General features: G+C 35.4%; 7 protein-coding genes, 2 long non-coding RNA genes and 2 other non-coding genes across 13 annotated transcripts; 5 read left to right on the top strand and 6 right to left on the bottom strand.

Annotated features, from left to right (window-relative positions):
* Positions 1-35,073: 35,073 nt before the first annotated feature.
* LOC121726145 lies at positions 35,074-38,834 on the bottom strand. The gene is made up of 3 exons (XR_006035490.1): positions 38,801-38,834; positions 36,177-36,256; positions 35,074-35,217 (listed from the first exon to the last, which is right to left on the bottom strand). It is a non-coding gene; the product is annotated as an uncharacterized LOC121726145 (long non-coding RNA).
* A 2,256-nt stretch (positions 38,835-41,090) lies between these two features.
* LOC121726061 (zinc finger protein 70-like) lies at positions 41,091-53,003 on the bottom strand (the record flags this gene model as incomplete). The annotated part of the gene is made up of 13 exons (XM_042113283.1): positions 52,942-53,003; positions 52,772-52,859; positions 52,028-52,186; positions 51,235-51,319; positions 49,782-49,901; positions 48,898-49,061; positions 47,971-48,082; positions 46,725-46,834; positions 45,326-45,426; positions 44,562-44,808; positions 43,973-44,053; positions 42,328-42,463; positions 41,091-41,191 (listed from the first exon to the last, which is right to left on the bottom strand). Coding segments are annotated over exons 1-13 (1,566 nt in total), but the record flags the coding sequence as incomplete, so codon positions are not given.
* A 41,535-nt stretch (positions 53,004-94,538) lies between these two features.
* Positions 94,539-100,088, bottom strand: LOC121726062. Its single transcript, XM_042113284.1, has one exon. It carries the CDS (start codon positions 100,086-100,088, stop codon positions 94,539-94,541), a length of 5,550 nt encoding a protein of 1,849 aa, XP_041969218.1.
* A 59,602-nt stretch (positions 100,089-159,690) lies between these two features.
* LOC121726323 lies at positions 159,691-165,856 on the top strand. Its single transcript, XR_006035521.1, has 2 exons — positions 159,691-159,812; positions 165,687-165,856. It is a non-coding gene; the product is annotated as an uncharacterized LOC121726323 (long non-coding RNA).
* Positions 165,857-204,639: 38,783 nt separating this feature from the next.
* Positions 204,640-463,911, top strand: LOC121726322 (transcription factor Sox-5). 3 transcript variants are annotated; one of them, XM_042113635.1, is made up of 8 exons: positions 204,640-204,826; positions 292,318-292,371; positions 402,711-403,250; positions 415,009-415,153; positions 453,464-453,631; positions 456,602-456,821; positions 461,764-462,058; positions 462,245-463,911. In XM_042113635.1, exons 3-8 carry the CDS (start codon positions 402,715-402,717, stop codon positions 462,492-462,494), a joined length of 1,614 nt encoding a protein of 537 aa, XP_041969569.1. In that variant the 5' UTR covers positions 204,640-204,826; positions 292,318-292,371; positions 402,711-402,714; the 3' UTR covers positions 462,495-463,911. The 3 variants fall into 3 exon arrangements, with proteins under 3 accessions (XP_041969569.1, XP_041969568.1, XP_041969571.1); XM_042113634.1 differs by lacking the exons at positions 204,640-204,826; positions 292,318-292,371 and adding an exon at positions 365,693-365,969; XM_042113637.1 differs by lacking the exons at positions 204,640-204,826; positions 292,318-292,371 and adding an exon at positions 365,693-365,969 and having other exon boundaries at positions 402,711-402,938.
* On the top strand, positions 320,056-320,127 carry Trnad-guc. Its single transcript has one exon. It is a non-coding gene; the product is annotated as a tRNA-Asp (tRNA).
* Positions 320,500-320,571, bottom strand: Trnad-guc. The gene has a single exon. It is a non-coding gene; the product is annotated as a tRNA-Asp (tRNA).
* Positions 463,912-473,643: 9,732 nt separating the features above from the next.
* On the bottom strand, positions 473,644-480,571 carry LOC121726235 (Hermansky-Pudlak syndrome 5 protein homolog). Its single transcript, XM_042113488.1, has 5 exons — positions 480,302-480,571; positions 479,820-479,930; positions 478,654-478,890; positions 474,950-477,187; positions 473,644-474,193 (listed from the first exon to the last, which is right to left on the bottom strand). The coding sequence occupies exons 1-5, from the start codon at positions 480,395-480,397 to the stop codon at positions 473,855-473,857; spliced, it is 3,021 nt and encodes a 1,006-aa protein (XP_041969422.1). The 5' UTR covers positions 480,398-480,571; the 3' UTR covers positions 473,644-473,854.
* A 4,129-nt stretch (positions 480,572-484,700) lies between these two features.
* LOC121726220 (hemicentin-2-like) lies at positions 484,701-501,743 on the bottom strand. Its single transcript, XM_042113457.1, has 17 exons — positions 501,510-501,743; positions 501,035-501,264; positions 500,472-500,591; positions 496,773-496,859; positions 496,251-496,379; positions 494,711-494,873; positions 494,129-494,307; positions 493,182-493,254; positions 492,417-492,577; positions 491,993-492,164; positions 491,475-491,723; positions 491,223-491,295; positions 490,801-491,009; positions 488,707-488,884; positions 487,089-487,183; positions 486,144-486,291; positions 484,701-484,904 (listed from the first exon to the last, which is right to left on the bottom strand). The coding sequence occupies exons 1-17, from the start codon at positions 501,700-501,702 to the stop codon at positions 484,772-484,774; spliced, it is 2,592 nt and encodes an 863-aa protein (XP_041969391.1). The 5' UTR covers positions 501,703-501,743; the 3' UTR covers positions 484,701-484,771.
* Positions 501,744-505,277: 3,534 nt separating this feature from the next.
* LOC121726219 (hemicentin-1-like) lies at positions 505,278-529,981 on the top strand. Its single transcript, XM_042113456.1, has 23 exons — positions 505,278-505,571; positions 506,114-506,346; positions 510,426-510,554; positions 511,652-511,735; positions 511,935-512,090; positions 514,796-514,967; positions 515,446-515,636; positions 515,735-515,813; positions 515,889-516,185; positions 516,558-516,732; positions 517,679-517,776; positions 519,021-519,189; positions 520,042-520,136; positions 520,272-520,422; positions 521,286-521,416; positions 521,932-522,069; positions 525,589-525,726; positions 525,982-526,103; positions 526,177-526,410; positions 526,860-527,010; positions 527,607-528,325; positions 528,453-528,629; positions 529,685-529,981. Exons 1-23 carry the CDS (start codon positions 505,343-505,345, stop codon positions 529,937-529,939), a joined length of 4,323 nt encoding a protein of 1,440 aa, XP_041969390.1. The 5' UTR covers positions 505,278-505,342; the 3' UTR covers positions 529,940-529,981.
* Positions 529,982-537,945: 7,964 nt separating this feature from the next.
* Positions 537,946-556,038, top strand: LOC121726064 (hemicentin-1-like). The gene is made up of 18 exons (XM_042113290.1): positions 537,946-538,179; positions 538,264-538,496; positions 538,873-539,001; positions 540,691-540,852; positions 541,365-541,539; positions 541,746-541,936; positions 542,058-542,133; positions 542,258-542,437; positions 542,918-543,092; positions 543,980-544,074; positions 547,066-547,237; positions 547,328-547,422; positions 547,762-547,924; positions 549,385-549,497; positions 551,152-551,289; positions 552,455-552,583; positions 554,839-554,969; positions 555,856-556,038. The coding sequence occupies exons 1-18, from the start codon at positions 537,963-537,965 to the stop codon at positions 555,991-555,993; spliced, it is 2,712 nt and encodes a 903-aa protein (XP_041969224.1). The 5' UTR covers positions 537,946-537,962; the 3' UTR covers positions 555,994-556,038.
* Positions 556,039-576,716: the final 20,678 nt, after the last annotated feature.

A 576,716-nucleotide genomic window follows, 5' to 3' on the forward strand; every position in this document is an offset into this window, starting at 1 on the left:
TGGGGATGATACTCTAGTGCGAAGGAGTCACAATAGATCCTCATGGGTCGCAGTGACGTCAGGGCTACAGTAACCTGCCTTCTTTAAAAAAAAAACATATATTTAGGATTTTTATTATATTATACACATATTTAATACACCATCCGTGACCCAGGAACTTTGAAAACTTTTTGTTACCTCAGCGGTATTCAAACCCGCGACCCCCGGCTTGAGCTACCAAAAGCCCACCAACTGAGCCACAGAGGTCGTCGAAATAAAAAGATGTGGTTAAACATAAACAGTGCAAGAATTAAACTAAGAAACCTTGCCGATTACAGTTTTAGAACAAAAAGAAATCTACGAAAAACGAGCAAATTTTTTTCTAGAATTTAGTAAAAGTGTAGACTCAAAACACTCCATCAAAAAGTATAAAGTAGATTTCGATAATTATCATCCCGTGAAAGGTTATTTAAAATACAAACGTTAAAACAATAATATTATAATTCAATAAAACTAAATTTGTAATTTCAAACATATTATAAAAACAATCGTAATATGTAGCAAATTGTATTTGGGAATTAATTAAACGAGCCAACAGGGCGGAACGATTTACGGGCACGTGACGTCACATACGCGTGACGTCACACGAGATCAAGGAGCACTTTTAATTGTCGCGAGACAATGTCGCTTTGTAGTGACAACTATGTGGACGATTTAATAAAGAAATGGCTGAGATTCGCACGTCGACATCAGCATCACACACGTCTTGGAACAGAAGTAGGTACAGGGTGTTATGGGTGTAACAAGAATAAGTGATAACACTTTAGGGTGTGCCCTATATAGAGTTCACTGTGAAAGTAGCAGCACTGAAATATTATTAAGTTTTACATTTGTATAAAAATTATATAGCTGTGTTTAGGTTTAGTGGGGTTGGGGAAGAATTAGGAACAAGGACAGTATCAAAGGGTTTCCAAGTGTCGCGGGGTTGCTAGTTTACATGAGTGAGTGCTTCATTTGATCACCAGTCTGAAGTCCTAGATTATTTAGTAGGTATAGAAATTATATAAGGAATGATTTGTCACTTGAGGCAAGTCGTTATTGGATCATATTTTATTTTACTTGAAGCGAAGTACCGGTGCAAATTATTCTTGCAGTTATAGAAAACTAGATGACGCCCGCGACTCCGTTGCGCCAAAACTCGTTTATCGCGCGGGAACCGTACACTTTTCCGGGATAAAAAGTATCCTATGTCCTTTCCAGGGACTCAAAGTATCTCCATACCAAATATCAGTCAAATCGGTTTAACGGTTTGGGCGTGAAGAGGTAACAGACAGACAGACAGACACACTTTTGCATTTATAATATTAGTATGGATTTTACTGGTTAAGACACTTATCGTTTCATCGCCATATTTTGCGACACACGAGCAATATTGTAACATTATCGATAGTGTGGGGGGCGGGTCGGTCGTGCAGGCAACGACGGGGCATTTGCTAGGCCATGATTTATGGCCCGCTGTTATCGACACGCCGCAGCCTACCCCTCTTACCCCTCTCGATATTGTGCTGGAGGTATGGAGCCGACATCTTCAATTTTTTTCAAGTAAGTTGACTCGGTGAACTTTGATCACTTCGATCAAGTAACTATTTGACCCGGTAAACTTCATAAAAAAATATTAGTTTTTTATATTTTCTCACATTCCAAACCTTACAACTTCAACGAATGTTTTAATACTAAAATTAGCCATATCGGTTCAGCCGTTCTCGAGTTTTAGCGAGAATAACAAAATTTATTTTTATTTGTTAATTATAAAGATATATATTTAGATATAAAAGCTGTTTAGGAATGCCGAAGTAATAAACAGTAAATTACACGAAGGAAGGTCGATAGGTCAAAAAGTTCATTCGGAATCGGATATAACAGTTTAATCGCTGCTGTGTCTTTCTTAATATGATTTATGATCTCCATGTTGGGCTAATTCTGATAAATAACCCTGATTGTCATCATGACGACGACTTTCTCTTTAGCACGTGGGTTCCACTGACGTCACTAGCCACCAAACACGAATATAATGCTCTTCTACTTTCTACGTGTTCGTCATCGTTTAATTTGGCCTGTCGCGGCCTCAAAAGATTTGTTTAAATGTACAGTAAAATTTACACTTGTTAAACTAAATGCAAAATTTTACGTAGCATAAACTATATGCCCATCTACTCCAATCATCCCCTGTTCTAAGCCTAAAACAAGTTCAGTAGTGCGTGCGCGGGGAGCCCGCGCCCCGCGGCGGTGGATTTTTTGCAAGATTTTCCGCAAGACTGCGCGCGCGCTGCCGCTGATTAATCGACAGTTGATCGACGACGGACGGAGAATAATAGCCAGTAATTAGGTTAAACAGATGGCCGTGCGGTTAAATTCATTATTTTATTGGGTTATGAAAGGATTTGGGAACGGTGCGGTGCGGAGACTCAGACGCAAGAACCATTGGTTTTTAGGGCTTACATGAAGTGCATAATATGGTTATTATGCAAATCACATCGAACCTAAATCATCTTCAAAGTTATAGGCAGGCAAGTAGTAAAAACCATTTAATTATTATCGCCAATACTAGACCAGTTATTTTTGCAACACAATTGTACGCGTATGTATTAGTGGTCTAGTGTCGAAGACTTAAAAAGTTTTCATAAAAATGATTTTATAATTTTCAACTGTACTTCGCGTTTGCTTAGCGGCCAATCAGGCTTCTCAGGGTTGCAATATAACAATATGCTGATATTACAACTCCTGAAGCTTCACGAGACCTACGTTGCAAAACATAAAGGCTGGCAACGCACCTGTAGCTCTTCTAATGCGAGTGTCCATGGGCGACGGTAGTTGGTTTCCATCAGGTGACCCGTTTGCTCGTTTGTACCCTTATTTTATAAAGAAAAAAAATCTCCCACGATGTACCCTCAGTATGTATTAACTGAATAGGTTCATTTACTACAAGTCAGCAACACTCGCAGGCAGCGACGCGGTAAACTGTCGGCCGCAGTGTCGCTCTCTGATTTGTTGCCGATTTAACATTGCCCAGGGACCAGATATCATACACGTGTTACATTCATTGATTTGTGAAATCTAATGTGGCGGTCAAACATTGTATGTTGGCAAAATAAGCCCTCTCTGTGTCATAGTATCATACTATGCGTTGGTTGATTTTTTCTGCTGATGAAAATCTAAAATATGATAGGGGGGAAAAGTTTATTTTAACATTGTTTATAAAAAATGGAAAAAAAATCCAGAATTAAGTAGCAGACTAGCATTTTCTATTCTTAGGGCCTGTTTCACCACTTCCTGATAAAGCTATCTACCAGCCCCCCTAGACAAGTGGCAAAACGCTAACGCTAGCGCTAACGCTAACGCTACAAAATGTATGGATTTGATATTAATATTCGCTAGCGAAGCGATGACTTATGTCAAACCGCATACGTTTTGTAGCGTTAGCGCTAGCGTTAGCGTTAGCGTTTTGCCACTTGTCTAGGGGTGCAGGGCCTGTAGACAAGTGTCAAAACGCTAACGCCGACGCTAACGCTAGCGCTACAAAATGTATGCGATTTGACATAAGTCATCGCTTCGCTAGCGAATACTAATGTCAAAACCATACATTTTGTAGCGCTAGAGTTAGCGTTTTGCCTCTTGTCTACGGGGGCAGTTAACTTGACAGATCAAGTATGGAGAATCTGTCAAAAAAGTTGTGAATAGCCTATTAGGTACTTTATCAGAAAGTGGTGAAACAGGCCCTAAATATACCTAATTGTTTAAAATATTCTGAATTCACTAGATATAAAACAGTTTAATGGAAGACGCAATAATGAAACACGTGAACGTAACTTGTCGTTAAGTCCTCGTAACTATCGACATGTCTCGCCGCAAACCGCCAATTTAGCGCAACTGTCGTCACGCCAACTTAGATGTTTGCCTGTTTCATAACTACTGACATGTGTATCGTGACTAATATAAATTAATATTAAGACGCCACGAGGGTATGTTGAAATATTATTGGCATTCTTGAGTACATACTTTGAAATAATTAACTCGTGTAGTTACAGACATATATTTTAAGATGTGTATTTCAAGTCCCTTCCATAGACACTGTGAAAGTAGCAACATTGAAAGAGTTACTTTTGTTTTTTATGTTCCTATAAGCTATGTCCATACTGTGCACTTTCATCTTCAATTTTCGTCATCAACTTTCATATTGGCGCATTCAATAATTGAATGCGTCAAGGAACGCAATGCCAATATTGTCATTTTTGAAGTTTTGGATACGGTCAGAGGGCATGCGTCGCGGGTATGCCTCACGTTCGCTGTTGACTGCGCTATAACGCATGCCCTTGACGAACAGAAAAAGGCACAGTGTGGACAAAGTTGATGAGAAATGCGCTGACGTCATGAATTGCTCTGAATTGTGCGCTTTTATAATTCCAGACGTCACGTTATTGTGGACGCTGACTTCCACAATAAAACGTTCAGTACGTTAAACGCCCTTTTTGATTTTACGCACCGCGGACGTTTGGTGCGGTTCAGAAGAGTGCAGTAGACGTCGTGATGTCCTCTAACGTGCACGTTAAAAAGTTATCGTCGACGGAAATTTAAAAGCGTCTTCATAATATATTTCCATACATTTTACTTCCCTATGATATCGTTTTACCGTGGAAGTCCACGATATTACCGCCACGTCCAAAATTATAAAAGCGCACATTACGAGAAAGTCACTATTCTGGCACTACTACATTTGCAGTGAATTCTATATAAGTACATACACACCCTAAAGTATTATCTCCTCGTTTTGTTACAACCTGTGTACTAATTATTTATAAACGATGCAAAAAAAGTTTTTTTCGTTCTCTTTTACAGTGTATCGAATGTATCAATTGTCATTCAACGTTTAAATATAAAAACTCTCCCTCTCTCAAAACATATAAAGCAGGTCTCACAAACCTTTTTCACTCCAACTTTTAATATATCTTTATCCCCTGTCCTATCGGACGGGATTTAATATTATGTAAATGGGCACGTAGGGTCTGGCGAGGTCTGGCTGGCGTGTGTCCAAACAATTTCAGTTTTCACGCGTCGATCGCCTCCCTATACAACTGGACCCTTTCAAATATAATTTATTATATTGAAATAACATCAATATGTGAAAATGTAACGCGTGAACTTTTTAGTTTTGCGATGATATTAAAGTAGAAAATGATAAAGTATTTCCTGTGTAAAAAAAGGTATAATTATACAGTGGAACCTTTTGTGGAGTAAAAATATTGAGAAAATTCCTTACATGGAGACTTAAAATTACGAAACAACGGAACTGTAGTAACCTTAAAACTAACTGTAGAAGACGTACATCGAAATAGCGTTGACCCATAGAGACCATGGTTAAAAATATTTAATTTTTGCTTCAGTTTTAATCAGTACCCAAGTTATATGTAGTATTTGTGTACTATTAATCAGTGGTCCTACAGACCGCTATAGGTATTCATGTTTCCCATTCAGCGGCGGTTTCAATTCAGTCCGGCCGTCCGTCTGACCGTCTGTCCGGCTGTCCGGCTCAGGTTCGACGTGCCCCGCCTGTCCAATGATTCACTGCTGCATCTCTGTTGTAGAGAAGACAAGTTTCAGATGTGGCTACGAATTAATTGAAATAGAAGCAAGAAATATAATGTTACTAAAATTAAATATATTGTCGACGACATCCTGAAAGCGTGGAATTACTGTAAAGTATTGAAAGCAAACTGTAATTTTTAAAGATAACTGAAACCATTCTGATATTAGCACTCGAATGTCTTCGTTATAATATAGATATTATGATAAAATAACAGTCAATAGTCATGAATAAAAGAAGATGATTGCCAATAATAATTTAACAATTAAAATGATGATGATGCCAACAAATTGGCAAGTCTTGTATTTTGTTCCAGCGAATTGACTACTGATTTCAGTTGCTCAAATTCGTGTTGGCCCTGGAGAGTAAAGGCCAAATTCAAGTATACTTTTGACTTTTCATTTTTAGCCGACTTCCAAAAAAGGATGAGGTTGAGACTCAATTCGACCGTATATATTATAATGATCGTTTCATATACACATATACCTGTCTGTCTGCCCTATCTACACCTACCTCAGCCAACAATCAATCTGTTGACCGCAGAACACGTATTTTATGGAGTCGTGAACTCACAAGAGCCGCATTGTGCAGACGTCTGGGTGGTAATGGGATGCCTCTGCATGCGCCTACATACCAATTAAAATCATATACAGCTGATTGTAGATGCAGGGATTATACATTGCTGGTTGTTATTAATGTAAATATTATGTAATAATTTGTATTTTACAGTGATGAAGGATGGGTACTCTTTAATCCTTCGATCGTGGATTCTTGGAAATCTATTGTTATTTTCTTGTGTCTCGCTCACCGGTGAGCTTAAGGGGCTTGATGGGTTCAATATTGCTTTGGATATAATTACATTAAAAATAGATGTTGCACTAGCAAGTTTCTTTATTGTAGAGTAATAGGTGTATTTTCTTCTTCAAGATTATTTTCACTTTAAGTATTTTCCTCTCCTTTGAACTCTACTGTAGCATACTACTCTACTATACCCTAGTTTCCTTAATATTCTCGTTATAACAAAATATAACGTATTCCTTTTACAAATGTATGTTTTGTTTAATTTTAATTAATTATGGAGTACTTTTCAATAAATTTCTATGTTTTTTTAGCAATTAACTAGATCTATTATTACTGTCCGATGCTCTGTTGTCCGCCGGTCTCTTTTTGTGTTTATCTTTGTTGAATATCGAATAGCCTACGGAGCCTATAAGCAAATGTTATGAAATCTATATTTGGAACGTCAATTATGATCTATGTTTAGAATAAATATACCTTTGATCATCACCAATAATATCACAGTTTCCAGCCTTTAATTGGTCCGTTCATTATACATTCACGCCTGGAGGTGGCCGCGGTCAGAGCAGCTTGATACAAAGCAAACATTAGCTCGCCCATGCATTATTGTCAAGCACAGGAGCAAAACCGGCCTATGTGACTGCAACCTAATTATTCCACCCACCATTACAATCTCAACTTTATGTTTCAGAATGTAGAGTTTATTTTAGAGTGATCGTCGAAGGTACTTGGGACATATTATCCGGTGTGGTAATATGCAGCGAGCTGGCAAGTTGCACGCATTGTTGGGTGCAGTGCATGACAAAGATTGGAGCTATGGCTTTATTAATAACGACTATACCTCCGTGAAGTCCGCGCACCGTGAACGTCAAATCATCACATTAATTAGCATAACTATAGCCTGCCTTTGAAATTATGCGTAGATCTCTGTGATAGCTGAAACCATAGTATTATAAATACAAAGAAAATTTACATGTTGCAATGTTTATACGTCTGTTTGTATGTTATCTTTTCACGTTGCTGATTTTAGTATCGCACGCAGACCGTCGGTACAAACACCGGAAATATATCAGTGCAAATCACTGCACGTCATTTAAAAACGCTCATTAGATATTCATAGATCTCGGAATATCAGCCTTAAAATTGCATAAAACATCTAAATTAATTTAGCCGTAATTTAAGTCCCAGCAATAACAAAAAAGAGTTTTTTTCTCGGCTAATTCAATTTTAAAATGATATAACGAATACACACTTGCGCACCCCAAAACCTATTTCTGCGTAGCTGCTTGGGTTTTATAAGACAGCGAGTCAATGCGAGCAAACAATGAAAAATAAAGTTAGTATTATTTTATTTTCTATTGTTTAAAAGTGTATACACTATACAGTGAACATAGGCTACATTATAACGCGGCTATAATGGGATGCGAGTACAAATCGGCTTAGTACAGGTCTTATGTCCGCCGCCGATGCGGGTACCGGCCTAGCGGGTACTTCACCAGATTATTCTACGCAGCTCTGTGCTGTATAGACCGAGTTTTGCATGTGGAATATACGAGATATCTGGTTTGTAACTATTCGGTACAACAATAAATCAGAAAATCTTTTTTGCTGTTCATACTGTACTGATAGAAATTCGAAATATTATGTAGAGTTTTAAATAAAAAAGACTGACTACATTTTTGTATAATATTCAGATAAGTTGATTCATAAGCAGATGACGGACCTACATAATTTGGTCGCGTTACGTTAAACCTAGCCGTCAAATCACGACTAGTATCGAATTGACATAACCCGACCAAATGACGTAGGTGCACTTATAAGTTATAAGACTTATAAGCAACATTCACACATTAAAATAATTATTAAACTGACTATTTTTTACAATATGTGCATTGTGCACATGTAGTAACTATTCCTGGATGAATCAATATTATAAAAAAATATAAGTACTGGAAAAGAAAAGAAAACATATATATTTTAAAATTTATTGAAAGTAATGTAATAAATTTAATATTTAAATTCACACATATAACTTTTTACAAATGATTTTTTTATTTATAGTAAGTGAAATAAAAAAGCAACCATTAAAATAGTAAAAGTCCGTGTCCATTTGGAGCGGGAGGCAATTTATTCGGCGCGCGCCACCGAGCCCGCCGATAACGATGCACTTCCAATAATTTAATAATAATAATGTTTATTCCATTCCATAATATTCCATATGGAATATTATGATGTATGTTAAACATTTTATACTGATTTATTCCATTTCGTAATACAATTTTTCGTAGACTGTTAAACTCGTGTTTTAAAGTTTAAGGGACTTGAATTTTGATAAAGATTGAGATAGTAATTATTATAAGAGAATTTTACCTTGATAAGTTTGATTCTCTAGTATTATAGAGGTAGTATTTTGAGACTCAGGAAATATGATTAGGTTGTATCTTGTTACACCTTGATCCTAATTACACTTACTGCGACACTCAGAGTGGAACGTACATTAAGTACCTACTTAAATGTAATTATGTAACTAATTTAAAATTTTGATATAAGTCTCATACATTATGTATCTGTCAAACTTTTAATTAAATTGAAGGTTATTAATAAAGAAGGAAGAATAATTAAAATATTATGTCTCTGAGTATGGCGATAAGACCTAATTTTAGATTAGGAATATAAAATTTAACGACGACGGATAGGGCCACTAAACTAAAATGTATTGCTCGTATGCTGTGTTTAGTTCTGACAAGTATCGGAAACAACTAATTTTCAACCGACATTTACAACAAGCGGTTACAACATAATCATTTGTCGACTTTCTCACTCCTGCTCTTCACAACCTCTCCGACGTAATGTGTTACAAGTGTGACATGGTTAATTTAGTATCTGTTCCTGCCTCCTGGTCAGTTTCCGGCGGCTGACCACGTTTTACGCCCGCTGCCCACCACGCCCGGGCTCACGTGATCACTCGCTTCACACTTCACGCCTGTTAAGCCTACCCACCCTTTGTCGGTTGATTTTTTAAAATTACACTCTATTTTTAAACCGTAGGTGTGCGAAGTAAAAATATTTTTCTCCGTTTTGTTGGTATTAATATGACACTATAGTCTATAAGTATCGATTTCAGAGTTTCCGAAGCTATATTTGTAAACTTTGAAACTTGAAAATCTGAAGAATTTGGAGGTCTAGTAGTAAATCTAGACGTACAATATAATTATATAGATGCATTGTACGTATAATTAGACATATATTTTGAAGTAGTTAAGTAAAATACATCTATTGATAAAACTTAGACGTATCTTATTATCCAAGACCTTAATTACTTTGGTGTTAGATAACGTTAGTTTTTTTTAAATCTAACAGTATTTGTTACAAACCAACTAACAAACTATAATCACACAGTAATAAATTTACACTTTACATGCACTTATGTGTGAGGATGATTTTATCGAAAGCGGTTGTGTAAAACCTACGAACAATAAAAATTGTAAAACATTAAAATTGTACAAAACATTAATATATTAATATACAGTGGAATAAGTATATAAAAAGTGTATTATATTTATTACTGACAAGCATTTTCCACCAAGAAGTTATAGTACAATCTCAGTACAATCAATATCTTAGACTATTTTCTGCTTAACTAACATATCGTAGCACAATCGCGCCTACGCTCTGCTACGAAGACTACGCTGCCTCTACGACAAAACTTATGTTATAAATATTTTCTATACTCACTATATTATTCGTCTTAAAATATTCCGACAAAGTAACAAAATATTTCAAGCCTATGAATCTATTTCTCTGATAGTGCGTCGCAATTAATATCAACATTTTCAAGTTCAAATTGGTGTTAACAGTTTTTTAATGACCATCCAAATCGCTTTGCAACATGAAATAACATCAAAAGCGCTGACTTTTTGACACTTTGTTTTTTGAACAGCATTACATCTAGCTGTGATATAATTTAAAACAAGGATCGTGTAATTATAGCCGGAGGATGACGTCAGCAAATCCAATCAGCGTCGGCGAGGAGAGTCGGGGCAGGCTGCATGTGGCTCGCAATATGCCGAATGCATTGATGCACTCAGCCACTAGGGTTGCCACTTATCATAAAGTGCGACAAGGGTTTCAATGAACGTGAGCGGGGGCACTGCTGGTAAAGAAGAACTGTCAAAAATGACGTTCTTGAATGATGGCAGCGTTAGTTCCTTTTTTGCCACGTTGATTTAAAGCCTTGTCGAGCTCTAATAATATAAGGCGTGTATTTTATATTTTTAGCTAGATAACGCTCGCAACTCCGTTGCGTCAAAATTCGTTTATTATGCGGGAACCGTACATTTTTCTGACATGAAAGTATGTCCTTTCCCGGGACTCAAAGTACCCATCTTAGTTTTCAGCAAAATCGAATCAGTGGTTTGGGCATGAAGTTTTTGACAAGGAGTCAATGACCACTACCGTCATGTTTCGCCGAGTACAGTATAGTCGGACTAACGTTTTCAGAAGTGTTTTAACGTCATAATAATAATATAGTCAACGCTGTGGCAAAACCAAAAAGGATTATGATTTTAGGAGTCAATACATTACGTTACGTACAAAAATATTATCTTGTTTGTTTAAAGGGTACACTGTAATAATGAGTAAGTTGTATATTATAATGAAGAATATATAGTTATAAAGATAGTACTAATTAGGTGGGTATGTAATATATCAATGCATACTAACTACATACACCACGTCTGTTTCACTCTGTGCCATTACCTAAAGGACTTGTGTTATTCTTTTTGATTGTAAATGATAAGGAATATTATCAGTTTCAGAATATACTTATTTAAGTAGGCAGCCCTAGGCAGTACGAGCAGGTAGCGTGGCGAAGTCATTAGCAGTAATGGCTGATCCAGCACGCCGGCAGATTTAGTGCGGTTATCCATACATACTCTGTACTCCATACATACATACACGCATACATACATACAGCAAGGAGTGCATTACATTGCTTATTAATTGCATTCTGGATGTCGTGTATTTGGAGATTTCATTATTGTTTTAGTATTGTGGGAACGAGTATTTTTTGCTCGTTAAAAAAGTATTTACTCAATTGAAAGAAAATGTTGTTAGTTCATTCAGAAGTTGCGGCAGCAGTGTTTTAAAACATCAACAAAATTATAACACGGTTAATAATAATTATTATTATCATAATTTAATCTTTTAAATATTTTTTTATTGTTGGTAGGGTATTACACGAAATTCATACGACGAGAATTATGTATACCAACATACTATTTCTTGTGACAAGGGTTCCTACATAGCTCTATTCTTAACACTAATGATGACCATAGTAGTACTTATGTAATACCTATGTAAGTACTTATTAAGTTCTCGATAGTAAACACGTTAAAAGTCTAATTTAATTTCTCACTTTTCATGATACGCGTAAAAGAAACAAGTTTCGGACCATATTCAAACTTCCCTAACAACATTGTTAAGATACATAATAAAGTGTATCATTATGCAAAAACTATTTTAAAGTTCGGCCGTAAAGAATAAATTTTCTTTCCAAATTGCACCGAGTCTCCCCTTAGCCAAAATATTGCGATTTAAGAGGGTCGGATTTCCATATCCCTTCTGTGGGGTAGCCATAACAGTATTTCACCCTCTCGTAAAAACTAAAACACGCCGCCAAATTATAATACAACAGCCTCCAGATTTATACCTTTAATATATAAAATGTTTTACGATCTATTCTTATGTATTTGTCTACGTCATGTTATATTTTATGGCGGTTGAAGGGAGATTTTCCGTTTTTTTCATTTTGGTCTTTGTCTGTCTATTCAATAATTTTATATTGTAAGTGGCACATAAAATATTTGTGTTACTTGATCTAAACTTTGGTATATTATAATATAACCAAGTTTAGTGAACCAAGTTCAGTAAAATGTTGTAAGCAAAAATGAATTGTTGTTTTCCACCTTTTTGGTAAAAGGTGAGTGAGAATTTCTTACGCCGGTTCTTCTCGCCGGGTTACTCGAACCGGTGGTAGGCATCATGTAGATCAACGTTCTAAAAGCATTTTCTTAAAATCTATTCAGAAATAAAACAATTTTTTTTTATCGATGGCTTTTATATCCGATTTCGACTTTCAGAGTTGTTTATCATCGTTGACGAAGTTCGAATAACTCTAAACATGCAATGTTATCTATCTAATGATGAAATAAACCATTTAACATATTGCTCGATTTGTGTAGCATATAAAAAGAAATTGAACTTTTTAGGGACCAGGCTCCGAAGAGAAGCCAGCTAGAAAGTTTATCGTTTTAGCGTAAACTTTTTATGTGTAAAAATATTTGGCACAATACATTATTGATTTAGTATATTTCGCCTCAAACTATAATAAAATAAATGTCGTTAGTTCCGAATTCTGATGTATGTAGCGACATGTTATAGTCATTGATTTGTATCGAAAGTTTGTTAATTATGTCTCATCCTTCGATCTTCGGCGAAACCGAGATTCTTCAACTTTAGCAATATTTCTTAATGTCAGCAATTTGCACGACAAGTCACCCGTTCACATAATCTACATACTGTATTGTCGCGGCTATGTACTGGCGGAGACATATCTACTATCTTTAAGAAATTCCCATTTATTTCATTCTAATTTCATTTTTCGTCTCTTTTCCACTCGCGGGAAAATCGGCGAACCGTGCCGATGGGCGGAGCCTCCCGCCTGGCCGTTTTAGGTTGAGCCCTGGATTTATATGCGGGAACCCCTCGCGCCTCTGTTTTTCACTGTCCTCGGCGGGACGGGGGAGGTCAGGACCGGCTGGATGCACTATATATCGCCTGACTGCACATTGGCTGATTCAGACCACGCCCACTCAGAAATGCATTTCAAAGATTGTTATGCAGATAGTATTCTGTAAGAATTCTAAAAGTTTGTAAGGATTTGGCGTATGAATGATGGAATTTTAGGTTAATAGCATATACTTGGACAATGTAAGGCTGTATGGAATAAAATTGTTTTTAGCTCGTAATATTTTAATGAGGACAGTGTGTAGTTTCATAGCCTGAGCTGAAAGCCAAGTTTTATGTTATTTCTTTTCATAGAAACATAAAATACTATTCACCGACCTTTGTTTGTTATTAAGATTAAGGGTGTTTGAGTTACAAGAATCATAAATAAAAATAAACTTCGGAACATAATTATTAATATTTCTGTATTTCTAAGTTCAGACGCATAATAACGTTATTATACACTCATTGTGGCACACATTAATGAATATTAAAAATAAGTTGTGAATTTTGAAGATGGGCAAATGCTATATCATGATACCAATATTCAAACAAAAACATTTACCTATAGGTCAATGGACCAATTTCTCTCTATCCAACAACCAGACTTTATATAAATACCGCTTGCTGACTGATCACTCTGACTTTATATAAAAAACCCTATACCGTTTGATATACTATATTTATCGTTAACAGAATTTCATATAAGTCTCATGTAACAAAAACAATGCCTCCGGCGGATTCGAACCCCAAACCACCGCGGGTATACCATGGTGCATGGGGGTACCGTGTAAACAGGCTGGATATAATTGTGCAAGGGACTTAGCCGCCGAAGTGTGGGTAATCGCGTTTGCCGCGACTGCACATCTGTCCGGCTTATGTAGCTGCGTCGAGTTAATTATTGTGTTGCAATGAAGACCACACCACGACAAATTTGTGTTAAATGTCGTCAGTATAAGGTTTTGTGACTTGCCTTATAGTTTGGATGATATAATAAAAGTATAAATGATATAATACAGTACAATAGTAGGCGTGTTCTTACAACAAAATTCGTACAACACAGAGACAAGTTTAATATCTGATATCATTCTATAGAATAGCTATTTCTTGGTCGAGTGTAAATTATGATACTCTGTCCTTAGCAAGCAGATTAAGGTGTTAAGTGAAGGTAGAAAATTAAAACTGTTCATCTGTTAGCAGCATCGTTATAAGTTAAAATTACTTTCTTGCATGTCAATAAGAAAGACCAGTATCTCTCAGTTTAATGGCTCCTCTTCAAGATGGGCCATCGTAGTTGGCCATCGCGATGGCCCAGCGTGGGGAGGACGTAGTGGCGCAGGATGGCTTATGGCGCCAGCGATGGTTGTGGGGTGGCGGCAGTGTATCGCCTCTACAAGATGGGCCAGCGTAGTTGGCCATCACCATGGCCCAGCGTGGGGAGGACGTAGTGGCGTAGGATGGCTTATGGCGCCAGCGATGGTTGTGGGATGGCGGCGGTGTAGGTTTTTCGGCCTCACATCAAAGGGACCCAGCGACATTGATATACAAAAAACCCAAGATACACATTACACAGTCAACTTCGCAAAACCGTCCGCATAAAAATATAAGCGCACAATCTAAAATTATGCGCTTATTTCATATAGTCTCGCGTCGCCCGCGTCATTGCAACGTCGTCAAAAATGCCGAAGTGTTCTATGCGAAACTGTAAAATATTACGTCAAGAACGTTAAAAAAATCCTTTTTTATATAGGGATATCGTATTTTCGGTATGTTAAAGTATTTATTTATCTATTTTTGTGGTTCTTATAACTTAAAACACGTCGTAATAAGTGATTTTGATTTAATTTGTTTCAAAACTTCACTCACTTTTCATTATGATTTTTTTTATTAATTAATATGATTGAACTTTTTTCTATTACAGTTTTTACAAGTTAAACGACAACTTTATAATTAACTATTCCAAGGAAATTGATGTGTTTCCTAGTGTGACTATGACCATGACTAATAAAAAATAATTATAGATTTAAGTTTTAAGTTGAATTGTAATATTTGAAAAAAATTAACAGTTTATCTAATAAATATTTGTTTCGTTAATTTATACATATTTATATCATACGCAAAACATATACATATTTATTTATTTAACATAAACTTTTAGATGAAAGTTGTGAAATCTAAGTATCTTTGTATTGTGAATTGTGATTTGTGTTAGAACACAATTTAATTAACTGTTGCAACCTAATTATTTCATTGAATTAAAAAATATATAGGTATATGAAAAATACGTCTCACCACCATGCCTTGTCCTACCGGCGAAGTTCGGTTATAAAATTTTATTGCTTTTTGTGGACTCCTTTGTAAAAAAACCTTTTATAGTTTGATTACAAGTACCTATTATAGTAAAGACAAGTATTTGGCGACAGTTTTGAGTCTTACTTTTGTTCGCAACTGTGTATCTTGGGTTTGTATATCAATGCCCAGCGAGCGGTCGAGGAAGGTGAGTGAGGACGTCATATTATGTCAATTTACGAATTTCAAAATGACGAGTACATCGTCTCATAATAATCTTATAAATAAAATTCTCGTGTCACAGTATTTGTGCACGAACTCCTCCAAAACGGCTCAACGAAATTTTGTATGTACATTCGTTAGAATCCTGAGAATGGGTTTCTATCTCATTTTTATATTATTTCTATTGCCTATTAGAAATAATTTATGTGGTAAACCAACGTTTGCCGGGTACCAGCTAGTGAAGTTACAAAATTGAAAATTGTACGTGCTGTATAAATATATTGACCATAGATTGTCCATAGATATTATTATACTAGCTGTTGCCCGCGACTCCGTCTGCGATAGTATAGTATGTATAATAAAAAACATAGATACACACACACATTGTGCAGTATGCATATTAATGAAATGATGGTATGTGCTGTACAGATATTGCCGCAGCGGCTAATGCTTCCACGTCCATCTTGAACGACGCTTATATCACAAGTCACAACTGAACACGGCCATCATGTAGAGACGTTGCGACCATTGTATAGCTATAGCTAGGGAATGCAATACCGGGATACCGGGATCCCGACATACCGGGATCCCGCATGTATTTTGCGGGACTAATCCCGGTCGAAAATTTAGCGGGATCCCGCGGGACTGGCGGGATTACAAAGAATTCATACGTGCTCTGCGCGCGGGGATGCGTGAACTGGCTACAGGCAGCCCACTATAAACAATTTACATTCAGTTCACCTATAATAATCCACTTTAAAAGACAATGATTGCATCAACCAGCGTGGAGGCTGAGCCAACTTTTTCAGCTGCTGGCTAGTGGCTATCTTATGTCGAATGTCATCTTGTGTCGTTGTGCCGTTTGGCAGACACAACTAATACCTTAACTTTTTTAACATAATTTTATAAGCTTGGGCTGTACCTATAAATGTAACGTAATCTTTTAGCACAACTTTCTCTATATTTCGAAAAAAAAATAATTAATAATAGATGAAAATAAATAGGCGTGTTTTTTAGTTTTTTAACTATTATTATAACATTTGATGGGCCAGCGCTGGGCCATCTTATAGAGGCGCCACACCGCCATTTGATGGGCCAGCGCTGGGCCATCTTGTAGAGGCGCCATAAGAGATATGACAATCCTACTAAATATCTGAAAATCTTTCACGGCTGCTGACAGTTAACGGCAAAATTGTATGATTAAAATTATGAAAAGACGGTGTAAGTCGTGGTTATAAGAATAAAGAGAAAACAGTTACAGCATTGACAAAAATTAAAGACATCTCTACCAAAATCTATTGTAGTAAATATTGTTCTACTTTTTAGAAAAAGCGTCTATGAAAGCAAACATAAGAAATCCCCATAAGTAACCATGCCACCGGTTACTTGCGAGATGAGCAGCCGCTCTTATAGTTCATGCAACTACAATAACCACAATTACGCATTATCCATAAAATAGTAGGTACAACCTATGCAACCTGTACAATACTGTAACCACCCGGTAAACAATACACATCAATCCATCGCGTTCTTATTACCGCACAACAATCGCCACAAGCCGCGTCGCGCGCCACTGCGTTTCAATTCCATACCATTGTGCGTTCTCATCGGTCCCGTGTATTATTGTACGAAATGAAAAGATTTCTTGTCCATTTTTTAGCGACGGATTAGTCTGACTTGGTTTTGCGGTGTGGGGAGACCAGATGTTTGGAATTTTAAGGATTTAAATAGGTTAAAATATTTTGATTCATGATTCATGCTGAATACAATAGTTAGCATAAGAATGAGAAAGATTTATAATAGGAATATCAGTTTTTTTTTTGGTTATTAGTCAACCAAGTTGGCGTTACCATACCATCGCGGCGCTGTGTTTTAGAGTGGATACTAGTGTTACTATATCTTTTATTATCATAATATATATTTTTATATATTATAAAAAAATATAATAATTAATAATATAGAGGACTCTCTCTTTCTTAAAACTCGTAAACGACTGACGAGAAATGAAGTGCCGGACTGACTATTTATAATCAAACAATGAGATGATCACAGATTAGCCTGCATTATCCAAAACTAAACTGCGAAACACAGACATAGATCAAGATCTTGATCTATGTCTGTGCTGCGAAACAACTTTTAGAATCGCGGGAATCGAACCCTTTGATCAACCTTTGATCTAAAGGCCGCGATCTGCTTAGTGTCGAAACGATAATATTATGTAGCAGAAGCGTTTACTTAAGAGCCCATATGACCCTTACTTGACTACATACATTAACCTAGATCTCAAATATCTAAAAAGGTATTGATAAAACCTAAATTTGCTCAAAACACTTTTTTCATAATCATTATAGTTCGTCTTTTATTCAAGTAAAACTAATTCGGCGATGATTCCGCGCCGTCCTTTTTCACCTGGCATATGAAAGACGGGCGTGAGTGTGAAGAGAGAAGGACGATGTTTGATTTTTAGAGTCAGGTAAGCTCTTAAATAAAACTAGATGACGTCCGCAACTCCGTTGCGCCCAAATTCGTTTGTTGCACGGGAACCGTACCTTTTACGGGATAAAAAGTATCCTAATAAATAGTATGTCCTTACCCGGGACTCAAAGTATCTCCATACCAAATTTCAGAAAAATCGGTTCATCGGTTTGAGCGTGAAGAGGTAGTTCAGACAGACATACACACTTTCGCATTTTTAATATTAGTATAGATATTATTATATATAGTGTGTCTTGTTTTAATGAGAACATTAAACTGAAACCTTTTCTTAGATATTTTGTCTAATTCAGGAAAAACCTCAACTTTGAAGCACGGTCTAAGTTATGGTTACCATAGTCATAGCACTCGTTTTGCTTTAACTAGTACTCTTTCCCTAGTGCAAAGCTAGCTTTGTGCGACCATCTTTTGTCCTATTAAGCTCTTTATGTTCCCTAGTTTTACTAGTTTATAATGTGTACAAAAATACCATGATATAGGTAACCAATGCTTTAGCTAACCTATTTTAACTTATTAAAATATTTATTGAATTTTTATTTATGTTTATGCTACAGTTATTAACAAAGACAGAGTTTGCTTATTTCAGTATTTACATTTGTACCGCAATGAGCCAATGACAGACGAGGATATTCGACAATATTTTATAACCTACTATAGCGACCCGCGTCGCGTCGCACGGGTATAAAATATATTATAGCCACTGAAAAAATGATTAAAATCGATAGCCTATGATTCTTCACGTGGTCTACATTTTATCTGTGCCAAATAACATAAAAATTGCTCCAGTAGTTCGCGAGATAAGCCCTTTCAAATAATTTTTCCCCTGTTTTTTCTACATTCTCCTATTAGTCTTAGCGTGATAAAATATAGCCTATAGCCTTCCTCAATAAATGGGCAAATACAATAAATGGTCTCAATAAATGGGCAATAACACTGAAATAATTTTTCAAATCGGACTAGTAGTTTCTGAGATTAGCGCGTTCAAGTTAGCCCTTTCAAATAATTTTCCACGTCTTTTCCACATTTTCCTCTATTTCTTCGCTCCTATTAGTCTTAGCGTGATAAAATATAGCTTTCCTCGATAAATGGGCTATCTAACATTGAAAGAATCATCAAAATCCGCTGCGTAGTTTTAAAGATTAAAGGGAACAAAGGGACATGAGGGAAAAAAGCGACTTTGTTTCATAATATTATGTAATAGAAAAGCAAGTAACCGCGACCGAAACTCCATAGTTTCTAGTCGTTCTTACCTCATTGGTGTTCATACAGGAAAACTTTCAGCTTTTATAAATTGACCAAAGTCTGGCTGGCGCTGGCTCCTGCGTTATTATAATACAGCAACCTCAGTGGTACTATCAGAAAAATATGTTTATAGGCAAATGACGGATCTGTGTAATTTGGTTGTGTTATGTCAAGTTAAAGTTAATCGTGTTGGCTAAGTTAAAAACCGAGGAGTGGGGACCTATGTAATTTGTTTGAGACTATGTAATATGTGAATCTTAGGCCTGTTCTCACCAACCGCCTCCTAACGCTAAGTGGTCCCCTAGCGGCAATTGAGGGCACATATCCTTCAAGATTTCACGAATTTTTGTTTGTCACGTTCGTCCTTAGGGCGTAAGAACTTTTGCAAAACATTTTTTTTAATGTGTTGGTTTTAAGAGATATTTGACCCGCAAAGATCGCTAGGGAACACTTAGTGTTAGGAGACCGTTGGTGAAAACAGGCATTAAAATCCTGTCAAATCCACCATAATATCATAGATATGACGAAAAATGAGTAGGCATTTCCTGATTTGTGTAAACAAACAACGGGACTAACGCATTATAATTTAACCGGTATAAATAACAGTTTACAGCGCCACGTGTCGGAAACGAACCCTGGACGAGCCATCTATTACACGCTGTAACATTTTAAACATGGGGGTACGGAGACACTTTAACGTTCACAGTTTGCATAATTCTTAAAACCATTATACGGGAAGGCCGATCGATCTAATCAGAGTGATCGCAGGCAGACCTGACCGGACTTGCGAGTCGCAACTATACCAGAGTCTGTAGCCAACACCTTTTCTTTATCGCTTCTTTATAGAATTGCCGATCAAAATGTTGATCCGCCTGCGATCAGTCAGTTGGCTAAACGGCTAGATCACGGCATGGTAAAAATCATACACAACTAAAGTGAGACTACAGAATTATCTTTTTCCCTAAAATCTTATTAAACTTGTTTCCTTGTGTTTTGAATCTACGGAACATAAAGACCTAATTTGACGATTTAAAATTCAAATGTGTATGTTAAAGTTACATCCCCTCAGACCTACGAGAGGTCTCCATTGTCATTCAAATAACTCAGACGTCGCTCACTCGTCCTGAATCGCATGTATGAATGTTTGTATGTTATATTCTAATACCATGAATTTATACATTTCTATATTTCTTTTATACGGGTACCTACGTAATGAAATATAAATATGTTTTTTCCAATAATCATTGACTTCTTTGTTATTTTTACGGCAGCACTCAGAGACACTCCATCATTATAAATTAACTTTAATTAAATGAAGATTTAATATAAACTGTATGTATATTATCTGTCAAACTAAAAATCTTTTCAAAATTAAGTACTTAATCATTAATAATTATGTATCTAGGTTTGGCCGTTAACTATAAAAATCTATATTTTACCAGAGGTGATAGACTGATAGTATTGCAGCATAGCAGAAATATATAAAATATTTAAGCAATAACATAACTTTTACTTTAAAAAATCATTAAGATATACAAAATAGTTAAACAACACATAAATAAAATTTAAACTACTCATAATGAAAACTAATGAATATTATAAACACTTACAACCCTACGCTATTACTTTCAAAACGCTATCATAAAGCAACACCCTTTATACAGAATAATGACGCAATTGAAAAATATGTATTTATATCGCTATGAATGATATGACACTTTGAAGGCGTTACGAATTATTTGTATAGGGACAAAAATAGTTTTACCACCCGTTAAATTTATAGCAGCCTTATAACAATCTGATAAAGTTCAATATTGCTCATTTTGGGCTCAGGGGGTGAAAATTTTTGGAGTTATTGCGTCTTATTGTGTTTTTAACACTTGGCTGTTGGATCAGGGGGTATTTTGCACCCTCACTGATTAGCGTTCTTAATCTAGTAGGGTCGCCTGGACGGTGTTATGTTGTCCGTTTATTTTTAGGGTTTTGTTTGAAATTTTAAGTAATATGGTGTAACTTCTATGTACTTTTATAACTTTTAGAAATGAGTTTTCTTTTCCAGTTGCTGATTTACCTACATATTTTATTGGTGTACTTATTTTTTGTATAAAAGTCATAAAATACTCATAGTTAACTTTAAACTTCAGAGTTCAGAGTTTGTCAATTAATATGTTTAACGTCTACATTAAAACAATTTAAATAATATGAAAATAACGTTATCCAACTATAACAAAACAATATACCAGATTTTTATCCAACGTAAAGGGTGTCGTGTAATCTCTTGGTGCATACTTCATAAGACCGTCCAGTTATTCAATAATATTTCAATGTTTATATAACATCTTATACTGTCAGCTAATGAACTGTCCTGCCTACAACAGATCTTGTTTGGTGTAATTGTCTGTAAACACGTTACTACAAGCAGTAAGCCAATTATGTAGGTTACGTCATGTAGGGATAGAGCAGTTTATAAAATAAACACAGCATTAAACATTTTGGATGGCCCTTGTCAAGCAGCAAGGGTGATAACTGATAAGGATGATAAGATTCTAACTTACGCACTCAGAGGCGGATATTAAATAATTAACTGTAATTAATTGATGATTCTGACATGAATAATTTGACATATAATGCATGGGACATTGTGTTCTGTCAAATTATTCATTAAATTCAAGTTTAATCATCATTAAGGGAGATCGCAGACGACAGACTTTTTGTCTGTCGTCTGCGTCTCCCTGTGATTTTTTTTATTTTGACTAGAGATCGCCCAATGGCAATCGAAATTCGACCTTTTTAATTATATATTCTACTTTTGGCTTCTTTCCATTCTTTTAAAACCGTACTGGCTCAGTTCTATGTCAAGTATCTCAGTTCTGAGCTGGTACCGACGTCAAAAGAATGAAAATTGAGAACATAATTAGTTGAGGTTTTGTCGAATTTCGAAAAAGGCGCTAATGAAGAATAAGAATTATTTCATACTTTTTAGATCATATTTGAATATTGCTTTTACCTTGGAAGTCGGTTTAAATTTTGTGTTAAAAAATAATAGTTCGTAAAAAGGGTTCCAAAGTTTTTCGCTCGCGTATTAATATTATATATCTACTTAGATAATTTAGAGTCAGATGTATGCTTGGATCGATATTGCTGATTGTGTTTATATATTAACCTCACATTATCACAACCCTTATTCAAGATCCATTTCGTATACTCACAAATAGCAAAAAAGAATTTTCATGCATACCTAAATCAGAAGTGAAATTAAGATGTTTTTGTCATGACTTTTAACCAATAAAAATTATTGCATTATTATTTCATCACAATTATACCATGTAGTATCTAGCTTGATACAGGCCTGGTTAGAACAAGGAACGAAGCAGCAGGAGAAATAACTATGTTATGAGGGTTCAAGAAAACGACGAAACACTTCGAAAAAGGTAGGTACTAGGTAGTGCTCGTGTGCTTCGTTTGGCTCGTTTTGGCGGTGGCACTACCGTGCCCCCAGATAGGAAATCGCAGAGCTCTATTTCCAAACAGTACTATAATAAGAATAATATATCAGGCGCCCCCCACCCCCCGCGGCGGCCATACATCACCGCCGGAAGTGACGTCACGCACAATGTATGGCGCGCACTTCCGGGTCCACGTCTCCACCACATCCGGTCGCGATTTACCAGAGAACCGGGCCGGTTAATGCCGGTTTAGTGGAGTAAGTATCGTTAAGTACCCCATTATGAGTTTTTCGGAATGTGTTTGTTGGTCTAGGGTGCGCGAAGGTGCCGGGAAATGACGAAGATTTAAAATGGTCGAAATTAGAAATTAAATGTTGGGTTTTAGAATGAGACATGTTTCAAAAGATAAGTAAGCCACTTTGAATTTCAACTGTGAAATCAAAAGTAAAGAACGAAGACGTCATAATATTAGTCATAACTCAAGGTTTAAAAACAGTGTTACAATCTACGGATAATAAATTATTTATTATTCGTAGATTGTTATTTATTTTATTATTCGTAGGTTACAATAGTAGGTTAATTTGTGCTGTCAATACAGACAAGTATTAAACTGAAGTATTTATCCATGTTCTTAGCTATGAATTAAAATACTTCCGATATATTAATTATTATGTATTCTTGTTTCATTTTGTCAAAACTCAAATCCCCGTAACTTTAGTTTCGTATATCTATCTAAGGTATCTCGACTTTTATATCTAAGACGCCTTGGCCTTTTATATAGACGATAAAATTATAATATTGGTATGGTTACTTATCATCACATAATAATACACAAAACATCATTAAATGATGACAGTAACAAATTATGTTTACAAATTCGTGAAAGACTTTCGTGACGGTGACGATTGTAAAAACCGCGGATTGGTCACACACCGACCGCATGCACAAGTGCAGCTATGACGTCACTGTTGTACATTTTAGTTAAATTCCCTTAAATATACAAAATTAAACCTTATACGGAGAGGAAAAGATTCATTTTTGCTCGGAGAGCCCAAATATTCGTGGTTTGTATGAATTTTAAAAAATAACTCAGTCCCTCTGTCTTTTTGATTCAGTGTGGCGTATACGTATTACAGTCGTATGTTGGCTTTGATGAGCATGCATTGTACGTTTCCATTGTCATTCGGGTAAGTTATATATTGTAATTTTATACGGTTTTTCTACGTTAGACAATGATGAACTTATACTATTAGGGAAATGTGGAGGGATATTTTGCCTATGATTGCCCATGATCGACGTGGCTTGTGCTTATTTTGTTTCCCAATCATGATGATTATTCATTATGGCTATAGTGGAGAACGGCATAAAAGTCACTTTAAAATTTAGTTTCCTTTTTTGAATCCTCAAAGATATTCTTCCTATATCCTTTCCCGAGAATCCCTCTTTCAAGTATCTGCGTGCATCTGAATTGGTTCAGTTGCTTAGACGTGGATATGTCTTAGCAACCTTCTGCATTTGTAACTATAGAAATGATGTAACATAAAGGGGATGTATAAACAAGAATCATAATGTGCTCTTGTAATTTTGCGCTTTTCGTATTCTCTACATCTACATGCGAGATCGCCGTGTAACAACGGGCACGTGCCGCAACACGAATTTAAATCCCGTCCCGGGTGTTAGGTGCGGTGATTTGTGGTTATTTACCGCGGTCGTTACGTCCCGCGCCGCTCGTGCGGAACGCGATCCCGATGCGAATTCCTTTTTAATTTCCAGAATAGGCCCGCGACGCCCTCTATTGTGAACTAACGATCGCATTGTTCGAAATTCGAAAATTTAAATAAAATATTGTATATTACAGAGTACCGACTATCGACGTATTGCTGAATTTGTGTGGGGCTCTTCAGCCGTAAAATAATCGGGGTACTTAGTCAAATTGCATTTGAATTTTGATTGTTTCGATAGTATCACGTTTAATTTATTGAATCCTATTAAAATAATTATAAGAATTGCAAACTTTGGTTGTTTTTGAGGCATCAAGAGCGACAATAAGTATTATTGCAATATTCAGATACGGTATCTACATTCTACAGAATCATAATGAATGTAAATTGGTCCATCTGTTGGATAATAAAAGTATTAAAATAGCGCATTTGAAATCAAAATGATCGAGAAACTTTGCTCTTTACACTTTTTTTTTATGAAATAAGGGGGCAAACGAGCAAACGGGTCACCTGATGGAAAGCAACTTCCATCGCCCATGGACACTCGCAGCATCAGAAGAGCTGCAGGTGCGTTGCCGGCCTTTTAAGAGGGAATAGGGTAATAGGGGAGGGTAGGGATGGAAAGGGAATTGGGGAGGGTAGGGAAGGGAATAGGGTAGGGGATTGGGCCTCCGGTAAACACACTCACTCGGCGAAACACAGCGCTAGCGCTGTTTCACGCCGGTTTTTTGTGAGAACGTGGTATTTCTCCGGTCGAGCCGGCCCATTCGTGCCGAAGCATGGCTCTCCCACGTATAAACTTGATTTGACATGTAGGTCGATTCGGATTTGCAAATTAATGGAAAAAATTTAATAAATATTTATGCTTATTCAAAAATTAATTAAATCAAAGTCGGTTCGATTTGGAATCGTGTAATCCAATCACAGAGCCAGCGAGACGGATTCGAACCCCCACCCGAGGACTGTGCCAAAAAAGCCCATTGTTCAAACAAACGCCACGAGCAAATGTCGCTACCCCTTCCGCGACTTGGAAAATTCAAGACAGCGCCGGGCTATCACACGAAGGGGAGAAAACGCGCGGATAGACTGTATGTACCGCGATACCTACTACGTAATGAGGGTGTTTGATATTCTGTTTGCCACCAGGTGCCGCTATGTAGCCTTAGGGTCTATACTCTATCGTGTCAAACTGTAGTCATTTGCCACGATATTGCTGTCATGTTTCACGATAAGGGTACTTGACACGATATACCCTAGGCTACATAGCCACAATAGACATAACTACCAGTAGTTCGACTGCAAAGAAACGAACAGGTTTCAATATCTGTCAAACTCGTCGGGTTTCACTAGGATTATGAACGGAATGTGCCTCGCGCTGGCTGATATAATTTATTTTTAAATATTTACAATAAAGATTTCAAAATTGGATTCTGTCAATTTTAATCGCATGTGCCAAACACAAACAACAATACGACCAAAGAGGAACACGTCCAGCGAATATGTCATAGTTTTAAATTCGTAGGTAACAAGTTAACAACCCTAGCGACGATTTTCGTCATAATACGTCAAATTTTAAAATTTCAACATCAGTTCTAAGTCGGCATACTCTATCATTCTGTCTACTCTGACATAGCAATAGGCTATACTGGTGGCAGTTAGAATATCAAACCGCCGTACTCAGAGACATTTAATTACGATTAACCTTGAATTTAATAAAGAGTTTCACAGATAATATACGGGGCTTATGTCAAAATTTTGAATTAATTACAGTTATGTAATTAATGTTCGACTCTGAGTGCGGCAGAAAGACCCTCATTGATCAATGCAATGGTTTTGGACTTCCAATGTAATAGATAAAATGGTTTAAATGAAGAATAATGTGTTTGGCTATACAAAAAATATGTTTGGTCACGTATAATCAGTTTTCAAAATATTCCTTCCTTAAAAAAATATATAGAGTTCAAGAGATGTACGAAAAATAGCAACTGTCCTATAAACATTAGAAACATGGTTATTTGTGGCACTTTATTTTCTTTTTACGAGAACAGTCTTTTGAAATATTTTTTAATGTTTTTGCTTACTTTCCAAAGGATTACTGGGCAAAAAATTTCCGGATATTGAAGGATTTGTAAACGTAATTTAAAACTTCTTATTTTTAATCGTCTACACACATAAACAATATTATGTTACCTGAATAATATTCTTATACCTAAATCTTTAATCGCAGCGACAAGTGAGGCTAGTGTGAAATACGAATAAAATTTGCATGCCCCGCTTCAAGAAGGCAGCGGACTTAAAATTTACTAAATTTCCCAAATCTTCGCTCAAACTAACTCACGTTGGCTCCAGACAGCGCCGCAAAGAATAATTAGCAACTTACAGAAAAAAAAACTCGTATAATCTAGATTCTAAAATCGCATGTTAAGTGTTTTTAACTGGCACTGATCTATAGCATAAAGTAACAAAAAAAAGCTTACTATTGGGTTGTAACAAAATTATGTGACAATAGTTTAGGGTGTCATAATAATTAAGGGTGTTTCAGCGGTGCTACATTCACATTAATGAACTCTATAATAGTATAGACACTTCACATTACACACCATTAACAGAATGCTGTACATTTTGTTTTAGAAAATTGTAATTCAAGATAATTATAATTAAGGTTAGCTATTGCCTTTTTACTCAGACAACAACTCTTACCTCAGATGACAGATAATGATAGGTAAAAAAGTAAAGACGTTAGACGGCACCTTCTGTCTCTAACCCTTCTTTGACCATTTCTTACGACTTAGCCAACTGTTTGTTCTCACTGGGTTTCGATTTTAGTATTCGATTTTCTGTGGCGTGTTCAGTACAAAATACAAACACAGTACATTCGTGTATTCTGTACATACCATAAAGTTAATATACCTAGCGGAATAGAGAAACAATCTCGAGCTGTCAAACGAAACCGAAATTGATTTACTTACATCTGTGTGTAAAAATATGTGTACGTATACATGACGTACACACTTACACAAGCATTTTTCTATGAGATTAAATTGTCAACGTGCCGACAAGTGCCGACTGGACGTCAAAAAAAGAGTTCTGCTGTCATGTATCACACGTCTCTTTTTACCACGCAGTGTTACTGATAGTGGCATCTCGCATGCTCAGGCCTTTGTTTCTCTATTCTGCTAGGTATATTAACTTTATGGTACAGGCTTAGATGAGCTCAGAAAACAAATGAGGAATAAATACTGCAAGGTACTAAAGAGAAACAATCCATACTATTCTATACTAATATAATAAATGCGACAGTGTGTCTGTCTGTCTTTCCGTCTGTAATAACTCTTCATGCCCAAACCACTGAACCGATTTTACGGGGTATGTAAATACTTTGAGTCCCGGGAAAGGATATCTACGGATACGTCTTTTCATCCCAGAAAAATGTACGGTTCCCGAATAAACAAATTTTGGCGAAACGGAGTTACGTAACTAAGGCAAGCTATAATACGTTGGAATTAATTAGCATCAAAATCATAAAACCAAAATTATATGAAGTCAGACAATGAAACAATTAAAGATGACCAAAGAGTGGGAGATAAACAGAGGGTACATGAGGCAATAAATAGTGAACGGAGCAATCACATAGACAAATGAGATCAAAATAGAAATCAAATTAGCTTCTCATAAAGAGCCCCTGGGTACCGTTAGGGCCGCGCAGGGCACCGCAAGGGCCGCGCAGGGCTCTCACTTGAGGGAAGATAGTAACAATCGCCAGTATTGGCCCCTGGGGCATTTTTTTATTTTGCGTATTGGTGAGAATTTCCCACATGATTATTGTTTGTTAGTGTTTTAGTGATTAATCAAAAAGTGATATTAGCTTTAACTATTTTAATTGTGATTTTTGTAAATGAAATAACGAATCGAATTTTGATCTTAAATGGAAAGTATGCATGTGGGTTGCGAATAAAATATAGCTAATCTGATTTTGATAATAATATGAGATGTAAGGTAGGCTCTTCCATCAATATTTAAATCTTTTTCTTAATTGATCTATTGATAAATCAATTCTTATATACAGAGCATTTTTATTAGAATTACTATCAAAAAATAATCATTGCAAACATAATATTTTTTATTTAACGTCGTAATAAATAAGCGATGCTTCAATTTTATGTCTACATTCTACAAGACAAATTCAAGAATCAAAAGAGAAAAAAGTCTATACAAATGACAAAATAAATAAAAGCCACTTGTCTATTTTATGACATCGTAACGAAGTTTCTCGTTATAATATTTGAACAATACAAATCTCTACTCTCTACCCTAATATTTTTGCGGAGAAGACGTATAATTTGATTTTGGACCGCATTGAAACAGACTTGCCATACAACCCCTATTGTTAGGTACAATAATTTTATACAGAAATCCATTTTACTATAATTGAAGATACATATTTCCTGGATGTGGCTTTGAATTTAGTGTAGGTAACTTTTCGTTTTTCTACTGACCATCAGCGGGCCAGATTTTATATTAAATTAGATTTTTATATGATCAGTGGTCACTTTTGTTGTATACTTATTCAAATTTTAGTAATATTATGCGAGTTTCTTACGCCGGTTCTTCTCGCCGGGATAGTTCCCGAACCGGTGGTAGGCACCGTACCCTACAATGGTATCAACATTCTGAAAGTATTTTCTTAAAATCTACTCAGAAATAAAACAATTTTCATTTTTATTTCATTTATTTTATTATGTAAATATCACGATTGAAAATCACAACCCAATAATAAAAAAAATCTAGTTTTGTGTGTGAAAGCGAAGGAAGGGTATCTCGATTACCTATCGATTACAGTCATTGCAGTCCAATATCCAACAAGTCAGTGCCTAGACAATTATATACAAGTTCCAACTAAGCATCAGCTTATGCTCAGATATCAATCTGAAAATGTAACCCGTGGGCTTCGACGCTTATTAAGTTATTATTATGTTATTACTCTTAAACACTTTTGTACATTCAGCAATAAAAGAAAACACTATCTACCTTCACCACCATTTAAAAACTTCAACCACATCCAGCACTCACTCAGCCGCTGCAGCCGCGGGGGTGCAGGGAGGCCCCTCCTCCTACTCCCCCCGGCAAAGACAATGTGGAACTAGCAGTTGTAATCAGGTTAGCGAGCAATTTGCCTCTCTGGCCATGCGTGAGATATGGCGGCGTAATCTGGCCCCGTCTGTTGCGATTGATTTTAAGGCTTTGGATTGTTTGGTAGAGTGATTTAAATGATTTGTAGTTAGGGTATGAAATGTTCTAAAACTATTTACAATATTTTGTATTTATATAAATGGGAATGGATCTGTCTGTTACTTCTTCAAACACAAAGCACTAGAAAATACGCTCGGGAAAGGAATTTCTGCGCTTAGGTACCATCGAGGAAATTGATTCCTAGGCAGACAGACCAACGTCATTTGATCGGATCATGTCAATTCAGTGTTAATTTAATTGTGATCTATCGGCTGGGTTTGACACAACGCGACCAAACTATGTAGGTCCCTCTCAGGTCCCCCATCTGCCTATGAAATATGAATCAACTTCTCTGATAGGTACATCTTTTAGTTAGGAGACTATCAAGCACAGCGACGACAAATGAGTATCATTTAACTAATGAACCCATCTTTTTACCGCACAATTAAGGCCCCGGATTTGGGCCTCGTCCATAATTGGCACAGCACAATGGTCAAAAAACTGTCCACGTCACAGCTCATTACTCGCTGAAAGTGCAACAAACGCGATAGAGTCGTCAGCGCGTAAGCCGCGCCGCGTGCCGCCGCGTGCCGGCCGCGCGCGCTCGCGACGTCGTTACTTACTTGTCAAACGCGCGTTATAATTTGACAAGTTGGATTTTTAGCCGGTCGTTGACTAGAAGAGATGAGACAGACATGCAGCTGCAACACTGTGTTCCCACTGTTTCGGAAATATTGGAAAAAAAAAAGTTTGCCTGATGATCTACGTAAAGTGTGGAATGTGGATATCTAGAGTTTCTAGACGCTAGCAAATGAGAGCAAATGACATAATACTAAAGTTATTTAGTGTCATTTAGTTTTGTAACAAAATCGTTAGGGTAGCACTGCCTGACTGAGCCAGTGATGGTGCTTTAACAAAAGCCGTAAGCTCTTACTAGGGTACTTAAAATACTTTTAGGGCTATAGTTGGACATATAGGTCAAACGATATTTCAGGATCTCAATAGAATAACGTCAGAAATTGCTCGTAGATGTTAATAAGTTTTTAGTATACTCGTAACTCGTAACGTTAAACGTTGAAAAAAGTTCTAAATCTCTACCAAACATTTGCCATTGGCTATATTAGCTTATCACTCTTTATAACAATAAAATAGCAATAGGAAATATTATAGTCAGTAAAAAAGTCACAAAAGAAACAATAAAAAACCCTGTGAACTGCAGTATAATGTCGCCACGCGTCTCCTAATGGTTTAATATGTGTATTAAACGACAAAGGACATAACGCGTTGATATCATAATCAAAATATGAATTGGGGGACGGGAGAGACTTTCTGTTTGTTTGTTCTAATGTTTTATGAACTTGATAGCTTGTGTTGTAGACTTAAAGGATTTGAAACATGCGCCAAGCCTTTCGGCAAGGTATTTGATTGAAGTTATTATAATCTCATTTCAAATTGAGACAAGCTTTGCGAATTATTGGATTAAACAATTTGTAATTCAAAGATCCTAGAAGAATAATTTCGAGAATAATAATAATATAATATATTATAGCATAAAATTAATAAAATATATATACGTGTAGTTTGTACCAATTGTACCATTATTTAAAAATGCTTGTGTTCAGAATTTATTGCTAGCAATATTTAAACAAGAATCTTTAATCTATCGTATACAATATGCAGTCTAAACACTACAGATTCTTTAATCGACTCCAGTAAGTAAGTAATTACAGTGCCGAGGTTCAAAAACAAAATGAATGTCAATCCCTCATCTTGTAACAAAGACTTCACTTTGTAATATCTGTCTGATGTCTTTCACAAAAGTGGGTAGTTTGAAGTACCAACAGCCTAGCTAGTCATTCAATGAAATGCAAAGCGGCCTATTATGCGGCGAGTCTGCAGAAGACGGCACATTCGCACGCCGACGTAAAAAATTCGATAAAATGCGCCTGCACACGTGCCGCTATTGTGCGACAACCATCGGGGGCGGTATTTAGATTATTGAGGACAACCCAAATACCAACCATTGAGCTGCTCAATAGAAAATGTACTCTAATATAATGGAATAACTTTTGGAATTAAAAACGCATCGTCAGTTCTAATGCACCCCAAAAGTTTGAACGAAAAAGGACGCAAGTGTATTGAGTTTGGGTGCATAATAGTTTGTCATATATTATTCGGATAGGGCTGTCAAAAAACTTCTCTATTTATCGGTGGGAAAGGCCTCGTGTCGGATCTAACACCAGTTTTAATATTTTCTGGCACGCGCCCGCCACGCGCAGCCCTTTGGTAAAAAATTGGACAAGCGTAATTCGAATTTTATCGTCGGCCGGCCGATATTCGAATATTTTTTGTGGTCGCCGGCGATAATTAGGCTGAAATTGGATGATTTTCAATAGAGAATCAAGGATGTCATTGTAATTTTCATTTTAAACCGAAATAATGTGTAGTGCATTTGGCCTGATTGTTCGCCGTTTACCGCCGCCACAAATATCAAATATGAAGTTGATTTGCATTTTAAATTGGCATCTTTTGACGCGTGGATTATTGTAGGGAATGGTGCGGCCTGAATCAACTAAATGAGCATAAATTTAACGCTTGCGATCACTCCCAAAGATGGTTAATAATAATGAGAGTGGATTGTTCCCGTGTACAAAACAAAACCATTATAAGATATTTTTGTATGGGTATATCGCACCTTCTGTAAGAGAAAGACATAATATTAAGATAATCATTTTCAACATTATTTATTCACTTTTTACCGAAAGTGTGATTTAACGCTACTTATATGTATATTTATTTTTCCTTTATTATTTCCTTATAATCCTGGAATACATATTCTAAGTATTACAGTAAGCGCCAAGCCAACTGATTTGGGTTTTAATTGTCAAGTTTGTAGTAAGTTTAATATTAATTACAGTTTTACGTAAATTTTCAGCATCCCCATCTATAGAAAATAGAAATGGCACACGTAGCGCCATCTCACGAAGACTTTCTGAAAGTGAAACCCATGAATGTTTGTTTATTATGTTATTTTACTTTAAAATTAAGAAACATTGTTTTTAATGGAACACGATATTTATTTGAACATTAAAATAAAAAAATAAAAATATTATTTTTACTACTTACCTACTTGTTATTAATTATAATTTACATATTAATACATAATATACAACTAAACTCCAGGTTTTGTTGACATGGACGAATCTAAAATACTTCTAAGTAAGTATGCCACGTAAAGTCAGTAGTTTTGCGTGTAACTATTAAGGTTGGGTTGCACCAGAGGCGTGGTTAAAGTTAAAGTTATGGTTATAGTTAAATATGGCGTCCTTTAGCTTTACCTTTAACCTTAACTTTAACCGGAGAAATCCACAGATGTCTGTTGCGTTTACTTTTTTTATTGAAGCTACAGGCAATGGGATTGAGGGTATAAAAAATTGAATTATCGTTAAAAATCGACAGGAAAAATATAACACAGTAAAACATAGTCAATTTTCAATATGGCGTCCAAGGACGCCATATTTAACTTTAACCAAAGATTTGACATTTTGCATTGTAGTTAAAGTTACAGTTATAGTTAAAGTTAGTTGGTGCAATCCAACCTAAAACGAATATAATACAATAAATAATATAGATTTAAATACACTTTTGCCTTATTCTTCAAACAACAAACTTTTTTTTTTTTTAATATGAATGAGTCAACTTTCTTTTAAGGTGAGCCGTGGGACTGAGATCGTAGCAGAATTTAGTGAAGATAATATTATCAGTTACATTGAAACTATTTTAGTACTTCTAACGCCATCTATTTCGCGCTCATAGAACTAAGCGCCCTCCCAAAGGGCCTATTTCCGTCCACGTGGCGATAACAATGCGACATGACTGCGATCCTACGGCGATGTCGCAGCGCATTATAGCAACATCATAATATCGGATTATTTACATTGACGACAGGAAATTGCCTTCTCATATCGCGAAGGGCGATACAGAAATCATAATAGCTTTTGTAGGGCGATTAGAGTATCTATAAGAAGTTTTTTATTTTATGTTATAATATCATGGCCAAATTAATTGTTATAGAAACGGAAAGTATGAAATATAAATTGCTGCTGAGTAAATCGTAAAAATCATGTTTTGTGTAATATTTGGTACGTATCTTATAAATACATTATTATAATATTTTATTTAAGTATAATATTTGCAGGAGGTATGGATATTTTCAATTATTAAGTAAGTATTATTATTTATTATGATCCCCACATTTTCACAAAGCTCAGAAACAAAATTTTCATTTCTCGGAACTTATTAGTAAGTACACAATCACAATAACTTTTAACTTTCAGAATAGGCACCAGTTTAAAAATCTACGACCACTCTATTTTCTGATGCAAAAATATTTCAGAGTTATTGTTGTTTCCAATTGGCGCTGCCGTTTGTTAAATTCGATATAATTAGGTACGCATAATTTCCTTTTCAATAAACTATTAATTGGATCGGTTGGCCATTTCATTGAACAATATCATTTGAAATCCGTTCCGTTCCGTATACAAACTTTTAAAATGTATTTGATTGACTACACATAGGTGGTCCCCAGAAATATTATTAATGATTACGGCCTGTCCACATCTTTACGTCACGACGTCGTCAACGTGTAACGTTGCGGTAACGTGGCACGGTACGTTGACGTGACGTGAAAATTTAGGTCAACGTAACGTGAAAATGCACAATTAACTTTAGTAGTTATTTAATGACCTTGGCAGAAACTTACGAAATTCGTTTATAATGTTTAGTGTAAGATTTAGTTTTGCCTGGAAAATCATTTAAACATGGGTCCATCAACTGCCTATGAATCAATTTTCTATGGTACAACAACCTATCAGGGCTGTAGCTAGAGTCAGATTTGAGGTAGGGTAGCATTGGTGGCAAATAGGGCAAAAGTTAAAAAAAATCATAATTGATTGATTTTCTAGGATATTTTTAGGGTCCCCATTGTGTTTTTAAAGTAGGGCATTGCCCCCCAATGCCCCCCTCTAGCTACGGCCGTGCAACCTATTGCTGTTGTTTCTTTCTATACGTCAGAAAAAATATGCTTATTGCTCACTCACTTCAACAGCTACGTGTCAAAAACGATAGGTCAATGTTCCAATTTCTTCGTGTTTTACTACCGGTAAAGTATAAAAGAAATAATAAGTTTTATGAATAAAGTGAGGAAAGCCGGCATTGCAATAAAAGAAAGTTCAAAGTTACTCTTTTATTTGGTAAACCAAATATATTGTGTACTTAAATATTTACGACAAGGCAATATCCTAAAACTAAAAAGATCTTCTGAGGTCGTCAACAAAATCTTTATTTATTCCGAATCAGAAAGGAGAATACTGCCCTGGAAAAAAAATTTATTTAAATTATAATATACTATGATATGACACGGACGCCTGCAACTCCGTTGCGCCAAAATTAGCTTATCGCGACAAACCGTACATTTTTCCGGCACGGGACGCACAGTATTTTCATAAGAAATTTCAGAAAAATCGGTTCAGCGGTTTGGGCGTGAAGAGGTGACAGACAGACAGACACACTTTCGCATTTATAATATCATCAATTTAAGGTTCATTGTAAAAGTCGCATTGGTACCGTTTTATATTAAGGACTTGGACCTTAAGCAAATTTTTACTCGATTGTAGAGTGTAGACACTTAGAAATCAATGCGTTGGGTCTAGTTCCACAACATTTTTAGGGTTCCGTACCCAAAGGGTAAAAACGGGACCATGTTACTGAGACTTCGATGTCAATCTGTCCGTCTGTCCGTCTGTCTCCAGGCTGTAACTCAAGAACCGCTATAGCTAGAATTCTGAATTTTTTACAGATTGTGTATATCTGTATTCTGTTGCCGCTATAACAACAAGTAATAAAAACAAAATAAAATTAATATTTAAGGAGGGCTCTCATACAACAAACGTGATTTTTTTGGCCTTTTTTGCTCTATATCAATAATGACAATTACGGCTGTAGGTACTTCAATTTTTCTCGAAGTCCTTAATTATATGTGTACTTTAATATTTAATAATAATATTAAAATAAAATAATAAATTAAGAGGGCTCCCATATAAAAAACATAATTCTTTGCCTAATTTTGCTCTATAATGGTACGGTACCCTACAAGCGTGAATCCGACTCGCATTTGGCTGATTATTGTGATTGTTCACTTTTATCTCCGCTGTGGAAACTCGAAACTATCGATTGCAACTTTACTTCTACCTTCTCGTGCAAAATCGCTAAAATATTTTAATAAACACCCTCTTAAAAAACTTTTTTAAAATATTTCACGCAAAATAAACTTACCTCGAACCCCTCAATATCTATAATGTCCGGTTTGTCTGTAGCATGCGGCTGTTGGTCGTTGTCAGGAGAAAGGCGAGAGTCTGAAAAAGTTAAAAGCTAACTTTTACTTATTTTTTAAATAAAAAAGTTTAAAAAGATAAGATAGTACCTACACCTTTTCCATAAGCCTTGCACATTTTATCATCACTCTAATATTATAACAAAGGCAAAAGTTTGTGAGTATGTATGTTTGTTACTTCTTCACGTCTTAAAGGCTTCCCCACACTGGTGCGTTATTGCGATATCTGTTTTCAGTACATTTTGTATTAGGAATTAGGATAGTCATGTAGTTACACACTGCTGCGATAATAACGCCGCAATGGAAGTAGGAATAGGATCGATTTTAATAAAATTTGATAACATACAGGGTGTAACAAAACTAAGTGATAAGTAATACTTTAAAGCAGGGGACGGCAAGTAATTTTGGGTGAGGTCCGGATACTGTAGGAAAACTTTAACGAGGTCCAGAAAAAACACACTTCCTAGGTCGCTTAAAAATATTATTTTAATTTATTAAGGTATATATATAAGTATACCTTATCCATGTACTAATTGATACTTGGTACAAAATACATAACAATATTTCGCGGTCCGAGATTCGACCTTTCGCGGTCCGTCTGTTGCCTACCGCTGCTTTAAAGTGTATCATGTGTCCCATAAATAGAGTTTATTGTGAAAGTAGCAGCGCTGAAAGAGCATTTTTTGTGAATTGTATGAGCATAAAGTGGCCTAGCGTCATAGTCCAATAAAATTACGGCTCAAAATGGGTTAAATAAACATGAACGAACACAGTTTGGGGATTTTAAGGATCGATGGGGGGGGAGTGTATTCTGAGCATAAATTCCAATTTGAGGGGTTCTACTGAGGTCAGCTCAAGGTCATTTCGATGGAAACGCGTTTAATTCGATATCTCGAGAATGATCAGTGTTATGCAAAAATTTGTAGAGACCTTTTCTCTATCAAATTAAATTTATTAACTTTTTTATCTCAAACTTTTTTTAACATTAATATTTTTCAACTTATTACTCCCGCAAGGCAAAAATTTAACTTTTTTTTCTATATTTCGTCGTTTTCTCCCCAACCATTCAATTTTATTAAATTTTACCGATCATCAAAGTCTAGATATTTTAATAATAAACAATTTTTTTCTCAAGCTTTTTCTGTAATGCGAATACCTTCGGAGTTATATATTACTTTACCGAGCGAAATCCGCGCCATTGTCTCTTTTGCCCAGTGATTTGCACTAATTGCCAAGAGAACTATTGTTCTAATATCGCCAATGTTGTCGACGATGATTTTTTTGACGCAATGGACGAGGACGACGTATGCCCCGATACCGTCAGGGCCTTTATTATTGAGGAATCACTTCCATCGACCTCGGGTGCTTAACTTGAAGAATTTTATAACCTATTTTTTTATCAATAAACGTGTGAAACAGTTATAATTATTCATTTACTTCTTTTTGTAATCCTCATTCACATTTATTATCCCATTGAATAGAAAAAAATACCCAAATTAAAGAAGTACAATATTTGAATGATTGCAATATTTAATATTTGAATGAAGTACAATTTTTAAATAGTTTATTCGATTGACCTTTTTATATTGCGACAATGGCGTGGATTTCGCTCGGTAAAGTAATGTATAACTCCGAAGGTATTGGCATTACAGAAAAAAGTTTAAGGAAAATATTGTTCATAATTAAAATATCTACACTTTGATGATCGGTAAAATTTAATAAAATTGAATGGTTGGGGAGAAAACGACGAAATATAGAAAAAAAAGTTAAATTTTTGCCTTGCGGGAGTAATAAGTTAAAAAATATTAATGTTAAAAAAAAGTTTGAGATAAAAAAGTTAGTAAATTTAATTTGGAAGAGAAAAGGTCTCTACAATTTTTTGCCTAACTCTGATCATTCTCGAGATATCAAATTGAACGCGTTTCCATCGAAATGACCTTGAACTGACCTCAGTAGAACCCCTCAAATTGGAATTTATCCTCAGAATACACCCCCCTATCGATCCTTAAATTCCTCAAACTGTGTTCGTTCATGTTTATTTATTTCGTAATTTGATTGGACTATCATGACTTTGCTAATATAAAAGTTAACAAAAAAAATCTTACTCTTTCAGCGATGCTACTTTCACAGTGCACTCTTATATAGGTTGTAATTATTAATTAAACCTTCCGGCCAAATTTTGATATATAATCACTCAGTACTAAAATGTTGAGGAATAGCTTGTTTTATAATCACTCAGTACTAAAATGTTGAGGAATAGCTTCGGAAAGTTTTCCTAAAATGTTTTTTACAATTAAATGTTTTTCACAATTAAAAATTTACACCCCATCTCCTAATGATACCTAAGCCCTAAAAAAATTCGGCCGGTGGGTTTAATTGCGCCCTGTATATTATGGCTCATAGGAAGTGAGGAACAGACCCTAAAGTATTATAACTTTGTTTGATACACCCTGTAGTGTTAGCAGTTACTCTGGATTAACACAAAGGCGGCAAAATGTCACAATTTATTTTTCCTAATAAACCTAACATTACTGCACCTGAGAAGGAAGAATATAAAAGTACTTACTCATAGGCATACAGTCAATAGTGTCGAACAGTTCGACGGGTGCAAAGTAAAAAGAGTCATCTACAAAACAGCAACTTTTCAGGAGAGCGCATAATAGGAAAAAATGCTCCCATTTTGTCAATTTCCGATCAAATTTATTGAAATTTTCATCATTGTTTCATTATTTATTAATGAATCCACATGTATATTTAATTTCTTCTAATTATGTTTAATTTACGAGATATTGTAGTTGTCTGCATCTACATTGCGCTTGAAAATATGACAACTGAGTTAACTACCACTTGGTCGTTTCTACGTGGGAATTAAAAATTATATTTATTAAAGTATTTTTACCGATTACTAGTACGATTATCAGTAACTACGTAAAGTGTAACACTTTATATTATTAAAATTATTATTAAAAGTAAGTTATATTATTAAAATATGTAGTTAAACGTTTTACATCTTAAACACACCAAGTTCAGAACATAATTGCGTAGATATCTTTTTCTACGTTGTCGATTCGGTGCAAGGTACACGATTTAGAAGGAAGTTAAAATATGAAATACTAGCTTTTGCTCGCGGCTTCGCTCGCGTGGAATTTGAAAATCGCGTAAATTGCAAATATTCCCGTAAGCTCCCTTAGAAACATGATGTTTTTCCAAGACCAAAAGTAGCCTATGTTACTTTTCATCCTTTCAATTAAGTTTATGCCAAAAAACAATACGATTTGTTTCTTCGTTAGAGCGTGAAGGAAGGACAAACAAACAAATAAATAAATAAACATACTTTCCCATTTATAATATTAGTATGGATATACTTAGGAATCATTCATTTACTTTCGTAAAAATCGTATTTTCTGACAACAAAAATGAAATTCTGTGTCAATACTTTAATTATTTTAAACTAATTTAAAAATTATTCAGTATCATTATCAGTACAGGAACTATGTTGTAAATTATTATAATTTAGGCAGAGGCTTATTAAGTCTTTGTACTTGGCACTTGTAAGCATGATGGGTTCATTATAACATCATAAGCATCGCCGGACGTTTTACACCATCGGAGGGGTGCATACGATTCTTCAGAACACAAAATGAAATTTTATTTCAACGATTTCTCAATTGCTTCTCGTGATCACAGAGATCCCAAAACCGGTCAAAGATAAGTTAATAAAAAAATTTCGCGAGAACTTGCAAATGCCGGGATATGATGTTACGCAGGTTGCAATTTACCATTTCTGGACTGATGTAATTGTTTACCTAAATTTTGTCGTAATTTACGTCTCGTATCAATACACGTGTCTTTATTTCTCAATCGCCTTTTCTTTAGATCAATATGTAGGTAACTGACGTCTTTTTCTGCCGTTTAACGAGGAAGGCGTAGAACATTCACTTGATGCCTCCACTGCCGAAGAAGCATCAATGGTGTTGTCTATAGAAGATTTAAAGTTTGAGAGGGACAATATACTCGATGGCCTGTTTGAGTTAATAAACTCAAGCAGGTCATAGATTATATGAGATCAAAGTATCTGTTTAATAAAAAAGAATATATAATATTTTGATCTAATACTGATAATGGACGCGGCGGACTTGAAGTGATGAACTGTATTCTGAGGGTGTTGGCGTATTTGTTAATTTGCTGAGATCGACAAAATCATTTTATATTTCAGACTGAGAGTGAACTGGTGTGACTGGCCTAGAGTATTCGGATCATGGGGACTTATCTTACAAAGTTAACTTATATTCATTTGTCTTCATCGGTGACACATCAAGGTTTTCTATAAGATGTTCAATAATTTCATCGGGCAACACAGTATTTTGCTCGATAAATCTATCACTTATGTTCTGGAAACTTTCAACTTCTTTAAAAAGTCGTTTTGGACTTTCTGAACATGAAAAAACAGTAAAAAATAACAGTAACAAATTAGAAGTCAATTAATATTTAGCTAACAATAAGAATTAACATAAATAGGTACTCATAAACATAATAAACAATACTAATTTGCAAAAGTAAATTGAGACATCTAAATCACAATCGCAACGTAGAAAAAGCTATATGGCAGATAGCCGCTTATGCCGCATAACATGACCCCCGCGCGTCCCGCGTATAGACGACCAGCGGTAGTTATCCGCATCTACATCGTGCAATTTCACAAAACAAGAGTAGATGTCTTCTTTTACGTGACAAAAGTACCAAAAATAATGTGATATTTGAATTTTTGTTTTTGGTATGTTGTAGAACATGATATTTTAAGCTAGTTTCTACAAAAAAACGAAAAACTCAAAATTGCAGATGACTTTTTTTACTTTGCACCCGTCGAGTTCTAGCGAGATGTCTAGCGGCGGCGACGGCGCTGTCGGCAGCAGCGAGCAGCCTGTCTTGTCCGCACACGGCTGGGGGAGACCGCACGCTGGAAATTGTAGGTTTCTATTTATTTTGGCAATCTAAACTAGTTGTGAGTGTGACTGAATCACGACAAAATTGGAACTCAATTGTGATTGACTTTTGACTGAATTGAGTCCTGAATCGTGACTGATTTGCAACTGAATTGAAATCGTTATCATTACGTCTTGACCATACACAACATTGCGTTTAGTCAGTTGCGTCAGTTGAATTTTGTTATACCACATAAATAGCAAATGAACGGCCGGACAAAGATACTGGCTATTACTCTCTCTCTCTTCCACCTACAGGCCGTACATGAAATATCCTAACCCACCTACAGGCCGTACATGAAATATCCTAACCCACCTACAGGCCGTACATGAAATATCCTAATCCACCTACAGGCCGTACATGAAATATCCTAACCCACCTACAGGCCGTACATGAAATATCCTAACCCACCTACAGGCCGTACATGAAATATCCTAACCCACCTACAGGCCGTACATGAAATATCCTAACCCACCTACAGGCCGTATATGAAATATCCTAACCCTCGTTTCCCCCATAATATATTATGTAGTTTTGAATCAGAAAAGTAGATTCTTACGGCCTGTCCAGTGTCCACATCTCCACGTCACGACGTCGTCAACGTGGACCGGTGCGGTAACGCGGCACGGTACCTACGTTGATTTGACGTGATTCGTGAAAATTTACGTCAACGTAACGTGAAAATGCACGTCACGGTGTAGAAACATTTTTTTCTTAAATCTCTCTCTCCGTCTTCTTAAAAATAGCAGCAGCAAAATTATATGTATTGTGCAGTCCATATATAGATAAGTAGTGAAGAATGTAGCAGTTTTACAAGGCATGGTGACGTACAATATTGCTACATCGTGACGTGCATTTTTACGTTACGTTGACGTAAATTTTCACGTCACGTCAACGTACCGTGTCACGTTGACGACGTCGTTACGTGGACATATGGACAGGTCCTTAGGCAGATGGGGGACCTACGTAATTTGGTCGCGTTACGTCAAACCCAGCCGACAGATCACAATTAACATTGAATTGACATGAGCCGATCAAATGACGTAGGTCCGTCAATTGCCTAGGAATCAACTTCCTCGATGGTACATTCCCAAATAATAAACAACCTACCATCATCAGTATCGTAAATGTGATGCGGCTCCTCCACACACAGCTGCAGGCGACCCTCGCTCAGTTTGGGCACCACCACAGCCACCACCGGCACTCGCATTTGAATGCCACTCATCTGTTGCTTAGAATCAAGGGACTGCAATGAAATGGCATACTCAGTACTTACGTTAGAAAATATATCGTTATTGACCTATACAGTTTATCACTGCATGGTACAAAACTTAGTGGTTTATTTTCTGTCTGTACTTTTATAAATCTATAACGTGACATTTTAGTGGTTTCCCGCAGCAGAACGATTTCCCTATAATAGTACTATCAAATCGTGCATGTTATTTTTTGAAAATAACTATGGCAACTTTATGCCGATAGGCGCGAGCGGCTATGACCCGGCCGAATTTTATTTATGATTTGAATTTTGAATAAAAAAAACTTCACAAATCTATTGTACTACTAAGATAGAATCATTTTACTGCGGGAAAACAACGATCAACATTTCACGCAGTATAAAAACTACAACGAATGTTGATGCTGTTCTTTTTAACCCCCGACAAAAAAGAGGGGTGTTATAAGTTTGACGTGTCTGTCTGTCGGTCCGTCTGTCTGTCTGTCGGTCTGTCTGTCTGTCTGTCTGTCTGTGGCATCGTAGCATTCAAACGGGTGGACCGACTTTGATCTAGTTTTTTTTTGTTTGAAAGCTGACTTAATTGAGAGTGTTCTTAGCTATAGTTCATCATCATCAGCCTGCTCCGTGCTGAAAAATCGCGGTTCATCTGGTTCATGAAGGGCCGATTAGCAACTTGCAGTTGTTTGGTGGGCTTTATTGCATTCTAGTTCGTGACATTTATGAATATGTACACATTAATGAAAAGTTGACCTGGTGCTGCAGCATCACCTGGTAATCAATAGGATACCCAACTCCTCACCAACTTAGAGCAATGGTTTCGTGTTTGGGCTCATTTTAATTGCGACAACTAGTAACCAATAATTTTTTGCATGCTGCTTCTGCAGCATCACCTGGATTCTATAGGAGCCGAGCTCGATATGAACCCAAAGTGGAGGTTTCATGTTTGGACTCATAATATTGACGGCCTCATCCAAAAGGACATTCCTAGATGGTATTCATTGGGATATAATATGATCCTGTTGATAGGAATTATTCTGCACCATAACCAACACAAGTTTAAAAAGCATGAAATTATATTCAATTAAGAAATTAAAAAAACCCCCGCCAAACAACTTTAAAAAGTAATGCAATAATATTTACTGCCTCTAAGTTCAAATAATTCCTAACTTGTGTAAAGTAATATTTTAGTCCATAATTGTTGTCAAGGTGTGTCGGGGGACCGCTAATGTAGATGTTTGATTTCACATAACATTATAGTTTAAGGGTCAGTTTTCAGCGAACCAAATCGAGACAATCAGTGACATGGCGATACAAAATGCAAAAGACACTGTTGGCGGTCCCCCGACACACCGTGACAACAATAATTATGGACTAAAATATCACTTTACACTTAGAAATTATTTAAACTTAAAGTCAGTAAAATATATTATTTCATTACTTTTTAAAGTTGTTTGGCGGGGTTTTTTTTTTAAATTTCTTAATTTAATTTAATAATAAACCTTAAATCGATACCTCAATTACCTCGATATTGTTTTTATTGTGTTCAATGTAAACAATTCTTCCTCCATACATTAAATCCTCTGCGGTAGCCGGAACTAGCATCTGTGAAATATAATATTCAAATATTAGATTATTATTTGAATTTTAACTACGTCTATTTAACTTTCTTTTAAAATTCTTCTGTTAACTTAATAAAGGCTATTATTATATTATTATTATTATTATAAGCGGAGGTTAAATATGGCGTCCTTGGAAGCAATATTGAACTTTAACCAAAGATTTTACATTTTGCACTGTAGTAATTATAATTAAAGTTATAGTTATAGTTAAAGTTAGTTGGTGCAACCCAACCTTAGTGATTGATCATCTTGTCAGTGCTAAAGCCGGGGTCGCGGGTTCGAATCCCGGCGACGGAACAAAAAGTTTTCAAGGTTCCCGGGTCATGGATGTGTATTAAATGTGTTATAAAACAAATCATAAATACATGTATAGTATTAAATATTTTCCGTCTGGTACCTGTAACACAAGTCCTTCAGGTACTTAGCACGGGGCCAGACTGACGTGGTGTGAAGTGTCCATACTAATTACATTAACCACTTCCAAGTCTCACCTGTTTTCCTTTTGGAAACTTCACATCCAAGACCTTCACCAAAACCGGTGGGGTATTCTCAGACTTGATCAAAGCGAATGGGGTCTGTTTCGCCGCTAGAGCCACCCCCATATGGTACGTGTTGATGGGGTCCACAATCACCCCATTAGTATCTTGAGACTCCTCGGACTTGATGTCTATGGAACTAGACAGGTCTAATGAGGAAAAGCCGAAAGTTGAGGACGATACTTCGGAATTTGTAGGTGGGCTGAAAACAAAAATTAACAGATGCACTTTTATATTCTATTATTTCGAAAATCGTATTATTTCAGGTAAGTAAGTATTAATAATATCACTTTTTTGAAATCATAATTTTATATTTATTTTGTTTAATAATTATACAGTATGTAACAAAAATAAGTGATAATACTTTAGGGTGTGTACGTGTTCCTTGTAGAGAGTTCACTGTGAAAGTAGCAGCGCTGAAAGACGAAAAGTTTCTCCATACAAAAGTGAAAAAAAAGGTCTTTCAGCGCTGCTACTTTCACAGTGAACTCTCTACAAGGAACACGTACACACCCTAAAGTATTATCACTTATTTTTGTTACACACTGTATATAATATCCATTTAATTAACAAGTTTTTACAGTATCCATAAAATGATCTAATGATTTTTTTAAAATACTATCGACTATTATGAAGTATTCTAACTTGCGGTGGCACTTAGGGATTTAATCATTACTTAATTTTAACCTTAGTTTAATGCGCCTCTTTGTAGAACTTACTTGACTGTCTCAGACTTTTCCAATAGCTGGGAGCTAGAGCGAACTTTCACAACGGGAGTGAAATCACTTTTAACGTTTGAGTCACTTGATTCAGGGTGCGCCTGGAAATTAATAAAAAGTTTTATGAAAAAAGGAAACTTAAGAAAAATACAATACTACAATACAATTTTTACATAATTTTTTGCCTTGCTATCGATAAATTATTATTAGTTCGGCAATGGATGCGCTATAACAATGTATTTTTTTGCCTATCAAGTACATTTTACAACATAATAATTATAATCTATACTAATATTATAAAGCGAAAGAGTTTGTTAGTTTGTTTGTTTGTGTGTTTGAACGCGCTAATCTCAAGAACTACTGGTCCGATTTGAAAAATTCTTTAACTGTTAGATAGTCCATTTATCGAGGAAGGCTATAGGCTATATTTTATCACGCTAAGACTAATAGGAACGAGGAAATAAAGGAAAATGTGGAAAAAAACGGGGGCAAATTATTTGAAAGGGCTACTTTGAACGCGCTAATCTCAGGAACTACTGGTCCGATTTGAAAAATTCTTTCAGTATTTGATAGCCCAGTTATTGAAAAAGGCTATAAGCTATATTTTATCACGCTCAGACTAATAGGAGTGCAGAAATAGAGGAAAGTGTCAAAAAAACGGGAGAAACTATTTGAAAGGGCTTATTTGAAGGCGCTAATCTTAGGAACTAGTAGTCCGATTTAAAAAATTATTTCAGTGTTAGATAGCCCATTTATTGAGGAAGGCTATAGGCTATATTTTATCATGCTAAGACTAATAGGAGCGAAGAAATATAAGAAAATGTGAAAAAAACGGGAGAAATTATTTGAAAGGGCTTATCTCACGAACTACTGCAGCAATTTTTCTGTTATTTGGCACAGATAAGAAGTAGACCATGTGAAGGATCGAACGCTATTTTTTGTGGACTAATTTGTCTGTGAAATATCTAATTTACGCGGGCGAAGCTGCGTGGAACGTTATATTTCGCGTGGTCACGATATCGCGCGTAAACGGCTGGCTGTTTGGTATAAAGATACTTTGAGTCCCGAAAAAGAACATAGGATACATTTTGTCCCGGAAAAATGTACGGTTACTGCACAATATACTTTTATGATTTGCGCGATTTCGTATCTATTTTGATGGAATTTGGTATGGAGATACTTCGGATTCTGTGGTCTCGGGAAAGGACAAGGAATACTAATTTTGTCACAGAATATATATGACATTTTGTCCCGGAAAATGTGCAGTTCCCACACAATAAACTTTTATGATTATGCCTAAACTATTTAATCTATTTTGATGAAATTTGGTATGGCAATACTTGGTATGGTTATAGTTCACACAAAATAAAATAACAGCTTTAAAAAAGGAAATAAGTACCTTAATTTTGTGGCACACGAGGTTTGACTGTTGGTTGAATCCCTTCATGCAGATGTTACAACGGTAAGGACGCTCGTTGGTATGGGTGAACATGTGATTTCTTAGGTTTCCTGTAGGAAATATGATATAAGCAATAAAGAAAATAAGTTTTATCAGTAGTAAAATACTTACACTTTTTTCACTAAATTGATCAATTTAAGGGTTCCACGCGTAGTAATTAAATCTATGGGTATTTTAATATTCTTAGGGCTCGTTTCACCACCTTCTGATATTAAGTGCCGAATAGGCTATTCACAACTTTTTTGACAGATTCTCCATACTTTATCTGTCAAGTTTATTGGTATTCGGCACTTGTCAGGAAGTGGTGAATCAGGTCCTTAATATGAGGTTTTACTCTCTCTCTACTTCTACATAATATACAGCTTTCAATAGCCAAGTCAAGCCAAAACAAATTTTATACGTGGGAGAGCCATGCTTCGGCACGAATGGACCGGCTCGACCGGATAAATACCACGTTCTCACAGAAAACCGGCGTGAAACAGCGCTTGCGCTGTGTTTCGCCGAGTGAGTGAGTTTACCGGAGGCCCAATCCCCTAACCCCTACCCTATTCCCTTCCCTACCCTCAACTATTCCCTTCCCTTCCCTTCCCTACCCTCCCCTATTACCCTATTCCCTCTTAAAAGGTCGGCAACGCACTTGCAGCTCTTCTGATGCTGCGAGTGTCCATGGGCGATGGAAGTTGCTTTCCATCAGGTGACCCGTTTGCTCGTTTGCCCCCTTATTTCATAAAAAAAAAAACAAGAAACTGACGGTAGAATTCGGTATGAACGTCAGGTTTAATAGAAATTGTTTGTGCAATGTGCATTATGCTAAAAAAACATGTTTTAAAGTAGTAAATGCAGTGGCTATACCTAATTAATTTTTTTTCTCACCTCCGGGCGGAAAACGTCAACTTTCTACCCGCTGCGCTTACGGATGTTGCCGTTTTCCGCCTCCGTCGATGAGACAAATAGTATACGCACCATGGGCAGTAAATAAGAAAGCCTCAGATCACACGTATTCTCGGCTTCGCCTCGGCCAACAATTGAGACATGTGATCTGAGACATTTCTTATTTTCCTGCCATAGGTGCGTAATGTACCATTTTCCCTTGAATATCTGCATTCTGCAATCGGCTAGTTATAACCATAATCAGAACTTATGTATTATTAAATGAAACGTAAATAAATGAGTGAAAATATGTGACCTTTTTGATGGAACCCCTTCGCGCAGATGTTACACTTGTAAGGCTTCTCTCCGGTGTGGGTCTTACGGTGAGAGATCAGAGTGGATAGTCGGTTGAACGTCTTCGAACAAATCTGGAAATTATCGTTCTACATTAGTAAGGAGTTGATAATCCTTAGAACATACAGATTTAAAGTTTGTAAAGCTTTCAGTAGAACTTGCACAAGAAGCTTTCAGGAAGCACGATATTAATTAGGACAAAAAGGAGCTTCCGTTGTAAGCACTTCTTGTACGGATAGTAAATGTCGCAGTGCTAAAAAGTACACTATTACAACAAACGAAGTAATTTTTCCATTTTCTTGGCAATCGAAACTAATATGTATTTTTTAATAAGTAATTTTTTCTCTCTCATCCCTAATCTTTCATCTGTTTAATATCGTTGCAAGTATGTACTTACCTTAATTCTTATACATCCTAACCCAGTGGCCGACGTGACCGGCGAGAGATTATAAGCGCAGGACCTACTTACAACGTGCCCACGCAACAGATGATCTCTCTTGTGAGAAAATCCACCAGCATTGTCCTTACCAAACATTATTTTAATCCTTAATTTTCTAACGTAGGAATCGAACAGTTTTCTGTTCGATTCCTACGTTACGTACGTCCACGAGGACTAAGAAGATAAGATCTAATAAAGCCCCTAAACTACAGAAGCATTCAGGTGATGGTGGAAATGGCACAAACCTCGCACCCAGGGCATAAGGTCTGTCAGCGGAATGTATGGCGCGGTGCTGGGTGAGCGTGGACTGCTGGCGGAAGGACTTGGCGCACTCCCCGCAGCGGAAATTGCGCTCGTCCGAGTGCGTCGGCAGGTGGCGCATCAGCGTGTAATGGTGGAGGAAGTCACGACTGCCTGTAATGTCCAGGCGATGGAGCAACTGGTACAAACCTCGCAGCCATAAGGTCTGTCAGCGGAGTGTATGGCGCGGTGCTGGGTGAGCGTGGACTGCTGGCGGAAGGACTTGGCGCACTCCCCGCAGCGGAAATTTCGCTCGTCCGTGTGCGTCGGCAGGTGGCGCATCAGCGTGTACTGGTGGAGGAAGTCGCGACCGCCTGGAATAGGCAAGAAATCCTGTATGAGTATTATGATGTTATAGTGAGTGTAGATTAAGGAGCGTCCGTGGCATAGTCTTGGCCTTTGGTCTACACTCAAAAAAATGCAGATTTGCACAAAGGTGATTGCGTGTTTCAATGAAATATTTGCAGATTACGATTGGGTGCAGTAGAAGATCGATTAGCTCCGATAGCTTATTATATTGGAGGACAAGGGTGTTCCGATAATAATCGAACCGTTTTATACAAGATATTAGTGTAAACATCCTTGAAACCATCAAATGAGCCCGTCAGAATGAACAACTTTTTCTATGAGAACAATGCTGGGAACTCAAAAAAAAAAACCTGTCTTCGTACCCATACAAATTGCCGATGCAGGTATCCGTATGGGTATGAAGACGGAATTTTTTTTTGAGTTCCCAGCATTGTTCTCATAGAAAAAGTTGTTTATTTTGACAGGCTCATTTGATGGTTTCAAGGATAGCGGTATTTACACTAACATACTGTATAATATTATTTTTTAGCTTACTTTCGTGTTTTGTTAATACCAATACTTACATGTGCCTATGACTTGATTTCTTTAATGATACCTTCACCTACGTATACTATAACGACAACGTGTGAACGTCCTATATTTTCCTCGTGATAATCCCTTACTCTTTGTAAGTACCTTCAGGTAGACCCTTTACGGATTTCTTACAAACAAATAACAATACTAACATATTCCACACTCCCAAAACTTGATGGTTCTGCCGTTTCTTTTGACGAGCTTGACGTAATGCAGTCGCGAACGCGGATCACTCTTGTCCACTTTCAGCTTAGACTTGGGTGTTGACGGGTCTGTAGATGTAGAAGGAATAAATCTACTGCAATAGTCTGGTTATATCTAAAGTTTAAGGGCCTGTTTCATCACTTCCTGATAATTGCCGAATCGGCTATCCACCACTTAACTTGACAGATGAAGTATGGAGAATCTGTCAAGAAAGTTGTGCATAGCCTATTCGCCACTTTATCAGAAAGTGGTGTAACAGGCCGTAAATGTAACATAAAATATTGTTAAGGACACACAGAGCCATCTAGCGGCAAACTAGCGAAACTGATCAGGGGACACGCTACACATAAATCCCCTACTCGAAACTAGATGACGCTAGGTGGTACATGCTCGAGCCTCCTAGAAAGTTCCCATACTTGTTTACTTGTTTACGTGAATCGGGAACTTTCTGGAATTCGTCTCGCCATATAAAAAGCCGCAGGTAGACGGCCCGGCTATTCAGTTCGTTTCGAGCTATCATCAAGGTGACTTCGGAGTGAACACAAGTGATCAATAGTGAGTGAACCAGTAAAACCTGCGACTTGGCTACGACCTAGGACAGTGATAGTGCTTAGTGTTTTGGACTTAGTGCTAAGTGTTGTGACCTAGTGTGTGCTTGTGTGACCTGGACTTAGTGAATAAAGTCTTCAAGAGAGTCAGCAGGTCTTTCTCTCCGAATCCTCGAACCCTAGCACGTAACAATATCCTTTTCATTGGTGTGCGTAAAATAATAAAATGGTTGTCCTAAAATGTAGTTATTATCCGCAAGTTCCACGCCATTTTCTAAAATTAGATACTACATTATATTTTAAAGAATTCGATCTGAGCAAAAACACGATATCTTAAAATTTTCTCGATAGAAAAAAATCACAAAGTTGCATCTAATTTTCACGAATTTTTCATTTATTGCCATAACTGTGCTTAATGCACAGTTATGGCAATAAATGAATGGCAATGAATGAACTAAGTTAATATTTTAACACATTGTATACAATTCTATCATTGAGAAATCGACCTAGCGGATTTTTAAAATGTTGTATATATTTATCGAGTTATTGAGAAAAAACTAATTTGGCGATGAATCCGCGTCGTCCTTTTTCACCTGGCATATGAAAGACGGGCGTGAGTGTGAAGAGAGAAGAACGATGTTTGATTTTTTGGGTTAGTCGCCCTCGCCCCGGTTTTGTCATATCCAGGGACTGAAAGTATCTTCATAGCAAACTTAATCCAAATCGTTTAGCGGTTAAAGCGTGAATTAGTAACACACAAACAGACTGACACATTTTCCCATTTAAGATATTAGCAGGGACATCCATGCTAAACACGGATACTTCTAAAGTATGGATTATAATATCATACTACCTTTATTTGTAGACGTCGTGCAATCTTTGGTAGAGTTTTGTGATGTCTCAGCCAATGTTCCGTGCCCCGTCGACGTATTGTACTCCTGAAAAGTTAGTTGACATTTCGATAGAAAACTTCAGGACAGCTGTCTTCAGCTGTTTCCAGCCGTCTCAATGTTGAAACTTTTACAAGTGTTTCTTATTGCGAATACTAGACAAAGGGTGGGACTAAAAATTGTCGTTTATGAAATTGCAGAGCTTTTTTTTTAGATTCTTATTTCTTAGATACGAGTATTATCTATAATCTATCTATAATATCTATGGACGCTTCACACCACGTCAGTCTGGCCCCGTGCTAAGTACCTGAAGGACTTGTGTTACGGGTACCAGACAACGGAAATATATTTAATACTTTTATATTATACATATATTTATGATTTTTATTATATCATACATATATTTAACACACATCCAAGACCCAGGAGGCAGGAACATTGAAAACTTTGATTTGTTCCGTCGGCGGGATTCGAACCCGCGACCTCAGGCTTGCGCCACCAACGCACTACCAAGTACCAACTGAGCCACAGAGGTCGTCAATCTAGATCACTTATATTGAGTATTACTTAGTTATAACATAGTTAGCGTATAGTTTTCCGCGGCAAAACTATGTCGTTTCCTAGGACTCATATTATCCTCCGACACAGCAAAATTGAGCAGTTGAGCAGTGTCGTCAAGAAGAAGTAACTGACAGACAGACAGACAGACAAACCTATTTATAATATTAGTCTGAATATAAGACAAAGAAAACTTACATCTTTGACCTCTGTTTTCCATGCAGCATCAGAATCCTTGCCAAACGAGAGCTGAGTAGATTCGAAAGATTGGGAGACCATCAACAAGTCTTCTTCAGACCACGAGAACCTGGCCTCATCCAGGGTGGGGTAGCCATCGCGGAAGACTGGTGTTTCATGCTGTAGAGGTGAAATCAAACGCACATGTGACTTCTCGTGTATTGCAGATTATTGGAAGTTTTTATCATCAGGCGATGACACTGCTCATTATTGTTATCTAATATTAATGAAAATTGTGAAATAACGGAAGACTGGTGCCTCCTGCTGTAGAGGTCAAATCAAACGCACATGTGACTCCTCGTGTGTTGCAGTTTATTATAAGTTTTTCTAATCAGGAGATGTCACTGCTCATTTGTTGGTCTCTTTAAATAATGAAACAACAACAGCTTGATACTATGTCTATTTGCTAATTAAGGGTTTATCTAACAGGAGTTTATAATTTTATGAGTTAATTTAGTTTTGTTTGCTTGTTCCAGCTTGGGCTCGTGTTAATCTTGGCTTAAAATATCACAATCAATGATCACAATAATAATAATTTTATTATTGTTGTCACCCTCGCGCTTTTCTCATATTTAACATTGATGAAAGAGAAGGCACTATATTTTGACAAATCATAAACTTAACCAAAACTAATGCATGTGGGCTAAAGAGACTTTAATAAAATAAAAATATAAATATTATCAATAATATTTTAGTTTTACGCACCGTTTTGGTCGACAGTAGCGGCGACAGAGGCCCGTTGTAATCCTCCAACTCTCTTTTATTCTTGTCACTCAAGCACACCTTTTTGATACTGAAATACAAAACAAAAAACAAATTATGTACTTCAAAATATCGTCTGAAAATTTTATTTCGTAAACAAACGAACTTCGAACCATATTATTTCATCGCCCTGACGCATGAGATGATTTTCTTTTATTTCTTCACCCGAAATCATAATTCAATTTTTTATTTGCAACAATTTTGCAGACGCACGTCAATATTTCAATATTTTCAACGTTTTTTCCGAGTACACTAGTTCGAAATTTGAATTTTTGTTTTATTTTTAATTGCGGCGAAAGCAATGACCAGCGCATTGATAGACTTATTACAAAATATGTGACCTCTTTTGAACTCCGAGTTCAATGACTCTACTTTTTTTAATCTTAATAATAATTATAAAATGTCTCTGAGTACGGCGGTTTAAAAATACCTATTAATTTATGTGTAACTGTAAGTAAGTCAATTCTTAAGTAGGTATAAGGTACTTACCACTTTTGGACTACATTGCATATTATATTTTTATTTGTAGGATTTAGTAATAAAGTGAAAATAATTAAACCGTAGGATTAAACCCTAAAATAAAATTACCCGTCTAATTATTTAATAATAATTGAGCAAACTGTAATATTTTTGTTAAGGTCTAGATTCAAATCCTTTATTAAAACTGACCCTTATTAAAAATGGGGAATTATACAGAGTGTAACAAAAGTAGGTGGTAATACTTTAGGGTGAATATGGGTCCCCCTACCCATATACACCACTTAGTTTTGATTTCGCTGTGAAAGTAGCCGCTCCGAAAGAGTAACATTTTTTTTCACCTTTGTATAGAAAAAATCATGAAGCGCGGGCGGTTGCCCATGCAAATCACGAAAAAAAATTCTCTTTCAGCGCTGCTATTTTCACAATCACCTCTATACTATAAGGAACACAATATAAAGAATTATTACTTAGTTTTGTTTCACCTTTTATAATTTTGCGAATAAATCACATAATATTATTATACCCAGACGGAACTTTATCAAAACATAATTCCAAGCCTGTTAAAAATCCAGAAATAACTTTGTAGACGTAGTAATTGCAAATCGGCATAAAAAGTGAACGAAAGAAACAACCGGGATCTTCAGTGGAGGGTTGTTACGAGTTACGACGTCTAAGTGGACTGCTCGCTCTACACCAGGGCCGGGGTGGCCAACTTGATTAGACCTATAGTGGTATAGAGCGCGGCTCTTGACTTGGAGGTCATGGGTTCGATTCCCGCATTGGAAACATGTTATTTCAAAGTTTGGTTAGGACGATGCAGGCTGATCACATCCATGCGTCGGATGGGTATGTAAAAAGTCGGTCCTGCGCCTGATCTCTCGCCGGTCGTGTCGGTCTTCCGTCCCACTGGGTTATGAGAGTGCTCAGACTTGTGTACTGCGCACACACTTGGGCACTATAAAATTACTCCTGCGTAGCAGCTGGCCTGGTATCAATGAAACCGGCCACCGTCACCAAAACCGGTGTGGGAGCTATTATTATTTTACTTCTTGAAATCTTAAATGAATATGGCCACGATTCACTGGACTAACAGTCGCGATCGACCGGTTGGCCACCCCTGGTCTACACCATAAAGAAAATATCAAAACAATCCTCAAGTCCTGATTACACGTACCCAGTAGAGTGGAGAGTCAGTGCTGTCGATCATTCAAATTGTCTGTTTGCACTGTCTTAATGTCTCTCGGTAGGTGTAATCAAACTCAGAGTTGGTTCACCACACGGTTGGAATTTGGAATATGACGGACTAGGACATAATGAATCTGTATTATATTGTGTAAATTAAAATGTTTTATTTTAATTTTGTTAGTCTCGCTAAAACTCGAAAACGGCTGAACCGATTTGGCTAATTTTAGTCATGAAATTTTCGCCGAAGTCCAGCTGGGATTAGGGAATGCAATCTTGGACCAAGATGGACAACTCAAGATCTTGGCGTCTTTTTTCTGAATCAAGATTGGTCAGTTCGAGATCTTGTTGAGATTCGGGTCGAGGCAGAAACTATGCAATTGCCAAATTATATGCAGTAACGCACACGACGCGCAGCGCAGACGTGTGCGTTACTGCATATAATTTGGCAATTGCATAGGTTCTATTTCCACGGACTAAAAAGTGCGTCACGGATAGTCTGTCGTTTATATATTATTCCCTAATCTGTGGTTCGCGCTTTGCAGCGCAGGTATGAAAATCTCGAAATCTTATTACAATCTTGGACTCTTTTGTCAAGATCGCGAACAGGATTTCGAAATTCAGGATTGGTGGCTTTCAAGATTGAATCTTAGAAAATCACTCAAGATCTTGGTGGAATCTTGATCTTGCAAGATCAATATTGCATTCCCTAGCTGGGATAGTTTATACGGTAAGAAAATATGTATCACATCCCATACGAAGTTCACCGGGACTTCTAGTAGTTAATAACATTATTATTATTATAAATAAGGGGACAAAATATGTATTAATTTATGCATATTTATTGTGACAGGGATGGGGAACCTTTTTGTATCAATGTGCCCTTTTCTGAAGAAATCTTTCTGAAGAAGTTGTAAACATGCCATTAATTTTTTTGTGATTCGGTGCGTAAGTATTTCAATATTTGCCTAATTTTGTGTTCACTATGCAGAGGTGGATCTATATAACCTTCATTGTTGGTAAAATAATTTTGATAATAAGTACATAGTTTAGTGACCGAAGCGTGCTCCAAATTTTATGCTAATGGTGGCAGTTAGCACGCGTGCCATCGGTTTACCATCCCTGTATTATGATAATAATATTATTAATTATTATTCACTCATCTCGTTCATTCCATTATCTGTGGAGGCTTGTAATTGGCTTTTTTATTATCTATCTTTTAAGCTTAATATAATATTGTTAGCTGTGAGCCACCCAAATAAAATAAAATAAAAATAAAATTCCTCGGAGTAATTTTCAGTAATAAAATATAAGCACCATCTATACCAACAAAACCGAACTAAAATATTCACCAAATAACTAAAATTTAACTACAGAATGTTTCGAATTAGTACCGAATTTTTGTACGAGATGGCGCTTTTCAGAATATAGTGAGCGCCATCTAGTGGCGAATGTAAGAACTAAAACAACACTCTGTTTCCCTCGTCGCTACCGCTTCCTAGAGTTCCACTTTTAAAATAAAGATGTCACTTTATTAATATCGAAAATGTAAATTTATTGACGAACTAATAAATTGCGTTTGTTTTGTTTATATTTGGTATTTTTATGTACCTACACGAACAAAATATAAAAGACGCGTAGGCATAACGAGGAGTTTACCCACGGCAGTTCATCTCTCGTATGCTACTCGATCTTAGTCTATTTGACAGGATGGCAAGAGATAAAGACCTGTTCCGATGGCGAGATAGGGCTTCATACAGGATAGCGTCTTGTAATTGATTGCCTGCAAGACGATGTTCCGTTTAGCATATTGCTAATATTGACCACGTTGCCCTATGCAAATCGTAAGTAAACCACTACTAAATACTGTATGGAAGTTGAACGAGATATTTGTAGTGTCCGGCTAAAAGCTAATTTTTCGCTAAAGCCTTTCAATCAGTTTTGACCTTAAACTTTGAAGATTATAATTATTATTAAATACTAGATGACGCCCGCAACTCCGTTGCGCCAAAATTCGTTTATCGCGCGGGAACCGTACATTTTTCCGGGATAAAAGTATTATGTCCTTTCCTGTGACTTAAAGTCAGTGACGAATTGACTACTTGATGCCCTAAGCAATCCATGCCTGTGGGTCTCGGAATCGGTCTTTGAACCTTTACTCTTCTGGTGCCCCCTCAGACGTGATGCCCTAGGCAATTGCTTAATTCTTCAAGCCCCATAAGAGCACCCGTGATCGCGACAACAATATAATACAATAGCATTTCCTGGAAACTGTGATCGAAGTATTAATTTGAGTTAATATACTTACCTAGCGGAAATCGGAATAGAGAAACAAAGGCCTGAGCAAGCGAGATGTCACTATCAGTAACACTACGTGGTAAAAAGAGACGTGTGACACATGACAGCAGCACTCTTTTTTGACGTCCAGTCGGCACGTGCCGCACGTTGACAATTTAATCTCATAGAATTCATGTTCAATCATGCTTGTGTAAGTGTATACGTACACATATTTTGCACAGAGATGAAAACCAATTTTGGTTACGTTTGACAGCTCGAGATTGATGCTCTATTCCATGCTTAAAACAAAGGACTTTGGGAAACTCTGATCTAGATTCTAGCAGCTCTGGATTTATGTATAGGCAGTATAAAATAGGCCTATGGGTGGCAGCGCCCTATGGCGTCCTGCCGTCGTGGCCCGTGGGGCGCGGCGGCAGCGTCCTAGGATGGCGGCAGACTTCGTACACAGGGGCGGCAAAATTGAAGTGGCCTATACCGATAAAAAATAATAACCCGGCCCTGGATTGTAGACTATTATGGCTCAAGTTAATATTACACCAATCATCGGTAGTGATTGGTTCCACACTGGAATATTGTCACGCGTCACCGCGCTGTCCCACGCGGTAATGAGCCGCCCGTCCTCCTGCCTCCATTATGTGGATGACAATAATTCTGTCTCCGATAGATAATTTTCTCTACGTTTCTGGTTATAGCGAAATGGGGACGGTGTTATGTGGGGTAGCAAAATTATACTATAATGTGACATAAAGTCCTTATATTTTGTAACTTTCTATACAATATGGTGTAAAATAAATCTAGAATCTGCCAATGAAATATTGCATAGGTCACTCTTTCAAGGCGATATATTTTCACAGACCTGACTCTCAGATAATTCAATGCAAAAGACAAATACATTTATTATTATACACTGTACATCATGGTAAGCCCATTATAGCTCACTTTTAGCTAATTACAGTCAAATCAAAAGAAAGTGGTTATCACAAAATATTATGTTGGTATGTAACTAATATTAGTAAGTTTGTTTCAACCCAATTTTTAATGAGTAAGAAATCGGAAATAGCTTTGTAATAAAATAAGAGGTAAATAAAAAGAAATTAATTTCCGTAATCGTTTGATATATTTTTAATTATGTAGGTTCATCAAATTCTCTAGACAAGAAACAATATATTTTCACTCACTACAATAAGTAACTTCATGATACTTACCTGCAATTTTCCTATTATTATAAAACTCGTAGCTCATCTAACTCTGTAAGATGTTACAAAAATCTGACTGCCTCGTAGACACCATAAACTTAACTCTCCCAATTACTGGTTCAGCCTAGCATAACGCGATCAGGACATAAACGGTAATCCGGTCTAGTTGCGAAAATGATCATAATGCGATTATAGTTGTCATTTCGTTGCGATATTATCTCCTCTCCCGCTCGCACAGTGCTGGGCTATTATTTCGTCCCTGTCACACTTGAAGCTGGGTGTATGTCTGTCTCGCTCGTACAGACATCATTACTATAAACTAATCATATCGGATTCACAGAGTACGTGTGTCGGATGGCTTGGACGTGCCCACTTAGCGACCGTTGTCCTGCCTATTGCCTATTACGATAAATTGATTTTGTTTTATACATTGCTTGAGTCTAGAACCTAGATGTTTCCCGCAAATTTTTTGCGGATTCGTTTACCGTGGGTACCACACATTCCTTAAAAACTCTATGCAGTTTCCCGTGAATCAAACTTAACTGAGAATTTGCATCGCATCGCAAATATCTGCGACAAAATTCATATTATAAAAGAAATTACTATGCGATGCGATGCGAATTCGTAGTTATGTGTGGGCCCTCAATCGGTTCAGCATTGGAGGTTCCTGAGTCCTGACAGACACAAATTGACTGTATGATTATTAGAGGTAAGGATTCCGTAACGTCGTCTAAATTCGCCCTCGACCGCTTAATAACGGTATCCCACGGGAAAAGTAATCATAAAAAATATCGTCATAATACTCTCAGAGCCAACACGATGCAAAGAAACAAACTTTTCCTCTTTATAATCACTAAAATATTATCAATCTTTATTTATAATATTGATCTCAACAGACCAACCACAACTAAAGGACATGGGCTCGTCGCTACGATCCATCCACTAAAGTAGACGGTACCAAGTGCAAAAGCTAATATAAATTGTAAACCAATTACTACTATTGTTGAATCATACATCAAATACATAGTAAGTGACATGCGAAGACGTGTGCGCGGTTCAATATCGTTGTTCCCAGATCTTCAGACTCCGGAACAAGCCACCTATCGGTTATTAAACATTACATTCAAAGAGTGAGTTTTACAGATAATTTACTTGAACAAATTATGTTTGAGTAGTCTAAGTTGAGAGAGAAAGCGGCGCATGAACTCTCAAAGTGAGTTTTGAATTTAGTTGTACCTATGATTTCTGTTTCTCAAAATATACGCAACAATCTCAAAGTAATCTAACAGAAGAAGATATTTTTTTTTATTAAAGAAGGGCAAACGAGCAAACGGGTCACCTGATGGAAAGCAACTTTCGTCACCTATGGACACTCGCAGCATCAAAAGAGCTGCAGGTGCGTTGCCGGCCTTTTAAGAGGGAATAGGGTAATAGGGGAGGGTAGGGATGGGAAGGGAAGGGAATAGGGGAGTATATGAAAAGGAACTGGGCCTCCGGTAAACTCACTCACTCGGCGAAACACAGCGCAAGCGCTGTTTCACGCCGGTTTTCTGTGAGAACGTGGTATTTCTCCGGTCAAGCCGGCCCATTCGTGCCGAAGCATGGCTCTCCCACGTATAAAACTTATTGAAAAAATTTTGATTGAAATATTGTGAGAATCATTAATTTGGTTTCAATAAAATGTTCTACGGTATTTTCATCAAGATAAATGTCTACTTTGCTATTGGAAACTGTGGGTGACAGGCAGACAAAATGATTCGCATTAATAACATTAACTGAGTTACAAGTTTCACACTGAGCATCAGTGTGAAACATGCAAAACTTTTATAACTTGTATCAATATCTTTCGGATCCGCTTCAGCTAAGCAGTTCGCTATTCGCTGCTGCATTGTGCCATCATAGAGTAGGGAGCGCAGCGGGGTTCCCTGACAGTAACAGACACACCGTTAACCTTTGGATTGAGATGTGCACCGTACGGTGTGTGAGCTTCGTAATATAACGTAAATTGTGATAAGTATAGCTTACCAAACGCCATTGTAGCTGGTGATATCCATCTACTGTATCATTGTCCTGATATATTATATCAGGACAATGATACAGTAGATGGATAAAAAAGATGTATTACAAGAAAGTTGGGTATGCAGATGATGTACTATCAGAGAAGTTGATTCCTAGGCAAACCCAGCCGACCGATCACAGCTAATTGAATTGACTTAAGCCGACCACATGACGTGGGTCCGTCAACTGCCTACGAATTAACTTCTTTGATAGTACCTAATAAACCTATACAACTAACACACTCAAGTTCTAGCACAACCATGACTTGTTATGCCTAAAGCTGACTTGATATAGCCCTACCGCACACAACAACACAACTGTACAACATACGCCGATGAATCAATTTATCAGTTTCTGCATTCAGTAGTGTACTTCCACAGCATAAGACATCTGAGTAGCTCTAGAGCAGTGGTTCTTAACCGGTGGTCCCTGGAGGCATTCCAAGTGGTCCGCGAAACCATCCTAACCTTTTAATCCCCAAGCGGCCGGATCCGGCCGCCACAGATTATACTGCAGCCATTCCGTCTACACCCAAGCGGCCGGATGTGGCCGCGCTCTTTCGTTCGATTGAATTACGTATTTCGTTGACTTAGAGACTACTTTTGTATGAAGAAGTTTGGTTAGTTATGATCTACGATAAATTTGCCACATTCTGAATGCAAAATATTATACAATCTGTGGTCGACGAATATTTGTCAGTCATTTGAAAATCGTGAATTTTTCGTGTGTGTTCTGCCATGTTGTGTTGTTTGTTTGATATTATTGATGGATTTAACGAATGTAAGTAGTAAAATAGTTTAATTTATTAATTATAATTTATAAATAGTTTTAGATAATCATTTGAAAGAAATACTTACATCGTAATAACTTCTAGTTTACACGAGAAAATTTGGTTTTTATTTATGTGATTTGAACTCGATTTGTTTAATATTTTTGTAAATAATTGACGTTAAAAGCGTATATTATCGTGTACAAAACGATTTAGATCCTAGTAATAGTATATAATAGTATCGTTTTAGTAAAATAATCAAGATAAAAATTACCTATTTATAACGGCTTTTTGCCGGCCGCGGCCATTTTGAACTTTATTTGTATTGCACTAAGGACGAAGTTTGCTTGTGTATAATACCAAAACCGGTTTTTATTACTCTTATCTCTTATCTGTTTATTGATAACAAGTTAAGTTGTTTCAAAGAATTGTTTACATAAACAGTTTGTATAGCTCTGTGTTATTGAGATTATAATAATGTATTAATATATTTGTTGCGAAATAGTTAGAAACATAGATTTCAAAGTTTACAGTGATGAGACAAATATCACATCTGACTAAATACTATATTATGATGGCTTGATAGATAGAAAATTTAACATATATTATAATATTTTTCACACAAACATAAAATATGGAATAGATGTAAGGTTATTACATTATTTGTACAAAGAGGGTAGGCCGGGCGCCATTTTTTTTTTTGCAAACCACGTACCCTACATTTTTGCAAAGATTTTGGCACTTATTGAAGGGCTAATAATATGTGAGAAATCAGAAGTTAGTAAAGAGTATGGACTATGCAATAACAAAAATCACATTTAATTAAAATCTGTAACTTATAGATTTTTGCCAAATATAAATAATTAGGGCTAATTAGTTGTCCTTGTTTTCTTTATCAAAAACCCTTAGTTAAGGTAAACCAACCAGGTGGTCCCCGGCTAGACAAACATTTCGTAAAATGGTCCGTCATGACTAAAAGGTTAATAACCACTGCAGGCTCTAGACTTACCTAAGTATGAACTACCTAATTCACCTTCTTTGTGCAACTGATAAGTGGAAAAGCGTTATCAGCAAAAACAAAAGAATTTTCCCTTGTCAAGAAAATTGCTGAGCCAGTGCCAAACAGTGAGGCACCAAGGAACAAAATATTTCTTTGTAAAGAAAATTTACAAGCCTTAATTTAACACCCATTTGAATCCCACCGCTGGTACTCCATTAAGACCAACCTGTCGCTGTCCTTAATTCATAATTTCTAGCCAGTTCGAACCCGTCCAGCCTTTCGCTACATTTCACGTTATCTGCGCATAAATCATTCCCAGCAATTGTCTCGAGCCGGTTCCGGACAAAATAAAAGTTGATCTCAAAAGGCATGACCCAAATAATTAGACCTGCCTTTAATATAAATCATCTTTCGAAAAAATATTTATGAGCCAGTGTAATCGGGTGGCCGTAACGCTTGTGCATACTGAAAGCTAAGATTTTTTCATATTTAAGGGTCTTTTTTCCGCCTTTTTTCCGAATGCGTTTGTGGAAAAATTTTTCATTATTCAGCGAAACTTTTAGGCGTAGACATTCCCCTTCTGTTTCCAATGAGTTCTGTCAAGCCACATGTAATATTTAATATATAATAGTATTAGGCGTATTTTTCATTTTTGTCGCAACAGTCACTAAATAGTCTGTAGGTGATGTGTTAGGAATTGGTTTGAGTGAAATCACTGAAAATTTCAGCCTCCATTCTCCTCACGTTTCCAAAATGCTTGTTGGGTTACTACAAACTAATTTAAAGCTAAAGTCCCGAACCCAATTAGTTATTCTGGTGGTTATCGTTTTTCATTGTTGAATAGCATTCAAGCTGATAAGCCTTGCCCCTTCCGACCTCTCTTAGCGACCTTCATAGCATTGTTTATCGCGGTCCAATGGAAAATTAGTAATCAATAGTTATCGCTTGGCTATATGTCTGGCAGACATGCCTTATATCGGCAGGTGGTGCTAATTTAAGCCCTACATTGTTCGTATAATACGTTTCGCGATTTTGCGTACGCATTGTAAGAATTACAGCAATTATAAACACTTATAAGATAAAAGATTTATAACCGTCAATTAGAACGTTTAGCGATTAACACACTTCGGCGTAGCACTTAAAATGTAAGCAATAAGGCCGTTTTTTGCCTATATTTAAGTCTCTACTGTATATTTTGGGAGGGTCGGAAGCGTTTAGGCAGTGTATGATTAAAAATTAAAAATTTCTGTCTTGGTTTACAAACAGAACAAAAATAATAAAGCTATTATCATTTTGGTAAGACTTCTTTTCGTTTCAAATCTCGTATTCTGTAGAAAATATGTATTCTGTATACAAAACTTTTATTTTTATGATTTGAATAAGGCCTTTAAAAGTATATTACAGTTTAATTGATAAAATACCTACTGGTAGAGTGCGTAATAATGTTACCTCTGACATACTAAAGTTCTGGAGTATACATCATAGACTAAGAATGACATAGAGATCACATAGAAGGAAGGCTATTTTCTATCGAGGCCAGTCTTGCACTGTATTTTCTTCCGTACATATCAAGTTGCGGAAACATAAGTACTTACTCTTCAGTCTTGCTACTCCTATTTTTTCTGAATAATTTCGTTGCAGGTCCCAAAACAGCTTAATCATGTCTCTCGGGCTCCTGTGATCATATCAAAGGGTTTTTGTGGTGGGATACCATTGTCGATCCTGGTGACACAGGAGATACAGTGGTGGGAATGTGTGGTGGGCCATATCCCGTAATTAAAGTAGCGGAAACATTATCCTTCCAGCTTTATTCTTTCCTTAGGCTTTATGCCAACATAAGATATAGAAACTCAGGTAAAATAACTTTAAATGGACTGCAGAATGGAATGTAGTCATTAATAAATCTGCTTCGCAATCAGACGTCTCTTATGCGATGCTACACATAATATTTTAAACAAACCGCCTGTCGATGAGTAAGGGCAGTTGTACACGACAGATTTGCGACCAACACATCGTACTCATTTGCATACAACGCTTGTGATGTAGAGCTAGGAAGGAGAAAAGTGCTCTTTAAATATAATCTGGACACTAATATTATAAATGCGAAAGTGTATGTCTGTTACCTCGTCACGCTCAAACCGCTGAACTAATTTTGCTGCAATTTGGTATGGAGATACTACTCCAATACTATGTCTTTGTCCGGGACTCCCATACTTTTATCAATCGGTTCAACGGTTGTACTGTGAAGAGGAAGAAAGATGAAGCAGACCCTTAACATGGCTAGCGCAGAACAAAAAATGCCTGATTTTGTTGCGTGGTAGAGCCATGCTTCAGCACGAATGGGCCGGCTCGACCGGAGAAACAGCGCTTGCGCTGTGTTTCGCCGAGTGATTCAGATTACCGGAGGCCCAATCCCCTACCCTATTTCCTTCTCTACCCTTCTCTATTCGCTTCCTTACCCTCCCCTATTCCCTCTTAAAAGGCTGGCAACGCACCTGCAGCTCTTCTGATGTTGCGAGTGTCAATGGGCGACGGAAGTTGCTTTCCATCAGGTGACCAGTTTTTTTTTTTTTTTTTATGAAATAAGGGGGCTAACGAGCAAACGGGTCACTCGTTCGTTCGTTCGTTCACTCGTCGGGGTTTGCTCGTTTGCCCCCTTATTTAAAAAAAAAAGTAACAAAACAGAAAGTGCTTGTATTTGTGCCTGAGATGTATCTTTAGATTCGTACTGGCAATTGTCATGTGACCGTGGCTTTGAGTACATCGCAATGGGGCATTTTTTTAAAGGTTTAATTAATATTTGTCTTGTCTAAGCATCAGTAACTCTACTCTTTGTTGATGAGAGAGTGTCTCGGAACAAAGGTGTTGCTGTTGCTGTCTTGTTATCGACGTTGTTTACGAGTTTATTGTTTATTACCACACTCTGTACTCGCCCTTATTGCTCTTTAATTTTTACATTAAAGGTTAAGTTAATAATATTTATATAAATTTTTCATACTACGAAAAAGTACCATCAGAGAAGTCGATACATATGCAGATAGCAGACATACGTAATTTGGTTGCGTTATGTCAAACCCAGCCAACAGATTACGATTCACGACTAACATTCACAGAAAACCGGCGTGAAACAGCGCTTGCGCTGTGTTTCGCCGAGTGAGTGAGTTTACCGGAGGCCCAATCCCCCACCCTTTAACCTTCCCTACCGTCCCCTATTTCCTTCCCAACCCTCCCCTATTCCCTTCCCTCCCCTATTACCCTATTCCCTCTTAAGAGGCCGGCAACGCACCTGCAGCTCTTCTGATGCTGCGAGTGTCCATGGGCGACGAAAGTTGCTTTCCATCAGGTGACCCGCTTGCTCGTTTGCCCCCTTATTACATTAAAAAAAACATTAAATTGACAAAGCCGGTCCAAATGAAGTAGGTCTGCCATCTGCCTTTGAAACAATTTATTTGGAACATGGAAAATTCCAGAAATACAGAAATATCGCGAACTGCGAAACGCTAGCTACTGCCAGTCAGTTTGGTGTGATAAGAAAAGGCTGTTTGCACAGTTGATTGAAAATGGTACAAAAACTGTCTCAATACAATCTCATTAATTATCACATACTTTAACGCACAACCACAATATAAATAATATACAGTAGACCAATTTCAGTCTGGACCCTACGATCACATGTGATCGAAGTCTGGACCACTTGAATCAGGCGCACGCACACATTATTGTTACTTCTAATTGGATTGGTATCTTATTTTTATGGTCAGATTGGCGCATGAAGCCTACCTGACATTAATTTGTACATTTCCGTGTATGTACCCCGACTGGCTTCGGCCTCCAATCACGTCGGACCTAAAATTTTCGTCTTTCGAGGACGCTACCGAGTTATCATACTACCTATATTTATACTATGCCACTACAATTCTCTCAATAAATAATATTTATGCCCACTCCACACTTGCTAGACATTTATGGACACTTTAAAATAATTAAGGCACTCGTAGACGCTAGCGCGCCAAAGAAATTGCAGTTATGTTGCTAAAGTTGAATGGTCCGTTTAAATACAGTATTGGCGTCTTTGATCTGGTATCGTTAATCTTACGCTTGGCGGCTCATAATACGATAATGAGAGTAACTTAGGACCTACCGAGAGTTTATTCTGAGTCGAAACCAAGATGACGCCAAACAACAATCGACTGCAAAATTGCAATCAAAAATCAAAATATTTTCGTTTCAAACCCTTTTAGAACCCTTATTACATAAAGTTGCATAGAGAGAAATGTATTCCCTGTTTATCCTGCATACATATGCAGGATAAACAGGGAATAAATTTCTCTCTACTGCATACATATGCAGGATAAACAGGGAATAAATTTCTCTCTACCGATTAAGAAGTGAAAACTGGAAAACTCATTATTATTATTCTAAAATTTACAATTTTTGGAGGAATCCAGTTTTGGTGTCAAGTAAAGAAAAACTTAATTTTTGTCTTAAATAAAATAGTATATTAAGAACTATTTGTTTACAACTATCTTGTTAGCCAGCGGGAGTTCTATGTGTAATAAATATACAATATAACACCATATACGTCCAGCAATAGCATTAACAATCCATCAACTTTTCGATAAGGATATGTCCCACTTAACTATAGCCAAGTGTCAATTGACCAGTTTCGATTGAGTCGTGATTAACTACATACTGCCCGCGAATTTGCGCAGATATCATAAATAAATAAATAAACTTTTTATTTGGAACAATAGGACAATACACTATTCTACAAATCAGTATTTGAGTGACAGAATAAGGCATAGTAAATTGAGTAGTTGTGTAGGTTAAAACCTTTATTAGTAAGACGGCTTATCTACTAAATACTTTTCGCAACTTCTGTACGCGAAATTTAATCTAAATTGTTTTTTTAAGCGTAAAGAGGTAACAGACAGAACTACTGATATTGTACATATTAGGTGATATTAGTGTTTAGTGTTTACGTTATTAGCAGAATATAAGGATATTTCCAATATGTTTCATATTTCTATTAATTACTCGGGTAATAAAATGTGACAGTCGTGTTAGAACAAATTTGGTCAATTCGATTTATTGATACGATTTCATTTTTGACTTTGATTTGATATCAATTTATATTATTGATTGATGAATTTAATTTAACTAGAGATCGCCCAGTGGTTGAAATTCGACCTTACTTGCAATGACATTAGGACTACTACCTATATTTTGTAAAAAATATTGACTTCATCATAGTTTTTTTCAATTCTTGTCTCTGGGACTCAGCTGATCTCAGACTGGCCGTTTAAGCATTGTCTAATAGTATCTAAAATTAAATAAAAAAAAAAAAACAATAATCCATTTTCAATTTGTCAACTTGTTGTCAGCAGACTTCAACCATAAATAAAAGAGTACAATTCGTATGTATAGGCTTGTCACTCAAAAATCTGTCATTTTTCCTAGTAGTAATGTCGTAGTGTGTGTAACGTTTTATTTGTTAAAAATGTATATGATAAAAGCATCATTTTAAAATAATATTAGCTCGATGCACTCCTTCACCATATAAACTATAACTGTGCGAAATTTCATGCACTTACGTTTCCCCATTTTTCGTAAAAAGGGTTACAAAGTTTTTCTCTCACGTATTAATATATAGATTTGGGAAACATAGAAACGCATTAAAACGAATGATGTAACCTACGAATAATAATTTTATTATTCGTAGGTTGAAACAAATTAATGCTCTTTACAAAAGTAATTTTACTTTAAAAAGTACTTTTTTATAAGTCCATGTGATCACAGTTAAAAATATGAATACTCGTAGTCAGAATTCCAATTATCCGACCTGCCAAAATAGCATCAACATTTGAAAACACCCGGAATTTTCTAAACGAAGTGCCCCGTTATACACAATTTCGTCAATAAAGGGCGTTAAAATGCCGTCACCCCAAACAAATCAATTATGAGCTGTGTCAATCACTGGCTGCGGCGGAAATTCTCTCATAGAGGGTTGATTGTGGCGGAACTAGGAAATAGGACGAATTGCCACCTCTGGGCCGAGTTGCCACCTCTGGGACGAGATGACACGGGTGTATGAAATTTCTAATTCCTATCATGTAACATAATGGTTTAGATGTCCGAACACTTTAAAATACTTTAAATTGAAATAATTGAAAATATTTTAATTTTTTAATTTTATTATTAGGAGAAATATTATGCTCATCTTATGCAGGACTGAGGGGACGGTTATTCTTGAGGATTACACATTGTATGCCACAAAACGAGTAAAAAAATATCATATTTTTGTATTTCAAAATTTGTATGTTTGTTAACTGTCTTGTGGCTTGGACCGTAGAACACTAACGTTAGGATAAACCAAGGGACAAGAGTAATTATTCAAAACGATACAAGTTTAAATGTTTAGTAAGTATAGAGTATAGACCACGGGTCACCAATTAGTTTCGCTCGGGGTCCATTTTAAGAAATGAAATGACATTCGCGGTCCGCACATTGCGGAAATTACAAAGGTTTTTCTTTTCATCATCATTTACAATTATATCAATGAGAAAAGTGACAATTTTTGTAGCTAATTGTTATCTCTCTGATGTTTGGAGTGAAGTAATGGTGCGAGCTAATGAATCCTGGAGATGTTGATCAGTATGTCGAGACCGAAATTTATTTCAACGAAGTTCATCTTCGAAAATGCTCGGTCCGCAGTCCGCACACCATGGGTCGGCGGTCCGGATGCGGACCGCGGTCCGCCATTTGGTTATTCCAGGTATAGAATATAGACTATAGATAAAATAAAACTTAGGCATAAATGCGAAAATGTTTTACTTTTACCAACTCACACTTCATCCACAAACATTTTTTTTGATGAGTATGATTTGGACGAGATATACTAGTCGAGCTTGGGAAAATTATTAAGTAACGACTATCTACATAACAGCCAATAATTGTAGTCTGATAGAGACAGTATCCACTATCAAGTCTTGTCCAGGAACAGTCCAGGATGTTCACACGTGCGGGAGTAAAGGTTACATCGGATCGGATCGGGTCAGAACAGCACGACCGTAATAAGTTGTTCGCTTGACGAGCAGCATAATGCTCAAAAACTGTAGCCGAGGTGGTCCTTTATGGTTTAGTGGTAAAGTTGTGAGGGTTACAAGTTTGATTGTAGAAGAGTCACAAAATAGATTCGCAAAATAGGCCGATGATCAAACTGCTTACGTAGTAGCTACTGACTGTTGTGTGATAGAGCATTAAAAACGTCCGTACGAAAGACCACAAAGAAAATTTTTTAGGTAAAGGATTCTTTTTGCTGTATTTTTCTGCCAGTTTCTACTAGTAGGTACCAAAAGCTGGCATTTAAGCTAACTAGGTAGGTATAAATAAATTTAAGTTTGTAATTATCAGCATGATGATAATCCCTACATAGGTAGGTACTTGAAAGTTTGATGTCTCAATCAATTGAAGGTCTTTTCTCGACCCCGTTGTATCATACAATTTTTACAGTTCAAGATCAGTGCACTTGTTTTCTGACGCATAGGTATAATAATTATTTTAAAATCAGTACAAAATGAACCTAGATGGCGACATTCCCATAGCATCGAGCACCCTGTATATAGTATATACGGGGTGTTATAGTACGCAGGTGTTGTGTTTATCACACACGGCCCGCGGCGCGGATAAATCAGCCGCGGGGCTCGGCGCAGATAACGGCTCCTGTGCTGCGCTTACTTGAGGCTATTTTGTGGTATATAAAAAGAAAAAGGTTACACTACAGGAGTGCTGGAAGCAGTAAAAAAACAGGAGCAGGAATACATTTTTCCACAAGGTAGACAGGTAGGGCAGGCAGGTAGGTAGGGTACTTACTATAATACTCTCCCTTCGTCTCACGAATTTGCCATGTTACCCATTCCTACTTACGTACTTTTTTCTGGGTGGAGGTCTTTTTTTGGAAATAAATAAATTATTTACGCTAATATTCATTATATTTCACTCATTCAAAATATAATGATACGATAGATATATATAATGAAGCTGATATGATAGTCTATTCTTAAAACATAGAAATAAAAATAAAACTTAGAGAATACGATAGGATAAATTGCAAAAGACACTCGGAGCACCTTTGTTTATATATTACTATTATAGAATGGATTTTTTTAAATACTTAATAGTATTTGTTATAAAAATATTTTAAAACACATAAGCTATAAGCTATTGATAAAGTTAAAGAAAGCTATGGTTATATTAAAATAATGTATCAAATTGAAAAATATACAAAAAAAATTGTATTGTGTAGATTTACAGATTGTTAAAAAAATGGAGCGTTAGATGTAATTGCAAACTCTGTAGAAATATGCTAGTAGCTGTTATTGCAAGTACTCTATCGAGTACTGTAACGTTGCAAGCGCAGCACCAGGACATGTGATTGCGTGAAGTTATGTTCTTGTTAATGAACTCAGTACTAACATATTCTATAATTATATTATGCGCGATTAATTACTATAATTAATTTGAATTATAAACAAATTACCGATTAAAGAGGTGTTTAATGAGGATGGACTTTTGCAAGATAAAGCTCAACGGAAAAAATAGGTAACTTTCAGGTAGTAGAGAAAATATTTTTCCTACAATTTTCGATTTTAAAACAAAGTAACGAGATGGTTGTAATATTTTATTAGTATTTATGAAGTAGGCAACTTTGCATACTTATAATATGACGAAAAACACGACAATAATAATTATTCTTCTGCCTAAACGTTACATTTAACCAAACTCTATAATAAATTATATTATACGCTGATTTGAAGAAAATGACAAACTGTCAATTCATTTCCTAGGAGTCCATAATATTTTCTTTGAAAGAATTTTAATCATTTTTTCAAATGAAAATTTCAAGTTCCTCCACACCCTTCATTCTTACGTAACGTTGTTTCCCACCTCCAATGGCTTTATATCCGTATCCGGTGAGGGTCTGTAATTGACAATATTCTTTATCCCTATTCTGGTTACATTCCACGAGAGTTTTGAAGAATTCCACTTGACAAAATGGACTCGACCCCCATTTCAGCATTAAGAGGTTGTCAAGAAAACCTTGAAAATTGAAATTAATTATAAATAATAATAATCCATAATATGACTTATGTTCCATGGCAGCCGAGAAAGGACTTGGGTAATAATAGACTTACGACATTTTTATCATCATCTGCGATTTTAATAGTATTTTTTATCCTTATAATATTTTCCATTCTTAAATGTATTACAGCAAGGTTTGAAAGAAATAAAAATTTGCTATCAAAGGTAACACTCCACATTGTTTAAAAAACACGTGTCCTGTTTAACAAAATTAGCTTTTTACCGACTTTTTCCCTTAAAAATTACCTTTACATAACGAGCACTGTTTTCCGTTTTTTCCGCCGCGACACTTAATGGCATGAATATTGGCCGCAAAAACTGATCCAAATTCAGGTTCGCAACAATTTTAATTAAGGCCTTTCCTTTTATCTCGAAGAACAATGAGTTGAGAACTTACGGGACATGAGGCCTGACGTCGAAATGACCCGAATTGCTTTTTGCCGAAACTTTCGGCCAAATTTCACATTGAATTTGGCCGAGAGCAAAAACCGCTTTCGGGTCAATTTGATTTATAATGAGTTTGATATGGTTACCGGTATCGATTGGTATGAAAGTTTCGATCGACGTGTGCACTGTGCACTTTACCTATACACGAATGATTAAAATTTGCCTGCCAGTAGTATATAATAATATTTTCATTTTAAGTACTAAGCATCTGTAGAAATAAATCTTAGATGATACATCGTATATAGTTACTTAAAAGGATACAATTTTTTCTAGCATGAGAAATATGTGGTGAGTAAGATTACTCAAAATAGTCTCTCGTTGGTTAATAAAGTTAATTATTTTTACTTAAAGAGGAACGAGCACACAAGTACTATCAGCACGCACGAATATAAGTAACTAGACGTTCCGCGCGGCTTCGCCCGCGTAAATTAGATATTTCTTCGCTCCTATTAGACTAATAGGAGCGAAGCGTGATAAAATATACCCTTTCTCGATAAATGGGATAACTAACACTGAAAGAAATTTTCAAATCGGACCAGTAACACCTGAGATTAGCGCGTTCAATCAAACAAACAAACTCTTCCGCTTTATAATATTAGTATAGATTCCAAATTTTATTAAGGAGCACTTTCCCAACTCTCTTTGACGCATGAGTAGATGTGCACAAACGTCGCTCTCTTCCTAGAGCCTAAACACACCACATAAATTCCAGACTACTTATAAAATTCCACTCCAGTACAATGAACAGGGCTACTCTTGTCCCGCAAGTCCGGATTCCCAGCAAATTGTACATTATGACGTCATTGGAACTGCGCCTCGGGACGTGACAGGAATAGCCATAATTCTATGAATAAATTATATCCAATAAATCAGATATTAATGTGATTTTACCTCGCAATAGTGATGCTGCAGGAGTTCGATCCCGACAAAATTGCAGACAAATTCTAGAGATTATTGTAGATTATGCAAAGAGGATAGCTGAATTTTTTGGTGACAATTTAAGATGTGCGTTAATCTAGAAAATTGTACTCCGCGACTTCTTGCTAGCGAAAGACGCGGAATCGTATATTTCCCCGCAAAAGCCTTCACAGTGGTCAACACTAGTCTGCGTTTTTCATCAAAATCAACGCAGTAATTTCTGAATATATTCGTTACAAACAAACATTATTTTTGATACAAAAATGATGTTTGTTTGAACTTCCTTCATTTTTAGTACAAAAGCATGAAAATTCTACCCGGAAAAGTTTAGAAAACAACAATTATTGTATAATATCCTTAGCTAGACCCTTAAAGTACTTTCTAATTGCTTTAATCTATATACTAGAACTTACTAGATCAATCTACATTTCATACAAATTGTTAAGAACCACGGTAGCGTCGCCCGGGGCGCCCGCGCTACTATAGAGCCTCGGGCTCCACTGACGTTAATTGTACCACCGTAATAATGCTTAATTATATCGTTTGTTACATTACGGGTTTTTATTTAACAATTAATTTACTTTGTTGGTATGCTTCTAAATTGTGTAACAATCTAAAAATTCGTTTTTAGAAAGAAGTTGTAATTTTTGGGTTGGATAACATATTAATTATAGTTGTGTTTATAGTTGGGTAACGTTGGTATATAAATAAGTAAAAACAGTAAAAATAGCTTGTGAGTTGTGATGAAGTAAGTTGTACTATCCAGAAATAATAAAAATAAAGAATCCTACCCGTGTGTCAGTAAAATAATATCTACTATCTGCACACTTAAAATTAATAAACATTAATTCTGACTTTATGTAACGTAAAAGTTAAGATAATTTTTACACACATCGCCTATACGACACATAGCCCAAGAACAACAAAAGCTGAGTTTATTCGCGTGAGAAGCTAGCGTATAACCCGAGTAATTTATTTTTAAGCAAAGATGGATGCCCGGTGCCCGTATGAATAATTCCCGCTGCCAGGCCATTGTCGCATAAATTAAAACTGCAAATGGTATGGCATTTTCGTTATTTACTTTGTTTTAATGAGATTTTGTTGCAAACCCAGCATCATTCAATGTCTTCGGTTCTTTTGTTTGGATCATTGGAGGCGCTTGGGATAAAGGTGGGACCTCATTCGCGGAGCGGGAGACACGTCACATCCAAATATTCTTGACTAGTGACCCGCCTCGGCGTCGCACGGGTATAAAATATGCTGTATATTTGATATATACTGAAAAAAATGTTTAAAATCGATAGCCAATGATCCTTCACGTCGTCTACTTCTTATCTGTGCCAAATAACATGAAAATTGCTCCAGTAGTTCGCGAGATAAGCCCTTTCAAATAATTTCCCCCGTTTTTTCCACATTCCCCTATAAGTCTTAGCGTGATGAAATAGCCTATAGCTTCCTCAATAAATGGGCTATCTAACACTGAAATAATTTTTCAAATCGGACTAGTAGTTTCTGAGATTACCGCGTTCAAGTTAGCCCTTTCAAATAATTTTCCCCGTTTGTTCCACATTTTCCTCTATTTCTTCGCTCCTATTAGTCTTAGCGTGATAAAATATAGCTTATAGCCTTACTCGATAAATGGGCTATATAACACTGAAAGAATAATCAAAATCCGTTGCGTAGTTTTAAAGATTAAAGGGAACAAAGGGACGTGAGGGAAAAAAAGCGACTTTGTTTTATATAATATTATGTATAGAAGATGACTATATTTTTTTCCGGGATAAAATATCATATTTCCTTTCACAGAACTCAAAGTATCTCTATAGTCTATACCCAACAAAATCGGTTCAGCGCTTTGGGTGGCGTGAAGAGATAGACAGATAGACAGACAGACTGACGCACTTTCGCATTTATAATACTAGTATGGCTACTGCACTACGCGGCAGCGGAGCTACGCGACACGGTACAACAGGGTGAAGCCAAACGAGCGTAATTTGTGAGTTGTGAGTCGCAAAATTTCGGCTGGCAGAAATTCTGCTGCATTCAGTTTCATACAAAAGTCCTGTTTGATTCGCACGAGCGTAATTTTGTGAGTCATAATTTGTATGAAAAGATATTTACGCGACCGAAATTCTGCGACTCACGACTCACAAACTACGCTCATTTGACTTCACCCTTAAAGGTGGCTGAAACAAGAAGTATCGCATTGCTTAGTTGCATTGTAGTTACGATTACGACTATAAGTGTAGGTTTACCCTAATACCGGGGCACCCCCGTGAGCAAAAAAACAGTTTACCCTAAGCTTACATTATGGAACCGAACGCGTGTTTGTCTGTTACCTCTTCACATTTTAATAGCTGAACTGATTTTGATAAAAATACGTGTGCAGGATTTTTCAGTCCACAATATACTATCGAGGCAAAATGTACGGTATAAATTGCATAAAGTGAACTAAGCATCCTACATACCTATCTCCTAACTAATTTAAAAGACAAAAACAGTATGTATAATCCATATTTTTAAATTCCTAAGGATTTGTACATAAGGAGGAAGAGGAAGATTTTCCCTTATAATTTGAACAAACCTTGCAACTTTCCTACTTCATCAATTTGCTTATATATTATCTAGCTATACATTGAAATTACTTTTTTTTATTTCAAATTATTTTCCCGGACCCTTCATTACTTCGATACCCTTCATTATTACGAAGCCTTCATTAATGCAAAAAAAACAATTTTTTATATTGGTACTTACCCGCTTTATCCACTCTTACACTTTTCAAATTGTTACTTACCCGGTTCATTCACTCATGTCTTCTCTCGTCGCTAATAGCCGGTAATTAATTGTCGGCCACCGGATACTATCGGCCGATCTCGTGGCCGATTCGCCGGTCATAACCTGGCCGATTATCTGATGGACTGACGGTTTATGTATGTAATTATGGGAGGCTAGATCCAGCAATGACTTTATAGGCCAGGAGCAGATTGGATGACGTGCGATTTGCGAAGCTATAGGTTCAAAATATCGTACCGCGTACGTTAAAACCCTGGAACGAACTGTCACCAGTAGTAGGTATTTCCGGATCAATACGACCTGCAAACCATCAAGAAGAGAGCGTATTCCCTCCTTGCTTGCTTGCCGGCCTTTTATGAAAGGCCGGCAAGGGCAACGCACCTGTAGCTCTTCTAATGTTGGGAGTGTCCATGGGCGACAGTAGTTGCTCTCCATCAGGTGACCCGTTTGCTCGTTTGCTCCCTCATTTTATAAAAAAAAAATAGCTTTGTAGTCCAAGAGCTGATGATAATCGTGACGCTATAAGTTTGGAAAATTGTTATTATGGTGGAAATTGGTTGTTTAATGTTTTGGTGTCGATGCTTATATTATAGTAATTCAAAAAAATACTTTTTACTTCCTTCATGTTCATGTATCTGTTCTCTTGCTCTTTTGAATAAATTATTACACTACCTACCACATTCATACATACCTACCTAGCTTAGAAAAAATATGATTCATCGCGTATTTGTCGTTTTCTTGTATCAAGTTTCACGCACATATTCTGAGTCGTTAAAAAAGTCTCCTAGACTATTACGGACTATAAAACTAAAAATAGGACTAAACCTTAGAACGCGACCTTACGTTTATCGACCATAACAATCGGGGAACGGATAAAACACATATTTTATTGTTTCTTTGTCGGCGACAACTTGCATCCGATTATATTACTGTATCATGCTATTACAGTTTTATATCGTTTATGAATATATTTCTATGTGTTATAGCTATTTAATCAGTATGACAATGATTATAATATATTTTAATGCTTACATCAACCTAGTTACTTTTTTATGATAATATTATAAACTAGATGTTGTCCGTAACTCAGTTGTGCTAAATTTTGATTATTACAACCATATATTTTTCAGGGTAGAAATAAATCGCAATAAACTTATTTCTTTGTCTGGAAAAACTATAGGCTATGCTCTTTCTCAAGACCCAAAGTAAATCCGTACCAAACTTCATCAATATCGGTTCAGTGGCCCAAGCGTGGAGTAAGAGAGAGATCGGAAGTTTTGGCTTTTAAAACATTAAAATGGAAGTATCAATACGAGAAATACCGTAAATTTGATATTATATTCAATGCATCGATCAAATCGATTAGACACCATTTCATGTCTCCTAAATTATTGTGACCACTTTATATGTATTATTATTGTTAACTTGTAACCGTTTTCGTGTTTCTTTTTATGTTACTGTTAAATTCTATACAATATATATATAACGCCTCCGTGGTCTAGTGGTTAGAGCGTCGCTCTCGACTCCGGAGGTCGTGGGTTCGAATCCCGCGTTGGTAACATGTTATTTCCAAGTTTGGTTAGGACAATGCAGGCTGATCACTTGATTGTCTGACAAGTAAGATGATCCATGCGTCGGATGGGCATGTAAAAAGTCGGTCCTGCGCCTGATCTCTCGCCAGTCGTGTCGGTCTTCCGTCCCACTGGGTTATGAGAGTTAAGAGAGTGCTTTTTTTTTTTTAAACGGGCTTTGGCCCACCACACATTCCCACCACTGTATCTCCTGTGTCGCCAGGATCGACAGCGGCATCCAACCACGAAAACCCTTTGATATGATCTCAGGGAGCCCGAGGGACATGCTAAAGCTGTCTTGGGACCCGCAACGAAATTAATCAGAAGAAAATAGGAGGAGTAGAGAGTGCTCTTGTGTACTGCGCACACACTTGGGCACTATAAAATTACTCCTGCGTACCTGGTCTGGTTTCAAAGAAACCGGCCACCGTCACCGAAACCGGTGTGGGGAGTATTATTATTATTAAATTCCATAATATTGTGTTTACCTACCAAAAACTTCTTAAAATATTTTTTGTAAGAGCGTAATTTATATTGCATGCTGTGTTCACTGTAGAAGGTTGTACACTCAGTTCTACTAACATACTATATTATTTTATAAAATTGTTTTAGTGATACAGCCAGTTTGTGAACCTTTCAATAAAAAAAAAAAAAATATATATATGTTCTTAATGTAGCTTTTCCTCGCGACGTTACCAATATAAAAATAGTTAAGCACTACGGCCCTAAAAGGCAAGTTCCTTGTACTGTCGTCAACAGTGAGGTATCATCGCGCACACAATGGATGGCCGCCATGCTGGATTTATGGCTCGTCACTACAATACATGCGGATTTCACAGGCCTGCCAGATAAAATTACAGTAGGCTCTCTAGTTAGGTAATAAATAGAGTCTAAAGCTATAGACGGGAAATATTACATGGAAAGATAAATCATAAGGGAATGAACCGTATTGTGATTTGTGAGTCATAGGTGATAGTACAAAAGAATTTTGCGCCTTATCTATAAAATTGAGAAGCGAGCGATGTTCTTTATGCTCTGCATTGTAGAAATTGTATAAAAGCAACTGAAAAATGTGACTTTTACCAGGCCTACCACTGCCTTTACTGTCTAGTGGTAACCGCTGTAAAACTCTGGAACAAACTGTCACCAGCAGTATTTTCGGACCAATACGACCTGCAAACCTTAAAGAAAAGATAGGGAATACGCTTAAAAGGCCGGCAACGCACCTGCAGCTTTTCTGATGTTGCGAGTGTCCATGGGCGACGGTACTTGCTTTCCATCAGGCGACCCGTTTGCTCGTTTGCCCCCTTGTTTCATAAAAAGAAACAACTACGAAAATGCTTTAACATGAGATTCGAACACCCGAGGGACATGCTTAAGAAGCGCAAAGAAATTAACCAGAGGAGTAGGAAGTGACGATGAAACATTTCTTGAAATTTCTGCCTAATATAACTATTAAAAAAAATCTGCATGTCGTACCAATGTATACGGGCCGTAGTCCACACAAGTAGCTGGTGTACCGCAAGGCACGTCCACTATTGTACTGTATAAGGAACCTGCCTATTTTTATACGATTGTAAGAACGGCCAGGATAACTGTACTCTACTAGACTCGTAGATCCGTTTTTATTGGGTTTTCCAAGTGTTTTTCATATTTAAGGGCTAGAATTTCAAACAATTCAGATTCTATAAAATGTGAGTTTACAAAAAATTTAGAAAAAATATCACGCAAAAAATGTGCCCTTTATAACTGAGAATTTTTTGTAGTAAAACCTGATATATTATCTGCAATTCAAATTAAAAGAATTCATAGTAAATAATCAATAAAAATATGAGAAGTTTTAAGGTGACAAAATATATATTTTTTTATTTAGATCAATGACATCTGAAACGCTGATGATTATATTTCTGCGTACAAAGCCTTTACAAATATCTTGTCATATTTAATTTGCGTATAATGGAGTAGATAGTATAGATATGTCCTTCAATGGAAATCGTTTGATAAACCTAAAACTTAACCCATTGTTTTAAATATAGCGAATATTATCGAGATCTCAGATAAAATTTTGTTCTAGATTCGATGGTACTGAATTTCGATACACTATCTCGATGGCTACACAAGGACTTAAAGATAGTCACAAGAAACCACAAAAGCATAATACATGGAGATGTGCATTGATGTAGAATCGTAGACTCAAATAATGATTTTTAACAAAAAATACAGAGTAGAAATCAGAGTAAATGTACCAAAAGTGTCTTTTTTTAAGACATCATCATCAAGAATCAGGTAACAAAAGCTTATTTTATTTCTTAATAACAAAATCACAAATTTTTATAGTACCGACGTTCAGGCTATCTACTGATTCGGTGGTTACGGCTTAATATCTAGTCCATCTAAAATATGTGCCTAAAACTATGAACAATAATAATCACGTAAACCTAAGAAATCACAACATAGAGGTAGATGACGATATAGCGCGGTAATAGAACATTTTTCGGGATTAAAAGTATCCTAATATTATCTGGGTGCACGATAGTGCATCCGCCGAGACGAGCCAAGCGAAGGGCAAGGGCACTACCTACCTTTTCTCGAACTGTTTCGTCGTTTTTTTGAACCCTCATAGAGTTGGTTTCCGATGTACCAGATAGTTCATATTCTATGATCTTAGTTAAGTACGCAACCAACAAAAACATTCATAAACTTATAACTTTCACCCCATCCCCTAAAATGGGGGGTGGGGGGATGGAGGTTCATATGAGACTTTCACCAATTTTATGAATTAGGACATGAAAGTTTACACGGGACTGTAGAAAGTAACTAAAAAACTTTGAATAAGTACTTACAAGAACCAACTTTCAAAAAGAAATGAAATCCCACCAAAAACATTTCTTGTAAAATATTGCCTCGACGACCACATAAGGTTCACCCTGTGAAAAATATATGAGATCTCATGTAGAGCCAAGCTTCTGAATCGACACGGCCTAACTCTACTGACCCTAATTTAAACATATTCTACATATCAGTACGAGTAAATATGTATGGTTCGGCTGTTTCAGGGTAAACCTTATGTGGTCGTCGAAGCAATATTTTACAAGAAATGTTTTTGGTGGGATGTCCTTTTCCGAGACTGAAAGTATTTGTATACCAAATTTCATCAAAATCCGTTCAGCAGTTTTAGCGTGAAGAGGTAACAGTAAACAAACAGACAGGCAGACACATTTTCGCATTTATAATAATACTAGCTGTCCCGGTGAACTTCGTGTCACTTTAAAACCTTCCCTGGACATCTACGAATATTTTAAGCCTAAAATCAGCCCACTACGTTCAGCCGTTTTCGAGTTTTAGCGCGACTAACACATTTAAAAATCCATTTTTATATATATAGATTAACCTAGTATGGATTTTAGTTTTTACTATTGCATCTTTTCTTGTAACTCGATGACATAAGTCTGTCTATGGTCAACTCAAATACGATTGTTTTCTGATTTATAGTCATCTCGCATTAAGTGAGTAATATAAGGAAGACGACCCTTTAATTGACTAATTAATTACACTAATGAGCCCTTATTATGGTCACTATCATTAATAAAGACTCCAACTTCGAATGCAATTATTTTTTCAGTTAAGTCGTTTTTGTTATGAGCATAGATTTAAGTTGATGTTATCTACGTAATTTATGTTATCAATTATTAGTAAAGAAATAGTAAGTAACTAAGTTATTACAATCGTTTTTCCAGTAGGAGCTGGACGTCGTTTAAGTTTTTATTTTGTTTACTGTGCCAAGTACAAGTATGTTTGTTTTTCTCTGTTTACTTCTCTTGATTCAACGAATATAATATGAGATGGAATTTGACAGTCATTAATATGTAATCAATCTTATGACTTTTCCAATGTGCCAGACAAAGACAATCCAAAAAAAAAGGAAATCCAAGCAGACCTGCCTTGACTGCAGACTCGTTGTGTAAATATTATTTACAAAGGGATATAATTTGGTTAATTTACTTCAAAACTGACGTGGGAGAGCCATGCTTCGGCACGAATGGGCCGGCTTGACCGGAGAAATACCACGTCCTCACAGAAAACCGGCGTGAAACAGCGCTTCCGCTGTGTTTCGCCGAGTGAGTGAGTTTACCGGAGGCCCAATCCCCTACCCTTTTCCTTTCCCTTCCCTCCCCTATTTCTTTCTGTACCCTCCCCTATTCCCTTCCGTACTCTCCCCTATTACCCCTTAAAAGGCCGGCAACGCACCTGCAGCTCTTCTGATGCTGCGAGTGTCCATGGGCGACGGAAGTTGCTTTCCATCAGGTGACCCGTTTGTTTGTTTGCCCCTTATTTCATAAAAAAAAAAAAAAAAAACTAATCGTGACTTCGATAACTCTAGTTATGGTTCAACTCACTTCCTGCAGGGCTAAAGTGGTCACATTTAGCAATTCCTCTCAATCAATTCAGCAAATGAATTATCAAAACTGTCAAACTGACAAATGTCAAATCAGTACAAAAATACAGAAATGAATTGCAAGCAGAGTTGCATTTTGCGATTTTAGAAAAATGAATCATATAATGATTCATATCATGATTCTTCAAAGCGACCATTTTAGCCCTGCTGGCATTACATTTCCTTTATAACAAGCATCTCAAAAGCGTCTTCTAAAACACAGGAAAGTTGATCAAAACATAATTAGTTGTGTGTGATGCGCGCAAGCATTAATTTGCGATTCCCAGTGGGAATGTTCCCGAGGGCGGGGGCGGGGCGGGAGCGGGGGCGAGGCGGGTGTTAATTCTCGTACGACAGCGAGATGGGACTTTGAGGATAAGGCTGTTGAATAGATGGTTATGATTCTGGGTTAATATTTTGTACCTTATAGTAGTTCGAAATTAATTTTGTAAACTTTTTGCTGGCTTTTTGTTAATTTATAATAAAAATGTATGAAATTTTACGGGATGTTTTTTTTTTGTTATGAAATAAGGGGGCAAACGAGCAAACGAGTCACCTGATAGAAAGCAACTTCCGTCGCCCATGCACACTCGCAGCATTAGAAGAGCTGCAGCTGCGTTGTCGGCCTATTAAGAGGGAATAGGATAATTGGAAAGGGTAGCGATGGGAAGGGAATGGAATAGGGGAGGGGATTGGGCCTCCGGTAAACTCACTCACTCGGCGAAACACAGCGCAAGCGCTGTTTCACGCCGGTTTTCTGTGAGAACGTGGTATTTCTCCGGTCGAAGCATGGCTCTCCCACGTAAATTTGATTGTCGATTTGTCAGGAACAATTCGCAAGTCTAGAGACCTTTAGTTTGCATTTTATCCTCATTCAGTAGGAATCTACATGTCAGAATCTACATTTGAATAGTTTAATTTCTTTCTCCACAGCATATCCACAATATGGCTTAGTGAGAGCGACGTGCGTGCGACGGGCTATAACAGACTTGATATTTTCTTTATCTCGCAGTTCTCATACTGTATACTATTACCAGTTTGCGGATTACGAATATTGTATCGTATTCATCCTTTGTGAGCCTTTTGTTGTTTTACAACTTGGCATACCCGCTAAAACTATTGTTGATAATTGATTACGTTTTGAGACCAGACTAAAATATAATAATCATGGACAACTTTTGCTACGGAAATATTATTAGGTACTTAAAAATCAACTGTTTCTCACAAACGTGCTAAGGCGATCATTTTTGCAAGTAGAAAAAAAATCGCAACCGTATCAATAATTAGTATCAATCAATAATGCTCAGACTTTCTTTTGCAATGTTGTGTCGCTGGAGGATGGATTTTAATTAAAGTATGACTAAATATCACAATAATGATGTTGGTCTGTCAATAGTGCTCACATGTAAGTTCGATACATCTGTCATACTAGTTTCATGTCCAATTTAGCATAAACGTTCAGGTTTATTGGTTTTTTTTTAATGAAATAAGGGGGCAATCGAGCAAACGGGTCACCTGATGGAAAGCAACTTCCGTCGCCCATGGACACTCGCAGCATTAGAAGAGCCGCAAGTGCGTTGCCGGCCTTTTAAGAGGGAATATGGTAATAGGGGAGGGAAGAGAAGGGAATAGTTGAGGGTAGGGAAGGGAATAGTTTCACGCCGGTTTTCAAATGGTCTGGTAAGCCCATTGACAACTCAATATTTTTGTTATACAATAGTAAAGCATTAATTACAATATCCAATACGTTTTCTAATATATTGAACTAATAATTTACATGTATGTTCATCAGAACAATATTAATAGTCATTATACATAATTATACCTCAAGCTGAGCATATGATTGAAAAATTTCGGTCGCACCGCCATTACACTATTGTGACTACGAGTATAATTTAAAAAACGTTGAAAATATTATTTATTAGTATATTTTATAGCGCTTACGACATTTATTGTTTATTTTAGACCACACCGTTATATTACAGTCGCTAGAAGATGTGTTAATTCTTACGTTTTATGACTGAAGATGATTTCTAATTATATTTTTTGGAGTATCATTCTCCTTAACGAAACCATGTTTTATTCCCACAAAAATTACACATATTTTTTGTTATTGATTTTAATTCCAATGCCTTCATTAAATTACTTAAACACTAATTATGAAGTTACGATATAGCTTATTTACTCAGTTGCATGAAAATTAACGCACACATACACAATATAACAATGCACACATGCACAGAGGACAGAACGGCAGGTGGAGTCACTGATTCTTCGGCGATAATAATTTGCCTAACTGGTTCTTCTCTTATTATTCCACTATGTAATATCATAGCGACGATCATTTACTGCATGCGGCATACAATGCTCTTGTAGATTGTAACTAATTCTGGATGCACTAAGACGTTCTTCAGTGGAATATGCGAGGTAGGAACAGTCGTGGATGTTTTTTAATGAAATAATATTGTGGTCAGTAGCCCTACGTCCGGCAGATAAGCCGGCTTATTGCGACACTTAATTATCATGATTATGGGGATGCTTCAAAGAATACGGGTAAACGCTTTGTTTACTGGAATAACTAGACTGGAGACGCAAATATTATCTGAGAATGCGAGGATATCTGCTTATCTTGTATCTGATTTATTGTTGATTACATTCCAGACATAAGAACATGCAAAGTTTGCCTTAACATAATACAGTTTAACGTTTCTTCCAAGCACCCTTGAGATCATATTAATGTCAATGGGGTTTTCGTTGCTGGTCACGACTTGCAGAAGAAGCAGTGTGGTGTTTCATGCTTGTTTTAACCCATAATAATATAATAATATCAATGGACGCTTCACACCACGTCAGTCTGGTCCTGTGCTAGTACCTGAAGGACTTGTGTTACGGGTACCAGTATATTTAATAATTTTATACTATACATATATTTAAGATTTTTATTATACTATTAATAATACATATATTTAATACACTTCGATGACCCAGGAACTTTGAAAACTTTTTGTTCCGTCGGCGGGATTCGAACCCGTGACCCCCGGGCTTGTGCTACCAATAGCCCACCACAGAGGTCGTCAAACCACCATACCCCATAAGCTCACCGGTGAGCGAGACACAATAGATTTCCAAGAATCCGCGATCAAAGGATTAAAAAACACTGTTCAAGTTTTTTTTTTAAGTAAATAAGCAAATAGACACCTGAAACGCCAACTCTGGACGTCCAAAAAACTCCTCTTTAACAGAGTCTGCCAGAAACCATGACTTTCTCCGACGCCTAATGGCGATAAATGGTTCTACCACGGGAATACCAATAACACAATACAGACATCAATGACAATTGTCTGCTGTCAATAATTGTCATCTCAATTACATTCTGATCGATCATGATCCATGATCCATGCGGCAGAGGGCAGCAAGGCCAGATCAATATTGTTGGACAATGGCCAATTAACGCTGACTACAATTAAATCAGACGGGGCCATTATAAATTATCCTTTTGATTATTTGTATAGAGCTGTTGCAACTTGGAATATTTTAAGTTTTAATTTATTTACGATCCTTGCAAATAGACTTGCCACATTCTAAAAATACCATTAGTTGGTCTACATTCGCAATAAAATCATTTATTTTGCGGTATCTATACCAATCTAAAAGGTTCGTCGTTTTCAGCGTAGTTAACATAATATCTAGTAGCGAATAAAAGTAAAGCCTAAACTCTAAAGTATGCCTGTCATACTTTTAGTTCCTACAACGTCTGTTGAAAGTATTTAAATAGAAAACTAAATAAAACTTGAATAATTTGATGACCAATTTGTAATATTCATTTTATTATTTTTAATCTCATATCCTTTACGTTGCACATGCAGCTGTTTTTGCGTATGCAAGCAGTAAACGAACTTGCTACGCAATCAGTATTTTTTTCATCGGCAACCTGTATGAGGAAAATGTTTATTACAGACGCATGACAACAGTAATTCATAATAATTGGTATCTATATTTTTAAACACCGTTGAGCAAAAAAACATTATTCGCGTGGGAACGAACGAACGGAAAAGTATCCTATGTTCTTTCCCGGGACTAAAAGTAAGTACCTCCATACTAAACAGAAAAATCGTTCAGCAGTTTCGGCGTGAAGAGGTAACGTACAGACACACTTTGACATTTATAATATTATAGTAAGGTATAGTAAAGTATACTTTACTATAATAATAAAGTGTGCACTAGCAATATTGTAGCGATGTCGTAGCAGCTCTACGAATATATTTCTCATCAATTGGCCGATAGTATCCGCCGCCCACATGACCGCGTATTGTTCTGGGGTAGTGTAGATAGTGCCTTATTTATTATGAAACAAGGTTTCACCACGTGAGAATCAGTGTGCATGGGCCTTATGAAGTAAGATTTTCTGAGCATGCTTCGAAATTGTCCACGCACTTATAATAATTGGGATCGACATCTTTAGTATAGTAATTTATGTGTGTACGTAGAATAATTTCAAGTTAGCAGTCAGCCCGCAATTGTCCTAGCTAAATTTGGAAAAACTCGAAATGTGTTTTTCCAAGGTAAGCTTCCCAAACGACGGCTTCTCTAGGAGCTGCGCTCTAAAGTCTTAACTCTAAACCAATAGAGGCGTACCATACACACATAAACAATGAACAATTAATTATATTATGCGTTCAAAAATAGAATATCCTGTTAGGAAATAAAGGAAGTCTATTTTATGCTGTCACACTAAGCTATGATAGAGCTATAAATTATTGCTTTGCAAACTAATCTACAGTGTTCATAAACTGAATTGTCGCTGGTTTAATTTAGTATCGAGCTACTGCCTGATCATCGAACCCGCTACCTCGTAATTACTAATTTGAAAGTTGCGTGCTCACTGCTCAGGATAATCTAACATTGTAGTGACTGGAAAGTTAACCTTCGTGGAGAGAACGTTTACGAACATCACATGTTTTGCATGTGGGGAAATGTCTTATAATGCAGTTTAACTAAGTAATATTAATACCTCGATCGTGGAAAAACCAGACACAATAGCTTATCTATTGTTGTCGCGCTCGCCGGTGATCACTTGGGGCTTAACGCATTAATTGTTAACGTTGTGAGCCAGGGGTCTCGTGGCCAAGGGTTCGTTTCCGTGTTGGGACTTGGGACAGTAAAGGAAAGTTTGTTTTCAAGTTTGATACGGATGATCAGTTAATAAACTATAACTAAACACTACGCATCGTAGAGGCCTCCAAAAACGCAGTCCATTAATTAATCAAGTTACAATAGTAAAGAAGAAAAGGTGCACTCTTACGATGTGACATACATTCGGGCGCTATAAATTTACTCCTCTACAAATATAACCTGTCACCATCACAGAGTTGGAGATATTTTAATTGTGAAGATTCAATATCTAATTAGTAATCTTTATTGAATAAGTGTTTTTCAAAGAGCCCGGTAATAAGGAAACTTACAAATTACGGCTAGAACACTTACTAGGGGCAATTTTCTCTCTCGTTGTCAAGTCAATGAATAACTAAATGCTATACAAAATTGTATTACGGATTATCAGAGATAGCCTATATAGTCGATGCAGATTATAATTATGGTTTACTTAACAAGAGATTCATTCATTAACCTTATGAACGCAGCCAATAAAGTACATGGGTTTTATCGACAACATCGCAACACTAACATGGCTCCGCGGAAGCGAGATACTATTTAATTGGCGTGAAAACTCAATAATTGTAGATAAAAATCAGCGGCCGGCAGCAGAGGACCAATTACAGCACTAGTGTGGCACTACACCGCCGACCGTCCGCTTGTTATAGTGATGGGCTCGCGCGTTGTCAAAAATATCGATATCAAATTCAAAATTCAAATGTCAATGTAATAGTAGACACTTTTTTATTTTAGAATTTAGATTCAATACTGTTCTGCTCTTCTGTATTGGTAGAATTCGTTAGATAGTATACAGCCGAGCGTCCGCTTGTTTTAGTGATGGGATGTTAGTTATCAAAATATATCGATATGATTGTTTAGTACAATGAGATAGAATTATTACTGCTCTTCTATTTTAGTTATGTAGTTAATGGGATAATCCTTTCTATTACAATGAACAAATTGTTTATTGAATTTTGATACTTTTGAGTATTATAATATTATACAATGTGTCCCGACACCGGTGTCCGATCCTTAAATGTCATGATGTATGGCATATTTTATTGACATATTGGCTTTCAAAAATTTGTTTTCTCCAACTTTTGAAAAAAAAAATGTTCATCATACTATATCTGATCAATACTTCTGAAAATCGTTATAACTTCTAAGCTATCTAACTTAGAGCATAGAAGTAAAGGAATATATTTAAGATGAAAATCTCCTATATCTTTTTAAAATAAAAAAATACCAGTTTGATGCGCTAGATTTTTCACAAAAAGCAATTAATTTAAAAAATGCCCATTTTTTCCTTAAACTTTGGTTTTTCTATGTTTAATTCCACGAAATTTTATAACATATTGCCTGTGTCAGCGTACAAGCTTAGCCATCAAATGAGACCTTTTTTATCTTCATAGGATATTAATTACATGAGAAGTATTGGTCAGATTAGTGTGAAAGCCTGAGAAAAACTAAAATGGCTGCCTTTGCATTGACCATAGTAGGGAAGTTACCTAAGAAAATTAATCGATAATTTAAAAATAGCGAATCGCTTCGTAAAGGAATTGCAATCGAAATTATCGATTTCGTACTGACGTTTCAGAGTGGCGCTGGCGATTTAAAATGGCCGCCCTTTTTATCGATTTGATTTCGATTCAATAGTCAATCTCTATTGGCATAAGTTCCATTTCATGCATCTGACATTTTTCAAATATTTTCGTAACAATAATTTTCACAGTTAAAATTTATAATTTTATATTAATAAGTTAGCATTTAGCAACTTTTCATTTTTATTCATTTACAATTATGGGAAACATTTGTTTTTGTAGATGGAATATAATTTATTTTGTTTTCTTGTAAAAAGACCCGTAAAAAGGAATATGAGAAATGTCACCCATATCATCTTAAAACGCACAAACTATAACATCAATACAAACAAAAACTAATCTTGGACAAAACCACGTAAGGTGTCACAAAGTTGCAAAATCTTAAATTGGTAAAACTTTGGCAGCTCAAATCTTCGAAATGTGACACTTTACGCGGTTTTGTTCAAGATTATTTTTTGCTTGTATTGATTTTAGCTATCCATTTTTTTAAAAAATATTCGTGAACGCAGAAAAACACAATGGCGGAAAGTAGGTCGGCCAGGCTCCATACAAAAATCTTCATACTCCTTTACACTAATTTTATCCATGAGTAGTGAGTACCTTAATACCTTAACGCTTTTGTAATATTTATTAATATCGTCGATACCATGACCCATCCCTATAATTTCACGTGCGGTTTTTCAGTGTGCACGCGGCCCTAACAAGTCATTAGTCGAGCGCGGCCCTTTATTTGGGCCAGGTCTGAGGTCCACTTGCTCATTGTTTTTGTTTCATTCAAGTATTGAGTAATTAAGTAGGGTACATTAATGAGTAATCAAATCGAGAACGATTTCGAACGGAAAGGGCTTAAATGTTGCCAGGACAATAATTTCAAAAACTCAAAAAAAAAAAAAAATGCTTGCTCATGGTTACAATTGATCTTTCTAGGATTCCATGTACACAATGGGTAAAAAACGGGCTTCGAAATAAAAAAAAATGGCCCCCGATATAGAGAAGGACATATACCACTTTTTATGAAGACATAATGTATGTACGATTTCTTTGGTATTTACCTTTGGACATTTCAACTGTCATGGAATGTACATGCACACCCTTAAAAGTTGGAACGTAACGTGATATTATAATACAAACCGTTTGGTCACCGGTCGGCGGTCAGTGTAATCAATATACAAATATTCGTTGTCGTGTGTTGATACAATCGCGTGAATACCCACAGTATCAAGAGCTCATCTTCGTCACTACCACGGATACTCGAATCAAACTCTTTGGAATTTCATTCGAGAACCTTACGGGTTTCACCCCAACATAAAGTCGACGTCAAAAATCTCGAGATTTTGAAACGTCGATTGTGTAGAGCTTGTCTAATTTGAAATGACGCTCCCGACCACTTCAAATAAATAAATAAATAAAACGTTTATAATATAATATATATAATATCTAAGGACGCTTCACACCACGTCAGTCTGGCCCCGTGCTAAGTACATAAAGGACTTGTGTTACAGGTACCAGACAACGCAAATATATTTAATACTTTTATACCATACATATATTTGAGATTTTTATTATATCATACACATATTTAATACACATCCAGACCCGGGAACATTGAAAACTTTTTGTTCCGTCGGCGGGATTCGAACCCGCGACCCCCGGCTTGAGTTACCAACGCGCTCACCACTGAGCCACAGAGGTCGTCGAGGTTTATTCTGCCACCATTCAAATATGTTACACTGTATATTAATATGACATAATATAGGTAGGTATTATAGGTAGGTCACTAGTTGATATATAAATGAAAAATGTTGTACTGTGAATACGAGAGAGGGGCGCGTCATTTTAAATTAGACAAGCCCTATCGGGCTATACAAGTAGTCGCTGGGTGCAGTTACATTGTTTTGTTTATTTGAAGAACTTTCAACTGAGCGACAGTTATAATTATTAAGGTTTTTATGATTTGGGACTCGTTTAACAAACTCGCGAAACTGATGATTTTTGTGAAAATATTTTGTTAATAATAATAAGACATAACAGTAAAAGAAAATTCATTTATATTAAGGGTTAGACTGCGTTGAGCAGAGTTACCGTACAGCCATTATTTTTGTGCCTAAACATAATAACATAATATATTTCATAAAAGCAGTGGATCATATTACACACTACCTGTAGTTTTCATTTTATACCTCGCTTAATCGAACGAAAAAATACATCTTTTGAATCGAAGAGTTGGATAAATTTGTATCGAACTTTTCTACGTTCGAGAACCTTTGGTAGTTGTTCTAAGCGCGGGTTCCCGAGCCGTGAACGATGCGATCACTCGACCCCGGAATACATTATCTGGTCGTGGTCGCATAATACCGAATACCGCGATATGGTAAATACCATTGATCACCAAACCCAGCCAGGAGATGAGGGAAATAGACCATTGTGAGAATAAATTGGACCCAGACCCTACCTGACCAGTGACCAGTGGCAGGTACAAGTAGACCAATGTGAGGAAAATTAAACAAACTAAAATGTTTCCAGGCTTTACTGATGCACGCGCACGCCCATGATAAGAAAACGCTCATGTACTTTCATCGAAAAAATATTTGTGTTGTTATAAGTCCCGTTGTCTTCTTCTTGTCTATGAGGAATCGCCTCAAAATCGGTCTTCGGATCAGTTTTAATGAAATAAAAAAGAAAATACTAGATGAATCCACAGGTAAAATAAACTGCACTTCTAATCCAACATGTAACACCAGACGGTTTATCTACATCCGTATCGTTCTCATACAAACGTAATACCAAGATAATTTCCCATACGTCAATACTTACCATATATTTTGAGTTATTATTCAGCTAATAAGAACTACCTAGGTTCCTGTACAAAGATTCACTGCAAAATATTTATTATTTACATACCAAAAATATGAACGATTACAATGTTTACATACTAAATTGTCATCGTTCATATTTTTGGTATGTAAATATTTTGCAGTGAATCTTTGTACAGGAACCTAGGTAGTTACTATCTTAAGCTGAATAATAACTCAAATAGTATGGTGAATATTCTCGTATGGGAAATTATTTTGGTATTACGTTTGTATGAGAACCGCGATGGCAGCTGGCACCCGGACTCTTAAGTTCTCTTCCAGCGCTAGGAGTTGCATTTATGCCCTTCAAAATCTCCAACCCCGTTTAACCTCCGTTCCTTACCTTACCTTACTTACTCCGCAAAACAAAACTTTAGCGTTGTTTCTCGGCGGTTTTCTGTAAGGTCTTGGTATCATGTGATACAACGTTTAATACTTATTTTAGGTAATTTACTGTATTTATAAGTTACTAGATGACGCCCGGTTATCACGCGGAAACCATAAATTTTTCCTGGATAAAAAGTATTCTATGTCCTTGCCCGAGACTCAAAGTATCTTCATTCGAAATTTCAGCTAAATCGGTTCAGCGGTTTGGGCATGAAGGGGTACATAACAGACAGACATATTTTCGCATTCATAATATTAGAATGGATATGGAAGTATGAATAGTATGAAAGTAGGTATGGATGATAATATGTTACGAGTCATCACGTCAGATCCAACGACGACTTAATCTAACTTCAAAAGGATTTAGATATTATAAACCCCAGCTTCAAGATTAAGATCTTAATGTCTTTTCTTCGATATCAATAGAAAACCGAAATATCTATCACATTAACCGTATAAAGACTTCCATCTCGCCTCCTATACAGATGCAAATGTGGCCCATTGCTCACTAAATCGATTCCATTCGGTCACTCGGTCTTCGTTCATCAATCACTGAAGATTGAACGAGTCGACGTTTACGGTGTATTATTAAATGCAGCGCTGTCTGATAGCCGGCAAAAGAGTTATTTGGATAATGTTTTCATAAAGTTAGAATATAGATGGAGAAGAGAACTATGATTATTTTATAATGGTGTGTCATTCGGGTACAGAGAAGTTTGAGGATTAACTTAAGGCGCTCCCCCCACGGAGATGCCGTAATTTACCGTATTTAGAGCCTTATAGTTGGGGAGGGGAAGAGGGGATTTCGGGAGTAGCTTCCGACATGTGTCTAGTTATCGTGGTATAGAAATCAGATTTCTCATGTTGTAGGTTAATTTTTTATTTTTTTACATTATAATAATAGCTCCTACACCGGTTTCGGTGACGGTGGCCGGTTTCACTGAAACCAGGCCAGCTACGCAGGAGTAATTTAATAGTTCCCAAGTGTGTGCGCAGTACACAAGGGCACTCTCTATTCCTTTACTCTCATAACCCAGTGGGACGGAAGACCGACACGACTGGCGAGAGATCAGACGCAGGACCGACTTTTTACATGCCCATCCGACGCATGGATCATCTTACTTGTCAGACAATCAGGTGATCAGCCTGCACTGTCCTAACCAAACTTGGAAATAAAATGTTTCCAACGCGGGAATCGAACCCACGACCTCCGAGTCAAGTCGGTCGGTAGTCTATACCACTAGACCACGGAGGCCGCGTTTTTTTACATTGAAATGTCATCGGATCTCTCAGATTAATATACTGGATGTTCAGTACCGTATACCCCAAAGAAGCTTCCATATAAAGCACTGACGATTCAAAGGTTTGGAAAGCCTGAAAATATAAAAAAGTAAAGCTTCATATTTTCCTAACTAAGCTTCTCACATATCATTGTATTATTATTTATACAACTCTCCTTATAATTCGCTTCTTTGCAAATTATGTCTGAAACTTTAAAATAAGTTTTTAAGAAAATTCATTTTATAACCAAAAATTGAGATGGTTTCATAGGGCATTGACACGAAGACAAAAAAAAATATTATCTCATCCACAAAAAATATATAGGTAGCCGTTTAACAAAAACATAAATTATAGTAAGTGTTAAACAACACTATCCGTGCTTGTCGTTGCGCCACCAAAACGTAAAAAATAAAAATTTATTGTCATATGATTGAAACTTTTAACCGACAAGTAAAAACATAAATCTTAATTTAATTGGTACTAGGAGGGACATTATATTTTTTATCACACTAATTGTACTGTTTAGATTTATTCCGCCTCTAAGAGAGTTCATGCCACCTATTCATAGGTGTAAAAAATCAACTATTTTATGTACCATCGAGGAAATTGATTCCTAGGCAGTTGACAGACCAACGTCATTTGGTAAGATTATGTCAATTTAATGTTAATTGTGATCTGTCGGTCCGTACTACGTAGGTCCCCGGTCCCCCATCTGCCTAGGAATCAACTTCTCTGAGAGTACATTATCTAAAGTTTGCATAAAGACCTTAAGATAGAAATATTATAAGTATACTATTTTGTAATACCTGAAAAACAAAATCTTTTATAATACGGCCATCTAGCTTTGAGAAGTAATTCATTCTTTATCCATGAAAATTTTACTTTGAGCACAGAATATATACTTATTAGTAGTACCAAGCTTTGAGCGTGACATTAATTAAGTATTTTTTGCGACGTGTTCGTGTAAACAAAAGATCATATTAATATACACAAAAATATATCGACTGCTCCTAGGTAGACTATCGTAACATCAAATAGACAACTTTACAGGAGGAGCGTTTGCAGTTGCAAATTTGAACCACGACTTCATTTTTCAACCGATTGTTATGAAATTTGGCATAAGCAACAACAATAGTGTTAGGTATTAACTTATGCATTAAAATACTATAGTATATGTTTGGCTTTGCTAAAATTGTTGTTACGATATTATTATTTGGAAAATCTACAACGAAAATTATTGCAACTAACACTAACCACATTTTACGTTGAAATTTTTCCTTGGTAAAATATAGGAACGTTTACTTACCATACTTTACAGGGGACTTCTGTAACGTTTTTGTACGGTATGTAAGACATATCTTCATTTACAGCGGAATAACCAAATTCGAATTTATAGTATGTTTGAGAAAATGAAATATTATAAATTATTGGTTCAAAAAAATATATGTTTACCTTTAAAGGTGTGTTTTAAATAGGTCGTTGACACGATTTATACTAATGATGTGCAAAAAAGTGCTAAAATATAGTGTGGGGAACAGCTTGCGCTAATTCCCCGTAGATCGCCTAGGTCAGCGTTTCTTGTAGTAATGAGGATGATGATGATGATGACTATTTGATGAGGAGATGAATTTAAACACTTTTTCAGTCTTGTTCCAGGTAGCAAGCACACAGTAGTTCCGAAGCTGGGCAACGTTGGAGAGCGAGTGTCGTACTATGGCGGCCGACCCATATTTATATCGGCCCCGGTACCCAGCTTCTAGAACATTCCATGCCTCACCCCCTTGGAAGGAAAATTTATTGAGTTTCCACGAAAATTACATTAATTTACAAAATATACATTGGTTTTATTTGTACAATTCTCTTAGCTATAATTTTACATAATAAACATGTTCGTGCCGACCTCCGTAACCGAAATAATTAAAAAAATCTCTTTTTCCTATATTTATACTACCTCGTCGCCCCCTGACATAACGGTCGCCTCTGGCTGTCCCTTTCGCACGGGACTTCCTTGTCTGGGACAAGGATAGCCCGCTCGAGATGTATACTATCTCCCTCACTTTTCGGTTACAGAAATCGGCACTACCACACTGGCTCTAAACCCATCCCATTGAATGGCACTATTTTTCACTGAAATGTCCATGGTCCATACACTATTTACTGTCTGTCGTGCACATTTCTCCCGCCGGTCGCGCAGGCGACACCCCCGGTAGCACGACGATCTTCTTGGTGGGCCGCCGGAGAACGTGGCCGTTCGCGGTCTCCACGTCCACGACCACGCCGTCCTTGCCTGGATATGTCCTCTTGATCTTCCCGCGTGGCCAGATGTTGCGCGGTAGGTTCGAGTCGCATATGATAACGACGTCACCCACCGCGGGATCGGAGCCTCGGGTATGTGGCTCCCGGCGGTGCTGGAGGAGTGGGAGGTTCTCCCTCACCCACCTCCGCCAGAACACGTCTGCCAGGTGCTGCGCGCGCTTCCACAGCTGCCGCGCCGATGTCTTTTCTTCTTCGAATCTTCCTGGAGCAGGTACATGGCAGCCCGACCCCAGCAGTATGTGGTTGGGGGTCAAGGCCTCGGGCTCCTCGGGGTCAACCGAGACATAGGTAAGTGGTCTCGAGTTGATGATGTTTTCCGCCTCTACCAGGAGTGTGTAGAGGGTCTCGTCGCTCGGATGCTGCTCGTGTAGAGTGACTCGCAGGGACTCCTTTACGCTCCGCACCAGCCGCTCCCACGCACCGCCCATGAAGGGGGCGGACGGAGGGATGTACCGCCAGTTGATGCGGCGGGCGTTGACTTCGCTCTTATACTTTTCCCATTCTTGTTGTAGCTCCTTCTCGGCGGCCTTGAAGCAGGTCGCGTTGTCCGACCATAGTTCAGTCGGTTGTCCTCGTCGGGCGACGAACCTCCGCAGTGCTGCGATGGCGGAGTCGGCGCTGAGAGACGTCACCACCTCCAGGTGGACGGCCCTCATGGTGAGACATGTGAAGAGGGCCACCCATCTCTTCTCTCGATGTCTGCCCACGGTGACCTCCACAGGGCCGAAATAGTCAAGCCCTGTGAAGGTGTATGGCCGCGCGTGGTGCGCCAGCCGGGCGACGGGCAGGTCGCCCGTGGCCGGACACGTCGGCTTGGCTCGGCGTATGCGGCAGGCCAGGCAGGCCCGGATCACACCCTTGACTGTGGGGCGTATCCGGGTCACCCAGAACCTCTGCCGGATCTCGTTCACGGTTGCTTCTACTCCGCCGTGATGCATTTCTTCGTGTATCTGTTGGATATATAATTTCGTGTACCTGTGGCTGCCATCCATGATAACCGGGTTGTTGGTTTCCCGGCTGATGTCTTCTGCGGCTGCTACTCGACCCCGTAGCTTGATGAGGCCCTCCTCCAGGTGGACACTCAGCGAGGCGAGGCGGTCTCCCGCCGCTGGAGAACGGTTTTCTTCTATTCGTTTTCTTTCTTTGCTATAGGATTCTTCTTGCATTCGGCGCAGCCAGAGTGCCTCGGCACGAGTGAGGTACCGTGCGTCGAGTGCGACGTATTTTCTTCGCGTAACTGGATCCATTCGTGTCGCGGATTTTCCTTTCTTCGATCGCCGCGAGTCCCAGGCCGCATCCTTTTCTTTATTCTTCTTTGTGCGTTGTCGCACAGCTGCCACGGTTTCTCGCGGGGAACGACAGAGGTCAATAAACTGTAGTACACGACCTGTAGCTCGTATCAACGTCTTCCATCTTCCTATGCGTTCGATGTCGGGTAAACTGTCTTGTAGCGCGATGTATCGTGCGACAAAACACTTTTCTTTACCCGTGTCCGTTTTCTCCGCCGGTTTTCCTTCTTTCGGCCAGAATATTTCTTCTTTTTTCAGGAATTCGGGCCCGCTGAACCATCGGTGGGCGGCTCCGAAGTCCGTGGGTGTGGCGCGCGTCGCTTCGTCGGCCACGTTTTCTTTCGTCGGCACCCATCGCCACTCGCTGACTTTCGTTGTTTCCTCTATTTCGGCGAGGCGGTGCGCGACGAACGTTTTGTAGGCCCGCGGCTCGGCGCGTATCCACGCCAGCACTGTGCGGGAATCGCTCCAGTATGTTTTCCTTACCAGCTCGACTTCTAGTTCTTTCTCCACAGTCTTCGCGAGGCGGGTACCCAGTAGAGCAGCTTGCAGCTCCAGGCGCGGGATGGACGTCGGCTTCAGCGGGGCTACGCGGCTTTTGGCTGCCACGAGCGCCGTGTGTACTGCTCCGTCCTCGCGCACCATACGAATGTAGACAGCTGCGGCGTATGCCTCTTCACTCGCGTCGACAAAGGTATGCATTTCGCTTACCATTTCAGGCTGCAGGTTGTAGCAGCGGGGAATCTTTATTTTTCTTACTTGTTGTAGATCTCTTGTCCACGCCGTCCACTTGGGGACGAGCTGCTCCGGTATGGGCTCGTCCCATCCGGTGCCGTACCTCCAGGTCTCCTGCATGAACTTCTTGGCGGGCATGGTGAGCGGTGACAGTAGTCCGAGCGGATCGAACAATGACATCACGACACTGAGGGCTTCACGCTTCGTGGGGGCCCGCTCCTCGCTCATGATGGTGCGAGGTATCTTCGCCTCGTTCAGGTTGAAGCGCAGCAGGTCTTCATGCGCCTCCCACCATATTCCCAGCGTCTTGTCCGCGCAGTCTTCTCCCACAGGGACCTCCTTGGAGTCTCGGTCGTTCCCGAGACGTCGGCGTATGGCTTCGCTATTCGATGTCCAGCCTCGCAGCTCGAACCCGGCGTGCCGGTGGACCATGTCGACTTCCTGCGATGTCTCCAGTGCTTCTTCTTCACTCGGGAAGCTAGATATGAAGTCGTCCATGTAGTGGTTCTTCTTGATTTCCGCTACAGCACGCGGATATTTTTCCTGGAACTCTTCTGCATTCTTGTTTTTTACGTACAGAGCCGTGCATGGCGATGACGTGGCCCCGAAGATAAGGGACGCCATCTGGTATTCTTGCGGCTTTTCTTCTCGTTCGTTACCTCTCCACAGGAAGCGGAGTGCGTCCCGGTCTTCTTTCCGGACGCGGATGCGCATGAACATCTCCTTGATGTCCGCGGTTACCGCCACAGAGTGTCGGCGGAACCTCATGATGACTCCTGGCAGCGACTGAAGAAGGTCGGGGCCGGAGAGCAGCATGTCATTGAGGCTGCGGCCATGGGATCTGGCCGCGGCGTCGTGTACTAACCTGATTTTTGGTTTCGCTGGGTTGCACACGGCGAAGTGAGGTAAGTACCATGTTCTCCCTGCTGCCGGTGGCTCCTGTGCTGGCACTGCGTATCCGGATTCCAGCAGGTTGTTTATTCTTTCTTCGTATTTTTCTTTCAGGCCCGGGTCTCGATCCAGCTTCTTTTCCAGGGACCTGAGACGCTTCCAGGCATCGTTGTAGTTGTTGGGAATGACTTCCTTCTCGTCCTTCCAGAGCAGCGCGGTTTCGAAGCGCCCATCAGGAAGTCTTCGACTGGTTTTCTTAAGTATCTCCAGCGCACGCTCTTCTGGGTCATTTTTCTGTTTTCTGGCTTCGATCCCAAGTGATTCCAGGTCGAAAAACCTCTTCATCATGTTTTCCATATTGTCTTCTGTCTTCTCCTCTTTTTTGGCTACTGTGTGGCCACAGAAGGCTATAGTTTGCGTATGTGACGACCTGTATCCGTGCAGCACCCAACCGAGTCGTGTGTGGGATGCGACCGGCTGGTTTCTCCTTCCCGTTTTCGTCTCGAGGGCCAGCAGCAACTCCCAGTTGTCTTGACCCAGCAGGATTCTCGGGCGCGCATTTTCGTACATCAGGTGGTCTTCAAGGCCCCTCAGGTGCGCGCAGTCGTGCAGGTCTTCCTTGCGAATTTTCTGCGGCGTGAATAGCAGCTTCTTTACTGTTCTTGCACTCCCCACGCCGTACTCTTCTTTACAGTGGCGCCCCCTTATCTTGAAGCTTACCTTTTTGCTGTTTTCGTACTTCTTTGTATCACTGAGGCCCTGCACCCACATGTCGTGGCGAGGCCCGTCCAGGTGGAGGAGCTCCGCCAGGTCTTCATCGATGAGTGTCACTGTGCTGCCGTCGTCCATGAGTGCGTAGGTGTCTATTCTGGTGCTGTTCTTGCCGAAGACCGTGACCGGAGCGACCTTTAGGAAGGCTTGTCGTTCCTGAAGGCAGTTGGTGCTGCTCACTATTTCCACGGTCGCTGCCTCCCCTGCTTCCATGGCCTGTGGCGGCGCCGTCGGCTGTTGCTGGTCTGCCGGTGGTCTGGAGTGATGCAGCAGGCGGTGGTGCGCCATGCCGCACCCGTTGACACTACACCTCTTTGCCCCGCAGCCCCCTCGGCGGTGGTTGCTCCGCAAACATTGAAAACAGATGCGGTTCTTTTTCGCTATGTTCCAGCGCTCGTTCACAGGGGCCCCGAGGAACTGCTTGCACTCCGTCAAGTGGTGTTCGTTCTGGCACATCGGGCACCTTTTCCTGCCACTTACCTCTGTGGCGAAAGCCCGTTCCAGTCTTCTTCTCTGGGGCCTCTCCGGGTGAGGTTCGGTCTCCTCGGGCAGCGCATACGCACTGCATTTGTCGGCTTCTTCATTGAGGAACAGGGTCATCTTCTTCAAGTCCGACGTATCTTCTTTTCTTCTTGCGGCAAAATCGTACCACTTGTTGCGCAGAATGGGCGGCAGCTTTTCTACAATACTTTTCACTAATTCAGGATTAAACATATAGTGTACCTTTTTAAGTGTCTCCAGCGTGGCCACCACATTCGCTATTTTGTTAGCAAATATGCAGAGTTCGCGCGGGCTGTCACTCAGCCTGCCCAACGCCTTGATTTTCTGTATTTCACCCATCGCCAGTGTGTCTGGACGGCCGAATCTTCTTTCCAGCGCCTGGATGACTGCTCGCGGCTCCGGTTGGCTGATGAGTAGACTCTCGACCGCTTCGAGGGCTGCTCCCTTGAGGCTTCTTCTTAGCCTCATAGTATTCTCGGTGTGCGAGAACATTTCTTCAGTCTCGTAGTACGCCGCCCTGTAGCCGAGCCACCCCGTCGAATGTCCGGCGAACGGGGGAAGCTCTTGGAGAAACCTGGGGGCGTCTCTTGACATGCGGACGGCCTGTGTGAGCGCCGCCGCCAGCGAAGTGATGTCGCTGCTCTTCTGTTTTTCTTCAGCTTTTCTGTGCTCCGGTTCATTTTCCGAATTTTCATTTTTCTTTTCTTCATTTTCGTTCTGCTTTTCTTTTTCCTCGGCCGCAGGGTTAATGGTTTGCCCTTGCACCCACTCTTCCACCTTGTCCGTTTCCTTTTCTGCTACCTCGTTTCCCTCCTCGTCTCCGCAGGCCAGCATGGCCTTTTCCCTGGCCAGCTTGGCTTCTGCGAGGGCGAGCGATGCACGTGCCTCTGCCAGTTTCAATTCCGCCAGCTTTTCCTCAGCTTCCAAAATTTTCCTCCTGCTTTCCTTTCCCTGAGGCGCACGCTTCTTCCGTCGTGAGTCCTCTTCTACTGCTGTTTTCTCGCTGGCGGTGGTAGAGGTTCGTTCCGTCGAGGTTTGTTCTGTTTCGGACGTTTCGGCGGTTTCCCTGGAGTTTTCCTCCTGTTCTTCGACCGGTGGAGCCGCGGGGCGCGTCGATGCTCCGCTTCTCGTCTGGACTCCGGTTTGACTCGCTCGTTCGGCCCCATCGGCGATGCTTGAAGCCTTCGATTTGGACATCTTTCTTCACTGACCGCACTGGCTTCTTAATTTTCTTTTTTCCTCGGAGAGAATCCGGCCGTAGAATCCGGCTTTGCGAAGGACCATACAATGTGGGGAACAGCTTGCGCTAATTCCCCGTAGATCGCCTAGGTCAGCGTTTCTTGTAGTAATGAGGATGATGATGATGATGACTATTTGATGAGGAGATGAATTTAAACACTTTTTCAGTCTTGTTCCAGGTAGCAAGCACACAGTAGTTCCGAAGCTGGGCAACGTTGGAGAGCGAGTGTCGTACTATGGCGGCCGACCCATATTTATATCGGCCCCGGTACCCAGCTTCTAGAACATTCCATGCCTCACCCCCTTGGAAGGAAAATTTATTGAGTTTCCACGAAAATTACATTAATTTACAAAATATACATTGGTTTTATTTGTACAATTCTCTTAGCTATAATTTTACATAATAAACATGTTCGTGCCGACCTCCGTAACCGAAATAATTAAAAAAATCTCTTTTTCCTATATTTATACTACCTCGTCGCCCCCTGACATAACGGTCGCCTCTGGCTGTCCCTTTCGCACGGGACTTCCTTGTCTGGGACAAGGATAGCCCGCTCGAGATGTATACTATCTCCCTCACTTTTCGGTTACAGAAATCGGCACTACCACACTGGCTCTAAACCCATCCCATTGAATGGCACTATTTTTCACTGAAATGTCCATGGTCCATACACTATTTACTGTCTGTCGTGCACATATAGTATGTAATCAGCTAAGTTGGCTTGCAAAGCATCAATAATAAAAAAGCTCTGCTCTATGAAATAATGGAATTTTCTAACATTCTTAAAAATCTATATGATATGCTGTATAACTTAAAGTATGAGATAAGTATTCATCACAATCCATACTTCAATACTAATATTATAATAAATGCGAAAATGCGAAGAAAATCGATTGATTTTCCTGAAATTTGGTATGAAGATACTCGGGAGTCCTGGAAAAGGACATAGGATACTTTCTATACCGGTAAAATATACGGTATTCGCAAAACAAACGAATTTTTGGCGTTAGGAGTTGCGGGCATCATCTAGAAAACCATTGCTAGGTAACAGGTATAATATTTCATGTTGCGGATTGTTCTGAAGGCCTGTTGAGTCCACTATTACGAAAAATGGCTCATGTGAACGATAAAAGATACCCTTAGAAGAATTGGGATGGCTAAGAGTGCTGAAAAACCTAGTAGAGTGTAAAACCTGGCGTCATCATTCCGAAAAAAATTATATAGAGGTACTATGCGTGAATTCCTCCCTATTTTAAAAGATATCATAGTAAAATTATTTCCTAAATGGTGTTGTTTTAATGTATGGTAATTCAAGAGGAGCTTAGAGTGTCCATTGTATGCCGTCACGATTTCAGAAGTACTTTTGAATTAATGATTTTGCATCTACGACCTTTTTAGAGTTCCGTAGCCAAATAGCAAAAAACGGAACCCTTATAGATTCGTCATGTCTGTCTGTCTGTCCGTCCGTATGTCACAGCTACTTTTCTCCGAAACTCTAAGAGCTATCTGCTATACTATTGAAACTTGGTAAGTAGATTTAGTCTATAAACCGCATTAATATTTTGATACAAAAATGGAAAAAATATTAAAAATTTTAGCTGTCCCCATAGGTAAAACTGAACGGCCCATTCGTGCCGAAGTATGGCTCTCCCACGTCAAATTTATTATAACTTCGTCAAGTAATGTTATTATACTTAAAAAAACAACGGATATGACTCTAGGAGTGCCGCCAGAAAAAAAACGTAACAACAGAAGGAGTCATAGGTTTTCGCCGCATGGACTATTAGTGTCTAAACACAGTAGGCCGAAAATACGCGGCCAAAGTTCAGCATGATTACGCATGCAATGCGCAAATGCAAATTTAAAATACATTGCAGGCGTAATGATACCGAACTTCGGCTGCGTATTTTCGGCCAAGTGTGCTTAGACACCTACTTCCTCTGCTACGCCGCGCAGGCGGTCTTATAGTTAACAAAGCCACTTTCCTTCGAAATGATTGTCACTCGAGAATATATTATAATTCTCAATGACACTGACATATTATCGTTTTGGGTTTCCGGACCCTTTTCTTAAGTTGTCGTACCGTTTTACCCGTGTCGTCCCTAAGTATAATGGAAACAAACCACTAAAGTATTATGAAAACGATTCTCACGTAAGAGTTTAATATAAGATAATATATTATACTATGTAAATGATAATTATGAACTATTGTCGTAGAAAACAGGCGGCGAAAGGCAATCACTTATGACATAATACTTTTTCCCTTGTGCCGAGTAACATGACTCTTTCGTGTAATGCGTAGTCGTTGAAAAAACATTAAATTACAAGATTTACAATTATTGATTCAAGTTATTTATTGATATTTGAAAAAAGTTTTTCATCGTTTGGACGAAATTTAAGAGTTCATTACAAAATATGACGATAGATAACATTTTGAAAGATTTATCGTATATTTAAGAGGAGTCCACACCGCCCTTTTTTCCATACAAACGTTGTCCCCTGTTTCCTCTATGGATAATGCTTATAGAGTTATAATTTTTTTCCTGAATATCTACGGCAACTAATACAATGTCCCAATGTTCTTTTTTTTTCATAATTTAATTTTTAAATAAGATATGAACGTTCAAAAACCCAAAAAAATGGCCAGATTTTCCGCTGTGTTCAAACATCCAGAAAACAGATTTGGCTAGATTATACAAAAAAAAAACAAACATAGGAACACAGCTCAAGCCTTTCTTTAATCTTTAATGAAAAACGTACTTAAATCGGTTAAGTTTTGTAGAAGGAATCAGGGTACAACGAATCGTTGATTTTCTGCAGTTGTCTCTATCGCGTTCTGCGGTTATAGGCTTGAGGTAAGGGAGACAGCTATAGATATTACACGTACTTTTTTTCCATTTCTCTAGCCCCTGGTGTATCCTCTTATGTATTTGTCGCTTCCGAAATAAATTAAATTGATCGTATGTTAAAACTTTGAGGGCCTGTTTCACTTTCTGATAAAGTGCCGAATAGGCTATTCACAACTTTTTTGACAGGTTCTCCATACTTGATCTGTCAAGTTAAGTGGTGACTAGCCTATTCGGCACTTATCGGAAGTAGTGAAACAGGCCCTTAGTTAAAGTATGTAATGTACTACTACTATCTAAAATATCAAAACACAATGATATCAAAATATTATATTATGATTTTTGATTTCATGTGCTTCTTTATATCATTGTGTTTTGACATTTTTATTATTTCAGTTTTATTATTGTTAAATGCAACAAAAAATGAAACTTCGATAACGATGTGTTGATGATGATGATGTTAATAATGTCACAGATAAAGTAAGATAGATAGCGAACAATCCACTCTGTAATGCGGACGGCGAGAAATTAAAATACCTTATCGAGATCTACCGGTGACTCTACGTTAGGAAATTACACTTTAATGCCCACCAACACCACATCTATAAGATAAACAAACTAAGAATACAGGGGACCTCGACATCTAATAATAATTAATTAACATTAAGCAGTAATAACCCGACGTACCTCGCTTATATACCGCTTTAAACCGTTTATAATAATTGAGAAATAAAACTTCTATTATTTTAAATGACTTTAGGACGCCTATAAAAATAATAGCCAATATTTCTACATTGAAACGAGTCTGGGAAACTCGGGATATGATTCTAATTATATAGAACTTATAAATTAGTGATCGGTTTAATTTAGAAATTAAGTTTTTTAATCAAAAATCTTAGCGGGAGGCTGGACTTTCTGTCGGTTATATTAAATGAGTGAAAAACAGTGGCCGCACTAAATCATAATCAACATTGAAGTTCAAACGGCCTTAATGGCTATCTATTATTCTTCATGGCATTAATAATATGCAAATATTATTTTTTAGCGTTATTTTTGTAGAATACGAGCCATCTATTAATTTATAATAATTACTACTGTGTCGTTTCACGGAGTAGCTTAAAATAAAACTAATAATATACATAGAATTAGCTCTACTGATTTTGATTATCTTTTGTGATATAGATTGTGATCTTGAATTGATTTTACGAGTAATTGGATGGAACTAATTTTTTGTCAGGAAAACAGATTGAAGAGTTTTGAAGCTACCACAAAGATAAAAACGAAAGGATAGGAAAAAGGATAGGATGAGACGAAAAATTTTTAATTTCAGATTTTCCATGAGCAAAATGCTCATAGATCGCCACCACTATATGTGTTAATTTACTTATTTGCAGCAAAAAGAAGAATAATAATATCCAAAAATATTGGAATCATTACATCCGTACGACTAGTAATAGTAGCAATTAACTAGCTGTCTATATTACGATTCTAAAAAATCTATAGGTTGTACCATGAGCTCCAAAATTTTTGGTGTAATTTTTGGAGTAATAATTTAGTGTTCTTAGGTATTATTTAAATACAATGTTACCTATACTAGTATTTACGCAGCGTAACAACTCTACATTTATTTCTTGTAACTTGTTGCATTGTCAACTTGTATCTACGGGTCCCTAAAATTATTTATTATGCAAATGCCTCTAATAAATGGTTGTATCTACTACCTACTGATTGTTTCGATAATAGCGTTAGCGATTGATCTCTATCAAGTCAATTTCGTGTTCCGTAATATTGGCAGCCGCCGGCGGCCTATTATACGCCTTTATTACGCGTACCGTTGGACTTGTACTGATATGCCTATTATAGTCTAAAAATACTATAAACCATGCGATGAGTTCCAAAAATTAATAGCTGTAAACGTGAAAAAAATATATAAAATTTTGTGGCTAAAGTCGTGGTAAAAACAGCAAACATATTAATATTATATTATTAAGAACTAGATGCCCGCAAATTCGTTGCATCGAAATTGATTTGTTGCGTTTTTAACTTTACGCTTTCCAGGATTAAAAGCTTAGGTATGCCCTTCTATGGAACTACGAGTATCTCCTTGCAAAGTTTTACGTAAATCGGTTCTGTAGTTTAAGTTTGAAGGTATGAATGAGAGAAAAATAGGCAGCACTAATAAAGCACTACTTTTCGTGCACTTTTTCCACTATATTATTCAGAAATAATTATACCTAAATTTTAACAATATCAAAACAATATATCAATTTTAACATCAGTAGAAAATAGTCGTATTCAGAAGAAAAATTCTATAATGTTATAATAATTCCATGATGCTGATAACCCTAATGATTGTTTTGATTATATTTAATTTTGTAAAACTACCTACACTAAGTAGACCTGAAGATGATTTATTTCGAAACTAGTCGTGAAATTTGTAAAAATTTATAATTATTTCTGAATATAGTGGAAAAAGTGCACGAAAATTAGTGTTTTATTAGTGTTCAACATGAATTTCCACAAAGAACCAACAGTACAATCAATTACAAATATAAAAATAGGCAGGCTCGTGTCTATCTTTGAAGAGGAGGTAGAGTTATTTTTGGTTGAGTTGATATAAACATTCCAGTCATTCCAGTCTTATCCACACAACACTTACCCTTTGCTCCGATCGCGTAATTCAGTCGCGTAGTTCACTAACATGCAATCTCCCATACATAAAACAATGCGTGTCCGTCTGTCACGTCCGATCGCTATTACTCCATGTGTGGCCAATATTTATAACCTCTAATACTAATATTAGGTAGTAATAATACGTTACGCACAAAACAAATAGCTTTTTATTAATAGCTATTATTATGTCTGAGTAAGATATTATTCGAGCATGCGCTCAAAAAATATTATTTACTGATTACATAGACCATAAAAGACATTGAATGTAAACGCAAAAAGTGTGGTCAAGTACTATGGCTAGTTTGGGGTTATTAAGGTCACCATTGTCATTTGACTTTTGAGATAATATAATTTATCATCATACGTTTTTCTTATAAGATTTTTCTGTCTCTGAACATGAACTAGAATAATTTCATTATTTCAATTTAAAAAAACTCATGGTAAAGAAAGAGTCCTGATAATCCCGATAATTACAGCTGAGGAAATTAAAAAAAAATGAATGAACAAAAACGCTGAAACTTCAATACTCCTTATTGAAGTTTCAGTGTTTTTGTTCATTCTATCGCAAAAAATTATGCTCCGTATACCAAATTTTTTTAATTTAATAATTTATTGTGTAAGACACTTATTAAATAACAATGCTTTAAGAAATTTCTTACAGCAGCCCTAGGAAACTGGGGTGCAGAATGATGATAGTTGGACCTGTAGTTGCGGTAACTGCGTTTCCTAACCGCGGCGCTCGGCATCGCCATCCGAGCGAAACGGGTCCCGCGACACTTGTCCATTGACAATCTAATTGCAATACATTATTTCTATGGAGCTGTTAATACCGCCTTAAAAATAAATACAAATATACACTGTCTACTATCAGAGAAGCTGATTCATAGGCAGATGACCTGCGTAATTTCGTCGCGTTAAAACCCAGCCGATAGGTCACAATAATCATTACACTCAATCGACATAATCCGACCAAATTAAGTAGGTCCGTCCACTACCTATGATTCAATTTCTTCGATGATACATGCCGGACGTTATACATCGTTTTGACTTTGCCTGTCAATACACTTTTCTATCGTAATTTTGTATCAGATGAAACATTGTATTTCATTAATATTGTATAGATTTTTTTTACTTTAAGGAACTACAAAATCACAATGAAAACACAAGAAGGTACTACAGCTGTTGATTTGATAGTAGGCACATCACACATGGGCTATTTTTAGAGCCATATTATGTATGTATAGCTCTTTATAACAAGAAAAATGTTATTTACCTTACTGAGCTATATTAGATACTTTTATTATGCAGCAAGAGAAATAATTATAAATTGTTTGCATACGGGTCACAACGAAACGAAAGCAACTACCGTTGCCCATGGACACTCGCAACATCAGAAGAGCTGCAGGTGCGATGCCGGGCTTTTTAAGTTTATAGGAAAAAGATTTTAAACATTTTAGTAGACAAGAGTATTGTTTATTTTGTAAGACCATAAATTAAATACGAGATACTGGTAATCACACAAAACTTTAACCCTCCGTGCACCACGTGAATAAAAGTCGCACCGTGCACTACGTGGGGTTTGTCAAACCCCAAAACTTATCTGGGCAAGAAATGCATAATTTGCATTTATTTGTTTATTTTATTTCAAATATCTGTTTTTTCTCTATTTAATTGTAATATAAAACGATACTTACTGAGATAATTCTCATTTTAAATCCTTTACACACAAAAATGAAAATTTAGTAATCTTTTACCAAGTAAAACATAGACTCTTTTTTGGTGAGCTTCCACAATTGAAAAGTTATCTTTTATTTCCCGTACTGCTTTAACATTTTAAAACTAAGTATATAAAGAATACAGATTTAATAATGTTAACTTAATATAATCAGTCTACACAATATTCAGGCAAGTTGAAATCAGTACATTTCTTACAATGAAAGTGGGCACGGTATGTGTAAGCAAATAGGTCTATTATTGTGCTCACAACCGTATTTGAGTTTTCAATTTATCTTCGTTATACAATCTGAACACTTCTTTATTGATCTTGATAATTTTTGTGGTGGTCCAGGGGCTGCTGTGCCAAGAAATTCGTGAAACCGCTTACAATTTGTTTATAAACCTGTCCACGAATGTTTATTAAATCTAAATAAATTCAAATATGCGAAAAAAATAGATTTTTTCACATTTCACAATACTCTGTCTATACAACTTTTTAACGACGTCCTGAACTACGTGGAGTTTGTGGGACCCCAACACACTTTGTGCACGTCTGTTCGTTGCATCGGTCAAGAAAATCCGAAACTACTGCCGCCAAATGGTAAGGCAACGTCTTAACTCCAGCTACATAAAGCGTAAAAAAATCATACGAATTTTTAAAAAGTTATGAAAATTTTTGTACATCTGGGGTTTGTCAGACCCCACGTGGTGCACGGAGGGTTAAGCGTCCTTGCAAGGCTACGAATAATAAAAACTAAGGAATCGTAACTCCTATACTATTACCGTTTTAAATTTGGTTCCTTTTGATCTGTCATGTAACGTCAGCCTAGCTCAAGGTCACCTAAATATTGCAAATGTATTGAAATGTGTACGTAAGGTACACCTTTTTGACAAGTATTGTGGAGCATGTTTTTTGACGGAGTTACTTTCCTTAGTTTTTATTATTTGTAGTTACAAGGTCCCAAATAAAATATGATCGTTGTAGCAGCTCCATAGAGGCGCAAATAGCGGTTATTGTGCGGCCGGCGCTGACAAATAAACACAACCTGTTGTTACATCATCTATTACCTGCGCCCAGCGGAATTCGAACCCCACTACTTGCGTAATGGAAAACCGGGAAAAATATTTCAATTTAATTAAAACGATCATTAAAGTATTTAGGGAAATTAGGATGATTACTTTTCTATAACCTTTGTTATAATTCGTATTACTTACTGACAAGACTGACCTATCTTTTAAATTCTTCGATTCAATTTTCAAAACTTAATAGGTACAATACTTCTATTCTAGGCTCTGCCGCAGGCAAAACCTACTTATGACAGTATCCCACAGAAATGCTCTGGGATTTTTTTTCAAAATACAAAGTAACAGGCTTTGTATTTTGAAAAAAATAAATCCAATGCCTAAACTACTACTATGCCGAAGATCTCAATCAGTTTTTTTGCGAAGAAGCCAAAAAACTTTCACAATCATCAAGAAATATTCTAAAAGTAACTAAAGTAGTCTGAAAGCAATAATGGCGCAAAACCAAAACCTCTGAGGTAGGTCGTCATAATGACAGATAATGAAAAACAAGCTGGCGCTTTATAGATTGTTTATAACAGTATAGCGGAGCAGGAAGAGCGCCCGCTTTGTCAACTCTAATGATCCAACTCCATCTTTGTAATGATCTATTGTATTTAATGACGGTTTTCCACGCTAATTGCTATCGAAATTGGACCGCAAAAAAGTTTTGTGATGTCTGTGAAGTTGTAAGTTTTCCTGTTACATTTTTAGGAAAATTACTCCAAGCTCAGACTGCTGAACTGATTTATATAAAATTTTGTAATGATACCTCAACTTCCTCTCAACAACAACCCCGAGGAAATTGATTCCTAGACAGTTGACAGATCTACGTCGTTTGGTCGGCTTATATCAATTCAATGTTATTTGTGAATTGTGATTGGTAAGATGAGTTTGACTTAACGCGACCAAATTACTTAGGTCCACCATCTGCCTAGGAATTAACTTCTCTGATAGTACATTAATTGAGCCCCGGTAAAGCATATTAAGTCATTATTTAATCCCAACACAATATACGGTTCCGGCATAATAAACTAACTTCTTATTCGAAAATTGTTAGCTTCAACGTACAGATTATTAAAAAATAGAGTTTCCAAAAAAAGAACATACAGAATTTTGTGCCGTTTAAACTTAATATTTTTGAAAAGAGGTAGCAGTATAACAGTTTCCTAATGGGATTAACCAAATGGTTATGGTAAGTATAATAATTATTTTTATTAAAATGTTGCTAGTGATGTCTTTTCGTCGTAAAACAAAACATAAAAATAAACAGTTGTTAGCTTTTAGCATAAAAACTCGAACCGCTTCATTGAAAGTAATATTGCTGCATAAAAGTTGTAAAAGAGTATAAAAAGTTTCGCGTAAGAATTTCTTTGTACTGAAGTTATTTTGTTGTCTGTCCGGTCGGCGGCCGCGGACGGACAGTAGCTGTTGTTATTACTCGAGATCGTTGACTCCTTTTAATACTATATTACTAGCTCTAAAGCTGGGTTCATATGATGCCGCTAGTCGCTACACTCAGAGATTTTAATGGTTAAGTAGGTATATTTATCTAAATACGTCAGTATGGAGTCTGTATGGAATCTAAATACATCTATATGGAGCTTAGATAATATGTAAAAATCATTATTGAATTACCTGCTTGTTATGAACAAATGTAAATTATAAAATTATTATATATGCATGTATCACTATACTGAAGAATCAATAATACTTCGGCCGAAGATTGTGGTACGTTTTAATCGGCTACGGTTTCAGAAAATATAGGACCTTCGGTCAATGTGCCGAGTGTGAGTTTTTCTTTCACATTCGATCGTGAACGCGTTTGGCGTTTACTAAGATTTTGTATGGGAGCTGGGCTCACTCCCGTGAGCATCGCTAGGTGGCGCTGTACTCTCATCAGACAAAAATGAGAAACAGCGGAGTTTCCTCCATTTGTTGCTATTTAATAATAACAAATATAATGAATTACATCGAAATGCCCGCGGCTGCTGTAGTCGAAAAATATGTTTACAATAAAAACGAGATCCGCTCGTTTTTAATTAAATAAATCATCAATAAATTAGAAACAAATGTTTCATCGTCTTACACGTTCATTTTATGGATTGGATCGGGATGTAAGAAGTTAAGAAGAACCAAGGCAAGAAACTCGCAAGTCGCATGCACTTTTTAGTAGAAATACCTTTTTAGGGTTCCGTACCCAAAGGGTAAAAAGGGTCTTAGTAATAGGGTCCCCTATTACTAAGACTTCAATGTCTGTCCGTCTGTCTCTGTGTCTCCAGGCCGTAACTCAAGAACCGCTATAGCTAGACTTCTGAAATTATAACAGATTGTGTTTATCTGTTGCCGCTATAATAATAATAATAACAAATACTAAAAATAAAATAAATTAAATATTTAAAGGTAATGGGTAATCCCATACCACAAACGTGATTTTTAGATATATTTTGCTCGTAATTAATAACGGCAATACATAGGCACTTGAAATATTCACGAAATACTCTATTTTATTCGCAATTTAATAATTTATAATAAAATTTACATAAATGAAATAATTAAGGGGGGATCCCATACAAAAAAACACAATTTTCAGTATTTTTTCCTCTATTGTGGTACGGAACTCTTTGTGCGCGAGTTCCACTCGCACTTGGCTGATTTTTTTATTACATCGTCATGTGAGCCCAACATAAACGAGTAAAAGATTGGCACATCTCAGCTACCGTTGGCCGGAGCTGGTCTTAGTTAATACCTCTCATTATGTATGTATTAACGCAGCGCTCATTAGAATAACCATTGTATATTATTTTGCATATGATGCTAGCTCTCGCCCGTTACAACCAAGCCTTGCCGTATAGGCAATTGCTAGAATTCAGTATATTCGAAGAACTACTTTTTAGGTTGCGCTGGTTCAATCGAAAGGTAGAAATAGGTATACACGTGTACCCTCTTACCTCTAAAGTTAATTAATACACGCATTTAAGTACTCGAAGCTGTTTTTGTTTGTGATAGGTGACTTTTCGAATAATTTGCTAGGCGATGGCAAGCAGATCTTGTACAGTTATTGACTGGATTTCCCAAACCGCTTTTTTGCGCGGCAAGGCTGAAAACTATCTTATTTTTTCAAGATATCGTTTTCATTTTTGATTTAAAAAGTAAAACATAACGCTTATAATTTGGGCCTGTCTTTATTTTTTTAAAATACTTATTATTTTTATTTTAAAGATAATAAACATAAATAGGCGATTTCCAATTTTGCTCAATATCTAGACCGATTAATAGAAAACTTGATACTGGATTAGATTTTTATTTTTATGTAGTCGTTTTATATAGTTACTCTTCAATATTTATTAATTTTACTGTACTAACTTCTGTAGTTTAGTTTTTATGACACAGTTTAGGTCTGTCGCCGAGAATTTTTAAATTTTGGTGGGATTGACGAAACGTTGTTTCTACAAAATACCATTGATCCCATAAGCATAAAATACGCCATTTACTTCATTAAGCCACACACTAACCAGTTTAGGAGGTGGCTGTGGGCTGGATTGTACCAGTTTCCAGCCAGAAATGAAAGAAAACCGTTTTATCACAAAACCCCCGATTTTATGCAAATTTGGTGTACTTAAATTATCCTACTTGTGGCAATAATATCATGTTGTTATTTTGAATATCGGTAGAGTTTTGGTTTGTGTATAGTTAAGTTAATGTGCTATAGCTTTAGTGCACGTAGTTTTTCTTTTAAGATTACTTTTCTCGCAAATTCCAATTTTGGTGGGTAGGAGGGTGTGTAAAACGTTATTTTTACAAAATGCCATTATTTCTGGAAGCATAAAAAATACGCCATTCACTTCATTCTGTTACAAGCTAACTCGTCTAGGTGGTGGTTGTCGTACCAGTTTCCCGTAAACACCTAATCCCCAATTTTGGTGGAAACAAAAATTTCCACCAAAATTATATAAAAAATGCAAGTTGTTGAAATCCACTGTATTATATGAAAATATTTCATTAACAATGGGGTAAATGGAATCACCGATGGATGCCTTCGAAAAGCAGTAAGATTATCCTATGATTTGCTTTTTTAACACTAAAACACAGTTCGACGGTAACCTAAAATGTTATTCATTTCCCTGTTGAAATTATAGGATTTAATTTCAAACAACGGTGAAATTAACGAAAGCATCTCGGCTAAGGGCCCTAAATCGTAAATATGCGACTGTAAATACAGTAAACATTTACATCAACGTAATCGGTCGGTTTACGTGTTTGATTTAAGCTTTGAGCTCCGTGTAAATTATCATAACTTAACGATATAATGTTGTACATTGCAGTGAGTAAATATCCGCTGTATTTTCACTAAAAGTAGTATGCCAATGTTTTGTAGGTGCTCGTATTTTCCCAAAATATATAATATGATCCGATGTAAAATAATCTCGCGGTTTACTTTTTCGGCGCCTTATTAAAACGCACTTACATACGAGTAGTGTAGATAAATGGCGAATTAATGCAAATAAAGGAACTTAAAATATGTCATGAAAGTAATATTATTTCATAGCAAGGTTGATCAGGAGGATTATTACAGACAAAAATGTTATTATATGTCTTAATTAAACACATTATGCAGCAAAATAATAAAATATTGAATAGTAAAATATACTGCATACTTAGTGTTGAGTATTTTAGCGAGCAATAAACAAGCTGTCATGCGCGGGCGCCGGTAATGCGGTGACAAATATTCACAGTAATCAATAAGACATCTGTTAGAGCAGGTAATGTCGACTAAATTACCGACTCTATACATTTTAGCACTTGAATTTATAATATTTAAAGTAGTAATACGAGATTATATTAAGTATAACGTGTCGTATGTAGGTTTTTTGTTTTAATATTATTATTTGTAAACAGCGACACAAAAATATCCACAGTCGAACATAAAACTAAGAAATAATGTTTCCTTCATTTTTTGGCTACGAAGGATTATAGTTATAAAGATAGCATCTAGTATTGATTAAATCATTAAAATTACAATTTTGATAACCAGTTCTTAAAATTTTGAAATAAACTCTACGCAAATCAATAAGTTGGGTTACATAATACTTGGTAAGTCCGGACTCCGGAGATCAGACACAATACGGGAAACAGCCACTCAGGGCTGACAAGATACCTCAACGTTAAAAGTTGCGAGGTATAGGTTAGAAATAGAGAATAATTATTGTCGACTGAAAATTGTTAGTGCAGTAGATTATAAGAGTAAAATGAGAACAATCTGTCAGAACTGTCAGAAGCAATTAACCGATTCCGTGCGGATGTCGCCGCAGAGGCACCATGGGTATCTTTTCGGTATGGCGTGTGACGCCCGAGAGGAGATAAAATGTTTATCTGTAAAACTGTGATGAAATTACATTTTTCAGAGGTTTTCCCTCAATGAAAGTGGCTTTATTTGTCACGTATTCTACGTGTACAGTGTTAGTTTTAGGATATTGCATAAAAACACTTCAGGAGTCTTAAACATTTTCAATTGGTGAATAATATGGCCGACGAATTATTTTATAAATACATAACGCCAACACCAGCAAAATCTCACATTTATTCTTATAATTAACTAGCTGCCCACCCCTACTTCACACCGGTTTGAAAAAAACATAATATTTCATTCAAAAACTACAACTAATACAATGTTTATTTTGTTTACAAAATGCTATAGAAAGTAGATATTTACTAGATATACATTTTTGGCGTTATACATGACTAGCAAGTAGCATGTAATATCCCGTTCTACAATAAAACGAAAATAAATTGATCAATATAGCCATGAAGGTTTACAACACCTAATAAAAATAAGTCACTTACCTTCCATTTCTCTTTGTACACGTAAATAATTACTTATAACATATTCAAGTATAATCACAATACTTGAAACGAACTATTAATCCGTTTACGTTGCTGTTGAGTCGCTACTAAAAGAAAAACAATTGGATTGGCGGGTGGGGCTCGAGAGGAGTCATCAAAGTTCCTGGCGCTAGGCGCCTCAGAGGATCCATGAAATATTTGTTAGCAGCCAGACGCAAAATATTGCAAAACATGACACCACATTGAAACGGTTAAGAAACTTTGCGTGCTAATAAATAAATATAAAACTAAATGCATATGCTAGGTATTACACCGTACACGATAGGCATTACATGCTATGTTTACTATCTAGAACACTAAATTATTACATACAATGTTTTCTTTGTCGAAAAAATGCAGGCACGGACAAACTTTTGTAAAGCTTACTCAACTTTTTTCACAGAGGTGCAAATAAAAATGCACAATATTTCGCGTTCATCACCTTAATGGATTACAAAACATTTTATCACTCGTTAAAGCCGTGTAGCTGTCATAACATAAATAAAATCAGCTATGTAAATGGAGGATCAGCCCTGATTGTAATGTATGTCAGCTAGATGGAGAGATAGGGTGAACCCGGCTACTTGTACTGTAACTATACCCCGCGGCCGCGGCCGGTAAATTGTTGCTAACGCGAGGTGTCGGTAGCTGAAAATACGACTTATTGTACATGTTGTTATCCTTACAGCTAATATTATGCAGAAGTATGTCTGCTTCCTCTAAACGCTTAAACGGCAGAACCGATTTAGATGATATTTGTACCAAATTCTGTTGTCGAGGAAATTAATTCCTAGGCAGTTGACAGACAAACGTCATTTGGTGGATCATGTCAATTCAATGTTATTTTTTTTTTTATTAAATAAGGGGGCAAACGAGCAAACGGGTCACCTGATGGAAAGCAACTTCCGTCGCCCATAGACACTCGCAGCATCAGAAGAGCTGCAGGTGCGTTGCCGGCCTTTTAAGAGGGAATAGGGTAATAGGGGAAGGCAGGGATGGAAAGGGAACGGAATAAGGGAGGGTAGGGAAGGGAAGCGAGGCGAAACACAGCGCAAGCGCTGTTTCACGCCGGTTTTTTTTTTTTTTTTTTAACGTTTATTCCAAATCCAAAATACAAAAGTGGCTTAAAATAATTTCCCGCCAAACTAAAAAGTTTATTGGCAGGTACGCGCTCTTAACATTTTGTTAATTTATCAATACTAATCTATATCACTAAAACTAAATTATATAATACACTTCAAACCGTATTTCTATAATCTAATATTTTAGTACTTATACATTTATATTTCTTAAGTTTTCTAATCGCATATTATTATACAAATAATTAACAGCATCTATTTATCTCGTTATCCTGTTACAACAAAGCAAAGATAAACAAAGATATATTATATTTTCAACCATAATCGATAAACACAAAAAAATCAAATAAAATGTTTTTAGAATCTAACCGTCATATACTCAGAGACATTTAATTATTATTAACCTTCATATGAAGATTAATAATAGTCAATAATAGGTTTGTCTGTCAAGCTCTTCATTAAACACAGCTCTTCATTAAACATTTAATGAAGACCTTGACGGACAATGTATCCAGGGGCATATATAACATTTTTGAATTAATCACATTTAAGTAAAGAATGTTCCACTTTTAGTGCGGCAGCAAGTGCTATTTTTCATATATTTTTTACATAATATTTACTATAGTTCCTCTAATAACAAATTTTTTAAGTTCTTTTTCAGCATGTTAACACTAACATTAGGATTTTGATTCAACAAAAGAAGTCTGTTAAAAATTTTGGGTATTAGATATTTGTTCGTCCTTTCACCATAGTAATTAGTAATTTGTGGTTGGACTAGCATTCCACAAGTATTTTTTCTAGTATTATGCGTATGTGTAACTGTTTCTTTATAGTTTTTTTCGTAATAATGATCTTTTCTGTGAGGACGTGGTATTTCTCCGGTCGAGCCGGCCCATTCATGCCGAAGCATGGCTCTCCCACGTCAAATTGTGACCTGTCGGCTGGGTTTGACGTAACGCGACCAAACTACGTAAGTCCCTCATCTGCCTAGGAATCAACTTCCTTTGAGAGACGGAAAAGGACAAACTAGGATAGTTTTTGTTAAAGTTGCGGGCTTCATCTACTTAGTAAGTAAATAAAATATGGACGCTTCGCATCAAGTTTCTCTGGCCCCTGAGTATATAAAGAATTTAGATACTATTTTTGAGGCAAATATTTTATAACTTACGTAGCATAATATTATATACGTTAAGTCCGTAAAAACGTGAAAAATCGTACTATACATCACATACATCTCTGTAATATCAAAATTGCTCCAAACAATCCGAAAGTCATTTAAACACGCTTCTGCTTCAATATACCTCAACTATTAAAATGAAAGACAGAAAGAAATAACTTTATTTGCTAAAAATAATTGTACATTAAAAGAAGAAATAAAGCATGATTAAATGTTATGATTTACTTCGTTTTGAGGATGCAACTGATCGTTGAAAGAGAAGGATCAAGAAGAAGGATCTCTTTTACTTTTTTGCGGTCGATTAAGAAATTCAATAATAATGAGTCCAATATATTACCATGTTTTATTTAGGCAAATTTTAATCATTGGTCGTACATGCGCCGACGTATCTCATGGATGTATGAAATTGTGATAAGAATTCGGTGTCAAACGTTCAGGCGACAGTATACGCCTAGGTTTCCTAATTTTCAATTCCTTTGTATGACAAATAATATTTATGTTATTATGGACGACTTTCTCCCTTGTCCGCTTGTATCTCATCGTTCAATACAATATCTGGACGTTTGTCAACTTTCTAATAGAATCTCGTAAACAGTGGTAAAATAGGTAACAGGTATTGCATTCTATAATCGACGTTATTACTAAATCGATTTGTATAAGTATTGCCAGATTAAATTTTATTCGATTGTAATTTATTTCGAATTAGCTGCTTTGAATTGTCAACACTTTATGTATCGGAAGTTAAAAGGTAGTAGTAATTTTAGTTAAGGTTGATTTATACCAATATGAATCAACTCTACATTCCTAAGGAAGCCATTCTTAACCTTTAAGGTTTTAAGGGTTAAGGTATATTAAATACGAGCTTTTGCCCGCGGCTTCGCTCGCGTTAAGAAGTATTATTATATACAAACTTTCATCCCCTATTTTAACCCCTTGGAGGTGGAATTGATCAAAATCCTTTATTAGTGGATGCCTACGTCATAATATCTACCTGCATGCCAAATTTCAGCCCGACCGGTCCAGTGATTTGGGCTGTGCGTTGATAGATCACCATGTCAGTCAGTCACCTTTGAGTTTTATATAATACTAGCGACCCGCCCCGGCTTCGCACGGGTATAAAATATATTATAGCCTATGTCACTGAAATAATAACAGCCCTCTTTTTTTTCGCGGGTTAAAAATCAGCCAAGTGCGAGTCGGACTCGCGTACGAATTAATATTATTTTGTTTTTAGTATTTGTTATCTAAGCGGCAACAGATGTAAGAATTATAATATGTGAAAATTTCTGAAGTCTGGCTATAGTGGTTCTTGAGATAAAGCCTGGCGACAGACAGACAGACGGATAGATGGACAGACAACGAAGTCTTAGTAATAGGGTCCCGTTTTTACCCTTTGGGTACGGAACCCTAAAAATGATTCAAATCGATTCAGTAGTTTTGATTTTAAATAATTTATATTCACTACTACCCGTGGCCAACCCATGCTTGTTAAAATGGTATGTATCGAGGAAATAAAAGGCTTTATTATTATTATTTATTATTATTACTACCCGTGGCCCGCATTGGTCGGTACTGCCGCAAAAGCTGCGTCCCGCAATTTTGAAATCTGTAATATCTTCGAAAATATTAATTTAAAATTTAAATCATAATATTATGTTGTAGAGGGCCATAATCAATAATGTATTTAAAGTAAATAAGGATTATTGCCGTATTGGTTAAAATCGCTTCGAAAATTAGCCATTATTTGAAGTTAAAATTACTTAAATGACAAAAAAATGTTATTGTGGGACATTCATAAGAGATATATTTACTTATACCATCGCGGAGTTTTCTGTAGACCTTTTCAATGTGTACAATAGGTATTAGTGATACCCCTCCCGCGAGCGCACCCCAGCATCGGTAGCGCCAGCGCCCACTTCGAAACGGGCGTAAATCGCAATATTTTAATTTCGCCATAACTTCTAAGCTAAACGTCAAATTTTAATCATTCAAAGACCAAATATAATCTACATAAACTGTACTTAGTGATAAATTATTTATTTTGATAAGGATTATTCATCATATCAGCCTATAGTCGTCCACTGCTGGACATAGGCCTCTCTCAATGAACGCCAAGATGACCGATCTCCTGCTACTCGCATCCAACATGGGCCTGCAACTAAGCGGATATCGTCGTCCCACCTAGTTAGAGGTCGACCTACACCCCTAAGGATTATTAGTATAAGTAAAATAAATGCGTTTAAATGTAGTCCAAAAAAAATCAAAATTTTTAAATAAAAAAATGGTTGTTGTGCCTCACTTGACATAGATAGGTATAGTGTGTCGCGGACATTTTTGTAGATATTTATAAGATCTACATTTACTTAGAACATTGTATAGTTCTATATTTTATAGTTTAGGCAGCGTACGCAAAATAAGTAAATTTTCTGGTTGTTTCCGAAAAACTGAAATATCTTACGGAACCCTATATTTTCCAACATAAAAAGTAGCCTATGTTACTCGTAGATAATGTAGCTTTCGAATGGTGAAAGAATTATTAAAATCGGTCCAGTAGTTTTTGAGCCAATTCATTACAATTAAACAAACAAACAAACAAAGCTTACCTCTTTATAATATTAGTATAGATAGTATAGATATAGATATTACAAAAAATTGATGATACTAAAATACATTTAAAATGACCATGTTTTGTGTACAAATAAAGTTATCAGAATAAAAGCGATACTGTAATCTTTGCTAAAATACTAAAAGAGGAGCATTATCTTGATCAAACATAACTTCTTTATTTGCTTTTGTAGGGTGAAATTATAAAACAATCTTCCGATGTTATCGGTATAAAGCTTTCGCCTCCGGAGCCCGCGAATACCAATAATTTTGTGACTTTATACACGTGGTTCCTTTGTTTATAACGAGCGGTTACAGGCTGCTCGATTATTAAGGCCTCTTACATGCTCTATATACAGTTAAAATCCATTTTGTACTCAATTTAGAATGGGCGATTATAATGCGTTACAAACGGAAACAATAAAAAGATTTCGTAATAACCGTGTAAAATAGTAATACGATGCGTTTTAGGCGCGTAAAATTTTCATAAATATTTCCATCTGAAGAATTAAAAAAAAAATACCTCAACACCAGCGCTGTTAATATACTATGCTGTTGAATATTGCTTACAGCGTTTCCTTCCGGTTTGAAAAAAAATCCTCTTGGATAAAGGGTGTAAGGAAAATTAGTATCGCGCCTGCGTTTACAGAAGATTATCTATAACTCAGTTATTATTGTAAAGCCAAAAACTTTTTGCAGAAAGGGAAAAGAAAGAACATTGAGTCTTTGTATAAAAAAACAGGTTGTTTGTTTATTCCAAAAATCGCTTATCGCTGTCCGCCCGCAGCGTGGTAACAACCGAACCTGCGGTGTCCACCGAAAATTTTGCGAGCATTCACAAACCTATTCGGTACTTTTAAACTCGTACATTTTGTACATGATTTAGTAATTTGTGGGTGCGGCTATTGTGTTAAAATGACTACGGGATGTAGGGATCTATGCACTTGATAATATAAAACACCTGTGCCACATTTTGCTTCGCTAAAGTTTATCCGAACATAAATAAAAAGTTTCAACCCTGCCAAACTTATGCGACACCACACCGGATATTATCTTTATTGTGAGTTCAATATTATGTCTACCATTTAAATTAGTAACGCTATAGCCATCCTAGCTACACCTAATTCGTCATAATAAGCATTTCGATTCGAAAGTTCCTGTGCGTATGAGATGATGCCTTGATGATTGTTGTTTAAAGTTTTGAAATTAATTAGTTGCAGGCTTAGTATCTTATTAAAAATCGGCCAAGTACGAGCAGACCCGCGCACGAAGGGTTCCGTACCGTTATAGAGCAAAAATAGGCCAAAAATTGTTTTTTTTTTGTATGGCAGCACCCCTTAAATATTTATTTTATTTTAATTTTATTATTAATTATATAATAGCAAATATTATTAAGACTTTGTCAATATTTCAAATGCCCCAGCTGTTGCCGTTATTGATTATGAGCAAAAAAACCCAAAAAATCATATTTGTTGTATGGGAGCCCATTATTAATTTTATTTTATTTTTAGTATATTTTGTTGTTATAACGGCAACACAAATACTCAATCTGTGAAAATTTCAGAAGTATAGATATAGCGGTAATTGAGATACAGCCTGGAGACAGACAGACAGACGGATAGACATTGAAGTCTCAGTAATAGGGTCCAATTTTTAAACTTTGGGTACGGAACCAGAAAAAATTATCTATTTACTGATAGCTGAAGTATTTTTTCATAACTGCACAGCGAGAAACACACATCTAAGCTCCATCTTGGTGATATAATTTCGAGGCAAAATTTCCTCAACTTACCAAGGCAACCTTAATCTTATTACCCAAAAAAGTCAGCAAAAAAGTACATTATGGACACTCGTTATACTTTCGCTAATTATACATTGTGCGGTTTCCACAAACCCCGCCAGGGCGACACACTTACCCCACATTAATCATGGCGGCCATTTTTTTTACCGCTTAACAAGATGTTTAAGTCATGCCCGAGTTGTTAAATGTAACAAAAATCCAATTACCAGCGCAATTGGTATGCCCAATGCGCTGTCAAAATAAAAAAAGGATATGATAATATAAAACGGTTTCGGCCACCGCCGATATTATACTTGTTACTGTTTCCGTCCAGTGGGTGGAAATTCGGCCATTTTGTGATAATTTGCCTGAAGTTACTAATGCTAGTGTACAGTGCTGTAAAATTATGCCTGTATTTATATGTAAGAACACAAAATAGTAAATAATATCTAAGAACGCTTCACACCACGTCAGTCTGGCCCCGTGGTAAGTACCTGATGGACTTGTGTTACAGGTAGGTACCAGACAACAAAATATATTTAATACTTTTATACTATACATATTTTATTTAAGTATTTTTTTATACGATACACATATTTCATACACTTTTGAAAACGTTTTGTTCCGTCGGCGGGATTCGAACCCGCTCACCACTGAGCCACAGAGGTCGAGGTCGAAATGATTTTTTTTTATGATTATAGGGGGTAAACGAGCAAACGGGTCACCTGATGGAAAGCAACTTTCGTCGCCCTTGGACACTCGCAGTATCAGAAGAGCTGCAGGTGCGTTGCCGGCCTTTTAAGAGGGAATAGGGTAATAGGGGAGGGTAGGGATGGGAAAGGAAGGGAATAGGGTAGGGAATTGAATAGGGTAGGGGATTGGGCCTCCGGTAAACTCACTCACTCGGCGAAACACAGCGCAAGCGCTATTTCACGCCGGTTTTCTGTGAGAATACTTTAAGTACTATTTTAAGGTGTATATAAGTATAGACTTTACTGCGAACTTTCACAGTACAGTCTATAACTTTGCAGCAGCGCTGAAAGAGTAACTTTTTTTAACTATTGTGTGGGTAAATTCATACCGGCACTTGCCGCAAATCACGAAAAATAAATTGCTCTTTTAGCGCTGCTACTTTCATAGCAGACTCTTTGTAAAGGCACACACACACACCCTTAAGTATTGTCATTAATTTAGTTTTGTTACAACCTGTATACGCCTATACGTAGATCTGAACGTTTGGTCTAGTTGTAATAAAAACTTTTCTACAGCGATGCTTTTCCTTACAACACAGGATCAGTGATTTCTAATCTGTTGAAATTATAGATTGTAGTTTGACCTAACTCCCTGGGCGGATGAAGTGCGAAATCAAATCCATATTACAACGCACTTTTCTCATTTAAGGAGAAAGATTTCTTACAAAACCAATAGTTTCATCAATCATTTGCAGCATTGAATTATTTATACACTTTATCAATCAAGGCTTTGTAGGAACACTGGTAATGGACCCACCACACGACTGTCTTTATAAAAACTTGAAATTATCTGCTTAATTGAATTTGGATTGTCATTTTTGTCAGAGGTGAGGTAATTGAAAACACAGAGGCACTGGTAGGCAATGTCATTATCAGCTTAACAGGCCTTAAATTACATTTCACGTCGATAAATCGGAAATAACACCGCCATATTGTAAAACGTCACTTGAATTCTTCTGTCACACTCACAAAGTAATCATTTTGGATTTGGACAAAATAAAAACTAAGACTGTCGTTATATTATTATTTATTTTGACATAGTCATCCAAGACCCGAAACATTATTATTAGTATAATTGTTAGTCTTAGTTAGACACAAGAAGCTTATTTTACTTCATTTATATGATAGTATTAAATGAAATTGCTACCTGTAATTGTTTATGCGAAAAACCCTGTCACTAAAATTTATTTATTTATTATTAACATTGTCTCTCTTTATCATATTAATAAGTTACAGTCCTTTAATTAGTCATCGTGTTTAATTGCTGCTAAAATCGATTAAATAATATTTTAATGTTTATATATTTACTAGAACAGGGGTCACCGATTAGTTTCGCTCGCGGTCCATTTTAAGAAATGAAATGACCTTCGCGAGCTTCCCTTTATAAAAAAATATATTTACGGAAATTACAAAGGCATTTATTTACATTCATTCATGAGCAAGTCAAGACCGAAATTTATTTTTAACTAAGTTCATTTTCGAAAATGCGTCGTCCGGACACGGACCGCGGTCCGCCATTTGGTGACCCCTATACTAAATAGTAGTACTAAAATCTGGAGGTTACTTAAATTGCGCTTTAACGTGTTTAAAATTGCTCAAATTGCTATATCAAATACTCTGATGCGAATTATCGGGTACTTTAGTAATGTCCAAAAATTGAGTCAATGTAGAACGCTTTATATAACAGTACCTTGGGGCCAAATCTGCCCGGTCAGAGCTCGCACGCTGAATACTAATGCGAACGAAAAAGTAGCCATTGTAGCGAGCCCCGGGCTACTCCTCTGAAGGAGTCGTGCCCGTGAAAATGCTAGGGACGGTAATGGAGTCGATTTGTTTTTTTTCGCCCTCGGCGTTTAAGTTAAGTATCGTTAGTCTGAAAACTAGTTACTCAAAGAGACAATGAAATATATCTAGGTAATGATGATGACGCTTACTGTTAGGACAGTTAGGTATGAGGTAATTTAGGAACAGCGTGAAAAGATGGATTCAGTATCGTAAATTTTACCTTATTGGGCCTTATTTCATGCAAACACCTGCTAGGTGGTCAGCATATTCATTAAGTTGAAATTATCGGCATTAAATTCTTATTATTTTGATGAGTTTGTCTTAAAAGATTAATTTTAGTATGTAAGGAACTGAGTTAATGGCAACTAATATTATTTGTGTTGTGGACGCCCCCTAAAGTAATAACTAATGAGAAAAAACTTGGAACTTACTCACTGATCAAACAGGTTCGCGGTATTAATATGTAAAACATTTTATTTTTTATTATGTAAAACAGTTTAGTAGAACTTATATTTGTCTTTAGCAAGCAATATATGTACGCAATGACAATATAAACAAAAAAAAAATAGTTACATTTCCTCTCCATTCCTCCCTGTTCATCTGTCGTCCCGCTTTAGGCCAGCATTGTCCGTACAAATGTGATCAAATTACGAGCGGCGGGCGCCGGGGGCGATATCGGAGGCGCGAACAATCGCATACGACCTATTATCGTACCGTCTTATCGAATTGCCAAGGTAATTTTATTGTTGTTAAATTATACTTAAAAATCCGCCGCGCCCAAGCGTTGCGATGATTGCTAACGATATGATTTGTAATTGCTTGAACAAGGATGTTTCATAATATTATGATCTGTGTTACCGCGATAAGAAGTAGCCCATGTATATAATATATGCCACATTTCATTTAAATTGGTCCAGTACTTTTAGAGCCAATTTGACAAATAATTCTTGCTCTTATAGCTGAAAGCGTATTAATTCTAGTTCCAATAAATTAATTGTTCATAGATTCTAGAAACAGGTGTAAACTTAAAAACGTGTATCAAAGATCATTTGAAAAATAGAGTCTCTTACGTTGTAATTAAAGAAAAAAATATACATAAACCAAACATGGAAACCAATTAAAATGACCCCAAACAGTAGCCTCTTCGAGTGTTAATACATCTAAAATCCAAATGTATTACATTACATGTACACGGCGAACATTCTCTAGACTCTAAAGGTTTTAATTATTATAATATTATGCATTAAGTCCCACATATACGACGAGGACAATCGGAGCTTGGACTGATCGCAGATCGACCTAACAGGAAAGGTATCATCGAAGAAATTGCTTCATAGGCAGATGGCATGTCATTTAGTCGTGTAATGTCAATTTAATGATAGTCGAGATCTGTTGGCTGGATTTGACATAACAAAACCAAATTACTTAGGTCCGCCATCTGCCTATGAATAAACTTCTCTGATAGTACTTTTTCATTCTCCAGGAGTGCACGAGTCCAGTAAGGCTAATCTCTTAACAGTCTGTCTGAACGGGTCGGCCTTTTCGTATATTTCGTCTTTAATGCATATTAATCATTAAAATATATACAATATACTCATCGTGGTCGTTATGGGCAGTAAACGGTAACTGATACTCTACTACTGTAACCAATTACAAGATAATATCATTTTACGTATCAAAGCGGTTTATGTAAAGTGCCCCAATAGTCTCCATGGGAAAATAATAAATATGTTTGTACTTTTTTTAAATGCAACTTCAGAGAAAAGGTTTCATATCTAGAATGATTATATTCCCAACCACGAGAAGTAATACCAAACTGATATTATAAATACGAAATTGTGCCATCCTCCATATTATAGTAAGACGCTGGGACAGAAAGTTTACCATAAAATAATGTTTCAATGAAGTTTACCAAAAAAAGTTGAAAATAGCATTTAGTATATATCTTATATCTTTAAACGAGCAATTCTTGTATATATATATATAATTGGAATCTAGGAATCATTTTTAGATAATGACTTTTTATTCGTGTTTTATCGATAATCGATAAACTGAAAAATGTGACTCTTCCTGACATCTATTGGCGAATAATAATACTATTTTGTGAGCAACTAATTGCTTTAACGACACAACAACAGCTAAAGCTATTCCAGCAGATGGCGTTGTTAAGTAACATGTCAATGAGTGTTTGCTATACCGAGCAAAGCTCGGTCATCCAGGTACTGTAATATGGTACTAATTATTGTCTGTTAAATTGTCATTCTACGTTCTCACAATAATAATATGAGCTAAATAATATAAAATACATATTTTTTATATCCACAGTATACAAGTCACATCGTTAAAGGGAAATTCGCAAATATTAAAGAAGTTGAGAAAGATATTGCACTATCTTCTCTACTGTCTCCGCGAATACAGCCTAAGCAATTTACATACGCTATAGGTATGCGTTGTTGAGACGTTCTGTTGTAATGAGTGTGGTCTAGTCATGGTGGACTGTCCGTCTCAGACGTCTCACTCTAATGTGGGAACGATGAAACGTTTTGCCCTAATAGAAAATATGTAAAGCATAACGTACACATAAACTTTCATAGGGAACTTACAATCTAAATAATTATGTTCATTCTAGGTCATCCAAATCCAATACAGGTAGTATTCAGATTACTATTCTTGGTCGTGTTAGATATATTATGATATTGAATGTAACGTCATTTCTTGGTGGAAATTTTTCACTTTATTTTAATATATTTATTACAAAATTGTTTTATATTCACGACCGGTTTCGAAAAAATACATAATATAACACCTGATGATGATTTTTTCGAACCCCGTCGTGTACACAATTTTGTAATAAATATATTAAAATAAAGTGGAATAAGTGCAAGGAAAGTATATTATTATTTAAGTGTTTGATATTACTTTTATGTTTCTTACAGATCTTTGATTGTTAAATGCAAGGCTTACTTAATGTCAGTTCACATCGCAAATTGCATTATTCCAATTTTGAATTGTTCATTTAAAAGTGCATCGCATCGCCGCGTCACCTAGAAATGTAAACTACGATGGTAGAATAAAAAGTCGGTATTACAACGAAAGTTTACTTTTAAAACACAATAGCCGCAGTGCTTATTACAAAGAGGTGATCTTAGTGTACGACCCTAACGTCCCAAAAACCGGCTGTCCTAACATGACAATGATGTATTGTGGCCGGGAGTCAAAGGTTCGATTCTATTAACATTTTACGATTCATTACAGCACTGACGTGTGATAGCCTTTGCCTACTTCCTGCAGAATTATTGCATCAACATAGTAAAGGCTACTGTCCAGTATAAAGATTTCTTAACATCGATCATACTTAAAGTACATAGTATGGCAAACATTGACGTAGATATTTGATGTGAAACGCCGCTGACTGAGACGCTGCAGTAATCTCGGGCTAACGGCCCAGCAACATGCGGAGAGGAGGCAGGATGGGTTTTAGTGGGTAAATTGGGTTTACCCACTAAAACCCATCTCCATCTCCTCCATCTCCTTCTTGCCGCAGCATCCAGGGAGTCCGAAATGTCTCGGCGGTTTGCCGCTAAGCTGTCGGGAATGCGTAACGACTAACTCATTTCCCATCGTAAAATATGGCGTAGACGCTCTACGACGCGACTGTGCAGACACGTTACGTTGAGTCGTGGTCACGTCAATTCGTCCCCATCTCATGTAGCCCGTTTGTACCAATACTAGATACCAAGGTGCATGATACCAAGGAATGGAGAAATAAAGACAAAAAATTATCGAATATTACAGAAAATATCGTAGTGGACAAAGACATTTCTATATTTGCCGTATGAATACAAATCGAGCGTGAATGTCTTGTTTTCTCACTTAATAGAGTAATAAAGATGTAAGCGGCGAACACTAAAGACATCGGACGAAATAAAAATAATCGATACAGAAACGATACAAGATCGAAAGTTAATCGATTCAGCGAAACAATTTAATCTACGCATGCAACGGGAGTGTGCAGATGCATTTGCTTAGACAATTTATTGTGAATAATGGCCACACATTTATATTGTTACATGTTTTTTAAAAATCGATGTACAAGGCAATGTTTTAATGTTTTAAGAACCAAGAATATACTCGTACACGGTACTATCGTGGTACCGCTTTTCAATTATTGCTGTGCATTTCGTTATTAAAATGTATCGTAGCCCCTTATTGGGAAAAATATATTATAGCTAATCAGATTCCAAAAAACTCATTTTACTCATCAGGTGTAAGTTAAAAATTAATTATATTTATCTAATAATGATATCATGAAACATGTTTTATTATATCGAGGCATAGGATCTTTGTAATCAATTTCATACCACCTTGAGACTAGATTTATTAGTACCCAGAATCTGGAGAATAAATTAAAAAGTAATTAATTAATTAAACCTAATAATGAAGTATATAATTTATTTAGTTAATTAATTCTTATTTATGTGAGCGATGTGTATAGGTGTTTTGTTTCAAAGATATTATCACAGAATACACATTAATAGACATGTAATTTTAGCCTATTTTTGTTTATAATATCTTTGAGTTAATTTTCTCATGGGAATTTTATAATATTTTATGGTTTTATGAAAGCTGAAAACTATTAATGATTGTCTTAACATACCTTCAAGAATCTTGTGGAAGACATTGTGATTGGGACAAAAAATGACGTAGCTTTATGTCAAAATTAAATTAGTAATTATTTCGGCCACATGCATTTGATACTTGGAAGTTGGATGTCATTTATCAATATTACACGATTCCATAATAATATTGATGGTGTAATAGGCCGTATCGCAGTATCACAGTTACACTTGGGAATCGCGTGATACTAGAATCATGATAATTCCTAGCTAGATCGATTTATCGCCCCCGAAACCCCCTATATACTAAACTTCATGAAAATCGTTGGAGCCGATTCCGAGATTCCAATTATATTATATATATATATATATATATATATATATATATATATATATATATATATATATATATATATATATATATATATATATATATATATATATATATATATAAATAAGTGATAATACTTTAGGGTGTGTACGTGTTCCTTGTAGAGAGTTCACTGTGAAAGTAGCAGCGCTGAAAGACCATATTTTTTTTTCACTTTTGTATGGGCAAGGGCCCGAGCGTCACGAGTTTCCCCGTACAAAAGTGAAAAAAAAATTTGGCCTTTCAGCGCTGCTACTTTCACAGTGAACTCTATGCAAGGAACACGTACACACCCTAAAGTATTATCACTTATTTTTGTTAATAATATATTATATAATATATTAATTTTTTTTAACTTTTATGGCGTGATCTTGTTAAGTATGTTCATATCAAGGGCTCCACGAAGTGAAAAATTTTACGAAAATTATTTAAACGTTTTCTTTCAAGTACAATGAGGACGGAAGTTCGAAAAAATTTCGTAAGTTAACATTTGTCTAATTTGTTGAAAAATTCTTTGAAGTGTTCGGAATACACCATAAGTTTTTGAAAATTTTAAATTAATATTTAATACCTTTACAAAAAATAATAAGTGTGACGTGCTCGGTTTTGAAGCCACGCGCGCTACCTAAAAATGCCGCGCGGAGGCTTACTTTCAGCATTACATTAAAATTATAAATAATAGAGATAGAATTCCGCGAGTTGGGATTTTTTTATGGAAATTTCCTCTTCTTTAAGAATCTTTTTTTAAAATTTCTTAAATGTTAATAGTTTCGGAGTTTTTAACAAAAAACATAATACCTTTTTTTTGCAACCTAATTAATAAACACGCTTCCGATACATTTTTCTAGACGTCTTCCCGAATCTAATGAGCTATCGCTCGTATTTTTATGACCCTTATCTCTATATTTCGCCATTCTCAACTTATCGCTTAGACTATAATATTATGATAAGATATTGATGCGTGTAGTACCTGCCATTGAGCAGGACTAGAATGAAACAACTGTATCTCATTCTCTAGTGACACTAGAGATGGTGCATTGATGAGTGATGGCATTAGTTTTGATTTTGGTCAATCCCTGTAGAGCTGAATACCAAACAATTTTTCACTGCCAAAGTATTTGAGTCAGCAGTTGCTTCAAGCCAAATGAAAATCGCGTAGCTAGTACCGATCGGGGATAGTAGCTCGTTTACGCCAAGACCACTATAATATTATGTTATACCATCAATATATTAAATATAATTGATTGAGGTAATACGTAAGATATTGTAATATATGCCAGCGCTCCCCTTTTGTTCATTAGGAGGCTGCGCGTTTAATTGGCCCGAATATTTATTATTGAGATGAACATATCACAGGGAGACATAAGTCAGTGGCTCCTGTTGATCGTGAGCTCGTATCGGGTATGCGATAAGTGGAATAGGAAAATGAATGGAGAATACTAAATATTTGGACCAATTAGAGTATTGGGATAAGAAGATGGAAGGCACCTAGCCTTTGTAAATACTACGCAATGTATGCTGCCACTCGTTTGGCATTTTTATTTTTTATCAATTTTTTTTTTTGTTTGTCTATACGTAGATACGTAGTAGACCGACAAAAATTTAGTATATTTAGCAGTTGGTTATTTTTGTGTGTATATACCTATATACTTATTATGTTAACTTTATATTGTTTTGTTTAAGACTAGAGTCTCCAATTGGGCACAAGTGATGCACCTCTTTAATAACAGCCTCCCTTGTAAGCATGAAAATAGAATTGGCATTTTACTCTTTCTTTAAGCCAACGAAAAGTAAATCTACACCAAACAATCTACTCCACACCCGCGGAACAGAGATAGCAATTTAACGAAGCATCAAGCGACGTCTTCATTTCAATAACAAAAACAAAATGGCCGAACGGATTACAATATCAATTTAGGAAAGTGAGCCGAGTGATTTATCGCCGTCGGTAATATGTATACGTATTTAATTTGTTTGTATGTTTGTATGTGGCCAGCGTGTCCTCGCTAATTACTTGCCTCGATATGGAATAGTAGGGGGCCACAAAGGCCTCGTGCCTCCACTGTTTCGAATGAATATAAAACAGACACGGGCTCTTAAACTATAAATCTTTTTTAAATGAACTTATTCAATTTTCCAATTCGTAATTTAGTGGAGTCGGCTGTAAATATGAAACATAATTATGTTGTTAAAATCGTTTTAGGAACTTTTTGTTTAGTAACACGCCAACGCAATGTTTGAATAAGAAAATATAATCATATTTCTCAATACAATTTTTGATATAAAGCACTCGCTTTCCATAAAATTAAAATCCTAATAAAATCGTAAGAACAATCTTAAGGCCCAGTAGTCCCTAAAATAAGCAGGTCGATGTCTGTCAGTACGAATATCGACGTTAAGGACATTAAAATAACATTCATGTCAGCGCGCCTTGTACAGTGGCGGTTACGCGTTCGCCGCGTGCCTTGATAATAGAAAATAGGAGTAAAAATCTTTTGTTTTTAGTATTACACAAATCAAATATTATATCAAATCGTTTACGTTAGGTTACGACACATATACTACACCAGCTTTTGCCCGCGGCTTCGCTCGCGTTATTATTATATACAAACTTTCATCCCCTATTTTAACCCCTTGGGGTTGGAATTTATCAAAATCCTTTCTTAGCGGATGCCTACGTCAGAACATCTACCTGCATGCCAAATTTCAGCCCAATCCGTCCAGTGGTTTGGGCTGTGCGTTGATAGATCACTATGTCAATCAGTCAGTCACCTTTGAGTTTTATATATATAGATATTTTGTTTTTTCTAGAAAGTGTGTAATTTAGCCATAAAATGATTTAATTATGAAAAACAGCGTTATAACAGTCATCTTTGAGATTTTTTTCTATCGAGCAGAATTTTTCAAATTGTGTACTGATATACCTTTGCGTATAGGAAATTTTCTCAATTTTAAAACGGTACTTATTTTATACTTAAATAATGACATTTCGTTTACTAAAAACGTGTTTTAAAAAACTCATTTTACATAGTTGTAACAACCACAGCGCCTTAACACGCGTTTTAAAATTTTCTCAGTAAATAATATTATGATTTTGCTTGACTAAAAACAGTTTGCATACATACATATTATAATACTGCAACAATAAGAGTATACTACCGTACACAACTCTACCTTTGAACCAGCAAAATTAATTATACGTCTAATATAATTACGTATTCTCTATTTATGTAATATACAAAGGAATGTCAACGTAAATACCCGTGATTCGCGTTTCCAAGTAAAGTACAGGACAGAATAGCTTGGAAATCCACCTATAGCTAGGGCTGGTACTTACACGCATATTTCCCATACTTCACAGTTGCGATTGTATAGGGATTTTCTAGTTTTTCGACAGCCCTACGGCCCTAGAGCCTACAAACTACTTTCACTCGATAAACATTTCCTTCGTTTTCACAACAGTTTGTTTAAAACTTGATCGATTAGTGAAAACGTGAGAAACGATTTATATTTAATTACTAGCTGTTGCCCGCAACGTTGCACGCGCTTCCTACCTCGGAAACTGATCATTTCGCCGTGATTGAGACTGTATCTGTCGTGTAGGCAACTCTATTGTGTCAAATAGTTTTTGATCTAAGCTAGTTTCTCACGCCTGTCCTTCTCGCCGAGTTACTTCCCAAATTAGTCGATTGTAGATGTTCAAAAGATATTTTCTGAAATTGCATTCCGAATAAAATTGTTTGAGTTAACATAATTTAAAAAGAAAAAAAAAATTATGTCTTTACTTTTTTTTCATAAAAACAAAACAAAATTATGTATAACAGATCATAATAATTATTATGAAAAAATTTCGTACTATCCGAAATCATCTCCAAACTCAAACAAGTATAGTTAGTTGTGACTTGTGATATAGTCACTAGATCCCATTATAATTATTGTAAGTAGATTTTGCTATAAAGCGAAAAATGAGCAAATGCTTTTTATTATAATAATATCCTAGAAATGTAATAGTTGTGGTGCACGTCATAAGATTTTGCATTTCTCACTGATCATACATCGGTTCATTTATTATAATACTTATTAAAAATTCTTCTGTCGCGGTGTTTGTTGCCAAACGCTAACGAAACGGGCGGACCGAATTTAATAAAATATTGTATCGTATATGAAATAAAATAGTCTACTACTAGGTACTTCGATAACAATTTTCCGCGTGTGAAATTTCAAAGAGGTTGGATCCGCGCACTTAAACCCCAGGTGCTCTCCTCCCCTCCAGCAAATCACAAGAACGATAAAGGCGACGTCTTTATAATTTGGCTGTAGCGATATCGATTTTTCTCAGCAATGACTAAAGCTAAGAAATTAAAGTTCATTGTCAGTATTCATCATGTCTTTGTCTTTGAATTACCCATAGCATAACACGATTGGTCAACTTTTATAACACAGAATAATCAATCAAAAAGGTCTCTGTAAAAAAAGGGATTCCTAGTTTTCCAACAGGGGAGAGTGGTTTAAGCTTCCATTTGTACATAGATTGGTTCAAGCATACACTTTAATTTACCCGTAGCTTATATGAAATGTATTTATAGTTTTTGAATTACGCAACAAAAACCATTTTGTCGCTACGCCCTTTCCATTTTTTGCTGTTCCATTGCTTGTTTTCTATGAGAGGCCGGGCCTCTCATAGAAAACAAGCAATCTAAAACATATCCAACACGGTTTTTTACTTTAACGCAGCGTCACCTTAAACCCCAGGTGCTCTTCTCCCCTCAAGCAAGTCACATGAACGATTAAGCCCATCGCGTAAGCAAAGGAACTCTACTTCTCTACTTTCTATTCATATTCAAATATAGATGCGAAAGTGTGTCCGTCTGTTACCTCTTCCCGCTTAAACCGCTCAACCGATTTTGCTAGTATGGAGATACTAGGTCCCGGGAAAGGACATATTATGTCTTTCTGTCTATCTATATAAGATACTTTTTATCCCGGAAAAATTTACGGTTCCCGATAAACGCATTTTGGCACTACGGAGTTGCTGGCTGGCGTAGTAATTTATAAAATATAGATCAGCAAAATCAGTATGATTTTCTGCTCTCAGTTCATGCCTTGTTACCAAGTCTGTCATCACAGTGTCGGTATGCAGGCCGCTGTTTGGCAACACGACACATAGCGACGGCAGCCGGCAGAGACAGAATTCACGCATTTTAATTGGGGAAGACCTAGAATCTTAGCTTATTACAAAATTGTATGATTATCCATAATTTCTAGCCACGATTAAGTTGAGTTATTGCGTAGGGTTGCCGATTATGTGATTGTGTTTAGAATGCCATTAAGTTCGTTATATTGGGTTATTGTCAGAATGCTTCGCCTTTGGCCTAAATGACTTTTGCCTTAAGTTTTGGCCAAATAAAAAGTGTATGTTGTCGTCACATGGTATTGTCTATAAATCTTTGATGATATTATTATTGTCTAGTAATTTGAGGTGAAGTTTAACGAAGATGAAAATGAGAAAATCTTTGGGTAAACTTGCTTCATGAAGAACATACCTACAATTGCAACACGAGTGTTGCAATTGTAGGTATGTTCTTCATTTCAAAAATTAGTCTAAAAAGTCGAGACTTTTTAGACTAATTTTTGACTAAGAATTTACCTATTAAAACGTTAGTTTTCGATTGTTTATTGTCAAAAAATGACCACATCGCCGTAGACAATAAACTCATGTCCAAAACCTTAGAAACACCGTATTTTCCAGCTTTTCATGTTTAAATCTGACAGCCCTGGCTATAAAACGCTGATTTCCTTTGAGATGAGTAATGTATTGTTAAATATGGCGGACGCGAGCTATTAGGTACTAACTGTTATTTATTAATAGATGTTTATACAACCTCAGCTATAACTGCATTTATTAGATTATCGCTTATTGCTTTACGTATTTCAATAACCATATTGTTATATTGTGTATTTTATCATAGCAGATTGCACGAGTAGTTGAAAATACACGGACTTCCATACTAGTAGAGGAGGGGAGGGTGCTATTTTTGTAGTCACTCGAGCGTCATGGAGACCTAGTAGGTTTTGTACATTAGGTAAAGCTGATAAAAAAATAATAGGAGTGTTTTTTATTTTAGCGGTGGGTTCAGAAACTGCAGCCATTTTAGAGTTTTGAAAAAGAAAATATATTCAGAAAATTGCTTATTTAGGTAAATTATAAATATATTTTAAGCAACAAGGACTAAATCATTTAGTTTAGAGCAAATTAAAATATCTGCGAAGCTTAGTTAAGAAAATATAAAGCTTTATTTTTTTATATTTTAAAATGTCCCTATATAGGCTTACCTAACCTTTGAATCGTCAGTGCTTTATATGGAAGCTTATTTGGGGTATACTAAACATCCCCTATCTTGATCTGATAGATCCGACGACATTTCAATATTAAAAAAAAAATACCCACCACGTAAGAAATCTGATTTCTATACCATGATAACTAGACACATGTCGAAAGCCTATGCAAGCTTAATCTGACACGCTCGAGCTACTCCCGAAATCTCCTCTTCCCCTCCCCAACTATACTGTTCAAGCTTTCAGTGAGTTCTTTAATAGACATTAAAATGTTCAGAATTGCAGCTATTTATCCTTGTTTTTATAAAGAGGAAAACTTTTTAGCAATAAGGAATATTAAGGTCGGAGCAGAGGGCGCTACTAGCACATACAGTAAATAATTCGGCCAAAACCCGACATGTTACAAACGTCAATATTGACATAAACGTAGTCAAACGTCGAACAAAATTTTGTTTACTGTCTATGCTAGTGCTGCCTCTAGCGTGACAACATTGCAGTAATATCCTATTAAAGGTTTTCGTGTTTTTTTATGAAATACTAGATAATGCCCTAAACTAAACTAGCTCCGTCTCGCCAAAATTCGCTTATGGCGCGGGAGTATGTCCTACTAAAGTACAGCAAAATCGGTTTGACGGTTCGGTCATGAAGATGTAACAGAGACAGACAGACACACTTTCGCATTTATAATATTAGTATGGATGGATGATGGATCTCGTTTCACACTGACTATTCCTCACATCGATACCCAAACCAATTAAAAATGCATAAACGAAACTTTCCCATCGCATGACTCAAGACAATGCGCGGTCGCTAATAGCTTTCAATCAAGCGGCCTTTTTCAAGAACAATATCTCGGAGACTCACGAAGCCAATCAGCCCGCACGACACGATGGGCCCTTAAGATAAATAAAAGCTAAAAATAAAGACATTAAAAGAAAAAGATTCGGACCCTGAATTTGCATTCGCTACCGCTTTGTGAGGAGCCGAATGTTGCGTTGTAAATGTTTTTGACACTCGGTGTGTAGGTACGGTTTTAGTTGTTTCTGGGCATTGAAATATGGCACAGTATTGTCTAGTATTGTACTTAATTATTGTATTATTTTTAATTTTTGATTTTTTAAAATAACTGGATACTATTGTAATTTGAACTCATTAAATAGTTAGCACAATTGCAGCTTTGACAAGGTAAAAATTAAGAAAGCGAACTTGTCATACTTGACATTTTAGTGGTTATGTTCCCGCAGCAGAAGTGGGAATGCAAATCTCGCGAGATTGGGGCTCAAGCGAGATCCCGCGAGTTTATGAATACAATACCGCGAGATCTCGCCAATTTCGAGATCTCGCGAGATTAGCAGTTTGGTGGTTTTTTTTAGCAAATTATCACAATATTTGAATAAATTACGAAAAAAAGTAATAAATATTATAAGTATTATAAGATTAACATTAATTTTCACGATTTTTTCAATAGAATTTTATGCATCAAACATTGTTTGATGTATATTGTATCTGTCTATAATAATTTTTAAGTAGTAAACTTTGACATACGTATGACGTATCTACTATATATCAAATAACAAATGAAAGAAACAGCCAGTCTTCTCTTCTAAAGCGCTATTATAATTTTGGAGGTGCCGGTAACATCGTGGACGTCCGCGGTAAAACGATAACATAGGAAAGTAAAATATATGGAAATATATGAAGACGCTTATAAATTGCCGTCGGCGATAACTTTTTAACGTGCACGTTAGAGGACATCACAACGTTTACACTTCTGAACCGCACAAAACGTCCGCGGTGCGTAAAATCAAAAGGGCATTTAACGTACACCTATGACCCAACGTTTTATCGTGGAAGCCGGCGTCCACGATAACGTGACATCCAGAATTATAAAAGCGCACTATCAAACACAAATCTTTTCGTAATAAAATAGTTCTTTTATAACTAACAAAACAACGAGAAGTCAAAATTCAGGACCTAGTTGAGAATCGCAGTGCACAGTTGCTTAGGCCAGCTCCTCTTTGTTTTGACTCCGTGATTGCAACTCCGTCCGTGTCAGTCCGCGCTTCAAATAAGACGTTTTTATGCTCAAATGCAATCTCGTCAAACTCGCGAGATCTCGCCTTTTTTCGTCCGAGATCAATCTCGCTAAAAAAGGCCGAGATCTCGCGAGATCGAGATTGCATTCCCTAACTGCAGAACGATTTACTTATAAGGTATAGTAGTACTATCGAATCGTGCATGTTATTTTTTTGTTAAATCTATATCTATATCTTCTTATATATAAAAATGAATTTTCGAATCTGTTAGTCGCGCTAAAACCCGAAAACGGCTGAACGGATTGGGCTGATTTTAGTCTTAAAATATTCGTAGAAGTCCAGGGAAGGTTTTAAAGTGACACGAAGTTCACCGGGACAGCTAGTCTATATATATAAAAATGGATTTTCAATTGCGTTAGTAACGCTAAAACTCGAAAACGGCTGAACGGATTGGGCTAATTATAGTCTTAAAATATTGGTAGAAGTCCAGGGAAGGTTTTAAAGTCACACGAAGTTCACCGGGACAGCTAGTAAAAAATATTTTGTATGACGTACTATGGCAACTTTATGCCGATAGGCGCGAGCGGCTATGACCCGGCCAAATTTTATAGTTTTGAATAAAAAAAACTTCACAAATCTATTGTAATACTAAGATTGACTCATTTTACTGCAGCAAGAATATCTATTTGATGTTTGTATTAATTTTCTTCTAGGTACTACCTACTGCTTTTTAGATTTTAATGCACCTTAAATGTTATTGCAAATTAAACGAAAAAAAACCTTAAAATGTCGCAATTATATCAATTGGTACCTATTGAAGAGGTAGGATACAGATTTTAGATGATTTAACTAGAAACCGCATTAAGATATCTCGGGAAAACGCGTATCCGAACGCCATTATAGAAAAATGTAGTTAAATTTCAATTAATTTGTCACGTATTTACTTCAAAGAGTTGGCACCGGTGCGATTTATCAGTACATTCAGGTAGAAAAGTGTTAAATGGTCGTCATTATTTTGATTGCTGGTGGCTGAGGAATCCCGCGTGCTTTAATTGCGAAGATCTCCGCGATTGTACCGCCTCCATTAGTAACTGACGGAGTCGCTGAAATGTCCTTTTGTCTTGATTTTTAACTTAAAAGCCGTTGCGTGTTCTTGCCGCAATTAATACGATTTAATTGCAATATTTCTTTTCTAGTGTGGTTGTAGAAGATAAATAAAGGGTTTTTCGAGTTATAAAAAACAGCTGTCTGTTATAAAGTGTTAAGGAAATTACTTTTTTTTTATGAAATAAGGGGGCAAACGAGCAAACAGGTCACCTGATGGAAAGCAACTTCCGTCGCCCATGGACACTCGCAGCATCAGAAGAGCTGCAAGTGCGTTGCCGGCCTTTTAAGAGGGAACAGGGTAACCTATTACCCTTCCCTTCCCATCCTTACCCCTAGGGAAAGGATGGGAAGGGAATGGAATTGCCTTCCCATCCTTATTGCCTATTCCCTTCCCTACCCCCCCCGGTAGGGAAGGGAATAGGGTAGGGGATTGGGCCTCCGGTAAACTCACTCACTCGGCGAAACACAGCGCAAGCGCTGTTTCACGCTGGTTTTCTGGGAGAATGTGGTATTTCTCCGGTCGAGCCGGCCCATTCGTGCCGAAGCATGGCTCTCCCACGTACAAAACATGCATGCATGCACATAGGAAAGTTAAAAGAAGACTCAAAAGTTAGGTAGGTACAGTACAGTAAATAAAATATAGTTTAGTTTAAACTATAATAATCATAAACAGACATTATAAAATATTGATCCCAAATCCACATAAAAAGGCTGAAAATGCAATCCGATTAAAATCCCTAACAAAAATTCTCACAAAATCATATTACATCGTAATAAAAATTAGTAGTATTCAGCGGTAATCATATCGGCGAGTTCCGTCCCGGGGGCCAGGGGCGGAACTAGGGAATAGGAACGGGGGCCAATATAGACAATGGGCCCAAATTACCGCCGGCCAATTGAGCCACTGCACTTGATCCCCTATTGTTTCCGCACGATACGCACCGCGACTGCGTCGTCTTGATACTTTGTGATTAATGGTATATTTTGTTTTTGTATAGATTAACAATAATTGTGTAAGTATTTCTAAATTTATGATAAAACGTATTTCATTCGTAGAAAAATACATTTTTTTAAATTGTGTTTTTCTAAACTAATAACTTGTTGTTGTTTTTGTAAACAAATAACGAATATTTTGTACTTTAATTACAATAATATCATATTATTCTGAATAATTTATATTAATGTAAAACGGTTCGAATTTATGACAGATGATTAGATTAATTTAATTACTATGTTAACAGAAACAACATGTGTGGCATTTTAAATTAAAATTAAACTGTGTAATATAATACTTTATGGAGTTATTACCTACTAATTGTGCCATAAAATTAAATTATTATATTACAGAATAATTTTACGCTTCACTTTAATACCTAGGTAAGTAGTTGGAATAGTACTTTAAATTAATTGTAAAACATAAGTATTTTACTGTTATGTATAAGTTTTAACTTTAATTTATTAATATGTTTTATGACATTCATTTTCCTTCAATCTAAATTTTATAAGTTACAGTTAAGGTAGCTTAAATTGATAATTAAAATAATTTTAATGTGCTATGTAGATTATATTTTATTGCAAAATAAATAAGTAGTAAATATGCAGTGGTGCGTAAAATTGCATCATAATTCTAGATCAAGTGGCGCATAATCTGTTATGTTCGTAGACATTCAAGAAATAGTTGTCGTGATCGATCGCATCCTGATCGGATATTTTAATATCTAACGCTTCTGGGTGGCTATAAAATGCTATACGGGTACTAAGAAGATACTTAGATGGTAATATCATTGTTAAACTTATACTTAGTCATTGTAATATAATATTATGATATACATTGTGCCAAAGCAAAATTACATTCCATTTATTAAACTGTGATGATGAAACATTTTCTATACCTATAAACATTTCTTTAGCTAAAAAAAACATAAAACTCCTAGTATCAAGACTCTACATCGCGCTATCATCGCATTAGGTGAGATATTTCTCGGCAATTTGTTCGCATCAACGCGCGTCTATTTAGATGGGTGATTGTTCATGAGATAGTAGGACAAACACGACTGTACACGGATATGAGTGCAGGTACAGTCGCGGGCACAGAGTATAAATCGGTTATAACGACATCGATGTATGCACATTTTTATCGCAAAGATAATAGGCGTTATTACAGACATTAAAATGCTCCTAGCTTCTAAGCGTATAATATGAGTGCAGGTACAGTCGCGACTCGCGAGCATAGTAAACATAGGTTATTACGACATTTGGGGCCTGTTTAACCACTTTCTGATAAAGTGCCGAATACACAATTTTTTTGACGTACATGATCTGTCAAGTTAATTGGTAAATAGCCTGTTCGTCACTTATCAGGAAGTGGTGAAACAGGCCCTTAAAGTACAGATTTAGATCACTTCATAATTTATCAGCAATGAGAGAGTCGTTTATCCAAAATAATAGTTATTTTGGATAAACACTACACAATAATTCCAAGAATGAAGTGCTAATGAGTAGAGTAAATAATATCTATATTCTAGGCAGACATTTCAGCTGTTGCAATCAAACTCTTCGGACAGAAAATCAAGAAAGTAGTATTTGAAGGTAAATTTGACATTTTTCACCAACACTTGTTAGTGTTCTACTCTCTCATTTAAACTATTTTAAGTAAGATTGAGGAATATAACATAATATTTATTTATAATCATCGATTCACTTTAAGAGACGTTGGTGAAATAGTTCGCCCGTACTCAGAGATGTTTAATGATTATTAAAATTTATATTTAAACTGTTTAAAGAGTGTATGTCATAAACTCATATTATTCATTAAACTAAACTTAGCGTAGTACTCTCTGAGTGAGGCCTTAACTCGTAAGTCTAAACTCTAATGTATAATTATTAATTACAGGTCAATATATTTTTTAAATCTAGACCTACATCGAACATAAAGGTTACATTCGTAAAAGCTTTTTGTTCATAATCTGTCACCGAGTCATTAAAGTATGAGTCAATACATTAACGAGTACTTACACCAATCAACGTCACACCGCTAAAGAATATGTCTCACAACAGATCAGCGACAACCCTGGGCTGGGGACACACGGCTGCTAAAGATGTCGAACATTTTTTTTTATGAAATAAGGGGGCAAACGAGCAAACGGGTCACCTGCTGGAAAGCAACTTCCGTCGCCCATGGACACTCGCAGCATCAGAAGAGCTGCAGGTGCGTTGCCGGCCTTTTAAGAGGGAATAGGGTAGTAGAGGAGGGTAGGGATGGGAAGGGAAGGGAATAGAAGAGGGTAGGGAAGGGAATAGGGTAGGGGATTGGGCCTCCGATAAACTCACTCACTTGGCGAAACAGCGCAAGCGCTGTTTCACGCTGGTTTTCTGTGAGAACGTTGTATTTCTCCGATCGAGCCGGCCCATTCGTGCCGAAGCATGGCTCTCCCACGTCTAGAATTATTAAAAAAAAACTGTCTATTCTTCACGATTTAGTTCTTAGACAATGTCTGATTTAATTTCGCTGCCGGTCCCAACTCCCAATACAGAATAAGGTTGTGCCTCGGGCACCCCTGAGATCATATCAAATGGTTTTCGTAGTTGGTTACCACTGTTGATCCTGGCGACACTGGAGTTGCAGTGGTGGCAATGTGTGGTGGACCAGTTGCTCGTTTTTTTGCGTGAAATTATTTAGACTATTTCCTTCTCCATGGGATTTCCTCATCTCAAAATTTCATTTTCAAATCTTTTTTTTTTATGAAATAAGGGGGCAAACGAGCAAACGGGTCACTTGATGGAAAGCAACTTCCGTCGCCCATGGACACACGCAGCATCAGAGAGCTGCAGGTGCGTTGGCGGCCTTTTAAGAGGGAATAGGGTAATAGGGGAGGGTAGGGATGGGAAGGGAAGGGAATAGGGGAGGGTAGGGAAGGGAAAAGGGTAGGGGATTGGGCCTCCGATAAACTCACTCACTCGGCGAAACACAGCGCAAGCGCCGTTTCACGCCGGTTTTCTGTGAGAACGTGGTATTTCTCAATAATTGCCCGTTTTTTTGCGTGAAATCATTTAGACTACTTCCTTCTCCATGGGTTTTCCTCATCTCAAAATTTCATTCAGTCAAACCTTTTACGTTACCGCATGATGCAGTGATCAACGGAAATAATAATTCTCCTGTTACGATGACTAATTACCAAACTTCTCCTAGACGTCTGGACTGATTGTGTTAACATTTTGTGCGCTTAACATGTGCGTCTGATCTATAGTTCTATTAGTAATCGGCTAGTCTATTGTTGATAAATCATAACCGAAATAAAGTTGTAGCAGACCAAATAGCATACAGGCTGAAGTTGCGCCATCCAAGTTTCTGAGATCAGTAGCGTGTCATAACATTACATCGTCATAATCAATCTATAGATCATCTAATAGTTACGTAATAGTAACGAAATATTAGAATCCTATAACATATCTACCACGACAATATCAATTATCAAGAATTTGCTCGTCCATAACTCCGACCGTGTACAACACCCAATTACCGGGGGTTGAAGAGCGAATTTTTCAACCGGCAACCCTATTTGGCGTTCGTCAGGGCTCATACAAACGCCGATCAAGCGCGTTCTTAACACTTCGCGCGCTGTATAAGGCACCGCGACTTAAATTAGTAGTAGCAATTGTACTAGTTGCGCCTTGTTCCCCGCCGATTGTCAATCCCGCGGATTTATCAGGTTGTTACCTGGATGTTTGTTTTAAATAGTGTTTATGTGTGTTACGCTAGGGTTGGCGCTGAGAAAAATTCGTGTTTTCTGTTTGTATACAATATTGATGACTGATGAACATTTAAGGATTTATATTGCGCTGTAGAGGATGGATTGCGCTGTTTAGCACTTAGTTAATACTAAAAATATAGTTATTGATGCGTCGACTTCTAAGAGATTCAAATTCAAATTCAATTTTTTTTTATTCAGAATAATTTTTTGCAAATGTTCTCTGAACGTCGGGTCTACACTAGTGCCTTCCACCGGTTCGGGAACTAACCCGGCGAGAAGAACCGGCGTAAGAAACTCGCACGGGTTCACTCGCAAGATTACTTAATAATTTTGGAAACTGATAATAATTTAAAAAGTGTGTTAGCATTTATTTAAGAATGTGTAAAGAAACATTTTTTGTATGAAAGGTTAACAGAAATGCGTCAGTTAGTTAGGAAATGGTCTCAATGGTCTAGATCAGTGGTTCTTAACCTTTTAGTCATAAGGGACCACCCAGTTGGTTTACCTAAACTAAGGGTTGTTTGATAAAGAAAAAAAGCACAACTTTATAATTAGCACTTTTTTTATTTGGCATAAATCTAAAAGTTACAGATTTTTATGACTGCATAGTGCATACTCTCTACTAATATAACTTCTGAATTCTCACATATTATTAGGATGGCTTCACGGACCACTTGGAATGCCTCCAGGGACCACCACTGGTACGCAGACCACCGGTTAAGAACCACTGGACTCTCGATAAAAAGCAACAGCATACAGCTTTTGTCTGAACTAATAAAATAAATCATTTATTTACGCATACACAATATACATCTATATATAATATATAAAACTCAAAGGTGACTGACTGATCTATCAACGCACAGCCCAAACCACTGGACTGATCAGGCTGAAATTTGGCATGCAGGTAGATATTATGACGTAGCTAAGATGCGAAGCCGCGGGCAAAAGCTCGTTGTATTATATGCTTAAACGTGTTACGCTACTATTCGTTATCCTTCGCACGAATTTGACATAATTAAATTATGTTTAATTTAATTCGGTCTGAGCTATCAAATAGGTTGTATTAAAATGTATCAGCCAAGATAGTATACAAAGAAACACTCATATTATAACAGTTAGGTAATAAGGTATCATACGTTTTCACTTAGAAAGCGTCGGTTTAGCATGTATGAACGATATATCCTAAACGTTATTATGATTTAATCTGCACTGGGTGTGGCTGGAGAAAACTGTCTTTCGATATTCAATTAGACTTATAATGTACCTGTTGCCTAGAGCCATGTAGTGAATAATGATTTTATACAAATCTAGCTTTGCTCTAGTTTGTCTGAACATAATTATTTTAAATATGTCCAGTACTTATACGTTTATCGGTATTATTTACTTACGTCGTTGTAAATGTATCCCTCAGCCCTCTGTTATATTTTTATACCGGAAGTTCTGAATGTGTAAATAAAGATATGGGTACTCTTAGTAAAGGACAAAGGATCTTTAATTGCGGAACATATAGAGTTTCTACGATGAAAGAATTTCTACGCAGTGTAGTTCTAAGCAATGTAATGGCAGTGCCTATTAAAATGACTTTATCTCTCTTAGGCTCATTTTAAAATATATAGCACTTTGCAATCTAAAAATATTCTTAAAACTAGTAAGCTATATCCATACTAAGTTTTGTCGTGAAATGAAATGAATTCGTACGGACCACAAGTTCTACTTCTCCTGGCCATCATTACACTAATTAGAGTACAGAGACATCGTAATAATGGCGTATGTAAATAACTGATCTACATCTCCGACGCGGCGATACGCGGCACACGACTCCGTGTACTCACAATATGTACGACACAATCGACACGTCACACGACCAAACGCTTTTTAACGTAAATTTTTTTCTTTACGCTTTTCTATTTTGGTCAATGATTCGACGCCATTTGTATTTGGTCGGTTATTATCTGAAATACACACATTAACTACCAAAATGATTGCCTTCCGCTTTGGACGCGGCGATACGCGGCACACGACGACACGTCATGTACCTAAGTTGATTCCTAGGCAGATGGGGACCTAGTACCTACTAAGTTTGGTCGCGTTACGTCAAACTGTAATATACGTACATAAAGCGGTTGCTAAAATTGAGGCAAAAAAAAAGTTGAAGCAAGGAGCTTGGTGGAAAGAGTTCGGGGTTGTTTGGGGCAATTTTGACACAAGTGTCAGAAAGGTACATTAAAATGTAAGATCTCAACAGATGCATCTTGGCATCACGTTCTGACTGAAATTTGCTGCCAAACGTCTTGCGTTTGAAAAAAGGGTCATAATTGACTTGTGTCGTTACAATCGTGTCGGCGCAAATGCAAATCCCGGCTGTGGGAATGTTCCCCGCAGGATCCTCTCAACTGGTCGCTGGTGGCCGCTTTTTGTGATCGCATTGTTATCTTCCTAGTTCGTTATGCTAAGCCTGATGGTAATAGAAAATGTATGCAGAATTCCAATGCAGATGCGTAGATTTAGATGCGTTTTGCATAAAAAAATAAGCAAAAACTGTGGTTACACTTTGTCATTCACGATAGAAAAGATAGGATTACATACATTGTTAAAATCCTTCGATCGTGGATTCTTGGAAATATATTGTTATTCTATTGTTGTCGTGATCACCGGTGATCTTATGGGGCTTGACAGGTTAAAACAGTGTAAAGTAATGTTTAACCTTTTTGGCACCAACATTTAATACAATAAACTGTGCACCAAACTAAATGTTCGCAGAGCTACACCGTATCATTTTGTATGAAAACTTGTTTTTGGAGTGTGTTCAGCTTGATATAAGTTATAAGGTAAATAACAAAAGTAACTACAAAGTTTTCCATTTTCATGGTGACTTGTCACAATAAGAAAACCAAGCGTCCTGCTTCAGAAATGTAATTTAGGACAGTGAAACATAATGACGATGCTGTTTAAAAGTTTGCATACTAATTGCTTCGTAACAATCACCAGCATTATCTGTTAACCAGGTTCGGATAAGTCGTAGAGTTTTCTATTTATAAATGGATAAAATTAGTTATAAGTCGAAAGGTTTGTTTGGCTGCTAACCTCATCTAAGAGGCAAGCATTTGAAAAACTTGATATAGAATATTGTGGAGAAAACCTACGAAAACCCTAATATGTAAAAAAATGTGTCACAAATGAAAATATTAGTGTTAAAATTGAGGTTTTTATTAATAAGCATGTTGCTCCTAATGATTGTAGATATGGAACAAAAATGTAACGATAAGCTTTTAAGAATATATTGATAAAACATAATATATTATATTGACATTGCTTGGCCATCAACAGCATTCTTGAGCCACGCGAATTGTATGAACGAGTTGGCCCATTGAGGCATACACCTTAAAGACATAATATTTTACCGACTGGCTAGTCTGCTTTTACGGTAATGAATCTGGTAATTAATAGCTTCATTAGGCATTATCTGTCCATCAAAATGTTATCTATACGTATGTATATCAGTTATTAAAGTATTTTAATAACTGATATTTAAAGACATCCGAGAGATTCTCCACAAATATTCGTTCATGTTAAGTGGTAATAAATAGCAGAGAAACTATCGGTAACATGATATTGACTACTTATCTGAAAATCTGAATATTCAAAAGCATTCAACCTGTACGTCGCAAGCGCCATCATAATTTAGAAAGAGAAATGCTCGTCAAATGTTTCATCCATATGAAACGTTTGTTAACCGAGCGTTAGGTTAGGTTAAAATAAATAGGTTTTTTTGTTATTCTATTTTATTTATATTATGATCTTTATATAGCTTTGATAAGGGGCTAGCTCTATTGTGAACAAAGAAAAAATAATTAAATGTAATGTAATACATTTAAAAGACAACGAGTGCCGGTTCCCGTCGTTTTTGAGATGAGTTTCTCTATTCTGATAATTGGCTGTCCTGAAATATTTACCTAACCAATCAGCAGCTCTATTAAAAAGATGAACTGTGTCAAAAACCTCAGAAACTGGGTATAAGATGTTTTGGAACGAAGTTCCTTATCGCGTGTTCGGCGTAAATGAGGCTAGACAGAACAATATTCGACCTCTACACTTTTTATTAGTACCTGCATGGTAGAGGCTGAGGGCGTTGATATTATTCCTGTGCCCCAACTAGATGGCGTTTATTTGAGAATAAACAGTGACGTGTTGTAATTATTCATGGGCGTCAATAAATGGCGTTTTTTTTTTTAATTTTGAGTGATATGTATTATACCGTACAGGTTTTTTGAACATAACAAAAAACTTCGTTTCATTCAGGTGTCCCTTGACACCTCTCAAGTTTTTTTCTGTATATCTGTCTGTTTATTTTTGTCTCTACCAATAGGGTAGAATGTAGCGACAGAAGTCTTTCTACATAATCGGCACAGACTTAGCAATGTGAAAATGAGATTTGCTCATTTGTATAATAATGAAACTTACATTTTTTTTATGAAATAAGGGGGCAAACGAGCAAACGGGTCACCTGATGGAAGGCAACTTCCGTCGCCCATGGGCACTCGCAGCATCAGAAGAGCTGCAGGTGCTTTTAAGAGGGAATAGGGTAATAGGGGAGGGTAGGGATGGGAAGGGAAGGGAATAGGGGAGGGTGGGGAAGGGATTAGGGTAGGGGATTGGGCCTCCGGTAAACTCACTCACTCGGTGAAACACAGCGCAAGCGCTGTTTCACGCCGGTTTTCTGTGAGAACGTGGTATTTCTCCGGTCGAACCGGCCCATTCGTGCCGAAGCATGGTTCTCCCACGTATAATTTGCAGTGTCCAGGTAATTAATATCTAATACAGTAGCAATTTTCATTACAGTCGTAGCATAAACATAGCAGTAGAACAGGTTCCATTATTATAGAACTAAATCAGAATGCCAAGCGTGATCTACTGTTAATGCTGTTTATTTCAGCGTTCAACAAACATTATTAATTATTATTTGTACTTACAATAAAAGCAATCGATAGTTATTACGCATTTAAAATAGGTGTGCCAGCTTAAATGTTTGCACTTAAATGATTGACATTGAAACGTTGTGAAAGCTACGCCGATTATGATAAGATCTAACTTGTTAAAACTATTGACAGTAGATAATAAATAATAACAGTTATTAACGTATCTTTTGCGAATTATATGAAGATTGAGAAAACTTTAATGTAAGTATTTCTTAATTTTTCATTGCTTTTCTTGGTATCTTTCTCTCATTATAATAATACATGCTATAACAAAATATATTATTTTTAACAACATAAAGCACTACGAATAATAAAAAATTAGCACAAATTTGATCTAAAACACAAAATTGTATGCCCTATTCCCTAATAGGAAAGAAATAGCATATAATATTCAATTGAAAACAAAATCTAACACATAGTCAATTTCATGATACGCAAGTATAAAGAGAAAGCCAGCAACTTCGCTGAATAACTAAAGACTTGACTAATAATTTTCTCCCGTCTTATTAACGACAAACTTCCTTTATTGCTACAATTTGCTGCCTTAAAATATTCTCTGTGTGGATGAGCTCGTCTAAGTAACGGATTTATTATTACAACTAAATTAAATCGTTCTAACCGAGAAACGGGAGGTTAATATTTATTTTGTAATCAATTTAAATTGTTTAAAGTTGTGAAAGCTTTTCTTAAAATTAAGTTGTAGAATGGTATGGCTTATAATTTGTTAGGTTGATTTTTTCATTGAGAAGTTTAAAGGATAAAAATTCTATAGAGGGTGACAAATAAGGCAAACAAGGCATAATATTATGTACTATCAGAGAAGTTGATTCCTATGCAAATCGGGGACCTAAGTAGTTTGTTGCGTTATGTCAAACCCAGCTGACAGATCACGATTAACATTGAATTGACATATTCAACCAAATAACGTTGGTCTGTCAATTGCATAGGAATCAACTTCCTCGATGGTACATTAGATATTATACTAATTATGAATTAAACAACTTTTACAATAGAAGCAACTTTTCCACTTAAAAATAAAAATCTATTTCACATAACAGTGCTGAGGCGCCTGATCACTTTTTTATGCTTTTGTATGAACTTTTGTTTACGAAGTCTCCAAACCAAATAAAATATCGCCCTGAGGATTAAACTTGCGATTTGTGAATTGTCTGTTTCATAACAAGAGTAAATAAACAAGTAGATTTACTTAACCATAAATAATAATCGTAAAAATACAATTCGCAAAAAAGCCTCAATGAAACTTGAGATGCATAGGATCCTATGATTTGTTGTCTGTGGTCAGGTCAAAAACAAGTAAGCAACTCAGTAGTATCAATAAATTGTGCAAATAACAATAAATATACATTTGACGCGCCCTGGCGGCCTGACGGTTGACCCCAGAAGGGTTAATCTCTAGGGGTTGTCCTATAAATCATTCCACATTTGATATTCTTAGGGTTGACACATAGGAGTTTCTACTTTTATAAATACTCGTAGAGCTTCTAACTTCGTAAATTACCTTGACATAATATTCTATCATTTTAAAAGATGAAGGGATATAAGTCTGGAATTTCCTTGTCATTTCTAACAGACATAGAATAAATTGTAAATCCTATATAAATGAAACAATTCATCAAAGAACTAAAGTCACCGACATAGTGCAGAGAATCAGTACGCTGAAGTGGAACTGGGCTGGTCACGTAGCTCGAAAAACAGGCGATCGCTGGAGTAAACTTACTCTGGAATGGAGACCAAGGCTGGGAAATCGGGGTGTATAGGTCGACCTCCAAGTAGGGCGGACGACGATCTCCGCATAGTTGCAGGCCCATGTTGGATGCGAGTAGCAGGAGATCGGTCATCTTGGCGTTCATTGAGAGAGGCCTATGTCCAGCAGTGGACGACTATAGGCTGATATGATGATTGATGATATAAATAATTATTTTTATAACATTTGCGACAAAGTTAAACTCCATAATATTATTATTGTTTTAAAGTCTGGTTTAAGGTTAAAGTCACCGATAGGCAAAGGTACATATAGTTCCAGCAATATTTAACTCAAAAATATGTATTTATCATTAATTTTCTTTCTGTGCCAGCCCTAAGTGTAGCAGTAATAACTCATGGGTTGACACAGATGGCGCTGCTACATCAACCTGCACGCAGATTAGTGTCGCACATGATTTATTCGCATCAAGCACAAACAACGGACGGCTTCTAATTTAAACGAAACAAATTCACATTAACCATTATTACGACGGCTTTGATAGTTACCGCATCTTACTTTGAAAGTAAAGACTTTCCTGTAAATTGAAAATTCCGATATGAGAATGATATTGATAATTATACTTAAGAGAATATGATTATAGTAATGTTATTAACTACTTAAATTATATTGTGTTTATTCATTAAAACACTGGGTCTTTGTTTGAGTAGACAGCAAAATATTATATTAATCGAAGTTAAAATATTTATTTATCAAAAATAGGTATATAATTTTTTTTTGGTTTTGAAAGTCCCATCATTCGATGCCGTGTAAACGTAAGGTTTCCGCACGTCACTTCGCAGGTCGCGTTGTGTACTAAGTAAGACTTTTTAAATTTTGGGTGTGCTCGTATCTAAGTCTCTGTAGCAGTAGTTACTACTCTACTTTTAAAGTCTGCACCGAATGCAAAAACTTTAGTTTCACGCACTATCATATTATGTAACTTAATATTTTAGCAAGTTGTTAATTTTTTATTTCGTATTCAATACATTATAAATCGAAACACGTTTAGCACTAAAGCGTTGTTAAAAAGCGCAAACCGATTAATGAAAAAACAATAAAAACGCAAATAGACGATAACAAAACAATTTTTCACATATCCCCTCGCTGTCGTCGCGAATTTGTCAAAACAAACGCCACGTACCCCGTGGGGGTTTAACCCTTCAGTGATACCAATTAATCGGCTCAATTTATGAATTATTGCCAAACGAGCCGCGGTACAAGGAATTGTAGATGAGTGGGTGCATACGTAATCACAGCTATAATAGAAACAAGTGATCTTCGTGTTATGATTTTTGAGTAAAAATTATAGACGGCTACAAATTACGCATATTAATTAATATGGACTAGTTTCTTATGGGTGTGGGGTGTCAGTTCTATTTGGTTTCTAAGAAACTACTTTATACCAAATGTTTTCAATGTTATAATAAATCGAAAGTTTAATATTAGCAAAATATTTTACATTGTATATTATGTTTCTTTTTTTACGGCCTTCCACCACGGGTATGTAAGGCTATCTGCACCCGCAGTGTGTGGTGCGGATGCAGCTATATTTGGGGGTACACCATAGAGGAAAATAATATTATATTGGGGTACACCATCAGCTACAATCTTGCTTAACCGATTCGTTGCCACCTTCATTTTCACGAATTCTTACCACAGGCCAAGCAGTTTGTTCGATGACGCGCCATAAGCGTCATCGGCCCTGTTAAACGATGACGCCCCACGTGCGGCATTGGCCACTGGTTGTGTTTTATGCACATTTAGACTAAGGAATTGTAATTACAGTATAATCAATTAGTTTTAACGTGTTTTTTTAACAATCCTTGTATGCCGCGCCTGGCGCGTCATCGGCCTCACTGAATCTTTTTATATGACGCGCTGGGCGCGGCAGTGGCCACGAATCGGTTAAGACATCAACTCTAAACTAGTTAGATTTTTAGGAATATTCATTACAATGTACATCCTAATGCCTAATTCTATAAGCTGCGATGGTAGAGTTTTTACCAAAAATGTTAAATAACATTAGGGCCTGTTTCTCCAGTTCCTGACAAGTGTCGAATATGCTATCCACCAATTAACTTGACAGATCAAGTATTAAGAATCTGTCAAAAAAGTTGTGAATAGCCTATTCGGAACTTTATTAGAAAGTGGTGAAACAGGCGCTTAGAATTAAAATAACATGACAAGGTAAGATATAATTCGTTACTTGTTTATCTTCCCTCTTGCCACTCTATGAAAAAACCTCCTTAACAAGACACATGTGTCACTTTAAAGTAACTTAAAAATTCCCTCTGACAATCCAAGTGATTATTGAATAATTGAAATGCAAACTTTGTTAAATCAAAACTGAATTAAAACAAGCAAATTAGTTCTAATGCGTTTCGAATGGGGTCACAAAATCGCTGTTTAATAATGCATTTCATTATTGACACTGCTAAGTGATCTTCAACTCTATTGCAACGTGTTGAAGTTGGTTTTCGATAATAATCATGTCCCCATGACAGATGATTCGCCTTTTGACATGTGCTCTCATTGTAGATACAAATCTACGAGATCCATCTTAGATTTTGTTGAAAGTGAGATAGCTCTCAATAAAAAAGTTAGCATTTTTTAATTTTGTTTTTATTATTGTTATCAAAATAGCTACTTCAACTAATACGTACTTATTGATACTGTACGAGTTATTTCAAAGTCAACTCTTAATTCGTGTATGAAAACACAAAATCTACTTGGTTAGGTAATGGTTTAAAGACAGTTTTGTAAATAAAACTAAGTAGAAGTGACGAAGAATATTAAGTGAAAACCTGCTTGGTGGAAGCACGCTTCACTATAAAAACCTTCTATGTTATGACCATACATGATTCCAGAAAAAGTGTGAGATTCCAGAAAAAATGTCTGAAAAGCAGGCGAAACCTCCTTATCCGCTCGGACAGTTATCTGACGACATCAACAAATAGAACGGATTTGAAATTCATCTCCGCCGCGGACAGGGGACAAAGTGTGCTGTAATTGGTGATTGACAGCACAGAAGTTCCTGATAGAGCTACAAAGGGTTAGACATGGCGAAACTAATGAAATTAGTGTTGTTAGAACGAAGTTCGGAGTTCCTTATAACGCGTTCGGCGTAAAGGGGGCTAGACAGAACGATATTTGACTTTGACATTTTTTATTAGTACCTGCAAGGTAGGGGCAGAGGGCGTTGATAGTATTCCTGTGTCAACTAGATGGCGTTTTTTTGAGAATAAGCAGCGACGCGTTGTTAGTATTCCCGGGCGTCAATAGATGGCGTTTTTTTAATATTACTCTTATTAACTGGATCTTAGTACACCACTTCGTTGCGCCGTGCATTTATATACCGTTGAAGAAATTGATTCATAGGCAGTTGACGGACCATTGACCAACGTCATTTGGTCGAGTTTTGTCAGTCAGTCAATGTTAGTCATGATCAGACGGCTGGGTTTGGGGTCATGTGACCAAATTATTTAGGTCCGCCATCTGCCTCTGAATTGACTTCTCTGATAGTAACTACTTTCCTGGGACTCATAGTATTTATTAAAGTTTATCAAAATCGGTTTATCGGCCTAAGCCCGGCCGCATATCGTCCGAAATTTCTGATCAGAAACAGTTGAACGTCCGCGCTGTCTCTTACATTTTGTACTGAGCCGAGTGAGCTCGAATTCGCCGGAAGGATATTTCGGATAGTATGCGGGGTGGAATGGCGGTCCGGCGAAATTCAACTGTTTCTGATCAGAATTCGGACAATGTGCGGCCGGGCTTAACTTGAAGAGGTTACGTCAATACAAAGGTGCGTACATCAAAAATATTTAAACATTTAATATTATGCATACAATCACTTCGCCATATTTTGCAGAAAACAATAAAAAATATTATAATTTATAATAATATAAAGCTGGTCTTTTTTTATAAAATAAGGGGGCATACAAGCGAACGGGTCCCCCGACGGAAAACAACCACCGCCCATGATAACTCAGAAGTTTTGCAAGTGCGTTGCCGGCTTTTTAAGAGAAAATACTCTCTCTTCTTGAGGTTTACAGGTCGTATTAGTACGAAAATCCTGCTGGCTGGACAATTCGTTTCAGTGTTAAACTGTGAGCGGCAGAAAGTTACGCGAAAAACGCACTGAGGATGACTGTCACTCATGCTCGTGAAAATTGGTTACCCCAAAACCATAAATCACCCCATCTACGACGTTTTTGTATCTTTAAAATAATTTCAAATATGGTCGTATAGTTATTCAGTTAGTGCAAGATTCCAACGGGCTTTCTTTTTATGGTGAAATAATAGTAGAGGGTGCTCGTAGCTCCGAAGCCTCGCCCCTGACGCCTCGCCTCAGGTGATTATGAGCACGCTCCTAGCCTTAACGGAGAAGATATAAATCTCCTCTATATGTGTATATCTGCTAACCGCAAAAAGTATCAAGAAATAGAAAAAAGTCCCATAAGAACCATTTCAGCAAAGTATTCAATACAAAACACAGTAATGTCAAATAAAAACACTATTACAAACGTTAAAGATTGAAGGAAACCGTTTTTGTACAATATTTTACGACCTCTAAGCTGGACACGAGAAGAAAGGTTAGTATCATCTGAAATTTTATAAAAACCCTTATACACTGGGCGGACTCATACTCCGAATATTAGCCGATCTGACCAGACTTGTGCACATACGGTAATGAACTAAAAGAGTCCGTTCGCACCGGATCGGTCGGCCTCTGTGTAGGTATATCGGTCTCAAGAAGTATAGGTTACGTCTTCACCAGAATAATTTGTTTAGTACAATTTCCTTTTTTGCTGAAAATAGTTGAAAGTCTGATATGCATAATATTATGACGCCTTAGACGAGGATATTTTGAGAAGCCTTAGAGCACAAAATCGGGGTAGTTTGACTGCCAGTCCGTTTTAACTAGCCAACAAAACCGCAATTTAAACTAAGTCATGCATAGTATAAGTACGTCCTAATAAACTAATATAAATTAATACGAGATACACAGTAAGAATATGGTGCTAACTGGCTGTACCGGTATTAATATTTCCTACAATCATAGATTGTCCCCTTAAGTGTAATCATCTAAATCGCACCGAGCCTTACGTAAGACGCAGTCTACAGACTTGCAGACAGTTGTGACTAATTAATTTCCTGCAGATTTTAAGAAAGTGTAGTGTTGCCATCTTCCATTTTACCTAAAAGATGGGTAAATTTTATGAAGTTTAATTTAACAATGATAGTAGTACGAAAGCTGTTTTGCATAAAATTATAGGAAAATGCAAAATGGGGATCATGCCAGTTCCTCACAATATTATAAAATAAATTATTTAAAAAATGCAGATTGTTAAATTTAATAGTGACCACAACATCTGGAAGGCAACCGAAACGTCTGAAATAAGAAAAGTCCTCCGCGACAAAATCCGTAAGTGATGAAAGGCTACATATAATACGCGAAAATTTAAGAAATCATTTTCTCGGGACTTTTTTAAAAGCTTTTATTTAACTTGCTCTGTATGTATGTAAGTATGTATGTTCGGGTGAAATTTTGGGACTCAATTTTGAAGTAGATATATTTAACCGATTGAGCTGATAGTTTGCATGCACGTTTAGTTTGGATGACAATGCATGATATTGTATTTGACATCCCTCTAAATATGGCCGACCATCCAAGATGGCGAAATAGTTATTTTCTATGCTGTCCTACAATATGGATATTAAATGAATGGGCTTTTTGAGAGTAACTCGAAAACGAATGCAATGTCATTCTACATCCACTATGGCGGCTCATCCAAGATAGAATAATAGTTTTTTTATAGCACTTTTGCAATATGGGTATCAAATAAAAGGGCTCATTAAGAGTAAATTGAAAAGTCATAGTATCGTGTCGTGTCGTGCCGTGTCGTGTCGTGCCGTTTCATGCCATGCCATGCCGTGCCGCGCCGTGACGTGTCGGGTCGTGTCGTGTCGTGTCGTGTCGTGTCGTGTCGTGTCGTGTCGTGTCGTGTCGTGTCGTGTCGTGTCGTGTCGTGTCGTGTCGTGTCGTGTCGTGTCGTGTCGTGTCGTGTCGTGTCGTGTCGTGTCGTGTCGTGTCGTGTCGTGTCGTGTCGTGTCGTGTCGTGTCGTGTCGTGTCGTGTCGTGTCGTGTCGTGTCGTGTCGTGTCGTGTCGTGTCGTGTCGTGTCGTGTCGTGTCGTGTCGTGTCGTGTCGTTTCGTGTCGTGTTGTGTCGTGTCGTGTCCAAAAGTGAAATTTAATTTTTTAGTCGTGTAGAAATAAACGGAATATTGCAACTCACTAAATATAGACATGGTTTTTTTACTGATCAAAATCAAGTACGATTTCTTAAGTACTTAAGTTAATCATATAATAAGTTCTTGAAACAAAACAAATTACAATCAAGTAGACTAAGAAATTAAGCCAGAGATACCAGAACTATAAAACAGAAAATAAATTGTAAGCAAAAAACTTTTCGAAAAAAAGCTTTTATTTAAATAGTTTTAAAAGAAGAAAATAAATTTCTCCTTAAAATTTCTAACTATTAAGTTATAACCTCAATATATTATACAATTTGCATGATAATAAAAGCTTGTCGCGAGACGTAAGAATCTGTCAGTATTTATAAGTACTTTTATAAAATAAAAAATATAATATAAATTTACTCAGTTAAATTGGTACTAGTTAAAGTATTTATTAATCACGCGACAAGCTTTTATTATCATGCAAATTGTATAATATATTGAGGTTATAACTCAGTAGTTAGAAATTTTAAGGAGAAATTTATTTTCTTCTTTTTAAACTATTTAAATAAAAGCTTTTCTTCGAAAAGTTTTTTGCTTACAATTTATTTATCGTAAATCAACTTTTTCGCCTTGCAGCACAATTTTTATATTGTTTCTCAATAGTAGGGATACACTTTAACGTCATGTTTTAGTCACTACGAGCTTCCCTACGTGAGGTTCTTAATTTATTCGTTCATCTGGCAACACTATTTTAAGCCACACCTCACATGTGTGTTGCCATTTAATAGGCTCTGTATTGCCTACTTTAGATGCTAATTGCGTAAATCTAGGCTGTTTCCTACGATCGCTCTATATCTAGTTGTATTGCTAAACAAAATAGCATTTCCTTTTTCGGTGATTCTTTTATAGAAAGTGTTTATTATTCATTAAGTCGTTTTACGTGGGTATGTAACGATGGTATATTATGTCAGGTAACATATTATCGCTACTAGATCTGAATAGGTGTGAGAAGACTTGCAGTATGTTGTAACACATTTGCATATTATGTTAAAATTAATTATAATATTATGCCACGAGTAACTCCATAATCAGTTGGTAATTTTGTAATGCAAGTGTTTTTAAATAGAGCAATTTGGATACATGTATCGATCTACATACAAGACGCCTTGGTTATAAAAGAAAAAAAGGGGATTTTAATGTTTGTGTTTCTATGAAAAATACCTCAAACGTCATGAATTTACCTAACATTAAATATAAAAAAGGAACTCTTTCAGCGCTACTACTTACACAGTTTAAGGGATATACTTAATATACACACCCTAAATTATTACCAATTAATTTTGTGACACCCTGTATATAAATACAAATATATTTTCAACTGTTACATAAAATTCATTAACTGAAATAGTTGAACTCAACATAACCAATATCGCACGAGATTGCCAATATCTTACATGTTTGACTTGCCCAGCTTGGGATTCAGTTGGGAAGTTACGGATCGCCTTTATCACCGTATAGTAAGGTTTATTATTGGTTTGGCAGGTTTAATTAGGCTGGTGGTGCGTAATGAGCAGTCAAGCTCATCCATCAGCGGTCGCAATTACAGCTCTCACGCTTTCGTCAAGCCTTCGCGGCCAACCTATTTAGCGCTTTTTGTTAGACTTAGTTTACTTTTAGTATTCATCATCAGCTGGTACGCCTTATTTTGTCATAGAAATATGAATTTCCTAACAAGACTTCGACTTGTTAGAGGATCCCCGCTTCTAGATTACAGCTATTGATTTATCAGAAATTGGTCGGCAACTTCGTACGCGAAACATTTTTTTAATCGCACAGGAAGTTAATTTTTCGGGATATAAACTATTCTATGTCTCATCTCGGATCTGAGGACTCGAATCGACATTAGTAACGTATGTAGTGCAAGATGCCTTGTGTGCCAAACTGTGTTAATTATAAGCACGGGAACCGTTTACTTTTACGGGATAACAACTATCCTGTCTTTTCCCGGAACTCAAAGTAAAAACAGACATCCGTATTCATAATATTAGTTAAGTTAGGATGTTGACGATCAAATTTTTAGTTAAAATATTAACAAAAGCTTCCCCAATCGAAACCTACTTTACTTTAATCACGTCGATAGATTTTGAGGTGCCTTTAACGATAATTTGCCATGGGCATTTAGTGCCACTCAAGAGGCACGAGTGCATACAAAACTTAATGGCGGTAATAAATATGGCGACGGTTGCTCCGAAGCTTCGGTCACACTTATAATTGAATTGATGGGAACGATGCATCTTTTAATATTTTCGCATCGCTTCATACCGTTTTGGTTTTAAAAATGTGCGAATTATTGAGAATCTTTGACATGCTCTCAAAGAGGGCTACTGCCTCTAGAGATATATTTACTAGTTCTTGAAATTACAAGTACTAGAGATCACCCAATGGTCGAAATTCGACCTGAGTTTCAACGACATTAGGACTATTGTCTACTACCTATATTTTGTAAAAAAATATTGACTTTGTCATTTTTTTAGGGTTCCGTACCTCAAAAGGAAAAAACGGAACCCTTATAGGATCACTTTGTTGTCCGTCTGTCCGTCTGTCAAGACCCTTTTTCTCAGGAACGCGTGGAGGTATGAAGCTGAAATTTATATCAATTACTCAGGTCTACTGTCCCTTGAAGCTGTGAAAAAATCAAACTTCTAAGCCAACGCAATCAAAAGATACAGCCGTTTATGCCGCAAATTTTCGACACTTGCAAGGGAATCAAAACCTACAGGGTGCTTCCCGTGAACTCAGAATCTTGAAATTTGGTACGAAGCAACGTCTTATAGCATAGATAAAGGAAAAATTACGAAAACCATAAATTTTTAGTTACATCACATAATATATTTTTTTTTAATAATTTTAAACTTACTACCCATTTCCTCATAAACGCGTAGAGATTGCAATAAAAATACCATAGTTATGACTCGATTGTCGTAATGAACGAACTTTGTAAACCTTGCAGGTTTGTACGGAACCCTCGGTGCGCGAGTCCGACTCGCACTTGGCCGGTTTTTTCAACTCTTGTCTCTAGGACTCAGCTGCGTAGCTAGCACGGGGTTTCCCAGTCGATTCTTCGGAAGAAAGTAATGACAGTTTCTTTCCCATGTCTACATATCTTATTCCCGAACATGGCACCACCCATCGACTTGAGTTTCAGTGGACAAAGACAAGAAACTCTTTCCATAGCAACCATTAAAGCAACGGCAATTTTTTTTTTTGACATTTAGTTTCTTGGTTCTTTTTTTTAATTATGGCACCTCGGCTATAAAACCATGGCCAGTGTCGAGTAACTACGAATAATAAAGTTAGTTAGTTTTTATTATCCGTATTTCGTAGATCAAAACTATAATTCCGGCTATAGACAAGGTTGCTACACGTCGATTTTTTGAATTTGCCGCCATTTATTCGACACTGGCCATGGTTTTATAGCCAAGTGCCATAATAAAAATAAAAACAGAATCAAGAAACTAAATGTCAAAAGCGGATCGTCATGCTTGACATATAGATTTTCAAAAGCGAAAGATATCGAGATACGAAAGAAACTTTTACTCCAATGTTTTTCCGGTAAAACTGTCAAAATTTAGTTTCTTTCGTTTGTCTACGTGCTTGTGCTAGCTATGCTGATCTCAGTTTGGCCGTGTAAGCATTGTCTAATAGTATCTAAGATTCAATAAAAATATATAATCCATTTTCAATTTGTTAACTTGTTGTCAACAGACTTCAATCATAAATAAAGAGTATAATTCGTTTGTATAGGCTTGTCACTCAAAAATCTGTCATTTTTCGTAGTGTGTATAGTGTGTGTAATGTTTTATTTGTTCAAAAATTTATGATTAAAGTATAATTTCTGAATAATATTAGCTCGATGCACTCCTTCACCATATAAACTATAACTATGCAAAATTTCATTAACCTACGTTTCCCCATTTTTCGTCAAAAGGGGTACAAAGTTTTTCGCTTGCGTATAAATATGTAGATACCATATTATTAAAGCAATTAATTGATGCTGCCAAGTACAGAAAGTGGTAACTTTTTACATTATGCAGAATCGACGTCGATCATGATGAGTAATGGTAAATATGGGGTTTACTTTTTATTTCTCTAGACATTATTTATAATAACCCCCACACTGGTTTCAGTGACGGTGGTCGGTTTCATTGAAACCAGGCCTGTTACGCAGAAGTAATTTTATACTGAGTGCCCAAGTGTGTGCGCAGTACACAAGAGCACTCTCTATTCCTTTACTCTCCTAACTCAGTGGGACGGACGACTGACGCGACTGGTGAGAGATCAGGCGCAGGACCGACTTTTTACATGCCTATCCGACGCATGAATCATCTTACTTGTCAGACAATCAGGTGATCAACCTGTATTGTCCTAACCAAACTTGTAAATAACGTGTTTCCAACGCGGAATCGAACCCACGACCTCCGAGTCAAGAGCCGCGCTCTAAACGACTGAACCACGGAGGCGTTACTTAGACATTATTTATTATTTTACACATTCGCACTTCCATTGTCCATCTGTCCATGATGGCCTTCATGGGTCAAAGTGGAGAAGTTACAAGAAAAAAATACGTGTGGCACCTGGAAACTGCCGCGGTAAAGCTTATTGTATATCATTTTTATCAACTCATGCAATTATAATTCTCATACGTCTATACACAGAAACAACGCGACGTGCCGAAGTCTGCCGGGTTTTTTCGTTACGGGATTTCGTGATACGGTCGCCGCGCTCAAAGCCCGCGATAAAAGCTATTGTTATAATCTAATATATAAAAATATATAAAAATAAGTCGGGTTTTCCTTCCTGACACTATAACTCCAGAACGCACGAACCGATTTCCACGGGTTTGCATTCGTTGGAAGGGTCTCGGGGTCTGTGAGGTGTATAGAAAAAAAATATCAGAAAAAACTTCAAGAGAAAAGCAGGAAAACAGGGAAAATCATTTTATGGCAAAACAACACTTGCCGGGACAGCTAGTTCATTATAACAACGTTTTAAAATTACGACTTCGTAAAATTGCCAGAGTTAACTTGGTAAGATTCCTAGAGTCTTAGTTAGATCTGGGTTTGAGCGTATGCGGCCCGTTTCATGTAATGTAATAGGAGCAACGCACAATTCTAAGCAAATAATAATTAATTTACGTACATTGTACACCGACATGACCTATGATTGTTATCTTCTAGCATTTACGCAGCATTTAACTGTACGCATTCAAACCGTATCAATGGTGCAGTATATCTTCTATATAAGATTACAATTGAGATTAAATTCACGAACTTTTGACCCCCGACTCCGAGAATCGGATGTTCGAAGAAATGTAATTTGGTCTTTTTAATACTTCGGTATCATTACTACTGGTTAATAATACTTGTAACTTTATATTTTTAGTATTTTACGTACGTTAAATTTGACATCGAAATAATATCATTCGTCAATAAAAGCTCTTAAGTCTTAAGTAAAATGAAATAAGATTTATTTTGATATAGAAAACAGTTTTTTCCATCAAGGAAATTCCTTCAATGTCTCCTGTTATCTATACCCAATGATATTCTATGTTTTGTCTATACCGAACAAATCTATAACTATTTAATAATCTCAAAAGAAATATTACGCCTGTAGTTATATTCTTATCTTCCTTGTTCGAATATCACATAATTTACATATCGGTGGTTACTTACTAATAGATAGTGTTTGTATCCATACCTTTTTAGATATGGGACCTGATTTTTTCTGGAATTATCGAGTAGATAGGAGAGTACAAAACTTTATAATATTTTAAGCTATAAGGAGTAATCACATATTACAATGAGTGAATGAAATGAAGAAGTGAAAAAAAAAGAGAAGTAATGAATGAGGGTTAGTAGTACAGAACAAAGTAGAGCAAAACGAGAAAATTGGCAAAAAATATAATCGCGGCTTTATATAGAAAATTACAAGTTTTTGACAGGGAGTCAATGACCGCTACCGCCACGTTTCGCCGAGTACAGTATAGGTGATATAATTTTGTGAATCCACACTTGATTGAATCTAACTGAAAAAAATATATTTTAGGCATAATTCCTGATATCGTATTAAAGGAAGTTCCTTTTATGAGATGTTCATTGTTCAATGTCCGTTCATAATTTATATATCGTGATAGAAACAGATGCCTTTTTAAGAGAAGAGGAGTATTTTACTCTCAAGTGCTAAGCGCCCCATTCGGACCAGATTTATAACGGGAAACATAAAATTGGTCCGTCATTGTTTTGCAAATCCGCGCCAACAATGGCACGGCATAATTCAACTCGGTGATCTGTCACCGCTCTAATGGCATCGAAACAATTTCTCAACAAAAAAGGAGGAAACACATCCCTATGAGGCACACCAGTTTCCCGAGAAAAAAGCAACAAAGCCTTTAGCGAAGAAAATCTCATATTAACTTGGTGAGGTTATTGACAAGGCGAATTAAACTCTGTCACTGCGATGTAGAATCGTTAATTCGGTGCGTCGCTCTCGCGTCTCAGTTCGAACCATTTGCTCCCATAAAGGAAACCATTATTTCCGAGGGGTTATATTTGAGGCATTTGTATCGTATTTGAAGAAGTTCGACAGTTTGTTTGCGAGTGCATTTCGTCATTAATCAATGTTTTGTTCGAGTTGGAACAGTTTTATTTTATGTTTTACCTGTTTTCCCCCGAGGAATTTTCGCTTTGACAGTTCGTTTGTAATTGATTGTTTTCGTGAATTATTTTCTGACGTCATCGCGTGATATATTACTTACCTGATATTTATTAGTTTTGTTTTACCTTACAGCGAAAATAATGACATACTTTTAATGGTATCAAAAATATTCCTAGCTTTTTATGTTTAAGTGTAACAAAGCATACTGTAAGTTTTTTTAAATGATTGTATGCAGAAGTAAGAGCATAAATCATTTAATATACTTTAAAATTTAAACTGTTTAAAAACAAATAAGATGAGTAATGCTACGTGCCTATTTAACAATCAACTAAATGTAATTTTGATTTTGATCTCGATAAATTCACTGGGAGTTATTAAAGCTAACCGTAATGAATGAAAAATCATTTTCTAAGTTATTACAACGCAGATAAGGCTGGCTTTGAGCTGAAATCCAGCTGGTATTGAGAGATTTTCTATATCCGCCTGCTTTCCTTTATGCTACGTGCAATTTTACGAACGACGATGGCGTTGAAAACCCGCTACGATATACTTTGTGGATAAGACCTGGTAAACTGGAGTCTGATAAGGAAAAAAGTGTAGCCAAATGTGGCTAGTGCTGAAAGTGTATAAAAACACTAGGGGATTCGAATACTATTTTGAAACGAAAAAACGCAGAGGAACTTAACACAGTATTTTTTCGACACTTAATACCTAGCATGGTGTTTAACGCTCATATTTTGTAAACCAAATTACATACTTTGTAGACCTTTAGATTCTAGGGTCTATCCCTATAGACGCTATCACTTTTGGTAGCACAGATTTTAGAAGTAAGTTGGTAGAGATGAAGCAAATCTTTTTTTTTACAATAAAATTATCAGCTGTCTTTCAAAACTTTAAAATCTGCTGGGATAGATATCCCAGCAGATTTAAAAGTCTCACGTGCCAGACTTACGTTGCGTTAGTCTTTTGAGTTTAAGTAAGTCTACACACAAAATATTATTCAACTGTAAACAGCTGATTCCCTATTCTTTAATTCATCATTAAGATTGAACTCTAAATAACATTTCGTAATCTTATCCTCATAATACATCGAGTATAATTTTCCCGGTAGCTTCAAGAAAATACAGCTGAGTGGGGCGGTCTTGTAAGTTCTATCAATATCTTATTTTTATTAATATTGTAGATGCCTCTTTGAGCGCCGGTTGTCAGGTAATTACTAAGATACTTCCATTCAAGTTTTAGAAGCTTTGGTTAACTGGAATGGAGTTTTATATCCAACTTGATAAATACACGTGAATGCGTTCAAGGTAAATAAAAGTAAAGAGAACAATATTATAGAGCCTGTAAATAGAGCCTGCAAGGATTACTTTAGTTGAAAAGTAAAAAAAAAATATCCACAGCCGAACATAATATTATAACCTCCTCGTTTTTTGGAAGTCGGTTAAAAAATAGAAACATTGACTGATTTATAGAGACCAACAAAATTTTTTCTTCTGTCATTTTGTCTTCACCATAGAAAGAAACCCTTTCTGTTGTAGTCAAGTTAAGCGTGTAGCAACGTCTTTAATTCATCAAGCGCTTTCATTCATTTCATTCAATACGCTCACCGGTGAACGAGACACAATAGAATTTCTATTGTGTCTCGTTAAGTTCGTAAGTGTAATTTTAACAGACTTTTAATGGACAAAGGGTGCTCCTATTAATTTCTATAAGTGGACTTTTTAAGAAAGTGAAACTTCGTTTGTCTGTTACGGTACCACTCAGTTGAAACAGCTGAACCGATGTCTAATATTGAGCAGAGGGGGGGGACTACCCCAAAATATCTTAAAATTTTCTCAATAGAAAATAATCACAAAGATGCATCTAATTTTCACGAATTATTCATTTATTGCCATAACCGTGCATTGAACTAAGTTAATATTTTAACACATTGTATAAAATTCTATCATTGAGAAACCGACTTAGCGCATTTTTTTATATGTTGTATATTTATCGAGTTATTGAGAAAAAACTAATTTGGCGATGAATCCGCGTCGTCCTTTTTCACCTGGCATATGAAAGATGGGTGTGAGTGTGAAAACAGAAGAACGATGTTTGATTTTTTGGATTAGTCGCCCTCTTAAAGATGTACGGTTTCCAAGCGACCACCAATATCTGCGAGAAGGAAGTGAGGCAACATCCAGAAGTGAAATAATATCCATAATTATATTGGAACATGCTAAATAATGACGTCGCGAATATCAGATCTCTCGTCCTGGGGGCCGTATATCTGCGCGATTGGCTAGGGGACCCGCGAATATGATATCTCTCGTTTATTTTTAAATAAATTTACGACTTTTGCCCACCGCAGTAATGTTGGGCAAAGGTAGACCCGTGGGAGATGATGAAAATTGAATAAACAATTATTTTCAGTGATTTTTCGGCAAGAACTTTGCCTTTAAAGCAGTCATGAGGGATAAAGTTTCAAAGTACAAAACGAGATAATTTACAGGTAATTAAATATTTGTAAAATACAAGCTGTCCCGGCAAATGTTGTTTTGCCATATAAAGTATTTCGCCCATATTATTTTATTGAAGTGACTAAATTAGTATGGCACCATGGCAACGTCCATCGCTATCCCGTCGTACAAACAATGGTCGTCGTCAGTCTCGAGTTGTAATAATTTACTATTATTTATTCAACAAATGCGCTTATCAATATAAAAAGTAGCCAGTAGCCGATTCTCAGATCTACTAAATATACGTATAAAATTTGGTTAATATCAGTAAAGTACGGTAACTAACATTGTGACATTGTTATGTTTATAAAGAAACAAAAACTCAGGATATTTTCTTACACAAGATATTTCTTCGACGCAACATTACTTTTCCAAAACAAATGTTTAAATATTTGTAATCAATTGTAAATATAAGATTTTAAGTACAAGACTTCGATGTTATCAATGGATTGTGTATGGTCCCTTGTAGACAAGGCCGTAATGTGAGACGCTTTATGCTTTACGATGGCGACACACGGGAAATTATTTTAGTACACATCGCTTATAAGGAAATTAATCGAATTATAAAATTTGCAATTATGACAAAGTTAAAAGCGCGATACACGGATGAATATTTACTATCGCGGTAGTTCTATTTAAAAAATAATAAATCGCTGCAAATGATGTTGAAAATTCTGATTATATCTACCACAACAAGTAGTGCTTTATGAATGTCACAGAAATTATTTCACTTATCAATTATTTTACTAAATATTTGAAATTTACCATTTATTCCTTTTCTAGGTTGTCTGAGACTAGCCAAGTCCTATGTTCATCTGCAGTACCCAAACAATAGTCACCAAGACATCACCTAGATGTCACCAAGTCAAGTAAGTTGTTCGTGCTCGCGGAGACAAAAAGCATAAATATTATGTGGAGTATTAAACAACAATAAAGCGTGCAAATTAAAATTATGATAAAGACTTATTCTTATGTCCTTCTCGTACGCAGCAACAGCGCGACAACGCAGCGAATAATCCCCCGTGTATCCCCTCGAACAACGCGCAACTCCAGCCTATTGCCAATAAATCGAAGCGTACTCCATATTAATTAGCTCGCGTGAGAGCCGCTACTGTGCCCACTATACTATTAGATTTATTGTTTTCGAGAACATTAAATTTATTTATGAAAAATGCTTTCGCTTCGATTTAGCTACGATCCTTGCGTGCCGGTAAATCGAGAAGCTTGCTCGTGTTGCGTTTATTGTACAATCGATTTCCTTAGTAAACCATAATAGTGTTTGTTACGAGTTGTAATTCGTTCTGCTTTAGTTCCTTCTATCTTTTAAGGTTTCGAATTTGTGTTCTTTTTCCTAACCTTTCTTTATTTCAGCTATCGAGCTTTTACCCACTTGGGACCAGCATAATTAAGTACATCATCCAACGGGAATAATGTACCTACTTCTTGAGGATAAAATATTATATTGTTATTTTTCATTCAAATAGGTACAATGTTCCTCTAGCATACCTATATGTTTATCAAGAGCCTTAACTACAACCAAGAAAATTCTTTGAGTAGTGTTCGCATGAAGAAAGATACTGCATTGTATTTGTAGTTGTTGATCCCCAAATATATGCAAGAAGAATGTTACCTGTTTGTTTCATATTGTAATATATGCACGTCACAATATATTGAGAGACTTATCATGCATCGGAATATGCATATTGCATATGCAATTATTGCATTAGACGTGTATAATGTAAAATATGCAAGGCATTATGGCGGTCGCGAACAGCTCCTGTTCAGCCCCGGGCTTTGAATTATTGAGGGGTTTTGCATAAATATGTCTATAGAAGTAGACAGACTAATGATTGTTGTCATATTTCAGTGTAAGGCAGGTAGACGCTTAGGCCAGCCGCATACATACGTTTTCCGTATGCAATTTCCAATTTTTTTCCGTATTCAGAAATCAGAATGCATGAAATCAGTAGAAAATACATTACCAGCAGCACACTTTTGTTTTTCTCCGTACGAAACTCGAAGTTCGGAAATAAAATATAACACGGAAAACGTGCATTTGTGGTCAGCCAAGAGTAGGCTTAAACGGCACAATTGTACTGCAACAATTCGTGCAGTACAATCGACGTATGAATGGTTCTACATATTATATTATACATACATTATATTATACAAATATTATATTATACATTGTATGCGCCACTATTTATTCGTTATTACGTATCTACTGCAAAAATGTGCAAGAAACGTGCAGGTTTGTGCGGTGTGTACCTTTTTTTTTCGACGGGAAATGCATTGGCGCATCCCGGGGGGATTGGGTACTCCCCCACGAGTATGTGAGGCTCGCTGCGGCCGTAAGGATGGTAAGTGACCGCAGCCCTACCCACTAAAACCCGTCGGTACTCTTCGTCTTCCCGTTGCCGAGTCGCCCGCGTATCAATAGCAGGCCCGTCCTCTTTCAAGCACTGTCTTAGCTATGCACCTGTCACCGAACAGAGGCCCTCCCGGGGCTTGCAAAGGCGACTCTCTGTGTCGTCGCGATGCGCGAAGAGTACACTGCACATCGCGACCCTCTCGCGGACTCGGTGCAATGAGACCTGGCTTTAAGATGGGACGTAAATTCAGAGTTGGAAAATTTTCGTTGTCTTCTGTTTTTTTTTTTTTACTTAGGTACTCTTAATAATAGATTTAATAGTAATAAAGAAGGTAATTATTATTTACAGTTCACAGCGGCAGCCCTGCAAAATTAAAATAAAAAGTTCATAATTTTTCCTAGGCATGTTAAAAATGCATCAATTTTATTTCTGGATACTTACATATTATTATTATGGTTTTCGGTCAATTCTAAGCTCTGATATCAAAATATCTTTAATTCCCCAAATATCTGAAACATTTTTTTTCCCATACACATACCATCTTATTAGCCACAAATAATGTATTTAGCCGGCTATGTTAGATAAGATCTAGATGAGTCTAGATGGCCTAGCCGTGAGTAATGACTGGCCGTTGTTCGGGCGCTGGTTGCACGGTGTTATGGTAATTGGTACAGCCACCGATTGGTAATACCTAATTAGATCTAGGTTTAACCAACTCCGAGATTCCATTATACCATTGCTCACGATTGTATAGAATTCATTCCGTTCCGTTCCATTCCGTTAAGCCAAAATTAGCGCGGGAACCGTACATTTTGCCGAGATAAAAGTAGACCCTATGGTCCTTTGCCGGGACACAAAGTAATGCCAAATTGTAGCAAAATCGGTTCAGCGGTTTGGACATGAAGACAAAGAATATTACTAGTATCGATATAATAATACAATAAGGGTTTCAAGAACTTTTTAAGAACCTTAATAATAATTATTATATATAGCTTCCTTCTGGTGGCCGACAGTATGTAGGAAAGTGTCTTATTGAAAACACGAGTCCTTCAGGCGGTGTTAAGTAGGTACGTATGAGTCGTAAGTGTAACGTAGCCTGTTTTTCTTTATAAGCTGTTCATCAATTAGAACAGGTCCCTTGATTTTCTACGGTGTAATTTTAATTATTACTAAGCTACATTTGAATACACGAGGAAAAAGATAATTGATAAATATACCCACCACTATTTTGAACGAAATCTATAAAACATAATATAGAATATTTTAATTTTGAATGAATTTTAGATAAATATTCTGTTGCCTTGTAAATGGATACAAATACATGGAGATCGATATGGTAACATTTTTAATGGGAGGAATTAATGTTAACTATCATTAGATAAAACGTACATAAACACAGAGAACGCTGCGGAGCTGATAATATTGCTTATTAATAGCCTAAATTAAGGCTTCTAAATGTCTCTTGATATTTTTATCTTATTTAATATTTTTGTCTGCCTAATTTTATTTTTGTGCGTGATAAAATAATGAAAGTTATAGGTCGGATAAAATACAATTCAAAGAAGATCTAAACCTGAAGAATTTTTTTTTTTAATGAAATAAGGGGGCAAACGAGCAAACGGGTCACCTGATGGAAAGCAACTTCCGTCGCCCATGGACACTCGCAGCATCAGAAGAGCTGCAGGTGCGTTGCCGGCCTTTTAAGAGGGAATAGGGTAATAGGGGAGGGTGAGGAAGGGAATGGAAGGGAATAGGGGAGGGTAGGGAAGGGAATAGGGTAGGGGATTGGGCCTCCGGTAAACTCACTCACTCGGCGAAACACAGCGCAAGCGCTGTTTCACGCCGGTTTTCTGTGAGAACGTGGTATTCGTGCCGGCCCATTCGTGCCGAAGCATGGCTCTCCCACGTATTAAGCTGATGATACTAATTAAGAGTAAGATTATGTTTGTTCTATACTAAAAATTTTGCGAGTAGACTTTAAATTATAATTGTTATAGTAGTACAGTAGTGTCAGGCTCCGGAGTCTAGATTGACATATGAAAATATTACACCTATTACTTTTGACCCCAAAAAAGACAGCATTCCAGTCGGATACTATAATTGGTAATATTAACAAATTGTAAGTACAACAACAGTTAATCTAAACGATCATCAGAAAAGCTAGGTGATATCTGATAAGCCAGGGGTCTAGGAATTATAGTTTCAAGACACTTGTCCCCAATTAACGAAAGCTACTGTAACCGAGCCGGGTGACCCCGGGAGTAAACGGGACGGGACGAAACGGGACGGGAGACTAATGTTGTCGCCGGCCGCGCTCGTATTGTGCTTTATTTGTGTTCGCTAATGTATACAATCTCTAATTACACGCAATGCATTGCGAATTCATTAGGGTTGCCCATTGCGAGAAAAATAACATTTCCGTTCTTCTATTATATATATATATATATATATATATATATATATATATATATATATATATATATATATATATATATATATATATATATATATATATATATATATATATATATATATATATATATATATATATATATATATATATATATATATATAAAACTCAAAGGTGACTGATTGACCTATTAACGCACAGCCCAAACCACTGGACGGATCGGGCTGAAATTTGGCATGCAGGTAGATGTTATAACGAGGCATCCGCTAAGAAAGGATTTTGATAAATTCCAACCCCAAGGGGTTGAAATAGGGGATGAAAGTTTGTATATATAATAATACATCTTAACGCGAGCGAAGCCGCGGGCAAAAGCTCGTTCAATATAAAAGTTTGTGACCTTTCTATGCTCAAATCCCTGTTATAAATTTTGTTTCTTCCCACGTGATATACACGTCAAAAAATTAGTGTAACGAAGTATAACGGTAATGCCCCCTTATTGATATTGCTGGACTAGTCTAGCAATATGAATCAGACTAAATTCTATTATTAAACTACTTAGGTACAAGGTAGGTTTATTTTATGAGTTCTACATCTGCGATGTAGGTACCTATCTGTAATTATTTGCTGCCCTATGCTTAATAAAATCAACCGATACCAAAATCAATCAGGAGAAAAATATAATATATTTTTGTTACATTGTTAAACTAAAATACATATAACATACATCGGCAACATCATTAACACTGCAATGCAATGCACAATGCACTCGCATTGCCAGTGTTTCATACGTAATTTTGAAACTTTGCGGTGACAGCCCTACGCTGACGCCTGGGTGTTAGGGCCTGCAGGTGTAGCTCCTAATTAGGCGGGCTAGGTGTCGGTACGGCTGTAGCTCCACTGTAAAGTGTACGGTAATGTACGGTGCCCCTGAAGCCCTTTGTCCATGGGAATAGCCCCTTTATTTTCTTAATTAGCCCCTAAGGAATGCAAGCTTTGTTTAAGGTCTTAATGAATTGTAATTGGGAAGTGATAACCCTAATGTTTCATGAAATTTGGTAGTGGTGATGATGATTTTGCACTCCCTAAATGATTGAAATGATGAATTCGATTGTAATCAATAAAATATGATCTTGTTATGCTATTTGAAGACTCTACCTAAACGGAGCCCCAAGAAAAGGGAATAATTCTCATAAGGCTCAATGCACATTTAATAAAGTTTAAAATAAAATATAATAATTCTATTTATGATTCAGAAAAGTCAATACACCCAATAATATATTCGAGCCATTACAAAGTTAACTACCAACACATAAATTATATATCTGAACGGCATGAAATCGTAAACCAATGGTAGTAGCAATTTAAAATTGTTCATAGAGGTTATGAAGGTATCACATTAGAGTATAAAAAATGCAAATGTGGACCTTATTTTAAAGATGTTAAATAACACATTGGAATACGCCTTGTAACAGCAAGAAGCTACTGAAATACAGTATAATTTCAGAAGCAATATTTATGTAAAGTTCAGAAGGTCCAATTTTCTCTAGCATACTTTTTCATTTCGCAGTTCTATACTCTATAATATATTATATTCTGTGACTCTATCGAACTTGGTCTACGAATTCAAATTAAGAACGTCAACTCACGCGCATCGCGTGACGCAATTTTTTATGTTCTATTGTTTTTCAAACAGCGACTGGTGATTGGCTGTGGAAATTGCGGTAGGCCATCTGAGTCACGATTGGTCGATGTCAAATGAATGCGAAATAGTGATGGCTGCTTGACAAGTATTGTTGAATAAATTATTAACACCATCCGTCGGTATTTGTGAATTCTCATATTGTGATGAATAATTTAAATTAAATTTAATGAAGTAATTAGCATAATTAATTGTATGCCTACGTTCAATTTATTTTATTTAATATCAGTGATTGGCCTCATCTTAATTTTTTAATTATAGGTCATACAAACTCGTCATTTATTACTGAAAAAAAATGTTATTTTTAAACAATGAATGTAGCGCATACTAAAAAGCTAGTTTAAAAGTAGAATACCGCATCAAAACGTCGGAGTAAACGATGGCAAACTAGCGACATTAATATATTTTTAAAATGAGCACTTAAATAATTTATTAACCCTGCGAAACATCCAACTAGCCGTCACAAATTACAAAATAATAACACACCGTGTTGTAACGCACACACTCGTCCACGGCTGTCAATATATCATACGTTAGATATGCATTAGCTGCACGGTCATCTCTTAAGGTGCAGCTCGAAGATGAGACGGGAAATGCATGCAATCTATCGCATACGAGTTGCCACGTACAGTTTTTTTATCTATAGCCGATAATTTTGCAGAAGTTTTGGGATGAACTGCAACCGAATCTGTAAGTAGAGCAGATAAATTTGGAATTAGTTTGATTAAGACTACTCCAGTCAGAGATATTACAACTAAACACTATATTCCTAACAATAACTTTAAACGAGTGATAGGAAGCTATTGTTATTTTTCTTTTTCTTCCAATGTTGTTCATTCATATAATATTATTTTATTAAACTCTGTTGTTTATTTTATGTCACTTAAAATTATTCTGCCTCGAAGGTTTTCAGACTATGACAGTGATACTAATGTTGACAGCATAGAGGTGATTACTCAATGGTTATATCAACCTGGTCTCTCTCTTGCAGGGAAATTGCAGTTTGAAGATGCATCATCGAAGAATCGTTAACTTCGCCTTAACGCAACGCATCGGCCATCTTTTATTTAGTGCGGGGCACGTGGGAACGCCGTATTAAACGCATTTGTTTATGATTGAATGTTATGCGTTCGAATGTGACGGGCGCGTTAAATAAATCGTCAGCGAATGTGCCGCTAACTGTGAATAGCTGTGTTATCGTAAACGCTTATATTATAAACTTCACGGCTTAGCGGTTTTTAAGTTTTGACTTATTGGAGACGACGCGAATTAGGGTCTCTAGACTTTAGTTCGCGATGACTTTCGCTTTGTTTTTCTTTATTATGATATTACTAGCTGTCCCAGCAAACGTTGTTTTGCCATAAAATGATTTTCCCTGTTTTCCTGCTTTTTTCTTGAAGTTTTTTCTGATTTTTTTTTCTATAGACCTCACGCAGCCCAAGACCTTTCCAATTAATGTAAAACCGTGGAAATCGGTTCGTGCGTTCTGGAGTTATAGCGTCAGGAAAGTAAACCCGACTTATTTTTATATATTAGATGAATATTATGTTACAAATCAGTGATTCCGCGAATTCCTATTTCAATCCATACTAATATTAACACTAAATAACAAGTAGTATATGTTTGTCTGTGACCTCTTCACGCCCAAACCGCTGCACTGATTTTGCTGAAATTTGGTTTAAATCTGCCTAAAAGTCCTTTTAGTCAGATTTAAACCAACAACAGGATATAAATACAAATGAAAGAGACTATTAGGAATGTCCAATGTCCATCATTAAGCTGCTAAATCAAAGTACATTTTAAGCTCAAAATTCCTCAACAAACACCTAAGCTCGTTTAAATTGTCATTTCACACTATTAATTACGTCCAATAATTTCTGACTTACGTCTTATTTTATCAGCGAATTGCAAAGGTTAGGCTTAAGACCTGACCCTCAATAGACGCCTGTAATTACTGACAATTCTATTACCAATTTTATCTGATCGAGTCAACCTGAGGTTGAACATAGTATTTCAACGCTTGCTGGTTCCGATACCGTCGCAATTAAATATAGAAATAATATTGTTTGTTTATTAGATTTGATTTATGTTATAATACAACCTTTAAGGTGTTGTGAAGATTCACGCTATAAATATTAAAACAATTTAGAAATGTTCAAGAAGATAAATCTGTGATATGAGGCTCAATAACTGTATTAAAGATAAAACCGACTTCAAAATTTTATGTACGTAATTGAGAATTAAAACTCCCTATCTCCAAAACTACTGAACCGATTTTGATGAAACTTGCACTATTCCCTAAGATGAACAAAACCTAGCCCAACAAAAAAGAATTACTGAAATTGGAATGGCATTTCCAGAGATATGCGAACACAAACATAAAATACATACATATATACACTTTGAAATTTGGCACATTTGTTCAGACGCTGATATAGATTAACATAAACGAAAATGGGGCAGATCTGGAAATATTACATACAGACGCGTCGAATTGATAACCTCCTTTTTTTGAAGTCGGTTAAAAAGAAGAAGAGCGTGTAGCATCAGCATATAACCTGCAGCGTATAAAATCTAATAGCATATAATAGTGGTTATTGGGACTAGTCAATGTTAGTTGTAACTTGTAATCATTAGCCTAAATAGACGAAAATATGTAGGTCCGTCATGTACTTAAAAATCAATTTCTCTTATACAATAAGAAGTAGACAATACAATCTCTGAACAAATATTAGTTTCCAACAAATACTTGATATTATACCTATTGAGACTACCTTAAACTATGGTAATGACTTAAAATACTTACAACAAAATTGTAAACTAAAATTATATCACTTAAACAGGAGCCGAACAAAACTCTCCACTGCCATTAAATTATGAAACATGGTCAGGCAATGAAAGCTAAGTCAGACTAGCTGAGAGCATAAACGATACATAATCACCCCGCTATGAGTGATCGGCTACATTCTGAGTTTCCCGACTGCATGTACTCACTGTAATTATTTTATTTATATAACAAATAGTTTCCTTTTAACGACATTAACTTGATGATCCTGTGTTTACTCAACCCCAATGATTTTAAACGAATTTAACTTCTGACCGACCGTGTAATTATAGAATCTGTTGAAACTCACATTTCTCAGGTTAAGCAGTGTAATTAATCATTTTACTAACTTATTATTAGTAAGACTGCTTATTTAAGTAAGTAAGATCATAAGTTCATATTATTTTCACTTGAATATTTAAAAAAAATCAACGCGCTGTTTTACAGTCTAGTAGTAGGAAAATGGATCTATACTGTACTCGGCGAAACATGGCGGTAGCGGTCATTGACTCCCTGTCAAAAACTGTTCTATACAAAGCCGCGATTGAGAACATCTGACACTTCATTGTCAATAGCGGTTTATATAGAAAATAACAAGTTTTTGACAGGGAGTCAATGACCGCTATCGCCATGTTTCGCCGAGTACAGTATAGCTTATAACAAAGCAGTTTTAGATGTAAAACACAAAAAGAAGAGCCCTGACGTAACGTCAAAAAAACCGAAATATCCGATAACATTTATTTTAAGGCGACGTATAATCGGTCGCAATGGCGGGCGTAACAATGAATGAAGAGTGCGCGGGCGTCGCTCCGGGCTGCGCGTGCGCACCTGTACCCCGGTACACGCGATCTAAGGCCAAGGTTAGATCGGTGGCTTTGATTTTATACTTAACAACTTATAAGATCTTATAAGCTATTGTTGCTGTTCTACAATAGTTATTGGAGATAGATAGAAATAGATCATTTGAAAATAATTTTGTTGAAAAGTTGAGATCGTTGGATTTGTACAACAATTTTAAAAAGTATTAGCTAAAATAAGAATTTAAAATATTTATAGTATTTACTTAACCTAACCTAAGATCCCTGGTCGAATAAGCAAAGCAATAAGCATATTATAATTAAATTATTCCAGATATCTTACGTTTTTTTAAATAAAACTTATAAATATCATGTAGAACACGCTTTACACAGTAAAAGTCCTGTGATTACGCGCAAACGGCCTCCGTATAAACGATTCCATTTTTAAAAGTCAACGTTCTTTAAACCCGCGCCATTATTCCCCCGTCTTCCTCATTTTGAATTTCGAACGCACAATGAAGATTTTTTTCTGGACCCAAATTAGGCCAGTTGAGACATGCAGGTTTGTCACTGAAGACCAGTAGTCAAGACTTACGTTTTGCATTTTACCAATTTTGGACTCGTAACCCATAATTTGTATTGTGGTTTAAGCATATTGTCTTTTTGTGGCGACCATGTGAAGATTTCATCCGGCAAACGTTACTTTGTTTATAATAAGTGCCCCGAATATTATGTAGTTAGCGAAACATTTCAATAACAATACTTTAGTTAAGCACTTCTTTTGAGTTCCTTTAGAGGTAACCGTTTTTTGAGAACCAGTCGAAACAACATTGAAATCCTTGAAAGAGATGTTGCCAGCAAAAAGTGTAGCAAATAGGAGGGCCGAAATTTTTGCTTTCATCAACCGAATTTCGTAAAAAAATACACATAATACATTTTATACGTGGGAGAGCCATGCTTCGGCACGAATGGGCCGGCTCGACCGGAGAAATACCACGTTCTCACAGAAAACCGGCGTGAAACAGCGCTAGCGCTGTGTTTCATCGAGTGAGTGAGTTTACCGGAGGCCCAATCCCCTACCCTATTCCCTTCCCTACCCTCCCCTATTCCCTTCCCAACCCTATTCTCCCCTATTACCCTATTCCCTCTTAAAAGGCCGGCAACGCACCTGCAGCTCTTCTGATGCTGCGGGTGTCCATGGGCGACGGAAGTTGCTTTCCATCAGGTGACCCGTTTGCTCGTTTGCCCCCTTATTTCATTAAAAAAAAAAAAAACAAAACATAAAATTTAATAACTTCACGAGATAACACCGAACATTTCCACTCCATTGTAGAGCGCAGATAAAATCTACCGAGCAATTTTTATAAACAATGCCCATTTTAATATCGTAAAAAGTAAAAGAGCTGACGCTATTGATAATACAAAAAATGCAATAATAAATTACCGGGCGGTGGGTAATAAACCGCGATTTGCTCCGGGCGACTGAGAGAGCTACCAGTGCTTCGTAAGAAAAAAAAAAGAAAAAATAATACTCTTAATATCAAAGAAGGTGTACTCGGTTAATGCATTCGCCTTAAGGCTGGCGCGTCACTTTGGACATTGTTTTCTGGAATGCGCGTTTAAAAGCAGGTTTAGACGGTGTTGCCAATAAAAGAAAACTTACAGGGCGAGTCTTTGTTTGATGTTAGCGGTGTTATTACTCAATCTCTGTCAGGATTATTGATACCCATCATTATCTTTTCCAGGCTTAATAATTTTATTGATAAGGTTCAATAGAAAGTTAGCTGTATGTAGTAACGCGGTACAGAGGTATTTTTAAAATATTAATGTTGCCATGTTCTGTAATTAATAATAATATAATATCATACGAATTGGCTTAAGACGTTCATATCGAGATTCATTTTCATGTCAGTGCTATTTCCCACTGCTGGTCACATCGCCCGGTGAGTAGATCCAGTTAGCCGATTGTAACAATCATTTGTCTTACGCTCTGCCACTGGGGTTTCGCAAATGCCTCACCTGTTATGGCTACAGGCTGTATTGTGTTCTATTGAGGTGGACGTTTCAACATAAATCCACAATGTAAAGCCTCAGACTGGGTTCGGCAACACAATAACCTGTACCCTGAGAATTAGTACAATTGCCTACACTGTATGTATATGTATAATGTGTCATATAATATTATATAGCCATAATATGGCTGTAGATCCTACAGGCATATACTTAGCGAACGCCGCTGTACACTTTGTTCAGTCTGTCAGCATAATATTATTAATGTGACGCCTCTAATGGTGAAAAGGGAAAAATGCGTCCTTGGTGGCTTAGAGTTTGTCTCTCAATTTGTTTCGTAGGTTAATTTTGGTTAAAACAGTAAAAAGTGGTTTTTCAAGTTTGGTTAAAACTAATCTCTGATCACCTTATTCCGGCTTGAGAGATGCATTAGTTGCAGGAGTATGTAGGAAAGTAAAAATTCTGCTCGTGATATCTCGTTGGTCGTAATGGTTTAGGTTACTCGAAATAACAGTAACGGAAGAGACAGTGTCCTTGTGTGTTGAGCATGTATGATATTTAAATACCATAAAAATAGCAACAGCGTAGGTGGTGCAGTTTAAATAACACGGGTTACCGACACCAAAATTGGTGTAATGTTATCATTAGCTAGATGATAAGTGGCAAACGATGATGCTACACTTACAACTTCCAGGTGCTTTCATTGGCGCCACGATAGCTGTTTTCGACCAGATTTCGCAGACCGTTCAGTCTTCGGAAAGTTTATCATCCAAAACCGAAAACATCTGTACAAAATGATAAATAGACATTATCCATCTGTTCTAAATTTATGGCCTAATATTTAATTAAGGCTAATTCGAGCTCTGTTGAAACTTCTCCGCATGGATCCAATATAAAACATATTTTTATACTTCTCTGATTAGCATAAACTATAAAACGATTATCTTCATCGTGGCCATTATTATCAATACGTTACAGTCTTCGGAATGGATCGGAAACTTCTTTTTCAAAGGAACACCATGGGGTATAACAATTAGTGTTGCTATAGTAATAATTGTAATGGATTTTTCGATTTTCCGACTGTCAGCCGCGTTGTTTATAACTCCCGTGCCAGAATTCAAATCGAAAGTTTATTTATAGAGTGTATTTTCTAGAAGCATCTTAATACTGTTATTTTTATAGAACATAGAACATGTGTCTTTTGTTGTATTAGAAATTATAATTTACATTTGCGTTAAACAAACTTGAATATAAATTATATCATCGCTGGTTTTAATAAATAAGTTATGTTGATGATAAGACAGTAGTGTATTAAATATTTTAGATACTGAAATTATATTCTGATAATTTACTTTAAGTATGAAATAATTTCACTGTCTGATTAATATACTGTTTATCTCTAGACTTGATCACTGACATAGCAGATAGCCTAACGAGCGATACCTGTTGCCTAGTAATGGGCAAATGTTAATGGGCGAACGGGCTAGTAATAGGCGAGGCAGGGCTGGTAATAGGCAAGGGCGCGGGCGATTTGTCCCCGGTAACGAGCAACAATGCTCTCTGAGGTCGCGCACCCCCCGTTGACACGCATTTGTACTGTGTGGCACGCCTTGATATAAGGCTGTGGGTGCATTGGTGTCTGGTACTATGAAAGAAAATTCATAGACCGGTGGATCTAGGTAGTTAGGACACATGTCATGAACTTTACATAACCCGAATAAATAACGTAGGTCCGCCATTATAATATGCCTATGAATCAATTTCTCTCATGGTGCGTAGAGAAACTCGTCAATCGGTTTATACGTGGGAGAGCCATGCTTCGGCATGAATGGGCCGGCTCGACCGGAGAAATACCACGTTCTCACAGAAAACCGGCGAGAAACAGCGCTTGCGCTGTGTTTCGCCGAGTGAGTGAGATTACCGGAGGCCCAATCCAGGGGGGATTTCTTTCCCTACCCTCCCCTATTCCCTTCCCCTCCCATCCCTACCCTCCCCTATTGCCCTATTTCCTCTTAAAAGGCCAGCAACGCACCTGCAGCTCTTCTGATCCTGCGAGTGTCCATGGGCGACGGAAGTTGCTTTCCATCAGGTGACCCGTTTGCTCGTTGGCCCCCTTATTTCATTAAAAAAAATTCGGCTATATAAACCTTGCATAAAAATGAAAATATTTCATTTGAAAAATGAAATTTATACTATTATGGATATCGCTGCAATATAATTTTGAATCCTTCAAACCTACATCTTAATTTTGCAAGGCAAATTGGCTCAGAATACACACGAATCTGACTAACGAGATCAGACGTAACACCGAAGTTATTTCAAGTCGAACTCATCTGACGCAAGGACTTTCTTATCAGACATACATATCAACGTGCATTGCACTAACCATACTTGAAATCACTTTTATTGTTTCACAGCGGGGTTCAAGCCCTGGATTTCCGAGACAGGAGTCGGCATTTTGCAACGATGGTACTTAAAGTACAGAAATTATATGAGTCTCCATTAAAATGTAAAAAATCTAGAAATAATTAACATTAACACTGTCACTAGAAAAAAAGGCGCAGTTTGTAACTTTTCACCCACTGCCGTCTTTGACTATGACTTTTCCGATGTGTCAGACAAAGACAAGCAGACCTTACTTATAGCTATTAGTAATGTTAATATTTTTATTAGTAGGAGAGAATATTAAATATAATTATAGTACATACAATCCGAAAAAAACTTGAGACAAATCTAAAGAATTATCTCAGGCTTTTATTCTAATCTAATTAGATTTTCTCCCAGTACATCCACAGCTTTACCAGCTTCATGTATAGAGTGGCTCCGGCTAACTAAGCAACAAACTATCGGTTATCCATAACACTTATTGTGTATTCTTTTGACAAATGCGCAGGCGCATCCTCGTTAATATACTGCCGTTGCTGGCTCCACGCCGATTATTTCTGATCATTTATTGTTTTATTTTTGGCCACAGCTATCGTGGGCTAGCTTAAGACTTCTTTGTTTTTATTCTTCTTAAGTTGCACGTTGAATTATTTACTGGGTAGAGTGTTTTATGATTACAGTGGACATTTTTTTTTGTTTAATACTCGCTATACAAATAAAAATATTTGAAATTGTCCCTCGTTCTATGATCGTCTCATCTTATTCAAGAATAATCATATTTTCCTTAACATTTTGTCGCTCTAGTCTGTATTATTACCTGCCTCGTTATTATTCAAGCCTTTGGTCTACTGTTCTAATCTATATTGTTAAGTTTCGTCACAAAGCTGGTTTCAGCGTGAAACTGTCACCTACTTTCGCACCACAATGATTTATCTAGCCCCAACTATATCTACGCCGAGGATCGTTTACCGCTACCGATCACAATGAAATCCTTAATTGGCTGTATCGGAAACTAGTTGACAAGTTTTTGATCAATTATATACCAGGCACTATCGTAACTCAAAACATAATTGCATTATTAAATCATATTGTGTAACAGAAAAAGGTCCAGTGTAAAGCGTTATTGTAATTGCAAGGACGATAGAAAAAGTCTACAAAACTCTACGAGATCTTCAAGTCCTTTCTAATAAGATTTTTGTAAGTATAATTATTTATGTGCCCCAAAGACAAAAATACTCGCTCGTTGAGAGTTATAAATTAATATGCAAACATTAGACTGCATCCAAACTTACCCTTATTGTCTGTATATTTTTATAAAAGTCCTAAACTATTCTGCTTATAGGACCAGCTTCCAAAATCAAGGTGATTTCTATGTAAGTCTCATATTTCGATAATGTAAGTATTGTGCCTACTGTTCTTAATCCCTCCAAAAAAGCTATGAGACCTCAAAATCTTCAGGCTGGTACCGCACGTCACCTTTAACACAAACGATTCAGCGACACCAAAATATGATTCAGATATCACTGGAACTACGAACAAAAAGGCTTTAAATTTCATAAGTGAGGAAGCGCGGGCGATTAGCATATACTTCATATTGGTATCACGCGCGATCGATCGCCGATCAAGTTGCATTGTGACGATGAATAGAACGTCCACCTCTATTGTAAGTTAATACGGAGGCTGCGAGACACACGGCCGGCCAGTTCAGCGATCTGATGTGGTTATTGTCAGGTAATTTATGGATTTGACAATATAATACTTACTACTACGGAGGAGGAACATCGCTATCTTTTTTTTATCACGAATAGATATATGGTATTTTATAATCAGTACTCTAAAAAGCTAAAGAAGTCTCTAGAAACTCCAATAACAAATTATACTAAATCTCCCATGATCTGACTCATGTATTTAAAAGATGTTATCACAATATCTATTCCTTATTTTAATTAGTTGAACTACTTAAAAATAAACTTTATTATAATTATTAACACGGCCATTTTTAGCTGTACATATTACAATTTACATTTCATTATCACTTATTTATATTTATTATATTACTTATATTTTAATTTAATTCAATCAGATTTAGGTACTTAATTACTTATACTTATTTTTATGTTTGCTGTCAAGCCTTCTGATAGTAGATTAGATACTTATCGATAGTCTACATTTCTTCAACGATCTCTTTCATGGAGAAAATATTTTTAGCGTCTTCCTTTAATAATGTATATTTTCCATCGTTCCAGGCGGTGTGTCCCGACTGGCTTCGCGGGAATGGTGATGCGGCCTCTACAGGAAGCCTTCAGCTTTGTTCTCCGCTCGGAATGATAAAAACGTCAACAATCCCGCCGCAACTATTGTTTTGCGACCAGTTTTTGTTTATTTTATCGTTTGTTTATTGTTGCGTGCGGTGGGTTGTAAGTATTTTGTATGGGTTCATATAAATTGAATTATAGACCACATTCGTGTTTGAACTTTTGAGCTACCGAACACATTTCTTACGCGTTACGAAAATATTTTGTCCTATGGAATAGTGTATATCCTGTTGGATTATTTTAATTTCTTCATGCTGGTACCAGGCAATTACATACACTTATTAATAAGAAACGTAGCTTGAAAGTGAAGACCAAAATATAAACTTTAAAAAGTCTACAAAAAGTTACTTACATTATAAATGAAATGATTTAATGTATGAAGTTATGGTTTGGTTTTTGCGAGCTTCCATTGAGAACAATCGAGAGACGTTAATTAGCCTTGTATTGTTGTTTATAAATAAATCAATATAATTAATGATTGTTTGATAAAGGTTGAGGCGTTATTACTCATTGGGTCTACAATAGGTGGAACATGCGCATAATTATAACTACGAGTCTGTTTTATCTCACTTCATGATGTTCTTACAATGGATTACAAACATATTGCAGAGATGTTATTATTTGAATAGAATAAGAAGATTTGCTTGAAGTAATAAAGAATAAATCCATATCAAGACTCTTATTAGTTTAGATTATCCATGATAAAATTAATTAATGAAAGAAAAAGGCATTGATATATTTGCGTAAAATTTGCTTACAAAAGTGTAATTCGAGATTGGTGCAAGCGGATCCTAATTCCTAGCATTTAAGTCTGGCTTTTCAGAAACTCTATATTTACCATATTCAACATTTTTATAACAATATCCATGTAATTTTCTTTCAGATATTGTTTCCGTCGTAACGAAGTTTCAGTCCGTCCGGTCACCAGACAGGGCACGACGTCCGGCGCCCATCGGTCCTGCGTCCGACAATGCACCTGTGAAGTGGTCGCCGCTGATTGCCGCATTGTGCCCCTCACAATAACTCGATTAGAGCCGCCACTGACCGGACGTGGACGATGGAAAATTGTGGATGCGATAAAGTCTAGTCGGAAGCACTTTGCAGTAGTAGATGAGTTCTCATTTAAGATGTATACTAACGGCCGTACTAACTTAACTTTAATGGAAATTTTGAGTGAAATCGTAGTTTATATTATTTTTTTAATTAAATTAAAGTTAAGTAACAAATCTGTGAGTGCAGTATGAAATTTTATCTAATGTTGACTGTGGTAGAAATTGTAAAAGTAGCAGAAGATTGATTTTGTATGTAATGAAAAATAGTTAAAGGTAAAAATGTAGAATGGTTGTACAGTCATTTGAAGACTATCCTAGCCCAATCACTGAAAAATTTATTCAATGACCCATCGCTAAACATTTTTACATTGTGACGTTAACTATAATTGCAATCCTATCGTGTTCATGAGAGCAATATATTCATGAGAAATCGAGGCTAAGGGTTAATTTCTGGATTTCAAAAGAGTCATGTCCTCTGTTCCCTAGCATCAACCTACCCACCAATTAGAACGGAGCTTGCACAAAGGCAAAGATAATAGTCAGTAACTGAGTTCCGAAGATAGTTCACTTAGAACCTTAACTTTATCAAGTTAGTGAGTTCAGTAATTGACGTCACTACCCTCCTGAACCAGACATTGGACTAATGTATTGTAACTTATATTGGTGTCCTAAGTGATGCGCGGAACTTGATAACAAGTTCAAGAATTTCACCTTTGCATATTGGTTATTGGTATCATCAGTATCACCGAGCAATTATACTGGCCATGTTCTGTCTTGGTTATTTATGACGACCTCTGTGGCTCAGTTGGTGCGCTGTTGGTAGCTCAAGCCGGGGATCGCGGATTCGAATCCCGCCGAGGGAGCAAAAAGTTGTCAAAGTTCCTGGGTCATGGATGGTGTATTAAATATGTGTATAATATAATAAAAATCTTAAATGTATGTATAGTATAAAAGTATTAAATATATTTCCGTTGTCTGGTACCCGTAACACAAGTCCTTCAGGTACTTAGCACGGGGCCAGACTGACTTGATGTGAAGCGTCCATAGATATTATTATTATTATTATTATTATTTATTTCAAATACGAAATAGTGTATACTACTTCTTCACACTTGAATTTTGAGAGTCATAGAATAGTTCACATTGAGAAAAAATAAACGGTTCCCGGTGAATTTAGGCGCAACGGAGGTGTAAGCGACATCTACTGTCTAAATACACTATGTGTGTAAAAATTGTTTTGAAAACTATTCACATTGCATGTTAGTGTCATAAAGTTAATATACCTAGGGAAATAGAGAAACAAAGGCCTGAGTAAGAGAGATGTCACTATCAGTAACACTGCGTGGTAAAAAGAGACGTGTGATACATGACAGCAGCACTCTTTTTTTTGACGTCCAGTCGGCACGTGCAGCACGTTGACAATTTAATCTCATAGAAATCATATGTTCAATCATGCTTGTGTAAGTGTATACGTACCTACGCATATTTTTACACACAGATGAAACCAATTTCGGTTTCGTCTGACAGCTCTTTATGGTCAGTGTGAGATTTTTGTTGAAGTATTCCATTTGATGCATTTCTATGATTATATTCTTATCTACAAACATATTATAATACCTATACTTCACAACTCCAAAATTCCGAGCTTCTGAGGTGTGAATCATTCAACTTTTGAAATCAGTGATACTATCACAGCTTCCTCCATGCGTGCTTTAATTTATTCTATTTGTTTACAAAATCAGTTCAAATAAACTTTCATCAGTGAGATCTAAATTACGCTTATCAGATCAGTACTGATCACGGATTCTCCCCATTAACTTAATTATACAATATTAAAATATTCCCTAACGAGTCCCAGGTGTTATAAATGAATTAGTTAAAAAATTGTTTGTTGACTGTAACGGATAAAGTATGCGGAGATGTTCTGATAACGTGACTTGAGAGATTTTAATTAGATCTAGTCCAAAAGATCATGAAGATACAATTGCATTCCAATGATATTTTTTTTTCAATTTGATCAGTCCGACCAGGGCCGACCTTAGGTGACATGAAAGTTATTTGCTACTATATTATGTTATAAATGGAAAATTTGAAATGTTGGTAAAAAAAAACAAAATATAAAGAAAATTGATTCTGAAAGGTTTGGAGGCAAATAACGGATAGTTATAGATATAAAGTTTTTGTCACCAACAGACGGACAGTAGACACAAACAAATTTATCATACTAAGAGGGCGTCATTATAGAGCCACGCCCATAAAAAACTTGACTTCTATTAGCACAGTCCGCTTCAAAAAAAGTGTATTTAAATTTCATTAAAAAAATTTACAATATAAGTAAAGTTGTATTTTTTCCGAATTTTGTCTTATGTAGTTAAAATAGGAGAACTAATTTGAAATAATTCAGAACACCGTCACAGACTTGTAACTCGTAACCATAATAACATTGTTAACAAGTCTGAGTAATCTCATTAAAATAAAATACTCAGTGAGTATATATTATTATGTAATTATTGATTTTTTGTACATTAGAATCCGAAAGAGACTGCCAAGAGTTGTTTGAAGTGTCGATTTCGCTAGCGACTTTTGGAGTTGACTGTACCTTTTAACAGGTAAATAGCGACTACCTTAAACGTAAACTCCGTGAAGATTACACGATAACAGAATTCACATATTAATAAAACTCCTTATCTACTTAATATATAATTAATTATATTAAAACTTCACAACTGTACGATATGAAGAATGTCGAGGTACGGCGTTATCATATATTTTATTAATTTTAATTAGTAATTTTAATTAATTACCCTTTTATTTTATGGTTAACGTCCTGATGTCGAAACTGCTTAATAGGTTTACGATGTCTTTTAGTAATTATAAATGCTTAAATTTCAAGTTATCAGTTATGAAATATACTAAAATAACGAATGCTAATAAATACCTAATTCTAAACTATTTAAGATAGTTAACTCATAATAATAACTATACTTATGTGATTGACTCGAAGTCGTTAAACTCAAAAAATACTAGTGCTCCTTTTCTGAATATTTTCTTTTTATCATTTGGTCCCACAATTTTACTTTCGACATTAGCCCATTCAAAGCAAAAAAATATAAATACGGTGGTCAAAAAAACATAAGAAACCAGACATAAATAAATGTATAAATAACGCTTGAAACCCATTAAGAACGAGACACAATAAAATAACAATAGATTGCCAAGAATCCACGATCGAAGGATTGCACCGTACATTTTTTCAAATTTTATAAATATTATGTGTGAATTGATGATCATAATATTACTGATGACGATAAGGATGATGGAGGTGATGATAGAGAAACTCGTGAAAACGTGACAACTATAAAACACAACAAATTGCACCCACTAAAAGCTGTCAACTATTGAAGACGCTTCGAGCCTTCGAGCCAATTTGTTTAAAAATGCGAACATTTATCGTGACATGTTGGACGGAAGAAAGGCCGGCGCGATTACACCTGTACCTTTGAGTCACTTTGAACCGCCGCCGTTGTCAATCCGACACGAATTCTATGGAGCCGATATTAATTAGGTATCAATTCAATTTCACAATGTTCTACACAATTTGCCTTAGCTTAATTAGAATATTTATCGATTCGCGGAAACCTTAGTAGCGAGCGTTTGGAATTTTAACTAATATCCAGTATTTGAATAAAGGCTGTTAGAGCATTGTAGCTACGCTTGTGTATGATAGAAATAATAAATAATGGATCAAAATTAAAATGTCAGGATTGAGCTTAAACACATATGCAACAAAATATTTGAATGTCAATATATTATAATATGCCCAGTAAAATTTTTTCACCTTTAGAAGATTACTTTAATTTAAACAACTTAATCATAATTAGTCTCAAATAAATTGAAAATGTTTTTTTAATAAGTAACATCAGTATAATAACAAACATTAAGTGACATTTGTTTCACTGTACGGTTTATTTTAAAAACGATAAAATTAGTATCATTATTGATAAGAGACTAATTGCTTTTATTTACTGCACCCAATTAAAGAGATATTAATTTGATAAAAGTCGCTAAGAAGTAAGAAGCGAACGAAAAATGAAAATCAGTTTTATAATTAAAAAAAAGTTGTTTAGACGATGTAAGCGCCTTTGTTAATAAGATAACACATAAAATATAAATCACTAAAACTATGATGCTACGCATACCGGAGATAGAAAATATAGTCATTAATATAACCTATCTCATCAATATACCATAACAAAACATATTAATTACGAGCCCTGACAGTCGTATCACCATAAAAAACAACCGCATCCAAAAGATGCGGGGAATCTAATCTTTGTTGAGATCGTAAGAAAATGTAATATGAATTTGAGGTCTAATGAGACAAAGAGTTAATAAGGATAACAATGGATGAGCAGTAAAATGCTGGATTTATTTGAGGACAAGCCCCGATGGGCTGATAACGTAAATGTCCACTTAAGTGGACGCTCTGGCGACTGTATTTTTCATACGATATTTAGTCGAACTGCTGTTGGCGTCGATTTAAAAAGTAGATGAAGATCAAAGTTGGTAAGATAATCTCAATTCCAGTAGAGAGTATGAACAAAATTATTAAAAATATCCCTAATCATAATATTATTTATACTTTACAATGGAAAAACAAGTGGAAAGTTTTACGAAAAGACAACCAAAATAATAATTATGTGCAAAACTTCGAAAAATATTGCAACAGTCTCTTTTTACTCCTTAACAGTAATTAAACCCGATGTGGCAGATAACAGAATTGAAATGTGCTTAAAACTCCAATATAAATAAAACCATTTAAATCTTCTATACCAAAGAGCTTCCCCTTAATATCATACCTCGGTCCAGCACAATGATCAAATTTCGGTTTTATTGTTAATCCGAGTCTAAATGAGTGCCCGTCGGTGCCCGGATTTAAAAAAAGAAAACAAAAGAAAAAAGAACAAATCGTTTCCCAGAGTCCATTCGGTTCCCGTAAACAGTCAAGGTCTCGTGACAATTTATTAATATTGCACCGGACTTAGGTTTTAAAATTAGCATTCCTATCCTCTGAATGATACGACCAAATGAGATTGTCGTAAAGCTGATTGTTTAAGATCTGCGCTACTTTTTTATATATCAACTTACTAAACAAGGGATTCCTCAAATTCCTAGAACGTTATTTCTCGCATGATAATAAGTGATCTACTTATTACAAAGTCTTTTTAAGAAGTGATACGAAGAAAATATTTATTTAGTAGTTCGTTGTTAGAAGTAGACGACTTAAGGGGACTTAAGGGGTGACAGACGTGCGAGTAAGTACGCAGACTTATGGCTCGATGATCTTAATCGCCTGTGTGTCAGCAAAGAGCCGCGAGCCGCGAGCCTGGGGGCATGGTAATCCAGTGTGAGCGATTCACGTGTGTCACCGACGCGAGCCGAGTAAGTTCGCGAACTTAAAACCCGCGTGCTTTAAGTTCGTACGTCTATCAGGTACTTTAAGATCGAAAACCAAAAGAAGAAGACTACTAATTAATATTATATCTCGGTATAAGGCTCTCCTACTTTGTCAGTACCATTAGAGGTAATTGCAGAGTTATCGAGCTTAATCAGCTTAGCTGTAGTCATAGAATGAAATGTACCTGCCATCATTGAAAGCTTAAACTATACTCTTATGCAGATAAAATAATGCTTTCTAGGCAATGTTAACTTGACGTTCGATGAACGCGAAATGTTTTTACTCATCTATCGATCTTCACATTTTTACTACTTGTTGATATAGATAATAGATATCCAGTGCCATGCAAAAAGTATGAATTTATACTTCCCTTTCAATGTAACTCAGTTTTTAGACATCCAGGAAACAGGAAGGAACAGGAACAAGAAAGGAAACCTAGGGAGGTTAAACCTAGGAGGAAAAAAAACCTAGGAGAGAGGAGGTTCAGTTATAGGGATAACTGAATCGAGTGTTTATTTCTGAGACTGTTACCCGTTTCCTATCGATGAATAATTTGGAGATTGTGTAAAGAAGATTGTCAGCATACCCAACAGTATCAAAAAATTCGACAAGTCGTGTTGAAACGTCTATGAGAGATGATTTTCCTCCAGTTTCAACGATGATAAATTTTACACAGGATCACCAAAATTAGGCATCATCACACAAGCCATCAGCGTGTTGAAACTTCTATAGAAGATGATTTCCTCCTGTTTGGATGATGATAAAGTATACCCAGGATCACTAAAATCAGGCATCATCACTCAAGCCATCATCACCGTGTTGAAACTTCTATAGGAGATCATTTTCCTCCTGTGTGGATGATGATGGAGTATAATGCCTGCAGCATCACTGAAATCAGGCATCACCACACATGCCATAATCACCGTGCTAAAACGTGTATGGAAGATGATTTTCCTCCAGTTTAGGTGATGATAAATTTTACACAGGATCACCAAAATTAGGCATCATCACACAAGCCATCAGCGTGTTGAAACCTATATAGGAGATGATTTTCCTCTTGTTTTATCATCATAAAACAGGAGGAAAATCATCTCCTATACTGGCTATACACCATCGTGTATACCTAGGATCACCAAAATCAAAAGCCATCATGGCCGTGTTGAAAGTTCTATAGAAGATGATTTTCCCCCTGTTTGGATGATGATAAAATATACCCAGGATCACTAAAATGAAACTTGTATAAGAGATAACATTCCTCCAGTTTGTTTGATGATACAGCATCACCAAAATTCAGGTATCTAGTCATCACCGTATAAATCATCACTTCACACGGACAGTAATGAAAACAGCCGCGGTGACGGAACAATTGGATGTATTTCACATTTACATTATGTTCACAAGCTGCGCCTTGTCCGCTATTGTCCACTTATGTTCGGCATCGATAGTGCTGGGTTCACATGCGCACACTCATCTTATTCACCGAAAAATGTCCTAAGACGTGATGAACTAAAACTAGAGAAAGGTGAATTCGTGAAAATTCACCATTTTCTAGTTTCAGTACATACATAATATTAAGTATATTACTTTTAGTAGGTACCTACATTAGCTGTAGTCAAAGAATTTCTTTGCTGCAAAAAATGTAAAAGAGAGAAGAAAGGATATGGGAACCCTTTACAAGACTAAAAATTAAAAAAAAACTTATGATAAGCGTATTTATATTTCCAGAGTATAATATAATAATTATTATTTTTATTATTAGTATTTTCAAAAAGTTCAAAATTCAAACCTGAAAGAGAGGAAAAACTTTATCCTAAAAGCAAAAATGTGAAATAGTTTTTTATACTTGTAGTTTTTGACCGTATTTTCTCTCTCTCTCTCAAAAAAATTATGCAATAATATTATGATTTATATTTTATGGCATTCAAATAATTATTCAGAGAACCTTCCAGCATGAAGGCAGGCAAAAAGTTGTTTGTACGAAAGTATTTTCGTCCTATCTGTTAACTAAAACTTACTCACAAGTTACATAATACATAACAACGCATTACAACCATCTATGAATTCCTTTCAATCTTATCATTCCCACCAGTGTAAACCCGCGCTTAGCTCTCTCATTGTGGCGGCATTACCCATTGAAAGGACTACCTATTGTTGTTTCGTTTTAATATAAAACAATACGCGAGGCTTTTCACATGGGCTGTATCTTTTATTTGCCTCCCTTTGTGGATGCCGCCCCGCTTATCTCCACTCATTAGGGGACCTCTTTTTGTGGTGTCAATGCTCATTCACTGTACTCCGATTGTTTCAGCTATTATAAAATCGTTAATTGATAAAGATGGTTTTAGTGGTCGTTAATATTTTATTCCTATCATTTTAAATACCTCCGAAGTCCGAGGCTTATAAAACGATCATTAAAACGACAACCTAATGGATTTCAGAAATATGGTATACTTGAATATTTTTTATCATTTATTATTGAGATTAGTTGCCTCATAACATTATGTATTTCAACTTACATACATATATACTAAAAATTAAACAATATGTTGACCAAATTTCTCCATAACTTTTTATTAAGACTGACTTAAATAGGAACCTCGTAGACCTCTACGAAATATGCCGTCGTTACTGAAGATTGGGAAGTACAATTATTTTATGAGCTTTTAAGCTTTGCATTTTATGGAATAATAAAAAAAATAAATTATAAATAATATTAGAAATAAAACGCTTTTAAAAATATATAGCTTGGTAAATTTTAAATTATAAAAACCTATTTCTCTATGGCCTTGTAAAAAACTAGTGTGAACAAAGACAATAATAGTATGCGAGTGTATGCAGCAGTAAAAGCCTCGTATCAGGCTGCCACGGCTGTAGACTATAAAGGCTAATACAAAACTTATCTGACTAACAAACGTCGCTCAATAAAAAGTACGATGAACCTGGACGGTAGTAACCCATATGAGAAATGTTGATGTTATTTATACCTGAGGAGCTGATACAACAAATCACATTAATAAAGACTAAAGTTAGTGAATGTGTATTATTTGTTCCTGCTTCATGTGTTGAGCAATTTTAATTGTATTTGGTATGCAGTTAGCTAATATCCTGGCTTAACACATATTTAGCGTTTAACTGCGGGAAAATGTCACAATTTATTTTTCCTCGTAAATTGCGGGCACAGCTAGTACATAAGAATCCATAATCATAATATATGTTTTTATTTTAACTCTTCATATTTATTCCACTTAAACTGCTAATGTCAGAAAAAGATAAAGAAGTATTTTTTTATTTTTATTTGGAAAATAAGACACGTAGTAAATACATGCGATAAACCAATTTCTGAACGAACAAAGTTGTGGACAATATAATTATTTAATATTATTATATCCCAGTCCCAAGGCTTAGGATTTAGTTGACATAAAAGCCTTAATAAAATCTTAAGAGAGTTATCTTTAATAGAAGCTGGAAAACATTAATCGTGTATGATTGGTGAAAAAGGCTAAGACACAAACTACTAACTTAGCCACTCTGATGAATTTTAACAGCTCTATATAAATGCCGTGGGATCTTGTGAAGTACGCCGACCGGTGTATAGCCGATAATATGGAGACAAATACAAATTGATAAACAAAAAGACATACATTTAATGTTCGTACTTATTTAGTGGCAATAGTGGGGAGTAGGTTCGATCCCGGCTAAAAGCCTCAGCGATATCGATACCGAGATACCGAGTAATAAAAACAATGAAAATATTCCGTAGGTGTTTATCTCTTTAATAAGCGAATAAAAATGAGAATACATTGTAGAATGTAGAGGAATGCTAGTTACTTCAAACTTGCAGACGTAGAGTGTAAGCCAAGGCGGAGCGTAAGCCACAAAACCATTTGTGAAGATGAGTAGGACAAAAACTTGCTAAATATTACCTTGTGACCACGCCTCTGCCTGCGTACATACTATCACGTAAGTTGATTCAAAGGTAGCTACGTAAGACGTAAGTTGTTCGTGTTTTGTTAAACCCAGATAACAACGGGGCTAAAATGGTCGCTTTGGATAATCATATTATAAATAATATGATTCATTTTTTTTATCGCAAAATGATCACTCTTCTTGCAATAATTCATGTCTACTGTCTAGTAATTCGTACTAATTTGACATTCGTCAGTATGACAGTTTTAACAATTCATTTGCTGAATTGGTTGAGAGGATTTGCTAAATGTGACCATTTTAGCCCCGCCGATCACGAAATACATTGAATTGTAGGATACATAATTCAACCAAATGACCTTGGTCTGTCAACAACAATTTCTTGCGGCATAGGTCATCCTAGACTTATAATTTTTATCAAAATCTTTCCTCTCTTTAACATTTATAAAAAAGATTCTACCCTAACTAGAACTACTTTCTACCTTTACTAGACCTAGTCTAGGTAAACAAATGAGCACACGTTCATTTATTTCTTTTTTTAACATCCGAGACTTATACCTAGTTTTGGAACAAAGTTCCTTATCGCGCGTTCGGCGTAAAGGACGCTAGACAGAACGATATTTGACCTCGACACTTTTTTATTTGTACCTGCATGGTAGAGGCAGAGGGCGTTGATAGTATTTGTGTGCGTCAACTAGATGGCGTTATTTGAGAATGAACAACGACGCGTTGTTAGTATTTCTGGGCGTCAATAGATGCCATTTTTTAAATATTTTTTTGAGTGTATAATTATGTATACAACTATACAGGTTTTTTGAACATAAGCAATAACTTCATTCCATTCGGGTGTCCCTTGACACCTCTCAAGTTTTATTTATCTAAATCTATTTTCCCTCTCTTTAACATTTATAAATAGGTTTCCTTAACATTCTAAGTGAACAGAAGAGCACACGTTACACTTCCAATTATTTGTGCGTCTATCAGGGTACTAAATGGTGGCATTGTCAGGGCGCGGACGGACGGGTCAATGGGGGCTGGAGCTGTGAACTCATACAAATAGCTCGACATGGGAATGCCCGAGCTCTTTGATCAGCGCGCTTTGTTAGCTAAGGTTCTGGACAAGCTGCTTCAGTTTTGATGTAAGTGTAAGTGGTTTGGTTCACTTGATATTTTTTCTTAACATTATAATGTTAAGAAAAAATGTCAACTGAACTAAACCACTTACACTTAACTAAACCACAGATAAATTGATAGTTTTTTTGAATATATTTAAAAAAAAACTATCAACTTATCTGTGATTATTTTAGCTCTAGCAACTCCATTTAGAAAAAGTTTCAGACATACTTTGTTAGCACGATTCAGGAGTTTCAGGATTGTGTGCTTTTTGTTCCGATACAATGTTACTTCGGATTTGATAAATAGCTGATTTTCAGTCCTACCCGGTAAACTCACCAAAAATCGGCCCAGCACTAAATCGTTTGGAGGATTTAGCAACAGACACCGCATGTAGAGCGGGCGCTGAGTGGAGTAAGGCATGCTAAATATAGTGCCGCATTCTATGAATAGGTTTTAACTATAATAATAATATAATAATTATAGATACTTATTAATCTATGGACGTTTCACACCACGTCAGTCTGGCCCCGTGCTAAGTACCCGAAGAACTTGTGTTACAGGTACCAGACAACGGAAATATATTTTATACTTTTATACTATACATACATTTAAGATTTTTATTATATCATACACAATACACATATTTAATACACATCCAGAACTTTTTGTTCCGTCGGCGGGATTTGAACCCGCGACCCCCGGCTTGAGCTGCCACACACTCAACCAACTGAACCACAGAGGTCGTCAAACTCAGAAAAGCATGCCGAATATGATTCTAAATCTTAGCAGGAGACATAATATTACTGGTCCATTTATTTAACCTACAGGTTTAAAAAATACCAATCCCATTCACAGAATGCGTTAAGCTCATATTTTGCATACTCAACTCCACCCAGCGCATCATCTAATACCAGAATTTCATAAATTCTCCAAATGCTTAAGAGGATACACCAGGGGCGAGAGAAATTGAAAATAGGTATTTGAAAATGTATTGCCAAACTCAAGTCTCCCACCGCAGAGCGCGATAGAGACAACACGACAAAAGTTCTAATAAAAGAACAGAAAATCATCGATTCGTTGTCCGCTGATTCCTTCTCCAAAACTTAACCGATTTAAGTAATATTTTCATTAAGAATTAAAGCAAGGCTTGAGCTGTGTTCCTATGTTTTATTTTTTTTTTTGTATATTCTAGCCACCTTTGTTTTCTGAGTGTTTGAACACAGAGGAAAATCTGGCAATTTTTTTGGGTTTTTGGACGTTCTTATCTTTTTTAATAATTAAATTATGAAAAAAAAAAAAAAGAAAACATAGGGACATGCTAATAGTGGCCATAGATATTCAGGAAAAAAATCATAACTCTACCGGCATTATCCAGGGAGGAAACAGGGGACAGCGTTTGTATGGAAAAACGGCGGTGTGGAATCCTCTTAAGCCCAGACATAATAACAGCCAAATGCCGTTCAGGTCCTAAGCAATCGTACTAGTATCACAAACGATGCACGTTATTGCCAAAATATTACTAAATAATTCTGACCTACTCCAATACGGTGTTTAGCTACGAATAATAAAAACTATGTTTAGTCAGTTACACACAGACTTTATCACCTCTTATACAAATGATAGGCTCGGAGTCATAATCATAGGCCAGACGATGCTCTAAATATATTTATGGGGCATAATGACATGGTCATAACATAACAATTGCTTCTTATAGCACAATGAAATTATGCTCTTAATGCTATTTATTGTATTTTTTGTCGCGTGTTACGTAAATTGAAACGTTGTAAGTGCTGAAACAATAATTTTAAAACTAATTTTATATTTTCGTTTCCTTATTGGACCATAGGAAATCTATGGCACGTCTGATAATATAATCCATTTCATAGTTTGTCTTAAATAAATACTCGACAAATTTTATTGGTAACACTATAACTTAAAAAAACGATAGATTTTAAGTAACTATATTCTTCTTGGTACTTATTAACATAAAAATAAAATAAAAGTCAAATATTAGACTATGAAAAGTTTTATCTAAAGGGAAATAGATTGAAAACAAAAGTTACATTATACACAAAGTATTTTTGTTAGATAGGGCTTGAAAACTTTTTTTTCAGGAACTCTACATTTAGTAACCAGTTTACAGATCCAGATCAAGAAACTTACGCGAGTATTTTTATAAACAATAATTATCTCATAAATCTTATAAATCATTTTGGATCCATATAGGTTATATTAATCGCGGGTCTGAGCACCGCGTACATTTTTAATTAAGGCTGTAATTGTAAGGCCTGGTAGCGCCGCCCACCGTACAAGTAATTTCTTTGTTCTAACTTGTAGCCTATTGTTCCCAGATATCTGAGCTGTATCTACATTCTACCCTCAGAGTTGAAGCACTATACGCCTGCAAATTTGTTCACATGGAAGGATATTTGAGGAATTTATGATCATGAATTTATGAGGAAAAACATTGCGACAAAAAAATATATATCTCAACAATTACCTACAAAACGTATGCGCTACAATCACTTCATAACGATAATTTTATCATTCTTTTACTCCAGCGACCGGCTCCTGCCTAGCCAGGAAGTTATCCCAGAATACTGTACTTTTTGTCAATTTAAGTTACCCTTACAAAGTTTCTTAATTTGTGTAGTGTTTTGCGTAAAAGATTAACTAACGTCCGTCCATACACACTCACCTGCACCTTTATACTTGGGAGAGCCATGCTTCGGCACGAATGGGCCGGCTTGACCGGAGAAATACCACGTTCTCACAGAAAAGCGGCGTGAAACAGCGCTTGCGCTGTGTTTCGCCGAGTGAGTGAGTTTACCGGAGGCCCAATCCCCTACCCTATTTCCCTCCCTACCCTCCCCTATTCCCTTCCCTTCCCATCCCTACCCTCCCCTATTACCCTATTCCCTCTTAAAAGGCCGGCAACGCACCTGCAGCTCTTCTGATGGTGCGAGTGTCCATGGGCGACGAAAGTTGCTTTCCATCAGGTGACCCATTTGCTCGTTTGCCCCCTTATTTCATAAAAAAAACCTTACGAAACATTTTATCATTTTTCGTAAAATTATATTTAGCTAACTGTGAAGTGTTCTTACAGAATATCATGAAGGTGACAATCGCCGACGGATGAGTAATTACCATAATTTTTCACTACTAATAGTGCCGATAGAGTTCTAATGACGAGTGGCGCTAGTTCAAAACTGACCGAAGTCAATTATCTATACGACCGATTGTATGCCAACCAGGGATGTATCATAATCATGGACAACGCATTACAAACACACTGAAATGCACAGGAAATGACAGCGTTATTACCCAGGTAGCACAAAATTGCTGAGTAGCGTCTGTGGGCACGTTTATTACATCGCCACTTGCTATGAAAAATTGATATATAAGCTTCTACTCAAGCTCTATATGACCAAATTGGGCACACTTTTTATAGCAAATTATTACATATATACATATATTTTATGAAAATTGTTACTCGCTATAATATGAGCCTAATTTTATATGCAAATTAAGTTTTACTGTTAATTTATCTATGAATTATAAGTAAATTTTTAATGCACTTCTAATTTTCGATGGTTTCATAAATTGTATTAATAATTAAAACATATTTTTTAAATATTTTATTTTTTATTTGTCACCAAAAGCTGAAATTAAGTTTCCTAAAAGTCTAAATATCTATTCGGCTAACCAAAACCACTGTTAAAAACAACTTATTATTAGGCGTAACCGAAATTAAACGTTAAAATCGATAATTCATAAAATTAGCAAAAATTTTGACAGATTGCACTCCATCAAATCCAATTAAAGGTATATATACCTAACTTAAGGTCTCTACACTAGCATATAATTCACCTTTCATGACTGTTTTTACGACTTGACTTGACTTATGAATGCTGAGTAATTTGCTTTGAAGCAAATTACTTAGCATTCATAGAAATATTTCTTATGAATGCTATATAATTCACCTTTCATGACTGTTTTTCTTATGAATGCTGAGTAATTTGCTTCAAAGCATTTGCTACTCAGCATTCATAAGAAAAACAGTCATGAAAGGTAAATTATATGGCGGTCAGCAAATATTAATAGCTTCTAGGCCATATTAATAACTTCTTTTCATATGAAAAGAAGTTATATAATTCTTTTCATATGAAAAGAAGTTATATAATTCACCTTTCATGACTGTTTTTCTTATGAATGCTGAGTAATTTGCTTCAAAGCAAATTACTCAGCATTCATAAGAAAAACAATCATGAAAGGTGAATTATATGGCGGGCAGCAAATATTAATAGCTTCTAGGCTATATTAATAACTTCTTTTCATATGAAAAGAAGTTATATAATTCACCTTTCATGACTTTTTTTCTTATGAATGCTGAGTAATTTGCTTTGAAGCAAATTACTAAGCATTCATAAGAAAAACAGCCATGAAAGGTGAATTATATGGCGGTCAGCAAATATTAATAGCTACTAGGCTATATTAATAACTTATAATTGGCGAAAAGCTGTATAGATGGAACTTACTTGGCTAGAAATTACTGTATTGGGAGCTTCCATATGACAGCTGTGTAAAAACGCTATATAGACGTCTACAGTGTAATTTTATACAGCTTTTAATGAAAAAATATAGTTGGCTATGTTATATGGCGCTATTTGGCTCTTTCTAATGTAAATCACCGCTACATCACTGCAATATGACCAAAAACGATATAAGCCAAATCTTACATAGCATTTGTGCTACCTGGGTATTCTCAAAAATAAAGTCAAAAGTTATCACTCAGATTAACGTAATAGTTTCAAAATTAATTTTAAGGTTCTTAATAATATATAGGTATTCCTTTTTTCCATAAAAAAGTAGAAGTATATAATTGAGGATTTTGGTTTTCTAGAGATAAATCAAGCCAATAATAATTGGTAGTTAACCTAAGTATTCAGGCTGAAAACGAAATTAATGCTCATCTAAATGCAAAGTATAATATTATAGACAATTCATAAAATCTTAAGTACAATCCGGAATTCCGGAGTCTTTCGACAGCAGCACGCTCAACATAAACAAAGAGACAGATTCATAAAAAAATATATATTTTATTAAATATAATTTCTATTCTTTCACATTTCATGTGTGGCCAAGCCTGCGGGTTTCAAATCAGTACAATCTAAGTAGTCCTAAAAGACTGATTAACTTTAGCATGATTTTTAAGTATTAGTCCTATCAGTAAAAGCGATGTCCAAGGTATGGTACATCAATGCCGTTGATCAATAAAATTAATCCACACGAGGACGGTCAGTATTAATCTCAACGTTGATTAGTAAACCTATAAAGTCGGAAGAATCAGAGGAATGTGACCCATTCGGAGGGTTTATGTGATACTATTGTCTAATTGTTGCTCCTATATAACTACCAGCGTGGGAAGAAAGACTTCAGCTTTGTATATTTGATATTATATGCATTCCATATACATACCTGATAATATAAATGTGAAAGTGTGTCTATCTGTCTGTCTGTCACGGCTGAACCGATTTTGCTGAAATTTTGTATGGAGACACTTTGAGTTCCGGAAAAAGGACATAGAATTCTTTTCATCCCGGAAAATTGTACGGTTCCCGCGCAATAAACGATTTTTTGCGCAACGGAGTACCTGTGCAGGGTGTAACTATGGTCATCTGGTGTGGTAAAATTTAAGAACCCAAAATTGTCACAATGACCAGAGGGAAATATTATTTAATTTTTTAATACAACATAAGGGCATATTTCAACATTTCCTGATAAGTGCCGAATAGGCTATCCACCACTTAACTTGACAGATGAAATATGGAGAATCTGTCAAAAAAGCTGCGAATAGCCTATTCGGCAATTTATCAGAAAGTGGTGAAACAGGCCCTAAGTATCTTAATTATTATATTTTTCACAAATTTCGTCACGCACGTGACCATTATACTGAGCCACAACAGAAACACTTTAGTCCTCGGTTTTTGGTATAGATGTAGATGTTAAAATTGATACTTTAATGATGATTAAGTGGTAACAAAATATTTAATGCATTAATGCCCGTTTTCACCAACATCACCTAAAATTTAGGTGCCCCTTAAGCCAATATAAGGGGCACCTAACGTCAGTTTTGTTTTCACCGACGTTTGTGACACAAACCATTATAATTTAGGGGATGAATTGACGACCCCGTAACACTTAGGTGACGTATGTGGCAACGACGACGACGTTAGGTGACGGTTGCCTTGACAATGAATCTGTTATCGCATGGCCGTCTGATATTTTACTTGTAAAAAACTCCCATAAATATATTCATCTTTAAACACTCTATTAAAAAAAAGGGACATGAGGACAGAAAAAGCGACTTTGTTTTATACTCTGTATTTGTTTTATACGTCACCGGGTACGGGTCATCTGATGGAAAGCAACTTCCGTCGCCCATGGACACTCGCAGCATCAGAAGAGTTGCAGGTGCGTTGCTGGCCTTTTAAGAGGGAATAGGGTTATTACCCTATTCCCTCTTAAAAGGCATCCCATCCCTACCCTCCCCTATTGGGGAGGGTAGGGATGGGAAGGGAATAGGGGAGGGTAGGGAAGGGAATAAGGTAGGGGATTGGGCCTCCGGTAAACTCACTCACTCGGCGAATCACAGCGCTAGCGCTGTTTCACGTCGGTTTTCTGCGAGAACGTGGTATTTCTCCGGTCGAGCTGGCCCATTCGTGCCGAAGCATGGCTCTTCCACGTATAAATTATATTATATTAATTTAAAAACATAATTTAAGCAATTAACAACTGCTGAAAATTAAGTATACATTTATGAATTACACACTTATTATTATTATTATAACTTAGCTATGCAATGAAAATTAAACCATTATCACCTACTTGATTAACGCTAAGCACGTGCTATAAAGGCTATAATCGTTCAGCAGAAGCACTAGTGCGTTGAATGCGTTAAATTGACCGTCAAATTACATTATGTTCGCACCTAATTCGCCGTTTACGTGGTTGGTGTGTTTGCTTGTCCTTTAGTCACGCCGAATGACTTTAGTCAGCCTCCTGGACTATAATGTTTTTATATTAAGTAGCAACATCATTATAAGAACAAAAACATTGTTATTTTTCTTATTGGATAACTTCTGGAGTTTGGATACCTTATAAAACACTGGAGATTTCCATACATTGTCTTTCGACAATGTTTGGAAATCTCCAGGACAGGAAAGGCTTTGAGGCGCATACGTTGTGTCACTTGTGCATTCCATATAGAGTGTGTAACAAAAATAAGTGATAATACTTTAGGGTGTGTACGTGTTCCTTGTAGAGAGTTCACTGTGAAAGTAGCAGCTCTGAAAGACGAAAAATTTTTTTCACTTTTGTATGGGCAAGGGTCCGAGCGTCACGAGTTTCCCCATAAAGAGAAAAAAAATTTTGGTCTTTCAGAGCTGCTACTTTCACAGTGAACTCTCTACAAGGAACACGTACACACCCTAAAGTATTATCACTTATTTTTGTTACACCCTGTATATATGAAATATTATGTTAAAACTTGAATAATACAGAAAATACTGTACTTGTTCGGGATTCACGTTATAGAACATTTTAGTCGCTTGGCTCTGATGCTTTTCAGAATTCCGTTAAGCAGTTTTCCGTAAATTAAAGGTGACAACATTTTTTTAGATTATTATTATGTTACTTGTTATTTATAATTAAAATAACATCTTTATTAATATTAATGACTCGTTATACAAATAACAATGTGCTATTTATTTAAATTAATTTCAAAATCATCATTTAACACTTGAAAAACATATTATAATAGATAAAATTCCCAGTGTAGCTTTAAAAGATATAGTGTGTCACATTTTATATGTATCCTGATATATCAAAGGTGTATCAATTTACAAAATGGAGAATGTTGAGAGCATCCGGCAGTTTATAAAATATAATAAACCATATTTGAATAAATGAGTTACCTCAAATGACGAATTTCGTTAATTAGTTTTAATACCGAGCTTAATTTGATACATCAAAGTTATTTAAATGTACAGTCGAAGTTGAAGATACATTTGGTTTATCATTTTTTAACCATATTACCAAGAAATAAAGTCGAATAGTGGTGAAACCAATATTTCATTTACTGTACAAATGAATATTCAGATGTCGTTTATAATTATTTAATTTGATATTATTATAAATCAATAATAATTGAATAGATAATTTTAATCTTTGGTTGCACATTCGTCGTTTTATATTTCCACATTTGTTACAATAATTTAATTTTATCTGTATTAACAGTTATTTTAGTAATGGGCCTGCCAAACGTTAGTCTACATAGGCTATACTAATTAATAATAAAAAAACAAAAGGGATCCCCTTATCACTACTTAATATAGTGTCGACGGTAAAATTGCTTAAATATTAAATATAATTATTGATTGAGATGTCATTCTGCACCGTTATTTCATATTTCACTTTGTATGTCTCTCAGAATCGCCGATTCCTTTTATTTCAGTATAAACCAATCCCTTAACCCTTTTCCCTTCCTTACCCTCCCCTATTTCATTCCCTACCCTCCCCTATTCCCTTCCCTACTCTCTCCTAATACCCTAATCCCTCTTTAAATATGGTCGGCAACGCACCTGCAGCTCTTCTGATGCTGCGAGTGTCCATGGGCGACGGAAGTTGCTTTCCATCAGGTGACCCGCTTGCACGTTTGCCCCCTATTACATAATGAAAATCCAGTAAAATATGGTTTTTACAGCTTCAGCTAGGATATTGTATCTTGGGCTCTACTGATCATTCATTCATGATCTAATCTTAAAGACATTTAAATTTCTGGTGACCCATTAACAGAGGGCAACCTAGTTAGGGCGGCAGTCTCATGCTATAACATTATCTTAATTGTATTACATTCTTTTGTTTGATAGAAGTTATAATATATATTTTTTTATTATTTTTTTAAACGCACTCGTGTTCATAATAAAACTGATGAAAGCAACTTTTATCCGTTTTATTATCCCTAGATTTACAGCGGTCACAAGAACTCGCGCAATTACTCCTGATGTCAATAGCCCCGGACACCTTTTGGGGCGAGCCTAGTTTTTGCCGCCGACGCGCATTGTATTACAAATTGTAATATTCCCCATGTACGGCGGACGGATAATTAGGTAACAAACATCTTTGAAGGATTGCTGATTTGTAATTTGACGACTTTGCGGTGCACTGGAAATGACGAGTAAAATGAACCGTGAGTTGGAAATGTGTATGATACGAATTTTTGACTCACAGCATCTGGATCAGAAAAATATAGTCAGAATGCACACCTACCTTATTTATCCGAATTATGTTGTCACTGTTAGTCGTAATCGTGAAATGTTGCACAATGCCTGAGTCTGACCAAATTGAAAAGTTCCGGTATCTGCCTAATCAATTTTTCTAAAACTTCATTATCAGGCAATTTATTAAAAAGTTAAAGTTGGTAACTTGGTAAGTAAAAAACTCTCCATGTAGATTGGTTTAATGACTCCATGAAATATTATTATTATTCTAAAACACTAAGCAATATCTACTATCTGAAAATTATGTACCAATACAAAGAAATCGTGCGCTTTCAGCGCGGACGAACATTTTGTATAAATCTTTCATGCTTTTTATCATAAATACATTATACAATAAAGGCTTTAGCGCTATAAATATTAACTCGGGCCTACACTTAACTCTTTTCTACGAGAAAATACGTATAGAATACGTAACGAGGGAAAACATACTTTGCCATAAAGTCATTGCTCACTCGGGAATCGAAGCTCGGTCTTTACGGTTGCGTCCTCAGTCTTTACGGTCGCTTACCCTGTTAAGGTTAGATAATAAGTCTGGACCAGTGTTACCATATACCAACTAGACTTACGATGTAGTTTTTTACATAGTTGTTTATGTATTTACATTTAGAGCTATTTGAATTTTACTACATTTTATTAGACGCGAATGGTTTTATTATGCTTAATTATTATAAAACAGATATCATCTTAGATGTATCCGATAACGTATTCTAATTTGTCTCAATCTGACGAATAATAAAGTCTCGAAATCTCTTTTTTAATAATAAAATTTTTAGGGTAAATATTAACCTTCAAGCGGGCGCGTGCTCTTTTGTAACGGCCGCGGCAGTGGTCGCGCCGCGCGCGTAACCTAAAAGACGTCGTAGGTAAATTGGAGAAACAAAACACTTTTGATTGAACATTATTCATTATTTCACTAATGTATTACTAATTACTCTTTTTAAGAGTAATCAATTCATCCAGAAAATTAAATGTATTTTAGTAAAAACTTAGTTATAAAAACCGGTGACCCAAAGTAGCTTCCCTTGTGTGAACAGGGGCAGAAAAAGTGCTCGGAATTTTCTTCTCCTAGTTCCGATTTTTTCTTCGTCTAGCAATAGAACTCGATGGTATCGGTCAACAACGACTTAGTTTTATAAATATAACTTATAATTTACTTCAATTATATGAAAACTACATATAAAATAATACGAGAGGCGCGCGGAGTCTTTTCGACCGACCTAAATAATTGAGCTCCTTGCTACAAAGGGGAGCCTGCAGAGAGTGAAAGCTATTTATTTGGTAGATAGATAAATTATGAAAAGCTACTGAGAGAATGATACGGATTAAAGGAGAAATATCGATAACATCAGCGAAAATGTATTGAAAGGAGTCGATTCGACGTCGCGCGACCGCTAGAAGGATAATATTATAATCAATCAATAAGTAAGTAAGTGTTTAAAAAAACGCAAGATATACAGTTTATTTCAGTAGTGGCAAGCCTTTGTTGTGATTTAGAGTCCACTTCAATAATTCTGTCTATTCTGTCTCAAGTAATCAATAATCATCATAGACAACGCGGCCAGCTATTATCTATTTCGAACTCTACATTATACATATATTTTTTTTAATATCTCGTAGTTTATGGATGTAGTCCTTTAAACACAGTTGTAATATCGCTCGCAACGAAAAGAAAATGTCGAGGAAGAAAATTTTCCCGCCCATAACGTGTTTCAATAAACTATTGCATAAGAGAACTAGCCACAGTTTCGCAATATTAAAACTGAGTCCACCGGACGCGGTCCACTATAATATAATCGTGGCAGATAATAAATGATCCTATACGTCCACCGATCACCGAGAGTGCCATTAAAAACGGGCTGAATTAAAAAAAATCACACATCTATTAAACTGATTAGATTCCTATACGTAATTTATTGTCAAGCTGGTCGCCGGACACGGCACAATGCCCGCTGGAGCGAGACAGGTGTCGGTAGAAGGGGACGGCAACAGTGGGCCTTGCAAGGTGATTTCAGTTGCGTCTACGCAAGCTCGACGTCAGGTTGTTACGCACACATTGGTGCTATTGCGCGCCCATTGCCGCGATGTCGGGATGATTGGACTATGACATGTGGGATGCACTGGTATAGATTGTTTGTGGTGTGTTGTGGACTGCTAGCAGAGCCTGTAGTGATGTGAAACGTTAGTTGTGTAGTGCACTATCGGTACACAACAGCTAAAGAGGTGATTATGAATACAATATCACTGTCCACTAACACCGTCCCGCAATTAATCTAACATGCTATTCCTTTAGGATGCTCTGTTATAAATACAGTCTGAGAAATATAACAAACAAAAATAATATACAGATTGCTTGACATGAAAGCTTTCAGGATATATTTTTCTACACAGAAATCGTTTTACACAACTTTAGACTGCAACAGTTATTAAAATCGACACCGTGTCGACATAATATTTATTAGGCACTACACTTTTTGCATAGCTTTAGTCTCTACATTTAGAAATCGTACCTACACTAAAATAGTAATCCAACTATGTAAGGTTCTTATTAGAATGAATCAACATGTACAAATGAATAATCCGGGCAGTAGGTAAACTTATTTATACTATCCCTACATAAAATATATTCACTAATTACTGTTCTATAACCAAAAATACATAGTTAAAGTAAATAAACAAAAGCAGAATGGGCCCAGTTATTTGTACGTAGCAGGTGCCAATAGCTATCTCTGTACCAGATCATAAATACTATCAGTTATATCTGACTTCTGTTTAAGCCTTAAGGGTCTAGTGTTGTTAATAAAATTGCAGAGTTTCGGATTTTATTCAGCTGAGTAATATAACATTTATTTCAATACTTTTTTCCTAGTTATCGATTTCATTCAGCGCAGTAACATAAAGGTTTAAAAATCTAAAACATTCTTTCAACTTTTGCGGCTGTTGTCAACAGTAAAACAGCCATTGTAACCACATATAAAAATAACTAGGATAACCACGCACTTCCTTAAAAGTACTTAAGTCTAAAATTACGGTAATTTTAACATCTATCTCTACATAATATACGAAAGAGCAAACCTGCAGACTTTTTCTGGAAAACAATTAAACTGGTCGCCCGGATATTATTAAAGGATGACGTAGTGGTCTTAAAAATCTCATAAAATATGCGATAAACGACAAAAGATCTAGCGAACGTTCCCAGACGTATTTTCTAAGAATCCGCTGATTCATAGAACGGGAAAACAATAAAGTTTATAATCATTTGAGGAAACAGATAGTACTAGGCATTTCCTTTCTGCAGATATTTCTTCGCTAAGATGCTGAGCAACAATACTTTAGAAGAAATAATAAACCACTCTTATCATAGAAAAGTAGGCTTTTTCTACTCATCTTCTTTTATGCCAACTTCAAACATCCGTTATGATAATATGATTTTGTGAGTGATACCTGATAATAAACCTTGCCTTATTTTTAGTGTTGACAGAAGAATAATATCCACCTTAATTTATGATAATAATTTATTCCAATTAGGGCTAAACCCACTTTACTATTTTACGGACAAAAAGAGACCGTATTCCCTCTTAAAAGACCGGCAACGCACCTGCAGGTATTCTGATGTTGCCAAAGTCAATGAGCGACGGTAGCTGCTTTCTATCAGGTGAGCTGTTAGCTCAATTGCTTTATTTTATTAAAAAGAAAACTATTTTTATAGCCTATAGGTTGCTAGTGGCAAACTCGCGAGCATTCAACCTAACCTTTTTTAATATTTAGCTACTAATATTGGGTCATAAAATTCGGTTGTCAGTCAGTGCATCAGTGCGTGGCCATGACAAACCGTCGGTAAGCATTACACGGGGTATCGATTACCCGAACTGACAACAAAAAATAATCGATTATATCGTCTAACATTACATACTAGTGTTACAGCCCGTCGGCGCGCGGCGTAACGCGGCCAAGTATCGGGTGTGTGTGAAACAATGCAATGAATGCAATAGAGTCGCTATATGTTGCAAATTTTATTATTACTTATAGTACAAGTGTGAAAGTCTGTCTGTTACCTTTTCAGTTTTCACGCTTAAGGGTCAATACAGACTGCAACGCGACGCGTAGATGCCATACTAAATTTGTATAGATTTGACAAATTTGCACGACGTTTCAGGCAATTGAAATCTGTCAAATGCACACAAAATTAGAAATGCATCTACGTGTCACGTTGCGGTCTGAATTGGCCCTAAGCCATTGAACGGATTAAGATGAGATTTTGTATGGAGATACTTCAACGCCCGACAAAAGGTAACGGATACTTTTTTCACAACACTTGTTAGTAGACATAGTTAGTAAAGCTTATAAAAACAATGATTAAAATAAAGTCCATGCATATTTATGCAAATTGAATAAATATAATCAGCTTTTGTAATCATTAGATAAAAAATACTTACTGGTTCTTTATATTGTTAATTTTTTAATCTTTTTTTTTCAATGTCATTCTTACTCTTAATTTATTGAAGTTGGTAAAATATTTAAAAAATATAATGCAATATATTTTTTTTCAACATAATCTACGTTTTCGTAGTAAAATAAGTTTTATAATTTCATTTGTATCTAGGTAGGTACTTACCAACATCGAAAAAAAAATTGAAATTTTAAGCAAGCTCTGTCGCGCGTTGATGTCTTTTGAACAAACGCTCGCATCAACCTGAATAAAATACTTAAATCGCTACGTTTTAGTTCTAACGTGAGTAATTTATTTGTAAAAATATTTACTTATGAATAACTGTAACACAACATTATGAAATTTCGCTCAAATATCGCATAAAAATTAATATCAATAAAAATCGCAGAAACGGTTCAAGTTTACATCATTAAAATATATCGGTCAAAATTAATTCATAAATGGTGTGTCATTTACGTTAATAATACGTTTGAGACAAGGATAATTGCTTGAAACAATACTTTGAGGTGAACGTAGCGCTGCGAGTGGTAACACTCTGAGAAAAAATCAAAAACCTACTTCACTTTAAACGGTACCAGTTTCTTAATTGCGAGAACGATATTCCCGCTTGGTTTTATTCTTAGGGCCTGTTTCACCACCTCCTGATGAGTGCCGAATAGGCTATTCACCACATATTTTGACAGATCAAGTATGGAGAATCTGTCAAAAAAGCTGTGAATAAATAGCCTATTCGGCACTTTACCAGAAAGTGGTGAAACAGGCCCTTATTATTTTAATTTGGCGTTTCCGAATTGCTGTTTCATGACGTTTTAATAGCTACTTACATAGCTGTACCATATTTTTAAACCAAAGTCAGGTCACATTCAAATTCATGCTGTATAGCTTTGTCCACACTGTGCTTTTTTCTGTTCGTCAAGGGCATGCGTTATAGCGCAGTCAACAACGAACGTGAGGCATGCCCGCGACGTATGCCCTCTGACCGTATCCAAAACTTCAAAAATGACAATATTGGCGTTGCGTTCCTTGACTCATTCAATTATTGAATGCGCCAATAAGAAAGTCGATGACGAAAATTGAAGATGAAAGTGCACAGTGTGGACATAGCTTATGACTTCAATGAGATGGTGGTCTTTCACCTCCTTATTATTATTTCAATTCTTTCAATTCTTCAGATTTTTAGTAAAGTTGCTTTCTAGGACAGTCCGATAATTTTGATGTAAGAAAATATACTTGCAATATAATCTTCAACACGAACGCGAATAGTAAATTTAGCTGTCCAGAATATTTTCTTGAGGATTCTAAAATGCACATTCTGGTAATAGCCCAACGGAATGACACGTACTTGAAACAACAAGAAACAAACAATAACATTAATAAAATTCCGGCTGCTTAAGCCGTTGGTATGAAAATTACGGGCCACGGCTGATTATGGACAATCGAAGGCTTCTTTCACTTTCGTACAGGAATTTTAGTAGCTATATACTGTTGCTAGCGAGTTAATAGAATCAGGCGTTACTTTGCGGAAATCCATAGTTTAAGTATGTTGACATTTTTAGCAATATTTAGTGAAATAAACCTTAACCTGTAAGTAAACGAGTGAGTGTACGCATATGCATACGTACAGCACCTCCCTCCTCTCCCACACTGCCTATGCGTACACTCGCATGCAAGAACGTGCAAACACCACCACCACACAAGCAATAATGTTAGCAAATTCGTGCAAGGCCCCTCACCAAAATGCAGGTTGAAAACCTCGACGCGCGTTTCGCCCCATCACCGGAGCATCCTCAGGATGTGGACTCTACGAACAACGTCCGTCAAGTCAGTTTGACTATGCGCAGGGCTATGCGTACACTCACTTTTAATAAGTAATAGGTAAGTAATAAGCAATATTCCGCGAAATAAACCTCAGCCTGTAAGTAAATAATTTACTTACAGGCTGAGGTTTATTTCGCGGAGTATTGCTAAAAATATAAACATACTAAAATTTAAATGTTGCTAGCGACTTTGGCTATTATGTGTACAGGGTATAACAAAATAAAGTATAAGTTCTATAGAACATACTGTAAAAGAAGCTGCGCTGAAAAAGTTACTTTTGACTTCTATGTTTAAAAGAAATGACTGAACGTCGTGAACTCGTGTTGGCCCAGAACTATTATAATTTTAAAAAGTTAGTCGTTCAATTATAATATCGTTACCGTAAGTACTAGTTTTACCTTTCTTATTTATAATTAATACTTTTTATTTCTTAGTAATAATGAAAAAGGCTTTACTTTTATTTTGGCTCGTGTGATAGATACGAACACTGTGTTTATTTTCGTTAGGTAAATATTTCAGGGTTATTTTCATATTATGTATTTTAAGGCGGGGATTAATCTCAATCAAAAACGATAACCTTGCACACAACCAAAGACCAAGCGTATGCGCATCGCAATAAGATTCATTTTAGCTTAGCATAAAACTGTAGGTTCTCGGGCGGATCTTCTCTATTTTTCATGTTTTTTTTTAAATATCTTTGGAAATAAATATTAAGAAACAAAATTGTTCGGTTAAAGAATTTTTAATATAGATTTGCTAACAATTTATTCGAATAAAATGTACTATTATCCTAGTTAATACTTATATTTCGATGAAATAGAGTTTTTTCGGAGGTGAGTTTGTAAATTAATTACAGCCAAAGTATTACGTTTTATTAAAATGTTTATGGTTTAAGGTATTTTGAATATTGTGCTTTATATCTCATATTTTTAACACTTCGTTATTATATTGGAACTAGGTAAACCGGGAGTCACGGAATAACAAAGTGGGGTTTAGCCTCGCCTTAATGCAAAACTGATCTCAAGTGAAGAAAATGGCAAATAGTATAACGATTTAACGTAGATCAACACTGAAATAGATTTAAAATCGTATCATCGAGACTTCGATTATCGCTACGAAAAAAAAAGAAAAAAAAGGCGTTCCGTGCCGCGCGGCTCCTGCGGGGCACGCGAGCTTTGTTGAGCTTAATTTATACTTTCATTAGCCAAAGCTTGTTTATTTTATGTTAATTTCTTATCAAACGATGCCACTGCGAAAAGTTCGGTAAGTGCATTTTGGCAACTGAGTTTTTGTATCGATAATGGCACATGTGCGTGAGACGCAGATTTGAACTGCTTTTATATTTTTAAATAGATTAAGGACCTGTTTCACCACTTTCTGATAAGGTGCCGAATAGGCTATTCACAACTTTTTTGGCAGATTCTCCAATACTTTATCTGTCAAGTTATGTGGTGGATAGCCTATTCGGCACTTATCAGGAAATGGTGAAACAGGCCCTAAATATTATATAATTATAATATGTAATACTTAACAGATGCACCACGATATTAAAACAGCTCTGAAAGCAAATTATTTAAACATAAATATTTTGTATCTTATTAAAATGTCGCATTCGCAAAATTTCACATTATTTACATCCACATAATTATTTATTCTAAAATTTACAATTTTCTTGAAAGATTAACAAAATAATATTTAAATAATTATTTTTATTTTTTTCATCAAAACACATTTTCACATGAAATTCGCAAAATAACGAACATAAAATTTTATTCGTCATTATTATTATTTTATTCCACTACTTGACAAACAGCAGTGGCCATCCGAAAAATATGGGTACAATATGCGTCGAAGAACTTAAAATCTCGTTTTCTGAATACATTTACGTTATCAACGTTAAAGATCGATCGATCTGATAAGAAGAATTAATAAAATCTTGTCAAATAATAGATGCTTATCTATTTTCCGCTTCTTAATAAGTACATTAAATTCGTAGAAAAAATAATATGGAAGATTTTGTTAGAAGCCCTGAGATTGTCTTGTCTTTTGATGGTTTATGTAGTATTAATTTTACAGCACTGTAACTACAACCAAACTAAAATATTATCACTAAATATAGTACCTACATAGTATAAAACAAAGTCGCTTTTTTCCCCTATGTTCCTTTGTTCCCTTTAATCTTTAAAACTACGCAACGGATTTTGATGCGGTTTTCTTTAATAGATAGAGTGATTAAAGAGGAAGGTTTACAATTAGTATAATAACATTCATTAAATAGTGGAGAAATACTGTTATTTTTGGGGTTTCTAAGGTGATGACGTAAATAATTACATTTTTTTCCACACATTGCAAATGCAGGCCGAACCCTACGCAATTTATCAAAATAATGTACTAAGTATTGTACATTTTGAAAAGGTCTACAGAAAACTTTGCAATGGTATAATATATCTATATCTTATGGATAATATACCACAATATTTTTTTTTGTCATTTACTTTATGGCTTATTTTCGAAGCGATTTTAACCAATACGGCAATAATCCTTATTCAATTAAATGGCCCTTTACAGCATATGATTTAAATGAATATTTTCGAAGGTATTACAGATTTTTGCGGCGGTACCGATCAATGCGAGCCACGGGTAGTAATGAATATAAATCAAAACTACTTAATCGATTTTAATCATTTCTTCAGTGAGTGACAAAGGCTATATATTTTATACCCGTGCGAAGCCGGAGCGGGTCGCTAGTAATAATATAAGTGCGAAAGTATCTGTCTGTCTGCCACTTCTTTACGCCCAAACCGCAGAACCTATTTTAATGAAATTTGGTATGGATATACTTTGAATCTCGAAAAAGGACATAGGATACTTTTTGTCCCGGAAAATGTACGATTTCCGCGAGATAGAGGAATTTTAGCGCAACTGAGCTACAGGCGTCATCTAGTTTTATTAGAATTGCAAAAGTGTCTATCCGAGTGTTACCTCTTCACGCCCAAACCGCTGAATCGATTTTGCTGAAATTTGATGTGGATATACTTTGAGTCCCGGGATAGGAGATATGATACTTTTTATCCCGGAAAAATGTACGGTTTATGTAAACTAATTAGGACAGCAGCAATAGTCTCTTAGGCATTTTATTATTTATAGTTTTTGCAGTATTACTAGGACAAAAACCTATTATTTTAAATATGAAGTGGTTAAACCAATGTACGATTAATTGCTTGGTATATTATAGTCGAAGATTGCATAACAAAACCTGACAACAAATAATAGATTTTGTCATAAATAATTACGCAAGCAATAACTTCCTCTGAATTTTTACACAATATTTTAGGTCGTAAATAAAGACATTACAATTTATAGTCTTTGCAAAAGCAATAATTTGCTGCATGATAATTATAATAATAATCCCTCACCGGTTTCGGTGTCGGTGGTCGGTTTCATTGAAAGCAGTTATACGTGGGAGAGCCATGCTTCGGTACGAATGGGCCGGCTCGACCGGAGAAATACCACGTTCTCACAGAAAACCGGCGTGAAACAGCGCTTGCGCTGTATTTCGCCGAGTGAGTGAGTTTACCGGAGGCCCAATCCCCTACCCTATTCCCTTCCCTGCCCTTCCCATCCCTACCCTCCCCTGTTACCCTATTCCCTCTTAAAAGGCCGGCAACGCACCTGCAGCTCTTCTGATGCTGCGAGTGTCCATGGGCGACGGAAGTTGCTTTCCATCAGGTGACCCGTTTGCTCGTTTTCCAACGTTATTTCATTAAAAAAAAAAGTTAGTTGCGCAGGAGTAATTTTAATAGTGCTAAAGCATATTGTGTGCAGTACGCAATTGGAGTCCCTATTAGCTCAGTGGTACGGACGACCGACATAACTAGCATCAGGCGCAGACAAATTTTTACATGCCCATCTGACGCATGGATCATCTTTGACTTGTCAATCAGATGATTAGCTTGCATTGTCCTAACCAAACTCGGAAATAACATGTTTTCAAGGCGAGAATCGAATCGACCTCCGCATCAAGAGCCGCGCTTTAAACCAGTGTACCACGGAGGCGTTATAGCTATTTGTTATCAAACGTATGTATTTAATAATTATATAATTCATCATAACTATAAATATGTACATTGATGATAGGATTTCTGAGTTCCTGTATGGAATACATTACAAATTTAGTAATACACATTACAGAATACGCTACAAGTGACAGTGTATTGGTATTTGGTATAGTTCTCACAAGATTTTACCACAACTTAACCATATGCACAGTAGAGTAACCGAGTCGATTTCTTGAAATTAATTTGAAACATGTTTTATTTGAATGTACTAGTTATGTTTCTGAAAGACAAATATTTAACCTTAGCAGTGACAGATATCTTATATTAAGTGAACCGGATATGTATTGTAATTCTACGATTCCTAAAATGTTGTAATATTTATACCTTGATTTAAATTAATGTAATTGTTCTTGTGGTCGCTGATTACCTTGATGTTCTAAGCGACCTTAAATAAATGGATAAAAAAAATAATAATTGCGTAACATAGTGACAAGTTATAACGCAAACGGCGTAAAAACATTATTGTTTTGCTGGCTAAAGTTATCTGAAATCACGCTGATGTGTGCGTGTAGCCCGGGCAGTCTAGCATGAAGATCTACTGTTTGTTATTTATACTGTGGTTATAGTCCGGGATCCATGTTACGTTACAATTTACAGCGATCCACTGACCCTTAATGCCCTAAACGCTGGGGTACAATGTATCCCATTAATATTGACTTTCGCTTATCCGTATTTATAGCTTATGTATTTATGTATAGCTCATGTATTTATGTGCTGCTATTCTATTACGTAACGTGTCTTTGTTACACGAATGTTGCTTTAAAATGGGACAGATTTATCGACATTTTACTGTTATATTGCTGTAGCTTTGCGCCACGGCTTCATTATTATGCGGAAAATATAATTCCACACGAAGTGTGCATTTTTCTTGACTTTGACTGGTACGGTAATTATCCTTTGTCGATAATCGTCATGGCAATTAAATTTGATAAGTAGTTAAAATAATTTAAATCAGCCATGTTATATGTAGCTGACAATTAAAATTTATGCTAAATAAAACATAATTTTACATTTTATGATTCCTAGAGAAGAGTCAACAAAAATGCTCAGGTACTCGTAATTAAAAATTTGCATAAACATTCCGAGATATTAATTTTATTGTTTTGTTAGTTATTGTGCTAATTTAGTCCCATTGGTAAAAAATACGGCACTCAAGGACTGCCGCTGTAATGCTTATTGCATAGCATTTTTTATCAACTTATTCAATTATTATTCGCATACGCCTTGTTACACGCTCACAAACACCGTGCCGAAGTCTGCCAAACCGAAACGACGTTAGACGATGCAAGGCAACGCCGCACCGGATTGGGGGTGTAAAATATTATGGTCGCTACTCGCTGCTAAGCAAGTAGGCTTGTGATAAGAAACTGCATATTGATTTTCCAAGACATAAATCTACAATATTATATAGTTGTACACTTTCAGGCAGAGATTCCTCTTACAATAATTGTTCCTCCGTCAAAATCCACACCATACTGGGCCCTTGGGGTATTTTTACCTGTCAATCCCCACTACAAGTGGCGCGACGGTAGAAGGGATTGCACATTGTCAGTGTGGCCAGACTTGAATATTAAAACTACCATCTAATTTAGTAAAGATACTTAGATTATGATTACTTAGTATTCTAAAATCAATTAAATAATATTAAGTTCTACATTACATAAATCATAACACTTGTGTCAACGTACAAAAAAAAATTGTTTAATTAGGAATGCAGTCTACTTCTAAATGATCAAAGGAATATGACTGCACTCATAATTCAATACGTATTTTTTCGTGGGATGATACACAAATGCTTTTAACATCGTCCATTTAATGGTCCTAGTGTATTTTCTAGCTGTTCAAAAGTTTTGAATTGTCTTGTTCCTACTTAGGTAAAACAAGGCCTTTAGGTATCCAGGCTACAAAGTGTATATCCGCCAACATACCTACTCGGTCCCCAAATTTTTCTTAGAAATCTGACCAATTTTTTTTTTACACGGAATCAAGTTTTGCCCGTTAAGAGAATGATAAAAGGTTTTTTATCATTCGTGTATCTCGGTGCGTCAGTGCAAAAATTGTGATAAAAATAGAAAGGCGACGCTTTCTAAAGTTTATTTTGTGTCGTTAAATTTTATAGTTCTTTTAGCCTTATCGAGTAAATTGATTTGGGTCAAAAGTAATATCTTAATTATTTTCTAGCCATCTGCATCCTTCGCGTTCGTTCTAAGGTTTACTATACATATATTACATAAATATACATGTTATCTTTCAAAGGCAAAATATCGATATCAATAATCTATACTAATATTATAAAAAGGAAGAGTTTGTTTGTTTGTTTGAACGTGCTAATCTCATGAGCTACTTGTCCGATTTGAAAAAGTATTTCAGTGTTAGAAAGCCCATTTATCGAGGAATGCTATAGGCTATACAAAATGTAACAAAACTAAGTGATAATACTTTGGGGTAAAAAAAAAAAATGGTCTTTCAGCACTGCTACTTTCACAGTGAACTCACTACAAGGAAGTAGGAACTCATACACACCCTAAAGTATTATAACTTACTTTTGTTACACCCTGTATATTATCACACTAAGACTAATAGGAGCTAAGAAACCGAGGTAATTGTAAAAAAAAGGGGGAAAATTATTTGAAAAGGCTTATCTCCCGAACAACTGGAGCAATTTTTATGTTATTTGGCACAGATATAGAGAGGAACACGTGAATAGACATAGGCTATTTTTTGCGGGATAATGTACGGTTTCCATTAAATACCTAATGTACGCAGGCGAAGCCGAGCGGAACGTCTAGTTCTAAATATGTTTAATTAAAAATAATACCATACAAATCTTCTTCAAACACAGTTATTATTGCGAACTGATATGGCCTATTCCACTTTTTAGATCAGTTTCCTTAGAAGGGACTCGTCTAGTAGGTACATAACCTAATTGTCAAAGAGCGGATGAGTAATGACTACTTATTGTACCTATATTCTAGTAGAATAAGTAGAATAACTTTAACGATTTTTAATTGCCTACTCTCGAAACCATTTTTAATTCATTTTGATGTAAATTACACAAAAATTAATTCACGATCAAATTAATGTGATAGGTATTGCACTTCTGCGGCTTATATTATGTGACATTTTTTTATTATTTTAGCGGCCTATAATGGGCTTCGTTTACTTATAAAAATTCGTTTCTAAATTTTATTTCATAAATTTAATTTTAAATCTCATTTTAATAGTAACGGAGCACAGTCCACACCATTCATATTATGCTAGCTGAGTTGGGGTGTAAAATTACACATAAAAATAATAATTTAAATTAAACTTACCAATCTACTGTAATAACAATAAACGTCCAGTTATTAAATACTATTTAAAATACAAATATGATTAGTGGATGTGGACGTGGTTTGAAAGTTGAAAACTACTCGAGTCATAAACAAAACAATTACTTAACAGCAAGCGAGAAATTATATCACAAGCAGACATACATTGTAATCCGGTATTAAATTAAATGTCAAATAATTTCCTGTTGCAGGAACAGAGGCAGTGAATGCTGTCTTTTTGATAAGACAGCATTAGAAATTTTATTCAAAACATATTTTATCACTACTATGAACCCGTTAATTAACAAAAAATATTTTTCTGGTCGGTTTCATCATTACCGGAAAGCCTTAAACTAGAGCACCAAGGGGTTTCAGTGTGAAAACCGAATGTGCCGTCAAGCATTTCCTCATGATATTAATATTGTATTCTCTATATAAATAAAAATGTATTTTGAATTATATGCCCTCTACAATAAATGTAACAAACAACTTTATATATCTAATTGTACCAGAACTGAACGCAAGAAAATAATTTATAAATGGTTACTCGGTCTTAATTACGAAGAAACGGAAAAGTTATTATTAGCTAGAATGTAAATTTATTTATTTATATATAAAAAGGTAAAAATCATATTTAATATTATCATATTGTTATCTAATAATCATAATAATATATACAAACACAACCAACAAACAACACACAAACACCACATACACAATAATTACAACATACACACACCTAAATTAATAAGATTATTTTTTAACTATTTACTTTAAATTAAGAAGGTAAGATATAAATATGTTTGACGCATATTTAACGGATGTATAATATTATATTGTAATATACATATAATGAGTGTAACTAAGTAATGTTCACAAATTGTACACAAATACATATAATAATTTTGGTTGGGGGGGGCCTGGAGATCTATATTACAGGCTTGGCCTAGTTTAGACTCCAGATCTCCCACAAGTTACAACTTAATATATCCTTGTAATTTGTGGAGATGAATAAAATGATTTATTTATTTATTAATTTCGTTAGTCTCGCAAAAACTTTAGAACATCCAAAAATTTGATAATTTGAGTCTTGAATGTTCGTAAAATGTATAGGGTCATCAATTACTAGGCTATGAAGACGTCCCTATGTTAGAGATTTTATTGTTTTATTCATAAAGGCATGGGCTTAAGGTTATACTTTGTTTATAAAAATATTTACATAATATATTATATTATTATCTAGTCTTTGATAAAAATGGTGTAAATATTTAGAATATAGTGTAAATGTAGGTGTAAATATTTAATTTTTTTTAAATCTCTAACATAGGGACGTCGTTATAGTCTAGTTGATGACCCTACACAATTTATATCTGTCGTGACTACATAATAAATGTTTATGTTTATTATAGTATTTAATTTGTTATTCATAACCCATTGTATAATAAAACAATGATATTACGTCTACATACTGTGAATTATATAACTCAAGTCGATAAAAATTATAATTAGTATTCAAATGTATAGTGTAGGCGGTTACAACTGGTCAAGCACGAGTTGGAAGGAGGGATAGATATAAAATGAAAATAAAAAACACAAGTTATGATTTAATAAAATAAGAAATTATTATAATCAAAGAGCCAAATATTTATATTTATAAGTGATTGCATAACAACAACATTAATATTTATTATCCTTTTTAACCAATAGAAACATCTAGATATTTTTGCTTTACCTACAATAAACAATGAATTATTAAAACTAGAGATCGCCCAATGGTCGAAATTCGACCTTAGTTTCAACGACATTAGGACTACTTACTACGTTTAATTTGTAAAAAAATATTGACTTTATCATATTTTTTTTCAACTCTCCTCTCTGGGACTCTGCTGATCTCAGACTGGCCGTGTAAGCATTGTCTAATGCCCGGTTCCTATATCTAACGAATCGTCACTGTACATCAGCTACCAAACGTTTTACACTTACGGGTAACGAACCGTTAAAGGCGTTTCACAAAGTTATTTTAGCTTCTACCTGCTACGAACAGTCGTTAGTAACGCGCTAACCGAAGCCCTCCCGACGGTAATACTTCGTTTTGATATTAAAACCCTACTCATTTCAAATTTATGGTAACCAATGTTTATTAACGGCTTGATCACTTTAATAATCACTTAAATAATCCGCGTTTTATTTAATTTGGTTTGTTACGATGAAGAAAAAAAACATTTTAGTAGAAAATGTAGTTCGGCAATAATTGGTAAAACTTGGTAAGTTTTACCAATTATTGCCGAAGAGAACAAAACGCAAAATACCTATTATATACTGTGATCATTGATTTGACATTTAAAATAATATTTAAAATTAAAATTTAAAATGCTTAAAATAATGAAATCTAAAATTAATAAATAAATTAACATATCCCTACTTGATCACAGTAGGTTAACCAAATTTGGAAAAAAGTATAGTATTAAGTGTTTATTCAATTGGTATAAACAAAAATAATGTTACTTGATTAGTTTTTTGTAAATTAAATTTTTTTGCAAAATGACCCGGATAAAGGCCAACTTTGACTCTCTTTAAAAAAAAATTACAAAGAATATCGATCTCGGAGTTTTACTCTAATGTTTATATAGCTATCAACTATAATATTTTGAAAGAAAAACAAGGTGGAACAAAATTGAGGTTTTTATCACACTGTGCATCGTAAGTAGGTTCCTTTCCAGGCACCAAAAGTAAAATAATTTTGATCATTCTATTTTTAAGCAACAAATTAAAACAGTCACTACATACATACCTGCAGGTTCCCTTCACTTTTAAGTAAGGGTATATTATATTTTCAGCAAGTAAGCTTTCAACGCACGGTTTATCCAGTCGAAATCTAAGCTAAAAATCTGAATGATCCTATGATTGTTACCACTATTTTCGTCGGAATCAGATCCATTCCAGTCTGATAAAATGTCTAGATCACTAAGATCAGTCTGATCACTGTCTGAATGAGACATAATGAGTATTTCTCACAATATTAAAGAACACAACAACGTTCAACCGCCTGATTTCGCGCGGTATGTAAACAACTAACGTCTAGTAAACTTGGACGTAACAAAATAATTTATAGAAACGCCACATGCTTCCATGCCCATACAATAACCTAACGGTCCGTTATAAAAGCCCTCCCTACCGCCTACCATCCGCAGGTACCAAGCATACGGTAACTTTGCTTACGAAACGTTTTTTATAGAAACACTTTCGGGTTACGCCTCGTCCTCGAATCTACCATCCGTAAGCAAAACGATTCGTTTTGTGTATATTGGAACCGGGCATAATAGTATCTAAGATTAAAAAAAAAACTATAATCCATTTTCAATTTGTCAACTTGTTGTCAACAGACTTCAACCATAAATAAAAGAGTATAATTCGTATATATAGGCTTGTCACTCAAAAATCTGTCATTTCTCATGTGTGCGTGTTGTAGTGTGTGTAATGTTTTATTTGTTAAAAAAATGTATGATAAAAGCATAATTTCAAAATAATATTAGTTCGATGCACTCCTTCACCATATTATAAACTATAATGTGTAAAAAGGGTTACAAAGTTTTTTGCTTGCGTATTAATATATAGATGTACCAAAAATTAAAACAATCCTTTTTATTTATTTTTTATTTTTTGATGACTTCTGTAGATCAGTTTGTGGGCTGTTGGTAGCTCAAGCCGGGGGTCGCGGGTTCAAATCACGCCGACGGAACAAAAAGTTTTCAAAGTTCCTGGGTCATGGATATGTATTAAATATGTGTATTATATAATAAAAATCTTAAATATATGTATAGTATAAAAGTATTACCGTATTATTATATAGTATAAATATCACGGAAACTGTAAATTTTTCCGCAGAAAATAGCCTATCTCCCTTCACGTGGTCTTTCTTCATGTGTGCCAAATAACATTAAAATTGCTCCTGTAGATCTTCTTATGTTAATGATCAATTTTAAATAATTTCCCCCGTTTTTTCACATTTTCCTCTATTTCTTCGCTCCTATTAGTCTTAGCGTCATAAAATATAGCCTATAGCCTTCCTCGATAAATGGGCTATCTAACACCGATATAATTTTTCAAATCGGACCAGTAGTTCCTAAGATTAGCGCGTTCAAACAAACAAACTTTTCCGCTTTATAATATTAGTATAGATAATTATTTCCGTTGTCTGGTATTGTAACACAAGTCCTTCAGGTACTTAGCACGGGGCCAGACCAACGTGGTGTGAAAAAAAAACCTTTTAAGGTACAAAAAACAGATTTTGCCGGGAACTTCACTTTTTGTACCTGTTACATCTAGTATAATGGACCCACCTGTCGTAACACTGACAACTGACTGACGTAGTATTTACACGCAGTGGGGAGCCGCTACAATTAATAGTACAATAGTTATAGATGAGTATTTCATAATTCACACAGTGAAATATTGCTCGGACTAATGACTTAACTAGTAACATTTTAATGCATTCTTGAGATGTAGTTTTAATTATGTTATTAATTATGAGTCCGTGATTAGTTTAAGTGCATTGTTTATAAAAAGTTACAATGTTAATCTATTACTGCTTATGAGTCTCATTATGAATAATACAAAGTAGACCATTTCTGGCCCCTTACGGCCGTTCCCAATATTTGATCTATCTCTGGTTTTGCCCTACTAGAGATAGGAATAACTCACATTAGACATTAGAGACATATAATTTAAGTCAATTGTGAGCTATTCCTATCTCTAGTAGGGCAAAACTAGAGATAGATCAAATATTGGGAACGGCCGTTAGACAACGTATCTTTCGTTAAAAACGATTACGAAATGCGTTATCAAAATATATTAAGTATGCGGTTTGACAAAAGTCATCGCTAAATGACATTTCGCTTGCGAAGACTAATGTCAAATCCCATACATTTTGATAAAGAATTTCGTCATCGTTTTCAACGAAAGGAACTTTTGCTACGGCCTGTGTTCGACATTGAAGCGATTACTAATCAGCAAAATGTGGGATCTACGCGTAATAAAATTGTCTCTGTGTTGGGCTGAAGAGTTGAAGGATCCTGCTGACTTTAGAATAACCATTCTATTAATATTATGATAAATAATCTTAATTAGCAAAACAACATAAACAAAGTACCTTTCGAAAACATAAAAAGTAACAACAAAAAAATGTGCAAAATGTTGGCCTTTCCACCAGCGGCGTCTAACAGACTATTTCGGTACTATATGTACTATAGTATATAGTATATACAGTATACACCCTCCTTTCGGTATGTAATTAGGAGTATTTACAGAACCATGACAGTTGTAAATCAGCCAAGTTAAAATAACTAAAATGAGACCTCATGATTCCTTTCGTGGGAAACAATGGCTCAATCATACACCTGTCGACTCATCGTTTGTAACAGTGCAGTGATACAAACTCTACCATAAGTCCTCGAAACCCGAAACAAACTTGAAAGCTAAGAAGCTGACAGTTTCCGAATTCAATTGTAAAAGAAATTATAATATTATTGTCATTGTCTGATAACGAGCGTTTTTTTTTAATTAATAATGAGTTTTCTGCAATTTTTTTATTATCTTCTTGAAGGAGCAGAGATTTGTTAATCGATTTTCTCCAAAATGGGTCCTGTAAATAATAGTACTGGACCGATTTTACTGCTAGGCACAAAATAAATATAAAAGCAAACAACGGTCTAATTTAATAATATCACTGGTGAACGTATAGTTCTTGTAGACTACTATAAAATAGACGTGAGCAAAAACAAAAAAATATATAAAAAAATAAAAATAAGTGTGTGTGAAAGTGTTACTGTTTTACTTACTTATTATAAGTACATAGGTAAACAAGTCGATTGTAAAGTAAACACCATTTTAAGAGCATCGTAGGAGGCTTCTATTTCGTAAAATAACAGAATAAATATTTCGCTAAATTCTCTTTTAGGCTTAGCCCCAATTTCACCAACGTCTGTTAGTGTTAACAGCTTGTTAAAATGTAATGTCTTCTCTTTCATTCATATGAAAATCGAAAGAGGTAATTCCGGCGTTAACTTTAACAGTCGTTGGTGAAATTGGGGCTTAGGCTGGTATAAATAGTCAGTACTGTCTATTTATACCGGCCTTAGTAACGATTTCTTTCCTCGGGAGAATAGACAAAATTAGTAGTTGATAAATTATAAAAAAATAGTGTGGCACTCGGTGGCTGTCGCGATAAAACTATTGCATTTAGTGAACTGGGGCCTAAGCTAGGAAACCCTGTATTTCAGGACTCCAATCATGTTTTTTGTCCCTATGATCTCTTACGAATCAAGATATTTACGTAACGTATAAACGACGTCTGTCTCGCCTGTTTTCACCAAACATACAAAGACAAGTAGACAATATGGTGAAGTTATAAGCTGTATAAATATTTTATTAAGGAGTAAATTTTTACGGTGAATATTCTAAAACGTTTAGAAAGGTAATTGATTTACCATTTTGATTTATATACTTGACCCGGGTAACGAAAACAATAAAATAAATAGGTGGGTGTATTTTTACATCAACTTGTTTATAGCCGAAGAATAGAACCTTCTGGTTATATTTACGATACTATGCTATTATATGTTATATAATTAAGTCACTGTTGAATTTATTGTTTCGGTTATGTACTAAATCACATTGTAACACTTTTATGTTACTGCTTACGTGTTGTGATATTTGGTAGGTATTAGTTATCTCAAACGCGTTCCAAATTGAAATTGTTATTTCAGTTACAATTTAATTATATTATCGATTGTCAAGTAAATTATTATTTGAGTAGTCTCTAAGTTTAACCCTCCATGTACTAATACCTCATTAACTACTAACACCAACATTTCATCAAGTTAAACACCAAATTAAACATATTATAAATAAATAAAAACAAAAGAAGTTACACTTACTTTTTTAGCTACGTGCTGAACTAGGTGGGGTATGTATGTGGGGTATGTGGGGGATACCCAGACGCACTTTAAGGACATGTAACAGAATTGGTGATAGACATAGGACTGAAAATTTGGTATGAATTAAAGCAGCAACGTTTTATTTGCAGCCATTGGGGAAACTAACTCGCATACTTTTTTCGTTTAAAAATGCCATCAATTTTTTAGCGCTGGGGTATGTTAAGTACCTATCTTCACATCTGCATAGCCCAGTTATATAAGTTTTTTAAAGGAGTTTATGTATTCAACACAGCTGCTGATTGGTAGGTTTGATGTTAGCCTATCAAAAGTCCCAGACACTGTTTAAACTTCTATGATAAATCCAGCCTTAGTCATTTCGATCAGTTCTCGAAGCTGCCGAAAAACAATAGTCATTCACGTGATAATCGGTTGAGTTATCGAACGATCTGCTTAATAGATTCCCTGTCGACGTCTCTATTCTCCGAGCTATCTCATTCATTACTCTATTTTTTGTTGCCACTGACAAGGCTCCTATTTAATGATACATCTGTTTTGCTGGTGATAGCCATTATATTAACGCTTACTGTCTACTAGGTACTTTAATTCTTTGCTAAGGATTGTGCTAAGTTTTTCCGCAATGTCAACTATGCTATCAGCTATGCCCCTTTTTGGAACTTAAGTTTTAACTTTTAATTAGGGAACTTAAAATCCATAGACAAAGGTAATGAAATCATCTAAATTGGTTCAGCGGTACAAGTGATACGTGTAAACAGGTAACATACAAGCGGACAACAGGATATATTCACACTAAACGGCAGCCCCACCTTAGACAGTAAACAAAGTTTTGTTCGATGTTTGCAAACGTTACTGTCAATATTCTAATATGACATGTGCAACATGTCGGATTACTTACTATATGTGCTAGTATAGGACCTTTTGCTCCATCCTCTGCGTAATATTTCCTATTCATAAACTTTTATAATTACAATACACATGATAATATAATTTTAGCTACATTGTATTCTATTGACTTGTTACAGAAGATAAAATCGGTGCAAAATTCTTCAAAAGATTTTTTGCATAATTAATATGAATATTTGCTTTATAGTATCTGCAAATAAAACACCCAAATCTATTATTCTTTGGTGACAAAATAGACAGTAAACGCAAGTATCCAAACCTTTTAGATTCGCCTACGTATTCATGTAGGAGGGTTATGTCGTTTGTCAATTCACAAGTGTTAATAAAAAGATTTGTAAATTGAGGTCGAATGTTATTTTAATTCTTTTATCAACAATAGCCTATGGCTTAATACTTCTTTATACTTCCCACTCCAACTTTTCTTCTAATTAATTTCGTTGTGGGTCCTAACACAGCTGTTACATCGTGGTTAATTGCCGCTGTCAATCCTATAAGTACTTTACAAAAGTAGCAGAAGTGCAATTGCTTGATAAATATATAAAAATAGCTATTTTATAATTTCTACCAATACTAATCCTACTGATTATTTATTGTATTGTAATTTGTAGGTAATTTTTATATTTTACTATATTCAAGATATTTACAGATTAGTTTATTTATATATCGAGGAATTTTCTCGTGTGAACGTTGGTCAAAAATTTTCCTTAATCGTGTTTTTTTACTAAAAAGAATCCATTAAAAAGTCACAGCTTGATATAACTAAGTTTAAGCTAAATTAATTACTCAAAACAAAAAACAGGAAAACTTTCATATTCTATTAGGCTCGACTAAATCTTCCTTTGCATTTATTTTAAAACTATTCAAATTGAAACGAACCTTAAGGTGACTTTCCGATCCTCGTGGCAAACGACTGCGGCTTTTCAAATTTCATTTTCTACAACCATTGATCTAGCGGTTGCTTTGTAGCGGCGTACCTATAACCAAATGAAACTTAGGTCTAGGCCTAGGTCATAGAGTGGCATTTTATTTAAAATTTGTTGGACGCGGTCGCTTGCCATGATTTCAGAAAGTCACCTTTAGCTTAGCAATCGTGATGACAATATATTAATGTCTTTATCGTTACATAAAAAATGTCACTAACCTAAATTCTCAACAAAATTTATGGGCGCGTCAAGAAAAAATCTGTTTAGTAGCACGTGATAAGTTTGGAAATTGAATCGTGCGGCCACATGAAATGAACTAAAAAACAACAAGAACTTAACAACGACAGAACAACGATAGAACTTAACAACAAGTGTCGTTGCGTGGGCGTTGTTATCTCAACCTGCCGTCGAGGCGTAAAAGCGGCCGAATCTCCGATATGTTCATACGGTAAAGTGATAGTAAAAGTTGCTTCAAATACACTCATTTCTCTTTGAAGTCCGTATAAATTAATCATTTAAAAACGTTTTATTCAAAATATGCCTAGTGTAAAACCTTTTTGACCGTTGTTTCATGGAGTTGTTAATTATACCTATTAGGTATGTAAAAAGTTAGTTATGTAAGTAAACTTTATGATTAGAATAGATAATATGCTATTTTCTACGTTCACCTATTATGTTTAGGATAGCGCGTTCGGTAACACAACTTTATTATGATAATAGGCGTAAAGAAGACTGATGCATCATGCGTAGGTACTTTATATACCATAATATTATGACACCTAACATTACACAATTAAGCTAACAATACACTCATAAATAAATAATTAATGTTCCTATCTCTATGGTATTTATTTCATTCAGTTAATATTGAAAATCTACATGATCACGGGACTCGCAAAGTCCATTATTATCTAAAAACATAAAATAAGTAACTGTACAGCAATTACCATCATCTGACTGCAGGACGTCAGAAATGAAATTGTTTATTGTCAGCAATCATGCAGTTTCGAGATTGTTCCAGGACTGAGGACTATAATCAGCTATTACACGTTTCCGTTCATAAGAGAATTCTATGCAGAACTCCCATTCTGTTTAATTGATCTTCTGGTCTTTCATTTTGTTTATAACTGATTTATATTTTATTTTATTTTTTTATTTATTTTAAAAACAATAAGGAAAATACAATCATAAGCTTAATCTAATAATAATAATAGCTCCCACACCGATTTCGGTGACGGTGGCCGGTTTCATTGAAAGCAGGCCAGCTACGCAGGAGTAATTTTATAGTGCCCAAGTATGTGCGCAGTACACAAGAGCACTCTCTATTCCTTTTACTTTCATTCATAACCCAGTGGGACGGAAGACCGACACGACCGGCGAGAGATCAGGCGCAGGACCGACTTTTTACATGCCCATCCGACGCATGGATCATCTTACTCGTCAGACAATCAGGTGATCAGCCTGCATTGTCCTAACCAAACTTGGAAATAACATGTTTCTAACGCGGGAATCGAAGCCACGACCTCCGAGTCAAGAGCCGCGCTCTGTACCATTAGACCACGGAGCTTAATCTAATACAGTGTAACATAAACCATTATTGGTTTTTCCGCACACTGCCATTCGTCTTCGACAGCTCTTTTTAAACAATAGTACCATATTATGTAGTGTTTAATCTAATTGGACAATAATACTTATTAAATAATTAAATATATTATGGTCACTTGTTAAGCATTAGTGCCCAGCCCATAATTGTTTTTGTTGTTACATTTTGACTCAATACAATATCGTTCCTTTAACTGTTAGAGCTTAAAATTTAGTTTGTTTTTATTTTTAGCAATATTCCGCGAAATAAAATTAATAATAAAATTTATTTCGCGGAATATTGCTAAAAATAATAACAAACTAAATTTTAAGCTATGGATTTCCGCAAAGTAACGCCTGATTCCATTAACTACTGTTAGAGCTTGTCTAGCTTAAAATGACGCACCCTTTTCTCGTATTTACCGTACAAAAATTTCCATTTATATCAACTAGTTAAATGGTGGGGTGTGTCATTTAAAATTAGACAATCTCTACTTTTGATAATAATTCTTCCGAATTGAAATCGTTGTCATTGAGACTTCTCGTTTCAGTTATAAGCAACATTTTATAAATTTTTATAAGAGCATTACGATTTTAACAAATATTATGCAACTAACTCTTATTTTAAATATTATTTTTTTGCCATAGTTATTCTACATTATTTTCTTTCTATATAAATCAAGTCGTCAAGAAAATCATAGTACTCTCTTGATTTCGAAATTGTACTTACATAAAGTGTCCACTGTCCATCAATAAATCGTTACAAAACCTAGTATTCCTTGTGAGAAGAGTATTCAAACTAGGAAGTTTTCTAATCAGTCATAATTCCTAATTTATGTAACAGTAACTATTCGCAACCGCATTCAATTACCGAAAACCTGGTTGCCTGGTTGCCTCATGGGCAATTGTGGGCAAATTGCGATCATTTACTGTAATCACAGTAGCCAGCTGCTCAGCTAGCTAGCCCCATGCGTGTTCTGTAAATTGTCGTACTTAGCTCCCGTTTTGTTAACTGCTTGTTTGTGATTAGTTGTTTGTTGTGTTTGTTTATTGTTTTATTTAGAATTAAGAATAGTAACATTTACTGCTGAACTTGCAGTTGGCCAGTTATTTATTTTATTGATGAGCACAGTGAATGACTCCTTTTGCGCCATTGATTGTTATAGCCTTATAATTTGTGTAATAATGATCCTTATTTTATTTTTTAATTAATATTCTAAAAATCTGGAAAAAAAACTGAGGGTTACATCCACTGACCTCCATTATACAAGTACGCTAGACGGATGTACCCTATGAAATGACAGCTATTTCTTGTGCCTATTTGAACCGGAATCAGCGCCCCCATTATGGGGGCTGAGAACTAAATCTGACGTAAAAATGACGTTTGAAAGCCGCCATATTGGCGCTGATAGCAGTAGTAAGAGTACTTGGAACTAATACTAGTGATGACAACTGTTGTTATTGGTTGTGGTTACGTCAAATTTAGTTCTCAGCCCCCATAATGGCAGCGCTGATTCCGCTTCAAATAGGCACAAAAAGCAGGTGGGTATCATCGATCCAGCGTACTTGTTTATTAGAGATCAGTGGTTACATCCCATAGATTATTCAAATAATTTGATGGATAGACTCCAACAAAATTTGTATCTGCCAAGATCTGTAGGCATTGGTCAACATTAGAAGGCCTGGACCTTTACTATTAGAACGTATTTGATAGAAACAAAGATCCAACAATTAATTTGCAATTGTAATGTAACTAATAGTCCAATCTAATCCGTGTCGTAATATACGTTCACCTCGCATCCTCCGCCGCGAACGGACGTCGCTTGTAAAGAAATCCAACGGCATAACATTACTCCTTACGGGACATCACCAGTTAAGCGTGACCCGCAATAAACTCCGCCGCTTATTGAAGATAAAAGCTATCTTATGCTGGTGACCTAACGGAGAGAACCAGTATATCTTGAGCTGAGCTTTCGAGCACGCACCTTCGTTACGGGTGCCTCCGTCCACCGGCGCTGGTAGTAATAAGGTGGATATTGTAACTGTACCTAGTTTTATGGCGGTTTCACTTGTTAAGTTTTAATAACATAACACACTTTGTACCTGTGACTAACCGGTAAATTAAAGTACGTAAGCATTAAGACTAGTTCTCGTTGTATGTTATTAGAAGCGTCGGCTTCACCCTCTTGAACTCGATGGAATTCGGTTGCTTGTTCATAATTTAGAAAATCATAATAAGTACTTTACACATGATACTTTTTATTACTTTCAATACCTCGTTATCGAGTAAAATAATACTCCCAAATATGTATTTCTACCAGTATAATTGTTCAAAACATTCGAGAAACTTGAGAACGGACAATACACGAAGCGCGCCACAAATAATGAAGATGTTAATCTCGAATAAACTGCCTAAACTCCCAAACATCGGACATATCATGTGGACATACTATTAAGGCGAAATATGATCACCCTATGAACTCCAAATACTTTCGAATGTCATTTTTCGTCATAATGACTTCATCCGAATCATTTTTGGATGTTCACCGGCACGTTTTTAACAATTTCTTCGCTACAAATTGAATAAAATACTCATAAAAATATTCTATCTGACGATACAAACTCTTGGCTTAACATAATAAGCTATAGAAAATCTAAGGTTTCGTACAGGGTGATGCATAAAAGTATTAACATAAATAATGAACCATAAATATTCCTTAACTTCTATTCCAGATTATCTCTAGCATGGTATTACATAACAAATGAAAATTCATCGGCTATTTAGTCGGTAGTAAGTGACGGCAGGATCTTTTACTTTCGAATTATATCGGATTGTACAATATTATTAGTGGGTGTACAGCCCACTGGCTACTACGAATTTCATTAGAAAATGGAACAGTTATGGCGATGCAAAATACTTATTGTTTTTTCTAGATATATAAAAATATCATGTCTAAGACTATTTATTTTATTTAAAAACAGAAGTTCCAAATTAGTGTTCTACTTTTTCAGGCAACTTTGTTTAAAAATGTTAAAAAGAAACAGGCAAATATTATATATCTAACTTTTGTTGATCGAACCACATATCATTTTGTTACAAGTAATTTTACCGCTGGTAGGCATCATGTAGACGTTCAGAGAACATTTGCAAATTCTGAATAAAAAAGTTTGAGTTTGAGTTTAATAGGAAAGGCACTGATTCGAACTAAGAATGAAGTTAAATAATGTTGTATATGAAATCTGGGTAGTAAATTTCAAATTTAGTTTTAAATTTAAAGTTTAAACTAATAGAATAAAGGTACAAGTTGGAAGTCGGCTACATGAAGTTGGAGCAGATGACGTGTCGTCGCGACACTAGTCTCTATGTATTTCTATGAATAAGACTGCGTTTCCACAGAAGCTGAGCTAAGCAGCGTTGCGAGGAATGTGTTTTTTTGAGGTCCAATAGTATACTTGCCCTGAGCGATGTTATGCTAATGGAAAAATTCTGTTGGTTCTCAAAAACACATTCCTCGCAACGCAGCTTAGCTCAGTTCCGGAGGAAACGCAGCCTAAGTGTCGCTAGCTGCGCAGGGTATTTCATAGATATAAATAGAAATTAGTAGTGTCGCGACGACACGTCGTCTGCGGTTGCTTCATGTCGTCCGCTGCCAACCGGTACTTTTAAGGAGTGAGCACACTAATACGGGCCGTGCCGGGGCTCAGCGTGCCGGGGCTTATCGCAAAAATCCGCCTCCATACAATTTGTATGGAAGCGGATGCGCGTATCGCACACTGTGTCAAGGCGCAGCGGCTTTCCGCTCGCATACAAATTGTATGGTGGCGGATTTTTGCGATGAGCCCCGGCACGGCCCGTCTCAGTGTGCTCACTCCTTTAGGGTACAGTTTGTGAGATTGTGACATTTATCTCATCACTTCGCACCTCAATTCACAAGTAACAATAACAATAAAACGAAACAACCTGTATATAGTGACAAATTGGTTCAGAAGTTATTGCCAAATCCGTTGGTTCTATGCTAATGCGTCCGGCGGTGCCGTGGGAACCGTACGAAGGTCCACAAATATTTGACATCCGTATATTAATTTGCATAATTTTCTTTATTCAAAGTTTCTGTTGTTTTGTATCGGAAACCTGTTGGTGTTGGCGTTTTATTCCGTTAATCATCATCAGTGGTATTCGAAATAGTTAATGAGTCTCAGCAATATTAATAGCAATAGAAAAAGTTAAAGGTAGTTATTGTAGAGATATTTAAATATTCCTGAAAATCATAAATAAAGATGCTTTATTATTAAAAATACCGTAAAAATCTAAATAGCCGGGCAGGCATACCTTTTCCATAAAAAAGGAGGAATATTATTACTTTCTCTCCTACGCCACGCCGCCGGCTGTCCACTAAACTTTTTCTCTCTCTTCCTCAATTGGCAGAAGCAGTCTGTCATATTCTTTTGATATTAGCAAACTTCCAAAATATTAAAGCAGTGACTATTTATATCATCTTAATATAAGCATTTTGTGACTCATGGTATGGACATAAACTATCAAAGCATCAAACCAAATCAAACCTAGACTAATTACTAAAACTACTTACGTCCAATTACAACAAAAACAAGATTTATAACAAAAACAGTTATAAAGACAGTAGAAAAACTAAACGATTACCTTTTAACCCGGTCAACGGAGGTGTTCGGTAATTATTATTCGATACTAGAGATTACATTCTCAGATAAGGCGAGATCGAATAATGACCTCTACGATGTATCGATTACAACTTGGAACCTTATCGAAGCTTAATTTGACAAGCGATTTTATAATTTATGTACGGTACAAGCTTAGCGACGAGTCTCGTTAGCGTTCGAAAAGTCGGTAAAAGGTAAAACGACACTTTTGTGTTTGTACCATTGTTTATTGTTTAGTTTTTGTTGTTAACATTTTACGGTTAACGTTTTTAGGGTTCCGTAACCAAAATTGAATGTGGCTGATTAGCTATTTGTCATTAACTATTTTATCATGATCGCAAAGTATCGATGCCAAAGAATTTCAACGGACTTTTAGGGATAATCTGTTTTTCTTTGAATGTGTTACTTTATTACTTTTTCCTTTTTCTTTAAATAAAGAAACTATTTCTACGGTAGCCGCAATAATGTGTGTGAATTCTGAAATGTTATAATATTATGATAATTTTCCCAGATGATGCGTGAAGTTTCACAGATGTAACCCGTTGGTATACAATATTGTATTTTATACCTCTATAATTACAATTTATTCCTGTATGATTACATTTTATACCTGTGTAATTACGTAACATTAACGATTTTACGATACTTCAATAAATTATCGGCAGTACTGTTTACTGTCACTCAAAGTATGTCCCCTGCGTTATAATACCCAGTACCAAATCCCCAACTTCCGTGCCCCTTATCTGATGGACTGTTAAAAACAAAAAGGCTTACTTAAGGTTCGGTTAGGAGAAAAGAACTATACGTTGGAGAATAAAAAGAAATAATGATGTAATAAGAAGAAATAATGAATGATAAGTAAAAGTATACGTGGGAGAGCCATGCTTCGGCACGAATGGGCCGGCTCGACCGGAGAAATACCACGTTCTCACAGAAAACCGGCGTGAAACAGCGCTTGCGCTGTGTTTCGCCGAGTGAGTGAGTTTACCGGAGGCCCAATGCCCTACCCTATTCTCTTCCCTTCCCATCCCTACCCTCCCCTATTACCCTATTCCCCCTTTAAAAGGCCGGCAACGCACCTGCAGCTCTTCTGAAGCTGCGAGTGTCCATGGGCGACGGAAGTTGCTTTCCATCAGGTGACCCGTTTGCTCGTTTGCCCCCTTATTTTATGAAAAAAAAAAAAATAAGATTGCCTATTTGTAACGGAAAATAATTTTACGTGCCCTAAATTGGTAGTATTCAGAAAACGTAAACACTGCACATATTTTCTACCTACCTCTTCATAATTTTATATTTTTGATTCTCTTAATAATTATTTGTTTTAATTATAATGCCGAAAATTCATTTTTTCGTCTTTCATCTATTCAATTGTGTAGTGCTTAATATTATTCTATAGCTACATACTTTTTCGTGAAGATACCACTACAAAGGCAGTAAAAAGTTACTACTGTTAAGTTTAGTATTGTTAGGTAGTCCCCTAATTAGGCGGTTACTGTCACAGTCGGATTAGGAGGATTAGTATCAATCACACACACAAATTGGTTGCGTCAGCTACTAACGACTTTTGATTGAACTCACATCCCGAGGCGCTCGTACAAAAAGCTCAAAAAAGTTGTTAACTAACTTTTCTTTGATAATATTGTCCTCTTTATCATTATAACCCGCATAAGTTTACTTTTTGTTGTTATTTTTTAATTCGGCACAAATACAGTTCCGTGCAAGGGCTAGAACAATCTAAATAAAAATAATATTTTAAGGAATCAACATTCCAAATAAAGTTAAAAGCCAAAAGTTATAAATATTATTAAATAGGCATATTTTATAATTATTGACCATAGCCTATTAACTTAGATTTTAGGCTAAAATTAGGTTCTGTAGTTTACCTAATTAACCTAATTAAAGATTTTCGTGCGACATGCCTCCTGGTGGCATCTAAGGTTACCGATAACAATGATTCAACCGATAAAGCCTATTGATATATTTAAATCTCCAGACCCGTTGCTACTACGGATAAGATAAGAAAAGGAAGCGGCTACAATTAAGATAAATATCTGTATTATCTAAAGTATCCTTAAAATGTTGCATAGATTATACACTGGTTAGCATATCGCGGTGTATATCTTTACAACAATATTTCGATAAAGGTTGTGAACGCATGAAATATGTTATCATCTTGCTGTGCAAAAACATGTTGTGATTTATTTAAGTTACATAGATCTTCCACGATGTTTAAATGTTTAGTTGTGACAAAGTAATAAAATCTGAAAACATCGAAAAGCATCTATGTAAACTATATAAAAATCTAAACACCGGCTGGCAAAATAAAAACATTTCAATTTATTTTGTTGTTTACGTTTGGATAAAGTGTCTTTAGTATATTCCTCCAACTTTTATTCCATAACCCAATTCCATAACCCAATATTTGATATAGAACAATAAATAATGGCTTCAGCAATGGTATTACATAAGTGAAATTAAATCAAAGCCGAGACCACCAACACCGAACAAGCCTATTCGATTAAACCAAGACAGATCCAAATTTATCGGTCCCATTTGTATTGTTTCAATTAGGAATACCGAATTAAGCGTATGGAGAACCGCCCAAATTACTATATCTTCGTTAAAATAACTTTCTATTGTGGATCGTTTATTATTTTTACATCAATAAACTAAACTCCCTTAAGCGATGTAGTCTAATGACCCGCCCAAGTTTCGAATCACTTGTGGCGACATGTAGAGCCATGTGACTCCAGGCAACGAATATTCGGATAATCTTTTGATTGTTAATCAATTGATTGCATATCAAAGAAGAAATTTTGTAATCATCATACCTTAAACCAATAGCCAATTGCTAGATTATCTCCCGACGTCGACTTTGTATGTGCGAATGAAAATCTAGGATAAATTTTCCTTCTACGAAAAATTTGTGCCTTCGCGTATGATGTACTCTACAAGGTATAACAAAACTAAGTGATAATACTTCAGGGCGTGTATGTATTCCTTGTACAGAGTTCACTGTGAAAGTGGCAGCGCTGAAAGACCAATTTTTTTTTTCATTTTTGTATGGGCACACTAAAGTATTATCACTTAATTTTGTTACAGCCTGTATATCTGTTCCTTTTAAAAAAATTTAGTAGTTTAAGAACATGTTATCTAAACAATTTGTTTATGGTGACATTTTCATCACATTACATTTACACAAATATGTATTTATCATAAACGCATGCTAGGTTACAGGTACGATGAATAAAATTTATACCTTGATAAGTACAGAATAATTTCTACGTCGCAAGTTAAAATTTTGAAACGAGCCCCACAGCTATAAAAGTAATTGATATAAAATAATTATTTACACAAATCACTTTTCCGTTACACTGCGCAACTATTGCGAAATTACACCTTCTCCTCGTCAGTTTATTAATAACGGTTTTTGCATATTAGTAACACGCCTATGGGAGCAATTTTATTGAACATATAAACAACTAATATTATATCGCGTACATTTAATAATAGTGGCCGATTGACAGACTCCACGTGTGCCGATATCTTGATTCCTAGATTAAGAAATGTTGCAAATTGCCTATATTTCAACCCTCTTTCTAATAAAAATATTTACAATAGCTAATAAACATATAAAGACTGCTGGTCTTGGTCTGGTACATTGGAAATGTCATATCAGACACAAAGACAGGAACCTTGAATAGTGTAGTGTACTCGTAGGTTACGCGTAATAAAATAAAAAATCTGACAGAGTTGTAACGTTTGCAGGAATGAAGATTATTCCCATGCTGTGCCACTGCTGGCAAAAAGCCTCCACCAAGAGTTTCCACTCCTCTCGATCTAACACCACCGTAGGCAATATAATAATTAAAGATTTGGGTACAAAAGATTTTCACAATATTCAGGAAAAAGGCATCCGGTTTGTTATAATAATGAATACTGATTAACAACGAGACGTAATATTTTCCTTAGATCATTCATCTATAATTAGCTTAAGAGGATACACCAGGGGCGTGAGTATTTGAAAATGTATTGCTGTCTCACCAATCTCAAGTCTCCCACCGCAGAGCGCGATAGAGACAACACGACAAAAGTTCCAATAAAAGAACAGAAAATCTTCGATTCGTTGTCCGCTGATTCCTTCTCCAAAAGTTAACCGATTTAAGTATTTTTTTCATTAAGAATTAAAGCAAGGCTTGAGCTGTGTTCGTATGTTTTATTTTTATTTGCATATTTTAGCCAGTTTTGTTTTCTGCGTGTTTGAACACAGAGGAAAATCTGGCTAGTTTTTTGGGTTTTTGGACGTTCTTATCTTTTTTAATAATAAAATTATGAAAAAAAAAGAAAACATAGGGACATGCTAATAGTGGCCATAGATATTAAAAAAAAAAATCATAACTCTACCGGTATTATCCAGGGAGGAAACAGAGGACAACGTTTGTATGGAAAAACGGCGGTGTGGACTCCTCTAAAATACTGAGTAAGTAGGTACTAGATGACGCCCGCAACTCCGTTGCGCTAAAATTCGTTTATCGCGCGGGAACCGTACATTTTTCTGGGACAAAAGTATCCTATGTCCTTTCTCGGGACTCAAAGTATCTCCATGCCAAATTTCAGCAAAATCGGTTTAGCAGTTTGGGCGTGAAGAGGTAACAGACAGACAGACAGACAGACAGACGGACAGACAGACAGACACACTTTCGCATTTATAATATTAAGTATGGATGTATGGATATGGGTATGGATTTTAATGGCACTTAACTAGAACTTAACAAATGAATAATTATAAAAACCCTAAAATTGGCAATCAAGATAAATAATTAATTTTTACGTTTTCACGTTTCTAGGAATTTGTGATATCAAAATATGAAAACTCGAATTATAAAATCTGTAAAATGCAGTATCTTTATTAAAACATCAACCCGAACTAATAACGCCGAAAGTTTTATACAGTATAGTTTTTGGTTATAAAGACATAGAGATTGTAATTAGCATAGTGGTGTTAATTAGAGTGATTTAGAATATTGTTTTATAGTTAGTTATCATCAGAGTTAATTTTCTCTGTGTCGAATTCTACATGGAGTTCTATTGTTCCGTAGATGAAACCTTTCGTCTCGGTCTACGAGTTGGTTTGAGTGTATTTCTAGAGATAGAGTTATCTTGATTAAAATAACAGTTTATAGCTGTTTGATCTTGAAGTAGGTACGGGTTACAAAATCCTTATGAATGATGTGTTATGGCGTTGAAATGTTTTTAATTCTTTAGTTTTGTTTGTATTGTTTACCAAATAAAGATTATTTCTTTCTTTCTTAATATTTTTTTTAATTCCGATTTTCTATTATGTTATTTTGTAACTTCTGTATGTGCAAATCATTTAGGAAATTGTCTTCTTAAAGAATTGGCATGAGTTATTGCACAATCATTGTTATCACAGTGTTATAAATTTTACGCCATTGTAATAAAGCCCATTATTCTTTAGACTTCTCCGCAATTATAATTGTCAACATGGTCATTTGATGATTTGGTCGATATGTGACGTCACTGTAGTAGAAAGTAGTCGGGGCAAGTGGAAACCGACACATGCCATGGATTCAATTGAATCATTCAACCGTTCCATGGAGGGTCAGCAAAAAATTATGTAACCTCGTCAAAATTGTCAGAATCTTGAAAAGCTGAAAACGGTTTCTTATTTATTTATGACTGTTTAAAAAACCGCAATTACAATTTTTTTAATGTAATAAGGGGACAAACTAGCAAGCGGGTCACCTGATGGAAAGCAACTTCCATCGCCCATGGACACTCGCAGCATCAGAAGAGCTGCAGGTGCGTTGCCGGCCTTTTATGAGGGAATAGGGTAATAGGGTAATAGGTAGGGAAGGGAATAGGGGAAGGTAGGAAAGGAAATAGGGGAGGGTAGGGCAGGAAATAGGGGAGGGTAGGGAAGGGAAAAGGGATTGGGCTCACTCACTCGGCGAAACACAGCGCAAGCGCTGTTTCACGCCGGTTTTCTGTGAGCCCGTGGTATTTCTCTGGTCGAGCCGGCCCATTCGTGCCAAAGCATGGCCCTCCCACGTTTCAAAATTTATTTTGTAAATAGGGTTTGGAAATCATATCATATTTCTAGTCTAGCAGTAGCTTTGTCGTTAAAGGTTAACTAAGTTTTCAGTTAACCCTTTAGAGTACGACACACAGCGTAGTGTTAAAAATACGAGTTGTAAATTATGATTAACATTACTTTTTACCCAACTTCCAAAATCAAAATGGCGATGGCTTAAAGCTATTTTGCCGACCGTACATTAGAACTAATTACTCTACACGAGTGATTTTTTAATTTAATTGTGATACCTGATTTTGTGCGGCGATGCGAAAGAAGCCACTCCGGCCGACAGATGTCAATGGGACAGTGTTTTTTGTTGCTCGTGCCACTCGATATCATATTACCGATTCATTAACAAACATCATGTCATCGGCCAGTGTTATTCTAGACTATAGAGGAAAGTATTTGAGAAAGCAGGAAAGTCAAAGAAAAAAAAAGGAAAAGAAAAATCAGGTTTTATAGTCATGCTTTCCAAATTTTATATCATGTGCATGTGACTCATGTCAAAAAATCTTATACAATAAAAATATTCGCACAATGATAATGGATACAGATAATAGACGTTATATATTTTACACTGTTTTGTCTGATGGTTCAGAAAAGTTACTTAAGAAACAAGGACAACTCTACAATAATTATAATTGTATAACGTCTTAACACACAATTACATTTTCAGTAGTAAGGGAATTACTACATAAAACACATTTTTTTTAGAATTCTTCCAAAGTTATATAATAGCAACGAAGTCAGCTGATAATAAATACTTACTAGACTTTTTGAAAACATTACGTTTCTCATACATAATATTATATCGTAAGTACCTTTTCGCTATAACAGTAATTTTAAGAAAGCATTCTTGTAATCGATATAGACATAAAAACATATGGGAATGTCTGGAACTTCACAATTCGGATTATAAAAACTTTTTGCCTCAAATAGATATAGTTTTTCAATAAATTTTATCATTAAATACACGCATAGCTGAAATGTTCGTTGAAAAAATATTAGTAGACGATAATATTATATTTAATAGCTTTAATAGTAATGTTGTTCGAAATATTCCGCATGCTTCTATCCAATTATTAACTAATAGGCTGTAATGATTAATTTCCTATCAATTGTATGTCACGCGCGAGATTTCATAGAAATCATTTGAGTAACTGCACTGAGCACTTTCGCGAAGGCTCGCTTACATGAGGCATGTGACTCTATACTATAATTATTACGGTCATTGAACTTTTATTAATTCAGTTATCAAAGGAATCTTATATATAAAAATGGATTTTCAAATGTGTTAGTCGCGCTAAAACTCGAAAACGGCTGAACGGATTGGGCTGATTTTAGTCTTAAAATATTCGTAGAAGTTCAGGGAAGATTTTAAAGTGACACGAAGTTCACCGGGACAGCTAGTAATACTATTTTTTTTAAATAAAACTTACTTATAAGCTTCAGCTTTAATAAATGATTAAGGTATTTAAATTTCAATACACAATCTTTAAGTTCATCATTATGTAAGTTACTCATTTTATTTTAGGATGTTCTGTATGGTTTATTGTAAAATATTTGCACCTTTGTAAAATGTATTCGTGAATGTTATAACAACATGATGGTCGTGATTCTTTAACTTTCAATGTTTTCTTTTTTTCAGGTACAAGCCTCAACCTATTACTAGCAGCATAAGATGAGATTTAGTATTTTTGGAGACATGAATTAAATCGGTATTCCATATTAATTAAAATTTTAAGATAATATATCCTGTATATCCTAAGTAATAATTCGTAGTTACAATATTTAATTTATAAAAAAATATACGTAATATTTAATATTTTAAGCTAGATGTACTTTGGACTATCAATATTATGCTAACTACACCGAAATTTTAACAGAGAATTTAAAAAAAAACATAATATAATTGAACCTAAGTATAAGGTAATTTCCACCATACCAGTAATTCACGTAAACAAGTAGCTGGCGCATGTAAACGCTCCATCGCCACTTCCTCTGTTACAAAACACTAAACAAGATTTTTCTTAACAAAACTCGTCAACTCACATTCTTACTGTGACTCATAATCGCCGCAAATCCTTTTCTTACGAAACATAAAAATTGTGTTGCAACTCGGTCTAAATAGTCTAGAATACTAGATGCTAAGGTCTAGTGACTGTTACTAGACTAATTCAACAATGTTGAATTCTTCAAATCGCTTTAGTGCTTTTTATGAGGCCGCTTTTTGTATTGCTGTATGTCTTAGTAATTATAATTTACGATATTGTGTAAAGAGCTTTGAATATTAATTTTAAAAAGTCATAAGTACCTGACGCAAAATGACGTAGTAAAATTTTTACATTGTCAGGAAGTAAGTGGGTCAATCATGAAAGTATAATAATTTCGCTGACGTCGCTGTTAAGTATTAATTGTGTACCCACACTTGATTGTTGATTAATGTATACAAACTTGCTCTAAATGATCTAGAGAACATGACTGCATTCATACCTTAAATACATAATTTTTTGTGGGATATACACAAATGCTTAACAGCGTGTACAGTTATAATAGGCTGTCAAATTTAGGGAAAAACTGACAGATTTCTTTTGTCCTTCGGTCATTTTGTCCATTCTATTGTAGTACTCTTACTAAGATGGCAAATGGCCATGTTAAGCATGCTGATGATGCTACATGCGTCTTGACAAGCATGTAACAAACACCGAAGATTGCCATGTCATTGGTGTGACGCGCGCTTTGTAACGCCTGTCACTGTACAAATGTGATTTACCTATGAAACGGAAGTAGACGGAATAAGGAGGTTTTATTCCATTTGCTTACGAGTAGATTAGTAATCTTGTCATTTGTTCGTAACATTTGACATTGTTTCAACTTAGCGAAAATCGTAATTGCCAGTGGCTTGTACGTTGTAACATAATTCGCAAAAAAGATAAAAAGAATATTATGCCACTATAAGAATATATCTTTATCTATCCCTCATGTCCCTTTGTTCCCTTTAATCTTTCAAACTACGCAACGGATTTTGATGATTCTTTCTAGTGTTAGATAGCCCATTTATCGAGGAAGGCTATAGGCTATATTTTATCATGCTAAGACTAATAGGAGCGAAGAAATGAAATTTGAAATGAAATGAAATTATTTGAAAGGGCTTATCTCGCGAAATACTGGAGCAATTTTTATGTTATTTGGCACAGATAAGAAGTAGACCAAGTGAAGGATCATAGGCTATCGATTTTAATCATTTTTTCAGTAGCTATATATTTTATACTCGTGCGACGCCGGGGCGGGTCGCTAGTATATGATATCAATGATAGGAATTTACAAAAATTAATGATTTATGAGTTAATTTATTGTGACTAAATAAAATGTGTTAAAAATAGTAACTGTTCACAGTAAATAGTATATGCAGTAGTAATGAATTAAGCAGTATTATATAGTACTGACATAGATTTTACTAGAGTCTAGAACTACAATTTACTGTGATTATAATATAAATAAATATAGGTTTAGAAAAACCAAAATAATCCCGCACAACAATTCAACATCGTTTTAACTGAAAATGTAAATTAAAAATAGAATCATCGAACACAATAAAGTGTTAATGGTTGAAAATAATAATTGAATCAATTCGCAACGGCCCACAATTTGAAATAATCAGCAGCATACAGCCAGATATCCATGGAATTACGAAAATCGATTCGCACTGCTTACTGCCTTTGAAGTTTGAGGTACATGATGGTCTATGGGTCAATTACAGTAAAGCCCGTCACAGACTTAGCTATAATATATAATATTTTTATAGCTAGGCTAGCACGCGAGAATTAGTATAGAAAATATATAGTAATATATTTTCTATACTAATTCTCGCGTGACCGCACACTCAGCTATAATATATATTTCTGGTAGCTACTATAATAATATATATTATAGCTAAGTCAGTGACGGGCTTAAAATATAATCCATATTTCCATACTAATATCATAAATGCGAAAGTGTGTTTGTCTGTCTATCTATCTTTTTTATGAAATAAGGGGGCAAACTAGCAAACGGGTCAAATGATGGAAAGCAACTACCGTCGCCCATGGACACTCGCAACATTAGAAGAGCTGCAGGTGCGTTGCCGGCCGGAGTAAAATTATTCTCATGATAGTTACACTCGTGTAACTTCAAGTCTGGTCGAATCGGGCCTACCGCCCAAGTAATACTGTAAACAGCTATTTAGATGTCTATAATATTACTAGCTCCCACACCGGTTTCGGTGACGGTGGCCGGTTTCATTGAAACCAGGCCAGCTACGCAGGAGTAATTTTTATAGTGCCCAAGTGTGTGCGCAGTACACAAGAGCACTCTCTATTCCTTTACTCTCATAACCCAGTGGGACGGAAGACCGACACGACTGGCGAAAGATCAGGCGCAGGACCAACTTTTTACATGCCCATCCGATGCATGGATCATCTTACTTGGCAGACAATCAGGTGATCAGCCTGCATTGTCCTAACCAAACATGGAAATAACATGTTTCCAACGCGGGAATCGAACCCACGACCTCCGAGTCAAGAGCCGTGGTCTATACTACTTAACCACGGAGGCGTCCGTAAATACTGATGTAATGAATAGCATGCTGCTACCTGCTTATTATATTGATTTTATAATTAATTATTATTAACACTTTATTGTGTTAAGAATATACTTATGTGGTTAGTTTCGAAAATGCTGTAAATTTTAAAGAAGATAATATCCTACATCTTACAAACTCATCCCTCTTTGTTTTATATCAGTAAAAATTTGAAGAATGTTATTAATTTTTAATTAAAATAAATCGAAGTGTAATACACCGAAGTGTAATAAATCGAAGTGTAATAAATCGAAGTGTAATAAATCGAATTTTCATGTTGTAACTATCTATAATAGCGACTTCTTCTACTCTACCATACCTTCGTCCGTATAACTGTTTCTGACTAAGTATAATCACAGTATGTGCGTCATATCATCGGAAGCTTTTCTAGTCCATTACAGGTTGTTTAATTAACCCAAAAAATGCTTACTCATTGGTGTCATAAATAGTAGTTTATAGCTGTTTAAAATAGATTTGGTTCAATCAACAAAGATGGTTAAGAAAAAAACATTGACGTCAGTCATCTGTGCTGAAAATATAAACAAAATTGTTAATAGTTCTCGCCAATATAATATTATATTTAATCAGGTAGTAGGTATATTTTTGGAGGCATATACGTGGGAGAGCCATGCTTCGGCACGAATGGGCCGGCTCGATCGAAGAAATACCACGTTCTCACAGAAAACCGGCGTGAAACAGCGCTTGCGCTGTGTTTCGCCGAGTGAGTGAGTTTACCGGAGGCCCAATCCCCTACCCTATTCCCTTCCCTACCCTCCCCTATTCCCTTCCCTACCCTCCCCTATTCCCTTCCCTACCCTCCCCTATTCCCTTCCCTACCCTCCCCTATTCCCTTCCCTACCCTCCCCTATTCACTTCCCTTCCCATCCTTACCCTCCCCTATTACCCTGTTCCGTCTTAAAAGGCCGGCACCGCACTTGCAGCTCTTCTGATGCTGCGAGTGTCTATGGGCGACGGAAGTTGCATTCCATCAGGTGACCCATTTGCTCGTTTGCCCCCTTATTTCATAAAAAAAAGGCATATAGTTCGGTTATACTTGGGAGTTGGGGCACATTGCCTTGTGAGTGGTGCCCGACTAAGGTGCCTTTCCACCAGAGCTAAGTGGAGCTGTGTTGCGAGGAATGTGTTTTTGAAAACCAATAGAATCGCTTCATTAAAACATGACTTTTCCATGATATCGCTCAGCGCGGCTCGCGGTTCTCAAAACACATTCCTCGCAACACAGCTCCGCTCAGCTCTGGTGGAAACGCAGCCTTATCATCCAATAGACGTTCCGCGCGGCTCTGCCCACGTAAACAAAAAACTTCCTGGGAAAATGTAGGGTACATTTTCCCCCAAAAAGCATAAGTCCTCGTAGTCTACTCTAGATCGGTACAGAAGTTCGAGTTCAAACTTAAAAACTGACCAGTTGTATAATGTAAGTATCGAAGATATTAGGCACTTTTATTATTATCTTTTAAACTGCTTATAAGTAAGTGCAACCTCAACGAATTCCAATACAAAATTCATTGATTCATATCGATAATAATATAATCCGTCGATTTACAGCGGCAGCGAATCGAATCAATATTAGCTGTTAAGCCTCATATGGAACTATTTTATGATCTGTTTGTCGCTAATTGTACATAAATTATTACACACATACAACCATAAACAAAATTATAATTTTGATTTATCGCGTTATTAACCAAGAATTATCACTTTTGTGTAACTTGAAAATTAGTATTAGTTTTAAACTTATGTATTCTTGAACTCTTACTAAGAAAAAAAAATATGAAAGTAATATTATTTCTGCACTTAAGTAATAAAGAATTTATCTTAAATACTATCTGTACGGACTATCAAATGAATAGATACACAGGCAGAAGGCCCGGGGGAAACACAAAAATCAAAATTCTTTTATCTTCATATTAATATGTCATATGTCATAAGTCATAACTGTTTAAATGATGTCTTAACAATAGACTCGTACTGGTATATCAAAGCTAGACATAATGATGAATGGCATTAGAAGAAGTCCCCTGGACCGGTCGCCCACGCCTAGTGCATGCAAATTCCGGACGAAAGCAGGTTAACGATGATGACTCACAACATACTTTAATCTTTTTAAGGCTCGGTTAATGTAGTAAAATGCCCAATTATTGATATTCAAAAATTATTGCTGTGGAAAATCCTATTATTAGCATTCCTAGTACTCTAAAAATCTAAGAAGCCAAGTATGAGTTGACTGCCAACGATTGGATTTGCCCTATATACTGACCAGTGACGAATAACGTTACTTTTTAGATGCTATTTTTTTTATGAAATAAGGGGGCAAACGAGCAAACGGGTCACCTGATGGAAAGCAACTTCCGTCGCCCATGGACACTCGCAGAAACACAGCGCAAGCGCTGTTTCACGCCGGTTTTCTGTGAGAACGTGGTGTTTCTCCGGTCGATTCCCATTCGTGCCGAAGCATGGCTCTCCCACGTTTACAACATTTGGCTAGCGAATATTTTGTTCTAATGTATTACAAGCTGTAGCTCTACAAAGCTCTTTATATCTCTCTCTTGGCGCTTCCTATCCACGAGATGCTTGTAGCATCCAACAACGTTCAGCAGCTCAATCGCGATAATCGTATGCTGCATCCTAAAGCTAACTCTCCTTTACTTTTGTAATTAGCCCCTGAGAGTTGAAAACTCAAAAAAAAAAACTTTTATAGTTTCATTAAGATTTTTTCTTTGACTAACGAAACCGATTCGACTATCTTTTGAACTGTAACTAATAATAGCCGTTTATTTCGGGCAATTGGGCTAGTTAATTGTTCCTAAACCTGTACCATTAAGGCTTTGTTTATGAAGGTCGTTTGGAAACCGCTTCTTTGAATTTTAATGAGAAAAAATCGCCGCTAACCCGTGTGACCACGAGACTAATAACATACTATATGATCAGTTTCCTGTGTTCAATATTCACCGTAGAAAGCGCTATAGTTTCTCTTTTTATTATATTTATATAACTCAATGTATGCCGATAAATTAAAGAATGGACATCCCTAACAATGTAACATCGATGAAATTAATTCATAGGCAGTTGATGAACCTGTGTTATTTGGTCCGATTATGTCAATTCCATATCGTCATAAGTCGGCTAGGCTTGACAAATTGTGATTAACTTCTCATTAAGTACATTAAGAGGGTACGCTAGCACTGTTTTTCCATACAAACGTAATCTACAATTTACTCCCTGGGCAATGCGTCAAGACAAATGATTTTTTTATACAATATTGGGATTTATTAAAGCTATGCCTCTACATGAGACTTTTTCTAAATTTACTAATAAATAACAAAATATGAATATATGATGATATATGAAAAATATGAACTTCAAATTCGCAAAATATGAATGCCCCGAACCCACCAATCCACCGACCATAAAACAAATTTAAAAGTTCTTTAAGATAAATATAAAAACGTAGAGGCATAGACTCACTCTTGCTGAAGATAAAAAAAATTTAGATAGGTTCTAAACGTAGAGACATAAACTCACTCATCCTGAAAATATTTAAAAAAAAAATAGGCTCTATTTTGAAGGAGGAATCAGAAGGACTACGTTATCTCTCTCTATATTACGTCATCTCGATTTACTGTATCTGTCTCTATCACAATACACGTGCCGGCGCAGGATGAATGTGGTGATGGCAATAGTTTCTTCATTTAAATTCTACTGCACCCGCGTTCCCTCTTAAACCACTACCAGCAACTTTATCGGGATTCGTTTTTGGCACGAAACAGTACATTTTCTGGGTTAAAAATTTCCTAGGTAGGTATTTCCTTGATCAGAATAATATGTATTTTAAATTTTTACTAGCCTCTGTATAGTAAAGGAAAGTTTTCAAGAACATAAATTTATTGCATTTTTCTCTTTCTTTTTTTCCGCAACTACTGTTACTTATTTTACCATACGACTCTATCGTAAAAGATTCATGAGTACATTCAATTCTGAAATTTTCGAAGGTTGTAAGTTTTACTAGAGTAAACAGAACTGACTTAGTTCTGACTTCTGTCTACTCTGGTTTTGTTCTGCAGCATAGCCCGAATAGAATCTTCCAAGGAGTTTCTACTAGATTAATCCTTATGCCTGTGTCATAAAGTCCTGTCAAAATTGTCACTGAAGACTATAAATCTAATAACAAAAGGAGGCCATCTCGAAATCTCATCTCGCCACCTGTTCAACTTCGGTCATCTATGAATGGGCTATTATTTTATTTTTATTGATTCATTTGAATAAAAAATATGTTCCGTGCTTATTTTATCACAGCAGTTGTTAATGTATGGAAGACGTAAGAATAAAGAATGTAGTTTATTGTATTGTATTGTTAATTGGAATTTTATTACGTCATTATAATAATAAAGTGTTAAAATGTTCTTCCACAATTAGAACTTTCTACACATTAACGGGAAAGATAAATTTAGAAAGAATGTTGTTTTGTTCATAATATTATTTGTTTGTGTCGTGTAATAATAATATATTTAAGAATGTCAATCCATCTTATCTATTATATAAAATTCTCGTGTCACAAATCACAATATTAGGCCGCGTACTCCTCCGAAACGACTTTACTGATTTAAACCAAATTTTATATGCATATGCAGTGGGTCTGAGAATCGGCTACTGCGTACTTTTTATATAAATAAGTGCATTTATTGAATAAATACTAGTAAATTATTACAACTCGAGACTGACGGCGACCATTGTTTGTGCGACGGGATAGCGATGGACGTTGCCATAGTGACATACTTGTTTAGTCACTTCAATAAAATAATATGGGCGAAATACTTTATATGGCAAAGAAACGTTTTCCGGGACAGCTAGTACTATTATATTATAAATGCGAAAATGTAACTATGTATCTGTCTGTATGTTACCTGTTTCGCTGAAACCGCAAAACCGATTTAAGTGAAATTTGGTATCGAAATATTTAGAATTTTTTTCCCGATAAAGAAGATACTAAGACTGGGTTGCACAAACTAACTTTGACTTTAACCTTAACTATAACCGGAAAAATTGACAGATGTCGTATGAGAATATGGGGTGTTTGGACGCCATATTTAACTTTAACTTTACCCACACCTCTGGTGCAACCCAGTCTTATAGTGCGTCAAGAAAGTCATGACAGGCGGGAAAATTTTGTAAACGTAATCACGCTTAAAAGGTGTATTTTCTTCTTGTATTTTCATAGAGAACGCTTATTACATTTTAAATATTGTCACTTTGCACATTTTTATCTCGAATTAATAAAGTTCTCTTAATTTTTGTTTCATTTAAAAATTTTCCCGCCTGTCATGACTTTCTTGACAGACTATGGGCCGGCTCGATCGGAGAAATACCACGTTCTCATAGAAAACCGGCGTGAAACAGCGCTTGCGCTGTGTTTCACCGAGTGAGTGAGTTTACCGGAGGCCCAATCCCCTACCCTATTCCCTTCCCTACCCTCCCCTATTCGCTTCCCTTCCCATCCCTACCCTCCTCTATTTTATTCCCTCTTAAAAGGCCGGCAACGCACCTGCAGCTCTTCTGATGCTGCGAGTGTCCATGGGCGACGGAAGTTGCTTTCCATCAGGTGACCCGTTTGCTCATTTGCCCCCTTATTTCATAAAAAAAAAAGACTATAGGGTAGTTTTCGTAACAAAAAAATGTTCCGTTCCCTTGCATTAAAATAATTTAGACGCAATTTACGATCACTAGAAGGACGCAACGGAGTTACGGACGTTATTTAGTAATTTATAATACATTGTAAAGTATTGAGACTAATGTTATTGTTTCTTGGTATAATTTACCAATGCACATAATAAGAAAAGCAACGTATTTTGTGACTTAATTACTAGTTATTTTATTAAACAATTGACCTTATTCAAACCTATAAAATATAAATCAACCCTTGCTTTAAATCATTAACCAAATTGACTACTAAAACATAGTTAACGATTGTCTAATTTAAATTGACATATTAAGACCCCCCTGATGTTTTGACAGGTGTTCGTAACCTTTCAAGTTACGAAGATAGAGTTAAATATTATAATTTATATTCCCCTAGTTTAAAAAAGTTACTGAGTTTAATTATATTAAGTTAAGAAATTAATTTTTATGTTAATTAACTTAACTATAAAATAAAGTAAGTAATTTTATAGTCACATAGGAATTAATTTCTAGTAGGTACTAGGTACTCATTCAAATCTGTATGGATTAAACTTACTTTTTTCCAACAAACTAGATATAAAAAAAAAACATTCATAACGTATGTTATGAAAATGGCTATCTTTATTTATTAAATCAGGCATCTAGGCCCATATTATCTATACTAATATTATAAATGCGAAAGTATCTCTGTCTGTCTGTCTGTCTCGCTTTCACGCCAAAACTACCAAACCGATTGTAATGAAATTTTGTATATAGATAGTGTAAAGCCTGAGAAATGACATAGGCTACTTTTTACTGGAAAAAAGCGTTGTAAGGGGGTGAAAATACGAAAATTTGTTTAAATTAAGTTAGTTCCAAAAATTCATACTAGATGGCGCCGTGCGTCTCTTACATCGCCCTTACGCTTGCCCAACATCTTTCTATAAGAGGTGGTATCATCATACATTCGGGATTCAATTATTTTCGATTGTTATTTCTTTTTTACGTTATATAATAAGTCAGTACTTTATATTATATACAGTGACGTAACCTTAAACCTTTCTATGATAAATAGTTTATGGGTAAAGTTGTGTAATTGGGGGGCTAAATAAGCTTTAAAATTTGGCATAAAATATAAAGTGTAATTTAAAAAATGAAATATGTGCACACTGCACAGCTGTTTTGATTTAAGGGGTACCAGGGTTTTTTTTTATAAAAGCTTTTGACACCAATTTTGTTGACATCGCGCGCTATAAACTTAAGTCCACGCGGACGAAGTCGCGGGCAACAGCTAGTATATTATATTTTACTGGCGCTAGCTGGTATAGGTATCAGATCACTTTGGAGATACGACAGTTTACGTCTCAGCCACAGGTAAACTTTTGTAACTGAATCTAAGCGTGTAATCGGGGAACAATCAAGTAGCCGACTTGTCGCTTGACCACTTATCATAAATCTCAATCAAGATAAACGACGTTTAAACTTTTAATAGCTTTTTCGATTTATTAAACGTACTTTTGAAGTTTCGGCTGAATGCTTTTGTCACCGACTCAATTAATTCCGAACTAAAAGCGAACTTTAATTATTATTATATAATAAAAGAAAATATTTATTGTCTGTATAAAACTCGAAATAGCCTTTATAATTAGACGTGTGATTGTAATTTTATTCGTGTGTTCGTTTTATTGAGAGATTCGGTTTTTTCGTTAATTGCACAATTAACGGTTTACGCTTTTCACAAATGTGTAATTTCGTTTAATGACTTGAAAAGTGAAAAGTGCAGCAGGATTAGCATGACCACGACAAAAATAAAAATAAAACTGGTGAGTTAAAGGTAATAAGACAGATTTCCGAAGTCAAACAGTCTCAGATGGTACCTATACATTTTAACAAAATTAACGAATATTTTAAGCGACGTTAACATCTTAGTGTCAACTGAATTGATCTCGAAAGTCGAAATAGCAAATGCTAACACACAATTATAATTTAACAATGTATATTGAGAATACAAAGATCTCGGACCCTCAGCAGTAGATGTGCCAACGGTGACGCAACTGAACTTTTGTCAGCGAGCAAACACGCTGGGCAAACACTCACTGTCGGCCGCCATTGTGTGTATTGCCATAGAGTTTCACCACGCCACAATCGATACAGAAATATTTTCGATAGGTCAAGTGGACGCTTGAGTTACTAATTTCTATTTAAATAACTGAGATTTCGGTAACGGTTTTTCTGTGTGATGATAAATGCTTACCTTTTAAATGAAATTGTTTAAAAATGATCTGTGACTTTTATGTTGTTTACTAATTTTTTTCAAGCGCTTTCTTGTAACAGTTAGAATCGATATTGCAAAAATAATCGACATACATACCTCAATTAATAATGTCAGGGAACTCCGTCGAAACCTGTAATGTAAAACGAAAATTAAAAACCCAATTTTACGCACTTTGGGTGTAATATCAAATGTCTAACAGTGGGGGGCGTCTCGACAGCTACTATTAAAATGATAGATACCTAGATATTGGATGTTAAATATGGCGTATCTATAATTCATACGCCTTTAACGGTCAGTATACTCAAGCTTTGTCTGCCCACTCTCGAGTCACAAAGGCGTGATGTCATAGAAGCATGTACCGCGTACACATGTTACAGAATTTGCACGGATATAAAGACACTGGAAGGGACTTTGTTGCGCTATCAGAATAATGTTGGATACCAATTTGATGAACACTTTTTGTAGGACATGTACTTTAGTGTACTGACTAATGACTAACAATATTGCGATGTCAGGGGAAAAAACTAAGGCTACCTTATAATATTGTTGTTATATTTATTATACAACAAAAAAACTCGTAAAAATAATAAATAATTAATGAGCTCAAGACTCGCGGAAATCTTAATTAAAATGAAAACCTCTGTGATATTAAATAACAAAAATGATAAAAGGCATTATAAAAATGATTTCACGACATTCGCCCAATAAATTTAATAGAATATGACAAATTTAATAAATTTATTATCTACTTTACATATTTACTAAGCATGTATTAATTAATTATAACGCTATGGTGATCAAAAACAGAGGAGCATATAATTATAAATGTAAATTAGCTACTTTCATATGCAGCTGACTACGAATCTATTTTTTGCCACTTGTTTTCGGCTTGACTGACAATAAATTTGATACACAAATTAAAAATCACCATAAACTTAAGCATAATCATACTAATAAGCAATAAAATTTACAGAAATCTTATTGAAATATATATAACTTTTTAGCGGAGAAAAAAATATTTCATGTAGAGTAAAACAACGAAAACAAACTTCAAAATTCTCAGCTACCGTACATAGATTTCTAGTTTTTGAAAGAAATTAATATGCAATAAAATTTTGCATAAGTATTTAAATGTTATTTCCGTCATAATAAAATTAATTACTAATGCAAGCCAGCTACTGTTTTTTCGATGAAACAATAATAATAAATATAAGTTTGACACTTTGTACGCTTTCTGTAACCGCATGTACGAACTGCGTTTATTTTCAATTCCACGTAAAGTCAGTAGTGGTCGTTTATGCAATACATATTCATGTACTTTTAATTTCTGACCATAAATTATTTTCCTGTGAGATATTAGAATTATTTTTTAAGGCGCAGAATGTGGAGAAAAGCCAGCACTCAGCAACTAATGCCACTTCCAGTGACCGCAGATCTTCGATGCCACACAAGTGTAAAGAGCAATTGTGTCGTAAAATCAATGTTTAGCGCAGAGCGAGGCCCAGTGACAATGTGCATGTTTACGTGCGTCCGCCCCGGATTTACCACAATGTAAATAACAGTACACCATCTTCGGACTAGACTCGAATCGAACACACATTAGTGATTAGAGTGATGTCAGATAACTTGAATTGGCAAAACAAAACAATATAATATTATTATTATATTCATATCTGAATAACGCTACTTTATAACAGTCCGAATCGGACCTATGTAATTTTAGAGGCTTTTAGGGCCTGTGAGTTTAGCGAGTTTCTTACGCCGCCGCGCGCCGCTCGTTCCCGAACCAGTGGTAAGCACAAATGTATCGTCGTTCAAAAAGTGTTTATTGATACCCATTTTGAATAACAAAAATACTTTATTTATTTTTGGCTCGGAGAAATAAAATAATACATTATATATACTTTAATAACACGTTTTATAAAACTTCTCAAGCGAATGTGATTTCAAGGTCACGGTTTCTCTACTGTATAATATTTAAATTGTGAATTTACATACATTGGTATTTTTCTCTGTCGCCAATACTATAAGGTTCGCTCACATTGAAACTGTAAAACATTCTGGATGGACCTTAGGTGACAAATATTTTAGGGCTTGGATTTACACTGTGTACCTACGTTTTAAAGTGATACTTTTCCGTGACATAAATAAACATTCCCTCAATCGTGAGAAACGAGACACAAAAGATAATAGTTTCGCGGCCGCATGTAGCCGCTTGGGGCTTGATGGGATATTCTAAGTTCTTTCTCGTCTTCTATTATGTTTATTATTACAATTATTGGTTTAGCCGCTTAGTTTAGATGATCAAGTATTGAGGGTTTAATTTTTACAAAATTGGATTATTATTATTGTACAGCTTTATAAATAAAGATCTTTGTTATAAAACTGAATCCCATTGAAGTCATTGTAATCTATTCTATTCTCTTTAATCTATTCTTCGGAGTAATCACTATTTATGTCTATGGAGAATCGGGAACTATTAATAAAATCGATTCGATCTAATAAAAACTTGCAACGAACAGACAAACCGCGGTCTTCTTTGTGTTGATTGCGAATTAGACTGTTGCCGGAACGACGTATATGGCTTATTTCCTTAATTTCTAAAATAAATAATTCCTACAATACCTTTCGGAATTTACTAATTGAAGCTATTTGATTAGTTTTACTAAAATGGTAAAGAATTAGTGAATTGACCGTTTTCACAAATCTAAACATTTCGAAAGTAAAACTTAAATCGTTTAGTCTTAAAGTGGCGGGTCCTTTATATTTCCAAAATAAAAACCATTCTTTCACGCCCGTCCATTATTTAGTGATACTCTTTTATACAAAAACGAAAGTGAACCTTTACTGGATCAAGATGATAAGTTGATTTTGATAAAATTGGACAGTAAGACTTTGAGCTCAATTAAAAGGATCGATTACGCACAACATCTAGTAAATTATTAAAAACTTCATATCGAATTCCTATATTGAAAAGAAAGATAATAGTATTTTAAAAAGATAAAACCGACTTCAAATCGTACGTAATTCAGAATTAAAATTCCCTATCTCAGAAACTACTGAACCGATTTTAATGAAACTTGCAGTATTCCCTAAGTTGAACAATACGCAGTACAACAAAAAATAATCACTTAAATCGGACTTGTGGTTCCGGATATATCCGTGTACAAACATAAAATCATACATACATACATACACTTTTGAAATTTGGCACATTTGTTCAGAAGATTGTTGAGTAACATAGACAAAAACTGGGCAGTTCTAGAAATATTACATACTCGTACACGTACGCGTCGAATTGTTAACCTCTCTTTTTTTTTTGAAGTCGGTTAAAAATAACAATAGTTTTTCAACCAACTAAGGACCAAAATAAAATAATAATATTGTAAACTATAAATTCTGAAATTGGTACATGAAATTCAACAGGCGACGATAAGTATCAAGAAAGTAAAATATTATATTCAATGGTGCAGGAAGCAATAGCGGTTACCCGAGTTGTAAAGTATAATGAATTCTATACCAGCTGTATAGAAATATTTCACACAGTAAATTATATGAGATTATATCACTTGTCACCTGGCAACAGTAAAGCTTTTTCTCGTTAAACTGATAAAGAAATAAAAATCGCGTCTAAGATACTTCTATATATATATATATATATATATAAAATACTAGTTAATCTAATCCTAATCCTGTTCAATCTAAGTCGTCTAAAGTCTAGATAATCAAGTTCAATCCTTAGACATTAATTACTTTATGGAGTTCCACAGGGTAGTGTGTTAGGTCCCCTTTTATTTTTAATCTACATAAATGATTTTCCCAAATGTATTGACAAACCCTTTACAAAAACCCGCATGGAATTAAATTGGAAGATTATCATATACTTGCAGTGTATGTTGTAATATTATGTAGATCACTTTTGTTTTTTATTTTTATTCTTCGGCTATTTTTCATGCGGTCGATCGTGATCATGCGCCATAGATATAAGAATTAAGAATACAATGGACATACCGTTTCGTCAAATGAAACCAATTTTTTAACTGATTAAAAACTTTTGGAAACTTCACCGATTTATCGCATCCGTCCCTTTTTCACAGATTTATCACGTATCGGTCACACTAAAAGCATACAGTACCATCACTAATTTGTGTAACACCTCTATATTTTGTAGGTAGCTAGTGGCCGCTATTGTAAAGCACTTATAGACCATCGGTTAGTATAAAGTTTATGTAGATTTTTTTCATACACAACAGCACATTATGGCTCTCATACATGCTCGAGCCGAAACGAGTAAACAATATTATTGAAGTGAAACCAAGTACGCTAACTAGTTTCCGTTGAAATGGAAAACGAGAAACCAGTCGAGCTTTCGCGATGGACGATCTGATGGGAACGTATTGAAAATCTTATTTAATTTTCCCTGATCGACCTCTAACATCTCGTGATCAGTCATAATATTATTAAATGCCTAGATCAGGGCCTCCCAAATCCCAATATTTTTTAGTATGTGGCGCAATTATAGCTCATACGTCACAATATTTTGTCAGGTCGCGTCGCCTTACTTTACCTAGATATTACAAAAAGGTAAGTACATAAATAAATACCTTTAATGATTTTATAGTTAGGTTAAGCAGGTAAATAAAAATGAACAAGTATTTAATCGCCTACCTGCTTACATGATTAATAATTATATTATAATTTAATTTTATAATATTTGTGGTTTTGGATAATGATGGAGGATCGACTCACGGCGCCCCTCTTGCCTTTTCACGGCGTGCCAGGGAGCCGAGGCGCACACGGGAACTTTGGGAACCCTTGGCCTAAAATATAGTTTTTTAACTAGATAAAGCTATAGCTGTAAATTAATAACTCGTAATCAGTCAACTCATTAAATGTCTAAATGTATGAATGAAACATAATTCTGCACTTCGGAATAATTTACTAGATTTTTTTGCGACTTAAGACATTGCGTTAAAAAAGGCTTGTACGTATGCACTCTAGATTTTCCTAATCGATGTTCCTAAAGTGGAATTAACGCTTCTATATTATTATTATTCAATATTTTTAACATAAAATGATGCAGATAAGTAATACCATACATTTACATTGGTGATTAGGTATTTTAATTCCTTATCCGAATATTGTCGTTTGGAAATTGATCTTTATGATTTTTATGTTTCCGGTTCCGTTCTCAAATAGACACGTGTAAAATTACTTTTTTATTTTCTTACTGACTGACTTATAGAGGTTAACGCACTTATTGCTTATCGTTTGTTTCAAATTAAAGAACAGATTAAAATTAAAATTACTTTTTCAGCAGCCTTTAAAAATCGAATTACTTTTATTAAGGAGCTATCCTAGGTATCCCTTAGTAATGACAAATCCTATACAATTTTGTTTCCTAACTTCTCCATGCGAAGCTTAGGTATCAAAATTAAAATACTACGAGCAATGAAGTGATAAGGATAATGCGTAAATATTCATTACAAACTGTCATTTTTAGGGTTCTGTACCCAAAGGGTAGGAGTCTGTCTCCAGGCTATATTCTCAAGAGCTGACATAGCTAGACTTCTGAAATTTTCACAAATTGTGTATTTCTGTTGCCGTTAGAACAACAAATACTAAAAACAAAATAAAATTAATAATTAAGTCCCATACTATAACAAACGTGATTTTTTGGCTTTTTTCCTCGATATCAATAATAGCAACAGGTAGGGGACTTGAAATTTTCACAAAGTCCTGAATTATATATTATGTACTTTAATAATTAATAATAATATCAAATAAAAACCAAATAAAAAATTAAGGGCCCAAATTAATTCCCATACAAAAACACAATTTTTGTTTTTTTTTTTGCTCTATAACGGTACGGAACCCTTCGTGCGCGAGTCCGACTTGCACTTGTTCTTTATTTCGTAAAATGTGGCTTACCAAGGAACCATTCCTACGATGTAAATAACCAGTGCTCAATCTATTGTAATTGCGATCAGAGATAAAGTTCGTTGCACCGTCAATGCACTTTTCTTATCATTAAAATGACAGTCCCAACACTTTCCTGCAGTAAATTGACTTCAAGCTAAACCTGTTCTGGCTGGAAATAATTATTTACCGGCTGACAACATAATTAAGTATCATACTAGACTCAGTAGTGTCAGTACTCGTACGGTGTTTAACCTCAAATCAGGGTTTTCACACTTGAGGCTGGGGCGGCGCCGGGTCATAATGTCTAATGGATCCGCTTTAAGTTACTTTTCGTTTAATTGCATAATTTTATGTGCAAAAGCTGTAAGTAACAGTGGAGCAGTGCACTAGATGTTGCCCGCAAATCCGTCGCGCCAAAATTCGTTTATCTATATGACTATATAATAATATGTGACATAAAAACTCTAAATAGAAATTAAAAATCTCTTTAAGTATATCAACTTATAAATTGTTGATATTTAAAACGTATTTAGAAATTAGCAAAACAGACAAACTTTCGGTTTTATAATATTTATTAATTATTAGGTAAAGTAAATTATAGGCAGTACGAATGGCACATTTAAGGAGTGAGTCCATTGAGACGGGCCGTGCCGGGGCTCAGCGTGCCGGGGCTCATCGCAAAAATCCGCCTCCATACAATTTGTGGCTCAGTGTGCTCACTCCTTTATCAGGAAGCACGCGCCGTACGTGCCGTATTGTAGAATTCGTTGTATGAAATGCGGGGTTTCACACTCGCACATTCGTCCGCACCGTACATGCCGCATGCGGTGCGTTCGGCGCATACGGTGCGTACGGTGCTGACAAATGTGCGATCAGCTTTAGGTAACACGCAAACTAAAGGCCACAATAACTATCACTAGTGCGTTCTCCTATTTAGTTGACTTGGTACTTCACCTGTAGATCCAAATCTCACAAATTATGTCTTCTAACATTAATACAGTCAATAGTATCGGTACATAACAGAAGACACTTAACCTCTGTAATTGATGATTCGATACATTCACCGTTTAATAAATTCAAAGTTACACATGGTTACACCATAAAATATAGCCCATAATAGAAGATATTACCCGCAAGTTCATTGTGCTGAAATTCATTTGCCGAGACTCTACGTATTTCTATACAATTATGTATTATAATATAATATTTCATCAAAATCAGTTGAGAGTGTCCAACATACAGACAGACAGGAAGACAGATTTGGCAGATGATCTACTTATTTTATAGATGTTTATTATTTAGAAATAAGAATATTAGTTGTATTATTCTTCAGGAAAATCTTTAAACAACAATAATTGATAACATAGTTTGAGTTGAGCCACCTTTTTTTACTTTTGGTCAAGCTACTTGTATTTTTATTTTAACCCACTTTAAAAAGAGAAGCTAAATGTTAATTTCGACGTATAGAATAATATGGATTTTTTCGATTAAGTAGAATTCTTTTCAAGTCAACTACCTCATTTAAAAATATCACACTTATTGTAACAGAATAATCAGGTACTAAAGCGCAAAACAACAGTATCACATTTTATAGCAATAATATATTCATACAACATATTCATATTCTTGGTAAATGGCGACAATGCTCATATTATTACAATGTTTAATACAACTGATATTTTTGCCTTATTATTGCAATTCCATTTATGGATTGTTTATTTGCAACTAGGCTTCGTTGAGATCGCTACAGATGGAGTCAATAAGGATAATAAGTATACGGGTCTAGAGAAAGTATTGTCAATGTTTAGGTCCTTAACATTAGCAGTTAGGACGTAGGGCGGACACACATATTATTTTATCGATAAATTATTACAGCAATGAGACTAATTAACACTACCGACTATTAATTGACCAATATGGAATGACTTAATGAAGATATTAACGTTTATTTAACATCATTATAAACATGATAAAATAAAATATGATAATAGTTAATAATAGCTAATTAATTAGGAAATAACTTCAGCTTTATAAAATTATATAAGCCAAGACGAAGGCTTGAGTCCAAACTATAAAGCAGTTTTCTTTGATTGCTCAAAACTATATTGGTAGAGAGGTTGGTACTTGCATGCGCATACGCAACCAGTGAAAATAAAGTCGTAGCAACACCACACTGCATCTTAAATGGTTATAAAAAAACCGGCCAAGTGCGAGTTGGACTCGCTCATGAAGGGTTCCGCAGCAGCAATAAGGTTTATTTTTATGAAATTAAAAGGTTTTTGATTTCATTAAATTTTTGTTGATTTAATGAAAGTTAAATTAAGGTTTATCACTTGACGTATAAATTAAAAACTACTTGCTACATCTCATTCGAACCAATTTTCGTTGGTAGTTTTTATAGTAATGTACTTGCACATCATATATTTTTTTTAGACTTATCATGCCCCTACTTTAGAAGTTAGAGAGGGGGGAGACACACATTTTACCACTTTAGAAGAGTCAACTCCCTCGCAAACTATTCAGATTAGAAAAAAAATTATATTAGAAATCTCAATATGATTTTTGAAGACCTATCCATAGATACCCCACACGCATAGGTTAGATGATTTTTTTTTTGTTTCAGTTGTACCTATGGCGACCCCTAAAATTTTCATTTTTTTTTCATTTTTGTATCAAAATCTATTGCGGTTCACAGATTTACATCTACTTAAAAAAAAAAAAAATTAATTGGAATGTATAATTATAACTCTTAATTATTTAGTTGTAAGTGACTTGTAAAATTTGCACGCCCCATTCAAAGGCAAAATAAGAGAACTGTTTACCCGACTAACAACATAATATTGTACCTTATTTTAGCAAATAAACGATTTCTTCTTCTTCTTCTTACCAAGTTTCAATACTAGTATAGCTCTTACAGTTTCGGAGAAAAGTTGCTGTGACATACGGACGGACAGACAGACAGACAGATATGACGAATCTATAAGGGTTCCGGTTTTTACTATTTGGCTACGGAACCCTAAAAATGGGTTTATTTTTTTGACGAGTAAAAATCTAAATCAATGAATCAATAAGGGCCATCCATTGAATATCGAGTTGTTTGATTCGGATTAGCGAATGAGTTTACTCGCTATTAGCTCGTGATTTATGATGTGAGTCCCAGACCGGGTCTCGGTGCGCCGGCGCAGCGTGAGACCACGGGACTCGCCGATTTATCGACATCGACATCGATATTATAAATCTATCGACTCCGTCCTCAACTCCTCACTAATTAATCCCAACGACCAATCAAAACACTAGTTAATCGTTATTATAATTCATTTTCAGATTAACAATTAGTTATAAGAATATTAGTTCTCATTTTAGAAGTATAGCCTAATTCATATTTGCCTAATTTAATAAATTATAATAAAATTCTAATATTATGTACGTATTATATGGTTAATAAAATTAGTAGATAATAGACATGCATTAATAACAAAATTGAGTTATACATTTTTAGATTAATCTAATAAAGACTTATTTTAAAGGAATTTAAAAATTTACTAACATGGAATTATAAAAACAAAAAAGATCTTTAATAGATTAATCAAGTACTAGGATGCAACTTAATGAGATAATAATATAATATCGATATTTTGAAAATTCCCATCACTACAACAGTTTGACCACTACAGTGTGTTCAGAAGTTCAGTTTTATTACGAGGAAACAAGGATCATTCTTCTAGAAACTTCGTAATGCGGACTATACAGGTGTGCTTGCGTCGGTTTCTCACCAACCAGGCCGCTGCACAAGCAATATACTTAAGAAGATTTGTCCTCAGATTAACATCTCGGGATCGCTACTTACATTATTAGCCCTTGCTGTCGTTTAGACTGTCATTTTCGATAATCCGCACGTATTTGTGTCAAAGAAGAATTTATTTTGAACCGTCGTAAAGCGGCTTTATGCTTCACAGTTTTATTGCGAAATAATATAAGCCATAATAATCAAGATGGTTAATAATTTTGCAAGTTTATGTTTGTACAAATTCCACTCAACAATGGATTGTCCTCAAATCATTTGTACCTTATACGTCTGCTTTTATTATTCGACTTTATACCTACCTTGCTTTTATTAGTTTTGCACAAATCAACCCAATAAGCCGCGCATATATATGGCAATACGTTTATTCTTCTCTTAAATCCAGTTACTGTATTTTTACTACAAAAACTAAGTAACATAATATTAATATTATGACAACATTAATTTTAACTAGTGCTCATTTGAAATTATGATAAGATACAAAAAATATAGAGCTAATAACGTGCCAAACTAACATCGATAAAGTTCTCAAAAGCGTATCATTAATCGATGTCTACAAGTATCGTACGATAATGACCGCGCTGTCGAACGTCTAAAAACCACTATTACCCCGAATGATTCAATTAAAATGAGTTGTTGAATAATGATGGAGGCTCCTCAGTTTAATACACTTCTAATTGCCGGCGACGTTGACGATTCAAATCGATTTTCGATATTTATCGACTATTAGACGAACATCACTAAAGTATAATAAAGGTTCCGTTTTTCAAATTACATTCGACTTTATTTTTCGACTATCTTTGTTACTTTTTTTATTCGAATTAAAAAATGGTGACGGCGTCGTCTTGATTTTATTGAAAAAATCACCATAAGCTCATCAACAGGGGTGCACACGGGTACCACATAACAATTGAATATCGATTGTGTCTGCGATTCGTACGATCGAGGTATTAATATATTATATTGATCAGCAGTGGCAGTTTCAGTTCTTATTTTATCAACACGCGCTAGAAAAGCCAAAAGTTTCACAATGTCTAATGGTTTGACTGTCGAAAAAAACTTCAGACTGTCAAAAATTAATCCATTGGACCATTAGCAAACCTATATTCTAACAAGAGGCTTATTAGCGAGCGGTAACAAGGTTTCTGTTAATGTATCGGGAACGGAAGCAGATCTATAAACTGGTATTAATCTTCGGATCTATCTTGCGATATCTCGCGCGGTCCAACAAAGACCGATTGTGCAATTTAATGGGACAATTTACGCGTAATTAAGATGAATGTAAGAAGCTCTCGTTACTCTGACATTATAAAAAAAGTAGAAAATGCATAGACACTCGAAAACTATCAATCTGATTAGACTGAAGACATTTAAATTTAATGAAGATTAATCAGAAATATAGTTAATCTTCATTAATTTCCTCTAACACGATTTTTAAATCAATATATCACAATTGTCATTACCTCGTTAAACAAAAATAGCGGTGGTAGGTGACAACTGATGATGATTTGATTGATTAATAAAAGTGGAATAAGTGCATGAAAAGTGTATTATTATTACTGTGAAAAATAGCGGTATCGAAAAGACAAATGACAAAATTAGATACTAATATTATAAATGCGAAAATGTTTCTGTCTGTCTGTTACTACTTCACGCCCAAACCGCTGATCCGATTTTGATGAAATTTGGTATGAAGATACTTTGAGTCCCGGGAAACGACATAGGATTATTATCCCGGAAAAATGTACGGTACCTGCGCGATAATCGAGTTTTGGCGCAACGGAGTTGCGGGCATCATTTAGTAGGTATTCGAATAAGACACTGCTTCTTAAAGTGTTTTAATAAACATTCCTTAAAATTCACAATCTAAATTAGTAATTAAGTTTCAGACAAAGATGAGTAATGAATGTAATTAAATTTCATTCGAAATTGTTTTTATTCGCGAGTCAATCGGAGATCTAACTGTTCAGGTACATCCCAGATGATCGTTTTTTGCATCGCTTTCTTAACCGGTCTGACTACTAGACGATCTAAACATGTTTCTATACAATATACTAGACTCGCCTCGAGATGCTTTATTTGTTTTGCGACGATTTTATAGGAAACATCACTTTTTGTGGCGCATCCAAAAGGGTTATGAACGCAGCGGGCTGTGTTTATCTGATCTACTCTTCCAAACGACATATCTCATCGAATAAGGTATAATTGGAGGGGAAATGAAAGAGATGCTACGAAAACCATAAAAGGAAAAAAATTACATCACTATAATATTATGCAGCAGCATCGAAGATTTCACTCACAAAGAGGAACGTAATAGGCGATAAAAATAATAAAATACTAGAAGATTATGGAATTTCTTCTAAAAATAAAAATGAAAATGAAATGAGCAACGACTAATTCTGTGACATCAATACATCTTAACTAATAATTTAAAATAATACACGATTAACAATTCAATAGCTGCAAATGATCAAGCATGTCATAAAAATGCCCTTATAAGGTAACACTGTGTTTAACTCCGTTTAACATAAGCATAATGACAGCGTAGGGTTGCCAATTGTTTTGAGCTCCTAAGAAAATTATTCGGCCTGGTCCAGCACATATTATATCTAGTGCAGCAACACCTGCAGGATCTACAGCAAATGGTTGGTAGATTCAAGGTACACTCTTTCTCTTCTTCAAATAAAGACTATAATATTGTATACTATGCCTCTATCCTGTGAGCAACTCCTCGCGGTATAACCTGCTTTTTTCGCCACCCCCATTTTGCTGTTGGACCAATTCAAGTGATTACTAAGAAGATATTAGTTTATAATTATTGCCCCTATCATGCGCGATGAATGGATGTACGTGGACAGGACTTTAACTAGATTGTCCGGTTATAGTTGACAACCCTGATAAAAAGCGTGTACTCCGGCAATCTGTCATCGGCGTAAACCCCTGACCCGGCGATTGTTTCAGCGTGATTGATGTATGAACCGCGCTCGCACTGAGCAGCTGTCAGCTCGAGACGCGCTCAAGGCAGGCGCGCAAGCGAATTTTTAAGACAGGCGCACATTATGATGGGACAGAGTGGGGTGGGCCGTATTTTTTATAAACTTATTGACCTATTTGTCACTGGGTCATGAAAAATGTACGGAAAATTCAGCCCACCATAATTTGCGTGTACTCCATTTCGGATTTGTCTTTTTTCTTAGACTGCTTCCAATTTATCATGATAAATTGGAAGCAGTCTAAGAAAAAAGACAAATCCGAAATGGAGTACACGCAAATTATGGTGGGCTGAATTTTTCTTAGACTGCTTCCAATTTATCATGATAAATTGGAAGCAGTCTAAGAAAAAAGACAAATCCGAAATGGAGTACACGCAAATTATGGTGGGCTGAATTTTCCGTACATTTTTCATGTAAAAAATATTTTTAGAAATTATTATTAAGTATTTTAAGAGTAAATATTAGAGTTACTAATGCTTCTTCTTCATTCTTATTTTCACTATTTTTAGAGATATTTAAACAATGCTACCCTAATCCCTATGTCCCAAAAAATTGTCATCAAAAACTCCTCATCCTGTGACTTGCAGCTGCTTCATTTAGAAGCGGCTCAAATTCAAGTGTATGCTGCAGACAAATAGCAAAACGAAATCAAACATTCAAGATTGTTATCTCAACTGTTCTGTTTTGACAGGCATAGTGCTTGGCTCACGCTGATACCTAAAACGTTAGCGGTAGAATTAGGAAGAATATAAGTATGTATGTCTATCCACTTCCCCAACAGTATCCATCTCGAAAATCACGAAGCCTTCTCTCATACGATTATTAAAACGAGACCATCAGTTGACGATTGGAGAAGAGCTTCCGTGATCTTTAAGCCTGACCGAGTCACTTGGGCAATTGACAGTTTCAAGCCTTACACGACCGGCGGCGAGGATAATATATTTCCGGCCCTCCTACAGCAGGGCAAGGACATTATCCTTCCTATGCTACTGAACATATTCAGAGCAAGTTTTGCGTGGGGCTACATCCCATTGGCATGGACAAAGGTAAGGGTGTCCTACATACCCAAAAGTGGGGACAGAGACAAAGCTCTACCAAAGTCATACATGCTTAAAACAATGGAGAAGGTGGTCAACCTACATATAAGGGACACCTATCTCACTAAAATACCGCTGCATGAAAGACAACATGCCTACCAAGAAGGCAAATCTACCGAGACGGCCCTAATGGACTTGGTAGATCGGATTGATAGAGCAATTGAAGATGAAGAGATTGCGTTATGTGTCTTCCTCGATATTGAAAGCGCATTCGACAACACTTCAACCAGCTCTATCACAAATGGCCTGGCTTCAAAGAATATCCAACAACTAGGAAATGGATCAAAGCCACGCTCGACAATAGGGTAGCCTCATCGGCTATTATGGACCTGACACTCAAAATCAGGCTGACACAAGGTTGCCCACAAGGAGGTGTGCTGTCACCCCTGGAATGGTCCCTGGTAGTGGATGAGCTAGTAAGGGAACTGAACCTCATAGGTTACTACGCTCAAGGGTACGCTGACGACCTGGCGATTATGGTGGTGGGAAAATGCGCATCGGTGGTCGCTGGGTTGATGCAGTCAGCACTAAGAGTCGTCGAGGATTGGTGCCAAAGGGTCAAGCTAACAGTAAACGCTGATAAGACGGTCTTGATACCTTTCACCAAAAAGAGGAAGTTGGAGGGACTAAGACCCCCAACACTCTTCGGGAAAACTATTAAGTTTGCGGGTGATGTCAAATATCTAGGAGTAATCCTAGACAAAGGACTCACTTGGAATAAGCACATCGAGTATATTACGAAAAAGGCTAGATGTGCTCTGGGTTCCTGTTGGAAGCTTGACAGCTCTAAATGGGGTATTCGGCCGAAGGCAATGCTATGGCTATATACAGCCGTAGTGAGACCGATTACCACATATGGCTGCGCAGTGTGGCATAAAAAGGCTGAACAAGTAAACTGTAATAAAAGACTAAACAGCGTACAGAGACTGGCATGTCTAATAATCACGGGTGCACTCTCGTCAACACCCACCGCTTCCCTCGAGGCCCTGATCAACTTAACTCCGCTTCTTCTGCTTGTTCAGATGGAGGCTAAAAATGTGGCTCTCAGGGCCAGGACGGCGGGTAGGACGAATTGGGTCTCCACCCCATTTCGACAGCTGGAACAGTCTCTCAGTGAATCACCTATCATGGCCATGCCATCAGATGCCACGAGCAAGGCTTTTCGAAGCAGTACCAGGTTTTTATACCTTCCAGGGAGGAATGGGAAAGAAAAATCCCAATCGATGTCCGCCCTAGTGACATAGTTTGGTTCACGAATGGATCAAGGAAAGACAACCGTGCGGGAGCCGGATTCTACGTGGGCAGGCCACCAAAAGGCAAATACGCCAGTTTTGGGGAGTTTGCGACCGTGTTTCAGGCTGAAGTCTTCGCTATCCTCGGTTGTTCACTAGAAAGCCTGGAGATGGCCCTAGTTAATAAAAACGTTTTTGTCTTCTCCGATAGTCAAGCCGCACTTAAAGCACTGACTGCCGCAGAAGTCTCGTCCAAATTAGTTCTGGAATGCGTTGAGACGTTAAACATGCTAGGAAGGAACAACAACATCCGCCTAGTATGGGGCCGCAGCAACGTCCCCGGCAATGAAACCGCTGACGAACTGGCTAGGCTTGGGGACGAGAGTCTCATATATGGTCCAGAACCAGTCTGTGGTATAACTCCCAGTACCACAAAGCAAGTGCTCAAGGAATGGGGTCACAGACTATGCAAGAAGCAATGGGCTGAGACCCCTGGCCTTGAACACTCCAAGGCACTAATTCCTGACCTCAACAAGAAATAATCAGAATTAGTGCTCACCTTGGGTAGGAACCAATTAAGAATCCTTACCAGAAGCCTAACTGGGCACTGCAAGCTCAACAAACACCTAAACAGAATGGGTATTTGTAACATAACGACTTGCAGATTCTGTGAGGAGGAGGATGAAACACCTATTCACCTTCTCTTCGACTGCCCTGCTCTACTACAGAGCAGGAACAGGCACCTTGGTCGCCACGAATACTCGTCCACAGAGGAAATTCGTGGCACCAACCCCAACCATATCGTTCAATTTATGAGCAGTATTGGGTCGGGGATGATACTCTAGTACGAAGGAGTCCCAATAGATCCTTATGGGTCGCAGTGACGTCAGGGCTACAGCGACCTGCCTTCTTTAAAAAAAAAATATCTATCTAATCTTTCTATATCGAAGAATTTCTCCATCTATATTATATAATAATATATAAAAATAAGTCGGGTTGTTTTCCTTCCTGACGCTATAACTCCAGAACGCACCAACCGATTTCCACGGTTTTGCATTCGTTGGAAAGGTCTCGGGCTCCGTGAGGTCTATAGAAAAAAAAATTCAGAAAATACTTCAAGATAAAATCAGGAAAACAGGGAAAATCAATCGTTTGTCGGGACAACTAGTATTGTATAAAATAATCTTGTCGTGGTTTTTGATACCAGACTCTACCAAAACAGCTAGTTTGATTTTGTTGAAATTTTATATACTGAATATGCAGATATTTAAAAAATCGGATTCAAATCAGGAATAATTGCGAAAACGCAGACGATAAATAATCGGCCAAGTGCGAGTCGGACTCGCGCACGAAGGGTTTCGTACCGTTATATAAAGGAAAAATAGGCCAGAAATTGTGTTTTTGTATGGGAGCCCCCCTTATATTATAATTTTATTTTAATATTATAATTAAATATTAATGTACACATAATTAAAATAAAGGACTTTGTGAAAAATTGAAGTACTTTCCTGTTGCCATTATTTATATGGAGCAAAAAAGGCCGAAAAAAATAGGTTTGTTGTATGGGAGCACCCCCTTAAATATTTATTTTATTTTATTTTCGGTATTTTTTGTTATAGCGGCAACAGAAATAAGTACATCATCTGTCCAAATTTCAAAAGTCTAGCTATAGCGGTTCTTGAGTTACAGCCTGGAGACAGACAGACGGACGGACGGACGGATGGACGGACAGACGGACAGACATCGAAGTCTTAGTAATAGGGTCCCGTTTTCACTCTTTGGGTACGGAATCCTAAAAATTACAAGCATGTGCAAAAATCCTTCTGCGCAGTCGGGTAATAAATAAGAAATCCTCAAATTTTCACCTTTCCTGCATACTCTGCATATAGATTATTAAAACTAAGTACCTACATAATATTATGGATTTAAACGTCTTTTTTCAGAACCAAAATTATTTCTTTAAAGTATGTGATAAACACAATTTGAATAAGAATTCGACTTAATTAATAACATCCTCTCCGGATGTTAGGAAATCATGTACCATACTTATTAAAATGCAAATTAAGTAAAATATAATAATTTATATTAATATGTTATATATGCGTTTTCTTTTCAACAATAAATATATTTTTCCGTACTTTCCATTCCATTTTATAAGGAAAACATTCTCATCGAGGGGCAAGATTTTCATTCTTCTGAAATCTAAAGTCACTTCGATTTGTCACTTTCGAATGAATAATATTATAACAAATGATAGGTCTATCAGAATCTGATGGCAAAAAGCTACGAATAATAAAAACTAATGAAGAGTAACTCATTCAAAAAAATGAAGAGTAACTCCGTCAAAAAAAGTGCACCAAAAGGCGACAAAATGTGACCCGAATACATGCATATTTATGCATGTGTTCGGTACACATTTTTCGTGTATGTATACTCGAGTGACATTCAACCAGGTTGACATGACAATTTTGTCTAACTCATTTTACAATTTGTTTACATAGGTTTGTTTACTTACTTTTTACGTAGCTTTTTACAATATTATTGTTGTTAAAATGCCTACATGCCCTGTGAAATGGTGTAGAAGTCATACAGATACGGCTTTTAATACAGGAATAACCACAAATAACCTTTCATCTGTAAGTGAATTGTTTAAAATTGCTTGTGTTTTTGTCGACCCAAAAAATATGGTTTATTTATGTTGGATGCTAGGGTATTTGCGTAAAATTAAGCTGGTCTCTTTGTGTTTGTCTTATTAAATTTACATGTTATTCTAAAAGTGCAATAATCAAAAAATAATATAATTACAAAATTTTTACAAAGGCGCCATAGATGTGCTTGGTGTATACTGCATAATACTATCCGCTTTTGACAATTATTGTTTCATAACTATGACAATGACAATAACCGCGCAGGCTGTCGTCCGGCGCGCAATATTATGATATACCTGGGATACGACCTTGGCGAAAATTTGAATTGTCATATTTTAGTGTTCGAAAAGGAGCCAAATTTAAAACGGTTGAAGTATGGGAGTTACGTTTCCTTAGTTTTTATTATTCGTAGGCAAAAAGTGAGAAAAAAATTGACTCTAGCAATACCGGAATAAAACATTTTGATCCTTTTTTTCCTTATAGCGGCTTATTGTGTGTGTGAAAGATGCAAATATAAAAATTTATCCAATTTTTATATTTGCATCTTTAAAAAAAGGATATTTTTTGAAAATCTGCCGTCAAAATTTGCCATCAAATTCTGGCAGACCTATAGATATACAATGGCGTGATCGACTGCGATCGAAGCGATTCGTATCACAAGAATCGGACCCTGATAATTACTCAGTACAAAAAATATTATGTTTCCGTTATAATGACGGCATTATTTATAGTTCAATAGTAATTCAGAGCGAGATGATGGAACCGTTAATGACAATATTATTGTAAACGCTGAACAACTTATTAACAATCAGTCATTTTATTCATCGCTCGCCTAAAGAATATGTAAAAGTTTAGGTACGGTATACACAAAAATATAAGACTTACGACAGTAATTAAAAAAAAATAATTACTTCTCTACTAATAAGAAGATCCGCATAATTACATCCCTCTCACAAATATTCGAGATTTGGTTCCTTTAAAAGTCATTTGATTTTTCTAATATGCCAGACAAATACAACCAGACTTTATAGTTATCTGAGTAAATCTTTATTATTAAGAGGCTTAGTGATTAAGGCGCTACGATGTAACAAATTAACCAAAACTGCTAAAATAGTTTCCCTTTATTTGACTTCGTAGTCAGTTAACATGCTGACTCTACATAAAGCCTTCACAATCAAAGATTCAACTTCAACAAGTCATGCCGATTACAACCTGCTTACAGTATAGGTATCATACAGTAGAGTTACTAGTAGTCTCTCAAATGATGCTTGCTTAAACCACGCACATAAGTCGCATACAACGTGATACCGGATACCCGTTATTTTGCTACATCAAGTTACCTGAAATTACGCTTATGGGAGATCGCAGACGACATACTTTTTGTGCGATCGAGTCTGCGGCACCCACACAGTCTGCAGACTGCATGGGGCGCGGCCATGCCGACTATATGGGCGCCGCAGACTCGATCGCACAAAAAGCCCGTCGTCTGCGATCTCCCTATGTGTGCGTGCGGTAGAGTTAAGCGATCAAGTATGAAGGTGGTTTACTGTAAATTATTTATATTGTGTAGGCTGTCAATACGTTCGGTAGCTTTTGTTTTCTTTGTTGATGGCCAGCGTGAAATTAGGCTTCTTAATTTTATTCATAAACAGCCTTGAATCAGTGGCAATTAACGACTCATTGTACGATTTTAATACAATAGCTAGTCAGCCACTTAATAAAATAGCTAAAGGAGCACATCCGGTACTGTAATGTAACTTCAAAAGTTTATCTAAGCTTAGAAAGCTATGTTTTCTGAGCGAAGTTGCTTTTACACAATTTCGTTTCATAAAAATAAAAGTATAATAAACTGTATTGCTTTTTAAAAAGATAACCGTTTTTGCTCCATACAAATGTGGTTTTAGAAACAAAAAAGTTTATCCATACTTCCAAACTAATATTATAAATGCGAAAGTGTGTCTGTCTGTCTGTCTGTCTGTTACCTCTTCACGCTCAAACCGCTCAACCGATTTTGCTGAAATTTGGCATGGAGATACTTTGAGTCCCGAGAAGGGACATAGAATAGTTTTTGTCCCGGAAAAATGTACGGTTCCTGCGCGATAAACGAATTTTGGCGCAACGGAGTTACGGGCGTCATCTAGTCTAAGATAAAATCAAACCCTAAATATTGTATAGTTTATTTCAGACTCACAGTTCAGTACCGTATTACAGCATTGCAATCAAAACGCCATCCTATAATTATATCATAACTCATACATTGGACCGCTCAAATACTATGGATACCTATAATATATTTTACAGTCTGTCAAAAAAGTGAAGAAATTAAAAAGTGGCAACATCATCAGAGTAGACAGAATGATAGAGTATGCCGACTTAGAACTGATGTTGAAATTTTTAAATTTGACGTATTATGACGAAAATCGTCGCTAGGTTTGTTAACTTGTTACCTACGAATTTAAAAATATGACATATTCGATGGACGTGTTCCTCTTTGGTCGTTTTGTTGTTTGTGTTTTGGCACATGCGATTAAAATTGTCAGAATCCAATTTTGGAATCCTTATTTTAAATATTTAAAAATAATTTATATCAGTCAGCGCGAGGCACAATCCATTCATAATCCTAGTGAAACCCGACGAATTTGACAAATATTGAAACTTGTCCGTTTCTTTGCAGTCGAACTACTGGTAGTTATGTCTATTGTGACATCATAGTGTCATCCCTTTCAAATCAATCTAAGAAAAATGGTTGACACTACGATGTTCCCACTTTTTAATTTCTTCACGTTTTTGACAGACTTCTACTACTATCACGTTTTTGTGTCAACAAAAACTGTATGACCGATTCTTGGTGTGCATTTTATGGAACCATTTTTGGGTCAGTTTCTTCCTTAGTATGGGATTTCAACGATAGCACCTGTACTTATTATTGTAGTACACTTTCGCAATTGGCCTTCGTACACACCTAAACAAAATTTTGGCATTTATTAACGCAATAAATAATTAACGTCTCGGCGTTTTTAATGAACGTTAATAGCACGTATTGTCCATTGTAAATTTAGTGGGCCATTAAGATTTACCTACGCAGCCAACTTTCTAATGATATATTTAAGTGAGCGGTACACTATTAACATTTATAACACCATTATAGACAACACATTACAGAATAACATGCCCTAAAGCGACTATAATTTTGCATTACGTAAGTAAGCGCAGGCTATATGCTAAATTTTGCACGGCTACTTGTATGCAGACGGGGTTTTACCGGGAAAATGTATGTTGCTTTTAAAACTATGACTATGCAGTATCCACAATAAATTGAGAAGTAGCTCGTACATCTACTGCTACTTTAAGGCCCCATAGAGGCTCGTTTTGTGCATTCCCGTATGCGTGCATGAGTCAGTCAGATCGGCCTGCGATCAGACCTATCGGATACGAATGACCTTCTGAAAAATTATAATAATTTATAGTTATATAGCTGGCTAAGTAGCCTGCTTATTTCGCCATTGCTGGAGTGCAAGTGTTTTTAATATTACAATAGCAACGCCAGTGTGCGTACCGCCTCAGCAACTATGGCTTAGTAAAAGCTCCGCTCGGATTCCGCGACCCGGGGTCAGGTACCATAATTGATTACATACAATGCATTAACATAAGATAATGCTTGACCCTTGACACACGTTTTAAATTTTCACCTCACCAGTCACCACACGGACGGGTACTTCAAGCGTTTTCGAAATTTAATAACTGAAATAGACAAATGTAGGGTTGCCGAGTCGCCAATTGTAATAATTTTATACGTGGGAGAGCCATGCTTCGGCACGAATGGGCCGGCTCGACCGGAGAAATGCCACGTTCTCACATAAAACCGGCGTGAAACAGCGCTTGTGCCTATCTCCTACCCTATTCCCTTTCCTACCCTCCCCTATTCCCTTCTCTTCCCATCCCTACCCTCCCTATTACCCTAGGCAGCTCTTCTGATGCTGCGAGTGTCCATGGGCGACGGAAGTTGCTTTCCATCAGCCGTGACCCGTTTGCTCGTTTGCCCCCTTATTTCATTAAAAAAAATGCAAGAGGAATAAACAGGTTAGCCAAACATTTGTTTAAATATAAGATTAGCATGTAAAAAATATGAACAGTTTACTTTCTGAATTTACGGAAATGAAACCAGCGAGAAGAACCGACTAAAAATGCCGGAATTTGTGAGATTTGCATCTAAACCACCAGTAGGTTACCACCTATACAGATTCAACGTTGCGCTTATAAAATATAATCCGTCGAAGAAGATTTTTCCACATATTTACAAGCATTATCAAATTATACATTCAAAACTCTACGAAAGGCAGACTTCTTAAAATTTGGCCGGACATGCAATTATACATTCTAACCATGTCCGGCTATATCGGGGCGCCTGGCCACCCTAAAATATTCTGATGATGAGATGTATTTGATAGTTTCTTGTGATGAGGTGTTTTACAATAATAATATTTGCAAGTGGAAATTACGACGGATAACGTTTTAATCGCCATAACTAATTAATAATATCTTCAAATCTTCTACAAGGACTTTGAGAAAAAAAACTATGAGAAAGAGAATGAAAATGTAAGTATGTAAAATAATTTAATGCGGGATAGCTTCATAATCCTAAGTTAATCAATGATAGAGGTAATTACTGCATCACAATACCGTGGGTTCAAGTCTATCGGTCAGGTTACAATCATTCTAACAATAGCTCTGACCTCTACTTTCATAATGTTAAGAGGCCGATAGGACTTCACCTTGTTATTTTTGCGTAAGCTTCTATAGTCAATCAAAACTGAATGTAAGAGTTATTACATTATGTAAAATAATGTGATTAAACTATTATCTTGTAATGCTCACAAACATTAAATTTAGTTACATTGTAATAAGGCGCAGCTTACAAAAACATTGTGTGGAGTTTTTGTTATTTTGAGTTGGCGCTCATAGATGGCGATAATATAATTCAATTTTCTTGACATCAAGGAGACTGGTACCAATACATATTTCAATATTGTAGAAAAAATGGTTTCATCTATTCAATACAGGATTCAGCAGTCCTTACAGAAGATGTTTAAAGATGCTTCTTGCTTGCGTAATGCTTGATGGGGGTATATCCCTTTAGATTCATATTAATCTCTATTAAATCATATGTATCTTGTAAATAAAGACGAGCTGTGTGACCGAGCTTTGCTCGGTATCCGATGAAAGTGTCATTTTCTAGAAATATATATATATATATATATATATATATATATATATATATATATATATATTTCTAGAAAATATATATATATATATATTTCTAAATATATATATATACAAGAATTGCTCGTTTAAAGATATTTAGGTACTCCAGGAAAAATTAAATGAAACTAGATTTTCATATCGATAAAACAACATTTGTTTTTCTCGAGTATGACAATTATGTACTTTTGTGTCTGAACTTACTTTGTGTCAGCACCTTATACTATATTATCGTTTCACAGCTCAGCTTTTGTGAGTACGACCGGCCTTATGAAGGGACCGCCCGCAGCTAACCCCAACAATTTGACCCTTGCCACCGCCGCCACTTGTCTGAGCGTCTTCATATCACACTGACACGGTTTTTGCGTGACGGGTAGCTTCGCGAATGTTTGAATTATAAGGCTTTCTAATACCAGGTAATTTATTAACCGAGTTCAAAAAAGCAGGAGGTTCTGTATTCAGATTTGGTTATGAAAAAAAAACTCAACGCAAAAGAAGAGCGTTATTTAGTGTGGCTTTTGGAAAAACATTTTTATAGTCATTATTAACCAGTAACCAACTGAGAGCTTATGAAAAACCATCAACTATTAGGCTTCAGTCTCCAATTCAGCGAACAGCAAAGCGGAAGCGGCGGCGGCGCATTTCAATGTATAGATTTATATGGTCTAGTTTCGACACTGAAGCCTAAATCCAACATTATAGGGTACTAGAGAGAGATCAGTGGATATTTCTTTCTTCTTTTTATTATCATATTTTTTTTATGCTTCTCTTATTTAGCAGAGCACATTTCTATGGCTTGTTTCATTTTATAAGTACCAAGGTAAACATCCTGGGCTTTTAACCAAAAGAACTCGTCGATTAGCGTAATCACAAGTACCGTTGTACAGTGTACTCCATAAAGAAACAAAAGATTTACGAGGCAAACATTACACCTCCAAACTTCGCGGCCGTCGGATAATTGTGAAAGTGGACAATGGGCCACCGTGACAATACCACACAGGTTTGTGGACACTGTGAATATTCATGAGCACGGATGTGATATTCTAGAATCTAGATCTTTCTATAAATTGGCTGAACAAAATTCTACCAGCCAGCAAAAAACGCCCAAAAGTTGGAAAATTTGTCATTATCTCTCACATTTTGGAAAAAAGCTCCATAAATTTGAAAAAATGTGTTTTTCTCCTTTTCTGTTTTTTTTTCTTTCTTTTTGATGATTTTTGTATGATTTCCATTAACAGAATTATTACGGTAATTATTTAAGCTAAGGTCTAAGGACCCTTACACAAGATATAATATGGGGAAAAGGGCGTCCAGCCAAATCTTATCGAATTTCATATTGTGTTTTTCTGTTTTTCCGCGCAAATAATGTTTTGGGCAACAAAGTAATGAAATAAAGGGTATTTAAAATTTTAAAATGATGCTCTTCGTGCATTCTTTTTTCTATGAGTCAACAGACGTTGTCCGACGCAGTTTATAGAGGCTGTAAGTGGGACAACGTTGTATTTAGCCGGGAACACGGGCCGAGATGTACCTACGTGAGTACAGGCGAGTCGAGGTGTACGCAGGTACAGGCGAACAGAAAATCTCTTGGCCTTTGTACAAGAACAAGGCCTATGTTTGGTCACTCGGCTCTTGTAGTCGTGAGAGCGATAATTTTAATGTTGTAATCAAGAAACAAAGCATTTAACTTTTCTTATAAATAGAGGAGGAGGCTCGTTGAGCGTTGATCATGGTCAAAGATGAATGCGGAAAATAGACTAAGAGCCAGTGCCAGAAATTCGTCATTTTATAAAAGCTGATAGTTTTTTGTACACCGTAATATTAATAATATCCCCTTTCTATAGAGGTAAAACAAGCAGCCGCTAAGGAGTTTGGCTATTGATTTTTAATGATAGATTAAAAATTACTCTAGACTTTTCATTTCAGTCACATCCTAAATGATTCCAAAAACAGAAGGGCAAGGGCAAGGAAAGGGGAAATATGAAGAATGAGTATGAAAGAGTTTTCTCCTTAAGGCCATCCCCTGAGCAAACGACCTTAACCAATTACATTTGCCGCGTTGCCTATAGATCGCGCCAAGATCCTATTATTTTACTTATCTTAGTTCAAAATTGACCTAAAAAAAAATCAAACCTCCAGTTTGTACTTAATGAAATTGTCGATCTATAATTGGCGTGTGTTTGTAAATATTAAGGAGATATTGAATGTATGCTTGAATATAAATAAATTGGTATTACTTTGGAAGCTGATATCATGAGTATAAAAAAAAAATAGGAAATTAATAACTATGAAAGAACATTCATATACTGAAAATTATTGCTGTATTTTTATTATAATTTTGTAGCTTTCAAATTATGAGTTAATAGGGCTCTAAATACGGCATAAATTACGGCATCTCCGTAGGGGGAGCGTCTTAAAGACATTTTTAACTTTAATACTTGTACTATTATCTATTCTGTGACATTAATAATTATAGTTCCGGTTTTGGCTATTCGCTAAAAGAGCCTTATAAGTCTGCAATAATAAAATTATTATAACGAGAAAGGTGTGTCCCAAAGTTGGACCAGACACAACACATTAAAGTGGTACTTGACCACCTTTGACCACAATCCATACTATCCATACTAATATTATAAATGCGAAAGTATCTCTGTCTATCTGTCTGTCTGTCTCGTTTTCACGCCAAAACTACTGAACCGATTGCAATGAAATTTTGTACACAGTTATTCTAGAGTCTGAGAAAGGACATAGGCTACATTTTGATGTGGGAAAATATCTTATTTCCATGAAAATATCAATGAAAATTAATTCACATTGCGCGTGGCCAGCGCTCATCCCGTGGGTCCTGGGTTCGAGTCCCGCAGGCGGAACAAAAAGTTTTCAATGTTCCTGGGTCTTGGATGTGTATTAAAATAATATTTAAAAAGTCTTAAATATATTTTATGAATAATATTATAAAAAATCCAGAAATATATCGATGCAATGAACATTTTAGTTCTAATACGATTTAACAGATGGCATTTTATTTTTTACTTTATTGTAACATAGAACTAATCATACTTATTAGTTATTATGTTTTTGTTTATAGTTTTTAATACGTTAGAATATTATGTTTAATAATATTATCACTTGGTATAAAAATAATAATCAATCTATCTTATCTTATAGAACTCCTACTGCATTTCTAATATATGTGACAAACTGACAACAGAAGGCGCTCTAAAATAAAGGAGGTTCAAGTGTACCGTGCAGTTGGCCTATATTCCATCCAGAAAATATATCAATGCAATCAACATTTTAATTCTAATAGATGAAAACAGACGGCGTTTTATTTTTTACTTAAATATATTTTATGTATAATATTATAAAAAATCCAGAAATATATCGATGTAATGAACATTTTAGTTCTAATACGATTCACCAGATGGCGTTTTATTTTTTACTTCATTGTAACATAGAACTAATCATACTTATTAGTTACTAGCTGTTGCCCGCGACTTCGTCCGCGTGTACTTTAGTTTATAGCGCGTGGTGTCAACAAAATTTGTGTTAAATTTAAAAACTTTTTAAAACCCTGGTAAGTGGTACCCCTCTTAGGGCCGCGCTACACCGGAATGGCAGCGCTGAAAGTGCTCGCCTCGCCGCTGCCATTCCGGTGTAGCGCGGCCCTTAATTAATCAAAATACCCAAAAACAGCTGTGCAGTGTGAACATAATCTATACTAATATTATAAATGTGAAAGTATCTCTGTCTGTCTGTCTGTCTGTCAGTCTCGCTTTCACGCCAAACGCCAAAACTACCCAACCGATTGTCATGAAATTTTGTAAACAGATAGTCTTAAGCCTGAGAACGGACATATGTTACTTTTTATTGGAAAATAGGGTTGTCAGGGGGTGAAAATGCATAAATTTGTTCAAATTAAGTTAGTTCCAAAAATTCATAATAGATGGCGCCGTGCGTCTTCTATATCGCGCTGACGCTTGCTCAAAAGTCTTTCTATAAGACGTGGTATCATCTTACATTTAAGTTTCGATTTTTTTCGATTGTTATATCTATTCTACGGTATTAAAAAACTCAGTTCTTTATCTGTGCAGTGACGTAACCTTAAACCTATCAATGATAAATAGTTTATGGGTACAGTTGTGTAATTGGGGGGCTAAATAAGCTTTAAAATTTAGCATTAAATATAAAGTTTAATATAAAAAAATCAATTACTTATTGTGTGCACACTGCACAGCTGTATTGATTTAAGGGGTACCAGGGTTTTTTTATAAAAGCTTTTGACACCAATTTTGTTGACATCGCGCTTTATAAACTGATGTCCACGCGGACGAAGTCGCGGGCAACAGCTAGTATACAAATAAAGAATTACCTGAGTTCATTAACCTTTCACCTGAGTTGCTTTAGAAATCAGCTAAGTACCTAAGTATTATTGATTGTAGTAGTAATTCTTCAACGCAATATTTAAAGAAGATACTGTTAAAGAGATTGCGTTGTTAAAATATGAAGAGTTAGCTTTGTAAATAAAGATTTTGCGAAAACTTAATATTTTTGATACGATAATGAACGATTTTTATACCTTACTAGCTGTCCCGGCAAACGTTTCTTTGCCATATAAAGTATTTCGCCGGTATTATTTTATTGAAGTGACTAAACAAGTATGTCATCATGGCAACGTCCACCGCTATCCCGTCGCACAAACAATGGTCGCCGTCAGTCTCGAGTTGTAATAATTTACTATTATTTATTCAACAAATACACTTATCAATATAATAAGTACCCAATAGCCGATTCTCAGACCCACTGAATATGCATATATAAAATTTGGTTAAAATCAGTAAAGCCGTTTCGGAGGAGTACGCGGCCTAACATTGTTATACGAGAATTTTATATATAAGATTAATATTTTCAGTGTGTTGTATAAAATTGAATTAATATTAAAGCTACATTGAATTCCCAAAAAAAATATTTGTCCAAGTCCGGAAGTCGATTCGTATTTCGTACCTACATGAAATTGTGACTCTTTCCATGGCTTGGACCATAGAGAAGCAAGTAAATAATCAGGTTTACTAACAGTGGATAATGCGAATGCACCTCTACAAGGCTACCGTTATAAATTAGAAAATAATCCTATCGTTATTCACCAATTACATTCAAAACAATTACAATTTATCATCCACCACAGATAGTTATGATTAAAGGCCCACTTAATCATTTAAATCTACTTAAATGCAACTTTAACTGGATCGTATTATTATTTATTTAAGTTTGCAAAATTACTATAGAACATTGAATGTTGCAGAATATCCCTAGGACAATTAAATAAATATTACAAATTATAATACTTAATTACTTTTTGGTAATGAATTTTAAGTCATGTGTATGAGTTGTTTTTTTTTTTACTTTTTCAGGGGACAATAATATACAAATATGTTCAATTTTGTTATAACTATTAGTAGAATTCTATTGTTGTTACAACTTAAAAATACCTACTTATAAAGCAACTTACAAGTATTATAAATAATATTATAAATTGTATTATTTATTTTTATATTAGCATTGTTAATGCCAACACGACCTACTTGTTTAGAATCATAAGAATACATCTAATAAATTACATTATTAAGAGACATAATCATTATAAATCAGAATATCTGATCGAATATAAATCATTTTATTCATTACTGATTGACAAATTACAGCGTGTACTACACCTTCTGTCATTTGTACATCCTTGATAGCTGTTATATCAAGATTGAACCAGTTAATCGTATAATTATAGGCCACGCACAGTTTTAAGGTTGCTTGGCCAAAATAGGAGGGAAATGTGTATTTTTTTAAGGTCGTTAGTAAAAAGACGTAGAGAAAAATGCAGTTTTACATTTTTTATATCTTTTTGGTGGTTCGAATGGATGCAGACTGCAGCGGGATTTGCTATTGGATCATAGATCACATCATCATACTTTATTTAAGCAGCTATCTATATATTTTTAAGACATTATATTAACAATGTTCGCGGCTGAATGTCTTTTCTTACTATATTGTATAGTAAAAGTTATGACAAAATTAAATATTAAAAATATTATGGTGATAATAGGAAGTCATGTCTAAACATTCATAGCTCTTTTTATATTTTTCAAACAGGTGTATGGTAAAGAGTCGTTCGAGAGCTGCAGGTTGCAAATCTTGATTGTTTTAGTTTCGTAACGAGGAACGTCCACTCTCGTGATCGAGTGAGTAGTGGGCGAACTTGCTGCGGCCGCTATACAGGGTGATACGGAAACGAGTATTACGAACTATGATTTACGAAAAATTATATATTCGAATTTTAAATTTTAGGCGTAAGCTTATGCGAATGAAATCAAGAACTTTTGGCAAAATGTGGTCGTTGTGAAATAAATTTTAAGTAAGGGACGGAGTTTATAGAGCGCTTTTCAAAGTCACTTAATAAACATGGACAATCAATTTAATTTCTCGTTAGTCGACTTTGCGTAGAAAAAAATATTCTTCAGGCTATATGTTCCAAAATCTAACCCATAAAGTACTTTAATACATATCTAGTGGACTTATGATTCATTTTATAAAAATTTAACACAGAATGAAATGCACTTAATTAGTTGATAATTACGTAAATTTATGAAAATTGGCCCCCACTTATTTACATTTCCAAAAAACCCATCAGTATGTTTATGTCGCTTTATCTCCGGCCACCGGTAAGCTTAGAACCTTTGCCCTTTATTGGAGTTGAATCTTACACAATATACCTTATCTTTTACCTAAATAAGCAACTTTTAACTATAAACTTTAAAAGCTTTTACAATTAAGAGATTAAGACTGGTTTCGATTTAACAGCATTAATTACAATACACAGGTCAGATAAGAAGTCCATTCATAATTTAAAAACAGTTATAAAACCAAATGAAGAATTTATTGTTGTATGACATTTTTAAACTAAGGAAAATTTTAAGACTTTTTATAACAGCCGTAAATGAGACTACGGAGAATAATTAAAATCTTTTTATTATTGGATGTTTTTAATTCTGTGGAAATGGAACTTATTCGTAAGTCCTATCCTAGCCTAATTTGATTAATTAATATACATATAATTATTATTGTAAGCAATATACTCAGCGTCACCACTGTAGGAACGCGAAAAAAAAAAACAGATTTTAGGGACTAAGTAAATGTCTTTGTCAATATATAATTTTGTTCCTCCCTATTATCTCCTCCTTCTATTTTAATACATTTAAGCACATTCGTAGAGTGTATTTTTAATAGAAATGATGATGAGCTATTAGATATAGGAATAGCTCAGAATTTGCGGGTTACGGACTAGAGAGCACAAAACGTGAGCACCCTGTATAATCCACCTGCGGCACGACAAGTTGCTCCACTTCGTCTCGGATATAATTTATTGTGTGAACAACAGAAGCTTATGTTGTAACAATTACGTTATAAGTTTATAACTTATAAGTAACACTAATACTGTGCTAATACTTTCAAATGACGCCTTCGCTGCAGCAGTGGATAATGTCGACATTGAAGTTGTTTCTATCAATTCTTTCGATATAATACAGTTCTATGATTTTCCGATCTCAGAAAGAACCTTACATAATTGAGCATTTAGTTAAGTTGCTTTCGATAATTGTGACAGTGAAAATAAAAATCAAATTGTTGAAAAAGTGACGTGACTCTTCCATTTTTACATAATCCATACATTTTGGATTTTAAACTTGACAGTCCACGACTACTAGACTAAAAGCCCAGGTTACAAATTAACAGAAACAGTAAATCATTGCGTCATATTATGCATATTCTAATTTCCTAAACAGTTTTAAAAAGTCCATTTAGTGAGTTACCTGATTTATCAGCACCAGCGGATGTTACTGTAACAGAAGTGAGCGCAGAAGATAAGAATTTAAATATTTTATTAGTATTTAAATATGCTAATGTGCACTTAATTGTCTAATTACTAATCAATAAAATATCATGTCGAGATTTCGTATTAATTACCGTGTTTATGACTTGACATATTGAAGTGTAAATATTTATTATAGAAATACAGTATTATATCTAAAATTGTAAAGTACCATTAGGGAAATCGATTCTCAGGCAGAGGACGACGTTATTTGGTAGGGTCATGTCGTCCACGTTAATTGTAATGATGATCGCGGCGGCAAGATCATGGACGAATTAATTTCGGGATTAAAAAAACCTAGGTACAGCACTTGTAAAGTAGGCATATTAAGTAGATTCGCTCTCAGAAAGAGATTGGAGTTACAGTTGAGATGCAGTTAGTATAACAATAATCACCTACAAGAAACTTAAAGCACTTGGATAACATAACCCTATAGGCATGGATGTGAAAAAGCTAAGCTAGTAACTAAGGTGACTTAAGTTACTTTTTATTTTGGTCACATTAGTACATTTACAGGAGCTTGACACATTACAATATGGTGGCATTACAGCTTTACAAATAGCCTTATGGAGCTGTACCTAACTACCTATACCTTGAAGAATACAAACGCTGTTACGAGCAGTATATTAGCTCCAATAAGTCTATTACGGTTTTTGATTTAAAACAGTGTTATCCGTGCAGTATCTATCATGATCTGAACTTTCTTTAATTTGAATCTCTATTATAATTTGAAATCATATTTGCCTAATGTTTTGTTTAAACAAGTGATACATTATACTGGCGTCGATTAATTATTTGTCAGTGCGGTAATCGATCGGTCATGTGGAGGCGCCGGCTTGATGGATAGTGTGACGTCCGGCGCCCTTTGTAGCGCCGCTATCAGCCCTTACGTTTGTTTTAATTATAATTGACGATATCATACGCCCCTGTGTCACAATAATCCACAATGTGACATCCAATAAAGGATTAAAGCATGGCGTTTTTTATAAGGCTTTCGTTGATGTTGATTTGATGATACAAAAAAGCATTTTTAAAGTGTTTGTGCAATGTTATATTATATGTAGTTATAAATGATTACCGCTCACATATTTTGCTGACATGAGAAGGGTGCAGTTAAAAAGCTACTATACAGCTAAAACCTAAAATAGCTGCATTACTAACTTGCTAACCTAACCTAACCTCAGTTATACGCTTTATGCAAAACCGCAAGCTCTAAATCTTAATTCTCGTATGTCGAAACAATCCAATTATGTAAATACTAGGTCCTACCGTATTTTAGACTATTCTTATGTTCACACCCAAACCCAGCCTACATTCCATAAGTTAGCTTATGACAACAAACGTTTAACCGCAGGTCCATAGGTTTTAACAGATGTGGTACGTAAATCAATTTTTCGCAACATAGCTGGTACTGGGCCCTAAAACATTCTGAAACTACTAAATTTGAATTAAAACCTTATTATATTCTAGAAAGGATTTGAAATTAAGTGTCTACGAATTGCAGATAGAACGTTTAGAAGTGTGTGTAGTTATAACAATGCGTATTTGCGTCCAGCGCTTGCGACAGATCTCGACCTATACAGTATTCAGGCTTTGATGTAAAATATTCAAATAGCACATACTGAATGTCATGAGCTCGCTTCTGATTTATAGCCGTGATAGGCAAGTTACTGGCATAGCAGCTCGATAGTCAACATGCCTGCTGTCTTAAATATAATAGGTAACATTTTCGAGCGAAAAGAACCAGTAGAAAGGGAGAAAAAGGTCACTAAAAATGAAAAAGAGCTAACTCCACTGAATAGAAAAAATCCTTAATTAGAGGTAGCTAGCAAATGAAAAAAAATGTCTACAAGAATTTCTCAAGTCAGTTTGTCTTGCCTATTATAATTTCACCCACAATCGCCTACAATCTAAGCGACAGAAGTTAAAAATCACCGTCTTCAAATTAATGTTTGACCGGAACATATTTTTAACAACAAACTAGCATTCAACAAACATAACGAAAACATCAAAGGCGGTATAAGAGTGGAAAGATTAGGCGTATACATTAGCCATGTTCTCATTTATATCTCCCGGTAAGTGATAAGAATGATCACTTTTCCCATTAATATTGAAAGGCATTTATCATTGAAAACGAGAAATTTAGTGGAGTAAAATAGATAAACTGGAAACAGAGCAATCGGAGATAAGATAGAGATTTATTGTTATCATAAATTAGTTTTACATTGATAAATGTGGAACAAAATTTAAGCAACTATTGTTGAACATTGGATACAACAGGTGTCTCCGCCGGGCCTTGTGAAATAGGTAGCGAATGGCATTTAGGGTAGGTGTAGATAGAGCCTGCAAATACAGTATTGGGGAATAAATTTGAAGCATTAAGGTTTAGGACTGGCAAATTGGAAAAAAGTGGAAAGTAGAGGGTTAGAAAATTTTAAAATGTAGCAAAAATAAGAGTACTATACCTAATGGAAGTTAAGCTATAAAATATAGATTGATTACATAAAACATATTAAAACGCGTTCCATAATTGTGTTAAAATCCAGAGAAGAATGCAGTGCATCTTATTTTTAACATATTGTGCATCATAATTCTGCGACATTATGATAAAATCTAGGTATGCGTCTTTATCCTACGAATGAGTACGCGACACCTTGACATAGAATGAGAAAATGTTGTGTTTTTCCATTTTATACCAATAAAAACTGAGACGAATAACAAGTGTAAGAAGGTTAGGTGTGTTTATTGTTTACTAGATGACGCCCGCAATCCCGTTGCGTCAACATTCGTTGGCGTGGAAACCGTTAATTTTTCCGGGGTAAAAAGTATCATATGTCCTTTCCCGGGACTCAAAGTATCTCCATACCAAATTTCAGCAAAATCAGTATAGTGGTTTGAGCGTGAAGAGGTAACAGACAGATAGACTTTCGTATTTATAATATTAGCACGGAAGTATGGATATACCTTTTACTTACTTTTTACTTAAGTACTAATTTCTTTTTACATATTGTTAATTTAGTCTTAATGTGATCCAGTGGCATGAAATTTCTTCATGACGTATTAGCTGCTCTAATATTAATTTCAATATTACCATTGAAATCGTTACATGTGAGGTCCACAGCAGTTGCAATTAATGCTTCTTCTCCAGAACAAAAAAGTTTCGCTCTGGAGAAGAAGCCTTTGTAACTGCTGTGGTCAATTCCCAATTGTTTCTTTATTATAAAAAGTAATTACTTAGTGATTAACTAATCTTATATTAATGCGACTATTTCATGAATAGAACTTTTATGGTGTAAATTGCATAGCAAGTCTTTTCAACTTGTAACTACAGGAGGTTTTATGTAACTCAATGTAAAGCTTTGAAATGTAAACAAAAGTCTTACTATTACAGCCTTCAACTTAGTTGCGTTGATAAATTGTTTTGTTTTAATAATGTAGATGGCGACATTTTTATCTTTTAAAAGTTCTTTTTTTAAATGTCTAGGAACGGCTCTTTTAAAAACAGCTAAAAGCTACCTATGTGAAGTTAGCAACCGAGTTCAAGGTAAATGATTTTTATATATGTCATTCGATTGTACCCGGAGTGTACCCGATTGTACCGCAATTAAAATCGTTTATACCTCAATAGGGTAGAAATGGGGGGGGTGGTAAAATTTGCTTAGCAACCGACATAAAGATACCGGAATTTTAATGATGCCATCTGGAAGAGTATCGTTTGTACCGGATTGTACCCGTTTTTAAAGTTAATTTTTTTTTGATTTTACGAAAAAAAACAAAAAAAAATTTTTTCCCTAAAAATAAGGCTTTGTACGGAGTAGAAGGAAAGAAAGTATATAAAGCAGTTCAAATGTGTAAAAGAAGTTATTTTTTGAGGTAGATTCGTTCGGTCTTGACGAATTTTCCAATATCTTACTATAAAAGTCGGAGTTATATTTTGCAGTTTTTTTGTCGTTTGTACCTCGCCAAAACAGAAAGATTATAAAAGAAGATACTATTCACTTTAAATTCACACAAAATTTTTTGAGACAACAACGACAGAAATTCGATCGGTCTTGACGAATTTTCGAATATCTTACTATAAAACTCGGAGTCAAATTTTGCAACTTTTGTCGTTTGTACCTCGCCAAAACAGAAAAATTATTAAAGAAGATACTATTCACTTCATATTTACACAAAAAAATTTGAGGTACAAACGATTTTTCATATAGTAACAACGTCAGAGATTCGATCGGTCTTGACGAATTTTCGAATATCTTACTATAAAACTCGGAGTCAAATTTTGCAAATTTTATCGTTTGTACCTCGCCAAAACCGAAAGATTACAAAAGGAGATATTATTCACTTCATATATACACAAAAAAATTTGAGGTACAAACGATTTTTCATATAGTAACAACGTCAGAGATTCGATCGGTCTTGACGAATTTTCGAATATCTTACTATAAAACTCGGAGTCAAATTTTGCAAATTTTATCGTTTGTACCTCGCCAAAACCGAAAGATTACAAAAGGAGATATTATTCACTTCATATATACACAAAAAAATTTGAGGTACAAACGATTTTTCATATAGTAACAACGTCAGAGATTCGATCGGTCTTGACGAATTTTCGAATATCTTACTATAAAACTCGGAGTCAATATCGTTTGTACCTCGCCAAAACCGAAAGATTACAAAAGGAGATATTATTCACTTCATATATACACAAAAAAATTTGAGGTACAAACGATTTTTCATATAGTAACAACGTCAGAGATTCGATCGGTCTTGAAGAATTTTCGAATCTCTTACTATAAAACTAAGAGTTAAATTTTGCAACTTTTGTCGTTTGTACCTCGCCAAAACCGAAAGATTATAAAAGAAGATACTATTCACTTTATATTTACACAAAAAAATTTGAGGTACAAACGATTTTTATAGTAAGATATTCGAAATGTCGTCAAGACCGATCGAATCTCTGACGTTGTTACTATATGAAAAATTGTTTGTACCTCAAATTTTTTTGTGTATATATGAAGTGAATAATATCTCCTTTTGTAATCTTTCGGTTTTGGCGAGGTACAAACGATAAAATTTGCAAAATTTGACTCCGAGTTTTATAGTAAGATATTCGAAAATTCGTCAAGACCGATCGAATCTCTGACGTTGTTACTATATGAAAAATCGTTTGTACCTCAAATTTTTTTGTTTAAATATGAAGTGAATAGTATCTTCTTTTATAATCTTTCGGTTTTGGCGAGGTACAAACGATAAAAGTTGCAAAATTTGACTCCGAGTTTTATAGTAAGATATTCGAAAAATCGTCACGACCGATCGAATCTCTGACGTTGTTACTATATGAAAAATCGTTTGTACCTCAAATTTTTTTATTTAAATATGAAGTGAATAATATCTCCTTTTGTAATCTTTCGGTTTTGGCGAGGTACAAACGATAAAAGTTGCAAAATTTGACTCCGAGTTTTATAGTAAGATATTCGAAAATTCTTCAAGACCGATCGAATCTCTGACGTTGTTACTATATGAAAAATCGTTTGTACCTCAAATTTTTTTGTTTAAATATGAAGTGAATAGTATCTTCTTTTATAATCTTTCGGTTTTGGCGAGGTACAAACGATAAAAGTTGCAAAATATGACTCCGAGTTTTATAGTAAGATATTCGAAAATTCGTCAAGACCGATCGAATCTCTGACGTTGTTACTATATGAAAAATCGTTTGTACCTCAAATTTTTTTGTGTAAATATGAAGTGAATAATATCTCCTTTTGCAATCTTTCGGTTTTGGCGAGGTACAAACGATAAAAGTTGCAAAATTTTACTCCGAGTTTTATAGTAAGATATTCGAAATTTCTTCAAGACCGATCGAATCTCTGACGTTGTTACTATATGAAAAATCGTTTGTACCTCAAATTTTTTTGTTTAAATATGAAGTGAATAGTATCTTATTTTTTAATCTTTCGCTTTTGGCGAGGTACAAACGATACAAGTTGCAAAATATGACTCCGAGTTTTATAGTAAGATATTCGAAAATTCGTCAAGACCGATCGAATCTCTGACGTTGTTACTATATGAAAAATCGTTTGTACCTCAAATTTTTTTGTGTATATATGAAGTGAATAATATCTTCTTTTATAATATTTCGGTTTTGGCGAGGTACAAACGATAGAAGTTGCAAAATTTGACTCCGAGTTTTATAGTAAGATATTCGAAAATTCGTCACGACCGATCGAATCTCTGACGTTGTTACTATATGAAAAATCGTTTGTACCTCAAATTTTTTTGTATAAATATGAAGTGAATAATATCTCCTTTTGTAATCTTTCGGTTTTGGCGAGGTACAAACGATAAAATTTGCAAAATTTGACTCCGAGTTTTATAGTAAGATATTCGAAAATTCGTCAAGACCGATCGAATCTCTGACGTTGTTACTATATGAAAAATCGTTTGTACCTCAAATTTTTTTGTGTATATATGAAGTGAATAATATCTCCTTTTGTAATCTTTCGGTTTTGGCGAGGTACAAACGATAAAAGTTGCAAAATTTGACTCCGAGTTTTATAGTAAGATATTCGAAAATTCTTCAAGACCGATCGAATCTCTGACGTTGTTACTATATGAAAAATCGTTTGTACCTCAAATTTTTTTGTTTAAATATGAAGTGAATAGTATCTTCTTTTATAATCTTTCGGTTTTGGCGAGGTACAAACGATAAAAGTTGCAAAATTTGACTCCGAGTTTTATAGTAAGATATTCGAAAATTCGTCACGACCGATCGAATCTCTGACGTTGTTACTATATGAAAAATCGTTTGTACCTCAAATTTTTTAGTGTAAATATGAAGTGAATTATATCTTCTTTTGTAATCTTTCGGTTTTGGCGAGGTACAAACGATTAAAGTTGCAAAATTTGACTCCGAGTTTTATAGTAAGATATTCGAAAATTCTTCAAGACCGATCGAATCTCTGACGTTGTTACTATATGAAAAATCGTTTGTACCTCAAATTTTTTTGTTTAAATATGAAGTGAATAGTATCTTCTTTTATAATCTTTCGGTTTTGGCGAGGTACAAACGATAAAAGTTGCAAAATATGACTCCGAGATTTATAGTAAGATATTCGAAAATTCGTCACGACCGATCGAATTTCTGTCGTTGTTGTCTCAAAAAATTTTGTGTGAATTTAAAGTGAATAGTATCTTCTTTTATAATCTTTCTGTTTTGGCGAGGTACAAACGACAAAAAAACTGCAAAATATAACTCCGACTTTTATAGTAAGATATTGGAAAATTCGTCAAGACCGAACGAATCTACCTCAAAAAATAACTTCTTTTACACATTTGAACTGCTTTATATACTTTCTTTCCTTCTACTCCGTACAAAGCCTTATTTTTAGGGAAAAAATTTTTTTTTGTTTTTTTTTTCGTAAAATCAAAAAAAAAACTTTAAAAACGGGTACAATCCGGTACAAACGATACTCTTCCAGATGGCATCATTAAAATTCCGGTATCTTTATGTCGGTTGCTAAGCAAATTTTACCACCCCCCCCCCATTTCTACCCTATTGAGGTACAAACGATTTTAATTGCGGTACAATCGGGTACACTCCGGGTACAATCGAATGACATATATAAAAATCATTTACCTTGAACTCGGTTGCTAACTTCACATAGGTCTAAAAGCTTAAACACAGCTCATAGCTCTATACCTTCCTAGTTTAGAGATAGAGGTAGGAAACTCTATCTCTAAACTAACAGAAAACAGATTGGATGGACTTGAGATCAGATTTATAAAGCACAAAATTTTGGGAAAAATCCTCGCGCTAAGATAAAAGCGAATAAAAAATAATCGTATGCATTGTAAAACTTCATATTTTAAATTAACACATTAATAATCATAAGACATAATTCATAAACGTTTGTTAAGCTTACTGTTAACGCCATGAATCAAAATCTATATTAACATTACCATATCGAATTTCTAATCTTAAATCATGTTAACTGTTGTACGGACCCCCCTGAGCTTCTTTGCTTTACATTCATGACAATTAATAATCTAAAGTTAATTATATATTATGTAAATGTTTATTTTATTAGAACCAATTAACGTGTATAAATAGTAACTGGGACGGGGCACCTGCAATTTAATTACTTATTGATGTGTTTTGTTAATTCTTTGACATTTCTACGATGTAAATAAATAAATAAATGTTTTTCCCGTAGAGCAATACTTGTCACCAACTCACCAATGATCTAAAATTATAGATAAGCTTTAATTAGATGGTAGAATTTTATTTGCTATTGGTATGTAATAGCTTCACACCGCGTTAAAGAGCTTTTCACATTCGCAATTTTCCATCGTAACAATTCCTGTCGGGTTCATTGGAAAAATAATGGATTTTCAAAATGGCCGGAAAACATCGGACGCCATAACCGGAAGGGTGTCCAGACAGGAAATAGATTTTTGAAAGTTTCCATCAATGGGAGTGCGGATTTGTTTTCGCTTTATGCCGTATGTATTTTCATCTCGAATTCTATACGACTCGTGACAAAAGCAAATCGATTAATAAAAAAACTTTAAATCATAATATTATATTGTGTTCACTATGTTTATTAACTTCACCCAAATAAATATTATACGAGTAGTTAAAAAGTATATTTTATAACCTGAAATTCCTTAATACCTACCTCATTATGATCGTCAAATATTCTAGTTAAAATTGTACAATTAATTCTTCTTTCGGAGTTGCATAACGTGGAACTTAAGGCGAACCATAAACGTCTGAGTGATAGTGCTATTGTTGCGTTTACGGCGATCTCGTTAAAAAACCTAACCGCTTCATCCGCTACAAATATCGAACTTAAATTTTTATTTTCACAATTATGTGCCTTAAAAGTTTTTAATGTGCTTTAAAAACGTTTAATGCTGCTTTAACAATATTTCATTGAAATGAGGATGGTTTCGACGATTCAACTTTCGTTTATTTGTCCTCAGTTTTGAACAAGAGTCTCACTTTTGTTAAAATCAAACCTAATAATGTACTGTATAGTTGTTTTACATAATATTACATAATATTTTTTTTATTTTGTATCATCTTAAAATTATTAGGCAATGAACTTAGAATAGAAATAACAATAAATATGAACCTAGGAAGTCTTGAGCTTAAATTAACAGTATTTAATAACAATGTATTCTCAAAATTCATAATAATATTATGTCCAGAAAAAAGTAAAAAAGGGAATTCTGAAAATGACAATTAATGTTAGATAAAGTCTATGACTGAATCGCGAAACGCGAAAAACAACACTTCTCTGATAGTACAATAATATGATGATACCTACCATCATCATATTGTACTATCAAGGAAGTTGATTCCGAGGCAGATGGGGGCCCTACATAGTTTGGTCGCGTTACGTCAAGCCCAGCCGACAGATCACAATTAACATTAAATTGACATGATCCGACCAAATGATGTCGGTCTGTAAACTGCCTAGGAAACAATTTCCTCGATGGTACCTAAGTGAAAATTAACCAATGCAGATAAATGCTACGACACGAAACAAACCTTAAAATTGTCAGAAACGCCATCGTCCGTGGCTTGAGACGATTAATCGTCGGAATAAATCTTAGTACGATAATGTCGGTGAGTCGCGAACGAATGACCGACTGACGACACAATGCGGCGACAATCGCCGGCGGTCTCTTTCATCCCGACACTGTTGGCCTGACATACCGGAGGTTTTTGCTTTTCAATTGCAATTAAACGCAACAAGATTGTTGATATCATACGCATAGTACGGCTTCCTCCGTTTGAATTTTGAGATTTTCAGAATCAAAAAATTGCATAAGCTTTCCTTAATTATTGTTATTACACTGATTAGGTACTATATAGTTAGTTACTAATAATTGTAGTCGCTCGTAACAACAATAGGCATGACGATTTTTTTTTCTTGTTGGTAAGTGAAGGACCATTCAAAAATAGGAATATCGGTGAAAAAATGTCTTTGATAGCTTAAAAGCTCTCCAAGATTTCCATACAAAATGTTACCTACCTGTGACGTCACGCTTAGGTAGTTTGTTCGATAGCTATGTTAAATATTGCGTTTATGAAAGTCGTTTCATAAGATTTTTTTTAATAAATTGCATAACTTATCGAATGGTATACAAAAATTAAGGCATTTTATTAAAAAAATCGACTTGACTATCCAACTTTGAAGGCTCATAACAAAAAAATACATAAGTTATGAAGCTAAAATTTCGGAAATACAGTTTATATTTTATCGCCATGTCTTTATTTTATTAAAAAAATCAGCTAATCTTTGACCTTGTCGTCATCCCTATTACTTATCATTTATTTCTATATTCATAAGCATTAAATGTTTTCAATCCATTTCCAAAAATACAGAAATCTGTAACTTCCTCATTTTGATTCTTAAAATTCATTCACCTAGATCGGAATTGCTTGTTCGTCTCATGTCTACGCGTTACACGAATAGATCGTTGTACAGTACGTAATCGCAAAAGCTAGTTGTGATATAAAGTTGCAATTTGCGCGTTGTTTCGTAATTCGTTCTCTTGTAATGAATGCACATCTACTTTAGCATATAATTTCCGTGTTTCTTTACGTTGCAGCGAGCGAAGTTAATGCTTTGTATGTCAACAGTCTTCAAAGGCCTTTGGTTCCAGTCGCAAAGGTGTATGTTAAAAAGCCTCTTAATTGTTCATTACGTGAACGCATATTTGCTGGAGCATAATGAAAGTGCTTATGAAAACGGAAAAAATAAAAGTAAAAAATAAATAAAATTAAGTTAAAAAAATTCTGGATTTGTCAAACAATAGTTCTAAAATCTAAATGATGATACGATTGTAAACTTGAAAATATATTATGATACCGCTCTGTTTTTGTCTGGGTTTAAAAATAGATCTTCCCCACCCCTAGGTGGGGAACTTATGCCCTAGCATAAGTTTCTCATTTAGGTAGAAAGCCCATTTTATACTGCATTACGTACAAACTTAAAGTTGATAAAATTACCCACCAGCCGTTCCATATTTGAACTGTACGCATTATTGGTTTATCAGATGCCGGGATAATCTTCAAAATGGTGGCGGCACCTTTGTTGCCGCGTTTTTTTATTTTTTTTAATCCTTCAAGAATCGATTGAGCCTAAGACAATTTCTCCGGTGAGGCACAAAGCATAGTTGTGTGATTGAGGGCGTTTAGCGTTTGCATTGTACCGTAATGGTTTAGTTTAAATCAGTTTAATTTATTGGTCGTTACGCTTATTATAATAACTTAGCGTAGAAAACATTATGTTCTTATAGCGTTTTGTTTTTTTTTAAACTTTAGATTACTTATTTCCTAAGCATATTTAGTTAAATGTGCTCAGAAAATAATTATTCCTTTTTAACTATCTGTTAACTTTATTATATCTTAAAAAATATTTATTTATTTCAGATATCGCGATGCCAGAATTTGAAGAAATGACGTTTTGACTTCATGTTTAAACAGGTAAACTTAATTTATTTTCAATATTGCAAATCTGCTTAATAGTTGTGTGATTTTATTACTTCTTACAAATATCAATATTATTACTTATTTTTGGCATTATTTCGACACTTTTTTCCAGGAAGTTATCTCAACTTATTGTAGGAAGTTACCATGTGCTTTTTAGTAGGTAGGTGTAGAAAGGACTTTGTAAGTATTTTAAAGAGAAAATCTTAGTTAATAAAAAATCCTTCATCGAGTATCGATAGCAATCTTCGGCCATTTGCTAATTACAACGCCACACGAACTTTTGTGGGTAGTCCGCAAAAAAAACTTGGTTTGGCCGAGAAATCCATGGGAAATGAAATGCCAGTAAAGAAATAAAAGAGATAAAAATATTGCAAGGGAAATATACCTTCTAAACTCTAAAGAGTATTTTTTATTATTTTCTATAGGAACAAATTAAGTGTAACATAATTTTGTGCCAATCAAATACAAAAATGTTAAAGAAGGTTTAAGATACATTCGAATTTCGAAATTACTTGTTCTGTCGTTTATTTATTAACTTTACATAAATCTGTAACATAAGCCCAGGCAAATGCCAATATTTAAAGTTGATAGCAAAAAACAAGAATAGAAGTGTTAAAACGTCTCGAAAACTTCTAGTTCGATAAATATGTATGAAAACAAGATCTTAGAGAATTATCTATTGTTTTTATTATTTATCTCCTTATAATTTTCAAGGAACCAACAATGCTATAAAGGTTCTTGCTCACTAACAAAAAATACGCTATGATGACGCTGCGTACTTCAAACTTTATATGTATTTTATTATTGTTAATATACATTGTACGTTAAATTATAATCATTATCCGAGATTAAATTGCTTATTAGTTTATTACTGCTTAGTTCAAATTTACTTGAGAATAACAGATTCTATTGTAAATTGTTACCATATTTTTATTGTTGCCTTAATTTTTATTTTTTAAAGTACAGTCGAAAATAGATCCAGCTTAAGTTTCGGCTTATCACTTTTGAAGACAACCTTAATATTAGTTATCACCGAGTAAAAACGAATGTCACAGAAAGACCAGCAACGCACCTGCAGCTCTTCTAATGTTACGAGTGTCCATGGGCGACAGTAGTTGCTTTCCATTGGATGACCCGTTTACTCGTTTGGCCCCTTATTTTAATAAAAAAAATATGATACACCGTATCCGTCTTCGGAGCGAACCGTTGTCGCTACGCACCTGCCGTCACGTCACGAGTGTCTACGCACCTTAACGTTTACGATGCGATATTCCTAAATTCGAAAGGTCATCGACATGATATCTAGACCCGCTGTCGCCGCTCGTGAGAATCCAGCAACGTCATTAGCATAATCACTACTACTGAATAAAAAACTCATCTCGCCCAACCGGCTTTATATTATAAAATAAATAATCATAAATGGCACGATTTTTAATAATCCGAACGGTCGTAGCTTTTGTTGCTGTGATTTTCGATTCAGATTTAAATCGATTTAAAATCAGATAATCAGCTATTGATGAGATTGGAATGAGAAGAAGCCGAAGATTGAAATATTTTATGCAACGATTCCAATCGGTTTACATAAAGTTGAGAAACTTTATGGTAAAATAACAATGTCTATTATAATAATTTTATTAATGAAATATATTTTAACTGAATACCTTTTTTTCTCTTTAACTGTTTTTAAAAAGTTCCTTTGAAACTTGTATAGTGCATAAGACCGTAATATAGAATCCGTACTATATGAATTATGATACATAATATTATTACTAGCTGTTTGACCGAGCTTTGCTCGGTATTCGATAAAACACGAATAAAATGACATTTTTCTAAAAATGATTCCTAGCTAGATCGATTTATCGCCCCCGAAACCCTAAATATACTAAATTTCATGAAAATCGCTGGAGCCGATTCCGAGATTCCAATTATATATTTATATATATTATACAAGAATTGCTCGTTTAAAGATATAAGATGATAATATTATTTCTACACTACCATCAACCATGATTTATGATTTGTCATTTAATTACCTACTTTTGTTCATATTATGTTACTAGTTGATGTTAAAAATCGAAGTACCTATATTATGTTTCTTAAAATCATTTGAGCCTTTAGGCAAGAGGATTTCTTTATCACTTCTTTATAGACTTGTCTATCAAAATGTTTGAAATTGACATTATACGGGTCGAACATCAACTTCATATCATTATCGAGCGCTTTATGTCAATTCCATACATTTTGATCGGTGATTCTATATTAAAGAAGCGATAAAGAAGACGTCTTTGCTCAAGAGCCTGGTTATTAAATACACTGTGTATTTACCTACAACCTACTAGGTTCGTCCCAAATATTTGTGTAACTTTGTTTACGTTTTTGTAATTTATTAACCGGATATGAAGGACTACTTATTTGTAATTGGTAATCTATTAATAGCGGAAAGATAGCGGATGAAATTCTTGTAATTATACACAAATAGAAAATTGTCGACCGGTTTTAGTTTATTTTGTATTTTGGTTTTAATTAATCCATGATTTGATTTTGCTTCTTATTTACCTAAAGTATTTAATGGAAGAGCCATGCTTCGGCACGAATGGGCCGGCTCGACCGGAGAAATACCACGCTCTCACAGAAAACCGGCGTGAAACAGCGCTTGCGCTGTGTTTTGCCGAGTGAGTGAGTTTACCGGAGTCCCAATCACTATTCCCTTCCCTACCCTCCCTTATTCCCTCTTAAAAGGCTGGCAACGCACCTGCAGCTCTTCTGATGCTGCGAGTGTCCATGGGCGACGGAAGTTGCTTTCCATCAGGTGACCCGTTTGCTCATTTGCCCCCTTATTTCATAAAAAAAGTAAAAAAGTCTAATGATAATTGGGGTCCCATACAACAAACGTGATTTTTTTGCTATTTTTTGCTCGATATCAATAATGGCTAATCATAAAATCTTTAATTATATTAATTTTACTTCAATAATTGATAATATAATTAAAATAAAGTAAATATTTAAGGTGACGCCTTGATAATTTGGCTGCAGCGATATCGATTTTTCTCAACAATGACTAAAGCTAAGAAATTAAACTTCATTGTATTCATCATGTCTTTATCTTTGAATTATTACCCATAGCATAACACGATTGGTTAACTTTTATAACACAGAATAATCAATCAAAAAGACCTCTATAAAACAGGGATTCTAATTTTGCCAACAGAGGAGAGTGATTTAAGCTTCCAAAATTTGTACATAGATTAGTTCAAGCATACACTATAATTTGCCCATAGCTTATATGAAATATATTTATGGTTTTTAAATTATGCGACAAAGCTATTTTGTCGCTTACGCCCTTTCCATTTCTTGCTGCTCCATTTCTTGTTTTCTATGAGAGGCCGAAACAAGCGGTCTAAGACATATTCAAAACGATTATTCACTTTAACGCGGCGTCACCTCAAGGGGGGCTCCCAAACAAAACTCACAATTTTTGAGCTATTTTTGCTCTATAACGGTACGGAACCCTTCGAGCGCGAGTCCGACTCGTACTTGGCCGATTTTTTTATTTTTATATCAATCTTATTATTATATTCAAATCATCTAAATACAATGTTCATCGTCTAAAAAAACTGGAACGAAATATAATATTTTGGACGTTTGGAACTAAAAGCTCTTAGAAAAGGTCAAAATTCTACCTTCATCTGGACTCCATTTAGATCACAAATATTCCGCAGGATGTTGAAACTAGATATTATAATTTAAAAGAAAATGATTTACTTATCTACATGAAAATAATAGATTTATATATTGATTTTTTATCTTGTTTACACATCCATTTATAATAAGTTTTAATTAAAATTCTGCTTTTATTATTATATGAGACTATATCATGTCATTTCATTATTTTTATATTCTAACATCATTTTTAGGAAATTTTAATTAATCTCTTTTCACAACTCTAAATTTTGCCTAATCACCATAATTACTAATTTACTTTATAGAACAGCGTTAATTAGTGAATTTATTTGTTTTCATTAAATAGGCTTCGAAACTGTACCGTTTTCGCGTAAACGTCGAAGTCGACATACACCGTTTTGCCTAATTATTACTATCTATCTAACCTATCACGTTGGGGTCCGAATTGACCCAAGCTTTTGATTGGCTAACGCCAAAACACAATTTACTTTATTAATTAAAGTAAGTATTACAAACACAACTTATTTGTAACGTAGAGTGCACCATAACCCTTAATAATGAACCAATCAGCAAGGCCGACAAACAGATTAACGTCTGTCAAAAGAAACCAGACAATTATTTTGATCGAGGCATTTTCACTAAGCGGGCAAAACAAACTCACACGGTGCATATTTTATTAATATTGCAGAACATAAACCGACCATCCCCCGTCGATAAAATAGCGATCACTATATTGTATCCGCCTTAAGTAACGCCGCCTTTGATGTAACGTAGAGTAACATACAGACGCGAGACGCGATACTATCGACATATCACAGATTTTTTCGACCCGTGTACAATTTATATAAAAATTCCTCGCGTTCCTCAATAACATGTTAATTAATTTCGTATTTATATTGCCATTGGAATTAATACGATGTTGCGATAAGTTTTATGTATTTAGTATTTACCTCTTTATCTACGTAAAGTGTAAACCATACATGTATAAAATATCTCAGTTATTTCTGTCACCCTGTGTACTACAATTACAAATGCAAATTTGCGAAGATACCTTAAATAAGTTTAAACACGTACAATAATTATTGTAATTGAGTTAAAGCAGTCTACGTCCACGAAATAAAATTAAATAAAAGATTATATTATATTTTTTGATATTATAATGAATTCATGCAACAAAAATGTCAGGTGTGACGCTAGTTTAATCTATTACTTTATAATTTTCTTCAATAATATTATATATATTTCTTTGTAGTGGTCTTTATGCTTATATTATAATATTATGCTAGGCTTATAAAAAAATATGAGTAAATTTGAGTAAAAGGAGAAAAGCTTGCCCCTACATAACTTTTCACATAAACCTGTTTGTTGTTAATGTTTTCTATTATGTAATTTAAACAGTTACCTCAGAATTTTAACTTGCAGGTGCGTTGCCGGCCTTTTAAGAGGGAATAGGGTAATAGGGGAGGGTAGGGAAGGGAAAGGGTAGGGGATCGGGCCTCCGGTAAACTCACTCACTCGGCGAAACACAGCGCAAGCGCTGTTTTACGCCGGTTTTCTGTGAGCCCGTGGTATTTCTCCGGTCGAGCCGGCCCATTCGTGCCGAAGCAAGGCTCTCCCACGTCAGGTTAGACATTCGGCTGTATATAATGTATTTTTTTAATCGTTTTTGAGTCGCAAAAAAGTTTGTTATGTCGCATCTGCGGCCTAGTCTATGTCGATACTACTCGTATATTGGCTGTAGGCTTTCTTTGTGAATTATTACGGATCCTGTTCGGAGGTTTGTAGCGTCAATACCTTAATGGTACCTCATGCTTTCACCTCAAAAAGTAAAAAAGTACGAGCTTAGGTTATAGGGATTTGAAAGAGAGCCTTTCAAAATTGGTTAGCTATTCGCTAATGTTTCCAATACGGGATAGGTTTTGGATATACGTGCTTTCTTTCAATTAGGATGGCCTAATTTTTAGATGAGTAGAAAAAATTTGTAACTGGTAACAATATGTTATTCGTTACATTTTATGTCGTTTCGATGAGTCAAGGATTTATTTTTATTAATAATAATTAATGTGTAAATTAAACCGTTATCAAAATTATTAGCCAAAGCCTAATTACCTTGTTTGGCACTTGGTTTACAAAGTGAATTTGGGGATAAACGTATATAAATTTTATTCTTAAATGAAACCATTGACCATAAAACGTCTTATTTGTATTAAAATTTAATGGTACATAAACGCAAAACTGTTACCAATTCACAAAATTGACTCGCAAGAAATATTTCAGAACGTACTAAAATTTTCATTGGTATTTATAAAATTTCGTCCACTTCTCGTTGATCCCTCGCTCGGTATATCCGGCCTTATGTCTTCGTATTCTTGTAGGGGTTGAGGGGGGTCAGGATAAACTGGCTCATATAGATCACCGGCGGAGGGGATGCTGAATTTACAACCCTTTGCTGCAGATTTATGTTGCGTCTTAACCCTCACATGCAGAAAAGATCGGGTTTCTTACAAATTGCCCCGAAATAGACAGCAGCTGAATAATCTCAAATAGAAAATACTACTTAATATAATTACGGTACCATGTGGTTTAATAATAAGCACGCGTTTGTTCGGTTTAGTATGTATAAATATATAATTGGAATCTCGGAATCGGCTCCAACGATTTTCATGAAATTTAGTATATAGGGGGGTTTCGGGGGCGATACATCGATCTAGCTAGGAATCATTTTTAGAAAATGTCATTTAATTCGTGTTTTATCGAATACCGAGCAAAGCTCGGTCAAATACTGGCCACACAGGACAGACTATGCCTAGTGTGGGGATTTGTCTTAATTTGAAGTTGTACAATATTGTATCTTTCTGGAAATAAAATTATTTGTATTTGTAAATAGCTAGTGTAATATAATATGTCACATATATCTTTTTATAGGGCTGCTATAAGAAATTTCTTAAGAAATAAGCAGTTCCTCTGTGTCGTCTTTCTATGTCAATTATTTTTATATAACAAGTGTACAACAAACGTTAAATAAAAATAAGTGTGGTATTGTATATTCTCAATGTAAGTACAGTAACAGTAAGAATATGATGTCCAATATCATAATTAATTCTAGCACCAAACTCCAGTACAAAACGAGTAAGCTAAGTACAGTGGCGTGCACTAAAACGGCGCACGGTATCACCTCTCATTACCGCTGGGAGCGTGTTCGCCGTATCGATGTCAGTTAATTTTCCACCAAGTGTAATTACCGTGCTTCGCTTTGTTTTTGCTACCAACTTTATTTGCATAGTGAAGAAGGGATTGCTGCGCGTTCGGTAGGACAATGTGCGGTGGAGTCGTATTAGAAATTGTTATACGAGGATCTGTGGCTCAGTTGGTGAGCTGTTGGTAGCTCAAGCCGGGGATCGCGGGCTCGAATCCCGCCGACGGAACAAAGTTTTTAAGGTTCCTGGTTCATGGATGTGTATTAAATATGTGTATTATATAATAAAATCTTAAATATATTATGTAAAGTATAAAACATTAAATATATTTCCGTTGTCTGGTACCCGTAACACAAGTCCTTCAGGTACTTACCACGGGGCCAGACTGACGTGGTGTGAAGCGTCCATAGATATTATTATTATTATTATTGTGTTTTCTAGTAAGTACTATCAGAGAAGTTGATTCCTATGCAAATCGGGGACCTAAGTAGTTTGGTTGCGTTACGTCAAACCCAGCTGACAGATCACAATTAACATTGAATTGACATATTCGACCAAATAACGTTGGTCTGTCACTTGCATAGGAATCAACTTCCTCGATTGTACATTCATTTCCTTTTTTTATAATAATGTAATATTTATAGGCACGAAAGAAGCTCATTGCAAGACACAAAAGTTGGAAAAAATAATAATAATTGTAACTTTTTCAAAAAGCTTGAGCCGAATTTTTAAGTCGACTCTATTCGCCAAGTTAGTTCGCCAACTTATCACTTTTAAAATGTTCAGAAAGTGTTAGCATCTAGCTGATTTGGAAATGAATCAACCTTTCTATTCTCTTAAGGTGACGCCGCGTTAAGTAAATAACTAACCGTGTTGAATATGTTTTAGATTGCTTGTTTTCTATGAGAGGCCGGCCCGGCCTCTAATAGAAAACAAGAAATGTAAAGGGCGTAAGCGACAAAATGGTTTTTGTCGCGTAATTTTTTAACCTAATTTAAAAATCATAAATATATTTTATATAAGCTATGGGCAAATTGAAGTATATGCTTGAACCAATCTGTGTACAAATTTTGTAAGCTTAAATCACTCTGTTGGCAAAATTAGAATCCCTTTTTTTACAGAGGTCTTTTTGATTGATTATTCTGTGTTATAAAAGTTGACCAACCGTATTATGCTATGGGCAATTCAAAGAGAAAGACATGATGAATACTGACAATGAACTTTAATTTCTTAGCTTTAGTCATTGCTGAGAAAAATCGATATCGCTACAGCCAAATTATCGAGGTATCATAAGGTCATTTCTATACATTTTATAAGATTAAATCAAATATTATTATAAAATTATTTGTTGTGCAGCTAATTATACGTTTATTTTAATAATTATTTTAAGAAAAACTTCTATCACAATTCACAATAATACCTTGTCTATCAGGTTAATGCCTCGACCAATAATAATGATTAATATTCACGAACCTGAATACTTTCACACTATACAAACTTCAACTAAAAAAAAACTTGCAATCTACTCCACTTGAGTTCCTATTCTGATCTAAAAACCTCAGAATAAGCTAATAGAGACATTGTTCGGTGCTCGTTAGCTGCATCGCGATGCGCGCTGCGGGGGTCCGGCGGACATCGCGATATACTTCCCATATTGTGTACCCAAATGGGCACACTAGTTCCCATGTAGGTACTATCAATATCGACTAAGATGAGGTAAAAAGTGCAGTCCATAATAATTAGATTTTAATGGTAGGTAGGTACTTACTCTATTAATTATTTATGACATCCTTACAATATAATCTCTACTATTCTCCCCATTGTATACTTTTACACTTTGTGTCTAAACACACCATGCCGAAGATATGCGGCCGAAGTTCGGCAAGATTACGCCTGCAATGTATTTTAAATTACCGATGACACATACCGAAATCGGGTCGTGTTATAGCGTACAGCCGAACTTCGGTCGAGCGTTCAAAAGCGTTCGAGACACTGAATACTCAGACAAAGTTACGCAACTGAATTTCCGCCGCGTAATTTCGGCTCGTATCATAATATCAGAGGTATCAGCCGAATGCGTCGGAACGTAATATCGGCCACGGAACTTCGGCCGCATATCTTCGCCATGGTGTATTTAGACACTTAATCGATAGAAAAAGGTATTGTTATGGCAAAAATGTTATATATTTGTCCGCTCGATAGTTTTTATTTGTACAAATATGCGTTTTCCAAAATGGTTAAAAAAAACTGCATGAAATTATAGCCAGCTACATTAAGCAGAAATAAAAATTAATAGGTAGTACTTACTCACTTCTCTTCTATGAGCACTTCTCACACGGACTGCTCGTAAAAATAATAGAGACATGCCATAATATTATACAATAATATAATATACTCGTAAATATAAAAGTTTATCTCCTCTAACCGAACAATTTTCCCTTTTGGAAGTCAGTTAAAAATATCTGTCACTTTAATAGGTAAAATAGAATAAAATTTGTTTTATTTGTAAGTAAATTTGATTCTAATATTTTCAGAGAGTCTACGTGATATCAACAGTTTGGGAACTAAACCGGTGAGAAGAAGCGGCGTTAGAAACTCGCACGGGGCCTACTTTTACCAAAAAAGTGATCTCAATCAAACTATTAATAGGTATACACTATACTACCTATAGTTTGATTGAGTCGCAAGTTGTTAACCCTTCAGGAATCCCAAAGACGCAGTCTATAAACGGAGCGTGGTCATTGTCATATTACATTTTATGACAGCTACCACAGAAGCGTTTTAGTGGCCGCCTTAAATAGCACAATACAGAAGATGACAACCCCGATATCCTGCGTTTACCCGGGTTTACATGACACGGTAAATATACGTTGTATGAAAATTACCGACTCGATGTTATGCTTTTCATAATTGCTGATATCAATATAATTTTAAAAACATATATAAGGAAGAGTGTGTACTGTAACTCACGCTTATTTTTTAATACTTACCTTCCACTTATCGAATTTTCTCAACAATGACTCAAGAAATTAATGTTCATTGTCAGTATTCATCATGTCTTTATCTTTAAATTACCCTAACATGATTGGTCAACTTTTATAACACAGAATAATTAATCAAAAAGACCTTTATAAAAACAGGGATTGTAATTTTGCCAACAGAGAAGAGTGATTTAAGCTTCCAAAATTTGTACATAGATTAGTTCAAGCATACACTATAATTTGCCCATAGCTTACATGAAATATATTTATGGTTTTTAAATTACGCGAGAAAAACCATTTTGTCGCTTACACCCTTTCCATTTCTTGCTGTTCCATTTCTTATTTTCTATGCGATCTAAAAGATATCCAAAACTATTTTTTACTTTAACGCGGAGTCATATATTTACGGCTTCATTTATTATCTATACTCTATACATACATACAATACATACATATAAATAAAATTGGAGTGTCTGTTTGTAATATTGAAAGAACCGTTTTTTGCTACATGCACATAATTCTATATACGATACATACACCAAAACAATTTTTTTTTACAATTTTTGTCTATATGTCTGTCTGTTTGTTCCGGCTAATCTCTGAAACGGCTGGAGCTATTATGCCGGGACTTTTTTTGGTAGACACCTGATTTAGTAAGGTGTAACTTAGGCTACTTTTAACCGTCTTCGAAAAAGGAGGAGGTTATATTTTACTTTTTTCATATTTGTTAGCGGATTATCCATCTTTGTTATTATACTATGTTGGCGCGGACGAAGTCACGGGCAACAGCTAGTATTAGAATATAGTCGATATAATGTATGGACCAATACCCAAGCACTCTTATGTTATGAAAATACAAAATTTGACTTGTAAGTTGTAACTTAAATACTTGCAATTTTAATCCCGATAGAGCGCAGTTTATTACATTGATGCACACTGTGGATGCAGAAGACGAGAAGTAGGTCGCAAATATTAGAATATCGGGGGATTTCCTTCGCGATTAAATTCTTAATATTCCTGAGCTAGGTTCAATAGTTTGTTGTAAAATATTCCTATGAAAGCCTTTCGACTCGAGTATACTAAATCTGCAAAATTTCGGCATTATATTTAGATGATGTTTTAAAATGACTGCATAGGCACTTATTATGTAGGAAAAAGACCAGACTAGCTATTAGGTATAACAATAAGTTAGAGATGATAACAAAAGTGTGTTTGACTGCAGTGTTTTCTTGTTCCAGGAAAATTATGTAAATTATGCTAATATACTTACAATTATTATTAACAAAGAAATCTCAACATATGTTTGGAGCTTGATCAGATTTAGTAAACCCATTTATTCTTATCACGGAATAAATAATCTGGAAATAAACCGAGTTAATTAATGAGATAATTAAGGTAAAGCAAACAAAAAACTTCGCATAAACTACTGGCTAGGGAGAGACCATTAAAACACGAGACTCGCCTTAATTGTCCCACAATGACAGGGGAAGAGTTTATCTAGTCGGATGTACTGAAATAGACGGAATAACAAACAGATGTGCGAGTAAAAAAGTTACGTTTCAGATGACGGGTTGCTGGCGGTCCCAGACGGTTTGCCAGTCGCGCGATTTTGACTACGAAGGGATACAGCGGGAGATCTCCGGAACCCCATATCTGCGTATTTTATTATTTTAATCTTAAATGCCCCCTTTTAAGATTAAATAAAATTGAATTTTAAAATCGAAGGAAATATAATAATAAAGTTCTTATTTAATTTTTATGTCTATGTCTACCTAGTAAATATGAAATAATTTTCAACTAATTCTGTTATTTTCAATAAAACAAATTTGGATCGATAGAAAACTATGTCTTACTTTTCTTTTCCAATTAAAAAACCTTTGTAATCTGTTATGTATCTGCTCGTCAATCTGAGGGATTTGAGGTACATCATGAATTTTATATTACACAAGAACCAATGTTACCGAACTCTATGAGCGACGCATTTGGTGTGAAATGCCAGTAACGAAGATAGAACACCTTCCCTTACACTTTATTTGTCACACACTATTTATTGTTTTAAAAACGTTTCGGGTTACGACTGTAAATTTTCTTACAGCGTCCTTTGAGCAGAAGGAAATAATATTAACCCTAAAACGACGTCGTTTTGTTAATTGTCGGGGCTTTTTTTTATTTTAATGGCTGAAGTTTATTTATGAATTTAAATGGCCCCTGAAGACTCGGGGGCTAATTTGAATTTTATGAACTTTATTTACAACGAAAGGGGTTAATCCTTTGGGTATTAGCGGCGACTGGTGTGCATATTCATATTGAATGCTTTAGGCATTATTTTTTTCATGTTTATGTACTAATTCTTTTGAATAAGCTGGTATTTGTGATACCTTTTTCGCAAAAAAAGAAAGCATGGTACATTTGAAGAAATTTGTGGATGCAGTGGGTAACAAAAAATTTGTAAACTGTAATTTTTTGCATGAATGGAAGCATAAGGACCGGGGAAATAGCTAGATTTATAAGCTAGATGATGAATTAGGTAAGTTACAAGGTTTGTTCGACTTTTTAAGTCGAACAAACCTTGTAACTTACTTAAAAGAAGGCAAAAAATGAGTAATTGCTCTCTCCACTAACGTCTTCATTTATCGATGATGTATCTGACTGTCTGTTACAATATATTCGCTCACTTGCATAGTGGACTGTATTTTGATGTAAATTGCATAGAAAAATAAGTAATTACGTTTATAGAAGAATTGATGTTGCGCCCATGGGCGCTTGATGAGAAGTGAATTGAAGATGCTTGGGTGACACCGCGTTAAAGTAAAAAACCGTATTTTTTACTTTACTTTAAATTGCTTGTTTTTTATGAAAGACCGAGCCGGTCTCTCATAGAAAACAAGCAATGGAACAGCAAGAAATGGTTTTTGTCGCGTAATTTAAAAACCATAAATATATTTCATATAAGCTATGGGTATGGGCAAATTAAAGTGTATGCGTGAACCAATCTAATCTATGTACAAATTTTGGAAGCTTAAGCCCGGCCGCACATTGTCCGAATACTGATCAGAAACAGTTGAATTTCGCCGGACCGCCACCCCGCACACTATCCGAAATATCCTTCCGGCGAGTTCGAGCTCACTCGGCTCAGTACAAAATGTGAGAGACAATGTAAGAGACAGCGCGGACGTGCAAAACTGTTTCTGATCAGAAATTTCGGACAAAATGCGGCCGGGCTTAATCACTCTCCTCTGTTGGCAAAATTAGAATCCTTCTTTTACAGGGGACTTTTTGATTGATTATTCTGTGCTATAAAAGTTGACCAATCGTGTTATGCTTTGGATAATTCAAAGACAAAGACATGATGTATACTGACAATGAACTTTAATTTCTTAGCTTTAATCATTGCTGAGAAAAATCGATATCGCTATAGCCAAATTATCAAGGCGTCGCCTTAAAAACCGTGTCCGGTTGATCTAACAACGCGGAATCGCGTACATAGATTTTGACAGGAAAGGAAGTAATATCTTCTCTCTTTCTGCCGCGTGGCAAAAAAAGTATGCCCGCTACTGCTGTTTCATTATCATTGTCGCCGGCACTGCTGGAGTACATTTTATTTTCAGATTTTGATAATAGACGGTTGATGAGAACTGTGAATCACGATGATGATGACCTTATTTGAGGCTAATCGAAACCCCGATCAAACTTACCATCCATAAATTACCGGAATTACCAAAAAGTATTTAACGCTTATCGCTTTCCCTATTATTAGCGGCTTAGCTGAAATTAGATGAGCCCACAATAAGCCGACACATAAAAGTTCCGTCCAAGTTAGATGAGATGAGAGATTACGGGACAAACGAGATACTTGGACGATACTTTTAGATTGGCTACTAAATTACAATTACTTTTGTTGCCGTCGTGATGTAACTAATTATCATAAATGCACGGTCCCAGGGAAAGTTCACATAGACTCCCTTAAAGAATAGGTAACTAGATGACGCATGCAATTACTGAATTGCGCAAAAATTGGTAAAAACTAAAAAGTGGTTGGTGGCGCAGAAGCGCGGTTACGGTACATTTTTCCAAGATTTTATGTATATCCTGTCCCGGGACTAAAAGTACTTCCATACTAAATTTGACCAAAAACGGTTCAGTTTTTGGGCGTGAATCATAATTATTCAGAACTTTAAAAAATAACTAATCAGAATAGTTTCTGCACCTATTACGGAATCCATACTAATAGTATAAATGCGAAAGTGTGTCTGTCTGTCTGTTACCACTTCACGCCCAAACCGCTGTACCAATTTTGCTGAAATTTGTTATGGAGATACTTCGAGTCCCGGGAAAGGACATAGGATACTTTTTATCCCGGAAAAGTGTATGGTTCCCGCGCGATAAACGAATTTTGGCGCAACGGAGTTGCGGGCGTCGTCTAGTATGTTTATAAAATTATTATTAATAATAATTTAAATTATCTCTATTCTCTATAAAAGTATAAATTGTTGTTCAAAGCTTTCAAAAACGGTATTATATTTTACTGGTGCCGACAATCAGCTTTGTATCATAACATTAGCAATTATTCAACAATAATATTAATTGAAATTAATATCCGAAATATCAAAACAATTAGAGGAAACGCTAAACCCGATCGAAATAAGATCAAAAGAAGAAAAATGTTGTGTGACGACGGAAAATTGAAATTTATTATGAGCGGAAACAAAAAATAAAACCCACAATAACTTCTACCGAACCCGACTCTTCTTGGTAGTCAATAAAACTATGAAAATATGTCTCGTGGCCCCACTCTGTTATTATATAAATTTTACTATCAAGTATAAGAAAATATACGGAAGGAAAAGTTTTGATAATTGCATATTAATAAAAATATTAATTCTTGACATATAAAATGACTTTGTTATTTGTTAGTATCATTGCAACCATATTTCGTTACTATAAAAGTCGGTTATTGGTTTTCCCACACTCGCAAAAAGCATCGTTAAATTATTGTGAAATGATTTATTTTGCAGTTAAACAAAACACGCTAAACGTAACTGCAGTTTCGCTGTATATCAAAAGGAAATTTAAATAAAACACATATTCGCAATACACAAAATAAACAATTAAAATTTATTATGTCCGACATTTTATTGATCGTAAAATAGAAAATAATTCAACGCAAGTATCAAAGAGCAACGGTGTTGTATAGTTATGAATTACGAGCGTGGCCTGCTCGCGTATGACACGAATAAAATTGTTTCTAGTATCAAAACTATTTATAATATTATTATAATAATTTTCCGGCCCAATTATTTCGCCGCTGACACGTTTTACTCCGATTGTTTTTATAATATTTTTATTGGGGTCGTAACTTTTTGCTATACATCATGTGGCATTAGGCTGGTTAAGATTCTAATTGATGAAGTTTTTTATCAACCTTGGGTAGATTTTCGGGCGTCATTTTAGTGTCGGAAAATATTAATATTTATTTTTAAAATTGAATTTCCTGAATTAAAAGGAAAGTAAGTAGTAACTAACCCTGCAATTTGTCCAGCTCGAAAAATGATAGAATATATCACAATAATGTTGAATGATAACTAGGCCAGAAAGACCAGACGTTAAACAAGGGTGTCTTACATACATCTCGCAAATATTTCGTTACTGTAGGCTAATACTTGTAATATCGTAATACACGAGGGGGAGGGCTGTCATAATCCGTAATATTCGCGGGCTTTCGATCACAACGGTGACGTAATAACCGCTAATCCGCTATTGTGGCGCCACCTCTTGACGGATTGCCGGCAGTTCAATGGAGATTACGCGGGTCGCCGCTAGGGGCGCTTTGTTCGCTGAGAAAGCCTTTTGTCGAAGGGATAATTTGTTTTTCGTTCGGTTTCACCGCTTTTATGGCGTGTTGGTTCAAAAGATTGTGTGTAGTGTTTCGCTAAATTAAAAATTCGAATGGAGGATTCATATGTTAGAGTCTGTGGTACTTCTGTAGTGTTATAACTGAAGTACCACAGATTTAAACAGTAGTTTTGATTCTCTGTTAAAAAAAAACTTGTTTAATCCTAGTTTTCTTTTTTACATCCACTTTTATTTAAATTTAACATCAAAAAATTAGCAAAAATAAGAAAGACAATGTACTTCTGTTTTGTTACTTCACATAGTTTGGACTCACTGTACATTGTACAATTAATTTAGTACTTACTTTATTCCAATCACACTATGCTTAGAATAAAGTAACTATTTACTTCTAATGGATATTTTAATGCTAATTTAATAATTACAACCTTCGTTTTGTAATCGATTCTAATTTTGTAATTCTATAAATTAATTTTCAATATTATATTAAATGTTTACTTTGACTTTTGCACGCCACCTGGATGGCAGAATGTTTAGAACAGTATTTTTAATTTGAAGACCTATGTAATGCACTTCATTCTTGCAATATATTATTTCATTTCATTTCATATGTATTTGAAAATTATATACCTGCTTTAGTTATAGGTGTAGGGGTACTTTAGTTATAGTTGAAGTTAGGGTAATGTTTGCGGGATTAAATGTTTTAACCCGTAATTATTTATTTGCGTCTCCCGTCACCGTGATGATGAATAGGGGTAATAATTGCGTCAAACCCGACATATCGAGGGGTTGGGTTATTGATGGCCTACTTATGTTTATGTATTGTTTGTATTTGTTTATACTCCATTAATGTTGGTACAAATATAATCGGCTTACATCAAGTATCAAATACGTTGGTTCCATGTATATCAATAGTTTTTCGTTGTCACTATCTGTATTAAGCGGAAATAATTTTTTTGATATACTTAATAATAAGTAATATTTTTTATTAAAGCTACAAAATATATAAAATATATTACTGAATAAATACAACAAGAAAAGTGAAAAATGAGTTAAAACAAGAGAGACAAGAATGCACAAAAATTATTGCAAACACAGCTGCAGACGAATTAAAAATGTTTCCGCCGAAATAAAAAGTAATTGTTTACTTAACGAATTTAGCATTTCAACGGAAAGGCCGGAGAAAGGATCATAAAGATTATTAAAATAATATACGCGGCTTGTCATAATCGGGATCTCGCTGTCACCGGAGACCTCATATTTTCATTAGAGTTACCCAATTGGGTACGGAATTAGTACTTGTTAATTTTTGATTAAAATAAAGGTTGGGATCAGGTCATCAGGATCTTACAGTAGGAAAGAAGTTACGTTTACTTTTGTACGTGAAAAAAGTGGCACGTGATGCTAGTCTCTAGGTTGTATGCAGTAGTACGCATGTAGCTTATGAAATCAGTAGCTGCTTAAATGTTATTCTTGGCATACTAACTTTGAACTTTGATCGGTAATTTTTTTTTTAAATCGATTCGGTGAATTTAGAGAATTACCACCTAAAAAGTGACCAGCTTAAGAAGTTCCATTTAAAATATATAAGAATAGATTTGTCTATGTTAAGACTTTTTTCTAATTATCTCTTTACATAGAGGTGTTTAAAGGTCTCTGACATAAAAAGAGCTTTTGCAGCTTGGAAATGTGCTTGGTAGCATTTTTTTACTTTACTTATTTATACGTAAAGGTAACTCATTATCAACTCATTATAACTAAAATTCACGTGTTTAGGAAATTTTTATTCCGTAACATGATACGGTTTACAAGTAGGTAGCTGCCACATGTTTTGTATGGCATAAATATAATATGACATATGACTTTAGATTTAATGATTTATATTGTTTATAATTATAATTGGCAATAAATTTAAATTTATTTAAATTGATGATTAAATTTTGCCACTGGTTATGAAAGATTGAAGCCTGTGAAGTTACGAATGTGATGCCAAAAACTCCTCATTTTGATCGGGTTTTATTTCCTTTTATGGTCCTATATTTCCATTAAAATTAATTAATACATAATAAGGAAATTCTTACTCTTTACCTAGTGTTCCTTAGCTCTCTATTAAATTTTACCTACGTCTCAAATAGAGGTAAGGGCTTAAAGTAACATAATGTATCTATTTGCGTCTAAAACATAATATAATATTACATTCATAGACTAACAAAAATCTTTCAATGAATAAACGAATAATTGTTCTTCAGCCCATTTAAATAAAATACAAACTACACTGAAGAAAAACAAAAGATATTTTGATGCGATAAATAAAAATAATGAGCAATCAGAAGCGCATTCCGAAACAACTTTATGATATCGTTCATAACCGTTAAGACGTCACCGGATCAGAAATATTCGGATATTGTTTAATACACAATACAACACCACAGTATTGTAGACAGAAATACATAAGATAGAGCAAGTTGGTGAATAGATGCGAAATAGTTAATGACAACGTTTGCGCTATCGTAATAATTACACCAAAATAAATATAAACAGACGAACATCGTATTTTTTGGAAGTAGGTTAAAAACTAAAGTTTTTTTAAGGAAAGATTTACTAGTTACTACGATATGAATGTGTTTATTGAGGGTTTACGCACTAACAGTATGCACTGGTAGAGGGCCCGGATTTATAGTATTATATAAATACCATCGACATAAGAAGCTATATTATGGACACGAAATGACCACGAAAGACGCCTAATGGCGGATTTTACTAGAGATGTCACTGAATAATAAAGAAATATCGATTTCATTTTTATTTTACAAATTTTGAAGGCAGGCAGGTCTTTCGTGGTCATTTCGTGTCCATATAGCTTCTTATGTTGATGGTATTTTGCATACGAGTATAAACCCGGGCCCTAGACTGATAAATATTAATTTCTAAATTATTTGTGCACCTTCAATTATTATTATCTACTACTAATTGACTTAAAAACGGTAAAACTTACCCGTAGTAGTCTAGGCGCTTACGAGACTCCTGTATTAGAAATGTCCGAAGTAATTCTAAGGTTTTTTTTAACTAAAGTTGCCTTTTCGATCCTCGCGGCAAGAGAACGCGATCGACAGAAAAAATTAAATATGCCAAAATCCTTAGAAACTGAACTAAAGTTGTCTTCTTTGCCCATTATAGTATCATAGTCTTCAAATACTTTCTCACCTAAATAATCTGTCAGTAAAATTTTACTATACGGTATACCTAACCCTCATAAATGCACCGCTATGTAAATCAAGTTCTTAAGATTAATGCGCTGCAGCCTACAAGCCTATGAAATTTCACACTGTATATTATTATCCATCCACTGTTAGAACTTACAGTAACAAACTTTTATTACTTCTATAAAATTAAAATTTATAACTCACTACTTACTCTTACTTACTAGCTACTCTATTGTCTTAAAAGTTATTTATTTGCTCAAATTACATATGTTCCTTTATAATTTGTACATAATACAGAAATTCAGGCTGTATGTAACTATGTACATTGTACACATTTAATGTTCTGCTGATACTTAAAATAGGATAAACCTGTGCTATAAGTATCAGCTAACAATCAGTAAAGGTTTTCCAAATTCGTTTTACATTAACATAATGTAAGAGCAACTAGGTTAGTACATGTTAGTATGGTTGTGTGTGTGTGGGGGGGGGGGGGTGTGTTTGTTTGTGTGTGAGTGAGTGTGTATGTGTGGGTGTTTATGTTAATTACAACTGCTCACTTCGGATCTACATTGTAACATTTTTGCAACACCAAGTAGGTAACTAAAATAGCATAAAAATGGTATATTAAAATCCATACTTCCATACAAATATTATGAATGCGAAAGTGTGTCTGTCTGTCTCTTACCTCTTCACGCCCAAACCGCTGAACCGATTCTGCTGAAATTTGGCATGGAGATATTTTGAGTCCCGGGAAAGGACATAGGATACTTTTTATTTCGGAAAATGTACGGTTCACACGCGATAAACGAGTTTTGGCGCAACGGAGTTGCGGGCGTCAGTGTATTATAAGCCTAGGATCCTATATCATATCAAATCCTATATATTTCTTACGTCATCCTCCGCCGCCATCAAAACTACCGAATGCTATTGGACTAAAAACCAAAGTTCAAGACTATAAACTGTACTATAAATTATTAAAAAATATAACAACAAAATAAAATAGATCGGGATGGAGGAGTAACTAGAAACCATATCAAAAATCGTGTTGCACATTCACCTACTCTTTGACGCGATGGTTTTGTGACGAAAATAGCCGCCCAAAAATATTGAGCAGCGTTGAAAAATAAACGTCAAACAAACGAATATAATAAAACGCGACGACAAATACCCGAGATGTGGGACAGATAATATGATACGTTTATTTTTCTCCTATCTGTGTGCTGGGTTTCATCTTTTGACAGGTTTTGCCAACAGGATGTTACAGGTCCCACTTCATGGTGGGCAATGGTGGACAGCCATGATTGCAAGAGCGTCTATTATAGCCTTTAGGATGCACAATAGACGTGAAGCATCGGCAACCATAAAGTAATGCGAGGTCTGCCATTTTATACCTTCGTAATTGCTTGTATAATGTAAGGACCATCATGGACCAAAGTTGAGAGGCAACTAACCAGTTAGCTAGAAATTATATAGCTTCGCATTAGTTGCTATTTTTCGCCACTAGAATCACTGTTTCGATAATATTATTATCTTATATCTTTAAACGAGCAAATATATATATATATAATTGGAATCTCGGAATCGGCTCCAACGAAATATATAAATCGATCTAGCTAGGAATCATTTCTAGAAAATTCATTTCCATCGGATACCGAGCAAAGCTCGGTCAAACAGCTAGTGAACAATTAATAGTCACACTCTGACCAAAATATACTTAACTAAAATTAAAATTTGATGTTGCAGAACAAAAAACAATGTAAAAATCCATAAAAACCGCAATAATGAAAAAGACAATAAAATTGGTCAATGAAATTTAATATTATTGACATTTACACTCAGCTGCAGCAAGTTACGTTAAGTACTACTGGCCGTGCTTGTTTCGTACTACATTATTAGTTGTTTTGTTAGTACTCTTCAAATAATTATGTAGTTATAGACTAGAGATCGCCCAATCGTCAAAATTCGACATTTAATTGATAATTTTTGGCACCCCGTTTAAAGTATTGACTATTTCAAATTTAATTGAAAAACAACAATCCGTTTTTAATTTGACAACAGCCTTCAACCAGCTCAGCATTATTCAGCAGAACCATTCCTATCAGGTATTTAACACCTCCATCGTGGGTATCACATACACAATAGATTTTAATTGCTATGCGGCAGCCGGCTGCCGCTTGGTGATTAATGAGTTATTAATCATCTTAGACTCAGATCTCAGATTTTTTTCTATCCCACACTAGCAATTGATGACGTATTTTCAATCAGTTTTCTACAATGTCAATGCCCTTTTGTGCACACGCAATCCTATCCAATCCTAGCACACAATAAATCTGCGCAGTCTTAATAAATTAACTGTATTATTTAATCCCATCAGTCTCCGGGACGCCCACTCGGCATTCCTGTCCACACTCCACAATCGCGCTGATATAATGGTTTGCGTGTTAATTGTACGATTTACCACCGCTTCTTTTGCAACTTCTTCTTTTATCTGTAAAGGAAAGATAACCTCTTTTATTAAAGCTTCAAAATTAAGCTTAACTCCATGTAGTCTTTTAGTCCGTCCGTCCGTCCAAAACTTTGAAACGGTGGTAACCGTTTCAAAGTTTTGGGAAAATCGTGTGTTTTTTTCCAAATCTTTGAGTGCATCAGACAGCAACCAAATTCGTAGAACCACTGGTAATTATTAACATTAGTATTTTAAAATTAAAAGACAATAGTATAAATACCGTCCATAATATTTAGTAACATTAAAGAAGCCCAAAAAAGTACAGAGTGATCTAAAAATAATTCCTTAATAGTCGCTCCAATAGTGACTATAAATATACATGGTGTACGTGATAATTAAAGTCACATTTTGAGCAAACATTCAATATTATCCGTTTTTTCCCATAAAGCGTCACTAATAGCTGCGCGCGCGCACATCAATCAACGGCTCACGCGCGACAATCTTGTTTATAGGAATTTTAACAGTGTATATTTCCAAGGCTACTCTATGTACAGGGTGGAATTTTCACTTGCCTTCAATATCATCAAATTCTGAATTAAAATGTCAAGATTTTATAAAATAGTGTTTTCCGATTTTAAACTCTTCTCAACTAGCTACTGTGGGAAGATAGAATCATGGAATGTGGAAGGTGGAATGTTTTTCATATAATAGTCCATAATAATAGAGATTTTAATATTAGACATCCACTACTTGATTAGTAAATCGTGTAAATCGTGATTACAAAAATATTGATAGAGTGAAATGGATCTAAAATATTATATTTTATTCATTTTTTTTCTGCGAATAAAAGATGTCTTCACATCCTGTACCAATAGATGCGGAACAGTATCTTGATAAATACAAGGCGCGGCGTGACAAATGGTAACGGAGTGTTTTTCAGTATTTTTAGAAGCGGCGGTGTGGCCCCTACTAATTGGACACACAATACGTCTTCGCGACATCCCAACAATGTTATTTCTGATATTGTCTTTGTAACAATTTAAATAATTAGGATGTCATGTCGTTTTGTTACACTTTATTGATGTTTAAATCTGGAGCCATTTTGCTTTTTTAATTAATGGCGTCTACTTTGAATTCGTCAATGCATCTGCTTTCTCTCGTAGTCTAATTCAGTGGCAAGATGGAGGTAGATTTTCGCGCCATTCGTTATCCGCCGCGACAGTTTGTATTAGCGACGCGGATTTCCTCATATCTCGTACATCACGTAAATTACCAATATTGTCTAATATTACTCTGGGTCTGGATTAAACAAGACAAATGGGAAGGCTAGACCCGGCACTGACATTTTCCCAGTTATTTCGCCCGAACACTCCATTTGGGTTAAATTTAGCAAAACATTATTTACCAGTCGCATTATGATCTAGGTCGACGTCAAATCCCCGACGAATAATGTCTTGGCGAAATTCGGGAGGATTTGCACTCGTCGCCGTCGGACTTCCGTGGATATCTTTCTTTCATCATAATGAAAGAAACGGAGACATTTTCGTGTGGTCATTTTGTAGCTATCTTTGAATTCGAAATTTCATATGTGTAAACAAAAGGCCTTTCTCTATGTTGACCACAATTAATTCAGTCACCATCATGGTTGCAGAGCTATAAATGTATGTAAACACAATCAACATCAACTTGAACGTTTAATGTTTATAATTGCTTACATTTTCCAAGCATATTCGGCCAACGTAGAGTCGTATCACATTTTCATTTTACAAAATATAATACAATTAAGTACAAAATATTATGATGTAATTACTAAGTTCATATTACCAACTTTAGTAAAAGCATCTTAGATGTTTTCAGCACTTTAACATTTTACATGTTGCATAAAAATCAACATCGCTGTGTCCAACCGAACATAGATTAATAGCTAAGTAGGTGTTAACATGATTTTGAACAAAACATGATCGGCGACCTGGGTGGGCCATCTATTTCCACAAACCGTAGAGCCATAAATAAAAGTTTTCGGACAATTAATATTACGTGTCCCCTTGTTCTGTCGTGTTCCGGATTGCACTAGATTGTTATCTTTTCAACTATTCTATTTGTATCCTCTTTTAATTTGGCCAAATTTTGTTGTTAATTCTCTAGAGTCAGGTCTACCTAGTTCAGTGTCTTAGATAAATGCAAACAACAAACTGAAATCTACGATACGACTCTTAAGTTTATCGGAATACCAATACAATTTTAAGTTCATCTTTAAATATTTTTTACAGTTTTTTTTTATTCATTCTTTTTCAGTAGTAATTAAATGCTTTTGAAAACATTTTTCACGTGGCTAATTGAACTGAACTTTACCGTTGTGCGTTAACAATACAGTTAAAAATGTAATTAGTGTGGATGATTTGCAATTCGCGCAGTAGCGGGTGTCGAATTCTCGAGACTACGTTAATAGGTTAAGTTCGAAAGTCGACAAAACTGCACTGATGTATGAAAATTAGATATTCCACTTTATTTGTTTCTTGAACGTAAAAATAATAATAAGAGTGGACTTTTGAGATAAATAAAAATATTCAACTTGCGTCAGGACACGTGACGTGATCAATAATTCGTCAAATGGAGGGAGGGAGTGACACTGACAGCACGGATAAGAATTAAAGATAAGACCGCTAATACGACTTCTACCAAGAGGCGATAGAGTATGACTGTTTGGTGTTTACTTCTAACGGAAAATCGGCACGACATAGATATTGATCTATTCTTAGATCTACAGGATAAGCGCACGAAATTGATCCAGATGTAACCAAAAAGTTTGACAACCAGCACGAGAATTATAGGAGATAGACGAGCTTTTGCCCGCGGCTTCGCTCGCGTTAAGAAGTATTATATATATATATATATATATATATATATATATATATATATATATATATATATATATATATATATAGATTATTACACTTTGTTGGAAATATCCAAAGTACAAAACATCAAATCACAGAAAACACGAACTGCAACTTGTATTCTGAGTCCTGACAATACTCAACCCTTTGTTGCTTGATTGATGGAGAATACCCCATTGTGCAGGCAAATCATTACTTGTTATAACTTTCATTAGTTCTAATGATGATGATAATGACTTATATGATTTGTGTCATCCATTTACTATGAATAGGAAAAGGACAGGAATAACAGCCATCATCTTGATTCCTGATTATTTCCTGGACGCTGCAAATTGTTGCATGATATTGATGAAAATATTCTTCAAATGTTATCTTATATCTTTAAACGAGCAATTCTTGTATATATTGGAATCTCGGAATCGGCTCCAACGATTTTCATGAAATTTAGTATATGGGGGGTTTCGGGGGCGATAAATCGATCTAGCTAGGAATCATTTTTAGAAAATGTCTTTTTATTCATGTTTTATCGAATACCGAGCAAAGCTCGGTTAAATAGCGAGTAACTTATAATACACTGTTTAATACATACTAAACTTTAAAGTGTCTTATGATATATTTCTCAGTATCGGAAAAATTTATTCTTAGGAAGATAATCAACGTGGTTTGTTTGGATTGGACGTGATTTGTTAGCTGGGTTGACACAACCCGACAATATTGAGATTGACTGTCATATGCCCATGAATCAATCAATCTGATGTAGTACATTTATACATTCGAAGAACCATTTTATACTTCTTGTGAACACGGGTAAATAAACCCATTGTCACCAATATGGTATTATCATCGCTTTATGTCCTGTCAAATCAAAATTCACAAAGTCTATAAAATAATAACCTAAAATAAAATTTAGGGCCTTTACACACCCCGACAATGTTAACCCTATAAACCCAAGAGTTAATGAGGCGCCGAGTTTAAGCGACATTCACACACGACCTGCCTGCAGAAGGGACCAAACAAACGCCTTAGCTCCAGCGGAATGTCGGAAGACGAAACGTCTACGAGTACAAACCCTATGATATATGGTCTGATGGTTCATTTTCCCTTGAAAATATTGGATTAATGTCAGTGAATGGTTCACTAATTTAATTGAGCCCTAACTAAATCATAAATCACACGGAACAAGCGTAAAATAATTTTGCGTCGCGAGATTTTATTATAACAATAAAGTTGCGTGCGGATGTTTCTGAACCACAAATCTGGGGCCAAATATCCCTTTGAACTCTAATAATACTTTAACAGCAATGTAAAATTAATTGGATGCCATAATTTTTAAAACGCATCAAATCCATACTAATAATGGAGATTTATTTTTTCGCAATGGCAGTGATTGTAGCGTTAAGTTATTATGTCATAAAGTTTAGGACTTCGATATATTTTGTTGGTATCAAATAAATTTTTGAAAACCTTTGATAAAATTATCCTATTTATGTATTATTTTAACTCAGTTTAAATTTTTGATGATTGAAATGAGAATAATATAAAATAACTAATAAGGCAATAACATGAAAAAAACCGCGGACAGAAAATGTCCCAATAACGGTGTACCTAAAATAAACTTTAGGTTCAAGTATAGTATTTTTAAGCGTAAAATAAAATGCATTTTCCGGGCCTCAATTAAAGGCATTCTCGGTTGGTGGAGATTTACGCGCGGCCCGACGTCGCTTTAGGGTTAATTAGAGAGTGGCTTGCTGCTGAATTTATGCGCCTGCGCCGGCCGGGGACAATTGATTGCGATATGCCACGGCTGACGCACCGCCCGCGCCATTGTGTGCGAGACTTAGACGCTTTGCTTAGTCTCGGAAATAGCGTAAAACTTCTCGTGGTGTGATTTGTACCATCAAATCTAATTAGAGACAAGATATTTTTAGTTAAATCAAAATTATATATTTTTAACTACGTAAATAAGAACGAATTTTAAATTTTGTTAGTTACGTTTAAGCTCGAGAACGGCTGAACCGATTTGGCTAATCTCATCTTGAAATATTCCGAGTAGAAGTCAAGAGAAGGTTTACATTACGAGTAGTAGGGAAGTGATGCAAAGTTTACGGGTCATCGAGTATTACCTTTACTAGCTATTTGACCGAGTTTCGCTCGGTCCTCGATAAAACACGAATAAAATGATATTTTCTAAAAATGATTCGTAGCTAGATCGATTTATCGCCCCCGAAACCCCCTATATACTAAATTTCATGAAAATCGTTGGAGCCGATTCCGAGATTCCAATTATATATTTATATATGTATATCCAAGAATTGCTCGTTTAAAGATATAAGATATATAATAAATAATAAGCAACAATGTTACCACATAAAGTAGGCAGTAGGTACAGGCACTCTTGATCTGTCAATGACAAACATTCGAAAAACATCCCTAGCATCCATCCATCCTTTAAAGTTTTTTTTAAGTGTCTCTGAAATTCATGCGTTTTGAACAAAAGGATGAAAAACATGAGAAAGAAAACGCTCTCGCTAAAGCCTGTCCTTTGGTGCTAACGACAGTAAACTATTTAGCTAGCTTCGGACGTTATTTATTGTAATTATAACAAGAGGTCATATAGACCACCGACCACACCGCGTGCAACAATTAATTCCGGCGCAGCTGAAAGGTTAATGCCGTCATGGACCTAACAATATTATGGTCATTTCGACCATTTTAAGCGACTTCCAAAAATCAGGAGGTTCTTATTCGGATACAGAATTTTTTGTTTCTTTACCATTACTTTGCCGTCTCTGGACCGATTTCATACATTTTTCTTTAGTTGTATAATATATAGGGTATCATCCGAATTTGGAAAAACTCGTGTCACCTGATGATGAGATCCATAAGGAATCGAGAGAACCTCTCAAAAATATTGAAGACTATTTATATAGATGATGATTTTGACAATTCTTCAATTACTTTCTAGCTTCTTATTTCATAAAATATAATAAGAGTAGCCGCCTAAAATGGCTGTAATCTTAAAATACAACAATTTGAAAGCATTAGGAGGTTGCGTCTAGCTTATTTTATTATTTCAAATTATTAAAATCATAAATACATCATTTCGAAGACATTATAATATGAAATAAGCAATTTTAATGAAAGTCACGAATAAAAACAAAAATTCACAAAAAGAGGATTACTTTTATCCCTCTTTGACACAACCAATGACTTAAGAACTTATTTACGTCTGGTGCCTCTGGTGGTTATACATAGGTAATTAATCTGTAACGTGTATGTTTGTCGCTTCCAAACGGTTGCTCGAATTGATATCGTTAGTTATTATGTTGTTTTTGCTAAGATTGTTTAGGGCCATTATCTCAATATAATATGGGATCAACAACTCAAGCAAAAATGTTTTTAAATTTAGAACCTTTAGACACGTCTTCGGTAGTATAGTGGTCAGTATCCCCGCCTGTCACGCGGGAGACCGGGGTTCGATTCCCCGCCGGAGAGAACTTTTATATCTAGCGATTTTAAGTTTTTTTAACAATATTGTCTCACTGGTCTAATAATAAACATTATATTATGTCGCGAACCTTGTTGGCAATCTAAAAAAATTGCAGCGGGGCTAAAGTGGTCACACTTAGCAATTCCTCTCAATCAATTCAGCAAATGAATTGTCAAAACTGTCAAACTGACAAATGTCAAATCAGTACAAAAATAAAGAAAGGAATTGCAAGCAGAGTTGCACTTTGCGATTTTAGAAAAATGAATCATATTATGATTCATATCATGATTCTTCATAGCGACCATTTTAGCCCCGCAGATCTGATTTACGTGATCTAAAATCTAAATCCTTTCAATATGTATATTATCCAAAAACTTCTCTCCGGCGGGGAATCGAACCCCGGTCTCCCGCGTGACAGGCGGGGATACTGACCACTATACTACCGAAGACTTGAATATCTGTACCAAAAAAAAAATACCAACTATCAACTGAGCAAAGTAAAGATAAGAATTAAGAACGTCTGATGAGCTAAGAACAGCGGATCTAAAATGGCCACTTTTTTGGTGAAAATACGATACGAATATACTTGACCAAAACTGTTATTATGTACGGCCTACCTCTGAAAGTCACTACTTGGTCCGAGTCTGTATCGTGTGAATTCACAACGATAATATTATAATAAGTGAACATGGAAAGCATTCTCCCTACCGTGACTATAATATTATTTCATCATATCAGCCTATAGTCGTCCACTGCTGGACATAGGCCTCTCTTAATGAACGCCAAGATGACTGATCTCCTATAAAATAATAATGTTGCCCATGTTGGATGTGAGTAGCATCACATCCGACATGGGCAACATTATTATTTATTAAGTACAATTTACAGAAAAATCCATTTGAACTCCAAACAAACACTTCAAATTTGAACCAACGGTACCCTAAAAGAATAATTAATAGTGAAGTGACGACTCATTAACGGGTTCACAAAAATCAAATAAAAGACAACGGCAAAAGAAAACCCCCTCGTTAATACGAAGACGAGGTATCGACGAGAGTCATATAATTGCGACACGACAAAGTGTCACCAACTCCAACGCTCAAGTGCGTGTGAAGTATACAACGCCTACAATGCCCTTTGACGCGACTTTGTCTCTGCAATTATGACACCCCTACACATCTCGACGAGCTCAAAGAACCCTATTGTAACGCCATAAGAATCATTCTCGCGTGATTCCTTAGTTTTGTTGCAGTGGTAAGTTTCTATACAAGAACGTTTTTGATTGTCAAGATGCGCATTGAGAACGTTACTAATTAAATTTACATTCCACTAATTACAAGTTGAATAGCATTGTGGTACCAAAGAAATGTGGTGAGAGCTCAAATTCATAGTTTTTTACGACAAAATATATATCATTTGTCTTTTAATTACATACCAATGTCCAGAAAATATGTATGACTACGCCGTTTCGCTACCGTCGCGGAGGTGATGCGAATATTTTGTATCTGATCTGAAGTTAGTAACGAAACATATGTAGAATTTATTTAAGTTAGGTTCAGTAGAGTTAGGCCGTGTAGATTCAGAAGCTTTGCTCTACATGAGATCTCATATCTTTTTCACAGGGTAAACCTTATGTGGTCGTCTCGGCAACATTTACAAGAAATGTTTTTGGTGGGATTTCAGTTCTTTTTGTGAGTTGGTTCTTGTACGTATTTATTTAAAGGTTTTTAGTTACTGCCTACAGTCCCTTGTAAACTCTTATGTCCTTATCATAAAATTGGCGTAAATTTTTAGGGGATGGGGGGTGAAAGTTATAAGTTTATGATTTTTTTTTGGTGGTTGTATGCTAAACTTAGGTTACATACCAAATTTCAGCTTTCTAGCACTTCAGGAAGAAACATATTTTCGCCTATATCGTTCTTTAGTTGTTTCGCTAAGAAAAACTTCAGCCTCTTCATAAAAATAATAACATTATTGTTCCAAAACACAACCCTTTAAATAATTCAGGTCTACAAAGGCACTATAAAAATAAAAAAGGCGCGGAGGGTTAAGTTTTGACGTAATGAGAGTGGCCGAGCACATCCATATTTAATTGGCACGGGCGCGGCCGCAGCCGGGCCGCTTTACGAGTCTCATGGGCTGGGGTGATTTTAACTTTTTCAAATACTCGATAGCTTGTAGTATTGTGAAGAGGACACTGGGGGCTAGGGTATGTGGATATGGCATTTTTAACCAACAAAACGATAATTCTTACAGATAATATACTTACTATTATTATAAATGCGAAATTGTGTCTGTCTGTCGGTCTGTTACCTCTTCACGCCCAATAGTATTGCCAGCCCATAGTATTGCCTGGTGGGTTTCGTTGGATAAAAATTATATAAAAAAAGGCTCGCCTTTATTTAAAAACTTAAACACTTAAATATACTTATTAATAAAAATAAGACTAGTTATAAAGCTTACAATTTGTTAAAAAAACTTGCGATTTTCGATTCTAAATACGTATTAGTGTATTCCACGTTCAAAACTCTTCGCACACAGTAGGCATTTTTTCAAAAAACTCCAAACACTTGTCCACACTACGCTTTCCTCAACCGAAGGGTAGTGGGCAATAGCAGAAAAAACGCGCAGAAATAATATCGAAAACCCATAAACGTGGGAGCCATAAATACGAACAAATACGGCAGATAATCCAGGCGAGTGCGCGTATTGTGGACTCTTTATGCCTTCATAATATTTTACGACTTGTCCGAATGCTTTTACCGCAAAGTGGCTTGCATTTTTTTATTATTTATAACATTAGATTTTAGGAAGGAAAGGCTAGGGTCCGATTTTATGAAACTATCATGATGTTTGACATACCTAAAGCCACTAGTACAAATCGCGTTAAAGCTTTGAGCCAGCGCATTGTGCCACCGATGACCGAGTAGTACACGAAATGTCGCTCCCAAGTTATGGACAAGTAGATCTCTACACTTCAGGCGCGGTCCGAAGGGAAAGGGGGGGGGGGTCACAGGGGAATTGACCCCCCCAAAATCTAAAGTCAAATTGAACAATCTCTAAAGCTTTCCAAATAATAAAAGGAAATTTCTAGATATCCCTAACCACCACTACGTCCGACCTTAGACAGCTGTCAACCTAAAACCGTCCGTGTGCGCAGATAAAAAATACTAGCCATTTGACCGAGCTTTGCTCGGTATTCAATAAAACACGAATAAAATGACATTTTCTAAAAATGATTCCTAGCTAGATCGTCGCAGCCCAAATTTCAGGCTGCGACCGCGCCTGCTACACTTTGGCCATATACGCTGGCGGCTGGCTTAATGATTTGTGGTTGGTCCAATGTGTATAGCCGTCATTCTGCCTTTCAGGGTTGGTTCAGGCCAACGGGCTACAAGCTATCATGCTACTTCTGCATACCTACCGCTGCCAAGCTCCACCAGGGTGGAGAGATTCCTGAAACATTTTTGGACAATTCCTTGGAGCGTGTGGAGCTCGCGTGTGGATTATACTTAACTTTTGTTATTCAAGCAGATGACGCCCGCAACCGTACTTTTTTCCATGATAAACTAATTTCACACTCAGACTCATCTCTACATACGTATCTCCAAAACAAATTTCAGCAAAATCGGTTCAGCGGTTTAAGCGTACCTAAATAGGTTACAGACAGACACACTTTCACATTCACAATGTTAGTATGGAAGTATGGATAAATTGTACCCTTTGTATAGCGAGATATCAGATTATTTTATAGACAACAATTCCGTTTATCACACCCAAACATGAAACATTGGTAGGTACTTAGTAATACTTTCAAACCAATTTAAAACCAGATATTTCATTCAAAAACGCGCTTTAAGCCCCCATAAAATACCCCTAATCCTATCCCCATTGTGCCTACAATGGAATATATCTAACACAAAGTATCCAGTAGGAACTAGTCCATTGCGTTTTCTTAATGAAAAACATCCACAAGCCTCTGGAGAAACACGCAATACATTACGACATGAAATAAAATCTCACTGCCGAAACGCAACGCGCCTACCGACATACAAAGCGAACTAATCCACGTATTGTTAACAGGGATCCAATTTAAAATCTATAATGTTGGTAGAAAGCTTGATTGATTGTACCTTCAAAGGTTTGTTACCTCTGTTGAAACGTGAAGAATCTGTAATTGATGTATTGGTTAAATCACTAGTTAACTCGGTAACTAAGCTACTAAGTTACGTGTTCAATTTTAATAAAGACTAAAAGCAAGATACAAAGAAGAAAGAGTCAAACTTGAGACTTTTATGATAATAAAACTATCTAAGTCTTACTTAATTTTATGCTAAGTGCTCACATACGGTTTTGCTCGATCGAGCAATAACGTCGAGCAAAACCCGCGGCTCGAGATTTCGTCCACACATTCAGCATTGCTCGATAGTTTTATTCTAAAGCGATATATTTAATTCCGTCAAGCCGGCAAGCGAGCCTTCGAGCTGTCAGTTTTGCGGTCCACGTAGTAATTATTACTCAATTTGGAGTAAAACTATCGAGCAAAACCGCATGTGCGTATTCAGCATTAAACAAGTAAGTAATAACTTTGAAGACAACTGGCAAGGTATACGATGATTTATAACATTTACTAGATGACGCCCGCAATTCCATTGCACCAAAATTCGTTTATCGCGCGGGAACCGTACATTTTTTCTGGATAAAAAATGTCAGTCCTTTCCCGGGACTCAAACTATCTCCATACCAAATTTCAGCAAAATCGGTTCAGTGGTTCAGCGTGAAGAGGTAAACAGACAAACAGACACATTTTCGCATGCTATTAGTATGGATTAGTATCCAGCAAGACACAAAACTTACAACGAAGAACGTGATAATAATAAAGTTCATTAATAATTTGTATAAAATGTTAGTACTTCGACTCTAATTATGATTCTGTCAGTTTTAGATCTAACTAATTTCTTAAAGATATTAACGCAGACATTAAAATGTTATGAGTTATCAGTTATAAAATAGGTATACTTAACTAATATTGTTTCTCACTTGGAAACAGTGACAAACATGGGCGTACCGACGGGGGGGCAGGGGGGGGGGCAGCTGCCTCCCCCTTGGATCATGTCGACGTCCCTACTAAGTATATATTCTAGTACTTTTATCTATAAAAATCAAAAATTAAGAAAACTAATTTTTGCCATTTGTTTGCAATACAATATTTTTACAACTAAAATTATAAATTCTTTATTCTTTATAAACACCTAGCTTATAAAAAATCTGATTTGCTCCCCCCCCCCTGGCCCAGAATATGGTGACAAACATACTATTCATGACAAATGCGAAGCTAACATCATACTCATACAAATGACAACAATTTAATTACAATTTCATTCAATTAGTAATTATTTTCGACTTAACTGTTCATAGATTTGAATAAATTTAGTACACGTCGATATAACATAGCCAAAATAATGACAATAATATGGAATACAATTTAATTATTTCTACCTCATATTGACGAACTCAATACAGCTTCCACTTCCCACCATATTCACCCCAATCTACTGAGTTTCTTGAAAATTCAGTCATCTCTTCCTCAGTCTTATGAATTTTCGATATCGATTTCGATTTTCGATTTCAACGGTTTTTGACACTTTAGACATCTAAAATAGCTATTTTAGACGTCTAAAGCATGTCTAAAGTGTCAAAAACCGTTGAAATCGAAAATCGAAATCGATATCAGTTTCGAGAGTAAGGCACCAGGCCATTTAGCCGAAACTTTTTCGTTTTCGCTTCGTTATAGAATCGCCGATCAAAATGTATGGAATTGACATTAGACGAGTCGAACGTCAACGTCATATTAACGAACGCTTATGTCAATTCCATACATTTTCATCGGCGATTCTATAACGAAGCGAAAACGAAAAGATTTTGGCTCACCCCCCTGGTCACTTTTTCAGGAGCTTAACTTTTTATTACCATATCAAAAGAGTGAACGACGCCACTAAAGAATTTTTAATAATTATAATAATATTATGATGAATTCTCTGTAACTGCTTATTATTATTTATTAATACCTTAGAATAGAATAGATTAGAATAGAATGATTTTTTATATTGAAGAGTAATGCTGGAACTCGGCGTCTTGATATGTATAATACAGAATATACAATCAAGAAGGAATTTACTTTTTGTATCACTCTAAACCTAATAGTTAATACAGCTCCATACATACATTTTAGTATGTTACAATCATAAACATAGGAATGTATATTCTCAATTTCTAATGTTTCTATTTGAATCCATTATTGAGGATATTCATAGCTTACAATCCCAATAATATTGTTAAGTCACGCCAGGAATAGTCTTGAATGCACAATGAAAACAATTATTTGCCAGACGGAATATAACATCTGCAAAATATACGCATGGCTTAAGCTCATAAAGACTTTGAATAATGACTGAGCCTATGTGATTTTAGTTTTGTAAAGAGACAAACATGATCACTTCTCAGTCTTCTCTCATTAGTGTATGTAGACTTTTATAGGAGTAGCTTTTAGCGCGAGCTTTGTAGAGCATAGGGGAATGCGACTCCCTTCTAACGACCATGCCACAAATAATAATATTATAGTAATAATATCTATGGACGCTTCAAACCACGTCAGTCTGACCCCGTGCTAAGTACCTTGATGGACTTGTGTTACGGGTACCAGACAACGGAAATATATTTAATACTTTCATACTATACATAATATATTATATGATACGCATATTTAATACACATCTGTGAGCCAGGAACTTTGAAAACTTTTTTGTTCCGTCGGCGGGATTCGAACCCGCGACCCCCGGCTTGAGCTACCGACAGCCTACCAACTGAGCCACAGAGGTCGTCAAATTAGATATCCCATATGTCCCCATCACTTAAGGTCCCTGTACGAGGATCCAGTCAAATCTACTCTGACTGTAGCAGCAGACAGTAGGCCGATCTGACTGGGTTCGTTTTGTGTAGCCCCATGTACGTGCACCATTTTGGGGGCCTTCAATAGATGTTTTAGCAACTTTTAAAACGCCTCCTCCTGCTCCAAGAGGAAATACTTTAGAAGGTAAACCTCTACGCGATCGCATTATCTAAACTATGTTATATCAAGGGACACGTAACGGATTGACCTTTCGCAGATAATTACGCACCTTCATGACAAAACTGAATGGGCCGGCATTGTATTTTGGTGCGCGATCTACGCCGTCTTATTGCCGAAGCTGCCTTCCGGTGGACGATTGCCAAGATCTCCCCTCCCTTTCTATTGTATCGGCCGTCGATATGTCCGTCTCTCGTGCGGGAATTCGCTGAATGAAAGGACCTTTTCATCGTTTTGCAATACTTTGCCGCTCGGGCCAACTCACTACGAACATAATTTTGTCGCGTTTGATTGAGAGTGTTGATGCCGGTTCCTGAACGTTACGATTACTCTTTTTCCTGTGACTGCTTTATCATCGCGGTCCTGTCAGCGCACACAAACAAACTGATTCAGTGTTATACTTTTCCATAAATTCGGGATATTTTGGGTCGTTTTAAAATGAGTTTCCGAGGTTACTTTCCCGAAACTTTTCGTTATTCAATTTCATTCGGTTTAAAGAAAAGACAATATTAAAAGTTGCAGTATAAGTATTGATACTAATGTATAATGATTAATGATATAATATAACATACTTTAGAATGGTCATAATATACTGCTTACTAATACCTAGGTCCACGTAATGGTTGTTGTCTTATAATGGGCGAGATGATGATGATTAATTTCTTAGAAACAATAATTTGATATTCTTGTTCCTAGCCTCTATTAAAACATATCTAGGTGCTTTCACTGATGTCAATCCAGAAATATCCACCCTACTATGTTCTTATACAGTCCACAGACCGTCGATCAAATCAAGACATGCCATGAAAAAAATCCTTTAACAATTAGCCTAGAAACTATAATAATATTTTATTAAAAAGGAAAATAACTGTAAGTTAAAAAAAGTCCGACGCATTCTCTTACAATGATATTTTTCCTTACATATTTTGGTTCCCTTTGCGTCTAGCAGACACATTTTGAATAGGGATTTTAAAGAAGATCTTTTGGAATCTCTGAATCTAATGGAAATGTTTCTAATAATGCATATTATGTTTAAGTTTCTGATATTATGGTTCTGTTGTTGATATTATGGTGGTGCTTGTTAGCCGCACTCTATAATAATTTGTATTTCGATAGAATATAAATTCTCCTATAGCACAGGCTGCGCCTAGTTTGGGGAACTGATATTTCTGAAAAATTTTGTAAAACATTCATGCCAATAAAGATTATGTATTTGGTATGCCCATAGTAAAAAATGAATTTTATCGAAAAACTTTATCTACACCAAAATCTTTCAAGTTTCAACTCTACAGAATATATTTTGCAGATTTTACACTTCCAGGACTAAATCGTAAACCTGTATTTGTCACTAATATAAATACCTAAAAACGTGGAAAAACTGAACTTAAAAAAACATTTTCGTGGCCTCTAACTGTTCCTATCTCTACGCCAGCCGGAGATGAGGCGCAGCGATTATCTGGCAGCATTTCCTACGTATTATTCTCGTAACAACGACCATCGACAATGCACTTGCGGTATCTGTGTCCATGTTGCCAAAGTATAATTCCTACACAGTAGACTATCTTGATATTAGACCGCCTGAATCAGGCAAACGCATACATGAGCGTGATTTCCGGCAACTTGAAGTAGCGAAACGAAATATAGGTATCTCTTTGTAGGTGCGTTGTGTCTCTGCTCGAGTTTGATTTTAAGAGGATTCCACACCGCCATTTTTTCCATACAAACGTTGTCCCCTGTTTCCTCCCTGGATAATGCTAGTAGAGTTATAATTTTTTTCCTGAATATTTACGGCCACTAATACAATGTCCCTATGTTTTCTTTTTTTTTATAATTTAATTATTAAATAAGATATGAACGTTCAAAAACCCAAAAAAATGGCCAAATTTTCCACTGTGTTCAAACGTCCAGAAAACAGATTTGGATAGATTATACAAAAAAAGCAAAACATAGAAACACAGCTCAAGCCTTTTTTTAATCTTTAATGAAAAAAGTACTTAAATCGGTTAAGTTTTGGAGAAGGAATCAGGGGACAACGAATCGTTGATTTTCTGGATTTTCTGCAGTTGTCTCTATCGCGTTCTGCGGTATAGGCTTGAGGTAAGGGAGACAGCTATAGATATTACACGTACTTTTTTTTCATTTCTCTAGCCGCTGTGGTATCCTCTTAAGAGCACCGCTTAGTTTACTGGATGATATTTGTATTGTGATGTTACCCTATTTCCGGCAGAACAATGTTACACTTGCAAATGTCACGGGTATTGTAAAACACAGATGATATTGTCGAAGTCCGCTCGTAACAATTTCAAGTACGTGCACTTGTACATTCTGTCGTAGAACATGTTGTCTAATGCCTGACGTCTTATTTGGGCCGTAGAAGGATCATTAATTAAAAGAAAAAAGGTATTTTCTACCAAGACTATTACATGCTATTACCAATTTTTTAGGGTTCCTTAGTTTCTGCCTAACTCCAATAAATTCCAATAGAAAACATTAATCTAGACTCGGCTTATTGGTTATGGGCACTTATCGGTCAATTTATTCCTAAAATTATCAAAAAAATATTTATATTTTCAGAAGATGTGACTTATAAAAATAGATAAATAATATTATTTATGCATACTTTACATTTACCTTAATTGTAGGTATTAAGTTGTCAAAATTAATCTATGTATTCAGCTGAACTATAAACTAACATTATCTAAGTTCGTAAATAAAGCTGTCAGCGACTGTTAAGTGAAGATAGTTTAATTTTGCCTGCTTATCTCATAATAAATAATAATCAGGTTTTACTCGACTACCATAAATTATTTGATTCAGGCCAAATGTACCGGAAGCCACTATTAAAACTAATCACAATCATCTCATTGACCATTACAAACAGTGTTTTCCGAGTGTACGTCAGGGAACAATAATTATTACAGATCTTTTGATGAACACCTGTCAGCACGCAGCACAACAAAATACAAACACAGGAAAACAACTCGTATTGTGAACCCTCAAAGGCGTTTATTTGATGTGTCATCGCGTGCTAAGAATGGGGATACACGGGCAACATTTGCGTGCGCTCACGACATCCATAAAATCGCAGCGACACGACAATTGGCGATCGACGGACGTGTAAACTTCGGTATAGTTATACAGTTATAGCCTTCGGTAATTACGCTTATTGTTTCCTTCGTTGGTATCGTTCCATCTAGAGGAAACGAACGGTGAATTAAAACATTAAGGTTTTTAATTGAATTGGACATGAAATTCTCGGCGGTCAAAGTTAAAATGCCTAAAATTAACTCTCGAAAGTACATAATACAATATACAGTAAATAAAAACACATAATTATTTTTAAAATATATTTAAAAGTTAAAAGTAATATTTAAAACAATATATAGATTCTACATAAATGATGTTTTACCACAACTTTGACAGGACGTAAGCCAAACCATAATTCTATAAACCATAATAATATTTGTAATATTAAATATACCCTAATATGTAATAACCTTTTCATCAGACTTATTCTATTCTGTAAAAAAAACATCAGAACCAGGCAGTCTTACGAGCCTAAGTGGATATATCATATAACGCCTCCGTGGTTTAGTGGTACAGAGCGCGGCTCTTGACTCGGAAGTCGTGGGTTCGATTGCCGCGTTGAAAACAATATGTTATTTCCAAGTTTGGTAAGGACAATGCAGGCTGATCACCTGATTGTCTGACAAGTAAGATGATCCATGCGTCGGATGGGCGTGTAAAAAGTCGGTCCTGCGCCTGATCTCTCGCCGGTCGTGTCGGTCTTCCGTCCCACTGGGTTATAAGAGTAAAGGAAGAGAGAGTGCTCTTATGTACTGCGCACACACTTGGGCACCATAAAATTACTCCTGCGTGGCTGGCCTGGTTTCAATGAAACCGGCTACCGTCACCGAAACCGGTATGGGAGCTATTATGGATATATTATAACGACTGTATTCATGTTGTACTCACAAGAGTTACTTCCACTTATAAACGTCAATATTATAAATCGTTACTTCGTTGGCAAATCATTTATCCAATTAAGATAAATTTTGTAAACTTATTGCTCGTGATCGCAAGCTATTTAAAGCTTAATATAGGTACAATAGCAAAATAAATCTACAGCATAGTGTTGAGGCCTGAGTATAAACCAGGTAATAAAATATAATTTGCATTTCAATATTCCTTTATTAAATTATAGTAACTTAATAGGCCTTATCGTTATAAATACTAATAAATAGGTTATTATTATCATTGATAATTAATTTGACAAGTCACACGAGGTAGGCCAGCTGGAAAATAAACATAATTTTACTAATGAGGGTAATTAAAAATCTTTTTTTATTAATTATGAATAAAAGTTAATTAAATGCAATCTGCTATAAGATTTAGATCTTAATAGAGATTAGAAAAATTATTAAAATATTTTTTTATTAGAAAATTGGTATTAAGATAATAATTATATTGTATGTATTTTCTATTCACATTTAATCAATATACTAAAATATATCAGTAGATTAAATTTACATCAGTAGGTATAAAATTAGTCGCACCGATTTCCTGACATTTCCATAAAATAAATAGCTCTCATTTTATAATCAGAAAAATCTATTCAGAGATAATATAATAGCATCTTAGGTTATTTGGTCGGAATTATAAAAAGTCAATTGAATGTCTATCAGGCAAGATATAATCCAACCAAGTAACGTAGGTCCATATATGAATCAATTTCTCTAACAATACAAACGTATTTCGCACGAATTTCGCGTCGTATGTTTTGTTTTGTCCTCCATTACTTTGGCGCGTGGGACGGGACATCTCAATCGCTGTCCTCCACTTGTTCACCCGTGTGTACCCATAAATATCTGATCGTCGATACAAAATAGGCAAAATGTGATCAAACTTGCAAAATATATTATAGAGACGGCCTGCGACGAAAATCTGCACTAAATTCAACATGAATCATGATAAGGATTATGTATATTGTTATCCTCAACTTCGTTGGAGTTCGTTTGACGCGCAGAAAGTATTTCCTATATAAAAATTATCAAATGTCCTTTGTATCTCCTTATCAAGTTTCATCAAAATCGTTTCAGCGGCTAAACGTGAACGGGCAGATAGAGTACAGTCGAATTTATGAAATTAGTCAAGATCACTCAGAAGTTAGGATATTCAGTTACTTTTTCATTAACACAATAATAATTATTATTATAGTTAGCAATAATATAGTTTCTGTGCCTTAAATTACTCCACAATTATTTTAATGATAATAAACAATTAATTAATTATTTTCGTCATTAAAATATCATTAATCTTACTTGTTTCAGGTAAACCAAACATGACATGAGGCAGTCCGATCACGGGTGAGGTCGGGCCCTACATTAAATTGAAATAAATTTATTGTTAGGGGAGCAACAAGTGCTACCGTTACCCTGTTGTTTAGATAGGGTTGTCACTTAGTGCTTTGCTCAGAAAAAAAATTAAGAGTAAGTAAATAATTTGTTCGTGTTTGTAGGTATCGTTGTCTTACGCCCTTTGATGAACATCAACTTATGGCTTATGGCCACAAATTTGACGTTTGAACTTTTTAAAAGTCAATTTAAAAAGATATAATATAAGTAAGTAAAATGTTATAATATCTATATTCCATCTTTTAAAATTGTGTTTTAAAAAGGTCAAACGTCAAAATTGTAACCATAAAGCTATGAACTATGAAGTTCATATTTCATCAAAGTTACATAAGTAATAAGGATTAAGGGGTTGGGTTGTTTATTTTATGCGTAAAGTAATTTAAACCTACGTTATTGTAGGAACTAAAAAACAAAATAGAGTGTAACAAAAAACTTTTTTAAATACTTCTTGGAGACAACCCTAAGGACAATACGACCCCAAATAATGGGGGTGGTTCGCAAACATTTGTGTAAAGCGCCGGTGCTGGGGATATCAACAAGTTACGAAGTAAAGTGGCATGATTTATGTTGCTGGAGCTACAAGCTAGAAGTATAGTTAGATACTTACTAGCTTTAACTAGTGAAGTTGAAAATATTAGCAGGTAATAAAACCAGAGCGCCTAGGCAACATGTTTTTTTTACCGCTTCTTTATAGAATGATGATGATATATTATTGTGATTCTATAAAGAGGCAATAAAGAAACGTCTCGCCTAAAGGGCCAGGGGCCGTACCACGAAACCGTTTTAAGACTCAAACAATCGTATGAGAATGCCGCGTCCTACTCTAACAAACGGGAAATGACGTTGTTAGAGCAGGACGCGGCATTCTCGTCCGATTGTTTGAGTCTCAAAATTGTTTCGTAGTAGGCCTACAGGAACGTCAAAAGTCTGATACCAAGCCAGTAACTGACTCACTCGGCGAAACACAGCGCAAGCGCTGTTTCACGCCGGTTTTCTGTGAGAACGTGGTGTTTCTCCGGTCGAGCCGGCCCATTCGTGCCGAAGCATGGATCTCCCACGTTTACAACATTTGGCTAGCGAACATTTTGTTCTAATGTATTACAAGCTGTAGCTCTACAAGGCACACACACATGCATACGTAGTATGATTTTTCCATTGATGGGCAATCTGAAAGCGCAAAAAGTCTGACGTGAACTCAAACATTCGGCACCGAAACGCTCAGACGCTCGCGTGTCGGACGCGATTTCGCCGGAAGACGCACATTTTCGTCATTAGTGTTAAAAAAATATTGTTTTACGATTGTCAAAATTCCTCAGACACTGAGAAATTGCTAGCTAAATAAATGATGTTAATAATATACGGGGTGTTATAGAAATGAATGCGTCTGACCTACAAAAGTCTGATATAGACCTTAATCTGCAGCTAGCTTGTGTTATAGTAAATGTGAAATGAAATTGTAATTTGCACGATGTTACTTCACGCGAGAGACCATCTTACATAGTTATCCATACTGAATAATATAATGTTAATAAGATATTTTGATGTTTTTCCTATTAGAATATTCTTATTGGAAATATAAGTAATATTCGCAATAAGAAAATACTACAATGTATTTTAGAGGACATATTTTTAAGGTTTAGATTACAGGAAAAACTAAATAAACCAATAGTTGGATGGATGACATTATTAATTAGGTCACTTTCACAAACAACGAGTGACATTTACTTTTTTCTTGTCTTCAGACTATTTATTTACAGCCACAGTGGCCTAGCTAATAATATAGGATAGGTAATTTCCATTGATGGTTGATCTCCATCTCCGATGTGAAAGGAAAGTAAAACCCATAGAAAGTTAAAATAATTTTAAGAACACTCCGTATAAGACAAACACGTGGAGGTAGACAGATATCTTTCATTGTCTTCCCGACATTCGCACGGATGAATTGCCAACCGAGTGCAGGGTATAAATCAAATCATAATACCTGCCTCATATCTCACAATTTATGTAACAGTATTATTCATTTTGCCATATCATCTCAATTTTTATTTGCTTTCACATAGAATGACTGTAACAAAATTACTTTTTGTTATAGATAGGCGGAAAAAAGGTAAATATAAGGTAAATATCTGATATGCTGATGACACTACTCTCTTGGCTGCGAATGAAGTCGAGATACAAGAACTGTTTGAGAGAATGGAGCAAATCAGCAATAGCTTGGGCATCTCTATTAAGAGCGTTTACGTCGTACGCATAATTTCAAGTTTCATGTAATTCAGTGCACTTTTATTCACACAGAAGCAAGTGCGACTGTGTGCGTGAGTTGGTTCATTATAGTCAAATCAAAAGATTTTGATCCGTGCGGAATGCGGATGCAATGTCGATGCGAGCGATTTATTATTATTGATTATGATTTACCATTACATTTTAGCATACTATTACTACCATAGACTTAATAGGTATATACTGTCGTATAGACCACCTGATAACCCGAAAATGCGTGACCATTTTCGATCTGTCAATGTGTGCGTGTGCTAGTGATGTATATTTTACTATAGATAGTATAGTATTTTGCTATCGATAGTATAGTCCGTTCGAGTTATTTTACCTGAGTTTCTATAAGAAATAAATACTTAATATGCAACTTTGACAGATTTTATATTTCAAATTAGGTATCATAAATTTTAATTGGCAAAAAAAGGTGACGATTGAAAAGTAGATACACATTTTCGTTTGGAATTATTTTTCAATCGTCGGATATGTTATGACATGAGGTTCTTATAGGGGTAAATAATATACACATAACACATTATAAAGTTACCTACTTATTTATTACTGAGGTAAAATCTATCTGGTAAATTAGCCCTTACATTGAAAGTAAGTTATTATTGGTTTTACTTTGGAAGTCGGTTTTAATTTTTTGTTAAAAATAATAATTTCACTCTTTTTAGTTTTTTTTAAATATTTATTTAAATAAAGGGCTTTTGCCATACATGACATGCCAGCCCCATCGTATCTTATAGGTATGATTAACAATTAATTAAATATCCTATACAAACACACTGCCGCATCACTTGCAGGTGAGGATATTATGCTTACATACCAACATAAATCAGTAATACTAACCTTAAATTTATCAATTAACTCCTTCCTTTCATCCGCACCTTTCACACATCTCTTTTTAGTTACTTACCTAGTAAACCATCGCGTATATATATAAGTATAGTACCGTACTATACTTACGTAGAATAACACACCTGCATATTATTCTACGTATCTTATTAGTTATTACAATTTGTTAACAGTCACACATACAAAATATAATATCAGCTGCAGATAATTTTAAACAATACCACAGAATAGATAATAGTACAAGTACATTACATTTAAAAATATTATCGAAGCAACTTACTTCTCAGAAGTAATGTCAAATGTGTGCCTTACGCTCTGGAGTTAAGGTTGAATTTGTTATGTTAAATTTTTGTGACATTGGTGACCCTGTCGTAGTAATGATGATGCTGATGATGAATGTAATTTGCATAGTAGCATATGCTTTCAGTTCTTAAAACAACGCCTAAACCCCCAAACTTGTATCTATAAGGGATCCGGAGTTCTCTTAGTATCTTCGGAACCATAGTATACCTCGGTGCAAAATCTTGCGTTTTGGTAGCATATGCTTAGGATGCTTCTTATAAAACCAAAATCACTATATGTTTTCATATAAATTTCGAGGAGTTCCCTTGATTACTCATGGTTTCCATCATCAGGTCACCACTTTTGTGAAAATGGAACCAAATTGGAGTGAAACCTCATACAACAAAACAAAAATTTCAAAAATCGGTTCACAAACGGCGGAGTAATCGTTGAACATACACAAATAAAAATTAAAAAAATATATATATCCACACCCGAATATATAACATCCTCCTTTTTGGAAGTCGGTTAAAAATGTCCGGCACTGGAAGAAGTGATTGCTACACTTACTGTAAATAATATAAGCTATGAAATTCAGCTTTACTCTTCCTCGAAGGTCAGGTAGACCATCAGAACTGGAAACCTCCTTAAGTAATCGCGACCAAAACTCCATAGTTGTTGGTCGTTCTTTTCTCTGTAGAGGTCACAAACAGGCAAACTTTCAGGTTTTCTTATAGCTTTCAGCTTTGCAGATAGATATGATTTAGGTATGAAACTAGCACATATTATTCTATTAACTGTACTAAACTTCGGAAGTCGGTCAAAAATACTGCTATTCAAATACAATTCAAGGTACCTTTTCTGCGTGTTGGTTTTCACATTCATCTTTTTCCGATATTGTTTCTTCAGTTGATTTACTTTAATATTGCCTGAAATACAAACAGAAAGCACACAAAACATGTTATTTGTAAGACTAAGTAAGTAATTAAATGAAAAAATAAGTTGAAGTAAGGATAACAGTGATAATTATAGCAACATTTTGGCCTCTCGTGCCTTTTCCAAACTTTCCAAATTTTCTACATTTTTGCGTTTTCTTTTCTTTGCTAAAACATCTTCATTTTGTTTCCTATTAGTTCTGTAATGTAATGTATTTTAATAGTAAAATTATTTTCCGCCATAAAAAATACATACATAAAATATAATATATTACTTACCAACAAAATAAAATATTTTTCTTACCAAAGAACCAAGATTTTTCGATCGCGCTATAAAATATGTTCACTAGTCTGGTATGCGCGACAAGGGTCAACAAAGGTCATGCGCAGCACGGAGCGATACGTCCTTCCTTCAGCAAGCCTCGCGGCGGACTAATTTGAATTTCTTTGCGCGCAGTGATTTATAGTAGTTTTAAAATATTTGTACAAAAAAAATGACAAAATATTTGTTGATTTTTAAAAAGTATGTTTTTAATTAAAGTGTTCTTCTATCATATGAAGCTATTATTATATTGAAATAAGTAAGCTAAATAGGTAAAAATAAGGTTTTAAATTCTTGATATTTCTCATTCTTTGAATTGAAATTTCTTATAGTAATATAACAAAATGAAACATTTTTTTCTACTAACTATTTGCTTAAAGATCTTGTCAATAGGTTATTATTTTTTTCTAATTAAATCTGTCGCTGGTTTCGTAAATTAAAAGCTTCGAAACTGATACTAAAACGGAATTTAAGAAAACCGAAAAAAGGTATCGAGATTTAATGTACAAATACTCTAAAAATCGTATTTTTTTCTCTACTAACTATAAGGACAGTGAAATTTCCTATAAAAATAAGTAATCAACATTTTTATAAAGATAATTGGTTAATGACTTAATCAAGTTTGAAAAGTAGAGTTTTAAGCCAAATTGAGCGTGAACGGCGTAAACGCTCTTAATAAAGGGAAAACCAAAATAATGGTCTTCGCGCCTAAGACATTTTCCTTAGTCTATGCTAAGACTATTATTTTGGTTTTGACGTTTGAACTTTTTCCATTGACTGGCGCGCTAAAATTAGAAGTGATTAGCGAGTTCGTCTATCTTGGCTCTACTTTTACGAACAACGCTCCAGTGAATCAGATCTACGTAAATTAATAAATACCGTATTACGTACGTACGGTACGTAATTGGGTTGGCTAAGAGTGCTATGTCTCAAATGCATAAAACCTGGCGTGACAGAAAGAAATTAATTTGTTAAAAAGCAAGACGAAACGTGTGCACACGCTCATATTCTCCATCTTTCTTTCGGGTCCGAGACATGGACTCTGAAGTCTACAGATCGTAGATGTATCGACGCCTTCGAGATGTGGTGCTGGAGAAACATGTTCCGAATTCCATGGCCCGTTTTCAGAACCAACGCATCTTTCTAGCTATACTAAACATAAAAACAAGACTCTTTAGCATCTGACTTAAACGTATTTTAGAATAATTCGGGCACATAGCCTGAAGAAAAGGAGATAACCTTGAAAAACTCATGATAACTGGCAAGATTGAGGGAAAAAGACCACGAGGCCGCAGTCCCATGCGTTGGTTCAATCAAATCCGCACTACACTTAAGGATTGAGTCCACCATCTACGACGCTTTTCGAGTGGCCGAAGATGGGAATAGCTGACGTAACACTATAAGAAGGAAGGTCATAGAAAGAGGAGGTTACGACCCTCATACATGAGGAGCAACGACTCTAGGAGGAGGATAATAATTATGTTGTTATAGTATTTTACTTGAGCCATTAGCAATATCTTACTTAAAAACATAGTTATCATTGAAATATTTTACTTTGAATGCACTTGATCTGATTAAAATTTCAAGTTCAATAATTGTGTATATCTACATAAGTGTAAGTAAATAAATTAAATTACAATAAGTGAACAGTTTTCCCAAAACTAAACTTCTGAAAGACTATTTAGAACTAGACCATGTTGTTAGGAAAAGATTATTGTAAGTACACATCTTACTTATCAAAAATTACTGTGAATCGGTCAGTCAATAACGAGTCAAAATGCTGTTTAGCTTTGAGGAAAGATTTTGACTCGTTATTTTACCTTCTACAGAACAGTAAACTTCTAGGAAAACCCGCATTTCGTTATGATGATCAAAATGCACATCATCGCTGTAATGTATATAATTCATATCTGCACATCATAAAAGCGTGCCAATAGCTCACGTGTTCATTTATAACAAATATTATTCATCCCTACATGTACAGTGGTCCCGTCGTCCTGCGTTAGCGGCGACACAGCACAAATGGAACAGAATGCACGTCCATTCTTAACGCACTGAGAATAGATCACAATAATTCATAACCATTATACGATGTGCTTCGATAATACTACAGTTGGCTTGAACTGAATTGGTCAAGTTGGGAAAACAATTTTATCTTATATCTTTAATTGGATCGCGAAATCTCGGAATCGGCTCAAACGATTTTCATGAAATTTAGTATATAGGGGGTTTCGGGGGCGATAAGTCGATCTAGCTAGGAATCATTTTTAGAAAATGTCTTTTTATTCGTGTTTTATCGATAATCGATAAACTGAAAATAATATGACTCTTCCTGACATCTATTGGCGAATAATAATACTATTTTGTGAGCAACTAATTGCTTTAACGACACAACAACAGCTAAAGCTATTCCAGCAGATGGCGTTGTTAAGTAACACGAAGTCAATGAGTGTTTGCTATACCGAGCAAAGCTCGGTCATCCAGGTACTTATTGTTATGCTAAATATTAAACGTAGTGTCGCGTTGCACTTTTATTTGCCTAGCGTCTCGGGCCTCGGCTTTCCAACAATAGCATGGCAAACTGAAGAAATCTTATGTTATTGATTGTACTGTCGGTTCTTGGTGGAAATTCATATTGAACACTAATAAAACACAACTTTTCGTGCACTTTTTCCACTATGTTAAGATATTATTACAACTTTTAACAAATTACACGACCGGTTTCGAAACAAATCATCATCAGGTGTTATGCATGAAGAAATCTTTCTTTCGAATCTCCTTTTCTTTAAAATAGTTCGTAACAAAATAATTCTTATATGATATGCTTACAATTTCCTTAATACAAGGCAAGATTTATTGGTGAATTTAAAATGAATCCCTACCATGAAAAATTCCTGTCAAAACAATCCTACTAATATTCCTATTCCTACTAATATTATAAAGGCGAAAGTTTGTTTGGATGTATGGATGTATGAATGTTTGTTACTCTTTTACGCAAAAACTACTGAACGGATTTTCATGAAACTTTACAATAACATGGTTTATACATCAGAATAACACATAGGCTACAATTTTAACCGACTTTCAAAATGGGGGAGGTGTAATGTTCGTTTTCTTATGTTCAAAGCAAAAAATCAAACATCATCCTTCTCTCTTCTAATACATTGTAACAGTTTAAAATTTTAGATTTTGCTACCTATCCAAAAATGTTTTATGTAAAATGGTATATTAAGAGTTTTTACCTTATTACGTTGGTTTTATGTCGGAATAATTATAATTTACGACCCATTAACGCATTTGAAACTAATTTATCAACACCAAAAAAAAAAAACAACTGGGCTTTAATTTTGTATTTTGTTATCTTAAACTTTTTAAAGGTGTTTTCCTTTTACGACTTTTTAAAAGGGCAATGAGATTTCAGGACTTGAAAATAAATTTATAATTAATCGGTAAGTAATTAAAATAATCTATTTTAAGCGTAAACTAAATTTAATTAATGAAACTCGTATGTAAATTAATTGCTTTAGATAGAAAGATATGCCTTCAAAATTAGTATGAAAAACAATCTACCAAGTAATTTTACAGTAAAAATGAAACAAGGTGTCCGCATCGGTTATAGACCTTTTTAGTATTGGAGTTATAATATGAAAAATGCTTGCACCGTATTCAGTTAACTTAAGAAAAAAAATTAACTTTATAAAGACATACATACTGTTAAATATTCATGAGATAACGTCTTGGTAACTCTCAGAATGATAATAATCTAAATTTTTTATGAGTTCGAAGTGATATATTTTTTACATTCTCAGTTTTCATCGAATGTACAAAATACGATATCACCCTAAGGCAAGAAACATAATATTATGTTACCTTCATTGCAAATCGCGGTTTGTATAGAAAACGATGAAATATTATGACAAGTTTTTGACAAGTCAATGAACGCTACGGACAGGATTCGGCAATACGAGAATCTCCTTCCTACTTTGAAAAAAATTTAAGACGACTCAGTACCGACTCTAGCGTTCTTATCAGTTCTACTTCAGGCGACGCCTTGATAATTTGGCTGTAGCGATATCGATTTTTCTCAGCAATGACTAAAGCTAAGAAATTAAAGTTCATTGTCAGTATTCATCATGTCTTTGTCTTTGAATTACCCATAGCATAACACGATTGGTTAACTTTTATAACACAGAATAATCAATCAAAAAGACCTCTGTAAAAAAAAGGGATTCCAATTTTGCCAAATTTTGGAAGCTTAAATCACTCTGATTTAAGCTTCCAAAATTTGTACATAGATTGGTTCAAGCATACACTTTAATTTGCCCATAGCTTATTCGAAATATATTAGTGATTTTTAAATTGCGCTACAAAAACCATTTTGTCGCTTACGCCGTTTCATTTTTTTTCTTAGAAAATAAGCAATCTAAAACATATCCAACACGGTTTTTTACTTTAATGCGGCGTCACCTTAAATGATAATAACTCTCCAAAGTCCAAGAGGATGGCTGTCTAGTGTCCATCCCACTCACAGGCAAGCTATACAACAAAAATACTATAATTTACTGGACTGCATGAAGCCTCGCAAGTCGCAACCGAAAAGCACCATTCCCAGGACCTAAAGTATCTTTCTAGCCATTCGGTGTGGTTAACCGTAGGGAGGTAGGCGGTAGCCCTTAAGGTCGTAAGGTCGTAACATACAAAGACGCACACAAACAAAATAATTGATGAAGCCCCAAGCGGCCACATTCGGCCGCGATAACAATAGATAAGCTATTGTGTCTCGTTTTACCGCGATCGATGGGTATTATGTAATATTAATATGGATTTTCTCGCACTGACCAATCCACACTACACCGACTACAGGGTGTTCAAAGTTCAAACAAAGCATCGTTCTCGTTGTCCGCTGTAATAATAAGAGGAAGCGTTGGCAGCCGCGCCTGCCGTGTGCCTGTACCACCTAGCTGATTGATATTATTTACACGTCGCTACTGAAATAATGTTCTATGAATGTATGGGCAAAATGCCCATAAATTGCCAAAATATTTAATTATGTATGTACAAAATATTATGTATGAATATTTTGGCATTTTTTTAGTGCACGGACATTTGCCCATCTACACGAAAATTAAGATACAATACAACTACGATATACAGAAAATTAAGACGTGTCCTTGAAATAGCTAAACGTATGAGGCGATTATACTACAATATTGTTATCTGAAATCACGTCTATGCGCCTATTAGATTTCAGAATTGAGCCTGAAACTTTTAGACGGTTTATTGTATGATCTACTGTATATATTTATATTTTGATAAAAAGTGTTTTTTAACGCGCAACAAAAAAGAGGGGTGTTATAAGATTGACGTGTCTGTCTGTTTGTCTGTGTGTGTATCTGTCCGTGGCATCGTAGCATCCAAACGGGTGGACCGATTTTGATCTAGTTTTTTTTTGTTTAAAAGCTGACATGATCGAGAGTGTTCTTAGCTATAATTCATCATCATCAGCCTGCTCAGTGCTGGACAATCAGGGTTTATCTGGTTCATGAAAGGCCGTTACCAACTTGTTGTCGTTCGATAGGTCTTATATTTCATTCTAGTTCGTGACATTTGTGAGTATACAATATACATATACACATATTACTGTAAAGTTGACCTGGTGCTGCAGCATCACCTGGTAATCAATAGGATATCCAACTCCTCGCCAACTTAGAGCAGAGGTTTCGTGTTTGGGCTTATTTTAATTGCGACAACCAGTAAGATGTAGATAGACAGTAAATATTTACATGCTGCTGCTGCAGCATCACCTGGATTCTATACCTAGGAACCGAGCTTCGTATGAACCCAAAGTGGAGGTTTCATGTTTGGGCTCATATTAACGGCCTCATTGAAAAGAACATTGATAAATGGTAATCATGAGAATATGATTATTCTGCACTATAACCAACACAAGTTTAAAAAGTATGAAATAAAATTAAATTAAGAAATTTAAAAAACCCCTCCAAACAATTTAAAAAAAAAATGAAATAATATTTACTGTCTTTAAGTTCAAATAATTTCTAACTTGTCTAAAGTAATATTTTAGTCCATAATTGTTGTCAAGGTGTGTCGGGAGATATATTATATAATACTTACTGGGTTTTTATATTTATAGGTTTCACTGCTATTACAGAAAGTACGATACAAATACATAATTATAATATTATCTAGTGTTGTAGGATACAGACTTTTTCATTATCTACGTCTTTGGATTAAAAATTTTGGTTACTTTCAACATGTCTTCGGTAGTATAGTGGTCAGTATCCCCGCCTGTCACGCGGGAGACCGGGGTTCGATTCCCCGCCGGAGAGGACTTTTATTAAGTTAAAAAAAGAAACTAATCATTTTATCAACAATTGCTTAAATCTCATATTTTATTTATTAGGTTAACGTATGCCGACAACAGGATCCTCAACTGTATCCCAGGAAACTTTGCATTTTTATTACATATTTATGTTTCTTCTATTCTTGATTATTGAATTCCGATCCAAGCTCGGTCTCCCATAAATCAAATGTTACATATTGCACAATGAACAAAATTCAATTAAAGTGTCAAAAAGCAAGTGCTTTAATCATATCAAGCCATAAAACTGTCTGTCTGTCACCGCTAAATAATGTCCTCATCTACAGCCGGACGCCGTCCTTGTTCTAGGACGCTAATAGTGCATAATGCTTTTATTCATTAGTAATCCAATATAAATGTCAAAGTACAGTAACTCAGCCGTGATTTTAAAATAAAAGCTTATAATAAAGAGAGCTTTACTTGCGGGTGACGTGAAACCTCCGTGAACCTGTCTTTCTTTGCTAGTTTAAGTTATCTTAAACTAGGCTTGTGTGTGAGTGCCGATTTGGACGTTGTATAAAGTTGGTCTACTTATATACTTACATTGTGTAAGACATGTGCATAGCTAACGCACAGCTTGTCAAAAAAGGATAGACTTTTTTAAATCGCATCATAATTTAAACAGTTTATTTCTGTCAAAATACCATAGTACGGGAGCCCTAGAACAATTTTTTTTTATTACTATCAAGCTAATTTTTGTGACTAGCTTCATTTTGATAAGACGAACAACATTTTTATCTGCGAAAAATCTTGAAAGTGGTAGGTAGCTAACAGAAATAGAAAGGATTTCATACTTTGACTTGATGGTCCTAAAATATGAATCGTTCTATTTGTAGAACAATATTACTCATATATAAATTATAATATAACTATTAAGCCTATCAATATACAAAAAATCAGCTTGTTAGGGTTCCGTTTTAGAGTTCAGTAGTCAACCAAGTTTTGTTGATTACAGAACCCTATAACGGAACCCTAACGAGCAGATTTTTCATATATTGATAGATTAATAGTCATATAATTTAAGAGTAACATTGTCCTACAAATAAAACACTCCATATTTTAGGTCCATCAATTCAAAATATGAAATCCTTTCTTTCTCTGCTCTGTTAGCTACCACTTTTGAGATTTTTCGCAAATTAAAATGTGGTTCGTCTTATCAAAATGAAGCTACTCACCAAAAATTAGCTTGATAGTAATAAAAAAAAATTTAGGGCTTCCGTACAGGCCGTACTACGAAGTCCGTCAAAATAAAATTCAATTTAGCCTCTTCAATAATTCTTGACTCTAGTCATACGGCCGCACTCAGAGACATTTAATGTCGATTTAACTTCAAATTAATGAAGAGTTTGGCAGATAATATACCATCGAGGAAGTTGATTCCTATGCATTTGACAGACCAACGTTATTTGGTCGAATATGTCAATTCAATGTTAATTGTGATCTGTCAGCTGGGTTTGACGTAACGCAACCAAACTACTTAGGTCCCCGATTTGCATAGGAATCAACTTCTCTGATAGTACATGACCTATGTGTATGTCTATAACTGGACGCTGTTTTAAGCATTCGTGTACTAACCCACACAAAAATTACGTATTGAGTTATGAATGCAGTTATGTTCTGTAGATGATTTAGAACAAGACTGCATTCAAAATTTAACAACAAAAAAATTGTGGGTTAGGACACTAATGCTTAACAGTGACCAACTATATCTGCATATTTTAATTAAAATTACGTAATAACATTGAACTATTATAGTAATAATAGTTCAATGGGTAATAATTATTTCGTTGCGGTGGGTTCGTGATTCGAGCCCGTAACTGTGCCTAAGCAGGAAGTGGAGCACCAGGGGGTTTTAGTGGGTCTCGGAGAGAGTCCCACATACCCCTGATGATGTACCTAATCCGCCAGGGATGCGCGAAGCATTTCCCCATGTAAAAAAAGGTAATAATTATTTGTTTCTAAGTGCGGCAGTTGGTACCATCAAACCGATGGCTAACGTGTACATTAAAAGATTTACACAAAGATATCTTGATTCTTAAGTAAGGACGTGACAAAGGATATGAAAAATGATCATAAGATGTCACTTGTAAGTCCTGCCTCGCCTTGAACTTCACCTTGTTTTACTCCCTCATAAGCTACTCGATACTTCAAGCTAAGATGTAAATATGTTTTTGTACTTCTATTATGAGTGGCAGCAAGCAGTGTGTAAATGCGCAGAAAATAAGAAAGGCTACAAACCATGTTATAAATACATAGCATATTTTAGTCTCTAAAATATTTCATACGGTAACATTAAATGGATCACATTAAAGGAGTGAGCACACTGAGACGGGCCGTGCCAGGGCTCAGCGTGCCGGGGCGCATCGCAAAAATCCGCCTCCATACAATTTGTATGGAAGCGAATGCGCGTATCGCACACTGTGCCGGGGCGCATCGGCGCGGATTTTTGCTCGGCGGATTTCCGTTAATGCGACACGGCCCGACAAGACCCGCTGCGCCCCGGCAACAGTGTGCTATAGCAAGCGGCGCGCAGATGTGATGTGATGCGGCCCGGCAAGCCTCGGCTCAAAATCCGTCAATGCGTTGCGCGCCGACCCGCCCCGGCACCGTGAGCGTTAAAATTCGTCAATGCGATGCGACCCGACCCGGCAATAGTGTGCTATAGCGCATTTTGCACTGCGCTGCGCCCCGACCAGCCCCGGTACGCGCCGACAAAGTGTGCACGAACCTTAATTATAACAGGCTATGCAAAATACTTCATTATTTCGAATTATAATCCTTTATGTATAAAATTAGTACAATTTACAATTAATTTGATCTAATAATTAATAATTATTATGAATGTTACATGTAGAAAAATTATTAATTGTACAGTCAAAAAGATTTTTGATGACTGCCGATTCTCTTTTGAGTTTAATATTAGCTGTCAATATAGATAACCTCATAACTCAAGACAATCCTTAATCGAAAACGAGATATGCAAATATTAAAATAAATCGATTATTTATTCCGACATAGTCATAAATATCGCCGTATTAAATTGTAATAATTTCCACGAAAATATATTATTTGTCTCCTGACATATCGTTTATTGTTCTCCATAATTCTTCTGTTTTACAATTAGTGTTCAGTGATAAGATGTTATGAATAGTGTTAAAAGTAATTATTAGAATATTAGTTGAATGATTTGGGTCATTAACTCGGTTTCTATTAATGGTATTACCATTAATAGAAGATACCATTAATAAGAAATATTTATAATGGAAGGAAGATAGGAGTTGAGTCATTCGCCAAAAGTTACTTTAAGCAGTCCGGGTGCCATCGCAATTTACTTTGTATATGAACCTAGGTAATTACTATCTTAGGCTGAATAATAACTCAAATATGGTATATATATACTCGTATGGGAAATGATCTTGGTAAGTATTACGTTTGTATGAGAACTGCGATGGCACCCGGACTCTAATTTTTATACCTTTTTCGATCCTAGCGACCGAGAGACACAGTGGTGGTAATGTATAATTATTGTTGTGTATGCTAAACCAGTTAAAAAGGTAAGAATTTCATACTTACTAACTTAAGCGTCAACAAATCATGCCAACCGACTCCGTGATACAAGATAATAAATCTTATCCTTTAGTGTGACCAGGCTTTATCCCTCTCCGCATCTCAAAACCAGATTTAGAGCAGACAATTGACTTTGTTCGCCATAAGTCAGACATAAAACGGATGCCAGCGTCAAAGTCATCTCTTATTGTGCTGAGGAATATTAATTATGAAGGAGACAGGAATATCGGAACGGATAGACGCGAATACTAAGACATTAAAGTACACATTTTTCATGTTTAATTGACTGCGAAGTCATACAATTATAATGTTGTTGATAGACTGCTACAAAAGCGCCTTACATAGTTAGTGGAAGTTTTGATGCTGGTTTTATTTTGGATATTGCAAGCAAAAGTGTTTGCATTCTGATGAACACGTTAGTAAAACTGATAAGGGCACCATAATATCTAGTGCTTGAAAAACCAATCTCTTTATCGCAATTTTAATAGGTTCTCCAAAAGCGACGATTTCTTTGTCAGAGGAAATAACCGCTATGTCTCCAAAATGTATAAAGTAAATGAAGCTATTATAGGATTAAAGTAATAAATACTTTTGCCAACCCTTCATATAACGCGTGAAATTTTAATGGTTGTTTTCCCGCAGTAAAATGATTGTATCTTAGTAGTACAATAGATTTGTGAAGTTTTTTTTATTCAAAATTCAAATCATAAATAAAATTCGGCCGGGTCATAGCCGCCCGCGCCTATCGGCATAAAGCTGCCATAGTATGTCATACAAAATATTTTTTATTTTCAAATATTAACATGCATGATTCGATAGTTATACTACTATAGGTAAATCGTTCTGCTGCAGGAAAACAACCACTAAAATTTCACGTTGTACTTCAGGTACTACTACTAATATTATAAATGCGAAAGTGTATCTTTCTTGGGCACTGTAGGTCTTTAACCTTAATTATTGTAAACGTAATGTAAGTTTTTATGTAAACATGACTGTTTGTTGCCATAATAAATAAAAAAAAAAAATAAAAAAAAAATCCTCTTCTCGCCAAGCTGTGGAACCGATTTTGCTGAAATTTGATATTGCTTTTGAGACACTTTGAGTCCCGGGAAGGGATATAGGATACTTTTAATTCCGGGAAAAATGTACGGCTTACGCTCAATAAACGATTTTTGACGCAACGGAATTTTGGGTGTCATCTAGTCTACCTACATACCATAAATCCTCATTTATCATTATCAAATAATTCACCACCATTTTCCGGCTATTTCTCACCTAATTCACTTACAACCTCCGCCTCAGGCGATCCAAGTCAGTAGCTATCAAAAAACTTAAATTAATCATTTATTTCATTAGTGTTATAATTAAGATACGCCCAAAGGAGGGTTCGATTGTAACGATTTAAGTATTAACTATTAGCCTACTTCTATCGTCGTAGTTTATGAAATGGTTAAAATAACTGGCTTAATTTCGAGGTCGTGTTCTGGCCTTCCTGCCACATTGATTTTATTTAAGATCTTGAGTCTAGGCTTTATTTAGTATGGTATACCTAGGCATTTAGATTGTAAATAAAAATATGTTTTGTTTTTTGGCCTTTTTTTGATCGTTATTAATAATGGAAACAGCTAGGCACTTGAATTTTTTATTAATGCCTTAGTTTTATGTCTCCTTTAATAATTAATAATAATATTTAAATAAAATAAAAATTTAAGGGGGGGCTCCCATACAAAAAACCCTTCGTGAATTGATTGTGCACGTCCTATTGGCTGTCTTTTAGATTGTATCTCTCCGTAGGGCTACTAAATTTAGAAATAGGCAGTTTCTTACAATCAAGAGTTAAATAAACAAAAAATAAAGTAAATAAATAAATGCTGATTCAGTTTGCATTTTTAGTCGGACTCGTAGTCTTCTATACAAAGTACCTAATAATGCCGTTACTATATGGCCTATTTTTAGGTTTCCGTAGCCATAGATTCTACAATATGTTTGTCTGTCTGTTCATCAGTCTGTCACAGCCACTTCTTTATATTGAATGCCAACACATCGTACTTGTTACAATGTTTTTGAAATTAAAAAAAATATTCTCTTGTGTGGTGTTTGGTAGAACCACAGAATATATATTAGTAGTAGGTACCAAGTAGAACCTGAATGTGAAATTCGATATCGTAACAACAAAAGCTCTAAAATTCTAATTAACAGAATCGATAAAAGTAATTAGTTTAGCCGAATAACTGGTATTACATTCTAGGCCAGACTAACGCAATTTCGCATTAATAATATTCGTCTGCTAAAGTGTTGCTATAAATCATAGTTATTCATAAACGTAGGAAGCGGATTGTAATTAAGGACACAGAAAAAAGTAAATGCTAGTCAAGACTAGCATTTACTCAACGCAAGACGCAAGCGTCTTAGTGAGTCTATTAGTCAGAGTATGAATGAGATGTTAAAAGGTAAGGTGCAAGTTGGAAGCCGGCTTACGGCTACATGAAGTTGCAGCCGCGACACTACTGGTTTTTCTATGAAAAGTGTCGCTAGCTTCGTGTCGCTAGCTGCAATCTATACGACGGCACGTCGTCTGCTGCCGCTTCATGTAGCCGGCTTCCAACGTGTACCATTAAGGAGTGAGCACACTGAGACGGGCCGTGCCGGGGCTCAGCGTGCTGAGGCTCATCGCAAAAATCCGCCTCCATACAATTTGTATGGAAGCGGATGCGCGTATCGCACACTGTGTCGGGGCGCAGCGGATTTCCGCTTCCATACAAATTGTATGGAGGCGGATTTTTGCGATGAGCCCCAGCACGCTGAGCCCCGGCACGGCCCGTCTCAGTGTGCTCACTCCTTTAATGAGTCTATTAAGCATAGCATGAATCTTATATCTTTAACCGAGCAATTCTTGTATATATATACGAACGATTTTCATGAAATTTAGTATAAAGGGGGTTTCGAGGGTGATAAATCGATCTAGCTAGGAATCATTTTTATAAAATGCCATTTTCATCGAATACCGAGCAAAGCTCAGTGACAGTGAGATGTTAAAATGTGAAATGATTAATTTTAAAGAAGATAACATTGATGATATTAAATATTATAAATGTACTCAAATAAATTAAAATATTCTACACAATCTGATGAAAAAGCATCTCACTTAGGAAAGTGGAATTTATATTTTATTATTTTGTAATTTTCGCTCGAATTACTTGGATGAAAACGCCATTTCTATAAGATTGTTATAAAATTAAAAGTGTAGTACTTTGTGTATTATACACATTCCTTTATGAATCAACAAAGTGTCTCTTAATTTCGCCTCCCCACGGCCTCTACAGAGTTGTCTGTGCGGTAGCGTCAGCAAAATAACAAAGCTATTTTATTTAGTTACTAGCTGTTGCCCGCGACTTCGTCCGCGTCAGCAAAATGTGATTATAAAGATAATAAAAAAATCCCTTTTTAAGGTTCCTTTATAAAAAAAGTTAAATATATCCTCCTCCTTTTCGGAAGTCGGTTAAAAAGTAGCCTAAGTTATTCTTTACTACATCAGCCTAAAAAAGTCCCGTTAGGATCACTCCAGCCATTTCAGAGATGCCGGAACAAACAGACAGACAGACAGACATACAGACAAAAATTGTAAAAAATGTTGTTTTGGTGTTTGTACCCTATATACATTCATATGCATGTAGTAAAAAACGGTTCTTTCAATATTACAAACAGACACTCCAATTTTATTTATATGTATAAATGTATAGAAGATTTATCTATAGAACTGCTAGAAGCGAAGTCTGGTTTTTCTTCAGAAGGAAGCCGTCTAATAGCTATGTCCACACTATGCGCTTTCGTCTTCAATTTTCGTCATCCTATTTCATTCAACTATCGTTTTGGCGCATTCAATAATTGAATACGTCAACGAATGCAACGCCAACATTGTCATTTTTGTTTTTTGGATACGATCAGAGGGCATGCGTCGCGGGCATGCCTCATGTTCGCTGTTGACTGCGCTATAACGCATGTCCTTGACGAACAGAAAAAGGCACAGTGTGGACAAAGCTAATAGGTATTAGATAGAGCTTTGGATGCTGAACAACAAAATGTAAGAGGTGAGTTGATAGCAATTGGTCTGACTATATGGAACTATTACGCCGCTGTGACTACGCTAGTGCAGGCTTAGCATGATCACCATAGAAACAGTTCATTGCTACGGAAGAATAGACAAAGTGACAGATCGACAAAGTAAATCCGCCATTTTGTCACTAAAATCTGTCAGTATGTCCATTCTTTCCCGCTTCTCATATTGTTATGCTAAGCCTGCTGTAGTAGCACAGTGTGTGACTGATCCAGAGTTCTTGATATATTCTATGTTGTTATTACCGTAACAAGGTACACAAAAAATAGGTACTTCATTAAAACCTTATTAGGTAGGTACCTAATTTTTATTGCATTACAATTTATGACATCTTCTTATATATAAAAATGGATTTTAAAATGTGTTAGTCGCGCTAAAACTCGAAAACGGCTGAACGGATTGATTTTAGTCTTAAAATATTCGTAGAAGTCCAGGGAAGGTTTTAAAGTGACACGAAGTTTACCGGGACAGCTAGTATGAAATAAAAATTATTCATCAGTCTACATCATCAGTTAATGAACTTATTTCAAGGAAAATTTACCTTTTTTTACAGTTAAAACTTTAACGTGTTGTCAAATTTTATGCGTGAGGCTTTTGACTGCAGCTGGTGAGGTTTACGACTTTATCACCTTGGCAGTTAAATTACCTTATCTTCAATCTACTGTTGATATGTTTTAACATAATTTTGAACATAAACATGGTAATCATTATGTATTCGTCAATATATAATTCACTTTTATTGAGTGGTTAATGGTTATGAAATACTTAAATCTACTCTACATCCATTTATTATGTAATAGGAATGGCAGCCCAATTGATGTAAAGTGTGAACAAGATCAGTTGTAAGGTGTTAAATATTATCGTATAAGTACTTGAAAAAGTATTTTCACTCTTGTTAACTTTTTTATCACCTCATAGCATGACATGTTTCTGATGTTTATCTATTCAACGGTATTGTTGATTCGTTTACATTTTGACATAAGCTAATCAAGAGCGCTAATGAATAGATAAACTCCAGTCAAAAAAAACCTAGCATTAGTACCTACCATCCAAGAAATTGATACATAGGCAGGTGACAGACCAACGTCATTTTGTCGAGTTACGTCAATTCAAGCCGATACATCACGAATTATAATTCGTGCTGGGTTTGACAAAACTCGACCAATTTACGTAGGACCGCCATCTGAATGAATCAATTTTTTCAATGGTACATAGCAGTAACACTTTAATTTATCGTAATCTTAAAACTAATGTAATAATCTGACATTACTATTTACTAATTATGATGATATTTATCTGCGGACGCTACAGGGTGGGTGTAATACAAAGACCGACTGCTCATCCTCCGCTCCCACTTTTTACTTTTTGGTCCCTCTCCCCCCGGGCTGTGTGATGTTTTTTGTCGTTTTACCTATACTGAATGAAAGCATCGGATACTGTTACTGAAAATTGCTCAAAATTTTGCTAAATAGTCACTTATTGCTTTTATACTGGAGGTCTATCGCTTTGAGTTCAGGTAGATGATATTTTAAAAGGAACTGTGAAAATACTACTTTTATGTTCCTTCTATGTACCATCGAGGAGGTTGATTCCTATGCAACTGACAGACCAACGTTATTTGGTCGAATATGTCAATTCAATGTTAATTGTGATCTGTCAGCTGGGTTTAACGTAATGCAACCAAACTACTTAGGTCCCCGATTTGCATAGGAATCAACTTCTCTGATAGTACATACTACATTGTTGTACATTGTACTGGAGTTTCCTAGGTATGGCACTTTCAATTAGTGCTTCCTTAAATAAGAATGTTCAAAGTGATAAATGCTACGAAAACTTACCTTTCATACTCTTAATAATATCCCTTTTAACTAAGTTCTTAATCTACGTTTATGATGTCTACGTTTCTGCTAATTGTAAGGTTTTCCCGTTTTTTAAAGAATTTTTTACTATTAACTGCCAATTTGACCTGGTTGAGTCAGTGAGCCTAGCTAGACAAATTAAGTAACAGAATTTCCCAGTCAACTGACTCATATTAAAGTAATAATAAGTTACTAATTACTATCTATTTGAATGTTACCTATTATACATTTCTTTGTTGTATCTGTGGTTGTACGTTAAAGTTTATAAAAAGTAAGATTTAATTATTAATACTGATTATTATTAAAAATAGGCACTTGTAGGTACGTGTCATATTAGACTACATACTTAGATTTTACGTTATTTTATAAAGCATAGAAGTATTTACGTAGAATAAAACATTTTGTACATTTTAATAAAAGTCTTTTATGAAACGTTTCAAAGAAACAACATTGAAAGACTTATTCAAACAAAACCACGACATTCCTATAAAAGGACGCCTTCGATCCAAAAGCTCGAAGAATACGGAACAAAACGTCTATAGAAGCGAAACTAAGCATTTCCAAGACGTGGGGGTGGGTGGTAGGGGGTAGAGCTCCACACATCACCAGAAACAAACATGCATCCTGGCTACAATCACGCTAAATTCAACCTTAAAGTAACCATATAAGGCGCATTCGGCAGCAGAACATAGATGGCGCTTTACGAAACTGTAACACATTGTCCATTTATGAAAGACCCCTGATAGTGCATTATACACCACCACCTTCCCCCGTCTGGGGGTTTGACTCCACAGCTGTAAATAACATAGTACGTTGTACGGTGGAAATTAATCGCAAATAATATTGGTGACCTCACCTCCCTAGGCTCAAATCTAAATCATCAGCTAAGATCTCTACTAATATTATAAATACGAAAGTGTGTCTGTATGTTATCTATTCACGCCCAAACCCAAAGGTATGGAGATAGTTAGAGTCCCGGGAAAGACATAGGATACTTTTTATCCCGAAAAAATTTACGGTTCCCGGGTGATGAACGAGTTTTGGCGCAACGGAGTTGTGGGCCTCATCTTATAGTATTCTATATAGGTGAAAATTGAAATGGGATGGATATGAGTTGTGACGTTATGGTACGGTCTATAAGAGCATCGATTATCCGAACTAATCCCCGAATAATGTTTAGAAAAAGGATTTTTCGGCTAATCGAACTTGAAAGTGGAAACGTACTTAAATGTTGTCTTACGACTAAAAGTATTATGTCAGCTCATGCTTACCTGAAAATGTTATAAAGATTATAGTTTACCTGTTTTTTTACACAAAATTGGGTCACTTATGTGGGGTGCACCATAGAGTCCATAGAGTGGTAGCAGTACTCAATCTTTTTTTCATACGGGACCACAAACATTAGTAAAAAATGGCAACCAACATTATTTGGTGGTAAAAAAGTAACGTTATAGCTGCCATAGAGCTAGTAATCAATAGAGATTAATAAGAAACCTTCGTTCCAATTTCTACACAAAAGAGCAGTTTCACCGTAACTAATACAGTCGCGGAGAAAGCGAGGTAGCGAATTTGATTTAACACCCAGCAATTAAATAATTTATCATTATAATAATAGATACAAAAAATAGAACATTCAAATTTAAACTCTACGCTTATGCGATTAGGTTGTGTTTGTTTATACGGAAACTGTGGTCTAAGGCGAACGTAATAAAGGCTATTTTAGTGCAAATCGGACGTCCACCTGTTCCGACATCCGGTGTACCGCTGTACAGTCGCGCGAGAAAGTGTTTAGCATAACTGGGCAATTAATGAAATGCCTGCCGTATATTATTGTTATTAGATAAGGAAATTGACGCGTGTCAAAACAACCGAAATAGATAAAATTACAATAAATAACGAGGGTACTTCCTTTTGGCTATTTTAGAATTTGCATTTAAAATTGTATTCAGAACGATGCGACTACATTATTATTCTGTATATTTGTGTATAACACATACAGCTATATTTAGTTTCAAATATTTAATTTGTTTTTTGGAATATATTTTGTACAAGGTTTTGTTTGTACGTACGGATTTTTATCGTTTGTACGTACGGAACTATTGGTCATTAAAATCATCTTCTAATTTAAGTCACGCAAATCTAAATTCGAAATCCGTAACCAATGCCGGCCGACAATAGACTTGACGTTCCAATTCGGCGGCTATTGTTAAATGCCGCGCTCTGATTGGTCGAGGGCACAATGGGCCACGCCCACGACAATGTCTATTGTGACCTGTGAAAGCGCCGCCCTGTCTGAATTCACTATTGTATTGTGCTCTTTGTCTGAAACCTGTTGTTTCTGGGTTTTCGGGTGATGGTGATCGGATTCATCTCTTTTAGTTCTTTGTAAGATTTAAATTCCGTATTTTCATCGTGATTCGACTCCAAAAAAATACACAAATCAACTTTTCTTCAAAAAATCTTTTCAACTTAAATTATAGTCAACGAACGGGAAAGATCTTGTTTGTGTTATTTTGAGACCTTTGTGGCATTATTAGAAGCTTTGTGGCTTGAGTCTTGACCTTAAGGCCATCCTTCGAGTAAACGACCTTGACCAAACATTTGACGCGTTGCCGAATTCCTATTTTTTTTACTCTTAGTTCAAAATTCAAACAAACAACAAATTCAAACAAACAAATGAAATTGTCTATCAATTGTCGTGTGCATCAAATAAAAGTAATTTGTGAATTCTAGGGAGATGCTGAAAGTACGCTTGAATTTTAATAAATTGGTATTATTTTGGAAGCTATAATATTATCATGAGTAAGTATAAGGAACAAAAATAGTAAATTAATAACGGTGAAAGGAATGTTAATATACTGAAGATTATTGCTGTATTTTTATTATATTTTTCATCAATTATGAGTTAAGGCTCTAAATACGGTAAATTACGGCATCTCCGTGGGGGGAGCGCCTTAATGTAAATTTGAAGAAAAGAGTTGACGCAACTTTTTTGTTACAAATATTTTTCTCTCAAAGGTACCTAAGTACATCATGTTATAGGTCATATTTTAAAAGTTTTGTACCTACTTGGTTAGGATATGCCAAATCAACTAACTAACAAAAATAATTTTAGTTACTTTCATAGTATTATGTCCTACGGCATTTTGCTGTGGGGCAATGCTGCAGATATAAATACAATTTTTGTGCTGCAGAAGCGAGCTGTGCGGGCAATCTACAAGTTGGCCCGTAATACTTCACTTAGAGAAAAATTTAAGGAAACTGGAATCTTAACTGTTGCTTCTCAATATGTCCTATCAAATGTATTATATGTTAAAAAGAATATATATCAATTCACGAAAAAATGTGATACCCATGGGAGAAATACTCGTAATAAACATAAGCTTGAAATTCCGGTGACTAGACTTACTAAAGTCAAAAATTCTTTTAAAGGTCAATGTATACGCCTTTATAATAGGATCCCAGAAAGCGTTCAAAATCTCTCAATTAATAGATTTAAAAAAGTTGTTAAAGAACGTTTGTGTACCAAAGCGTACTATAAAGTTACTGATTTCATGAATGATAGTACGCCATGGGAATAAGGTCGCCCCCTGCAGAGCTGTTTCATTATAATATGTATAATAATTGTACATTCGTTGTATTTTATTTAGTCATAATGACACTGTTATTTTATAATATATTTTTTGTAATTTTCCATCTTTTTAGAAAAAGATGGCCCCGTGCGAGTTTCTTACGCCGGTTCTTCTCGCCGGGTTAGTTCCCGAACCGGTGGTAGGCATCTGTGTAGCCCCGACGTTCAGAGAATATTTGAAAAAATTTATTCTGAATAAAAAATTTTGAGTTTGAGTTTGAGTTTGAATACAAACTTGAAAATGGATGGAATCGAACAACGTATTATCGTATGCACAAAAGACATAATATTATGTTGGAAGTATTATCAATGCAAATTCTTAGGAACATCTATTTATGCCAAAAGAAGAACCACAAAATCTGCCACACGCCACACCACGACCGGGACCGTCACAATGTAAATCTATTAGCTGCACTTCTAAAAATACGCGGACTTTGATGAGACCTATTAATACGGCTTTTAACGCTTCCACGACGGAAATAAATTCTCATAACGTCCTCTTAGCGGCCCAGCATTGAGGGCCGAACGAAATCATGGAAAAACATAAAAAACAATAATGTTAAGTGCTTCAAATGCACATTTGGAGAGCATTAATACGGTAGGCGAATTGGCTACACATGAACGTGAATGTTAGGACCTGGGTTCTGCATATTTTCTGCTTAAATGGTGCAAAATTTTGTACTACCAATTATTGTATTTAAACAAATATATTATAAGGTGCCAATGCCATCTGAAAATAGCTTAAAGGTTCATAAGTACCTTAATATACAGTGTGTTAGTGTAAACACCGTTGTCTACGTTGTCCTTTAAAAGATCAAATGAGCCCGTCAAATTGAACAACTTTTTCTATGAGAACAATGCTGGAAACTCAAAAAAATCCGTCGTCATACCCATACAAATTGCCGATCCGGGCATCCGTATGGGTATGAAGATTTTTTCGAGTTCCGAGCATTGTTCTTATAGAAAAGTTTTTTATTTTTACGGGCTAATTTGGTTTCAAGGACAACGGTGTTGACACTAACCTCAGACACTAACACACTGTATTTTATACAGAATCTGTCAATTTATTTTATTTAGGATACTTCGCTGCTTAGAAGTTAGAACTTCTATATTAGCGAGTTGTCCGTCCATAAAGTATATAATAGGTATTTTCTCATAATTATAATATATTGTGACGGTGAATCGCATGGGTTTTACAACTCAAGCGTGGAACCTCAAAAACTAAGTGAATCGGACATTCAAAAATGTTTGGAAAATATTAGCTAAGGGGAGGTCGGCCGACTGGATACTGATGACTCCATTTGCTGTGTTTTAAATGCGTTTCCCCGATTTAACATAATCAATGTTCTGTCTAGCTTTGAGGCGGTACCATTTTTTAAGCGAAGTATTTCCGTACAAACGTAAGTTTAAACCGACCGTTTTTAAACTCATTTTCGTGACCGAAATGCAAATTATGGAATCGTTATTTTGTTTATAGTATGGTAGGTACTATCAGAGAAATTCATAGGCTGTTGGCGGACCTACGTAGTTTGATCATCAAACCCAGCCTTACTTAGGGCGGATTCGACCAAACTGGAGTAAAATTTTACTCGAGTACAACTGTCTCCTAATCTAAGAGTAAGCTGGTTTTGCGTTTTTCCAACTTCTAATCCAAGAATGAGGTAATTACACGGGAGTAAATATTTACACGGGCTATTTTGGTGGAGTAAATATTAAACTGAGAATACAACAGGGTTCAACAGTCACGGTCGGTGTCATTGTGAACTATAATTGACATTTTATTTCATACTCTTTGAGTAACTTGGTAAAATGTAAACGATAATACCCTAGAGTAAATTAAAGGAGTAAAATTATTCTCATAATAGTTATACTCGTGTAACTTCAAGTTTGGTCCAATCGGGCCTTATAGTTACTATACCTACTTACATTCAATTGACATAACCGGACCAAATGACGTAGGTTCGTCAACTCCCTATGAATCAATTTACCTATTTGATGATACTAATCAGTGACTACTAATATACTTTGAGAAATAAATCTTCAGTTAATATATCTCAAACATAATGTCTCAGATCTCTAAGTATAATAATGCCAAATTTCACCCCAATTGGGGGTTCACCCCAAACACCTCTACATTCAACTTTATAAAGTTAGTAACATAAAATTTATCATAACAAGTGTTATAGCATTAGTAGGTATATTCACTAAGACTACAACAAAACATGCATTATAATCTTCATAAATTCCCGTTCAAACTTGCGGCATCGGTTCACACAAATGTTTGAAGCAACAATCTTGTCTTCCTCAACAGTTTGCGAAGTTTCATAAAGTGAGATAGATTATCATAGGGGAGGAACCTGAGGGGACCCTTTTAAACGTGCCCTTAATAAAGGTTATCAATGTTAGACAGTTATGAACTGCCCTCAAATTACTTAGGGAAAGGTTTAGGTGTAGAAATAGTTATGGTTAAATTATTTATTATATATTATAAGCTAAGTCGAAAGTATTTTTAGTAGTATTACTTGAAAATATTGTGTACTCGTACTAAGGACAAATCATACAAAATAGAAACTACTGTAAAATTGGTTACCACTTCGAGCGATTTCTTCCAGATTTTTATCAGTTTTTTTTTTTTAATGAAATAAGGAGGCAAACGAGCAAACGGGTCACCTGATGGAAAGCAACTTCCGTCGCCCATGGACACTCGCAGCATCAGAAGAGCTGCAGGTGCGTTGCCGGCCTTTTAGGGGGTAACAGGGGAGGGTAGGGAAGGGAATTACAGGGGAGGGTGAGGAAGGAAATAGGGGAGCGTAGGGAAGAGAAAAGGGTAGGGGATTGGGCCTCCGGTAAACTCATTCACTCGGCGAAACACAGCGCAAGCGCTGTTTCACGCCGGTTTTCTGTGAGGACGTGGTATTTCTCCGGTCGAGCCGGCCCATTCGTGCCGAAGCATGGCTCTCCCACATCAAACTACTATGGTCTAGTATGTAGGTATAGTAAGTAGATATTATCAGTAAATAGGAAAAAATTATCTACCTGGAATCTGGATCACCTAAACATGTTCTTTTAGTTATTTTTTTGTGAAAATTGTCATTTAAATATACTTAGCAATTAGAAGGAAATCCACCTGGTATTTTTTAGAAATGGCATGTGTTAATTAAAAGTCAGATTTGTTCTTATCAATGGTTTTATTAAAGGGGAAAGACATAAAAACAAAACGCGTGACGGCAAACTAATTAAAAATGTCGGTTTTATTACGTGAATAATTTGTTTTACAAATTTTCGTGGTGGTGATTTTTATTATTTCACATTATTCAAATGAAAAATAAATGTCAAATTAGGGTACTGGCAACGAATACCTACCTATCAGCAGCTGCCGAATATTGATACATATTAATTAGGCAGAAGAAAAATATAGATTTATTTGTGTGTTACACTCAATCGATACCCAGAAGTAATAAATATCTATTGCAACTAGTATTTTTTTATGTACGTATAAAAAAGTCATAGAAGATTTTTTTAAGTATAGAAAATACTAAACGTCCCGCGCGTGTAAATTAAAATTTTACGAAAATCGTACATTTTTCTGCGATAGAATAGATTATGTCCCTCCACGTGGTCTACTCTATATAATATGCGCCATATACCATAAAAATTGCTTCAGTAGTTCGTGAGATAAACCTTTTCTAATAATTTTCCCTGTTTTAACAACAAATTTCTCTGTTTCTTCGGTCCTTCGGCTATAGGCTATATATATATATATATATATATATATATATATATATATATATAGCCTATAGCCTTCTTTGATAAATGACCACTGAAATATTTTTTTATCGGACAAATAGTTCCTGTGATTAGCGCGTTCAATCAAACAACAACAAACAAACAAACTCTTCAGGTTTCAAATCTCGATCTAAATGACTATGAAAAGTACCAATAATAGGGTCATAATAGGCTCATAATCATGGGACGATGCATGCATATTATGGTATAATATGGTAGTGATGATGATGATGAATGTAATTTGCATAGTAGCATAATTATGGTTTCCGTTCTTAAAACAACACCGAAACTGACTATAAAGAATCAGGAGTTCTCTCAGCACCTTCCCAACCTTGGTGCAAAATCTTACTTGTTGGTAGCATATGCTTAGACTTCTTCTCACGAAACCGAAGTCACCACATGTTTTCATATACATTTTGAGGAGTTCCCTCGATTACTTATGGATCCCTCCATCAGATCACCACCTTTGTGAATATAGTACCAGATTGGGATGATGATACACCAAAAGAAAAATTTTCAAAATCGGTCCACAAACGGCGGAGTAATCGTTGAATATAAAAAAACGAACATAACACCTCCCCCATTTTGAAAGTCGGTTAAAATTGTAGCCTATGTGTTATTCTGATGTATAAGCTATATTATTGTACAGTTTCATTAAAATCCATTCAGTAGTTTTTGCGTGAAAGAGTAACAAACATCCATACAAGCATACATCCAAACAAGCGCCTTTATAATATTAGTGGGATAGTAGGAAGTAGGATAAAATATAATCTCTTTTATCTTATTATTTTTTTTTTGTTATTGATGTATTTACAATTAAATGATATAATTTAGTAAAGTCATAACGTTTTATGTTGTCTTTTTTGATAAGGTTACACTCGATCTATACTTAGAAGTAATAAATATAATCTCTTTTATCTTATTTTTTTTTTGTTATTGATGTATTTACAATTAAATGATATAATTTAGTAAAGTCATAACGTTTTATGTTGTCTTTTTTGATAAGGTTATACTCGATCTATAATTAGAAGTAATAAATAAATAATATAGAAGTTCTTTTTTTTTAAATAAGTACTTATAGAAAATATTAATCATCTCTTTTATTTATTTTTATATATAACCAATTAAATTACATAATTTAGTAAAGTCATAACTTTTTATGTTTTCTTTTTTGATAAGATTCATTTAGGTACACATTTAGATGAACAGACGGCAGCGGACACGTGTAACATCAACTTTCTTATGTACCGTACAAATCCCTTTAAAGGTAGGAAATAATTATCGCGTAGAGTTCGTACTGATACGTATTATAAATGCGAAAGTGTATTTACCTGTTCGGTCTTCACGCCAACCGATGTTGATAAAATTATGTATGAAGATACTCTATGAAGATACACAATCTCCTCCTTTTTGGAAGTCGTTTAGAAACAAAGTGATAGGACTTTATTGTGCATAATATGTGGCCCTTCACCCCAAAGACTTCTATTTAAACTGATGCTTCACCCTTGTAGAGTTCACTATGGCTACTTCCATAGTGAACTCTACAAGGGTGAAGGGACACATAATATGTGTCCCTTCACCCTTTTTGTTTTTATACGTTATACGTTGAAAGACGTAACTTTAATTATTGAATTATGGTACGGACAAATTCATAGAAGACACAAACATAGAAGTCAAAACAATTACAGCGCTTACTTTCATAATATGAACTCTATGCAAGAGATACATAATATAACACACTCTTATCATCGCTTAGTTTTTGTTAAGCCTTTAGGCTTAGCATAACAATTAACAACATTAGAAACGGAAAAGAATGGACATAGACATAGATGTCAGTACATATTTTAGTGACAAAATGGCGGATTACCTTTGTCTAACTGTCACTTTGTCTAATCTTCCGTAGAAAGAAACCGTTTGAAAAAGTTAAAAAAAAAAACCGTAAAAGGAGGTTTGAAATCCTTTTTCGCGGCGTAACAAATCAGCGGACAATGCGACAGTGGCAGTCAGCGCGGGCTAATTGGTGTCACTTAGCACATCCGTATCTATTCGCAGATCGCTCCGATCCGCCGTTTCCTTCTCCCTCACTCCATTAGACGTTTGAAAAGTACAAATATTCATCGAAGTTGATTCATAGACAGATGGCGAACCTACGTCATACTTTGGTCGGATAATGTACTATCAGAGAAGTTGATTACTAGGGAGATGGGGGACCTATGTAGTTTGGGCGCCTTATGTCAAACCCAGCCGACAGATCTCAAATTACATTGAATTGACATGATCCGACAAAATTACGTTGGTCTGTCAACTGCCTAGGAATCAATTTCCTCGGGTATACAATTCAATGTGAGTGATCATCTGTCAACTGGGTTTGGTGACCAAATTACGTAGGTCCGTCGTATGCCTACAAAACCATTTCTCTATGTATAATGTGTATAGTAAAATATGTCCGTATCTCCTCTTTCTATAAGCTGTTCAAGCAAAAAAGCATTGTTGAAGATCTTCATTATTCATTGCTCTTACCTTTTTTCGTTAGCCAATCAAAAACGTTAGTGAATCGATAAGGTCTTGTCAAAAAATCCCAGAAACCAGGCATTATCCGTATTGATGTCACAATTGTGCCTAGTCTACCTATCCCTCTTTAATATCGTCTATATTATGTATTTAATTCGATCAAAGAAGTTCTTAAAATATTTCAGATGTAATGGTAGTCGTATTGAGGTTACCTAGCACCTGTTTCAAGCTAATTAAGAATCGCTATCAATAACCCTTACTTCAAAGTCAATATCTGCCATCTTTTCGTTACAGAAAACTTCTTAGAACCTTATTCCAACAAACAAAACACCAAAAACCAATCAAGTAATTGCCCCGACCCGGCTTCGGCGTCGCTCCGATAATCTTCATTACCTGCGACAAAGGGGAGGGGGGCTCGTCTTGGGGAGACTGAGGTGGGGGGCTTTCAAATAAAACCCTCCATCGCTATATTATTTTAAAGTTTGATATCAAAGGTTTGGTTAAGGCTGGTTCTTGTAATATGACACGACTAATCTAACCCTATACTGATTATGAGGAGGAAAAGTTTGCTTGTTTGCATTAAATAGGCCCCGAAACCACTAGACCGATTTGGATGAAACTTGCGGGCATACCTAGACAAAGAGGCATGGCATAATTAGAACAATATGGCACATTTTGTGCCATAAATGGCTTTATGGCACAAAATGTGCCATATTGTTATTACGTAGCCGAGAGCAACTATTATAATGAATTATATATCTTAATGATATTACGATATTTTGTTTCTTTTCAGGTAAGGGTTAAGCTAAAGAAGATGATGAATAATGAGCTGAAGAAAAAGTCACCTTGATACTAATAATTTTAAAGGTAATATAAAAAGAGTCTATATATTTAATATTTCCATCATAGACAAAGGAAAAATATTTCCATAGATAATTTAATAGCTTTACACAATGTCCATGATTACCTTTATTAAACAAATATGGCGCATTCCAAATACAAAGAGTATTACAAAAGAACTCATTTTACGTACCAAAATACCCAGCTATTCAGTTTACACGCCAAACAAAAAGCAATTTTCGCTGAAACCAGTATAATAAAGCTAGAAAGGGGGGTTCCCACTCCACCCGCCAGATAATACAAGAGTGGAATGGGGATGCCCCGAGACACATATTCTTATACGCCTGCGCTCTGTTCGATATGGGTCATATTCTCATATTGTACGCCGTTACAAGTATCATTGTAGTGACTTACGCTTAAGGGCTTCATTAATTAAGAAGCGCTCTGATGCTTTCTTTATTTTTCAGGACAGTACCTATGTTTAGGTTGTAACTCAGGGGATTATTTTGATGTCCATAGTGTTAACAATAGACTTATTAAGTATATTGTAGTAAGTACATAATTATATAAATTTATTTTAATATTTTTAGGTTTTAATTTTCTACTGATACTCTGAACTAATATTTTATAAGGTAACACAGGTGTATCTGATTTACTTTTGTAATTCTAGGATCAAGGCGTGTGTGTAACTGAAAATGACGATACTTTGATTCAGCCCTAAAAGTCTTGGACTAGTAAATAAAGTTGCATGATCCCCGTGGTCTCCCCTATTACATGGATTATAAAATACCAGATCAGTACATCTATTATGACATGCTCCTAACCTGTTTACAGGCATTTGTTCTGCCGATTATGCCGAGGACAATGATGTGTTTTTATGAATGATATGCAAATGTATTGTCAGGCAAACGGCGGTGTCTAAAAATATTCATCAGCGGCATCGTATTTCACCAGCGAATGGGCCGGTGGGAAACTCGCAGACAACAATAGCGCCAATCGCACAATCGCCGCTCCGCACACAATAGAAACGTTTTCTTTGGCCACGCCTCGCGGACAATGCCAACACGCCCAGCCGCACTCCGTTACCTTCGGAATAAAGAAAATTTTCTTCACAAATACGAATGTAAGAGCGATTGTATCGACTTTTTAAACGCCCTCGTAGATCGGGCGCACACCCACCTGACTCTCATTGTGGTGTGCTATCGCTTCCACGATGCCCGGCTCCGCTGCGCCACGCACACTGCACGAAACGCCACACTCAAAGACGTCCGCGAGGCGGAGCCTAGAGCGGGACGGAGCATCGCCTAGGCCCCGCGCGAGCGAGACCGATTAACTACGCACACAATGTACTACGCTAGAACAGGACGGCCGTAAGCTTTGTATAGATACGTCGTTGTTCTGCATAGACAATTGATTTTAGACGTATTTTTGAATAGACGAGTGCTAAATGCTCGAGAATCTACGTTCTAGATCCGTCCAAGTGTCCATTTTTAACGTCAAAAAGATATGCTTCATTAGGAGTTTGCGTGTAATTCGTTGGAAGGACGGCATTGTTTGTAGGGCAGTGACATTAGGTCGGTGCGTCCTTGTCTCTCGCGCGCGGTGCGGGGCGGTGGTCATTGTAGCGCGCGCGTATTGTCGAAGCGCTTCGATCTGTTAGCATTGTGCTTCGAAGCCGCGCGATCGGCGGACGTACGGTCGTGTTCTCGATCGAATACGATCGTAATACACCATCGAACTATTACCGTTTGTGTTGGACAATTGTTTTTTTTGTGTTTGTGTTTTTTTATTTTGTGACTGTTGGACTGGTTGTGTTAATTATGCCAAAGAATTGTGATAGAACGATTTGACGTGACTATTTTGGTTTTGTTTTTGTTGGTTGTTTTTATTGAATCGTATTGTCATCTCAGATGTCTTGTAAGGCGAGAGGAACGATGGTAACGCAGTTGAAGGTAATTTTTTTTTTACGTAGTCGTAGTAGTGGAAAAAATACCATTTACTTACCGGTCAGATATTTTGTGGCTTTGAGCATTCGCATTGCTTGAAGTAATCTAACTTTTTGAACTCCTTGAGTAGCAAATACGTCAGCGAATTTGATACCTGAAAAAGCCACATTTATCTCTATTAGATTAAGCTGATTTTTTTACTATCATTTAGTTTCTTTAACTCATAATTTGTAACTTTAACTCATTCTAATAACTTCATTACAAAAAGTTTTTAATCACTAGGCCTATCTCATTAAAAACATTGGTCAAATTATAATTTAGCTCTAATAACATTATTGTTATTGATGAACTCTACTTTAACGCAAGCAATACTTGGTTTAATTAACTTTACATCAAATAAATACATTTTGTAGATTAAGTAAGTATTGTTATCTACATCTCTAATAGTATATTTTCTATATAGTTACTAAGCTTTTATTTATTTTTTTAATCTTAGATATTATATAATATTTATTATCAGTAGGTAGGTATCAAAGATTTTTGTCGGCCACGGCCCACGACACCCAGTCTACCATAATATTGTGTCAGGTGCATACTACCAAGTTGTAACTACTTGTAAGTTGTAACTACATTAGGAAAAATAAGTACCTAGTAATTATTTTTCCTGTAATATGAGATCCACTGTAATTTTTAATTCAATGTTGCAAAAATTTAAAGGTTCACAAGTCAAGATTTTTGAATAATTTTCATTTCATTTTTGAAAAAAAAAACAATTTAAGGAACGATCATTTTAGACTTTTCTAATATTTCTAATATATGATATGGGAGCTTTAAATTATACTTATTGAAAATGGTTTTACAACAACTTTTTTAGGTTTACCTTACTACTAATAAGTAGTAGACGTATGTTATACTTACTAAAATATCACGTTACTTAATATTTTTCTTCTCGCATATCACCTCATCATTCTTAAATATGAATATTAATAAGAAAGTATGTTTAGTTTTTATCTACGAATTCATTTATTTAGATAAAGGTTTGTTTAGATGAAATGTAGTAGGAGACTGAATTGTAAAATAATCCACAGTTAGAGACGTTAACGTTAGTTTATTTGGATATTTTATAAGTAACAAAATATATCCACAATCTTAAATTTGTTTCGTTTTTAAATATATGGGTGTAAACTGTACATTATAATATTATTGTATGTAAATCAATGTGTGATAAGTATATAAATATTTTACTTACTTAAGTACATAAAAAAATTAAAATGAATAAAATTATTATTATTCATTTTAATTTTTTTATGTACTTAAGTAAAGTACATAAAAAAATTAAAATGAATAAAAAATATTAAGATTAAAACTTAATTCCTCTTTCTAAATAAAATAAGTATCTAAGTATATTATTTTTTATATTTATTTTGTTTAATAATATTGATGTGTTAATATTAATAAGTCTAGGGTTTAGAAACCCTTTTGACATAATAGAACTTTACTGTTAAACTTAATTGTTTTTTCTCTGATTTCACCCGTTTCTGGAAACTCAAAGAGTCAACTCGACCTGGATTTGTAGACTATTTATATAAAATATAATTGAAAGTAATTATTATTTTGAACCACAGTATCAAAAACGAAAGAAATTTAAGGAAATAATATTATTTCGGCGGAAAAATAAAAAATTCTGGAACTAGCCCCGCGAAAAGAAGAAACATGCATGGAATGGAAATCTTTTACATAATATCAGAAATGTCGAAAATTATTATATTTAGCTTTGTTACACTTTGGAATATGTTAAACTTTGGATATTTGGTCTAGGTACATGACTTATTAGTAGTCATTAGCAGTAAAATACGTTAATTGTTAACATAAAGAAACAACAGATGTAAAACTCTCTCTCTCTGGAAACTCAAAGAGTCAGCCCGACCTGGATTTGTAGACTATTTATATAAAATATAATTGAAAGTAATTATTATTTTGAACCACAGTATCAAAAACGAAAGAAATTTAAGGAAATAATATTATTTCGGCGGAAAAATAAAAAATTCTGGAACTAGCCCCGCGAAAAGAAGAAACATGCATGGAATGGAAATCTTTTACATAATATCAGAAATGTCGAAAATTATTATATTTAGCTTTGTTACACTTTGGAATATGTTAAACTTTGGATATTTGGTCTAGGTACATGACTTATTAGTAGTCATTAGCAGTAAAATACGTTAATTGTTAACATAAAGAAACAACAGATGTAAAACGGTACAAAATGCTTTTATTGATTCTTTAGACACGTCGCGTCGTTGTACCTATTTGGTGCCAAATGACTTGCTGTTGGTTTTAGCCTCTGGCTAAAAGCCTTAGGCGTTCAAATCTATTGAATACAATAATATTATTGAAAAAATACATAATTATTGTCACAATAATGTAAGAGAAAAACCTTCAATTATAAAGGAACAAAAATATTGTCAACTAAATAAAATAAGAAACAAAATATATTTACAAGTAAATAAAGGCTTTTAACGCTTTTCCTGTAGGTGTTATTGATTCTTTTTAAATATACAGTGACAATTATTTTAGCCTCCGGCTTAGCCTCATTTTATAATTATGTAATTGTGGCATTCTTACTATGTCAGTTAATGTATACTAATTGTGTTTTTCTTTTTTAGGGTTCCGTACCTCAAAAGGAAAAAAACGGAACCCTTATAGGATCACTTTGTTGTCCGTCTGTCCGTCTGTCAAGACCCTTTTTCTCAGGAACGCGTGGAGGTATGAAGCTGAAATTTATATCAATTACTCAGGTCTACTGTCCCTTGAAGCTGTGAAAAAATCAAACTTCTAAGCCAACGCAATCAAAAGATACAGCCGTTTATGCCGCAAATTTTCGACACTTGCAAGGGAATCAAAACCTACAGGGTGCTTCCCGTGAACTCAGAATCTTGAAATTTGGTACGAAGCAACGTCTTATAGCATAGATAAAGGAAAAATTACGAAAACCATAAATTTTTAGTTACATCACATAATATATTTTTTTTTAATAATTTTAAACTTACTACCCATTTCCTCATAAACGCGTAGAGGTATTAAATTGAAATTCATACCAAATACTCAGGTCTATAATACCTTTAAGCTGTCGGAACCCTCGGTGCGCGAGTCCGACTCGCACTTGGCCGGTTTTTTTTACTCTTCAACAGCTGTAAAACAGTAGCTGTTTTGTCACTGAAAATGACATATTATTTAAAAAACGCCGACCCTTTTACTTAACGTTTTGTGTTCGAATATTGGCATATAATATTCTTTTAGTGAATGATTTGAGCCCAAGTATTTTTTGTTTATATCTTATTTTTCGGTTATTGTCTTTTATAGTGTAATGTTTCCCACACCATTTTTGGTGAGTCCGGCCAGCTTATATTGAAACCAGCCAGCTACAGGGTTTTTCGTTTGATGTGGTTGATATTTCGATGGTGATTTTACGTAAAAGTGCCTAAGTGTGTGGGCAGTGGGCAGTGCTACAGACAGTTTACGCGTTCATAGTAAAACCTTGTTTTACTATGAACGCGTAAAGCAATGTGACTAACTCGGCTGACGAGATATCAAGCACAAGACCCATCCGACGAATCATCCTATTGTAAATGAAGTGATTTTCCTGCATTTTCCAAACAAATTTGAAAACATTTTTTGTGACAACTCGCCAATCTTACCCACTTACAGACGAAATCCAACATTCAAATAAATGAACGACGGAAACGTGTCTTTCCTTAAAATAATAATATAATTATATATTATTGTAATTACAAAAAAAAAACTTTTAAACGTCATCCATGTAAAATTCTTGTTGAGCCTATATTTTATTGAGTACTAAGGTGGTTTTAAATCATTCTATTGATTACCTGTTGTGGCGCAGTAGTACATACTAAAATAATAAAAGCATTTAGTAATAACTAATAATATTATTAACGTCTAAAATATTACATGACATGAATAAAACTCAATCTGTCGAAATGCCACTATAAGATCTGTAATGGACAAAACTTGTCACTTAATCGAAAATGGTGATTACTTAGAAATGCCCTCTATACAGGTTATACCTACATTAGTTAAATACCAATATAACATAATGTCATCGACGTACCTATTAAAATCTAATCTCATGCTTATCATCTTACGGTCACGGATATTTTATTTGTTTTTTGATTGCCTCGAAAAGCAAATCATAGAATAAAGATTACATATTAATAAAGGGAAATTTTCTTTTTTCTTTTACTACTGCACGCAATCATAGAGTGCAATTCCTCGTTTTCCTTACCCAATAAGGTCAAAGTGTGTTTGTTTGTAACCGGTCTGGAAGAAAATCATATACGGAATAATTAAGTACCTATGCTGTTAAACGTGGTTGACATGCCAATAAGCATAAAATTATACGCTCTCCGTTCCTCTGCATACCACCTGCTTCAGGCTCTGATAACATCTTACAGGTCTAAGTTAGTAAAATAATTAAAATCCCATGTACTGTATCTCACTGAATTAATAATTGTTTATTATTATTTTATAAAATAAGGGGGCAAACGAGAAAACGGGTCACCTGATGGAAAGAAACTTCCGTCGCCTATGGACACTCGCAACATCAGAAGAGCTGCAGGTGCGTTGCGACTTGCGGGCCTTTTAAGTGGGAATAGAATTACAGGGTAGGGGTGGTAAGGAAGGGAATATGGAAGGGAAGGGTAGGGAATTGAGCCTCCGGTAAACTCACTCACTCGGCGAAACACAGCGCAAGCGCTGTTTCACGTCGGTTTTCTGTGAGCCCGGTTTTCTCCGGTTGAGCCAGCCCATTCGTGCCGAAGCATGGCTCTACCACGTAATAAATTAAAAAAGCAAATATTAGTACAAATTAAAACAGCTTAATTTTCAAATTTTATAAAACAAACAGAGATCTGACTAAGAAAGGTCCATAGAGTCCAGAAATCACTAAAATAAATTCAGAACATAGGTTCCTTAGTACTCTACTTGATAATAACAATAGTATGGTATAATTTATTTTAATCATCCCAATTCCCAAAATCCGTAAATTCAAAATTGTCTTAACTGGTTTTAAAGAAAATATTTTAAAATTATTTTAGTTACACTTAAGTTTTATTTAAATTACTTACCTCTAGAATAATATGAATTATTGAAAACACCGGTATTGGATTTTCTGGTAACTGTACCAACGTCATAGTCTTACCTTTAAATCTTATCATTAAAATCTAACGATTTGATAAATAAGATCACATTTTAATTGCTTATTTATTCAATTTATGTAAAGATCTTTACGTGATAATGATTAGTGAAACGGTAATAATTGACTATTTTGGGAAAACAAGCTATATTTAAAATCGGAAATATGGTAGGTACTTCTAAAAACGATCGAAAAATATTTTAATGTTAGGCGAATTGGGTACTTTATGAGTAGTGATAGTTTTATTACACATCCATATTCGAATGAATGAATATTCATAACATCAAAAATTCGCAAAAATCTCATTATTCGATCAGGAAAATACATAAAAAATATTTGATTGGGAATAATTGGTACAGACTGTAGATAACATAATTTTTTACATTTAATCAAAAATAGACATTTATGGTATCAACTATTTTAATGAGGTTTTAGCATGTTTTAGTACATAAAATATTATCGTAGGTACATTAATAAACTATCTTTGCTATTAATACACAAAAGTTATTTATAAGTAGCGAAATTCTGAGGTATTAACGCTTTTTCCTCGCACATAATATAATTTAATTTTTGAAATTTAATTATGTGTGCGAGCACGAATATAACAGAAATAGAATCAAGTTACAAATTATTTGAAATATAATATAATTCTATGTGGGACACGTTCAATTGTTAATTAAACATACAGACAGGAAACCGTCAAATATTTATATAAAACAGTAACCGCAATGAAAACAGTCGTAACTCGTAAATTTAATTAAATATAACCCGGATGCTATGGTTACACATCGCCATGGGATATACAAATATTAAACTACTAAAGTATCAAGGATTTTTCAGGCAGTAAGTCTATAGGATGTGGTCTATGCGGTGGGGTTAAGAGGCCGAAGCTTGAAGTTTCAAAGTATCAATTTGTTTATAATTAAACTATTTTTCTGCTGGTTTCTAAAACATTTTAATTCCTTTTGATATTTCTCAAATGTTTATTGATTGGTACTTCGTTTACTTTTCAAGTGGTATCGTGTGCAAAATTTCTTGTCAGTAGATATCATCACGAATACCAGTTACTTAGCGACTTTAAGATATTCTGTTTTAAAATGCTGACAGTGACATTAAAGTTATGACTACTACTATTTTGTCTAAGCTCGTTTCAATCCGAACGTAATCTTAATTTTATATGGCTTTACAGCTCGCTTGCACTCAGACGTCAGTCAGGGGTCGTGAAGGGGTCAGTTATGTTAGCGATCCTGTGGCAAAGTGTCATAACCCATAAAGCATTTTTTTCTGAAATCACACGCAACATAAATTATATTATGTAATAAAAGAGACATTTAATAGATGTAGGTTTATGATGATGCCAAAGGCGCCCGAGAACTTTGTATACAAGCAATTCGATACACTTTGATTTTGCCGTGTTTATTTATTGAAATGTAGTGCAATAAAATCGGCACTGAACGTCATAATGACTATTTTATAGGCTGCCTACCTGAAACGCTAGTTCTTGGAAATATCACAAAATTAAATTTTGATGTTCCCAGTTGATGGAGATCGTCTGGCGTAATGTCTGTACGTTTAATTTCAGACACCAAGTTGCATCTGGCAGTACTTACCTACCTAGTACCTAGCCTTCTACTATAACCTAGCATTGCTAGAAATGAAATTCGTAATATGCCTAAACGTTCTCATCACGACATCAAGGATACCGTCAACTTTAACTACATTCTAAAGTCTACGCAAAAAGTAAAATTATGAACATCATAAACTTGGCATATTGAAAAAAAAGTGCGAGTTGGACTCGCCCATGAAGTGTTCCGCAGCAGCAATAAGGTTTATTTTTATGAAATTAAAAGGTTTTTGATATATTTTTATATTTCAAACTATTCAGGTTAGAAAAAAAAATATTAGAAACCTCAATATGATTTTTGAAGACCTATCCATAGATACCCCACACGCATAGGTTAGATGAAAAAAAAATTGTTTGACTTGTACCTATCCCCATAGGTACAACTCAAACAATTTTTCAAACAAACTCAGACCTCTAAAATGTTTAATAATTTTTCTTTTTTGTATCAAAATCTTAATGCGGTTCTAATTGCGGTAATAGAATAGCTCTTATAGTTTCGGAGAAAAGTGGCTGTGACATACGGACGGACAGACAGACAGAGAGACATGATGAATCTATAAAGGTTCCGTTTTTGCCATTTGGCTACGGAACCCTAAAAAGGAAAATTATTTCGTCACACACGTAATATGCGTGTTTCTATTAACTCCATATGTTATTCACAATGAGACGAACAAAGACATGGGTCCCGACGTGTTGGGAATAAAAAAGGGGGCAAAATTTGGGGTAGCGTGTTGACAGTGAAAAGACATATTTTCAATATCTCGTGTTTAAAGCGAAATTAGGGTGCAAAATGACTTATGGCCTTTTCGGCCAAATCTGGCTATAAGAGTAAGGGATATAGGTGAAAGCGCAAAAAATTAATGGCTACTAAATGGATTCGGCGGATTTCAGAAAGATTCCCTGTAGAATCCCAGTTCCCACGTAAAAACTATGTTGATATGTATACAATATCATGTGACTAACTCAAGAATTTCAGGGAAGTAATAGTTAGATAAATAAATGATAAACGATAATATTATTTCTCCTCAACTTTTTTGTAAATGAAGCCCCAAAATCGACAGAAGCATCCTGATGCTTTCCCGCAAACTCGTAATCGGCGTTTTTTTATTGAAATGTCTTCAACAAAGGCACTTCCTTAATATTCTGTTCAGTCGTGTAATTGTCCTGGATTGCATAATGCAACACGTGCTAAGGGGCTAGACAATGGAAACACACCTAGTGCCCTTTAAGGAATAAGTTAAAGGCGAAAGCGTGTCTTTTCAACGGACTTTTGGAAGAAGGTACGACCAAACATTCACAACTTTATTTACCTTGAAGTGTTTTTTTCTGAATTTGAAGCTATTCTCATTATTATAAACGTACAGCAAATAATGTCGTTAATTGAAAACAATTTTTAACAAAGATTCCTATAATAATAAATAAAGACAGGTGGCACTCTGGAAGTGCTGACAGAAAGATTTATACGTGGGAGAGCCATGCTTCGACACGAATGGGCCGGCTCGACCGGAGAAATACCACGTTCTCCCAGAAAACCGGCGTGAAACAGCGCTTCCGCTGTGTTTCGCCGAGTGAGTGAGTTTACCGGAGGCCCGATTCCCTTCCCTATCCTCCCCTATTCCCTTCCCTTCCAATCCCCACCCTCCCCTATTACTCTATTCCCTCTAAAAGGCCGGCAACGCACCTGCAGCTCTTCTGATGCTGCGAGTGTCCATGGGCGACGGAAGTTGCTTTCCATCAGGTGACCCGTTTGATCGTTTGCCCCCTTATTTCATTAAAAAAAAAAAATACAGCAGAACCAGGCATACATTTTCGCCACGAATTTTCGATCAGGTCACGTGTTCTGACTTCTGACGCAAGTTAATTAAACATGTTTTACCCAACTGTAAAACAAAAGCAACGCCGCTAAATAGTTTTCAGTTCAAAAGTTTGTCTTCTGTACCACACAAACCTAATTTATCTTAGTTCACTTGACGAAAGAATTAATGTCTTCGATCGACAAATGACGGGGGATTCTCGAAGGGGCTATTGTGCGCGGCGCTACTCTACTCCTAAAGGGGTGTGAAATGTATTGTACAGTTTATTTAATTGGTCAAATGATTGCTTTATAAATATTTTTCCAATAGAATAAAATTGTATCCAGATGTTTTACTCAGGAATTCTTCGAATATATTTTCAGATAAAATTAAAGGTGAATTGATATTAAGTTCAAAACAAAATATAGGTTGAATAACTTAGACTTAAAACTAATATATTTAGGTTTTCTTAGTAAGTATTCTTTATTCATCTTCAATTTTCATTATCAAGTTTCAAATTGGCGCATTCAATAATTGAATGTGTCAAGGAACGCAACGCCAATATTGTCATTTTTGAAGTTTTGGATACGGTTAGAGGGCATGCATCGCGGCCATGCCTCACTTTCGCTGTTGACTGCGCTATAACGCATGCCCTTGACGAACAGAAAAAGGCACAGTGTGGAAAAGATTATGATCATCCAAAGATGTCAGGAATATCATAATGTGGATGTTTACTTTGATGATGACAATCGACAAGTTTTAATAAAACTAGGAGAATTTGTATCATAGCGCATGACGCATGGATTCACTAATAAGTAACTTGTTCCCGATAAAAATATGTATGTGTATGACTCAAATAGATTGCGACAACATGGATATGCTGCAACGTCTACGATGCAAAATTAGTCTACAGATATTTTGACCCGGTCAACGGAAAAGTCGCAACTGCTTAACGGCCATTCCCAATATTTGATCTAGCTCTGGTTTTTTAGAGACATATATTTTATGTCAATTGTGAGCTATTCTTATCTCTAGTAGGGCAAAACCAGAGATAGATCAAATATTGGGAACGGCCGTAAGTCGCTTGAGTCAGGACTCAGGTGGTTATTCGTAGCAAACCACCTAGTTTGCGACTCTGTTTTTTGAGATTTAGATTAAGAATCTCAATAATAGGTGCGTGTCCTCCACTCCCCCATTTGGATTGGTGTAAAGAATGAGTTTCCTGTGCCATTGTCAGTGAGGAAATGTTATACCTGAACAATCACACACGTGCTCTGATTCCGTGTTGTTATGTGTGAGAAAGGGTTTTGTGCTCGAGCAAACATGTGCTCTGATAATGGTAGTTAGAGAAATTAATCAAATGAATATAAAAGCTGAAGAGCGTAAGAATGTGTAGAAGGGTGCTTTTTGACCCAAAATCGGAAGTCGCCCTATACGAGACAAGCTTATGGCTTGCTGATTCGCATTAGCGTTATTATAGGTCATTTGGGGGCAGGAACTTGGAAAGGATTCCTCAAAAAAATTTACATAGCTAAGCCGTAGCGTGTTCCTTCATAAAACAAATGAGCTTTTCTTGTCGAAAGTGACAATGAAAGTAATAAAGTTAGACGGAACAGCGCAACCGTTTAAGCCAGAAATCTGAGACGATATTAACAAACACATGTGGGACTGCACATGTCAGGTTCCCTTGGGGCTGTTCTAATTAATAAGTGACAATTGACATTGAAACAAAAGTGATTTTTTGGTTCTATTTGCCCTAAAGTTAATATTATTCTAATTCATTGTGAGGTTCAAACTTTCAACATACACCCATGTTTCTTCAATTGACGACAGACGGCAGAGGTGTAGTTGAAATATCAAGCAAAGAGAAGTTGGGGGGCAGTTATTTATAAGTAAAGATTTTTAGGTGCAAAATGTAGTGTTAATGATCTACATGTAAATGCTAAACTATCTTCAGGTGCCCAGCTGTGATTTCCACAATGTCGACTATTCAATTTATCATATTATGAAGTTGTATTCGTGTCATTTGCAATTATTTGAACGTAAAACGTCCAACTTAAACTGCCAATTAAGATTTCTTGATTTGTGGCTTTACCTAAAACATAAAATCATTACTGTAAGCTAAATTAAACAGTAGCTTTGAAGGCAGAATAGATCGAGACATCCGCGGAAGTGTATCGTTTGATATTATTATCGTAACGGTGTTAGATGTTACCATAAAATTAACTATCGCCATGTACACATTTATAATACTTTTATGAGTTTTTACATCGAACTGTACTAAATATATCCTATCACAGGATGCGGGAGCCTTGATATAAAATAATAGATGAAATCCAAATTTATTTGACGACGGAAGAAGTTCTGAGTGATAATTGTTTCACCCAGAAGAAATGTAGAGCACTAGCAGAAAGCAATAAACAGTTGTCCTTAGCTAAATTATTACAATCCAAATTGGAACATGAATTAAAAACCTGTTTACCTAATACAAAATTCCGAAAAAATGCACTAATTTCCTAGGACTTCACATATTAGGACATAATAGGTAGCAATGTTTAGTATAAAACTATTTGATCAGAAAATAGTTACGCCTGATTTCATGAAATTTGTGTTTCACTTTATACGTGGGAGAGCCATGCTTAGGCACGTATGGGCGGGCTCGACCGGAGAAATACCACGTTCTCACAGAAAACCGGCGTAAAACAGCTCGTTTGCCTCCTTATTTCATAAAAATAAAGTCTATGTTGGTGCGGTTGGTTGATCGTGCCCGTAATTACTATGCCTAAGCGGGGAGTGGAGCATCATGGTCCATGGGGTTTTAGTGGGTTACCCTCGGAGAGTCCCACATACCCCGGCCGATGCCCCAATCCACCGGGATGCGCAAATCATTTCCCCATGAAAAAAAACGGCTTAGTCTATGTTACACAGATACAACATAAAGTCGCCGAACACGGGAGTTCTATGATTTTTCAATCCACACCTCGTCAATCTATAATTTTACATCTACGGTAATTTATAAGCTTTATAGTGAAGACAATGTGTTTTCGTTCCACCGAAATAACATAAAAATATTTTATTAACACGTCTACATAGACTGACGTGTCGATGTAAATAAATTTTTGTTTGTGGTTTAAAAAAATATTTATTTTCATTGTTACTACCATACTAAGTAAACATTTTGTAACTTTAAAATAACTCTAAGATACCCTAATCTGACCACAACAATGTATTCCTTTAGAATTGTCTTTGAGAGTTTAAATTAGGTTTAATTATTTGGCTTATTATAATGCACCTTAGTCACAATAGATCCTCATGGGTCGCAGTGACGTCAGAGCTATAGCGACCTGCCTTCTTTAAAAAAACATAAAAAATGCACCTACATCTCCTCACTTATCTCAGAAAGGATAGATTGCTTTATGCTTCGTGTATTTTAACAATTCCTACCAAACACTGATTACTACATAACTTCCAAGAGTCTGGATAATTTACTTAATTATAAAAAGAAACCTACCAAACTATTAAATCTACTTCAAACTTTAGCATTTAAACATATCCTCGTCAATAAAGACGTAATAAACTTGAAGCTAACCTCACAATATAAATCAATCTGAGCACAATCGTGGAGCAATATGTCAATCGAGTTTTGTTCCGACTGCCATTTTTCCGTGAGCAAACAAACAGACGTCGCGACTGGAACATGTTTACACGTCACGAAATAAATTAAGGGAAATCACACGACTAATTCTGGAAACCACACATGAAGGAACTCCGATTGCCACTTGTCTTGCCGTTAAACAATTACTTATAAAAAGTCAACCGCGTAAAAAAATTCAACTAAATATAAAGGCTGACGTTCCAAAATCAAATCGGAATGATTAGACTGCATATTGAATTACGGATGGCGCCTTTCGGGCAAACGCTACAAAGCCATTTTGTCTCTGGTCAAGTGTTACCAGACGTCTGCTCGGCATAGACAATAATATCTTTGTACATCGGCCGGCCGCATAAAGCCCATTGTGGCCGAATCAATTAAACCATAATGTGGCCATTGTGAAATGTGCGCGTAACATTGTCTTAATGTATCTTTCTCGGGTATCGTAAAATAATTTTTATGGTTCTATTTACGGCCGAACTGAATTTATCGGGCAGATAAGTTTCAGTAGCTTTTCGGTTTAGGATTACTCGATGCAGTGTCTGGTCGATTTACTGTTTTTGTTTTGATCGTAAAAGGCATCATGCTAATGCTCTCCGACGTTATTTCAGTGAAGGACCTGTCCGCCGAGAAAGAAAACAGGTTCGTTAATGTCACCCGTTACCTGAATAGCGAATCGAACCCGGGAGATAATGTTGCACTAAAACGGTGAACATCAAAGCACCAGTACATTGACACCGTTTTAGAAATTATAAATCCGAGCTACGTAAATGGACTTCGGAGATATGAGAGACTTTGAAGAGTCATTATTGTGAAGTAACTTAAAACCGACACATGTGTCACATATCGTCCACGATTGCGATGCCATATGTGAAATAAAAAAAAGACAAAAATCTGTTGTCACTACTCCCTAAGGTACGAACAATAACGCGCTCAAAATGAGTGGTGATGGACATAGGAATCCGGTCCCTATTACTGCCAACGAAGGGTGAGATTTGAATGAAATTTTCGCGAGTCACTCTCGATCTCTCAGGAACTCGGATCGTTTTGAGACGGTTTTTTGTGCAACCTTCTATAACCTTTAGCCTGTGACATGGATTGTAGATTAGGCATATTGTTGACCTTTTTGCTTCCATTCCGCTTCACGTGGCTTTGTATTTTTTGCTGTCCCGTCGTTAAGCGTCTTTTGTTTTTACAGAGATTGTACAAGATTTGCATGTGTTTATACTTCAGAAATGGGAACTGCTGAAAAAATATATTCACGGATGTTTGCGAATATATACGTTTCCGCTTGCTGCTATAATATCTTAACAGTCATTTATATAGTTTTATTTCTTTTCGTTTGGTATTACAGCAACTTAAGTTTTATCACCATGAAGGATAAAGTGATAGTCATCTAACATTTTGCTGCTGCTGAAACATTTTAAGGACTAGTAGTTTGTTCTTTGCTGTCTACGTTCTGTATGTTATTATTGCTTATCTCGCCTTTTCTTACATCTTAGTACCTACCAAGGGACTGTTTTCTTTAATCTTAACTACTGTAACGGAAACACAGTTCTATTTTGTTCACTATAAAAATCTTATGAACCTAACATCACGTCGGAAGTTCTAATATTAGTGGCCATTAGCGGCCGTTGACAAAATGAATGTTTTATTGTGAAACAATGAGCAGCTCTGTGGGATATAAATGCGGGGCCGGTTGAGAGATGTGCCCGGTCATAATAGCGACATCGTGATGTAAACACACATGTTGCTAATAAACGGTCTTATACATGCGTTCTGCACGCAGCATCGGTCATCTCAGCTGAAAGTGGAAAAGATTCTGCCGAAGCCTTTCATTTCAAAGGATTCTGATGCCGTGATATTATATGGTTTCTTAGTTAATTATGATTTTTTTTTGTTCTTTCTTAGCGTTTTTTTTTTGCCGATGTTTAACATACAAAAGTGCTATAATATATTATCTTTAAGGTTTGTTGTGTTATATTCATAAGTTCTATATTATGTATAACAAGGAGATGAATAAGTCTATCTATAAATTTAGTATACTAATTAAGCGTTGATCAGTTTTGTTCCTTTTTACCCAATATTAAGTATTGGTTTTCTCTAAAAGTAGCGCATAAAATATTCATATTACTATTTTTCATTTGAAGGTTTAATTATTATAAAATAACTAAAAAACTTACAATCGAAGAATTTGAAATTAGATTTTAAAAATTGCGAGAATTTTGAGGAACCTGCAAATCTGCATAATGTTATCGACGCTTAAAAGTATTTCAGAACATTGAAAACAAAACGTATTTATATTTAGAAGTAATTAATGAAATCCGTCTGTAAGACCCGTGAGTCATGAATAAAATGTTTGTTGAACGAAACTTACATTTTTTGGTATTTCGTATGTACGAAATACCAAAAATGCGAATAATACCTAAATACGAAAGCCATGTGGCTTGTTACTTGTAGCTTTGGTAGCAACATTAAATTATTTGATGAATTCCCGTTACAAGTACTTAATCTATAATTTCTAGGAATAACTTTAATACTATACTAGACAGATATTGAAGATTAATGGGCGAATCTGTGAACGAATAAAAATAATAGAATACCATCTGAATATATCGGTCGTTTCCGCCGGCCCTTCAGTTTATTTCGGTTCTGACGCGAATATAATAAGCATTTAGATTTAGTTAACTAGCTAACTTAGCTTTGAACTATGCTCCGTTTCAGTTCATTTTGATTTTAATCTTAAAAAAATATCTGTCATTATAAAAAAAAAACTCGGCCCGGTTTATACGATGCTAATTAAAATTGCATTGTATTCTGTGTTTGTGAATTTTTGTTTCCATTTAGATGGAAATGTAATAAAACTTATTATCATCAACTACTTTCTGCGATAAATGGTAACGTCTGCACGCCTATGGCAAACGTAGAAAATACTCTTTTTGTAGATATGATAATAAAAACTTTTGCATAAGTATTAGATATAAAATTAAATATGTATACTATATTCTGTAGGATTCTAAGCTATTTAGTGGTCAGGATAATATACTAAATCGTTATAAAACTACTATAAAATGGCCTTTATAGAGCCGATCATTAATTTTGACGGGTTACACTAAAATAAAACAAACTATCCACGTTTGATTTATTGCCTTGAAAGCTATGGTTGTTTTTTACACAAATCTATGAAGCCATTATGTGCGATTTTGACATACTTAAGTTTGACATACTGTGAAAAAGCAAGCGGCTCATCTGATGCTTTTGGATCATCGCTGCGTTTGGAAATCGGCTATAATACTTTTCGAACATATTTAGGAAATCATAATATCTATCATAAAAATAGATGCCTTGACTTTTGTTCGTCGTCGTTACTTATCCCGATTTTCATCAAAAGATTCCAAATCTTTTGACGTAAGACCAAAATTTGGCATAATGCTTTAGGGCAACTCACTTTATATGTATTTAATATTTATTGTACTATATTTTCTCGCTAATGCAATACTAGTTCCTTATCTATAATATCCTCATGTCGAATAACGTTGACTATTGAATAACTAATTACAATTTTTTTACGATTTTTGACTGGAGTGACTAGAATCTATTGTCAAAATAGCCAATTAACAACAATGTTGCTTGACCTGTCAAAAACCTCGATAAAAAGTGAGAGAAATGGTTCAATTGTCACTTGTTTTAAATATTATTCTATTGACCACGAGATATATTTCTATGAGCATACACGCCTGTGGTATACACTATACACTATACAGTAGGAAGCCACTTCAGTTTTACAGTCCAAGCTATATTTTACGACTGGATTGTGTACGGAATTAGAATATTATGGGGACTGTTCACTGAAAAACCGCTGTCTTGTTATGATATATTCTCGTAGCGCCCACATAATGATATATTGATAGATTTATCCTTTGATTTAATATTGGCCTAAATAGGTGCCTACTTTAGAATTTCAAATAGAGCTGTGTCCCTTTTTTAGATTTGGAATTAAATTTCTGAAAATCGTCCATATAAAAAATCTGCATGCACTAGGTATTTTTTATTTAAGTATTCTAAATTAGGACCGTCTTCTTGAGTCTTTCTGCTTTGTTCATCATCATTTTAGAGAAAATAATTTTATTACAACTCTTTCCTTATAATAAAATTATACTACAGCAACATCTCGGAAACCTAGTAGAAAGTCTGACTTCAAGGAAAATAATCTGTAGTGTTCTTAATATAAATCGTTACGCACTCCACTCAATCAGACGACTGTTGTTATCTTTCAGATTATAATGAAACTTTTATAGCCCAGTGTATACAGGAACATGATGGCCGAACATTACTTATGGTTTTATGAACCATTTTTATTGATAATGTCTATTATTAGATCTACACTTTGCAGTATGTTTTAGTACAGATCTATAGCAGGCCTTCGATTGCCCAACCTGGAGATAAAAAGAAAAGTTTAGGTCTTACTTTTCGGAAGTAAAAATTAAAATTATTGATGATTACCTATATTCTGATTTCTTTTCGTTAATGTGATGAAAGGAAATCAGCGTATAATAATAAATTACCGACTATTAAATATAGTAGCTAACAGTAATACCTATTGTTATCCCTCTAAACATAGCTACCAGATAAATTAACTCAAATATGATACGGTAATTAATATTTTGGTGTCTAATCAATCTCTACATCTCGTCATGTTTATTGGGTGTATATTCTATTAACAAGATACTCCGGAACGCAATTTATTTGACATCAATTGTCATCTTATTGTAACCGCCGCGGCAGCGGCACCAACTAAATATAATGACGCCGTACATTTCGAATAAAAAACTAATAAATAAGCTTACCCAACAATGACTATTGTGCTGGCGGTTGCAATCATTAGTATTGATGACGCAAATATTACAAATTTCAAAACATTCGACGATAAAAAAAAAAAGTATAAAAGCCAATCAAGTCTCGGCGGTTCACAATGCGATGTCCATTAAAGATATGTACAAGATTTGTAGTAGGTAAGTATAATAAAAGGGGGATCAGACAAAAGTGGTAAAGAACGTAATGATTCGGAAGAGAGTGGATGTACGCAGACACGTGAATGTGTGGATCGGGGCATGAATATTATAAAGGAACAATCACAGGCGGTCTTTTGTGCGGAACAATGTGAGCACAACCTCGGTCAAGGACTTGATTGCGAAGGACACAAAGGGTTACGTATGGTATAAAATTCCATTACCAAATTATAAATTTTGCACACCATAAGAATGGTGAAGACTGAAGATTGATTCTCTTTCGTTTTTTGTTTCCTTTTGCAACCTCCGTTTTTGAATTACCGAAAGATTTGAAAGCGAGCAGCGTGAAGAATTGTCTAATTGAACAAAACTATGAAAATTGAATTTTGTATATAAATATAGATATAGAAATAGGCGAATTTGTACGCAATACCAAGCAGAGTTGGTCAGTAAATAAAAAGATTTGCAAATTGTTGCTAATAAAGCTGCTGCAAAATTTCGCAAAATCGCAAATGGTGTTTATTTGATTTGGTTTATTATGTTAGCCTAATCTCCTTACTATCGCAACCGAAATTTACGAATACAATGTTGCGTAAGAAGCTATTACTTAAGTCATTGCAAAATCCAGTGCAAAATACAATCTTCGTTTTGTAACGCTGATGGGCCATTAAGGCATCTATTCCAATAAGAATTAATATGGTCGTGGCCAAGAAGCCATTATAATTTGTCTTATTATGAACTGCTTGAACTTTACTATTATTCACTATAGCGTTTCTTACGAAGTAATTATACGATTTCCAGGTATTTTTCCGGATTAAATTCTTTCTAATGTAATAAAATGTTATGGCGTATTTTTATTTATTTTTAGTGCATTAAACGAGTTTAAATCAAGATTATCTAGCAATAATGGGTCTTTTCCAGCGTCTTAAATGCAAATTATTAGATTGTTATTATTAACTCTATTATTTTTATTGCTATATTTTTTAACTTTCTTTATCTTATAAGATTCTCAGTACTATATTTTACTAATCTTAGTTACTGGATCTGGCTATTATTGTAGATTTTTTCATCAGATAATTTAAACCGCTTTTTAATGTATTTTTATTTATTAAGCGAAATATACTGCAAATCTGATAAGAATAAGGTTATCGGTGAATTGAATCTGTGATTTATATTATGTTAATGGTTTATTTCTAATCTAATAAGAAGTATGCGCGGTAACGCACATCGTATAAATCTGAGTCACACGGGGCATCGTCCGAGTGGAGGCATCAAAGTGAGATCAACGTGAATAAAGGCATCGAAGCTGGCCGAAGGGGTAGTACAATGTGGCGTGGCCCAACAAAACCTGACAACACAATACGGACCGCTCTAACAACGGTGGCCGCTCGTAAATCAACCTCTGACAAAAGTAACAATGGTATTGAGGGTACCTTATAAGAGATCTTAGCATTGTGTTTATTCTTTGATGTTCACTAATAAAACCTTTGATTAATATCGTATAGGAACCAGTCGGTATGCAAATAATAGGTACAAAAGGAATTCTTCGGTAGTCGAAACACACGTGCTCGCGACTGATGCGATACAAAGACTGAGGCTACTCTCTATCTTATAAGAAACGGATAGTTTTAGAGATTTATAGTAGTGGGACGTGTTTATTTATAATCTATCTGAGCATTGAATGAATTTATGTAATAATTGCGTTATAACACTAAATCAGTTTGATAAATTTAGATACGCGTGGAGTTTTTCTCTGTTTTTTAAGTAAATTATCACAGGTAATAGAATTTAATATATATTCAAAATGGCATAGCTTCCGTAATAAATAGTTCAATTTATAAACAAAATGGAAATTTGTTTTTCTTATTTACTAGAGATTTTCTTAATAATGAACTCGAGTGTAACTCTCTTGTCAGCGTGATGGTAATTTATTATTTGGAAGGCATGGGTTGCTGACTGGAAGTGTTTTTATGCTTTCGCCAAACGTAATTTATTGAACAATTACATTTAAATAACACGGCTTTTCGCTAACTTTGAAGATCTCTTCACTAATTCCAATGTCAAAGCTTACCTATATTATTTTTAGTCCACTTGATACCAAAATATAAGTATCTACAACGATTAGTTGCACACGTGGTTCTTCAAAGTTATTTTTAGCAGTCGCTCCTGGAATTTTTTAAATAGAAATCGTTGATAAGAGAAAATCTTATTCACGATATGTGGGTCAACTATTACATGACCCAACTAGACTGGGCCGTCGATAATGTTGCTTGAAACTTATTGTTTTCGGTCGATAACGTAATTATGTCTGCCGATATAGGTTACGAGATATCGCGTGTCAAATATCGTTGGATTTTTGTTTCCATGTGACCTTTTATGACAATTGATAACTGTCGCCATAGTCACTTCTTCCTTAGTATGTTTCTTTTCATACAATCTCGAATTCTTTCGGGTTTCTTTTCTTTATTGCTTGATGATATTGACAATAATATATTATGTTTGGTGATTCAATTATTTCGTTAATATTTGACCCTAACAAAAATAGTGTTCCACAAATTTTGTTAAAAAAAGCTAGGTAGTGGATACAAAAACTATTGACTGTTAGCCAATAGTTAGTAAACAAATAATGGAGTCAGCTCTCAAACAGAGAGGACGCTGCTTTATTGGAAATGAAATACAAGTCGAAAATATTCCTAATAAACAGTTTTATCTCTGTTTTTAAAGCAATTATTTCATTATAAGCATGTCTAATCAAGTTATCAAAAATTTTTATTTCATTGAGCGCCTACATTGTTTTAAAAATAACCAAAATAATAAGTAGGTACATTTACAAAATTAAATTCGTAAAAAAATGATGTATTTTTAAGTAACTTGTTATACAATTTATTTTCAACTTTTGCTAATAACATTAATATACAAAATTACTGAAAAATGATCGACTTTTTGGTATACCAATCTACTTCTTCTGAGAATTTTAACACAACCAGCTCTGACTGAAATCTAGAGCAAATATTATCACAGAATGTACGTCTGGCATTTTTTATTGATTCAAACACAAAGTAAATGGTAAAACATCCGTTTCCCATTGCACTGAAAGTCTGTTATTCCACATAACTACATACTCATTTTTTATGCCTTCAAAAATAAATCTGATTTTAATAGTTTGGGTGTAGGATTTCTGATAGGATTCGGCTAAAACTGTTCTAGCAGAGAGTGGTATAAGTCGTAGCAGCGAAAAGCACTACCATCTGTCGTTCCTAGTTGTGTCATACAACATTTGAATTTTAAACAATATTCTATTCTCAAAGCTCCCCGGAAAACCCAGATTCAACGGCACAGACATGTCCCATATTAAATTTAACAATCTAATGTTCCATTATGTAGTCAACAATGTACACCCACATGTTTCATATTAATACATTGTATTCTCGTTCGCAGTAATTTTGTTTGTCGTCCGCTTCTCTATGCAATGTGCCAACAGCTCGCTCTATTTGAATAGATATAAATCATTTGATATATTGAATGTGTTGGATACTAAAAAACGCTTTTTGTTACAAGAAAAATACAATTTTTATTCATTTATAACGTTGTTTTACTCCCATTTTATTCATTTCGGAAGTAGCGATAGGATTGTTGCTATTTCTGTTTTTTTATTGTAAAAATATCTATTTTGTTTATTTGATTTCAAAAATGTCTACTTTTAATAGGTTATCTTTATATGATTTTTTTAATATAACTTGGCTACTATTTTCCAAAAAATTGTACGGACTCATCAAAACTAATTTTACAAATGAGTTATTTTATTCAGAAAATAATATTTATTAGTTTATGTTATTCTTTTACTTCTCAAGTATTGAGCTCATTCATAATTGAACGACGGGGGAGTGTTTGTACAAAAAGATGAAAATATGATTATTATCAAAGGTCACAATAGCCTCCCTGGGCTTTGATGTGACAAGAGATGAAATCAATGGAAAGAAAATATTATTTTTGATGTTGGCTGAATAGCTTTGGTAATTTGTCTCAAACAGCGCTAATAAAATGTATAAGAAATTGTATTTTGTGTCAAAATATTGATAAATAGATAACAAAAGAACACTAAATCGATAATGTCGAAAGTGCGAATATTCTATGCTCTTAAATCCATTAAAGACAACTCTCCCAAGACAACTCTCCCAACGTCTTGGCAATACGAGCCCATTACCGCCACGACAATATCGCTAATCCTACGCGTGTCTGGAATCGATTTTGATTCAGCATCGAGTAGTTTCGATACATCGATTACCGGGCCCTCTTGTTTGTCGACTCGATTATTCCGCTTCATCTCCCTCTTATTGGGTCCAAACAAGGGAACCCGGGGTAATACACAATACTTTATCGTCAATGTAATTTGTATATTCCCACACAAGTTTGTTTTAGAAACGAAACTCGGCCTTAGAATTGCGTTATATTAGACAAACCTTTACATTAGCAGACAAACCTTTACATTAGCAGATTAAATATTTCTTCTTGCTTTTTGAGAGATAATTTAAAATCGTTTAAGGAATTGGTAGCATCTGACATAATATAATATCTTTACATTAAAAAAAAATGCCTTTTTGTTTTGAATTGGTCGCTTTAATATTATTCTTTTTATTACTACATAAAAGTATTTTAATAATATCTACTTCTAAATGATCTTTACTTAATGGTTGCTATTAAATATTAATTAACCATATATTTATAATAACTTTATAAAAACTAATTTAAGCCTTTTAATTAAGTTCTTATAGCAGACTATTATAAGAACTAAATTAAAAGGCTTAAATCTATTGTCATTGAAAGGCCATCCTACACTATCTAAACCTGATTTACTCTAAATAATACAATGAACACAACACGTAAAATTTATGGCCTATCGCGAATATTTAGTATTATCCACTTGATTCCAGTATTAATTTTCATTCTCTATTCAAGTGAAGTAACTATTCAGCTAAACAATACACGCGTGACGTCTAATTTCGTAAGGCCCCATAAATAATGTGTCACTGCCACATTACTCAGTATAAGGAACAATAAGATATCGTTAAGAGGCTTTTCATACTCGCCGTTTCTATGATTCGACGAGAAACGCCGTCAAGCAACAACTTTATTGTAGTGGCGACAAGTACACCAAATTATCATAGCAATGAAAAATGCTATGGATATAGTCATAATTATATCGCAGCAAAAACATAAGCTACGATTATCTTAATATCACAGAAAAATCATCACTAATTATTTATATCGTCGACTACGTTATAGCTACAGAGAAAAGCTAGTATGAAGGGTCTTTAAGTCTGCTAGAATCGATTCAAATTTGTTGGTTTTATCATAAAAGAGATGTTGATTAGTTATATTTTATGAATGGAAAGTGATTTCGAGCTTGTTCCGCCACGATGAAATTTACAATAATGGAAAATTTTGAATAGGGCTTATTGAACAGTAAATATTGTTGAACATGTTAAATTTGCTAATGCTACAAAGGATCGGAAAATACGGCTACATAATATTTTATATAAATTATGCTGAAAAATATTTTATTGTAAATCGTTTGCATAGTACCTAGTTATTAATTTATCATTATTGTCTATTCGCGTAAACCCAAAAGCTTGAATAGTTATAATTGTGACTACAAAATTTATATTTATCAAAACATGTATTAAAGCCCACGTTGCATTACTAAAAGCGAATTTAACAACACAATTTACCGGCAACAATAAATTGCTGCGTTTTGTCAAAAGAGTTCAAATCGTGAGTGCAAACAAAGTGGCATTAAACGTAATCTCACAAACATCAAGCTAACGACTCTATTACCATAATAAAGACCGCAACACTTAGAAAACATTAAGAGATCCAACCGAAAACGTGTAACAAAATGTGTTCAACCAAACAACCGCAATCTGTGATTGTGACTCCTTGAAAGGGGTAATAATGGCACGACGGCGTGGGCTCGGGTGTAATTCAGTTAGAACGCGACTCAGATTGAGCTATTGTCGTAAACAAGACCTCTAATACATGCCATTAATATAAACAGACGTGATAATCACTCACGCCAAACTTTCGTTGGAATTTCCGCTGAAATAGAAACACTGTTACCATACATGACTAGTGAGAATTATTAGATGCGATTGTAACTATAGAATTACTAGTTTTAAGCTTTGACAGCATGAACCAAACGCTTCGTCTGATTATAAAATTGTAAGAGATAACTTGATGCTCGCAATTACTCTTTTACATCATGATATCCATAATAAAACTGTCCCGCATGATGAAAATATATAAAATTTAACTGGTCGTGGCTCGTGAATTAGAATGAGATCACAAGGGCAATAAAAACTCCTTTACAGACCTTGAAAGTAGCGAGGTCCACAAGGATTAACTTCGAAGATTTTCCCTCCCTTTTATGCCCGTCGATGATATTTTATAGGGTAAACAGGACAGACCGCGGCCCCTACAAAAATAATATGCGTCTGACATATAAATTATTCACAAAGGTTTAGTGGTTTGCCGGTGAACTCCTGAATTATATATGTTTCTATTTCACATAAGTCCACATTAATACAGTCCATGTTAGGTTAGGTATGTTGGGAAATTATTGTCATGATTATATTTTGAATGATTATTTGAATATGATCGTAGGTTAATTATTTTGTGAGGTAAAAATATTGCATCAGCAGATGCTTTCCAGAAAATTTTCAATACTTTCTAGGAATCGATGTAACACAAATTTTAACCATCTTATCAATTGCATTGTTTTGTTCCCAATTAGGCTAGTTTTTGATATATTAATATGTATCAATTGAATACTTTGTGTGTGATTACGCCGACTACTCATGGACTACTCTAGTTTATGAAATTGTATCAAACATTGTAACTATTGGAATAGAGTTCCTTGAGCATTATCGAGGGACAGCCGTCCGAAATACCCCTGAGGTTTGACAATAATTCTCTGCACTGTACTCAATGAATACTGAATTGAGACGTCTCCTATCTTAGACGTTTCAATTTGGAATATTTAGTTCAATTCTAAACAAGAACAAATAGAAGTCTAGCTTGAACCATTCAGATAATACAGAATAATTAATTAAAATATCCAATTCGTTAATCATTCGTATAATTAACAGAGATAAATCTTACAAAGGCTCGAATTGAATAGACCTTTCCCTGATTCGCCACTCTTTAATCTTTCATCGAAACAAAACTGATCGTAACAGTGTCTGTTCATTTACTTAGCAAATTATTCTTTGTCGGGCGGAAGAGAAGGCTTTGAATTAATTCACTGATGGGGTCACAGAGAGGTGGTACGAATTAAAATAATGTATTCTACGACTTCAATGGGATCCCTTCGTCCGGTTCCGTTATTACAAGAATAATGTATTTAAATCAAAGTCTGCTTTCAGATGAAGATGTCTTTGTGAGCTCACCGAATAAGTGATCACGTACGATGCCATTAGGATGTGTTTTATGTGCAAATTATAGGCTTCCATTTTTTAACTCGCTCAAATTTCATCGGCCCTGCGAACAATTTCGCTTCGTTAGAAAAGTTATGCACGTGTTTTGTTTTTATTTCGTATTTCGTTTCTTTTTACGAATTTATATTATTTAATGCTTAGATCTATAATCATTTTATTAAATTTATAATGAGTCATATTGCCATTATTATTAAAAGTAAATACATTATTACCAAATCCAATTTCTATAATCCCATATATTATCTATAACCGATATGAATACCGATGTGGAATTGCTCAAACAACAAATTAATCCTCGATGCTAAAAGGGTTTGCAACTGCCCTCTGTTCTCGGATAATTTAGGATATCATCGCCCTATTGCTAAATATTTGGAAGCATACATTTCGATGTATTTATTCTGGTGTTTATTTTGAAGCGTAATATGTCGTGTTCCACTTTGATGTCGTGAAATCGCTTCTGTACTTAATCAGAACCTCATGGATTTATATTTAAAGCGATTGTCGTTTAATTCTAGATTTTATGATCGGCTATTTAAGTTTAGTTTGCTTTGCCATATGATAGGGGGTTACGCTCATCGCAGTCAGCGTCCAAACGCATAGAATTATTGCATATGGTTGGTTGGAGTTTGTTTGGCAGCATGAATGGTTCATTATACGGGGATACTTTGAGCGGGGTGCAGATAATATTTGCGATGTACACCATTGTTTATGATTTGGACAATTGTTTGTGTTGCTCTGTCAAAGGATGTGCACTTGTTTACTTTGAGACAGTAAAGGGGAATCCGAAATACAGTATGCTTAAGTAAACAATAAGACATGGAATGTTATTTCGCCAGACATTTTTTATTTTAGTTTTTAATTTGCGAATTGGAGTTTTTAGTTTCAGTTGCAGGTTTATCGCTTGTAAAATATCGTATGTTCTCGCTCGAAATTGCTCGAAATCTTCAAGTGCGGTTCAGAACAAAATTTCTCTATCGAATGCTTTCCTTTGCGGGCAACTGTGCGGAAATGTAGTGGCATCTTGACTCGAACGCGGGTACTTACTTGTATTTTCATGCTCAACTATAAGCCCGCCATTTCTATTTCCACTGTTTCATTCAGAAGTGTTTTGTGCACTTTCAGAGTGGATTGCATTTGTTTCATAATAAATTTTATTCACAAATGTCCCATCGTCGCTGAGCTGGAGAACTTCATATTTCTTTAAATATTTTATAAATTTTCAGTTAAAGTCCTCACTCGTTAGTAGTTACGATCCCTACTCCGCCATTACACGGATTATAAACTCGCCTTTTATTATGAGTTATCGTTTTTAGTATTATAGAGGTTAATTAAATTATATTTAACGGAGCCATTAAAATTGTTGATTTCCTTTTTTATTAGCATTATCGCAGTTTTGAAAGCTTCTTGAAATCAACAAAAGCTGTGATGACAATACGGGATAAGACAATATAATTACATAAGGCAGTAAAAGCTCAGCGATTATCTCAAACAAGAGGGACTGATGAGTGATTGTCTCATGTCCTTAGGTCACCGACAAAACGAGGGACGATCGGCTTAACGTAATTTCAACAATATTTGTTAACATTGTTATAAAAATTATTATTCGTATTTACATTAATACGAAAGAAGGTGTTCATTTTATGCGTAAAAAATGTACCAAAGAGTCCAGGAGTGTTACTACTTACTACATACCTACTAGGGTACTAAATTCTTCGTTCTTTAGATTCTATGTAACTCCTAGATACGTTGTCATGGGTAGGAATGTATTTTAGGTTAGGTTAGGTTAGGTTAGGAAAATTTATTTAAGTACATTAAAATTAAAGCCTGATTTTCGTTGGTCTTATAATGCGCATGAACTGCTGGACCTATTTTGATGAAACATGGCACATACATTATAAAGTAGCCGTGCATTTTTCCGCACCAAAAATTACGAAGTACGAAGTCCATAATATGAAATAATATTTGTCACATCTTACACGCACAGTCTTCTGAAATCCTTGTTCGCAAAAGGGCAGAATTCGTAGGAAGTGAACTTCACGGTGATTGAGGCATTGTTCATGGGATATTAACAGTATTGTTTGCGGGTCGTAATCATAATGTCTCTCATTATTACGTGGGGTGACGAATTGTGTGGCAGAGGACTTCGCCAAAGGCAAAAAGTTTGGGGTGATTTATTACCATAAAGTTAATAGACCTAGCGGAATAGAGAAACAAAGACCTGAGAAAGAGAGATGTCACTATCAGTAACACTGCGTGGTAAAAAGAGACGTGTGATACATGACAGCAGCACTCTTTTTTTGACGTCCAGTCGGCACGTGCCGCACGTTGACAATTTATTCTCATACAATTCATGTTCAATCATGCTTGTGTAAGTGTATACGTACACATATTTTTCACACAGATGAAAACTAATTTTGGTTTCGTTTGACAGCTCGAGATTGTTTCTCTATTCCGCTAGGTATAATAACTTTATGTTTATTACCGAAATATGATTGTGAGTCAATTATTTGGATTATCAAAATTGTCAAAATTATTACCATAGACACAGAATATATATTTAGTACTGCCATAGAATAAAATATTTTTCCAATCTTATTCAAATATTTTTAGGCACTAAGTTTCGTATTGTTTTGGTTCACTTGTAGTGACTTAGGTAAACATTTTATAAATTAATATGTATGCCAAAATGTGTGACTCATGTGATTTATTGAAAATCCAATATTAAACTTATAAAACAGTGGTTATTCGTCATTACTTCACATTTTTTGCGTTACCATATCCGTGCAACAAAAACTATAATTTTCACATTGTATTGTTGAGACGGGTCGAGTTATATATTATTGGCAATTCTTCATCAATAAAAGGATGTCGAAATGTCATTGACCCCGACGAGTTCCGGGTCAAAAATGATCCTTCGTCAAATCTATGATAAGAGCTTTACAGCCTCATAGTTTCTGTGAGAAAATACGTGATTAAATTAGAATCGGAAGTTTCATTACTAATTAGTCATCGAAATTCCCACATTTTTTGTTATAAATTATAACTTTATTAGTGCAAAAAATAATAGACCCTATCAGGTCTGCTTCTTTATCGGCTTTATGTTAATTTTGAGTAACTGTTAACACTTCGATAATTTAAATCCATTATTTTTAGATTACTGTTTATTATTATATCATTTTTCAGAACACTCGCATTTTACTCAACGCGAGTCCAGATCTATGAATCGTGCTTATGGCATTACGTTAATAAGCTAGGCGTTTATTTTTTCGAACTGTCATACATCAGCGGGGCCAAAATGGTCGCTTTAGAGAATCATAGTATGATTAATTTTTTTTAATCGCTAAATGGTTACTCTGCTTGCAATTCATGTCTACAAATTCGCACTAGTTTGACATTCGTCAGTTTGACAGTTTTGACAATTCATTTGCTGAATTGATTGAGAATAATTGCTAAATGTGACCATTTTAGCCCCGCTGCATGTCTTCGCGGGCAGACTTGTGAAAACGCCACGTAAACGAAAATACAAGCCTCTTCCATACTTCTGTGCCCGATCCCACTTGGCTCGCGTTGTTGCGCGCCCAATGGGTAATTTCCCCTATTGTACTGGGGCGAATCTTTCGCAAATGTAGCACAAAGTTAGACACAATAAACTTGTTCCCTAATTTGTTATATTTTATTAGTGACGAAGGTCAAAGTCCTTTTTCTGTATGAAATGTAAAAAAATGGTCTTATATAGGTGATAATCTATACATCTATATACATACATAATACATATACATACATATACATACATACATATATACATATAAATAAAATTAGAGTGTCTGTTTGTAATATTGAAAGAACCGTTTTTTACTAAATGCATATGTAATGTATTTTTACAATTTTTGTCTGTATGTCTGTCTGTCTGTCTGTTTGTTCCGGCTAATCTCCGAAATGGCTGGAGCGATTTTGACGGGACTTTTTTAGGCACATAGCTGTTGTAGTAAGGAATAACTTAGTCTACTTTTTAACCGACTTCCGAAAAGGAGGAGGATATAATATAATTTCTCTTTTTTATAAAGGAACCTTAAAAGGGGATTTTTTTTATTTTCTTTGTTATCACTTACCACATTTTGCTGACGCGGACGAAGTCGCGGGCAACAGCTAGTTATTACTATAATTAAAAAACGTCAAATACCTGTAGTGTACCAATACCTATATTATTTTGTAAAAGTCTCACATGGTACATCGTTCGGAATGCTGATTGATTGATTGATGACGCCGAGCCAGATCTGTATTTATATTTAAAGTCAAATTAAACACTCGTACTTAGGCAAATCAAAAAATGTATTTGCAAAACATAATAATAGACGCTCAATAACAAGATTCCAATTTCGTCTCTAACAACCATTATTCAAACATTTCATTTGCAAAGTTTTTTTCTAAATTACCCTTCTTAATGTGCCCATTGAGATGGCGCATTGAAATTCCGTTTAAAGGAAAAGCTTTGAAATTTTATTTTCACCTTATTGTGAATAAAGTTATTATAGAAAAGAATAATCCACTTACTGGCCGAGGAGAAAACAACTTTCTTGGAAATAAGGAAACGTCTTCGCATTCGTCATTCGATTACGGCTACTTCACAATATTTCTATTTAATATTTTTATTGTGCCGGTCTGGGTTTTCGATTTTCAAATGTCCCTTTTTCATTTTGTGCCACGAAAATACGTGATATTTTAGTGCATCGTTTTAAGTGATTACCTAATACGAAATATATTTTCAGTCAAAATAAAAACGCAGTGGATTGTTAACTCGAAACATTTTTTTCGGATTTGACGAAAATAGTGAATATTTGGTTTACACCTGAATAGATTTGAATGGTGGTATCTACGGGGGTATGTATAAATTTTTATTAAAAATATGTACAATAATATAGCGGATAAAATAAAAATTACACTCACAAGTCACAACCTTATCCCTGCTTGCGTAACTTACTTACTTTTTTTCGTCTTCCATATTCGTATTTAAATAAATATTATTTATTTATAAAAAAAAACCGTATTAAGTCAAATTACATATTTTTTAAGTCTTCATTTGGTTCCATCACATTAACTATTGCTATGTGAATTGATTCGTACTCAAATTTTTGTTTTTAAAACCTTTAACACATGTAATGTTAAATAAGCTGTACTCATTATTCTCATTCTAGTACATTTAAAATTTTGTCTTAACATTTACCTGACTTTATTTGGCCCATATTGAATCGCAATCACTCTATCTGAGTAGTTTCCTTCCTTACTAGTTATTAATTATATTACCGACTTCCGTCAAGAGATGGACGGTCCACGTCCTATTACTTAAAGGAAATTGCAGACGCCCCGTCTTAGCACCTAAGGTTTCGCTTCTTCAAATTGAGTGTTATGTTTGCATATTTCAGGACTCATACGTTAGAAGAGTAAAGTGGAAAAGTTGTCTTATATTTGGATTATAGACTTTATAAAAGCAATGCTACTACCAAGTAAGTTCATCAATTAAAGTTTATTTTCTTCATGATGCACGTTCGCCGTTGCTGGTAGAGCTTCCGCCAATTTCAGTGTTTTTTTTTTTTTATGAAATAAGGGGGCAAACGAACAAACGGGTCACCGGATGGAAAGCAACTTCCATCGCCCATGGACACTCGCAGCATCAGAACAGCTGCAAGTGCGTTGCCGGCCTTTTAAGAGGGACTAGGGTAATAGGGGAGGGTAGGGAAAGGAATAGGGTAGGGGATTGGGCCTCCGGTAAACTCACTCACTCGGCGAAACACAGCGCAAGCGATGTTTCACGCCGGCTTTCTGTGAGGACGTGGTATTTCTCCGGTCGAGCCAGCCCATTCGCGCCGAAGCATGGCTCTCCCACGTATGTGTGTCCTCTTTAATCTTAACTTTTTGTAGATTTCTTTTTAATTTCGCACTTTGTCATACTTGTTATGTCGAATAAGTTTCGACAACACAAGTAATGAATGGCAGTTAACTACAATGTGTATGTAAAATGCTAATTTAATTATAATTGTTAACACTAACCTTACCATTCCTACAAGCAATTAAAATAGTATTATCGTTTTTCATTTCAACGCGTGCTGGGCAGCGGAGCATGTAATATTGTTTCGTTGGAGTTTGCTGGGCGCCTGTTGGGCCCCCTCTGTACTAGTTACACCCTAAGGGTCCCCGCAGACTTACAATTTTAAGTTGGCCGACTATCGTACAAACCACAGAAATAGATCAAGATAGAGGCGCCATGTCGCTCGTGTTCATACAAATTGTAGCGACACGGCGCCTCTATCTTGATCTATTTCTGTGGTTTGTACGATAGTCGGCCAACTTAAAATTGTAAGTCTGCAGGGATTAGGGTACGATAGTCGGCCAACAAATGTTGTTTTGCCAATTGTTCTGGGAAAAGAAGATCTCTTAAGAGAAGAGAGAAAAAATAATATTTCAAATCTAATCCTCATTATTAATTAATGTCAGTCTATATTTTGTGTACGAGTAGGTAAGTATATTGTTATTTTTATTAGGTAGTAACATTCAAATTAACATAGAATATTATTCTTAATTTAATCATGTAAGAGTTAGCCATAAAACTTTTATTGCCTAGTAAATTTTATTTTGCATTATATTTAAATAGTTTTTCTTTTCTAAAAATTAATAAATATTTGAATAATCGATTTTCGAAATAAACACAGCATAAAAATTATTATTTATAGTAGGTACCTACTGTTAAAATATTAAAATATTTTAGCTATAAGTGGTCAAGTTTTTGACAGTTTTATTTCATAATAACAAAGGTAAAATATTTATTGTTGAAACTTACTATGACATGTTTAAACATGAAACTGTAAAAACGTCAAGTTTAACTTTTAACAAGACCTTGGGAGACCATGAACTCGTGTGTTAAAATTTTAATAGATATTTGGACCGGAAATGTAGAGTTCCATTTATAAAAGATCGTCATTTATACATCCAGAAAGATTACTTACCATATTAACTATTTGTTTTGAGCATTCGTCAAATTCAGCTTCTTAAAAAAAAACTATTTTAGTTTAGGAAGTAGACCTGTAAAATTTACGGTTATGTGACATTTTAAAAATATTTTCCCTTTTTAACAAACATCATTTTGGTAAAATAATTGATTAAAAGTTAATTAGCTGTCTTGCATATCGGGGGATATTCCGTGTTACACTTTTTGATTTCCTGAAAGCAATTCTGCCGGCAGTTTTCCCGGCAAATCGCTACATTGTTCGCGCCTCCGTGATGTTATTGTGTTGGTAATTGAAAGGAAATTAATAGTTGCACACAATAAACGCTTTCCACATTCTGTAAGCTTTATTGTAAAGGGATAGGGTTTATTTCCCAATAAAAATAACTTTATGTAGATTTGTCAACTATTGGGGGAGTGTACAATTGTCACAGTAAATCCATTTCATGTTCCCAGTTTATTATTGTCAAGTGCAGATTGGTTATTCGTTTCCATTCATTCGACAAGCAGTTCAATAGTCCTGTAAAATTAAATTGTCTTTTAATCTCCGAGGTCCCTGTTGTTTATAATCGGTCAAAACATTGAATTTTAGTACAAAATAATTTGTCTTTAAGCACCCCATTACTCATATTTTATAAGACTTTTATAATGTTGTTAAGGTGTTGACAATGTTGAGTTATGCGGTGTGGTAAATGCGTTCATTTCTAAATTTAACAATCGAATATTGTCGTTTCAGTTGAATACAAGCACAAAAATTGTATTAAACAAAATAAAAACAAACATTTCGCGCTACAGTTTAATTCATAAGGTAGGCATGAAAGTGACTATCTGACAAAATATACAAAGACAATCTCTCAGCAGTGCCGTTAAATAGTCTGCAGTTATTGTGGTATATACTGTTGTGTTAGAATCATAAAGTTAATATACCTATCGGAATAGAGAAACAAAGGCCTGAGCAAGAGAGATGTCACTATCAGTAACACTGCGTGGTAAAAAGAGACGTGTGATACATGATAGCAGAACTTTTTTTTTGACGTCCAGTCGGCACGTGCCGCACGCTGACAATTTAATCTCATAGAAATCATGTTCATATCATGCCTGTGTATTTAGTGTATAGGTACACATATTTTTACACACAGATGAAACCAATTTTGGTTTCGTTTGACAGCTCGAGGTTGTTGCTCTATTCCGCTAGATGTAATAACTTTATGTTTACATCTAGCGGAAGTGTCTAGGTACCTATGATATTAACTTTATGGTTAGAATCTATCCCTTGTTTTAACAGGCAAACTTAAAAGTAATCTGGCAAAAATATCAGACTTTCACCTAATTGATTTGATAAACATTATATTTCCGTCGTAAAATCTTTAGGGCTTAAAACACTGAAGACTTAGAAATGAAAATAATAAAGGAACATTGTGATAACAAAATTCTTAACTTTCCTCTTCCCCTTTGTGGAGCGGCGATAATCAGGTTTGCGACGTCACTGTGTTACGAGGACTTTTATTCCAACACCGAATACTGGACCAGTATTGATTTTTATTTGTTCCAGCTTTTATAATTTACCTTATATAAAAACGAATGTTTATTTACAATTTAAAAACGAAAGAAAAAAGAGAAGATGACATAGGAATGGAATCAGAATTTTAGCTTAAGAATATAAAAAAAATATTCAAAAAAATTGTATTAATAGATTATTCGGTAAATAATTAAGGCCTTTTTGAATAATAAACCAAGCATTTTTAACCGGCCTCTAATAAGTATTGATTCGCCTTTATATTATTCTTCTTAACATTTAGTTGAGTTTAGCAAAGATGTAACTGATAACAGGAGGCGCCATATTGTCGCACATTCTTACAATAAAACCTACACGTACACCCACGAAGTTTAATATTTACGTTATAATACCTATACGGTATACCTATTATGATACTATATCTCAACATTATCATCTGATCTCTACAATCTGAGCACCTATCGACTTAAGGCCCAGTAGTCCCTAAAATAAGCAGGTCGATGTCTGTCAGTACAAATATCGACGTTAAGGACATTAAAATAACATTCATATCAGCGCGCCTTGTACAGTGGCTGTTACGCGCTCGCCGCGTGCCTTAATAATAGAAAATAGGAGTAAAAACCTTTTGTTTTTAGTATTACACAAATCAAATACATCGAATCGTTTACGTTAGGTTACGACACATATACTACATTTTTTGTTTTTTCTAGAAAGTGTGTAATTTAGCCATAAAATGATTTAATTATGAAAAACAGCGTTATAACAGTCATCTTTGAGTTTTTTTCGATCGAGCAGAATTTTTCTGATTGTGTACTGATATACCTTTGCGTATAGGAAATTTTGTCAATTTTAAAACGGTACTTATTTTATACTTAAATAATGACATTTCCTTTACTAAAAACGTGTTTTAAAAAACCCATTTTACGTATTTGCAACAACCACACCGCCTTAAGTTCTTAACACATTTCTTTTGTTTCACTCTTTGTTAATAAAATGTTACGTTATCGTAATTTTTGGTCCTTCGAGATTTTCTACTTGAATATCTTTACAGGAGTACCTAACTATGCGCACGAATAGTCTTGCAAGATATTTTACGAGATTATCTTAATCCCAATTTATTAAAAAAAGGATACTTACTGATTTTTCACTAAAATGTTGATTAATATAAAGTTTCCGCTCTATTAATTGTGTGCTAAACAGACATCAAAGACTCAGACAAGACATTTGTTCATTCAATGAAGACGCAATCGGAGCCTAGTTATAATATAAAAGCAAACGTCATGGTCCAAGAGCCAGTGACAGCTAGACTTTCGTCATTTTATAGAAGCTGAAAGTTTTCCTGTAAGTATAGAGGTGAGAACGACCAGCAACTATGGAGTTTCTGTTACGGTTACTTCAGGAGGGATCCAGTTCTCAAGGTATTATTAACCTAGCTAAACCATCAATCAAGTATTAAGCTCAATTTTTTTTCTTACTCTTTTCGGGATAGCTATAGGAATCTCATCTTCTACCGCCAGTCACTTAAAATTACGAAAGCCTTCCTGTCGCTGGCTCTGACTCTAGCAGACCTACCAAGAAATCCATTTGTTGGTTGAACCAATGAAGACTCAATCAGGACCCAATATTAATTGGGGTGTGCTAACTCACTTTGACAACTATTAGTTCTGTTCCGTTTGTTCCTGTATTACTGTAATCGACTTACTGTTACAGACGCCTTGATTGAACCATGTTTGGATACATTCAATACAGTACAAACATTGCAAGAAATGATCAATATGTCTTTGACTAACTTTCAAAACGTACAACAAAAAAAATGCATAAAACGGTCGCTATTGATATGAGGACTCACAACATACGTTCAGCATAGTCAAGCAGATAAATTGTAATGTAAAAGACGAAATATAGATTTAGCTACTTGCTAGCGGGCTACAGCGAGCTGCATTGAATACAACAAAAACTATGTTAGTCCTAATGTGTTGGGTAAAAAATTAAATTAAGAAATTTAAAAAAAACCCCCGCCAAAACAACTTTAAAAAGTAATGAAATGATATTCATTGCCTTTAAGTTAAAATAATTCCTAACTTGTGTAAAGTAATATTTTAGTCCATAATTGTTGTCAAGGTGTGTCGGGGGACCGCTAATGTAGATGTTTAATTTCACTTAACAAGTTTAAGGATCAATTCACAGCGATCTGAATCGAGATAGGTAATCAGTGACTTGGCGGTTGTAGGTTTTAGTTTACTTGGCGGTCCCCCGACACACCGTGACAACAATAATTATGGACTAAAATATTACTTTACACAAGTTAGGAATTATTTGAACTTAAAGGCAGTAAATATTATTTCATTACTTTTTAAAGTTGTTTTGGCGGGGGTTTTTTTAAATTTCTTAATTTAATTTTATTTCATATTTTTTAAACTTGTGTTGGTTATAGTGCAGAATAATTCCTATCAACAGAATCATATTCTCATGATTACCATCTATCAATGTCCTTTTCGATGAGGCCGTTAATATGAGCCCAAACATGAAACCTCCACTTTGGGTTCATACAAAGCTCGGTTCCCATAAAATCTAGGTGATGCTGCAGCAGCAGCATGTAAATATTTACTGTTTATACTTTATCTACTTCTTACTAATTGTGGCAATTAAAATGAGCCCAAACACGAAACCTCTGCTCATAGTTGGCGAGGAGTTGGATATCCTATTGATTACCAGTTGATGCTGCAGCACCAGGTCAACTTTCTATTATTATGTGTATACGTATATTGTATATTCACAAATGTCACGAACTAGAAAGAAATATAAAACCCATCAAACGACTACAAGTTGCTAACAGCCTTTCATGAACCAGATAAACCCTGATTGTCCAGTATTGAGCAGGGTAATGATGATGAATTATAGCTAAGAACACTCTCGATCATGTCAGCTTTCAAACAAAAAAAACTAGATCAAAATCGGTCCACCCGTTTGGATGCTACGATGCCACGGACAGATACACACACAGACAAACAGAGAGACAGACAGACACGTCAAACTTATAACACCCCTCTTTTTTGTCGGGGGTTAAAAATGACCTAGCCAACTTAGAATAGCAAACTAAAAGTGTTAATTCGGGACCTAATTTATTTCCAATAAACGAGCTTTATGGACACCTTAAGTCCAAAGTGCAATTAGTAGAATCAGCAGAGCCCAATTAGGTTTAACGAAGCGAGTTCTGCTCGGAGTTGGTAGCCTCCTGCTGTGTGTTTGTGTTTGCAATATTGTACACTATTTAAAGGATTAGGATAGCGGGCTCGAAGTTTTGGGGGACTAGGATGCTTTGCTTAAAAGTCTTAATGATTACGCAGAATTTGGAATTCGTACTTTTGACATATTATGAAATGAATATTTGGTTTAAACGAAATTTTGGAATATTCAATTCTGTAAGATTTTAACCACGCTTGTTTGTTCACAGAAACATGTCATCTAAACGAAAGTCGCCGCCGTCAAAATTGCAAGAAGGAGCAGCGGAAACGGAGAAATCGGAGGCCGGTCCAGCGACCCAGGAGTTCTCCGACCACCCCGAATCGGACGACAACGACCAACAGAACTTTTACAAATTCTCGCCAAGCTCCTCCCCCCGGACCTCGATCAGTGACGAGGAGGCCCACTACGAAGACGAGCATCCGAGCAAGAAACAAAGGTTCGAACAATCATTAGACATGACAAATAATCTCCTAGTTCCCTCATCTTTTTTAAGTCTCCACCAAGTGAACGACCTCCAAAGGAGGCGGGGCTCGTCGGAGTGCAGCAGTCCCGGGGCGGATGCGAAAGTTCTGGGCCTGTGCAACAATAACAATTCACTGCTGAATCACAATAGTGCGTTGTCATTGGGCCCACCTCATAAGCGTTCTATGGATGATGTTTTAAAGAGGTTAACGTCTAAAATGAATAATAGTACGATAAAAGAGGAGAAAAGGCCCACGCCGTCCACGACGCCGGTTAAGCAAAACAAGTAAGTTGCCTTGTTTGATAACAGAGCTACTAACCAACACACTAATAGTTTATTATCTTTATTTTAATGTTACTTCATTCAGATAGATTGTAATAATTTGAGTAAATCCAACGTAGTTGGTCACTTTTCGCTTCAATTTGAATGAACCTTGAATTTCGACCTTCCCCTTAACAATAAACATAGCAGATAACAATGTTAATTGTTATTTTTAATAATAGACGGGTAATTTCCGTGATATTGGCGGAATGTTTACCGAGTGATACGGATATGATAACATCATGCGTATTATCATTAGTGGTTAGTTATTGTCAGAAGATCAATGTACAATGTTCATCTTCTCAGGTAGATAGTAAATCTTACATAGACATGTAATATAAATGTTTTAATACACCGTTCACGAGAAATGTCTACATTCTCAAACGCTTTTCATGAGATGGTTACTTGATATTCTTGTCGTTCTGTTCAGTAGAGATAGATGTAGAAGTATATAATCTAAGACTACAACGGGAGTAACGCGCGTACATAAATACCATTAAAACCAAATAATGGTACTATATTCCTCAGTCTCAGCAATTTTCTTATCCACTTCTAATTTTAACATTAACATAAAAAGTTACAAAGAAACAGATACCATTAAAGCTAAACTGTCGTGAGCATAATGACGTATTAATGTTTTAGTTGTATTTAATTACCGCGTTTTAGTGGTGTGAGTGGTTTTAGCGTTTAATGTTACTTTTAGTAGCTGTGTCGTAGCCGGTGTGAGACTATTTGCTGGTCGTTCCACTGTTTAATTGGGCGTATTATGGCTCATTAACTACAATGTTAAGGGTTAGACCACCGCAGGTTAACATTAAAGATTCATTTTAACGCTTTTATACGACACCGAGAATGCCGCTGCAGCTTGTGTTAATTTAGGATAATATTAATAATTTTGTTTGATTTAAAATTTTATAAATTTCGCTGTAGAGGTGAATTCGAAAGCTTGTTATTATAGCAACAGTATAAACCCTTTAATGTTATACTTCTACGAAAAACTCTGTTTGTCATAGAAATATAATAAGTTTAATAATAATTTATAATACGAAGACGCTTTGGCTTCTAAGTGTACCTGTCCTTTAATAAACGAAACTTATAAAAGATATTAAATTTTAATTAGTAAAAATTAAGGCAAAGGGATTATCATGATAGAAACTAAAACATTAGTATTCAATGTTAATATTCAGAGTAGTTTAATGAGTTTTCCATTTTACGAGTCGGTTTAGTTAAAAGCTGATAAAAGATCATGAATACGTCGTAAAAGTGTTGATACGCTGCTAAATGGCATTAGCTGCCTATCTCCCTAGTAAATCTAAAAATATTTACATAGTAACATAAAAGTGTGACCCAATAAATAAATTACAATTTTCTCAAAGTATAATAATTACTAGTTAACGCCCGAAACTCCGTTGCGCCTAAATTCGTTTATTACGCGAGAACCGATACCTGAGAAATTTCTCAGGTATTAGAAGTAACTCATGTCCTTTCCAGGGAATCAAATTATCTGCATACCGAGTATCAACAAAATTGATTCAGCGGTTTGGGCGTGAAGAGGTGATAGATAGACAGACACACTTTCGCATTTATAATTTTAGTATAATTACCTAGATATTTACAAGATTGTGCGCACAAACGCGAATTTGAGAATAACAATGTAGATATGTAGATATTATATTAATATACAATTTGTCCAGTATAACTTGAACTGACCCTTGCATAGTTATCATCTCTTTATCAGTTAGGTGAAACACGTTATCGGGGCTCTTACTAGCTGGTTGAGTTACAATTAGATCGAGATATTGTCTGCGAAAGCCGGGTGAAGGTGGTGTCATGTCCGATCTATGTCAATATTTCTATTTACACAGACTATCACGTATTATCTTAATTAATGAGAATTATAATTGTTGTTTTCGCGGACGTCGGTTACTATGGTACATTGTTTGTCTATGATTATAATAATCTAGATTTATTACTTTGTATACAATGATCATTTAGTCTCTATCACGAGTCGGCGGCGTGGATTGGACTGGAAAAGCTAGAAGATAACTAGTTCCGTGCAGACGGTGCAGGTCCTAGGTCAACATGAAAGACCTAACGTCCCAAGTCTCCCTTAGTACTTTAGACTTTTTCATTATAATAAACTAGATGACGCCCGTAACTCCGACGAACCGCGACACAACATTTTCCGCGATGAACATTATCCAATGTCCTTTCCTGAGACTCAAAGTGTCTCCATACCCAATTTCAACAAAATCGGTTCATCGGTTTTCTCTTCACACCGAAGAGGTTTTCTCTTCATTATAATGCTAGTATGGATCTTAAGTTATTAACAATAGCACTAACGTCATTAGTAGAACTAAGTAAAGCCCTGTAGCTTGATCTACTGCATTCATTAGCTCTACATAGTTTAGCCGCATAATATCAAGCCCAACAGATCACTAACATTAACCTCACATAACCCAACCGAATAACGTAGGTTATGAATTCCTTTAATCTGAATTAAGTCATAACACACTGACGAGTCCATTGTCCCGCGGCACGATAATTAACAAGTGCTAATCGCGCCTCAAACATTAAGACGTGAAGATCCATCTGACTTATGACTGATATGAACCCATTTTTATAACCCAAGATTCAAGCGGCTGCGACTTTCTATCGTTTGAAGCCATGGCTATATTTCAAGAAAAAACTTTGGTTAAAAAATAAGATATAGAAAATACATAGTTGTGAATATAGAAAAGTATGAAAAGCAGAAAGTGATTCTAATTTTACTATGACTTTAAAATATATAGTCGTATGCTGCTATGCTTAGGATAGTTTTTTTAGATGTAAAATTCACAAATGAAATGTTACTTTCAAGTTATAAGATATCAAATCTTTAATCTAAAGAAGTTATCAATTCAGTTACATCTCAAATTGTCTGGGTAATATAAAATTTCAAAAACGCTACATCTCATAACTTACAGACAATCCCAATAGACAATGGAGCAAAAACTAATGTGTACAATGATATATTCGTGTTTTAAGAGCACAATTTATAAGACAGGTAGAGGCTTAGCTAGCAACAATTAATATTATTGTTATTGTTCTTTCACCTGTGTTCATTTGGGAAGAGCACCATGACTCATAGGATGGTGATTATCTACAATGTATCAAAATATTCACCGTTATGTAAAATGCCTCTACCGAATCCATTTAGGATGTGTATTGTAGGTTCAAATCAGAAGCATTTTATGTTTTATTACAGACTAGATGACGCCTGCAACTCAGCAGTATGTGCGTGAATAGGTAACAGACAGTCAGGTAGACAAACAGACACACTTTCGCATTTGTAATATTAGTATGGAAGTATGGATAATATTATAATCTAGGTTGAAATCAGAAGTAATTTAGCTTTGATTATACATTTAATTTTATCTCATGCTGTCGCATTCGCATAAAAATCTGTACCTTCCATTCTTATAAGTTTGAGGCTATCAATTCGCGGAATGAAGCAATAAAACATTGGACCAATTGTTTAAATCATGTCAGTAAAGTTCGGTAGTTAGACTTCACGTGGCTCCGTCTGCCTCCTGCCGGCTTCGCGAAATTAGTTTTTATACCCTGCTGGGTTCGGCCAGTTTTTGGACCTAAAATCGACTATACCATTTTTGTGCTCTAACAAGCTATGCTAATTAGATTTTTGTTTGCTCCATTGACAATATTTGACGTAGGTTTTTCACCACCGGGTTTGTAAAATTTAACTGCTCTTAATATCAATAATACGAGTATTATTTATGTTACATGTTTCTTTTTCCCTTTTCTTTACAATAAAAACATCAAAATCTCCCTCAAGACATCTCTTATTTTCAGTATAACTATGTAACACGATATTAGAGTAAAGACGTATAACTTCAAGTATTTGTAAAATAATCGACTCATTATTATTTATCTAATAAGTTTTATGTTGCAAGTTGTTTTGTTATGTAAATACAGCAATGTTGCTGCCATTTTATATAATAACAGGGTCTTGTGAGGTAAATTGAATACATAATAAGACTGTCGTGTCCACAGACAATCGACAAGGCCTTCGGACAATGCGCCTTTGAGGAGCACAATAAGTCTTTATGGCGTATGACAAAGTGGCATTCTGCAAAGATTTCTTCGGCCATAGAAACAACAATATATCACTGTTGCAATTGTCAGTTTTATGTTCTGTTTATGTGTATTGCTTTTTAAGTGATTGCGCTTCCATGTTTTTTAATTGCATGTGCGGTGGGAGTTCCTTCTATACGTTAATCATAAAAGCAGGAGAATAATTTATGTCAATCTGCCTAGTTTGTTTTAGCTCTCAATATATTCTTGGTTACCGTCTTAGACTTATCATACCTATTTGGTTCGCGTACAAAAACTTCTCTATTCATTGCGGTCGTCGGAATAATAAATTATGTGTATTGCAAAATTGTTGTACCGAGTTCACTTTGTCGCTTTCCCGCCTTCATCATTTGAAATTGGAATGCAGCGTTAAGCGCAACGCGGTGATTGGTTCATACAATATTCAGGCCAGCCAATCGCAGTGGGGCTGTGTTGCCAGTGCATCAAAAATTCTATCTGAATAACCCAGTGTGGCGAGCACTAAAAATGATAATACTAACATACAATTTCCGATGAAGAATTCATGTAACATGCGCTTTTATATTGGACAGATTCGCATTCGCTAGATGAATTTATTTATGAGGCAACAGCCATTCATAGTTAATCATAACTAGTTAGCTTACTGCTTAGTTGTAAGGTCTTAATAATTACCCAGAATCACATCATCGTAAAGTTAAAACTTCACCATAACCTGAACAACGATCAAATAAAAAAAAGAAAAGAAAACGTTTTGCTACACAACATCCTGTACAACTAGAATCTTTCAAATGCAATTCCACAAACAAACAGGGTGTTCACGTTTGTGAGGGAAACCGTATTTTACCTTTGCAGGGACTGTTCTGACCTTAACCTGATTTAAAATGCTATCGTACGCCCCCGCCGACAGTAAACAGTGCCGCCAACTCAATAAAAACGCAATGACGGACGAGCCGACTAGTTTTTAAATAATAATGCATTGTTTTTGTTCGTCTATGATAATGAGTGAAAATAATTGAAGATCGTTTCCCTAGCTGTGAGAGATTGGAAGTGGTTTTCATTATAATGGAGACTTGTTAGATAATTTCATATGGTTGTTCTAATTTATTTTTTGTTTTATACGTAATATTATTCAAAATATTACAAATAGAGCTGTTGTTATACATGGCGCTAATAAAGAGTACCTATAGGTTTTCTAAACTTCAAATGAAGCTACTAACTGTCGGAAACTTAGCGAAATCTTAGTAAAAATTACTGTTAGATTAATAAATACATAATAATAAACATGCTGAGCTAAAAACTTATGAAGATTTTCAACAATAAAATAATCTAACAAACATTTCCTTGTACTCTTGTCGTATCCACACAATTTTGTCGCGAGGGTAGAACCGTGAACAAGACGAATAGGTCTCGTCTCGCGTTAAGGGATTTTTTATTGTGCCGCGGTAACCCTACTGTTGAATACTTTAACAAGTAGACGCGCACAAAGACAGCGTCATTGTCACATCATTGTCTCACAATCATTACGCCATTGTTTCTGAGACTGCAATTATTTTCGAGATGCGGTCAAGTCTACTTCACTATTATGATCCAAGTATTGTTAAATAATTGTTTCGGTTTAGTCATTTACCGCAGTTGAAAGAAGTTTCGTAAAACGTCACCAAATGGCGCTGTATTAGTTGACCTTTGTAATTTCTACCTGTTTGTATCTTTTTACTTGCCAACCTTCTTTATTAACAAGTAAGTAATAACTCTTAAAAGTATTGTAAAGATACCAAAAAAAAAAAATACAGCAAACAATTGAAGACCGCAAATTAAACTCAGCTCTGTCACTGTTATCCCTAAAAAAAATGCGGCATAAAGAGAGAACAATCATAATTAAGCCCACAAAAGACTCGATTTAATATCTCTCTGCATTACTAATTAATATATCAATCGATCATAATATCAAAAACCTAATTATCATTAATATCTTACTTGTAACAGAATCAAAGAAGCCCCGTCTTATAATGCGGGGGCAATTATTTTCTCATTCGCTTCCTCTAAGCTCCGTCAAAGCGAAATTTTGATCGAAAACTGGGGAGAAAAATCAAAGTAAACTTTTAAAAAGAATGAACCTAAAATGACATGTTTTTTTTTAAATTATGACACCGTCAGGTGGGCGTGACGTTAGATATTGAGTCCGTCGCTCCTGAGACTTTTTAAAATATCCATCGAACTTTATACAGGATGCCGGAGTTTTACGATATCGACTTTGTAAATATTGGAATATAAATTGACTTTGTTATCTCCATTTAGGTAATTTTCAACACGTAATAAAGTCTTGTTTAAAGTTTCTTTTATAAACATTGTCTTTGATTTTTTATGTCCACGAAATTCTGATGAAGTCTTATGGAATTTTTGTTTTTTTTCTTAATAGATTTATATCGATAATGGATTCCAAATTAATTAAATGGTCCGATTCAAGTAATTTAATTACGTCAATAACTATTACCATTGACCTAAAAACTTCAAACAAATACCAAAAACACGTTTTGAATGTCGTTCGGTGAATTCCTTTGCGTTATTGAGATGTACGTTCGATATCGTAACTTGACAAACGTTTCAACAGGATTGCGTCGGGAGCACCATGTATGTGGCGCGGGTCTTGCATTTTAATGACGTCACCCCGGTTACAGTAACCCTTGAGATTTCCGAATGCCGCCGCCTTTTGTTTATTTTTTACCCGAGCCAAGATAAGTAGAGTGAAATGAAGTTGACAGAATAAATTGCGTACGGATTCCGGTTCTGGCGATTTGCGAAATTATTTTTGTCGAAATGCGAGTGTGGTCTCGGTAATTTCGGTAATTTCTACCGTTATATTTTTCGGTGTAGAAATTAGCTGATGTAATCATATTTGCCGTTATAAAGCGGGTAAGAATAGACAATTTTCCGAATGTTTTTCGACAGTCATTTTCAGAATTGATGTTTGAGGCTATGTCGCTTTATATATTTATTTTGGAGAAAGCTACCCTTTAAGATAAGAAAATTAAAGATGTTTAAATGAAAATTAAAGATTTTTTTGTGTGTATCTTAGCTACCCAGAATACCTATTATGCTTTTGTTAGACAAAACGTAAGTAGCTGTAAAAGTGATATTTTTTTTTAAAAATCGTGCAAAGCGAGCGAGGGAAAAATGTAAAAACTGTATCAGATTCTGGTCTTAATAATATATTATTACGGTTAAATAACTGAAACAAAGATAATTGCTAAAATTATTCAGAAAACATGCCGCTTCGGAAACAGGTGGTAGAGTCAGCAGGCAAAGTGTCATTTTCCAAAAAAAATAAATATTTTTCTCCCATGACCCTTTAAAAAATAGAAGCTACCTTTTCGATCTTTACTAGAATAATATAATGGCCAGTACCTTAATTATTGCAGATCATAGATCAAACTTGGTACTTATTGTGATTGGGAAAAGAAAAAGTTGGCGTGATTTTGGCAATGTTTGCTGACCGTACGACAATGGGAGCACTTTCTCCAAGTTAAATGCCAACGGTCAATCATTTCGGACAGTTATCGTAACGAGCTCTGATTAACTTATTTTTTGTCACACCTTAAACAGCTCATCAAAATATCGATCGTAAAATACATGCGATAACACAGAGTGCGCGTATAAATAATATTTAAAATGACAACCAAAAACTTCATTCATGTCATCTAAATATTAAAAAAAATACTCACTTTTAATTTTTATTTCTAAATATACTTAATCAATAAAAATTAAAAGATTATTACTTACAATAGAATGAAGCAGGTCAATCGCCTTTGTTGAGCATAATATTATAAGCACCTGTTTCTTATATTATTACGACATTGTCAAACAATTTCGATTGCAATATTCACATCAAATAAAGCCTCTCTTTGACACCATGACAACTAACTAGACAATAATTAAAGTGGAGCAATAATTAGTATGCAAATCCTGTACACTGGCTGAACATTTGAATTTTATATACTTACTAGAGAATAATAAAATTATTCAAATAAGCAGCATAATGCATAAATTAATGGTCTTTTGCAATATATTTAACACCTGCTTTGTTCGCTGACCTCTAATAAGATCTTTGTCAAAATCTCTTGAAAAAAAGTGGGTCAACCGTTTCCACAAAACTCAGGCCGCAGAGGCATGTCTCTGTTGTGGATGGTTTATACAGTATTTTCCGAGCGAAGTAACCGCTCTTCAAATACTGTAGTGCCTGGGACAAGATTTTTTTAATGTCAGTATGGTTGCCAAGCTCACGCATAGTGCACGCTTTTTGGAAAAGTTTCCAAAAAGCGCGCGTTCTTATTTAGCGAAGACAGTGTGGTGTAAGAAAGGGTGGCATAATGCAGCGGTATTGAGGCTGTATTTTATTTTCCTGCTCACTGGGAATGCCATTTGTTATTTATTGTCTCGATCATGTCTTTTTTCTATCCAATTCTTTTGGAACTCAGTAGAGAATTAAATTCATACCTCCGATAAGTGTCCTATGATTGGGCTCTTTTTACATAAATAAATTCACTTTCAAAAACGCATATAGCTAAAGTGAAAGATAATAAAATCGAAAGATTTTACTCAAAAGTAATGTTAATTTCAAAAGTAATCTTATTTTCATAAAATCAATGAAGAATTAAGTAAATATGACAATAATTTGCAGATAAGAACTAACATTTACATAGTCGATATAAACCTTCATACTAGGTCATAATACCTAGACGTCTTACATCTCTTGTAAAACAAAGCTGGGACGTGATGAAAAGCGGTGTATCATGGTGTCTTGCGCGGCGCCCGGACGCGCCATTAATAATTCAGTTCCGCCCTCCAATGCATTCGTTTGTAACTCGCCCCTACCATGGGACAACTCGAACTCGAACGAAACGCTATCTCGAATTTATCGAAAAATGTTGCAGTGTCTAACTTTTAATAGGGTTTTAGGTAGCTGATTAAACTTTTTATGGAGACATATAAGTAGATAATATGTAATTCGTACAGTAATGACTGATTTGTACAGTAAAACAAATGTTTTACGCCTAGTTATTAACAGCAAATAATTTCCTTTCCAGTCGTATAATATTCAAGCAGTAGTTCAGTAGCGCTTTAAAGTTTATCCTGTAATAACAACCTTTGTTAGACAACTCCGTCTCGAAGCCTCTGAAACCGACATGAATAATTTACATACCCACCTTCGGAAACTGTATGCTAAATTTTAGACTACACTCAGATGACTGGCAAACAGAAATGTTTGTGTTATCATGTTTATGTGGTCTTGTGTGAAGAAAATTCCGTACAACCTGCGAGTTACTTATCTTTATACTTAACAAGTTATTTCATATCTTAATGTTCGTAAATTTAGTAAGATTACAATTGTTTGTTTAGTGTGACTATTTTTATCATAGTTATCAATATCACGCGGCATGCTCTATTTTAGGAATTATTAAGATAATGCTGCTTGTTTATATAATCCAACATTTTGCTCATTCAAAAAGTATTTTACAAAATACTGCTTTTATACTTGTAATATTTTATCATGACATATTGTGTTACTTACGGCCGATAGTTTCGGTATAATAATATTATAGTTTCGGTCAGAATGATCTTACCGAAGTCATTTGTGTATTGTCGTCTTTGTGCGCAAGTATGGTCAGCTCAGCCAGCGATCGGTTCAGCCGGAACAATAATGCTTCCCCATACAATATGAAATAAAATAAAAATAAAAATTGTTTTATTTCTGAACATATTTTAAGAAAATACTTTCAGAACGTTGATATACTACCGTAGTATGTCTACCACCGTTTCGGGAACTAACCCTGCGAGAAGAACCGGCGTAAGAAACTCGCAGGAGGCCTACTTTTTTACCAAAAAAAAGCGAGATAAACAATTAATCTTTTAAAATAAAATATACAATGATGTAACTTAAAATTATACAATGTCAATTACATCATCCATACATATTGTAAGTCATACAATAAAGTAGAAGTAGCCTTGCAAGCAGCCATCCTACTCCCAAGATGTGCCATCGTTTATGAAATCATTGACCTTATAATAGGCTTTGGCACACAAACGCTCTTTGACTACTTTCTTAAAGTATTATGGGGTATACTATTATGGGGTTCTATACTCGACTTTAAAACACGTAGTAACTGCGATCGGTCAGCGAATGAAATGAATCGACACATTAATTGTTTCTGATCCGACCGGGCATCAGTTCGCTATCAGTTGCTCTGACAACGCTTTCACATCGCAAACCAGACTAACTGCACTTCTATTATAAGTATTATAATGCCGGTCTATGATAAGCATTTTATCTCCTTCGAGTCGCCAGTCGAGATATCATTATCGCCATCATAATTATCGTCTCGATAAGTAAAAATAACTCGTTTCCGTGGTAGGGACTGTTTTAGAATACCTGCCAGTGAACTGCAATAATAGTACTGACTACTGACTACTTGATTTTTATAAAGAGTACATTAGATTATAATATTTTGTTCGGTTTCTGTTTAGAAGGTAAACAGTAGCTAAAGTACCTATAGTCCACAACAGCTGTTCCTATTCACACCTGCTCCAGCATGGATCACTATAACACCAAACACTAAAAGATCATATCTATAGAGCCTAAGGCTAAGTGAAAGTTAAGATAAGGAAACGCGTAAATAAATATCGAAAAGTGTTATAAAGAGTGAATACTTAAATAGAACAAAATTGAGTAGCAAATATCCACAATTTTCAAACAATAATTTAAACTGAATAATGTTTTCCTGTTTTATATACTTAATGAAAATAATACTGGATAAATGGTGGTATGAGGCTTGGGCGTATGAAATACTTTTGAAAGCCTTAAGGCTTAAATAGCGTTAATTATTTAGCTAGAATTATTACGTCTTGACTCTTGTTAACATTTGCCATGCTAATTTATTAAATTATAATTGTTTCAATAGTTGACGCCTTGGTATGATAATTTTAAACACACAAACAAAATAGTAAAAATGTATTAATCTACGATAAGTCACCAATTGTTGATAGTTAAATTATGTAAAATTATGCTTTTGCTACCAAAACAAAATTTACGATTAGTGTGCACAATAAAATTTTAATTTTAACAAGTCAAAGATACTTTAAAAAACAATTTTTATATCGTAAAGGTTAAAGGAATAAAAATCTTATCGAAACAACTTTTATTTTCTATTCAAATTTTATCTTCTAGTAAATCAATGTTGTGTAAGTAAATAAGCATTAGTGTCCAGGTGTTGTGTCAAAAAATTCGATTGGTTGATAGTCCAATTTGGTGTCCATTCTAACATATTAATTGTTCAAATGTGACATGCGGCACAACGAGAAAAAAAGTACAAAAGTGACGAAACGAATAGGAAAAAAACATATTATAAAAAACATGGTTTACTAGGTCGTGTTGATACACGACCGTTTGCTTCTACTAAAAATTCTTTAAATACGATGATCTCTTACACCTATGCTTACACCAACCATCACACATTAGACGTTAATCATTTCACAATCCCAGTTAATTTTCCCTAAGAAAGGTCCAAGTTAGGTCCTCCATCCCCACAGTGATACTCAACGTAATTTTCTTCTCCAGTGACCGTCGCGGCGTGCTGGACGCGGCAGCGATACAAGCCCTGGCAGGCGAGAGTGTGCTGGAGAAGGAGAGGCAGCTGTCCGAGATGATTCTCCAGCTGCAGATGGTGAGGGAGCAGCTGCTGTCGCAGCAGGAGCATAATAAGGTAAAGTTCCTAATAGTGCTTAAGATATTGTAGAATTTTCTGAGATTAGATAAGAAACTGATCAGAAGATATTCTAATCAGAAGATCAGAAGTGAACTAAAAGTGAAATGAACAAAGCTACGATAGAGATGGTAGGAATGGAGCAATACCGATAAGGAATGCATTTGAGAGAGCAACTATTGGTATCATTATTGGTAGTACCATCATTTCAAGAACGTTTTCAGGAAATGATGACGTATTGACTACACTACTTACGTAGACTACTTTACCTAGCAGCTAAGTAATACAAAAAACTTTTGTCTCAGGACGCCTTCGTTAGAATAAAATGTAGTTAAAATATTTAAATTCAATTTGAACAGAATGGATGCAATTTAAAGTTTCCTACGAACTGTATTTAAACTTGGTACGTACCAAATTTAATTTGCAGAAAGGGTTACAAATAGACTTTCTAAAGATAAGAAAGAAACGAGAAGAGACAATGGTCAACATTGATTTTTATTAAAAAATGTTCGTATTTATTAAGAGGGCGACTAACCCCAAAAAATTAAACATCGTCCTTCTCTCTTCACACTCACGCCCGTCTTTCATATGCCAGGTGAAAACGAACGACGCGGATTCATCGCCAAATTAGTTTTTTCTCAATAACTCGATAAATATACAATATTTTAAAAATCTGCTAGGTCGATCTCTCAATGATAGAATTTTATACAATGTGTTAAAATATTACCTTAATTCAATGCACGGTTACGGCAATAAATGAAAAATTCGTGAAAATTAGATGTATATTTGTGATTTTTTTCTATCGAGAAAATTTTAGGATATCGTGTTTTTGCTCAGATCGAATTCTCGGAAATATAATGTAGTATCTAATTTTAGAAAATGAAATAATTCGGGGCTTATTTTCAAGTATAAAAATGAATTATAAAATCGACATTTTAGGGTTAGTCGCCCCCTTAATCTAATTTTGAACTAACTGCGATCTTTCTTTCACAAAAAATTCAGATATAACATTGCATTCACATGGCTTTTAATACTTCTTGAACCTATGGTTTTTTGGGTATTTTGTGTATTAAACCTGCCTTTGTTTATTTGTTCGATTTTTTCAAAATTTTTATTTCTTTGATCCAATTCGACCATTTTCTTATCCTCAGACATTACAATTGGCTGTTTAAGCCGAGTGTCGTATCAAAAGGTTTTGTAGAGTTAATTTACATACTTATTTTGTAACAAAAAGGGGCCGACCCCTTTTCTTTCAATCCGTGCCCTTGCATGCTAAGTAACCGTCTGGTCATCCAAATACTAGACATCTCCGAATTGAACCAATGTAGCGTCTGCTTTGTTGATGCATTGAATTGTTTTATTTTTAATCAAGTCCGGTACTCACCCATCCATAGTCTTGATTGGGTCATTTAAGTTTTAATAATATAATATAATTGATATAATATAATTGAATACTTTTGTTAGAAACTACGAATAATAAAAACTAAAGAAGAGTAACTGTGTCAAAAAATTTGTCCACGATTCTATAAAATGTGACCCGAATACATGCATACTTTATGCATGTATTCGGTACACTATTTTGTGTGAATATAGAAGTGACATTTAACGTCAACGGCTTTATTTCGTAAATTTTAGTGTTTCGTTGCTATTACCATATTTTAGTGTGCGAAAAGGAACCAAATTCAAAACAGTTGAAGGGAGTTACGTTTCCTTAGTTTGTATTATTCGTAGGTTAGAAATATTTCGTCTCTATAGAATTCACCTATGTAAAATCTTAACAAAGCGGTCTCCTGAATGCTACTTATTATGTTAAGTATAGATATCAAATTCGCAAACGTGAAATATCACACTGAAAATGAATAAAAAAATAGAACGGAATACACGGTATTCAGCTCATAATATTTCATAATGGCGACTAAATAAAAAAGCGCATACAAATACGAACGCGAATACTGGCTATTGATGTTATTGAACGTGCAATTTGTCTTTAATTCGGATCGGGAGATACAATGGTAATGAAAATCCTTTCATCTCGAATCAATTTGATGAATACGCGGGTTATGTTAGCGGCAGTCGAACGCAACAAAGACACTCTCATACTAATGAATCACAGATAAAAACTCGAACAACTCTCGATCACATGCTCTATCGTAGGGCTGTGCAATGCTCTTCTATTGTCTGTGAATTAATGAATGAAAAGCGTTTTGTTACATATAGACAAAACATAAGTAGACCAGACCCAAACCAAACGTTCGGGATTAGTGTTTTTTGAAGAATTTCAAAACAAGATAACAAGACGACTTACTCAAATATTTACCTTTATAATATTGATTTTAATAGAATTTAGTAGGAAATAGTTTGTATTGTTATTTGAAACAATTCAAAACAGATTATATTATGCTGCATATTCTTGAATACATACTCCATATGATACCATATTAGAACTTCTTGGTAGTAATTCACAAATTACCATGCTTATTTTGTGATCTTTGGCTTTACTTAAATTTTAAATTATTTAATCTATAGAAATCTTTGACAAAAGCATAACTAGTGACATTTATTTTCGAACTTTGTTGTCGTTGTTAGTGACTTCGTATTGGGGAGGCTAGACGCTCCATACATTAGCTAAGAGTTGATTTGTCGACGACGACGGTTTACCCTGATATTAATCAATCAGGCGTAATGTAAGATTACCTGGCAGCCCTACATTGTTGACTGAGCAGATTGAAGAGGCCCGCCATAGATGCGCAAATGGGAGCGGCTAATGGCAGCGTTCGTATTCGCGCTTTTTTTCAAATACAGAACGTCCCTTTGTTGACTCCGTTCGAATCCATTCCGAATAGGCGCGTTCGATACTGGAAATCCATTTTTTTTCATTCATTTTCGTTGTTTTCTGCCTTTCGCCAGACAGGTTTGTTTAGGAACATGGAATTGAGTTTTCGATTGGCATTCCCATGCATTATAAATGGAGTTTCCAACAGACGGCATTATCGTTCTGATCTAACATGAAATTGAATACGCAGAGGTATAGAGAAACTAATAGGCTTGATGACTATTTTTTTTCTTATTGGTAATTGAAAGACCCTTAAAAATAGAAACATTGCTGAAAGAATGACTCTGATAGCTTAAAAATTCACCAAGATATGATAATTCAAACATCTCATAAAATAGACCTGCCCGAAACGCTCCATACAAAGTGCTACGACAGACTGACGTCACTCTTTCGTAGTTTGTACGCATCGGGGGAGAACTTTGTTCGATAGGTATATTAAATATTGCGTTTATGAAAGTGGTTTCATAACAAAAGTTGCTTTTAATTGTATAAGTTATCGATTGGTATACAAATATTAAGAAATTTAATTGAAAAAAAATCGACTTGATTATCTAACTTTGAAGGCACATAACAAAAAAAATAAAAATGCTATCGAGCTGTAATTTTGGGAACACTTATTTTTCATCGTGATTTCTTTATTTTAGTAACAAAATTCGATAATCTTTGACCTTGTCATCATCCCTATTACCGTGCTTAGACGTACGTATTTAAAATAGTATCCTGATCTTTATCTAGATTACTCTAGATTATGGTAGATCAAGTTTTTGCTACTGCTGATTTGGTGAAATCAGTTGAATATGGTTTGCTAATTATAACCGATTTTCTGGGCCTACGTTTTATAAGTTAGTCGATACTAAAATAATTTATGCATTAGGCACTTAGGCATCATTTATCATGAGTGCGTTTAAAATGAAACGACAAGCACCATTTGTGACTAGACAATTTTACTTTCAATTCTTCTTTCGAAAGTCCTCAAATCAGTGCAGGTTAGGGAATGCTATTATTCGACAAATTTACTATTCGAATAATTCGAATATTTTACAAAACTCTTCGAATAATTCGAATATTATTCGAATAATTAAAAAATATTGTGAAATGCTGAAAACTCTGAATAAAAGTAACAAGAAGCTTCGTACAACCATGTACAACCTATTTTGTTAATACTATAAAGTAGGCAATTCTTATTTTTACTTTTATCAACATAAATCTTTATAAATGACATAGTTAATTTTTATTGTTAAATACTTTAAAAATGTTTACTTTAAGGTTACAGATGGGCAATTATAAAAGAAAGGCTATAAAGTGTAAACCGTTTTCGATCGAAGCACCTTTTACTTTTCTCATGTGATTATGCTTAAGTCTTGCTAGGCAGCAGTTGAGATTAAATAATAATATTATATTCGACGTTATGATATCTGTTCATTAATACTAAGCCAGCTTACCCGTCTTTTTGATATTTTCGATCCACGTTCAGTCCTAGTTCAACTAGTCGGCTTCACCTGTGTCAATGTGTCTCGAAAGTCAAAATTATAAAAAAGAGCCACTACAAAACCAACCCCACAACAAAGAGAAAAAATTGAGATTGAGAGAGAAGAGGGTGAAACAATCCTTGAGCTGGTGAATTTAGTAACTTGAAGTTTGATAACTGCAATAACATGATATTATTAAGGAGCCATCGATATCATTTTTTGATACTGTACTAACTGTTTCAATTATCAGTCGAGGACTGCCATGGTAAAGCTATTGAATAGCAAATTTTTATCGACTTATCGAATCATAGGTCACATCGCGAGCTTCAAGCCAGAAAGGCGTATAAAAAAAATTATTTGTTGAGTTTGTTTTATATACTTACATCCTTCTGGCGTAATGAACATGAACAATAATGAACTAAAAACATGGTCAACGGCGTCGATGAATGGTCGTATACTCATTAGTTAGATCATTAAAGATGTAGAATATTCATAAATAATATTGTTTTTCTGAAATAAACTTAATTATGTTCTTATTCCATGTTAATTTTATGTTTTAAACAAAAATAAAAAATATTTTTAGTATTCGAATTATTCGAAAAATAATTTGGCGAATATTCGAATAATAAAATCGTCGAATATTCGAATAAATCGAGTATTCGAATATTCGAATAACATACCCTAGTGCAGGTACAACTGCATAAAGCTGGCAACATTAAAGTACTCATTCGAATTGAATATCCGAACGTAAATGAGTGCGCCGATAACAAAACTCCCCATTGTGCCCCCCAGACGACCAGACAAACGGAAATATGAAAATGAAACGTCGAAACGGAAAAACGCATCAAACGCCCGCACCACTCGGGAGCCGGACAAAAAATGAACGACGCGCTTAATTCGCAAAAAGCCCGTTTGATGTCGCTAATTGACAATCAGAGGGATGCGTCTCATTGGTGCTATTCCTCGTTCTGTTTTTAAAAATTAAAGACAAAATAAATTACCGGGCGGCCATTTTTTTCGGCCATCCCCCTGTTTGCTTTTATGCATCGTTAACGGTATGTCGAGGCTATGGATTCGTTCTTATGTTTTACGGAAGATACTTCATAAAATAGCTAATCTTGTATGATAATAATTATTTAAGAATCTGCCAGTACAATTTGGTCAAACAATATCCCGTGCCAAAAACTCTTTCCTCGTTAGCTGATTTACAGATACTTGTACTTTTATGTGTGTGGTAGTGGTTCGGCAAGCGTTTTTTGTATCACTAAAATGTCCATTTCCTAAGTACGAGTACTTATATCCAAATGTTACAAATAAACGTTAATAGTTATTACAGATTTTACTGACGTTCTCTTATTTCGTGTTTGAAAGTTGGCACATAATTAGGTTACTTTATTGTTAAAAACCTAGTTACAACTTACAGCCTTACTTGTATAATTTCTACACGCAACATTCTATGAGAAACATATTTCAAAACATTTTTATCTCGTGCAATAAAATTCTCATAAAAAGTTACGTTTTAATGACATTTTATCTTTCATCTCGCTCACAAAGCGAGTAGGCAATATCGACGAAATTAATGCCGTGTTTACATCAAAACACTTCCACTACTTGAGCGCATCACACTTGTCACTTACATTAAAAAGTCCGCAATAAAATCACACATGTCAACGAGACGCTTTTAAAAGTGTCCCTCAAACGGGAACCTGGGGTTACCGTCAGACCAATTAGTTTGTGAAAGAACGGACACGCTGTCACTTATTAAAAATATTTATTTAAAAAAACTTTTTGCCCGCGACTAAATATTTTTGCAGCGTGACCCGTATGCGATTTAAATGCGTCTTTACAGAATAAGCACGGAAAATTATTTATTTTAACGTTTACAAGAATACGAATGTTGTTTGAAACCTGTAAGTAGGTATACTTAGCCAATCGCGCATCAGATGGATATTCATTCCTAACCCCGTCACAGAATATACCCCGTTTGAAATTATCGTTGATAATACGATTACCAAGTCATTCGTAAATGACTCCCACCCACACCGCCACCAATCCACTTCCGAGCCGAATCATAACTCTACATACCTACACAAACCATTGTTTTCTCAATGATAACGAGCGAATCAAATTATTGGCTGCATCGCTGTACACCATAACCCGCCTTAAGCCCGGAGAAATGTACTAATTTAGAATGAAAATCGCGTGCCCGCGCTTACTAGGGCAGGTCATTTTATAGTGGTGGGGATAACAATTGTCTATTGTCGATGCCTATCTCTTTTGCGCATCGCTGAAAACGCTTCGCTAGATAAGGACGGGAGCTGCGTGTGTCCTGCTCTGGCACAATGATCGGTGAAAATGGGCGAGTCTTTGTGGCTGGGATTTTCTTCTATTTGACGGTTTCGACTCGGCGCTTTCGTAACGCGCATGTCTTCTGTGCTCGCTCGTGTAATATTAATGCAACGATAGCTATTTTAATGGGTATAAGGAAATAAAAGTGGATTTTACGAGCACTTATCAGGTGGTATTACCGTAAGCGTACTTTATTTTCATATCGACATAGGTGACTTCTAACTGGTTCGGTCGATGCACTGCACGATTTTCGCAACGGCCACCTGCATTCTTCCGCGTATGATTTTCCATTTAATTAGTGATGTGACGATTTCACCTATCGTTTATTATTTGCCGTGAAGTCTTATTATTTATTTAGTATTTTTATATAATATAATAATATAATATAATATCTATGGACGCTTCACACCACGTCAGTCTGGCCCCGTGCTAAGTACCTAAAGGGCTTGTGTTACAGGTACCAGACAACGGAAATATATTTAATACTTTATACTATACATATATTTAAGATTTTTATTATATCATACATATATTTAATACACATCCAGACCCGGGAACATTGAAAACTTTATGTTCCGTCGGCGGGATTCGAACCCGCGACCCCCGGCTTGAGCTACCGACGCGCTCACCACTGAGCCACAGAGGTCGTCAATTTAATATCTCAGTTTGATTTATTTATAAATAGTTTAAATGTTTTTACAGTGTCCTTAACTTTATTTCCTCGTAATTTAATCGATGTAAATACATTGTAGAGTACTGAAAATACAGGAAAATAAATAATTATCTAATTTAATAAATTGGCTTACCTAAAGACAATGTAATTAATAACTAAGAATTAATGTTTATTACAGAAAAAGGAAGGTTAAATATAAACCTCAGTTTGGAAACCTGTTGTTGATGTTGGTAACGGAAATTGCGACAATCTTATTAAGATTTGTAATTAGTTGTATTTTTGTCGATCGCGTCAATTATAATTGAAATCTCAATTATTATCGACAACCTAATTCCATCTCGATCACCGATACTACAAAATTCGAGTAAAGATTAATTACAGAGTCGTGCTTTTAATCTGATGGCCGGAGTGGTTATTTAAATACGTAAATATTGAATGATGTATGGTCAATCAGAGTAAACTGCATCGAAACGGAACGCGCCTAATAGTGCTGTCAAACAACTTGTCGATTTTCTATTCATGTATGCGCTGGACCGGTGATTATTAATAATGTCCATGAGTTCGCATTATCCTACGTAATAGCGAGTCATAACAGGTGCTAATTAAGATATTTAAATATAATGCATTCGCCGATAGATATTAGAAGCAATTTTTTGTTTTTATTTTTAAAATTACCGTAATCATATTAGAATTGCTTTAAGTTACGGTATAATTTATTAAAAAAATACTTTAAATTACTGTATCGAAAATAACACTGCTCACTAGTTTCGCACTATTTTCATATTCACAATTAAAGCACCTCCGATATGAATTATGTCGATGGATTATAGTATCAGTGGCCTTTAAATAAACGAAGATAGCGTTTTCTAATAGCCCCTGTTATGAGGCTGCATAATCTCCACTTCCTTTCACGACTTAACCTTTGTCGCGTGGTAGCGATGCACCGTAATGGCAGCATTAATCGCAGCCGGCTATTATCCGCCATGATTATATTTCATACGCGCATGTCTTTGGGCCTGCGTATCGCTTTTTTTATAACATCGATAAAAGTAAGTAATTACCATCACTAAATTTATATTCTTACCACCTTACTTATAAACATAATATGTACGCAGCATGTTCAAGAGCCGCTGTTTTTGTCTATTAAGTGATGTTTTCAATATGCCAGACAAAAACTAGACTACAGCAGAAAGAAGATTTTTACTGGGTGCTACTTTCATAATGTCAAGATCTTTTACACTATTTCACCCTGTATGCGTGGTGTTAACTTTTATTATCCATGCTTCCATACTAATATTATACTTACATGCGAAAGTGTCTGACTGTCTCGGCCTCTTCACGGCCAAACCGCTGAACCGATTTTGCTGAAATTTGGAGATAATTTGAGTCCCAGGAAAGGACATAGGATACACTAAATCCCGGGAAAATGTGCGGTTTCCGTGCGATAAATGAATTTTGGCGAACCGCGCAATGGGCAACTCCATTGCGCGGTGTCGGGCATCATCTAATTGTCTTTAAAATAATTATTTTAAATTTATAAATAGACTAGCTGTCCCGGCAAACATTCCTTTGCCATATAAAGTATTTCGCCCGAATTATTTTATTGAAGTGACTAAATAAGTATGTCACCATGGCAATCGTGGCGTACATCGCTATCCCGTCGCACAAACAATGGTCGCCGTCAGTCTATAGTTGTAATAATTTACTATTATTTATTCAACAAATGCACTTATCGATATAAAAAGTACCCAGTAGCCGATTCTCAGGCCCACTGAATATCCATATTAAATTTGGTTAAAATCAGTAAAGCCGTTTCGGAGGAGTACGCGGCCTAACATTGTGACACGAGAATTTAAGAGGATACACCAGGGGCTAGAGAAATGAAAAAAAATTACGTGTAATATCTATAGCTGTCTCCCTTACCTCAAGCCTATACCGCAGAACGCGATAGAGACAACTGCAGAAAATCAACGATTCGTTGTCCCCTGATTCCTTCTCCAAAACTTAACCGATTTAAGTACCTTTTTCATTAAAGATTAAAGAAAGGCTTGAGCTGTGTTCTTATGTTTTTCTTTTTTCGTAAAATCTAGCCAAATCTGTTTTCTGGATGTTTGAACACAGCGGAAAATCTGGCCATTTTTTTTTTGGGTTTTTGAACGTTCATATCTTATTTAATAATTAAATTATGAAAAAAAAAAAGAAAACATAGGGACATTGTATTAGTGGCCGTAGATATTCAGGAAAAAAATTATAACTCTACTAGCATTATCCAGGGAGGAAACAGAGGACAGGGATGTATGGAAAAAAGGGCGGTGTGGACTCCTCTTAATATTATATAAGAAGATATTGCGCGTTGAATTTCATAACTAAATATCGGAAAATTGCATTCCTAGAAACCACTCATTAATTCAATATTAATCTCAATAAAACCCTCTTCTGAGAAAATGCAATTTTAACCGAAAAATATAAGTCTCGGAAAACGTGTAATGAAAATGAAACCTGATAACCATCGTCTTAGCAAGATTCTCGGTATCAGGTAAAGAAGCCTTTGAGAAAATGATACTTTCTGCCCCCTTGTGGGAGCAGGTAGTTTCATAATTAAATAGTGCAAGCTTAGTTACACGGACAAGTCTAGAAAAGTTTTGTAAAGAAACTGTTCCAACATTTTCATTAGTAATTTACTACATAGGTAGCTTATCTTTTTGTATTATTTCAAACATAGCGTATTATTTATGCTTTAGCGTACTGTTTAACGAATTTATAATGGATTTTGTCGTTCCTTTTCTATCTCTGTTTTTTATTGCAATATTGTTTTATTAAAAAAAAATCCGATTTATTACGTCAACAAAGTTTAACGTTCTTGTAATTCACTGAGAATATACGTAAAATAATATAATGTCTTATAAAATAAAAACACAACAATAAAAATAAATTGAAAACCAAAAACCTAAGCATAAATGCAACAAAAAAGCGAATTAACGTTACGAAACTCATTTACCGATAGCCCAATAGAATCGGAAAATAGGAAGCGGGTGAAAGGAAAGTCTGAAACCAACACGCTTTGTCAGTTATTCAAGCACAAATGCTTTTCTTGGGCTTTCACAGTTTTCTATGGGAGCAATAAAGGTTCCCACGGACACAACGAGCTGGGAAGGCAAGGAGACTGATGAAAAGTTGGGAATGTGGGCCGCGCCCGCCCCGGGATAGGGATGTGCGATAGTATCGATGTTTTCAAGTTTTGTATTTTACTTGCCTTATATTTTTTAGCAAGTAAGACTAACCTGTGAGAGTATGGACACTGACTTTATCTTCATTTACACACAATGATCTATCGAGTATATATTATCAAACTGTTTTTTTAATATAATTAAATTAAGAAATTTAAAAAAACCCCCGCCAAACAACTTTAAAAAGAAATTTCTTAATTTAATTTTATTTCATACTTTTTAAACTTGTGTTGGTTATAGTGCAGAATAATCATATTCTCATGATTACCATCTATCAATGTTCCTTTCAATGAGGCCGTTAATATGAGCCCAAACATGAAACCTCCACTTTGGGTTCATACGAAGCTCGGTTCCTAGGTATAGAATCCAGGTGATGCTGCAGCAGCAGCATGTAAATATTTACTGTCTATCTACATCTTACTGGTTGTCGCAATTAAAATAAGCCCAAACACGAAACCTCTGCTCTAAGTTGGCGAGGAGTTGGATATCCTATTGATTACCAGGTGATGCTGCAGCACCAGGTCAACTTTACAGTAATATATGTATATGTATATTGTATACTCACAAATGTCACGAACTAGAATGAAATATAAGACCTATCAAACGACAACAAGTTGCTAACGGCCTTTCATGAACCAGATAAACCCTGATTGTCCAGCACTGAGCAGGCTGATGATGATGAATTATAGCTAAGAACACTCTCGATCATGTCAGCTTTTAAACAAAAAAAAAAACTAGATCAAAATCGGTCCACCCGTTTGGATGCTACGATGCCACGGACAGATACATACACAGACAAACAGACAGACAGACAGACAGACAGACAGACAGACAGACAGACAGACAGACAGACAGACAGACAGACAAACAGACACGTCAAACTTATAACACCCCTCTTTTTTGTCGGGGGTTAATAATAACTTTCCTGTTTCAAGCCTTCTACTTTTAAGACGCTTATTAAATAATAATTGTGGGAAGTTTTAAATAAAATAAAAAAATATTCATCCACGTTGCATAATGTTATCGATATTTCAGGCCCAGCCCTACGGAACAAGCAATTGCCGTCACTTTCTTATTATTTTTGCGGGCTTTCTTTGCTACAGTCGACGCTGAATAACAGAAGCTCCCCGGTTTTAGGGACTACCCGCTTTGTCTTCGGTAAATGAGAAGACCTCTTAGTTTTCCTTTTCTCTCTTTTATTTATTATATTTTTTCTTTTATTAAATTTATGAATAGACCATCAGTTGATGCTGATTTTTAAAACTCAAGATAGCCATTTATGAATATGAAAAGATTATTTTTGAATTCTGCGAAGTAGTTAATTATGTAATACTCGAGTCGAGTTATTGTTGTTTTGTGTACTTACAGAAAATGAATTTGCTGTTTCTATTTGAATGGAAACATTAATTTGCTTTAATTAACAAGACATCACTAATTCTAACTTACAATTTTGGATTTATCGATATATCGTTTGGCAACACTAATTTTTCCGTTTTTTCCACGTTTATCGAAAAAGACGCCTATTGTAACAATGTAATAAGAAATAATTAAAATACTTTCTCAAATGAGCGGAGCGTGAGTTCGTGCGGTGTCGGAGGCTGCGTATCAACTTTGACGCGAAATGCGTGCCGCTTTTTAAACCTGTCGAACTGTTATTGTTTTATCTTAAGTAACATACTGCCTGATCAGACTGTAAAAGCTGATATTATAGAACAAAGTGTTATGTAAAAATAAGAAAAGCTAAGGAAATTGTTCCAAAAATATAAAAAGTGTGCAAAAACCTAAGACTGCGGATATTAGGTTAGAACATATCTTACAGAATCATAGCATTCTGGAAATACAAGTTGTGTATGTTGTGGCCGACAAGGACCTAAAATAGAATGACCAAGAAAGAGAGTAGAGACGATTTACAAAAAATGATATTGTTGGCAAACATAGCTATACTGTCAATTATACTTAAAGAGCTCTAAAAATATAGAAGAAAACCCCATTAATCATAACAAAATGATCATTTTATATTAAATAAATGTCTCGAATACTTCGTACGAATAATGAGCGCGTTGAAAAATGTTCCCGGTGTCTATTAGCGTCATGGCGATTTAAATATTTTACTGTTGTGATAGTCAAGTGTAGAGTAATGAAATGCCTAAATTCTTGATGTATTTAGTACCAATGTTGCTTGCCAGTTGCAACTGATTCGCCGAAAATCGTTTATCGCTAAGAAGCTACGAATAATATAGTTTTTATTATTCGTAGCTAGGAAGCTATAAAATTTTCTGCTACAAAATTATCTTTTCCGTTCCCGGGGTTTGAATTTTCCCTTACCTATGAAAATCGGTTAGCGGCTTACGTGTTTAGATCTTAATAGTCGTTTGCATTGTCTTGTGATTTCTGTAGCCTTAGCACGGCCACCAGTAGAAATGCGAAAGTATGGACAAACTGTGGACATAAACTAAAGGTGCCGTTCCGATCTTTGCCGCGGCCAATCGCGACCGACAAAAATTCAATTAAAATGCCACTTTATGACAGACTATAGTATATGCCATAGACAGAGTAGACAGAATTATAGAGTATGTCGACTTAGAACTGATGTTGAAATTTTTAAATTTGACGTATTATGACGAAAATCGTCGCTAGGGTTGTTAAATTGTTACACTACGAATTTAAAACTATGACATATTCGCTGGACGTGTTCCTCTTTGGTCGTATTGTTGATTGTGTTTTGGCACATGTGATTAAAATTGTCAGAATCCAATTTTGAAATCTTTATTTTAAATATTTAAAAATAAATTATATCAGCCAGCGCGAGGCACATTCCGTTCATAATCCTAGTGAAACCCGACGAATTTGACAGATATTAAAACCTGTCCGTTTCTTTGCAGTCGAACTACTGGTAGTTATGTCTATTGTGCCATAGAGTAGGATATTATTTGAATTTTCAGGACTTTCTGTCATAAAGTGGCATTTTAATTGAATTTTTGGGAACGAAAAAAGATTGGAACGCTACCTTAAGTTTATCTCCACAGTTTGTCCATACTTTCGCATTTCTACTGGTGGCCGTGCTGAGGCTACTGGTCTCTATTTATCTCCAGGTTATATAAGTGCATCACGCTATTTAGTCGAATTCTGGTTCATTGAGTGCAAAATTTGCTGGTCTCTGAAGTACAGTATTGAAAGACTTGCAGGATTTATACGTGGGAGAGCCATGCTTCGGTACGAATGGGCCGGCTCGACCGGAGAAATACCACGTTCTCACAGGAAACCGGCGTGAAACAGCGCTTGCGCTGTGTTTCGCCGAGTGAGTGAGTTTACCAGAGGCCCAATCCCCTACCCTATTCCCTTTCCTACCCTCCCCTATTCCCTTCCCTTCCCATCCCTACCCTCCCCTATTACCCTATTCCCTCTTCAAAGGCCGGCAACGCACCTGCATCTCTTCTGATGCTGCGAGTGTCCATGGGCGACGGAAGTTGCTTTCCATCAGGTGACCCGTTTGCTCGTTTGCCCCCTTATTTCATAAAATAAAAAAAATAAAAAAATAAGCCATTATATCAAGCCATTAGATATCCCAGACGGTCATCACTTATGCTTCAGCTATTCTACTCCTTTATAAATCATTACAACCGCATTATTGTAAATAACAAGCTGACTATTATTTATTGTCATTTTAATATTATTTATACGCTCAAGATCACTTCAAACGTCGCACTTAAGATTTAGTAGCAGCTTCCCGAAATTGATATTATGTATTTCTATAGATTCACACGCGATAAGAGTTTTTACGTGATTGACACCAAGGACAATATGTGTAGTGCTAGACAAAATGTAGCAGAGCGCAGACTTGCAGGATTTACGATACTTGCTACGCGTAAAGTACAGTCATTGTGTTATATAAATAATGTTCCGGAAATTTTGAAAAATTTAAGTACTGTGTGGACTTTAAAGTGTATTTTATCATTTTTAATGTACCTATCTCATATCGAAAGTATGGTTATCTTATTTCTGTTTAAAAATTAACTATAATATCTTAGAATATCTATTTATTTTTTTGGCAAAATTATTTAAGTCACTTTTCACAAATTTATGCTTAATTTTTTTTACGAAAATAACGAGTTTTCGCATACCAGCCCTGCTGCTGTCGTTTTCGAGAAGCAACTTTTTCCACAATTTTTATAAGTTCGAGGAATTGTTATTCGTAGAGTTAAAAATAATGGAATATAATTAAGAGCCATAAAGAATTATAACAATAAATACAAAAGTCGGTCACTATCGGCCTTTGGTCTGTCAACGAGGTCGTCCAAATAGAAATAACTTTTATTTGGTTTCGACGGATTTATGTGATGCTATTGTGAGAAATGTATTGTCTTCTCTATAATTATGAACTTTTCATTTATTTATCTCTATTTTTTCTTACAAATCTCAACTTTATAATCTAAAATAATTAATCAATACTCCACGTTTATTGAAAATTCTATTTAGTGAGGTGAGGTTTTAAAAAAACATTTTGTCGTGACGTTTTAAAAGAGTTTGTACCTAGAAATTTTATGAAAGATGTTAGATATTGTAAAATATAATCCTGTTATCACATAGTCTAGATTGTTCTAGCATTATAGTCGGATAAAGAAGCTAACAGTTAACTAGAATTACACACAATTTCTCCAGTTATGATAATCACATGTTTACATTAAAGCTAACGAACTAGAAGTCTAGTTTAAAAGATAAACTATACGCAATGAATACTAAATAAGGGATTAGGCTAATTTAGTTATTACTTGATATTACATTATTATTTACCGGATATTTTCCGATTAATACTATCAACCAGACTAATGTCTGTTACTTTACAAGTAGTTATCTATAACAAATAATTATTTGAAGTGAAAACTTCTTTAGCGGCGATGTGCGTTTTTTTGGTGGATGTTGATCGAAAATTCGTAAGACGGAGGGAGTTGACCGCCGGCGCGGCGTTGGAGGTAAATAATCCCCTCTTCCTAAGTGGCGAAAATTCACTTTTGCCGATACGCCCGGAGTAAAATTCGTTGTTTTTTGGCTACCAACTGTTACTTTTCTTCACTTTGGTGATAGCGAAATATGTTTACTGCTAAAAATAATTGTAATGGATTAAATTACCCAAGACTGCAGTACATTTATTTCTCTTGTTGTTTTAATTAATTAAAGCATTAAATCCTGTGATCCGAGCTTTGTCTAATCAATTCGCTATCCATTTGTAATAAAAACAGAACATCTAGAGTTACATGGTTTGTTTTTATCTATTTTTACAAAATTGAAGTTTTCTCTTGATGATTACAAGAGTAGCCTACTTTGTTTCTTTTCCAGATCAAGACTGCCTTTGATCTTGTCTCACCTATAATGCTATGTAATTTGATTTACAGCTTAACTATAATTGTAGATAATTGTTGCTTAAGTAACAACAGCAGCCATAGGTCAAGCTATTAATTTTGAAAATCCTTCAAAAATCCTTTGCGACACAGCCATTTCTTGCGCTTCATCAGATTGGTGAAGAAAATTTGTGAATTGCATCATGATTTAAACTATCAGATCATGTATTTGCCATGTACGGCAAAATTTCAAGTATTTCGCCAATACACCAGCTGTTGAAGTTACATCTAGATATAAGTTTTGTTCCCGAGCCAAAACCGCCAAACGCCCTTTTACGACGCCGCCAACATTAATTAAATCTTTAACGATAACGTCGGTGTTTTTTCCAAAATGGCGACGCCATCTTACATTCAATTTGTTTTCATTTAAGTGACATTTAATACATTAGCGGTGGCTAAGTGGAACAACTCAAATTTCAATGCGATTTCGTTACAAAAAAAGCCGGAAACGTACCATCTAAGGCTACCTTTATACATAATGTATTGAAACATCTGTTTGATCCATAAAAATGTAATACATAGTCTACCTGGATCTAACATGAGTTTACCTAGAGCTTGTCACCCGATAAACTCATTTTTGTACCTTTTGAAGATTCTGATCCCACAATTATTATATTTTTAAATTCTGCTTCTCCTTATATATTGTTTCGCTACTTACTTACTTACAATTCAACGAGGAGTTGTTACCTGTTCTGAAATTATTATAATTCAAAAAGAAGTTATTAATAAAAAGGTAGAACTAAAATATGCCAAAGAACAGCCAACACGACGATAAGAATGATGAGACAATCGATATCCGGCGCGGTAGTGACAGAGTAAACACCACAGAACAGATATTACAATGTAAACGCCTGTGAGGTGCAGCTTTGATCTCACCGACTTTATTAGGGCTGGCCGCTGGCTATTCGAAAATTATAAACTGTATCAACAGATGTTCTAATACGTTGTGATTTACAGATGTAATACATAATATTAAAATATAGCTTAGCTTTCGAAAATTCTTTAAATGTTGTTATAGCAAGTATGATATCTAAGCACTTCTCACATACAAGCAGTCTTCCTTTTTAACACGTCTTATTATGTATTTTGTCCAATCCGAATAAAGGTTTAATTTGTTGTACGGACAAACAATATCACACAAACTTATATGTTCATACTATTTCTAAGATATTATGATCTATGGCAGCCCTAGTATTCCTGAGTAGCTCATAGAGCGGAGTTTACATAGCTATCATTCAAAGTTATAACGTATGAAGTCGCTATTTACGTTGACCGGAGCACTCATTACGGATTGTTATTGGAATAATAAAGAGAAAGATATTCGTCCAGATAGGCGGTGTTCCCAGTACTCGTTCAATTGCGAAACGAAATCGCTTTATTCTCGGTTCTGCGAACTGACACTTCTGTTGATCACTACTCTGTGTTTATCCGAGCTAGTTTTGATGTTTCCTCATCCGAAAGATTGTTTAGAAGGTTGAAAGTGATTTTCGAATATAATAAGTGTTTGTATCATTTTAAATCATCGTGTATTTATCTTTCGATAAATATATCGCGCTTTGTACTCTGTTTGATGATATGTATAAAATATTTCCTCTACTGCGATTTCGAGTTCTGATTATTAATGTTAGTATTATTATTATTAAAATCAATGAATCAATGAATAAACTTAGGTTTTTATTTTTCCGGCAGATAATATTATTTTTTTCCTGTAAGTTTTTATGGAAAGCTCCATATATGGTATTTGAGCTGTAAAGGTATTTTTAGGTTCGGCTAAGTCGTCTGTTTTAAACTATAATCGGAAGTGATATAACATCCTCAATTATTTTAGAACATATAAAATTTGCATAAACAGTAGCGCAACTATAAATTAAAAGGCAGCATTTCGCTACTTACATTTAAAAGACTTGGCAAAAGACCAACGACAAAGTGCCTTAAATTTTTAATTGCGCCTCGCCTTGATTATTATACGTCTTTGTGCAGCTACATGTGAGGCTTTGCCGGCAAAGCCTCCAATGGTACAAATAATGAGCGCTGTTTTTTTTGTTAGTTTTTTTAAAATTTCCTTGCATTTAGGGATATATTTGTGTTGTCCAAAAGTACTATTTGTAACATAAATGCCAGGTAAATAAAATGCCGTTGTAGTATTTTAAATATGTTTTATTTCACTCAATTTAATGTTTTATTTATTAAAATAAGGTATGATAAAAGCATAATTTTCAAACAATATTGGCTCGATGCACTCCTTTTCCATATAAACTATAACTTTGCGAAATTTCATTCACCTACGTTTTCACATTTTTCGTCAAAAGGGGTCCAAAGTTTTTTGCTCATGTATTAATATATAGTATGAATCTGATACATTCTTAAAAGGAGGAATGGTGTCGAAGTAGTATTTCAGTCATTATAAACTACAGTTTTGATTACTCTACCTAGTAGGTACCCACCTACATATTTTATACCCCTCTAGTGTGAAAAAGTAGCTTTAAAACTTTTTGCTTTTGATCTGCACAAAAGTAAATAAAACGCTATCTTCTATAACTTGCAGCTAGCGGTCATCGCTTGCACCGTAGCGTTAGAATTTAATAGCGCACCCTGTGTGTGGACCTAACAAGTTTCTTTTCACAATATTATACATAATAATATTATAATATTATGCTCATTAGTGGGCATTTAAGTCCACAGAAGAACGAGACGTTTTGAGGCACGTGTAAATTTAATGGGGAAATGTGCGGCGAATGAAAGAGATAAGTTATACATACAATACATAATATTATGTAAGTAAACGGAAAATGTCTAGAAAAGATTGTTGATGAATGTAAGAAAAATATAACGAAAGTGGTTTTTCGTTTGTATGATATAAGCATGGAGACTAGAGATCTATGTGTTTGGGTAGGTATATGGTACATACAAAATACCCGCTCTAGGTGTTTCGATAAATAGTATTAACTTGATAAATTTTGTTTCAGGTAAAATTACACAACGAGTTTTCATCCCTTCTTACTTCCCGGAAACAGGTATTTGGGTGTCTGTTATTACTTATTAATTAAACAACGCTTTGAATATTAAAACAACATTTGTTTCCCATGGCATTTGAAATAGTGGACGATCTAATGCGTAAATGCCAAAAATATTTTATTTTTCCGAGACTTTTGCAATAATAAAAACAACATCTCCTATAGCGATCAAGTAACAAAATCCAAAAGTTCCCAGACTCTTAAACTGATAAATAATAAAACACGGTTTATACCACTAATATAACTCGAATGTCGCAACAATTCGGAGGAATAAAAAGAACTTGTTAATGATCATAATGACCTCGCGATGATCAGGTGAGCGACCACTGACCGCGTAGTGACCACGCAATAAAATCCAGGATCAGATAAAATTGGGACAAACTGGCTAATCAACGGTTTAACTGTCTCGCCGGTAATTAATAAACCTTCCCACCGGGTTCACGAGAAACCTGAGATCGCTCTACGTTTCTTTCTTTTAATAGTTGTCTTTAATTATACTTACGTACATTAACGATGTCGTTCTCACACAAAAATCGTCCTTACGACCGAGAATTTAAAAGTGCGATCGCGTAACAAATTGTAAATCTCAAAATTAATGCCGTACTTTACTTAATATTAAATGATAAGGTAATATAGAAATTTCAACGAAGTGCTTTGATAATTGTTGAAAATGTTATTTTATTTAGGTTATTATCTTTTATTATGTTATAAGTTATAACTAGAGATGTGCCGACTAGTCGCCGACTAGTCGGTAAAAAGCGCCGACTATCCGGCTTTTAATTATTTCACTATTATTGATATTACATTTAAGAAAAACCTTGATTATTTTGAAATTAAGTGAATTGTTTCTGAAATTACTTGCTTGTAAATAAATATCTATGATTTTTATTATATAACAACATAATATCTTCTTCATTCTAACCATTTATAATAAAAAATACGTGTGGCACTCGAAGACTGCCGCGGTAAAGCTATTGCATAGCTTTACCGTTTTATATCATGACGTTAACATAACCACAGAATAGAATAGTACTAGTAACATAACAGTAACTAAAACACTCAACGTTCGCAGGCGGCGTATGCGACTTACCAGTGAATCAGCAGTAAACAAAGCGTTACGAAAACATCTAAAACCATGATCGGTTGGCCGACTAGTTGGCCGATTAGTCGGCTTCTTTGCAACCGACTACTCGGCTAGTCGGCTAGTCGGCCAAAGTCATGATCGGAACATCTCTAGTTATAACTTATAATGTTCTTGATGAAAAATGTGTTCCTATTAAGTTTTTTTTTTTTTTATGAAATAGGGGGGCAAACGAGCAAACGGGTCACCTGATGGTAAGCAACTTCCGCCGCCCATGGACACTCGCAGCATCAGAAGAGCTGCAGGTGCGTTGCCGGCCTTTTAGAGGAAATAGGGTAATAGGAGAGGGTAGGGATGGGAAGGGAAGGGAATTGGGGAGGGTAGGAAAGGGAATAGGGTAGGGGATTGGGCCTCCGGTAAACTCACTCACTCGGCGAAACACAGCGCAAGCGCTGTTTCACGCCGGTTTTCTGTGAGAACGTGGTATTTCTCCGGTCGAGCCGGCCCATTCGTGCCGAAGCATGGCTCTCCCACGTATATAGGGGATTACTTCCCACGTATATAGTATTAGGGGATTACTTACTTTCCTACTCTCTTTTAAACAAATCATCATGTACAAATAAAAATTTGTTGACTTCAATCAAATAGATGTTATCTAAGAACTAACTAGGTACTTAGTGTAATACAACTTCGATGTACGAGATGACATCACTGATATTGTTAGAATATTATATTTCCTTTCGCCAAGAGAGATTTATAGTCGAATTCGGCGGCCGGATGCTTAGACCGATGATAATATTTAAAGCGCATTTATGCAAATTTCTAAACCTAAAAACATTGATATAAAATTTTATTCGTACGTCGATAAAGATGCCATTTCCGACGTTTCGACCGGTAGCAGCGTAGTAATCGGATATAGTATTAAAAAACAATTCACCAAACGAAAATAATGTATCGACAATGTTTACGATACGTGAAATATGAACTGCGTGCATAATTACCGAATCTTACGATAAAACAAGGCCTACTACGGTGATCACCGAAGATATGTAGTTACAGAATATTGAGCCTAAATGGGGAGGATTAGAATTTAGAATGCATCGATGACTCGACTCGAGTGCGTCAATAAAATATCGAAACGGAGACAGTATTGAACAATAAATGATGGTAATGTGTCGTTCACGCACTCGCTCTCACGCTCCGACCACTTCATAGGCTCACCAATAAATATTAGATATGAAAAATCTCACGTGTAACATAATATCTATATGATTTACGTTATCTTACGAACATTTAACATTACATTTTAATGGGTTATGGCGCTGTAGTTGTATTAAACATGCCAGTCGCCAAAGATTAAACAACTACACTTCTTAGCAAGTGGACACTCGAATTTTCTTGAAAAGGGGAATTTTTTTATTCTAAATTTACATACCACGACAAAGTGACGATAATGTAATCTAAATTAGATTGTTGATGGATTAGTAATGCAACTATGACAACTAAACGACAAGCTTAACGTGCGCATTTACATAATCGCTAAATTCATATTCAAACGAACCTCCCTTACGTATTCAAAGGCTGTCTTTTCAGTTGTCCGTCCGTCTGTCACCAACAATAGAGATGACAAAAGGGATATTTTCCCATATCGGTGCACAATGCCTCTTTGTGTGCGTACGCGCATATCTTTACAAATCGCGCCGTATCCCGTTTTGAATGTCTTTCTTAGCCTTCTTTAGATTTCCTTATGTAAACTATAGTTTGGGCTGAAGATAATTATAGATTTAGCTTATTTTATAGCATTTGAAATATAAGCGTAAAGATTCGTAAAGACTAATTATGTAAAATGACAATAATGCAAAATATGAAATTTACAATCTTCAGATTCAATGAGAAATGCATAGACATTTTAATTGATTCTTTATAATGTTAATTTATTAATAGTTATATCCATCCAATATTCTTGTATATATTATTTGTATCCAATCTTTCTATAAAAGATTTTTTAGCGAAAAATTCTGCAATATCTACAATTTATTCTACTGTCAAGGTATCCAATTTCTAACAAAGTGAATAAAAAATGTTTTAATGCCTCCCACATTGTGTGCAGGGACTGATGGCATGAAAATTGCACAAATAATTGCACAATTTTAAATACATTTAATGGTTACACACACGCACCTCAACAATAGAGACAAAGAATTATTATTGTTGCTTGAGCATTCTAAACAGCAACTTTTGTTACTAACTATAAACAAAAGCCTTTTCATTTTAAAACAATTGCAGGCTCATTTATTATACAGCCTTTCAGAAGATTACAATGTTGTCTTAGTACATTGATGTAAATTGTAAAATCATGAACTATAAAAATCAAATTATGATTTTCCCACAGTTATCCCAAGACAATGATCAAAACCTAAAAGTTCTGATGCTTTTAAACCGGTTTTCATTTCAAAGTCGCGTACTGTAATTTGGAATACCTACGAGCTATCTTTAAGTTTAATAATAAGGCGACAATTCCTCGAAACATCGAGACGTACTTATTTGGTATTTGGAGGTCCGTGCTACGTTACATTTCGTTATACTATAGAAGATTTTGATCGCCATATTCTACCTTGGGGTTATCAATTACCTTACAAGTTTATTTTACAATCTTAATATAATTATGCATGGCATTTTTGTGTCTCTAACTGCCGCACTTCGAGACGAATATTATTCTCAATAATATTGTAATTAAATGAAGATTTTGACATAAGTATTATCTGTCAAATTCTTCATTCAGTTGAAGTTTAATTATCATTAGGTGTTTCTGAGTGTGGCGGTAAGACGATAAAATATAAGTAACAGATGAAAGTATGTAACATTAAAAAATGCAAACCAAATATTTTATTTAAAAGAAGAGCTCATATTATCTTCGCTTGTCCGATGTAAAATGTAAAGTGAAAGATCTTAAACATTTCAAAAATTTAATGATGGGAGTGGAAAATGTAAATGGCAAATTAAAAGAATTTAAAATGGAACGCCGGGTTGCACAATTGAAAAAAAAAACAGAGATCACGCACGGCATGCCGAGCGGCGAGGCAAAGGCAAAGGATGATTTCCAGCCAGTCGGAAGCCGTTTGGAGTTGAGGGATGTATTGCCGTTGTTCCCGGAGAGCACTCCTGCGCTAATTGTTTGCGGAAAGGGTTCGTCAAGTATTGTTTTACAAAGTTGATACGGTCAGCATACAATGTGAAATGAAATTATTGGATCAGTAAAATTTCTAGTAGATGCTGCCTAGAAGGCGACTTGATTCCCTATGTGGCGCTTGAGTATCATAGGAGTTATGTATATATTTCAGCTCATAGGTCAAAGCTTAAGTGGCTTCCTATCCGTCTCCGTCGCAATTCCCATATCCTTTGTCTATTGTACAATATCCTGCATAACCCCCTCTCCCCCTCCTACCTTGTTGACCGTTTTAATTTCTCCCGACCTCTTCATACCCTATCTAGGTCCAATATTAGAATGAACCTTTCACTCCCACCCCATCGTTCCAATTTTTACTCCTACTCCTTCACCGTTCATGTAGTCAGATTGTGGAACTCGCTTCCCCATTCAGTTCGTGATAGCTCCACCATTAATGTTTTCAAGAAACGCTTAAAAGAGCATTATCTTCAAATATCTCAATCCATTTAAATACCGTTATAATAATTAGTATAATATTATATAATATAGTATTTATTTATTAAAGACGTATTGGTTTTAATTTATCATATTTATTATTTAGTAAATATACATTATAGTATTTATTTCTTATAGACATAATGGTTATAATTTATCATATTTATTATTAATATTATATTATTATTTATTTATTCTGATTAATTAAATACATGACTGTAGATTTAAAGTTTAATAATTTTGTAATTGTGCACGCTCTATCTGATGTCTTGTATCATATCTCTCTCCGTAGGGCTGCTGTAAGAAATTTCTTTTGAAATAAGCAGTTCCTTTGTGTCGTCTTTCTATGTCAATGTCTATGTGAATAGTGTCTTGTGTGCAATAAATGTTAAATAAATAAAAAATAAATAAATATGTTTTTGTCAATGGTTCACTTGTTGTATCAGCGCTTTTTAGACGTTTATTATAAGTTAAAACACCTTTACCTTTTTAGAAATTAATTGTTTCAATAAGTCACATTATATACGTTCGTCACCAAAATTAAACAAGACGTTTATATTGTAAGACGTAGTGAAAATTAAAAAAACGGTCTTTGATGCTGACTCTACCCTGTGTTTTTTCTCTAATTTAAAATTATTTCAATTGTCGTTCGGGCCGGGTTCCGTTTGTTGTGGTCTCCGACGCGTGCCATTTTGAGCCCACTTGTGCTTTTTAGTGCCCGCGTTTACCCTTGCCTTTCGTTTCTCAACCACGTTCATATAATGGATTCGACTTTCACGAGGGCCCTTTTGGGATTTTTTATTATGTTTACGTATTAATTAATTATTCATTAATTTATGAATAAATCATAATATTTCTATGTGTGTCTACATTTCCTGGCTCGTAGAATAGGTCCAACAGGAACTGACTTCAGTATTCTGCTTACGTATAAGTAGGGGAAAAGTTTTATCTTCTTCATATACTTTAATTTGAGCTGCTGTCAATTAACTAATAAGATTAAAGCGATCAAAGAGCGGAACCGCCATGCCGCAGTCTCTTTCAGTGCTTATCTTCTCGAACTTTCTTCCAACACATTAGCCCGCGAAAAAATTTCGCATATTGTATGTGACCTATCGGGCATGCGTCCGCAAAATAAAAACGCGATAACCGCAGATAAATCGTGTCAGAATGACGTAGCGCTTCACTAATGACGGAAAAATCTCTCTTGCGTCATCGCAAGGGACAAAATGGTTGTTTAAAAACCCCTTAAAACCCCTCCTGGTTCCATAAAGCGCCCTTTGTGGGCAATCGTGCGGTGGCCGTCGCGTCGTTTTGTTTGATTTTTCTCACGTGGGGTGTACTGATCTCGAATTGATTGGGATTGATGATTGTAGAGCTTGTTAATTGAACTGGTTTTTGTTCGATTTACTTTACATTCATCGCTACTACAATTACGTGTTACACGATCAACAAACATTTTTCCGCCCGCATCGGGTGCATTCGAAATCTCATTCCGTTCCTACCTCCAACTCTGCAATCGCGCAGACTGCGAAGCATATTATACACAAGACAATAAAAACGACTGCTTAATCGTTCTTAAGTCAGATAAAGTTTTCAGTAATAAAAGTCCGATTCTCAGAGACTCAATATTCCATTTTTGAACAAGCCATATTGTAATATGCATAATGTTTTCCTTGCTTTTCCAGTAGCACTAAGAAAACTTTTTGTCAAGTTTTAAAATAATTTATCAACTAAATTTCAAAAATAAGGATCACTAATAAATTTATCGCAACACCGTATCGTAGACCACAATAACATAATTTATTGCAACAACAGGGTACTTACTAACAAAAGCAGCTTAAAAATAATCCAAATGCAAGAGTTCATACCGTCCCTTTCATCTAATAGGTAACAAATGAAACAAAACAGCACAACGTGTTTATTAATAAGGGGGTTAACGAAATCGGAGGCATCATCAAGCGTATTAGTCGATCCCATTAAACTTCCCTCCGACAGGGGCAAAAGCCAACAGAAGGAACATCTTTGTTTAACTAGATAAAATCTCTTTGACAATTTGCGCTTATTCAAATAAGCCATCCCTTGGCACATAATAGCTTAATTCTGTCGAATCATAATGCTTCAGATCCCGATGTAGACGCACGCAATCTCTGTGATAAATTAGTTTCTCAGTTCACTTGGCTGCGGAATATAATGACTACACATCGCCTTGTAATGTTATACTACGACAAATCTAGACATACAGATAATTACATCTAAGTAGGTTTCTATCTGATCTTTTCTATAAGTTTTGATTTAATTATAATTGGGAAAAGTATAAAATAGCTGTTAAATCCCTTAAATTAGAGGACTGTTGATAATCAGACTCGCTTAAACAAACAAGAGAAGTTGTTTCTGGTGTAGATGAAAAACACCGACAAACGACGCTCAAAATTAACAAAACAGATTACATTTGCGAGACTCAAAGCGGTCGGGGCGCGTTGTTTGCTGCTGATTCTTTTCATTTACCCTTGTAAATACATTTCGTATAAGGTAAGGTTATATTTTAGAATATTCAAATCGCAAAGGGAAAACACAATTAATGTGTTTGTGTGACATGCATACCTCGTTTTAATCCGTAAAATAAAAATACGTCAAATTCAATTAAATTTTTTAGTTTTAATCGGGTTGTGTAGTAACATCCGTCCAACCTCAAGTATAGTTTTAATGAGAGATACAAACGATTGATCCATATTTTTCTTGTCCTCAAACAAACATTATAAGCAGGTAATTATGTCAAATTCGCGTAATAAATTCAGATAATATTCAAATAACTCATAATAATTTGAAACGTTCCCTTGATACACTCCATTAATTCTATTAATTACAAAAGCATTACTGTTCTTTGACGCAAAATCAGAACTCCTAACATTATGTTTAATGTTTATTATTTATATTCCCAATTCAAATACGATTTCATCGAAGTCGTTTCAATTCAAAGCGTTTGTCAAATTACCCAGCTCCCCGCCCTCTTTGTAAATTCCAATTTCATCTTTAAAATCGTCACTGATTGTCTGTTTACATTTCTCTTGCTTGTTTGAAATTTGAAGACGCCAGCAAACTTAGTCTTTCGAAGTTTCTCATTGATGCTGTTCAAATAAATGTCTTATGTCTTGGCATAAATCTAGGTAACATAGTAATTAGTACAATCAAATTTTAACCAATTCATGAAAAGACATTGCACTATTTTGTAATTTTATAATGTATATTCATCAAGATAATATTTTAAAACCTACCTTTGTTTTACCAAAATGATATTAATAGACAGAATCTCGTTATCTTTGTTTTAATCAAGATAGTTCGTTAGAGCTTGTCATAATTGCTTCTAAATCTTAGTATTTAATTTGCGTATTACCTTACAATTGAAAACACGTGCAAACGGGGGTCACCGTTAAATGGTGATCAGACGTAATCATTCCGTGAATCAAAGGCGCGTGGAAGTGTATTTGATTGTATCAATAAGTAGCTTTTGCAAATTAGGTAACCATGTTTATTTGTTTCAATTGAATACGCAATATCATTTTCCCTCTTGATAGCCATCGAATTACAACTGTCGTATATTGTTACTGTTTTTAATTTTAGATTGAATAACAGTAACAAAATATTGTTTTTATATCTCTTGTTGTCAAACAAATTTCGAAGATGTAAAAGGTCTTATCGAAAATATCGCTAACTTTCTTAAAACGTTTTTCTAATAATCTTAATGGCTCGTTCAAAGTCACATTCAATGTTTTTTGCTCACAAATAAAACAACTTTGGGATTATATCTTATTGAGTGCCCGCTGACCACTTGCATAAATTATTGTATACGAAGTCTATCAAAGGACTCTTTTGTGAAGGAATGAACTGGGAAAATTAATTTGGGATGTTTTTGAAGAGACCCATTATGAACGTTATTATGATGGAAGATCAGTTTGTATTGATATTCTTTCTTTGATGTTGTAGATACGAAAATGAATTATTTGTCTTTTATAATGATTCGCATACGAAAAAATCCTTTTGAGTTTTTCTTTTTGTCGCTACAATATCTTTTACTTGTGCCCTATATTTCAAGTACGTAACATAAATTTTACTCATTAAATTTAGTGAATTAAAAAAAATAAAGCTTTGTAGCTTTTTAAATTTATCAAAAATATTGTTTTCTAAATTAAACTTCTACATTTAAAAATCATAACATTTTACTTCATAATATATTGATTTTATTCAAAGAATATACCAAATAAATTCTGGCATTTACTTTAACTATTCCGATAATTTGCGTCTTTGTGAAATAAGCGCCTGTTTTTTTTTGGCAATCGCTAATGATCATGAGGATCAGCGGTAGAGTTGATTGATGAAACCCCTCAAACAATTCAATACGTCTGTACGATAAAAACAAATCTGCAAAGCCTTTGCATGTCAATGTATCAATGGAAAACAACCCCACGGGTAAAGAGATCGGTTGGTCGGCCAAACACAATGACTACATTTCCGTACAGCGATAATGTTCACAATGAAGGCTTTAGTGAACTGTTCGCGTTTATAAAAACTACAGAGCCAGTGAATACTTGAGGCAATTAATTAGAGCGATAAATTACCTACTAAAATACGAATATAGTACTAGAGAAATCAATTCTTAGGTAAATGGCAGATCTACGTTATTTGGCTGGTTTATGCCAAACTTAGCCTAAAGATAATGTCATATATTGATTTGACATGATGTCACCAAATTACGTAGGTCCGCGATCTATCAATGAATCAATTGCTCTGATAGTACCAGCTAGACACCTGTTTATGTAATTCTCAGTCTAATGATATTTAGCATTTTGTAATTGAAAACAAATCATAATTCAAAGGTGATTCTTGTAATATCTGCTTTACATAATATCAATTGAATTTCATGGAATCTAACATTAATGGTTCACAATGCTTGAGGTGGTGCAAATTCACTTACTAATAGCTTGGGAGTAAAAAGTTGAAATCGACTCCAAATGCATTCGAATTTGAACCGAAAGGTCTAATGTTAAGGAGCGTATTGGCAAATCAGCACAGCGTCGGTTATTTCAAAGAGGCCACTCAGGATGTGAGATTGGAATTCCTGATCTGACTAGTAATAAACTTACTTTAAAGAGATTTCAAAAGAATGAATAAAGAAAGCGAAGATGTTATTAAAATCGGCGCTGACGGAGGAAAGGGTGGATCTTAAACTCGCAACAGTCTCGTTTTATATGGATGATGTCATACAAATCTTACACTTTATTGAATCAAAATTGACGGCGTCGGATACATTTCGCGTCCAAAACATTCGCCATCAGAAAAATGCGCTCATTATGTGGTGTTGTATTTTGTGCGAAGCTTTTTACGATTGAATTTAAATACTAATTAGAGTGAAGATAAATATGGATGCGAAACTTTTTTATTTCGTTTTGAAGTCGACTTTGTTGCAATTACTTTAAATTCACTCGATACAGAAGTGTCGTTACATGTCGAAATTATTGCTACGCTTTCGTCGGGATTGGTGTATTCTGCGTAACTTGATTATTGTGAACGACTGCTTGGTTCAATCCTTTTATTTTCTCGAAACGAACCGAGATACAGAACTCAAAAGGGCAAGACACAAATACTAGTAGCTACAATTATATTTACGATATTAATTGTAATTTCAATCTTGTAAAAAGATCCTTCAAACAAAATTCCTACAGCAGTACAGTTGTTGCGAAAAAACGAAAACAAAAGAATGTCTGGATTATTTAAACATACTTTATCGCCTCTCAAACTGTTGGATAGACAAAAGAGCAGTGTTTAGATAGAAAAGCATTTAGATCTGCTGTATAACACTGAACAGTGTTCGGTGTTTGTTATTTTATTAAGTGCTTCGATCTCTGTACATTTATTGTAATGCCAGTCAGTACATCACAAAGCCCGATGTTTATTTTAAAGGCAAGTGGCGAGCGCATACGTAGTACACTCAAACGGATAAACTTATCTATAATAATATTAGATGCAGCCGTAGTTTAATCTACTTTTCTTCTATGCAGTAGTTGTGTAATTGTAGTAGGTTTACAAGATACCATGCAAAAATCCGTTCAGCCTTTTCGTAAAACATCTGTTACTTACTAATTTTTAAAAGAAATATTTATGTAATGAAATTGCATCAATACTTCAAAGCTACACATTTGAATATTGAAATAGTTCTATTGTTACTCAGCTGAAAAAATTAAAATACTGTAAATTTTTTATAGAGCTTCATTAAAGAAAGTAGATATAAATTTACTATCTTTCAGATTTTATTCGCAGTTTTTACATTGGCCTATTTTTTTGGCAATCACACATCAAAAATCAATTGCCTAAATACTCACACCATTTAGATTTTTATATTTATACAGCCGACTGTACATGTAACTTTTATACCGTCTATTTCAAACCACGTAAGTACACTCACCGTTCGATAGTTGGGATTGTATAAAAATAAATATTTACGTTTGACCACGTATTGTTGACGGCGTCAGGTACCTGTAGATAGCTGGTGGCGATGGATAGTTAACCATCTTCTTAGCTCTCTAACTATTAAAAGTTGATCCAACTATTACCTGAGGTTTCAGTTTAGTTGTGTCGTAGTTTTTTATACTTGTTAATGTTATGACTTGCTCTATTAAATCTAAATTTGAAACTACGACGAATTTATATAAAATTTCGACGTTTTCTTATAAAAAATTACATTCTTAGAATACTTTCTCATCCTTCAATTTTCAAGGATATAAATAAACATATTTTAGTAACCATTTGATATATCAAAAAGCCTTTTATTGGGAGCTGAAGACAGATAGCTGTCGTTTCAGACAAGCGTCCATCTTCAATATTTCCGAGCCAACTGTTTATTAAAACAACATAATAGCTTTGTTGATGGACTTATAGTATACGGTTCATAGTTTTAGGCACAAGAAATAGGAGTTTAATTAAAACAATGTAGGTATACCTAATTCTTTTCAATAATATTTGGATTAGATTTATTATTAATTGGAACCTACACTTATTTACAAATGATTTATAAAAATAAAACTTAGCATTTATTTCGGAAAAAGCAAAATTATGCGAAATCAAAAGGTAGCACCAACAAAAATTTTAATATTTGCATAAGAAAAATAAACAACACTGAGCCTAATTTATTTAAAGATGTGAAACTACAAAGGCGCATCTTGAGTTTTGGTCCGTTGCATCCTCGTTACTGCATCCTCGTCTTAGGCTTGTTACCCGGTTCTCGGCGGTTTTATCCGGTTTTATCCAGCCTCATCCAGTTCCGCCTTTTCCCGGCCAACTCGCTTGTTACCGTTATCCGGGTGGTTAACTTGAGTCTCCTCCAATTATTTCTAGCTCAAACCGTTTGGAATGTTACTTTTAATTTTTAGTCTTGTTACTTTTGTGGCATGTTCGTCGTACATTGATATATTTTATACTAGATGACGCCCGCAACTCCGTTGCGCCAAAACTCGTTTATCGCGTGGGAACCGTAGATTTTTTCGGGATAAAAAGTACCCTATGTCCTTTTCCGGGACTCAAAGTATCTCCATGCCAAATTTCAGTAAAATCGGTCCAGCGGTTTGGACGTGAAAAGGTAACAGACAGACACACAGATACACTTTCGCATTTATAATATTAGTAAGTATGGATATTTACCGATTTCAACTTTTCATTATCTTGTAGAGGAGTACTTATATTAATTAAATACATAATATTTTGTCTTGTTATTTGCGTATTTGCGTATTAGGTGTGACAATACGTATATATATATACGTATTGTCACACCTAATCATTGACGGAAATGATTATTACGAGTTAAATTATTATAAAAAGTTAAGGAATAATATGCATTATGTACTTTATGGAATTTGAAAAATTAAAACAGAAACTACCCACATATTTCGATCGCCGTCCATTACGTATTAAAACATTAAACACCAATAGAACACTATTTTCTTCCCTTGTCCCTTTATTTCCCGGGAGATTAGGTTGAGGTCCATTAGCGACAAAGGACAGGTGTTGCGTCAGTGTACACTAAGCTTTATTAATCTTTTCTCTATGAGGTTTCGCACTTTTATGGAATCCATTGATGTGGGTGGAAAGCTGGTCTAAATCTTTAGATGTGTTTGATTTTTCCTTCCAAAGTTTTACTAAATTGTTTTTCTTTTCTTACCTATCGAAGTTTGTACATTACACAGTTTGTATTGTCCAATAAAAATTAAAATTTTCTTTTTATTCAGATTGTTATTTAATTTTAAAAAAATCTGAACTTTAGTGCTCTAAAGTCATATCTATTGTTAACTTTAATAATAGTAAAGGTATCAAAACTATAGCTTTCCCTATTAATAAAACAAAGTTTACAGCTATTTTTACATAATTTGCGGTGAATGGAGTCTTCGTTATTACTCTATTTATAATTAAAATGCCAAGTATCTATTCTTACATTTCATACAGTGGTCGGTTTGTTTAAAAACGAGCTAAATTATAAGATTGAATGCAGAACAGCATAATGACTCCACTTCACAGACTCTATCGCCCACAAAACATCTTGAATGTGAAAAAGATTATTGTGGACGCGGTCTTACATTTTTGTGCTCTTTGTTCATTTTGGTGTTATTTAGGGTTCCGTACCCAAAGAGTAAAAACGTGACCCTATTACTGAGACTTCGATGTCTGTCCGTTTGTCTGTCCGTCTGTCTGTCTCCAGGCTGTAACTCGATAACCGCTATAGCTAGACTTCTCAAATTTTCACCGATTGTGTATTTCTGTTGGCGCTACAACAACAAATACTAAAAACAAAATAAATTAATATTTAAGGGGGGCTCCCATACAACAAACGTTATTTTTTTGGCCTTTTTTGCTCGTAATCAATATTGGCAATAGCTAGGTACTTGAAATTTACATAAATGCCTTATTTATATGTCTACTTTAATAATTAATAATAATATTTAAATAAAATAAAAAAATTAAGGGGGACTCTCATACAAAAAAAATAAATTTTGGCTTATTTTTCCTCTATAACGGTACGGAAACCTTCGTGCGCGAGTCCGACACGCAGTTGGCCGATTTTTTTTTCTTTTTATTCTTATCAAACCTATAATGTAACTAAATATAAACAAATATAAATCATAAGAATTAACTAAAATTTTACACAGGATTACGTCAAAACTTTGACCACCTTTGACGTACACAAGTGTTTAGATAAAGATCAACATAATTTAGAAACTGGAACTTCAACATGATTAATTTGATCTATGTCTGATTTTCAACAAAAAAATTATAAGGCAGATAGTGAATCTGAAGACTTCAACAATGTTGTTTTAAAACAGGTAGAGCTAAATAATACACTATTTTATCTAATCACAAATTAAACTTTACCTACACTTGCCATCCAAAATGTAACTCAATCCGTAAATAGCAATGATAAAATAAAAGTTGTATCCATACGAAAACAGCGCTCTTATTTCCGCTGTCTAACGGAAAACAAAAATAAACATAAGAGTACGCAAGGAATAAAAGAAAAGCTGAAGTGGGAGCGTCCGGGAATAGGTAAGACCGGGAAGAGGCAAGAGGGGGGTTCCCCACCGCCCCAGAACGGGGACTCCCTGGGAGCGGGGAGTCACTCCCCGCGGGGGCTGCGTTAGTCTGTAAGCGTCCCTTTGGGTTTGGGGTTGCTTTTGTTTATCGTCTCTTTATTTATTCAACCTGATACGCTCCAGTTCGTTGTTTTTAAAACTAATAGGCTTATCTGTTTTTGTATTTGTTTATTATTTAGGTATTTTGGCTGGGTAGTATAATGTAGAGATGTATTCCTTTAGTTACATAGGTGGTTCGGTTTACCAGTGATTAGTATCGTCACTTTTTAAAATAATTAATCAATTATTCTGATGTAAGGCATAAGCGAAGGGCTCTTTAAAACACTGTGTACAGACTATGCACATTTGAATCCTAGGGCAACACCGTAAAATTTTCATCGTTCGTTAAGATTTTGTCAAATTTTCGTTTTTTTTTTTCAAGTATAAAACTATCGTCATTCGTCGAAGACTTTTAGTCAAAGCGTTTCCCATCCCTAGTTAAGTGTGAAAAAAGAAGTGACGTTTGAAGTTTCGTTGTCGAAAGTTGGCACGTGTCGGAGCGTCGTCGTCGTACGGAGTCACCTCGCTAATTTGACTAACCACAGACCCGGGGGGCCAATCCCGGCCAATCCCGACCGATCCCGGGGATTCCCCATTCAGCCACTTTTGTCTTTTTCATCAACTTTGATTGTTTGCATTAACAAGGGTTGTTTAATGATGTAAGGTTTATATGTTAACGAGGAAAGTTTTGTTTGTTGGATTTCGCAGTCGGGATAAAGTAACTCATAATATTTCGAAATGTAACGAAACAATAATTAACGAATTTAGCTTGCGTATAAAATGAAAAGAGAGTATTTTTTATGTTATAATACGAGTAACTATTGATAATAAATTATATGAAGAATTATTATTATTTAGATCTAAACCTTTGGAACATTTAATGATTAAAAATCATTAAAACTACAATGAATCTACTACTAAAAGAACCACACAAACATGTTAGGAACCAGATAAAAGCATACCTAAAAAACAAAACTAAATAAAATCATTACATCCGAGTCTTGTACTTTTCGAATGCATTGCGAAAACATGGGGAGCCGATAATACTATAAACCGCATAATCACCACTGATAAGATCAGTGCACCATTAAAAATTGCGAATCACTCACCACAATAACACGGACCCCTGGGGCTCCCGATGGACATGTTTGAAGACAAGTTGCGCGATCAGTTTGACAGGATAATTGCCAAATCAAAATGTTTTCGTTCGATTTTGTAAAATTGTGTAATACATCATTACTAGTTGATCCGACAATCCTTCTTTTGCATCGATAATAATCATAATAGTTAATTGTCTAACTCCCCGTCTCAATTATAGTTTAATTAAGGCCAAACAAAAAAATGTATAAAATAGCTTTCAATAATGGATTTAGATTTATATATAGAAGCGGCACCAATTCTAAACACTTATCCTTTCCCTCGTCCATTGGCTATGTCAAAATACTTGCATTTATGATTTGCATTTATTGAAAATCATTACGTATCTAGATTGAATGTAAAGATAAAAGCAATTATTATTGCAACTCAGCAAACGTTATTAATTTTACATTGTATGCTGACCAACTCAATATACGTACGTATCTTGTTAAACTTATAATGGAATTCAAGTTTTGTATTCTTATAGCTCTAACTTCTTGTCATTATAGATATTAGCTAGTCAAAACTGTACCAGGTTTGTTTAATATTTTAGTAATTCGTTCTTATTTTAGTAGACTACACGTTCACAGCATTCATTTTGTTTATAAAATCAGAAATTATCGAGACCTTAGTCTACCGCTCTTTAGTCATGATTCTGCATTAGCGATTCGTTTTGATTTGTCATCCTCGCAATCTGTTTAATGGGTCCCGCGATTGTTACCCTTTGTGTTTTTATTCGCATTATCAACACTGCATCAACACAATTGATGCAAAAAGGTTCATTTCTCACGGGCTCGTTAATTACAGATTTCACTTAGCCCTTTTGATTGCGCCGAATGTTTGAGTCTTGAAAAATACTGACGATTTTACTTTTCACTGTCAGGTTATGAATTTGCTGAATCGAGCTGAATTGTGACGCAGTTTGATCGGAAAGTTTGTCCAATCGACATTGCCGGTTTGTTTTATATGTTGTTTCGTATTTACATGAACTGCGGAAAACTTTATTAAATTTTGCCTACGCCAAGTCCTATTAGCAATTAAGATATTTCTGATGACGTCAAATATTTCGTCTAAACAGCACATTACCCTACATTAAGTCGTCGACATCACGCCTACAAAGAGACCGAAAAGATCATCAAACAGTTAAATGAGTTGCATAACGTCCAATAGAAATGACTAATAAACTAAATTATCACATAAAACTAATAAGTCACCAATCATTGTTACGTCTAGATCGGGGGCATTATAAATAATTTGGCATCTGAATAATCTGAATAATATATCTGAAGATTTGGAATATGTCGTGGTATGACGGTAAATATTATGATTTCACCTAGATCTTAAATCTCTTACGTCAATATGACGTCGGTTTCATTACAATTCGACATAATATCCCCACTAAATCCTTTAGTTCACCCACCATATTCTAAATCTAATTGCTGAGACATTTGTGTTCATTTTGTGACACTAGAATCTAATAATGGCTTGTCCGGCTTGCGTGAAAAAACAATATGAGTAACGGAATTAACGTTGGTAAATATAATATTATTATGTGTGTTAAAAAGCGAATATTATAACGCTAGGGAAACTTGACTGCTTGTAATACTATTTATTAAACTAAAGCAAAGAATGGCGTAGGTGGTAAGGACAAATCAGGATCCTGACGATCGCATATTGCGCTAATCGACCAATAACAATATAAATAGCGGAACATTAAACTCATGAGTAACGTAGTGCCAAGGACGTTATGACAGAGTGTGCATGTTTTCTACGGCTATTTATATCGACCGCCGTCTTTATTGATCGGGCATCGGCGAGTACCGCCAGATCACGCCCAGCCACTTCTATTGGCAACCCAAACATTGACCCAGAGCATTTATCACCATCTCCCGAACGTAACGTCTCATTTACGACGGCCGCTCCACCTGCCCGCAACAATAAATATACCGCAGCTGCCCACCTCTATCAAAAGCGAATTTTTGCCGTCCACTCCCACATTAATAACGCCATCAAAAAGTACTGAAACCACCGAAACGACTGTCAACCGTTAACCGTAAAACGTAACCGCCGGTAGGACACGCCGCTATTAAATAAACTCTTTTTACATTAGATAAATCGCGTACGTTATTCGGGAACATCTGTCGCCCACCAATTACGTCCATACATTATGCTCAGTTTGTTGTTTTTAATAAAAAGTTTAATCCGTTCAGTTATGACGGCAATTTGTCTGCGGGATGGAAAAACTTGGTCGATTACCAGAAGCGCACCGCTCGCTTATCGGCCCGGGCACCGATTATATCCCGGATTTTTATTCCTGTCAAACTTATTTATGTCTCCTCTTTTGTCTTACATTAGCGCTTTTTCTTTCATCTCCTAGCTATATTTCACCCTTGAATTATTCACGCCGTTAAAATTGAGCATTCTTTTGTATGAGTCAAATAGTCGTTCGTCGGGAGGAACGTTTAATCGAGATATTTCGATTTCATCAGCCTATAATGTATCTCGTACCATTAACGAGTCAATATACACATAATGATGAGTTGATAAAATGTATATTGTGATATTCGTCAAGAGTCGTGTAATTAATCGAAGTTTTCTGTTTTCGAAGCGGTTTATGGCCAGTAAGATTTAGTGAACGTCTCCTCTGGTTGATTTGTGCTCACAACTTGGCGCATTCTTTGTCACGAATGAAGCATAAGAGTGCAATATATCGTAGGGGACAAATTCTGCGTGAAAAGATCCCTCCTTTAATGTATTGCCGGCGATTTGTGAAATTGTTGCTCCTACCCAATAATTGCTTGGGCGACATCTTTGTATCTTATACGTTGGAGATTTTTTTATACGTGGGAGAGCCATGCTTCGGCACGAATGGGCCGGCTCGACCGGAGAAATACCACGTTCTCACAGAAAACCGGCGAGAAACAGCGCTTGCGCTGTGTTTCGCCGAGTGAGTGAGTTTACCGGAGGCCCAATTCCCTTAACTATCCTCCCCTATTCCCTTCCCTTCCCATCCCTACCTTCCCCTATTACCCTATTCCCTCTTAAAAGGCCGGCAACGCACCTGCAGCTCTTCTGGTGCTGCGAGTGTCCATGGGCGACGGAAGTTGCTTTCCATCAGGTGACCCGTTTGCTCGTTTGCCCCCTTCTTTCATAATAAAAAAAATCTTTGAGAGGTGTTTGGATTATAATACTTGCCAATACTAAATGTTTAAAAAGGGCGAAAAGGGCGATAAGGAAAATAAAATATGAGTATTACATTTTACATTTCTAAAATTTATGTAAAGGTCATACCATCAAGATCAGCTCGAATCCAGACTCCCCTGTATGTCCCATCCTGCAATACAAATTATCGTAAAAACTCCTTTATCATTAGATCTTCAAAATTAATTAACAACTTGAATGATACTCCAGAACTTGATTTTGATTTGTTTATAACTTCACCTTCTGCCTTGAAACAAAAGTTGATACAGCACTGGTTTGATGTGATTTTCTGATTCTCTGCTTAGTTTTTTTGCATTCTTTTTCTTCTTATTCAACTAAATTTATTATCATTCATTTTGCATTATATATATTTTTTTGCTTTCTCTGTCTTATATATAGCTTATATGTAGCTCTTATATATAGTATCTGTATTCTGTATGTGAAAACATATAAATGGTGCTCTGATACCTTCTATTAATATGGAAATTAGTATTATAACACTGTTTGTTTTCCAAATAAAATTACTTATATTCCGTGTCACTTCTTCAATCATCTTATATTTTTTCCAGGCTTTAACAGTTTTTTTTTTTCATTTCAACAGAATTCACTTGGGACGGTGTCAGCGGAGTTGGAACTTCAGAGACTGCAACAAGAGCACTTGAGGAGACAAGAGATGGTGCGACGAGGCCACTCCCTGTACCCTGGACCTCCTTTGGCTCTCCTGCCTCTGTTGGAGCAAATGAGACCGCAACCTCCACAGACAACCAATGTGAGTATTTCTTTCTTTTTTTATCATCTCAATGCTTTAAATATCTGACAATACAAGCTGCTTCAAGATAAAATCAGTCAAGACACCACCGCCATTAGTCGCCTTTAATTTTCGAATGTTACCACAATGACATACCAAAAATGGAATCAAACTGATGAAACTACTATTCTCGTAGCTGTTAATCTGGACTTTCTTACGATGTCTCACTAAATTACCGTAGATATAATCAACAGAAAACAATTACCGGCAGCGGCTCCTTAAATTATCGTTGAAATATGTGGGACGGTGGACGAGGTGTCGCATAGTTATTGTCGGATAAAGATCTCGTTCAATTAGTTATCCAAATGGCTACTATCATTTTGATGGTACAAGAAATTAAGTAAACAGTCTTGAGACTAATCAGCGTTTTTTCGTGAGAGTATTTTTAATGATCGACATCCACATAAAATTATTTATTAAAATATATTAATATCTTATCTTAAATCTTTAAACGAGCAATTCTTGTATATATATATATATAATTAATTGGAATCTCGGAATCGGCTCCAACGATTTTCATGAAATCTAGTATATAGAGGGGTTTCGGGGGCGATAAATTGAACTAGCAAGGAATCATTTTCAGAAAATGTCTTTTTATTCGTGTTTTATCGATAATCGATAAATTGAAAAATATGACTCTTCCTGACATCTATTGGCGAATAATAATACTATTTTGTGAGCAACTAATTGTTTTAACGACCAGCAGATGGCGTTATTAAGTAACACGAAGTCAATGAGTGTTTGCTATACCGAGCAAAGCTCGGTCACCTAGGTACTATTATTTTATAAGGCAAGAGCATAATAGCAAGAGTGCAAAGTAATTGTCAGTAAAGTATTTAAATTGACAAAACAAGTTATAATACACATAATAAAATATTTTTTGGTCCAACCTAAGGTAAGTACCGTAATGAGCATAAAGAAGTACTTACCTAACTAATAATTTCTTCCCATTTGGCCGTCAACGATGTGAAATGACCCCAAATTCTTGGCCCACAGCCAACTAGAACAAGTCCATTGAAAGAAGCTTGCTGAAAGCTAACGTATAATAATTGAATATGAACTGAACATTTTTCTACCTAATGCTTAATTAATGATTAATCAAAGATGAGCACATTGTCGTTTCCTTTCAGTAATAGTTTTATATGGAATTGAGAAATGCAATTAAAAAGACGTACGTTCGAATTAATCGTTTTGGCAACCTGATTTGTGTTGGCTAACATCCTGTGTGTCATACGGTGCGTTGGATTGTATAATATTTACCTTTTACCTACTTAGGTTTTAGTATTTCTATTTAATTTACATTTAATTCGATTTATTTTGAAATCGTTTTAATACTAAGATTTTATATTTTATAACTACTTTATGATCTATGATTATTATTTTGAAACTCCTAAGTCGGTGAGGAGTAAAATTGGACCTACAGGTAAAGTACCAGAATTAAAGACGATTAACGATTACACAATCGTCGTAAATATGAAATAAAAAAACATCCGTTTACAAACTACTGTATCACGTCAACACCAAGCCCTAAAGGTTAAAATCAATTAAACTAATTACGAATCAACTTTCTAGTTTCTGTCTTGTTGTCAACATCGTGTCACCTAATTATAATAAATTAGAAGATATTCAAAACAATCAGGCAGGAAATTGCGCCAATTAATCGTTACTCGGTTTACGAGCGGACGACATGCCAGCCTTATATAACCTTTTTTCTTTCGAAATTGTATTAATTGGTCGTTAGATTAAATGTGGAATCTTTAAAATGGTCACGTATTTTTCCCTAAAATCTATATTTTACATTATTAAACGTTATTAAAAAAAAAAGGAAAATATTAAATTTCGGCTACCTCTACGAATAGTAAAGTAGGACTAGCTATTATACATTTTCGAACTTTTAAACTTTGAATTTTGTTGGCAATTAACCACATTCGTGAACGATTAAAAAAGGTAATTCAAATACTAAATTTCATCCGAATCTGTCCAACTTTTAAATTCTATGTAGGTTAGTAAATACTGAATACATCCTAAACAAGTAAACAATCATTACATTTTTCCTCTTTTTAAATAATATGCAGGCAAAAGGATTAGCTACCTTCTACCCTCTTATATCGTTTTAAGTTTTAATTGACGTCTACTTTAGATAGAGCCTTCTGCCTAGCGATCTTAAGGTGACGCCGCGTTAAAGTAAAAAACCGTGTTGGATATGTTTTAGATTGCTTGTTTGCTATAAGAGGCCGACCCGGCCTCTCATAGAAAACAAGCAATGGAACAGCAAAAAATGGAAAGGGCGTAGCGACAAAATGGTTTTTGTCGCGAAATTTAGAAACCATAAATACATTTCATATAAGATATGGGCAAATTAAAGTGTATGCTTGAACTAATCTATGTACACATTTTGAAAGCTTAAATCACTCTCCTCTGTTGGCAAAATAGGAATCCCTTTTTTTAAAGAGGTCTTTTTGATTGATTATTCTGTGTTATAAAAGTTGATCAATCGTGTTATGTTATGGGTAATTTAAAGACAAAGACATGATGAATACTGACAATGAACTTTAATTTCTTAGCTTTAGTCATTGCTGAGAAAAATCGATATCGCTACAGCCAAATTATCAAGGCGTCGCCTTAAAGTTGTGCTCTACTACTATAGTTTAATTTTGCCATCTTGCAACCTGCTAGGTTTCACGCCGTGTCAATAAGGTTTTTGCAGGTTTCCCTATCCTCTTGGAATGTAGTTTTTACGCGGTATTCATCTTCCCCTAGCACGCGGTACACAACAAATCAGTATTTTTCTTTATGAAATTAGTATTTAAGGTCAGCAAAGATCAGCAGGTCTTTTACCCTCTTGCAACGAACTCTTAACTTTTACCTTTTTTCAACATTTTATAAATTTAATCTTCTAACTTTTTTAAACTCTACATCTCTATATTCCAGGTGGTCCCCAACTCTCCCTGGCCGGCGACCGCTCAGCTCGCTCAGCTGACAGCCAGCGCGCGTTCCCCCCCACCACAAGACCCGGACGCCCCCCTCAACCTCAGCAAGCAGCGATCACCGTCGCCAGCACAGCCCATGATGCTCCCGCGATTCGTGCCCTACCCGCCCATGGAGGACTCCTATATGAAAAAGGAGGAGGAGTATAATGCTACTTGTAATGGTGAGTGTTACCGAGCTACGTTCGAATATCTTATTAGGTTAGATGGTTTAATAGTTATAAAGCTCAACAATTTATACAGATTGTAACAAAACTTAGTTATAATACTTTAGGGTGTGTACTGTGTATGTATTCCTTGTAGAGGGTTCACTGTGAAAGTAGCAGCGCTTAAAGACCATTTTTTGTGATTTGTATGGGCAAGCACCCCAGCGTCACGAGTGTCCCCATAGAAAAGTGAAAAAAATGCGCTTTCAGCGTCGCTACTTTTACAGTGAACTCTATACACGAGACTCATACACACCGTAAACTATTATCATTAAGTTTTGTGACACCCTGTTATAACCGTTTCGATTTTTTTTAATAGGACACATTATAAATACCTAATAAAGGCAATACAGTAGCATCGCATGCGCGTGAAACTTGTCTTTGCGGCGTTTCATTTCAACAACGTGGCTTGTATATTTGTATTGTTGCTAGCTGGAATTTGGAATTTAGGAAACCGTACCTGTGCTAAATTAGAACTTGGCTGGAACTATAAAACCATTGGAAAACAAAACACACATTGAGTCACACGTGTGGGGATAATAAGCATTATGACGCCAGTAGACGTCACTAGAACGCACGTTCCAAAAATAATAGGACAGCTGTCTTATCAAATCAATTTTTAACCTCACGACACTCTGAGGTGTTAAGTATCTGCATTTAGTGCATTAAAATGATAATAGAAGATTATGTTTTCCCTAATTACTTTCAACTTTCATGGTCTCTTTTTCCACATTTTATCCATTGCTAAATATCGACGGCGAAGCAAGTGCAAGGCACTGCAAGTAAGGTTGAAGATGTTTTGGTGACTTGTGTCAAATTCCCAAGTGTTTTTGATTTAAAACTTAACAGTTATATCGAAATAATAGAGATATATATGATGCTCCACACCACATTAGTATCTCATGCTAATTTCACAAAGAACTTCTGTTACGTGTAAACCGAAGTGATCAAATGCACCTCGTCTAGCGACCAGCTTCATATATGAAGCTTGGAATTGATTCCCACTCAAACACTTCGACGGCATGTCATATCGAAGCCGTCAATCTATATTTCAGTAAATCTTGTCTTTACTGAATGAAATATCTGAATTACGGCCACTTCTTCCACATTTTGCCCAGGGCTAAATCTGTATTTAGCCCTGGGCAAAATGTGAAAGAAGTTGCGAGTTGCATTTGCTTCGCTGTCAAAGTGTGTACCTACTTTGACAGCGAAGCAAGCGCAAGGCATTGCAAGCGATGTCTTGATAACTTGTGTAAAATCCCAAGCATTTCTTTTCGAAGTTCGTCGTCGAAATGATCAAATGCATCTTGACTAACGCTTCTTATTAGAATTGATTCTCATTCAAACACAACTGCGGCACGTCACATCGAACCCGTTGATCTATTCGTAATTCAGATATTTCAGTAAATACAAGATGTCGCGAAATGTGAAAACTATGAAATGTGCCGTGTCGCCGCCTCACATCTGACGTCGTATTTAATTGCTGAACATAATTAATCCAGAGATCACAGTTTTCGGGAAACGCGAAGTAGGTCGACTGGCGTGTAGACAACTTCATCGGGGGAATGTAAAGTGCAACGAGCCAAATTTTCAATAAAATGATGGCCGTACAATGTATTATGATTTATAAACCATATTTTCATGTATCCTTTGGTTACTATTTAAAAATTGTATACCCATCTGATATAGCCTCCCCATGATTATTGTAAAGAGATGGTTCATGGTAATACACTATACTGTCTTTGGAGGTGTATGATAAAGCATCTTGAACTTTAAGAGAAGATAGTGTATGGATTAAGAGTAAAGGATGGTCAGTTCCAACAAAAAGTCAACCTTGTGACCAAGAAAAAAACGATTGATGAATCCTCATCACTGTGTACAAACGTTGCAAAATAATTGTTAATTTTGTTAATTAATAATTATTGTCGTCCTTCAAGTAAATATTTGACGTATGTATAGTTGTTTGGTAACAATAACGTAACGTATGGTGTAAAAGTAAAAGTATAAAACATGCGTTACTTAACATAAATTTATTGTGTTCGGTACAAATCGTCGCCTGTTAATCTCTTTTGATTTATTTAACGATTGCAGAAGAATTTTTATTTCAATTATTACCGTAATCGCCGCTTTTAATCTGTATTTGAAGCGAAGGTTCACTTGTAATTTTTATGATTAACAATAATAATAACAGTTAAGGTTAATGTCTATCGGACGGACTGGTCTAAAACGGGTTTTAGTATACAAATTGTTAGACATTTTTATTCTATGGCTGCAATAAAATTTTAATTTTATTGCGCAGGCTTGAAAGCTTCTATTCTTATCGAACTGCATAGTGCGAAGATGAAAGTGAGAAGCGTTTTGCAAAAATATGAAAATATTAATGAATTATGGAGGATAAAATTAATAGTGTAATACACTTTGGATAGTTGGCGTGCTCCCAAGCCAAGATGGGCGCAAAACAACGAGTGTCGTTCGGTTTCCTCTAAAACAAGAGAATCGCGAAGTAGGGATAGATGGCGGGCGAGACGCGCGCTTCCGCTGGGAGAGTAACGTACTGTCGCGGCCACAAGTCGAAATAGCGTTACGTGCAAAATTCGCAAATAAAACTTATTGACTTATTGGCTAACTATGATATCTATTACGAAAAAATACTATAGTGTTAGATGAATTGTGCGAATGTAGTAGTGACTTTAAAGACAGGTCGAAGTTTGACCCTATTACAGTTTGACCGTCAAACTGTAATCTGTGGTAGATGAAAAAAAAAACTTATAATAAGTTTCTTGGTAACAAAAAAGATAATATTGATTTATGAAAATGTATGGTTTTGTAATTTACTGTCCCAGGATTAGGTAAGAAGGTACCATTAAGGAGTAAGGACATTAAGCTATTAATTTTCGCCAAAGCCAGTTAAACTGTAACTATGCACGATAAGTCAGCAATTATGAGTAAAATATCATAAGTATAAAATATATTATCAAAACTAACGTTCATTGTAAGATGTACCTAGGCCATTTCGAGATAATAAACGCTTAATTTACACGAAGGGATTGTAGCGCATTTCCGCTTTCCACAAACCTGAATGAAACAGAAACAGCAGTTCGTCGCGACTGTTTTCCCGATTCAGAATTGTATAACACTACACTTCTGTCAAATAACCGTGATTTAATCACGCATCGGGCATATCTCAGCGGGCACTCGTTAATCTAGTGTTCTGCGTGTAGGATGTTATAAATTATCTAACACTGTGTCAAATTAATTCGAGGAATGCAACTTTGGAGTTAGCTTCCGCGCGGCATATTAATTGTGTGGACACTTGGTAATACGACGGATGTGCGTTCGACCTATATTATGTAAGACGCTTAGCGATTTTGTACACGACTATCCGGCTTACCTTTAATTAGCTACAATATACTTACTGGGCTTAGCAGTTTAGCACAGATTTTGAGTTGTATTTTTTGTTTAAAATGTAATTGCGTATGAATTATCTTTTATTGCAAACCAAATTCGTAGAATTAGAGAATACTAAAATAGCCAAAAGATCAAATAAGTAAAACCGAAACCCACTGAAATGTGTACCGACAGGGCGTAGACTCTGGGGGGCGCAAGAATGGCCAGACCAGGCAGGACTATTATTTTTTCAGTTTGCCGATAAGTTCCCACTGCGCCCTTAGTGCTGCACAGTGGGGTGGTATACTCGTAAGTCGTAACACGTTTGCCACTTTTGAACTTGTTTGTTGCAAACAAGTTCAAAAGTGGCAAACAAGCAGACGAGCCATCCGATGTTAACATCGGATGGCTCGTCTGCTTGTTTGCCCACATCAGTTCTTTAAAAAAACTACTACTACTACAGCTATTGTAATAATTGGTCTTTTGGTGGTTGTAATAGCCATATTTTGCTCAGGGTACTTATAATATCTAAAAAAAACAAGGGCGCAGTTATAGAAGCTCGCACAGGGCGCAAAAAAGGCTATTTACGGCACTGTCAACGCACAGCCCAAACCACTGGACCGATCGGGCCGAAATTTTGCATGCAGGTAGATATTATGACGTAGGCAACCGCTAAGAAAGGATTTTGATCAATTCCACCTCCAAGAGGTTAAAATAGGGGATGAAAGTTTGTATATAATAATACTTCTTAACGCTAGCGCAGCCGCGGGCAAAAGCTCGTGTCTTTATAAAATCTAAAATTGTAAAAGACTGATAGTCTCGATAATCCCCCTGAAAGACACCTGAATTAAATCTTCTTTCAAACATGAAATAAAATTTCGACATCTCGTAATCCCACTCGATCCGTTAAACTATTCCAGAATAGTTTTATTCTTAATCTTTGTTTAACGATTGTTTTACGACACCTCTCTACTGTTGCCGGTAATTTATTGCCCGGCTTACGGGGATTCCGATTGAGTTCTTACCTATAATTCTTACGCAACGTCCCGAACAATACGTCGAAGGAAAATCAATCTTTTCTCATTAGATTTAGGATCGAAAATATCTCGCGGCGGCGGTGTAAAACAAAAGAATTTATGTCTCAAATCCATATTCAAGGATTTAGACGTTTAGAAAGATCCGTGTCAGCAATACTTAGAATATCGCTGAATTATTTTGAATTCTGTCGAAATTCTATTCTTGCGACTTTTGAGCTTTTCGTAACCTAATCTTCCCTTGAATATTGTGATAAAGCAGTCTACAATAGGTGATGTTGTATCTGTAATTTTATCTTTAGGTTTAACTCATTGATATTTGATACTAGTAATCACCAATTAATTCTGGCTACTCTTAGGTATGTCTTCTTTTATAATGTCGGTACTTATGTTAACAAATCAATTAGGTAGGTACTAATGGACCCTCTTAACTCTTTTTGTATGACGTAGCTTAACAATTTTTTCAATTTCATTTCCAGCTCCATCCTGGGGCCAGTCTCCATCCGAGGACCCAGAGAAAACGAAGCTGATCCGTCAGCCCAAACGCGACGAGGCCGGGAAGCCCCACATCAAGAGACCAATGAACGCTTTCATGGTCTGGGCCAAGGACGAGCGCCGCAAGATCCTGAAGGCCTGCCCCGACATGCACAACTCCAACATATCCAAGATCCTCGGCGCCCGATGGAAGTCCATGTCCAACGCCGAGAAACAACCGTACTACGAGGAGCAGTCCCGTCTCTCCAAACTGCATATGGAGAAGCACCCTGATTATAGGTAAGAATAAACAATAGGTATCTTCTTCTCTTCTTCTAAAATTGTACCTAATAGCATTTCGATAGGACGATTTCGATAGGATAGGAAAAATATGTTGGTAGTTCTGGCGTTGCCCATCCATTGGATTGCAACAATCTCATAAAATGAATATTCAGTCCGTTTCAAGTTGTCTATTTGTATTTCCAGATACCGGCCGAGACCAAAACGAACGTGCATAGTCGACGGCAAGAAGATGCGGATATCGGAGTACAAGAACCTGATGCGTACTCGCCGGCAGGAGATGAGACAGCTGTGGTGCCGGGACGGGGGGAGCGAGCTGGGCTTCCTCCCTTCCCTCTCGAGCCCCGGGCCTTCTAACTCCTCCCCCCCTCCGAACGGGGGGAACTACATGAATCCCCCATTCTCCCCCCCGCTGTCGCCAGGTGAGGAGGATTGAGGGTCGGCGCGCGGCTGGCCCTACCCGCACGCCGCGCCCCTTCCAATGCCCCCCTCGCATCCCTGGTAATTACCACTTACCAGGCATCTACCAATTGACGGAACTAAGACCCAGTTTTCCCAGTGTGGCACCCAATCGAATCTTCGAGAAGCAACTCGAACGTTTGAAGATTAAGGGAGATAATTTAAGTTGTTCATGCCAGTTCAGATCTCTCGCGTAGAATATCTTTATGAGATTATTCCAGTAGTGAATTAAGATGGAGTCTTGTAAATTAACGATTTATCTCGTATTGGTTATAAGTAGACGGCCCAGTGCCGATGTATTAAACTGACATTACTAGGAAATTAGAAAAAAAGTTGTATATACTAAGTTAATTCTTTAATTTTACTCGCCGTGTAAATATTCGCTGAAACTTTGTAGATATCTTAGGATTTTATGGCTATCGGTCGCTCGTAAGTTAGTGTTAGGTGTAAGTTAGCGAGTGTGGCCATGTGTAAAATAGATTACTCTAAGATGTTATGTAACAAACCAAAAAATTAAGCTGAACGCTTGAAAATTATGTGTTTTAAACACACAATATCCATTGATAGAGTGCATAATAATACTCATTAGAACACGCATAATACATTTATGTATAAGATATATAAGCTGTTAATATATACTCGAGTTCTCGGATCTTGACACTAGCGGTCAATTCGTGTGTCAATTTGACACAAATAGTGTGCTCACTAGTGGACTTTAGCTATGAAACGCATAATCGTTTTGTCAGAATGTGCAATTGTTAGTAGCCACTGTGTAGGAGTTTATATCTCATAGTATAGCGGTAATGTTGTATAGTATAGTGTAAAGTTTGATTGGTGCCGTCGTTTATTGCCATTTTTGTTATTTATTTTTATCTGTATTTTTGTTTAACAAAGTATGAGCTGATTGCGAGTGCACATCGAAGACTGGGCACGATTCCAGTGGAATACCTAAAAGACCCAGGGTAATTTTTTGTCAGACGATTTTCGATCAGAACCATAAATCGAAGATTCTTATTCTGGTTGACTACGAGCAGATATTATTCATCGAATAATATGTACTCGTAGTGTATTTACAAAAATACGATTGAATACATGTAATTAGTATATATTGCTAAACATAGAAAATATGTTCAGTTATGGTTTGGGTAATAGATAGTTTTGAAAATCGAGGTTAGTTCAATGGATCTTCGCAAAAGCCAAAACTTCAGTTTATTGTTCACTTCCCCAATATTTTATGAGCAACTATGCATTTGGTATACGGAAATTTTATTTTAAAAATAACAAGAAAGTCCTCACGGGAGAAAAATATTAAGAAAGTGTGCATGAATAGTTTTGCCACTTTTTGTACTTAAACAATTTAAGTTAAGGTTGTTATTTTAACTTTTTGCCTGACTTGCCACGTTATTGATTTTATATAATTTATCTCAATTATTGTTATAATAATTATTTAAATTTTTTTTGAATTCTAGATTTTCTTTAACCTCAACACAGAACTTTTATTTTCGTACAAGTTTTTTTTTATTGGTAGCTCTCTATTTCTATTTATTTTTCCAAAAAAAATTTGACGAAATTATTACTCACTTTTTTTTTCTTTTTACTTTCAGACTTCAGTAAATTTTAGAGTACTTAACGTAATTTTTAAAGCCGATTGTATAGTACAATTGGCTGGCGCGGGCGGTACTTTTTTAATAAATATAATATTTTATTTTCAAGGTGTGTGCTCGTGAAGTATAGTATGCCAGTAATTTTATGTATTCGTGAATATAGCTGTAGGAAAATACTTAAGCGTATAAATAAATTATTGTGTATGTGACTTAACCGATTACGTAGCATGTATAATTAGAAAATGTGTAAGAGGTTAGAACAGTGACGTTAAATTATTTATTTTTTATGTTGAGCCCGTTGTACATAACGATTTTGTGGACGTTAATTGTGGTTATTTAATCGTAATACAGATCTCGATCGATTTCTTTTCATCCGCCATTTTGTCTCCGATTTGCCGCCATCTTGTTTTTGGTTTCTACAAATTGTTATGCAAATTTCATTATTTTGTACTTACATTGTTATTTTTATTGCTTTATGTCGATTGAGAATTGTTAAAGTTTCAAACTCAGTGCATATGAAGTAGACTTAGGTTTTATTACCTAGTAGGCATAAACCGGGACACATTTATCTGAAATTGTGCCAAAACCCAAAAGTTTAATAAAAAGTATATATAAAATGTATATAGTTTTATTTTACATCCACACCTCCAACGTCAATGTTTCATTAAATATTTGAGTTACTGAATTTTTAATGACAGTATTGGGTTATAAAGTCCTAATTTTATTTTGCCTAATTTGGGCAAGTAAACAAGTAAAGATCAGGGGCTAAATGTCAAACTTTTTACTTCTCTTTGCCGTGAAGACATTAACTAGAATTTGCATGACATCGAAACAGCGCATCTAGTGGCAAACTATGGTAACTAATTCGATGCCAAAATACAGTTTCGTTGTACTCCAGGGAGCCTAGTGTGAGTTTTTTGTTTGACATTCGATCGTGAACGCGTTTGGCGTTTACTAAGATTTTGTATGGGAGCTGGGCTCACTCCCGTGAGCATCGCTAGGTGGCATTGTACAATTCCCATACAAAATCTTAGTAAACGCCAAACGCGTTCACGATCGAATGTCAAACAAAAAACTCATACTCGGCACCCTGTTAACATCCTGACAGTGAGAAGTGACTAGACTTAATATTCAACATAGGTGTAGGTCTACCAGAATCTGATGGCAAAAAGTGAGAAATTAAATTGACTCTAGCAATACCGGGGTAAATGGAACAAAACATTTTGATTCTTTTTTCCTTATAGCAGCTTATTCTGTGTGTGAAACATGCAAATATAAAAATTTATATTAAATAAAATATACAGATATTTTTTTTAAATCTGCCGTCAAAATTTGCCATAAGATTCTGGTAGACCTATACTTGCATTCTCTATCTACTTGCACTGTACATGACAATGCAATGTATTAAAAAAAACTTAAAAATTTCATAACTTTCTATTATCTACATCTCGCAGGTTTATATACATCGATATGGTTACAGTTCGTTACAAAAATACTACATAAATGTTTACAGTTAAGTACATTACATTTGATTAGATATTATATAATCGCCGACGTACACTTTGATCTTTAATTTCCATAATGATAGTCGAAAATTCCAGATCAGCGAACATTGTACCATCGGAGGAAATTATTCATAGGCAGATGGCAATGTAACTAACACTACTACCCATGAATAAAATGTTCTGATCTTAACATAGATTACCAGCAGAAGCCACTATATTTATAATCAATCAGAAAATAGTATGAGTTACTTATACCTAAGATTTCATAACAGTCATTAAAAAACTTAATATTTGAACTAAATAAATACCATTTAAATATCATAACTATGATATAATACAGCAAATGGGTAATATCAACATGGCAACATTAACTTTAATAAAGACATTAATATAATGTATTACCTAATGACAAAAAATGAAATATTTTGTTTTGTTATATTTATACTAGTACGGGAGCCCTAGACCATTTTTTTATGGGAACAAATATAATGACCACCAAAAAATGCAATGATACCCTAAACTTGTTTACCAAAAAATGATAATTAACACCAAAAAAATAAAGTCCAAAATTGCAATACTACCAGCTATTTTAGTCACAACACTTCAAATTATTGTAATCGATCACCAAATAAAGTAAATGATCACCAAATATAGTAAATGACCACCAAATATAGTAAATGATCACCAAATATAGTAAATGATCACTAAATATAGTAAATGATCACCAAATATAGTAAATGATCACTAAATATAGTAAATGATCACCAAATATAGTAAATGATCACCAAATCCTTGTGAGCAAATCAATGCGATATATTTTCTGTCCAAATAAATCACTACGATTGACAAAACATGTAAGCATATTATTAACAAAATAGTCGGCCAAGTGTGAGTCGGACATGGAGGGTTCCTTACCGTTATAGAACAAAATTAGACCTAAAATAGTGTTTTTGTATGGGAGCCCCTTTTAAATTATTATTACCTAATTATTGAAGTTAACATAATATAATCAAGGCCTTTGCGAAAATTTCAACGTGCCTACCGGTTGCCATTATTGATATAGAGCAAAAAAGGCCAAAAATAACGTTTGTTGTATGGGAGCCCCCCTTAAATATTTACTTTATTTTGTTTTAGTACTGGTTGTTACAGCGGAAACAAATAATATACACAATCTGTGAAATTTTTAGAAGTCTAGCTGGAGTGGTTCTTGAGATACAGCCTAGGCCCTAGACACAGTATAGCAATATTAGTCCTAGAGAAAGACAGACGGACAGACTCAGTAATAGAGTCCCGTTTTTAGGGTTCCGTACCCAAAGGGTACAAACGGGACTCTTTTACTAAGAATTCGATGTCTATCTGTCCGTCTATCTGACTTCTTCTCTTTAATAGGATATTTGCTAAATAAAAATATATTTGGTTAAAATTTTACAATAAAATGCTAACGTATAATGTTGGTGATCGTTTACTACTTTTGGTTATAACAATGATTTATTTGGAGTCATTTTGCATAAATAGGATAGCGAGATAATAAATCTTTGGTGATCATTTTACATTAAAATGTTGGTGATCATTTACTAATTTTGGTGATCATTTTACTTTAAAATGCTAGTATAATGTTGGTGATCATTTACTATTTTTGGCTTTAAGATGTTAAATCTTTGGTTATCATTTTACATTAAAATGGTGGTCTGTATTTTGGTGATCGTTTACTATTTTTGTCTGTGAAATGGTACTATTTCTGGTGATCAGTTAATTATAAGCCTTTTTTTATTACTATCATTTTGATAAGACGAACAACATTTATATCTGCGAAAAATAAAAATGGTTTACACTATTTAGCCTGTAACTACTATATTATAATTATTATACACATTTTTATTGTATTTTTTTTAATATTTTAAGTGTTATGTTTGATTATTAATTCATAAATAATAGTCATTCAAAACGTAATGAATTAATGAAGCACTATAATATTATCCCATCAATGAAGTGGCACCCGGCTGTCGCATTTAAACTATTATATTATAAATCTATTGTGTCTGCGATTCCCATGATCGAGGGAATAATAATTAATATTTACGTGGACTCTCCGGGCGAGCACACCCGCGCGGCGCGCCTTGACGACGCCCAATTCGCAAAGTGCAGCAGAAAGCGTAATATTTTAATTTCGCCATAACATTAAAACCAAACGTCCAATTTTAATCATTCAAAGACTAAATATTATCTACATTAACTGTACTCAGTAATGAAATAATTTATTTTGATAAGAATTAATGCCATGAGTAAAAAAAGGCATTTAAATGTTGTCCAAAAACATATCAAGATTTTTTAATAAAAAAATGGTGATTGTGCCTCAGTCAACATAGATAGGTATAGTTCGTCGCGGACTTTTTTGTAGATATTTAAAAGATCTACAATTACTTAGAACATTTTATGGTTTAGGCATATCTTTTATAGTTTGGGCAGCGTAGGGTCAAGGAGGCAACAGTGACTCAGTCGACAACAGTGACTCATATAAGTTTCCACGTTAAGAGAAATCATAATTAGGTTTGTTTCTTTCACACATTGTAACACGTGACCCTCAAGCACATTTGAACTAGTCGGCCGGCAGGTGGAGTGCCGTTAGGTTGTGTTATAGACAGAAAACAAATTCCGCGTTGATAAATTTTAATTTTAAGGTAAGTTTCTTTGGATTTTTTTGCGTAAAACAATAGCAATTAGTTATAACTATTATATTTGCTGGTTGATAGATATAGTATAATCTTCATTTATACAGTTTTTTTACGAGATTGGATTTTGGTTTTGTTATTACAAATCGAAATTTTCAAAATGGCGTAGGCGTGCACAGTGGCTCAATTTTGAAAAGTACACAGTGGCTCGTGAGTCACTGTGTACCTATGTACTAATACTTCTAATTTAAATACTTATATTTTCTATATTTATTTATTTTAATTGCTATAGTTAAAGGCAAAATTGTTTGTTCTTTAGAATGCCACGACCTCAAGAAGAAAGAAAAATTGGTAATGTCCCTGCCGAGAGTATAAGAAAAGGATTGATATTAATTCGAAACGGAGAATCTATACGTAAGGCTTCGGACAATGTTGGAGTCTCTTTTGCCACTTTAAAACGATACCATCATAAATTTAATGTTTATATATTTTTTTAAGTTTGTGATAATACTAAGAGTAGACATATTATTATTTAAGTACTTTATTTTATAAGAAAACTCATTGTTAACATAGTTTGTAGAATGTTGGCAAAATTGTTAATTCGACTGGATACTAAGTCAATAAAATTGATCTTTAAGTTTGTTTTAGTGTAAGAGAAATAAAAACTTATTTGTTTTTTCTTTAATTAATAAATAAAACCTGGATTAATTCTCGATTTTTTTATTACTCCTTTTGATGAGTCACTGTGTACCTTTAGAGCCACTGTGGACCACAGGGTTGGGTCACTGTGTACACATGGGTGTGCACAGTGGCTCAAAAGTTTTATTTTTATTTTCTATTATTTATTTTATTTTTTACTTATTTTATGGATTTGTGTTGATTCAAAATTAAACTATAATAGTTAATTAACAATATGCAAAAGTTTCACATTAATCCCGTCATAATTTATATTTAATTTACCTTTTTGAAAAACATATGAGTCACTGTTGCCTCCTTGACCCTACGCGAAAAAAGTAACATTTCTGGTTGATTTTTTACACCTTGCGTCCGAAAATCCCAAATATCTTACGGAACCCTATTTTTTTCCAAAATAAAATTTAGCCTATGTTCAGCAGAATTAATGTAGGATTCCAATGGTTAAAGAATCTTTCAAATCGGTCCAGTAGTTTCGGAGCCTATTCAAGACAAACAAACAATTAAATCTTTCCTCTTTATAATAGTAGTATTATTAACCTACCAATATCTCCCGTACTATACTGTTATATGTATTTAAAAAAAGATTACAAGATCAAGTAGACCTCTTAATTTTTTTAACTAAAACACATTGGAGCAAGCTATTTTACCTATAATAGGTAATCAATATAATCATTAATCATGCATTTTGCCAACTTTTCCGAGAACCAAACTTATCTTTGGTTCAAAACGAGGCTAGTTAAAGATTTCATGCAAATTATGACAATAATTTTTATTGCAGTTTAGTAGGTATAGGTTGGCTTCACTGATGAGTGATAAACTAATGATTTAAAAGGTTCATAAATATAGCTGTAAAAGCGACTTTATAACATCTTTATGAGATATTTTTCTAAAGTGTTCACACTTATCGCTAAATATCCATGTTCGTAATGATTTCGCGAAAGAGATCATTGTTTAAAGTTAGTTAAAGAAGTTATAATTAGTATCACGAACTTGTCGAATCGGAATGCCGCGTTCTACTCTAACAAACGTGAAATGACGTTGTTAGAGCAGGACGCGGCATTCTGATTCGATCGTTTAAGTCGCAAAACGGTTTCGTTGTAGGCCTCCAGAATTTTTGGGCCTAACGCGATACTAGCGCCTCTAGGGGCAAATTTATACGCCCTCATTGGTGAATAATACTTAAATGAACTCGGAACCTGCGCAATGGGTTATTTATTCACTCTTTCCTTAACGCAATTATACGAGTACTATAATAATTATTGTAATTGCTGCGTGTTATAATGTGAAGGCCCCTTTTCACTTGAGCCAAGATGGACTATGATAAAAGGGAATATTACGCATAGGTCGGAACAGAGGGCGCTACTAACACATACAGTAAACTAGATGACGCCCGCAACTCCGTTGCGGCAAAATTTGTTTATCGCGCAGGAACCGTACATTTTCCCGGGATAAAAAGTATCCTATGTCCTTTCCCGGGACTCAAAGTATCTCCATGCCAAATTTCAGCAAAATCGGTTCAGCGGTTTGGGCGTGAAGAGGTAACAGACAGACAGACAGACAGATGGATAGACAGACAGACACACTTTTGCATTTATAATATTAGTATGGATATAATCCGACCTAAGCCCGACACGTTACACACGTCATATCAGAACATTCGAAAGACGAATAAAACTTTTTGTTTACTGTCTATGCTGGTGCTGCCACTAGCGTGAAAACATTGCAGTAATATATCCTATCAATACAGACGAATTGCATGTATTCCATTCATGATAGTCCAACTTCAAGACGCTACATAACATGTAGTCCATTAAAATGTTACAATTTTAGGACCGAATATTGCATTTATCAGAGGACGCAATTTTATTTTTGGAATATGTTAGGGGGGGTCAATAGAAGCTTAACCTCAAGTATGTGGGGTCGCCGCCCTTGTCCCCCGGCCGCCATCTTGAAAAAAGGGGTGACAACACTATTTTCGCGATAACTCGGAAACTATACGTCTTACAAAAAAATTGTTAGAACATAATTTGTTGCAAATTTTTTTGGATATAAATATGTTCATATAACTTTTTACCCTAAATTAAAAAGTTATATGCAAAAAATTGAGATTATTTTAAAGTTTTCTTATTACTTTTAAACTTTGTTTAATACATTTTCCAAAAAAATAAATATCTCAGACCAATCTTGAAGATAATCTTTTCAGAAAAAGATCCTGCGATCCTCAGATCTCATGAAATAATTTTCTGCAGATACAAAGGAAACTGTGGAAGCATGTGTGGCTGCAAAAAGGTAGGCCAGAAATGCTTTACAGTATAGTAGGCTTATGTAGACTAGTATAGTAGCGTACTATAATATAGTATGCATAAACATATGTGGTATATAATAGTAGGCATACCGCAGACGCAGAAAAGCAGGCCTGAAATGTTCTACAGAAAAGTAGGAATACTGTAGAGCATTTAAGGTCTACTTTTCTGCCATACATGGTTCCATCGTTTTCTTTGTATCTGCAAAAAATTAATTTCATGAGATCGGGGGGGGGATCGAGGGATCTTTTACTGAAAATATCTTCTACAAGGTTGGTCTGAGGTTTTTTTTTTTTTTTTTTTAAATGTATTAAACGAAGTTAAAACGTAATAAGAAAAATAAAAATAAAAAATCTTACTTTCTTGCTTATTATAACTTTTTAATTTTTAATTTAGGGTAAAAAGTTATTTAAACATATTTGTAGGCAAAATAATTTGCAACAAACTATATTCGGACAAATTTTTTGTAAGACGTATAGTTTCCGAGTTATCGTGAAATAGTGGTGTGATCACCCTTTTTTTTTTTCAAGATAGCGGCCGTGGGACAAGGGTGGCGACCCCACAAACTTTAGGTTAAGCTTCTGTTGACACCTCAACACATCACAAAAATAAAATTGCGTCCTCTAATAAACGCGAAGCTCATGTAACATTTCAATGGACTAATGTTTAAATAGATTAAGTTATACACGGTTAGTACAAGACAATTTTATACATAAGAGTTTAGCAAAATAACAACAGTTTCGTTTAAGAAACAGTATCATACAACATGACATTATTTGTCAAAAATATTGTTACAGTTTGTAGTATGTAATATCAAATGTATAAAGATATATCTAAAGCGGAATAAGTTAGGGCAGTTAATGTAGGTATGTACAACAATAAGAGACTATACAGCATGACTGGTGAGACATGTTCAATACGTGATATTTGGCTATTATATTAGTTGAAAAAAATAATATCAATTGATCACTGAGTAAGTGTAGCTTAAAGTTAAATAATTATTCACCCAACGCATGGACACCGCGCGCGGGAGGGGTAGCGCGCGACGCGGGGCGCATGCCGCCGCGCCGCCGCATAGTAATTCACTAAGTGTCCAAAATTCATTTATTTAAAGGGAAATTTGGTCAAAAATTAAGTACCTAATTTTATTACATAATTATAATGAGAATCGAGTACCGAGTACTCTCCTTAAGTGTCGATGATGTCTCACCAGTCATGCTAATAACACTATAGAGTGTTACAAAACAAATTGATAATACTTTAGAGTGTGTCAGAATCCTCTGTTATACAGGGTCAGTTCTATAGAACTCACTGTAAAAGAAGCAGCGCTGAAAGAGCAAATTTTATTTTTTACTTTCGTATGGCGAAACTCGTGACGCTTGCGCATACAAATCACAAAAAAAAATTGGTCTTTTAGCACTGTTACTTTCATACACACTAGTGTTGGTAAAAATAGCATTAGCAATAATAATTAATTGCTAAATGCCCATTAGCAATAATAATTAATTGTTAAATGCCCATTAGCAATTTTTTTTTTAATGAAATAAAGGGGCAAACGAGCAAACGGGTCACCTGATAGAAAGCCGTTCGTGCACCATTCGTGCCGAAGCATGGCTCTCCCAGGTATAAATTAATCGTACTTGCTAAAAAATACGATTCCTAATATCATCGTGCGTAGCAATAGTCTGCGTTCATAATAAAAATCACGTGCGCGCTGTTTCGCACCGCGGTGCTAATAATTGTTATATTTCACTCGATGCAAAATAATGCTCGACGCGAGCGGTGCGATGCGAACAGATAATTCACGATGCCTCGTTTTTAGCAAATAGTAAAGCAATAATACTTAGCATGCTGTGACATCAAAATTAGCATGTTAATGAAATTAATACAAAATAGCATTAATTCCCATTACTAATACACACCTTAAAGTATTATCACTTAGTTTTGTTACACCCTGTATAATGTTTGGTCCTTGTCTGTTACATTATAATACGCGATTGATAAACAAGGACGAAACATTGTATGGCATATACACTGCGTTATGTGTGACTAACTTATTAGTAAGTTATATATAAAAATCAAGTTACGTCTACTTGATTTGTAAATGTAATAAAATAATCAATTTGATCTGCAAATCGAAAAATATTATAAACCTATGTGGAAAAAGTGGAACTATAAATGGCACTTCTTAAAAGTATGTGATTAATTTGAACTTAATCTAGTCTATTTTTAACTGAAATAAGAATTTCAAGTAGTTTCAGTTATTTCTCGGAAATAATTCGAGCGAAAAAACTTAAAATAAACAATAACAGTGGTTAGAAATAAGCTGATTTGAAAAAATTGAAAATAAAACTCTATTTTATATAAATACTAATAAAAAAATCTTATATAGTTAATACAGTTAGGGTTTGTTCACATCAAAAACGATTGGAGCCGCTTGCACTGTCCGGAAGAATTCATTTCATGTGACCACACCCGAATAGAACCAGGTAAGTAACCTTGTTTTATTAATTAAATAATAAATAAATAATATAAACATCTATTTACAATATTGTTTACGTTACAGAGGGCAAGAGGGGCACAATCTAATTTTATTCAAGTCTAAACATGTGCCGTGAAAAGTGTGGCCACACTTAAAAACCCAGAGTCCGCCATCTTGGATCAACACCTCGTTGTGTAATGGCAACCCACAGAGTGAACAGTCCGGAATAGTATTCAGTGTTGTCATAGTGAATAAAATGTCGTGTAATATTGTGTTCTGCGAGTCTTTTTCTCTGAAGTACGTGAATTTCTCGTAAACATCCTTCAATCCCCAGTAGGGTGAGGTCGCAGCTACGGTAAGAGGTAAAGCCGTGTTTTTTATATTCCCATCAGTTATGCTGTTGAGAAGTTTGCACACCTGGAAATAAGCAAAATAAATAAGTTATAATACTGCAGGCTTAGCATTAAGGCGGGGATTAATCTCAATCCAAAACGGTAACCTAGCACACAACCAAAGACCAAGCGTATACGCATCGCAATAAGATTCATTTTAGCTTAGCATAAAACTGTAGTTACTAGGGGCGGATCTTCTCTATTTTTCATGTATTTTTAAAATATCTTTGGAAATAAATATTAAGAAACAAAATTGTTGGGTTCAGAAGATTTTAATATAGATTTACTAACAATTTATTCAAATAAACTGTATAATTATCCTAGTTAATACTTATATTTCGATGAAATAGATTTTTATCGGAGGTGAGTTTGTAAATTAATAACTTACAGCCAAAGTATTACGTTTTATTAAAATGTTTATGGTTTAAAGTATTTTAAATATTGTGCTTTATATCCCATATTTTTAACATTTCGTTATTATATTGGAACTAGGTAAACCGGGAGTCACGGAATAACAAATTGGGGTTTATCCTCGCCTTAATATAGCAGAAATGAGAAAGAACAGTCTTTTATGATTTTAGGAATTTTGAAAGAAGATTTCTCTTGTCTAACTGTTACTTTGCGTATTATTCCGCGGAAGACAGATAACGTAGAAGAAAACACTTTCTATAGTTGAAATTGTTACCATGGTTGACATGCAGATTAAAATAAATTATTATATTTTATCTAAGGTCAATAATCAACTTATAAAACAGGGAGATATAAAATTAATGAGACTTACCTCATTTCTCGATTCTTCGTATTCATACGAGCTGTACAAACAGTTGACTAGAGGGACAGCGATAATGACGTCGAATTTCTCAAACAGACTCACTAATATACACGAGTGATAGAACTTTATCGTCAAAGCGCCCTTTTCTACCAAGTGTGAGTGTTTTTTTATCAATTCAATCGCCTTCTTCCCGCCAACCGACTTGATTATTAACGATCCTAGTAGATCCCAACTGAGAGTATCCTTTACCGAGATGTGGTCAAACTTTTTGTCACAATTCAAGCAGATATTCGCATACAACGTAGCATACAACTGTATGGCGCGTTCCCACGTGTCGATGGTAAACTGCGGGAGGAAAGAATGCAGGAGATTTTCGTCGAGCATCTGAAGAAGTACTCTCAAAACATTCACGAGATCTTCGTTGCGTCGCAGATACAGTATCTTCTTCCAGAGATGCGGCATCCTTTTGCACACTTCATAGCATTGCTCCTTCGTCTGACTAGACCACTGCATCTCTATGAATTCGTCTATCAATTCCGAAAACACGGGCATCTGACTGCTCCGCACGTACGGCAAGGGGAACCCACACTCGCATCCGATGTTCATGAGCATCTGATTCTTTATGTTTACAGCTATACACGAATCTACAAAGTATTTATACAACGTCTCGTCTTTTATAATAACATCTAAATATTCAGATTTATGCGCGCAGCTATTTAAATGAGTAAGAAATATATTGTTAGGTACAAATTTAGATTCGTCCAAAACTCCTATAGATATGCAGTAGTTTTCTAGTGACAGCATTAGGTCGTAGATTCTATTAATATCACAGGCGTGGCTTTGAATGATTGAAGATAAATTCGATACATCTGCTTCCTTATTGACTAAACTTAATCTTGAATATTGATACAGCTTTTTGCAGATATCGTTTTCTATGTCTACATTATTGTCTACTTCTATGGTATCTTGACTAGATTCCTTGTAAATAATATCATCTACACTCTGAGGAACATCTTCGTTTACGTATTCGTCTCTAGGTATCCATTTTGGTGTAGCATCATTGTCTTGTGCATTTATATGCAAAGTATCGTTTTTATCTGTACTCATATGCTTCATTTTCTCCTCAAAGTCTTCCCATTTCTCTTTTAAACGTTGTTTGCTGGAAATAAGTTTGTCCGAAACGGTCACTTGAAGCCCTTTTAGAGCTTGTAGTGGATCTGGTGCTATAGCGAAAACATTATCACCAGTGTTCTTCATTTCTACATCATCGTCTAATAGGAGCTGATTATTATACGAATTTTCTACTACATAAACACCAGATTTCAATTGGGCCACCTCATTAGATTTAAGGGAGTCAAATTTGTCAAAAATACATTCTAGGTTTTGGTTTGTTCCATTATTTTGTACTTTCTCCCTTAGCGCGCTCAAAATATGAAGCTTAGGCGACAACTGACGCGACATTAAGAAATCTTTATACAAGGCACATAGTTCAGCACACAGTGTAAATTTTTCGTCCAAAAAGCACTTAATAAGAAATTTTTCTAGACTCAAAAATCTAAGGTTAACTAGCGTACCGTTCGAAAGCCAAACGTATATAACATCACGATATATTTTACATTCATTTATATCTTTGTACTGATTAAACCATACCGTATCATCGACATCTTTCACGTTTAGAAAATACAGAGCACTTTTATTGAATGCGAATATTACGTCATTGACCGAGAATATTTTTGTAAAATTTACAGACTGACCTTCTGAGTTTTCTGTTGTTTCTTCTAAGCACACATTTTCATTGCAATATGTTTCGGCACTTATAATGTTCATTGCATTTTTCGATAGCACCTGTTTGAATTGATGTGTTCTTCGTACCATTCCATCGACAGTGGCTTCCCACAATCGAGATGATGGTCGAGCACAGAACACAACTGTATTATTAAATTCTTCACCAACTAGGAATCCACTATCATCTTCTACTTTATCATACTTTTTTACTTCTGTCAGCTCTGTTTTAGTATCATTGTTGACACCATTAGTTATATGCTGCCCTTTACTAGCAAAACACACGCCAAATTCACCATCTCTCAACTTCTGTCCTATTTGTCTGTATTGTTCTTGTGCTATATTACAAATGTAGCATCTTGTTAAAGTAGACACAAGCAGCATGCTTTCTCTACAGTCCAATTGACAAATTCGAGAATCTAAGCTCATAATTATTTGTGAAGAACTTTGAAACATTGTTTTTGCCTGTAAAGAAATAAAACACTCAAGTTATTTAAATCAGCAGAGACAATCAAATTCAATTTTTTCATTATATAATGTGTCCCGACACCGGTGTCCGATCCTTTAATGTCATGATGTAAGTATGGCATATTTTAACGACAAATTGGCTCTCAAATTTTATCTTTCTCTCACGGTTGTAAAATGGCAGCCATTTTAGTTTTTCTCGGACTTTCACACTAATCTGACCAATACTTTTTATGTAAATATCCTATGAGAATAAATAAGGTCTTATTTGATAGCTTAACTTGTGGACTACGCTCACACAGGCAATATGTTATAAATTTTGTGGAATTAAATACTTACAGAAAAACCAAATTTTTAGGAAAAAAAAAATTGTGAAAAATGTAGCGCATTAAACTGGTTATTTTTAATTTAAAAAAAGAATAACTTCCTTTCTTTCCATCTTAAATAAATTCCTTTACTTATATGCTCTAAGTCAGATAGTCTAGAAGTTATATCTATTTTCTTATGAGATATTGGTCAGATTACTATGAGAGCCAGAGAATTTATATTTTTTACAAAAGTTACAGAAAAAAATATTTGGTAGCCAGTTTGTCGACAAAATATGCCCTACATCATAACCTTATAGGCTCGGACACAATGTAATATGAATAACAATATAAATAGCAGAAAATGTATGTTTGCTTAAACATGCTTACAGTTATTACAGCATATATTATATAAAAGTGCAATAATAGGAATTATACGCCGAGGGCACTACTCTAGCACATAATCTTGGTAAATAATTTGACCAAAATCCGATAATATATTACTATTAGCGGCCCCTAGATGATCAATTTCATTGCCCAATATAACTTATTGTACATTTTTATTAATCTAGGGTCATTAAAAAATATATTGAAAGCACCCGGCTCCCGCCTTTCAATGTCATTGTCAAATAAATTTATCAATATTATTGAAGATAGGATGGTAGGGGCCCACTTATAAGTCATATCAAAATATTGTCAGTAATGTACGTGGGAGAGCCATGCTTCAGCACGAATGGGCCGGCTCAACCGGAGAAATACCACGTTCTCACAGAAAACCGGCGTGAAACAGCGCTTGCGCTGTGTTTCGCCGAGTGAGTGAGTTTACCGGAGGCCCAATCCCCTTCCCTACCCTCCCCTATTCCCTTCCCTTCCCATCCTTACCTTCCCCTATTACCCTGTTCCCTCTTAAAAGGCCGGCAACGCACTTGCAGCTCTTCTGATGCTGCAAGTGTCCATGGGCGACGGAAGTTGCTTTCCATCAGGTGACCCGTTAGCTCGTTTGCCCCCTTATTTCATTAAAAAAAATAAAAAAAATTTGTCCAATACTGAACAAAACTTTTTGCTTACTGTCTATGCAGCTAGTGCTGCAGTCTAGCAAGTAGCATGAAAACATTGCAGTAATCATTTTATTATATATATAACAACTATAAAAGTACTCACAATAAAACTTTGCAGTTGTAGAACAGAAATCTTGCCAATGTCATCACCACTGAAGAGCATGTTTCTGCTCCATATCAAAGCTGTCACTTCATTCCCGCTATGGTCCTTGGAACTTGTGGATGAATATCCTCCGCTATGGAGTTGATCGCATCCTGTCACAGTAACAATTCCTTTGCCATTTGCGAATCCTATGTGTTTCTCATCAATAGATATCGCCAATCGCGTTATGGGACCATCCTGAAGTAGAAAAATGTATGCTCTAAAATTTTTATTTATATGCAAATATTTTTGTTAAGATATTTCCCAAAGTTTTACATACTAACAAAGAAAATTTTGTAAAACCTCTTTACATTAAAAAATTGTAACCATAGATTTAAAAAGTGAATTGAAATATTGGCATCACAAAAACTTACACTTTTACCATTAGGAGTTAAATACATAAGTCTTAAATTTTACTGACAAATCTTAGGATATGCCATAGTTGCGGCTTCAACCATAGCATAAATATTATGTACCATCGAGGAATTTGATTCCTATGCAATTGACAGACCAACGTTATTTGGTCGAATATGTCAATTCAATGTTAATTGTGATCTGTCAGCTGGGTTTGACGTAACGCGACCAAACTACTTAAGTCCCCGATTTGCATAGGAATCAACTTCTCTGATAGTACATAAAATTATTATGCAGTTGAGTTTACAATGTATGAACTACTTTTCAAAATTTTTTTTTTTTTTTTATGAAATAAGGGGGCAAACGAGCAAACGGGTCACCTGATGGAGAGCAACTTCCGTCGCCCATGGACACTCGCAGCATCAGAAGAGCTGCAAGTGCGTTGCTGGCCTTTTAAGAGGGAATAAGGTAATAGGGGAGGGTAGGGAAGGGAAGGGACGGGAATAGTTGAGGGTAGGGAAGGGAATAGGGTAGGGGTAAGGGGATTGGGCCTCCGGTAAACTCACTCGGCGAAACACAGCGCAAGCGCTGTTTCACGTCGGTTTTCTGTGAGAACGTGGTATTTATCCGGTCGAGCCGGCCCATTCGTGCCGAAGCATGGCTCTCCCACGTATCTATTTAAAGGTTATGTAGAAAGGGAGGATGAACCAGATATTTTCTTTACTGTAAATATTATATCTAGAATATTCCCCTTGTAATAACATTACACTAACCTTATTTGGTATTAGCTGTACAAACTCACATGGCCATCTGTTGAAGACGTAAATACCACCGCTAGTCGCTCCAAATGCAATTAGAGATCTTGAGATATCAAAGCATGTGTACTGGAATTTTTAATAAAATAGCTACAAGTTACAACATTTAATGACAACAGTGCTAATGTAATAATGTCATTAGTGTTTTTATAATTAATTGTAATTGGGTATGTTACAATACAGAAGGCTGTTGCTAAGATAATATATGAAATCACTCATAAGATAAAATTGAATCCAAACATACAAAATAAATATTATCAGATAAAACAAAATAATAATACAGAAATATAAACAACAAACACGACTAAGTTGTCTAATACACAGTATTTAAATATATACCTGGCAAGGTTTCAATTATAGTAATCATTTGATTTTGATTTTTTTTATTTAAGACTATTGTATTGTCACATCTGTTCAAATATCATAAAATATCTACTCACCTTTATTCTCTGCACATTTTTAATTGGCGATTTTACTGTTTCAGTTATATCTGGTAGCTCTTGTAAAATATAAGGTGGTAGTTTTGGGAAGGACATCTTCGAATTTCATAGTAGAATAACTGGTTCAATATGTTCTTATTTTGATTTAGTGATTAATGTACAAAATAAAAACGTTGTAAATATGACACAACACCAACGGTAATGTTGAAAATCGAGAAAATTAGAATATATTTAGAAAAAATATACACATTGTAAATCACGAACCACACTCAGCACAGCTGACAACTGACAGGTGACACACCACTGCAGCGTTGACATTGACAATGACAGTGAACAGACATCAAGAAGACAGATTTTTTTTTTCATTATGGCACTTCGGCTATGTAACCATGGCCATGGAGTATATTATGGCGGGAAAACCGTAAAGTTAATATAACTAGCGGAATTATAGAGAAACAAAGGCCTGAACAAGCGATATGTCACTATCAGTAACACTGCGTGGTAAATCTCCGTGAGATACATGACAGTGGAACTAATTTTTTCATCTCTTCATGACGTCCAGTCGGCACATAACGGCACGTTGACAATTCTCTTAGGAAAATGCTTGTGTAAGTGTATACGTCAACAATTTTTTAAACACAGACGTAAATCAATTTCCGTTTCGTTTGACAGCTCGAGGTTGTTGCTCTATTCCGCTAGGTATTTATTTACTTTATGGAGAAAACAATATTCTATAATATTATTACAATTTTCAGCAATTTTCAGTTTAAAAAAAGAACATAATAATATATTATAATAATATTTTTTATAAATATTTACATTGAACAGAACTTGGATATTTCGATCCTTTTCTTAAAGTCGTAAACAAAAGTATCGTCATAATATTTTAATATAGGTAGTCAATTTCAGTTTTCACATTGAATCATATTATTTGAATAACAAAACCACATACTTTGCATATTGACTATTGTCACATAAAGTTTAAGTAGGTAACAATATCGCGTAATGCTAAGTCAACAGGTACAGGAGAGATAAAAATTAGTATTTTATTTTATTAGAAATCATTTGACCTTTCATTCAAAACAATTTATTTTCCAATCAAAATATTTTATTACATAAATATTATTTAATATACTACTTAATATTTCAATAAAATATTTTTTGTAATGAAATAAAATTAAGTTTTTTGTCTCTACTCTCTGCTCAAAACTTTCCGAACATGGCTTTCACGATATAATTACGTTAAAATTAAAAAAAAAAACTAGAACACCCACTTTGACCCATCTTCGTCGAGGGTCGTTTTGAGCGAAAATGATGACGTCACGAGTGACGTCATAGCCACGATCAAAACGACCGCGGTCAAAGAGAATGTCATATAGGTACTACGCATAGCTGGGCATTAACTCGTTAATTCATTAATTAACGAAGTTAACATTTGCATAAACGGATTAACTTTTAAGTTAAATTTAGAAAATGATGGCGCTTGACATAATATAGCGCGGCCCAAGTGGGTCTTACGGGAATACAAGAGTTAATTAACGGACACGTTCACTTCCGTTAATTTGTAGAAGTCCGTTAATCGTTAATCCAGTGTCTACTATTTACCGCACAGCACCGCGGCGTGGCGCCAAAAACAGTTTCAGACGCACAATATATCAAGAAAGAGTAGACGCAGTACACGCTTATACACTTTAAATATACCATGCGCATTTTATGTCAATTTAATACTAAATGCATAATATTATCTTTTTTCCACGGGTACAGACATTTTTACACCAAAACGAGCCTCGCTTTACAGACGAGAACTTCAACTTCATAAAGGGGAATAATATTATGCACCTTATGCCCGAATAACACATTAGAATTTTAAGAATATTTTGTTTTGTTTCTAACCTGTTAACTTACAGAACCTAAACCAACAGGTTTTTGAATAAGTTCACTAACGCAACGATATAAAAATGCAATTTTACATAAATTAACGGATTAACGGTAACTTGCGTTAATTCTTTCGAAAAGTAACGCTTTAACGTTTAACGAAGCTAACTTTTTTTGTAGTGGATTACCGATTAACGAAGTTAACTATTTGATTAACGGTGCCCAACTATGGTGCTACGTAACAACCGCCGCGGTCGTCAAATGGAACGGCAAAAGGGGACGTTTTGAGCGTTTTGGTCAAAATTAACGTCTACTGGAATGCAGCCTATAGTAAAAGTTAATAAGGGTAAATGGTACAGTGACATAAAGAAAGTTTTTTCAATCCCATCTGGTATAACCATAAAGTTAATATACCAAGCGGAATAGAGCAACAATCTCGAGCTGTCAAACGAAACCAAAATTGGTTTTCATCTGTGTGAAAAATATGTGTACGTATACACTTACACAAGCATGATTGAACATGAATTCTATGAGATTAAATTGTCAACGTGCGGCACGTGCCGACTGGACGTCAAAAAAAGAGTGCTGCTGTTATGTATCACACGTCTCTTTTTACCACGCAGTGTTACTGATAGTGACATCTCTCTTACTCAAGTCTTTGTTTCTCTATTCCGCTAGGTATATTAACTTTATGGGTATAACACTGTAAAGTTTGAATCAAGAAAATTCACATCATTCAGTAATGACAAGAATGAGATTTGGACACTGCTTGTTCCCCTCCCACCTTTAAAAATAATTAAGAATATTAGAAGATGCGAAATGCCCCAAATGCTTTGAAAACATAATAAGTATAATATTTGATTGCAGAGCACTAGGTCTACAGTTCTACACAGAATATTACTCGGCTCTGAAATCTATACTAATATTATAAATGCGAAAGTATCTCTGTCTGTCTGTCTGTCTCGCTTTCACGCCAAAACTACTGAACCGATTGTAATGAAATTTTGTACACAGATAGTCTAAAGCCTGAGAAAGGACATAGGCTACTTTTTAACTGGAAAAGGGGGTTGTAAGGGGGTGAAAATGCGTAAATTTGGTCAAATTAAGTTAGTTCCAAAAACTCAAAATAGATGGCGCCAAGAGTCCCCTAGATCGCGCTATTGCTTGCACATGCGTATTTCTATAAGAGGTGGTACCATGTTCATATAAGTTTTTCGATTCTTTCGATTGTTATACACGTTCTATACTAATATTATAAATGCGAAAGTATCTCTGTCTGTCTGTCTCGCTTTCACGCCAAAACTACTGAACCGATTGTAATGAAATTTTGTACACAGATAGTCTAAAGCCTGAGAAAGGACATAGGCTACTTCTTACTGGAAAAAGGGGTTGTAAGGGGGTGTTTATGCGTAAATTTGTTCAAATTAAATTAGTTCCAAAAACTAGAACAGATGGCGCCAAGAGTCGCCTAGATCGCGCTATCGCTTGCTCATATGTATTTCTATAAGAGGTGGTACCACGTTTAGTAAATAATTCGATTCTTTCGATTGTTATACATGTTATTAAATAACTTACGTACCAACATAGAAATCAGAAACAACAGTCTACCAATAATAAATACTAAATAGTTTATGGCCTATGGGTATTGGCTATTGGGCAAAGCTAAAGTTGTGTAATGCATTATGCAGCTAAGTTGTGTACCGCTAAATAAGCTTTAAAAGGTATAAAAAAGTTTAATTAAAAAAAAATCATATTATGTGCACACTACACGGCTGTTTTGGGTATTTTGATTTAAGGGGTACCAGGGTTTTAAAAAGCTTTTGACACCAATTTCATTGACACCGCGCGCTATAAACTGAAGTCCACGCGGACGAAGTCGCGGGCAACAGCTAGTAGATAATATTAATATTATTATATTTTGTAAAGAGAAAGACATAAGTGTACCCCGCCGCCCAGAAGATCTATTATGTGATTTCGATTTCTTCAAATGTTTATACCGATTTATTAAACTTAATCTGGGGGCACGGGAGTGCCCCCGCCAAGATGAGCCAAGCGAAGCGCGGAAGGGCACTGCCTACCTTTTTATTATAAAGAAAAACTGTAAAAAATTGTTAAACATTGTTTTTTTGTTTTGTAAAATATAGTGTTCAGTAAGAAGAAAGACGAAGGATGTTCAAAGATAGAAAAACTAAAAAATATTGTAAATACTTAGTGTATTTTTTTCTTAATTTTCAACTCTAATTATTATTCTATTCATTAACAGCACTAAAATAATCTACTTAACTTATTTGGCAATCACTACCTTGCTTTATTTGGTATTTTTCTATCTGTGAAAACTTTTCATTGGCCTCTGTATTATAATTAAGATTCTAATTTCTATAGTATGTGCGTTAGCTGCAAGTTTTCCGAAAATAAATAAAAAATAATTAGGTACTTATAATTAAACATTTACGTTCTAAGTAACAACACAATTATTAATTGTATTGTAGATATTTTATTCAGATTATAAAAAAGTTATTAAGTATATAGAAAATTGATACTTAATACTTAATAATTGTTAAATATTGTATTACTCGTAGTGTAGCATTTATCTAATTAATCAACTTTGAGAAAAACAGTGACACTGTCGATCCCAGCAACACTCTGCGAGAAACATTCGTAAGTACCCTCATTCTCCTTCGTGACTTTCTTTATAAAATAGTCCAGTTTTCCAGTTGAATTATTGTCCCTGCAAAAAAGTAATAACTTTAAAAAACTATAAGTCCCCGACTATCACCACCAGCGGCACCGTTAAAAGCCTTTGAGTTGGCTTGGCCTTGGAGACCTTTTCTTTAACATGGGCAAATGCTTTACACATCCCCGGCAAATTGGGGATATCGGCCGGGGTATGTGGGACTCTAAGTCTACCCACCAAAACCCCATGGTGCTCCAGTCTCCACTCATCGCAGGCAGAGTTGCGGGTACGATAGAACGTACCACAACTCCAACACCAGCGATCATCTACATTTTGCAGACCCGACACCACCCCGCTACTCGAGGGGCAGGCCTCGGAGACCTAGCAACTTTTTTTTGTCTTCATCATTCAATTTTATTTATTTATTGTACACAAGAAACACACTGCTTATCACTAAATGAAATCTCTTACAACATCCCTACGTTGAGACACAATGTAAAAGACAGCAGCTGGTAGGACGTGCACAATCAGTAGTTATTAACTAAATAAACTATACTTTAATACAACAATATACTTAATTATTATGTATACTAAAGCAATATAAACCTATATAAAATCAATAAATATTTATGATAATAATAGGTAAGTATATAAATACATATTAGTACTACAATATTTAAACATGATAACACAAATTACAGTGATTGAAAATAGCTTTGTCCACATTGTGCCTTTTTCTGTTCATCAAGGGCATGCCTTATAGCGCTGTCAACAGCGAACGTGAGGCATGCCCGTAACGCGCGTTGAAATCGTAGCGCGCGCTATGACACTTTTCTTTCAACGCGGGTGGATTTTGACGCGCGTCACGGGCATGCCACACCTTCACTGTTGACAGCGCTACAACGCATTGTTGAACAAAAAAAGGCACAATGTGGATAAAGCTATTAGGTAATGCTCTTTCAATCGTCTTCTAAACACAGCGATAGTCGGACGACTGTCACGAACAAAACGTTAATCTATCCATCCTATCTGCTAGACAGATTCAAGCACATAGGATGGATGGATTCAATTTGTTCTTTATATAGTTACGTATTTTTTAAACAATTTTCGTGTCGAAGCAGTGCGGACTTAGCTATATATTATTTATATTTATATTTATTACTATGGTGCGGGTGGTGTGCATTGCATTGTGCGCCCGCTTTGGACGCACATCAGCTAGCACAAGCCTTCAGTTTGTTAATAGCCTAACGTTTTATATTCTAGAATCTAGAGTAACTAGTATTAGGTGTTTACCTTAACAGAAGGGTTTTGCTGAGGTTTTTGTCGGTAAACTCGATCTGCGTGGTCGGCATGGGGTTGCCCTTGACGTTGCACGAAATGGTGGTACTCTGTCCGCTTCTGACTCTCATGCGCGGTGGGAGAGGGTTAATGAATGGTTTGACTGTAAGAAGTTTTGTGGAACGTGAGGAACATGCTGTCATATTATTAATGTTATTATCTATATCTATACTTCTTCTATACTATAATATTATAATAGTGAAAGTATCTCTGTCTGACTGTCTGTCTCGCTTTCACGACAAAAGTAGGTACTGAACCGATTGTAATGTAATTTTGTATATAAGTAGATAGTCTAGAGCCTAAGGAAAAAATTTACTTTCCTGAAGACTGTAGGAAGATAGGGCTTGAGTTCAGGTGGAGATGTTCCGGTAGGGTAGGTAGGTTGTAGATAGGTAGGGTGCAGGTAGGCAGGATGCAGGCAGATAGTGTTCAGGTAGGCTGGTTATAAGCAGGTAGGTTGTAGGCAGGTTGGTTGCATGCAGGTAGGTTGCAGGCAGGTAGTTTTATGAATATTAACAGAAGTGCGAGACAGCTTCTCTCTCCGGTACAGCAATTATGGTTGCATATTGCATAAGACCGTACCTTGTCCTCCGTCACCATCAGAGGGACGGCCAACGACAAATGGCCTAGGATTAAAACCATGAAGCTAATACAATTAAAACTTTACTTAAGTGCTCCAAGGCTTTAAATGAACGTGGGCTGCTGGTAAAGGGGAACTGTGAAAAATGACGTTTTTGTATGATGGCAGCGTTAGTTCCTTTTCTCGCCACGTTCATTTAAAGCCTTGTTGAGCTCTAGACATAATAATATACTTTTCTAATATTATTACTATTTAGTCTTCGCTAGTCGTTATTTTGTTTAACCCTCAGAACCGGCTTTAATTTAACATTTTTTTCTTACCGTAGACGTTGATAGTGACTGTTCTAACAGCACTGCCCATGCTGTTCTCTGCGGTGCAGTGGTACATTCCCGAGTCCGACGGAGATGCAATAAAACTAAACAAAAAACGTAAGAAAATTATAAAATTTGTTACATTCACATAATTGAAATATGACATTATTTGAATTTGCATAATTATTTATTCACATAATTGCACAACCGTGAGCCATGACAAATAAGTTTTTACCCGTAATTTGCTCTACATCTGTGCCAAACATTTAAGGAGTGAGCACACTGAGACGGGCCGTGCCGGGGCTCATCGCAAAAATCCGCCTCCATACAATTTGTATGGAAGCGGAAATCCACTGCGCCCCGATACAGTGTGCGATACGCGCATCCGCTTCCATACAAATTGTATGGAGGCGGATTTTTGCGATGAGCCCCGGCCCCCGGCAAGCTGAGCCCCGGTACGGCCCGTCTCAGTGTGTTCACTCCTTTAAATTGGTCCGACTATTGGAGCTCATATTGTATTTGCAAGTTTGTTTGTTTTTCATCAAGCAAAAAACAAACAGACCTTTGCTTTCTACTAATAATTACTATATTTTTTGTAAGTACAAAAAAAGAAAAGTTTACAAAAGTTTCGATTGGCCGCAACCAAACAAAATGAGTTTGTTTTAGTATTGAGGACAGCGTTGCCAGATTTTTTTTGTGCCAAGTCGGGACTTTGGAACTTTTTGAGTGAAAAAGTGGGATTCTCCAGCTCCAGTCAAAAGCGGGACAAAGTAAAAAAAGGTATAAAATCGAAAGTTTTTTATTTTTTTTAATTTATTTGCGTTAAATAACGTTTACGGGACAATAGATAGCAAAAGTATCCAAAGAAAATCCACCCCTCTACCTCCCACACTCTTATATTCATTACGCTCCTTTTTTTCACGCACGTACGTTCGGGCTTTCCCCGAAAAGTGGGACTGAGCCTGTCCCCCGCGGGACATTAATTAATAATTTTGATGAAAAAATCGGGACGTCCCGCCAAAATCGGGACGTCTGGCGCCGTTGATTGAGGAGTATAATACTTATTATCCTTCTTAAATTGTAGTTCTGTACATTGCATAGAAAGCTATACATATAAAGTTGTATGTTGGATTAAAATAGCAGACTCAGGTGTACCGCAATTTTATTTTGATCATGATTACGAGTACAATTAATGTTAGCGCTTGTTCAGATACAGCGATAACCGCGCGTTTTATCCGCTCGCAGTTTATTGCAAAGGCATTGTAAAGGCATTGTATTACAGCGTTAAGGTGACGCCTTGATAGTTTGGCTGCAGCGATATCGATTTTTCTCAACAATTACTAAGAAATTAAAGTTCATTGTCAGTATTCATCATGTCTTTATCTTTGAATTACCCATAGCATAACACGATCGGTCAACTTTTATAACACAGAATAATCAATAAAAAATACCTCTGTAAAAAAAGGGATTCCTATTTTGCCAACGGAGGTCATAGAAAACAAGCAATCTAAAACATATCCAACGCGGTTCTTTACTTCAAAACGGCGTCACCTTAACACTTAACCGCTCGGTTTCTGCACGGGAACCGCGCGGTCCCCGCTGTGTCTGAACAAGTACTTATTCTTACTGGTGTGTGTTATCCTTATCAGTGTGGTGTCGGTCATCGAATGCGATGATGACGTCATCCTGGTACAAGTCCCAGTGAACCTCAGCCGAAGGGACGGCGTCTACGTCACAAGCCAGCGCCACCGCTTGACCGTTTCTCACGATCTTCACTTCATCGCCGTTCTTTATTACAGGCGCATCTGCAGAGAAAATGCTATGATGGAAAATGAGAAAATGCTATGAATCTTCTCTCTCATTTTTAGGGTTCCGTAGTCAACAAGGAACCCTTATAGTTTCGGTCTGTCCGTCCGTCTTTTTTTTTTAATGAAATAAGGGGGCAAACGAGCAAACGGGCCACCTGATGGAAAGAATCTTCCGACGCCCATGGACACTCGCAGCAGTAGGGAAGGGAAGGGAAAGGAATAGTTGAGGGTAGGGAAGGAAATAGGGTAGGGGTTAGGGGATTGGGCCTCCGGTAAACTCACTCACACGTTTCCTTAGTTTTTATTATTCGTAGGCATTTGATAACAATTACACAATATTTGCCTAATGCTATCACCACAATAGACAAAACGAATCAGTAGGCCGACTTCAAAAAGTTTGACTAAATGGCGCTACTGCTTTACTGTAAGCATGCTATGAATGGCTGAGCAACGCACATTCACGGCTGATATGACATACCTAGGTAGGTACCACGTTAAAACTCAAACGTATTCGAAAACACTTCTAAGTCGGCCTACTGTCCGTTCTGTCGTTATTGTTATCACTCTGCGGTTTAGCTATTTTTACTATCGCTAGTTTTATCATCAAGGTTGCGGGATTTCTGTTTTGCGGGATTGTGAATCCTACTTAGTACAACTCGGGAAGGCAAATATATATATATATATATATATATATATATATATATATATATATATATATATATATATATATATATATATAGCACACGCTAACCACAGAGAAGAGAGGGTTTCCTCACTATGTTTTCCTTGACTGATTCTCGAACGTTGTTCTTGAACGTTGTTTTGTAATATAAATAATTTTTGGTATGAAAAATAGATGTTGGCCGATTCTCAGACCAACTCAATATGCTTACAAAATTTCATGAGAATCAGTCAAGCCGTTTCGGAGGAGTATGGGAACGAAAACACGAGAATTTTATATATTAGATATATATCTTATCTATATATATAAAAATGGATTTTCAATTGTGTTAGTAACGCTAAAACTCGAAAACGGCTGAACAGATTGGGCAAATTTTAGTCTTAAAACATTCGTAGAAGCCCAGGGAAGGTTTTAAAGTGACACGAAGTTCACCGGGACAACTAGTCTTATATATAAAAATGGATTTTCAAATGTGTTAGTCGTGCTAAAACTCGAAAACGGCTGAACGGATTGGGCTCATTTTAGTCTTAAAATATTCGTAGAAGTCCAGAGAAGGTTTTAAAGTGACACGAAGTTTAAGGGGACAGCTAGTTAATGATAATTATTGTCATGGGCGTACCGAAGGGGGAGCAGCTCCCCTGGATCATGTTGACGTCCCTACTAAGTATATTATCTAGTACTTTTATGTATAAAAATTAAGAAAACGAATTTTTGCCATTTATTTGCAATACAATATTTTACAACTAAAAATTATTAATTTTTTATTCTTTATACCTAGCCTGATTTGCCCCTCCCTGGCCTAGAATATGGGTAATTTGAGCCCCCCCCAAAGTGCAACTTTTAATTTGGATCTTGTCCTAACTTCAATCCAGTTTTAAAGTTGTACTTAAATACTGAAGTGTTAAATTTTGATACTTTGATTATAAGCTGACGACCTCTGTGGCTCAGTGGTGAGCGCGTCGGTAGCTCAAGCCGGAGGTCGCGGGTTCGAATCCCGCCGACGGAACAAAGAGTTTTCAGTTCCCGGGTCTGGATGTGTATTAAATATGTGTATGATATAATAAAATCTTAAATATATGTATACTTAGTATAAAAGTATTAAATATATTTCCGTTGTCTGGTACCTGTAACACAAGTCCTTTAGGTTCTTAGCACGGGGCCAGACTGACGTGGTGTGAAGCGTCCATAGATATTATATTAAGCTGGTTTGAACTCTATATTTTTTACTTACATTGCACTTTAACTGTGACCTCCGTAGTATCTATACCCAGTGTGTTCGTCGCTTCACATACATAAATACCACCGTGTTTTACAGTAGCAGATTCAATTTGGATAGTATTAGATTCTAGACTGACACCTTTTGGCAAGTCACCGGAATCGCTGTTTATACTCTTTTTGTATTTCCATACTACTTCAGGCACAGGAGTACCTTTGACGACACTGCAATGCAAGGACAAGGGTAAGATGTAAATATAAAAATAATTATTAATATTAAATTAATAATTATTATTAGGTAGCTCCTTGAATAAAGTCCATTCCTAATTAAAAATTTATCTCACATCTATAATATTAGTATGGAATATAATATTGCTATGATTTTCATGGTGTACACTGTTCAAGCCTTGACAGTTTATACTCGGTGTATTATTTTACCTGCATGTTACCTCGGTCTTGTCTCCAGGCGTCAGAATTACTTCTGTGTTTCCAATTTCAATTTGAGGCAAATCTGTCGAAGAATAAAGTTACCTTTTTATTTGTTTATATTTTTTAAGCTATTTTATAGTAATATTTTGGCTACACGGCTAGAACGCTCAAAATGACAGGTTTTTCCTTTAAAATAATCCTTAAGTCTAAGCTGGCCTTTACTCGGTGGGTGTAAAATTAAGGCGTTAGACCGGTACTTACCTAGACCCGTAATATACGCCGATGCGGAGAACGTTCGAGATTCCACTTCGTTGGAGACCTCGCACTTGTATTCACCAGCGTCATCCAGGCTCATCCTGTTGATCCTCAACATGTGCTCATCTGGAATTACTTCTACATTCTCGGAGTTCTCAACGACTGTATTGTTATGGTACCATTTCGTTGTCGCCTCCGGATACGCGTCAACTTCGCAGAACAATTTACCCTCGTTGTCGTAAGTAATTGTTGTATCTGTGGCGTATTAGACAATATTATTTAAATATTAATCACCGGCAAATAACAAAGCCCGAGAGGTGAACAGACTAGATTCCAGACTAAAAGAAGACTTTTTAGACTCCAAATGAAATGTATGCCTGTGATGAGTGTAGGAAGTAAGGAAACTGAGATATAATTGGATATTGACCAGTAATTCCTCTTGAGTGTTGTAAGAATGCGGATATTTAGCATTTAATTATTTGCTAATTAAAAAATATGTATGTTTCAAAGTAAAGTTTCATTACCTGACGGCTTTTTTATAACATTAAAACTGTATGTTCTATTTACATAATATTCCAGCAACAATTCATTTTCGCCTCCCAAATTTTTACTTTTGCAGTAAACCGTACTGTTTTTAGCTGCGTTGTCTATGGTCAGATAACTTATGTATACAAATGGTGTTTCTAAAAGAGCTTGCTGAAATGTCAAATTATAATTTAGGCTGTAGGGTATTTTAACAGATGTAATCACCGCTGAAATAATAACAAAAGTTGTAGCCAAGCCAGAACTCATCACCGATTTATCTAAATTATTAAATATGATATTTTCTTGTCCTTGATTGAACTTGGCTATCATATCACATACGTTTATGATTTAGGACGTTACGTCTTGTAAAAAATTAAAAAAAATATAATGGGAAAAAATAATTTATATACTTAGGTTTTATACCTCTGACGATAACTTAACTCCATGGTCGTCCTCCCACCAAATTTCCGGTTCCGGGTAGCCAATTACTTTACAGGAAAGATAAAATTTACTACCATAATTTATCAAAATTGGTCCAGTCATCGTATTTTCCGCTGACGGAAAAACCAGTTTGTTTGGGAAAACTGAAAATGTTGGTAATTATACGTTTGGTAATAATTATTAGTATTGATAATTCATTATAGAAGTCCATAATATTTATATCCAATACAAATTTAATTTTATAGTATGACGTATATTATGACAAAAGAACAATAGGCTTATTTTTTTTTTTTTATTAAAGGACCTCTCAAAAATAGAAACATCAGTGAAAGATTAATGACTCTCATAGCCTGAAAATTCTCCCAGATGTCACAATTCAAAAATCACATAAAATGGACCTTCCCAAAACGAATTATGTCAGCAAAACATGAAAAATAGAGAAAATAGAGTGACTTCAGTTTTATGCTAAGTTAAAATGAATCTTATTGCGATGCTTATACGCTTGGTCTTTGGTTGTGTGCAAAGTTATAGTTTTGGGTTGAGATTAATCCCCGCCTTAAACAATATTATGTCAGCGAACTATGACGTCACGCTTTACTAGTTTGTATGCATCGCGGAAGAACTTAGTTCGATAGCTATGATAAATCTTGCGTTTTTGGAAGTAGTTTCATAACAAAAGTTATTATAAATTGCACAACTTATTGAGTGATATTCAAATATTATATTTTTTATCGAGAACAAACATACCAGATTTTTGAGGTGAGATCGTGTCGCTTTGTCCGGTCACAATTACTCCCGTCTCTCTATCTTTACAAAAGATCTGAAAAAAATATCAGTGACGCTATTTGTTTATTGTGCATCCGTTGTCTTAATGCCTCACTTACATTACGCGATAGTCCAATTAGTATAGTAAGTTCACCTCGGAATTCGAGATACCCAGCTCTAAGTCTGTAAAGGATCGGACACCGGTGTCGCGACTCGCGACACATTGAATATGGCGCGTTTTCGACCGGAGGCATCGGTTAACCTAAAGTGATACTTTGACCGCGCGCTCTCCGCCCTCTTTATCGGAAACTGTCCACCTTATAAAAATTTTTTTTGAACAGAAGTTGTAGAGAATTTTGTATCCTATATTACGGTTATAAATACAAACAGCAAAAAACCCATAAGAAATGAAATATTAACAAAAAAAGTGCAAATACCGATTTTTGTGACCTTTTGACCTTGAAATTTAATAGTTGCGCACAACCTACCAAATGTAGGTTTTGAGACAACATTAAGCCCGGCCGCATATTATCCGAAATTTCTGATCAGAAACAGTTGAACGTCCGCGCTGTCTCTTACATTTTGTACTGAGCCGAGTAAGCTCGAACTCGCCGGAAGGATATTTCGGATAGTTTGCGGGGTGGCGGTCCGGCGAAATTCAACTGTTTCTGATCAGAATTCGGACAATGTGCGGCCGGGCTTAGGGTGCCAATATACAAATATTTACAGACTTACGGCTGAGTATCTCGAATTCCGAGGTTCCTACCTAATTTAAGCCTAATTTGACTGGGCCATGATGTATATTATTGCTTGCTTAGTTATCACATAAGTATTTTAATTACACTTAACATAATATTGTTAAGTGTAATTAAAATATTAACATTCTTTTATGTGAAAAAATCAATAACTTATGTCAGTCAAATACTTACTAGAATGTTATAAGTGAATCCCGGTGCGAATGTATACTCTGCTACGTATTTTTGACCATCTTCGTCAATATTCTCATGTTTTATGATTTTTGTATCTTGATCGCTACGTTGTATTATTACCGAAATTATTTCTGCATTATAGTGCTCTGGCAATATTAATAAAATATTTGCAGCAGCATCTAAAACATAAAATGTAAGGCTGTGAAAACTTAATCAAACCTGTAGGTCATATTTTAATTTTATTTAAATACGTGACGTTACAATTTTATCTACCGACATGATACTATTATTAAGGTTTCATTTTATACTAATACACTCTATTTTGCTAAGTAAGTATACAATTTTTATACTAACTTATTATGTAAGTATTAAAAAATCACAACAGATTTTTTGCAGAAAACCTTTTTAAAAACTTTTTTTTAGTTTTTTTTTTAATTTAAAGCATCCATCGAAAACGTAACACAAGTGTTAAAAACGGCGAAGCTATGGTAACAAAAAAAATAAAATATATACAGACGAACATAATATAGGTAACCTCCTTCTTTTTGGAAGTTGGTTCAAAAGTAAAACATTACAACTTACTGTGTAAAGGCTTCGATGACGTTTCCATGAGAAAACGAGGTCGCTTCGGAGAGAACCCATACTCGAATTTTATAGTTTTTCGTCTATATAAAATTGCTGTAGCTTTGCCATCACAGTTTATTTCGATGTTATAGTTTCCTACTTGTGGTTGAACATTTACGACCTGAAATTCGGTCTTAGTTTGAAAGTGATTCGTATAATTATTTCAGTTCAAACTCAAACTTTGAACTTTACACAAGTAACTTTGGTTTACGCCAGATTTTAGGGGTTTTTTGACAGAAGTTTATCTAAAGGCTAACGTTTAAACTCAACTACTTATTAATGAATCCATTGAAAAGAATAACTCAAGTCATAAACCTCAGAAAATATATTATAATTGAGGTGGGGATGAGATAGAGAAAATAAAAATGATACTTACTTAAATGTTTTGAAAAAAAAGGACAAAATTATAATGTAAGTAAATATTATGCGATAGCACAGAATATATAATAGTACCCCGTAGCGATAGTGAGTGATCTCATGACTTTTTAAATATTATGTTTCTAAGCATCTCTATTCTCTACTAAATAATATAACATTCCAGCATTCTTTCCATCCGTCCATTTTATTATATAGCTTATAGGTATGTTATAAGTTAAATGACACCGGCCCTTTATGCGCAAAATTTAATTTGGTCGGTTTCCCAACTTCTTACTTAGCGTATTCATAATGTTATTATACTTCTAAGTTTTAAGATTTAACTACGTGGCTGTTTTGGTGCGTGGCCATGGCAAGATCACGTCTTGCGAGACAGCTGTTCCAAACTCACACCCTCCTGCCAATATCATCGAAGTATCATTTAGGCTGTTTACACCGCCCGCGCCACCGCCGATCGAGCGATCGAGATATAACGTCGAGCAAAACCCGCGGCTCGGGCTTTCGTCCAGACATTCAGCATTGCTCGATAGTTTTATTCTAAATCTATATAATTCATTCCATCAAACCGGCTCGATGCGAGCCTTCGAGCTTTTTTTTTTTTTTAATGAAATAAGGGGGCAAACGAGCAAACGGGTCACCTGATGGAAAGCAACTTCCGTCGCCCATGGACACTCGCAGCATCAGAAGAGCTGCAGGTGCGTTACCAACCTTTTAAGAGGGAATAGGGTAATAGGGGAGGGTAGGGAAGGGAATTATAGGGGAGGGGAGGGAAGGAAATAGGTTAGGGGATTGGGCCTCCGGTAAACTCACTCACTCGGCGAAACACAGCGCAAGCGCTGTTTCACGCCGGTTTTCTGTGAGAACGTGGTATTTCTCCGGTCGAGCCGGCCCATTCGTGCCGAAGCATGGCTCTCCCACGTATACGTACGTACGAGCTGTGAGTTTTGCGGTCCACACAGTAATTATTACTCGATTTGGAGTAAAACTATCGAGCAAAACCGCATGTGAGTACTTAGCACTAGCCACACTTTGATTGACAAGTGACAACTGCTTCTCATTCGCACCCCCATGGGGTGTCAAAACACCATTGTACTCGTACATCAATGAGGAAGGGTTAACTTACGAGACTTTGATGCGTTCTCATTATTGTTCGAAGCGTTGGTCTTACTTTTGCATCATTTAATATTTCAAACTGTGGAGACAGACACGATACTTCTGCTATTAGGTTCTCGGTATACACATCTATTGAGACCTGAAAGAAAAATCAATATTAAATACCTACAGCTGTAATGATAATATTCCGTCACTTGCATAGGATCATATTTTAAGTGTAGTCGTTATTACCACCACCATTTTATTGTCATAGTGACATATCTGACGTCTGGAATATGTGTTAGCATCAAGTTTACCTGCCTGCTTTTATTATAAAGAACCTCATAAAACAAAACAAACTGCAGCTATAAAATCTATGAAAAAATGAAGTACAGAAATGTAAACTCCTTAATACGTTTTTAAGGTCAGTTGCCGAAATGTCCCTCTGGATTCATAATTTGGAGTTATATTTTTAATCCCGAATGTCGGGATGTACCTACCTGGCTAGCCCAGTGAAATGAACTTGTACCTTTTGATAATATCGAAAACTTACGGTGAAGTTTTTAGAACGTTCAAATGAATCAGATGAGATGACTTCAGTCCAGTCCACGTTACTCAAATCTTTCATGAAGAAAAAGGCCTGAAAAATTGCAATAATAAAACGTTTAATATTAACAATCAAATATAGGTTACCTACTTACCGCATGAACATAATAATATGAAATTACAACATTATAAACATTAAACTAATTAAAGAAATATTAAATACTTAATAAAATAAAATACATAATTAAGAAGCGTCGTAGCGTACCATAGCACAAAATATGTCCCCATAACGCTGGCCGCATTGCCATGCTGAATGGCCAGGGAGACAATTTGGGCCAGCAAAAATAACAAACACATTTTAATGCAGAAGTCATAATATGTCACGTGTCTACTGACTTGCTGGTAATTTGTGATCAAAATAATATGCCAATCAGTTTGTTTTAGGGCATAAACTGGCTGGAACGAAGAGGATGGAATACGGCCCCAGGTACGCCTTGGAGCGGGGATCGTTGCCAAAGTCGCGCAGCCCTAGACCGAGCAGGCCATTTAGACGAAACTTTTTCGTTTTCGCTTCGTTATAGAATCGCCGATTAAAATGTATGGAATTGACATAAGACGAGTCGAACGTCAACGTCATATTAACGAACGCTTATGTCAATTCCATACATTTTCATCGGCGATTCTATAACGAAGCGAAAACGAAAAGATTCCCCCCTAGTGCGGGCGTCCGAAAGCATTCCTTTCGTCGCACCGCCGTTAACGACCTGCCGTTTCCACGGCAGAGGGAGGTAACAGGCACTGCTTCTCTAGATCTGCGTACTTAGGGGTTGCACCAGAAGCGTTGTTATAGGAGTCCATTATTGGCTTTTACTAGAGATTTGACAGTTCATTTGACATTTTGTTAAAGTTAATGTTAAAGTATGTTGGTGCAACCCACCCTTATTGTGCTTTAGCCTAGCTGAGTAGTTGTTAAGTTAGAATAACTGCCAACTCAGAGACATTTAATGATGATTAAAGGGCATTTTCAAAAAAATGTGTACCCCTGGTTTTTACCTTGTCCCTTGGCTTCGCTACAGATTATTTGTAAAAAATTACATACTAACATTTTGTAATTTTAATGTAGGAGCAAAAACAAGTTTTCTTTTATTTAAATACATTCACGTTTGTATAAAATTTTATTTAGTATGAGATTTATAAGGGTTTTTAAGTAACGAAAACTATTAAATTCACCTGTCCCCTTCCCAGAAGTTGTAACAAAATCTTTAATAACTATTTTTTTTTTCTTAAAGTAAGTTACTTAAAAAACATATGTTAGATTCCTAAATACTTAATGTGTCAATTGAATGTCTTGTTATTGAAAAATCTAACATAATTTAACTACAAATTAATTAAAATTATAATCATGAAAAAACAACCCGACCGGAATGTTCTGTTTAGTGACCGTTTTTTTTTAGTTTTATAAACATACTACAAAAATATTTTCGGCACTAAATGATAGCACTATATTTCATTGTACATCGAGAAACTCCAATTTGAATTTAGTAGTTAAAAATCTGCTACAAGACGCGGACGCAGGTTGGACGGTTCTTCAGGAACGGTTTATTTGTTCAGATAAGTGACCATATTTTGTAAGCATTATTATACTTTCTCCAACTGTTTTTACTGTTGACACGTTGCAAAATTAGCTTAGTATTTAGTATAAAAAATGAAATTGTGATAACTATTATCGGTTATTTACAAACACTTTAAAAGTAAAAGAAAGTAATATTACGTGACTTCCGATTTGTGACTTTTCGTATGGTCACATATAATGGAACGGACAAGTCACAACAGGCGGAAAGCATAAGGCTTAGTTCACATTTTCAATAAATTATTTTTTTATTCACAGATTTTATTAAGAAAATTGGAGATTTTTAAACTGGTACGATTAACTTACAATTAATATATTTTTTATTACTTATGTGTTAAGGTGACGCCGCGTTAAAGTAAAAAACCGTTTTGGATATGTTTTAGATTGCTAGTTTTCTATGAAAGGCCGGCCCGGCCTCTCACAGAAAACAAGCAATGGAACAGCAAAAAATGGAAAGGGCGTAAGCGACAAAATAGTTTTTGTCGCGTAATTTAAAAACCATAAATACATTTCATATAAGCTATGGTCAAATTAAAGTGTATGCTTGAATCAATCCATGTATAAATTTTGGACGCTTAAATCACTCTCCTCTGTTGGAAAAATAGGAATCCCTTTTCTTACACAGGTCTTTTTGATTGATTATTCTGTGTTATAAAAGTTGACCAATCGTGTTATGCTATGGGTAAATCAAAGACAAATACATGATGAATACTGACAATGAACTTTAATTTCTTAGCTTTAGTCATTGCTGAGAAAAATCGATATCGCTACAACCAAATTATCAAGGCGTCGCCTTTCCTTAACAATAACAAATATACTTACTATTTAAAATTTAAGTACCTAAAAGTTTTATTTTTTTAAATAATTTTGATTTTATTTCCACTACTTTTCTATCAGTAAAGTTGAAAATCATTTTGTATCATTGATATTTGCAGATTTATAATAACTAGACATCAGATTATATGCATTTGCATACTTGCATAATATGCAAATGCATATAATGTCACTTTTTAGGCGATAGAGCATATTTTGGGTAGTTTAACTTCCGTGGGCATTAAGATTGCAATCGGAAAATGTTGATAGAAAATTATTATTGGCGTATAATAAATAAATAAAAAGTCTTTATTTCAAGAAATTAAAAATCCTGGATTTTATGAAATTATAAAAATTGGCGCTTTTATTAATGTCACTACCGGAAAAGTCTTCAAAAAAATAATAAATTTTAATATTAAGTGACTTTTGATTGTGCATATTTTGTGCATATTTCGACCATTTTTCGTGCATATTTGCATGGATATTTCGGCACTTTGATCGTGCATATAATCCGATGTCATTAATAACTTAGGAATTCGTAGACATGTGAACACATCTTTATGATTATGAGATGTTCGTCCCTCTAATTATTGAAGTTAAATCTATGAAATCAAAGAATTTTTTACTTTTATAAGTAGTGCAACAACAAAAATGTTTAAATAAAAGGCTTTTGTGTTATAAAAACTTCTTTAAATATGTTAAATATTACTTACTCATGTAAAAAAATGAAAAATAACCTAGTGGGTAGGTCACATAGTCACACTATGGATTAAAAATAATTGCTACTCTTGTTGATCCTTGAAATTATCTATATTTTTTTTAATAAACAATTAAATATGCATTTCACTAGATTAAATAAACGAAGAAATCCATTTATTGCTGTATTTTTTTGTATTAAATTATATTTTACATTTAGTGACACAACGGAATCTGTTTCGTCGAAAATTCGATTTTGTTTCAATAATATCAGAATAATATAACGATTTCAGCGTTCTTTTTAACTTATTCCATTAGTTCAATATTTTTCCTTGTATACCTATGACATTCAAATAAAGGTAAATAAATGACCTTAAAAATATAGACATATTTTTGCAAGGGTACACGTTTTTTTGAAAATGCCCTAAACCTTAATTAATAAAGAATTCATAATATTATAGTTATGTTATTTATATTGGTCTCTGAATGCGGCAGTAGTTGTTAAAAATACCTTAGAAAAATTTCTTTATATCAATAATAATTAATTTATTTTCTAAGTCTACTTACTTGATGAAAACTTCGACTATTCAGGTGAAAAATGGATCCGTTGCAGCTTTTTACTATTTCATAATAAACGTCGTCAGTAAACTCACTTTCTGGACATGTCCCACTCAGAAAAATAAACACCTGAAATATTTTTAAAATGTTCAAAAAAGTCTCAATTGTAAACCAGAAAACTTTGAAAGGGGGCAAACGAGCAAACGGTCACCTGATCGAAAGCAACACTCGCAGCATCAGAAGAGCCGCAGGTGCGTTGCCGGCCTTTTAAGAGGGAATAGGGTAATAGGGGAGGGTAGGGATGGGAAGGGAAGGGAAGGGAATAGGGGAGGGTAGGGAAGGGAATAGGGTAGGGGATTGGGTCTCCGGTAAACTCACTAACTCTTCGAAACACAGCGCAAGCGCTGTTTCACGCCGGTTTTCTGTGAGAACGTGGTATTTCTCCGGTCGAGGCCGATGGTCCGGCCCATTCGTGCCGAAGCATGGCTCTCCCACGTATGATAACAGACAGACACACTTATAATATTACTATGGATTTCGTAGAATTGTCTTCTGTATTGTTAGTTATTTACCTGACTTAGTCGTGTTCTGCATAACCTTTTCACATTGTCTACCAAATTTGAGTCTTTCGCTTGGGCATCAGTAAATACGTAGATATACGATTCTGGTTTACTCGCTTCAAGAGCTTTTTTGATAGCAGTAACTGTTATTTCCGGGCAGTTCCCCTCCCATTTCAGTTCCAACGTTCTCAAGGCGTCTACTAAGCCATCGGAAGTTGATGATGATATAATTGTACCTACATCTGTAACACGACGTCACACAACATTGCTTTGTTGATGCTATGTTTGTGTTGTATAGTTCGAAATTTTTTTAAAGATATAAGATTTACATAGCAATACTAATTATCAAAATAAGTTCATAGGATTAATCGGTAAAAACTGACTGACAGACACTTTTTTAAGACTCACATAAAATAGTTATCAAACTGATAAAAATCGTTTAGCAAAAATTACATTAAAATGAGAGAAAATCACCATGTCAACTTACTTGGATCAGCAAACGGAACTAAAATATAGTTGTTTATGTTTTTGTTAGTTATACTTTTTAATATTTGGTATACACTGTCTTGGATTGAGTGCAATTCTTCTCTCATCGATGCCGACACGTCTAAAACGATTGTCAAACTTTTATCTGCGACCACAAATGGGATGAAAAAGAAAATTATCATTTTGGAAAACATTTTAAAACACCGTGCGTCAGAGTCGACGCTGATATACTAGAACAAGCTCAAGCTTGAGTTCAATTATACTTTGTAGGGGTTTGATACTAAGTCAATATGTCATCGAGTCAAGCGTAAAGATAATATTATAATTAATTACAAAATATGAATAAATAGAAGCTAATGAGATAAGCTGGATAAATATAAGCCAGGCTGGCAATGCTGGCATACAGTAGCTAAAGAAAAAGAGAAGTATAAGGCCTTGGGGGAGGCCTTTGCCCAGCAGTAGATCATTAAAAAATAGAAGTGCTCCAACACTCCATAATATGGATAATAATTATATGTAATGTGTAGTTGAAGATTTTAACTCAAAAGATAAACTTGTCGAAATAGATAAAATCTTGCTCTAGAAGCAATAAGAGTTTCGTTTGCAAGGAAATCTCTTATCCTACTAATATTATAAAGGCGAAAGTTTGTTTGGATGTGTGGATGTATGGATGTTTGTTACTCTTTCACGCAAAAACTACTGAACGAATTTTAATGAAACTTTACAATAATATAGCTTATACATCAGAATAACACATAAGCTACAATATTAACCGACTTTCAAAATGGGGGAGGTGTTATGTTCGTTTTCTTATATTCAACGATTACTCCGCCGTTTGTTAACCGATTTTCAAAATTTTTCTTTTGGTATAATATGGTATCATCCCAATTTGGTATTATAAGTAATCGAGGGAACTCCTCAAAACTTATAGGGAAACATGTGGTGTCTTCGGTTTCGTGAGAAGTATTCTAAGCATATGCTACCAACAAGTTAGATTTTGCACCGAGATATACCTGGTATACCGTGGTTCGGAAGGTGCTGAGAGAACTCCTGATTCTTTATATATACAAGTTTGGGAGTTTCGGCGTTGTTTTAAGAACAGAAAGCATATGCTACTATGCAAATTACATTCATCATCATCATCATCACTACCATATTATACCATTTCATAGTCTTTTAGATCGAGACTCGAGTTCGTCAAGCGATAATCAAAAAAATCTATACCTACCTTATATTATAAACCTGAAGAGTATGTTTGCTTGAACGCGTCAATCTCAGGAACTACAGGTCCGATTTAAAAACTTATCTCACTGTTAGATAGATCATTTATCGAGTAAGACTATAGGTTACATTATATTATCACGCTAAGACTAATACGACCGAAGAAACTCAGGAAAATGTGGGAAAAACGGGGGAAATATTTTTTATGGGAAAATGTACGGTTTCTGTAAAATTCCTAATTTACGCGGGCGAAGCCGCGCGGGACATCTAGTGATATTATAATTCACATTGACTTATGTTATTTTTTTATTTGAAACTAAATAAATTGATGTTTCGAATTATTCTGATGTTGCGGGTGTCAATGGGCGACGGAAGTTGTATTCCATCACGTGTTTTTGTTTTTTATTAGTTAAGAGTATTAACAAAATTCTACGTATTAACGTAGAAATTTGTTTATTGTAAGAGAACTGCAAGTTGAGTGCAACAGTGCAATAAAAACTATCATAATCGTAAAAAAAACTCTCGAGACTCCAAGTAATTACTTATCTCAAAGCGAGATAATTACTTGGAGTCTCAATATAGTATTTATATCTCAATAATTATTAGTCTAGCGATTTCGTTCATGTGTAAAATATACTCTTTCGCATATAATATAATAATACCTACTAGCTGTTGCCTGCGACTTTGTCCGCTTTAAGGGGGCGACTAACTCAAAATTGACGATTTTGTAATTCATTTTTATACTTACTTGAAAATAAGCCCCGATTTGTTTCATTTTTTAAAATTAGATACTACATTATATTTCCAAGAATTCGATCTGAGCAAAAACACTAGTTGTTAAAATTTTCTCGATAGAAAAAAAAATCACAAAAATGCATCTAATTTTCACGAATTTTCCATTTATTGCCATAACCGTGCATTGAACTAAGTTAATATTTTAACACATTGTATGAAATTCTATCATTGAGAAATCGACCTAGCGGATTTTTTAAATGTTGTATATTTATCGAGCTACTGAGAAAAAACTAATATGGCGATGAATCCGCGTCGTCCTTTTTCATCGCATAATATGAAACACGTGTGTGACGAAGTGAGTGTAAAGAGAGAAGGACGATGTTTGATTTTTTGGGTTAGTCGCCCTCTTAACATAGTATAATAACAAAGATGGATAGTTTTCCCCTTTATGTATTTTGAAAGCGTAAAAACGGGAACCTATTTAAGCGAACGTCTTCATCATAATAGCTCCAATCTTTAATTCAGTTCAATGAGTGGAAAATCTAAGAAGGTTTATACAAGCTTTCATCCCCTATTTTATCCCCTCAGGAGTGGAATTTGTCAAAATTCTTTCTTATGGGATGCCTATGTCATAGTAGCTTTTTGCATGCAAAGTCTCAATGCGATCGGTTAAAAATTGACAAAGTTTCATACAAACTTTCACCTCATATTTTATCCCCTTAGGGGTAAAATTGATCAAAATCCTTTCTTAGCGGATGCTCTACCTTCATGCCAAATTTCAGCCCGATCCGTCCAGTGGTTTGGGCTGTGCGTTGATAGATCTATGTCAGTCAGTCAGTCAGTCACCTTTGAGTTATATTTAAAATGAAGTGCTTATGGATAACTATAAGCCACTTCTAGTGTACTATACAGCAGTGGGCGGCCTTTAACCGGACTAATAATATAACACTGTAAAGGAAATTATTGATAACATTGTGGACAATCATTGCAACCGCAGTGAGATATAACCCAAACTCATTACAAAAGGGCATAAGTGATCATCCACTGATGTTCAAATAAGACTTTTTATGGTACATATAAATAAAAGTCAATTTGCAAATTACAATAATATTATATTTCATGTCAAAGTTAATGAAACGAGATTGGCAACTCTGTAAGTTATAATAGGCCGTTTATGCGATTTTTTAAACAGAACTATTTCATGTTAGATACACAAATGTGAAGTTGTAGCTTACGACATTACATTCAAAAGCTCACATTTTAGCTAACTGTTTGACAGCCACCTCGATTCGTCTCAAGGCATTATTTCAGAAATATTTTTTTTTGTTGGATATGAAAATATTAAGTACCCCCGATTTGTATATAATATACAGGTACTATAACAGGTTTAACCGTTTGTCAGAATGTCTATCGGATTTAAAGATCCACTAAATATATTTTTAATAGCATTTTTTTTTCTTTGCCAGGAATAGCCCATTGTAATGAAAATAAACTGGCGCTAATAATCTGATGTTAGTATTGAAATGACTACTAGTAAATTATTGTTTAATAATAATTATAAACCATGTTATCAAAAAGTTTTCCTGCAGAAATACAAGGATGGTCGATGACGAATACCGAACTGCTATGTATATATAATATTATAATATAATCTATACAGTAGGTGTACGTAAAACATTAAGCGTCCTGTAACAACAGCGATAACACTCAATTCTCGCTATTTCAAATGTTATTTTGATATAAATAATGACAACAATCATAGCAATTTGTGAAGTTACAAAAGAATATCAATTTTATGATAACTAAACATTTGGTGAAGTGTTAGTCAACAAATATATTTTTTGATAAAAATAATACCTATACTTAATAGATTTGGATATGGCCGGATATGTACATGTTGTGATTCTAATAATTTTTAATGTTCTATTTGTGAATGTGATTGGAGAAGACGATATCAGATATGTTGCTTTTGTCATAGATGAAACGTCCTCTATGGCAGACGATATTGACGGAGTGAAATCACAGACACACCAAGTGTTTGATGCAATACTTAAAAGTGATGTAACAAAATTTGATAAGTTTGCTTTAGTGACGTTCAATGATCCTAGTAAGTACCTACCTGAGTCATATATCTCTAAATCTCTGGATCTTACCGCCGTACCTACTCAGAGACATTTAATTACGATTAACCTTGAATTTAATGAAGAGTCTGACAGATAATGTATGGCGCTTATCTCAAAATTTTGAATTATTTACAATTAAGTAAATAATGTTCCACTCTGAGTGCGGCAGTTTGTCTCTCATTTTCAGAATTAATACCTATCATATTTTATTTATATGTATTATTACGTAGGCTAGATTTTTCCCGCAATTTCGTTGCGCTGACTTTTGTTTATCGCGCAGGAACCGCACATGTTTAAATCAAAACTATAATATTATTATGATTAATAATTATACCCTTTCTCAACTCAACGTATTTTTGCAACTAATTTTACACAAACGGTTAGCGTTATGAACTAATAGACTGACTTTCAGATGGAAATGACCACTTTCGCATTTTCAATATTAAAACAATAATATTATATTATTTGTTCGTCTATCGTAACATGGAATGCTATTAACATGAATTTTTAATTTTTTACCATTGAGGCCCAGGCGAAGTCAGAATTATTACCGACGATCCAAACGCATTCAAAAGATCTTTGGACAGTATCAATGTTGATGGAGGAGGCGATTGTCCGGAATTGGCTATGCATGGTATCCTTAACGCCTTGAACGCTTGCCCGAGCAATTCAGTTATATACGTGTTCACTGACGCCGCTGCAAAAGATTATTATAAATTTGAAGAAATCAAAAGTCTCAGTCTAAAGAAATCCATTCAGGTAAGTTTGTCAAAAAAGATAAAATATATATTTTTATGTCTTGTTGCCTTGTGAGGCTCAATATTCTTCGAAATTTGAGGTAACCAGACCGCATTTGCCAGATTGCAATTTGGAATACAAATTAATTTGATTCGATAATGACCATTGACCAACTTGATGGAAACGCTTCTGCACAGTTTGGTCGCCTTTTCAGATTAAAATAATCTATGCCAAACGATTACGATTAGAAATATTTTTTTTTCTCTTCTAATCTGCAATCAGTATTTAACTATAAGCAGGTGAGATGTACTGCGCATGGCAGGTAGAGTGCTTCTACCACAGCTGTAGATATCATTACTCATGGTTTACTATATAGTTCTTTCATTTAAAAGATGTCCTTCCTTTTCAGGCGCCTGTTATAATTACGACTGATGAGGCCAGAAGCTAAAGTATTTGGGTGGACCTCCAACCTTTTTTTTGTATTTTTCTGTGGACCTTAGTATCTCTTCTTTTATGGTGGGTATGCCTAGATTTTTATGAACCTCCGTGTTTGTGATGAGCCACGGGGATTTTGAAATCGTTTTTAGTATGATGTTCTGAGTTCTTTGTAGGATTGAGATGTTGGAGTTACTCGCACACCCCCATAGTTGAATTCCGTACATCCATACAGGTTTCAGGATTGTTTTATATATCAGTGTTTTGTTTTCCAGTGAGAGTCTACTGCTTCTGCGTAAAGCCCAGTTTAGTTGTTTATATTTAATTCTTAACTCCTCTCTCTTGCTGGTGATGTGTTTATTCAAGGTGAGGCGTCTGTCCAAGTGTAATCACAGATATTTTACACTATTTCTGTGAGGTAGTATGCAGTTTTCTAGGGAGACAGGCGGACAATCTTCCCTTCGCAAAGTTACGTGCGCAGATTTTATGGTGCTAGCTTTTATTCTCCGTTTTTGAAGCCATTTAGTGATGAAGTTTAAACCAAGTTGCAGCTGCTCAGATGCGGTCACTGGGTTTGTGTTGGTCACTAGAAAAGCTGTGTCGTCAGCGTAGGTGGCGGTCTCTACCTCTTCTAATGTTGGAAGGTCTGATGTGTATAAATTATACAGCATTGGCCCCAGCACTGAGCTCTGAGGCACACCTGCCAGTATTTCATAGAAATCAGAGGTGGAATCAGCTTCTCTCACTTGAATATACCGGTCTGTTAAATAAGGTTTTAGTAGCAGAAAGTAGCTATGTGGAAGATACTGTTTTATTTTGTAGAGCAAGCCTTTGTGTCAGACCTTGTCGAATGCCTGTTGAATGTCTAGGAATGCTGAGGAAACATATTCCTTGTTTTCTAACGCCTTTCTAATTAGTTGAGCAACCCGGTGAACCTGCTCAATAGTGGGGTGTTTCTGTCTAAACCCAAATTGATGGTTAGGGATTGTGTTATTGCTTTTCAAAAAGTGCAAAATTTGTTTAGACAGCAGTTTTTCAAATATCTTCGTGAGTATAGGAAGAAGGCTGATCGGTCTGTATGACACTTCGTTCGCAGATTTTCCGGCCTTGTGAATCATTAGTATCTGCGAAATTTTTCAGCAGTAGGGGAAGTATTAAACTCTTAATATTTCACTAGCTATTTGACCGAGCTTTGCACATTGTCCGAATTCTGATCAGAAACAGTTAAATTTCGCCGGACCGCCACCCCGCACACTATCCGAAATATCCTTCCGGTGAGTTCGAACTCACTCGGCTCAGTACAAAATGTAAGAGACAGCGCGGACGTTCAACTGTTTCTGATCAGAAATTTCGGACAATGTGCGGCCGGGCTTAAAGATATAAGATTAAAAAAAGAGATGTCAGGAATACAACGGCCTTTTTCGGTATTTCCCGCAGGACTTCCATTGTAATGAGTTCATAGCCGGGTGCCTTTTTGGCTTCTAGCCCCTTAAAGGTACTCCACACCTCACGTACTGTTGTCGGTTTAGGAGGTTTCGACATCTGAACGGGTTGTGCGAAATAAGAATCTATGTCGTCATCAGTTTCTACATTCGTTTCATTTGGGTGGAAAACATTCTTCAGATGGTTGGCAAAAAGGTCTACTTTTTCTTGTGAAGAACGGGCCCAGCTATTTGGCGTTAGAAGTGGGGGCTTAGTTATCCGAGGTCTATTATACGCCTTTGTGAATTTCCATAAGGAGAAGTCAGTCTTTGCAGTAGCTGTTAGTGATTCGAGTTGATCTTCGAGAGTCCTATCCTGCCAGTCCCTTAAAATTTTTCTTAGATGTGAGGCTTGTTTGTTAAATACAGATTTATCTACGGCAAGTCTACTAAGCTGCCAAACACGTCTTAGCCTCCGTCTTTCTTGGATTGCTTTTTTTATTTCATGAGAAAAGTCATTACTCCTTTTTTTGTGATCTAGAAGTGGAGTGTTCTTCCAACATGCTTCTTGTATTAATTGCGTTATGTATTTAGTAGCACTGTCTATATGGTCCTCAGTTTTCAATGGGACATTAAGGTTTATATTTTCTTCTATATAGTTTCTGAAACCATCCCAGTCCGTTCTCTTGTTATATAGTTTTTCTGGTACCTGATATTCGATAATCTTATCGCTAAGGGTCAGTATAATAGGAGTATGATCCAAAGAGCTACCGTGACAAGATTCACATTTTATTTAGTGTCCACCAATACCCTTCACAACAAAAAAGTCCAGTAGGTCGGGGATCTTGGACGTGTCAGTTGGCCAGTAAGTGGGTTCACATGTAGAGACTGCTGTTAGTTTATTACTATCAATACAGAGTTTTAGTTGTCTTCCTCTTGTGGTAGATAGTCTTGATCCCCAGTGTGTATTTTTGGCGTTCCAGTCACCCCCTGTAGAACATTATTTATTAATTAGATCATTAGCAAAAGTCAAAAGTAACGTAAAAGATAAATTATAAATATGCAGTGTGCTAGTGGTAACACCGTTATCCTTGAAACCTTAAAATGAGCCCGTCAAAATGAACAACTTTTTCTATGAGATTTTTTGAGTTCCTAGGAACTCAAAAAAATCCATCTTCATACCCATACAAATTGCTGATCCGGGCAATTTGTATGGGTATGAAGACGGCATTTTTCTTGAGTTCCTAGGAACTCAAAAAATCTCATAGAAAAAGTTGTTTATTTTGACGGGCTCATTTGATGGTTTCAAGGATAACGGTGTTTACTCTAACACACTATATTGTCATTCAAATGAAATTTTAGTTTTCTATGGTTTTCTAAAACGAAAAACGAAATGAGGATTTGTAAGCATATAACTTTTCTACGGCCATAAAAAGTCAATGATTATTCTTAAAAACAAAAAATCCGAAAAGTATTGACACATAGATTAGCAGCTAATGATTGGTCTCCTCACGCGGAGACCAATCATTAATCTAAGCCATCTCTCTTCAATTGTTATAATACAGGCATAATGTCCCCAAAATTCCTGATATTAATATTTTAAATATAATATTTCATAATGATTTGTTCATGTGTGTATTTCATAAATATTCGTATGATACTTTTTTTAATTATCTTACTTGTTATAGTGTAGGGTGTAGGCTTTCAAAATAAAATCTGGACCTGAGCAATGTATGAAATAAATTACTATAGAAAAAAATCTATATAAGTACCTATTTTTTTCACTTTTGTATGGGCAAGGGCTCGAGCGTTACGAGTTTCCCCATACAAAAGTGAAAAATATTTTTGGTCTTTCAGCGCTGTTACTTTCACAGTGAACTCTCTACAAGGAACACGTACACACCCTAAAGTATTATCACTTATTTTTGTTACACCCTGTATATGCCAACATTATTTCTTGTGTGGTGGTGGTGCTTGCAGGTTCTTGCATGCGAGTGTACGCATAGGCATGGTGTACGCATGCCTATGCGTACACTCACTCATTCACTTAAAGGTTGAGTTTGTTTTGCGGAATATTGCAAAAAATAATAACAAACTAAATTTTAAGCTACGGATTTCCGCAAAGTAACGCCTGATTGATGATTCTATTAACTATTTCAAGAGAGAAGGACAGTGTTTAATTTTCAGAGTTAGACGCCCTCTTTAATTAAAAAATTAAAACTTTTATATTTTGATTTATTTCAGGTTACGTTCCTATTGACTGGGATCTGTGATGCAAAAGGTTTAACAAACGAGAACTTTCTGGTGTACCACAAGATAGCAGAGGCGACATCTGGCCAAGTATTTCTTTTGAGCAAGTCGAATATCAGTAAGGTATTTAAAGTTTAATATCTTTATTTTGTAACTAGCTGTTGCCCGCGACTTCGGTTGCGTGGACTTCAGTTTATAGCGCCCGATGTCAACAAAATTGGTGTCAAAAGCTTAAATAAAACCCTGGTACCCCTTAAATCAAAACAGCTGTGCAGTGTTCACATAATGTTTCATTTTTTTAAATTAAACTTTAAAATATTTTATGCCAAATTTTAAAGCTTATTTAGCCCCCCAATTACACTCGAACTTTACCTATAAACTATTTAAACTATTTATCATTGATAGCTTAAAGACTACGTCTTAAAGAGATCAATGATACGACTACGTTGTTAAATTAAGACTACGTAGATAAAGTACTGAGTTATTAAATAACGTAAAAAATTTATAACAATCGAAAAAATCGAAACTCGAATGTAAGATGATACCACGTCTTATAGAAAGACCTTTGAGCAAGACTTACAATTTCAAGTTGGCCAACTAAATCACATAGTATACCAATGCCTCCGTGGTCTAGTGGTATAGAGCGCGACTCTTGACTCGGAGATCGTGGGTTCGATTCCCGAGTTGGAAACACGTTATTTCCAAGTTTGGTTAGGCCAATGCAGGCTGATCACCTGATTGTCTGTCAAGTAAGATGATCCATGCGTTGGATGGGCATGTAAAATGTTGGTCCTGGGCCTGATCTCTTGCCGGTCGTGTCGGTTTTCCATCCCACTGGGTTATAAGAGTAAAGGAATAGAGAGTGCTCTTGTGTACTGCGCACACACTTGGGCACTATAATATTACTCCACCACCGTCACCGAAACTGGTATGGGAGCTATTATACCCACGATTATACCAATAGCTATGGCGAATTATGACAGCTCGCACATTAGATCCATGATCCAACTAAATTGTACAACTAAATAATTGGACACCAATCGTATAAATTATCATTGTTCAATAATTAAATTGTGAAACTACTAAAATACAGAAAACCTCTACAATTTAAGTAGTAGGTACTTATGTCAACTAATATAATATATTCTGTGCTCATGTTAAAAATTTAAATCCTCAGTCTGGGCATTTTTATTTATTTATTTATTTTTTTTATTTAACAGGCGATAGAATTCATTACCCAATCCATTGCAAGTGAAAGACATTTGATAGGTCAGACAACAAGCAAATGTCCCCTTGATGTTAATGTAAGTAAAAAATTTATAAACTAATTTTTTAAGTTTTACTAATAATCTTCAAAATTATATATAAGAAAAAGAAATATTCTTATCAAGAAGCAATATTATTATTGTTAGTATATTATAACAAAAGAAAACAATTTTTTGTAGATGTATGATGCATTAAATAGATTGAATAAAATATTCATTACTATTTTTCATTTTTCAGTTTAAAGTGGACGACAAAACAGGCAATATTTTGATTTCAGCCTCAAAATTTTTGGAAATTGTGCCGAAAATAGACGATAAAATGACTTTAAAAGTTTTTGATGCAGATAACAATGAAGTCGAAAGCTACAGTATGTTAGATCTACAATTTATGAATGGAAGTATTTAACGATTAAAATAAATTCTTAGAAGTTGAAACCATTTCAATAACTATTTTTATAATTACGCTCTACCCATCATTAATAAGATTTTTTCTTAATATTTTGTACAGCTGTTTCCCTTTAGCCGCCAAGGTCGGAATAATCCGACAAATATTTTCGCGCCCATTTCGCCAAGGTCGGATATTTACGACCAGTACCACTACTCTTTTTGTTTGATAGCACTGTATTATATTAAAATAATGTTTATACTTGGTAAATAGTTAACGAAGTAATCATTTACAATTGATTACACTTTAGGTTCTTAATTAGAAGACCTAGAAATTACTTATGTCTAAAGTTAAATAAATTACCGAAAATATTCTTAGAAAAGTGTATTGATGGCCAACGCCCGAGTCGGAAAAATGAAAGATAGAAATATATATATATATATATATATATATATATATATATATATATATATATATATATATATATATATATATATATATATATATATATATATATATATATATATATATATATATATATATATATATATATATATATATATATATATATATATTATTTTCATTTGTAATTTTTTTTGTTAAATTTTGACAGCAACTGCTCATCAATCTCTAGAATCTAGATTATAGCATTCGTAGCATTCGTGGGTTATTTCTAAAGTCTGCTGGTTCCAAGTAGTTCAGAAAGTTCATAATTCATAATTTTTCGTGAAGCAAAAATTCTTTCAACCATCTTTTTCGCCTTTTATTTACACTTTGATCTTAGCCAAAAGGCCGAGAAGCGATTTATTTTGATTTTCATTGAGCCAACAGCTAAGCCTATGAGAAGACCAATCTTTTGTTGCTTTGACAGAACTGGAGTCTGGAGACATTAAGAAGACGTCTGGCCAAAATCGCCGCGTGGTCACAACTGATTTAGTTACTAAATTAGGTCAAGTGCAATAAGAAGCTTCTAATTAGTAATTAGTCTTCTATTTAGGATCCTAGCTACACCTTCTAAATTTAGTGAAATGGAATAAGCGCTTTACCTGAGTTTCTATGAGAAAAAAATAATAATGCAACGTTGACAGATTTTGCATTTCAAGTTAGTTATCATATATTTTATTTGGCAGAACAAACGTGACGATTGAAAAGGTTTCGTGGCTGTTTCACTGTGACCACAACACGCTGTGAGCTATTTTTTCGCTCACTGAGCGATTTCGGTCTTTGAGCGTAACATAATATTATGCATTATAAGTTTATGATTCAAGCTGTTTTTATCTAATGTTTTTGCCAGCGTTGTATATTTACTAACAACATTATGGATTCAAATATTAGATATCAGTTTATACTTTAAATAAATAATAAATTAAGAAATAAATTATCGACATCGAAAAAGATAAGTATTGCACGCACATCACTATTTGTTGTAGATATAAAGGGCATTGGGTAACTTTGTATGGACCTGTGGCGTCATTTTTTTTTCCAGCGGCCAGGGATAAAACCATAACTATTTTGTAGCACTACATTAGAGAAACATATATCAGTAATAAAAATTGTTCTGAGTAATATCGGAGCTGAGCTACGATTATTTTAGTATATTTATTTTTGCATCTTATGATCACAAAATCAATAGTAAGTAATTAACGTTACTTTATGGAGTTATCCTTAACAAACAGGCGTAGAAACGGTATATTAATCCGTTAAATATATATTTCTCACTAACTATTGCCCACGACTTCGTCCGCGTCAAATATGAATAATTTCTCATACATATTTTCACACTGGATTTAACTCTCGTGCGACTAAAATATAGCCAGACTTGAGACTATATTTTATTCGACAGTGGTTTTCAAAGGGCCGGATGCAATATTAGGCAATTATAATTATTGTTCTTGTGTATTAATGTGTTGTGGGTAAAATGACTCTAGGGTGTTGTTCCCATAATATAATGTTGATTATTTCCACTATTTAGCGAATTTTGCAGTATGCAAAGTAGTATGATGCCCGACGCCACCAGCTTTCGGCAGAATTTTCAGTCCAGCTTTTAATCTACTCCCCGACTCATTAAAGAAGTACAGCTGCAGAAATGATTTATAGAATACTAGCTGTCCCGGTGAACTTCGTGTCACTTTAACCCTTCCTGGACTTCTACGAATATTTTTAGACTAAAATCAGCCCAATCCGTTCAGCCGTTTCCGTGTTTTATCGCGACTAACACATTTGAAAATCCATTTTTATTTTGTATATAATTATGTTACGCTCAAAGACAAATTTAAAGAAAGAAATTTTTTTTGTGTTGGATAGGCCATTTATCGAGGAAGGCTTTAAGCTAATAAATGACGCCGTTTTATTGTATATTCCAGAATATTCATGTTATGATTGAATTTACGTTTAGTTGAAATTACAAACTTAAAATGCCGAATATCTCGGCTCCGATATAGTTTAGCTATATGTCCTCCGTAATAAAGTTTACTCCCCTTGATATGTTCTTTCATAATATACCGGTTTGGTGAGTGGCCGCAAGATTTGGAAATGACGCCAATATTATCCAAACCCCTTTTTCGATTTATGGTGCTGGCGCTAGAGGCACGACAATTGATTTTAAGCTCGGCGGTTAAGGGGTTACGACCACAAATCATTATAATATTTTTTAATAGAAATTATTTAGAAAATAGATAAAGGATAATATTATAAAATATTGTTTGCCTTTACAGGTATTACATATCCGTAATCCAAAACCTGGATATTACAAAGCGAAATTGGATTGCCATGACCGTCTACGTACACGATTGACCGTTACCGGTTCAACGTCTATATCATTTATGCATGGATTTTCAAAAGATGAGCCTAGCTCAATGAAAGAAACAACTGCATTGCCTGTTCCTGGTAGGGGCTTTATTGTATTTGAGTATTTATACGTGGGAGAGCCATGCTTCGGCACGAATGGGCCGGCTCGACCGGAGAAATACCACGTTCTCACAGAAAACCAGCGTGAAACAGCGCTTGCGCTGTGTTTCGCCGAGTGAGTGAGTTTACCGGAGGCCCAATTCCCTTCCCTATCATCCCCAATTCCCTTCCCTTCCCATCCCTACCCTCCCCTATTACCCTATTCGCTCTTAAAAGGCCGGCAACGCACGCAGGTGCGTAAAAAATAATATTCAAATAAAAAGCCTTTTTTTACTATATTATTTTTTATTACTATATTAATGTTATTTTTTACTACTGAGATATTTAGAAGTCCTGTATGTACTCAATACTCCTATTTTAGTACTTTATGACTAAAATAGGAGTATTGTATAGGTAAAATCATATAAGTACGTAAAGTCTGTATAAGTAATAAAAGAAACATATAAATTATTTTCAGGTGAGGAATCGTTTCTCTCTATTATTCTTGACAATCCCACTAAAGATGTAAGATTAAATACAGTTGAGCTCATCGATGTTGATAGCAATGTAATCGGGAAACCGATAACTTTAAAACTTGTTAACGCTAAACAACAGTTGTATACAACAACCGCAAAAATTGTTCTCCCAGATAAAATGTTCAAGATAAAGGTAAGTATCATTTTTGGTTGTTGACTGAATCAGAGTAACTCGAATTCCTATAAGCATAATTTTGCATCAATAATATAAAATTTTTATATTATTTGCAGGTAAACGGATACAATATGATTACTGGAGTAGGAATAAGTCGTGTCGGAGTGACGTTTATTGAACCTCAAAAAGTTTTTGGTAATACATATATATATATATATTTTATTATCCAATTTCGTATTGATAGAATTAACAGTTTTATTTATTATTTAGGAAAAATTGAAAATAAATCGCCTACAGTGAAGATAATTGGTGACACTGAAATCATCACAGAATCAAACAAGCCAGTCACTATAAAATGTGATGTTCAAGCCTACCCCAAACCTGAAATAATTTGGGTTAGTGATGATGGAGAAGAATTTCATCCTGAAATAATTACTGTGGATGTGACGGGCCAATTTAAAAGTATTTTGCAAGTAGGAGAAAGTAATAAAAATGCAATGTACTATTGTAGAGCTAAAAATTCGATGGGGGGAGATGAAGCTCATGCTAAAATTACACGAATTGAAGGCAAGTAATGATAATTATATTACTATTAATATCACCCAAGGGTAATTAAAATTATTTTAAATCAGTAAATTGTGTAAAACACAATCCCTTTCCGCTGTCCGTAGTCTGTCCTTGTTTAAGGAAGATCTTTAAAACTCCAAAACGGATTTTGATTCAGTTTTTTAATAGATTATTCAGTACAATATTAATGTTATTATTATAACGTACATCATACATGGTAAAAGAAAATGTCCCGTCAGGTGGTTTTGCTTTAATTTATACTGTGAACTATTTTGAACTTGCATGAATTACCAGTTAAAAATCTTAAATCACAAATAAATTGTAATCACGTCATCATTTAAAATAAGTGTTTCAAAATTTGTAACTTTTTAGAGCCACCGTCTATAAAATATGCAGGAAACGAAGTGCAGCGTCTTGAAAAGGCTATGGTAGAAATACCTTGTTCAATAATCAAAGGAAATCCTACACCGCATGTTGAATGGTTGAAAAATAGTAATGTAATTAATGACGGTAGTAAATATCAGATTCTTGAAGATCACACGCTGAGGTAAGATAATTAGATTTTGAAATTATAGTGTATGTTATATTTTACGACAATTGCAACAAAAAAAAAAATATCTATCCAATATAAAGCAAAAGTTGGATTAAAGGGCGCTACTAGCACAAACATTAAACGGCCCGACCTAATTCCTAAAGAAAAAAAAAATCCAATATGTTGTACACGTCATATTATTATGATTACTGAAACGTTGCAATAATTATCATTAACGTCGAACAAAACTCTCTGTCTATTAGAGACAGTAAACAAAAAGTTTTGTTCGCACCCGTAACATTCAGGTTCCCTAAAACATTATTTTATGACTATCAAGCTAATTTTTCATGAGTAGCTTCAATTTGAAAAGACGAACAACATTTTGCTTAGCGAAAATTGTCGAAAGTGATAGCTAACTTTATTATTTCGATTTGATGGTCCATAAATATAGCTTGTTCTTTTTTTGGGACAATTACCATGTTACTTTTAATTAATTTTATAAATGTTAACCTATTAATATACAAAAAATCAGCTGGTTAGGGTTCTATAATCAACAAGCCCTCGTTCACTAAAACGGTACCCTAACCAGCTGATTTTTTGTAAATTGATATAGGTTAATAGTTATATAATTTAAGAGTAACATTGTCCTACAAATAAAATAATCCATATTTTAGGATCATCAAATCGAAATATTAAATTTTTCGCAGAGGAAATTGTTGCTCGTCTTATCAAAATGAAGCTACTCACGAAAAAATAGCTTGACAGCTGTAGCCTGTAATAAAAAAAAATGTTCTAAGGAACCCGAACAATAATTATTATGTATTATGTAGTGTTGGTGCTACTAACAGTGCAATGTTTTCACGCCAGAGGCTAGCGTGAAAATTATTGCAGTACCTTAAAAGAGTAAATAGAGACTAATAATAGTAATTATTACCTAAATAATTTTACAAACATTATACAGATTTCAAGCTGATCAATCGGACAATGACGCGTATTTCACCTGTGTAGCGAAAAATCGTATAGGCAGCTCCAAAAGAAATTTTCACGTTACGGTATATAGTAAGTTTTTAATGATATTATATACTATATTATCTGGATGATAATCTAAGTGTCGTTTGTTAATAATACTACCATTTAGTCGGTATTACAAGTGTTAAACTTGTAATACCGACTATAATATTATGCATAAACACGTCTAATAAATTAATTTAAAATTTATACATACTTAATTAAATTATTTGACCCGAAAAGATTTGAAGTAAGGCACATTTAAAATCAGTTTTAAAATATATGTCCCGACAGCGACACCAGTGTCCAAACCTTTGATGTAATGATGTACTTATGGCATATTTTATCGACAAATTGGCTGTCAATATTTCTCTAATATTTGTTTTTTTTGGGCACTCATATTAATCTGACCAATATTTCATCAGCAAATCGTTGTGACTTCTAAACTCTATGACTAAGAGCATTCTCTAAGGTTTACTTTATCTTTTTAAAGTAAAAAAAAAACAGTTTAATGCACACGATTTTTTTTCCAAAAAGCCATTAAAAAAATACACAAACTTTTTTCGTAAATTTTGCTTATTTTTAAGTTTAATTCCACTAAAATAACATAATGTCTGTGTAAGCGTAGTCCACAACTTAAGCTATCAAATGAGACCTTTTTTATGTTCATAGGGTGTTTTCAGATTATGACTAGCTATTTGACCGAGCTTTGCTCGGTATTCGATAAAACACGAGTTAAATGACATTTTCTATAAATTAATCCTAGGTAGATAGATTTATCGCCCCCGAAACCCCTATATACTAAATTTCAAGAAAATCGTTGGAGCCGATTCCGAGATTCCAATTATTATATACAAGAATTGCTCGTTTAAAGATATAAGATATTGAATGTACTGTAACTTCTTGGTGAAAATTCATGTTAATATGAGCGCTCGAAAGAACTAAAATTGCTGCTATTTTACAACCGTGATAGAGAAAATAAAAATTTGGAGCCAATTTGTCGATGAAAATATGCCATACATCGTGATATTAAAGGATCGGACACTGGTGTCAGGATATGTTGTATATTATGAATAAAATTATTTGTTCCAAGCCTCCTAATATCCGAATTCCATGCAGATGCTTGCACTTTGCAACAATAATTGTTGATAGGTCAAATAATAATAATATTTAAAAAAAGTCATTTACAAGTAGTACTTAATACTATAATAATATTATCATCTTGAGTAGGATTCAAGAGTTCAAGAGAATTTAGTTTCTGATAATATTAATTAAAAATTGATATTTAATTTTAGCTAAACCAGAAATTAAAGATTTAGAAAAAGGCAACATTATAAATATTACTGTAAATGAAGCCATAGACTTACAATGTATTGCTAAGGGTAACCCGTTACCGGAGATCCAATGGTTGAATACAACAAATAAGATAATAACCTTCGATTATCGAAACCGGGATCATACAAGGTAATTAAATATTTTATTTATTTTTACTAGATGACGCCCGCAACTCCGTTGCGCCAAAATTCGATTATCGCGCAGGAACCGTACATTGAAAAAAAAAATGTCCTTTCCAGGGACTCAAAGTATATCTATACCAAATTCCCGCAAAATAGGTTCAGCGGTTTTGATGTGCAGAGGTATCAGAGATCTGGTTTAATCTGCGATTATATTGAATGACTAGCGCATTCATTGAATGACACCATTCAATTGATTGACTAAAGGACAATCGTCAAGACGTTGACGGTGTCGTTTAACGTGTTGACTAAAAGTGTATAGTGAAGTCGTTAAATGGCATAATATATTTTTTAAGTAGCCGTTGACGAGATAGTAATAGGTAAATCCACGCTGTCATAATATTATTTTACTACAAATTTATAGCACTTTAAAATAAATTTAATGGACAAAATATTAACACAGTTCTATCAGCTGTGCGAGCTGTTTGACGCCATATTTGTTTTAGTTACTACTAGCGCCGCAGTGGGAAAAAAATAAAAACTTTCATGTCCGCTATCTTCAAAGGGCTATGTTACAAATCGCTAACTAGTTAAACGTTAAGCAACGATCGTTCAATCGACATATCAGCTGAGTCATTCAATTGAATGGTGTCATTAAATCGAATCGCAGATTGAACCAGATGACTGCGACATTAGACATACAAATGGTATGGATGAATTAAATTGATATGCTGCCTATATTCCCCATTTATTTAGTTATTGCATCAAACAGGCAAACTGATAGTATGACATTAAATTTTTCACGTCCACAACTACTTATAGCTTTTGAATATTTTATATAATATTTTTTTATTTTTCACAGGTCCAAAGCCACCATAAATGATGGTGGTAATTACACCTGTGTGGCAACTAACGCTTGGGGTATAGACAAAAAAACCTTTCAAGTCAAAGTACACGGTAGGCTAAAAAGATATTCCAAAAATTTATATGAATTTAAATATAATAGTATTCTAAATAAAGTTGCACGTCACTATAATGATAATATTATGTAGGTATGTTATGTTAGTGTTTCTATCGTACTGCACATTTCAGTTCCCGTTAGAGTTATCATGCCAGAGAGCACAACGATTACAGTTCCGGTAGGAAGTTCCCTGAATTTACCTTGTTCAGCCAGTGGGTACCCGGAGCCAACTGCAAAAATAATCTACTTTTCTAAGGACTACAAATCACCAAAGGTTTTAAAGTAAGCGTTCTTTACTTTTGTATGCAATGCTCTATTTTTAGGGTTCCGCAGTCAACAAGACACCCGTTTCGGTTTGTCCGTCTGTCTGTCTATCCGTCCGTCCGTCTGTCTGTTCGCAGTTTTGCTCAGAGACTATAGGCCCTACAAAGCCGTAATTCGGCATGAATATATTTGGCATATATTAATAATGCCGACATTTAATTTATATGAAATTATGGTACCTCCCCTTAGACCCCTACACATTAAACGGGGATGGTTTTTTTTCGCGTCCTCCTCCGTGTGGGGAGTCGTTGGATAGGTTTTTTTTTAAATAATACGAGTTTCCAAAAAACATTTTCCGATTTAGGGATCCATTTCTAAAATATGAAGTTTTAAAGTCGAAAAAATCGTTAGAGTCCAGTGTCCCCCCCCCCCCCCCCCTTCTACCAGCTATACGGTTGCTTCTGGAAATGTGAAAAAATGCACGGGTGTAGGAAATATGCTGAATTTAAAAGGAAAACTATAATGGCTAAGAAAACTTCATAAGTTATTGTGTAATAGTCGATTAACTAAAAAAAATATATATTCGGAGAAGTATAAAGGAACTTTTCGTTCAAATTCCTTTGACTGAGATGATGTTGTTAGTAGTATAAACACGAAGTTATAGATGTACATTCATTGACCAAATAAAAATTATCAAAAACTAGCGGTACTACGGAACCCTATATTGTGCGTGACCCGACACTCACTTGGCCGGTTTTGTAAGTATAAAATTGCAAACTGATTTAGAATGTAAAAAAAGTTGTCACCAAAAATGCACAAAGCGTTATTACATTTTTTATGTTTACGTTACATTAGGTTTACAATGTTATTGATGTTTACAGAGAAGGTAAATCAGGAGAAAAGGTAATATTAGAAGCATATTACGCTGAGCAGAAAAATAGCGGATACTATGTGTGCTCCGCTAGTAATGGTTATAGTTCGAGCAATTTTACATACACTGTCAATATTGAAGGTAATGAAGTTGCATTATACTTAACAATGAGATTACGAATGAAACAGATACCATTCTGTAGTGTCACTAATGAATTCTAGGAAGTAAACGTATTTAAAGTTATAAAGGAGTATTTAAAGTTTTGCACTCAGTAAGATGAGCTTCTTACAAAGCGTCCTTCAAAGGTGTTACGTAATGTTAATTTAAGAAATATAAAAACAACGCCAAATTCAAAATTCTTATACTTAATCAGAATGCCTAACATTAAATCTCCTGGAAGTTACTTAGATGAAATCGATAAACTCCGTGTGGGCTAATGATGATGAACTTTTGCTAAGAACACTTTATTACACTGGTTTTTCAGGTCGCCTAGATGTTTGCTTTTAAGTTCAGATTTTATAACAGTTATTCTAATGCGACAGCCGACGGCATTCCTAATTTTCTATATCACAAATGACCCTACAAAATATTATGTAAACTAGACTTGTGTAAAAGTTTGGTAGGTATGATAATATAATAAGATGTATATATTTCAGCACCACCCTTTATAATCGACAAATGGATGAACTATATTTGTGCTGTTGAGGGTGATCTTCTAGTAAGGATACCATGCAAAGTTCAAGGCAATCCCAAACCAATCGTAACTTGGAAATTAGGCGATCACCCCCTTACAAGTAAGTTACTTTATATCAGGACTCCCATAGTTTATATTGCGCTGGTTCACCAACCAGCATCATTGAGTGCCCCTGGCCACTTAGGGAATATTTTTGTTTTATTTTATATTTTATTTATTATTTAACTAGCTGTTGCCCGCGACTTCGTCCGCGTGGACTTCAGTTTATAGCGCGCGATGTCAACAAAATTGGTGTCAAAAGCTTTTATAAAAAAACCCTGGTACCCATTAAATCAATACAGCTGTGCAGTGTGCAAACAATAAGTACTTCATTTTTGTATGTTAAACTTTATATATTATGCCAAATTTTAAAGCTTATTTAGCCCCCCAATTACACAACTTTACCCATAAACTATTTATCATTGATAGGTTTAGCCCCAATTTCACCAACGTCTGTTAGTGTTAACAGCTTGTTAAAATATCCTGTCTTCTCTTTCATTCATATGAAAAACGAAACAGCTAACGTGATACTAATTCGAGCATTAACTTTAACAGTCGTTGGTGAAATTTGGTATTAAGGTTACGTCACTGCCTGCACAGATAAAGTACTGAGTTATTTAATACCGTAGAATAGATATAACAATCGAAAAAAATCGAGAATTAAATGTAAGATGATACCACCTCTTATAGAAAGACTTTTGAGCAAGCGTCAGCGCGATGTAGAAGACGAACGGCGCCATCTATTATGAATTTTTTGAACAAATTTACGACCCTTACAACCCTTTTTTCCAGTAAAAAAGTAGCCTATGTCCTTTCTCAGGCTTTAGACTATCAGTATACAAAATTTCATTACAATCGGTTCGGTAGTTTTGGCGTTTGGCGTGAAAGCGAGACTGACAGACAGACAGACAGACAGAGATACTTTCGCATTCATAATATTAGTACAGATTATGTGCACACTGCACAGCTGTTTTTGGGTATTTTGATTAATTAAGAGGATTCCACACCGCCCTTTTTCCATACAAACGTTGTCCCCTGTTTCCTCCCTGGATAATGCTAGTAGAGTTATATTTTTTTTCCTGAATATCTACGGCCACTAATACAATGTCCCTATGTTTCATTTTTTTTTCATAATTTAATTATTAAATAAGATATGAACGTTCAAAAACCCAAAAAAATGGCCAGATTTTCCACTGTGTTCAAACGTCCAGAAAACAGATTTGGCTAGATCATACAAAAAAAGCAAAACATAGGAACACTGCTCAAGCCTTTTTTTAATCTTTAATGAAAAAAGTACTTAAATCGGTTAAGTTTTGGAGAAGGAATCAGGGGACAACGAATCGTTGATTTTCTGGATTTTCTGCAGTTGTCTCTATCGCGTTCTGCGGTATAGGCTTGAGGTAAGGGAGACAGCTATAGATATTACACGTACTTTTTTTTCATTTCTCTAGCCGCTGTTGTATCCTCTTAAGGGCCGCGCTACACCGGAATGGCAGCGGCGAGGCGAGCACTTTCAGCGCTGCCATTCCGGTGTAGCGCGCTGCGCGGCCCTAAGAGGGGTACCACTTACCAGGGTTTTAAAAAGTTTTTAAATTTGACACAAATTTTGTTGACACCGCGCGCTATAAACTAAAGTCCACGCGGACGAAGTCGCGGGCAACAGCTAGTTATGAATAAAAACAATAATATATAATAAAGTAGGTATGATTAGTTCTGTTATAATAATGAAGTAAAAAAATAAAGCGCCATCTGTTTTCATATATTAGAATTAAAATGTTGATTGCATTGATATATTTTCTGGATGGAATATAGGCCAACACAACACACTCGAACTCCTTAGAAATGCAGTAGGAGTTCTATAAGATAAGATAGATTGATTATTATTATAGCAAGTGATAACATTATTAAACATAATATTCTAACGTATTAAAAACTATAAACAAAAACATAACAACTAATAAGTATGATTAGTTCTATGTTACAACGAAGTAAAAAAAAAAAGCGCCATCTGTTGAATCATATTAGAACTAAAATGTTCATTGCATCGCGTCGATATATTTCTGGATTTTTTATAATATTATACATAAAATATATTTAAGATTTTTGAAATATTATTTTAATACACATCCAAGACCCAGGAACATTGAAAACTTTTTGTTCCGCCTGCGGGACTCGAACCCAGGACCCCCGGGATGAGCGCTGGCCACGCGCAATGCGAAGTACTTTTCATCGATATTTTCATGGAAATAAGATATTTTCCCACATCAAAATGTAGCCTATGTCCTTTCTCAGACTCTAGAATAACTGTGTACAAAATTTCATTGCAATCTATTCAGTAGTTTTGGCGTGAAAGCGAGACAGACAGGCAGACAGACAGACAGATAGACAGAGATACTTTCGCAGTATATTTCGCAGTATTTATAAGTCGCGGGCAACAGCTAGTTATGAATAAAAACAATAACATATAATAAAGTAGGTATGATTAGTTCTGTTATAATAATGAAGTAAAAAATAAAGCGCCATCTGTTTTCATATATTAGAATTAAAATGTTGATTGCATTGATATATTTTCTGGATGGAATATAGGCCAACACAACACACTCGAACTCCTTAGAAATGCAGTAGGAGTTCTATAAGATAAGATAGATTGATTATTATTATAGCAAGTGATAATATTATTAAACATAATATTCTAACGTATTAAAAACTATAAACAAAAACATAATAACTAATAAGTATGATTAGTTCTATGTTACAACGAAGTAAAAAAAGCGCCATCTGTTGAATCGTATTAGAACTAAAATGTTCATTGCATCGCGTCGATATATTTCTGGATTTTTTATAATATTATACATAAAATATATTTAAGATTTTTGAAATATTATTTTAATACACATCCAAGACCCAGGAACATTGAAAACTTTTTGTTCCGCCTGCGGGACTCGAACCCAGGACCCCCGGGATGAGCGCTGGCCACGCGCAATGCGAAGTAATTTTCATCGATATTTTCATGGAAATAAGATATTTTCCCACATCAAAATGTAGCCTATGTCCTTTCTCAGACTCTAGAATAACTGTGTACAAAATTTCATTGCAATCGGTTCAGTAGTTTTGGCGTGAAAGCGAGACAGACAGACAGACAGACAGACAGACAGACAGACAGACAGAGATACTTTCGCATTTATAATATTAGTATAGATTCTTCTTTGCCATCTTTGCAGGCATCTTTGCCCATATCATAAATACCTTACAAACTAACATACATTTTATATATTTATGATAAAACTAACACTAAACACGTACGGTCTTACTACAAAAGATTTAAGCACCTGTTGAACAGTTGATTAGAAAAATTTTTAGTACAAATTAATGGTCTCAAAACAACTGTTCAATTATAGATGTTTAAATCTTTTGTGGTAGTTAATGTCTGCGATGTGGTGCACGTCGCATTCGGAAGTAGTCCTCGGAATCTCCTGTAGATGACTCCAATCGGTGACGATGTTAACAACGTTTATTTCCTATCTTCGACTGAGTCCTGAGGCATTGATGATTCAAAATGAAAATAAAAATTTGTTAACAGACAAGGTCGCTCATCAAATCCTCGACGATGGGACACTCGTTCTGCTAAAACCCTATACAAGTTTAAGTGGGGATTACATTTGTGAGGCAAAAAGTCCTACGGGAAATGACAACAAGATCGTGACCGTTTATATACGAGGTAATTGTATTATATTTCTAAAACATATTTTATTTTTACCAAGATTAAGCAGAAAATTCATAGGATGGACATCGGAAGGTCGTCATTGTTTCTAATTTTATTTATTTGAGCATGTTTTATAATATCATAGACCTTCAGTGACTCCAAAAGTAAAAAAGTGAATTGTGGAGAAGCAATGGACAAAATATTATATTACATAATATTTTGAGTGTAAATATGAATGAGGTTGTTAAATGTAAAAAAAATATATTTTAGCATATCCCGAAGGACCGGGCGAGGAAGAATTAATACCAAAGACTTGGGTAGTAGAGAAAACACCAAGCTTAATACCGTGCAATATTCCTCACAGTGATAAAGACCTTGTGCGTTGGTTTAAGGTAAATTTCTTAGTAAACTTCTGATGAACTTTTAGAAAATTAGTGAAAAATCTAATCATCCGAATTTTATTAGGACGAGAAAGAAATCCAAATTGGAGAGCTCAATATAGATAAACCTTCCATGCGAGATAATGGCCTGTACACATGTCGAGTCAGTAACACAACCACCTCGATATCATATCACACCAAAGTGGTAGTTGGGTTTAGGCCAAGATTCATAAACGCTGATCCCACTGAACCAATAGAATATATCAGAGGATCGGATACACTACTGGATTGTAGTGCTCAAGCAGAACCACTCCCGAAGGTAACGTGTTTTAAATTATTAATTAATAATAATAATAATAATAATTTGAATAGGTTATTGTGGCTTACTTATTTTTCATAACCGATTCATAGTTGTGAATGAGGCAATAGTGCCTCATTAATAGTGTGTCTGTGTGTATGTGTGTGTGTGTGTGTGTGTGTGTGTGTGTGTGTATATATGTGTGTGTGTGTGTGTGTGTGTGTGCGTGTCCTTTCCTTTTTTTAATTTGTTTAAAAAAGGTCGGAAGGAAAGGCTGGTGTAGACGAGATGAATATTGTGGTTGTGATGCATGTGTAGGTTTGATGCATGTATTCCATAATAGTGTTGTGTCTACTTTTAAAGACTGTTTAAGTAAGAGATTAATTATTATTAGTCATATTGAGGTTCATATTTCATGTTTAAGTCAATCATTTAATTTGTTTTTTCGAGCTTATATTATTTGCATTTAGGTAAAGTGGACCCTTAATGACTATAAAATTGTTGTTCCGTCAATGGCTTATAAAATAACTAATATGAAAACAGAAGATATCGGTGTCTACAAATGCACGGTTTTCAACAGTTTTGGGGAAATCACTCGAAAATATCGGATAAAATCGGGAGGTAAGATTCTTGGGTCATTAAAAAATAAAAACCTATAGGTACCCGACCAAAAAGTAAAGTTCCCTTTTTGCGTAATAAAAATTTGAGACTTTCAAAACAAATCAGTTAATATTGATCCAAAACTTTGTAGATCTATTTAGTATTGGTATTGTTTTTAAGGTAGAACTATTTATAATACCTACTACCTACCCTAAATACAAGAGGTTGCGATTTGACAAAGACTCCTAAATCCCATTCTTGATTATATCAATGTATTTCTAGATTATTTTCTTGTTTTAGCCTTTTCTGACATCATTTTTAAGTAGTTGTGTCATAGCTTTAAAAACTTACATATTATTTACTTTGTTATTAGTTCTTTTTTTACTTTTTATACAATATTTTTTCATTTCCTAATCGGACATAATACTATTCGTTTTCCCTGAGGCTTCGCCAAACATACAGTTGCCGTTTTAAGGCTCGTTTGATGAAATCACATAATCAAAAGATAATGTGATTTCATCAAAAAACAAACAAGAAATAATTGTTTGGTAGGTAATTTTGTTTAAATTGTAATAAAATGTAATATCGTAATAATGTTCTCTATATTTCCTTTTTAGAGTGCCAGCTCAGTATTTCCCACGACTCGATTGCTTTCCAACCCTTAATTCTAACAGAAACGGAAAGGTGGCCAGTACTAGAGATACAAAAAGGATCCATGATTGTACCGCACGAAAAGCCATTAATGCTTTATTGTCCAGAAAGCTCTTTCAATTACCCTGGGCTAGAGACAGTAGAAAAAGTAAAAGCCGTTTGCATAAGCGATTCAACATTTGCCATCAGGGGTGAAGAGATTAAATTCTCCGACCTGAAGTGTCAGACGGAAATAACGGTTTACGCAGTACCTCAAAAGGTTGGCGATAAACATGTACAATGTCTGCCAAATAGAAAGAAATGGTATAGCCAACTTTATACAATCGGATACAAATATGAGGGTAGAATCAAAGGATTATACGACATCTGTTTTGATACTGAAGATAGTGTGCCGGTGTTTTCAAGATATAGTTTTGTGGCGTCCGTCTCGAATGAAGGTTTAAAAGAGGAACTACCATTTGTAAATAGTGGTGTTGACCTGCCGCATGATTTTTCACAGCTGTATGACCCTTCACGACAAATTCGTATATTTTCACATTTGCTGGGAAAGGAATTTGAGAGCAACTCCTGCCATTTTCGGAAAAAGCAACTGGTGATTTCTCAGGACATCTTACCCGGACTATTACAGACTGCGACATTCCACTACCTTAATATGATGCCGCATTGGAGTCTCTGTTATCAACAGGTAAAATAAAAAAATGTGTTGATTCAGCTTTGAAGGTTCACAATTTTACTTCTGAATGATAGAAAAGCTGGTAATTGTTAGAGATACGACAAATCACTAGGTAACTAATTTGTTGTATTTGTTTTAGAACTGGGAAGAGGTGGAAAGTAAAGTAAGAAAATTTGCGTCATCTTTGAAATTTTCCGTATACATTTGGACAGGAACATATGGTAGGATGAGGTTCCCAGGTCAAACTATTGACTCAGATGTCCATCTCAGTGATGATTCCGATAACAAGCAATACGTGCCGCTGTATTTATGGAAGGTAAATGTTTCAAAATATATATAATACAGTATCGTTATAATTGCTTACTAGATGTTCCCCGTAACTTTGTTGCATTGGAAACTAGTTCACTTATCGTGCGAATCACACACAAACAGTAAAATTTTCCGAGACAGAAACTCGACGCAACATCTAAATTTAAATCAATAGCTATGTCCACACTATGCGCTTTTGTCTCAATTTTCGTCTACTTTTTTTTATTCAACTTTCGTTTCGTGATTTCAATAATTGAATGCGTTATCGAACGCAACGCCAACATCGTCATGTTTTTTTTTTTTTTTTTTTTTTTTTTAATGAAATAAGGGGGCAAACGAGCAAACGGGTCACCTGATGGAAAGCAACTTCCGTCGCCCATGGACACTCGCAGCGTCAGAAGAGCTGCAGGTGCGTTGCCGGCCTTTTAAGAGGGAATAGAGTAATAGGGGAGGGTAGGGATGGGAAGGGAATAGGGGAGGGTAGGGAAGGGAATAGGGTAGGGGATTGGGCCTCCGGTAAACTTACTCACTCGGCGAAATACAGCGTAAGCGCTGTTTCACGCCGGTTTTCTGTGAGAACGTGGTATTTCTCCGGTCGAGCCGGCCCATTCGTGCCGAAGCATGGCTCTCCCACGTATAAATTTTGTTCAGTTGCAGTGTCTGTCAGCTTTGTAACATGTGCGACGATAACGTTTTACTGTGTGCGGCTTATTTTTTTTATGTGCGGCTTATTTGGTCATAAGAAATTCCAGAAAAAATAGAACTAAGCGAAAGTTTTGGATACGGTCAGAGCGCATGCGTCGCGGGCATGCCTCACGTACGCTGTTGACTGCGCTATGACACATGCCCTTGATAAATGCAGTTTAACCCTTAAAGGCTACAATAATTAATCTCTTCACTATTATGACAACGATTAGAAAAACACCCGGTTTTTAGAATTATAAAAACTCGGGTGTAAAAAACACCGTTGTAGTCTAATGGTTGAGAAGAGGCAAGAGATGTTTAGCTTATATTATACACTTTCACAGACGGATTAGTATTTATAGGAGTTTTGTTTTTCAGGTGATACAAACTTATACTGACGGCATGGTTGCGATAATTCAAATCAACCTTCCCAATTTATCTGACACAGAAGCTACAAAATATGTAAAGTGTCCAGATATATGTCACGAAATCAGCTGGTTACGAAGCGAGGAATGGCATAATGTAAAGAGAGGATATATTTTCTGTTGTAATATCGACGAATTTGAGGGCAAATTTCATTTCAAGGGAATGTTTCAAGGCCAGCGTAATGTATTAGGGACATCACCATGGTGATGTAATTTAATTGTTTCAGTAAAGTATTTTATTATTTATTTTAGTCTTATTTTATTTTATGTAGCGCTATGTATAAAATAATGACTAAAAGTACTTTAATGAATAAATAATAACTAAAAGTATTTAAAACTTCTTACGAAATTTTTTTGAGTAAAGAGGAACAAAACTATGAAAATGTACGATATTTAAAAAAAATGGGTGTCATAAATACATAAAAAAACGACTGCAAAAAAGAGCGTGAGCCATGTGAGTTTACGCACAATCAACAGAGCGACATATTTATAAACATATTACCTAGTAAGTTAGTGATTAATAAAATTATAAAGATTTTGTAAAAACTGATAATATAATTAAGTATATTAAAGGTAGTATTGTTTTTGCTTTAAATTATTTAAAGGGTACGGGCAAAGAACTGGGAATGTCTCAATGAATAGATTTTGAGAGCAAAAAAAAAACCATGTAAGTGTTGTGTATTTTTTCCCACTTCTTTTGGCTTCGGCCTTATGAGTTATGGCCAAACGTGACGTTGAATCCCCCGTTTGCAACGTATTGCAGACGGGGGATTCAACGTCACATCAGCCGTAGCTGACGGTCATTTTTTGGTTAAACATGACCTCGATAATCATTTCAATCAAAATCATCAAATTTTCATACGGTATAAAATTTACTTTGAGCAAACTTTTTTTTCGACACCTTTGAGCTGATACTGTCAATTTTTATTCCACCCGTTCTGAAGCAGCTGACGATTAAAATTCCTATGTATGGGTGGGATACCTACTATTATTATAACGTCTATAATTCTATGTTGTATTAAGTAAATTATTGATTTTCAATATATTTCCTATACTTACTTTACATATTGCCTTACGTATATAATATCTACCCACAGGTTGTTTTGTGTTATTTCTGAGATTTTATTATGTTAAATTTAAATGATCCTTGCTATATACTTACTTAAAATATTATGTTAATGTATTATGTAATATTTTGTTTTACAATTTGTTAATAATTACATCTACCCACCAATACTTCTTGAGGTAGTTTAAATAAATGTCTAAATCGTTTTATTGTTTGACTTTATTTTAAGTTTTAGTAATTTTTTATAATGAAAACATTATTTAACAATATTGTCAGTTCTATAATATTATAATTATATTACTAGATGTTCCGCGCGGCTTCGCCCGCGTCATTTAGGATTTTCACGGAAACCGTACATTTTTCCGCAAAAAATAGCTGTATAATAGTGGTCTATTCGTCATGTACTGTGCCAAACAAATAACAATATAAAAATGGCTCCAGTAAAGCAATTTCATATAATTTTACCTGTTTTTCCACATTTCCCTGTTTCTTCGCTCCATTTAATCTTAGCCTAATATTATATACTTAGTCTATAAGCCTTCCCCGATAAACGGGCTATATATATAACACTGAAAGAATTTTTCAAAAAATCTGTGTTCAAATCGGACCAGTAGTTCCTGAGATTAGTGCGTTCAAACAAACAAACTCATCAGCTTTATAGTATTAGTATAGATAATTTTACAAACGTATAGACCATTTAAGCAGTTGCACAAAAATCGTAGTCACAAAATTTTATTGTTAACAAGAAATCAGTCTTTGTCTACTAGTTTTTATTACGAGTATTCGTAGGTCTTTGTCATATCAAAAAAGATCGCGGTAGCGTGTTAGTTAAGTTAGTTAGGTAAGTCCTTATCACACTGGCGACTAGCGAGCGATTTGAAAGCGACGCGACTGCGCAGTGAACACGCCGCGATTGCGCAGCGTGGCGTGGACGCCATTTTGTACACTCGTCTACACAGATTATTATTATATATTATAATACTCGTCTAGGCTATAATATATAATAATAATCTCACTCACTCGTCTCACGACATAGTCACTCGTCGTGACGTCAGAATCCATTTTGCTGCTGAGTGTCCAAAACGCCGAAGGTAAGCTGCGTGCGCTGCGCAGTCGCGTCGCTTTCAAATCGCTCGCTAATCGCCAGTGTGATAAGGCCCTAATAGGCTAGGGACAAAGTCTATTCGCATTATAGTATGTATGAGCTTGTCATAAAATCTCTTGGGCTATACCAATTGCATATGGCTGATTTTGGTATCGTTATAAAGTTTTAATTTTACAGAAGACAATTCCAAATTCAAATTAGGTATTTACCTAATTTGAATTTGGAAAACAAATGAAAATCTCACATTTACTTGTGCATTTGCACAAGTAAATGTGAGATTTTCATTTGTTTTTCTTATTGTTATAATGAGATACATTTTAAAATTTTATAACAGAAAACCTATAAATGCGACACAAGCCGCGAAAACAATTTGTGATGTTTAAGGACCTAATGCAGTATCTGTGAATGTATCGCAAATTTGGTTTAAGCCGTTTTCAATCCGGAAATTTTGATATCAATGATGCACGTCGCTCTTGTCGCCCTGTTACGGACAAAACAAATACCATTTTTTAAAAAGTGGAGCAAGTTCGGCATATTAGTAGTTACGATGTAGCTGAAGAACTGGGGATTAACCACAAAATGGTTTTGGCGCATTTGAAAAAAGCTGGGTACACAAAAAAGCTCGATATTTGGGTGCCTCATGAGCTCACTGAAAGAAACCTAATGAACCGTGTACTCATTTCTGATTCTTTATTACGACTTAATGAAACCGAACCATTTTTGAAGAAGCTGATAACTGGTGCTGAAAAATGGATCACGTATGACAAGAACGTGTGAAAAAAATCATGGTCAAAGGTCACACGCATCAAAGGCTTCAGAGACTGTGGCGCAACCCGGGTTAACTCGCAACAAGCATGTGTGTAGTGGGCTTGGAAGGGCATTATACATTATGAGCTGTTTCCGCCAGACAGGACCATCGGTTCTGAACTGGACTGCGAACAACTGATGAGATTAAAGCAAGATGTTGAGAAAAAGCGCCCAGAATTTATCAACAGAAGGGTGTGGTTTTTTACAATGATAACGCTAGACATCGCACATCTTCTCAAGCAACATCCTCACCGGAGGCCCAATCCCCTACCCTATTCCCTTCCCTACCCTCCATTATTCCCTTCTCTCCCCTATTCCCTTCCCTTCCCTACCCTCCCCTACCCTATTTGCCTATTCCTTCTTAAAAGGCCAGCAACGCACCTGCAGTTCTGATTCTGCGAGTCTCCATGGGCGACGGAAGTTGCTTTCCATCAGGTGACCCGTTTGCTCGTTTGGCCCTTATTTCATAAAAAAATTAGCCACTCAGCAAAAATTACGGGAGTTTGGCTAGGAGGTGTTAATGCATCCGCCGTATAGACCTGACCTTGCACCTTTATAATAGAATGTCATAGTTGCACCTTCAGATTTCCACCTGTTTCGGTCGCTGCAGAATTTCTTAGACAGTGTCAGGTTGACATCACAAGAGGAAAATTTAAAGTGTGAAGATTATTTTCACTTTACCTTTGCTAAAAGCACCGGCAGCGTCGCCACTGTAGAATTTGTTCACTCTTGTAGGGCGAGTAAATTAAACGCAGAATACTGTATTACTAACCACTACCACTCCGGCTGGTGAATGATGAAGAAGCGAATGTCGGGTTTTCATTTCATTCCTTAATATTTTCCCCACTCTCAGTGGGCGTGCCTATCTTTATTAATCATTACGCCACAGATAGCATATCCGATACTTATTAAGAAGTGGTGAAACAGGTAAGGTTCGGCTTGCGATTGAATATAGTCGAATATTTAGGTGTCTACACTTGCTCGAACAGTTTTCTTTACAAAAAGTAATGATATCCCACCAAAAATATAAATGTAAAAAAAATAAAAAAACCGGCCAAGTGCGAGTCGGACTCGCGCACCGAGGGTTCCGACAGCTTAAAGGTATTATAGACCTGAGTATTTAGTATGAATTTCAATTTAATACCTCTACGCGTTTATGAGGAAATGGGTAGTAAGTTTAAAATTATTAAAAAAAAATATATTATGTGATGTAACTAAAAATTTATGGTTTTCGTAATTTTTCCTTTATCTATGCTATAAGACGTTGCTTCGTACCAAATTTCAAGATTCTGAGTTCACGGGAAGCACCCTGTAGGTTTTGATTCCCTTGCAAGTGTCGAAAATTTGCGGCATAAACGGCTGTATCTTTTGATTGCGTTGGCTTAGAAGTTTGATTTTTTCACAGCTTCAAGGGACAGTAGACCTGAGTAATTGATATAAATTTCAGCTTCATGCCTCCACGCGTTCCTGAGAAAAAGGGTCTTGACAGACGGACAGACGGACAACAAAGTGATCCTATAAGGGTTCCGTTTTTTCCTTTTGAGGTACGGAACCCTAAAAATATCCACAGCCGAACATATAACCTCCTCGTTTTTTGGAAGTCGGTTAAAAAGAAGAGCCAAGTTCAATACAAACATTATGCTTATCTATAGACTCTGCCTTGATAAATTCTTTTTTTTTTAGGATCGAAAATTAATCTCCCGTGAAAAAATCTTGTTAATCAATCTATCTGTCAGTGATAATCTATAATCTATATCTATATATCTATATATATATAAAAGAAAGTCGTGTTTGTTACAACACTTATAACTCGAGAACGGCTGGACCAATTGCCATGGTTTTTGATTTGTTGGATTTGTTTCCGTCCCGAATAGCAGAATACATCTTAAAAACAATGAAAACTCGATATGTGTAATGATTAATGAATACTTCAATAGATGCTGATTTGTTTATTACATGTCAAACATTTGTTGTCCAATCCTGTCAAATAGTGTAACAACTATTTTTTTTTGGAGCTTATGGCCTGGTTGCTGAGACCTTTAGCCCGGCCGCACATTGTCCGAAATTTCTGATACGATACATTTGAACGTCGGCCGGACCGCCACACAGCACACTACGTCGGAAGCTGGCTGAACCGGCAAGACTAGACGATAAAGTACGAGACGTTATCTTGCAGGAGTCAAAGGGCGAAGAAGGTCATGACAAATTTACCGGCGAAAATTACCAGCAGAGTCACCGGGAATTTTTATAATTCAAGACTTATTTTATTACTTATTGATTATGTTTATTTTTATGAAGCATTTTAAAAATAGGTTTTGATTGATTTGATTATTGCGCACATGTTGCCTCCCCCGGGAGTGTATTTATTTTTTGTAAAATGTCTACAAAGTTCAGGTACTGTTATATTTCTTTGTTTTAGACATTAATTTTCGAAAATTTTTTATTAACCGAAAATAATACCTAAGATTGCCATTATTGGTTCCGTCACCAGAGCCATTGTGCTCCCTGCTTTATGGCGAAACACTAGAATCACGATATTTTCCTTCGATTTTCCTTCCTGGCGCTATAACTCCAGAACGCACGAACCGATTTCCACGGTTTTGCATTGGTTGGAAAGGTCTCGGGCTCCGTGAGGTCTATAGAAAAAAAAATCAGAAAAACCTTCAAGAGAAAAGCAGGAAAATAGGAAAAATAATTTTATGCCAAAACAACGTTTGCCGGGACAGCTAGTGATAAATATATTACATGTCGAGTAAGTTATGAAAGTAACTCCGTGTCGTATTACACCCATGTCGTAGTAAAGTCTTGAGCCTGATAATAGTAGAATTTGGATTGATCATTATGGGACCTGTACTAATTTCATATTATACTTAAGCTAATAAAGATTTTTGAATTTGATGTTTTTGAATTTTGTTGTTATGTTAAAATGTAAGTATGTGTCAAATATAAATATAATGTGTTATATTATTATATTATATGTTATATTATACGTCTTATTTTCGGTTATTTTATTTATAAACTAGATTATCCCGCAAATTTCGTGTCGCTGTTCTAAGAAAGTCGATCCATGCGTAGACCAGTAGCTCTACCATGAGTTGAAGGGGGGCCTCCATACAACAAATGTGAATTTTCAAACATTTTTTGCTCGGTACCGATGATGACAACAGATTGGTACTTGCGTTTTTCATCATGGCATTGATTGTATTTATATTTTAATAATTAATAACGAAAATTAAATAAAATTAATAATTAAGGGGAGTTCTCATACAAAAATCACATTTTTTTACTATTTTTGCTCTATAATTGTGCGGAATCCTTCGTGCGCGAGTCCAACTGGCACTTGGCCGTTTTTTAACATTTATGTTTTGGTGGGATTTGTATGTCTTTATCGATAAGTGCAATGATTTACAAAAGGATAAAAAAATAAATTACTCACAACGTTATAAATCACAACACAATAAAAAATAGCTATTAAAACGTTTCCGGTGATAAAAAATCGCACAACTTACGAGTTCACGACCTTAGATGAACTCAAACTGCGTTAAATTAATTATTATTTATTATCTAAAAAAAACCAGCCATTAGTCATTACCCCGATAAATATATAATATCACTAGCTTTTGCCTGCGGATTCGCTCGCGTTAAGAAGTAGGGTACGTATTATTATATATGTACAAACTTTCATCCCCTATTTATTTTTTATGTAAAAAGGGGGCAAACGAGCAAACGGGTCACCTGATGGAAAGCAACTTCAGTCGCCCATGGACACTTGCAGCATCTTGCAAAAGAGAGAGAATAGGGAAGGGTAAGGAAAGGAATAAAGAAGGGTAGGGAAGTGAATAGGGTAGGGGATTGGGCCCGGTAAACTCACTCACTCGGCGAAACACAGCGCAAGCGCTGTTTCACGCCGGTTTTCTGTGAGCCCGTGTTTTTTTTTTTATGAAATAAGGGGGCAAACGAGCAAACGGGTCACCTGATGGAAAGCAACTTCCATCGCCCATGGACACTCGCAGCATCAGAAGAGCTGCAGGGGCGTTGCCGGCCTTTTAAGAGAAAATAGGGAAGGGTAAGGAAGGGAATAAAGAAGGGTAGGGAAGGGAATAGGGTAGGGGATTGGGCCTCCGGTAAACTCACTCACTCGGCGAAACACAGCGCAAGCGCTGTTTCACGCCAGTTTTCTGTGAGCCCGTGGTATTTCTCCGGTCGAGACGTTAGAAATTCTAACCCCTTGGGGGTAGAATTGATCAAAATCTTTTTTAGCGGATGCCTACGTCATAACCTCAGAACTGGAAAATAAGACAACGTATACCTGCATGCCTTTCAGCCCAATCTGTCCAGTGGTTTGGGCTGTGCGTTGATAGATCACCGAGGCAGTCACGTTTGACTTTTATATATTATATAGATCGTTATTGTAATTCAGGGCTTCCTAAAGGGTTTGATGCACTGAACCACTAATTGTAAAAGCAACAGACAAAAATTGCAATAGACAAAAGTAACAAATTACCATGAGTAAGTATCGTGATTCATGAGTCATGACTCATGAGTGGTGACTGTAAGCTTACATGATGTGTAGGAAACTAGGGATGTGAGTTGTGACGACTCACCGCCCGCTCGATGGTGGTTCTATCTCATGTGAGTGTGGGATCTGATCCAGATCTGTCCCAGTCATCTGGTTAAATCTGCTATTTGATGGAATGACTAGCGCATTCATTGAATGAAACCATTTAATTTAATTATTAAAGGCAAACGTCAAGTCGTTGACTGTAACGTTTAACGTCTAAATTAAAGGCCAACTCGTGAAGTATTTAATTGTAAACTAAATGGTTTCATTCAATGAATTCCCTATTCCTTCAATCAAATAGCAGTATCAACCAGAAGACTGCGGCATACCTACCATCAAGCGCGGTCATTCAATCGAAGGATGGCGGTAAAGTCATCAGCAATAAGTGAAGAATAAAACATCACAAATGATCAACTAACGCGGGCTGACTGAAGTACTTTCGTTCAAGAACACTTTGTATCTAAAACCCAGTCTCAATGAAAAATGTAAGAAAGGTCTCAATCACAGGCCCCTACTCTCGCAGCAATGAGCTTATCAACTATAATTGGTGAAACCCCACTATCAAACTGACGATAACTGTAACTAAACAAAAATACGAGTTACGAGTAGCTTCCATGTCCAGTATTGTCAGCCCGCGTCTGTATAACATACATAATTCTGACTCTGATTCTGAGATATACCGTAACTTGAACATGAAAATAAATTTCGAGATAGTCATTGTAATTTTAACATTGTTATTTATTAACGCACATGGAGAAAGAAGTGTAGCATTTGTCATTGATGATTCCTATTCAATGAACGACGAAATCGAACAAGTGAAAATGCAAACAGAACAAGTGTTTGAAGCAGTGTTTGAAAGTGACGAAAGCAAATTTAACAATTATGTTTTAGTGACGTTTAATGATCCCTGTAAGTATATCAGTAATGTGATTATTATTTATTGAGATATTTGTTACTATAGATTTTTTGGTAAGTAAATATTTATTGTTTAAGCCAGTGAAGTTAGAATTATAACAAACTATTCACAACAATTCAAAAAATATTTGTCTACAAACATAAATCTAATAGAAAACCCAGATTGTCCGGAAATGGCTATGCTGGGTATTCTGAACGCCTTGAACGCTTGTCCGAGCAATTCAGTTATATACGTGTTCACTGACGCCGCTGCAAAAGATTATTATAAGTTTGAAGAAGTCAAAAGTCTCAGTCTAAAGAAATCAATTCAGGTAATTCAACAGTAACAGGTAAAAACTTTATTCTTTTAATTAGACTAAGAGATGTGAGGTCGCATTACTCATCAACGTTACAGGTACATCTATATATATATAAATTAAACTCAAAGGTGACTGACTGACATGGTGATCTATCAACGCATAGCCCAAAGCACTGGACCGATCGGGCTAAAAAGAGCACCGGTGATCGCGACAACAATAGAATACAATAGCATTTCCTGGAAACTGTGATCGAAGTATTAACTGCATGCATTTATTGAATAACGCTAACAATAGTTCATGCAGGGACATGAGTCTGTTTAGGTGGTTTAGGTCTCATAGCAATAAATTTTGGTTTGATTTTTGATTTGCTGATTATATTGGATTTAAGGTTACATTCCTATTGACTGGGATCTGCCCTGACACCAGTTTGACAAGCGAGGAGTATGTAGCGTACTATAAGCTAGCTGAGGCGACATCGGGGCAAGTCTTTCACTTGAGCAAGTCCAACATCGATAAGGTGCCTATATTATATTACCACATTTTTTTTTTTTTTAATTTTGTTAATACAGTTCGAGTCATCGTATCGTCGATTTTTTAATTTTCCTGTCTGTAAAGCTCATTATACAATTCATCACTAAATTTTGTACCGTTCCTGTTTAGGTCATACATTACATTTCCGAATCAATAAAAAGTGAAAAATATTTGTTAGCTGACCGCCTTGCCACCGACTGCCCTATTTTATTATCTGTAAGTATAAAGTTAATAATATTTAATATATTAAGGTAATTTATAATTATAAAACTAAAACATAGAAAAATGTCTTTATATTATTCAAAAATCCCACCAAACCATTTCATGTAAAATGTTGCCAAGATGACCACATAAGGTTTACCCAGTGAAAAAGATATGAGATCCTCATGAAGAGCCAAGTTTCTGAATCTACACGGTGTAACTCTACTGACCCTGACTTACACAAATTCTACATGATATTAGTAAATATGTAGTATGTCGTGGAGGTAATGCGAATATTTAGTTTTTGATCTGAAGTTCGTAACTAAACAGCTGAGCCTATATATTATTTACTAATTTTATTTTATTTACTACTAACTAATGTCTACAATATCTTGTTTAAGTTAGGGCCAGTAGAGTTAGGCCATGTAGATACAGAAGCTTGGCTCTACATGAGATCTGATATCTTTTTCACAGGGTAAGACCTTAACTCTCCATCACATTTTTCATGGATTTTTTTATGGGATTTACTTTTTGTAAGTTGATTCTTATGAGTACTTATTATTAGGTTTTTTAGTTACTGTGTACAGTCCCGACTTCCGTGTAAACTCTTACTCTTATGTCCTAATTCATAAAATTAGTGAAAGTCTAGTGCAAAAGTTATAAGTTGATGAATACGAGTATTTTGTTGGTTGTATACTAAACTTACATTACATACCAAATTTCAGCTTTCTAGCACTTCAGGAAGTAGCTAAACAATTAAACATTTTGATGATCATCAGTGTGATTGTTAGCTGATACTTAGAGCACAGGTTTGTCCTATTTTAAGTATCAGCAAAACATTAAATGTGTACATATACAGTCTGAACTTTATGTATCATGTAAAAATTATAACTAAACTTATGCAATTTGAGCAAATAAATAACTTTATAATTCGAGAGTGTGTCAAATCGGTGTATTTTAGTTATCAATAAAATCTAAAATATTAGAATTTAGAGCAATTCAATTGAGACTTGAAACTGTATGTTTAATTAGCCTATTATTGACATCTATCCGGTACATTGGAAACCAACTCTATGAGGATATCCCCAGATTGTAAGGTATCCAATGTCCATTATTGTACTCATAAACCTTGCATAACATCAGATTACAAAACGTGGTACTTTAATGCTATGAGTACTCACATGCGGTTTTGCTCGATAGTTTTACTCCAAATCGAGTAATAATTACTGTGTGGACCGCAAAACTCACAGCTCGAAGGCTCGCATCGAGCCAGCTCGATGGAATTAATTTTATCGATTTAGAATAAAACCATCGAGCAATGCTGAATGTGTGGACGAAATCCCGAGCCGCGGGTTTTGCTCGACGTTATTGCTCGATCGAGTAAAACCGTATGTGAGTACTTAGCATTAGACTCGCTTATCTAAAGACTAAAACAATTTATTACAACAAAAATTACAAACTTCCATTTTTTCAGTTCGACGTCGACAGCAAAACGAGCAATATTATGATTTCGGCCTCGAAAATTGGGGAAGTTATTGAGTCGATTAAAATGGCTCCGAGTATGTCGCTACATGTTTTGGATTCAGGAAATAATGTTGTTAAATACGACATTATCATGAATTCAAAATATATTATGGTGAGTATAAAACCCAGTCAGTACATAGGACATAATATCACATACATCATGCCATAAGAGTAGGATATCTAAATCTAATCATGGACTTCCTAGTCTAGGAAGTCCATGATTAGCTGATTTAGATATTTTTTTAACTATGGCAGAGTTTAGGGAGAGGAGAGAGCCACAGGCTTAATTAAAAAAATAAAAATCCTTTTAAATTAAAAACCATCTAACAACAATTGCGACAAAAAAGATATAAAAAATTCGCGTCTCTGCTAACGCTCGTCTGTTTGTGAAAAATAAGAAACAACGAGTCTACAACAAGAATGTTTTTAAACCTTATTAATTAACGACACCGAGAAGCATTAGTCGATATTATGAAGCCTGTATGTAGCCTGTAGTCGATATTATGATGCGATACTGTTTCAGACCATAATATCGAAAAAATTATACATTACCTTTATTTTTATTATTATTATAATAATGATATAATATACATATTATTATTAATAAAATTTTATTTGCTTCAGATAGTAAAATTACATGATGTGAAACCTGGACCTTACAAAGCAAAATTGGATTGTAGTCATGATGGTTTACGTACCTACATGGCTGTGAAGGGCACTACCTCTATATCATTTGTGCACGGATTTTCGGAAGATAAGCCTAGCTCACTAGAAGAAACGTCCACACTGCCGCTTTCTGGTCGGCAGTTTCAAGTTTTTAGTTTTTTTATTACTTTCTGATAGGTTTTAATATTTCAGCCGAATCTGATATCGTAAAGAAATATTTCGCAATGCCTAAGGTTAGGCCTTAAGTCTGCCTGAGTATGCAAAAATTTGTATGGGTGTGAGTGTGTATGTCAATCAAATAATTTCTAAATGTATAGTGAAAAAAAAACACATTTCCAGGAGACAAAACATTTCTGGCCATTGCTCTTGAAAATCCAAAGAGAGAATATGTTAAATTAGATATGATAGAGCTTATTGATGTGAATAACACGATAATACAGACAGCAATAGCACTGGTGTTAGTTGATGATGAAAAGCAGTTCTATGTGACTGAAAAAATTAATATACCAGACAAAATGTTCAAGATAAAAGTAAGAATTATTTGTGCTTGTTTTGATTTGTGCATGTTATATTGAAATAGTTTTTGTTATTCTTGTATTAAAATCTGTACATTTTTAAACAAGGTAACACAATTTTAATCTATATTTTTAGGTGCATGGACAAACAAAAGCAAAGGAAAAAGTAGCTCGACTTGGAAAGACGTTTATCGAACTTAAAAAAAGTTTTGGTAAAAATTAAATAATAATTTCTAATTACGTATACGTACGTTAGTCAAGATATTGAATGTGCATAACTATGGACATATACAGTATATTTGGGCAGTCACAACTCACAAAGTTATTATATTTCAGGAAAGATTACCGACAAATCACCTAAAGTAACTATAATAGGTGACACAGAAATCGTCGCTGAACCAAATACACTGGTTACTTTTAAATGTAGTGTTGAAGCTTACCCTAAGCCTGAAATCGTCTGGGAAAAAGATAAAGGAGACAAGTTTGAAACTGAAGTAGTTACTGTAGATTTAACAGGTCATTATAAGAGTGTTTTACAAATAAAAGAGAGCAATAGTGCAACGTATTATTGTATAGCTAAAAACACAATAGGAAATGCTAAAGCTTATGCAAAAATTACAATAATTGAAAGTAAGTAATGTGTCAGTTATATAATAAAATATTATAATGCCGACAATAATGAACTTACGCAGAAAACGCATACATCTGAAAGACGAAGAGTTAGTTGCAAATACACAATACATAAGAAGAATAAAAATTATTTCATACTTTTTAGGTCCTTTTAAGAATACCTTTTAAGATGTTTTTTCCTTGGAAGTCGGGTTAAATTTTTTGTTAAAAATAATAATTATTAATATATTTAATATATTTTTATTTTATTTTATTTATATATTTTTGTTTTATTTTAATTGTTTTTTTCATAAAGTCTCGCAATTTCCTGTATTTTTTTCGGACATAACAATATACAGTGAAATTACAAAAATCTATTATTTACAGAACCACCGCATATAGAAGATACAAAGATAAATGTATCTAGTTTAGAAGGAAGTATGATAGAAATTCCTTGTAATGTTATTGAAGGATATCCACCACCTTCAGTTGAATGGTTTAGAAAAAATATTAAAATAAGCAACGGCAGAAAATACCAAATTCTCGAGGATTATACACTAAGGTAATCTTAACATTAATCGGAGGCTGCTGTCCGTCATGTGTGCGTTGCGAGGACCCAGCGCGCCGTGTAAACACCTTGGTTGTTTGCATGGGCGTACCCAGGTTCTGGGTAGGTGTTTATAAAGAATAAAAAATTAATAATTATAGTTGTAAGAATATTGTATTGCAAACAAATGGCTAAAATTCGTTTTATTATTTTTAATTTTTATAGATGAAAGTACTAGATAATATACTTAGTAGGGATGTCAACATGATCCAGGGGGGGGCATCTGCCCCCCCCCTCCCCCCTCGGTACGCCCATGGTTGTTTGTATGTAAAACAACGCATCGGCAGCGATGCGTCGACGCAACACTGACGCAACGTGCCGTGTATCTGGCTCTTGAGGTTGATTCAGACTGCAACGCGACGCGTAGATGCATTTCTAAATTTATATGGATATTTTGTTAGAATTATTAGCCTATTATTACCTCAACTATTTCTATACATAATCTTCATAATTAAGTAGTCGGCACGAGACCCAAAAATTCACCGACTTAAAAAAATGAAAAGTATGTATCTTATCACATACGGTTACTTTAGAGAAATTATTCCTTACGTTGCTAGATTTTACGTCCCACAATAAAATGTTCAGCCTTTCATGGCCTTTCATCTTTTTTTTACACAAAATACCTGTATAAGTATTTTATAATATTAAAATCTAGCCTAACTAAGACTAATAAGTAATTTTACATTAACTTAAACTGCTAGGTAGAGTTTATCTGATATGCCCATTGTTTTTTTTTGTTGGTCTCAAATTGTTATTTTCAGTTCTATTCGATTTAAATTCCTGGTACTAAAAATATTATCAAAAATTAAATTTGATTTTGATTTATTTATGAATTTTCGCAGGTTTCAAGCAGAAGTATCTGGCAACGAGGTTTTTACCTGCGTAGCAAAAAATAATGCTGGCCAATATAAAAAACATACAAATGTTACTGTTTATGGTAAGTGCTATTATTGTTGTATACGTCTTTATTTAACTAGTTTTTATAAATAAATTATTATATAATTAATATGGGGCCAGTAATCATTATAAATAAGTGATTAAGGTAAAGCATTTTTTCTATAAAAATGCATAAATAGCTTAATCACTTAAAAAAACGCTTAATATTTTGCCAGGTTTTTCTTCGATATCAATTGTATATATAACCAGTCGATGGCACCTATGACCTAACTCTTTGTGCGCGAATATTAGGCTTCTTACAGACGAACGGCACTGGTCAAAGTCACGCGTCGACAAGTGCCATTCGTTTGTAAGAAGCCTTAGAGTTGCGATTTTTAAAATAGGATTTATTTAACGATTTTTTTTTGTTTCATAAATTATTATCGATACTGGTCCAATAATAAATATGATAAACATATCGACATCCATGAGAATAAAAGATTTGTGATTATAAACTTACTCAGCAATTCAAATTTCTTTATTTTAATTTATTATTGTAAAACAAATTTATTATGTTGCTTTTTAGAACGGCCGTTTATAGAAAATTCGAATAAATATGTATTTACTTTGAAAGGAAGAGTGACAAAAATTCCATGTAATGTTATCAAAGGATATCCGCCACCTTCAGTTGAATGGTTTAGAAAAAATATTAAAATAAGCAACGGCAGTAAATACCAGATTCTCGAGGGTCATACACTAAGGTATACTTAAACATTAAAGTACTTACCTTACGCTGGTTTCAAGCTAGAGGGGCGTATAAAAAGACACTTTTTAAGAAAAAAATAGATCTCTACAACTGAAAATTGGCATGTGTCTATGAAAGTACTTTTTTACTTTTTATACGCCCTTTTTGGCTTGAAGCCCGCGATATTATACAGTATATTACGATTTACGATCATAATTAGGCCATGCATGACGTCATGGTCCAACAGCTAAGCAGCGCCGTAAATAGGGCGGTACCACCGGTGCCCAGGCACAGGGCGTAGACTCTGGGGGGGCGCAAGAATGGCCTGACCAGGCAGGATTCAGGACTATTATTTTTTCGGTTAGCTCCCGATAAGTTCCCGCTGCGCTCCTAGTGCTCGATTCCAAAAATACAATACATATACCCAGGTACATATTAATAATATCTAAAAAAAAAACAAGGATCCAGTTGTAGAAGCTCGCACAGGGCGCAAAAAAGGCTGTTTACGGCACTGCAGCTAAGCACTTCCCGTGTAAACTCTACAAATAATAGGTATCATAAAGAAAAGAAAGATAACTTTACACATATTATGTTAGGTAGATTTTTTCACAATTCCAGAGACCAGATAATCTTATATATAAAATTCTCGTGTCACAATGTTAGGCCGCGTACTTCTCCGAAACGGCTTTACTGATTTTAACCAAATTTTATATGCATATTCAGTGGGTCTGAGAATCGGCTACTGGGTATTTATTATATTGATAAGTGCATTTGTTGAATAAATAATAGTAAATTATTACAACTCGAGACTGACGGCGACTATCGTTTGTGCGACGGGATAGCGATGGACGTTGCCATGGTGACATACTTATTTAGTTACTTCAATAAAATAATACGGGTGAAATACTTTATATGGCAAAGAAACGTTTGCCGGGACAGCAAGTATTAATATAATATTTTCCTTATACACAGAAAAATAGTATGTGTTTCCTATGAACAATTCTGTATGTGGTTTATTTTTGTATCATGTATTTGCAGTGGTAACAACTAACAAGCAAGCTTATTGTAGGTACCGACCAACGAAACCAGCCAGCCTAAGGGTCAATTCAGACCGCAACGCAAAAAGGCGAGCCGAGGCGCGGCTCAGCATAAATTTGTATGGATTTGACAGATTTCAATTGCGTAAGACGTCCTGCGAATCTGTCAAATCCATATAAATATAGAAAAAAATCCACGCATCGCGATGCGGTCTGAATCAACCCTTATACTACCAAAACGAAATAAATAAAATTCTCGTGTCACAATGTTAGTTAGGTACCTTACTCCTCCGTCAGTAACTACAGTCACTAAGTAAGTATATTTTTTGTAACAATGACAAAACAACATTAGATTTGCTGAGACCCCCCCCCCCCTCCTCTTAACGTAAGATTAGATGAGATTTGATTGGACCCCCTCCGCCTTAAACACCTCACGTAATTTGTGGACGCCCCCTTAAATCAATATTGGTGCAACGGAGTGACGTGCGTCACCTTTTATATTAATATATTTTGAGTTATTTTCAAATATTTTGCAGGTTTCCAGCAGAGGTATCTGACCATGAGATTTTTGTTTGCAAAGCGACTAATAACTATGGTCACTATAAAAAAAAGGTGTATGTAGAAATACATGGTAAGTGCAAGTATTGATGTGTATAAATATTACGGAATATCGTTATACAGTGTCTAAACTATAATAATAAACTTCTTTATAATTTATTAGATGACCAGGGGGGGGGGGGGGGGCAGGGGGGCAGCTGCCCCCCCCCCCCCCCCCCCTGGATCATGTTGACGTTCCTACTAAGTATATTATCTAGTACTTTTATCTATAAAAATTAAAAATTAAGAACGAATTTTTGCCATTTGCTTGCAATACAATATTTTTACAACTAAAAATTATAATTTTTTTATTCTTTATAAACACCTAGCTTATGAAAAATCTGATTTGCCCCCTCTGGCCCAGAACCTGGGTGATTTGCCCCCCCCCCCCCCCCCCCTTGCACCTTCATCATCAAACTCCGTTGATGATGAAGAGTTAATGGCGCGGTAACCGTACATTTTCTGGGATAAAAAGTATCCTATGTCCTTTCCCGGGACTCAAAGTATCTCTGTGCCAAATTTCAGCTAAATCGGTTCAGCGGTTTGGGCGTGAAGAGGTAACAGACAGACAGACAGACAAACTTTCGCATTTATAATATTAGTATGGATTTATATAGATTAATATTTTTTTCCTATTTTTGACTGGATGATTAAAAAATACATATATTTTTAGTAAAACCAACAATCAAGAATGCAGGTAAAGATGTAAATATTCCTGCGCAAAAAGTGGTAGACTTAGAATGTCTAGTTACAGGCTTTCCAAAACCGGAAGTCAGATGGTTGAATAATTCTGAATATATTGAGAGTGGATCCAAAGTACAGATGTTTAGAGATCACAAATTAAGGTTTGTGTTTTTTTTTATGTTTATGAAACCTTTGAAAAAAAAATCTTAAATCAATTTGTAATAAGTTAATTAATTTTTTATTTTTTACAGGTTCAAAGCCACAATTTTCGACACAGGTAACTACACTTGTCAAGCCACAAACTCCGTAGGAGAAGATAAAATAACATTTCATGTGAATGTATACGGTAGGCATTCTTTTTTTTAACAGAATTATTTGAGAAATAAAAATTAGATCGTATTGGATAAGAAAGGTGTCATAAATCATTTAATACGAAAAGCTCTGCAACAATTTTTCAACAATACGACGATACGGAACAATACGACCTGCAAACCTACAAAAAGAGAGCGTATTCCCGCTTCAAAGGCCGGCAAACGCACCTGAATCTCTTCTAATTTTTGAGTGCCAATGCCCATGGGCGACGGTAGTGACCTGTTTGCTCGTTTGCCCCCTTAATATAAAAAAAAAATACACAATATAAAATATTTTTGTCTAAATCAGACTTATTAAAAGGGTAATATTTCAGAACCAGCTGAAGTTGCCCGGCCTAGGATGACCTATTACAAGATTGAGTTGGGAACACCTCTAAGCTTAGCATGTTCGGCACCTAATGGATACCCGAAGCCAGATGTTGAGTTGTTCCACCTTCCAAAGGATAAAAATTCACGACTGTCACCGCTTAAACTAAAGTAAGGTTATGTCCGAAGACGAACGAACTAAGCCTAGAACAGTAGATCAACTTCATAAAACGAGCTAAGATCGAAATTAAATTTCAAATGCCCAAGTTCGCGCCAGTCGCCTATCCGCACGCTACGCTAACGAAATATGGCATTCAAGCTTTGGAAGTTGTACACTCGGCCTTATTGCACGGCCTAGATGTAATACTTACTGCGTGTGAATAGGTGACTGACCACCTCACACATCGATTTTTATTCATTGAAAGATAATAATCGACTGCTGATGCGTACAGTATCGAAACTGCAAAAATACTGCTGCATATTTTCTGTTTTCTTGTATTTCAATGGGCTTATAGTTAAGTTGTAACGGAAGAAGACACTCTTGACAGTTTGCCTTACGGCGCTTTTCCTGTCATGCGTGTGGTCAGTTGCCCGTAACCGTTAACCGTGCGGGATATGGAATGGAAATCTACTATGAAACCGTGCGATGCCGCGTCCTAATCTTACAACGTCATTTTACGTTTGTTAGAGTGATACGAAAAAAGTCTCAAAAAGGGAGATCGCAGACGGCACTTTTTTTGTGTGATCGAGTCTGCGGCGCACATACAGTCTGCATGGCCGCGCCATGCCGACTGTATGTGCGCCGCAGACTCGATCACACAAAAGTGTGCCGTCTGCGATCTCCCATAGGTTTCGTTGTATAGCTCCTTGTCCGCATATGGGTAACGACATGCCCCTGGCCGCGTGCATCTTGCCCTCATGATAGGATATATAAAACATCTATGAAAAGATAAAATTTTAAATGCGGGCAAATTACATGGCCACATCCGAGCGTGGACGGAAAATCCTCTAAAAGCCGGTATTCACGAGCGATCCATCGATCTATTTGATACGCTGTCAATCCAAAATTCGTCCATGAATGTGAAAACACTGTCGGTCCAAATGGATGGGCGTGTTCGTGAGTGCAGAAAACCAACGGTCCGGTCGGTCTGAACCGTCGCGTCGTGCTATACGCCTCGCTCGTTCAATGGTGTTACTCGCGAGCCAAAGACGGCATTTTGATTTTAGTTTGCGTTTAGAACACGTCAGATGCTGTCGACGCCTACACTCAAACTGATCAAATGGATCGGCTCGCTGGCGTGTTCGCGAATGCCATGAATTTGGCTCGGCGCGACATGGAGTGTCGAGCCAATGGCGCGAGAGTCATAATATGGATCGCTCGTGAATGCCTACCTTAATTAACTCACCCGGTTTATTGTATGTGTCGTAGGATGATTTGATAAATCCGTGTTTTCGCGAAATCCCTAGAATTTTCGCGAAAATTCGATTTATCAAATCATCCTACGATGTCGTAGGATGATTTCAATTCATCCTACGACATATGCATACCTACCTCTGCTCATAAAGTTTTGTCTATTAATTTGAGAGTTTAATACTCTAATTTGTTTTCATGTCTACTGTGTGCAATGAAGAAACAAAAAATATAAACTACAACGAGCTAAAAGAACTGATGGGGGTTATTACATATGCTCTGCTAAAAATGATTATAGTTTAAGTAATTTTACTTATACCGTCGAAATTCAAGGTATGACATCATTTAGATTAATAAAATTTCTTTATAAATGACAGTAAATTTTTTAACATATGTTTTACATCAAACACCCTGTATTATTGCATCAATTAAAGTGTTCCTGGTAAGGAATCATTTCTAGAAAGTAATCGTATTATATTATGGCAAACTTGAGGAAAATGTAACAATCTATATCAGCTATCTACATAATATTATAAAACTAAGTCGCTTTTTCCCTCGTGTCCCTTTGTTCCTTTTAATCTTTAAAGCTACTCAACGGATTTTGATGCTGTTTTCTTTAATAGATAGAGTGATTCAAGAGGAAGGTTTTAAGTATAATAACATTCATTAAATCGTGGAGAAATACTGTTATTGTTGGGGTTTCTAAATATGACTGTGATGTCGTAAATATTTAAATACATTTTTCCGCTTACATTGCAAACGCAGGCTGAACCCTACGAAATTTATCAAAATAAAGTACCAAGTATAATTATCATTGTACACATTGAAAAGGTCTACAGAAAACTCCGCGATTATATATATATATATATATCTCTTATGGACTACGAATAATAAAAACTAAGAAAAAGTAACTCCGTCAAAAAACTTGCTCCACAATAATTGTCAAAAAAGTGTACCTTAGGTACACATTTCAATACATTTGCAATAAAGTGACCTTGAGCGGTACTAGGCTGACGTTACAGTCATGACAGATCAAAAGGAACCAAATTTAAAACGGTAATAGTATGGGAGTTACGATTCCTTAGTTTTTATTATTCGCTTATGGATATTCCTACAATGACATTTTTTGTCATTTACTTTTTACGACAAATGATGGCTAATTTTCGAAGCAATTTTAATAAATACAGCATTAATCCTAATCCAAGTAGGTACCTTAAATACATTGTTGATTTAATGTAGATCTATATGGCCATTACAGCATATGATTTAAATTACTTACACTATAAATTGATGCAATAATACAGTATTTTTTCAATTATATTTGAAAAAAATATAAAAAATAGTCTGTTCACGATTTTTTTGGCAACCTATTCTTGATCTATTTATAAATATTTTTCATTCTCTAATCACCTCGGTGAAGGTCGATCTAAGTTTGGATCCTAGACCTGTATTTTCAGCTTGGATATACAACACAATGTTAAGGCGACGCGTTGATAATTTGGTTGTAGCGATATCGATTTTTCTCAGCAATAACTAAAGCTAAGAAATTAAAGTTCATTGTCAGTATTCATCATGTCTTTGTCTTTGAATTACCCATAGCATAACATGATTGGTCCACTTTCATAACACAGAATAATCAATCAAAAAGACCTCTGTAAAAAAAGAAATTCGTATTTTGTCAACAGAGGAGAGTGATTTAAGCTTCCAAAATTTGTACATAGATTGGTTCAAGCATACACTTTAATTTGCCCATATCTTATATAACAAGGTATTTATGGTTATTAAATTACGCGACAAAAACGATTTTGTCACTTACGCCCTTTTCATTTTTTGCTGTTCCATTGCTCTCATAAGCAAGCAAGCAATCTAAAGCATATCCAACACGGTTTTTTTACTTTATCGCGGCGTCACCTTAACAGTACTCATAGTATTTGACAATAATTATACAATATACAACGTATTTACCATATTATTTTACATTTATTAGAGAAACCCCAAATAGACAAGACTACATCTGAATATATCGCTATTGAGGGTGATCCTTTGCTGATGATTCCATGTAATGCGAGTGGAATAATTCCCAAACCGAGTTTTACTTGGATAAGAGATGGTGATTACGTAGCTAGTGAGTATACCCTTATTAATAAAAAAGACTGATTGCGGTCCCTAACGGCCGTTCCCAATATTTGATCTATCTCTGGTTTTAAAGCCTTACCTACTAGAGATAGGAATAGCTCACATTAGACATTAGAGACATATAATATTTTATGTCAATTCGATCAAATATTGGGAACGGCCGTAAATCTTGAATAACATTAAAAATTCATTTTATTGTACAATAATGCTTTTCAATGGAAAAGCGCTTTGAACCCAAACGATCAATGAAATTGCATAATAATATTACACACAATATTGTTGCACCCCGTAGACTTAAAAAAAGAAGGTTCTGTACGCGACTGTGGCACAATCATAAAGTTAATATACCTAGCGGAATAGAGAAACAAAGGCCTGAGCAAGAGAGAGGTCACTATCAGTAACACTGCGTGGTAAAAAGAGACGTGTGGTACATGACAGCTGCACTCTTTTTTGACGTCTAGTCGGCATGTGCCGCACGTTGACAATTTAATCTAATAGAATTCATGTTCAATCATGCTTGTGTAAGTGTATACGTACACATATTTTTCACACAGATGAAAACCAATTTTGGTTTCGTTTGTCAAACGATTGTTGCTCTATTCCGCTAGGTATATTAAATTTATGGGCACAATAGACATAGTGGCTGTGGTCTGTGGATTTACAAGGTGAAACAAAATTAAGTAATTAAGTAGTTAAAATATACGTGGGAGAGCCATGCTTCGGCACGAATGGGCTGGCTCGACCGGATAAATACCACGTTCTCACAGAAAACCGGCGTGAAACAGCGCTTGCGCTGTGTTTCGCCGAGTGAGTGAGTTTATCGGAGGCCCAATCCCCTACCCTATTCCCTTTCTTACCCTCCCCTATTCCCTTCCCTTCCCTACCCTCCCCTATTACCCTATTCCCTCTTAACAGGCCGGCAACGCACATGCAGCTCTTCTGATGCTACGAGTGTCCATGGGCGACAGAAGTAGCTTTCCATCAGGTGACCCGTTTGCTCGGTTGCCCCCTTATTTCATAAAAAAAAAAATAATAATAAGTGATAATATTTTAGGGTGTGTATGTCGGATAAAGAGTACGCTTTCTTCTACTCACGTCTTCAATTGTGATGTGTCATTAAATTTTAAAATTTAATGTGACCTTGTTAATTACAGACCCTTCCGAAACTAATGATGGAACACTTATTTTGCTCAAACCTGTTCCAAATATGAGTGATTCTTATCTATGTGAAGCTAAAAATGAGGTTGGTAAGGACACCCATTACGTGGATGTAGCAATACTTCGTAAGTAGATAATACGAATTAAAAAAAATACACTGTTCATGTTACAGTTCGACAAGGCTTTAATTGAATGTGTCAATGTCAGTCAATGTGCGCTGCTGGTAAAAGAGAACTGTCAAAAATGACGTTTTTGTATGATAGAAGCGTTAATTACTTTTCTCGCCACGTTCATAAACAGCCTTGTCGAACTCTACCTCTATATCAAGAGAAAAAACAAGTTGTATGTTTAAGTTATTCCCACTTAAGCTTTGTTTACACAAAGCCATAGATCGTGTCTCTTCATGTTCTAATGTTTGTTCACAGATTAATATATTATGTAGCAAGCTATGTTTGTTACATGTTTTTTGTACGAGTATATAATTATTATGCTAGCAGCTTGTTAGCTGCAAGCATTTTGGTGGTCATGCGACAGCTGATTGACGTAGTGTTTTTTTTCTATAGTTTTATTTCGGTTTTTAATGTTTTATTTTCTTTTATTATTCATTGGCGTACACAAGTGTAGACAAATAGTATTTTCCAAAGTTTCAAAAAGTAGATATAAGTACGATATTTTAAGTTCAATTTGCCTTCAAAAATTGCAATAGTATACTAAAGCCTCTTTGAGAGGGCGACTAACGCAAAAAATCAAACATTGTCCTCCTCCCTTTACACTCACGCCCGTCTTTCATATGCAAGGGTTAAAAAGGACGACGCGGAATCATCGGCAAGTTAGTATTTTCTTAATAACTTGATAAATATAAGTACAACATTTTAAAATTCCGCCAGGTCAGTGTCTCAATGAAAGAATTTTTTATAATGTGTTACAATATAACTTAGTTTAATGCACGGTTACGGCAATATTATTATGTATATGAAAAAATTCTATTTGAATGAAAAATTTTAAGATATCGTGTTTTCTTCAGATCAAATTCTTGGAAATATAATGTAGTATCTATGTTTAGAAAATGAAACAATTATTGAGGGCTTATTTTCAAGAATAAAAATGAATGATAAAATCGACAATTTTGGGTTGGTCGCCCCTTTACGTAAATGAATCGACTATATGGATAGCATACGTTTTCCGTATTCGATTACCGAATTTGTTTTCCGTATTCGTAAATCCGAATGCAATCGCACGGAATTCTAAATCTAATTGAATTCGGAAAACGTGTGTATGCCAGCCTAACATGTATTATTGCCTGCACTGACGATTTATTTAGATTAATTTATTCCTTGCACTCCTGATATTGTACGTGGGAGAGCCATGCTTCGGCGCGAATGGGCCGGCACGACCGGAGAAATAGCACGTTCTCGCAGAAAACCGGCGTGAAACAGCGCTTGCGCTGTGTTTCGCCGAGTGAATGAGTTTACCGGAGGCCCAATCCCCTACCCTGTTCCCTTCCCTACCCTCCCTTATTCCACGAGAAATACCACGTTCTCACAGAAAACCGGCGTGAAACAGCGCTTGCGTTGTGTTTCGTCGAGTGAGTGAGTTTACCGGAGGCCCAATCCCCTACCCTATTCCCTTCCCTACCCTCCCCTATCCCTTCCCTTCCCTACCCTCCCCTATCCCTTCCCTTCCCTACCCTCCCCTATCCCTTCCCTTCCCTACCCTCCCCTATCCCTTCCCTTCCCTACCCTCCCCTATCCCTTCCCTTCCCTACCCTCCCCTATCCCTTCCCTTCCCTACCCTCCCCTATCCCTTCCCTTCCCTACCCTCCCCTATTCCCTCTTAAAATGCCGGCAACGCACCTGCAGCTCTTCTGATGCTGCGAGTGTCCATGGGCGACGGAAGTTGCTTTCCATCAAGTGACCTGTTTGCTCGTTTGCCCCTTTATTTCATAAAAAAAAGAAAAGATATAAAATATGAAAAAAAAGCTAAAATTTTTAAAATTTTGTTTTTCGACCAATACATATACCTAACGATGACTATGATTAATTTGGGATTATCACCCTGATAATAAAAAATCTTATATCTAGAAATAAAAAAAATGCTAATAAAATTGAATAGAAGTTGATTTATACGTAGGTAGCTGGTGAACCTACGTAATTTGGTCGCGTTATGTCAAAACTAGCCATCGACGGTACTGTGGCAGTCGTAAACTGCTGTCGACCAGTGTCAAAAAAATCCAGCGACTGCCGTCGATGCGTGCCGTTAATAGTCTGTAAGCGCTCGAACATTGCATCGACATAACCTGACCAAATGACGTAAGTCCGCCATCTGCTTTTGAATCAATTTTTTCGATAGTACTTTGGTATAATTTATGGCTTGATTTTAGCGTATCCAGAGCCAACGCCGGGCCGTAACGACGTAAAACGGCCAGATGTCACATTACATGAAGGAATACGAAGTGCAGTACCATGCAGTAATAAGCCTTTACGGCTTATCGACCAAGTACGGTGGTATAAGGTTAGTATATTTTCCGAATTACGATACTAGGTGCAATGGGGATTGTCCATTTTTTTTTTTGCTCATTACAAAAACATTTCGAGGAATTAAAAAAATACCCATTAGTTACTTATATTTTTGAACAAATATGTTTAACCTTTGTTTGACCTTCAATGGCGTTAAATTAGAAATAAATTCGACCAACATTACGTTTCGAACTTTTGGTAAGCTTCTCGTATCAGCTTTCACATAATGAGAACTTGCATTTGACGAACCAGCCATTATAAATAAGATTGAAAGGAAATTTAAAACATACTGCAGAGGTCAATTGGTCGCCGATGATGACGTAAGAGCGAAACTTTAAAAAATATTTAGAAAAAAGTAGCTAATGAATTTCAAAATTATTTAATTTATATTAATTTAGAAAAAAAAATTAAATGTGATTTTTTTTGGACAGTGCCCATTAAACCTTCCGGCCAAATTTCGATATAAGTATTGATCCTTTTTAAAAATAAAAATACACGTATTTTTCTCATTTATAATCAGTAATCACCCAATAGATGACCCAGTACTAAAATGTTAAGAAATAGCTTCCTAAAGTTTTCCTAAGAGACACCACAATAATTATTAATGGACACTACGCGTCGCCCCGCGTCACCCCCGCTCTACCCACCGCTGTGAAGTGACCATTCTGCAACGATTTTATGTGGAATAAAATATGTTATGACATTTTCTAGAAATGATTCCTAGCTAGATCGATTTATCGCCCCCGAAACCCCCTATATACTAAATTTCATGAAAATCGTTGGAGCCGATTCCGAGATTCCAATTATATATATATATACAAGAATTGCTCGTTTAAAGATATAAGATATTAAAGTGGTTTGATAAATTCTTTTTTTTTTAGGATCGAAAATTAATCTCCCGTGAAAAAATCTTGTTAATCAATCCATCTGTCAGTGATAATGATAAATATATTACATGTCGAGTAAGTTATGAAAGTAACTCCGTGTCGTATTACACCCATGTCGTAGTAAAGTCTTGAGCCTGATAATAGTAGAATTTGGATTGATCATTATGGGACCGTTGACACTTCTACTCACGTCTTCAATCTTCATTATTATGTATTATGTATATTATTTTAAATATATTATTATTTGTAAGTTGTAAGCTGCAACCAATATTTGTTGTAATCCAAGAAATTCCTCCATAAGATAGGCTGCGCCTAGTTTGGAGGATTGAAATGCTCACCTGTACTAATTTCATATTATACTTAAGCTAATAAAGATTTTTGAATTTGATGTTTTTGAATTTTGTTGTTAAGTTAAAATTTAAGAATGATCTTTGTGTCAAATATAAATATAATGTGTTATATTATACGTCTTATTTTCGGTTATTTTATTTATAAACTATATGATGCCGCAAATTTCGTGTCGCTGTTCTAAGAAAGTCGATCCATGCGTAGACCAGTAGCTCTACCATGAGTTTAAAGTAGCATTCTGTATTTTAATTATTAAAGTAGATTGGAGTCGTCTACAGGAGGTTCCGAGGACGACTTCCGAACACGTCGCGCCCCACGTCGCAGACAATACATGTTTAGTGTTTAGTGCTTAGTATTAGCTTTAGTTTATATGTTATGTATGTTAGTCTATAAGGTATATATAAAATGGGCCAAGATGCCTGATTTAAATAAATAAATTAAATTAAATTAAAAAAATAAAAATTAAATTTATCGATACAGACTACGTAAATATTTTGTGTGGCCATTTTAGTTCCGCAAGTGACCGCTAGATGCGCTGTAAAATTTGCCATACTAAAATTTAGTACGTAATACGATACGACTACATATTAAATATTTAATATTTACGTAGTCGGTATCGAGTATCGACAAATACTATATCTTTAAACTCATAGTAGAGCTACAGGCATATAATATTATTGAGAGTGCAGTGTGTACCCTGAGTATAGTACACATTTGGGCACTTTCATCTCTCCAGCGTATTTGAAATATCTCGATGAGATCGGCAGCCGGTTGTTCGACTTGTAAAATATTATCTAAAACGTTCGTGGTAGCCGCCGCCGTCGGCGCGTTGTTTTGAGTTTCAATCAAACTGCCCATACTTCTAGAATATTTTCCCGATTGTAATACTGTAAAGAAAAATTGGACCTATTTATGCATACCAGACTCAACCCATACGATGACAGTTCTGAGAAAAAGCCGTTTTTATTAAATTTGTACAATTCTCTAAGTTATAATTTTACATAATAACCGACCTCCGTAACCGAAATAATTGCAAAAATCTATTTTTCCTATATTTATACTACCTCGCCGCCCCCCGATATAACGGTCGTCTCTGGCTGTCCCTCTCGAGCGAGACTTCCTTGTTTGGGACAAGGACAGCCCGCTCAAGATATTGTATACTATCAACCTCACTTTTCGGTTACAGAAATCGGCACTACCACACGGGTTCTTTACCCATTCCATTGAATGGCACTATTTTTCACTGTACACTAATTCACTAATTTCTCACTAAAATGTCCATAGTCCATACACAATTATTGTCCATACACTATTTACTGTCTGTCGTGCACATTTCTCCCGCCGGTCGCACAGGCGACACCACCGGTAGTACGACGATCTTCTTGGTGGGCCGCCGGAGAACGTGGCCGTTCGCGGTCTCCACGTCCACGACCCGCACCACGCAGTCCTTGCCTGGATATGTCCTCTTGATCTTCCCGCGCGGCCAGATGTTGCGCGGCAGGTTCGAGTCGCATATGATAACGACGTCACCCACCGCGGGATCGGAACCTCGGGTACGTGGCTCCCGCCGGTGCTGGAGGAGTGGGAGTTACTCCCTCACCCACCTCCGCCAGAACACGTCCACCAGGTGCTGCGCGCGCTTCCACAGCTGCCGCGCCGATGTCTTTTATTCCTGGAATCTTACTGGAGCAGGTACATGGCAGCCCGACCCCAGTAGTATGTGGTTGGGGGTCAAGGCCTCGGGCTCCTCGAAGTCTACCGAGACATAGGTAAGTGGTCTCGAGTTGATGATGTTTTCCGCCTCTACAAGGAGTGTGTAGAGGGTCTCGTCGCTCGGATGCTGCTCGTGTAGAGTGACTCGCAGGGACTCCTTCACGCTCCGCACCAGCCGCTCCCACGCACCGCCCATGAAGGGGGTGGACGGAGGGATGTACCGCCAGGTGATGCGGTGGGCGTTGACCTCGCTCTTGTACTTCTCGAATTCTTGTTGTAGTTCCTTCTCGGCGGCCTTGAAGCAGGTCGCGTTGTCCGACCAAAGTTCAGTCGGTTGTCCTCGTCGGGCGACGAACCTCCGCAGTGCTGCGATGGCGGAGTCGACGCTGAGAGACGTCACCACCTCCAGGTGGACGGCCCTCATGGTGAGACAGGTGAAGAGGGCCACCCATCACTCCTCTCGATGTCTGCCCACGGTGACCTCCACAGGGCCGAAATAGTCAAGCCCCGTGAAGGTGAATGGCCGCGCGTGGTGCGTCAGCCGGGTGACGGGCAGGTCGCCCGTGGCCGGACGCGTCGGCTTAGCTCGGCGTATGCGGCAGGCCAGGCAGGCCCGGATCACACCCTTGACTGTGGGGCGTATCCGGGTTACCCAGAACTTCTGCCGGATCTCGTTCACAGTAGCTTCTACTCTGCCGTGATGCATTTCTTCGTGTATCTGTTGGATATACAATTTCGTGTACCACTGTACCTACTTACATCTTCAATTACTGTTTTAATTATAAACTCATGACATGACATGACATCACTCAAGTAAGCTTGCATTAGCAAGCTTACTTGAGTGATGTCACCATAGATGTACACCACTTTGGAAAGTCTTCTGATCAAATAGACGATAATCTGCAGAGTTGTTAAAACATAGGCCCGATAGAAGAATGCCTTGTTGACCCTATACTGTCACTATAACGAAACTTCGTCTTGTCTAAGTTGCTTACTTTCATGAAATAGATACCCCTAAGTTTCAAGCACTGAGCAGGCTGATGTCTCTATATGGCTATCTAATTAACACTTGTGAAAATATTCATTAAAATTGGTCCATTAGTTGCGAAGCCTATTCAACGCGAGAAATAATCTCTTCGATATTCGCATCAGTGTCCAAACCAATGTTAAATAATAATATAATATCCAGGGCCCCCTTAAGGGCTACTGGCGCCTGTGTGCAAAAAAAGGGTTAAATTTTTTGGACCTTGGTTTTGGCACCCCTAAAGATGGCAATTTGACGCCCTAGGAGGATGGCGCCCGTGTGCATTGCACACATTGCACATATGGTAGCGGGGACCCTGATAATATCATTGGTGCAAAAAATACTTGTTATAATCACCTGGAAAAAAGCAATGTAACTTACACACTTATGTTTGCTACTCTGACTTCTCAGGCGTTTTTGTTCGGAGTTTTTCTAACCGATCTTGTAAGAGATTAACAATAATTGTAATAAATAATAAAGTGGATTATTGCATAAAATCTGTTTAAAAAGGTTAAAACAAGTGAGAAAGTGTGGAAAATGGATAAGAGTTTCATGATGTGGAAATAAATACAATCATTAAAAGCAAAAATTTTGCTCTGAAATCATAAAAACTGTTTTGCGGCAAAATTTTTAATCTATGTACTCCTTTGCAGCATGGCACAAAAGAGTGCGCCTAAAATGAGGGCGCTTTTCTTTTGTTATAGGCAAACCTACGATACAAAATATACGAGGGTTGACAAGCAATGTAATGTTACCTTAAGTAAAAACTTTTAGTTCCAGCTGTCACCGTGCTAGTATATTTTTTCATTTTTTGCCAAGATAAACCTATTACCTACCATGTTTTGTGCTCGGCAGGCTTGGCTGATACATTAGACATGTCGACAGTGGACTATAAATATTGTACTATCTCAAGTTGATTGCTAGGCAGATAGGCCTTTGTATAGGCCTAATAAATGTAGTTTGGTCGCGTTACGTCAAACCCAGCCAACCGACCACAATCCGACCGAATGATGTTGGTCTGTCAACTGCCAAGGAATCAATATTTTCATCGATGGACTAACGTCTGCAAACACCGTGTATCATTTTGACGTGTCTGTCTGTCTGTGTATTTTTACTTATTATTTAAAGTTCGGATGAGAAAATTAATAAGTTGCAGTCACACGCTGCTTATATTTTACCAGAAAACCTTGTCGTTGCAATATTACACAATACGAGTACCTAGTTACCCACACAAGATGTAGATAATATTTTATTATTATAATAATCATTTAATAACATTGTTCTCATTACAGTAATTAAAGAATTTAAAAAGAAACAGAGTCCTGTGGTATTGCATATATCATTGATTAAAAATATAATAATATGTAGCAGTTTAATGATTTTATACTTTTATTTTATATTATTAAATAGATATAAGATAGGATTACATATTATACTACAATGTGCACACTACCATCTTTTTTAATGACAAGCCTATACATACGAATTATACTCTTTTGTTTATGATTGAAATCTGTTGTCAAATAAAAAATGGATTGTTTTTTTATTAAATCTGAAATAGTCAATACTTAAAACGGGGAGCCAAAGAAGAAGATAATTAAATTTAAGGTCGATTTTCGACCATTGGACGATCTCTAGTAATATTAAAATAATATGGATAAATAATTAATTTATGAGAGAGGCAGCGATCTTCATTTACAGCATATCTAACCAACTTCTAAATTCCTAGTGTGTTTTTCTCTGGATTATAGTTAGGTCGCTTTGTTCATCCTAAAACATTATTAATAAATATTATGTTCCAGCTGTTTTTATTATTAAAGGTATCAATTACAAACATTGGCTGTCATCACTCACGGATGCTAAACTTAATTAAGTGATTCTGGCGCGTTGTTAGCACGTTTTTGTAGAGCTTTTTATAAAACATATATAAGAATAATCTATTAATTGGTTGCTTTGAATATTTCGACCGCAGTCAAACGTGCGTGCCAATATAAAAGCCGTTACATAAAAACGTAACGTCAAAATATTATTGCGGATGTAAGCAAGGTTTTAATTTTCATCGATAATTAATTAGTTAATACTTAAATAAGTATTTAACTTAAAAATTTAAATATATGATCCTAATTGCAGGGCGAAAGTAAGTGATTATACTGTTAAAGTATGTGTGTGTCTCATAAAATAATAAAATATAGAGTCCACTGTAAAAGTAAAAGCGCTATAGAGTCACTTTTGACTTCCATGTTCCTATGAAAAATACACTAACCCTATAGTAATGCCACTTAGATTTTACACCTTGTAGTCTTAAAATGACGTAACCAACTCAAATCAAAACTATTTTTTTTTTATGAGATAAGGGGGCAAACGAGCAAACGGGTCACCTGATGGAAAGCAACTTCCGTCGCCCATGGACACTCGCAGCATCAGAAGAGCTGCAGGTGCGTTGCCGGCCTTTTAAGAGGGAGTAGGGAAGGGTAGGGATGGGAAGGAAAGGGAAGGGAAGGGAATAGGGTAGGGTAGGGAATAGGGGATTGGGCCTCCGGTAAACTCACTCACTCGGCGAAACACAGCGCAAGCGCTGTTTCACGCCGGTTTTCTGTGAGAACGTGGTATTTCTCCGGTCGAGCCGGCCCATTCGTGCCGAAGCATGGCTCTCCCACGTATAGTATACTAAATATTATCTAGCGGCCGACGACGGAGAATAGTGATCAAGAATACAACAAGCATGAAACTATCGAAGATCGTTAGAGACCTTAAATATACAATAATACTAGATGTCCCGCGCGGCTTCGCCCGCGTAAATTAGAAATTTTACAGAATCCGTAGCTACATTTTCCTATAAAAAATATTTCCCCCGTTTTTCCCACATTTTCCTGAGTTTCTTCTGTCGTATTAGTCTTAGAGTAATAATATAATATAACCTTCTCGATAAATGATGAGTCTTACTCGATAAATGATCTATCTAACACTGAGATAAGTTTTTAAATCGGACCTGTAGTTTCTGAGATTGACGCGTTCAAGCAAACATACTCTTCAGGTTTATAATATTAGGTAGATATAGATTTTTTTTAATTATCGCTTGACAAACTCGAGTCTCGATCTAAAAGACTATGAAATGGTATAATATGGTAGTGATGATGATGATGATGATGATGATGAAGAATGTAATTTGCATAGTAGCATATGCTTTCTGTTCTTAAAACAACGCCGAAGCTCCCAAATTTGTATCTATAAAGAATCAGGAATTCTCTCAGCACCTTCCGAACCACGGTATACCAGGTATATCTCGGTGCAAAATCTTACTTGTTGGTAGCATATGCTTAGAATACTTCTCACGAAACCGAAGTCACCATATGTTTCCCTATAAGTTTTGAGGAGTTCCCTTGATTACTTATGGATCCTTCATCAGATCACCACTTTTCTGAATATAATACCAAATTGGGATGATAGCCTATATACCAAAAGAAAAATTTTGAAAATCGGTTAACAAACGGCGGAGTAATCGTTGAATATAAGAAAACGAACATAACACCTCCCCCATTTTGAAAGTCGGTTAAAATTGTAGCCTATGTGTTATTTATTTAATATTTTAATCAGCACATGAATTGAATAACAAATTTTTTTTCAAATTAATCGTAGCACCATCTGTCAGGACAAACTAAAATTGAAATAGAATAATATTGAATGCGATGATAGCGCCGTCCGCCGGATCTAATGTAAAACATTCCAAAATCAACAACTCCTTATAAATAAGAAATTAATTGAAAAAACATTTTCCAGTAGACCAAACTGTAAATCTAAACCATTCTCGAATCTCCACGAACACACACAAAAAATTTCATCAAAATTGGTCCAGTCGTTTAGGAGGAGTTCAGTCACATACACACGCACACAAGAAATATATATATTAAGATATAACGTGGTTAGAAACCTATTAGAATATATTATGCTTATTCTAGATACGTATCCATTATCGACCCGGCTGATAAGACTATAAAAATCTATATATCCAAACAAATATTTTAAATGCAAAAATGTGTATAAAATATCTGTATTTTGTCTTTCTGTCTTGCTGTTACCTCTTTACGCCCAAACCGCTGAACCGAATTTGCTAAAATTTGGTATGGAGATACTTTGAGTCCCAAGACACGATATAGGATACTTTCATCCTGGAAAAATAGACCGTTTCGGCGCAATAAACGAAACGATTTCCTGGATGAATTTAAATTCTTATAGACTTGACCCCCCAGTTTACGTTGACCTTAAGGAGCCGACGAGTTTCTGAACAGTGTGCCAATTTCCTAAAATATCCGGTGTCACAGATTCCAACGTTTGGTGACTTATTGCATAAGGTGTTAGCAAAAATTTTGTTTGCTAGTTGGAAATTAATGTTTGTATATTTTAATTAATCTTGTATAAGTAGCTATGTTGCAATGAATCTACCCAGTTATTGAACTCTGCCATACGGACAATCGCTGAGTTTCCTAGTCCAGTCCAGTAGGCTGATCCTTCCGTCCATCCGTCAAAGGTAAAATAATCTTTCTGGTCATCTGACCACCTGCTCCTCTCCATAATATTTATGCTATGAACCTGAAAACCTGCACGAGTTTTTCATAATATTAGGTATATATTTTATGATTATTAATAAGCTTTTTACTTGTATGATTCTTAAAAAGTACAGTGTTAAAAGTTTAAGCCTTATTATTTCTTAACGTAGATTTAGCTACTGAAACGCTTAATACGATCACCATTTTTTTTTCATCCATATTGATTATTGATGTCCAAAATTGTTTAAAAATCGGTCAAGTGCGAGTTGGACTCACGCACTAAGGGTTCCGACTTCCGTACCATAGAGAATAAATATACAATGCTTATAGATAAAAAATAATAAAATGTGTTTTTTTTGTATATTTTTTTAATTATTTATTATTATTATTTTAATTATTTATTTTATTCCCCTTAATTATTTATTTTATTATTAATTATTAAAGTATTTAAAACACAGTTGAGTATTTTGTGAAGATTTCAGGTGCCTACCTGTTGTCATCATTGATACCGAGCAAAAAATGTTTGAAAAATCACGTTTGTTGCGTGGGAGATATTTAATTTATTTTGTTTTTAGTATAAATACTAAAAACAAAATAAATTATTTTGTTATAGTGGCAACAAAAATACGGTATAATCCGTGAAAATTTCAACTGTCTAGCTATTACCGTTCTTGAGTGGAGACAGACAGACTGACAGAACATAGAAGTCTTAGTAATAGGGTCCCGTTTTTACCCTTTGATCTTTATAATTAAACGAGCTTTTGCCCGCGGCTTCGCTCGCGTTAAGAAGTATTATTATATACAAATTTTAATCCCCTATTTTAACCCCTTGGGGTTGGAATTTATCAAAGTCCTTTCTTAGCGGATGCCTACGTCATAACATCTACCTGCATGCCAAATTTCAGCCCGATCCGTCCAGTGGTTTGGGCTGTGCGTTGATAGATCACTATGTCAATCAGTCAGTCAGTCACCTTTGAGTTTTATATAATATATAGATATTTTGTATGTTTGTTTCATCGGTAACACGATCCTGTTTGTCAGTTAGAGGCAGGCTAGTATTATAATTTTATTACGCGGTTTTATTTAAATATTTTGCTGAACATGTCAAATAAAACGATATGTTATCCAAGGATTTTATAACGTGAATCAATAAATTTTGCTTATAATTTATTATTTAAGTAATACAATAATATTAAATGTTACTGTATTTTCCAGAGTCTTACCATAAAGTTAATGTACCTAGCGGAATAGAGCAACAATCTCGAGCTGTCAAACGAAACCGAAATTGGTTTTCATCTGTGTGAAAAATATGTGTACGTATGACACACACAAGCATGATTGAACATGAATTCTATGAGATTAAATTGTCAACGTGCGGCACGTGCCGACTGGACGTCAAAAAAAGAGTGCTGCTCTCATGTATCACACGTCTCTTTTTACCACGCAGTGTTACTGATAGTGACATCTCTCTTGCTCAGGCCTTTGTTTCTCTATTCCGCTAGGTATATTAACTTTATGAGTCTTACACATTGAGTGAGCTTAAATACCCATTCTAAAAAAAACAGGTAATATATTTACAAATACTTATAATAATAAGCCTCCGATTATATATCCAGAAATATGGTGAAAAATATCTGGACATAAAATCACCGCTAAGTGGTCTCTTTGTTTTTCATTACAAAAGAAGATTTGTATCGTGGAATTCTATTTTCTTGTTTTTCACGTTATAGAGCGGCTGTCGCATTCTAGACGCTTTGTTTAATATTCAGATATCTAGATAATTCAAATTAATAAGACAATGGGGATTGTCCATTTTTTTTTTAATTTTGCTCATTACAAAAACATTTCGAAGAATAAGGTCAGTGATCGTTTTTCTGCATATAAACGAAAAAATACCCATTAGTTACTTATATTTTTGAACAAATATGTTTAACCTTTGTTTGACCTTCAATGGCGTTAAATTAGCAATAAATTCGACCAACATTACGTTTCGAACTTTTGGTAAGCTTCTCGTATCAGCTTTCACATAATGAGAACTTGTATTTGACGAACCAGCCATTATAAATAAGATTGAATTTTTTTTTAAAACATACTACAGAGGGCAATTGCGGCCGATGATGACGTCAGAGCGAAACTTTAAAAATTTATTGAGAAAAAACTAGCCAACGAATTTCAAAATTATTTAATTTATATTCTTAAAATACCCTATTTTAACGAAAAAAAATAAAAAAAAGTACATGTGATTTTTTTTGTTGACTAGATACGTTTGAATCGTAATCTACTTGGATGTTTACTTTTCAGGGTATAACAAAACAAACTGGTTATACTTTAGGGTGTGTATGTGCCCCTCATAAGGAGTTCACTGTGAAAGTAGCCACGCCGAAAGAACAATATTTTGTGTTTTGTATTGCCAAGCGCCCCAGAGTGATGAATTTTCCCATACAAAAGTTAAAAAAAACTCTTTCAGTCCTGCTACTTTCACAGTAAACTCTATATGGCTCACATTCCACGTGACTCATACACATTCAAGAGTATATTGTTTTTTACACGTTGTATATAATTACTATCTACGAGACTGAATTGGTCATAATCCGACCAAATAATGTAGGTGTGTCATATACCTACGAATTATTTTAGTACAATGTTTGGTCATTGAACATAAATAATCGGCCAAGTGCGAGTTGGACTCGCACGCGAAGGGTTCCGTACAGTTATAGAGCAAAAATAGGCCAAATATTGTGTTTTTGTATGGGAGCCCCCCTTAAATTTTTATTTTATTTAAATATTATTATTAATTATTAAATTATACATACAATTGAGGCGTTTGTAAAAGTTTTAAGTGCCTACATGTTGCCATTATTGTTACCGAGTAAAGGAGGCCAAAAAAATCACGTTTGTTGTATGGGAGCCCCCCTTAAATATCATTTTATTTTGTTTTTAGTATTTGTTCTTATAGAGGCTACAGATATATACAATCTTGAGAGCGGTTCTTGAGATACAGCCTGGAGACAGACAGACGGACAGACGGACGGACGGACGGACGGACGGACGGACGGACAGACGGACAGACGGACAGATATCGAAGTCTTAGCTATCCCGTTTTTATCCTTTGGGTAAGGAACCCTAAAAACCGATTTTAAATAAACGATTTAACAAATTAATTAATAAAGCAAAACTATAGTTTCTAAGGTCAACAGCTGTATTTGTAAAGATTACTCAAATACAGCACTTGACAGTTTGACTGATCTTTAATTACGATCCTATGTAATCACTACAACAGGCAACAATATATTTGTGACTTGTAAATAGCTGCAATCCACTTCGTCAAAGGTTCCCCAACCTTTATAAATCGGTAATCACTTTGGTAAGATGGTTGGTCATTACTCATTACGCGTTTACATTCATATCTATATCTTTGGTTTATGCCTTCGAAATACATACAATCCAGTGCTGAATTTCTACTGGAAACGGGCACTGGAATGCAACTCAGTCCAACCCAGTGTATTCCAGTGCCCGTTTACATTATTCCAATAGCAATAGCATTGGGTTACTGGATTGGAATAATATAAAACGGCCATATAAAGATTTATAAGTCGTGCGGGCTTAAAAATTATAGATCTATTTCGCAAGTAGCGAACAGTTCCCAATGGCATTGTTTAGAAATTAACATCCATTTACAATGAGCTGATAAAATATACAACCGACACATTTTGAAACTCTGTAAATAAAGTTACAAATTTCGAAATCCGTAAAGTACTAGATACTCATCTCTACAATCCATCCTTACTTAATGGATGTATTTCTATATAAATGCGAAAGTGTCTGTCTGTCTGTTACCTCTTCACGCCCAAACCGTTGAAACGATTTTGCTGTTTGGACCAGACTCCATACATTTAAAAACATACTCCTTTGGCATGAAGATACTTTGAGTCCCGGGAAAGGACAAAGGATACTTTGTGTCCCGAAAAAATGTACGGTTCCCGCGCGATAAACGAGTTTTGGCGCAACGGGTTGCAGGCGTCATCTAGTATTTAATATTATAAATGCGAAAATGTCTGTCTCAACAGACGATTAAGCCGCTGAACCAATTTTGAAAGAAATTGGCATTTAGAGAAACTTTGACTCCCGGCGAACTTGAATTTTAGCACAACGGAGTTTCCGGCGTCATCTAGTCAATGAATAATTCCCGGAATCTGATTTTTTAAGCCCATACACTTGTAAGTCGTAGCCAAAAGTTAGAAAATTATAAAAAGATTTCAGAATATTTGACTCACCTCGGCCTACTTCGCGAGTAGTCTAGAGCCAGTTTTTAAAATTAATTGTTTTTTTTTTGTAAATATCTTAGTTTCCATATTTATTTCATTTAATCATGAATGTTTTTGTGTGCAGTCATAAGACTTTTAATACTTTCCTAAGCTACATCAATACTAATGTGTCTGAAAGTGTGTCAGTCTGTCTGCCTGTAACTTTATCTCGCCGAAAACGCTGAACCGATTTTGTTCGGTATGAAATACTTTAAGTCCCGATTCCCGGGAAAGGACATAGGATTTTGGCGCAGCCGAGTTACATCATACATATTATGTGCTTCATCTAGCAACAAACAAAATAAGTTTATACCTTAACTTGTACAATGTACAACTTACAAGTTATTCACTTAACCACATTATTCACTTACGCAGGTTCAAGCTATTTAGCTGAATGTCATTGACGAAAAACGTTTACGAAATTATCATAGAGATAATTTAATTAAATGTAATGGCTTTTTAATGTATGCAAAAAGATTAAGCTCGGCGTCAGTTCACACGCGTACATTTTCAATGACCTTGCTAATATTATGTTGAAGAGTACCAAAATATACTTTTAAACAATGTTATTGTTTAAATATTATGGGCGCGGCTTAGATGGGGAAGTGAGTAAGATTATAACCGCAAGGATCGCTGAGTAGAACGTGTTGCTTAAATCAGGGGTTTCTAAATAGGAAGATCTGAAAGAAGGTAGGAAACGGCTAGTAATGCTGTGACAAAAAAAAAACTTTATTTTTATTCCGTTTTGCAACGGCCGGTTTTTAAATAATTCCAGTTTGTATAGCATCTAGCCTAGAAGTGAACCACATCATTGGTCTTTGTAACTCTTTTGTAAGTTAATTCTTGCTTATCATCGGTAGATTTCTGTTCTTTTCTCTGGCTTATAAGGAATCGCCTATTGAGGAATTGCGACATAACTGATGAGTAATTTTCTCATTGGGTCACCGACCACAGTGCCAAATGTCAAAGAAACTGTATCCGAGCAATCGACTGCGTATAATTATCATCGACCTTGATGTGCCATATCTATTTTTCACACTCCTCTAATGATACGTGTTTATTTGTTGCGTCTATTCTAATGACCCGGCCATAGGTTACGGCGTGGCCTGGGGTTATCAAGCGGCTCTTAAGTCCGCGCATATTATGGTAACGGGCGCATTTTGCATGCATGCTGCATTTTGGTGACGAATGCTGCAAGTAACAGGTTATAAATCTTTTTGAAAAAATGCGACCCACCCTGCTTAGGCTACTGTAATCTTATGTTATATATCGACGGGTGCAAAGTAAAAAGAGTCATCTACAAAACAGCAACTTTTCAGGAGAGCGCATAATAGGAAAAAATGCTCCCATTTTGTCAATTTCCGATCAAATTTATTGAAATTTTCATCATTGTTTCATTATTTATTAATGAATCCACATGTATATTTAATTTCTTCTAATTATGTTTAATTTACGAGATATTGTAGTTGTCTGCATCTACATTGCGCTTGAAAATATGACAACTGAGTTAACTACCACTTGGTCGTTTCTACGTGGGAATTAAAAATTATATTTATTAAAGTATTTTTACCGATTACTAGTACGATTATCAGTAACTACGTAAAGTGTAACACTTTATATTATTAAAATTATTATTAAAAGTAAGTTATATTATTAAAATATGAAGTTAAACGTTTTACATCTTAAACACACCAAGTTCAGAACATAATTGCGTAGATATCTTTTTCTACGTTGTTGATTCGGTGCAAGGTACACGATTTAGAAGGAAGTTAAAATATGAAATACTAGCTTTTGCTCGCGGCTTCGCTCGCGTGGAATTTGAAAATCGCGTAAATTGCAAATATTCCCGTAAGCTCCCTTAGAAACATGATGTTTTTCCAAGACCAAAAGTAGCCTATGTTACTTTTCATCCTTTCAATTAAGTTTATGCCAAAAAACAATACGATTTGTTTCTTCGTTAGAGCGTGAAGGAAGGACAAACAAACAAATAAATAAATAAACATATTTTCCCATTTATAATATTAGTATGGATATACTTAGGAATCATTCATTTACTTTCGTAAAAATCGTATTTTCTCACAACAAAAATGAAATTCTGTGTCAATACTTTAATTATTTTAAACTAATTTAAAAATTATTCAGTATCATTATCAGTACAGGAACTATGTTGTAAATTATTAGGCAGAGGCTTATTAAGTCTTTGTACTTGGCACTTGTAAGCATGATGGGTTCATTATAACATCATAAGCATCGCCGGACGTTTTACACCATCGGAGGGGTGCATACGATTTTTCAGAACACAAAATGAAATTTTATTTCAACGATTTCTCAATTGCTTCTCGTGATCACAGAGATCCCAAAACCGGTCAAAGATAAGTTAATAGAAAAACTTCGCGAGAGCTTGCAAATGCCGGGATATGATGTTACGCAGGTTGCAATTTACCATTTCTGGACTGATGTAATTGTTTACCTAAATTTTGTCGTAATTTACGTCTCGTATCAATACACGTGTCTTTATTTCTCAATCGCCTTTTCTTTAGATCAATATTTAACTGACGTCTTTTTCTACCGTTTAACGAGGAAGGCGTAGAACATTCACTTGATGCCTCCACTGCCGAAGAAGCATCAATGGTGTTGTCTATAGAAGATTTAAAGTTTGAGAGGGACAATATACTCGATGGCCTGCTTGAGTTAATAAACTCAAGCAGGTCATAGATTATATGAGATCAAAGTATCTGTTTAATAAAAAAGAATATATAATATTTTGATCTAATACTGATAATGGACGCGGCGGACTTGAAGTGATGAACTGTATTCTGAGGGTGTTGGCGTATTTGTTAATTTGCTGAGATCGACAAATTTTCAAAATCATTTTATATTTCAGACTGAGAGTGAACTGGTGTGACTGGCCTAGAGTATTCAGATCATGGGGACTTATCTTACAAAGTTAACTTATATTCATTTGTCTTCATCGGTGACACATCAAGGTTTTCTATAAGATGTTCAATAATTTCATCGGGCAACACAGTATTTTGCTCGATAAATCTATCACTTATGTTCTGGAAACTTTCAACTTCTTTAAAAAGTCGTTTTGGACTTTCTGAACATGAAAAAACAGTAAAAAATAACAGTAACAAATTAGAAGTCAATTAATATAGCTAACAATAAGAATTAACATAAATAGGTACTCATAAACATAATAAACAATACTAATTTGCAAAAGTAAATTGAGACATCTAAATCACAATCGCAACGTAGAAAAAGCTATATGGCAGATAGCCGCTTATGCCGCATAGCATGACCCCCGCGCGTCCCGCGTATAGACGACCAGCGGTAGTTATCCGCATCTACATCGTGCAATTTCACAAAACAAGAGTAGATGTCTTCTTTTACGTGACAAAAGTACCAAAAATAAGGTGATATTTGAATTTTTGTTTTTGGTATGTTGTAGAACATGATATTTTAAGCTAGTTTCTACAAAAAAACGAAAAACTCAAAATTGCAGATGACTTTTTTTACTTTGCACCCGTCGATATACTTATATATATATATATATACATATATATATATATATATATATATATATATATATATATATATATATATATATATATATATATATATATATATATATATATATATATATATATATTTTTTTTTTTCATGAAATTTAGTATATAGGGGGTTTCGGGGGCGATAAATCGATCTAGGTAGGAATCACTTTTAGAAAATGTGTTTTTATTCGTGTTTTATCGATAATCGATAAACTGAAAAATATGACTCTTTCTGACATCTATTGGCGAATAATAATACTATTTTGTAAGCAACTAATCGCTTTAACGACACAACAACAGCTAAAGCTATTGCAGCAGATGGCGTTGTTAAGTAACACGAAGTCAAAGAGTGTTTGCTATACCGAGCAAAGCTCGGTCATCCACGTACTCTAATATAATAATATATTCTGTGCTGTAATAGTTGATAACTAAGGTGAGGAATAAATATATATATTTTTTTATAAAGTTAGGGGGTAAACGAGCAAACCGGTCACCTAGTAGAAAGAAACTACCGTCACCCAATATGAACACACGAAACATAAGAAAAGTTGCAGGTGCGTTGCCGACCTTTTAAGAGGGAAATGGGAATACGCTCTCTTCTTAAATGAAATGAAATGAAAAATATTTATTTCTAAATAGGTTAACAAAGTTAACACTTTTAGAACGTCGTGTCTACATGAGGCTTACCACCGGTTCGGGAACTACCCCGCCGAGAAGAACCGGCGTAAGAAACTCGCACGGGGCCACCTTTTATCAAAAAGGTGGAAAATAACAACAATAGCTTAAGCTAAATTACACTAAGTATGTAAACATGTAGTACCATTAATTATATTATAGAAGCGGCCTATGGTTTGTCAGCCTATTTTTCCCAAGGTGTGCTGTCATTGAGAAAATCAAACCTTATAATAAGCCTTAGCACACAAACGTTCTTTAACAACTTTTTTAAATGTATTAATTGAAAGATTTTGGACGTTTTCTGGGATTTTATTGTATAGGCGTATACATTGACCTTTGAAAGATTTGTTTACTTTGCTCAGCCTGGTTATTGGTAAATCTAGCTTGTGCTTATTCCTAGTGTTCCTGCAGTGAATGTCACTTTTCATTTTAAATTATTTACATTTTTTTTCACGTATAGCACATTGTCCAAAATGTATTGAGAGATTACGGTTAAAATTCTTATTTCTTTAAATTGTTCTCTGAGAGACTCAAAGGATGACATTTTATTTATATTAAAGAAAATTTTACCTCTACGATTTTATTATAAGTATAGATTTGCAGGTCGTATTGGTCCAGAAATACTGCACGACAGTTCGTTCCCGAGTTTTACTATGCGTGGCGGAAAGTTACGCGAAAAATGCACTGTGGAAGCCTGCTAGAACTATTGAAGACTTATATAAATACAAGTTCAGAATTTAAAAAACGCATCAACGCAAGTATCGTGGCACTTATTAATTTGTCACTAACTAGAAATAATGAAAAGTATTTATTATGGCAACCGTTAGGGTCAATTCAGACCACAACGTGACGCTTAAGTACCCCGCAAACGGTCAAATTTGTTTGACAAACATGTTTGATGTAATTTACGCTTTCATCAAAGAGCAGCTCAGACGGACAAACGTGCATCAAACAAGTTTGTCAAAGAATTAGCTAGAATCGGTATGAGATCATGACATCTTGTTTGACAAATACAGTGGAACACGTTCAAACACGTTTGTCAAATGCTACGCAAATTTTCTTCAAACAGGTCAAACACGTAGTTTGTTTGACAAACCTTCAAACAAAGCTGTACACTATCAAATATTTGACAAACACGTAAAATTTGACAAACAATTTGATCGTTTGCGGGCGAGCTACTTTAGATGCATTTTTAAATTTGTATGGATTTGACAGATTTGCAAGACAACTCACGCTTTTGAAATCTGTCAATTCAGGACATATAGAAATGCATCTACGCGTCACGTTGCGATCTGAATTGACCCTTAGCCATATCACCGTTATTTAGCCCGGCCGCACATTGTCCGAATTCTGATCAGAAACAGTTGAATTTCGCTGGACCGCCACCCCGCACACTATCCGAAATATTCTTCCGGCGAGTTCGACCTCACTCGGCTCAGTACAAAATGTAAGAGACAGCGCGGCCGGGCTTAAACAACGGGAAAATCATTCTGTATTTCATCACACACATTAAGTAACAACAGATTTCGTTAATCACAGAAATGACAAGGCCAAGGAAATGATGGCTGGTGCGGCGGCTCAGGGGCGAGGCCGGAAATTCCTGGTGAATCGTGGAGTGAAGTTCACAAAACACCAATTACACCAGGGCCAATCAGTTTACCAATAATTGATTAGGAAACTCTTACAATGAGCAGAAATAGATTTCCGAAATGATGGGGATGACAGTAATGATTATCTTTAATACAGACATTCCTATTTATTATTATTTTTGTTCCTTTTAAAAATGAAAATGATTTTGATTTGATATTTAATATACATTAAAACAAACACATACACACACAGACACACACATACACACACACACACACAGATACAGACAGTCACACACATAAACTCACAGACTCACACACGCATACACACTCACACACACATACACACTCGCTCTCATGCTGTATCCACACATGCCCCCGGCCTATACCGGCGGCACGGTCGGCAGCCCGGCCGCCGGCTTACCACACATGCCGCCGGCTTCGGTTGCAAGGCAGGCTGAAAGCCGGCGGCAAACCCGACCATATAAGCCGGCGGCATGTGTGGATGCGCCATCACACACAAACACACACACACACACACACAAAGGTAACATCTTTTACTGGTTAAATCTGCGGGTGGAACCTGGAGTCCTGAAATGTATTTCAGGATTCCAGGTCAACAACTGGAGCCTAAGCTACAGAGTTACCAAGCTTAGGCTCCAGTTCACACAATGATTGCTGATTAATAATTATAATTAAAATATGAAAATTTACTTGTAACTTGTATATTTTGTAAGTTGTGTAAAGAATAAAACATTTTTTTATATATTTTTTTTATCTAATTTAATATTTTTGACGCAGATACGCTCCAATGACTAGACTAGAGGTTCTAGTACGTATAATTTTATGAGTTTTAAATACCTATTACTATTATTTATTATTATTATGCTTGCGGGAGATCTAGTCATATTATAAACATTCAATTTAAATAGCTAAATCACCTTCAACAAATCAGTAAAATATTAAAATATTTTACATTTTAGGCAAATTCTGATCGGTTTATTAATTAACTCTTGCGCAAACTGTCAAATGTAAAATAATGGCTGGCGTCACATGCGCTTTGCCATTTTCAAAAATTAAATATGAAAGAGTTTAAAATGATAAATAAAATACTAGCTGTAGACACTATTAGCGCAATGATACATTTGTATCACGAATAATCTAAAATATATAATACTAGATGTTCCGCGCGGCTTCGCCCGCGTAATTTAGGAATGTCACGGAAACCACGTACATTTTTTCGCAAAAAAAGAAACCTATGTCCTTTCACGTGCTCTATTCTTCATGTGTGCCAAATAACATAAAAATTGCTCCAGCGGTTTCTTAAGATAATATAAGAGATAAGCGCGTTCAAATAAGCCCTTTCAAATCATTTTCCCCCGCTTTTTTCACACTTTCCTCTATTTATTCGCACCTATTAGTATAAGCGTGATAAAATATAGCTTATAGCCTTTCTCAATAAAGAACTATTATATATAAATGAACTATTTAACACTAAAAGATTTTTTCAAATCTGACCAGTAGTTCCTGAGATTAGCGCGTTCAAAGAAATAAACAAAGTAACAAACTTTTCCGCTTTATAATATTAATTAAAGTATAGATCAGGGGTTCCTACACAGTGCGCCGCGGCGCCCTGGTGCGCCGTGGAAAGGCAAGAAGGGCGCCGTGAGTCGATCCTCAATCATTATCCATAACCACAAATGTTATAAAATAAAATTATAATACGAGGGCTGCTATTTATGTATCCGGAACTGGCCACTTACAAGAACAATATTTAAAAAGTAATTACAACATTTGAAAATAGAACTCTTTGGTTGAAGAATACATTTTGTTTCATGTGACTGTCAATTATTTTTCCATTGTGGCGTCATTTTGAAAATTGCGTGTCTTCATTTGCCATGGATTTAACGCGTGAACATTTTCGTGCAATGATTTACTACGATTTTCGGCGTGGGCTAAATCAACAACAGTGCTTTATTCAACTCACCACAAATTTTGGAGATGAAGCACCATCAAAAACCACTGTTTATCACTGGTACAGTGAGTTTAATCGTGGGCGGTCTATGCTCACGGATGAAAATAAAGAAGGTCGCCCAAAAACAGCTGTTGTCCCACAAAATATAGATGCTGTGCGGGAACTAATAATGCGTGATCGTCATGTTACATATCGCGAGATAGAGGCGTCCTTAACATTTGGCTGTAAAAAAATATGTTCGCGTTGGATTCCGCACAACTTGACAATCGATCAAAAACGGGCTCGTGTCGATTGGTGCAAAAAAATGATAAAAAAATACAACCGTGGTACGTCAAAAGCCGTTTATAATATCTACACAGGTGATGAATCTTGGATCTATGCATATGACCCCGAAACTAAACAACAGTCAACGGTGTGGGTGTTCCAAGATGAGCCGAAACCAACAAAAGTTACTCGTGCAAAAAGTACTTTGAAGCAAATGGTCGCCTGTTTTTTTGGAATTAATGGACATGTGGCTACAGTGCCATTAGAGAATCGTAAAACGGTTAATTCTGAATGGTATACGACCATTTGTTTACCAGAAGTCTTTGAAGAAATAAGAAAGGACAACCGACAACGCAGAATCATATTACATCACGACAATGCTAGCTGTCACACCTCAGCTGAAACAACTCAGTTTTTGGAAGGTCAAAAGATCGAATTGACTGGTCATCCGCCGTACAGCCCTGATTTGGCACCTAACGATTTCTTTTTATTTCCATACGCGAAGAACAAATTACGTGGTCAACGTTTTTCGAGCCGCGAAGAGGCTGTTGATGCGTTCAAAATGCACGTTTTGGAGATACCTCAATCAGAATGGAAAAAGTGCTATGAAAATTGGTTCCAGCGTATGCAAAAGTGTGTCGATCATCGCGGCGAATATTTTGAAAAGCAATAAAACCATATTAAATGATATATGTTTGTTTCTTTTTTTAATTCCGGATACATAAATAGCAGCCCTCGTATGAATTGTACAAAGCAGGCAGATGATTAAATATTTGTTTATTATTTAATAAGGTGAAACAAGTAAATAATTACTTGCTTAACCTGACTATTATCATTAAATATTTTTTTTAAATGAAATAAGGGG

The sequence above is a fragment of the Aricia agestis genome, chromosome 4, assembly GCF_905147365.1.
Source record: "Aricia agestis chromosome 4, ilAriAges1.1, whole genome shotgun sequence".
Lineage (NCBI taxonomy): Eukaryota > Metazoa > Arthropoda > Insecta > Lepidoptera > Lycaenidae > Aricia > Aricia agestis.

What these genes read in the sequence shown, in the direction of transcription:
- LOC121726062 (XM_042113284.1), bottom strand. Translation starts at nt 100,088, where the DNA reads ATGTCCAAATCGAAGGCTTCAAGCATCGCCGATGGGGCCGAACGAGCG.
- LOC121726322 (XM_042113635.1), top strand. Translation starts at nt 402,715, where the DNA reads ATGTCATCTAAACGAAAGTCGCCGCCGTCAAAATTGCAAGAAGGAGCA. An exon ending in GTATAATGCTACTTGTAATG is followed by an intron (nt 456,822 to 461,763) that starts GTGAGTGTTACC and finishes TTTCATTTCCAG; the next exon opens with CTCCATCCTGGGGCCAGTCT. An exon ending in GAGAAGCACCCTGATTATAG is followed by an intron (nt 462,059 to 462,244) that starts GTAAGAATAAAC and finishes TTGTATTTCCAG; the next exon opens with ATACCGGCCGAGACCAAAAC.
- LOC121726235 (XM_042113488.1), bottom strand. Translation starts at nt 480,397, where the DNA reads ATGTCCTTCCCAAAACTACCACCTTATATTTTACAAGAGCTACCAGAT. An exon ending in TACAGCTAATACCAAATAAG is followed by an intron (nt 478,891 to 479,819) that starts GTTAGTGTAATG and finishes TTTCTACTTCAG; the next exon opens with GATGGTCCCATAACGCGATT. An exon ending in TACAACTGCAAAGTTTTATT is followed by an intron (nt 477,188 to 478,653) that starts GTGAGTACTTTT and finishes ATTTCTTTACAG; the next exon opens with GCAAAAACAATGTTTCAAAG.
- LOC121726220 (XM_042113457.1), bottom strand. Translation starts at nt 501,702, where the DNA reads ATGTTTTCCAAAATGATAATTTTCTTTTTCATCCCATTTGTGGTCGCA. An exon ending in AACGTTCTAAAAACTTCACC is followed by an intron (nt 496,380 to 496,772) that starts GTAAGTTTTCGA and finishes TTTTTCTTTCAG; the next exon opens with GTCTCAATAGATGTGTATAC. An exon ending in GGTCACAGTTAAAGTGCAAT is followed by an intron (nt 488,885 to 490,800) that starts GTAAGTAAAAAA and finishes TTTTCTCTGCAG; the next exon opens with ATGCGCCTGTAATAAAGAAC.
- LOC121726219 (XM_042113456.1), top strand. Translation starts at nt 505,343, where the DNA reads ATGGCCGGATATGTACATGTTGTGATTCTAATAATTTTTAATGTTCTA. An exon ending in TAGATCTACAATTTATGAAT is followed by an intron (nt 512,091 to 514,795) that starts GGAAGTATTTAA and finishes TTGCCTTTACAG; the next exon opens with GTATTACATATCCGTAATCC. An exon ending in GGAGTCTCTGTTATCAACAG is followed by an intron (nt 528,326 to 528,452) that starts GTAAAATAAAAA and finishes TATTTGTTTTAG; the next exon opens with AACTGGGAAGAGGTGGAAAG.
- LOC121726064 (XM_042113290.1), top strand. Translation starts at nt 537,963, where the DNA reads ATGAAAATAAATTTCGAGATAGTCATTGTAATTTTAACATTGTTATTT. An exon ending in AGTGACGTTTAATGATCCCT is followed by an intron (nt 538,180 to 538,263) that starts GTAAGTATATCA and finishes TTATTGTTTAAG; the next exon opens with CCAGTGAAGTTAGAATTATA. An exon ending in GCAAGTCCAACATCGATAAG is followed by an intron (nt 539,002 to 540,690) that starts GTGCCTATATTA and finishes CCATTTTTTCAG; the next exon opens with TTCGACGTCGACAGCAAAAC.